The 552,069-nt window shown below is 36.8% G+C and overlaps 9 protein-coding genes across 13 annotated transcripts; 4 read left to right on the top strand and 5 right to left on the bottom strand.

The window, feature by feature from the left end:
* Positions 1 to 4,866: 4,866 nt before the first annotated feature.
* On the bottom strand, positions 4,867 to 7,003 carry LOC140170739 (E3 ubiquitin-protein ligase TRIM71-like). Its single transcript, XM_072193969.1, is given in 3 exon segments — positions 4,867 to 6,540; positions 6,543 to 6,925; positions 6,928 to 7,003. Coding segments are annotated over 3 exon segments (2,133 nt in total).
* Positions 7,004 to 21,356: 14,353 nt separating this feature from the next.
* On the bottom strand, positions 21,357 to 76,969 carry LOC140171303 (uncharacterized). Of its 3 annotated transcripts, none has more exons than XM_072194538.1 (8): positions 76,742 to 76,969; positions 44,877 to 45,046; positions 35,783 to 35,941; positions 34,575 to 34,703; positions 33,143 to 33,234; positions 29,756 to 29,955; positions 28,648 to 28,766; positions 21,357 to 27,697 (listed from the first exon to the last, which is right to left on the bottom strand). In XM_072194538.1, the coding sequence occupies exons 2-8, from the start codon at positions 45,015 to 45,017 to the stop codon at positions 27,620 to 27,622; spliced, it is 918 nt and encodes a 305-aa protein (XP_072050639.1). In that variant the 5' UTR covers positions 45,018 to 45,046; positions 76,742 to 76,969; the 3' UTR covers positions 21,357 to 27,619. The 3 variants fall into 3 exon arrangements, with proteins under 3 accessions (XP_072050639.1, XP_072050638.1, XP_072050637.1); XM_072194537.1 differs by lacking the exon at positions 76,742 to 76,969 and adding an exon at positions 52,119 to 52,410; XM_072194536.1 differs by lacking the exon at positions 76,742 to 76,969 and adding an exon at positions 52,123 to 52,408.
* Positions 76,970 to 79,179: 2,210 nt separating this feature from the next.
* Positions 79,180 to 91,321, top strand: LOC140171302 (uncharacterized). Its single transcript, XM_072194534.1, has 6 exons — positions 79,180 to 79,340; positions 82,583 to 82,691; positions 84,128 to 84,158; positions 85,303 to 85,488; positions 86,630 to 86,705; positions 89,347 to 91,321. Exons 1-6 carry the CDS (start codon positions 79,192 to 79,194, stop codon positions 89,477 to 89,479), a joined length of 684 nt encoding a protein of 227 aa, XP_072050635.1. The 5' UTR covers positions 79,180 to 79,191; the 3' UTR covers positions 89,480 to 91,321.
* An 8,812-nt stretch (positions 91,322 to 100,133) lies between these two features.
* LOC140171301 (uncharacterized) lies at positions 100,134 to 223,307 on the bottom strand. Its single transcript, XM_072194533.1, is given in 15 exon segments — positions 100,134 to 105,884; positions 108,097 to 108,363; positions 110,218 to 113,272; positions 114,686 to 114,929; positions 116,316 to 116,575; positions 121,279 to 121,512; positions 124,090 to 124,995; positions 130,545 to 130,685; positions 134,079 to 134,276; positions 149,346 to 150,677; positions 150,680 to 152,039; positions 176,895 to 176,949; positions 196,134 to 196,422; positions 206,325 to 206,379; positions 223,217 to 223,307. Coding segments are annotated over 10 exon segments (6,864 nt in total). The 5' UTR covers positions 150,924 to 152,039; positions 176,895 to 176,949; positions 196,134 to 196,422; positions 206,325 to 206,379; positions 223,217 to 223,307; the 3' UTR covers positions 100,134 to 105,884; positions 108,097 to 108,113.
* An 8,551-nt stretch (positions 223,308 to 231,858) lies between these two features.
* On the top strand, positions 231,859 to 480,214 carry LOC140170738 (uncharacterized). Its single transcript, XM_072193968.1, is given in 44 exon segments — positions 231,859 to 232,074; positions 329,266 to 329,417; positions 331,620 to 331,714; positions 333,007 to 333,282; positions 335,320 to 335,358; positions 339,356 to 339,478; positions 341,460 to 341,651; positions 350,993 to 351,171; positions 351,174 to 351,216; positions 355,812 to 355,907; positions 357,125 to 357,244; positions 358,622 to 358,747; positions 359,400 to 359,519; positions 360,915 to 361,028; positions 365,168 to 365,379; positions 367,188 to 367,593; positions 370,525 to 370,632; positions 375,858 to 375,992; positions 382,704 to 382,766; positions 385,125 to 385,318; positions 387,182 to 387,257; positions 391,992 to 392,024; positions 401,390 to 401,470; positions 402,885 to 402,936; positions 404,389 to 404,491; positions 408,194 to 408,240; positions 408,821 to 408,939; positions 412,565 to 413,466; positions 413,499 to 413,963; positions 414,344 to 415,183; positions 415,185 to 416,890; positions 420,645 to 420,688; positions 424,141 to 424,290; positions 430,594 to 430,890; positions 437,645 to 437,739; positions 443,794 to 443,973; positions 451,556 to 451,605; positions 455,630 to 455,744; positions 457,154 to 457,273; positions 458,940 to 459,054; positions 472,721 to 473,028; positions 473,838 to 473,929; positions 475,032 to 475,198; positions 476,131 to 480,214. Coding segments are annotated over 44 exon segments (9,048 nt in total). The 5' UTR covers positions 231,859 to 231,978; the 3' UTR covers positions 476,133 to 480,214.
* On the top strand, positions 416,840 to 424,261 carry LOC140171299 (uncharacterized). Of its 2 annotated transcripts, none has more exons than XM_072194532.1 (2): positions 416,840 to 418,305; positions 424,141 to 424,261. In XM_072194532.1, the coding sequence occupies exon 1, from the start codon at positions 416,911 to 416,913 to the stop codon at positions 418,270 to 418,272; it is 1,362 nt and encodes a 453-aa protein (XP_072050633.1). In that variant the 5' UTR covers positions 416,840 to 416,910; the 3' UTR covers positions 418,273 to 418,305; positions 424,141 to 424,261. The 2 variants fall into 2 exon arrangements, with proteins under 2 accessions (XP_072050633.1, XP_072050631.1); XM_072194530.1 differs by lacking the exon at positions 424,141 to 424,261 and adding an exon at positions 421,278 to 422,363 and having other exon boundaries at positions 416,889 to 418,305.
* Positions 480,215 to 483,552: 3,338 nt separating the features above from the next.
* LOC140171298 (uncharacterized) lies at positions 483,553 to 500,355 on the bottom strand. 2 transcript variants are annotated; one of them, XM_072194528.1, is made up of 2 exons: positions 500,049 to 500,355; positions 483,553 to 486,929 (listed from the first exon to the last, which is right to left on the bottom strand). In XM_072194528.1, the coding sequence occupies exon 2, from the start codon at positions 486,786 to 486,788 to the stop codon at positions 485,508 to 485,510; it is 1,281 nt and encodes a 426-aa protein (XP_072050629.1). In that variant the 5' UTR covers positions 486,789 to 486,929; positions 500,049 to 500,355; the 3' UTR covers positions 483,553 to 485,507. The 2 variants fall into 2 exon arrangements, with proteins under 2 accessions (XP_072050629.1, XP_072050630.1); XM_072194529.1 differs by lacking the exon at positions 500,049 to 500,355 and adding an exon at positions 496,026 to 496,139.
* A 4,949-nt stretch (positions 500,356 to 505,304) lies between these two features.
* On the top strand, positions 505,305 to 505,742 carry LOC140170737 (uncharacterized). Its single transcript, XM_072193967.1, has one exon. It carries the CDS (start codon positions 505,305 to 505,307, stop codon positions 505,740 to 505,742), a length of 438 nt encoding a protein of 145 aa, XP_072050068.1.
* A 12,825-nt stretch (positions 505,743 to 518,567) lies between these two features.
* Positions 518,568 to 551,534, bottom strand: LOC140171297 (uncharacterized). The gene is given in 8 exon segments (XM_072194527.1): positions 518,568 to 520,477; positions 520,480 to 521,187; positions 521,887 to 522,244; positions 522,246 to 523,294; positions 524,125 to 524,319; positions 526,680 to 526,795; positions 529,428 to 529,579; positions 551,019 to 551,534. Coding segments are annotated over 8 exon segments (3,657 nt in total). The 5' UTR covers positions 551,520 to 551,534; the 3' UTR covers positions 518,568 to 519,899.
* Between the last annotated feature and the right edge of the window lie 535 nt (positions 551,535 to 552,069).

Here is a 552,069-nt window from a genome sequence, read left to right as displayed (position 1 = left end):
GGAACAAACTGACCGAAGCTTGACATGTATTGTAAAAAATTCTTCTAGCTTGCATGACTGCCTGGTAACTAATACGTACCTAACAGCAAACTTCTTAGTTCGTAATAACCAGTTTTTCCGTTGGACTGTAATTTGAAGGGTGACATGAAGTTCCTCTTTGTTGCACTTCTGTTTCATTTGCGTGATTCAGTAATCTCATTCAAAGAGCAAATGATGTTTTTCGGGTGCTCTCTCGAGACTTTATAGACGTAAATCTTCACTTGTTGCACGAAGCTTGAAGTCGCTCCTGGTTGTCACTTTAACTGTCCGGCCGGCACTATTTGCAATAATCACTCCTTGCGCAGTCGACTTTTCTGTACTGAGGTAAATTTTGTAAATTTTAGCGTTAATCAATTTTCCCTCTTGGCACGAGAACCGATATTATGTTTGAGGAAAATCGTTTTCCTCTCAGGCTACACATATAACCCTCCCCTTTGTAAATACGTGTAAAATGAGGACCTCGTTTAGTATATGATCTAACCGAGGACCCACACCCGATCGACACACCCCGACTTATCACACACACCCGACAACTTCCTATTCAACCATCATCTATCCTGAACCCCCGAACATGGACCACTTTTAAATGCATTTTTACATTATTTGCGTTGTCCTGATTATAGCCAGCAACCGCGGACGTCCACGATTGCACCGTGTGTACCTCAAGACGTACCCCCACCCCTCCACACTCACACCGATAACACCGACACATCGTACATTTAAGTAGTGCAAACGTCCGATGTGTCGGTGTCATCGGTGATATCGAACAATTAAGTGTTAAAACGGTTAAAGCTTCGAGTACGTGAGTTATAGAGGGGGTAGTAGGGTATAAGATCTTATTTTTGTCGATGGTGTATCGGTGTGTTGTTATGTTGGAGTCCTCGGAAGTAATATCAATGTACACCCACGCACCCCACCCTCAAATTTACGATTAAATCGTAGACAATTATGATTAATTTTTCACTAAACTTGTTCCTATCATGCTTTTTATCACCTTTCATTTCCTGTATTTAATCCATAACTGTTAATGTGTTTATTTTGTTATTTTTAAGTTTTAGTGCCAGGAAAAAAGCGTCATACTTACCTGCTGATGTTCCGTCACGAAAGGCAGAAACATAACCTCACGCAGATTGTAGCTCAATTCGGTTTGAACAATCAAAATAAAATGATGTTATTTTGTCAATTTGAATATATTTCGTCCGCTCGTATAATCTTAATTCACACTGATTTGATGAGACAATATGATATTTAAGGAAATTGAGAATGTAGTTATGCAATACGGATGTGAGTTTTAACCACAAATTATTAGGCCATCATCAGATCATATTACAAAAAGTCTTGTCTCTTATCAGTTTAAACTTGAAATTATGACACAATATTCATAATCAAGAATCATTGTTATCAATGGTAAACAATGAATGGAACCAAAGTTCACACACGAAATTGCAGATTTATTCATAGTTGACTTGGCAGCAATAAGTGGTTGATCTTTGGCCAATAGATTGTAAGGTCTGTCCAAAAAGTCTCTTTTGCGAGCGTAGCGAGCGAAAAAATTTTTGAAAAAAAAGTCCACTTTTCAAAATCGCCTCCCCCTTCAATATAAATCCTAGTTACGGGTCTGTTCAAAGGACCTGTTTTGCGAATTAGCCCCGAGGAATAAGCATTTTAAAATCTGGTATGGTGCATGTCATTGCCATTGTAGTATTTCAAAACTCAAAAATACACAGTTAAGGGTATTAACAGGTTGGCCGAAACAGTCACGCTTTCGTCAGGATTAGCTTCTTCAGTAGTTCGAGTGCATGTAGACTGTCCCTTATCCAATATTAAATATATATGGTGTCTCTGAAAAGAGCCGTTGTGCTAGGAGATACTAGATGCTACTAAAGTTTAGTTGCTCTGAAAAGTCCCCGGGAAAAGTCCCATTCAAACGGAATGCTTTCTCGTCCACTGAATTTTTTGTGGCTATGGAAAGGGTCGTTTATAGAAGGTATCAATTTCCTATTGAAGATTTGGTGGCTCTGAAAAGCGCCGTATATGTGAGCTGCCCCTTGTCCACTGAGAGTTATATGGCTCTAAAAAGAGTCGTTCTTTGTAGGTTTCCTTTATGTACTGAAGATTTGTTTATCGTAGGTGCCCACACATACTTCAGTATAGGAATGGGGCACTTACTATATATAAACGACTTTTTTCAGAACCACAAAGTCAATGATGCTATTCAGAGTGGATGCTATTAGATATTATTATATTAGTTGATAAAAGAGTAGTGACTATATATAGGGTGTTTACTACTTAATGTCCCAATGGGCAATTTCAGTTGAAATCCATACATCCCCTATGGAAGACATAACCTCAATCCCGGGCCCTCAATCTCCTACACAGTGAGTGTACATATCAAATGGAGTCATTCGGGTATACCATTTGAAGTTACACTTTATCATGTTTATAGAAGATTAAGGTCATATCTTCCATAGGGGGTGTATGGATTTCAACTGGAATAGTCGAATCCATCTCATTTGCTTGTCGTTCAAACAGGCATGTATGTATCAGTTGGAGCATTTAAGTAGAAATAATCAAACAACTTCAATTTGTGTGCTTTTCCATACTAATTTAATAATGATTATTTCTTGCCATTATATGAACATGATATTTTAAAATACACAATACATTTAAAATTTCAAATAAATCATTATACTTTAGTTTCTGTTGAGATCAAAATCTTATACTTAGTTTAGTTTTGTAGTTGTAGTGTGTATTCCATGGTTTATTTATACATCGTCGTCATATGGCTTATATGCTATATATTCGTCAATATGCGATCACAACGATATACAATTTGTTGATGAAAACAAATTATATCAGAAATTCGCATACTATGTATTTGAAATATATAATACATGTATTATTGTCATTACTTAAGTATTTTCCCTTTAGAAATACTACCCATTGTTTAATTGTTCAATTACTAAGAAGCACTCGTTTTACGAGAAAAATATGCAGTTCATTAAATTACAAATCGCCGGTATTATAATCGAAGACAGAAAATAATAGAGAAACTAGTTCGCGTCTGACGTCCCCGACATTGAGTGATTGGTGCATACGAAACTAACCTGCGTCAGACGCAAACTACTTCCTTGTTATTCTGTCTTTTACAATTTCAGTTGCTCGGCAGCTGAAAATTTGCTGCAATTTTTTTCTGCTGCGTCAAACTCAAACAGTTTTAAGACGTTTTGGGTTATTAAAAGATTAGAAAAAGAAAAAAAATCTGAAAATATTCAATATCATACATTTGTTGTTGTAAAACATTGTTTGTAAACATTTTTGTCAAACATAACACTATGTTACAAATACAATATTTGTGGCAACTTCTGAAATTGTTTACAAATATTATGGTTATGAAAATACTTTATAACTAGAACTAGTACTTATACATGTATATAACTCGATATTTTAATGCTTTCTGGAAATCTCTGTGCGCCCTAAAATAGGCTATTCAAGTTCAAATCTATACACCCCCTGTGGAAGACATAAACTTTCTTTATATCGAAGCAAGGAATAAGAATTCCCAAGTTCGTATTTCTCGACCCAAGATATAAGAGTAAAATTGTACAATTGATTTGTTGGGAGCGCCCTTTCTTTTCCTTGCTCTTTCTCTTCATTCTGGTTTTTTTCTGTTTTCTCTTTATACGTATTAATTATACAGACCATCCGACATATCAGCATGCTCATAATAAGCTTTTTTTGTCTTGGCTTGAGCATTTTGCTTGAGCCTGGTCCCATCAGGACCCCAGTATTTGTCACCGGACTGACTAGTTAAACAAACAAACACATGTAAGTCTTGAAACTGAAATATATACACAACTTACACATAACAATAACATTATTATTTGATATTGAGAAGCCCGTTTTCATGGTTATATAAAACTAACATGATTTTTTTTTTTTTTGCTTTCTCTTTGTGATGAAATATCCTCCTCCTTCAAATCGAGTTTTTCAATCATAAACCAACTTAAAAATGTGAAAACCAGGAAAGTGTTTTATTTAACAAACCAGGGAGGTAAAATAAGGATAATATAATACATTGTATACTCGATGGGAATTTTTTTTTTTTTTTTTTGCCCTAAAATCAGGGAAAATAATTTACTGGGTGGGCAGCTTTAATTTTTTTTAGTCATCATACTGCGCGCAAACTGCTCATTTGGGGTAATAACATCATAAAGTTAGTATGATAGATTATAATACTATTTAATAATCATGGAGTTTCAGTGTCCAATTTATTTTAACAGATTCCTTTCGCGTCATGTGTGTACAAATACAAATATTAACAAATTGCCAGCACACGTTTTAAGTTTGAGACCAAATAAAATGTAACATGAAACTTAAGCATGAGCTTTATCAAGCCAAAGGCAGTAATGCAGCGAAGCGTCGAAACAATTTGAATGTTCTATAATGATAATTCGGTCATTCTTGAAATACTTACTCAAAATCTGGTAAAGTTGAGACATTCTTGTCATGTTTACACTGTCAAGTAATGTCCTTTGCGATCCCTGTTTCTGTGTGTATGCTTCATTCTTCATTGTCTTTCTGATTTTGAAATTATACCTTAGATTTGACCTTTTGGTTCCAGAACAAAGCAGTAAATTAAGATTCAATCACTTATGAATCGGTCGATTTCAATTCTGTTTACGTTTTTAAATCTTCCAGAATAAGCCACAGTACTTGTCCCTGTTGTGCTTAATTTTGGAGTGATATACATTATACTACCAATGAAACATCAGCAGGATACATCTCATTCATGTGATCAAATCTATATCTAGAAGTAAAGTAATGCTATACAATAGTATCACCACCACCACCACACCACACAGGAAAGGACCCGTGTCTATAGAAAACCTTCCCACTTTTCTCCTCAATAACAACCAATGTGGTGCCATCATTACTAAGAGTCAGACCAATAGGGGCGTCAACGTCCTTTATGATGCATCCTAGGTATTGACCTGAACTAGAATATCGGTAGATGCCATCACTACTACCAGTAGGCCCACAGTTTGCCAAGTAGATTTCATCATCTGCTGTATAACAAATACCATAAGGCCACCAAGTAGACACATCTGAAGGAGAGTCAAGTGTATGGACGATGTTGCCTCTGGTGTCAAGAATATGTGCGGTACCAAATCCACTTGAGACTATGATATGATCCTGTGATGTGACTATATACCACGGTTCAATCGGCACCTTAATGCTACTAATGTGGGATCCATCTAGCAAATGTTTGCTGATATACTTTTGTGTAGATTCACCTACAAATACGCATCCCTGATTATCTATTGCCAGACCCATGAGTCGTTCTGCATTATGTGCCGTACATGATACATTGCTGGGAGATCTAGTGACGAATTGATACTTAAAGGTGCCGTTTGCGTCATAAACATTCACATAAGATGTCCATTGCGTGGTGAATATCCTTCCATCAGTGCTGACCACTACATTCCAAGGGTGAGATGCTTGCCCAAATTTCGATCTTTGCCCAATATCTAAATTGCGTTTGAAACTACCCGATTGACTGAAAACCTGTAAGACAGATGATTTCTGACGATCAGTTACTATGAAATCCCCACCCGATGTAATTGCAATATCACGACCACATGACAATTTTCCAGAACCGAACTGTTTGATCATCTTCCATGTCCCACCATTCTTCGTTCTCCTCACACCAACATGAACCCCTTGTATAGGACTACCAACCCCTAATGCTGATGCGGATGAGGATGGCTTCATGACTCGAGTTGATGGTGAAAATGTCGTTTTGAAACCGATCCTAGATGGTGATATTGCTGTTAATTTTTTGACCTGAGTCGCTTCCTCCTTTTTGGTACCAACTGACAACGATCCCAGGCTTGGCACGGGAGGTAATACGCATCTACTCCTTGTGAATTCAATCTCTCCAAGACGTCCATTAACATCTTCTGCCTTCAAGTCTCTTAGTTGACTCAAGCTGCTTTTCAAAGAAGAGAAGACAAGAGGAAGGTCGTAATCTGATCCAGTTTGTGTCACCTCTGATGCCATCTGCAAGGCTGTCTCAAAACGTGTTTGTTGTAACTGAAGACTGTCCTTCTGTGCGTCAATCTGCTTGTTGTTCTCTGCTGCAGCCTTGGTAATCTGTGCAACCATCTCTATCTCTTTCTGTTGTATCTCAGCTAACACTTTCTTTCGTAATTCTTCTGCCGCTTGATGTAGATCTGCTTTGGCTTTCTTCTCAGCTCTCTTTAGATTATCTTGGATTCGTTCAACACTCTTCAAAGACTTTACAACCACTTGGCTTACTTTCTCACAATCTATCATTAGCTCTTTGATTTCGGATCTTTGCTCATCGGTGGCACTTTTTAGGTTGACCAGAGTATGTCCCGAATGATCGACAACAGTGCATCCGACACATACGAGTACATCACAAGTTTTGCAGTAAAATTCTAGAATCTGACCCTTGTGCTTTTGCAGTATTCTTGTCTCATAATGCTCTTGATATCAACCTTTCCTGACTGAAGATCTGCAAATGGAACGGTTTTATGGTTTTTCATAGATAAAACCGTATTGTGAATACCGACACATCTTTCGCAAATAAACCCGCCACAATCTGTGCAGTAGGCCCCAGCTTGGTTGTCTGTTGCCCCACAACAAGAACATGGAATTCGCGCATCTTTTGTCAGTAACCTCTCTAAAATAATCTGACGTTCTTTAAGTGTATTGATGACAAAGTTGGTGATGAATCCTTTTACTCCTTCTGTTGGAATGAGAAAATCCTGACGACACATTGGACACTTCATGGTACCTCTCTTGCCTTCAGCACATTTTGTCAAACATTTCAGACAAAAGGAATGAAGGCAAGGAAGGGCCTGGGTTCCTCAATCACTAACAAACAAATGCCACATTGGATAAGATCTTTACTCGTACACAGTTTTGCGTCAGCCATGTTTTGACCACGGCTTGCTGAAGTTGCTGTTACAAGAAGAGCTCATTAAAACCCAGCCAGATAATCGCGGTTGCGGTGTTTGAAGCTAACAATGCTCATATCATCATGGTTATGTTCTTATTATCAGATAGCCAAGGTATCTCGTTTTAAGAAGACCACTGTGAAAAGGGCGAGTTCGTAATGTTGTTGTCTGTACTGTTGTTGTTTGTTTGTCTGCGTAGTCTGTTGATTAAGTTGTTGCCTGTTTATGTGTGCATCTAAATAATGTTATCTGACTTCTTGAACAATGCAGCAGTGAAAGGTCACAATTTTTCAGACTTGCTAATGGGTAAAGCAAATTAAGCTTTTAACGAAATCTACACTTATTGCAGTAAACAGTTAGGCCTATATAATAATAATGTATGGATATGGATTTTTAAAAAAGACACTAGAATTATAAGTAACAACCTTAATAACGTAACAATCTTAGTATGAAAATGTTTCAGTTTACTTCACTCGAATTTTGTTCTGAGTAAAATGGAAGCTTTGAACCTGTTTCTTCCAATAATGTATACTATTATAACTATTTTAGATTTTAATATTAAATGAGTTTCAAAAAACAGATATCGTGACACTAGGAAGTTACATATTAAGTAACAACCTTAGTAACAATTTTAGTATGAAAAAATTTCATTTTACTTCACTCGAATGTCGCTCTCAGAGTAAAATATGGCCCGATAAATCCCTGAAATAAAGTGTTGTATGTCGTGTTGCTTAGTCTTCATTGATGACTGCCTCTGACACTCTCTTGACTTATGTCAACTAGTGCTAACTGGCATACGAGCGGGAATTTTGAAATCTATAATGAAGAAATTGAAAAAACAGAATAAGTATTTATTAGTTAAAGTTTGATCAACACAGATTAACCATAACACATTGGAATCGCCTAATACGGATCTATTTATAGTACTGTAATTCTGTAGTTCTCATTCTGTTTTAACGCTTATTCGATACCTTTAATGATTGTGGTGTAAACAGAGGAAGAGGCTTACGCATCATACACTAGAACATGGAAACATTCAAACATTACAACTAGCGCACGAGATCAAATTAATGATGCTTAATCGTTATTCTTAATATATCAATATACAGGGGAAAGAAGAATTACGCATCGCACACTAGCACCTTTAAACATGAATTTACAAATGGAAACATAACATGCATAGGCAGATATACCAAAGAAAAAACTCCGGACATAACTGCCTGTGCGGGGACTTGAACCCCAGACCTCTCGCTTGTCGGGCGAGCGCTCTAACCACTGAGCTACACAGACTGTCCCTGATAAACAGGACTCAAGTCTGGTACTTATGGATATGAGCAGTCAAGGGTGAACAGTACAAACAACATATTACACACCAGTGTACGAGTGATTATGGTGTAGATTCATTGCAGATGCTTTGTGGGCTGTTTGTGACACTGCAATAGCAGTATAGTGTTCAATGTACATGGGGGTAGTTCATTGGTAGATCACCAGCGCGGTCATCTTCGGAGTCTAATTTCACCCTTCTTATTCTTAAGATGAGCACTCCTGGTGTAGTTCTCTCTTGGAAGATGACAAAATTGGAATAATCACCTTGTTGCAGTCTAACTAACAAACAAAATCAGCTTGTTACACTAGCAAGTGCCTGCCACACCGTTGCAATGGTCCACCTGGGGTGACGTAAGGTAACAGGCAGGACTAGTGTATAGCTATGAAAAGTGTAGTTGAGGAATAGTCGTTGGTAAAACTTCAACATTGTCACCATCGAAACCCATTTTCATAGTATAGTGTGCACTGGGGTCTCTGGACTTAGGACCAGACTTTGGCGGCTTAACCGGTTTATGAGCTCAACCTTCCCCATTCCCCCAGTGCATATCGATGAAGTTGGTATAAACTCTATCTGTCGGAATGCCTTTGTATTTCTGCATAGCCAGATGATGTAGCTGGCTCTCAGAACTGTTTTGAAGGCAGTGTCTAGGATTGCTTTTCTTTACCCTTTTGGGACTCTTTAGACAGCTAAACACTTGGTTAGTGCTGTGTTATAGAAGCCTCTACTTCCCACTTCTACATGGAAGTAAAACACAGATGGTACTGGCAATTTTGATGATTACATGGTTGGTGATGGCTGAATAGATCGTAATATCAGGCCGCTTGGCAGTTTCTGCTATTTCTGGAGGGAACACTATTGGCTTGTACTCCTTATCCATCAGGAAGGTCCAGTCTCTAGCCTTCTTCAGGATGTTTTTTTACTTCTGTCTTTGGAGTGCGTAGAGCTGGGTTCCTGTATGTTGTGCCATCGGTTGTATGGAAAGCAATGGTAGGAATGAAGTCTGGAATATACTCTGTAGTTTTGCTGTTGTTAGCCTCATCAATATATGGTGCCAGGTCTGATGCTATTGTTCTTAGTGTTTGGTCATGGCGCCAGTTGTATATACCTTCCATTCTCAAGCGAGTAGCTGCAACAATTCAGGATGTGGAGCAGAGTACAGTTATGGTAGTTGCAGAGTTGGCGCAGTCCACGATTGGTTTTCTCCCACAGTTTCAGATTAGCAGGTGAAAGAAGTTGGTCATGGATGGCATTGATATGGAAAGACAGGAGCTCTGGTGTCCAGACATATAGGAGCTTCTCCATGAGGTGTCAGTCTGCATATGGCGGAGCCGGAGTCCCATTTCAAACATTGTCCTTGTTTAGCACATCCGTAGAGGTAGACCAGCATATCTTCTTCATTCACTTCTTTCACCAGATTTAATGAGGCATTTTCTGTGCTCTTTCTGGCTCGTGTCCTTAATAAGCTTTTGGGTTTTCTTGAAACCCAGTCCTGCCCGGTCAGTTTGACCTCGGCTCATCTCATTTAAGATGAGGTGGCGCTCTCTCTCTCTGTTCGAGCTCTTTAACTCCATTCTACCTCTTCTTGGTTTTCTTATTTGCCAAACAATCTCTATATAGTGTTTGGGTCTTTTCATCTCTGGAGTATTTGTTCAGATGGTATTTGATGACCTGCATGCATTTCATGATTTGACAGCGGTGATGAGTTTTTTCAGCTGTAGGCCATGTTTCCCTTTACTTCTGCACAACGCACTATTGGTGGTGCACCTGCTAATGCCGGCCCATCTCTTCAAGTACTTCGTACAGGTTGCCTCCAGGTTCTCGATGTAGGTTTTTGGGAGATTGTATAAAGTGAACTCCCATGTCATTTTGGGGATAATCATATGATTGTATATCCACATTTTCATGATTCCATTCAGTTGACTTTTATCAGTAGTTTTCAGCATGGCTGACAGTTTCTGATTTATCATTTTGTCCGATGCCATCATCCTTTAAATCTTCATTATTGAGCTTTCCTAGGAATCGCATGGGCTGGTTGTGAATATAGGTGATCACCTGTCCGTCTATTTGTAGCTGAGGATTTTAAGCTACGTATTGGGTCTTGTGGCATCCAAGCTACGTATTAGGTCATGTGGCATCCAAAATGGCTGGATTGGTCGAGAAGATCCAGACACAGATTGAAGACTGCTAGGAATAAGATAATGGGCATCCTTGGAAGACACCAGTACAACATTTAATCCAGTCTGTGGTCGAATTTTCAGTTTTCACTCTGATGAAAAGCTCATCGTAATAATTGAAAGATAATTTTTCTAATGTGTTCTGGTACATGGTACCATTCCAAGGCAAACTGTATAAGATTGTGTGGTACAGTGTCATATGCATTTTGCAAATCTAGCCAGGTTGTACCAATTGGCTTGTCGTTCCTTTTGGCATCTTGGAGCATTTCAGTGAGTGCCTGAACAGCATTATTTCATTCAAAACAGGTCCTTTCACAGCTACCCCACCCGCATATTCTCATTTTATCGTCCGTATAATTTCAATACTGATTTAGCAAGAAATACAATTAGAAGACAAGGTCCTCTGATTTGGAATACAATTTTACATGAGTTAAAGAATGCCAAATCACTGTATGTATTTAAAAGAAAATAAAAGTCATATCTGTTGTCATATTATCAGTAACTTAATTGGTTTGTTTATTTTATACCTGTAACTTATAGTTAATTTGAATTTTGCTATATGCCATCATCACTGCCTTCACTTTAGTGTTTACTTGCACATGTCCTGTCCGGTCCTGTTCTGCACTTACCCAGTCCTGTTCCGTGTTTGTAGTTGTCATGTTCTTAGTAGTTATTTAAGGTAGTAATATATAATTATCATCATTTGCAACTTCTAGGGTGACCATACATTTCGAGCCTTGCTCTTTTTGGTCTCCCCACCAATGTTTTCTTTCATTATTTGGTTTGTATAATATTGTATGGTGAAAATAAACTGAAACTGAAACTGAAAAGCATTGTCATTTGTCAATATATTTGTTCTCTGTCATGTACTCGATTGTCCTTTGAGCAAGAATACCCATTCCAAGGTTGCCACTGGAATTCTTCAGAGTGATAGGTCTGAAGCATGATAGACCATTGGTATTCTCTTTCTTGGAGATTAGGATGGTTTCACCTATTCTCCATGTAGTGGGTATTGATGTGCTTCTCCAGATGTCACAGACAACTTCATGAAGCAGTCCAGTTGTTCTTGGACACTTCTACCAAACTATGTAGGGAATAATGTTGGTTCCAGGAGTGCTGCCATTTCTTGCTTTTGGAGATAGGCATTGCACTCTGTCAGGCTTGGTGCTTTGGTCTTGAATTGTGTTGTTGGTTTTGGGGGTCTTTTCATGCCCTTCATAGGATGGTATTTGTATTCTTGCCTTTTGTCGTTGTTGACATCTTTGAAGTATTTCTCAGCAGCTATTTTACTGAAGGATGGAGTTCTGTGTTGCTTGTCATTAAGCAATCGTTTTGCATATTATTAAGGGTTTTGTCGGAATTGTTGTTGTGCTTTGCTTGTTGATTTCCTCTCTTGAAGTTTTAGCTCCAACTTTCTGACCTTGTGTAACCTGCCAGCTTGAGAAAGTCCTTCTTGAGATTTGCAGCTTTTGTCTTGTCCCCGTCTTTGAGGGCTATTTTGTATTGGTGTTTAGCTTCCTTTTTCAGGCGTCTGAGTTTTCTTTGTTGTCTTGAGGCATGCTGTTTTTTACCAGACATTTTAGATGTGATGATTGGTTTAACACCAAAATAGTCTACAAGTCTTTTGTAGACATGGTGGTTCTCTAAGTAGGTTAGTTGCTCATCAGGACTACCCCCTATTTCTGTGGGTAGTTCTTCGTATAGTGTTTCAACAAAGGCTTTCCAGATGTTGTCAGATGGTTTCGGTAGATTTATATATTCCTTAACAGCTAGGTTTAGGCATGCTTGGTGGGCTTCTTCTTTGGTCTTTCGTTTATGGTAGAAGCTCTTACCCGTTGACGTAGAAGCACTGTGTGGTTTATCCTGGCTCCTTGCCTCTTGCGGTGGGCGTGTCAGCTGGCTCGACTTACGTCTGCCTTCGGTGCGAGGGCATGGCTGTGATGAGCTTGTTCCACATTTTGATATAATTATATAATATAATATAATATAATATAATATAATATAATATAATATAATATAATATAATATAATATCGACTGCTCTTCCTGATTATCGCGTAAAAAGAACTATATGTCACGCGTTGCTACGCAGCTTTGTCGGCGAATGAGGTGCCGATGTGATGATGAAGAAATTCAATTAGCCAACCAGAACCCAACTTCCGTCTGTACGCTGTAAACAGCGCCAAATCATCGTCAGACCGCTGAAAACCATGCTGAAAACTACAGTACAGAGAAATTAAAGTGCCGAATGTTTGACATGTTGTTTTATTATCTTCTAGCTCACACACAGTGGCGTAGCTGGGATTTTTCCAGGGGGGGCAAGCCTGTATGGGGACGGGGCCCAAATCCACCAAACAAAAATTTTGCCGCCCCTTGCTTAAAAAGGTTGACCCATTTCTTTTCCGGTGGTCTGAAAAAGTGAAGAGCAAACAAGAAATGTCTTTAAAAAGACAACGCCATGGATGAAGATCATGTTTCATAATTTTGCATTGCAAATACTTGGAATGCTAGTAAATTTGAATGTTTGGCATGTCATGGCTGACAGTTTCTGATTTATCATTTGTCCGATGCCATCATCCTTTAGATCTTCATAATTGAGCTTTCCTAGGAATCGCATGGGCTGGTTGTGAATATAGGTGATCATATGTCCGTCTATTTGTAGCTGAGGATTTTAAGCTACGTATTGGGTCTTGTGGCATTCAAGCTACGTATTAGGTCATGTGGCATCCAAGATGGCTGGATTGGTCGAGAAGATCCAGACACAGATTGAAGACTGCTAGGAATAAGATAATGGGCATCCTTGGAAGACACCAGTACAACATTTAATCCAGTCTGTGGTCGAATTTTCAGTTTTCACTCTGATGAAGAGCTCATCGTAATAATTGCAAGATAATCTTTCTAATGTGTTCTGGTACATGGTACCATTCCAAGGCAAACTGTATAAGATTGTGTGGTACAGTGTCATATGCATTTTGCAAATCTAGCCAGGTTGTACCAATTGGCTTGTCGTTCCTTTTGGCATCTTGGAGCATTTCAGTGAGTGCCTGTGTGTTCTACACATCCTGATTGCCACTGGAATTCTTCAGAGTGATAGGTCTGAAGCATGATGGACCATTGGTACTCTCTTCCTTGGAGATTAGGATGGTTTCACCCCGGGGGGGTCACTTCCATTGTGGCCTGTACACCATCCGCGATAATCAACTTTTGAAAAGCACCCTAAACAAGGATTTAACCCTTGGCTAAAACGATACCCTAAACAGGGATTTTATTCCTTGCATCAAATTTCATACCCTAAATTTCATTTCCGCGTATTAGCAATTACAATTTTGATACCCTTTTTTCCAATTTTTCATGTTTTTGACACCCTAAACACGTTACGCGCGTATCGTGCATATCCACGAAAAACTACCCTTTTTACGCGTTTTCATTATCGCGGATGGTGTACAGGCCACAATGGGAGTGACCCCATTTCGGGGTTTCACCTATTCTCCATGTAGTGGGTATTGATGTGCTTCTCCAGATGTCACAGACAACTTCATGAAGCAGTCCAGTTATTCTTGGACATTTCTTCCAAACTATGTAGGGAATAAGGTTGGTTCCAGGAGCGCTGGCATTTCTTGCTTTTGGAGATAGGCATTGAACTCTGTCAGGCTTGGTGCTTTGGTCTTGAATTGTGCTGTAGGTTTTGGGGGTCTTTTCATGCCCTTCATAGGATGGTATTTGTATTCTTGCCTTTTGTCGTTGTTGACATCTTTGAAGTTTTTCTCAGCAGCTATTTTACTGAAGGATGGAGTTCTGTGTTACTTGTCATTAAGCAATCGTTTTGCATATCGGAAAGGGTTTTGTCGGAATTGTTGTTGTGCTTTGCTTGTTGATTTCCTCTCTTGAAGTTTTAGTTCCAACTTTCTGACCTTGTTGTGTAACCCGACCAGCTTGAGAAAGTCCTTCTTGAGATTTGCAGCTTTTGTCTTGTCCCCGTCTTTGAGGGCTATTTTGTATTGGTGTTTAGCTTCCTTTTTCAGGCGTCTGAGTTTTCTTTGTTGTCTTAAGGGATCCAAAATGAGCGTTTATTGCGTTTCGACAGTATTTTTTGTGGGATATGAGAGCACCTCAGACCTATCGAATTGCATTCTGAATACGAAGCATGTCTTTCTGATATCAAATAATTTTCATTTTTTTTAAATCACAATATAATACAAATTTTATGACAAATTATAAAAATTTGATATTTTTCAAATTTTTGATATATAACAGTCCTCGAAGTAAATTATATAAATCTAATGATATATTCTTAAAGTGTATGTAGCAGGGAGGAAATGCCGACGGTCAATTGAAAATTTTGACCTTTCATATTGAAGATATGGATTTTTTCCCAAAAGACCTATTTTTTTTGGTGTTTTGGGAAAAAAAATCCATATCTTCAATACGAAAGGTCAAAATTTTCAATTGATCGTCGGCTTTTCATCCCACCTACATACACTTTAAGTATAAATCATCAGATTTATAAAGTTTACTTCAAGTACTGTTAAATATCAAAAATATCAATTTTAATGATTTGCCATAAAATGTGTATTAAATTGCGAATTTCAAAAATCAAAATTATTTGATATCAGAATGACATTCTTCGTATTCAGAATGCAATTCGATATGTCTGATGTGCTCTAATGTCCCAAAATAAATACTGTCCAAACGTTCATACCCCAGCCCTTAAGGCATGCTGTTTTTTGCCAGACATTTTAGATGTGATGATTGGTTTAACACCAAAATAGTCTACAAGTCTTTTGTAGACATGGTGGTTCTCTAAGTAGGTTAGTTGCTCATCAGGACTACCCCTATTTCTGTGGGTAGTTCTTCGTATAGTGTTTCATCAAAGGCTTTCCAGATGTTGTCAGATGGTTTCGGTAGATTTATATATTCTTTAACAGCTAGGTTTCTGCATGCTTGGTGGGCTTCTTCTTTGGTCTTTCGTTTATGGTAGAAGCTCTTATCCGTCGACGTAGAAGCACTGTGGGGTTTATCCTGGCTCCTTGCCTCTTGTGGTGGGCATGTCAGCTGGCTCGACTTACGTCTGCCTTCGGTGCGAGGGCATGGCTGCGATGAGCTTGTTCCACATTTTGATATAATTATATAATAAATAATCTTACCCTCGTGTCAGTCGTGTGAAGTAGTAAGTGCACTTATCAGTGAGCCAGTTGCGTATTCTGTCTCTTTTTAATCACCTGAAATCCGGGCCTGAAATACACGAAGTGACAGAAATTTGTGTTAACAAAATTATTTATCAACATTGCTTCTTTTATCATTCTTCTACTTCGGGCCCATGCGTAACCAAAAGGGACAGGGATATAGTATGCTCACGTAAACTCTGGAAAATTAGAATACTTTAAAGCTATTGCTTCGATTGGTACGATGTGTCTCAGACACTTATGTGGGTGTTCCTGTAAAATCTTGAAGAACCAAACCACAATTTAATACTGCTGTTCTTTAAATTTGATGAGAAAGAGATTCAGCATCATTATATTAACCAAATCTAGCATATTTTATTTTATCATGTTAAAATTTTCCTATTGCAACCTAATAGATGAAATCCAAAACACAATGAACGAAAACTAATTGTAGTTTATAGTATTCGGCAAGGTCCTTCAGCCTGGTGCCCGACTGCTCTTCCTGATTATCGCGAAGGTCACTATTAACTATAGGTCACGCGTTGCTACGCAGCTTTGTCGGCGAATGAGGTGCCGATGTGATGATGAAGAAATTCAATTAGCCAACCAGAACCCAACTTCAGTCTTTCCGCTGTAAACAGCGCCAAATCATCGACAGACCGCTGAAAACCGTGCAGAAAACTACAGTACAGAGAAATTAAAGTGCCGAATGTTTGACATGTTGTTTCATTATCTTTTAGCTCACACATGTCATATGAAGACTGGTAACTTACCTTATAGTCTAAGTGCTTCTGCTAGACCGTAATGTGAAAGATGGCAAGTTCAATAAAAGAAGATCTCTTTCTTATACTTAGTTATGTTTGATTTGTGTGTTTCAATAATCTCATTCACAGAGCAAAGCAGGTTTTAGGGATCTCTCTCCAACATTTGTAGACACAATCGCAGGTAGTCGCCTAGTCGTCTAGCACTTTTTGCAATAATCACTTCTCGTGCAGCCGACTTTTCTCTGTAGGAGAATTTTAACATTTAAACCTTAAGTTATGTGATGTTGATGAAAACACAGTTGGCCTCACCTGATGATAAAGGACAACAGGGAGCACACGGGGCAAGAATTAAATTAAATTATAGTCTTTGATTAATGCTTCATTTTCTCTTTTTAGACCATTTTTTTCAGAGATGCGAGGTCTGCTTTTTCTCTGTTGACAAGGGATAGTCTTCAGTAAACGGCTCTTTTCAGAGCCACCAAACCTTTTACATTATCAGATAGGCTAGGTCTGCTTGTTCTCTGTTGACAGGAGGCAGTTGTCAGTGAACGGCCCTTTTCAGAGCCGTCTTACTAAACACTTTACATTAGCAGATAGGCGTGATTTACATGTTCTCTGTTGACAAGGGACATTCGTTAGTGAACGGCTCTTTTCAGAGCTATCAGTAGGCAAGGGGTGCCCTACATATGTCTCATTCTTAGGTACATTGTCCTCAAGAAATCAGAGCTAGGGCCGGATATAGCTTTTGGGGCCCTGGGCCGGGCGAAAATTTGGAGGCCCCAAACGCACCGTGTGGAAGGCATGTGCACTAAAGTGGCCTAGTTTTGAGATTCTACTACTAGGACATTAGGCCTATATATTATATACTAGGCTATATTAAATAGGCCAGTGCGTGCGCAAAATTTTGCAATTTGTGTAGGCTATTGGCCCAAAACATGGTGTTTTTCGGCTAAAATAGAAGATGCACACTGTACATGGCAAATTTGGGCCCATCTGGACCTATGGTAAATCAGGCCCTGGCTATTCCTGACGAAAGCTTGGCAGTTCTAAACTTGTCCGACGGCGAACTCGCTAAAAACTTGTTCAGAGATGTTTCCCTATTTGCAGACTTTGGTGTGGCTTAGGGAAATACGGTCTACTTACCTGCTGATATAGCGCAGAAATATGAGAATGGCTCAATTCGGTTGTGACAATCAAAATAATTCTGTTTGCCGGTCAGTTCTTTTACAAAATTTTATTCACCTATTTAAAACATCTCAAGAAACGCTCTTGCTCGGCATTCCGTTAGACTGTGTGCTGGTGTGGCGGTACTATACTTGCGGAAATAAGGATGAAGGGTTCATAGGCGTAGATCCCCCCCAATATTTTGCTAGGGGGGATGCTACATACAATCATCCCCCCCAATGTTGACGCCTGAATATAGGTTTCTGACCAAATTAACCTCATATTTGCCCGTTTTAGCCCCAAAAGTGCAAATTTTCGCGCGCTTCGCGCGCATTTATTCCACTTTTGCACCATATTTCATCAGTTTAGCTTCAAAATATTAAATTTTTTTGCGCGCTTCGCGCGCATTTGTAACATCAACTTATTCTGTCGCCAAAAGGTGCTGGATTCACTATTCTTCAAGAATTTTTTCAACATCATCCCCCCAATGTCAAAAAGAAATCTACGCCACTGGAAGGGTTCCAATTTAATAGGCCTACCGATATAAGATTTTGCCACAAAGTTAATGATAAGAGGTATAATTTAGGTACACTAAATCAATATTAAGGCCATCATACCATCAGTTCGTGCCATGCAATGTCTAGCATCTATGTTAATATCAGTTTAAACTTGACCTATGACACAATTAATATTACGAATAAGAGTCAATGCTATCAATTGTAAACATTGAATGCATCCAAAGTTCACATGAAATCGCAGTTTTACGTATGTTTTCATAATTAAAGGCCCATTCAGTGATTTGCTCATTCGGATGATCGTAATATTCATCAAAATTCAGATTTTGGTACCTATGTCATTGTCCTAGATGTGCTAACATAGCCTGCGAGTGGTTCAGTCGAAAGCCATGTAGTAAAGACAAATAAGATATTTTACATGAATCTGTAATTTTTTAATACTATCTCAATACTGCTGTTTTCTTCGTTTTTTGCCAAATTTTTCATTTCAAAAATACCAAATGACAATTTGAATGACTTGTCCTTCACTTTTAAGCAATTTATAAACAATTTTATTTTTTTTACACTTACGATGAAATCACTGAATGGGTCTTTAAGGGCACAAACCAAAAGATCGATGACGTCATATAAACGTAACTAGTTTCGTTTCTCGGTCGACCCCCTCCCTCCCTGCCAGATCGTTTTTTAAAGGTATACGGGTAATAAATGGGACATATGATTTGGTTACCCCCGGGGGTTACCCCTAGTATAACAATGTGGATGGATAAATAAAGCCGGCATGTTCATAAAACTTGTGACACAAGTACTCCTACTGATTTCTATAAACACTTTCTCAAACTTGATAACCCAAAGAACATCACTAAACAGAAACATTAAAACATAAAAGATCATAGGCCTACTAGGCTAATGATGATGTCTCGAAAACTGGGACCTATACGGGCACGGTATTGCTATTAGTGGATTCGGGGCTCCCATTTTAGTCCTGTTTTGGAGGTCCCGTTTTGGAGGCCCCCCAGGGCTTAAAAACGGGGACCACAAAACGTTTATCCGCTATTATACATTATAAAATGTTCTTTTAGGTCCCCGTTTTCAAGATTACCCTAGTACAATTTTGAAAACGGTAGCCCTAACACGGGGAAAATGGGCTAAAAGGGACTCTTTAAACTACCACCTCGAACCCCTACTATACGTATAATATGTTATTTGGGGTTCCGGGTTTGGGGTCTCAGCTAACAACCAATCACATACGCCGCTAATCTCTACCACGTCCGCAATGAAGTGATATACGCTCATCGCGAATCCAATCGTGTCAAATGATTATCTGACAGCAGTATGTATGCCCGTCACGGTCTGTATGATAACTGACCTCATAGGCAAGGGGCAGCCTATTTATTTAACATGACACAAAGAGGTACGGGGTAACCTATTTCGTTTCAAACTCTCTGTAACTGCATCAGGAGATAGGCGAGTTCTGCTTGTTTTCTGTGGACAAGGGGCAGTATTCAGTGAACGGTTCTTTCCTTTTTCAGAGCCACCAAACCTTTTACTTTAGCACATAGGGAGGTATGTTTGTTCTCTATTGACAAGGGGCTGTCTTCAGTGAACGGCTCTTTACAGAGCTAACATACCTTTACTTCACAGGCGAGGTCTGCTTGTTCTCTGTTGGCAAGGGGCAGTGAACGGCTCTTTTCTCTTTTCAGATCCACCAAACGTTATACTTTAGCAGATAGGCGAGGTCTGCTTGTTCTCTGTTGACAAGGGCAGTCTTCTGGCGAACGGCTCTTTTCAGAGCCATCAATCAGTAGGCAAGTAGGTAATAAATAAATGCAAAAAATCGTATCTGCGTAGATACGACTCTCTTGCATTCAGTTAACTTATGAAGAATGGTGCAAGAAAGTCGTATCACCGCAGATACGATTTTTTGCATTTATTTATTACTATTAGTAGACATTTTAAACGGTTTTGCAATGTTTGTTTTTGATACAAAAACATTTCGACGAAAAAAAGCTTATAAAATATATAATGACACATTCTTTAGACCGATGTTATTTACAAACGTAATCGAGTATTTCTACCCACCCCCCCTAAACGAAACTAGTTCTCCTACAATAATCATTGACTGGTCCCTAATTGTAGATATCTTTGGGCTCAATTTGATGCATGACAGTTTTTAAATATTGTTAGTTATTAACGTGCATGTGCACCTTGTGGCACTAAGCAATTTGAAGGAAACCACACTTAAGCCCTGTTGCTTTGCTTTGAATGGCCGTTTTTCTGTTGATAACATAGTAGTCATGGCAGTGTACACACAATATTTTCATTTAAATTCAGGTGCACTTGCACATTATTAAAGTGTTGAATATTCAAACTAGGTAAGGTTAATGATGTCCCAAATTATTTTGAGATCACAAGCTTTTGCAGTACACACTTCAAATGAAAAGTAATGAAGAAAATTTGCTAATCATAAAAAATGTGTGATATGAATGAAGTAATCATTATTATTTGCATACAACATAATTTCATTATGAAAACTGTCCAATCAAATATTTCAATGAAAACCTGTTCCCAAGAATTATAATACAAAGATGAGAACCCAGTCACTTAATTAAACTTGGGAGGTCAGTGAATGCAGTGATAGATGAAAATCAATTTAAGCCATGTCCAAAATCTTCTTATAATGCAAGATATTATGGAAATGACTGGTGAAGTAGTCAGTTTTTAAAGGATGGTATTTCTCGCTAATGTTTGAGCCACACAGTCCTATCTGCATAATATGACAAAATGTTTGAGCCAAAAGGTCCCATCTGCCAGATGGGACCTTGTGGCGCTGAAGAAAGTGGCTAAATGCAGATAGGCCAAACATATTTTTGGTGGTATCAAGCCCAAATGGTATTTTAAGCATTAGTTAGTACTATTAGCTGGTTCTCAGTGTTGTAAGGATCATTTTGGTACAAAATCTCATTTTGGCCAAAAATGCAGAGAGGACCTTGTGCCCATTTTGATGTATTTTGTGTTCACACTAATTGGGTTTCCCCAGGCAAAATAAGATCTAATAAGAATAAATAAATAAATAAATTTATACGTGTAAGCCTATAGTACTGAACAATGTATCCCATTTGACATGCACTTATAGGTATATAAATAAATAAATAATTGTCTAATTTTATTAATTTAATAACTTATTTATTAATTATAAATAAAATGACACATGACTATTAAAAGTGAATCCACTTTCTATCTTTTTTATTTGATTCTACATTTTAACATTCAACAATATGATCGAAGAGAAAACACACAATGCAGACTATAGAGTGGAGTAGGAAAGATGGCCTTAGGCTGCAGGAGTTTTGGACTAACAATCAACAAATAAAGAAATTAAAAAATAAAGAAAAATACAGTTTATAAGTGAGGATTGTAGTGAGTAATCAATCCTGTTGATTAAATACATTTATATTGTGCTTGCTACTATCTACTATAGTATACATTGCGAACTAATATAAATTTTCTTCTTAAAATTATGTGCATATAAGCTGAGTTTATATAGCCAATTAACTAAAAACTGCAGTGTATTTCTTAATAATAAGCATGGGTAAAAGGCATAAAAGACAGAACAATTTGGAGTAATGAAATAAGAGTTGACAGGAGTTTTTGTTTTTTGCTGTTTCAATGTAGATTATCATCATTGATGGTTTGGTGGACTGCCATGAAACATGGATGTAAGCGTGATCCTAAAAATGCCTTTCACGTTGACCCAAACTAATTACAATACCTCTTCTACATTGAGGCTGGCTTTCCCTTTTTAAAGGGCATTTTGATTAGAAATGGCTAGCAATTTTACAGGCTAAGCTAGCTTGGCTTGCACATTTTGCATAGGTATGGACCATGGCTTTTCCATTGACCAAGCATGTGTCCTTTACAGAGCAACCTATGTAAATGATTTTCTTTCACTGTCTTGGTGTAGATTATTCATCAAGTATTAAAAACAATATTTTTGAAATCAATATAATACTGCAACGTAACCAAAATTTGCAACTCGCTCTGCTACGTTGCACCCCGCATTGCGCCATGATCAATCACACCATCATCAATTTATTGATCAGATACCTGATGAAGCCAGGTGAGTAGCAAAGTGAGTTGCAAATTTTAGTTCCAGTATTAATTTCAAAAATAATGTTTTAAACTACTAGATGAATAATCTACACCACAATAGAGCAAGAAAGTTGTTTACATAGGCTGGTCTGTAAGGGACACATGCTTGGTCCATGGAAAAGCCATAGTCCACACATATATGTGATGCAATCACCCAAAATCAGTCGGAACTCGGAAATATTAAATTTTTAGTTTCTTATAGGATAGTAAAAAACAATAACAAAGCTGCATTTTAAAGAAAACTCCATTGAAATTGAACAACCAGTTCCAAAGATATGAGCAATTAAAGGCTTTGCAAAAACAAAAGGAAACAAAGGTTAATATTTCCTTTGCTTGGCTATATCTCAAAATCAATATTTCTGAGTTCCAACTGATTTTGCATGATTGCATAACATAATGCAAAATATATGTATAAAAATCCTTCATATTTAAAAGGAAGAAAATATAGCAAGAAAGAAACAACAAAGTCCACTGCCAACAATAATGACTTTCTTACACTGTAAGTCTAAAGCCAAGAATTTTCCGCGTTGCGGAAATTCCGGTATTCGGAGGTAAAGTGGAAAACGCATTTCTGAGAAAAAAATTTAAAAAATAAGCAAAAACGACCTAGAAAAAGAAAAAAAGTACAATTGAAAATAAATAAATAAAATACTAAATGAAATGGGTCTTCAAAATTCATCAAAATAAAGTAAAATCCGTCATAGATTTACCGTACAACGCCTGTCCTTCAATTCAGTTTGAAGGGCGACTACAGTAAAAGTAAGATTCTTGTGAAATTTTATTATGTCAGAAATGTGCTAAAATTACAAAGCGGAGAAAAGCGGAATTTAGCATTTGTAAAGCAGAAAATTCTTGGCTTTATGTAAGTCCTCAATTTCTCTTCACAAGGATGGTCAAATAATTCCTCACTGTGATTGATCATCAGGGTTGAATGACCTTTTGATATTGAAAAAATATGAGCTTTCCACTCATTCAAAAATCTCCATTTGGATGGATGAAAATGTTGATGAGGTTATCGATTGGAATGTTTTCCTTTAATATTGGATAATAATATACAATATAGGGACCACACACCCTGAGCATAATATAACCGGTATCGCATCGTGTTTTGCTACACAATCTAGCCAAATTGCTATGCAATCACACAAACATATGTCATTGATATACATAAGTATTGCTATGCAAATAATACTTTGTCAGAATTTTGCTATGCAAAATTCTGACACTTAATAATGCCCTGCACTCACACACCTGTATGTCACAGCTGCTGAAAAGGAATTATTATATAACTCCAAATATTACTGCTTGCTCATTATAAATTTACACAAAAAATACATCTATAGATTGATAATAATAATAATACTATATATTTGAATTACCAAAATACAACAATATAATGGTGATATTACAAGTAAATGACAATTTAGGAAAGAAAAATAGTCCAAACACAGAGTGCTTTCCTGTTACATAACTTAACTTATAAAAGAAATCGCAAAAATATTAAAAGGCACTTTAAAAGTACCATTGTTTATGTTTATACACAAGCATGAAAACATGTGTGTTAATTTTACTTATGAAATATTCTGCAATTTTATGTACACTATGTCAATGTTTCATTGTCAATGTGTTTGAGTGTAACATATGTGACACAATCTGCTCCATGGAGGCCAAAGGCGGCAAATTTGAAATTGAGATATGAGGCAAAAATATGGAGTAAAAAACAATAAAATATATAAGAAAATAGACATCACAAAACCTTGTAACATTAAAACCAAGTATGCTAGACCTTTTTTGTGTTTTCAGTGTATGACAGCCTAGTGTTTGTTAAGGTAATAATTATAGAAACTCAATTTTCAAAACTGCCTGATTTGGTCTCCATGGACCAGACCATGTCATATATTGACATTACTTTGTAATATAAAATATTGATATTATTAATATAAAATATTGATATTATTAATATAAAATATTGATAGTAGATTTTAATATAAAAATACAGATTAAAGCCATAATATACGATTTGAGCCAAATTTGGTTATAATTTGCCAAAATTATGAAATAATATTACTACCTACTGTAGGTTTTCTGTCCATAAGCAGCAAGCATCAATTAAAAATTACTCTCTTGTCCTACAAACAATAAATTTGCATGATTCTAATGAAGTGTAAGTGGGGACATGTATAAACATTACAAATAACCAAATTCATTCAAAAGATCATACACTATGGCTTTAATAATAAGGGATTTACAAATAGAGAAATTTAACACCCTATTATTTTCATACATTGGTAAATATACTTTTACTCGTTACAAATCTGTGAATATAAACCTTCGAAAACGCAAAATGACCACCCATGGGCTACACGATTTGGAAAATGTGACGTCACCATGGCCTTGGCTAGCTGTGTGTAGCACAGAATAAAATGACCACTCGTGTTTCACACTTCACCTTTCCATTCACACAATATGCATGTGAATGCTTTGTCATTCAATGCATGAAGCATATGGCTGTGATGTCAATTTACCTCATCCCCAGGGCATAATGTAACCAGTATTGCATCGCATTTTTGCTACACAATCTAACCAGATTGCTATGCAATCACACAAACATATGTCATTGCTATACATAATATATAATTGCAATACAAATAAAACTTTGTCACAATTTTGCTATGCAAAATTATGACACATCCCATAAGGGATGAAATCAAAACTCGACCACCGGTTACCAGCAGTTGACACCACGTTCCATTGTTTAGAACAAACACATCCCATAAGGGATGAAATCAAAACTCGACCACCGGTTACCAGCAGTTGAACCATGTTCCATTGTTTAGAACAAACACATCCCATAAGGGATGAAATCAAAACTCGACCACCGGTTACCAGCAGTCGGATGGATCCGCTTTGAACCGGTCGAGTTTTGATCATTTGTACTAAAGCTTGTCAACAGTTTAAAATTGTTTTTGTTTGGCAAATTAAAAATTTTACTTGCAACTTGAATTTTCGCCATCGAGGCTATCTAATCCACTGCACTTCCCGCAGAGTCTGATCCCAAGGAGTGGGAGTGCATTCAAACTCTGCAAAAAATGCAGTGAACCAGATCACTGGATGGCAAAAGCTCAAGTTGTGAATCAAATGTTTGGATTTGTCAAACAAACGCAAATAATCTTATGATCTACAAAGCCGCTGATGCATCTGTTTACAGTTGCCAGTAGAATATATATATAAAGCGCAGTGATTTATAGTGCGCTACGCACAGGCACAACGTTCATTCCATCATTCCATAAACCATTTAACAACAAATCAGGGACTTTGCTGCTTCAAAAGCGCACACCCTAGACATTCCACAAATAACCATCGCAACCAGGATCAGCTCCCCGAGTTTCGTACCGGTTACAACGAGACAAGTAGCAGTTAGTCCCTTGTCCAGAGGAATTTCAAGCTAACTCAATTTTTCCATGAGAGCGTACTAGACACCGCCAGGGTTCGAACCGCAACCACTCACACCATAGTCGAACGCCTTATCGATTGAGCTAACTTGACTGCCTAAAGCAGTTTATATACATGGTGAGTTTTACATAATATCAGTAACAATATATAGGCTGTGAAATCATGTTGTTTTCCTTTAAAACTCTTTAAAGGAACTCTTTTTTTTCTTTTAACTCTTACATTTAAAATATACTTTAAGACATACAAAATGTTTTAACAGTCTACCGCTAATCCTAAGGTCCACTAGTGCAAGTATCCTAACCCTAAACTTTTTGACTAGCGACTCTTTTTATTTTTTTTAGACTTTTTTTTTGACTAGTGAACATTATTTTCAGACTGGTAAACCTTAAAGACTAACAGTCTGTCCCATTTTTTGGACTGTGTATTAGATTGGATTAGCGAATATTATTTTTAGACTAGCAACCTCTAGACTAGCAGGCAGTCCCTGTTTTAACATTATGTTTTGTTGAATCCAAGTGTGTAAAAAATATTGGATCCAAAACGTAATAATGATAAAATTGGATGCTTTACGCCAAATATTTATTGGTCTTCCTATGAGTTGTAAAATAAAAAACTAGACTACGTCTCATCCAATATTTTAAAACTCATAGCTCGACCAATAAATATGGGCTCAATCGATATAATTTTATATCAACACCGGGTCCATGTATTAGATCATGTTTACAATCTACGAGGGGGTATCAAAAAGTTTTAGAAATCGCCCAGAAGTGAAGGAGCTATATCAATGAAATTTTATCAGTACAATCACTGGTCTTATGTACACTATGGTGCAAAAATGGTCTCATAAGTATGTTTATTTTTTTTACAGGCGACGCTAGATACTAACAACCTGCTGCCCCAGTTACTGCGCATAAACTGCAAGATTGAGAAAATTGAGGCAAGCAGCGTTATTAAAATCCTGCATTTGAAGGGTTGCAGTGCCTAGAAAATCGATGATGAAATGAAAGTTATCGTCGGTGGTGATTGTGATATTGTCACTGTTGCTTTTTGGAAAATGAATTTTTATTTCATCACAGATTTTTTGGGCACTGTAACCCTTAAAATGGAACTTAATCATGCTACATGCCTCAATTTTCTCCATTTTGCTGGTTATGCGGTTACATAGGCAGGTAATGACATCTAGCGCCTGTAAAAAAAGTAAACATTCTTATGAGACCATTTTTGCACCATAGTGTACATAAGGACCAGTGATTGCACTGACAAAATTTAATTGATATAGCTCTTTCGCTTCTGGGCGATTTCTAAAACTTTTTGATACCCCCTCGTACATACAAGCTTGTTTTCATTTCAATTTTCAACCAAACTGGATTTGCTTCAATTGTATACTGCATAAATTGGCACGAAAGGGCTAGAAAAGAAACACATGTGTTTCCCACAGACTGTGAGTATCTGATGTCAGGGATTTTGAGTATTTCATTGCTTTTATTGAAGATGAAAATTATAATTGTTGTAGAATTGAGGTAGATTGGTTGAGGTAGACTTGTTGAGGTAGACTTGTTTAGGTGTGCCGTTTTCGTGCTCACAGGATGCTTTATGAGTGTTAGGCACCACGTTCAATTTGGTCCTATAGAACTATAACTATCGGTGCCCGATTAGGTACCGATGACTCTTAACATCGCTCCCTGGAGATATAATAAATTGTATCAAGCATAATAATTAAGAGTTGAATAGTGTTATTGTTTTTCATTTAAATAAAAAACAAATGCTCTGTACAAATATTCAGGGTACGATATAAAGTTTCATCGGCACCTGTTCGGGCACCGATAGCGCTATAGGACCAAAAAATAATATTGTGCCTTAGTGTTGTTGACTCCAGCTGGATATCTCTCAGTACTTGTTCTCAAATGGATTACCACCCAGCTTTGGGTACAGTGGTTTCAGGAGATTATCAAGCTTCCAGTATACCTACATAAGAAGACAGAGGGGGAAAAGAGAAAAAAGTAAAGACATATCAAACAGTACATATAAGAAATTATTTTGTAAATTATATCTAATACTAGAACTAAAATTTGCAACCCGAAACCAACAGATTTACAAAATAATGTTTTGAACTGCTAGATGAATTATTTACACTAAAATAAGTTTTTACAAGAGGTATCCAATATCATATTATTGCCCAAAATATTCCATGCAAGTTCTATTTTTTCACTCAGATACACTGATACAGTGTTCACTCTTTAAAAAAATTTGATTGAGCTAAGGCTGGAGACAGGGCGGGGTGATGATGGAGGGGGATACAGCGCTTTATTAAATCACCCAATTCAGGTTCTCAGTACCCCTAGTTACAGCTACTATGATAATAATTTTTTTTTGTTCTTTACTCAAAATGTTGAAATCGTGTCAGTAATAACTGTCAAGAAAGAAACCTCACTGGCTATTTTGGCAGTTTAACACAAGAGTTCTATGGAGGACTAAATGTCCTGAATATGACATTATCATATGTCAAAATTGGTCTGTTGACCTGACAAACACAACAAATTCCATGTAGGGACAATGTAAAAATTATAAATATCATGTATATGCTAAAAAATCAGGTTTGGAAAAAAAAATGAACCAATTTCATATTACAAAATCATACATTATGGTTTTAATTTGACCACATGGAGGGGGCACTAGCTGTTAAATCATCCAATTTTGCCTAGGTTTCTTATGCAAGAATCGGATGCCTTATTGTTCCAAGAGTACAGAGCCTTGCCTTTAAAAAGTTTTCCTGATTGGAGGAAACAGGATCCCTAAAGGGATTATTTTTGTAAGTTTTCATCCTTCCCATTCCAATTTCACCTGAATATTACCTTAGCTGCCTCCCTTTATCCCCTCTCAGTGATTACACCAGTGATAAGAGCCTTGGGCCTTACCTTTGTAATTTCACTGCTAGCACACTTTACCATCACACCACTGAGTTTCTCATGGCTATTTGTAATAGCATATTGAAGCGGACTTGCAGAAACAATGAGGTTGGGATCTGGTAGCTCACCTGAGTGAAAAAGAAAGCAACAAGAAATCAACCAATGGTTTACTCAAGCAATTATTAACTAATTAAGCCATCTTAATTTAATAGTTTTTGTCTCAAAGAACCGCATATAAGTAAAATCACCCATGGATCGTGTAAAAGTGGTGCGGTCTCCTCCCCTTAAATGCACCAACAACCAATAGGTCAACAGTCTTGTTGTCAAGACCGTTGATCAGCCAATCAGCGCATACAACACAGACCACGGAAGTAATAAAACATTAATTATAATACAAGACATTAAGCAAGCTAGGAGCTCTCCACTTCCCTTCTGATTACTTCCCCCTTGCAGATTTTATATCACAGAAGTTGACAGGGAGAACTCACGATTCTGGATGTGTAATTGGGGAAGCCACCATATTGGTTTGTTACTCATGGATAACAAACTATTCTACCTCAGTAGAACTTTTTTGTTGGTAAAGCCTGAACAATTGGCATCTTAAAAGCTAATGCCATGTCACTTGAAATTAAAGTTGACTATAATTAAAGACAGAATTAACAAAAAACTAGTTTGAGTCTGACTTCATCTGTCAATCAAACTCGGACATGGTTTGTTTACAAGTGTTGTGATGATTGCGTTTCTGAATGCTGTCATAAAACACCATGCCTTATGGTTAATTTTGCACCTTCAAATTAACAAACTATCTCAAAGTTAAGTCTTAGCAAATGCCTTCATGAAGAAAAGTTGTTAATTGCCATTTAAAAGCACCACTATTTTTCTGCTGAGTATTCATTTTCTATGATCGGCACCAGATGAATTGACCTTCTTTACGCGCTACTTACCAATCAAAGGTCATGTTTGGTTGACAGTGACATCAGACGCAGACTAGTCATTTTAATTTTGTCTCTGATTTAAGTTGAATCTCCAAATCAGAAAGGGAATCCTCTCCAATCTGAGATGCAATCATGGAAGAATCCAAGTTCTTTTATTCAAATTCTTTGATCTATAGGCTTACCAATGTTCTGTCCTTTTCCAACATCGTCTTTGATATGTTGTATCAGCCCAGTCAAGTCAGGCCCCAAGACAACACAAGATGCCACTATATTATAATGCTTCATGGTATCCTTGACTGATAGGTTCTCTGTGTTGCTCAATCTCATTGCATCTCGGTACACTAGATCAGTGCCCAAGAAAATGTTGTTGGTTGTTGAACAACTGTTGTAGAAAGACAAAGAACAGCACCAAGAATTATATGAAAAGTATAATCTCACAGAGGCCAAAAACCAGGGGAGCCTCCCTGGTTGAAGGTATATGGGGATATGGTTTTGGGTTTAGTTGATACCATTTGTATAGGTATCAATAAATTCAGTATCAGAAAGTCTGTGTGGCACATCCCTGTGCAATATTTTTTTCGAAGATCCCCGTTCCCCCATGCTCAAATATAGTCATTTGAATCACAAATTGGAACTGTTTTATGTTTCTTGTGGTTCTTGAGAGATATGGTTTAAAATTAAAAAGCGTGTGTAATAAATTATTTGGCAGGTACTGCCTAGTTACTTTGGGAGGCAATTGTTTGTGAATCAGTCTGTTCCCAGCCAGGGTAATAGTTAAAATGGACTATTTACCATTATAATGCATGCAAATATTCCTGTCATTTTTATTGCTGGTTAATAATAATAATAATAATAAAATATATTTTTGAGCGCCTGACAACAAAAACAAATTCACTAAGCGCTTTACAGAGCAAAATACATAAAAGCAAGAACATACAAATTATTTAAAAGTACAAACCAGCTGTACAGAAATATCATAAAAATAAGGTTACGTCATCTTAAATTAAGTACAATAATTAAACGATAGTTTGAAAAGATGAGTCTTTAAACATGTTTTAAAATTCTGCAGAGAAGAGATGCTGCGAATGTCTGCGGGCAGAGCATTTCAGATGGTAGGTGCAGCTACACTGAAAGATCTGTTGCCATATGTGACGGTTTTGTGAATGTCCGGGCGCTTAAGGAAATGTGCAGATGATGAGCGAAGTGTGCAAGAAGGATTATGGCGAGAAATGAGTTCATTGATGTAACCAGGTGACATTCCATGGAGACTCTTGAAAGTCATGAGTGCAATTTTGTAGGTGATGCGATGACGAACTGGTAGCCAGTGCAGATGGTGAAGGATTGGGGTGATATGGTCGTATTTTCTAGTGCGTGTGATGAGTCTAGCCGCAGCATTTTGAATTCTCTGCAGTTTCTCAATTTCAGTTGCGGGTAGTCCGTATAATAAGCTATTGCACAAGTCAAGTCGCGTCGAAACAAACGCATGGACCAGTCGCTCGATGGAATCGCGATCCAGGTACTTAGCAAGCTGCCCGATCTTATAGATAGCAAACAAAGCTGCCCGGACAACTGCTTTAACATGATCCTTCATGTCCATAGTATGATTGAAAATAACTCCCAGGTTTCGGTGGTGATTGCATTTGGCTCCTTCAAGCATGCGACGGTAGATTTTGCATTGATTCAGATACAATTCTTTGTCAATCTCAAGTCCAGTCTTGACCATTTTCCTTTCAAGCCGGCGTTTCAGCTGCTTCGCTTCGCGTAAGTCATCGTCATACCAAGGCGCATTAGATCTAAGGATAACAGTGCGCTCTTTCATTGGGGCATGTGTGTCAAGCAACTGTCGTAAGACTGTCTCATAATGATCCACTGATTGGGCAAGATTCTTGTGAACATCAGCTGGTGGTAAGAAAGTACTGATATCACGCGAGAACTGAGCGACATCAATGTTGCGTAACTTTCGCGAGCGAATCTTGATCTTAGCATGCTGAGGGCGAGATATGTTGACTTTACACGTGATAGCCTTATGGTCGGATGGCATGCCATTCAAAACAGTCACGTTTTCAACCAGAGTTTCATCTTTCCTTGAGATTACCAGGTCTAGCGTGTTTCCACATTTGTGGGTTCCACCAGGACTAAAGACATGTTGCTCAAACCCAGAAGAATCAATCAAGTCAAGAAATGTTGCTGCTTGTCGATCCGTAGGATCATTCACATGGAAATTAAAATCTCCAGTCATGAGAACATGTCCAGGGTGAATGATGATCTGTTCAAGAAGGTTTGAAAACTCTCTGAAGAAGATCGCTGGAGTCAATTTGTTCTCTGTGGGTGGTGGCGGTCGGTAAATTGTTAGCAGTCTGAAAGCCGAAGGTCCAGATGATACATTTGCATCCAAACATTCAAAAGAGCGAAACTCGCGAGGGTCGCTACACTTTACATCAAACCCTTTATGTGACAAAAGGCAAACTCCTCCACCCCTCTTTCCTACTCGAGGAAGGTGGTGCAAATCAAATTGAGGAAGAGTATTCTTTAGATCAGCTATAGGAAAGCCATCGCGCGAATCACCTTCGAGCCATGTTTCTGTAATCGACAGAAGATGTAATTTCTGGCTAATGATCAAGTCACAAATTGACGGTGTCTTTTTCTTAACAGAGGCAGCGTTCCATAGTCCAAACAACGCTTTGGGTTTGTTGACATGATCAGCTGATTTCACAGTCTTAATGTGAATTAGATTACTCGAACAGGCATTTCTCGTCGATGTTTGTAAACAACGTCGTTGAGAAACATGAGTCTTAATGGGAAATCTTTGACGCAACTTTCCACCGCGATAACCTCGTTTTGTCACGTTAGCGATCTTTAAGTATTTCAAGTGCTCCCATATCGATGAAATAAATGGGCGGCAGATAAAAGAGTTTGTCACACCTTGTCGTGCGTTCATCAGCATATCTCTACTGTAGCAAAGGCGACTCATCACATACAAAAAATTTCTAAGTAGGCAAAACGGAATCAAATTCGGCAACTATAGGTGACAAGCAATACACAGTACGATGTCAGTACGATAAAAAACATTAATGTCATATATTAAAACGATACGTTGAGTCAAATAACACAATCCATAAGATGCAGATCATAACTTACAGTCGTTAATAAGTCCAAAATATCACAAAGTAAGTTTGAAACGAGAAAATGATGAATTTACAGTCAATTTTTGCTGAGCGAAAATAAATCCAGTGCTGCCAACAAGGGCGCCACCATAAAATGGTTACTTTATCACATGACATTAACATTCCTACACTACAAGATTCATATTGGGGCCCACCTGCAGTGGTACTATGCAGAACCAGGGGAGTACCAGTGTAGTCCTAGTGCAGTGCCACTACTGCTGGGTCCAATGCAGTGGGAGCATTGGTACTGTGTAGGCACTCTGTGTGCACCAGTCATTTCAGCTTACCGAATGATTTTAACAGGACTTATCGTCTTAAAAATAACCTCTAATATATCCTCCCTTTTGAAAAATGCAACGCCCCTTGGGGCATTCAATCAAGGACATACGATAGAACTATATTTACCTTGTGAAGTCCCATCTCTCACCGTTAGCAACACGTCCTGATGTGATCCAATCAACAAATACCAGATTGGAATTCCCCTCCATGTGGAAATTCTGTAACAAATCATACACATGACATAAATCTCTAATTGAACATTTGTGGCACTCTTTGAAAATCATTACCATCAAGTTTGCTGGAAATCCAACAATCTGTACTAATTTGACCTCATAATATAACCTGTGTGATGATGACCTTGGAATAACCCTGCAGAATTTTGGTACCTGATGATTATCATTTACGTTGTTTAACTTTTCTTGTTTAACTTTTCTTATTATCATTTACATTAAATTTCAACAAAAAACCTTATTTCACCTCAGACGACCCTGAAGTAACCTTGTTCATGAAAATCCGTTGACCTAGGATGAACCCTATTGACCTTAAAGTGACTTTCAAATTTGATGACATATAGCCCTTGCATCATGGATATGACTGATCTATGGTCTTTTTCATGCCATTGGCTAAAATGGACTCCCAAAAAATTGCATTCACTGATAACAACGAAAGTATACAAAACTTAAAATTGTGCATATATTACAAAAGTGAAGAGTACGTCATTAAAATTGTCATTTAGTATTTTTGAAATAAAAATTTGGCCAAAAAAAAAAAAAAAAAAAAAAAAAGAAAAAAGAAGAAAAAAGAAGAGGAAAGCAGCAGTATTGACAAAGTTGAAGGCCCATTCAAATAAATGTAGCTTATTTCTGTAGACAAATTGCATTTTCATGTAAAATGTCCTATTTTGTCTTTAATGCATTAATTGTTTTGGCTTAGGGGTACTACACCCCTCGATAAATTTATGTCTATTTTTGCATTTTTCTCAAAAACTAATAACACAGTGGTAACAAAAGTTATGTATATTATAGGGGCAAGGAATTCAATTACTACACTGGAATTTCAGTAACTCAAGACAAGCGGTTTGTTATTTATGATAAGAAAAGAGGTACCGCTAGGATGTACCTCATTTCCTATCATATATACTGAACCGCTTGTCTTGAGTCACCGAAATTTCAGTGTAGTAATTGGATTCCTTGCCCCAATAATATACATAAATTTTGTTACCGGTATGTTATTATTTTTGAGAAAAATGCAAAAATAGTCACAAATTTACCACAGGGTGTAGTACCCCTTAACCACTTGCTGGCTATGTTAACACATCTATCTATGCTACTACCAAAGGTGCACAAAAAAAAATTTATGATTTTTATGATTTTCTGAATGAGCAAATCACTGAATGGGCCTTAAAGGACCACTACCTACATATCATAATAAGTATTTTCAAAATTCTGCTGATTTTTCATTCAGAAGAAATCCATTACTGAAAAACATTGTGAGTTTGTTGTTCCTTGCATTTATGACATTCATTCTTGCATTCTCCTAATAATATGTTTAAGCTTACCTGAGTCTGCTTGTACTTGGCATCTTTGAAGCACACCAATGGTTCCTGAATAATGGCCAGCAAACCTCTAGGCCCAACTGAACCAGTAAGAGACTGGGTGCTGGTCTTCCCATCAACAGAGTGATAAACCTGATAAAACAAGAAACAATGAGTATAATCACACCAATGATACATGTATTGGGTTATTTGAAACTATATACACCCCTATGGAAAACATGACTTTCATCTCCCATACAGGGGATGTAGATTTCAAATAGAGTCACCCATTTGAAATTCACACTCCCTGAGTGGCAGATTAAAGCCATGCCTTCCATAGGGGGTGTATGAAATAGCCTCCCTGATACCAGACCACCATTCCAGCAAACCTCCAGACCTACTTTTATCTGTAAGAAAAGGTTCCATTTTCTATTTGCTTTTGATCTGTATGTAAAATAAATAAATGTTGGCATTTATACAGCGCCTTTCACATGTATCAAAACACCTTACATTTATTTGCCGTTAGAATATGTCAGCTGCCATACAATGCCCAAGACATGCCTTTGGGCAGCACTCAATTAACAATATTCATAACAGCTCCCTATTTTACCCCTGGGTAGAGATAGGCAAGTAAAGCGCCTTGCCCAAGTGCAAAACACGGTGGCAACGCCAGGACTTTTAAGTCCTTTTAAAAACTCACAGCAATCCACCGATTGTGAGACTTCCAATGACTTGGACTCCACAGATTGCGAGGCAGAGCCTGCACCGCTGTGTCACTGTGCCCTTATGAGCTGGACTTGGAGGAACAATAGGAGGAATAGCAATTCTAGCAGTAATATCATTTTTTATGAGGGCACGGTGGCTCAGTGGTTACGGCCTTGGACTCATAATCTGAGAGCCTGCTCGACGTGCATTGGTTCGATTCCCCATCCAACCACCGTGTTGCGCCCTTGGGCAAGGCGCTTTGCCTCACTTGCCTCACCCCACCCAGGTGTAATGGGAAGCTGTTAGGGGTAGTCACAGTCATTGTACTGATGGACCCTGCGCCACTTGTAGGCTGCAAACATGGTTCCGACATATTCTAATGACGGTGGAATAAATGTAAAGTGCTTTGAGGCTGTTTACGGCATAAGGCGCTATATAAATATCTACATTTATTTTTTATTTTGAAGACTTATTTCATATTGTATGTGAATAACCCGGGTAAATAAATCAAATAATGATGACATTACCTTTGTGCTCCCCTGTGTGGTGAGTAATGCTGAGCAACCTTCCTCCACGTCAATTTGCAATGCTATCTCATCCCCTGATACCAGGCCACCTCCGTAATTAATGCTGTACACCCAGTGGCAATTGTTGCTGCTTGCAAACTGTGGAACCATCAACTTCAACTAAATAGAGATGAAAAATCAATAATATTTTTCTGTTTGATTGTTTTACAATATAAGGTCCTGTGTTATAAACTGGGGTACCTTTGTGTTACATGTCACAAATTGTTGAAAATCAGAGGGGGTGTGTCATAAAGTGCTGTAACATTTTTTCCATAAATCTGACAATAGTAAAAGTATACATTTTGGGATAGCTTATAATACAGGGATAATAACTTTTTGAGTTTCAAGTTGATATACAGGGTTGCCCAAAATATATACAGGGTGAAACATTAACAAATGAATACCCAAATATACTCCAGAATGTGACTTGAATGTTAAATTATGCCATACAAAGTTATACAGGATGTCATTAAATAGTAACACAACATAATTTCTGCTATTTAAATTGTAACATGGTAGAGTGACTACTCAAGTGATTCCCATAGTTATCTGTCTACCAACAGGATATGTATACTGTATGGTAGAGAGACTACTCAAGTAATCCCCATAGTTATCTGTCTACTTACAGGATATTTATACTGTATGGTGGAGAGGCTACTCGAGTAATTCCCATAGTTATCTGTCACTTACAGGATATTTATACTGTATGGTGGAGAGACTACTCGAGTAATTCACATAGTTATCTGTCTACTTACAGGATATTTATACTGTCTGGTAGAGAGACTACTCAAGTAATTCACATAGTTATCTGTCTACTTACAGGATATTTATACTGTCTGGTAGAGAGACTACTCAAGTAATTCACATAGTTATCTGTCTACTTACAGGATATTTATACTGTATGGTAGAGGGACTACTCAAATAATTCCCATAGTTATCTGTCTACTTACAGGATATTTATACTGTCTGGTAGAGAGACTACTCAAGTAATTCACATAGTTATCTGTCTACTTACAGGATATTTATACTGTCTGGTAGAGAGACTACTCGAGTAATTCACATAGTTATCTGTCACTTACAGGATATTTATACTGTATGAGGGCTATTTCATTATAAATGACACGTTCACAAAAATGGCTTTTATCATATCTGGTTGATATAATTAGGGTGATAATGCAGTGTTATTAACTTAATTCTAAGTATGCCACAAACTACAAGCTACATGAGCATTTTTACAGAATTCTGTCTATTTTTTGTATAAAAAAATTGCCAAAAGGTACATTTTTAACCCAATTTTGGAGTCCCATTTCATTTTGCCCATGTATTCTGAATTAATTCTTTGAAAAATTAGGCACATTCTATGGCAATGCGCTTGTTGCAATGAAAATATGATATGTGTGGAACATCATGCAAGTTGAATGGTGAAAATTGGTGCAAAATGTTAAAATTCAGAGATTCTTGCAAAATTGGCATTTTGCGTTAAATAAAAAAATGAGTGTCCTCTCCAATTCATGCCTCCATTTTTGTTAACATTAAAGAGGAAATATAAACCCTTACCCTACCTGTATAATCTGTGTTATATTACCAATTGATGGGACAGGGCACTGATTGAGGAATTCATTTATTTTACATACAGTAGACCACTTGTTCTTGATACCACAGTTCGCGTTAAAATTTGTCCTCTCCAGAACTGAAGTTAATTACTAATTGTTGAAATAAGAAGGGTTATATCATAGAATGTGAAATTTGTAGAGGAAGAGTGGTCTTCCTTCTACCAAGGTGGCACATGATTTGGTATTTGTTGCATTTTGCAAGCCTGTATCCACGATTCTGTTTGCAATTTAACAAATGTCCTCTCCAGCACAATTATGTCATTTCCATGAATTGGTAAACAAACTAAAAAATAAAAATTTCAAAGAGCCAAACCTACAAGAAATTTTTGCATTTTATTGCAAATTATGCTTACAAACCACTTTAGTGTTCAAATTATTGTCCAGTTGTTGAGAACACATAATGATATTATTCTGCATTGAACTTGGTTAGCTAAAAATTGCAATATTCCTAATTTAACCAGAATATTAACCCTGTTTGTAGTGGATTTTAAATGCTGGGGATCTTTTATGCAATAATATTGATGCAGCTATTTCTAAAGTTAAAGTATAACTTGGCTTATAAACGGATAACTTGGCTTATTATGTGTTAAAAAATGTGTCCTATCCAGAACAAATGACACAGGAGGGGTCTTTTATTTTAGGTTTTCCATGACTAGTACAACAGATTGACGCAGAATACTCACTTATGCATCAGTGTAGCTATTGGGCAGGACAAAATGACTATTTCATGAATTTTTCATGTGAAGATAAAGTTTATCCTTAAAAATATGTAGTAATTTTGCACCATTTATCTGGATTAGTATCAATTTACTAATTGTTTTATATTGAAACTGGCATATTTAAGACACTGAAGTGTAAAGGAACATACAACAATTATTACAGACTAAATATGAATAAGTATGAACCCAATGTTGGTTACATATACTCTTTCAAAGTTGTGTATTAAATTGTTTAAAAAAATGTCCCCTCCAGACGGCAGCTATGTTTTACACAGCAAAAATTCAATTTAATTTTTTTAATGGTTCCTGAGGGTTTGACGCTCTAATATTTTGAGAATTATTGACACACCATCTGAACTTTGAAATGATAATGAATTTGCATGAAATAAATGAGTTTGAATTTTGACCCCTTTTGGGACTCAATGTTGTCATTTATAATGAAATAGCCCATGATAGAGAGACTACTCGAGTAATTCCCATAGTTATCTGTCTACTTACAGGATATTTATACTGTCTGGTAGAGAGACTACTCAAGTAATTCCCATAGTTATCTGTCTACTTACAGGATATTTATACTGTCTGGTAGAGAGACTACTCAAGTAATTCCATAGTTATCTGTCTACTTACAGGAAATTTATACTGTATGGTAGAGAGACTACTCGAGTAATTCCATAGTTATCTGTCTACTTACAGGATATTTATACTGTCTGGTAGAGAGACTACTCAAGTAATTCACATAGTTATCTGTCACTTACAGGATATTTATACTGTATGGTGGAGAGGCTACTCAAGTAATTCCCATAGTTATCTGTCTACTTACAGGATATGTATACTGTATGGTAGAGAGACTACTCAAGTAATTCCCATAGTTATCTGTCTACTTACAGGATATTTATACTGTATGGTGGAGAGACTACTCAAGTAATTCCCATAGTTATCTGTTTACAGGATATTTATACTGTATGGTGGAGAGACTACTCAAGTAATTCCCATAGTTATCTGTCTACTTACAGGATATTTATACTGTATGGTAGAGAGACTACTCAAGTAATTCCCATATTTATCTGTCTACTTACAGGATATTTATATTGTATGGTAGAGAAACTACTCAAGTAATTCCCATAGTTATCTGTCACTTACAGGATATATATACTGTATGGTAGAGAGGCTACTCAAGTAATTCCCATAGTTATCTGTCTACTTACAGGATATTTATACTGTATGGTAGAGAGACTACTCAAGTAATTCCCATAGTTATCTGTCTACTTACAGGATATTTATACTGTATGGTAGAGAGACTACTCAAGTAATTCCCATAGTTATCTGTCTACTTACTGGATATTTATACTGTATGGTAGAGAGACTACTCAAGTAATTCCCATAGTTATCAGTCACTTACAGGATATTTATACTGTATGGTGGAGAGACTACTCAAGTAATTCCCATAGTTATCTGTCTACTTACAGGATATTTATACTGTATGGTAGAGAGACTACTCAAGTAATTCCCATAGTTATCTGTCACTTACAGGATATTTATACTGTATGGTAGAGAGACTACTCAAGTAATTCCCATAGTTATCTGTCTACTTACAGGATATTTATACTGTATGGTAGAGAGACTACTCAAGTAATTCCCATAGTTATCTGTCTACTTACAGGATATTTATACTGTATGGTAGAGAGACTACTCAAGTAATTCCCATAGTTATCTGTCACTTACAGGATATTTATACTGTATGGTAGAGAGACTACTCAAGTAATTCCCATAGTTATCTGTCTACTTACAGGATATTTATACTGTATGGTAGAGAGACTACTCAAGTAATTCCCATAGTTATCTGTCTACTTACAGGATATGTATACTGTATGGTAGAGAGACTACTCAAGTAATTCCCATAGTTATCTGTCTACTTACAGGATATTTATACTGTATGGTAGAGAGACTACTCAAGTAATTCCCATAGTTATCTGTCTACTTACAGGATATTTATACTGTATGGTAGAGAGACTACTCAAGTAATTCCCATAGTTATCTGTCTACTTACAGGATATTTATACTGTATGGTGGAGAGACTACTCAAGTAATTCCCATAGTTATCTGTCTACTTACAGGATATTTATACTGTATGGTGGAGAGGCTACTCAAGTAATTCCCATAGTTATCTGTCTACTTACAGGATATTTATACTGTATGGTGGAGAGGCTACTCAAGTAATTCCCATAGTTATCTGTCTACTTACAGGATATTTATACTGTATGGTGGAGAGACTACTCAAGTAATTCCCATAGCTATCTGTTTACTTACTGGATATTTATACTGTATGGTAGAGAGACTACTCAAGTAATTCCCATAGTTATCTGTCTACTTACAGGATATTTATACTGTATGGTAGAGAGACTACTCAAGTAATTCCCATAGTTACCTGTCTACTTACAGGATATTTATACTGTATGGTAGAGAGACTACTCAAGTAATTCCCATAGTTATCTGTCTACTTACAGGATATTTATACTGTATGGTAGAGAGACTACTCAAGTAATTCCATAGTTATCTGTCTACTTACAGGATATTTATACTGAATGGTAGAGAGGCTACTCAAGTAATTCCTATAGTTATCTGTCTACTTACAGGATATTTATACTGTATGGTAGAGAGACTACTCAAGTAATTCCCATAGTTATCTGTCTACTTACAGGATATTTATACTCTATGGTAGAGAGGCTACTCAAATAATTCCCATAGTTATCTGTCTACTTACAGGATATTTATACTGTATGGTAGAGAGACTACTCAAGTAATTCCCATAGTTACCTGTCTACTTACAGGATATTTATACTGTATGGTAGAGAGACTACTCAAGTAATTCCCATAGTTATCTGTCTACTTACAGGAAATTTATACTGTATGGTAGAGAGACTACTCAAGTAATTCCCATAGTTATCTGTCTACTTACTGGATATTTATACTGAATGGTAGAGAGGCTACTCAAGTAATTCCTATAGTTATCTGTCTACTTACAGGATATTTATACTGTATGGTAGAGAGACTACTCAAGTAATTCCCATAGTTATCTGTCTACTTACAGGGTATTTATACTGTATGGTAGAGAGGCTACTCAAGTAATTCCCATAGTTATCTGTCACTTACAGGATATTTATACTGTATGGTAGAGAGGCTACTCACATAATTCCCATATTTATCTGTCTACTTACAGGATATTTATACTGTATGGTAGAGAGACTACTCAAGTAATTCCCATAGTTATCTGTCTACTTACAGGATATTTATACTGTATGGTAGAGAGACTACTCAAGTAATTCCCATAGTTATCTGTCTACTTACAGGATATTTATACTGTATGGTAGAGAGACTACTCAAGTAATTCCCATAGTTATCTGTCTACTTACTGGATATTTATACTGAATGGTAGAGAGGCTACTCAAGTAATTCCTATAGTTATCTGTCTACTTACAGGATATTTATACTGTATGGTAGAGAGACTACTCAAGTAATTCCATAGTTACCTGTCTACTTACAGGATATTTATACTGTATGGTAGAGAGACTACTCAAGTAATTCCCATAGTTATCTGTCTACTTACAGGATATTTATACTGTATGGTAGAGAGACTACTCAAGTAATTCCCATAGTTATCTGTCTACTTACAGGATATTTATACTGTATGGTAGAGAGACTACTCGAGTAATTCCCATATTTATCTGTTTACAGGGTATTTATACTGTATGGTAGAGAGACTACTCAAGTGATTCCCATAGTTATCTGTCTACTTACAGGATATTTATACTGTATGTTAGAGAGACTACTCAAGTAATTCCCATAGTTATCTGTCTACTTACAGCATATTTATACTGTATGGTAGAGAGACTACTCAAGTAATTCTCATAGTTATCTGTCTACTTACAGGATATTTATACTGTATGGTAGAGAGGCTACTCAAATAATTCCCATTCGCTACTTGCACGGTTCCGCCATTATGCACTATGTGCGGGGAGAGCCTCGAACTGGCAGCATACATGAAAGGAAGAATTATGTAACCTTACACAGAGCGTTATGACTAGTTCAATTCCCATTCATGTATGCTGCCAGTTCGAGGCTCTCCCGCACATAGTGCATAATGGCGGAACCGTGCAAGTAGCTTAATAGTTATCTGTCTACTTACAGGATATTTATACTGTATGGTGGAGAGAATACTCAAGTAATTCCCATAGTTATCTGTCACTTACAGGATATTTATACTGTATGGTAGAGAGACTACTCAAATAATTCCCATAGTTATCTGTCTACTTACAGGATATTTATACTGTATGGTGGAGAGACTACTCAAGTAATTCCCATAGTCATCTGTCACTTACAGGATATTTATACTGTATGGTAGAGAGACTACTCAAGTAATTCCCATAGTTATCTGTCTTCTTACTGGATATTTATACTGTATGGTAGAGAGGCTACTCAAATAATTCCCATAGTTATCTGTCTACTTACAGGATATTTATGGTGGAGAGACTACTCAAATAATTCCCATATTTATCTGTCTACTTACAGGATATTTATACTGTATGGTGGAGAGACTACTCAAGTAATTCCCATAGTCATCTGTCACTTACAGGATATTTATACTGTATGGTAGAGAGACTACTCAAGTAATTCCCATAGTTATCTGTCTACTTACTGGATATTTATACTGTATGGTAGAGAGGCTACTCAAATAATTCCCATAGTTATCTGTCTACTTACAGGATATTTATACTGTATGGTGGAGAGACTACTCGAGTAATTCCATAGTTATCTGTCTACTTACAGGATATTTATACTGTATGGTAGAGAGACTACTCAAGTAATTCCCATAGTTATCTGTCTACTTACAGGATATTTATACTGTATGGTAGAGAGACTACTCAAGTAATTCCCATAGTTATCTGTCTACTTACAGGATATTTATACTGTATGGTAGAGAGGCTACTCAAATAATTCCCATAGTTATCTGTCTACTTACAGGATATTTATACTGTATGGAAGAGAGGCTACTCAAGTAATTCCCATAGTTATCTGTCTACTTACTGGATATTTATACTGTATGGTGGAGAGACTACTCAAGTAATTCTCATAGTTATCTGTCTACTTACAGGATATTTATACTGTATGGTAGAGAGGCTACTCAAATAATTCCCATAGTTATCTGTCTACTTACTGGATATTTATACTGTATGGTAGAGAGACTACTCAAGTAATTCCCATATTTATCTGTCTACTTACAGGATAATTATACTGTATGGTAGAGAGGCTACTCAAATAATTCCCATAGTTATCTGTCTACTTACAGGATATTTATACTGTATGGTAGAGAGGCTACTCAAATAATTCCCATAGTTATCTGTCACTTACAGGATATTTATACTGTATGGTAGAGAGGCTACTCAAATAATTCCCATAGTTATCTGTCTACTTACAGGATATTTATACTGTATGGTAGAGAGACTACTCAGGTAATTCCCATAGTTATCTGTCTACTTACAGGATATTTATACTGTATGGTAGAGAGGCTACTCAAATAATTCCCATAGTTACCTGTCTACTTACAGGATATTTATACTGTATGGTAGAGAGACTACTCAAGCAATTCCCATAGTTATCTGTCTACTTACAGGATATTTATACTGTATGGTAGAGAGACTACTCAAGTAATTCCCATAGTTATCTGCCTACTTACTGGATATTTATACTGAATGGTGGAGAGAATACTCAAGTAATTCCCATAGTTATCTGTCACTTACAGGATATTTATACTGTATGGTGGAGAGAATACTCAAGTAATTCCCATAGTTATCTGTCTACTTACAGGATATTTATACTGTATGGTAGAGAGATTCCATAGTTATCTGTCTACTTACAGGATATTTATACTGTATGGTGGAGAGACTACTCAAGTAATTCCCATAGTTATCTGTCTACTTACAGGATATTTATACTGTATGGTGGAGAGGCTACTCAAATAATTCCCATAGTTATCTGTCTACTTACAGGATATTTATACTGTATGGTGGAGAGACTACTCAAGTAATTCCCATAGTAATCTGTCTACTTACAGGATATTTATACTGTCTGGTAGAGAGACTACTCAAGTAATTCCCATAGTTATCTGTCTACTTACAGGATATTTATACTGTATGGTGGAGAGACTACTCAAGTAATTCCCATAGTTATCTGTCTACTTACAGGATATTTATACTGTATGGTGGAGAGGCTACTCAAATAATTCCCATAGTTATCCTGTCTACTTACAGGATATTTATACTGTATGGTAGAGAGACTACTCAAGTAATTCCCATAGTTATCTGTCTACTTACAGGATATTTATACTGTATGGTAGTGAGGCTACTCAAATAATTCCCATAGTTATCTGTCTACTTACAGGATATTTATACTGTATGGTGGAGAGACTACTCAAGTAATTCCCATAGTTATCTGTCTACTTACAGGATATTTATACTGTATGATAGAGAGACTACTCAAGTAATTCCCATAGTTATCTGTCACTTACAGGATATTTATACTGTTATCTGACTACTTACAGGATATATATACTGTATGGTAGAGAGACTACTCAAGTAATTTCCATAGTTATCTGACTACTTACAGGATATTTATACTGTATGGTAGAGAGACTACTCGAGTAATTCCCATAGTTATCTGTCTACTTACAGGATATTTATACTGTATGGTGGAGAGACTACTCAAGTAATTCCCATAGTTATCCTTCTGTCTCTTTGTTTCCCCACCTTTTGCTTTGAACCGTACGATTCCTTTAGCCACAGTTTTCTGGTTTTCCTCAGCTACGATCATTGTAATAGATGCTACACACTAGCAGATCGCTGGAATAATGACAAAAAGGTTGAGATATTAAAATGATATGATCCTTACAGTTGATGACAATCCGATGAAACCAAAATGGTTAGTCTGGGAAGAGTCCATACTCTACATAGCCCCATAGGGAATTAATATCCACTCTGGGCATGCATATACACATTGATTCTGTCCATGAATTTGTTCTTTCCTGCTGTCTGGTGAAGGAAGTACAATTGCATTCTTTTTTCACATATTTGATGTGTATTTTGCCCATAATGGATGGTTAATAATTACATTGACTTCTGGACAAGCAAAGTGCTAAAGTATGTGGTCGATGTGATGCAGTCAAACTCGAGATGTGAGGATGGAGCTTTTTACAGAAGAAACTTGCTAGGCCCTGTCAGCTACTTATCTACTCGATTAGATGATATACAATGTACCTCTTTTAAAAATAATCCGTGGGAAAACTCCAGTTTACTCTTGGTATCAAGAGAAGCTCAATGTAGATCACCAATGCAGCATTATACAAAGTTCAGAGACATATTTTCTATAAAAATGGGTGCTGTGGAGATCATTCTTAGAATTCTGAACACTATTTGCACTGAAATGTTTAAACATTCTTGTGGAATAATCTCAGTTCATGAAAGTTCTTGTAACTTCAATGTTTGTTCTTGTCAATGGCATGGTAAGTTTTATTAGGTTTAAACTGGTGAACCATGAAATGGTATCAGCCTACACCAACCTTTTGGTCTGAAATGGACATATTTTTAAATGCCACAAATGTACATGTATGAACCCCAGAGTGGTGTCAAATGAAAGAGGAAGAAGTAAAGAATATAATAAAAATATTTCCCCACCCGGAGGTGACACTTCTCATAAGACCCGGGTTAATACTCCTATTTTGGGTCCTTTTCATATATATCGAAATGCCAAGAAGGATGACCCCCCCCCCCCCCCGGTGGGTGGTGTCAAATGAAAGAGAAAAAAAGTAAAGAATATAATGAAAATATATTCCTCACGGGGTGACACTCCTCATGTCTGAAGCATGTAACAGTGGTATACTACAATTTACTGCCAAAGCTCCATGGTTCTGCTATGGTGCGGTAACCACTCTAGTTATTTAATTAATGGGCCAAAAAAACAACAAAAAAACATTGCATAATTTTTGGCGGCACTATGGGGGGAGGGGGAAAAGGTGGCATTTGAATATTTTTCACCCCCCTCCCCATTTAAAGGCAAAAATCCCCTTTTGTGACAATTTTGTGTAAAATGTGTTGATTTTTTTCCCAATGCCCCCCTCGAAAACAATTCTGGTACTGCCACTGATTGAAGCACAGGAAACTATTATTGTATTATCTTTAACTTAAAAGGTAGGTGATCAGATTTTTTCATATTGTGTTTATACCTCACATTGACGCCTGCACCAAAATATTCCAATTCCCAAGTTTTGAGGTGAAATGCGATAGTGGTTTTGATATTAGAAGTAAAACTGCCCATAGAATGGTATGTGTGGTATACCACATTTGGGGATGAGGCTATCACTTTTTCATTCATAACATCTAAACGGAATATATTTTGGGCCTAACATTTCAGTGGGATTATGAGAAAAATATGAGCTTTCTTCTGATGCCAAAATCTCCATTTTGATAGAGTGGGGGATGAGGCTGTGGATCAGGTCACCCATCTTTAACACTGTGTCAAATCAACCTGTATAAGTGGTATATTGAACTTGTGTTTTGTTAGTTTCGTAAGGCCAAAAAAAATAAAAGGTTTGTTTCAAAGCTCAAATTTTGGGATCCCAATTTGCAAACCTTAAATGGTCCCCGAAATGGCCTACATGTACCATAACCACCGGGTATAAGCCCACCTATTTTTCTGTGAACAAGGGTGCACTCAGGTATAAGCCCAGTACTAAATTTTGGCCAAGTTCTTAAATCAAATAAAAAAAAATATCAGTTGATATTAATTAAAACATTCCACACTTATAATTTTAAGAAATTGACATAAATGATAGAAATTACTGGTACATTGGGCATATAAAAATGGGGGGGGGGGGGAGTGATGGTTATTAATTTTATATTTAAAATAAAGGGCTAAATTTAGCCCTTCCCCGGTTATAAGCCCACCCCCCATGTTTGAAGTGAAATCGGCAATCTAGGGGGTGGGCTTATACCGAGTGGTTACGGTAGATACATGTTGCGAGCGCAGCATGCAGGAAAATTTGCATATTTAATCATTTCCATACTGTATTTCCTAAGCCTTAACAGGAGCCCAATGAATGTGTGCCAAAATTGCTTGCCCCCCCTCTTGGCTTGCTAAAATTGCTTGCCCCCCTTTTTGGCTTGCCAAAAATTTCTTGCCCCCCCCCCCCCCATTTTACCCTCCCACCAGGGCTCATAATTATTGCACAGCCCCCAAATAGCACAGATACTGATTTTAGGCTGGATTTACAGCCAATTTCCTTAAATTTTACAAGTCCCCACGGGAGAGGTATCAGGAAATACATGTAGGATTCGTCATATCACAAATTGCCATATATTCAACTTTAAGCAGATTTGTCAGGAAATGGGACTGGTCACATTTACATACATAATGATATATACATGTATAATGTACCGTATATTCAAGCAGATTATTATTTTTGCGAACCTGAACTAAATCCTTGACAAGACAATATATGAGACAATTCTGCTATATTTTTGCTTGTATACCCAGTGGAGTAGCCAGGTGGAAAAAGGGGAGCAGCTGCCCCCCTGTGAGAAGTCTTGTCCCACATCTTGCCCCCCCCCCCCCTGTGGGATGCTGGATGTCCTGATATTTAAGATATTAGGCCTTCTTTGTACTTTTTAGACCATTCTTTCTTTACCATTTTCGTTAAAGTTTGCCCACCCTCTGAAAAAGTGCTGCTTAGGCCACTGTGAATTCCGTAGCCCTGGGACCCACCAAGCATAAAAAGGCTCTAGAAAGGTTGAACCATACTATAAGGACCATTGATGTCAGGATTTAAAAGCGATCAATATCGATATTAATTTTCCTCCCAATTTTAATCATCATCTACAGTATACAGCCTGTCTCAAAAAAAATTGTGCAAGTGGAAAGCGCCATCTTTGGCAATTAGAAAATACTGTTGTGACATGATGCTTACATCAACGTCAAGGGTACAGTTGTAGCTTTTAAATACCGTTTGTTTCATTCATTTTGGTTTTGGCAATCCAGTGATCTGCTTCACTAAACACAAATGTATGAAAACCCTTTTGTGCCACTTTTTAGGAAATTAAATAGAATGTTATATCCAAATACCTGTACAGTACAGTTAATAAAAGATCATTCATTTGTAGGATTAGAAATGATTATGAAACTCAGTATAATTGTATTGAAGACAAGAGCAGCAAGATGCATAGCTACAGGTGATGGTCCTTCCAGAAGGAATGGTGGCTTTGAGTGACCCATGTAAACAAACAATAATGTTAAAGACCAAACTGTTAAAATGGACTAAACTGTTACATGATTTCAAGCAATGTCGGATTCAGCTCCTGCACACTCGGAAATGTGCTTATGATTTGATGAAAATCATCAATGAATTTTAAATCTTTAGTGTAAAATTTCAAAACTATAATTATGATGTGCAATATTTCTTTGACATGATTTTAATTTTACAACAGAGTGTTCAATATTTGTTTGTCTTTTATCATGTCTTGGGTGACAAAGAGAACAGTATTTACCATGATAAAATCATATAGTACATGTATTTAATTTTACAGCAGAATGTGAAATATGTATTTATCTTTTAATTTTGTTTTAAATGGAAAAAAATCATTATACCTGTATTACCCAAAGACCAAGAAAGGAGAGACGGGAAAAATATCACATTTTGCCACACATCAGCCCTCCGCTAGGATCAGGCATTTATTTGCCAATTGCAAAAATCCTTTACATGTAAATAATATTAAAGACAACAACAATTCTCATTATATATAAAAAGCAAAATGGCTAAGGCTTCAGCAAGCGTTAAGCATACAAAAGATGCAAAATTGGGAAAATAGAAATATATGGAATACCGGTAAATAAAAGCAACGGAACTGTGTGATGCTACATGAGCCAATAGCCTTCAGATGAGGTACCTAAAAGGGGCACATAATATGATTTGAATAGGGTGAATTACGCTATATATTGTAAGGGAAGCTGCTTACAAGCAAAAAATGTTGAGCAAAAGCTGATAGGGTGAGTTACGCTACATATTGTAAGGGAAACTGCTTACAAGCAAGGACCTTTAAAAGCAAAACGCTGAAGCCTTAGAAGCATATTTAAATTCAAGATTTGTTCTTTTCCTTTGCTGGAGCCCAGCGAGATGTTCCCGAGCATCCTTGTAGCTTTGTAGGAAAATAACCTATATATAGATATAGATATAAAGATAATCATTATTGATTAATTACTATACTTAACAAGCAAAGGGCGCCTTATAAGGCTATAATTTGAGTAATTTTTATATGGAATGTTGAAAATGATCCGCCATCACCCTCTAACACAATAGTATGCATATCATATATATCAAACATTGTATATGCTCATTCCTTTTCTGCCTTTCCTTGGTTGGAACTTGCGAGATATTCAAAAGCGTTCTTGTAGGAGAGATGCCTACGACTTATGCATTTCTAAATAATATTTGTAATTACTCAATTGATTGGCAACATTTGTATCGAAAACAATTGATTTTTATGAAAGCATGAATGTTTTCTTCATGCTGCAATATTTCTTTTACTCCATAAACACAATATATCATTTAAAGACAACATTTTTATTGATATTTTTGGCTTTACAACCAATTCATATTTTTCCTCAACCGCTTATGGGAGTGGCGGGTGGGAAAATTAAATTTCCGATCCTAGTCGGATGAGAGCTGAATGCGTTGTGATATTTGAAAAGAAGACAAAGCCAATCTCTCCAAAAAGGCTTCCTCTCATTGGCTAACAAAAAAAACTAGGAGGAATCTGCCATGCGAATGGGCCGCAACCCGTTGCCAAACACGCCGATCCATGACCGCATGACAATGACCCGATTGACCTCCTAGTTCATGACCTTAAAAGTCATTTTAATGGGCGCGACCATTCTTGGCATGGGTAAACTGGTTTCTTCAAGACGAGCATTCAGAAACATTATTATGATAAAACAGTAAAAACAGCAAAAAACAATTTAATTTTGTATTGTTGTGTAATCGATGCATTCTTTTGGTTTCACGAAGGAACTCTTGATAAACTTTATGCTATCATTGATTTACGTACAGACCTCTTCCCTAGTAAAAGTGGCACAATTGTGATTTTAACCTTTCGTTGTTAACTAAACATATCTCTAGATTAAAACAAGCAAATTGAACAGAACAAACGGCCTTCGAACGCTAACTACGCCCCTTCACGCTGCTGCAAGCATCATGCCACAACAGTATTTTCTAATTGCCAAAGAGGGCACTTTTTACTTGCACAATTTTTTTTGAGACAGGCTGTACATGAAAACCATCTGTTAATAGTTCATCCTCAGTTTTGTTTTCATTTGCTGGCATGGAAAACGTTTCTCCTTGGAAACCCTGTAGTATGATAGCATACGATATGACCTGGGACAATATTATTGCTCAATCCTTTTTTCCCAATTTGTTGATACTTTTCTTTGATTATCGGCAACTTGGATCAATTTTCTTCAGAAAGTGATATCTGCTATATTAATATTATTGGGTACTGGGTAGATGTCATTTATAGATTATTATCGATATGTGACCGTACACCACACATGAGACGTACAGTCCACCCCCGGTGTTTTATTTTGTGTTTAGAAAATATATATCATAAGCTTTAAAATGGTATATCATTATTTTCACTTCAAGCGATATTCAGAAGCGGGCTTATGGTTTGTTGAACTTTGCTCCTTCAACTAAATAATACCTTTTTCAGTTCTATGTGTATCTATTTTCCCACATTGCTGGTAATAAATATCAAACAGTCATAATTGGCGAATGGCGGGGGGCCTCATAATTATTACACAGCCTGGACCAGGAGCTAAAATGGTCCAACTTGTGCTAAAATTGGATAACCATTGGGTAAATAGAGCCTGGGAGCCTGGTTAATGAAATCCTTGTTGTCAGGTTCAATGGGAGAGAGCTCTTGTAAAGGAGAATTTAAGTCAAATCACTTTGAGTTTGAGTCAATTGTGTAAAACAAAACTGACCACAGTTTTAGATACTTCTCAATATTCTTGATGATTTAAAAACAATTCCTGGCGGGGAATAAATTGTGAAGCAGAGCGAGGGTAGCAAGCGGAGTTCTCACCCCTCATGGCTGGTAGGGTGCAGGGGCAACGCCCAGGTGGGGTCGACGTGGTGAAGCCCCCCCCCAAGCCAGAGAGCTTCTGCACATATTTTGGCACTGGTCACAGGAGAGGCAATTTCATGGGGTAAGCCCGGGGGGGTAATACTCTACTTTTATTGTTGTATGTGTTAAGCACAATCTCACAAATACACTGTGCATGTAAGTACCATTGCAGATATCTTTTTTTTGTTGTTGGTTGGTTTTGATGTGATGGGTCACATATAGGCCTATATAAAAAAGAATATTTTAAAGTGAAATAATAAGGTAAAATCTAAGGGCTGTGTAATAATTACCCCTGGGTGGTACAATTTCCAAATTTATGGCTTGCTAATATTGCTTGCCCCTCCCAACCTGCTAAAAATTCCTTGTCCCCACCCACGGTCTAGATATAAATACGACATAGCGAGCAGTTAATTTTGCCTATATTTGAACTTATTGTTTTGAGTGTTTTCATAAGCCTTTTGAGCATGTTACTTAAATGTGTGCCAAAATTGCTTGCTCCTCCCCCTCGGCTGGCCAAAAAAATCTTTGCCCCCCACAATTTTACCCTCCCCCACTATTGCACAGTAAGAATAGCTGGCTTTGTTAGCTGGTGGCAGGATTATTCAGCATGGAAATCCTAGCCTTTCTTTTCTGATCAAAAGCTGCTCTAACTTCTTCCAAAAACCAGCTAGCATGACAGGCTTTCTTCTTCCTCAATTATTAAACAGCATTAATCAAAATTAATGAAAAATAGTATGTATACTTGCCTCCAAGCCAATTCAAGGTCACCTCCGTTTTCATTGCCTGTATCACACCATGTAGAGTATTCTGCACACAACCCGGTTAGCACTATAGTCTGCAAAAAAAGAGGCCTGTTTAAGTGACATTCAATAGGCAGCAGTATACATGAAGGGCAAGGACTCAACATACAGGACACAAAGGACATAAAGGACAATTTAAGGGCACAGTACACCAAATCAATAAGCAAAAGGTGCAATTAGCCTTTTCGAGATATAGCGGACACAATAAGGGGCTGTGCAATAATTATGAGCCGGGGGGGTAAAATTTCCAAACGGCTCGCCAAAAATCGCTTGCCCCCCCCCCTCGGCCTGCCAAAAATTGCTTGCCCCGCCCTCGGCCCGCCAAAAAATCTTTGCCCCCCCTTGCACATCCCAAACTTTTGGGATCCCAATCTGCAAACCTTAAATGGTCTATATACATGTTGCGAGCGCTGCGAGCAGGAAAATTTGCATTTTTAACCGTTTTCGTATGGTTTTCCCTAAGCGTTTTATTTAAAAGGCACCATAAGAATGTGTGCCAAAAATTGCTTGCCCCCCTCTCAGCTTGCCAAAAATTGCTTGCTCCCCCCCCCCTTGACTCGCTAAAAATTTCTTGCCCCCCCCAATTTGACCCTCCCCAGGGCTCATAATAATTGCACAGCCCCTAAGATGGCGCTACATGAAATGGGTAAAGTCTTTTGAATTTGCCAGGTTTTATAAACATATTGAAGACTGCCCTCCTATTGTATACGCCATATCTCGAAAAGGCTACTGGTGATGAGTTCTGGTTAAAAGTATACCGGTATGCTACTGGGGACAATGTGATGTCCTTAGTGACCATGTTCTTTGTGAGGTTGGCATGTTCTGATTTGAATAAAGATGCTAGCCTATAAAATCACTAATATGTAGATACAGTATATGAAATTAGGCCCTTTATAATTGATTCTTAGTTTCCTGTTTCCCGCCCGCGTCTAGACTGGCCCCAGTATCGGTTCAGTTCCATCTCTGGATAATATAACAATAAATAATTACATAATGCCCTATTCCTGTACCCCCCCCCCCCCTTAGTTTTCTCAATGTCAAAAACCCATTCCTCTTCATCCACAAATCGACGCCACTGATTACGCACACAGTCAGTGCAGCAATATAGAAACATACTTGTATTATTAGTGAAGGCGAAAGTACATTGAGCGCTGAATCCTCGACTGGTCCAATCTGTTTCAGATCTCCCTTCCAAATATTCGTTCAACGAAGCCCGGTGATTCTGATGTCAATTACGAAAGCCCCGCCCCAGTTTCAATTCAAATATGGTAGCACAAAGCCATGCCGTGGGATGTGACGCAAGATCGGATGGGACACTTGTCAACAACTGAGAGGTATTGAGCTCAAGTGGCACTTGTCTGATAGACCCATGGTACGCGCAATAATAAAAGGCAACCACTCGACTCGGACTTAGGCCTATTGTCCATATTGCGTATATTATCGTGTGCGGTTTGCAAATGTTTGCACATTATTTAGCTAGGAAGCCTTTTCAAATATCCCCACTGCCAAGCTGCGTTGATTGGTCGGATACAATATCGTTGTTTTAGTCGCTACACAAACGTTAATGTAGTGAAAACATGGACGTGGTATATAGAAAGATTATGCGTGACTCCAAATCCGTAAAAGTGAACTCCCAGCATTTTGTGGGAACTGGAAGGCAAATTGCTTACAGACTGGGAGGGTCCATGTATTGGGTTGATTTTTAATGCTATGTAATCTACATTACCAGTCGTTCTCCATGGACCCGAGGGAGGGTCTAGCATGTGGCCAAAGTAGAGAATTGCAACATATTTACTTATTTCATTTATATTTTGGATTTTCTCTTTAAAAATAACTTTTAATGACTTCCATTTGCTACTTTCTGACTTTGATCATATCAACTATAATGATGAATAAACAAAGAACATAAAATGTATAAAATCAAACATATATTGTAAACTAATTAAATGCATGTTCCTTGTCAAAACAGGTGGATGTAGGTTGTGACCACTTGTTTTAAAATAAAGAAAATAATAGATAATTAATAATTAAAAGTCAACCTTATCACTTGTTTTCAACCATGAAACAGGAAACTAAGTATCAATTATGATGGGCCTTATACAAATCGATTTCACGAGAAAATTAGTCCGTCCGTATTACTACTAACGAAACCAATTTTAATGCTTTTGGTGTTGAAACAGCGACAACATAAATAAGTGAAAAATATTGTCACGCAAGGTACATGTAGAAAACGCTGTGTAAAAATGTTCATGTTTATACATGCTTTTCAATGGAGAAATTATTTGGTGGTCTGCACCCTTAAATGGAGTACTGTATCAGGCCATCCAGGACCAGGTCCAGGACCATGCAACCCAGCTTCTGCACAGTGTAGTACATACATACATGTACATGTAACATACATGCACAGTCTGCAAAAGAGGGTAGGTTTTAGTGATCAAAGTTCAAGAGATCCCCAGGAAGAGACCAGGGCAGTATAAAATTTACATGTGGGACAAGGAGGTTAAACACAGTAGCATGGGTGCAATACACTACCCAAACAAGAATAGTCTTATAAAAAGACAAAGTTCATGGATCATGGTGTATAGTATTTTGTTCCAACTTTCATATCTAACTAAACTGTGCACTGACTTGCCAATAAATGATTTGAGGTTGCATAATAATCCCACAGCGTTCCTAATTAACCAGTTAATTATAAACGGCGGTTAATTAACGGTAAGAAAATAAAATCCGATCTTGTAATTCAATATGTCATCATACTCTTGAACATGGTACAAGTGAGCAGATGAAGTGTGCTTGTCCACCTTTAGCTTTAAAACATTCCATTAGTTATTTTAAAATTTTGCAATTAAAAAATTATTTTCATATATAGGGGAGAGTGGGGTAACCCCAAACACCTTTTCATTTAAGCCTATTACTACACATTAAAACAACATAAGATAAAATAAACCATACCAATATTATTAAGAGTGTGTAATACTTTAATTACAACCACATTCTCATTAACCCAACCTTAATTAGTTAGAAGATATGATGAAACAAAGAAAATGGCGTCGTTCGTGATTACCCCGCGATCTGGGGCAATCCTGAAAGGTACTGGGAATTGCAGTGGGCGTAGCTGCCAGGGGCAGGGAGTTTATTGGCAATGACAAATGGATATTCGAATGAAAGAATCATGTGAATTTGGACGATCTTTAGCTTGTTTTCGTTGTTGAAAGGGATTCAATCATGTTTCACCGATGTTCATCACCGATTAACAACTCGCGTCCGGCGCGTCTGCGTGGTTTACTTAGCTCGGGCAGCTAAAGCTGCCCTCGCGAAGTAAACCACGCAGACGCATTGTTGTTAATCGGTGATGAACAACGGTGAAACTATGATTGAATCTAATTGTTGTATACTATTACATTTAAAAATCAGGGGAATATAGCCAGTGGCGGTGCCAGGAGTTTGTTTGGGGGCATTGAGGGGCAAGTTGAATTTCAGGGGAATCAAAAAATTTTCCGCAAAATTGTGTGAAAAAAGTGGAAGTTTTAGTAGTTTTGAGTTTTTACTGCCCAGTGGGGGGCATTCAAATTCAATGCATTTTGATATCATTAATAGAGTATGACATGAAAACTATGTATCAATTTTCATATTAAAAACACAAAACAATGTGCAAAATTCAATTTTTTTTTTTTAGGTCAACCATGATCCTAGCATTTAGGTCTAGGTCCAGAGACACTACAAAACCGAAAAAAAACTTTGAAAAAAAAAAAAAAAAAAAATATACCGCCACTGAATATCACAGCATTGATTTATTTCATCAAAGATATCAAGGCTAATTTAAAATCAATTTTCCAAATGGTGGCGTAGCTTCACGGCTTCATGGAGGACAAGTGTGCCCTATTCGATTTTAAAATTTAAAAAATATTTATCAAAATTGCTGAAAATCGGCTTGTGTTACCCCTGGCCTCCGCCTGTTGCCGACACTCATGACACCCCGACTCACAAGAGCTAGGCCAAGTCTCATATCTTGTACGTACGATATTCTAGACAATAGGTCCTTTATAAGTACGTCCCTGTACACTTGTTCATTCTCTTCATGGCTGTTTCCGTTATGAACTTACGCCCCTCTGAAATCAAGCCTTGGAAAAATCCTACCCTGAGGTACTCACACCTCCGTCACTACAATTTACAAAATACACTAAAATGGATCACCGTGGTGTAAAATTATACATTACTTACTTTTTGGTACAGTACAATGTAAGTCATTGTACGGCATTGTCAATGATGGCTGCAGAAAATGCAGAATTTTGAAAACAGACATTTGCCCATATTACTTTGCTGATTTTTGACCTACACACATGGTTGACCCCTCATTTTTTAAGTTAAATAATCACCTTTTTAAACAAAATAATTTCCATGTAAAGTATCCAACTTGAAAATTTTGTGATCATGCCTACCGTCACCATAACAAAATTTAATGTCTCATAGAGATAACACGGTGGCCATGGTGGCGAAGAAATTTCATTTTTTTGCTGTGAAATGCAAATTTAGTGATGAAAAGAGATGCAGGAAGTCTTCATAGTGTTATTTTTAAGGATTATATCACAAAACTGAACACGTGAGTATTTATGGTGATTAGGGTGAACCTTTGAAACTGCGACTTGAGTTCAGTGCGGCTGCCACCGACACTGTGTGCCCCGTTTTTTGTAATACTACGTAAGTCATGGCCCTATGGCGAGGAAGGAACCAATAGAGCCATGATGTGTCGGGCTAGAAAAATCCATTGTATAACCTTAAGGCCTATGGCATCATTGGACATGTAGTGATGTAGCTCGTAGTATGGGACCCTTCATAAATAACTTTGTGGGGGGGGGGGGGCTGGGCACTTGCAAATTTTGGAGTCAAAACTTTTTGACCCCCCCCTCCAGAGAATTCCCTGAAACTTTTTGACCCTCCAGTTTAGACATGTATACAAAACTTTTCACCCCCCTTTTGACTTAATCATCGCTTAGAGGCGCAGAATTGGTCAATTTGGCACCCCTCTATGAGAATGAGAGCAACATCTGGGCACATACTCAAGATTTTTAATACTTAATTGTTGATCAGGGGCATAGCCAGCTTTCTTGGTCAGGGGCCCAGGGGGGCCACTCAAATATGAGAGTGTACGAATGCGTGACCAAATATTTTCGAACACCCCCCTAAACAAGTTTTCCTCTGTGAGCAAAATGACCCCTATTAAAGCAAGTTTTTAGCGATTTCCCCAAAATTTGACCCCTAAACAAATTTTTGTCTAATTTTGACCCCACTAAACAAGTTTGTCTAATTTTGACCCCCCTAAACAAGCTTTTGTCTAAATTTGACCCACTTTACAACTTTTTAACAAGTTTTAATGGATTTTGACAACTTCAACAATTTTTTGTAGGCCTACTAACTTGTCATTGAACACTTAAAGTCTACACCTCCCGGATATACCCCCCTCCGGTATCACTTTATACTAGGCCTACATATGAATGATGAACACGATGAATTCAGAGTGTACCATGAGGCCTTCAGATGCGTAGATTGTTACATGAATCTGATTGGATTCTCGTAAAGTAGTTTTGTGAGAACATAAAATACCAATATACAGCATAATTTATCCAGAGGCAATAAAAGCAGTATTCACATCGTATTTGGTTCTGAATTCGGCACCTAAAGTTGATTATCGTGTGTATCGTGTGCCCTTTTCATGCTTTCTTAGTTTCTATTGCAAATTTAATTTCCTAAAGTAATCCAGAGAAGGGGAAACTCACAAATCTACCAGCAGGAGTATAAGGCCAAAAAAAAAAAATTGTTGTGTTGCCCTCAAGTGGGAAAATGGGAAAGTTGGGCCGGACGGTCGGAAATACATGAAATTCTCGTCTCCCCGTCTCACTCACTCTGTTGCCCCTTTTTTTCAAAATTGTCTGTTTTCTATCTGTCCCTAGTTTAAATTTGTTCCATTGCCTAAATAAATATCTGCTGTAAAATTTTAGAAAATTTGAACCCATGATTTAGGGGGGCCTCTGAGAGGTTGAACATTTGAAATGCAAGGTTGCCGAATTCGGCAGGCTTGAAGGCTTGTTTGACCAAAATTTGACAAGAATCAAATACGTTTTCTTCAAGAATGGTACTTATTTAATCATATTTAGTTACTACATGGTACATATAGGTCTGTAACCTTGTGATTGGGGTCATTGTGATGCCCCAGCAAAAAAAAAAAAAAAAAAGTTTGCTTTCCTTAATTGGAAAAATAACTATTTTCAATCTGGGCTGTACAACATTTTTATCATTAAAGTATTATTTGGTTAAAACTATAGATGAGTTGACTTCTGACGTCATAGCCTGGCAGTATGCGCATTGCGTGCATTATCGCAATTCCCATTGTTCCTTGTGTAAGAGGTACAAACCTACCAAAATAGTATTATTACCTAATCCCATAACGAGTGACTATCCAAATATTATTAATATGTTAACATGTTTTATGTCAACAATACCTACCAACACCCATCACTTAACAGACATTAAGTCTCAATCGCCAGGATCTTTAAGTGTTAAAGTAAACATAATGTCTCTTATCCTGCCGAAGTTACCCCATTTAATTACTCTCTTTAGTTTACTCAAGGCTGTGTTTGTATAAACGAGTTCAGTTATACAAACACAGTCTTGTGACTTACCTCATCCCCTTTGTAATTATTGCGATCATGTTTGGACAACACAATCGGGTTGTCAAAACATGATCCTCATTTCTATTGTATTTTCCCTTAAAACCATTAATAATACCAAAAGCCCCAAGACAATTCACACCGCATCCTAACCAGAACAATAGGTTCTGGAAAGGAATGCGGGCAAAAACTATATAAGGGAGTTGTCTCCCCAGATCTTGGTCAGTTCTTTTACGGAGCAACATTTATCTACCTGTGTAAGAATACTATTAAGATGGCTTGCTGAAGAAATAAAAGACGGCCGTTTGGCTGTCCGAGGCTTGGAACTGTTATAAATGTCTGTGTGAATTCGTCTACGTGTATTAATATCGTCTACTAACCATGTTTTAAATAGTCATCGTAAATCAACCTACAGCTTCAATATTTACACTGGTTCCCACACCAATCGTCCCGTAGCCTCTACATGTACTGGCATCTACTAGCATCTACTACTCTGTTTTGGACTGTGACCTGATGTCATATCAGTACCACCTAGCCACCGATGCAGCACTGGTTATCCTAGCGCTTATGCTCATCATCTCATTTGCATTTCTCATGCTTACTACAGCATTTATCAGCCGATGGATCACAGAATCAGAAATTCGCTATAGGCAAGCACACTTTATGCAACTCATAGCACAAGTTTTAATTTATGCCAACGGAGGAGAGCAGGAGACAGAAGTATAACCAGTTCAGTCAGCCTTTACCCTGCCGTGGACATTTTAATCCTTGCAATTCTCCATTTTATCATCTGATTTAACTTTTGGATTACCGGCGCATCTCGACCATCACTTTTATTTTCATCACCATTTGCCCCGAAGGAAGTCTTCATTTCGTCACTTTATTATTTTCATCATTTGCTTTAACTTTTGGACCTCGACGCATCAACGCTCATATTTTTCATCGCTATAACTTTTGGACATGTTTTACACTTCACCTGTGGATTATCACCGGAACAATATAATGTCATCACCATTTTGATAACTTTTAGCTCCAGTTCGCCCCGGATCACTATATATTTTAATTCAGCATCATTTCATCGCCTATTCAATTTTGACTTTCGGATCACCGTCGCATATTCTTCAGAAGACGAAATTTTCTACTGGACTGTGTCGACAACTACGTGTGCAGATTATTCACTATTCATTGGAATCCTACCCGGAGTTATTCTTCAACCTGTAAGAACTTTCAGTGTGGTATTCACTCCAATTTATATGTTTATTTTGTGTTTATATGTGGTGATATCTAATCCTCCCAGATAAGGTAATATTTATTTTATATTGTATCTCATTAATTATACCACTACTATCATAAATACACCCTCTTTAGTTTTCCATGTCATTTACATTAATTTACCCCCGTGCTTGGCCACCCCAGTACACCCCGCAACGTATTCTTTTGTATTCCATTTCCGAAAACCCCGCTTCTGAATTGTATACCGTTGTCGTTGGTGCCGTTTTAACGAATTACAAGACCATTCTCACTGCCACCTTATTTTAGAAGCAATACTACAAAACCCAAATACATTTTTAATTGGCCATTGGTGCACCCCCGTAGCTCACTCAGGATCTAATCCCCAGCACAGTCTCCAATTTGCTTATCACACTCAAATTTCGTCCATTAATACACAATGATTGGCTATGAGCATTAACATTCAAATCCCACCCTCATGGCCACCCCCCTTACTCCAACGATAATTTATGTTTCAATAGAACCATCTTCACATAATACACAACTTGTCTGCATATTAGCCGAGATCAAATTCGAAAATCTCACGGGCGACCAAAATTTGCAAATAATTCAGGAAATGAGAAACAATAGTTGTCATATTTTTAACATTAAATATATCGACACCCACCAAAATACATTTTCACTTTTTATTGAATACGGTGTAACGTTCTCAATTTTGTCCGATAATAGTCTAATCACCTATAATAATTGGTCAGACGTTGTGTTTGTAGATCAAAATTAAATAAATTATCTATATAATAATTATTTACCCCTTTTACACCTTCCGATTTTACCCATCTTCCAATCAATTATTGTTACATGTCTATATATATTTTTTTTTTAATCTGTACATGTTCCACATTTTGCATATTATCGTTAGTTCTTAGAATCTTACTGAATCTCCCTGGGCATGAGTATTTACATAAGTATCCCAGCTGTGTGGTCAGAAAACTTTCAGCCAACACTCCTTTCAGTCTCCATTGTACCCGTCAACCAAAATACTTTTAGGAGTACAATTCAAGTTCGTTTTAACAACTTGACAATTTCACAGGCTATTGAACTTATTCAATTTTTTAGCCAGTGGCAACAATTGATTCGAGGTGTTACATTAGCCCCTTTACCACAATCACGGTATGCACTGACCATCAGATACACTTCTCCTGCCGAGGTATATTCAGAAGGATTCGTAGTAGCTAATCAGGCATAATTGGCCTGTACTGCACTCAGCTTATTTGCTTTAACTATTTACTATTTACATATGTTAGTTTGTAAAAGCTTAACTTCTCACTGATGCTCTAGTGTTTAACCCCAGGCATCTCCACTCAGCAAATATTTTGTATACTCTTGAGTGTCCTTACTATTACCCTACAACCCGTTACGGAAGGGTGATTTCAGTTCAAAACATTACATTTATTTTGGACTCTTGTCAACAAAAATACAACATGGCGATGCAAAACCAATTCCAAATGACTTTGGATTTACCCCAATTTCATGGTAAACCAACGGATAACATCGCCGATTGGTTTTCAAGGATCGAAGATTCAATACGCCCTCTTGCCGAGGACGATGACGATCTGAACACTCGTCTAATATCAATCCTCCCCAAAATTAGCCGGGAACGCGTACAAAGTCTACAGAGACTTTACCCGAGACATAAAAGAGGACTACGACGCGTGCAAAGAACATCTTTGCGATGTTTTTAATAACCAAGATTTCATACGAATTTTCAAGGCTCTTTGACAGCCAGACCTCGTAAACCCGAGGAGAATATTGAAGTCTATATCGCGGAACTGAAAAATCTCACAAGCCAAGCATTTCCAGATTATTCAGTTCCCCAAAAACAACAGGAAACACTGCGCCGTTTGATTGCAGGTGTCTCCCCGTTCTCAGAGCAAAATTACATGAGAATGATGTTCAAGACATCGCCACTGCTATCAGAGTTTGCAAAAACAACGAAAGAGCCCAATTGGAGTATAAAAACACTCCACACATTGATTCTGCATCTGCCCATGTACCAATTGTGGCCCAAATCGAGTCAGTTGATTTAATTCAACCCGTCAATAACCCTGACCCTATCTTACAACAACTTTTGGAGGAATTCCAAAACCTCTCCACCTCCAACAATGCAGATTCAAAGAATATTTTGGAGGAAATAAAGCGTCAGGGTGACACTTTACAGCGCATCGCTTCAAACATGCGCCCCGATTACACCACAGAGCGGCGCGACAACAACCGCTCTCGTGGCTATGACCGTCGCCGCGACAATTACGGCAACGGCGCTCGCTACCAACATAGGTCTATGTCTTTTGATCGAGCACGCGATTTCAATCCAAATTATGATAGATCACGAAATTTTAGCTCGTCTTACGATCGCTCACGTGATTCGCGTGCAAGATCATCTTCTTTTGAACGCCCCCGCCAAAACGGCAATGGACCCCCACCGTGGCGTCAAGACACGCGCAATAGGAGCTCGCCCTCATTCAACCGAGATCGCAGCGCGTACAACGGCCGACCAGATAGATCATTTTCAGGTGACCGTAGGCCTCAAGGTAATTTTAGGCGCTATAATAGTCCTTACCCAAACCGTTCACCCTCGCAGGGTTGTTCCCCATCACAGTCACCACAACGCGACCGTAGAGTAACTTTCAATTTACAGGAAACCGTCGCTAGGTGGTGATGTGGGTCAATCACCACCTGCCTCACAAAACCCCATACTAACAGTCATGTGACCCAGGTAAATGTAGAATTCAACGAACTGAACGCAGATACTTCAGTAAATGAATTTTCTCAAACCATTATCACCAAAATTAATGGCCATAATGTTCATACATATCTTGATACAGGTTCCGGGGCCAGCCTAATCAGGCATGACACCTTACTTTACCTGACACAAAATAACCCCGTCTTCATCGGTACACCTAATATTACTTTAGTTACAGTGACGGGCACACCATTAAAGTTGTTAGGATCTGTTCAATTATCATTGTCAATTAACAATACTACTATGCGGCATATTTTTCATGTAATTTCGCCACAGGGCAGGATGAAACCCATCCTCCTCGGGCTAGATTTTCTATCAAAACATGATATTTCAATCCATTTCAAACACGGTAACCTCCGTTGTCAACAACACCAAATTCCACTCTTAAGGAAAAGGGACCTTATACCTGAACCTTGCAAAGTTTTTCTACCTACCAATGTAATACTCCCAGCAAGATCTGAAACTATTGTTCAAGGATTTCTGAATATTGATCACCTCAGTAGCGCTAGAGAACATTTCACAGGCTATGATTCAGTTTTTGAAGCCACCAAACTAGATAATGATTTTGTTCAAATAGCACACAGCGTCGTCAAATCAGTAAACAATGAAGTCCCTGTCAACATAGCAAACTTTACAGATCAACCTATTGAGTTACAATTGGGCACTATTATAGGCAAATTGTACCCATGTGCAAATATCCCCGTTGGATATTTTCAAATCCTCACAGCTAATAACCAAATGTCAGACCGAGTGCCAACTGCAAACAAAGTTAACAAACAAAGCCCCATATTTGACTTGTCACATACGGACCTGACCAAGACTCAACAACAACAAGTTCAATCTTTACTTCTTGAGTATGCTGACGTGTTTTCTACAGAGGAGCACCCCTATGGTCAAACAGACCTAACTACACATTCTATTGATACAGGGGATAATCCTCCAGTCAAACAACGAGCATACAGAAACTCACCAAAAATCAGAGCTGAAATCGATAGGCAGTGTAATAAACTTCTAGAGCAAGACTTGATTGAGACCAGTGATAGTCCCTGGTCATCTCCAGTAATATTAGTTAAAAAGAAACCAATTGGCAATGAACCCCCTACCTACAGGCTCGTTTTAGATTATAGAGCCGTAAATCGATCCACAAAGAAAGATTCGCACCCTGTCCCCTCTTTGGAAGAAACAATTGAGAGTTTAGGCGGAAATAAATTTTTCAGTTGCATGGATCTGTCCTCTGGATACCATCAGATACCAATGACCCCCAGGATCGTCCGAAGACTGCGTTTACGACTGGGGTCAACCTCTACCAGTGGAAGGTCATGCCCTTTGGCCTTTGTAACGCTGGTCAGTCGTTTCAGCGCCTAATCGAGAAGGTCTTCCGAGGTATAAGATGGTCAAAGGTCGTCTGCTACTTAGACGACATTTGCTGTTTTGGACGTACATTTGAAGAAAAATTATCGAACCTCCGAGAAGTCTTTGAACGTTTACAAGCAGCAGGCCTTAAACTAAACCCCAAGAAATGCACATTTTTCAGCAAAGAAGTTCACTTCTTAGGTCACGTGATCTCAGGTCAAGGATGCTCACCTGACCCCCGTAACATTCAAAAGGTCAAAGACTGGCCACGCCCCACGAACGCAACCCAAGTACGTGGATTTTGTTCACTAGGATCTTATTATAGACGTTTTATCAAGAGTTTCAGTGAAATTGCCAATCCACTAAACAAATTAACTCAGAAAGATGTACCCTTCATTTGGGATGATGAATGTGAGAAAGCTTTCACCACCCTCAAGACGGCTTTAACGTCGTCACCCATCGTCTCACATCCTGACTTCTCTCTGCCTTGGACTTTGTATACCGATGCTTCAAACACCAGCATAGGTAGCGTACTAGCACAACGTGACCTCAACGGCAAAGAGCATGTTGTTGCATATTTTTCAGCTTCTCTCTCTAAAACAGAGCGCAAATGGTCCACATTTGACAGAGAATTCTATGCCATTGTAGCATCCATACGTAGGTTCAGACATTACCTCAGAGAATCGACATTCACTATCATTACTGACCACCGACCACTTTTAGCATTACGCAAATTAGATTTGACCTCTGACCTAACAGGCAAACGCACAAGATGGGCATTAGAATTAGACCCTCTAGACTTCACTATCATACACAAGTCTGGATCTAAGCATACAAATGCAGATAGCCTCAGCCGCTATCCCTACTCTGACGCTGAAACCAGTAACAACGAGCTACCAGTACAAGACATATTCGTGATTGACCATGACACCACAAATAATATGAATAACCAAGACATTCTAGGTCCAGATGGTGACGAAACTCCAAATGCTGACAACTCACCAGAAAACATTCTCTCTTTTTACGAAGACGACCTATATGAATTACAACAGGCTGACCCACATATCAGAACAGCAATTTCATGGCTACATGACAACAAACCAAGACTACCCAAACAGAGGATCAGTATCTACTAGGACTTTGGAAACAGCGCAAACATTTAACAATTGCCCCAAATAAACTTCTATATAAGAAATATACCAACCCACAATATGTTGAACCCATTATGCAAGTCATAATTCCAGAACAACACGTACCAACAGTATTAGGTCAATTACACGGCACACCTCTTTCTGGACACGCATCGACGCAAAAAGCGCTACAAATTGCAAGCTCGTGCTGCTATTGGCCACGCATGGCAGATGACATATATGATTATTGCACTACATGTGAAGCATGTCAGAAACATGCAAACCCTGTCCCCACCATGAAAGCGCCACTGCGCCCAATACAGAAGCCAAGGCGAAGCCATATTGCAATTGACATAACTGATATGCCTGTGACACCATCCGGCCATTGCTGTATTCTCACGGTAACCGATTTATTCACAAAATATATCGAATTGTACCCAATGAAAAATCAGACAGCCATATCAGTTATAGAAGCTTTATTTGACCATTATGTACCAAATCATGGTCTACCAATTAGTATCCATTCAGATCGAGGCGCTGCTTTCGAATCACGCGTATTTCAGTCACTATTGAAACAATCAGGTGTAACAAAAACGCGCACAACTAGTTATAGGCCTAATTGCAATGGTCAAGTTGAACGTTTTCATAAAACTCTCAAAGACCAACTGACTAGACGTTTAGAAGCAAATGGACTAGACTTACATTCATGGATAGACATACTCGGGCAAGTTAAACTTTGTTATAACGCCACAGTTCACTCAACAACAGGATTCTCCCCGTATTCACTCGAAAAAGGTGAGGAACCGTTACTACCTATACACATCCTTTTAGGTAATATTGATGACTCAAATGACACCCAAGTACATTTACCCGATGATCATCATAGGTATCTCAACAATTTACAAACACGTTTGCGTACCGCTTATGAACTAGTTCAGTCACATTCTGCAACAAGTAAACAATCACAAGCCCACTATTATGATAGATCAACCAGATTTACCCCATATGAACGATTGGATTTGGTCATGTTACGCAATGAGAGGAGACCCACAAAATTAACGCCACGTTGGCTAGGCCCCTTTAAAGTAATCGATAGAACAGAAGATGGCAGAAATTACAGAATAATTAACCACATGTCAGCATCCGCACGCCCCACGACAGTACATTATGACAAGTTAAAACCATATTACCCCCCAACAGTTTCACATGACATTCCCACTAACTTAAACCCCCATCAATCCACGCCAACCCCCAGTTTAGACCCTCCCCCGCCAACAGTCACGCTGCGCGCGACATCACTTGCGCCTACTGCCACTTTAACTGATGCATCCGCGACTCCCAACTCGCAATTATCAAACTCACCAAATCCCGAACTCACTCCTTCCAGAACAGGTCGTAGGCGTATGCTCCCTACAAAATTAAATGATTACGTACTCTATCAATAAAACCTACAATATATGTCAACGCAATATAAACCTCTTGCTGATCCTCAAATATTTACCTTTGTAATCAATACCCAATATGTCATTATTGATACCATGCATTATGTATTTATTCACATGAACCAGTCGTATATTAAGACCCTGCAGGATGATTTACAATTTTATGTATATGTATGTTTTTTTTTAATTTTATGTCTGTATTTACATGTGTTATTTACTGTATGTATCTCCGTTTAATATGTTTAGTCTTTTATGTAATCCAATATCTATATGTATATTAGGTTTCTAAGATGTACCAGCTTATTAGGCCAAATAATACATAATATTCCACGCCTAGGCTGAACATTTTACCACATGTACTTGCATTTCGATACACATCTAGGCCACACAATGATCACCATTTATACCTTTGTATCAATCATGCACGAACACATAATCACACTTCCCTGGTTTGAGATACACTTACATGTAGTACGCACAAACTTTAATAAGCTATTGCGACCTTTCAAAACAAAAAGAAGGAAAACAAATGGACACCCACATTAAACAAAATAAAGTGAAGCACATTTCATACAAATTAATGTGGGCAAACATCCATATTTACTTAACGACGAAACGTCACAACACCTTTCACTTTGCGTACTCCAGGCTATAATGACATGTTTTTTTATTTACATCATAGCTATGTATCTCAAACCAGCGACCCTGTGCAATCATTTTGTTTTGATGTTACAAATATCTGTTATTGGTTTTTTTTACATTCTTTTATTTACATGTATGTCCATCATGACTAACAATAACCCCCCCAACCTCAACGGCTAAACGGCCTGTTTCTTTCTATCATGGATACAACTTACAAATCAGTCCCATTTACAATTACGGCTATTGCCCTATTATCGAAATATTCGATCTACATCCGAAGATGGTTCCAGAAAACATTACCGTCCGTGGAACGTAATACTACCTGCATCCACAAACCAACACCTACATGTCAATCGTCCATCGAGGCACACACCTTGCGTGTAGACCTCAAATTCCCAGTAGAACCGGACACCAACAATCCCCCACCTTCACCAGCCCTAGATAGGACCCCTGATGCCCCATTATACTTTGCCCGAGAATATAGTCCCCTACCCTTACGAGCTTACTCCCTCGTCCGCTGCCTCCATTTCCTTGCAAAATACGCCCAAAACCAACCAGCAGACTCCGAGCTCACAGAAGTCCCCGCCCACGATATCCTCGATGTAGCTAATTTTTTAGATTCCAATTGTTTACGTTTTGAATGGGCAAACAAACTCATAAAACGGATGACCCTGGTTAATGCCCCTTCAACAATAGCAGCAATCGCTAGACAGACATGCAGAAAACCACCCGCCAACATCATAGATATACCACCCCCACTAAAAATAGCAATCGACCATCTCCGGACCCTCTACCCCCTCAATCTCTACCCTGACCTTTTCCCAGACACAGAAGCCATATTCGATTTAATAATCAACCCGCACGCATTTCCCCAACGAACACCCTTCCTTGTATTACCACCCAACACTACCCACCCACCAACCAACCAGCATTGGCAGTTGCCCCCACCCTCACCAATCGATATGACCCCCCTTTACCTTTGGATTACATCAATAACCAACCTTCACGACACAGAACTACAAGAACAAGCTCGTCTGGCACAAAATCAGTCCATGTGCGCAACCTGCTCCCACCAAGGAGAAATGGACCCTCCAGCCAGACGAAAATTTGTACTCCCATGTTGCGCTTACCCAGTACATTTACAGTGCTGGGAAACGTTTCATTCTGAGCCCACACTCTTTGGATTCACCACAATCTGCATCCAGTGCGGTCAGAATCCCATGTCCCCAGCCAGTCCCCAACCCCCAGCCAGTCCCGAACCCACACTCAACCAAGAGACTGACACTAACAACACTGACCCTCCAAATACCAACCAACCTACCCTTGAGTGATTTCACCCTATAACCCACTTTATTTAAGTCATATCAACCCATCCCTACCCAAAAAGGACAAATAAGTATATGTAAATGAAACAAGTCAGATAAATGAAGGTATAGATGATTCAACAATGATACCAATTCAATATTAACTCCGTCCTTCCCCCTTCATTTACATCTATTCAACAGGATCTATACTATACCACTCAAATTAAAACTTTCGGACTTACCAAACAAATAATCTCAAGACAGCCACCAAATTATTGTAAATACTTTTAACATGATTGTGTGTGAGAATCTCATCTATGAGTCTATGCAAGTGCATCTATAATAAATATGTGTACCTTAAGTATTTTGTGTGTGAAGTAGTTTAGTTAAAACATTAACAGTACATCTATATCCAATCTACCTCAGAAAAATTTGTACCTTTCAATATTGTGTGTGATTATGACAAAAAGGTTTAATCTTAAAAGAACACATATGTGTACTAAATCTTTATGTGTAACCAAATTCAAATATATTTATTCACTATATTGTATGTAAAGTACTTTACAACTATAACGGTGCATATTTAAAATCTACCTCAGATGAATTTGTACAAACATTTTACTAACTTGTGTGTGAAGATATTATATATATACATTCCTATGTCATAACAAAAGTGTGAATTAATATAAAAATACAGATACATAGCAATCATTAACACACCCCCACCCAACACACACACACGCCATGATCGCAAAATTTTGAAATCTTATTTTATCATATTATGTTTTCACAATCTATGATTTTATACTGTACCTTCATTTTCATATACCTTAGCCATGATCCCTCACAACAAATGAGGCGGGTAAACGCGACAAGGCACCTACCGTTACATGAGCTCCTGCTTTGACTGCATATACAGCCCAATATATTTATTTAATTTTATTTAGCTCTTCTTAAGAAGTAAAAACACGGAGTTTGTAAGCGCACCGATCTGGTAGTACTCCATGGAGACTAGGTAAAGCATCATTCGGATATACCAGCTGGACAATCCCTTAACAGAGTGATGTGATAAGCCGCTCAGTCAAACTGGGTCCACAGGGTGATACGGAAAGTTTGACGCTTAAGGCATCCCCATTTCCAAATCATTTAATTAACCAAATTCTCAGCATCATGGCGTCATCATATTCAATCACAAAATCACACACAACATTAAAACAACACCACCACATTAATTACAAATCTCTATATTTTCTTTATAGTAATAGATACCCTATCAGTGAATCACAAAACCGCTACAAACCAATTATATTTATAAGCATGTTTACACATCCTAGTGTAAACTACCACTACCAGCAACCAAAAAGTTGATATTAGTATATTCAAAGATAAACCAAAACAAACACTAGAATTATACAGGTTCTGCGCAAACACTGCTAGAGTAATCGACTTATCAGTAATGGCTTGGCACCCGTCTCAGGTTCCCGCATCGTGCCAATACACATAATGAGCAAACATGCTCTTGTGGGCCAACAAACAGGTACCAAGCAATACTGAAGTTATGAAAACCAAATGATTCATAAATTACTTGTGTAGCTAGTCAACTATTTATGTTGTGTAAATTTCATTCATATTATTTATAATCTTCGTGTATGTATAATGGAATGAACAGGAGGTACATGTACATTGTACTAGAACTATAACCGAAACTACCTCACATTTGACTTGAATTTACATGTTCATGTTCCTCTTTCTGTTCATTCCACATGACAAATTCGTTACGTCCATACAAATGCTTGTTCATTATAATTGTATAAATATGTATATATGTACTAGTATGTTATACCTTTTCCATTCCTCGGTACCACCCCAGCCCATTTCAAATTCATTTTTTTTGTTGTTCAATCCCAAACTTATCTACTTACATTCATGCCCCCAAAGGCACCTCCCACCGAACGAACTTATAGTAGTGGATATCCACTACTGTCAGTTCAAGTTCATAACGCGGGAGCGTTACTTTTCCAAGGGGGGATGTGAATGTAAGAGGTACAAACCTACCAAAATAGTATTATTACCTAATCCCATAACGAGTGACTATCCAAATATTATTAATATGTTAACATGTTTTATGTCAACAATACCTACCAACACCCATCACTTAACAGACATTAAGTCTCAATCGCCAGGATCTTTAAGTGTTAAAGTAAACATAATGTCTCTTATCCTGCCGAAGTTACCCCATTTAATTACTCTCTTTAGTTTACTCAAGGCTGTGTTTGTATAAACGAGTTCAGTTATACAAACACAGTCTTGTGACTTACCTCATCCCCCTTTGTAATTATTGCGATCATGTTTGGACAACACAATCGGGTTGTCAAAACATGATCCTCATTTCTATTGTATTTTCCCTTAAAAACCATTAATAATACCAAAAGCCCCCAAGACAATTCACACCCGCATCCTAACCAGAACAATAGGTTCTGGAAAGGAATGCGGGCAAAAACTATATAAGGGGAGTTGTCTCCCCAGATCTTGGTCAGTTCTTTTACGGAGCAACATTTATCTACCTGTGTAAGAATACTATTAAGATGGCTTGCTGAAGAAATAAAAGACGGCCGTTTGGCTGTCCGAGGCTTGGAACTGTTATAAATGTCTGTGTGAATTCGTCTACGTGTATTAATATCGTCTACTAACCATGTTTTAAATAGTCATCGTAAATCAACCTACAGCTTCAATATTTACACTTGCCTGGCAGGATAAGTGCACATCATATTTTATTTAGGGCCTCTGCTTTTAAAACTCCTGCCACTTTCCAATAAAATGATTGAACAGTGTAGTGGTTGTATGCGGTTCACTCAAGTATATCAAGTCCCCTGCCTTTGTTGATATAAACATTGAGGTCAACTCATCTAGATACATCCCCCAACCCCCTTAAAATCTTTGTTATGAACATGGATATAGTACATAATAACAGCATATAGCAGGGCTGTCAACTTTTTGGAATTGCTTGGCGTGAGACAGAGCCGTACCGGGATGTGTCGACTACAATGTTCATTTTGACCCATGATTATTTGAGAAGCGCCGGGGGTAGGGGGGTGGGTGGGGGGTAGGGGGGTGGAGGGGGTAGGGACGACAAATTATTTGACGACTGATGCGTGAGATTTTACTCATTTTCCAGCATTTTGCGTGAGATTTACTAGCTAGGAGTGAGATTATACTACCTTGGCGTGAGACCGTGAGAAAGTGACCCAATGCATGAGACTCATGGCCAATGCGTGAGAGTTGACAGCCCTGCATATAGTTTGAAGAATAATTAAACATAACTTGAAATAAAAACATAACTTGAAAATGTTCATAACCATTGATATACTGCATAAACTTTAAGTTTAATAAAACACCTAAAAGTGACAGTTCCTTGGAGCAGTTTGTCCATAGCTTAAATCAGTGTTGCTTTGCGTTGATGTCCATTAGTCATTTTCTTTTGGTCTTCTCCTACAACTTGATGAACATTCTGATACTGTTCTTCAGACTTTGCTGCTGACAGGTATAATACAAGCTAAACTTCATGTTGCTTCACACCATGCTCTGCACAATAGTTGATACATTCAATGCATCAATATTTGCTAGTGAGGCTTGGTTTGTAGCGGAGTCTGACCAGGTTTCAACTGGTTCCGTTAGAAACTCATGGTATATTTGCAAACTGTTTTAAAAAGCATGAACCAGGAATCAACTAAATCTGTAAGTGTTGTAGACTCAGTGATAACTGTGGAGAACTTGGGCTTTCCAAATCCAGTTCCAAAGTAGTCCTTTGGGGCATTCCACTTGTGGTTTGCATGTTAGAAGACTATCAGCCAGAGCCTGTCACTCTCCTGTTGGTACCTTGTTTATGAATACTAGCGGTACGATGGAAATGGTAATCATGGCAATTGGTATCGCTTTTAACATGCAGCTCAATTATTACGCGGTTAGTGATGTGGTAGGCCTACCATTTGTTGCCTCTACTTTGCAAATGACTTCCTTAGCATGCTTAGCATCAAATCTTTTCCGTAATTGTTGTACCAAACACCCTTTTTACTTATTTTTTCTTTGTCTTTCCCTTTTTTCTTTCAGTTTCTCTTTCTCTTTCCTGCGTTCCATTTTCTTTCTTTTTCTTGCTTGTTCACTTTCTTTCTCTCTCTCTTCTTTCTTTCTTTCTTTCTGTCTGTCTATTTTTTCTTTGTCTTTCCCTTTCTTTTCGTTTCTCTCCCCCCTCTCTCTTGCTTCCCCTTGTTTCTCTTTCTTTCTTTCTTTCTTTCCCTCTTTCTTTCCCTCTTTCCTTCCCTCTTTCCTTCCCCTTTTTACTTATTTTTTCTTTGTCTTTCCCTTTCTTTCTTTTCGTTTATCTCTCCCTTTCTCTTTCTTGCTTTCCCGTTGTTTCTCTTTCTTTCTTTCTCTCTCTTTCTTTCTTTCCCTCTTTCCTTCCCTCTTTCCTTCCCCTTTTACTTAAATTTTCTTTGTCTTTCCCTTTCTTTCTTTACGTTTCTCCCTCCCTTTCTCTTTCTTGCTTTCCCGTTGTTTCTCTGTCTTTCCTTCCCTCCTTCCTTCCTTTTTTCCTTCTTCTTTCTTTACATAGGCATAAATCCCGGGGTGAGTAATAAATTCCTCAATATTTTGATATTGGGGGCATGGTCTACTGAAACACCTCCATGTTGACGGGTTTCTTTCTTTCTTTCGTTCGTTCTTTCTTTTATATTTGTTTCTGTTTCATCAAGTAGGCCTATAGCAACATTGGGTTTCAAGAAGGTTGAGCTACATAGGCGTAAATTCTGGTGGTGGGGTGGGGATACCCCCCCCCCAATTTTTGACAAAATTAACCTCATTTTTGGCCAAACTTAAAAGTGCCATTTTTTGCGGTCTTCATGCGAATTTGTTCCACTTTTGCACAATATAATTCACCAGTAGGCCTAATTAGCTTGCCATAAATTATTCTGTCGCCAAGATGCTGGCTTCACTGTATGTCTATTACAAGAAATTGATTTAAATGGACCCATCCCCATGTCAAAAGAAATCTCGCCATTTGTGCAGTGGCCGGGCTACTTGAATTTGATAGACTGCCCAGCATCTTACAAACTCACAATACATGTAGTTCTCAGCTCTCTTCTTACTATTCTTAGATTATCTGATTCAAATTGCAGTACTTGAAGAACCTCGGCAACCCGACCCGCACATGCGATGAGTCAGATGATCATGTCCATCGGAGCTGAATGCACTGCCTGCTGTATCCTCTATCGATACGATCAATATAACGGTAAATCGTAGAGTCGGCAGTCCTTTAAAACTTCCTGTAAGAGCTCACCTCTTTAAGGGATTATCTTACGAAGACTATTTTATATTATAATATGAAAGGATGACATTATAATAACAATAGGCTACGAGTCAGGTTTGAACGTTTTGTATTTGAAGGAGTCAGAAAAGTGCCTGAGCAGCGTAAATCGTGTGTTTTGTGCGATAAAGTAAACCCTGGCATCCCCCCACCACAAAGTATTTATGAATGGTCCCTTACCCTAAGGGGTGGTGCAATAATTATGTGTATCCGGGGTGAATTCTCAAAATGGTCTGCCAAAATCGCCCCCCCCTTTGGCCGTGCCAAAAACCTTTGCCCCCCCCTTTCGACGTGCCAAAAACCTTTGCCCCCCTTTTGACGTGCCAAAAATCTTTGCCCCCCTACACATGCAAGATTTTGGGGAACCCGAATTTAAAACCTTAAATTGCCTTAACATATAATGCGAGCGCAGCGAGCAGTAAATTTTGCATATTTGAACGTGTTCAATAACGCTTTTCCCACGCCTTTTTAGGGCGTAATATAAACGGTGCCCAAAATATCTGTGCCAAAATTGCTTGCCCCCCCCCTTTCGACCTGCCAAAAATCGCTTGACCCTCCCTTTCGACCTGCCACATATGAATTTCTTGAGCCATTATTGTCCACCTAACACAGACAGTTAAATAGAACCCAACAGTCTGATACAGCTATTGATTTTATCTTGTTTGCACAAGTACTTATATGTTAGTGTAATTTCTATTGTCCTCCCCTACCCTACCATGCATGCACACACATTTTGTGCAGATGAAAAACTGACAAAAAGTTTTAAATTTCATTATTTCCTTCTGTTTTATGTGAGCTATCATGATTGCCAAGAAAATTACAGAATATTTTTCTGAATACCTGTCGTCTATGATTATGTATTTTATTTATCATTAGAGGTAAAATATCTCAATAAAACAAGCGCTTAAACTGCACCGGAAGTCTCTAAAATTGAAGCTACTTTGTATACAGTTCAATGGAAATTTGTTGGAAGTCGGCAACTCAATATCTGGGTGAAAATGAAACAGAGGTGCTGATTGGAAGTTGGAAAATACGGTAGTAAATTTCAACCAATCAACACAAAGTTAATATAGAATTGTTCAGCACAAGACAAGGTTATCAGTGGACTTTCTGTAATTTTCATAGCTTATGTGGTTGCGAAGTTATGATGCTTGGTAAACTTCGTAGTATGTTCAGAACATCATACTAATTCACTTTCCCAATGGACTACCAAAACATGCCACCTTCGATGTACAGCTGTAATTTTCTCCCATATATGTTTCACTTACCATTTCATGTTTGCTCAAGCTTGACCAGCACATGGTGAAGAATTTATAGAATCCATTTTCAACATGTATGTTCCTTCAAAATGACAATTTCATGTCAATATTCCCAGCAGCAGCTTCCTAAATGTCCAACTTTCATGAATTGATCAGAGATGTTATCATAGCATGTTCTGACCTTTATGACAATGTGCTTGGCCAAGCCTCCCAATTGCCATATCAACTCCCAACCACACTCATTGGGAGATGGCTTCTTCCCAAATGCAGGATAGGATGTTTTTTTCCCATCTCATTCCTTGCACTGGCTGACCTATTCTTCAATACCATCTAGTGCAGAGAATAAGAACTATGCCTCAATATGATGATAATATGCACACATGTTCCAGATAATGATGCAATATTGCACACATCATTGCACATGCATGGCATGCTATGTCTTGAAATACCCTCCACTCAAGCATGCAAGCATTAACCAATGAGGAGTTAACATGTTGGCAATTTAGAAAGTGTTGCCATTTCATTTCTTTCTGCACACATTGGGGTGCTATGGATTAAATGCTCTGTGGACACACAGTGACTTTTTTATTGCTTGCACTGCCTTGGGCTGTATTGAGGTGTAATAATTGGAAATCGTGATTTGGGGTTATGTTTTGGAGTATATACATTGAACATATACAGCTGAAATTTGACTGTGGATATTTAAACTTTCTTGAACAAAGTGAGTACAAATTGGGGATCATATTTTTCAGACATGGAATAAGGACTTTTAATGCAAGCTGAAAGTGGTAGGTATAGAGGAATTTTTATAACTGGTGTAGTTATCATGTTTTGAAATATACACTCTTTGACAGCTCTCTCCGTGCCTGTTTGAATGCCTGGTAATACCATGTACCCATACACTAGGTATGGGTACATGAGACCAGGTATAACTTCGTAGTGCAAAATTACATGAAAATTCTCAAAATAGCAGTGTGAAATGTCATCATACTGCTCTGTTATACTTTGTTCATCACTCATTTTACGGTTTTAATTTATTTAATAAAAATATGATTTATATATGATAATTTAAAGCAAAATCTAAGCTATCTAAAGCTGTTTCTGTAAGCTGAATATGTTACTTATAACTCAAACGCTGATCGTTGGAAGAAAAAATTGCTCATTTATATGGCCTATCTCTCACTACACAAATTTTGTGCATTCAGCCTTGCAGAGTGACTTGATGCTTATGTGGACACAAGAAATTCATATGAAAAATGCTTGCCCCCCCTTATGGCCTGCCAAAAATATTTGCCCCCCTATAATTCACCCGGGGGTACACATTTGCACCACCCCTAAGACTAGTATAAAGTAAGCTTTAAAAAATTATAAATACTCTTACTTTTTCCTACTTGTGCATGCTGACATTCCGTGTGCTGTTTTTCTGACAACCTTGGCCACTGGCACTGGATACACTGCACAGCTTTATTACATCAAGTTGTCAAGTTTCATCGTGAAAAAATTCCCTGTTCATGTGTGTTTACAGCCATTTCAATTTTCATAGGCCAGAGTTCAAGGCTTTACTAAAACTTTACACGCCATACACAGGCCGTGTTGACTTTTAAGTGCTTTTGACCAATGAAGAGAAACGTTTTTCCTAAGTGGTAAAAGACAATTGAGCTAATTGGTCAAATTAGAGTCGCTTTACAGCCGCGACTACAACTTCTCACTGGATGTACTCTGGAGCTTCTCCGGATTACCCCCAGGGCTACTCTGTAGCGGTGTACCGTAACGCGAGTCAAAAATCCGTGGACTACTCCTATCCGGTTTTCCACGGTGTACCTCCCGTAGAGACAGACTATAGCGGAGTACCTCTAGAGGTACTCCGTAAAAAAAAAATGTGATGATCTGTTGCCAGATTGAATGCTATTTTTCTCAATTTAGCTTTATTGTATGCTTTTATTAGGATATATTAGGGATTTCTGTTCTTTCTTTCTTTCTTTCTTTATTATTTTTCAAATATATGTTAATAGTATAATAAATTAATAATAGAAAATAGTAAACAAGTAAATAGGCCTACAAAATACACAAACAAGTTCAGAAATAAGCAAGTAAAATTAATGAAGTAAATAACTGACTAAATAAATTTATAAATGAATAAACAAGTAAATAGAATAATAGGTAGGCCTAATTAAATTAACAAGTAAAAACTACACAAATAAAGTAAATAAGTAAACATTTGTATTAGGCCTAAATTTTTTTTTAAATGAACAGTACTCGTAGGCCTAGGCCTATGTAAAATAATCAATAATAGAATGCTAATAATTATCATTAACTTGGTTGTTATTTAGCTTTTTAATTTGATTACCTGTTTGCTTACATGTTTTTTCATTTGTTTGAGTAGGCCTGCATTTGTATGTTTTAAGCATTTTTCTTTGCATATTATACTTGAATGATTGGTCATTTTATAGCTAATATTTATTTTAGGACCCCACTTTTATTCATTTATTTTTTACGCTTTTATTAAATTTATTATTAGTTTTATATTTATTATTTATTTACGTGTATTATATTTTACTTATTTGCTTTTTAATTGTTTAGTAACTTATTTAAATATTTACTTTTTAATTAATAAGTGACCAATCATTCAAGTATAATAAGCAAAGAAAAAATGTTTAAAAACAAACAAAATACGGCCTACTCAAACAAACGAAAAACACATATCAAACAGGTAAGTCAAATTAAAAGATGAATAACAACCAAGCAAAAAAATATGAAAACTGTGAATAACATCAATGAAAGATTAGTAGGCCTAAGGCCTAGCCAAACGAATCAAAACCAAACTGTATTGCAAGAAGGTGTATTATAGGCCTAGGCCCACGCCTTGCAACAGTAAAGTAATGCGGTGGAAAATGTTAGGAAAACAGCGTAAAAACAAGAAATTAAGAAGTAGGCCCTAGGCCTATAAATTATGAGTAAATTTTAACTGTAATAATAAACCCGGGTACGGTAAATAAACAAACAACATGAGAATGTGGAACCGCGAACCGCAGTATGCACACAGGAACAGAACGTCACACAAGCATCTCAAGTTAGCAAAACTAAAAACATAACAAGGAACACAAAATTAAATAATGATTAAAAATGATTTTAAACACAAATTGAGAAGAAGTCGTAGGCCCTACTGGTACTGTCGTTAAACAAAAGAACAAGTTTCTACAAAGGAAACAACCACTAAAGAGAAACAAAATGTCTCCGTGATATCGGCAAGTGATTCTCGCTTCGTGCGTAACCGTACATCTTCCTGGCCCTGGCCCTATGCAAACGTGCAAACATGGTCAATCAATTAATCAAAACAACAAACGTTCGCTTTGCTAAAAATAGCTAGGTACGCGCACTAGTACGCGGCCGATTACGCGTTCGGCGAGTTGTTTACCGCTGCCGGTCAATGACCCGTTTGGCTGCGGTTGTACACCGGAGCTGACTTCGGTGTTACTCCAGGGTTGGCTCGTGGCTGACAGCTATCAGATGTACTTCAGAGTAGCTTCTTAAGAGTACCTTTGGAGTAGCTCCGATATGGCGTATCCAGAAGTTGGCACTAGTATAGCACCGGAGTTGGCTTATAGACAGACAATGGATGGAGTAACAGCGAAGTAGCTCTGATATGGTGTATCCACTATGGGTTTGCTAAGGTGTAGCTACTTGGGAGTAGCTTCAGAGTAGCTCTATTAAGGTGTAGCTTCAGGGCTACACCAGGTGTAGCCGCGAAGGTAATCCGCCGCGGTGGTAAACCGTGAATGAGAATCTGGATGTGTATAAACAAGTTCAACGCTCGATTTACAAAGAGCTCGTATGCCAAATAAATTTGTGCATGGCCATGCATTGATGACCATTTTGGTCCAGAAATTATACTCGAATTTGATACTGAAATTCATGAATATGGCGCTTTTATCTCAATTCTGCCGATACACAGTTCGCCCAGTTATTGCACAGAGTACAAGGTAAGTCATATAGATGTATGGATATATGAAATGACAATTTAAAAAAAAAAGCTTAAAGGGGCATTTCGTGATCCACAGCCTCATCCCCCACTTTTCTCAAAAAAGTTGAGATTTTTATATCACTGGAAACCTCTGGCTACATAATGTTTATGTACAAAATATTTCTTGCCGATTAATTGCGTTTAGCAAAGATATCGTGAAATTTGAATTTCGTTCTGGTGCACCAGAACGAAATTACAACGCATTGTAGGCAACCCAGGCAAACCTTAGTTATACTAAAATGCAGTAAACCTTTGACGAGCGCGTATTGTAAGGATACATCGCATATTTACTGCGTTGCACGCACTTGTCTCTGATTGGCTGCTAAGGCGATTAACGGTTGCTGAGTGGAAATTTATGAATGAACTGTGCGCCGTACGCGTTGTTAGCGCCGAATTTGCAACATCACGGAAGTCGCGCTCGTCTAAGGTTTGCTGCATTTGAGTATAACACATTTGCTAGTCAGTCAAATTCGCCGACAATGTCAATGCATTTTTACATAGAAATTTAAAACAAGTGCCCGAAGAAAGAAACCTACATAAATATGTTTTCTATACTTCACTTGACCCAAATATATGATTTTTTATGGTGATAAGTCACCCGCACATGGAATTTTAGAGGGATTTGGATAGCATTTCCATTAAAAAAAGCTGCTATCATAATGAGACTAAGATCTAGAAACACCCCGAAATGCCGTTTTGGGGAATTTTGCTAGCTGAAACTTTTTGATGAAAGTCAATCTTTGACAAGATGTAACTTTGCTACGGAAAGTGCTATGAAAAATGGTTTTCAGTTTTGGCTTTGTTTACTCAAGGGCTTTAATTTGATATATAAAATGATGCAGTTTGATGGCAAATTTAAATTCACCTAGCATACCTACGCATTGCATTGACTGTCTATGGAGCAGTGTAATACACATAATCATGCATAACTCGCTAACGCAATATCGGAAGCAACTGAAATTTTGGGAATAGGTTTTTTCGTGGATATCTAATGAAAAATGACATAATTAGAGGATGCTAGGATCACGAAATACTCCTTTAACTTAAATTTTTTTAATTTTTAAATTTATAAAACTGTTTAATACTGTAAAAGGGCCTGGGGTTCTGTGATTCACAGCCTCATGAATTGCGATCCTCATCTCCCAACATGCCAACTTACCGTATTTCCTTAAATACGCCCCCGGGCGTTGCATTTTTTAGAACGATAATTTCCGTTTATAAAATAATTTATAGGTAAACTTAAGGGCTGTGCAATATTCCAAACAGCTCGCTAAAAATCGCTTGTTCTCTGCCCTTAAAAATTCTTTGCCCTGCCCTTGCGCATGCCAAATTTTGGGATCCCAATTTACATGTTATGAAGCGAAGTGAGCAGGAAAATTTGCATATTTAAGCGTTTAGAGCGTTTTATTTAAAAGGCGACCCATGAATGCGTGCAAAAAATCGCCCCCCCTCACGGCTCGCCAAAAATTGCTTCCCCCCCTTTCGGCTTGCCAAAAATTTCTTGCCCCACCCAGGGCTCATAATTATTGCACAGCCCCTTAAAACTCGCGCTAAAATTATAAACTATGAACTAGAAACACTGACTTCTGGTTCATTCCGGGTTTCCGATCCAGATTTTCGCCAATTATTGACGCTATTATCGACCATGTAGGCAACTTGGTAAGCTTAAGGGCTGTGCAAATATTTATGAGCTCCCCGGGGTAAAATTTCCAAATGGCTCGCCAAAATCGCTTGCCCCCCCCCTCGGCTCCCCAAAAATCGCTTGCCCCCCTCTTGGCACTGAGCACTGATAAAAAACAAACACACTCTCGTATTCATTTAAAATTCCTTAATTTGACCATGATTATGATTAAATTCAATTTACCTCTTCCCCCTGATGTCCGAGTCCGTCGAATCAACATCACCCCCATTTAATATTGTGATTACGTTCAAAATCAGCATTGTGCTAGTATGAGTTTTGCACACTGCTTGTAGCTCTCTCCACATGTTTAAGGGGGTACTACACCCCTGCACAATTTTGTGCCTATTTTTGCATTTTTCTCAAAAATTATAGAACATTGGTGACAAGTAAGATATGTATATTATAGGGGCAAGGACTACAACTATTGCACTGGATATTTTGTTTCAGCACAGACAACAGTTGTGGAGTTACAGTCAAAAATGAGGGAAAACCAATATTTGATCAATAAATCAATAACTACTTGCCTTGAGTTGCTGAATTTTCAGTGCAGTACTTTTAGTCCTTGCCCCTATAATATATATATCTTACTTGTCACCAATGCGCTATAATTGTTGAGAAAAATGCAAAAATAGGCACAAAATTGGCTAAAGAGCTAGGTAGGAGTCATTTAGACTTTAATTGTACACATTAAATACAAAACCGGTTTAACCACCAGGCTCTAATTTTTGTTTAAATGTAGAGCCTGGTTCACTTGATTTTGGTGTGGACCAGGAGCCAAAATGTTATGACCATTGGGTAAATGGCTCCTGGGTGCCTGCTTATTTCGAGGCTTGCGTTACGGTAACACACATTACACTTTTTCCGGTCATAAATAACAAGTCATTGTTGATCAGAAGAGAAAAAAAATCATAAAAATCAATATTATACAACAAAGTTTTCATCCCTCATGATTTAAAACGTAAAACAAAAACAATGTGTTTGTTGCAAAAAATGTCAACGCTGAATACATGTAGATCTGAGATTGACAATCCAAAACGGGTGTGAACCCGACATGTAGTGCATCCCTTTACATGATATGTCTTTAGCACTTAAACATCCATCTTCTACAGTACTTAATTTGCATCCAAAAATATAACTGAAGCTAGCGCACATTCATCTACACGTATAAAACGCAGAATATTGCTACGCACCCATAGTTTTATCCTTGAGAAGTCGGCTGTGTCATTGTTTGGTTGTTACGGTCGACGCCATATTTGAATTGATTGTATAGTGATGAGACCACACACAACAAAATCCCAAAATATCTCACAAATCCTTGAATTTGAAAAGAAACACAATGTCCACTGTACTCTACGGATGTTCCATTGGTTCCGTTGAGTATATAACAAGGTTCTATTGACGGATGGTTTTGTTAATAAGGTGAAATATAGCTAAATATTGCAATATTTTTAAATAGCGAATATACAATGGATTCTAGCGGTGTGTAACAAACTGACCCTTCAAATCTTCTTGTCTTCTAGGATTTCAGCAATATCCTGCCAGCGGTACTGTTCCAGTACTTCCAAGAATCCCAGATGTTTCTTTGAGGTATCTGCAAATGGCAAACCAATGGGGAAGATCACATTTGAGGTAGGTTTTTATTTACCATTGTTTACTAAGGCCAGTATAAATCAAACATTCAGATCAAACATTACCACCAACTTGCAACGCAAGACTGTAAATACTAAAACGTAAAAGGTCATTTCGTGATCCACAGCATCATCCCCCCACTTTTCTCCAAAAAAGTTGAGATTTGTTATACTACTGGAAACCTCTGGCTACATAATGTTTATGTACCAAAAATTTCTTGTAGATTAATTTGTTTGACAAAAATATCGTGAAATTTGAATTACGTTCTGGTACACCAGAAAGAAATTTATTACAACAAATTGTCTATGGAGCAGTGTAATACACATAATCATGCATAACTCGCAAATGCAAAATCAGAATCAACTAAGATTGGGAATAAGATTTTTTCGTGGATATCTACTGAAAAATGTCATAACAGAGGATGCTAGGATCACAAAGTTTTAAAGTTTTTGCTTCAAGAGAAAACATTGTGTAAACAATTACTAACAAAGGGATGCAAGACATCAACTACAAAATACAAACTCTATCTGTATGATCAAAACTTGACTGTTACCCTTTCTCTTACAACAATGAAAATTTGGCTTTACCCAAAAAAGTCAGTATGAACACTTTTAAAATTGAATTAACATATTTTGTGTTAGTGTTTGCACCCAAATCTACCCTTTATTGAAATTCAACTCAAGTTCTGATGGACTTTGACTGACTTTGTGCAGACTTCCATGTGCTCTGACTTTGCTCAGCCTCGTCATACTGTATTCAAGGCGGACTTGGCTTTGACACTTGACAATAAATCAATTGTTCCTTTTTATAGCCTTTTGCATACAGAATTTTTCGACAACATATATCTTAAAATTGATTTGATAAAATTGAGTAAGCAGGTGTTTGTAAAACATTTATGGCTCAGCGGCACAAAGACATATCTCCATGTAGCATACAAGTACATGAATGCATGCACTATGCAATATAGTAAACTCAACAAGGCTCCCACTAGCCTTCAAAATCTATGCATCCGATCAGACGAACAACTGTAAAACCTGGTCAGATAATGCACGTCCTACAAAAACATTTTTGCATCCGTACATAAAATGTGTTGAGCAACAGGTAATACAATTTTACAAAGCCCCCGGTCGCCGGTATTGCATCGCATTACATCGCATTTTGATGCAAATATTTGACTATTTCCTTCCATTTTCCGGATAAGATTTTAAAGATTTATGTAAATATTATTGTCAATAACATTACGTGAATGCAAACTTGCTGACACTGTACGATTGACTGGTTGACCCAGAAGTTGTCGCAAAATGGGAGTGGTTAAAAGTCAATTACTCGTTTACTGATTGGCCCATTGGTCTATGTTGCTTAAATATTCATTTATGCATGATGGAGGTTAAGAAAATAATACTATAATAATTATTTATTTTTATTTTTTTGTACAGTTGCATAAAGATGTAGTGCCTCATACAGCAGGTAAGTTCTCTTCTGGAGCAAAAATATAACTATGTTATAGTTAAGTGGAAACAGATTAGATGGTAGGCATCAATGTAAGAATATGAAAAAATCTGACTACCCACAGAAAATTGTATTTTTTATAGCTTGCGTGAGTCATAGCGGACTGGGGAGTGTGACCTAGTGGTGTTAAGACAAGTAAAGGTGACACTCAAGAGAAAAGATGTGGATTCTACTTAAATAAAGGAAATCCCAAGGCTTGATATGATAAGGGGTGTCATTGGCCCCATCATTCCCCATGTACATGGTTTTTCTCAGGAGGGGGAAAACCCAAATTATTTTTTTTATCAAGAACCACAAGATCTGTGGAAATATAAATATGATTATTGGCTTCCTTTACTCATTTCCTATAAGATCAATGAAGTATTTATTAGTACAAGGTTTGTATTTAAATGGCTAAACCTAGCAAAATATGGCTCTTGCCATCTCACTGCTTTAAATAGGCACAAGTGGATGCTTAGTTGCATACATGTACATATAGATGTTGACTTCGGACTTGGAGTCTTGCATACTCTCACATACGGAATAGTGGGTGCAGCCCGTCACTCAGAAGACCCAGTAGTTAGAAGACTCGCTATTCAGAAAACCCATTATTCAGGTGGCTCACTAGTCAGAATTTTCTGAGTAGCGGGCCTTCTGAATAACAGACTTCTGAATAGTGGCTTTTTGTTGAAGTCCCGCTACAGAATTTGTTTTCTGACTAGCGAGTTGTATCCAACCCTAACCCTAACCCCTTACCATGACCCTTACCCTGCAAAGGGCCCGTTAATTAGAAGGCCCGCTACTCAGAAAATACCCGCTACTCAGAAAATATTTCTCAGAAAATATTTCTCAGAAAATATTTCTGAGTAGTGGGCCTTCTGATTACCAGGTTTTCTTATTAGCAGGTCTTCTGGTTAGCAGTTCATTTGAAATGAAAACAAGCCTGCTATTCAGAATTTGATGGGTTTTCTGAATAGTGGGCCTTCTGAGTAAGGGCTTTCTGAGTGATGGTTCCCCCCTCCCATTAACCGCATTCAACTCGATGATTGTCGACATCAACTGTGTCAATGAAAGCACCATAATACAGTGTATGTAATAATCCTTAAGTGTATGTTTCTTGCAGAAAATTTCCGAGCACTTTGCACAAAGGAGAAAGGATTTGGCTACGAGGGTTCTGCATTTCATCGAATCATCCCTGGCTTCATGTGTCAAGGAGGTGATTTCACACGTGGAGATGGCACCGGTGGAAAGAGTATCTATGGCAACAAATTCAAGGATGAGAATTTTAAACTAAAGCATGATAAACCAGGTACATATGTATGTGTAGAAAGACCCAGGTGAAATAAATTTTGATATGTAATCATGATGAAGAATGTCTCCTTTAATAAGGCTAGTCACTTCAAGGACGGGAGAGGAATTGCACACAATCACTCCCCTATCATGGTCATGAGGAATGTGATTCAGAGCACACCTAAATATATGTAGCACACTCTCTCAGGAATGTATACAGGTCTGACACTCACAGCATATCTCGACATCTTGAGGAGTGTGATTTATAGCATACCTGGAGTTTTCAAATGTAATGTATTGCTGTGGCACATAATTATAAGCCAGAGATTCAAATAGCACAACGACTTAAGGGGGTTCTACACCCCTGCCCAATTTTGTGCCTATTTTTGCATTTTTCTCAAAAATTATAGTGCATGTGACAAGTAAGATATGTATATTATAGGGGCAAGGACTACAACTACTGCACTGGAAATTTTATTTCAGCACAGACAACAGTTGTGGAGTTGCAGTCAAAAATGAGGGAAATCCAATATTTGATCAATAAATCAATAACTACTTGCATTGATGAGTTGCTGAATTTTCAGTGCAGTAGTTGTAGTCTGTGCCCCTATAATGTATATACATATCTTACCTGTCACCAATGCGCTATAATTTTTGAGATGAATGCAAAATAGGCACAAAATTGGTCAGGGGTGTAGTACCCCCTTAAGATGATTGTGCTTAGCGGAAAGAGGCTGGGGTGGTGCAAGTTCCTCCCCTTTGCTCAAAATACCTGGACAAAAGGTTTGAATTATGAGAACGAATTTGACTCAAAGTTTTAATATGCATCTTCCCTTGGCTTGCCTGGTTTAGGCCACAATTGTCCTAATCTTGGCCCATTTTAGCATTAAAATTGCAAATGGTTGTTGTATTGCACAATAGCAATATGGTTAAAACTAGTTGTTAATGAAAATTATATCGCTTAATTACATTACTTGTAAATTTTACCCTCACATCTTTTAGGTCCCCTGGCTTGGGGATCCTGGTACATCCCAGGTCCCTTCCCTTTACATGTTGATACATATACAGCATGCTGGTAGTAGTATGCTATATTTTCTGGCTCAATTATGATTTCTGCTAATACATAAATTCTCTACCTTTCCTTATTTATGCCTATACAGGTTTGTTATCTATGGCAAATGCAGGGCCAAATACCAATGGTTCCCAGTTTTTTATCACTGTAGCACAAACACCATGGTAAGCATTGTGGTTTTGTTTGGTATCTTGTTGTTTTTGTACAGCCGACATTGTTTTTTAAAATGATAAAATAAAACTAAATTAGGGAGAAATGAGGCAATACAGAACCAAATTAGTTTGATCTTTCGATTAACCATTCAATGCTTGGTCAATCTCTATTTTTTATGAAATGACTAGTATTGTAATTGTTAATTGTGATAACATACAAATCTGGTGCCTAAGTAACCAGAATGTAAATGCTGTCCGGAATATAAGTATTTCTGTGACTATGATAAATGTGAAATCATGCTTAGTCCAAATAAAGTAAATTTATAACTGCCTGTTTTATGCCTCCACCGCGAGGCATACTGTTTTTGCACTGTCCATGCTTCCACGCTTCCGTCCGTCCGGATGCTCTATCTCGGCATGGATGGGCGGATTGACTTCAGATTTTCAGGATAGGTGGGTCATGGTCAAAAACTATGGATACTTTTTTTTTGGTGAGGTTCAAGGTCATATACTGAGGTCAAAGGTCATTTGAGGTCAACTTGTAAATTTGGTCTCATATGGACAGTTCAAATCCTATGGGCATGAAACTTGGTAAGTATAGTCAACATTTAGAGCCAAATTTTTGGAAGGTCATTTTGGGGTCATCCGGGATCACCAAGGGTCATCTGAGGTCAAATTACTAAAAATTGTCATATGGGCTTGAAACTTGGTGGGTACAGTCAACATTTAAAACCAAATTTCTGGAAGGTCATTGCGGGGTCACCAAAGGGTCATCTGAGGTCAAATTAATAAAATTGGTCATATGGGCTTGAAACTTGGTGGGTAACGGGTACAGACAACATTTAGAGCCAAATTTTTGGAAGGTCATTTTGGGGTCATCCGGGGTCACCAAGGGGTCATCTGAGGTCAAATTACTTAAAATTGTCATATGGGCTTAAAACTTGGTGGGTACAGTCAACATTTAGAGCCAAATGTCTGGAAGGTCATTGCGGGGTCACCAAGGGGTCATCTGAGGTCAAATTAATAAAATTGGTTGTATTGGCTTTAAACTTGGTGGGTACAGACAACATTTAGAGCCAAATTTTTAAAGGTCATTTCGGGTCACCAAGGGGTCATCTGAGGTCAAATTAATAAAATTGGTCGTATGGGCATGAAACTTGGTGGGTACACTCAACATTTAGAGCCAAATTTTTGGAAGGTCATTTCAGGGTCACCAAGGGGTCATTGCAAGGTCATTTTGGGGTCATCAGGGTGGAGGCATCCCATTCAACGCCTTGCGTCAAAAAACCGCGACATTTCTAGTTTTTTTTTGGTTTTTTTTTGGCAATGACAAGAAAAACTTCAAATTCTGTTTTGGTTAATATCCACAGCATCATTTGTGACCGTCCACCACAAACCTTTTGTAAAGTCGGCAAATTTGATTTTGAATTACAGTGCAAAATTTGCATGGAAGTTGTATTCATATGTGCATGAAGTGCAAAGTTCAACCAACCATAACTCTGCATTAAGATATCAAATGAAGTTATGAATGTGACCCGTTCTGACAAAACCAAGAACAAGTCGCATTTTTGACTTTTCATGATTTGAATACAAATGTAAGCACTAGACAATAAGCTTAAAATGATAACAAAATTATATAAATGGCATTCAAGATATGGATAATTTTGTATGATACCTTGATATTTTTGCCAAATTACTGTACTGAGTAATATGCCAATTAGTTTCCTGCCTTACACAGGTTTGAACAGGGATTACCATAGTTCATTACTTATTCTTATTCAATGGGGGGCGTCTTGTAAAGAATTCACGTAATTTGATTGGTTTTCTGGTGTATAATATCTCACAATAGTTGATAGTGATATTAGTCAGGCGGCGCCGCCACGCATAGCGGCGGCACGCTTTGTTGCTCCTCAATGATCGCGCGATAATGTGTTCAAGCGTAATGCACGTCGAGAACTAAAACGCGATTCGGTGGCTTAGATGTTCATGATGGTTTCGTTCATTTAAAACAACGGGGATGTCCTCACAAAAGTAACTTTATTTTTTTCTGAAAAAAGGCAGTTTTTCTCGCAAAAATTAAATTAAAACTGAATAAGAATGAGAATAAAAGATAGGATTTTGTCTTTTGCCTATCTAATATCGTGTCATAATGGATAGGCTGGCCAATATTTTTATCGTAGTGGATACAGGCTACGCCGGCATCCACTACTCAAAATATTGGCCAGCCCATCCATTATGACACGATATTGGATAGGCAAAAGACAAAATATTATCATTTATTCTCTAATTGATTGAATAAACCTCTTTTTAATAAGTACTTTCAACGATTTGAAAGTCCACTTAGTCCCTCAGTCAAATACCATGAAATTAAGAATTCCAAAGTTGGATTTTTTTATGGGAATGTCATCTTTAAAGGCCTATAACTCAAAAACATGTCTGGCGACTTGTTCCGGGTTTTGTTGGAGCTGATCACAAATATGAAATAAAACAACAAATGTTGACTGGGGGCTGACTTCAGGAGAGGTTTGAGGTGGACGATCACATTTGAGGTTGAACTTAGCATGTTTTGGTTGCCATGGACACTCAATTGTTTCTAACACTTTTACACCAGTCAATTGACACAATTCTATCCTGTTGTATTTTTTGTCTGTAGGTTGGATGGCGCACATGTAGTGTTTGGTAAAGTCGTTAGCGGTATGGATGTTGTCAAGGAGATGGAAAAAAATGGAACACAGGGCGGCAATACGAGACAGAAAATCGTCATAGATAAATGCGGCGAAATATGAGAACTCATTTGTCTGCTATGTAGGCAACTTTTAGAAATGAAGTGCTTTTATACTTTGGATCCAATAAAAATTGCTCCTATAAAACAAGATACTTATACGGTAGACCTGAATAACAAAGTCTGTTGTCAGTAGGCCTATTGGCTAATCCAGTTGACATCCATACGCCCCATATTGAAGATATGAACTTCATCTTCCACACATGGAGTGTGAATTTCAAATTACCAGAATAGCTGACTCCATTTGAAATCTGCATCCCTGTGTGGGAGATTAAGATGTCTACCATAGGGGGTGACTGAATTTCAACTAGAAAAGTTAAGTTCAAGGAGTTGTGTACCTCTCGTCAATGCTCTTGTTTTGATTATTGAATCAATCTTCAAAACATAAACAGGCAACGAAAGTTGTCTAACAACAAAGAACTGAAACCAGGGAAAAGTCTGCTTTACCACACATAGCAATAGCCAGATTTTAGGTCGCAATTGATACCCAGGCACTTTCAATATCCCCGTCGACTGGGATCTCTATTTTTGTTGACTCATTGCAGTACCGCATACACAATGGAATAAAAACAATAGAAACTTCATGCTGCTGTGTCCCAAAATTACATTTTCACTACATGTACATCCAACTCATTTTGCTTGATAACACAACATATCGCTTATTCTACAAAATCCGGTGCCAATCCACTATAAAAATTGAAACAATAAAAGTTGTTCAAAAAGACCTGCTTTTTGTGTTTTTTAAGAGTAAATGTATCACTACTTTCAGATGTAAAAAATTGCCAACACCACTTGCATATTTTTCTTTCAGGAAGTCATGATGTTTTTTAACACTAAAACTCAATGTAATGTGAGCTACGTTACCGACTACAAAATGGGCTGGTTTTACTCAATCCAAGGTCATAAAAAGCAAACTAAAGATCACTTGAGTGAAATGTAAAACAGATTTCACCATTTCAGAGAAGTTTTGAAGATGCGTAAATGAGTGTGTAACGTTGCTCACAGTAACGCAGTTCAATGGTTTTTAATGTTTTTAATGTGATTTGCAAACGTTAGAACGTTATGTCGGTTAATTCTAATATAAATGGCGTTCGACCACTGGTAGCTTTCACATATTATTAGGAAGTACATGTAATACAAGTGCATACTATAGAATCCTGGTAACGTAGCTCACCAATCTTAACATGGTCGGTCGAAATTTCAATGTTTACAACATTTCTAAAAAAAAATGCTACAGCATCACAATTTTTACTGTGATTTTTAAAACCTATGAGTGTTTCCTTTCAAAAACCGCAAATTACATTGATACCTCTGTTTTACTTCTTTCCAATAACGTGTGTTAAAAAGGGTAACGTAGCTCACAGCGTTTTGGTGGAAAGTGCAATTTATTTTAGAATTACACAAAGACGTTTTAATCACTAAAAAATAATGTTGATAAACAATATGATGGTGCGTTATCTAATTAAAAAACAACAAAGATGTAAAGAAATCGCATTTATTCAAAAGAAAATATTCAGGGTTAGATGTGACACTTGAGCAGTGGAAACGCATTTTTAGCGATTTTTGAGCCTTTGCAAGGGTTAATCAGGCTGAAAAAAGCATTTAAAGTAGGAAAACTATATATGTCCGGGTAGATCTCGTTGAGTTCTACCAGAAAAACAACATATTTGATGCCCTAAATGCTCGACAAAGTGTTTGTGGACCAAAGAATGGAAAAAAGGCTATTGGCATCGGAGTTTGTAGAATGAGCGATATAAACAAAATCATGTTTTTAATGACTTGATGTGGTCATATCCTGATGTAATTTAATGACAACATGTAGTATAATTAAATCATGTCAAATTTATCAATTAATTGTGAGTTTTTGTTTCATTTGGAGTGCCAGTTTACACATATAAACAAATGTAACCACATTGCTAAATCGATGCATACCTTTGCTTGTAGTGGTGACAAGTAGGTATGTATCAGATTTAAGGGGACTCGATCTTTTGTGCGTAATTATAGAGGGCCAGGGGATTCACTCTATCATTAAAAAAATCATTTGAAGAAGTCAAAGAGCCCTAAGAATAAAAACTGTAGTGTAATTCACGCCAGACACAATTTCTTTATATGACAAAAATTAATTTTTGTAATCGTTCAAAAAACAAATGTTTTATATCAATTTTAAATTTAGCCTGAATCCGTAAATATGGTACCTCTCGCCCTTTTTTAGGTCAAGGCTGTTTTTACCATTATGCAGCGAACCATTGTTGAAGCTATTTCACATACATATATAAAACATTCTAGAGAAAGAATGATGCCATATACTGTTGAAATACCTTTTGTTGATTTCGACTGATGTTATGAAGTCTTAAATTTTAAGGTCAAATTCCTAAAACCAAAACAAAACATTGCGGCATTTGAGATATTTCCCAACTTACGCAATTTCATCATCACATCAGTGTCTTTATTATTTGTTTGAAACCTTTCCCAAACGTTCGTGCTCTTTATGCATAAAACGGCTAATCTATCTTTACAAAGCGCGTCTTTTTTAGTAAACAAAAGGCTAAAGATGGCATTATGAGATTTATCATTTATCATTACACTCCTCCACTCAACTGCCACCGTGGTCGAACGGTAAAGCGCTAGACACGTAATCGAAGGAAGTTGCGAATCGCTGGTTCGAATCCCAACGAAGCCTGTGGAAACTTTTTTTTCTTCAAAATTCATGATAGCATTCCGAAATTAGTCACTTGTCGGTAAATCATGTATCGTATCCTTAACATAATCTATGTAGACACTACACTACATGAATTTTGACCACTTACCGGGAATGCTTTTGCTGAACCTTCCGTGTCCTCAGCTTGATGGTAATGGTAGGCAGCTTTGATATTTTCTAGAAACTATGCATGCAATATCCAGCTGGAATGTACAAATATTCTTCATCTCTCGGTATTAAAATTAATTTGTATGCGGTAGATGTTTGAATCAATATAAGCCATATTTATTTGCTAATAATAGTTATAATAAAACAGCATTTATATTTATAAATTAAACATTTTCAAGCGTAATAAAAATATATTTAATAAAAGATTTTGGTATCAGAAAAAAGCTCATATTTTCTCATACCCAGTGAAATTTAATGCCGAGATATTTTTCATTTAAATGTTTACAAAAACGTAGTGATTTGTGGTTACTACACCATATAAGTGAATGTACTATCATATGGGGTATTGTTATACACATTTTTGCTTCTCATCAAAACCAAATAAAAGTCAACATTTGGAAACAATGTTTTAATGGTAGACCTCAATCTAAAATAGAAAATAGAACATTAAAAATTGGACCACACCTCTTTAATTCAGTCTGCAGATTTGAAGCTCATTGAACAGCACACTAGAACAAAATTGCAAAACAACAAAATGGCAGTAGATATACATCCATCTCCCACAGGTAGGCTACTGTGTACTGTACCGTGAAACACGGTGAAAGAGTGCCTGTATGGACATTTATGCACGCTTCACACAAAATAAACTCAAATTGGACAGAACTAATGCAAGCTGGGCAATGTTTTTCTTTATCCTGTGACAAAAATCTGGTGTGCTTCTTGTAAAGCACAGAGGCAGAGATATAGACTAGGACACTCCGTACAATTTACATGCAAACGGCCTATACCGATGCATATGCGAGGAAAGTGCAAGAGTCACATTTGCCTAGTCTCGGGCCAGACTCTAAGCGGTTATGAATGACGAGTGTCAGGACCACAGAATTGAATGGTTGTATAGGAGACTAGCACGAGAGTCACATTTTCTGTCCTCAAACTAGCTCCGGAGTGTCGCGGACCTGACATAGGCGTCTAGTGACGTAAAGAGGGGATATTTTGCTCTCGAATGAGTCGCAGAGCTTCAGGGCGGAACAAAGTCAGGCTTGTAAAAAGTCTGTCAGACTTGTAACCTTTACAACCCTGCCTGTCGAGTGCCTCAAAATGTTAAGGTCCATCCCCAACTCAAGGATGAATGCTTGGATCATCTTACAGACATTTTGCATCAGATTGAGAAAAGATATACAAGTACTAATACTGAGTTTGATTTTAATGAAATGAAAAGGAATTTGCACTTTTTGTAATCAGCAGGAACATGAGGAAAATCCTTACATTTTCATTATTGACTACATCTTAAACCCTACAATTAATGCAAACTGCTAAAATCATCAGCAGGGCATGTCCAGCATATTGAGCATTTATAATTTTGATATTTCTATCTCAATTTTTAGATACTTGACTTTTTCATTAAAATTATTAAACAATTTTGGCCAACATGAAAAAAGTGATGCAGGCTGTTGAGGGGAACTTAGAATTAACTTTCATTTGCCTCCTCCTTGAGTTGAACGGAACCTCTTCCAAAAGACGTCAAAGCCCGTAACCACTACCACTGAGCCACACTGCTCTGCGCTGTCATATCATTGGAATCATTGCAATTTGGAGATTTTCTTTAAATGAACTCAAATTCTTGATAATTTGTCCAAATGGTTTCTTCTTCAACACTGCCATTTACCCCTTATGCGTGACAACCACTTTTATTTAGAGCGCCCTCAATTTCAGGCTAACTGATTTTACGTAAACTACCTATCAATCTATCCCAAACTTTGTTGATAGTTATTTTTATGAATGCATTCATAATGAGGAGTGTATTTTGGTTACTGGTTCTTGCTTATTTCATTGTACACCTGTTAATGACCCATTAACTTTGTGTTGTGATCATGGTTCTGTTGACCTGGCAGCGATCAAATTGTGACATCACACTACGACAGCGAATAGTACGTAGAATACAGCTTCAAATTCAATATCCAAGTTTTGGAATCATAAGATGTAAAACTAACTCATTAACAGGAAAGTTGGATAATAACTGCTTGAATCTGAACATTTGAAACTGATGGTGGGGGGGTCGCAGTACAAATGACCATATAGGGACGTGGGAGGGGGGGGGAGAGGAATTACAGACTTTTGGTATATGAATGGCCCCTTTTTCTAGGCTAATTTTGGTAATGGACAGGTGTTTTTTTTTTCAAAATTGTATATTTGTTTTTTAGCAAAATTTTTTGAAATTTCTACCAAATTTTGGGGGAAAGTTTATAAAAACTAAGACAATTTGTGTTAAATTTGACCAAAAATTTTGGTATATGATGGGTCCAAATTTCTTTAAAAATTGGTATATTGATGGGTCCACTTACAAATTCTCGGCAGCACACCCCTAGCCACAACCAAATTTGAGTACCCCCCCCTGAAACGGTTGAAGTTGTGGGAGCACTACCAGATTCCTGTTTCTGCCGACCCAGATGTACATAGCTACAGCTACTTAGTACCAGGGAGTGTACTCTGCATGTGATTCTGAATGTGTAATTTAGAGTGCCGTGAAGGCAGCAGTGTACCTGTGAGGCAGCAACAATAAGAATCTGGTTGTGCAACTTACAAAAAACACAAACATAATTGTCAAGTAGGTGCATATTTCTAATGCACTGTGTGTTTTATTGGACTATTCAACCCTGTACAAAGTGTTATAGCAAAATATACACTGGCCATATATAATTATTATTACGTGGCTCCAGTCAAAACGGTAAATAGTAAATTGCATCAATAAATACGTCAACACTGTAAACAACTAATTGGGATATTCCAGTTGAAATCCACACTCCCGTATAGAAGACTTAAGAAGATTAAGGCATGTCTTCCACATGGGGTGTATGGATTTCAACTGGAATAGCCCAATCTAGGGCCCAGATTCATGAACATTGAGATACCTTGAAGGTGGTGTATCTTAAAGGTGGTGTATCTATTGCATAACAGTGACCTCACTAACAAGGATTGTAATACAATAGCTATCTTAATATTCATGATTTTGAGCTTATTATTAAACAATTTTCATCATACAATATTATTCTAACATTATCAAAGTTAGCATTTCAAACTTATCTTATCAACAATAGCAAATATTATTAAAATTTTCATTTTGTGTCTCGTCATCACTCAAATCTAAATTCACACAAGACAAAACATTAATACAAATGTGAATGTGTGCTTCCGCTTATTTGTCAAAATGATAATATGCATTGTAAAGACATACATTTTGCATAGTTAGTTTATCACTGTCAAAATGGTCCATTTTTTGGCGGGCAAAAACAAACAATCATTTTCTGCTTTCAGTTTTGAAAGTGCTTACTAGAGAGACCTCTACTTTATCTCTGAACATGACAAACTTTTTATTAGTCAATACTTGTAACCTACACACAGAAATTACTTGTGTGGGCAGTCATTGATAAATCTAATATCAAGTTGCAACCTGCTTCTGTATTTTTAATAACGATTTATTTGTGAAATGGTAAAAAACGTTACCACATAGGAGATGCATTAACAAAATTTGGAGTGCTCCATGAAAGCACTATTTGAATAATTTCACCCTTTAAAAATTAAATGACCAATATTTTGTACTCAAAACCAGTTGCAATTGTGATATCTTGACAACGATGTCACAATCATAATAAATCATTTCGAGATCTCTTCGTTAAAAAACTTAAGAGGTATGTATCGCCTAGCGATAACTCTAGTTAATCATCTCACTCACATGTCCAACATAGTTTCTAACTAAAGTGCCTGTCTACTGTAGGCAGTGACGTCAATGTGATGAGGTATAGCCGTTTCACACGCATATCTATGCGTCATCTTTAAACGTGCATGTGTACAGCAGCACTTTGAGTGAAGTTAAACGCACACAATTTGAAGCAGTACACAATGAAATGGGCATTCCATTTAAAATCCATACATCCCCATGGAAGACATGAATTTAATCTCCCACACAGGGGTGTAGATTTCAAATGGAGTCACCAATTCAAAATTCACACTCCCTGATAAGGTCAATGGGGTGTATGTATTTCAACTGGAATAGCCCAAATCACTCTGAAATCACTACAGTAAAAGCACCATTGATTAAACCAATTGTTTATCACATATGTGACCCCTCGGCACAACTGAGCCCCGGATGTCGCCAGTGCCACTTTTGAGATATGCTCCATCGAACTTAACAATAAACAATAGGACACAAAGGATTTATTGACTGTTTTATTGATTTTTCACTACTTAAATGTCAAGTACTATAGACATGATATACACCATTTTAAAGCTAATTTCAAAGAATATTTTGGTTGAATATCTCAAAAATGATGATTGGCGACTTCAGGGCTCAGTTGTGCCGAGGGGTCACATATATGTAGGCTATGCCAGTTAAAATCCATACACCCCCTATAGAATACATGACCTTTATCTCCCACAAAGGGGTGAATATTTCAAATGGAGTCATTCTATGATAAAATATCACTAAAAGGTAAAAAGTCATGTTTTCAACTTGCACTCCCACTTTAAGAATTTGTATTTACAAATTTGTAAATTGTCAAATTTGTTTCTTTTAACAGAAACTAAAACACTTATTGTGATACGTGCAGATGCATTGTTACCTTACACTACAAAATATTTAATAAAATATATAAAAATATATATTTCAATCATGTTTTTTTCTGTGTGTGCATAGATTTGAATGTGTTTTATGTGAATTAGCAAAGTATGTTACAACTTTATTCCATGGCCAGACATGTGACTAGCCTCATTGTTCCATAAGCCAGGTCATTGAGAATTTTAAAAGGGTCAATTTAGCATTTATTTTCATCCTTCGTTCTTATTCTTTTGACTCCGATTTTTTTTATGTAGATGCTATGAATTTTATATATTTTGTTTATGATTTTTTCCATGTTGTTTTATAACAGCTGGCTACATGGATTTGTTATGTAAATGTCCTCTTGGCAAGTTTTACTCATAAACCTGTCTGACAACTTGTTCAAGGTTTTGTGGGAGTGGATCACATAATGTGGTACTGTTTTGGGGTGCATTTTCAGGAATGTTGGTATAGATTCAGTTTTCGGTGGGTTTCAGTAGAGACAATAAGTGTACTACAAATTACATTAATTGATTGCATTTTGGCCATTTTTCCACAAAAGCACCCATTTTTTTTTACCAATCTGGACACTTTTTATGAAAAGTAGGTACATTCATCATCATCAGCCATTTACAGTCAACCTCAGCATGTCTCTGCCAGGTAGCTATGTCTCTAGCCTTGTAGGTACATTAATGGGTCCTAAAATTTACTTATTACTAGGCATATAGAAAGTCAGATTCCAAAGTCCGTGTGGCTCATCTCCAGACAATGTGCTTAGTGCACATAATCAACACCCCTAGTATCATATAATGTCATATAATGTTGTCACAGTGTAACAGAAGTTGTGACAATGTTGTTACAATGTTAAATGGTGTGTAACTAGGGGCAATCGGCTAATCCAGTTGAAATGCATACACCCCCTATTGAAGACATGACCTTAATCTTCCACACAGCGTGAATTTCAAATGGGGTTACCTTAATGGGCGACTCCATTTGAAATATACACCCCTGTGTGGGAGATTAAGGCCATGTCTGACATGGGGAGTGTATAGATTTCGACTGGAATAGTCCATATACATAAAATCTAAATTGGCTGGGCACATGCCTAAATAATCCAGAAGCGCACATTTATGCCGGAGTCTGACCTGCCTTTTTATATCTAATCTGATTGCACAGTTACACTGTCAGTTAGCTAATGAGGTATTCAATGGTATTTTTCTTGTTTATTTTCTTACAATAATAACCGGCTCCAAATCTGAAACAATATGTTACACTTGCCACAATGCATTTCTTAAAATAATTTGCTCACCACTGTTGACCCATGCTGCACTGAATAACCAATCAGTGCAGGGAAGAATTAGTATTAGTATTGTGGGAAGTGCAAGATATCTGACTCCAAATACTACATGTAGGTCTACACAGAAATAACTGAAATGTGACACGATCTGGTCCATGAGGGCCAAAGGCGGCAATTTTGAAACTGAGATAAAGTTAAAAATATGGAGTAAAAAACAATAAAATACATAAGAAAATAGACATCAAAAACTTCATAACTTTAGAACCAAGTATGCTAGACCTTGGTGTTTTAAGTAGATGATAGCCCATTGTATGTATAATGTAATAAATACAGTAACTCAATTGTCAAAAATGCCTCCTTTTGGCCCCCATGGACCAGATCATGTCACAAATGTAAGATTGTTTTTAAATAGGCCTAATTTATCTACTTTTGTTTAAAATGGGATTAGGTTATAAATTAGGTAAGCCAACAAAATAAAATGTACATTTTCAATAACTTGCATAAGGAGTGTGTAATATTCAATGGATCACATCTTCAGTGTTTAATTTGCTACAACTTCCCTTCTGCCCACCTTGAGGAATTTCAATCATGTCAAAGTGATTTTCACATTTTGCTGGTTTTAAAAGCAATGCTAGGTTACTGTTGCTAATCGAGACCTGCCAATTTCATCATCACAACTTGTGTCCATTGTTCAGAACTGACCATCATATGTGCAACAACAATTTGGATAATAATCAGTCCTCATAACAGTTGTGTAACCATTTCACTAGTGCTGGGTCCAGACAATGTTTCAGTTGCACAAGGAAGTTTTTACTTTTACAGCATGTACAGATACCCATTAATAAACTTAAGTGGAGAGGAGCAAGTTCAGTTAAGTACAATGCCAAAGTAGAGCAATGAATATATAAAAACTGTCTGGGTTTAGCCCATTATTCCATCCCAAAAATGTATGCCATGCTGTGATCATTATATTGCTACATTAATATTTTAATGTCCATTGTATAAAACCCTTACCATCCATACTCTGTAAACAAACATGGTTAAAATATACCAGCCTAATATTGCAAAGCCCGGATAACTCCTATATCTATCTACAAGCTAACATGTCATTAGTACGGTGACAATTAAATAAGCAAGACTTAGCATATAATGTTTACCTTGAGGGTTTTTTCAAATGGTTCTTCACAGGAATTCACCATAATCATAGTGATAATGACCATTTGGTTTTATGTGTGAAATTTGGTCATCTTTAATATTTTTAACAACAATGGACTATTCGATTTGAAATCCATACACCCCTACATAACCTGAATCTCCCAAACAGGGGGTGTAGATTTTCAAACAGAGTCACCCATTCAAGTAACCCCATTTGAAATGCACACTCCCTGTGTGGAATATTGAGGTCATGTCTTCCATAGGGGGTGTAGGGATTTCAACTGGAATAGCCCATTGGTATTGATTGCATACATACCTATTTTTGCTGTCTATGTGCGCTTGAATTTATGGATGACTACATTCACACATGAAACCTATTGGTCAGGTCCAAGAAAAATCACACAAATCTACTGTGCCTAGTCACACGCAACTCTTCTCCTAACAATATAGACATGTGTTCAACTGGCTCTCCACCTACTGTTAGCTACATTTGTACTTCAGCGAGTGCAGAGCCAGTTGGAACAGTTCAACATGTTCTGTGAGATTTATCAATTTGCGGACCCTGTTTCTCCCATTAAAAGAACCAGAAGTTACAATACTTATTCATGGAATTGGGTGTCGATATTTCATGATATAATCCAATTGGGACCCTCCTTAAATAAATAAATAAATGTAGATATTTATATAGCGCTTTATGCCGTAAACAGCCTCAAAGCGCTTTACATTTATTCGGCCATCATTATGCCGGAACCATGTTTGCAGCCTACAAATGGCGCAGGGTTCATCAGTACAACGACTGTGACTACCCCTAACAGCTTCCCATTGCACCTGGGTGGGGTGAGGCAAGCGAGGCAAAGCGCCTTGCCCAAGGACACAACACGGTGGCGGGACGGGGATTCGAACCCACGCACGTCGAGCAAGCTCTCAGATTATGAGTCCAAGGCCGTATCCACTGAGCCACCGTGCCCTCCTTCTATATTTCACAAACATATTATCAGCATACAGTGCATACAAATGCTGATACTGGTTGTAATTGGCAATATAATATACACCAGGCACAAAAAGAAACTTGTCAGTTATATTAAACCTTGCTGTTCTATAACTTTATAATTTTGGATTATTCTGAAATATACATTTTGTTAATTGGACTTTGCTTTCTCATTTGACACCCTGTTTGTGAAGAACGAACAAGAATTGATCAAGATATGCGCCTCCAAAGCCTCAAACCCCAAAATCAAAAGTCGCATTTTCAACGATTTTCAATGGGAACACACCGTTGTATTGCACACAAGCACCACAGGCCAATCAATAAAGCACACAGTGTAACAGGTACAATTGCAACTTTTCATTTTGGGGTTTGAGAGTTTGGAGGCGCATATTTTGATCAATTCTTGCTCAATGTTCACAAACAGGGTGTCAAATGAGAAAGAAAAGTCCAATTAACAAAACGTATATTTCAGAATAATCCAAATTATCAAGTTATATATTGAACAGCAAGGATGAATATAACTGACGAGTTTCTTTATGTGCCTGGTGTATATCAGCAAATAGTTCCTACCAATGATCTATTTAATTTAGCTCATTCTCCATATCATTCGTCAATACTAAATTACTCATCACAGTAGAACTTCAACCCCAATCTTTTAGAACAATAAACTCAATTTGTTTCCTGTGAGTATCATACAAGTTTATTCCATCTTGATAACAATATAAATGCTTCTGTTACAAAACGTGCCAAAATAACATCAGTACTGATAGTTGTTGCAAACTTTTTTCAATTTGCCAAAAATACAGGTTTAAAAACTTTCAAACACATGAAATGTGTAAGCCTGACAGGAAACAATTGAGCTTATGGGTTTACCTTTACAAATGTTTCATGCAAACTATTCAGTTTACATACAACAATAATACACATACAACATCTCTTTAAAAATCAGGGGTGTGAGTGACCTCCATTGAAAAAAGAGGAACTTTGTTCAAAAAAAAGGAAAAAAGAGGAAAAACACTGAAATATGCTCAAAATGGACTGAAAATGAAAGAAAATGCTAAAATTTTGCCTCAAAAAAATTTCCAAAAAAGAAGAATTCAGCTTAAAAGAAGAGATTTCACACCCCTGAGAAATGTAAAAATAATCTGAAGCAGTTCTTCAACACCTACATTTCTAGATTTTCTTTGACAATTTCTGTAACTGGTGCTTAAAGCACCACTGACATGACATGTTCAGTTATTATTATGTTTTGTTGAATCCAAGTGTGTAAAAATATTGAATCCAAAACATAATAATGATAAAATTGGATGCTTTACGCCCAATATTTATTGGTCGAGCTATGAGTTTTAAAATATTGGACTCTACTACGTCTCATCCAATATTTTAAAACTCATAGCTCAACCAATAAATATGGTCTCAATCGATCCGCTTTTATATCAAAATTGGGCAGGTTCCTACAATTTTTACAGAAATTAAATTGATCAAAAAAGTTTGGTGTATAGCCACCTGGCAAGAAACTGGAAATATTGTGTCATTGGCCCTTGAACATGTTTAAAGCAAATCTTCCTATGTTATCTATTGACAGTTTTCTTTTAAACATGTTCAGGGGCCACAAGCACATAGGAGGTTTTTCCTACCCAACGACAATATCATACTATAAGCCGTTGTTACAAGCATAGTCTTTTTGGTGCCATATTTCGTGTCTACATCTGGTTGCTCTATTGGAAAAGTGATATATCCATGGACGAAAAGGATAACAGACCGTGTGCAAGCAGTCAAAGTCTCAGCATCACCCGATAATGAGGGCCGATTGTTCCAGGAAATGCGACAGGTGAAGTTGCTATGCACTTTAATACCATGTATTTTTACAGTCTATCACGTTAATGCGAAGACATGTGAAGCTCCATCACATATATGCGAAGGCACACAATGCTAGCGTGATTGTTAGACACAGCACAATGGAACAATCAGCCCTCATGAATATGCAAGAATTCACAGCATACAATGCATGGGGGCTTTGACTGTTGATATATCGAGCAGAGCAAGCCCATAGTTAATTGATACCAGTTATGTCCACTTGGAAGTGATGCAAATCAGTTGTCATAACTAACGACTGAATCACAGGTATATCATTTGAACAATTCGCTACCACAGTGATTTGTTTCTAGATCGTTTTGACTGTAGTAAATGTATAATATGTGCACAATGTAGTCTAGCAGACACTCTACAGAGTAAATTACATCCACATTTTGACTCTGAACTATTAAGTTGTCAACTACTTGAAAAACATTTTGAGTTCTAAAGAACCTCCACAAACAATACATATTTGCTTAATATTGCTATTTGTGAACATTGAGGACAAATGCAAATGTATGACTAACTATTATTAAGAGGCACCCATTATTATACAAAAATGTAGAATTTAACTCTGATCATGGGGAGATTCAAAATCAACAGATCATCAAGCGACACATGACAATGTTGATTTAGTTGTTCAAAAATAGAATTTAGAGCATGAACCTATTTATACAAGCAGCAAAGTGAATGAAATAAACAGTGATCATACCTAAATTTGATTTATGAACTGATTCACAAATAACCAGACATTGTTTTGATTGTTATTCATCAAGATATGGATACCAAATACACAAGGACTGGCACAAGAAGACCAAAATATAGTAGGTTTGCCTTCCTCGAAGCAGTAAAGTAAAATCAAATTTTATGATTTTCTAAAAACCTGCTAATTTTTGCAGGAATCTGTTATGCTAGTTGGATTTAAGTCATTGCCTTTCTGAAAATGCATACTTTTACTTATCATCATTACGTTTAGAGATACAATACAAACCACTAGGCCTATATATAGTTTGATCAGCTCGTAATAGGCGAGAAATGTTAGGCTACTACGCCGAAAAGTATACCCACATTAAGAGCGCTATTTGCTGACTTGACTGGTCTTTATTTTGAGTGTTAACATGGTTAAAGAATGTAGACAAAGTATACGACTTGAATTAATAATTTGTGATGCTTCTGGCGAGATGTCACAAGAAAATTCTCAAAATGAAATATTTCGATATTAATACGCGATGTTATAAGGCCCGTCGATTACGAGATGATCAAAGTATATCTAAATTACTGCCTCAAGGAAGGCATACAGACTAAGTCAGGTCTGGTCATCATTCTGAAGATGTCTATCGATCATGATAGATGAAACTGTCAACCTTCAAATTCAAATTCTGTGTACAATTGTGACATGTCATGTCAAAAGGAGACACTTTTGGGCAGGTTATCAATTTTGAGGTTTTTACATATCTTAAATAAAGAGATATTTTGCTCCACAATGCCATTTTCCCCAATAAAATTGGACATTCCTAAGCGAAGATATTGAGTTCGTAAGTTATGGTATTATACAATTGGAAATTGAGATATCGTCCTTCAAAAATATTTTTGATAATGTTGAGAATAGGAATTACCTTGAAAAATGTCTCAAAAAATACAAGATGCCAGTTATATTCCGGTTTGAGACTATCAGACAATATTTTTAACATTAATAACATCACAAATTGGCAACAAACCCAAATTGTGAAAAAATCACCCCCGGGCAGGTTTTTGGCTATTTCTCCATTTATGATCCTGCCAAAAAGTGTCTCTTTTTGACATGACACGTCACAATTATTCCGTCTGTTTACCTACAAACCTGATGAATCTATTCAGTTAGGTCAGGTCATTGGTAGTTTCACAAAGTTACTGGCCAAACTACAAAATTACAATGCCTGGAATTTGGATTTACTCAAACTCAGGGAAAAGTTATTAAAAACATGAAACAATTAATCATGTTTCTCTTAAATGATGAACATGACTTTACCTTCACTTATAAATCACGGAGTATATTTTTGGTATTTGTTGATTGACAATTGACATATTAAATATAGGCCTTCTTGTATATACACACCAATATGTCCTTTGGCCTCTCTGGACAAAGAAACAATTATTACATTTAAAAGATTATACCATCACGCTACTAATAGAAATTAGTAGCTTGATGATTATACTATATTTACTGTGTGATGATATGAGTTCTACACAACTAATTCACATAGCATTGGTATTTATATACTGCACAGTCCTTCCAGTTAGGCATTACTATGAGCACCCTGTCAAGGATTTTTACTTAACAAAAATATATAAATATATAACTGATGAATACATACTCTTTTCTGAGATGGGTTAAATATATGTAGTACAAAATGTACTTAAAATACAAATAGGAGGCTATAATATCAAAACTAAAAGCATCAATGATACTTTTTGAGAGAATTCTCTTCTATAATGTTCCAGCACATGCCCTCTACACAAAGGATCTGTGGTTCCAGCCTCCGTCATTTCAGCATGTCATATATATAATAAGTAAATCTGAATGATGAGATGCATAGTAAACAAGCAGAAAATGCTTGCGAGTTATATGTTTAAAAAGTGTTTAAAACAAGTTAAAACCAAAAATAAATTGCAAAATTGCCTACAATTTAGTTAAAAATGACAAAAATTACCTGCTTTAACACTACAATAAAATGGTACATTTCTGAATCATTCTGTGGATCCCATTTAAATCTTGGGGACTTGCTTCTGTATGTTTGTGTCCATATCATTAACCTTTGAACCCCATGAGCACTACTACCTTTCTTACAGTGCATCTGATTGGTTAATTACATAATATAATCATCTGGGTAACCAATCAAAATAGAGCTATTAGATCTTTTGGGAATTTCAAGCTTAATCTTGTGTTCCAATTTGTTTTCTTACCACTTCTCTGACTGGCTCAACATGATATCACCCTCTTTGTAATAACCAATCAAAATGGCCCTTAAAGGCTGATTGGTAGTACCCATTGGGTTCATTGGCATCTGAAATGTGACACATATTTAAGAACATGCAGCATGCACTTTGTCACAATGGTGTGAACAGATACAAAGGGCATGTCGGAAGTAACACAAGTCTGCAGCAAAAGTCACACACATAGTCTCTCATGTCCATCACTTATGGAACGCCTCCTTTTTCAGTCACCTCTTACAAGCGAAACCCAACGACATGTGAGCAAAGTTGGTAGATCACAAAGGATTAACCCCCTGAGCACTACCTGCCGATCCAACATTGCCTCTGATTGGTCAATTACATGATATTTTAACTTTAATCACCAATCATAATGGAGCTTTGCAAATAATTCACCCCATTTTTTTGCGTGGTGAAATTATTCTAACAATGTTGCTGATTGGGCCAATTGATAATGAAAACTTCTTTTTGGCCAATCGGCAGGTAGTTCTCATGGGGTTAAGTCTAATCAATACTGACACACACTTTTGTTCTCCATCTGCCGGATTATTGAATTTGGAATGGAAACATTCAGCACTTGCAAGATGCCCAACAACGAAGATCTTGATTACTTTAGATGATAAATATATTCCACCGGTTAATGTCACAACTCCTTAAATGAATGCTTCATAAGGGGATGGGTTATACCCTGCAGAGGAAAAAATCAAATATTAAATGTTACTTTTGTTAAAGAAAAAACATGGAAATGTGTTTCAACTACACCACTACCAGGCACAAAAAGTAACTCGCCTGTTGTAGTCATCTTTGCTGTTCAATAACCTGATAATTTTGGATTATTCTGAAATATACATTTTGTTCATTGGACTCATTTGACACCCTGTTCGTGAAAATCGAACAAGAATTGACGAAGATATGCGCCTCGAAAACCTCAAACCCTAAAATGCAATTTCGACAATTTTCATTGGGAATGCATCGTTGTATTGCACACAAGTACCACGGGCCAATCAATAAAGCACACAATGTAACAGGCAGAATTGAATCATTAAAATTGCAACTTTTCATTTTGGGGTTTGAGGGTTTGGAGGCCCATATCTTGGCCAATTCTTGCTCAATTTTCACGGGTGTCAAATGAGTCCAGTGAACAAAATGAGTCCAAGGCACAAAAAGCCAAGGCACAAAAAGTTTCTTTTTGTACCTGGTGTAGATGGTATTATTCTACTAATTAACTAAGACACAAAGTTTAAATTAAAAAGTCTGCAATAAAATAACTGCATCATTACTGGGCTATTCCAGTTGGAATACATATACCCCCTATGGAAGACACGACTTATATCGCTTACACAGGGGGTATGAAATTTAGATAGGGTTACCTGAATGGGTACCTCTATTTGAAATCTACACTCCATGTGTGGGAGATTAAGGTCATGTTAGAGAATGTATGGATTATAAAAACTGAAAAAGTCATTTTTATTCAGGGAAGAAAAATGTATTTTTTTATCATTCACTTTAAAATTAAGGATTTTCCGTTTTCTACAGCAACAACAAATTTTTCTGTCATTTCTACTTCATTTCCTGCATTTTGCTATATATATGGCATCTCAGAATAAGGTGCAATACTAAGGTTTGCATGTACATAGTACAGTGCAGTTGTGCAATACCTCCAAAATGGCATAATACATGCAGAAAGCTTTGTAACATTATTAGGCACACACTAAAACAACTGGAGGAAGATTATTTTCACCTGTGTGGACAACATGCAAACAGGGGATTTTAAAAAAAATCTTTTCTCCTATTTCATACATTGGATCCTTGCATATGGAGATTCAGGTGCAAAACATGTTCATGTCTTCAGAAGATAGTGGTTTTTGCGTGCATGTGAGTATCGCAGGTACACAAAACCACAGAGGAGTAAGATAAGACAGAGCGCGTACCACCAGTCAAAGTCTCCGCCTCATCCGATAATGAGGGCCGATTGTTCCATGAAATGCGACAGGCGAGACTGCTACGCAATTACCAGCGTATTTTCATGGTCTATTGCGTAATCGCGAAAGCATGCAACGCTCTATCGCGTATATGCGTGGGCACGCAGCGCTGGCGTGATTGTTAGACACAGCACGGTCGAACAATCGGCCCTCATGAATATGCGAGAACTGGTAGCATACAATACATGGGGACTTTGACTGGTGGTACGCGCTCTGTCTTATCTTACTCCTCTGTGCACAAAACACTTAGGAAAATCACATTTTTCAATTCAATTCAAGAAACATTTATTTCACAACTTTTTTTAAGAATCTATATTTTTGTTGTTATCATATATAATGCGTTATCTACTGGGGCGTATAATATATAGGTGCTATATTCAGTAGATATCAGTTCTATTAATGAACCCCTACATAAATGCCATCCCAATACCTGCTGTGAAAAATGACATCACTAACTGAGTGCAAACTTAGCCTATTAAATTTTGTTTCTCTGTCGAGCATGATATATCCCATGCAAAATGGATTACAGCATATCAGTTTTTAAGGAGCCACAATGAACACCAATATCCTGATTGGCATTTATCTTGTTTTGTATCTGAACTCTTCATATGGTAATGGCTATTCCATATAAAATCCACACTACCCTTGTGGAAGAATTTTGGAAATATCATCCAAAGGGGAGCATGTTTTTCAAATGTAATTCATCAGGGTTAATCATTTTGAAACCCATACTCCCTCTGTATTATGGCTTTACCTTATCTTCCACAACTGGAGTGAGTATTTCAAATGGAAGTTACCCAACTGTCTATTCTATTTGAAACTCAAACTCCCTCTGTGAAAGACTAGCTAATTCTTCCACAGGGGTAGTGTGGATTTTAAATGGAACAGCCCAACCCACTGGTCTTGTTAAGCACCAACCTGCAGTCTATGATAAGTCAGCTAGTTACTTTCAAGTTGCGCACTTCATCATGCTTATCATACATGCTATCACATGACTTGTCATATGACCACTCATCCGAATCATCATCATCGCTATCAGCGTGCAGTGCATTGCATGTGTTCTCATGGAATCCACTGTCTTGGTGACAATTATCTGAGCAATTTCTACAGTTACTGTTGCCATGGCTACTGTCATCTTCATCATCCTCACTACAAGAGCTGTCTAAGTAATCCTGTAATGCTTCGCTGTGTTAGTGCATGCAAAAAAACAAAACACAAAAGACAACCACGCATGTTATAGAAAACAAACTAAAAACAAGCAATCTAACTTTCAACAGTTTGTTATTAATATGCACACTCTGATCTATTTCATGAGGATAAACTGAAATGGTTTCATTTTTGTGGATATCAAACTGCAAAGTTTATCACATGCAGTCATTTCTCCTCAGCAAGAGCAGTTTACGAACAAATGTGTCACAATCTGCACCAAGCGTATAATTATTGCTGAAATTCTGCCATATCTATAGTCTATCTCATCTCAAGTTGAGAGTAACACCCTTTTTGATTTTTGCAGTGGCAGCTTCGAATCCCACATGCTAACCTAATCCTGTGGGGGCATATACACATGAGTAGAAAGGCAAATGACACTGGTGAAGCAAATGCGTAAACGCACCAATCGAATCTGCCACTGCAAAATCCAACATGGCATTAGTCTCAACTTGAGACGAAACACTTTGAGTGCATTTTACAATTGCACATGTGGTCTGATTGGATCAGGTTGTGTCACATGCTAAAGTTTATTCGGCTTAAATAAGGCGGAAATTATTCGGCTTTTGCTACTGCACGCGTCAATAAAGTCCCAACTCACGCTCGCGCAAATTAACATAAGCGTGCGCCGGCTACGTATTACGCAACACACAACTCGTGTAAGCATTGCGCCCAACTGCGTGCATGCCATTCCATATCAATACATGGTTCCGGCCTATATAAACCGAGCAAACTTTTGATTGCTTTGAGAGCATAACCATACAGTGTGCATATTGCAAACATCTATTAACAAACTTGAAACAAATTTGACCGGATCAGACAAAAAATGAGGACAATATCACGAAAGGATAATTTAAGAAAGATATCTGCATCATTTGATGATTTGCACCATCAAAACATGACAAAAGATAGCCAATTTGAAATCTAAACTTTGTGGTAGCTAAACAATTAAGAACATATAAGAATTTGAATGGTAATGTAGCTCATAACACAAAAACAACTTTGGCAACATTTTCCTTATTTACCATAACTGAGTCACAAACAGGATTCTAACTACTAACAAAAACAAATATTTAACTTGGGTTTTGAAGAAAGCGATGTTAAAACCAACTGATTTTGCAAACTAAATGAACCAGTTTCTGATTTTTGTGATTTAGGAAATCACTGATAGTGTCTTAAATTATTATACTAAATTAAAACTATTTTGCAAACTCACAACACCACATGCACACTACATTTCATATAGCAGTTGCTTTGGTTAGCAAAGTACAAGGCAAGCAACTAGCTAGGCTTACTGCCGAAAGTCACTTCCATTTTGTATTTAAATCTTTGCAGCATGTTTCAATTCTCAATACTATGTCTTATTTTGTCATCAAACTATTTCAGAAGAGTATGAACTCATGTTGCTTATTCTTTCCGGTTCACATAAACCATTGTCATAAGAATGAAGTGTGTCCCAATAGTTAGTACTATTACTACAAGTATATCCAACTATCGTAAAAGCGGGTGGAATTTTTTTGGACATTCATTTGCATACAGTGGTACCGCCAGGGGGCAAATGCCTCCCAGTCAGAACAAACTTTCTGGTGCTGCCACTGTTTGCATATCAAAGAAACTCCACCTGGTGCCTCCAAACAGACATACAAGCTACGCATACGATAAACAACATCTGGTGTTGCACAACACCTAATTGCATTGGTAATACTAACTTGCAAAAATATAAGCTATGCCTATGGCAAATCTTCAAAACAGCAAAAAACAGAACAAATATTGTTATGCATCACTAATTTGCATGAAACAATAGTAAGGAGACAAAGGATAAAAGTTACTCACTTTGAAGCCCTCAGAAAATTAGTTATTGATCCCGTCCTTTTTGACAACCAATTCTTGCCGTCTCCTCCCTTCTGCCGGTCCATGCTGCTTTCTCTCTTCGAGGTCCTGTCAACAGACTGTGCCCTATCACTTTTGCCACGCTCGTTGCTGGGTGAACGATCTTTGGTCACTTTGGAGCTGTCCACTGAGCGTGCCCGTCTGAACAGATCAAGTCTTGAAATGCGATCTGCTCTGTTAATGGCACGCCCTCTTCTACTTGCTTTATCTTTGCGAGATTTTCTCTCATTAGGATCCTCTTCCGATGCGTGTGGTAGCTGTGTTCCTATTAAAGCTTCCGCTCCTTTGAGAGCTGAATGAGCTACAACAGCTCTTGCACATCGGGAAGATCTAGAGTCACTCCTGGTCGAACCATCCTTTTTCCTTCTTGTGTTTGCTAATAAATCGGGATAGTCACTTCCTTGGGATGTGCTATCGCCAAATTCACTGTTACCAGATGCACCCTCAGACGTGGAGTCAAGCTCCGCACTTGGAGTGCCAAGTTCCTCTCTCTTCCTCCTTCGTCTCCTGCGAGAACGCAAAGGTGAATCACTGTCTTTCTTTTCATTTTTCAAATCTGATTCAGTTCTCTGTAATCGTACATCTTTCTTTGTTTTAGAATCTTTTCTATCAAGTTTAACACTTTCACGTTTTGATTTGGTAGAATCTTTCCTCTCCACATGTCCAACCTTTTTATCCCCTTTGGTACTTTTACTGTCTTTCCTCTCCAAGTTTTCAGCAGACTTTTCTTTCTTAGAGTCTTTTCTTTCCACTTTAGCTGCTTCTCTAGCTTCCCTCGCCTCCCTCCTTTCCCTACGTGCCAAGATGGCTTCTTTCCTTTGAGCTTCTGTCAGCTCCGTTTTTGTATTGGTTTCCCTCCTCTCTCGTCTAGCACCCCTTGCACTAGGCCGATCTTGTTTCTCTTGCTTTTCACCATCTTGTTTCTTACTATCAATTTCAGGACTTTTAAGATCTCTCCTGTTTCTACTTCTTCTGCCCCTCCGATCAGGACTCTTCCCTGTAGATTGCACATGACTGGATGGCGTACTAAGAGTTTTGCCACCCTCCGCTGATGGAGATTGAGAACTAGTAGCTTGTTCCCGTCTTCTCCTCCTTGCCCTTGCAGCTGCAGTTTCTTCCCTTACATTACTTTTATTATCTGATGACTTGGTTGTGGTGCTTGTTTGTTTAGGTCGCACTGACGACGATGCGGTTACCACCACCTTGGTAGGAGCCCCTGATGAAGCTTTGGGTGAGCCTGCTTTGAGCGACACAGCCTGAACTTCTACTGTGACTGTTTTGCTTACTTCTTTCTTCGCTTCTGCTTTTGGTTTCTTGACCACTGTAGTTGTTTCTTCAACTGTTGCTGTGAACATTTGGGTTTTCCTGCGAACATTTCCAGTGTTACTGTTACTTTTTGTGTCCTTACCAGTTCGCTGCGGAGATGAGTTGACCTTACGACCCCTTGTCGGTTTCAGCGTGAATGTCACAGTACCTTCCTCCTCTTCCTTTTCAGGAGGCGATTCAATCACCGCAACGAGTCGTGGTGATCTGACTCGCACTGATGTTTCTGATTTAGTGTCCTTGGTAGAAGGCACTGTAGACTTATCTTTGTCATCGTTAACAACTGACACTTTGTAAGTGATTCTATTTGCAGGAGCAGTTCTGGCTCGTACAGGTTTATGGTCAGACTTCGCCGTAGTGTCCTTGCTGACAGTTGTGCTGTCAACAGCACTCTTGTCTGCAGGTTTATCAGTTACTTTATCATCAGATTTATCATCACTTTTGTCATCTGCTTTGTCAAACTTTGCCCTAACAGCGGCAATATTAGGCAGAGATTGTCTGTACTCGCGCCTCCCAACCAGAGGGGATCCTGGAGCAGGTGAATTCTCTCTAGTACTTGCTTTGCTTACATCTACTGATTGTCTCCTTGACGATGACACATCAGATGAACTTCCAGTCGTTACTTTATCTTGAAGCTTCTTGATCTGACTTGCAATTAATGAATTGGTTGATGAAGCTGGGGATAGACTTCTTGGTGATGATTTCACGCTGGATGATTGACTCCCTCTTCGTTGTTGCTCACCTTCCATCAATGATACCATTGAGAACGCTTGACTGAGTTGTCGTACACACCCTTGTTTTGGCACCTCCCTACGACCCCTTGGGGTGTATTTATCTTTCAAACTTTGATGGCCTACTTCAGATACATTAGGTGCACTGCCATATTCCATAGTGGTAAATTTCTTACGCAAATTATTCACAGATTTGTCTTCCGGTTTCTTAGATTTTGACAATACTGGGTCGTATTTATCGACCCACTGGCTTACAGCGCGTCTTTGTGGGCTACTACTTGTTGAATCTGTAGACAGTTTTCGTTTGGCGCTAACCACTTCCCTACCTCGTGAGTGTGGTCCTGTGATTTGTGATGAATCCAGAGATGCTGATTTCTCCAAACGACCTCTGATAGCAAACATTTCTTTTCTCTCTTGAACTAAGGACTTGCCGTCTTTAGATCCCAAACTTTCTGAGGAACCTTTATTAGCATCCAAAACAGTGTCCCACTTCTTGGCAGCATGTATAGGACTGCCTGATAGCGGGGAATGGTTCACATTCACAAGTCTTCGTGGACTCTTTGGACTGTTCTCCGCAGACTGACTCTCTGGTCTCTTAGCCAGTTTAACTAACTCAATCTGAGGAGATACTTTGTTGAGTCTGGATGGGGAAGGTGGCATATTATTCTCTTTTTCTTTAGTATCATCAGATTTGACGTCCATTTTGGATGATAAATCTCGTTTACTTGGCAAGATTTCAATGTTGTCCCTGTTGCATCGCTTACGCAGCAGACTTGTTGCCGATTCAGGTGATGATTCTCTTTCATTTTTCCTTTCCAAAGACATTTTTCTGATGGGTTCAGATTTTGTCTCTAAAGAGCTTGCATCCGATGCTTGACTTCTGAGAGACCTTGGTTTGTCAGATGCCTCAGAACCTCCAGATTCCTCCATACGGATGTCTTCAGCTGATGGATAAAATTAGAAATTAATTTTAGATAACATAATAATCAAACATGTCTGGAAAAAAACTATTGGAAGCAGTGTTCCTTCTAAGGCTAAGCAATGGGCTATTCCAGTTGAAATCCATATACCAGATGAAAGACATGACCTTAATCTTCCACACAGGGAGTGTGAATTTCAAATGGGGATACCTGAATGGGTGAATCCATTTGAAATCTACACTCCCTGTGTGGGAGATTAAGGTCATGTCTTCCATTGGGGCTGTATGGATTTCCACTGGAACAGCTTATTTCAAGCTTGGGCCAAGAGTAATAAAAGGCCAATGTTTTGTTATTACTGCTTTGTTTTTTTCTACTCAATGTGGGAAGGTCAATGCATACTGCTTTCCTTTGTCATGCATTAAAGCTAAATTTTTACTTAATTGCTTCTGCAGACAAGTGAATGTACAAAAACAACACCATTTTCGCAAAGAGCATTCGCTTTTCTGCAAAAACAATCAAGTAAAATGCAGCTTTATAGTGACATATCTGCTAAACCTAAAAGAAGGAGCATTTGGGAATGCATATCATGTAGCTCTGTTAGTCCTTGTAACTTTCTTGTAAATGTAATCAAATATTCCCTAATTATGTAAATTCATTTCAAAATATCAATAAATACACTAGTTATCATTTATAAATGTGTCAAGAATATATTTTAATTGAACTAGCCGAGACACAACGGCAAAAACAAAAAGTTGCTTACTTCAATGAGCATGTTGCCTGCTTCTGTAATGCATCTTGATGGATCGAAACTATGTCATACAATGTCATGACACATACTTGCAGGAATACTGCAGCATGTGTAGTAGAGTGACATATCATAGTTTCAAACCAGTTGTGATGTGTTATGGGGAATAGGGAAATAGTCAACAGAGACTGCATGTTTTGGATTAGAAACCATCTTGAATGAAAGACTAAACTGTTTCAGATTTTCAGAAAACGGATACAGCTGTATTTATTTGTATTTCATAGTACAGCTCATACCACCATTGTGAGGTCAAGCACCTAACTTAATTGAATGTAAAATGTGATGAGTACGAATCAGTAAATCACTATAAATTAAGTCAGTTCTGTACACATACACAATTGAATAACCTTGCATACTTTGCAGTTCATTCCTCCAATATCTATAACTGTAAAGCAAACTACTGGCAATACCCACTCTCTCCAACAATATAAGTTGAATATTTCAAATAAATACAATGGGTACATGAAGAAAATTCAGGTTTCATTATTCCATACATTATTATCAAACCCTATTGAGTGCTCCAACAAAATTGTCCTCTATACAGACATATCAGATTTGCAGCATTTAAAGTACCTGCAAAGTACTACTGCTCATTACAGACATAAGAGATTCACATCTAGTCTAAGCCATACCTGATATATGCAGCGTTTCAAGTGACTGCGTAGTACTACTGCTCATTACAGACATAAGAGATTCACGTTTAGAGTCTTGACTAGACCTTGATGACAAAGTGTCACTCTTCTCTCGTAGAGTCACAGCAAATTCATCGAGTCGTTTTGTAGGCAATTCTGGCATTTCATCAGCTTTCTCTGCAAGGTCTTCTAGCTTGTCAGACTTGTCCAGATGAATGTCAACCACACGCATGGCTCTCATGTCCTGTAAAATAACATACAAAATAACAATGGTTTAGTATTTTTCAACTGAGTCCTACTTAGGCAATAGAAACAAATAGAAACCATTGATGCTTGATCGATCCTTAATATTTATGAACTCAATTAATTGACCATTATTAATTGTGATAACATATAAATCTTTGCCTGTATTGATATTGAAAAGTATACATTTAGAATTAATTCTGATTAATTAGTCACTAATAACAAGCATCGGAGCAGCATCGACAGCCGATCCAAAGATTGAACAAATCTGTTTCTGGTGCCTTACAAACAATACTTGCAAGATCGCTCACCAGTAAATGGGAAATATTTTCAGGCCCTCTCTAGTAATTGTGTTTCATTTCTAAGGCAAGATAGACCAGGCTAAGTTCAACATTAAACAGAGTGGAAATTAGCATGATTTTGGCTATTAAAACTTGAATTGGTCCTGCTTTCATTTCTAGTGTTCATCATAAAATTATACCACAGATGAGATTTATTGGGTGATTTATAACAATTTTAAGGACCATGTTTCTTCCGTTCTATCAAGAAACTCTAGTGGGAATTTGTGAGCCCAAGCCACCATCATGACTTAAAGGTCCAGTAGTCAAAATCAAAATCTATTGTTTTCCCAATCAGAGGTATCAGGCACCTTATTCAGCCCTCAAAGCTGTTGCTAAGAACTGAATAGGTTCAGTTTGAGAGAAAATTATGTTTCGTTAATGCCAATTAATGCATAAAATTCTTTACGATTGGCATTTAGACCTGTGCTGGACCATAACCATTAACAAAATATGCAAAAATACACCAAAACTAATCACATATTCCTCTTTGAGTAACAGGCAGAAACCATATGCACAATTCTTATCACAATCAAATAATATCAGACAGGAGTGGCATACCATACAAGTGCTCCCATTTTATTGTATCGGCTACATACACATACTTATTGGTTTCTAGTTCAAGTCGACAGTGGTGTAGGGTCATGTGGGCAAAACTGACCCAATCAAAGTTAAAATTTGGAAAAGTCCCATTAAAAATTGCAGAAAAAACTGCCCCTCAATCAAGCTCAGTGCCCCCAATAGAGGTCATCCGTGTTCTATAAGCTGCATATCCTATCAGGGACTGCTATACCTTGTTCAGGATTTTCAAAAAAAGTACCTGCATGTGCAACCATGACTATTTCAAAATAGCCCGCCAAAGTCATGCAGGTAACTCCTAAGGTTGTGCATTGAATTGGTTTTAATGAGGAATACTACGGGAACCAGCGCCTTTTGTTAGAAGTCACACATGAGTAACGTGGATAACCTCTATTGTTGACTCATGCTACGCCACTGTATGCAAACAAAACATGTCATAAATAAGTATAACAAATTAAAGTAACACATACAAAAGTCTTCCTGTCCCTGGCAGAGAAGCTCTTTGCTCTCCTGAAGGCACCTGTTGGATCGCCACTCCTCAGATAATTCAGCTCATTGGCCTGCCTGTCAACCTCTGCTTGCAGTAGCATGATGATGGCTTCTCGTTCATGGAGACACTTCTTTAGCTGTGTGGTAGGCGAGCCTGGATCTGGTTCTTTGGTGTCGTCTGAGGGCGCTACGTCTGGGTCGTTTGTCTGTACTTCAACTTCAATTTTCTCAGGTACTGCATCTGATTCAATGGGAATAGTATCATTAACAATGTTAATACAAATTTTATTCCACACATGTTAGGCACTAGAAACAAATTAGTTTGATCTTTCGATCGACCATCGATGCTTGGTCAATCCTTATTATTTATGAAATCAATTAATTTACTATTGTTAATTGTGATAACATAGTAATTTTTGCCTGTACTGATATTCACCAATATCAATTTAGCCTTAATTCTAATTAATTAGTTAATAGTTCATTAATAACAAGCATCGAAGCAGCATCAGCGGTCGATCCAAAGATCGAACAAATTTGTTTCTGGTGCCTTACAATGATCAGTTGTTCATACACTTGACACACAGGACTTCTGAGAAGCTATTTATCACAAATATATTTTCTTTGGGTACGATGTATTTTCCAATAATATCACAACATTGCATTATATTGGGAAAAGTTGTATTTTGGGGGTTAATTTTGACATTTTAATATTCAGGCTAAGTTGGAAATCTGGTAATAGAGATATTGTGATTTCCAAACGTACGTATCAATCGCCCGTGCAATTTATTCAAAATCACTCTCCTGTGACAGGATTTTGAATAGTTTGCACAGGCGTTCGATATGTATGTTTGAAAATCGCAATATCTCTCATAACTAACTTGGAACTTTGAAGAGTACAAAGCGTTACAAACCTTATCAGTGCATATATGTATGTTCCAATTTATAATTTTACAATCTCAAACTCTATGAAAAAGTCTACCTTATGAACAAAACTAGACAGTCAGCCTGTAAGTTTCTGTTGCACCCAGTCCAATAATAAAGTTAGCAGGCATTTGTTGTACCATGGGCTGATACCTAGTCACATACAGGTATTTAAAATGACATATAATCACATCAAAATATGCAGTAAGTGGACATTTTCAAGTTCTTACTATGAAAATATCACACAGAATTAGAATCTCAAATTTAAAAACAAGTGAAACATCTCCACTTTGACACTGCATCTCAGATAGATTGTACATTATGTAGATATAAACAATAAATAATTACATGTGCTGCAATCAAACAAAACAAGTTGCAATATTATGCTTTTACTGCCTGTGTGATTTTGAAATCGTCTTTCAACTTCATTTCATTGATCTTACTTGATGACTAAGAAGATGCTCCAAGGAATAATTGTTATTTGCAGACTGCAAAATGGGGCACGTTGGTGCAGCAGTACGGGCTCTGCATCTGCCTTGTAATCGGTGGATTGTGAGTTCGAGCCCTGGCGGTGCCATCGTGTTGTGCTCTTGGGCAAGGTGCTTTACCTTAATTGCCTCCCTCTACCCAGGGGTGAAATGGGGAGCTTTTATGAATATAGTGGGTAAGTGCAATAGCTGCCATGTGCAGCTGCCATGTGTAGACGAGTACAATATACTGTGTGTAAATTGCTAAATGTTCAAAGTGCAGCAATTGCACTTACCCAATTCTGGCACTTAGGCAGTCATTTTGTTTATATGCAAAAATTCACATTATTATACTTTTGTTCAACTCATGTTTGGTACATGCAGTAATGTCAATGAAACTACCCTCATATGCATGCATCAACACTCTGTGCAAATTGCACAGAGTGCGAACTTTCCGCACATGTTTTGGTACTGTGATTAGTGAAATACACATCAACGTCACCAACTTGAGGTGAACCAAAATATAATTCACACCACAAATTACATTAATTACTATCATGATGCACACATTCCAATTTTGTACAAACTATAAGAATCTACTCATAACAAAGTTCAAATCTATCATGTTACTACCATTAACAAAACAATATTATTTCCAAACAAAATAATTTAAAATAATTAAATGACGTTTCAAAAACAGTTGAACAAACACTGCACTGTCACATTGTGATGAGCACCTGGGGAAATCCCCAAACCAAACATACAAGAGGAAAGGAAACTTTCTCAATTGTTTGCTATGACATATGACCATCGGCATCATTCCTGGGGGGGGGGGGGCATGGAGATGTGTGCCCCTACCTTTTGGCATAATGTCCCATTTTGTTCTTTTCAGCCAATTTTTGACACTTCAGGTCAAATGCCACCCCACACACACACACACATTTCAAGATGGATTGACGCTAATGCACAAGAAAAGTTAATTCTTGAACTGGGAAATTCCCAGATGTATATATTCATCAGTGTATGACTTGATAAGGACAACCCTGAAGGGAATTCCCTAGTACATGCAATGTGAAATATTTGGGAAGGATCTAATTAACTTGTCTTGGGTCAATGCAAACAATTAAGGGAGTTTCCCTTTTGATTGGGGATTTCCCCAAGGTGATCATCACAACATACATTTAATTACAGTTAGTAGCATCACCACACACACACAACACATATATTGGGTTAGAACCTACCTCAGCTTTTCAACACCTTTTTTCATTTTATGATTGCATTTAAATAAAACAAAATAAAAGAGATTATATACTTGTTTTCATTGCGCAGATTCCCATTCTCTCCCTATATATTTCAGAAGAGTTTGCAGGTTTTCACTTTCCCCCACCATCACCAAAATTAGTATTAAGCAAAAACTTTTATGATTAAATACATTATAATCAAACATTAAATCATGCAAATGTACGAATTAGTACCATAAATTTATTTACACTAGGTTTAAGTTGTAATAAATTTCATGTCTGACATTGCTGAGCAAGAACCGCTATACTTTGGCACCAAATTGGTGGTTCTCATTACATTGTGGATTGATATCAATGTTCCTTAAAGTGAATCTTTTATGAAAGCTACAAAAAGCTATAATTGAAAATGATGGACACCTAAGGCCAAGTACATTGTTACTTTATTCTATGTATACACCAAAACTAAAATGGGACAATTGTTGCGCATAAGGACTAGGGTTACAATTCAGACTTAGTAACAGATTTAAAGCCTAATGATTCCCATCTATTTAGAACTACACTGTATATTCATGGAAGAAATGTGCCACATTCATGATACATGTATCTTCAACAAGTACAAATGTCAAGGTAGCCCATTCATTCAGGAACTTGACTGTGCTAGCTATGACACAAAAGCTGCATTTGACTTCCATATCATGCACTGCTAAATTTCAACATTATATCTATCAACACACTAAACATAACAAATGTGTCACAATGGGCTCTTCCATTTAAAGTCCTCACCCCCTGTGGAAATATTTTGTAAATATCTTCCATAGGAGGTATAACCAACCAACTGGTTAAACAAACAAACAAATAAATATGAATTTTAAATGGAATTTGCATATCAACCAACTCCATATAAAACTCCTCCTCCCTCTGTGTATGGAAGTAAGATGTTCTGTGACTGTGGAGATTCAGGTTGAATGAGGATGTATAAAATTCAAATGAAGCTGCTTAACTGGCTCATTCCATTTGAAATTCATGCTCCCCTATTTCTAACAGATTCCACAGGGGTAGTGTAGATTATAAATGGAACAGCCCAATGTATTATACTTCAACTATGTAGTGTTTATTCAAGTAAGGAATCAAAACTATGTGAAGTTTATTTAAATACATGAGTATATCTATGTCAGTTACAATACTACTTAGACAAGAAGGTGAAACATCAAGATCTTATTTGAAATTATTGATGTCAGGACCGAGTAAAACCTAGTTTTATAGATCTGATAAGTTGTTGGGTATACCTAAAGAAAAGAATCAATGTTTATGTAAAAGGTATGACTATTAACGCGGATCTAAAAATACTTGAAGAAAATGAAAGGAAATATCAGGAAAAGTTAAGAATTGGATAAATAATGAAAACAAAAAGAACAGAACTGAAAGAGACTAAGTAAATCAAAGAAGTATGTGAGAAGTTGTTGTGTTTCAAAATAATCTGGCAATATATCATTTCCTCTGCCACTCATATATGCCAAAGAATATTCTTCATACCTTAAACTAGATGATGTGGTGTAAATGCAGTGGTGTATATTTGAGCAAGTCTTAACATTATGTGTCAAAATACTTAAAATAGGTTACAAAAATGTTACGATGATATACAAAATTGAACCAGGAAATGAATGGAAATTTGGAGAGATGAAAGATGTAATCTGCTATAGATCAAGAAAGAGTAAAATTATGGAAAAAGTGAAAAAATGAAGCTGTATCATGCATATTAGCAGTTCACCACAAACAACCCTGGTATAAAAACATTCCTCTTTGCAAGTATAGTCTATCATTCCATGAGACCAGCAACGACAGGCAACCATGTCCATTACAAGCATCACAAAATTGAACCATCCACAAAATGCTCTAGGATAAACAGATCTGATTGCCTAAATCTAGATCAAGTACATTGCAAAGAAATTAGAAAGGGAGAATGAGGACAATATAGGAATCAGCCATGTTGGATTGTCATGCATAGGGGTCAAAATAGTGTAACCTTCATATTTGAGAAAGATTGACCATATCAAACAAGATTCTGTATCTCAAGAAGCATAATGTTTAACAAAATATTTAAATCACCCATCCAAAGGCACACTATTTTATACCCTCCATGGCAAGGAAACATGGCCGACTACACATTCTCCAATTTAATTCATTTGGCAATGCATATATAACCCAAATTGATCTGTACCATCATATGGATAGCTCTAATGTTAGTGTCAACCTGTTGAATTCGGCAGTTCCATGCAACCAAAGCAGGCAAGCAAGCATGTAGGACGATAACCAACCTGTGGAAGTGCTCTCATCCACCTTAGCAACAGACACTCCTCGAAGGTCAGCTTTACCCCTAGACCCATGTCGTCTCTTATGATGACCTTTGACCTCATCATGCGACTTTCTCGATAGTGGTGGGTATTTCTCAAACTGGTTTTCTATTACTTGTATTTGTGATTTGATGTCGGTGAGTTCTGCTTCCAATGCGGATTCCCCGAGGGAGGAGCAAACACTGACTCGCCTCATTTCTGCAAGGTTTAGTGGTATGTAATTAACAAATATTCCTATTTTTACATCCATGCAAAAGTGGTTTCAAACCAACATGTACACAAAATACCAATTAGGGAATATCCTCTAAATGGTCCTAGAATTCAAAACCTATACTTTATTCGACTGTCAAAGTTTTGTTAAGTAATGGGTGAATGCTCCCATAAATTCACTTTACCTTCCTAGTCACAAAATACACATAGCTGACTTGGCATAGATGCTATGTAAAACTGAATGTATGCCATTCTATATTAATCCATACTGTTTTTAGTCAACTTTTCTAGTTGTATAAAGTATAGGTACATTTCTTGTAAGACCCAATAATTACGATCCCTTGCAAAGACATGTATTTCATGGTTTACAAGATACCGATTGGCAAACAATAATAGCATAGAAGTACAATGGAGAACAATTACTACCTACAAGAGGTAACAGATTATAATATAAGAAAGAAAGAACAGTTAACCAAAATGTTACAATTAAATTGTACCACTTCCGTTTGGTTAACAGTTCTTTCTTTTTCTAATAACAAAAATATAAGAAATGGATATACCTAATGTAAAACTATAATCAAATTAAGTATTTCTTGGCCAAACTGGAACACTGTGAACGCTAGTGGCTCTGCGATAAACACACACGAATATAGCGCGGTACAGAAGAAAATATACACGCGCCTTACACTGCGAACACGCTTAGTACACTACATGGACGCAACACGTATGTTCCTGTTTGGCCAAGAAATACTTGATTTGATTATAGAAGCTCAAAGTATTGCCAAAGACTTAGTAAGCTTATATGTACAGAGTAATGGAAATAACTCAATTTTAAAAATTTCCAACTTTGGTCTGAGTGGACCAGATCATGGATTCATGCCACATATGATAGTAAGATAGATAATACCAGCATATTTGCACATAACTAGGGCAGTATGATACATGTATATGTGTCAGTTTATTCTAGTAGAAGTGTCAGTTTATTGTGCAAGCCTGACCTTCTAGGATCCCTGACACCTGCCACTATTTTATTGTCATATTGCATCAAATTTTAAATTGTGTCTTTGATTGATATTTAGGTGTGAATTGTTAGTACAACTCTTTAACATTAAAAAGTTTTGCTTTATCTTTAAAATCAGCTCTGAAATTAGTGCACTTTAATCAGCAGCAAGGGAAATGGTTCAGGATTGCCACACATAGTCACCTGTTCAGTACGAAAACTTTCTTGACAATATTGTAACTGTCAGTGATTGGTGAGATCATATAGTAACAGTATTAAAAGCAGCAGAGATTAACAGCTGACTGAATATGTGCAACATTTGAAAGAACTCCTCAAGGCATGCCTAAACAATACAGGTTAGGAACCTTATATAATACATGTACATCCTGTTCACTTTGGTGCACAGGGATATGATATGAGACTGATAACAATAATGGCTATTCCAGTTGAAATCCATACACCCTGTGTGGGAGGCATGACCTTGATCTCCCACACAGAGCGTGTAGATTTCAATTGGAGTCACCCATTCAGCTAACTCCATTTGAAATTCACACTCCCTGTGCAGGAGACTAAGGTCATGTGTTTCCATAGAGGTGTATGGATTTCAACTGGAATAGCTCACTCAGATCATAGACCCTTTCTAGGGTCTGTGCTCAGATGAAAGCGCTTGAACTGCCACCACGTTCCTGCTTTTCTATAAGAATACACCTCATGTCAGTCGTATTATGACGCACTTTGTCACTGGGCAGGAAAAAAACTCTGATGTACATTTTACCTTTGATATCAAAACTTCCAACATGTCGACTGCTCAGTGCCAGAATTGGTAAGTGCAATAGCTGGCATATGTAGCTGCCATGTGTAGATGAGTACAATATACTGTGTAAATTGCCAAATGTTTACAGGACAGTTATTGCACTTACCCACTTCTGGCACTGAGCAATCAATGTATGCAAAAGTGGGCACCAGTTTCAAATACCTCTTCAGTGTATGTTATTGTTACGTCCAAAATGCTGCATATTCACTCAGAATCAAAATTATTTAAACCAAGGTGTGGATTTTATAGAAGACAGTTTGCTGAAGACAAACATCTCACAAGAATGTTTACCATGCATTCAGATTTTTAGGTGCAGACCGTTTTGATACTAAATGCAGTTTTGCACATCAGAGATTTTGAATTGAAACTGCTGACTTCGCACATTGGAGGGTTTGATTTCAAAGTTCAAACACACATATAAGAGGTTTTTTTGCACAGTGACAAAGACAGTCTAGCCTTTTTCAGAGCTTCTAAATCACTTTCCTGTATTCTCAAACCTTGAAAATCAGTTCTTTCCGTACAAAATCAGTATTTTCACACACTCGTTTACAAAATTCTTTAACATTTTTAGTATTCTTCATTATGTCAAGTATTCTTTTAAGTAAATCCAGTACAAAATACTGAAAATTGGTACTAGTTGGCAGCTCTGCTTTTTTTTAAATCTAACCTAAATGTTCATCCACAGCTTAATTTGACACTCTGTACATACCTACAAGAATGACAACACTGTCAGTGGTACTCATATACCTACCATGTTTTTCACCTGTGATTCTATCAATCTGTTCCTGCATGTTATGCAACTCATCCGACACCGCCTGCAAGTTGACATCTTTCTGCCTCAACTGCTCCGCAAGTAGTGAATTCCTCTGTTCTAATCGATTCAACCCGGCACCCAACTGTGGACCGCCTGAAGCTTCTGATGGTGTGGACTCCTCAAACGTGCTATCGCCGCTGGATGCAGTTCTGTTGGACTTCTCAGAGAACTCAGCTTGAGATCCTGCTTCCTGAGATTGGAATAATGCAGGATCAAATTCTGGTTCCACAACGACGGGCGTGGCATGTGCTACAAGATACAAATCACCAATATCGGACGTTGAGGATTTGTTCTGTTCAATAATGGCAACTCTTCTAGAGTCTTTAGGATCAATTTCATGATCACCTCTGTCGTCATCATGCCTTGCTGCCATCTTTTTAATCCTCTCCCATTCTTTATACCGTTTAGTAAACTCTTTGGACACGCCTTCCAAATGCAATTCCCCATCCACACCTTCAAACAATGCAATACTTTCTTTGGAGTATATTTCTTCCGTTGAATACGGAGCGGCTTTACGCCCTTCGGGAGATTGACTCCTTCGTCTAACCTGAGGTGATTCCTTCCCTCTGACCGGCGCTTTATGTTTAATGATCTTTGACCCCGGTCGTCCACCTTTTGCTTTCTCTTTAGGGTGTTGTTTGCGCTTAGGTTCCATTGGAGGGCTGTGGGCAGCATTTCCAGGCCGTTGTTTCTTTCTGTCCCATTCAAGCATTTTCTTGGTGAAGTCATCGCTGAGATTTTTCTGTAACTCGTCCAAGTCGACGGCTGGGGAGTGGACTGCTGAGGTAGCGTCTGATGAAGCACTGTCTAGTGAGGTTTGCTTGGTTTTCTCAAGTTGCACACCTGCATTGAATATAAGAAAGAAAATCAGTTTATCAATATATTCATCTAAAATGTTTAGATGCAAAATGTAATACACGCTACCAAAATGTGCCCTATATTGCATTTGACTACTTACTTTACAAATTCCAATGTAAAGTTTTGAAAAATTATCTAAAATACACATTTTCTATTATTTTCATTATAATCTGACTAGTTATATATAGTGTGCAGTTATTTAAATTTCAGACTCTTCATTTGCTCATGCTGAGATTTTTCTGAAACTTGTTCAAGATGGCTGGGGTGCACTGCTGCAAATATCTCCTTTTGCAAACAGTCAAATGAAGTTAATTACTTGAAAAAACAAAAATTTACAAAAAAAATATCTCACCATGACTGAATGCTATCGCTTCATAATTGTACACGTTTCAGGAATTTTTCAATATTTTTCCCTATAATATCCTGTTAGCATAATATAATAGTGTTTCAGAAAGCTCCCATTTACTTTCCAATACATAATGTGATTTGTTAATGTAAATGTACAATTAAACTAGATCTCCCACTGTTTAACAATGAGTGCCAAATATATCAAAATTGTAATTAGTTTAGCATATATCACAAAATTATACAGAATTTGGGATACCAAAAGTTTCATAGCAATTTGTCTATACCTCATGTCACCTCGAGTTTGGTAGCGATGTCACCCCATGTTTTAGGTTGCGTGGCTTTGATAGGTGCGCGCTGTTCTTAAAGAGAAAGCCCCGCCAGAGCAGTTCTTCTGGGGTGAACCAAACTTGCCTGGTTATCAAATTCATCAGTGACAATTGATCCTCTCTGCATTTGACAGGTGCTAAATTGATGTAATAACATTAAAACATCAATTAGCACCTGTCAAATTCAAATAATACCTTGTCACTGATTAATTTGATAACCAGGCAGATTCGACTCACCCCAGAAGAACTGCTCTGACAGGGCTTCCACTCACATGTAAATATGGCATTATCAGAACACTCTTTTGCATACAGAGATCTATGCATTCTGACGACACTACCAGACTCAAAGCGACACAAAGTATTGTCCAAGTGATGTTATCATATTTTAACCTGTACCTGCAGTTAGTGGAATACCACAATATCTGCTGATAAGATGACCAATTAAACCTAACCTTAACCCCTTGTTATTATTAACTTGAGATATGATATAAACAATTAAACTAAAATGAACCACATCCTCCATGAGGTTTAATGGATGTCACTTTCAGGTAGATTGGGTCATAACCCTAAGCTTTATACGTCAAATATGGTAAGATTATCGTAACTGATCTTTCCGTAATGATAGCCAAGAAAAGATACTTAAACACAGACATCCTTATTTGTGCCCAAATCTTGACGTTGAGAGTTTGTTTGACCTACTTTGTGTAGTGGCGTAGCCAGGGGGCAAAGCGGGGCAGTTTCCCCCATAAGAAGTCTTGCCCCCCTCTTGCCCCCCCCCCCCCTTGTGAAAGTTGTCTTGCCCCCCTTTGCCCGCTCTCTGAAAAAGTGCTGGCTACACCACTGTTTGTGTACAATAATAATTAAATTAGCAATCTTAAATGACAGGCAAACAGTAAACAAACGAGCACAAGTCAAAGTGAACCTATTCAATTATCGTGAACATCGTTATCATAATTTAGCCTGCCTAGGAATAAAAACTTTGGAAACAAAATGGATCCTTTTTTGGATATCAGGCGTTTTCACCTGTGACAACAATCAAACAAATACGGATATTGAAACCAATTAGGTATTTATTGAATTCTTGTCATTGTTTATGCAGCCATTTCCTTCTCGTATACTATTATAGTGTTGTGTGCTTTTCCGAACTGACCAAAGGCCTGGCAGGCGAGTTCTTCATAAAAAAAATTGCGAAAGCTAATTCAGTGCCAACATTCATACTACCATCAGTTATAAAGCTCTTATTGTCACTAATCACATTTATCCAAAGAAATTTTGGGAAAAGTGCAAAATGATTTGTATTCATAAATAGACCTCTTCATGAAAAACACATGACCATGCAGATCCGTCAAAACATATTCAATCAATCAATTTCTGGTGATTTGAATGCATATAATTCAAATCTGCAGCGGCCACCACATTCAAAACGCTGTGTCAAGTATTAGTGATATATGATTGGAGTGTACAATCATACCAGGCTATAGTTTGATCAACTCCTAATCTGTGAGCCTTATAACATCGCAGATTAATATCAATATATTGTATTTCACAATATTTTAAAACTCATAGCTCGACCAATAAATATTGGGCGTAAAGCATCCAATTTTATCATTATTATGTTTTGGATCCAATATTATCACAACTTGGATCCATCAAAACATAATAATGGATAAAATTGGGCAGATTTTCTTTTGGAAGTTCTGATACCTTGAACTTTGCTATGGTCTACTTTTAGTCACCAATTTCTAACTACCACAGGCTAGACCATATGTACACATTGAAGTCATCAGAAACAAAACATAATTGATTATAGCCACATTCAGCATGCCACTTAGGTGTTAAAAGCTGCATTATTTGCCTTAGTAACTTGACATCCTCCCAAGTGTGAGTCACCATACCAATTATAACATTAGCTAGCCCAATTGTCTCAATTAATTGCACCCAGATATTTAAGTTGAAATATTTGATTAAAGGCTATGTTATATACTTGTTTCACTTTCATATATTGTAACATATGGGGCAATCATGAAGAATTGCTAACATTGTGGACCACAATAGCCTCATCCCAATGGCATAGTTCAATAACCTCAATTAAACAATCATAGAGCAAAATTTGACCTCAAATTGCAGAGAATGAGTTTTAATACCCAAATTTTCAAAGGTCATTCAATAAATGTACAAATGTATCAGGGTTTATAAGAACTGCCCCTGATAGATGCATGAGCATGTTGTCGATCCTAGTGTAAACTAGCTTGCTGATTTATAAGACTGTATCATACCCACAAAACCTCAACACACTTAATGATATACTGGTTGGCTTCAAATCATGCTGACCCATAACACTCCATATCACCATTTTGGCAACATCAGGAATGTACAAAGTGCAAAACACCATCAAACTAAACACTATTAGCAACCAACCCCCTACTCACATTTCCTGATTCCTGCACTTCGTTGTGATATTTCAAAATGTGTGCATATTGCATCCATAAGGTTGCATCTCAAGCATAAAACTAGTTTTAGGGGCAAATGTGGTACATGATGTCTTGTTTTAAGGGGGAACTTGATGATGGATGAAACTTGTTCCTGGGAGATGCAGGTATGTATCATACTTCGATGCCCTTCTCTCTTCCCATATGTACCATTGAAAGGGGCGGAGTCCAGATTTTGAAAGGGGGCTCACTTTTGAACAAAAATTTCTTGGCTTGCTTCGCTGGCCCAATTTTACACCAAATACAGCTCTATTATTCTGTGGGGAGCTAATTTTTTTCAGACAGTGGATTCGGGTGGCTGGTGGCCACTGCTACCACCAATTTGCATTCAGTTTGAATCACAGATATTCACCTGTACTGTTGTACTTTATGAGTTTGTCCAAACAGAAATTAGTTTAATATTGATACAGGACATACACAACAGCTTATAATAAATGTGTACTTCCCATGCCACACCAAGCCAAATTGCCCTTTTGACAGAATCTAGACAAATTCTCACCTCAAAAATGTTTCACAAAATTATTTTATAAGACTCCTTTCACCCAGAAAAGATATCTAACACTTCCCATAATGCATTTCTCCCATTTCAATTTTTTGTACTGATTTACTATCTAGTGCAACATGGGTCAATAGTGACAAGTGACGAAAAGGAACATCAATGAACGCAGCACATCTAGATCTTTCAAAATATGATTATTTCTTTACTATCAAACCCATGTTTAACCAGTCTATTCTCAAAATGAAAATAAAGGGAAAATGTAGAAATGTACGTAATGGGAGTATCATTTGATGAAATGAGGTGATGTATCATGCTGCAAAGGATTCAGGGAAGGGTAAGATATCCTGCCTTTCACCAGTTTCAATTAATAGCAAAACTGATACAAATTACAGCAAACTGTTGTGTAGTACAAATGTAAACATATCCTTATGGAAAGACATTACCGGTTTACCCAGTGTAAATTAACCAGCTTAAAAGTCTTGTCACTTGGACTTGTTTATGTACCATTGGGCTGTTCTAGTTAAAATACATACACCCTTTGTGGAAGACATGACTTTAACTTTCCACACAGGGAGTGTGAATTTCAAAAGGAGTTACCTGAAGGGGTGAATCCACTTGATATCTACACTCTGTGTGGAAGATTAAGGTCATGTCATCCATTAACGTGTATGGAATTTAACTGGAATAGCCCCATTACAGGATATTTTTAGATGTGAAATGTTTCCCATTAGATATGGATATTTGAGTTGGATTGTGACAGTCAGTGTAAAAGACAAGCTTAGTCAATCTGAGCAATGTATTTCTATGAGCCAATTAAGAGCAACATGCAATTTCAATACAATGCTAATAATTTGCTGAGATGAATCATTAAAGAATTAAATTAGTGTTCAGTACAGGGTTTAGGAGGAATTTCCCCAAATTATTGAGACACATATAAGAAGTTGGTATTTGTGAGAGTTTGAATCCACTTCAAAAGTTTATCCTATGTACAGAAAAAAAGCTTTGAATCAATTACTGATTGCATTATTATTCTCCTACATGTATGATTTGGCTTCTGGACTATATTTACAAATTGTTATTTTTGCGGTACTAGCTGCTTGAAATGCGAAAAGCAGGTGACAATAAATGTAGCGCCAAAATCAGTACAATAATACGGAGGTGTTCAAGCACAACTAGGCTCAAGCAACATACACAAAACTTGACACAAATATTACATCAAAGTTAGCTAATTAAGGCATTGTGGTCTTGGTGTAAGTGTACTATTAAATATTTTGGCCAGAATGTCGGCTTTCACCCTAACATATATTTTACGCCCAAAACCTTTTTGACTCCAAAACTGCTTTTGTGGGCGGAGGGAGAGGTAAGAAGAAAAGAAGATGAAGAGCAAAGTTGTTTTTGTCTTTTCTGTCCGATTTTGAACCACCCACCCCTGTCATGTATGACCTGCTCCCACGAAATGAATGTAAAGTTCCAAATTGATAGCTTTGAGACCTTCTGGCTGCTGAGATGATGTTCTTTATTTGATGCACACCTATACAAGCCAGTACTAGTATGTCTCTGTTGGGGCATTCTGCACACCTGTAGTATGTCCTTTGTGAAGGGGGGACAATGGGCATTCATAAAGGACATAGTCGACATACTACATGTACTGGCTTGTACAGGTGCAGGTTAAACAAAGAACATCAACTCAGCAGCCAGAAGATCTCAAAACTAACTTGCGACTTTACACTCATACAATCACTTCATGCTGTAGTGATGTAGCATATTTTGCTGTGCTGTAACGTTTTGTCGCATTCAGGGCAGTTAGGGTTAATCAGTTCTATTAAAGAGGTTGAAACAGGCTTCTACTCCTCGACAACAAGTGAGGATTACCTTTTTTATTTGTTTTCTTCTTATCCCACTTTTCCATTTTCTTGGTGAAATCATCAGATAAGTTTGCCTGTAGTGTTTCAAACATGGCCAGGGAGGTATTAGATGTTCCAGTTGAACCGCTTGACTGACCGCCACTCTCGGCTACAAGCAAAACATAAGCAGTTTGAACAAGTCATAATTAGTTGGAATCACAGAATTTTATCAGAAAAGGAATACGCCATCATCCGGGTGCGAGGGGGGGGGGGGCTCTTTTATTCTGATGTGGATATCATGCTCATGCATGGACGATAAAATTTAAAATGGACACTAAATAAGTATTTTTCTGGGCCTTCTCTAATACCCTAAACACATATTTTGGTCATGTTTACTTCCCTGAAACAGCGGAAAACAGTAATTATTCATGTTCAAGGTCCTCGACACCTTTTTCTGATTTTTGATGTTTTTCACACTCTAAACAATGCCAAGTTCAATTTTAAGTTTTATTTTAGTGTATGTATGATTGATCCCCGGGATTGATCACAAAATAATTATCCTTCTAATAGGACAAGTAACGTAACAAGTTACCCCTGACCAAGATTTGAACCCGAATTTTAAGCGAATCTATTCGTACTATACAAGATATTATGGATTATACTATGTATAAAAATGCTCCTGGATTATTGCTATTTTTAGATTTTGAAAAAGCCTATGATTCACTTGAGTGGAATTTTTTATTTGAAGCCTTAAAAGTAGGAACTTTGGTCCAGATTTTGTAAAGTATGTGAAAACATTGTACACAAATATTAGTAGTTGTATTTTAAATAATGGGCTTACATCGCAATACTTCTCTGTAAAAAGAGGCGTTCGTCAAGGGGACCCTTTGAGTTCTTACTTATTTATTTTGGCTCTGGAATTGCTATCATGTTCTATTCGGGAAAATCCGCCTATATCTGGTATTTTTGTTAATGATATAGAACTCAAATTGGTTCAATATGCTGATGACACAACATGTATTTTAGATGGGGAGCAATCTGCAAAAAATGTTTTGAAAGTTCTGGCTTCTTTTTCTGAAGTGTCTGGTTTAAAGCTAAATGTTAATAAATCTCAGGGTCTATGGATTGGTGCAAAAAGACATTGTAATGAAAAGCCTTTTAATATAGAATGGCCAACAGATCCAATTAAAGCTTTAGGTGTGTACTTCTCATATGATGAGAGTGCTGCTGAGAATATGAACTTTACCTTAAAGATTAAGCAGATCAAAACTCTCCTAAATATTTGGAAGTCAAGAAGACTTACATTGTCTGGTAAAATTCTTTTAATAAAAACTTTTGCTTTGTCTAAGTTCATTTTTTAGCATCGGTAATTCATATTCGGACTATGTTATTAATCAGATTGATAAAGTCATTTATAATTTCCTTTGGAATGGTGGTAAAGGTTTTATTAAGAAAACTTCTATTATTGGTGACATTGATGAAGGAGGATTGAAGATGGTGGATGTTAAATCAATTTTTCGAGCACAAAAAATCAAGTGGGCAAATAAATATAACACTTCCCTATCAGGTTGGAAGATTCTTTTTGATGATTTTATCTCTCCTTTTGGTGGAAATTTGATTTTCTATTGTAATATTACTCCAAAACAAATTCAAAGTTGGAAAAAAGTGCCCATCTTCTATAAAGACATGCTAAAATCATACTTTAGCTTTATTAATCCGGATAATGTAAATCCCTTTCATCAATGTATTTGGAATAATCAGCACATCAGTATTAATAAAAGGCCATGTTATTATAAACATTTCTTTAACAGTGGTTTAAAATTAGTCAGTGATTTATTTTATACCAATGGAAATATTATCCTTTTGATATTTGGTGTGAGAGAGGATTCACGCAAGTTTTTTATGCAGTGGAGGAGTTTGGTTGATGCAGTTCCACTTCCTTGGAAAGCGAATTTTGAAGCAGGGTTTGAAGAGAAATGTGTAATCCAAAAGGCTTTTTTCTAATGAATAATGGTGTTGAAACTCCTATGAAGAACATGACATCTAAGATTATTTACCGTATTTTGATTCAAAGGATTCAAAAACCCCCAACATCGCAGAAAAGGTTCAGGGATGAATTAGATGTCAATGACGATGAATGGAAGGACATATACCTCATGCCTTTTAAGTCATCATACGATGTGAGAACAAGAATGTTTCAGTATAAAATCAATTTAAACTGTTTGATGACAAATAGTAGATTGTTTAAGATGAATATTGTGGATAGTGAAATTTGTACACATTGTAAAAATTTTCCTGAGACTTATAGGCATCTTTTTGGAATTGTAACCATGCTGTAAAGATGTGGGATGATTTTAAAGTATGGTATGGGGTAAATTTTCAAAAAAATGTTGAAAATTTGGATTATAGCAAAATTCTGTTTGGTGTTGGTTTTAAAGAGTCTGACAGGTTGATTAATTTATGTCTTATTTTGATGAAAAAAGTTATCTATGACAGCAGATTCAGGAACCAAACTCCTTCTATAATCTCCTTTAAGAACTTGATAAAATTTCATTATAATTTAGAAAAGCAGATTGCTAGGAGTAAAAATAACATGTCAAACTTTATAAACAAGTGGGGTGTCTTGGAAACCTTTTGTACCGAATAGTACATATTATATGTTAACATGTATAATGTAAACTATACCTTTTGTATTTCATCAATATATTTACTTGATCAATGTAATGTAAAACAATTTCATGTGATGTATGGTTTTGTCTTTGTTGTATTATATGTATGTTTTTTTTTCCTCTTTGAGCACAGAAAAATAAAAACACCGTTTGGGTCATGAAAGAAAAAAAAAAAAAAGATTTGAACCCGAGACCTCAGGGTTTCTACACAGTGCACTTGCTAACTAGGCTAACTAGGGCATCCAGGAGTTTTGCCAGGATCCCAAAATTGCCTGTCCACACAGGCTAGATGGCCATTCCGACTTGGGATTGAGCTGCCAGTCACTTTGCCACGAGTGGCAAGTTAGGACCAACAAATTTTTGATTGATTGATGATGTATTGGTATCATCAATCGAATCATCAATGGAACTTATCCATTATAGAAAATAAACACACTAAAACTTTGCTACACCTTGAGTTCCCGGCTCGAGTTTGGACTGACATCTGTTTTTACGTAGTTGCCAGGGCCTAGATTTTGTGCCAGTTTGCGAGGATCAAAAATCACCCAAAAAGCAACAAATGTTACGAGAATCATTACGAGAATCGATTCAGTGATTCTCGTCGAGTCTGAGGCCCTGGTTGCACTGCAAGCATGCCAACAAACCGACCTAGTACACACACAACGTATAGTAGGTGTAATTTAGTGTTGTGGCTATTTCTTTACAATTGGGCTACTCCAGTCAATATCCATACACCCCTATGGAAGACATTCATGACCTTAATCTTCCACACAAGGAATGTAATTTGAAATGGAGTTACTTGAATGGACGACTCCATTTCAAGAGATTAAGGTCATGCCTTCAAGTGTATGGATTTCAACTGGAATAGCCCAATTACTGTTTCACATAATTACCTCTATATCTCTTTTGAGTTGGCCGACTAATCCTTTCCGCTGACCCATGATCTCTATCGCTAAGTATAGCGCCCTCAGCAGCTGCGAGTGCTTCATGGTCTTCAGCACTCAATTCGGTGTAGAACTCTGAGAAACCTTTCCTGTTGGCGGGATCAGGCCCATGTTTCCGTGTTACTGCATGCTTTACTTTCTCCCAACCTGTGAAAGAAATTGATAAAAAAAAACATTAGATTTTTAAACTTCTGGGACCTGATGGTATTTGACACATAGATGACGTTTTGCTTTCACAACAAATAAAGCCTCCCTTCCTTGATTCCTCCTACAGACTTTGCACAAGAATAAGACCTCACATATGCTCAAAATCTTATCTTGGCTTTTCCATTGGTGTATTTTGTAGACATTGTATAGACTGTATGATGAAGAATGTATGTTGCATTTTGCACACACTTGAAGTCAGGGTGTAAAGTCCGATGTATACTCCACTTCGCGACCGCAATTTCGCAGGCCGCAAAGTAATTTGAGCTGAAATTTGGATTTGGTTCAACTTTTGGGGGGTAGGCCAGCGAAGTTTCTATATGAAAGCACACAGAGCGGGCAACAATTCTTCGCGATACTCAGCGATATTTTGATGAAGTAGACATGAATGCCTTCGCGAGAAGCTGCGAATTAATTTTTTCATCACAGCTTCTCGCGAAGAGGCGAAGTGGAGTATACATCGGACTTTAGCTAGGATTTGCCCATCATTTTCTTCAAAACTGCCTATCCAAACCTACACCCTGGAAACATAATCTGCCCCTTCTAGCTATTGCTATAGCCTATATTTATTAGTCTGGTCTTGTTTTGAGTTCACAGAACTTATTTTAAGGTTAGCAACTATTTTAAACTGTTGCGATTTCACAGCATCTTGCGATTGGTATTGAGCATTGGCAAAAATTGCATTGATCATTTCATAGCGAGCGTGTAGAATTCAAATATCACAGATATACTTTTGTAAGTCCTGTGGTTCTTGAGTTATATTGTAAAGAGGGCTGAAACAACAACACTTAGTACATAACTCATTAACAACAATAAATCAATCAAGTTTTCAAAGTATATGATTTGTAGAATGAACTTTTGCAAAACATCAAAGTGTTATTTTTCAATTAATATATTGAGTTAGATAATGAAAATGACTTTTTGGCTGCTTCGACCAACAATACCTAGTCTACCCTTAAGGGATGGGGTATGAACGTTTGGACAGTATTTATTGTGGGACATTAAAGCACATCAGACATATCGAATTGCATTCTGAATACGAAGAATGGCCTTCTGATATCAAATAATTTTGATTTTTGAAATTAGCAATGTAATACACATTTTATGGCAAATCATTAAAATTGATATTTTTGATATTTAACAGTACTCAAGTAAACTTTATAAATCTGATGATTTCTACCTAAAGTGTGTGTAGGTAGGATGAAAAGCCGACGATCAATTGAAAATTTTGACCTTTCGTATTGAAGATATGGATTTTTTTCCCCAAAACATTTAAAAAAATTAGGTCTTTTTGGGAAAAAAATACATATCTTCAATATGAAAGGTCAAAATTTTCAATTGATCGTCGGCTTTTCCTCCCAGCTACATACACTTTAAGACTATATCATTAAATTTATAAAAATTTACTTCGAGGACTGTTATATCTCCAAAATGTGAAAAATATCAAATTTTAATAATTTGTCATAAAATTTGTATTATATCGTGAATTTCATAAAATGAAAATTATTTGATATCAGAAAGACATTCTTCGTATTCAGAATGCAATCGATAGGTCTGATGTGCTCTCATGTCCAACAAAAAATGCTGTCGAATCGCTCAAAACGCTCATTCCAGTTCCCTTAAGCTCACAGGTATTAATTTTGCCTGTCCCTGGAGCAAACTGCCTGTCCGAAATGACAGGCTAGGTGGACGGGTGGCTAGCTAACTCTCTGCTTGAGCTCACTGGCAGAAAAATGCATACAAGATATCGGACTATACTGCCTCAGACAGAAGAAAATGTTAGAGATAAACTGCACACTATAAAAATGTGTCAAATTTTTTATCAGATTTGCTAACTTGTTCGATCCCCTGGTTTTGTATGAACGGATCACACATGTTTTGCTGGAACACATTCATGAACTATTTCTCACTTTCCCACACATGCAGCAGATGTCGCTTTGGGGTTTAAGAAGAAACATAAGTGCTTGACATCCAATTTTCGGTGAACCACAACCAGGCTCATTGTTTTTGCAGTTTGACACCACATTCCTCATTATTTCCTCACATTACTTTAAAGGGACAAGGGATGATCAGTGATTTGTCCGATCAGAACGCCTCAACAATTCATCACATTTCACGATTTTGGTTTTTTGGGGTTTCTGTCCATGTAAAGCTTTAAAGGGTTTCTGTCCATTTAAAGCTGCAAACCCCACTGGCAATTTTGACCATTTAACTTGGGGGACTTTTACGTATTTATGATATCATGTCATAATTGCTCTGTTGAGCAAAATAAATTTGGCTGATTCCATTTCGGTGGGATATGTGTAAACATTTCAAATATGCCAAAATAATCAGGTTTGAAAAAATTTAACCAACTTCATATTATCATACATTATGGCTTTAAATGGAAAAATGTTTTGCTTTGATTTAATGTATGCCCTAACCGACCAAATATTTTACTCCAATGATGTCATGATACAACATTTCCTGCTGGAGCTTCCAGGAAACGCTTGACAGAATTTACAGTCCTATTAATGTTGGTAATTTGCAAACATATTGAAAAGGAAATCCAACTGCTCAGATGTATAAAAACTTTTTCACCTCCTAAAATGTTTATATACACACATGGAATGATATAGTATGCCCAATGTCAAAAGGTCAAATTGTATGATTTCACTGGCACATATAAATGATTGAACTGAGCCATGAGACATGAGTTTTTCTTATTCATTTTGATCAAAGTGATGCCTGCCATATTCTTTTGAAAAAGATGTGAAAATATCTGGGAGGGTAATAGGCTGAAAATGCTTTGTTTGTCATGCTGAGGATGTACCATAAAATAAACAAGATGTCTGATAGTGTCACCTTATGCTAGCAGGTGATAATAACAGCAGACTACAGTTGATGCAGACTAAAAGTGAAATTTTACACAAATTTTCTAAAACAGAACAAAGTTGAAACTTTCAATCACTACATATCATATTTACATTTACTGTATGTGTCAAGTACAGATATGCCTAGTATCATTGCTCCAGTTCTTTGCATAGACAAATTTAATTTTTAGGAGACTATGTCCAAATTTGATGCCAAACCTACAGCAGTGTACCTATTGTGTAAGCTTTTAAAAAACCTTTAAAAATGCATGTGGAGCACATATTAGCTTAAAATGACGATGTGTCACGTAGCGGTACCAGGCGACCTGCGGAGAGCTAAACTACAAGAAAATTAACAAATTCTGTCGGGAAAAGATGTTTTGAATTTGGTCATGTTATGCGAGTGCTAAATTTAGGTGCTACTCTTGGCAAACAAGTGGAGTATCAGGTTCTTCCATTTTATTGATCCCAGAAAAGTGAAAGTAAAAACTGATGTAAGTGGTGATTTTAATTTACCATTTCTCCCCCATCTGGTAATTCTTCTTGAGCTATATACATGTATGATATGACAACTACACAACATATTGCCCTCCACATTTCAAAGATGACAAGGTTTAAATACAATTTAACCCTATTTGACCCCATTTGACCTATGACACATGACCCATCTCAGAACTCAACTACCACCAACTCAGATACATCTATGCTGCGAAGATGGAGAGTTGGAAACCTATCCTCGCTTAGATCCAGCAATATCATATTTACAATTAGCAATTTAAACCTATTTGACCTTTCACCAATAAAACCCCTCCAAACTCAACCATAGACAGTAGAGAGGCAACCACCGCTTACTTGAGATACATCTATGCTGCGAAAATGGACGCCCATACTCAAAGATGGACACCCATACTCGCTTAGAAATATCACATGTGCAAGATTTATAGCAATTTAACACTATTTGACCTTTAACAGATGACATACCTCCAAACCATTGCCTACTTGAGATACAAAGTAGGTAATGGTGCCTCCAACGGACAAGGTACAAAACACACCAAGGATCAAAGGATGATACAAGAGGATACCTAGAAATTGTGGGATAGGCTTTTACGACGGGAATTCATAACAATTAGTGGGTTTTTAGCGGGTTCGCCGTCGGACAAGTTTAGAACTGTCAAGCTTTCGTCAGGAGTAGCTCCGACTTCTTCAGGACAAAGTACCTAAGAATGAGACATGTAGACCGCCCCTTGTCTACTGATGACTCTGAAAAGAGCCGTTTGCTGAAGACTGCCCCTTGTCAACAGAAACTAGCAGATCTCGCCTATCTGCTGATTTAGTAAGTTTTGGTGGCTCTGAAAAGAGCCGTTCAATGAAAACTGCCCCTTGTCTACAGAGAACTAGCAGATCTCGCCTATCTGCTAATATAAAGGTTTTGGTGGCTCTGAAAAGAGCCGTTTGCTGAAGACTGCCCCTTGTCTACAGAAACAAGCAGATCTCGCCTATCTGCTGATTTTGTAAGTTTTGGTGGCTCTGAAAAGAGCTGTTCACTGAAGACTGCCCCTTGTCAACAGAAAACAAGCAGACCTCGCCTATCTGCTAAATTAAAGGTTTGTTCGCCCTGAGGAAGAGCTGTTCAATGAAGACTGCCCTTGTCAACAGAGAACATGCAGACTGCATATACTGTAATAGAAGTATACGGCTTACCAGGAACCGTTTGGCCACTCATGGACCGATTGATTGATTGTATGCACGATGAGCGTTTATATCACTTAATTGCGGACATGGTACAGATTAGCGGCTCTGTGATTGGTTGTTTGAAAATAGAGAGTGCCACATACGATGTGATAAGATTAAGCGGCTCTGTGATTGGTTGTTTGAAAATAGAGGCATACATCGACTGATGTCTTTGCCGTCATTTCTATTGATAGTAGAAGTTTCATTAACTCTGATTTCCAACGCTTCACGGGTCAACCTCATCCCCAAGTGAGAAACTTGTGCCAGTTTTGTTGTTTAGTCCCACAGAGGTTCATGGCCTTCTTTGCAAGCATGTTCAGCTAATGCGAGCCTTCTTCTCTCTTTTTGTCTTGTGGCTCTTGATTGTTCAGATATTCTGACCTTTAGTGGTCGTTTGGTTTGGCCTATGTATTGCTCACCACAACTGCAAGGTATAGAGTACACACATGGTGCACGATCCTTGGGCAGAGGATCTTTTGGGTGGCTTAGGATGTCTCTTAATTTGGCCGACCTAGAGTAGAATGTTTTGACCCCTGATCGGTTTAGAAACCGACAGATTTTGTCTGATACACCTTTGATATATGGCATGAAGGTAACGCCTTTGTGTTCATCGTCCACCAATTCTTCTGATCGTTCTCCTGTCTGTCACCATATATCTGCCAAGAACAGTGTTGTCAATACACTGGTTCACAGAGCACTGACTCTGTGTGATGAAGAACATCGAAAAGACGAACTCAAACACATTGAAAAAGCGTTGAACAAGAATGGCTATCCCTCAAACCTCATTCACAAGGCAATCAAGAAACAGACAGGAGAACGATCAAAAGAATTGGTGGACGATGAACACAAAGGCGTTACCTTCATGCCATATATCAAAGGTGTATCAGACAAAATCTGTCGGTTTCTAAACCGATCAGGGGTCAAAACATTCTACTCTAGGTCGGCCAAATTAAGAGACATCCTAAGCCACCCAAAAGATCCTCTGCCCAAGGATCGTGAACCATGTGTGTACTCTATACCTTGCAGTTGTGGTGAGCAATACATAGGCCAAACCAAACGACCACTAAAGGTCAGAATATCTGAACACCGAAGAGCCACAAGACAAAAGAAAGAAGATTAGAAGAAGGCTCGGCATTAGCTGAACATGCTTGCAAAGAAGGCCATGAACCTCTGTGGGACGAAACAACAAAACTGGCACAAGTTTCTCACTTGGGGATGAGGTTGACCCGTGAAGCGTTGGAAATCAGAGTTAATGAAACTTCTACTATCAATAGAAATGACGGCAAAGACATCAGTCGTATGTGGCGCTCTCTATTTTCAAACAACCAATCACAGAGCCGCTAATCTTATCACATCGTATGTGGCGCTCTCTATTTTCAAACAACCAATCACAGAGCCGCTAATCTGTACCACGTCCGCAATTAAGTGATATAAACGCTCATCGTGCATACAATCAATCAATCGGTCCATGAGTGGCCAAACGGTTCCTGGTAAGCTGTATACTTCTATTACAGTATATGCAGTCTACATGTTCTCTGTTGACAAGGGGCAGTCTTCATTGAACAGCTCTTCCTCAGAGCGAACAAACCTTTAATTTAGCAGATAGGCGAGGTCTGCTTGTTTTCTGTTGACAAGGGGCAGTCTTCAGTGAACGGCTCTTTTCAGAGCCACCAAAACTTACAAAATCAGCAGATAGGCGAGATCTGCTTGTTTCTGTAGACAAGGGGCAGTCTTCAGCAAACGGCTCTTTTCAGAGCCACCAAAACCTTTATATTAGCAGATAGGCGAGATCTGCTAGTTCTCTGTAGACAAGGGGCAGTCTTCATTGAACAGCTCTTCCTCAGAGCGAACAAACCTTTAATTTAGCAGATAGGCGAGGTCTGCTTGTTTTCTGTTGACAAGGGGCAGTCTTCAGTGAACGGCTCTTTTCAGAGCCACCAAAACTTACAAAATCAGCAGATAGGCGAGATCTGCTTGTTTCTGTAGACAAGGAGCAGTCTTCAGCAAACGGCTCTTTTCAGAGCCACCAAAACCTTTATATTAGCAGATAGGCGAGATCTGCTAGTTCTCTGTAGACAAGGGGCAGTCTTCATTGAACGGCTCTTTTCAGAGCCACCAAAACTTACTAAATCAGCAGATAGGCGAGATCTGCTAGTTTCTGTTGACAAGGGGCAGTCTTCAGCAAACGGCTCTTTTCAGAGTCATCAGTAGACAAGGGGCGGTCTACATGTCTCATTCTTAGGTACTTTGTCCTGAAGAAGTCAGAGCTACTCCTGACGAAAGCTTGACAGTTCTAAACTTGTCCGACGGCGAACCCGCTAAAAACCCACTAAAGGATACCTAGAATTGATAAAAACAGAAAGTTTTTATAAATTCTAGGTATCCTCTTGTATCATCCTTTGATCCTTGGTGTGTTTTGTACCTTGTCCGTTGGAGGCACCATTACCTACTTTGTATTTCCTTGCTGGTGTTTCCCCTGCAGCCGCTCTTTTATATTTTGTTGTCTGTCCCTGAAGAAGAGCAGTTTATCTGCTCGAAACGTCGGTTGTATTTTTGTTAACTTTGTCTACCATCCCAGTGGTTTTGGATTTTTTCTAATGCAGGCGTAACAGTGCATGTACACCATTCTGGTTTACATACTGCGTTAGTTTTTATCTTGTCTTTGTCTTTGTTCCCCACACCAAGTTGGTATACCTGGCTCGAATCTTTCTACTTGCGATACATCTGTGCTGCGAAGATGGACACACTCACTTAGATCAAGAGATATCCCATGCACCACCCCCCCCCCCCCCACCCCCACACACACACACCACACACAATCACCACATAGATGCCTACATGTAGCATTGCCAATTCTTGGCAAGGACTACTAGGGGAGCGATCGTTATTTATGACAGAGGGGGGAATGGGAAAATTTAGGGGGGAACACAAAATTTTCTTTGGGTCTTTAGGGGAACCTACAATTTTAGTTGAACCAGGAGGGGGATTGTTAAATTTTAAATGGAGAAAATTAGGAAAACAAGGGGGAACGCGAAAATTTTGAGCGGACGCGAGGGGGGAACGCGAAATTTTTTGTCTATATTTTTTCCAAAATGCCCATTCCCCCCTGCCATAAATAACGATCGGACTAATAAAAAGTTATATAAAAGATTGTGATGGGAAGAAATTTAATCCAAAAAGTTGATCGAACAGAAATTTGACCAGTTAGCCATCTCCAAACTCTTCTGTGAGAATAAAAACTTTCATTGCAAGAAAGCCTACAGCACAGTTCAATGAACCTATGATTCACCATACACCATGATATAACAATAAAGCCCCATTATATCCCCTTCATTCACACAAGATAAAGACAATGATTTTCATTTTTTAGAATAGCTTTCAAATCAAAAATTTAATCAAATTTGATCAAACTTATCAACTCCATATCATGTGTTGTCATAAGGTCCATCACAATCACATCTTCACATAAATCTCCAAATACAATCTACAATCTCAGAGGTGCCCAGTTCGGTAAGGCATCGCCTCTTAAGGTGACATTTGACTCGACTGCATGCAACTTTTTTTAATCAAAGATCATGATCAGAAACTAAAGTCATACTAATAATCACAGAGATATATGCAGGTTGTTAAACTTTGCAATGAGCTATGAGATTGTTGGTCTTGTCAGAGTACTACCATTCCCAATGGGTTTGAAGATGATAATGTACCTTCTAAGCTTCATCTAACAAGGAAACGCTCAGATATCTGTCCTTCCTAACATGGGAAATTACTTGTTAGACGTCCAAAAAAAAATAACATATTATACCCATTTGTACTCTATGATTCACCAGTTCATTAGTTTATGTGATGTACAATAGTTATGACAACACCTTTAGGCAACACCTACTTGTACAGTGGAATGCATGCATCATGAATTGCAGTTTGGGTACCATTTTGGTCCCGGGAAGCCTTTTTTTGCATTGAATGTTAACTAAAACTCAATATTATATTGTAAATTGCACGAATTACAATCTCAAGACTCTTGAGGACATTATGATACACAATACGCCAAGCTTTATAAGACAAGTGCGTTTTATAATAAGCTGAGCACTCCATTATTGGTCACACAAGTCCCATTGAATATGTACAATACAAAGTGAATTTATGCACTTCATTTCAATTTTATGACAAATCAAAGTATGTGCCAACTCAATCACATTATTAAACCAATGTATTCCTTCCAAATGTTGAACTAGAGATATTTAGCATACCTGGGTGTAGTAAATTGTATCATTACTATCAATAAGGTCACTGGCATACATTCATAAAACATAATGTCCTACTTCTTCTCGTTGAATTACAATGATAAAATATTTATTTTGCCGGTATTTCCTCATATCTACACTATTTAATGTTTATTTGATTGAACTCAAGGTATGCTCAAACCACAATATTTTCTGCAGGTAGCTATAACAACAGAAAAGTAAAAAGAACAGGTTAAATAAATCAAATAAATAAATTTCACCCACTCAATGTGTTACAATTAAAACATCTGACAAATGAAATTAACAATTGCTGGTGCAATCCATGAAACAATTAAAATTAATAAAAACAAAACAAAACACAGATTTTTGCTTTTTTTTTTTTTTTTTGGGCAGGGGGGAAATCCAAGAGTATTTTTTACCTCCAAAAATCACATATTTTCAGCAGGCCATGGTAACATTCTTAAATATGTGCATGCTGGCATGAACACTCCCTTCTGATAGTTCAACCTGCAGTCAAATTAGCCAAGTTCAATCAGATTATTGGAGTTTAACCCTCAGGACACTACTGGTCATCTAACAACATTTCTGATTGGTTGATAACTTGTAATGCTCATTTCAATTGCCAATAATGACTAGGCTTCAAACTATTTATGGTCAAACTTGCATTTACAGATGATCTTATTAATACCTAGACCCTCCCTCGGGTCCGTGGAGAACGACTGGTAATGTAGATTACATAGCATTAAAAATCAACCCAATACACGGACCCTCCCAGTCTGTAGGCAATTTGACTTCCAGCTCCCACAAACTGCTGGAAGTTCACTTTTACGGATTTGGAGTCACGCAATCTTTCTATATACCACGTCCATGTTTTCACTACATTAACGTTTGTGTAGCGACTAAACAACGATATTGTATCCGACCAATCAACGCAGCTTGGCAGCGGGATATTTGAAAAGGCTTCCCTAGCTAAATAATGTGCAAACATTTGCAAACCGCACGCGATAATGTACATAATATGGACAATAGGCCTAAGTCCGAGTCGAGTGGTTGCCTTTTATTATTGCTTGCGCGTACCATGGGTCTATCAGGCCGCGTGCCACTTGAGCTCAATACCTCTCAGTTGTTGACAAGTGTCCCATCCGATCTTGCGTCACATCCCGCGGCATAGCTTTGTGCTACCATATTTGAATTGAAACTGGGGCGGGGCTTTCGTAATTGACATCGGAATCACCGTGCTTCGTTGAACGAATATTTGGAAGTGAGATCTCTAACAGATTGGACCAGTCTCGGAATCGGCGCTCAATGGACTTTAGAGTTCACGTATAATACGAGTATATCTCTATATTGCTGCGTGGTTGACTGTGGTGGGTGTAATTAGTGGCGTCGATTTGTGGATGAAGAGGAATGGGTTTTGGCATTGAAGAAAATAAGGGGGGAGTTGGCATTTTTTTTCATAGGGCATTACGTAATTATTTATTGTTACATTATCCAGAGATGGAACCGAACCGAGACTGGGGGCCAGTCTAATTAATACCCTCCTTGATTGGTTCAAACTTGGACACAATATTCATTTTGGCCAATCGGTAGGTAGTTCTCATGGGATTAAAGGGTGTAGTCATGAAGACCTAGACTATTCAAGGGGTCACAGAGGGTACTGGTCAGCTGCAATTTGGTCAACCAGGATGTATGCATCCTTCCAAATGCCAGATCCATTACAATGGCTTCATTCTGATTCATGACTAATAATTATCAACATGCAGGTTCTGAAGTCAGAACTTCGTACAGAATGTGGCTAACCAAACTGATGTTAATCAACAGCATCAGCACACTGTCTGCCTAGTAAAGTTCAATTTTAGGTTTACTTCCCATATACTGAAGGTTGGTTTGTCTCAAAATTGTGTTGGCTTCCCCAATGTGAATTTTTGGTCATACGCACGATGGTATTCATTACATTTATTTGTGAGGACCCACCCTGGATATGATGCAAAGTGACTTCAGATCTGAAAGTTAACTTTAGCAACTATAAACTCACCTCAACTTTTATATTTCCTCAATAAATTCAAACGTGTCATTTTATGAATTTTTTAATAATAAGAAATTATAAAATGAAGCTGTTTTTAATAAAAAAGCTAGTAAAAGCAAAGCTCATTCACTGATTTTCAGCCAGCAAGGCCCAGCATTACATTATACAAGTTTGTAGCCTGTAAAATCAAGTTACACTTTTAGCATAAAAAAATTTCAACATCAGCAAGTGTAGGTACTGAGAAAGTTAGTAATGGTACATCTCAATTTTCAAAATGTATGACTTTGGCCCGAGTAGATTAGATCGGGTCACACGTTTATCAGAACTCTATGTTTCATTCAGATGAGAGCCCTGGATATGAGCATAAGCAGCTAAATTTTCTTTGAATCTATTTTTACCTTGTCATGTAACCATTGAAATCAACTATAATCCACACATGCTGTAAGAAAGTAATTGGTTGTGGAGATGAAATAAGTCACCTATCATGGACCATGTTTCACAACAAAACCATAATGTCTTAGATTGGAGAGGGCCAAAGTCATTGACACATTCTCATGCAAACAAACTCAATGGATCAGAAATTGGGGTAGCAGGGTGGGGGCAATGTAATCAACCGTGATGAAGTAACTTATTCACTAAGTCACATACATGTATATGATCAGCTGCAGCAAGGAGCAGTGCAAACACTCTGGGGATGAGAGTAGGAAGATTGCCAGAGGAGGTGCAGCAGCTGAATCGGCGCATTAATGACGAAAACTTCTACACAGAATATGAAACATCTAAACTATGGGTAAATACTAGACTTGCGAGACATATTTGCCATTTCAGTAACTATATATAATCCATCCTAAATCAATACAAGGGGTGTTGGGATACATTAGGCCATAAGCTGACATGTATAAGCATTTGTCTATGTGGTCATGTTAATCATTACCTCGCTAGGTAATGAGCCAATATCCCTCTAGGCCTGCTAAGTATACTTGACAGAAATGCTAAAAATATACAAGTCAAAGGGAAATGACTCTAATGCCGCCACTTCAAAAGATACCTAGCTCCAAAAACTATGTTATAGTCTTCATGCCTCAACTTTAAAGGGACATGAAATGATTTTATGTACACAATATTTTCAAATGCCAGTTAATGAGTTTGCTCAAGCTCCAAAATCATCATTTAAATCATAATTTCTCTGCAATCTGCATGGCTTGCATCATTTTAATATTTCTTGTCTTGATATCTTATGCCCTGCTGGGGTGAAGCATATAAGGTGAAATGGCCATTTTGGCATAAAAATTGCAACATTTTGAGCGCTTCATGCACATTTGTACTGATAATTTTAGGATCAGATTAGCGGGACAATTTGAAAATCTCCCTGGTCCTAGTTCCTGTATGTAGAAAATATAATGACTTAATTAATGCAATAATAGCAGAGTAATTTGGCTCTGTGTCTCATCCAGATTTGAAGATTTTTTAAAAATTATTTGGTGTGCAAAAACGAAGACCGAGAAAGCTTGGAAAGAGATTTAGAGATGAAGAAAGTGAGATAACATAGGAAAATGAGAAAATATTTGTGATGAAAGAACACAACTGATTTGCAACTTTTTCTTGTTTTAACAGCGCTAATTTGCCTCTTTGCTATAACATATTCATGATAATAATGTAAAAATGATGCACCAAATGCTTTCAAGTGGGACTTTATTTTTCAAAATTCTTCAAGTTCTGAAGGGGCACATCCCTCCTTAGACACCCACTGCAACCCACTTGCGCGGGGCGATACACATCCATCAAATGCATACTTAGATGAATCATTATAATTAACGTAATCGGCAAAACCAAACCCCTAACTTGAGGGCTGACTACATTTGTATGATATGGGCATTAAAATGTTTGGACTGGCAGGCAATAACAAATCTCGGAATGTCTCTTTGATATGCTCCATCAATAGCAATGCAGCTGATTACCAACCAAACTGCAACATTATCATTATGACCTTTATTTCACAGTCTCACACATGAAATGAATAGCATTTGATGGTTATTAATGTCACCACCATTAGTCATAAAATGTTGATCTTTTCAGCTCCATCATTCATCCATTGACCTACATTTTGGTTGTTCTGATTAGTGCTTCAACTGCAGGTGTGCAAGACAAATGGGATACAAAATTCCTGTTTCTAAAGATAGTCAGGACTGAAGCAATGTTTGAGAACATTATATAAAATCTTAAACATCACATGTGAGAGAAAGTGAAATAGAGAGACAGACATAGAGACAGAGAGAGACGACCATAAATAGACAAGAGACACAAAGACAGATATGCAGACAGTGTGAGACAGGGCCAGTTGAAGAGGTGGACATGGAAGAGAACATTTGAAAGAGTGAGGGAGAGAGATCCAAAGAGAGAGAGAGAGAGCGAGAGAGAGGGTGAGGGATAGAGAGAGAGACATGCAGAGAGATCTAGAACCAGGAAGAATACATACAGAATTTTTTTTAAAGATCCTAAGGGGATGGAGGAGAGGTTTTATGTCTGAGCACAGTACTTTTCAGTCATTCACATACTGTGAGTATATGCATTCATGTTCATGACAAAGAGTATACAAAAATTTACAAATTTTTGTCAGATATCCCACTGGACTGGGTAAAGTCTGATTCAGACTCCACATCACAACATGCTTTTTTACACCGCAGTATCACGTGACGAAATTGAAATGTACTGCAATGATATATTGCGATCGCGATGAAAATGATGCTGTCCTGTTTTCATTCTTCCATAGTGAATGGCGGCCTTGCTTTACAAGCAGCCAATCACAAGCATGCATGGCCGCGATACGCAAGAGAGAGCGAAAAAGAATTCAACTCTCATCGCCAATGAAAATTCCTCCGCTCGATGAGAATTTTCACTGCCAAGCTCGTAAAAGTGGAGTCTGAATCAGACTTTATTCCACATCTATTTTTTGTTGTCATTTTTCTATAGGCCTAACTGCAACACATCAAATCAAAGGCAGGATAGGGAGGTCCCAATTTTATTGGAAATGATCCATGGCACCCATAAATCAAATTTTTATTCCTATAAAAAGATTTAAATAAACCCAATAATAGCTCCCAATGACAGAGAAACCACAATAAATGACCCTGATAATGAATCAATCATAATGTAAGCCTATTTGCAATACTTGTACAAATCACTCGCATATCTATCAAGGTTTTAATATAGGACAGTAAGGACACCCGACTTTAATATGTATATTGAGGTTTTAATAACCTGTCTTCATACTGTACGTAATCAAATAAATCCAATCTACAGGAATCGCTGTCAGGAAATTTGAAAATGGAAACGTCTCATAAAATCAACGAAGATTTGCAAACATTGTAGATATAAGATGACATTTGGCTCCCTCCGTGGAAGGCACATTTGGGGGATGACATATCAGTTGATTTCCTGTGTTATCATGGGGGACTAAAATAGCATGCAAAATGCATGATAACTGCACTATCATTGCATTCATGATGTGCTCGTCCCTGTTTTAATCTGTCCGTTTTCAGAAATAACAGTGCTCTATATAGGTCAGTATTAAAGTGTTCTCTAAATCACTGTTAATATGTACTTATGTTTATGTCAAAAGTTCTTAATTAATCCGGAGAGTGAAATTCCTGATCTGTGTGAGTACAGGTTGAAGTACTTTCCAATAGGACCTACATTTGTATACTCAGTTTTAATACATTGCGCAAAACAAGAAATTATATTATAGGTACTAATCAGTAGTGTAACCAGAGGGGAAAAAGTCTCACCACCATCCCCCTTCCCCCTCCCCATGCTGGCCGCCATGCTATTTAAGATTTGTAGGTCTTTTTGTTTTTATATTTTTTGGCCTATTTTTGATCAGTTTCATCCAATTTTCCCCCTTGAAAGTTCCCTTGCCCCTCTTCTGATTTCAAACTTACTGTAGTAATTCTAAGGACTTCCCATTATTCTTTGAACTCTGGTGGAATTCCCATGACCATATAATCAAAATTCCATGATTTGATCCTTCTCTGGAATTTCCACCAAATTCAATGATTTTTGCCCTTTAAAATACTCCATTCCTTTTGCGGGAACCCTTTTCATTCCTTTTGTAGGAACAGAACCTGGTACCAACAATAACGATAATCAAAAGTTCACTCACCTTTGGGTCTTTTCTTCTCAGGTGGTGAATTCTTCATTGTTAGGAAGTCCACACTGTATGGTCTCTGTTCTCCATTGCACGGTGAATCAACTTCATCTACCCGATGGCCTCGATGTAAATGTTTACGTTTATGCCCTGAACTATCACTTCTTTGATAATAAAGTCCATGTTTTGAGGAGTCCATAATTGGAATGCTATGGCTCTGATGTAAAGTTGTGTGACCTTGTAAAATAGCTGGCGCTTCTTTACTTTCCCACTGCGATTGGGCATCCTCATAATCTTCATCGCTATTCAGCGAGATATTGTCCTGAAAACTTGCCGAACGGCGGATTAATTTATGCCTATTCTCCCCATCCATGTCCCCATTTCTTAACCTATGCGGACTTAGATCTTTCCTTCTTCGCCTGTACACGACACTACCTTCTAAGTCAGCACCATGTGTGTGTCGTTTAGGCTTAAGTTCTAAATAATCTTCACTTGAGCTACCCGTTGAAAAATCACTATTTTTACGTCCTTCGCTAGAAAATGCTCCTGGCTTGCCCCAAGCAGTTGGGGCTAACGGAGGAGTGGAGAACACTTCCTCACTGTCCGAAAAGTCTTCTTGAGATTTTGGCATCATTTCAGTTGGATCCACATGATAGATTCCACTATCTTCTGATTTTGTTTCTGTGCCATCCATTTGCATGGAGCCATCCGTGGATAGCTCCATTCTACGATGCGCTTCATCCTCCATCCTACTTTTTGACGGGTGACGCTTAACGCTACTACGGCGCGTAGTCAATTTTTCTTTCATTTTTTCAATCTTGGAAAATATTCCTACTCGACCTCTGTCTCTTTGAGGTTCCTTGTCTCTGTCGCCGTATGGATCTGCTGAACGACTGCGCTTATATTTCATGTTCCGTGATTTTGCATCACGTTTTATTGATCTTGCGCGACTATTTCGCCTTTGCCTAGTTGCATTCATATCATCACCAATTTGACTTTCAGGTTCTGATAATGTTTCCTCTGGCATTTGTAAAGGTTCAAATCTCACCCCACCACACTGATCCATAGAACGATGCTGGGAATCACAATGGCAATTTTCAAGCAACGATTCATTTCGTAATTCTTGCAAATTTTTAATAGCAGTCAGATATTCTGCTTGTTCGCGTAATTTTGAATTTTGTTTCTGGAGGGCGCACATTTGTTCCATCATTCGTAAAAGGTGATCCAATTGTTGCATCCCTTGCCCCCCATCTGGTTTTGTGCCAGTTGGACTTAGAAGGCGGCGTTGGTGGAACGGAACATTGGATGTTTTCTGATAAGGCGTGAAAGTCGGTGGTGCTCTTGGCGTGAAAGTCGAGCCGGCCTCCCTTGACTTGTATTTTCAATACTTTTAAGGATATCAGCAATGGATCCCCAATCCTCTGCATCAAATGAGCGACTCAATTGCGACATTAGCTGTTCATCATCACTTGCAGTACTGCTACCCGCACCACCTCCACCTCCACTTCCATCTCCACCACCACCAGAGGTATTAGCCAGACTAGCTGCTAAATCATCCACCTCTGCAGTGAGCTGTTCCATATTAGCAGCCATGATATTCCACTTTTGTTACCTCAAAAACATTACAAAATAAAAATATTATATCCTGGTGTAAAATTTCAGTCTATTCTGAAATTTTTTGGTAATTTTGGTATTCCTGATAAGAATTGCTGTATATCATTTATCACCTTATGTTGTCTTCCAGAGCTACACAAGCAGCATAAAAAACAGGTCTTCGATAACGCACATCCTCACGGCACCACGACATTTCCACTTGCATTCATGCCAAAACACATAATGCTCTACCATCCTGCTTTAATCCTGTCATGATGCAGCAGACAGGACGTCACGCACATACAATCACACACCATGAAAAATACATAGAGGTGGAATTCCAAATACTTCCAAAACTTCAAAACAAAATCGCCCTTGTCAGTTTCATCTCCATTGCCTTTATTTTTCGCCAAACATAGTGTGATCATTCCACGTCAGCTGCGGTTGGTTACTATCCACGGCTTTATCTCCTTCGCTCCCTTGAGTCTACTTCCAACATGCAAAAGTCCCACGGCAAAGTTAAGTCAAGTCTACATGGTGGGATCCTGTCATCGACTGGTGCTTCTCATCCTAATAATCATAATGTCTGTGCACCAATTGCTCACTTCTCCCAGCTCACTATCAAACTATTGCTTAAGGCTGGCTGGGTTGGCTTCTTCCCTAACAATTCAGCTCTCAATTGACTTAACAGAACAGGTGATGACTACCCTTAGGGCAGGGTAGGTGCGACTTGATCCACGTGCCCTTCGTTGTTGATATTGCGCTAACCATCCACTTCTGGTGATCCCTATGTTTTGCAGTAGGGTGACACTACTATGACTCCCAATTGTTGCTTTGGGTTATTATCTTATGTTGTGTTGATACAGGGTTGACATTACTTTAAACTTTTACTATCCACTCCTTTTAGTTTGGTGTTGGTCTGTCCCAAAACATTTATCTTCTCTTGAAGATTTTACAGTTAACACAGGGCTAACATTACTTGAGTGATCCTTGCAAAAAGTTTGGTGTTCGGTGTTGTTTATCTTGCTCTTCAGTACGTCTGGGCAATGAAGATGTCACTTGGTGTTACTTCGTTTGATTGAAATGTATTACTACTTTTGTCTTGATGAGATCTGTCTGCAAGAAAATAAAACACAAAGACATATGTTATTGATGGGTTTGCACAGGAAAGGAGTCATGGGAAAGCATAACAATATGACGGCATATTGATCCTTGAGTCTTTAGCATCCCTTTATCTTTTATGATACGGTCACATCTGAAAGTCAGACTCCATGAAAACAATGTTTCTTAAATGACAAAACATGACATATTACAAAATGAACACTGCATGTTATTGATGGCTTCAAAATAGAACAGAAGTCATGGTATAACAAAACAAGACATAGTCATTTAATCCCTAAGTATCAGGTGTGGTGGTACGGTCACACTCACATGTTAAACTATCTGTTCGTTATGTAATGTAAAAGTGCAAATTTTCGCAGAACTTTCATTTTTGCACTCAACGCAGCTACCGTAAAAATGATCGAAATGTGTTCTTTTATGTATAGGGCTATAACAGAACCCCCAAATCATGAATTTAAAAAGAAGCAAAGTAATTTAAAATTATCAAAACACAAAAACTCAGCTCAAATGATAACAACTAAATATCTTGGCTCAAGCACTCAACACTCTCAAAAAGCAATTTTAATCATTGTATTATTTACTACCTTTATCAAATTCAGTATGACACAATGGAATTTATTAAAGCCTTTGATCTGGAGCATGCTGGTTCAAATCCCACTTGATCAAGGTTTTTCTCTTTAAAATTATTATTTCCCCATACATATCCTGTGGCTTGTAGTTGTACCGGAATATTTTTATGATCCTAGCAAAGTTAATGCTGTCTTGCAGTTGCATACACCCTTGGTGTAACATTTAAGCAGTCTTTCTAATTTTATACTTTTTTAAATTGTCACAAAAATACATCGGGTATTTATTTATATATTTTTTCAAACAAATTTTGCCTCCATGTCTTTGCCTTGAGGGGTATTTGACTGCCAGCCTTACTTTATCAAGTCTAATATCTGCATAGGAAGAGCACACCCAGTTTTTGGACAAAATTGGAATGCATTTTGTAAACGCAATGAGCAGATTGCAATAGAGCGCTGAAATTGGCGATGACCAGTGACATGATGATAACCAATCGGGAACCAATAACTCGTAGCCAATTCCTGTACAACACATACTAGCTTCCTGTATACAAATGAGCTCTGCAGACAATCCTATAATAGTCGTTACAATTTAATACAACCCTTACATAAAGTTTAAGTCTACTTCTAGGAGTCTAAAGGGAAACATGCAGGTCTACCAATAAGGGGATAGAATGGGACCAGGCTTAAAGGAGGTCCACCAGTAGCGTAGCCAGCGGGGGGCAGGGGGGGGGGGGGCAGAGTGCCCCCCTGACAAAAAATGAAAGAAAAATTGCTCCTCTGACAAAAAAAAATGAAAGAGAAAATCAGGAGGGCAAAGGAAAAGAAAAAGGGCAAGGAGCCCCTTTTCTAGCAAAATTCAGGGCCAAAATAGTGTAAAATACAAAATTTTTCCAGCTTCTGCTGAGCACATTGTAACAATAAAGCCCTTTTTAGCGGATAATGGTGAAAATAGTGTAAAATACCATTTTTTTCGCTACGCATGTACATCATCCCAATAAGGCCCTTTTCGGGAAGCTCAAAGACATACAGTCTCTATGTATTGTATGATGCAACTGCAATTTTTTTCGTCTGTGCCCCAAAAAATTTATTTTGCCCCCCCTGACCAAGAAAGCTGGCTACACCCCTGAGGTCCACATGCAAAGGATCCAAAGCTAACAGATTACAGAAAACTGCTTTCTGGAAGAATAGTTTGATGTACAAGAATATCATATTAGAGAGCTTATCTTGTTTATATCCATTTGCGACACTGGGGGATTTGCCGCTTTGCGGCAATTTTATGCAAAATTGGTTGATTTTGCCTCCCCTCCCCGAAATTCACTGTGCCACCCCAGCCCCCCCCCCGACAAAAATTCCTGGTTCCGCCACTCGTTATATCTCTATATTAACCCCCACTCCCTTTTTTCTTTTTGGCATTAAAGGGAAAGGAAAGAAGAAAGGAAGAACAAAACAATGATGAGGAAAACAGTTAATAACCTCAGGCCACTAAAGAACCACCAACCTCTAGGGTGCCACTGACAAGACTGGGGATAGCATGCCACAAGTGTAAACATGGCCAGCCAGCATTTTCATGATCATGTTGGATGCTTGCGCTTTAATTCGATTTGTGTTGAATGGATTTGTATGGACTAGTAGCAAGGTTGTCCCTACCCACCAAACTCTAGAACACCCCATCCCTAAAATCAGTTCCTCAAGTTTCTACTTTCACAAATCACATCAATCACAACAAGAAACACTCCTGACCTGGTTTGCATGCCATGATAATGAAACCATTTTACAATTTTACCTATTTTGTCAATCTGTTCAACTTATATACCTTAAACTGTTTCTGTATTCAAATGCATTTCCTTTTAGCCATTCGTTTCCAATTTCGGCAGCTTCCTTTTCCAGGGGCGCATTTAAGTTAAGGTAAATACTAAAAGGAATTTGGTTCTTACTTTTATCTTTCATTTTCCTGTCAAGCAGTGGTGATTGAGTATATTATGCAAAGTTCTATAAAATGTAAGTACTCAAGATCCCATTTAAAACTGAATCAAATTTTGTACTGTCAGAGTACCCCTTGTTTCCCCCTAATATGGCTGCATGTACAAGATAAACTTACTAACTCCAAAATTGCATGTAAAAAGGTGTAATATTATTAAAATGTCAATTCTTTGCCACCTTTATGCTACCCCATTTACACATACAAATGCTCACATACGTACCCACCCCGGGTACCCAGCCATCCACTCCCAACACATCCACACAATACATTGGTGGAAGCGAATGTAGGCCTACATTTTGTGCATTGAAATTCTTGTTGGATTTTGCTTCAAAACTCCCTTGAGGGTAGCATTGATCATAATTCTCTAGAGAGCAAATCAAATCCCTTTCCCCTTGACTGGTAACAAATTCCTTTTATTGGTCCTATTTCCCTTTAAAAACTGATGAACAACAAAAGTAGAAGTCCACTGATTCCTATTCTATCCACATATTCTATGCAACCACAAAATTCAGTTTAAAAGTTTACATTGCTTCAATATTTTCATATTCAACACTGGTAGGAGTGGTATTTAAAGAAAATAAGAATTAAGGTATCAGAATGTCATAATTGGAAGCAGCAGCCAATAAGCTGTATATTTTAGGTTGGATGTAAGATAGATCTCATTCATTGAAATTGTTCAAGAATTTAAGACACAATGATCCAAAAACGCAAAAGTTGCAGTTTGCTCCATTGCATGCCTAATTGAATTGTACACAAAGCATTCTTGAACATGAGAACTAGTGCTATCATGCCCATTTATCATGTTTATTAGCACATTAACATTAGTGTTGTGCTTTCATAGTAGAACATAAGAGTGCAACTTTTGATTTTGTTCCATCCTTAGCTTTTAGATGACTGTTTCTTCTACAGACTTCCAGTAGGCTATACTTGTATAATGTAGGCCTTCAGTGTTGACAAATCCACTGATGAAGTATAGGATAATTTTACCTACAAGTACTACGGTAATTAGTAGGATACAGGAATTTAGTTGACAACTTAATACTGCAAGTTATAACTTAATCACATAGTTCCAGGACACCTTTCAAAATGTAGATTTAAGTTCATTTAAAATATGCAATCCATTAATTCACAAGGGAAGAAACCTTAACTTATTTTGATTAAAAAAACTTAGAAAGCGCCTGATAATAACTCATTTTAGTGAGTCTCTGACCCGGGTTTTACTGAACTCCCTCTCACCCAATGACCCCCTTTTTTGTTTTACTGAACTCCTTCTCACTCAATGACCACCTTTTTGTTTTCATGTCACCAAAAGACCCCCTTTATTCTAAAATTTTTCAGATTTTGATGAATTTTTGAAAATTTTGTATTAACTTTTAAATCATCACCCACAACTTTTCTCAGTCTCACTAAATGACTTTTTTTGGTCAGATTTTCCCCCGTCTCACTGAATGACCCCCTTTTGGGACATTCTCACTATAAGAGCCCCTCCCCTTTTTGTGGTGTCATAGGCTTTCACCAAAAGACCCCTATAGTTTCGAACTGCTGTCCGCACATCCCCATCACTTCCAAAGTCAAGTGCCCCCCCCCCCTCCCCCGGGTCTGATAGTGCCTTGAAATCAGCAAATTTTTCACTTTTTCTTGAAATTTTTACTAAGTACCGGTACTATTATTTCTCAAAATGGTTTGCATTAATGTACTTTCAATGTACTTTTCGTGAAGTACATTGCTTGAGGGAGGTGAAAACCACAATATCAAAGCAGGTTCAATTACATATCACATTAAAGCGGAAAAAAATTATTGCTACCTGAGTCAGGAATCAAATAACGGAATTACTTCACCTAAAAGGCTACAATATCCTGTAAAATTACAACAAGTTTATACCACATGGCTTTCAACACTAGGCAATTATAGATTTTTGTGTATGTGCAAAAAGAATGTGACTCAGGAGAAAGGCAAAAGTGATGGTATGTACTACAATTATTCAATGACTCCAGTAAAAAAAAGAAATCACCCAATTTATAATCAGTGGCGACACACCCAGTTTCCCCTCACTTTTAAGGCAAAACCCCCCAAATTACCAAAATTTGAGCTTTTTGCAGCAATTTTGAGCAAAATTTGTTGATTCTGACCTGCCTGAAATTCACTCTGCCCCCTCACCAAAATATTCCTGGTGCCGCCACTGTTTATAATAATGAACAGTCATTCTAATAATACATGCAACATCCGGCACTGCAACACTTAAATCACAGTAGAAAAACTGAAAACTTTGATGATTGTAATTGAAAGCAGGTATTTTATTAAAATCATGAATATAAATTCAAATTGTTGACGAAATGTGATGCGATCCAGTGAAATGAGGGAAATGAGTCTGTTGTTGACTCAAGCAATTTGCCACAATTTTGTATTTCTAATATATTACCGTAGTAATTTTTCAGCTGGATGCCACTGAAAACTCATCTTTCAATCACCTTTTGTTAGAAACTTTATTAAAGATTAGTTATCATGGTCATCACAAAAATAAATACTTGAAAAAGGATTACATAGGAAATACTGACACATTTCTACCCATATCTGCAACCTAAAATTATCTGCTTCATTTTGCAATTACTAACATTTTAAAACTATTAAAGTTCGGACAGAGTTGGGTGCAAATTTTGTGTCCACTTTTGAAAATTGTCAAATTGTTTTAAAAGGGTCCAGCCTTTGTTATCAACCATTGTTGACTTCTTTTGGAACTCCAATATGTCAAGTTTTCTGCAGTGGCGTGCAGCACATTGAAAGTGGGGGGGCCAGCTAGTTGTTCGGTTCCCCCGAATGGAGTCTGATTAGGAGTGTAAGGTGCGGGCGAAATCAGTCATTTCGGGGGAAATGACTGATGCCATGGCCCCCTGCCCCCGCCACTGGTTTTCTGGCCAAACAAAAAAAACAGCATTTTCTTAAACATATAAAAGGCTAAATTTTCCCCATTTTAAATGTTCAGCACATAAACAGAAATCGACCGCCTATTTTATCACATCACTTAATCATTTCAAAGTACTGGAAGAGGTTCACCTTTCCAAGATCTGTGTTCAGATTTGGGGTATCACAGATTCCTTACAAGTATCTATTAAAGTGCACACTTGAGTGTACTTGGATATAATGGGCTATTCCAGTTGAAATCCATACACCCCTTATAGAAGACTTGGTCTTAATCTGCTACACAAGGGGTGTAACTTTTAAACGGAGTCACCCATTCATCTGAAATAAAAGCAAACTCTTATATAGGGAGTATGAATATCAACTGGAATAGCCCATAGTAGGAACTCTCTGGTGACACAGCAGAGATGAATGTGTCCCTTACAAGTTACAGTGAACTTGCCCAAGAATGTATGAGGAACATGACATACTACATGACTAAATACTCTCTAAGGAATATTGTATTACTATTTATATATAAAACAAAAACATTAATCTTGATCAAATGTGATGACATAAGCTCCATATAGGCTCTATAAAAATACACAAGTCAATATGTCATTGTTCCTTTGTATCTCATTGTTCAATTTCCACTTTCCATGTTGACTTAATTTTAACAGAAAAAGTTATTTCCTCTATAAATTAGTTTAATGCGTCAGGTTTTCATCAGAAATTAGTAATGTTGTTTCCCATGCTACATTTTCTTTTCCTTGATACTGTTACTTTTGTATAAATTTGCCAAATTTTTAAATAATCATCAGATTTTACTTCACTTCATAGTCCAAGATGAGGATTTGCTTCTATGAAATATCTTCTTGCTACATGTAGTAAGTCTATAGTAGTATTATAGTTATCAGTTAAGCTTCACATTAGCCATATGTAGCCAATATCTATAATAGTCCATTTGGCTTCCTCGAGAGAGTGATGTCAGTGCGTGCTCACGTATGTGGGTGTAGTATATTAAACCGTGCAAGTTGACACAAAGAACTGACATGTTTACAAATACCAAGTACTACCGTTCCATTTACCTTGCATCTGTACTGATGTCACTGTTTGCAGGAAGCCAAATGAACCATAAAAAGAATAAGACTAGCATTCTAAGACTCTTTAGGCCTGGCAAAGTCGATTTTGAGTTTCCGTCGCCACCAAGCACTTCATTTTTGGGCCCGTGACTTGAATTCATTATTGCGATTTCGAAAAATAAAAATAAAATCTTATCATTTTTGCAAAAAAACCCGATGAAATCCGTGCATTTTAGTGGAAAATCAAATTCAAAACATCGATTTCGCTATCGGCAGTAAACTCATTGCGGCCGGTTGATTGGCATCTGATAGTGATAGCCTAGATCCTGTAGGCCCGGTTCGCAACGCTTTGTAAATATGTTGACGTCGCTGTCCTTTTCCACGTGCGTATCATATACTGGACTGACAGATTAATGCTGTCATGCAGATCAATGATTCTACAGTGCTGTTCGCGAAATCGCACAATGAATAGTGATGTTTGTGCGAATTTAAAAAATATATTGATTCTGTTATTTTTGGATTTCTTTTCATAAATATCAATCATATATTTTAAAATAGTACTTGGTATCGTTTTACATTAATTTGATTGTACAAAAATGGCAAAATTTATATATTTCAACTCTGCTCTATTGTGACACTGTTGCACGAAATATGCGGTCGAACAAAAATATTTTTTTCAAGAATGGCTGCTCGGCTCTGGCGAACCGAACACATCAAATGCCAATTGTTCAATTAAATTAAGTACATTTTCGACCTAATATTCCATCTCCAGTCGCTACGATATATGGTTTCATTTCTGTGTCAGTTTTGGTCCAAAACATGGTCAGAAACAGGTGCAAAAAACATGCTAAACTCGGCCAATTTCTAGCAAATTTTGTACTTCCGGGTCCGGCTAAAACACGTGGTGCCACAATAATACAAAAAAATTATCATTTCGATTTTGCCTTTAAAATTGCTTTTACACAACGTAACAATAATATTAATAAAGGAAACGTGGATTATTTATGATGAAATAAAGTTAAAACATTAAAAACTGGATATTTTCAGGTTGTGATAAATAAGTAAATAAACATTAACCTCATGTTGTCAGGCCGCCACGCCCACGCCTGTAATACACAAAACAAAGTGTGATTTCATCAACCGGGTCGCCGGCTGGGACTGGCTGGGATTTCCCATTCAAACCATCGTTACGGAAAGCATACACAAAGTGCAAGATTTCCTGACGTTGTATTTACAAATATTGCAGAATTTACTTTAATTTTTAGCAGGTTGGTCAAAATTTTGGGGCTTTTATAATTATTATTAAAAAAATATTGATAAGAATTAAGAATGGAAATTTCTAATTTTCATCTTCAACTATAAATGATTAAATTTCGAAGTTTTGTCTGCGTCCACATACAACAAATGCATGGGATATGGACGCAGATCGATCTGCCTTCATGTTCAATTGGGAGCACAAATTGAGCTCCTCGGTTCTACCAGGAGTGTAATTTTAAGTGCTCAAAGTTCCAGGAGAGCAATTAATTGAGCTCCAATGATTTCTTTAAACGAAGGACTGAATTGGTATCAATTTTGACCTTGCAGCCTCTTTGCAAGTTTATATCTTTGGTTAAACATCCTTTGAGTGAGTGAGCGGTAAATAACAACAGCTAACAACATGTTTTACACTCGCATTTTGTCATATAATGAAAGTCACGAAAATAATGAATAATGAATAATGAAAAAGTTACCTCACTTGTTTTCAAAAATTATGTGACGGGAAACTCAAAATCGATTGTTCGGGGCCTTATAGGTTACATGTAATGTAAGTCAATATACTATCCAACAATGCTTCACACTTAATTAAAATTACAAGAACCAAAACTTGAAGATATGAAGCAATATCTCGAAATACACCTTTGAAGCGAACACTTTGTATCAGTCATAAATACCCTTCACACAAGAGATTTACGATAATCAGACAGATTCTACAGGATGTAACCATTTCAAGAAATGCACCTTTAAAGCTTGCACTCTATATAGGTTGTATGATTTAAGTCATCAAGAATGCCTTCCAACAGCGTTCACTTGTAGCTACTGCGTCTGAGGTCGGACCATGTCGGCAGGACGTCATTCCTGCAAGGCATAGATCACCTTATGATGGCAAAAGAGACGTATCTGTGTAGAATGGCAAAGCTGCTCTATGCACAATGTACAATTTTTATGTCACAAATTTGGTCAAAATTTTGAGTAGTTTTGAGCATGATTTAGTGTATTACACTGCTCCATAGGCCACTGTTGTAATTTCGTTCTGGTATACCAGAACGAAATTCAAATTTAGCGATATTTTTGCTGAACAAATTAATCTGCAAGAAATTTTTGGTACATAAACATTATGTAGCCAGAGGTATCCAGTAGTATAAAAATCTCAACTTTTTGAGAAAAGTGGGGTGATGAGGCTGTGGATCACGAAATGCCCTTTTAAGATAATGTTAAGTTTTTAGGGAAGGTTAAGTTTGGGACATTAAAGCATAGACTGTACAGCAAGATTTGTTGAAAATATGCTGAAGGCAGCTTTCAGATTCCTAAGTCACACTTTACAGCATTGACTGTATGGCAAGATTTGTTGAATATATGCTAAAGGCAGCTATTGAATTTCAAAGTAGTTACAACTTTGTTGTACTTACATATAATCCAATATCTTTGCTGTATCTATCCCAAACTTTACCTTCCCTAGAAACTAAATATCATTATCTATAAGATTACATCAAGTTAGTTGGCTGACCCTATATGACCCCAAGTATATCCATTCATTACCTATCTGATGTCATATGCGCTTTTAATGATCGACTGTCAATTAGGAGAAGACATTGATACTTTTGGATTATCAGAAAATGTTGTTGCAATGGTCTCCTCATGATAGCGTTTATTTTTTTAGTAATTATTTGTTTGTTCTCCCATTGGAAACTCTGGTACGTGCAGCGTTATAATAAGGTGATTGTTTTACAAAATAATAATTGAACCATACCTGATATGTGATGGAGATCAACAGGTATCAACAGCTGAATACACTTGTAATAGTTTTACATTTATGAAGTCATCCATAGTTTCTAAATTTGTTTGGTAATAAACTCTTGATGCAGCACTATAAAAATGTTTGCAAAATAAATAATAATCAATAATTTTTTTTAAATTATAATTTGCTAGAGAACATAAAAGCTCAATCCTATTCCTTTTTTAAAGGGGGTAACCCTATCGGTTTAGGATATGGATTCTCTTCAAACTTACATACAATGTCAAATATTGTCCCCTTTATCCATCTATGTGAGAAAACGGAAACAATTTCATCATAAATGTGAATAATTAGCATATTAGCAAGCCAATACACTGGTACGCGTGAATTGCATTCTGGTCAGGCATCCCGAAACAATGGCGGCGCATGTCCGGTGGAAACAGGAAGTGTTCGCCTTGGCACTGAAAACCGGCTCGCCCCTGTACACTTTTATACCCTCTATTCATACTGATTAATCTTAAAAAACATTACATATCACTGCGCTCATTATCATTGACAAGATAGCCCATGCTGTATTTACTTCGCTTAATTATTTCTTTATTTTTAGCTATATGATACACATTTTCACATATTTATGATTTTTGTTTGTTTTATTTTTTAACTAATTTTTTTAATGGGGGAGGTGCTCTCATAATTTTTTCATATTCCTCGTATCATGCTTGACAATATAGGTCATGTTTCCTTATTTATTTAGCATCTTATGTATTTCTTTATTTTTGTTTTTTGTTTTATATCATTATAGCGCCATCTATAGTTTGACATTAGGGGCCTATTTGATGTATTTTTATGACCAATTGGTACTGGGGTGAAGTCTTCCGAATCTATTCGATTTCATTCTATGACTACCCAAAACTCCCGTGTCGTGTAAAATGCGAACAACTGGTAGCCTGTAAAAACCGGTGTGTTTCATGATTTCTCGGAAATACATCGACTTGGAGCGTCAAATTTCAGGATAGTAATGAGAAAAATAGTATCTATTATGTGATACCAAAACCTCATCAACAATGAAAAAATCGGGGGATGATGCTGTCGATTGGGTTACGGACCTTTAATCAATTTGATCAACATATGCACATTAGGTTTTCTAGTTTATAAGCACATTTTGAATGACATTCAAGAACATGTTTTGTGAGCACCAACTATAGTCTATATACCTACCTCGAGTTACCGGCACTAGCTTTGAAGTTCAGCATGTGCTGTGTTGACTTAGCGTGGTTTCTTGCATGTACATATGCGGCACGTTGATCGCGCGCGTAAAAGTATGTACACGCACCAAGTAACGCTAAGCTAACGCAGAACACGCTGAACATCAATACTAGTGCCACTGATACAAACTTCCCATAGTTTTTTAATTCCTTCAACTGAACAGTAATAATAGACTAGAGTAAAGAACTCACAGAATCTTAACCCACATGTCTACTATTAAGTAGGCCATATTAGAACCCTACACATTATGCAATTATAACTGATTTCCTGATTCATTAGGCCATCATCCGATGTAATTATTCAATCTTGTTATAATTCCAATTAGCTTGTTATAGTCCATTGATCCATAAATCTATGATTTATCCAACCGCTAATAGATAGTCAAGGAGTTGATGAGACTTGTTAATCAGTATACACTTGTAAACTTGTTGCTGGTTAACCCTCGTACTAGAATCCCTTGCCCAGCAGCCAGTGACAACCACAATTTGACGTCAGAAGAAATAAAAACATTGACATGTCAGCCTGGCTGGCAACTAGATATAAAATGGCTGATATTGATAATAATAATAATAGCAAAAACCCGCTTATATAGTGCTTTCAGTCCGAAGACCTCAAAGTGCTTTACAAGACAACAAAATATTAAAAACATCTACAGATCTCCAAACAACAGCAGAAACAGAACGAAGCTACCAGAGAGCTGGTTGATGGAGATCTGTAGATGACAACAAAATAAACTACTTAATATAAAGCACCAACCTAAATTAGCATATGCATAATATTAATATTATAATGAAAAGTATGCAACCTGATTGAGAAGCTTTTTGATGTCATGAGGTAGCGGCCACACCCGTTTTTAATCTTGTACATGAATGGATTTTTAAAAAACTTCCCCGCACTGTATTTGACACCTCACACTATATTTACCTTTTCTAATGATTACCGTATCGTATCTTGCAAGATATTTCCAGTGGCGGCGCCAGGAATTTTTTTGGGGGAAGTGAAATTCAGGGGGGGCAAAATCAACAAATTTTGCGCAAAATTGCTGCAAAAAGTGGAAAATTCGCAATTTTGGGTTTTTCCTGGGGGGGCAAGAGGGGGGCAAGAGTTATGACTGGGGGAATGTACTTCCCGTGGCACCACCACTGGATATTTCAGTAATGGTCACACCCTATATTCTGTCGGTAGGAGTGCTGTCATAACTCCGCTACTCTGTGTCTATTCCTCAACCTTCCTCTGACACGAGAGTGAAAGATTGCTGTTGTGCTGGGAAAGTTCATAGAATTTGAAACAGCAGCCTAATATTTCCAACTTGTAAAATATTGTCCAGTATGATATTCTTTCATTTTTTTGCTCAACAAAATGTAAAATAATGAGCAAATACTGTAATTTCCCTATACACTCAATGCAGAGTACACTTAATGCAAAGTACACTCATTGCAAAGTACACTCAATGCAAAGATCCTGGGAGTAAGAGTGATAAATGGTGCAAAAGCCTGGCTGTCCAACCATGGAAGTACTATGGTCCAACCAACAGAACATAAAGAGATAATGGGATTAAGTAGGAAATTTCCCATAGCTTACTGAAGCTTTCAGACATGATACTAAATTGTAAGCTCATCCTAAAATTTGACCAGACTGACAAGATCAAAGTGAAAGTTTCCTGAATATGAAAGCTTATAAGCGGGCTTGTAAGTAGCAAATATTACACATGGTATGATGTAATGCCCATGTCCGATCTAAAGGTATTGAGCGTGACTCAAAGATGAAACTAGTGAGAAGACACGTAATCTTTTAAGATGTAGTTTAATTAGTTTTAGCATTTGGTATTGTTAGTAATGCTCAGGTGTTTAATACTCATACCCATGAGTGCTCGTCCCGCTAAGACCTCATGGCGCATGATTGATGCAGGACATGCAAAGCCCTCAAGGAAGAAAAGAGGAAAAAAGTTTCAGTCCACTTTGACAATTTATTTAGATTTTTGGCCCAAATCTAAAATCTCAATAAATGGTCTAATTGGCTCAACAACAAAAGTTTTTAAAGAACCACTAACAGTCATACCTAATATGTTTACCAATTTCACTTATCAATAATGCCCTGCAACAGTTTGATGAAGTTTCATTTTTACAAATTTCACCCAATGACTTCAATTTCATGGTGGTGACATTGAATTTTGATAAACATTGACATGATGAAATAGAAAAAAAATTTCCTCAAAGAAAAAACACAACCTGGCTAAATAGCAAACTTGCTACTTGTAAAACTTGACTTTTATCATTATTATCATTTGACTGTACTTTCAACACAGCTGATTTCAAGTAAATGTCATGCATACTAGACGTTCAATTTGCACATTGCATGGTACTGCTAAGCGATGGAAGGTACTACCTGTTTAATAGAATTTCCCTAAGATAATCTATATCAATTTCACTGTCAACCACAATTATAGGCATAAGATGATGTAACATGCAAGTCTTCAAAATTGTATAATGAATTAATGAGATTTGTATGGTGATAATGTGGTGGGAGGAGACCAGACATGTTTTACAATTAAACATAGAATGGTACGGCTGTAGGAATGTTTCCTAAGCATTGAGCATATTGAGGTATAGGCAGTGGCGTAGCTAGCGGGTGTGGTGCCCAGGCGGGGCAAGGATACAAAATGGCAGCACATTTGATAAGTGAACTTACTGCATGACATACCCTACGCCTATGTTTGAAGCACATTATTGTGCAAACTTTATGAAAAATAAAATGCTTGTTTTTAACTACAAGCCAAAAACTGAATGAAAACTTGAGGTAGCAGTGCCTGCAATGACCACTCTCTCCACAGCAACAGGATGGCATCCATCATGCATGATCTTCAAATGTACATATGGCCAGTCTTAATGGTACACATTAATGAATGACTCTGTAGCAAGATCAATGCATTTGCAACATCTTGCTACAGAGTCATGTTAAACATCAAGCGTGTGGATCGGATTCCAAATGAAACCATCTACAACCTGACAAACACCACTCCACTGGTTGCCAGAGTCAAGATTCATCAACTCAAATTTCTCGGCCATATACTGCGTCTTGAAGATGGCGAGCCTGTGAAAGAATATGCGCTTTATACTCCACCACATGGGAAGAGGAAACCGGGACGGCCGCGCACACTGTACTTACAGTATGTCCAGCACCTGGGAGATACTGATGGGATGCTGCAGCCAAACAAAATTGTTTCGCTTGCCCAAGATCGCATTAGTTGGAGAAAGCTTGTAGTCGCCTGCTCCGCAGCCGACTGATGATGATGATGATGGGATGATAGGAGCCATAATTTCCAGTTTTAGCCATTTAACTAAATAAATGCATTTGACTTCTACATTGATCTTATAGGAAATTAGTCAAGGAACCAATGCAATAATTTATCACATCTATATTTCCATAGGTCTTGCAACTCTTTGAGTTAAGATCAATAATATATCTAAACAATAGTTTTGGGCATTTTCCCCATCACAAGAAAAAAAATTCCCATTATTCAGTAGACATATATGCCTGCATGTACCACATTTCAAGAGCTATTTTAAGACCCACTATTAATAGCAAATACTACCCTAACCTTATCCTCGATCAAAAAGTTTATTCCACTTTCATCCTAAGTTAACATATCATCATATCACATTTAAATTAAGTGGAAGAAAAATATGTGCCATAAATAGCAATCCATGCTATATCTCTATCTGTAATCAGAGGCTGACTGCGAACTCCCTTCGTCCCCACGTTTGTGGCAGTCAGTCAGTCTGTCCTCCTTCATGCCTGCAACGGTATCTGCTTTATGATCAAAGAATTTGACTGGGAAGAACTTGTACTCCACCATGTTTGCATAATATTCGCTTATGTGTCAAAACCTTGTATCTCAGGGGCTGTGCAATAATATTTGAGCCCTTGGGGAGTAAAATTGGGGAGGGGGCAAGAAATGTTTGGCCAGCCAAAGGGAGCTTAAATTTCACTAGATTATGAGAAAATGTGAGATTTCTTCAAGCCAAAATCTTTATTTTGATAAGTCAAAGTGGGTAATGAGACTGTAGATCTGGTGACACATCTTAAAGCTTACAATAGACTGAAACTGTATGACAATGGGATAGGTTCCAAAGATACATGGACACATTCATTATTGCTGATATGTGTGATATGAAAGATTCTATTTTGCCTCATCATGCCACAGGTTTTCTGGATTATTACAACAATGATGCCATCTGCACAATTCCATTTGAAATGGATTTGTCCGACTTGTCTAAATCAGGATCATTATGCATGACAGCAGTCTGATATATCTGATTTTGAGGCTGTTCTGTCTGAAAGAGTACAGATTTTTCAAGAACTTTTATTGTAACAGTCATATTGTTTCCAGATAAATGTGCAGCTCAGTTCACCCACAATATTATGGGAAATATGTGACATGGTGATTTCCAACCGACTCGTTTACTGTAAAAACTTGCGATTTTAAGCTACAGCCAAAAGATGTGTTCAGACTCATTTGTACTTTACTGCTGTCTTCAGAAGATGAACTTCATGAGCAGTCAAGTTAGCTAAATTGATAAGGCGTTCAACTATGGTGCGAGAGGTTGTGGGTTGGACCCTGGCAGTGCCTAGTATGATCTCGTGAAAATTTGAGTTAGCTTGAAATTCCCCTGGACAAGGAACTCACTGTTAATTTGTCTGGTTGTTACCCGTAAGAAACTCGGGGAGCTGATCCTGGTTGCGATGGTTATTTGTGGATTGTCTCGGTGTGCGCTCTTGAAGCAGCAAAGTCCCTGAATTGTTGTTTAATGGTTTATAGAATGTGAGGCTGTAATGGTCAGCGACACCTGTTAAGTGTGCTAAGGCTTGTGGATCAACGTCTATGCATTGTGACTGTGCGTAGCGCACTATAAATCACTGCACTTTTTTTTTTATGATCATAACATATAGCTTAAAACAAATCCGGATCAATCTGGGCCAAAGAACAACATAGCGATACACCCCTATTGATACAGACAGGAAATATGACAATATTGGTCCAGAAATAGACTGGATTCACCCCACCCCTACTGCTCTAGTTTATTGACCTCACATGACAGAATTATGTTGGGCAACATGTATCTACCAAAAAAACGTTTCAAAACGTAAAAAGCGGCCAAAGTTTAAAAAATCTTTCCTGTGTGGCTTTTCACCCTTTTTTAAACTTGGTCCCATTTAGTAAAGTAGTAATAACATGAAGAATGAGTCCTAATTTTTACATGCAACCATTATCAAAAACATTTCAAGGTTTATGTTCTATTATATTTCATGATCATAAAGACTAGTAGAGTATTATATATACTTAGCCAATTGACTGTGTGACAACCTGCTACATATAGGCCCTACATCTGTACATAAGGCGCAGAATCGCACATATGACGATGAAGAATTAAACAAAGTGAGTATTTGCTACAAAATACATTATAACGTCTATACTGAAAAAACTTCAATTACGCATACTAACATTAAGTCATTTGCTCTACAAAATAAACACTGACAACTAAGAAAACCAACAAGTAGCCTATAGATGACTTCGTACGGGTCTTTAGAAACTTTCATAAATGGGACCAAGTTTAAAAAAGGGTGAAAAGCCACACAGGAAAGATTTTTAAACTTTGGCCGCTTTTTACGCTTTTGAAACGTTTTTGGTAGATATTAATTTTTTGAGGTAAAAAATATTGCGCGCTAAGTGGTTCTTTGTAGCCATGCGAGGTGAACTAGTTGGATATCCATATTTCAGCGGTTAATGGTGCTCTGTAGCCCTATGGGCAAACTAGTTGGATATCCATATTTCGGGGTGAGTGGTTTTTGAAGCTCCGAGGGCAAACTAGTTGGATATCCATATTTAGCGGTTAGCGTTCTTCTTTGTAACCCTGCGGGCAAACTAGTTGGATATCCATATTTCATGTTAGTGGTTTTAACGACCGTAACCACCCCAATCAGCTGCATACCGCATCCAGCTATTTTATTTATCAAAATACTAGTTTTTAATGCTATGGGGTTAACAGAATTATTAAAAAATTAATAGCTGAACCCAATAGTTCAGCCAAGGACTGGAAACGACATATTGATGACTTTATATAGAGTGTATTCAATAAACTCAAGGCGGAGCGAGAGTTGCTAAGTAACCGCTATCCGAACCATAAACACACATGCATGATCAGACAACGAGTATTCAATTTCCTCATAGCATCCCACGTTGTTCACACGTCAGTCGAATTTATTTGGCGGTGTTGGTTTGTTAGCCCTCCAAGTTATAACATCGTTCACTTTGTGTTGAACATTGTATGTGAGCCTCGCTGTAATAACATAAAGATCAGTCTGATCAGTGTGATATCACAGAGCAGACCCTTGAGAGGGCACTTGGCTCATTTGCATGGCAGTCGGACTCTCCATTGTATTTGATCATTTGTGTATGGAGATGGCGACCCGTCATTGTATTTGTTCATGTGTGTATGGAGAGCCACTCTTGGAGCCCATGGGACTTAGGCTAGGTCCTCAGGTAGAGTCAGGCGCTGTATGTACTAGAAACGCCCATTCTTGATTCTGCGTTCATTCAATGTTAGTTAAATTTGTATTGCCCGGCGGCCCCGCGTAATGGAAAAACCTGAATTTGTTACATAAAAAGAAATGAAAATTAAAAAGGCAAGGTTCCAAAGAGTACATATTAAATGGGTGTAGAATTTTTTTTCAAATATATATATGAATTTAGACAAACATACGGGATATAATGAACCTTTGACATGACGCCATGATGACATGATTTTATTAGTCGTTTTATATATCACCTATACCGTGTATCATAATACCAGTATTTGTAATTTTATATTATATAGAACTAATATTTTGCATCATAAATGCGCAGTTCATATGCACAGACGATTACTAACCTTCACGACTTCAAAATAACATGTTACAAAGCAGGTAATAGGTGCTGGCCTTGTCCTATTGTACTTGTTCATTTGTGTATGGAGAGCTCACTGACCTGTATTATAGAGGTCAATGGAATAGCTTCTTTATGGGGCACCTCTCCATCGGTTTCAGGGCGCAGTTCATTGAACTCAGCGGGATTCTATTGCAAGTGCTTTTATATGATCTGTATTATTACAAAACGGATCGTGGTTATTGCCTTGACAAACCTAATAAATAATTCATACCAGGGATGAATAAATCCAGGGGTGCGGACATTTCATTGGTCGCAAACCACCGGGATTCGATACAAGTTTGCGTTGTAAATGAATGCGTGAATAAGAGTGTCATCCCTTGGCGCGATATTTGATTTCTGAATATACTCAAGTTGCCGTTGAAAATGCCTAAAATCATCAAGATATTGCAATACTGTCTAAAGTGATGTAAAATTGTGGCAAATTTGTATGATTTATCGCACATAATTTCTGCGTAGCGTGGAGAATCATTTACATAGGATTTTGGAGAAAAAATGTGATAATTTTAGGGAAATATAGAATGGCGGAAGAAACAAATAAAACATTTTCCTGGAATGTGTAGACCATACTCTTTCTGTTCCTATTGATTTCTATACTGAAATAATTCTTAAAATGAAGTTGTTGGATGATTTTAGTTGGCATTTCTAGAACGTAAACATGTAGGCAGATAGTAGAGAGGGCACTCTATTCACGAGATTTCTTTTCCAACGCCAAAATGCAATTTTGGTGGTTTTGCGAGTGAAGAGTGTCCGCACTATCGATGGACTACGTAACTGTTCAATAGGTTTTTGTAAATGAGCTAGTGTTAGTGGGTAAGCTGTACATCTCTTTTGCATTGTTAAGACAACCACGCTAGGTTTTTTTTTTTTTTTACTATGCGTGTTTGGTCAAGCGAGGATAATTTGTAAAGCAGCAAGTAATGGTGAGGATGTTGCCCTTTTTAACTACTTCTGACTTTTGATTTAGCCCAAAATAAATCAATAAAATCGTGTATAAGATATTTGTGGGGATATTTGGGCGCTATTACAACAATTTTAATAAATGGGCACTTCTGGGTTGGATATATTATAGACTCTATAGAATTTAAGTATGATATATTTTCGATGGTAAATATATTTTCACTTTCAAAGTTTGTAGTTTTCATAATTGCAATTTCTTAATATTATATAAAAGGTGAGAATAAGACTATAAATGTAAGAGTATGGGATAATTTTGATTGTTAATAAATGCTAAACGTCAAGCGGTAGACATCAGCAATATCAGGGATTGCCATGATTCTTGCAGTAGCTTTTATGAATAGAATACAATAGTGGATACAATAGCGGATACAATAGCGGAACAATAGAGCTCTCTTACGGGCAAATAAACCTCGTCGCGTTTTGCTAAATTTCACTTCTTCTTTTCCATGAACTAACCGTTATTTTTTTTAACTTGTGGCAAAACTTCTACCGAAGTTTTTAATATCCCTGGGTACTCCATAGCTTACAGCATTTAATTTCTCTAGAGGGTATATGCTTGTGGTAATGTGTCAGTATGGAATAAAAGATACATTATGTTTAAATGAATGATTTGAAAATCACCCAGAACGTGCCAATATCCCATATGATCAAATATTGATGTTGTGGGGATTGATTAAATCAGTAGAATTATATAATTTTCAGCTATCAACTTGCTTTTGCACTTGAGGACAACACACCTTTCATCTTCATCCACAACTCGCCTTTCGCCCTTGATCACAACTCGCCTTTCACCCTTGACCACAACTCTCAGTAACTCACTCATCCCATAACTCGCCTTTCATCCATCCCCCAAGACAATAGTTTGCATGTTAATACATAGGCCTAAATAGGTACTAAGGTACAAAAAAAGAATTCAACCCATGTGCCAAGGAATGGAGGCCTTTGTTTGTTTGTTTGTTTGTTATTTGTTTCTTTAATTGTAAAATCTTGCCCATGTACTTCAGTGGCAGTGGGGAAAAAGTGGAATCGGGAAGCTCCTTCAATGCTGGAAAATTTGGAAAGAATAAAAGATTGCACTATCACTTTCCAAAAAGTCCCAAAAAAATTTATGTTTGACTGAGCCTCCTTTCTGGGAAATTTACTTTTTTATAGTCCTGGTAGCAACTTCAAGTCCCGGGCTTCTAGTCAGCAAAGCTTTGGGTCTCCTACTACATTGAGGCAATTATTCCAACTGGTAGACAAATGCATTCCCTCCTTTGAAAATACAGAACTTACCAAAGGCCTACGTGTACCAACTACTAATTTTCAACTTTAGCTTCATCACTGACAAAAAGAACCAAAATATGGTGACACTTTAGTGACTCACAGCAGAGGCAATATACACCCAATGACCATGGCAGCTTCCCACACTAATGAACAACAAAAACATTGAGATAACACCGCATTTTCGGATGTATTGTCTGTGGGAGCATGCAATCTTCCTTCCTTTAATAATGAACACTGAAATCTACCAATTCATTCAACCAAAAGGATCCAACAAAAAAGAGAAGTCCATTCCTATTCCATGCAATTTTTGATTTGAAACAGTATATCATTTAGGCTATAGGTTAATAAATGCGTTATCACTTGTTAGGAGTGAAATTGTACAATGCATGCGTACTGAGATTCTGGTTCTGGTTGAGTCGGCATTGCCAGACATGCTGTACTTCACCAACTTTGATGTTGATGCGTCTAATGCACTCCCCCTTTCGGGGTTCATGCGTTATATACACATCAACATCTCAGTACAAGTGCATTATTTTGTACAATTTCTCAAGCAACAAGTGATACGCATTTATCAACCTATATAACAAAATTGACACTAAAAATATTGGAAAATACAAGCAAATGTAAATGCATCAACCCACAAGAAAAATGAACACGTCTGAAAGCACTGCACGTAGTACGCGCCTGTGCATATACACAATCATTGTATGTTTCACATTTTTCTAACATTTGCTCTGATTGGTTCTCAAGTTTATCTAAGAGTGTATGAGCAATTCATCAATCACATCATACAACATATTTCTACTGAGCGTACGGCTTTTTTTGATGCGCTATTTTCAGGGTACAAAATGCAGATATGATCTGATCATCCATAATAGCCACACGTTTCTATCAAGACCATGAATGCTGTGTCTCACATTTTTTTGGTTAAATAAATTCTGCCAAGCGCAAGGCATCACAGATTCACAGTCCTATCCTAAATCTAAAATTATGTCCATGTATGGCAGCTCATGGCATGAGCACAATTTACTGTGGTCCACCACATTGCATTATTTTGACAGTGGATCTAGTAAATTTTGTAGCAAAAGTACAAAAGTTAATATCCATTTCACTTCATGTGAGTCACATACATGTAGGCTGCCAGTGTGATGTAGCAATTTATAAATTAGAAAGAAGGACCCTATATTAAGCCTAATACTTCATCACACATGACCTTGGATCCTTACCTGGCAACCGATCACACAACTTGTTTCTACTGCGCTTGAATCATACGCTTTGACCAGGCGGTCGAATCATACGCTTTGACCAGGCATGAGGCGGATCATGGATGGCGTGTACAGCACCCGGCAACCAATTGGCCACTACTGTTTCTACTGGGCTTGTCACTCGCCAATACATGGCACGGCACGGCAAACAATACTCAGTAGAAACACACTGATACTACTTGGTTGACCAGGCATGAGGTGGATCATGGATGGCGTGTACAGCACCCGGCAACCAATTGGCCACTACTGTTTCTACTGGGCTTGTCACTCGCCAATACATGGCACGGCACGGCAAACAATACTCAGTAGAAACACACTGATACTACTTGGTATAAAAATGTAGGTACAAATAATTTGCTTGTATGATAAGGTGCCAGACATTAGATATGATTCAACCAGTTACCTCACATTGAATAACACCAGATCAAACAGCATGATTTGCTATAAGTCACTGATCTTTCATTTAGGCTTACAACAAAGCACGTTTCTTTCAGTTTGGACTTGAAGATATCTTTCCTTAACCTACTTAATCCCCTTTGATATATCTCCCAATTAAGTTCATGTTGTACTTCAAACCATGTTCATTGTTATAAGTCATCAAAATCTAAAAATAAACTTGCCATATAGTTTGTGTCTAAAAATTGTTTCCCGAATATAACTGTTCTATCCCCAAATAACTTCTAATTCACTGCCCATGCCCGATAAATTTGCAAATTTCCTTATTCATCTATTTTGTGCTTTCATTTGTATACCCAGCACTGTTTAGCATCAAGAAAGGAAGCGATTAAACATAACTCTAATCATAGATCCCAGAAAACAAGGGACTATATAAAAGGCCAAGAAGATTGCTAGCTTCAGCCATAAAACATAGCTTAAAATCGCTCATATTCATGTTAATATTATAAAGAGAGCCGATAACCATGTACAATTTAAATGTTTTACACTAACAGCTTAATATCATACAGTACTAGGCAATCAAAAGGCGCATATCATTTTTTTGTGACAGAACTTCCATCACTTACAATTTGTATTGGAAAAGTGATTGCCGCACCGAAAACACTGCCGATGTCTGGTCGATAAGTCACTAGCATGCCCTAGTAGTGTAAATCTACCCACTTGACTTTGTCGCTTCTCGTGACTGGACGCTGGTAGCAACTGGGCAAACGCTACTCCGTCTGATACTAGCAATTTTTAAATCGCATGCTGCGACTGCCATTCAAAACAGTTTAATTGAGGCTGATTTTCATTTTGGAAACTTTTTTTAGTATGTACATCACTTGGATTCAGAGATAAATCCATATTTTTATGGTCAAAATAGCCTAATCATAATTCTGATTATTCTGTGCAGCAGTGGGACTAAGAACTTTCAAAGAAAATCAATCTCTGGCCATTCTCTGCACATTCATAAAGTCCTTAAATGAATCAAATTTTACTTTTAAAAACTTAAATAATTACCAACAGAGATGAATTTCTAACCTGAATCATCTAGAAGCAGTCATTCCTTGTCCAGGGAAATTCAGGCAAGTTCAATTAGACCTGAATGCACCAGGGCTCGAACTTGCATCGAAACACACCAATTCACCTGAAGCAAGCACCGGCAAGCATCTTATCAAATATCGAAAAACTAACTGGACTGAAACAATGATATGGATTCTACACATTATAGAATCTCACTAGGATCCACAACATGTTCATCTATCAGGGCACAGTTCTTTAACCCCAATACATTTGTACATTCATTGAATGACCTTTGAAAATTTGGGTACAAAAACTCATAGTCTGCAACTTGAGGTCAAATTTTGCACTATGCATGTTTAGTTTAAGTTATTGAACTATGCTGTTGGGATGAGGCCATTGTGGTCCATAGTGTCTAGAGCTTTACTGCTAGTGTCAATGACGGCATTCCTTGAAATCCCACTTTCCGTTGCGCCGTTGCGGCAAAGTTCAAGAAAGATTTGCGTAGTTAACACAGGAAGCAATACAAGGAATAACATGTTGGGGTTGTTGCTAACAATTTCCTCTGCATTATATTAAATTTTGTTTCATTTATTTCTTAGTGTTTTTGTTTGTTTGTAGTGTGGTTGACTAGTGAATATTATTTTTATTTTAAGAAGAAACCAAATTCTATTTTGTGTTGATATTTTTGATAGGCACCATAGCGCATTAAATATGCATATTAAGGAAATTAGTCACATCAGAATAAGGTATGTCCAATGTGGGCAAGTGTCTGGCAACAATGTCATGCCCTTTCCTTCAAACGTTGAAGCCATAATGTACAATATTTTTGAATGAATTTGGTTAAACTGATTTGTTACCATTTGATGTTTGCTTAGATGTGTACCAATTTACATCTACTTGAAATTACCAAAATCTCTTGTGTTTGCAAGAAAAATTGGCAATTTAAAATTACTAAATTGTAAGATGATAATAAATCGCATATTAAGGCAGGCATTTTCAGTCGGGTTTTCGGGTACCCGACCGTGATTTCACTACCTGGGTAAGAGAGACAACATCAGGGTTACCCCTCCCAAAAAATATTGTTTGTGTTTTTAATATGCAAAGTGATAATGTGTTCATGTCATACTCTATCAATGATTTCAAAATGGATTAGATTCCCAGCTCTGCCTAAAAAGACTGGGAAAATACTGCTATATAAGTTTATTTGGCGCACGATCTGAGTTAGTCATTTTCTGATGGCTATGTCTCTTACAGACATCCTCACTCTGGAATCCAAACCACAATTCGCTCTCTTTACAGCCCTTAATGTATTTTTTTTTATGAATTTAGTTAATTTTTCTTCCCCAACCTGATTACCATTTGATACAACAACATGGGCATCCAGAATTTCTTTAGATCCATGATTTAGAAAGTTTGTGGGCCATTTAAAACTGTTCATAAAAATAAGTGCAAATTGTACCACATCACCCAACATTCACTTTATTTGTGCCGCTTTTTGTGGGCGCCTATTTCTATTGATAAAGTGTTGTAAACTGCTAATACAACTTTAACAAGATATTAGTGCCCTCAGCTAGGCTTATAATCAAATCCAAATCGTATCAAAGGCACACTGACCAATGCGAAAGAATGCTTTAGCAAGCACTGTACTACACTCTAATCTTGAAAACTGATGCTTCAAATTTCAAACCTTCTACAACTTCTGTCTTACACTCCGTAGTTATGCGAGATACAAAAGCCCCGGTTTGGTGGTGTTTATATTGGATACAAGATAGGCATATTTGCTGAAATTAGAGTCCTGCTTTAACCACGGGTCATCTCTAATACTCGCCATGAACACCGGACTTCCTACAGTTCAAATACAGTCAAGAATTCAGCCTCTCCTATTTGAGACTCATTTGCTTTATATTTTGTAGTATAGTACCATACATTGTACATTGCACTATGCTTAAAACTTACCGTTCAAAAAGCTTGACACATTGTTCAACACATACATTTAACCTAATTTTTGCCCAGTTCTTGTGAATGAAAGTAGGCAAAAAAGTAGGAAAATTATTGCTATTCCACTTACATGTAGCACTTCCAGTGGAAACTTAACTTATTTGATTACAGTTTTAACAATGCGATGGTACTCACCTTTTTTTTGAAGCCTGATGTTTCTGTTAAAATGTTCCAAAGTGTGTAATCAGTTCTGAAACATAAAATCATAGAGACGACACAGATAAATGTTGGTTATTTAAACTCTACTTAACAACTGTAAAACAATTATTGTGGAAGACGGATAAACACATCGGCATCATTTCCTGTGGACAAGGCCCTCCTGTCAAACTACCAGCCAGAATAGTCTCAACTACAAGGGCACAGTTCATAATCTCCATTGACTATCCTTACTCAAATGCTGACCTCAATTTCTGCACTTTGACTGTTATTCAAAGGTCATTTTATTAATGTACAAGCATATTGGGGTTAAAGAACTGTGTACTGTCATATGAGGTTGTTTGATTCTAGTCTCTGTGTTCACGTAGTGAGCATATCACAACAACTTCCCACAACAAAGTGGTTTCACCTCAAGAACTTGAAATTTAGGTTGGGGTTAAGGGTGAGGATTAGGGTTAGGGTTAGGATCAGACATTTGATGAGCAGGATTAGGGTCTGTAGATGAAGAGACGTTGGTGGCCAGATTGACATTAGGTCGTTGGGCAGGAAAAACCTCTACTGTCAGTCTACTCTGAAGTACAAAGTATCGCAGCAGAGACGCAGCATTGCGCACTGTTTATGCGCGAGTTGTCACTTTGTACTTCAGGGTGGACAAACTGGATGTGCTTGTGGCCCCTGAACATATTTAAAACAAAATTGCCAACAGGTTACATAGGTTTTGCTTTGAACAAGTTCAGGGGCCAAGGACACAATATAGGTTTTTCCTGCCCAACGACAAATTTAGTTTACAGGTTCAGATATACATCATCATCATCCCCCTCCTCCTTATCATATCATTATCATCAAATCATCATACCATCATCATCATCAATTAGACATCAACCAACTGTAGGGTGATGGCACCCTCCACAGGTGACTCACAATAATCTAGTTCCTGAATACAGGTGTAAGCCTGCATCATGCTACAATTCCACGAATGTTCAATGCTTTGCTTCACTAAACTTGCATTTATAAAATATTTATTAATCCCACTGTTACTTTAAACAACAAATCCACTGACAAGCATCATGACTAATTCTGATCAGTCCCCCTAAAGATGTTCTAATTCCCAAGAACCATATTTCAAGTTTCCTCTTATTCTAAAGATGTTGTATGCCATAAACACAAGTTCCGAATGCTCTTCCTCCCATCACTCCACCTGGATTTACCACTCATCTTTCCAAGACCCTTTAGGACAATAATTGTGATGATTGACATGTCAAACAATATCTATTTCTGCTCATCCGTGTCCAGTTTCCTGACGGTTGATGTTCTAGTGGGCTATTCCAGTTGAAATACATATTAACATATACTCCTATGGAAGACACGACCTTAATCTTCCACACAGGAGCATGGGGAGTGTGAATTTCAAATGGGGTTATAGTGATTGGGTGACTCCATTTGAAATCTACACCCCCTGTGTGGGAGATTAAGGTCATGTCTTCCATACAGGGTGTAAGGATTTCAACTTGAATAGCCCAATTTAGTAATGCCATTCCCTGGACTCCTATTTCAAGCTTCCTCCATCAGCTCTGACAAATCTTTCATTTGTAACCACAATCAGTTGAGAATGAAAAAAAAATGTTGATTTGCTTTGCATACCCCATGCAAGCTCTCGTTAATTCAGCGATTTGCTTTTACTGACAATTCAATTTCAAAGATCCCGATCAATGCATGTAACTCAAAATAAAAAGTATATGAAATCACCTTCATCCACCCCATCTACAACCAATACACACACCAAAATTCTATGCTTTTTCTTAAATTTGCTTCTTTTAGAACGGATGGTTTTAGAAACTTGGTTCACTGTATAACGGATACCTACTGTTCAATGACCACAGACCCCCCTGGGATCATGATTGACACATCAAATGTTGTCTATATTTACTCATCCATGGCCAGTCCCTTCAAGGTAGTATGTTCCAATTCACAAGCACTGTGAGTGACATCATTTGTTACTAGGTTTCTGGGACACATCATGCACATATATCAAAGGTGTGGAGCAAGGAAGCCCTATCTGCAATAGCTGCCAGGTGTCATATGCATATTATAATACAGAATGCAAAATTGTATAATTTTCTATAAGGCAGCTACTGCAGATAAGCCTTTCTTGCATTAAACCCTCAAATTATAAATATAACCTGGAAATGCCCCTTGTTGCAACCAAGACCTATTGTTATTCTTTAGGTCACTTCATGTTCGGTAGTGACATCAATACTTTTACGAGGTTGGGCTGCAAGTGTACAGACGAACCACCCTTGTACGTGCGTACATGTACATGTACGATTACGCGATTAATTTTATGTGCACGATTCGATACTGCAACCAGCGAAATAATCACCTTCGTCACTACCAACTCGAGGTGAACCAATGAATAGGATCTGAAACATCCTCATCAGAATGATTCTTATTCGTTAACCCCAATACATACACTCATATCACAAACTTTGAATACATTGGGTATAAAAATCATACTCCAGGTCATACTCCATAACTTGAGGTTAACTTTTGAGATAACAAATTGTTAACAGGCCATTTTGTTTATCATGTGAAGAGAAGATATCGGGACTATGCCTGCAAACAGCACATGAAATCTACAGCAAACTGTATGATGTCATGGCATCAGATTATATCCTATCTTTTAGCGTGTGTCCCGTTCAGATACTGTAACTTTGAGCATGCTTTGAGGTCCTGGACGAGACGGTAGACATGAATCTTATCATGGTGTATGTGTCAATTCTGCAATCCAACATTGACCTGATGACACATCAAGTCTTCAGTAATTGATCGTATGTGTATTGGAATCTGTATTGTTTTCCACAACATTATTTTTGCATCTTAGGGGCTGTAATTTTTGCCGAAAGGTTAGGGAGTCATGAATATTAGAGTTATCTTTTTAAATACCCCCCCCCCCCCATCATCATAATGATATGATTTTATGGTCAAATTGAGTAGGAGTCAAGCAAGCGATTATTTTAGTAGGAATCTGGTCAAAGTCTAGACCTTTTTAAATAAGTGACAAAACACACATACAAACATGAAAATAAAAAAATTATCCAGACACTTTTTTTTTTTTTCATCCCACAAAATCAAAACACCACAAACGTTCTTCACCTTGAAAAATTATACATCACAAAAACATTTTGCAAATGAGACCGTCGTCAGTAAGTCAAAAGTTGATGATACAATTTGCACACTCATTGATACCAACTCCTCCGTTCTAACCTCCTCCCTACGTATTTACGTCACAAGTAAATTGAATTGCTTGAGATGAAACTGTGCACCATGTCCACATCTCACTGTCTCCTGCCGTATCCTATGGTTTGAGGTAACTCACAGCCAACAGGAGAATTATAAGTGCTCCCACAATGCATTTCATTCTCCTTTGATCACCTTAAGGAATAGGCTGAATGCAAAATTGTCCATCTTGTTGTCCAGAAGGTGTCCGCCTGCTATGTTGAAAATAAGATTTGCTATGTCGAATATGAAATAACGCTCACTAAATCGAACATGAAATATAGCTAGGGGTAAGGTTTGGGCTAGGTTTAAAGTAATGGCTAGGATTAAGGTTAGTGTTAGATACGACATAGCGAACCTTATTTCATATTCAACAAAGTGAACCTTCATTATAGCAACTTGCCTTCAACACTGCAAGCTGTAACTGTCCAAAGCATCCTTTGGATGATGGATTTACCAGCAAAATATGAAAACAACCTCATTAATATTCAAAAATTTAACATGACATAAAACTACAGCACAAGAGATCATCATATTCTACCGAATAGACACCAGAAAGCTGACCAATCACCTACACCATAACATAAGAACTGCACAACACATTGTTGAGTTAATCACCTTAGAAGGACAAAAATAGAATAGACACCCTGATTTGGATTCCTGCCAGATTTCCAAATTGCTAGTGGCAGAATAGTTAGGATGATATGCAAAAACAACCACTCAAGCCCCACTCACCGGCCGGCCCTCCATCTTGGCTGATGATCGTGTCCAGCAAAATATATCAGCTAGAGGCTTAAGAGCAGCAAACTTAGCACAATCTATGTCCCAGGAAAACCATGTAATCACATAACATAAGGGTGATCCAGAGCTACAGAAATACAACTTTAGGTAGCCAAAACTAATTGACTATTATATAAATTTCAACCCAAAATACTGATACTTTTGAACATCTGTTTGCAATGCATTGTGGGTGATCTTTAATTCTTCCACTGCTCACAGCCAAGCATCTAAACAAAACAAAATTGGCACGAACTAATATGAGGTATTTGACCTCCTAATGCCCTAACAAGTTATAAATATTACCATTTACTTTATTATACAATAAATTTAATCTATGTTTTTTGAAAACTAGCCAAAAATGATATGAAATTATTTATTTCTAAGAATACATAGTATCAGAAAAACACATTTTATTTTCAGTGATAGCTGTTTACAGGTTAGAACCTGTAAACAGATGGAGATTACTCTGGGTTAAACTCAAATCACACCCAGAATTTACACTGCCGCAAGTGCATACATTGTAGGCCATATTACTAATGATGGATTTAGGGATAAAAAGGTTTGGGGAGAAAATGGGGATTTGGAGAACAAATTAATTTTGAACCTCATATTTGGTCATTTTAACTTTAAAAAACCCAATTTTTGGGCACATTTATTCCACTTTTGTACCATATGTCACCAGTTTAGCTTCAATATGCCAAAATTGTTCATGCGCTTCACACGCCTTTGTACCATAAACTTCTTTTGATGCCAAAAGGTGCTAGATTCACTTTACTCCAAGACAATTTTTCCAACCCCATCCCTCCCATGTCAAGGAGAAATCTACGCCACTATTCCAGGGACACATTCCAAGCAGATCCCAAGACTCCTCAGACCCCCTCCCCTGCCCGTGTCGCACAATGCGATGAGGTGTTGACGCGCTTACAAACCCAAACGGCATGAACGATTCCTGCCACCTCATTTAATATGTTTTCCCCCACTAGCCCCCCTAATGAAAATGTCTAGTTATGCCACTGCTCAGTAGATACCTCTGCGGGTCTGGGGTTTGTCCTATCACAGATCCTGGAACTGTGGTCCTATACATTGCTAGAGGGGGTGGAGCAGCATTTGGGTCAGTTGAGCAGTATGCAAAATTTACATGATTAGGTGATCAGCAGGTTTGTATCATTCTTGCCACTATGTTTTGCTACCATCGCCTAACGGATCTTAACTGCACTGTCATTTTACGATGATTTTCACATAGATCATGCAAATTAGCTTCTTTAATTTGCATATTTTCACCGAAAAACACACATGCTCAGTTGGATATCTGTCCTTCTGCCAAGAGCATCTCTGTATGTCCCTGTAGCCCGGCCCTGTAGGTCTTTCGGATCTCCATACAGTTACTCCGGACAGACGGATGGACATACGTACAGACAGAAAAGTGGTCACTAAGTCTCATTCTGAACATATTTCAAGCGAGACACAAACTGGTTCCCAAGGTCAAGGCTTTTGAAAACCTTCAATGAATTATTTAAAAATTAATATGCTTTTTAAAAACAACAATATTGTGCACATGTTACTGGTCCCTACCCAAGGCACTGTATAGTGTTCATTGAATAACATGGCTAATTCTCTCAGAAGGGAGTCGTCTACCTTCACAATATGATAGCCATGAAATAAAACATTCAACCTCAATGATGACGTTCACGTCACTGTCGTCTTTGGTTCACCAGAAAATCTTGAAATCAGTGCATGCAATATCGGACAGTTATATTTTAGGCTTAAAAAAAAGATGCAATGCCCTTTTTCGATTGACCCCAAAAGTGGGAAATCAAAAGTCCATGTTGTTGGGTTTTTTTATTTATTTATTAAAAGCACTTGCAAACACATTGTTTTGTACAAACAAACTATAAGTTTTTCTTGCCATGTAGGCCTGGATGTTTAATGTTGTCTATGTATTTGATCAGTTGAATTACATTTGTCACGGAATAAGCTATGTATGTATTAGCACGGAAATCTTCTATTGAAGTATTATACAGTATTCAGTAGTAAACTGATTAATTCCTCAATGGAGTCTTTACACTAGTCCAACTCACAAATATTTTACACCAGGGACACATCCAAATTGCCATCTGATCAACTGTTCCATTCATGAAGTAAAGTTTGTTAAAATTTTAGTTACCAACATGTATGTAAATTATTTCCAATATAACATCAAAATGGATAAATAAAAAATTTGGGATTATCCCTTTAAGACATTATCAATGTAAAAAAAAAAAAAAAATAATTGTTTGTTTGTCCTCCACAGCTTTGAAAGAGGACGTGCGGGCGGGCGGATTTTTTTATATTTTTTTTAAATTTTTTTTTGGATTTGGCGTATTCCTGGACCTTGCTGGAGCTAAATGCTACAATCATTCATGGTGACTTAAAAAACCAACATTTTGTTTCTTTAATATGCAGTTAAAGTTATAATTTGTGTTCATGTCATAGTCTTTTAATGATTTCAAATCCAATGTATTTTGAAATAACTAAAAATAATAGACTAGGTCTATGACATGAACACAAGTTATAACTTTGCATATTGAAGACACAAAATGTTTTTTGGAGGCTTTTTTATTTTCAACCATGAAAGATCTTAGCATTTAGCTGTAGCTAGGTCCAGAGATACTCAAATCTGAAAAAAAATTGAATTTACTTATTTTATAAAAAAAAGAAATTGAAAAAAAAAAATATTGGTCAGGCCTTCATCTGAGGAGCCAGGCGGTGGAGGACAAACAAACAACTTTTTTTTTTTGGCCTAATGGTCCTATTGATGTCACATCCTATCTTTCTAAAAGTTCTTCAAGCTTTCTAGATCCAATCTACTATAAGGCTATTAAAATTTAAATAGAACATTACTAAGACCTCAAACTTTCTCATCTGTTAGGACACAGTTCTTGAACCCCAATATGTTTGCACATGCAGAGGATGACCTTTGAATGTGTTAGGTACAAAAACTCATACCCGACAAACCCGCGGTCAAATTTTGGGCTTTAATTGTTAAATGGTGTTGATGAACTATGCCGTTGCCAATGAGGCCAATTGGGCTCATAGAACATACACATAGTGATTTCCTGTGGACCAAGATAAGGATGATATGTAGGCAATTAGTTAACTGCTAACTCATCTTAGTATCTCTTAGTTTTCTTCAACTTCATCTTTTAATAGTGCTCATAAGACCTATGTCGGATCTATGGGGGGAGGCCCAAGGGGGATTAATGAAAGTACACAGTGCACATTCATTCTTTCCATCTCTCTGCCCATATTTCTTGCAGATTTATTCATTTAGCAACAATATCGCCAAATTTGAATTACGTTCTGGAACACCAGAACGAAATTACAACACTGGCCTATGGTGCAGTGTAATACTAAATCATGCATAACTCACAAATGCAAAATTGGAATCAACTGAAAATTTTGGGAATAAGCTTTTTTCGTTGATATCTATTGAAAAATGTCATAAAAACGGGATGCTAGGATCACGAAATATTCCTTTAACACATACCCTAGTGCTCTGAATGTTTATCAGCAGAGAAGATATCGATCACTTCCCACAATGCATTTCTTCCATTTCAGTTTTCTGTACTGATTTGCTACATTTTTGTATCTTAATGCAACATGGGTTTATAGTGACAAAAAGTACAATGAACAGAGCACATCCAGATTTTGCAAAATATGTTTATTTCTTTATTATCGATCCATGTTTAGTCAGTCTATTCTCAACATGTAGGGAATCTGTACAAAGTAATAGGAGTGTCATTTGCTGTAATGAGTCAATGCGTCATGTTGCAAAGGATTCTGGGAAGGGTAAGATATCGTCTCTGGTTTTCCAGCAACTTTATACCCCTTCTATTAAGAAGTGCAACTTTGATACTATTTACCGAATACTTTACAAATTTGTGCAGATTGACAAAATTAATGGGTGTTGGCTATGTAACCATTCTCTGCAGGTATATGCCTATAAACTGGACATTCAATTTTTAGCTCCTCCATGAGCACAAGGATTGAATTTCCCATTTTTGCATCCAACCATATTACGGCACCCTTAAAGAATGTCAAAGAATCACAGATATTGTAAAAGTCAAAGTTAAATATCCTGATAGATTCTGTTTTCATTCAGTCCTTCACTCAGTGTAGTAATGATTATCCAAAGGGTGGGTGAGTGCATAGACCCTAGAAATTAAGGGTCTATGGTGCGTGGATGGGTGAGAAGGGACAATAGCCCTGATTGAAGGGGGTACCAGGCATTTTTAAATTTAACAGGGGGGGCCGGCCAAGATTGACTGAATTTTGACGTTGTCATTTGTTTTACACTTAAACACAAAAATGTCTCAAATTATTCCAAAACTGTACGCATGTTATTTAAAAGTACAATTTTATCAGTCTAAATCCGTTGAGGTTCGACAGTGAACCTCATTGTAAGTACTGTTTTTTGAATGTTTTGTATGAATAACGCACGGTATGTTTATGATATATACTTAAAATTTCCTCCACAGTGTATCACGGTTAGCGTGGTGTAATGATAAAGTTGTCGCCTGCCACGCATAGGGTCCCGAGATCGAGTCCCACTCACTCCCGGCTACAAATTTTTTTTCTTCACATTCATTTTGAATCCAAAAATATTTATTTTTATATGAAAATGTATACATTCACTGAGAAATATATTTTGTGCATTTTTTTTTCTGTAACGGGGCCAATAGAGCTAAAAACACAACACGGCACGGGGCGTCCAATGTCCAGGCAGTGTTGCCATCATATTGTCTGTTTTGTTTACGATATTGGCTGTTGCCACATGAATAATGTCGTCCACCATCGTCTGAAATTTAATTCTAAATTTTTCACTTTGATGGGGACCATAAAAGTTGTTTTCACATTGTCAGACGTATTCCTGGCATAACTTGGTCGGGCAAGTTGCTAGGAGTAGCAGTAGGTGCTGCCAGGAGTGGCAGTAGGAATGATGGTTAGCGTAAGTTTCGCCAGGCTTACGTCCGATGATTTACTCCTGACAAAAGTCAGGAGTAGTGAGCTGGGAGTAACCTCTGCTAGGCATAATTTGCAATGTAAAATGCTACTCCTGACACCCGGTGTAAGTTTGACCTTTTGTTGGTCGGAACTAAGACATTACAAATCGTGTGGTTGAAAAAGGTCACAGAAAGACCGGAAGTGGTACCGTAGCTGGTGTTTACGTCAACCAGAAGTGAATGTTTGGTGGAACTGGGCAAAGTGCTACTGCTAGTAGGTTAGGAGTGCATACGTGGTAGTTTATGCTGGGTGTAGCGATTAACTTATACACCATGCTTACATAACATAGTTTGTCCTGCATGTGTTCCCTTTAAATATAAGAATGGTCTTGACTAGTGCATGTACATGTATGTGGAGCTATTTATAGCGCTTTCATGACCATGTCCTGAGCAGGACATCAGCCATACCAGAGTGCAATCTGATCATCTTAATAATTAGGGTCACATGGGGTCATAATAACCCAATCAAATCATTACCAACAGATACTATAATTTCACAACACTTTATTTTCTCTCTCTCTCTCTATGAAAGGCCAGTCATTGACATACAGACCTATACCATTTTTCACCCTGTGATGTCAAAGTGTTGAGGCAGCTATTTCATCTGTGTAGCGTCTTTAAGCTGGCAGATGACACAGAAGATGATACCGAGAGTGACCGACCCGTTGGCGCCATTGACAATACCAGCAATAGCGCCACCAGATATAAACTAACAATTTATATAACAATATTTTCACATTTTTTCGAAACAGAAACTTAGTCAAATAAAATGTTTTTAAGGTTCTCTCATTATCGATTATCACGTTTAATTTTGCTTGCGATATACACATGTACGATATTGATAAAGTGGCTAAAATGGTAGAGATTTGAAAGAACACTAGCGATTACTCTGCGACTAAAGAAATATGCATTGACATTACTGCCCCATCTGGGTGAAAAATGGTATAATACTACATGTAGCCTTAGCTATAAATTGTAGTGTGTAGCAACTAGCAACCGGTATTGAAAGCAGATCAGGCTGATGACTTACCTTTTTTTAATGCAATTTAAACCAAGTTAGCAAAGTATTCCGATTATTTAACATGTACCCTCAGTATCTTATGAATTCAGACTTAGTCAGTAATAAAATTACTTATTGTATAAAAAGAAACCTGTGTTGTACATGTAGCCCTATGCCCTATGGACAAACTTGCATAAGGTCGGGAAAAAAAAAAAACCTTGCCCTCAGAATCAATCCAGTTGATGACAAGACATGTTGAAGTCCTAAAGACAGATCAAATTTAACCCATCTGTTGTCCATTTTCTTTCAATTCCTAGTGCATTTTACTAATTTTACTCACAACTCACAACAGCTTTGCTTTGAACACAATAGACACAAGTGATTCAATGAACAAGAGTTTGACATACTTTCCCATCAACCACATTATACAACATTGGCAATCACATTTTGTTTCATTTCAGTGTGCATTCCATTACTGCCATTAATTCAATGACCCTTGAACAACATTATAAATGAACCTAATTTACTTCAACCACAGGGACCTACAGGTACTCCCAGGAGTTCTACAACCAAACTTTCTTGTCTACATTTGGCTACACATGAAACTCATGTACTCTGTATGTCTTTGCCCAGTCCCAGCACTACAGTATATTATTTTTATGTGGTAGGCTAGTGCATGAATGTCCTAAATTTTGCAAAACAGGGGAATGTTTTTAAAAAGAAACCACATGTTCGTGAAATTTAAAAAGGTGTATATGTCCCAACTCTGATCTATTTTGTAATTCTTTTCCGGAGAAAGAAACAACAATATTTATAAATTATATAATTAGCTAAAGCCTGCAGAAAAATGACTGTACAAGTTCCTGTCAACAAGACATTAGCGAAATCACTAATAAAAGAGAGTTTTTCGCAGACCAGTAACTCGAAAATGATGCAAAAGGGATGTTTACCACCAAGTTAGAGGCAACCATGCACACATACCCATGAATATATATGGGTAGTGGGCTGAGGTGCTTATCAGATAGACAAATGGATACTACATGTTTATATTCCATATTCATGGCTGATCTTGTAAAATTCACAGAAAAGATTTTTTATCAGTATCTTGTCTGTGGAATTTGACATTAATAGTTGGCACAGTTTCTCAAACAAGTGAAGTGACAGTTCCCATGAGCAGGTTGTTCCCCGGGGGGGCCACTGTAATGGTGAAGGGGGGTATCAGGCGCGTCCGTAAATTCACGTAAAAAGGGTATTTTTGCAGACTAGGGTACGTTACGTGCGTAACGTGAATAGGGTATCAAATTCATGTAAAATTGGTGTAAAAGGGTATGTTTTTGGAGCTCTTACGTACTTAGGGTAGTTTTGCCAAGTTTGGGATTTTGTGCTTTCTCCTTCATTCATGAAAAGTGAAAGGAAAGTGTCTTCTTCCTACACCCCAAAAGCAGTTAAAAGCCATCTTTTAGCTGTCAGAGATGACAGATCCCTATACTGGCCCAGCTAGCATACTAAACACGAGGTCCCCGGACGAGGTCACAACTTGTCCAGAATATACAACCAATCAGCATGTTTTTCTTAACTGTGGAGTCAATAAATAAAATATAAGAGGATTTTCGATTGGCCGAACCTCTTTAAACTCATTAATATTCATAGTCTTGGTGGCTTCCAGCCCAGAAAATTTGGTTGATCGGAACATGGTCTAAAGGAGCAACAAAGCACCCACGAACTTCTAGGTTTGTAAACAAGCTGTGTCAATGAACTTTTGACATGTGTGAAATTTTACCGGGTATTTACAAACACAACGATTGAATAATTTGGAGCTATTTTGGCTTTCTTAAAATATAAATCAATGAGTTTCAGGATTGTGGTTGGGTTTACCACTAAATCCAGTATGATAATTAATGCTCTAGGATGTTTTAAATCGAGACGAAATTATGAAATAAATCAAGCTAAACTGGCCGTGTTTGCCGTCTTCTTCCAACTTCAATGTGTGGTTTGCAATCGCCATGGTCGTAATTTGCGTTGGACTTGCAGTTCAAAATTCTCTTGGATATGTGGAGAAATGGGTACATCCCAATCCCAAAGAATAAATTCTACAATATTTCATTAAAAGGGTTGGACCTGTGATCCAAAAGGGAAATTATTGGCCCAAAAATATTGGACATACTGCATGAACTTTGAGGTAAGCTTTAGCACCACGTAAACTTGTATGGCTCAAAATTCAGGTGGCTTGCCACAAATTGCTAGCCCTATCGTGCCACTCACCGCCTGGGTTCTGTGTGTTTACTTGTTTAGGGGCAATAATTGCATCAATTACTTGTTTAGGGTTGGGGAAAAGACAACTACTTGTTTAGGGTAGCAAATCGTGCAACTTATACTTGTTTAGGGGGGAAATTTCAGTCTCGGAAATACTTGTTTAGGGTGCTTTTTGAGAGTCCTCGGGCGCGCCTGATACCCCCTCTTGACACTATAGTGGCCCCCCCGGGGGTTGTTCAAGGTTTTCTGCCTCTGTTAAGTCGGCATTCTGGTCACAGAAGTCTGTTCTCTCCCATCCATGAAAGCGTAAAACCACAAGGCTTGTGTCATACTACTCAAGTCTGGGAGGGAGCAATGTTTACAACTTGCCACAGATATATAATGCAGTGAGCATGCTGATATTATTGGTGAAGAGGTATATTTCAATATTGATGACGATAAAACATGTGTTCCAATATCTGTGGTGGAAGCAAATTTGTGGCACTTGCTACTCAAACATGGGGGACACATGCATGACAATATTTTATCAACACATGCACCCTCCAACACCACTTAAATGTTATAAAACAAAATTACATTGTTTTGCACATATTTAAAAAAACACCTTTTTTTTCAGTCAAACTGTGATATTTTATATTGAAACACCATTAATTAAAGCTATTTATTTTAATTGTGCAAAAAGTGAAAGTGTGCATGCATATTATTGATGAATAGTCAAATGTTCAATCACATTATTCAACATATTATTACTATGGCAATATTAAAGAACCATTTTAAAAAACAAGGTCTCACAATATTTTCAAACAAACAGCCATTTTCAAATATTACACAAGATTAAAATTGGAAGAGCTTTGGGGTTGGACTATTGTGCGATTTATGACAGCAAAAAGTGATGCAAAAATATATACAATTCATATTGATGAAACCACAACTTAAGTGAATACATTTTGCCCAATTTTAAGCTTACCTCCAATTTTTTTTTTAAACGGGCAATCAAACACAATGCTATAGATGTCAAAAAACCCATGTGATCATACTTTTTTTTTTGTCACACAAAAGTCCAAACCTTAACATTATACTAGTCCTAAAAGTTATCTGAAAACATGGAGGCAAAAGTATGTTTCTTGTCTATGTATTCATGAAAATAATATCATGAAATATTTTGCTTTTATTGTTTCAAAGGAATCAGGTATTAAATTCTGGAAGGAAAAAAACTCAATCCCAGGGGTATCATGCCAGCTAAGTTCAAATTGAAGTCATGAACTTAACCCTCTGGGGAAAGCTTTTGCCTAAATTTGACTCCATGTCTGCCATAAATCTTATCATTGGGGGAAGGGGCTAACACATGCCAAAGCTGTAACACAGGAACACACACATTTGCTTTCCCCTTATTCAGAGTAAAATGCTTAAAATAGGGGCTTGCAAACTTAAAGCATGAAGCCATTACCTGTGATCCCCAAAACGGAATACAAATATTTTTAGGAATGGTTTAAAAGTTAAGGATAATTAAAATTGTCATTAGATGGTTGGTTTTTTTTCATGAAAAATAATGGCAAGAAACTACACAATGACAGTGTTGATAAATTATATGAAGCTTCTAGCTTGAGAAGATTTGAGTCCTATGGACAAACTCCTCTAGCCAGTGACCAAAATGTGACATTTTCTTTGAGGAACTGTCCAGTCAAATCAAAGAGATATCACTAGCTCAAGAACTGCAAAATTCTAGTATCTATTGTTTGTGATTTGAAGGAACATGCCAAAAATCACAGCAATAATCAATCCATTACCATGATTACTAGCCTTGATTCAATATCTCTGTAAAAAAATCACTGGAAATAAGATTTTTGAATTTTTGTAATGAGTATGTGCTTTTCTAGAGATTGATAACTGGCATAATTGTTGAATTCAATACCTATAGCTATGTTCTGTCCTCACACATCCACAAGCTCATCTATCAGGGAACACTTTTTGAACCCAAATATGATGATGCAGTCACGAAATGACCTTTGAATGAAATAGGTACAGAAACTCATACTCCCCAACTTCAGGTCATCTCTTGGATCTCTGACTGTTGAATGGGTGTTATTGAACTGTGGCACTAGCCATGATGCTATTTTGGTTTTAGATTGAACTTAATTTAGGTCAGGTGAGATGATCTCATTGCTCAGGGTTGACATTCATTCATCTCATTTTATTTATTTTCATAACAATTGAATTACCTGCCTACTGGTATGGAATAAATCACTGCTTTGAACACCAGACAGTAATCCTAGCTTAGGACATTCACCCAAACTATTTCAATTATGTTCAGAAATTATATCCATGAAGAAGTATGATATTTTAAAAATAATAATGTACTTGGCAATGGGTTTTAAAATACTAAATAATATGGGGCTTGTGGTAGGAGTGGGGGTGTGTGCCCTTGTAAACACAACAAGGACATACACCTCCCACATGAGGAATCTATGCACATGAACTGCAGATATATGCTTCCTGGTCCTGTTCATTGGAGAAAACCACAGATCTTAGAAAGTTACATACCAATTACCATGGCAATAAAACTCAAAATAGTGTACACTATATGTTTGCTGGTGGTTACATGTACATGTAATGTGAGGTGGGATATTTGAGGTGTGTGTATGAGTGTAGGGGGAATGTGGGGGGTACTTCTGTGGGTGCATGCTGGGGTGTGTGTACAAAGTGTGTAAGGGCATGGAAAGGGGTGTGCCCTGCCCAGATGGACTGACAGTGTTTTGGACTGACCCCGCCCAGATGTGTAGGCCCTATAGGCCCTACATGTTTTAAAATTGAATTCAGCCATGCAGAATAGAGTCTAGCCCATGAAATGTCAGTGTTAAATTGTTAAAATAGAGCACTTTTGGCTGCATAGCCTCTATACTGGTACATATTTGTATAATATATGAAACTAGGGCTATTCCAGTTGAAATCCACACACACCCAATGGAAGACATGACCTTAATCTCCTACACAGGGAGTGTAGATTTCAAATGGAGTTGCTCATGTGGGTAACCCCTGTTTGAATTTTACACTCCCTGTGTTGGAAGATTAAGGTCTTGTCTTTCAGATTATGGACTTCAACTGGACTTCAACTGGATGGACACCATGTACCTTTTACTACTAGAAACTTTGTTCAATAGCTATACATCCTCTACAGTCGTGATCTGGCAAATTGGAAGTGAAGATCAACCAGCGTCATTCTGAAGATGTCTATCAATCATGATAGACAAAACCATCAATCGTGAGTAACATTCTCGCTTTGTGCAATTTTATTCAATCTATTTACCTACAAACCATGAAGTATTAAATATGTAGACTAATTGGAATAGTGTGTAATCATGCCTGGTAATAAATGAGCAATCCAGAAAGTCCCTCCTTCCACAGAACATTTGGCATTTGGAGGGACATTTTGTTTCCAAAAATATAGAAATATTAGAACACTCTTTTGCAGGAAATTTTGGCTTATCTTCCAAGGATTTTTTTCTCAATCCTTTTGTGAATTTGAGCAGCTGTACATCGATCAATGATGAACAAAGTATTCACAAAACTAAATAACATCAAATTCACACCAATTGGTCCTATTTTTTAAATCCTTTTTTTTTTATTAGCTTCTGTTGTGAGGAAATCAGATTATAATGAAGTCCTACTTCTAATCTTAGTCCTCTGAGCTTATTTTGCTGTGTCAGTTTCAGTGATTTTACAAGAGAAGCATTTTTGAGTTTCAATTTGTTTCCTTACTGGGTATTTATTTTGTTTAACATTTTCATTAAAATTGATCAATATTGCTTCTACGACTTGTAAAATACCTTTAAAATGTGTGCATATTTTCAAAATCCACTAATAACTTAATTTCGCTCAAAACGTCACTTTATAGGAAGTTCTTACACAATAATTTGTTTTCTAGGCAAAGTATGGTTGGCACCCTTGTATGAGTAGGACCTCATTCAATTTTGAATGGTGCCATAAACATTTAATCAGCTATTGATGACTCACAACAAAATTCAATTAAAACCTTGGGTAAGAATTAATGGATGGAGTCTTGTATTCAATGCGATCTCTATTTCTATTGATGGGTGTTATACTTTGCTGTGTACCATTTTGTTCATAATGTCAAGCACTGTAAATGTGGAAAGTTTTGGAAAAAAAGCTTGTACAATGCTTTTTGTTTACATCCAGATGAAAGTGCTGAGATCCTGGAACTAGATGGACTATTGAGGGAGAGACAATATTCCTATTCCTGCAATCAGAAAATTTCCTACAAACTTGTAAACATCTATGGTTTTAGGGTTTTTTTGGAGAAAAGATTTAAACAAGCTCAATAGAATCTTGGAAGCGGCAATCAGACAGGGCTGTTATTTTCTTTGGAAAGGGGGGGGGTCATGAATATTCCCAAAGCGACATGACCAGAGTAAATTCGTTTACGTCCGTCACGGTGTCGCCGCAACTATCTCTGTTTTCTTTCTTTGTTATCTCCATTTTTTCTGTTCATTCTCTCTTCCAGGATGCAATTTAGTCCCACGTTTACATTTTACTATCTTTCTTTATTCATGCCTCCGCTCACGCTAACGCGTGTAGGCCTAGCCACCTAGCTACACATTGCCCTTTTTATATAGAATTTCCTTGCTGTTCAATCTTAGCAAAAGGCATATGGTTAAAGGACTGTTAAGGCTAAAAGCGAACTGAATACTATTTTACAGAAATTGATTCCAGTACTGAGAAAGTAAAACATGGAAGTGATATACCTGGAGAGGAACATTCAGTTCAGCACCTGGCAATTATGGAGTAGATTAGAGGGCTGGGCGTGTTTCACTCAACATAAACACCATCCTTTTCAAATATCCTCTGAATTATCCAAATTTCCTGGCCCTGATGGGATGGGGATTTAGAGACATACATGATAAAGACAAGATGATTGTCATTGAAAACCTGTGCAATCTCCACTTGATCTAGTCATCAGGTATGTGATCTCTTGCCGACTTGACAAAGGGTCTCAATTCAAAATCATGCATCAGCATGATCAGCAAAATCATGCATCAGCATGTCCAGCAGAGAATCGATTTCAAGATCTTGGTGCATGTGTACAATTGTCTTCCCGGTTCATCGCCAATATATTTGCAGGACCTTCTTCACAAGTACAGTTGTAACCGTGGTGGGCTTAAGTCCATGCAAGATGTCACCCGTCTTGCAATCCCCAAAACTAAAAGATCTTATGGGGATAAATCTTTTTCTGTTCAAGGACCTAGGTTATGGAACAATTTGCCTTCCAATTTGCACGAGGCTCCTAATGTGCAATCCTTTAAGAAACTTTTAAAAACCTATCTGTTTCCAAAATATTAGGTCTTGTTATGTATTTTCATAGACCTGTTTGCAGGTATTCACTCCCATGTGTAGATTTTAAACATTGCTATTTGATAATAATATGTATTTTATAATGATATATGTCCCTATTTGGGTTCAAGTGTATTTTTAATTATTTTAATTGTGGTTCAGATTGCTGCGCATATCTGTTTTATTCAAATTTTGATGTAATTAGGAGTATATTTTACCATGCTGTGATATATTGTTGTTCTTAATGCCATACTGTGTATTTTTGATGTATTTTTATTTTCTTTGTACAGCGCATTGATCCATGGGAAATGCGCTTTTTTTAAGTTCTTTGAAATAATAATAATAATAATCACTGAATATCCCCAAAAAGCAACTTCCCTGTTTTCAAATAAAGAACAGGTTTCCAATCCTCCTATAAAATGTGATCAACAAGTTGGCAAGAATCCTTCTACCTGGCTTCTTTCATCAAATTTCATGACTTTTGTCATTTCTTTAGAACTTTTGAAAATCCGTGATATTGCATGGAAGTGATCCAGAACATTAATGTTTTGTATTTACTCTAAACCTCCTCAGTCCAATAAAACTTCACATCCTGGGTGCCTCTCTTTCAGCAGGCTGGGTAACACAGAGGGCACCTCCAAACAAACCACCCGGAGGGAGTTAGGGTTAAAGAACCCTCCTTGTAAGAACAGAATTAGGAAGTGTAAATCAGCGGTTACCAAACTGTGGGTTGCAACCCTTTTGGGAGTCGTGCATGCCCTCTTCCAATAGGAGACGCGTGACTTGCCGGAAACAAAAAAATATATCACCGTGCATTGAAGTGCAGGGCACCACATTGGTCATATAACCATATTTCGACCCATTTTAGCATTAAAATTGCACATTTTTGTGCGCTGGTAAGTTTTGTCAAGTTGCAGCATTTGTGTTTAATATGTGCTGAGCAGGCTCGTACGCAGGATTTTTTTGGGGGGTGTTGATTTTGAAAAAGTGGACTTTTTTTCAAGGGGGGGCAATTTTGTGAAAAGTGTACTTTCTTCCCCAAATTTGAACCTTTTTTGACCAAAAAAGCACAAAAAACCTGACTTTTTGTATACATTTGCAAATTTGGGGAGGTGGGGTCGCACCCCTGCACCCCCTTGCGTACGGGCCTGGTGCTGAGTCGCTCTATAGTTTCAGCATGGAGGATTGAAGTACACATTATAATATATGTTCTTTATGTGCAACCCCACATGCTGCAAACAAACATGGCAGTATTCTTTGGTTTGCAAAGAATCCCCTGATATGTTTCATGGAGGATGGACATGTACACATTCCCTCGATGAGTGCAAGTTTTACCTGAGCTGTAAACATGGCAGTGATCTCCTGTTAAAAATTCTGCACTTCTGGCTGCACAGATACATGTACATCTATGGACCCCATTCTGTTTCAGCAAACAGGTAACTTCCAATACTCGTTAAAAGTATGAGCCAAGGGAGTAAGCATCAAAATGGAATAAAAACACAATACTTTTGATTTACTTACATTTGATACCTGGGTAATATCCGTTTGTGGCTGGTATACAGGACGCTACAAAGACGTCACACAACACAGTAGGCCTATAGTTTAAAATCAGTGCTGGCATTTATCTGTATCATCACACGTCTACGAAGGCTACTCTGGTTTCAAGTTCTGCATAGTTGGTCCTGTCCAGCCATGCAGCCAAGCATCTACATACAGTCTAGCCACTCTACACACAGCTGTATAAAATCCAATCCTGGACCTAGATGTAATACGTGGTACAGCATCCACTGCACTGGTTCATATTCCTGTCCTGTTTTGTAAAGGTAAAATAGAACAACAGAGTGACCATTTAATATTTGCTCTATGGATGTATTATTCTAGTCCGTAAATCACACAAATCCACGATTTTGTTACTACTTTGTTAGAGACGATATGGAAGAAGTACCATACCATGCAGCCCAACCTGCAGCAGATCAGCCCCTGCTGTATATCACAGAGACTGAGTCACCGTAGAATGAGCTGGAATGGATTGTGACAGTGTATAATTCAGCATGGTTGTGTCCAGTAGGAACCTTGGTGAGCAGTGACCTGACCCACCCTTTGACACCAGTTAAACTATCAAATGCAAAACTATGCCAAAACTTTATACACCTGATGTATCCTTGAAATATTTGGCCTGGATAAAAATAAACAAAGTGAAAGCAACAATAATCAAGAACTGCTTAGGAGGTAACCATGGCAACAATTGAATTAAGCATGTATGTAGGCCTAGTATGTGTGTGTGTGTGTTGGAGGATGGGGTGGGTGTATGTATGTGTTAGGTGGGTAGGTGTGGGGGTGTGTTTGTTTATGAGTGCACTGTGTTTCATTAATAATGTGTATGACAAAATTGTTGGAATTATATACCAGTGAAAAATATTATTAGTATTTTTGTGCACAAAAATGCATCCCCTCAAAATAAAGCGGGAAAAAAGAAAACTATCTCACTCATACAATAATTCTTGCCCTCATGAAACTTTTATCACCCCATCTATGATCTACATTGTAGAAAAACAAACTACTTGGCACTGCCAGTTAACTAGTTCAAAATTGAATTAAATGAATTGCATGTTTCTTAATGAATGATAAATAATCCATTTCTACACTGCTTCCTGGATTATCTCAATTCGTCAAAGACTTTGTGTGCAACAGCACTCACTGTAAGTTTTATTTGAAGTTAAAGGAATAATTTTTATGATGCAGCAGTTATTTTCAGAATTTTAAGGACCTGGGCGCCGTGGCGGGTACTCAAGTTTGGTTTGGGTAGGGGTGTGCCACTGAGAATATGAAAGGGGACCCATCAAAAAAACCATACCAATTGCTACCCATGTTTGTGGCATGTCCCTTTATGGTTCTACTGAGTACCCCCGGTTTAAGGAACTAATTTTAAGTTGAACCAATAGGGGCTCTTTCTGGTAGGATTTAGCCAGGATCCAAAAACTGCCCATTCACAGATCCAATTGCCATTTCGACCTGCAATTTAAGCTGCCAGTGCCACCACAAGGCAATTATACCTTGACAATTTTATTGACTTATTGTTAATTTTTAAGTCATTTGATTTGTAAAAATATTATTTGACTCTTTTACCAGAGCTAGTATCACTGATATTACCTTTAAACCATTGTGCCTGGCATTAGCATTGTAAGTATTGTTGAAGTTGAAATGAATGAAAAGTCTGCATATTTGTGAATTGCTTGCCTGCAGAAATATACCCAACTTTCACAAGTGTACTATTGTGAGAATTTTAACCTGATTATAGTATGATTAAGTACCATGATGTACTACTACAATTCGTAGATTGGAGACATTTTGTGGTCCATACAGTAGTTGGGAAAACCACTCGGTTCCAAACTTTTGTACTAGCTTGCATAAGGGTAGACTAGCCTGACTAGGTGTTATTGGTCGAAACAGCCATCTAAATCAATATTGGGAAAAAAATGATGTTTTGCTATGTTCATTCTACAAATCATCTTTAAAAACTTGCTTGATTTATACTTGTTGTTTATAATGAGTTATGTATGTTTTACAAAAGTGTTGCTGTTTCAGCCCTCTTTACAACATTATAAACTCAAGAACCACAGGACCTGCAAAAGTATAGCTGTGATATTTCAATTCTTCTACATGCTCACTATGAAATGATCAATGCAATTTTTGCCAAAGCTTACTACCAAGATGCTGTGAACTACAAAATCGCAACAGTTTAAAATACTTGCTATTATTATTTTGAAAAAGGAGGTTTGATAATTTACAGGGAGACTCTATTAAAATATGCAAGTGCAAAGTCATGATTCATTATTTTTTGATCATGGAAGCTCAAGGAAGTAGTACTACTGGGGAAACCCTGTCAGTAGCTGTCAGTCAAAAACACCATCAATCCAAACCCCTGTCAGTCTGAAAACCTGTTAAGGTTGGGGTTAACCCTAACCCTTACCCCCTAACCCTAATGGATTTTTGGACTGACGGGAGTTCGGATTGATGGTGTTTCTGACTGAGGAGGAGACCTGTACTGCTTCCATGATCTAATCTAGACCTTCATAGACAGTTGATTAACATTCACACATTCATAGCCTATCATTGGATAATATCCAAATGATGACCTTGAATAGCAAACTCTGAATGCTCACACTAAATGAATATTTCCTCAATCATTCAGGCATCTGCATAGTGCATAATGCCTGACTAATCTGTATAAAGCTTATTTAATGTAAACTCTTATGACCTTCTTCACTGACAGTTCATCATATCCTTACTCTTAAGTCTATTATTTTTTTAACCCCTCAATATCCTTTTCTCCTGCGATTTTATGCATTATTGTATTAACAGGTTTTTTGTTGTTGTTCTTGTTTATTTAGTGGGTGAAGTTAGGTGTTTTGTTTACAAAAGACTTCCAAGAGTCCCCTCCTCCCTGAAAAATCTATATGGTGCATCTGAAACATCATTTGGTACAGTATGTTTGTGTATCAAGAATCTGTGTAAACAATGTCCAATATCAAATCCTTTTATAAACATGATCAAGATGGCTTCATGGGGATGGCTTATATAAACTCAATGACCTAATTGTTGAGCCTGGTCAGTATTTACCATAGACCATGGATTACTGATCACTGACATCACTTTGATAATACTTGTAGCCATGATCAGCTGATGATAGTGCAGTCAACCTACGTACCTACTTGTCATGTGATAGTCTACAGAATTTTAATGTAGTACTAAATATCTAACAAAGAAAAATAATATCATTGAGGAAATCTTAATCTAGCCAATGAAAAAAAACAAGGAAAAATATATATTTTACCATTTCAATTTATGCATTTCCAAGTCATGGAAATTAAGTAATGGGCTATTCCAGTTGAAATCCATACACCCTCTATGTCAGGCATTACCTTAATCTTCCACACAGAGTGTGTGGATTTCAAATGGAGTCAACCATTCAAGTAACTCAATTTGAAATTCATACTCCTGAGCCTGGGGGGACACTCCCATTGTGGCCTGTACACCATCCGCGATAATAAAAACGCGTAAATAGGGTAGTTTTTCGTGGGTAAGCACAATACGCGCGTAACACGTTTAGGGTGTCAAAAACATGAAATATTGGAAAAAAGGGTAGCAAAATTGCAATTGCTAATACGCAGAAATGAAATTTAGGGTATGAAATTTGATGCAAGGAATAAAATCCCTGTTTAGGGTATTGTTTTAGCCAAGGGTTAAATCCTTGTTTAGGGTGCTTTTCAAAAGTTGATTATCGCGGATGGTGTACAGGCCACAATGGGAGTGACCCCCGGGCTCCTGAACCATGTCTTCCATCTATAAAGGGTGTATGGATTTCAACTGGGATAGTCTAGTGTTCAATTTGTGATCATGTGCTGAAGAATTTGTCCCAATTATTTTTATGTAAAATATAATCGGAAAAATATGTTGGTAAACAATACATAGAGTACAATCAATGAATTGAACTCGGAACAAAACTATGTCACAAATGTCAATATTATTATGGAATGCAGCGTAGGCAAAGTTACCAACAACAGAACTGTAAATGTTGAGGGTTTTGCATCAAGTTCAAGTCTATTTACATTATACTTGAATTGCAAAGATTTCTTACGCTACAATGAACCAGCGGTATGTAAAGTCACTCACAATTAACACTAGGTTGACAAATAGGAAACCATTGTTGACAACTACGGGCTACCTGCCAACCAAGCTGCCTGCATGATTATTTTGATCAGTAAGATTGCATGCACTCATGAGGAGTATCATCATAGACGGCAAGAAATTGAACATGTCAGATTTTCTTTGCGCATTAGGAAGTCATATCTTATGAAACTGTACTTTTGACATCTATTTCTATAGTACTTTTAAATATTCTGTATGACTTTACAAAATATCCCACATGAGGGGGGTAATCTAGACCCTCTTCACCAGTAGTGGACAAACTGTGTGACTCATCATAGGTATTTGAGGAAAAATACCTATGGACCCATGCACCATCCGTTTCTTTCTAAAAATAATGGGCTATAGGCCTATAAAATATTTGCATAATACTGTACACAGCCTGCAAAACTGTTTGAGCTTTGCAATGTGCCATTCAGATCCAAACAAAAGGCGTGTTTCTATTGGGACCATTTACCGGTAAAAAGACGGTAAAGGGATTAGTTCTGCTCAATAGAAACTGACCTTCCCCGCTATTTACCGGTAAACAGAGGCGAGTTTTTATCGGTAACGTTTTCCTTCTTGAGGAAGGAAAATAGCGGGGCGCTTACCGATAAGCGTCAATAGAAACTCACTCCGTTCGATTGAATGCACATACAGGGAAGAAAACGGAAGTTGAGTCGCGAAATTGACCTCTGCATCATCAATGAGCTAGCTTGTTTATGTAGGCTATATACCATGATTATACCATTCCGTTCGCCAAAATTCTTAGGCCTAATTACATACAAATATTTGACTCACTCGCTATAAATAAAGTAAATGGAAGAAATATTCATAATGCATTATCCTTGCATTATACATATTAAGCTAAATATTTAACATGAGTTATGATTTATGACCCTAGTAAAAGCCATGACATAAAACAACAACAACAACATCAGCGGATGAATCCAGCTGTGTATGCGAAATAAATAGAAATCAACTCCGATCCGCGGTGGTGTGTGCTTCAGAAAATTAGAAAGATTTCATGAATTTAATATTATGTTGTTGATGTTAAAATACTATTCGCTAAAAAGAATATTAACTGAAATTAAACTGTGAAAGATTAAATTCTAAGACCTTGTTTTTTTTGCGCGCAACAATGCTGAGTACTCACGTCGATATCGCTGAATAGTGTGTTTTCCCAATGGCGTAATTTGTGGATGTACGTGATCGACTGTTTAAACGCTAATAAAAAACATTATTCTTCAGTCTTCTTTTCTCGTGTTTGCTACCTCATTTTTAGCCAAACAATGAGAAAATACTACAATATTAAAATCCACAATGCTTTGCGATTGACCCGGGGATTGACCCCAGTGCACGACCTTTCGCCGGCAAACTTTTAAGGTGTGTCAATTGATGCTGTTCATCCGAGTGTTTACCGGTAAACAACGTGCAATGGAAACTGACCGTTATCCGCCTTTCGCCGCTATTTGACGGCGAACAGTTTTACCGGTAAAATGCAGGGGACTCAATAGAAACACGCTGAATGACATAGCCAGGACTTCTATCTATCAGAGGGGAGCAAGGGGGGTAAGGCCAATTTTAAAGGCAAAATGAAAATGGTAAAACATGGGCAAAAAGTACAAAAAAGGCCTAAATGGGTGGCCAGCATCCCATGGGGGGATTTCTCACACCTCACCCATTTCCACCACCTTGGCTATGTAATGCCACTGGGTCCAAAAAGGTTGGACATCCCTGCTCTTCAGAGACACAGTTAAACCCCCTTGGCTACCGGTCAGTGATCTTGTGCTTGGCATGCGAGGGAACCAAGGTTCAATTACTGGGATACCAAGCGACTTCTTTTTCATCTTCTTTCATTTTTCATTCCTTCTTACCCTTCCGATAGCAAAAAAATATGGGCATGTGTTAGGGTTAAAGGATTATATACAGCTTTATTATTAAAGCTGCTTCTATCTCAATGTCTTAAAACTAGTTTCATGCATATCTCATACCAAAGAAAAACACAAACTCTGTGCAAATCCTTTGACATATACTTGCGACACTAGCTGTGTATTTTTGGAAACACTGCTTTCCCTGAAATTGCCAATTCTTGCCTGGTTCTAAACTTAAGCCAAGTTCAAAACATTGGTTTTAAGTTGCTTTATACATTAGTAATTAAATCCATCATAACAGGTTTGTTAAGAGGGTTATTTCTATGGCACCTGTGCAGTTCCTTCCTTGTGCCAACTGACATCCTACATGAGTTGAATTGCTTTATAGGAAAGGCTAGGGGTGGGCAAACCTTTTCCATTGGCGGCATGGGTTGTACAGATTTTGAACCACTAAGGGCAACATATTAATTTATGATTCCCCAAAAGTGAGTCACACATGGGGTCCAAGATGGGGTCTGCTAAAGGTCCTCACAAAATGTTCATGAGATCTGGGGTCTAGACATTAAAAGCAAAATGAAAAGCATTACAGCTTATATAAAAGTGTTTACAGAATTACTTCTACTCAGCAAAGTTTGAAACTTAAAAGACAACTTTGCAAGTTACAAAATATGCTATCTATGAAATCTCTACAAAATGTTCTGGATATTCTGGATAAATCATAAGTGATTAATGTTTGCTTGCTTGCCTGTGTTTGTTTGTTTGTTTGTTTGTTTAAGTGGTCGATCCCTGCAGAGACACACTTGGGTCCTGATAGGACCCGGCTCAAACAAAATGCTCAAGCCAGGCTAAAAAAAGCAAATTAAAGCACGCTGGCCTATGTGGAAAGAAAAGAGAGACACAGATTTGAAGATAAAGAACAACATGAAAAGTAGGCCACTCCCAAAAATCAAGAACAATTTTCCTGTCAGCCTCTGGGTCAAGACTCAGAAGGAAACTTCTTAATCCAATCTCAACCACCACAGAAGCTGCTTGCTTGCCTACGTGTATTTGCTTGCCTGTTTGCTGATTATATGCTTGCTTTGTTGCTTGCAATTTGTATCTAGAACTTGCTTATACTCTGATCAGCTCTTAATAGGCGGGGACTCATAACATCGTGGATTGATATAGAATGGCGTACACACAGCTGGGCGCAGCAGTTCGCGAACTGCACTTTGCGTTTTGCGTGAAGATGTGTGCTTTTGTGATTTTACGCGTGCATAAGTTGGAACTTTATTGACTCGCGCAGTAACAAAAACTGAATAATTCCCGCCTATTAAGAGCTGATCATAGTATAGTTCCCTCTGATCGTTACTTAAGTCGCTACTTGAGTGGAGGCGTGCAGCGCTGAAGTTCCCCAAACCTCAATGTTTAGATCAGATCACTGATGCTACACACCTACACAAAGCACCAAATAACCATGCCAAAGGCCATAGTCATAGACTGCCAGAATGGTTTCTGATCTAATTGTTGGGGACAACCACCTAACATAATATTGGACATTTTGTCTCATTATTACACAAGTCTAATTATTTCATTAACTTCAATAGTCAATGGAGGCAATGTTTTATCTTTATGTCCTCAAATGCTGACACACTGGCAGCAGAATAATCCCACTGCTTAAAGGGAGGCCCGTTCTTTTAATTTTGACACCAAAAAGTAAGCCCAGTTGATATTTTGATGCATGATTAACTCAAAATTGTTTTCTTCATATCCTTTTGCAAAATGGAGCACCCTAAAAAAAAATGTCACATGTGCCGTTTCTGCTTTAATAATATATATTCCACTGTGCATTTTTAGAGTAGGGCTGCGGCCTGCCATCATATACACCAGGCAATTCTTTAGTGAAGTCAGGGGGAAAAAATAACCAAAGGCACCAAACACAATTGCCTTGGGTGCCCCATGCATTTGCCTTGGTGCCTTAGTGCCCCTCAAAATGTGTAGCAGAATTGTCTGGCTGCCCTCATTAATATTTTGTTGTCCTAATTTTAGCACCTGATTTCAGACATTCAATGCATTCAGGTATCAATTTTCAATCATTCCGCTAATATAATGCTTTTGGTCTGTTTAATATTGGAGGAATAAATTTGCAACACATGCAAACAAGGCAGTGATTACATTTTTCCTGTTTTGTTCGAAAGTGTAGGTATCAAGTGTTGCAACTTCCACTTTTGGAAATTTAACTTCAAATACATATTTCTGTTTTCATGCTTCAAAACAAATTCTGTGATGATGCACTGGTCAGAGTTGTCAACATTGCATCCTGCAGTCACAGACATTTTGTATGACAATCAGGAAGATATTTATTATAAGGGCTCATATTGAAATACCCTACCACGTTTTCACACAGAAAGAAGGCAGGATTCCCCTAGCTAAGCGCGCGACTCAGGAAAGCTCGGTCATAAAAAGCATGGATTATATGCATCAGTGATACACCCTGCCCAGGATTTTAACAAAGAAGGCTAGCACAGGAAAGCTGCAGGATGGCACACACCTTCCTGTGTAAGGGAATTTCAATATGAGCCCTAAATATAATCAGGCCTATACATAGGATTTTTTGGGGGAGGTGCAGTTTTTGAAAAAGTTGTTTTTTTTCCTGTGAAAAGTGGACTTTCTTCTCAAAATTTAGGACCTTTTTGAAAAACAATACAAAACTGTTTTTTTGTGCTCACTATGCCCGCAAATTATGGGCTGAAATACTGCTGTTTATCCACCTACTGGTAAGTTTGTTGTAACCTTGAGATTAAAAATCAAAATGTTGAAATAGTCTTTTGCAATATGTACATCTAGGTTAGAGCCCAGGCTTGGCCAGGCTAGGTAACCCAAATTATGGCCATATACAATTATACATGTCATCCACACCCACTACTTGCACTTTCAATGAGTATTGACCAAATGGATCTAAAGGAGTTATAAGAGTAAATCAAATATTTGCATGTTACTTAAAAAGTTTCATGTTGGTCCTGGTATGTTCAGAAATAAGGCATAGGGCCTAGACCTTTTATATAGGTGCATACATATTAAGGATAGATAGAGCTTTAAAATATGAAGGTGTATTTTGAGGCTGATTACCTTATATCCTTGCATTTTCCAAAAGGGGGCATTTATTAGGTCATTTTTAGAATGATAATTCCTGTTAAAATCATTAGGTAAGCTTAAAACTCAAGCTGAAATGACGAACTATGAACTTGTGATCAACGTCTTTCAGTTCACTTTCGCCAACTGCCGACACCATTAGGAATCGTGTGTGCACCATGGTAAGCTTACAACACAAGATAGCATGGAAATTTCCGCATTTTTCAAACATCTTGGTTTAAAAAAATGGCAGGGTGTTTAATAGAAGGCAGCAAAGGAAATACAGTATTTACGAATATGCATGTCTTATGCAATTGTCTTTGCAAACTGTTACAAAAATATGTTACCGCCTGGGCGGGCGCTATTAATCTTGTACATCCCAAGTCCATGCCCCTAACCCCGGGTAACGGCCAAAAAGATGCAGACTCAAATCATAATATCAAAGAAGCTGGATTCCCCTAGTAAATCAATAGAAGAGATCAGTACTGTATCCCCATCCCCCCCCCCTGCAAACGACCTAGCGCAGTTGACATCACTGTTATAGAACATTCCAGGTACATCCCGTATAGGCCTATAGTCTCAGCTACAATGTATGTTCCGGCAGTGCAGGGAAATATTGAGCTGTACATTTTTTGTAACATCCCGTGCTAAGTCCCAGCTATATTGCCTGCGTCCTGGGGGCCGGGCATGCAATTGACAATCGCATAACTTAGGCACAAAATTAAGTATTGTTACATTTACCATTTTAAAATAATGCATAATGATAATATTGTGTGATGGGATCAAGCAAAATGACTTTCGTTACATAATAATTGAAATAATTCATTCTTTTTATTCAAATTCTTACTTTGAAGAAAAAATAAACTTCTGATGCATAAAACAGATACCGGTAAACCGGTATGCTAAAATTTCACATTTTTGCATGAAAAGTAAGCAATACAGGATATAATTATTGAACATTGTTATTTGCCATAACTCACAATCAATTGTAGTGACAACATTTTGTTTGATCACATCACTACAGTAACTTTATGCAACTTACCTTAATTCTACAATATGATCTCAGTATTTTTGAGTTCGAGTCAACTTCGTTAAATCTGAAAATAAATAAAAATGCAAATCAAAAGTTATTTCTCAAAAATAAAATAATGATTTTTTGTTGTTGATATTTTGTTATTGTTGTTATTGTTGTTTTATATTGATACTGGTCTGGGATAATATTTCAGTCGAGTAAATTTTTTTTTTTTAAAACACTGACTAATTGTCATAGGAGACATGACAAATCATCATTGTAATCCTTTTATCTGAATTTTCAACTTCACTCAAGGCTCAAAAATAATCACAACTTCATAAGTTCATATGTTACTTATTTTATTTTCTGACCAAAACTTTCCTGATTGACAAGGATGCTCAAATAATGTCAACTAAAAATATGAATTAGAATTACAGGGTTTGTAATTAAAGTGTCCCCCTGGCCCAGTCCCCTCCCCCTTCCATGAAGAAAATAACAAAATATGTAGGCCTATGCAGGTAACACACATAAGGTCATCAGTGTTTTAGACATCAATATATCCAACACAAAACTATACAGGACAATACAAAAATTATACAAAAATGTACAAAATATACAAGTTAGATCATTAATATTCATAAATATGAAAATAACTTGACATAAAACTATACAGCACATGAGATCACCAAACTTCATCATCCTACCATGATTTGAAGGTAATCATTTTTATTAGGCTGTAGAGTGGATTAATTATTTTGCTTCCGTCCACTTGGATGCTTATGCAGACAGCTGACCAACCATCTGTACATTACAAACATAAAGCCACACACAACACATCGTTGTGGGGGCCAGAAAAATAGGGGGGGGGGATAATAACAATAATAATACACATTCGATATAAAATATCTTGACTAATTCCAGCAGAAATAAAAGGAAAAGTCATGCAGAATAACCTAAACTGAATGTCATTGTACAATGTACATGTATAATAAATCACTCAACTTATGCCATATCTAACTCTGAATGTACATGTTGACAAATCCTTCATGGTTGAACTACACTGCCATCAGGGCATGGGCTTACAGATTCTAATTTAGAATAAGTTTTCCTGCAACAAATTGCCTGTAAAGATGTATTGGTAAGCCAGTGAACCTAGCAGTGTTAAATCCATTCCTTGAATGATCAAAATGTTGACACTGTGTGGTTGAACTACGTAGCCATTGATCGGATCAGTACATGGTTTCACTGGATTAGATCATCTTTGAAATCCATTTTCCTGCAACAAATTGCCTGTAAAATTATTGATAAAGCTAGTGAACCTAGTATGGTAGTGTTGAACACTGCTCTCAGTACTTGAATGATGAAAATGTGATACATGTATCTCTTTATGCTACAGGTAACAGATCTCTATCCTAAAAATTAATCTGGCCCTTGACCAAACATTTATGGGAGCTCTTCAGGGGAATAGGCTATACAGGATACCCCCAAAATCAGGCAAAATAATTTGCGAAAAAGGGTGCATTTTTTATCAGCTCAAACATAACCATTTTGACTGCAAGGTTCCTGCTAGATCCAGTGGTAACCACAGTGGATGGAATGGGGGAAGGTTGGGCAGCTGCCCTCCGAGTGAGAAGTCTTGCCCCCCTTGCCACACTGATATTTAAGATTTATAGGCCGTCTTTGTACTTTTAAACCAATTTTTGACCATTTTCGTCAAACTTTGCACACTTGAAAGTTGCCTTCACCTTGCCCCCTCCCCTTCTGATAAGTCCTGGCTACACCACTGGCAAGATCATTACTTCCATAGCATGTGTTGCACACGAAGATGGATACCACATAGGCATAGCAAATCTGTATGCACTGTGATGCACACAATAGCTTTTACATATCATTGTATGATCCAAGTACAGACTTGCCCTACACTAGCCCTGGACCCAGTGCCATGACCAGTACCTGCTGGAAGGCCGCTTCGGAGGGCTGTCAACGTTTTGGAATTGCTTGGCGTGAGACAGAGCCGTACCGGGATTTATCAACTACAATGTTCACTTTGACCCATGATTATTTGAACCATGGCGCACAAAAATCTGAAAAGCGGGCCTCGTAGTCTGAGGAACTGAGCCAGTTTAGCCCTACACCTGCAACCGTGGTCATCAATAGTCATTAGCTACATGGATAACACTTTCTTATGGCATTTTACATCTAGAAACACCATCTAGGAGCCATCATCTCATGTGTTCTCATTTTCCCCTTGTACGGTCGCTCTCTGTGAGATCTGTCGTTAATACCAGAAGAGTACCAAGCTCTTAATCCGCAAGCTCAAACACACACCCTGAACACATACACAAGTGGTTTTTTAAAGTCAAACTAAGCTAAACTATAAATCCCTTGCCTACAAATTAATGTTCAGTGTGAAAAAAGAACAATCATCAACGCAATCTATACTCCGACTCTCTGCTACCAGGCACAAACATGGGCTATGAACAAAAAGACTGAACGGAAGATCACCACCTGTGAAATGAAATGCCTACGAAAAGCTGTAAACAAGACACGACGGGACAAAATTAGAAATGAAGTCATCAGAGACATGGTTGGCACCAAGCCTATGCTAGACCAGATTGAAAGCCATCGCATCAAATGGTTTATTGGTCATCTTATCGCATGCCCACAAATCAACCATCCCTGCGGACCTACAACAGCAAACTGTCCGGTACCAAGCCTGTAGGAAGACCAAGAAGAAGATGGATTGAAGGGGTCATGAAAATCCTGACAAGGCACAATACCAACCTGACAGATGCTACCCATGCAGCCCAAGACAGACGTCCCATCATTTCCCCGCGACTCTGAGAGGAACAAGCGGAGGACAAAAGTAAGTAAGTAAGTGAAAAATATGTACATAATTCACAACGATTTTTCTGAAAGTCTACCTGACTATCCAATGTCATCTTTCACTTTTCGAAGGAAATGAATGACTTAACACAGGTAACCCAAGTGTGGTAAAACTTATCAAACAACCTGCGAATACCAACACCTTAAACTAATTATAGCCTGGCAATTAAAACCAGGATATTTATGAGCGAGTGACAAGCTTAAGTGTTACTGCAGATGGCACAAAAACATGGTTATTTTGCATGCATTCTGTCTCCAAGAATGGTTGATTTAAATTTTAACCATTTATCACCTTCATGTAATCGTGTAAATGTCACACCCTATAATACTTTGCAATAAACCTCTGAGTCCCAGAGGCTGAAAAAATGTTTTTTTCCCTGCAAGCAATCCAGAATTTCCCTCCAGTTTTACCAAATTTCCCTCCAGTATGACATATTTCCCTTATGTATTTCTTTATTTTTTTGGTCAAAAACCAAAAATTTCCCGGCAATGCAAAATGCTCTGACGAGAGCGTATCGTACATTACATCGCATATTTGCTGCGCTGAAATGCACTTGTTTTTGATTGGCTGCTGTGGCGATCTGCTGTTGCCGAGTGGAAATTTATTAATGAACTTTGCCACGTACATGTTGCTAGCTCTGACTTTGCAACATCACGGTAGTACACGCTCGTCAAAGGTTTACTGGAAAATATTATAGGGGCACATTATCACTTTTTTGGTGGTTATGAGCCCTAGAATTCGGAGATGGTGAGTCTTTGGGAGCTGACAGCGATACAAGGGGGTCTTTCGGAACTGCAAACAGTCAAAATCAAGGGTCTTTCTTGACTTTATGGTTGAAAATCACCTTGAAAAACAACAATTTAAGGAATTCTTAAAGCAATTTATGGGTTTTAGAGCTGAAATTATTTTGTCAGCGCTGTTTTGGTAAAATTTAGGGGTCTTTCAGAATTGCACAGTCCAAAAATGGGTCTTTCCCGTCAGCACACTTGTTGTGTCATGTGTGTTAGTGCCCCCTAAAATTGCCCAAGGTTTTTAAACTTTTTGAATGCCTCATCACCAAAATGTGGAGTCCTTTTGTAAATTTTCTCCCACTATTGGACCTTTTTATTGGAAGTAGCAAAAAGTGGATCTTTGAGGATTTGGGAGGGGGTGCTGCTGCACCCCCTTTCTCAAAGTGCGGTTGATTTTTGACCTATTCTGTGATATGCTCATCCAAAGGATCGTAAAAATCATAAAAATATTCAGATTTTGGCAGCTATTTTATTGACTTATCCTTCACTTTTAGGCAATAACAAAATTGCACTTTCACTGGGATCTACCGCATGGGCCTTTAAAAGTTCATAATATCATGATTCACAAATCTGAAAATGAACATATATACATATATAGTCCTCTTTCTGCTTGTTGGGGTCACGTATTGGCTAGAATCTGCACTCTGATTACCATAGTAGTGTAATTACTCATTAGTAATTGTGCATAATGAACTGAAGCAAGTTTTTGTGTTGAATCAATCAACCACACTTTGGAATTAACAACCTTGTCCCCAATCCAAGTTAACTTTTTACCACAAATATTACTTGGTATGCCATACATAGGTAAACTATTGCAATTCATTGGTGATATTGTTTTGTTTTTGTTGGTGAAAAGAAATTGTACGAATAAAAATAGTAAGTTGACATAATTGAGATTGGAACATACTTGGAAATTCCCTCATCTACTGTACATGTATGTTCAGTCTGATGTCTACTACTAAATATTTTGAATTTCCTTGATATATAGGCCTAATGTATACGAAGTATGCTTATGATGGGCAATTCCCACTTGGTCCAATCCCATTTGGTCCAATCCCACTTAGTCCAATCCCATTTGATCCAAATCCCACTCTGTCCAGACCCAGTTAGTCCAATCTCACTTAGTTCATGTCTCACTTGGGCCATGTCCCACTTAGTCCATGTCCCACTTGGCCATGTCCCGCTTAGGTCATTCCCTCTAGGGCCATGTCCCACTAATAGGCCATGTCCCTAGTGGGAAATGGACCTAATGGGACATGGCCCTAGTGGGACATGGACCAAGTGGGACATGGCCTTAGTGGGACATGGACCAAGTGGGACATGGCCCTAGTGGGACATGGACCAAGTGCGACATGGCCCTAGTGGGACATGGACCAAGTGCGACATGGCCCTAGTGGGATTGGACCTAGTGGGATTGGACCAAATGGGATTGGACCAAGTGGGAATGGACCAAGTGGAATTGGACCAAATGGGATTGGACCAAGTGGGATTGGACCAAATGGGATTGGACCAAGTGGGAATAATCCCTTCTCGTCTGCTTTTTGTGAAATTCAACAACAACAAAAAACACTTTACATTAGACTTGTTTGCAATTTTACAGTCATGGGGAGGGGGGACATTAACAATGTGCCCCATTTTTTGTTCTTTTCAGCCACTTTTTGACAATTCAGGTGGAATGTCCCCCCCTCCCCTCCACCACACACACCCCTTTCCACAGTAAAGTCGAAATATCAGGTCTTAGTACCTGGGGTAATAGTATGATTAGGCTTTACTCTCTATCCTATTGACAATATTAGTCTGGCCAATATTATCTGTATCAAAAAATCAAGAAAGAAATCCAACATGGGGCATGTACACATTGAAATGTATAATGTGTAATTGTGAGAATTAATTCTTATAATAAAGTAGCATAGTGCACTGATAACATTTGCTGTTTGTTTGATCTTTTCTCTTAACTAAATAGTAAATCATGATAGTGTAAGATAACAACCATCTTGAAGCACAGCAACAGTACACAAGAATCTGCTGACAGTAAATTAGCAAACAAAGGTTGTATTGGGGTGACAATAATAAACTTGGTTTTGTCTCACATTAAGTTGCTTGTGTAAGGGGGTGCCAAAAATTTCCAATGTGACTAAACGTACATTTTCAAATTATGGTACTGCTTTCATGGTGGAGGGAAGCCTAATTTTTTTATCAGTGGGTGCCCCATGCCCCTTGGTGCCACCACTGTACAAGATGCTCAGTATACACACACTGCTAGTAGCATTGAATTTGATTACATGATTCTCCTTCTACTTCTATACAAACTGAACATGCTGTTTACCATGTTTACACTTTACAATACATAGCATTGAATTTGACAGCGAATGAGTCAAAATCAAATTGCAAAGCTTTTCATCAAACAGGGTTGCCCCTGGACTGAATTGATCAAATCCAAAATTCTTGAAGCCACCTTCATCCTCACATACAGAAAACCTGTCATCAAATGCTGTCAAAATAACACCATAAAATCCTGCAACACAGGAAGGTTCTCGGTCATGGATTTAATGGACATAGGGTGGACATCCTGAATATATAGGAACCCACCATGGGAAGTCTCTGGATATGTTCGTCCCTGGGGTTTTGTCAAAATGTAAGCACAAAATGTCTCCAATTCCCATTTGATACTTGCACTTAATTTAAACAAATATATACTGGTTTAAAAATAACTTCAATGTAATACTTGGATATTCATTGAGGTACTACTGGAAGTGAAAATGTTTCTGAAAATTGATGTGTCTTCAAGAGTCCCTCTGCCGGTAAAACAGGGTTTCTTTTTTCGTCGCCTAAGACTATTCTATTTAGTTTTTCTGTTGTTGCAGATTGTCATCTACAATTTTACATTGAGACTTTACTAATACAGGCAAGACACCAATGGAGACCCACTCAAAGCTGCGCTTACTGTCGCGCTTTGCTTTTCTAGCCGGCTACGGTGCTCTGCTCACGGCTTATCCCCCCCTCGGTACGGATCTCAAGGTATTTGACAAAGACTAGTTCAACACAGACCTAAAAGTTCACTTTTGAAAGGTAACTACAGCAAACCTCTTTTTTTTGGAAATTTTTTTTGGAAAATTAACAAATACTGTACACTTCAAGGTCTGTGATTCACTCACGACTCCTCGGTGGTTCAGCCATCCACAGAGACAGTTCATGTCTACAACTAAAATCCCCTAGATACAAATCCTAGCCTGGCAGTATCTGTAGAGTGTCAACCCAAATGAGTGGTCTCCCTAAAGGTGCAAGTTCATGTCTGTTTCACAGAGATAATCTTGGAAAACCTCATTAGAAATGGTTATGACATAAAACATGTATCCAAACAAGTGAACTGGTTGGCTAAAAACTGTAAAACATAGTAGTCTGACAAGAAGATATCACCAGATTGCAGACCTTGATCCCATTGAATTTGTACCATGCTGATCCCTCTTGTTGGGACATAATATTTAATGCTTTATTTAAAATAAATACTTAGTACAAGTACAACTTTTTTACAAAAGATTATTCATAGTAAATAAATTATTGCATTGCACTACATAAAACAGTGTACATAGTAGTACCTTTACATCAATAAGTAATTTTTTCTTAATTCTTTTTCAATTTTTCCATCATCTTACCACTTCAGAATAGGCATGTGGTTCTTCAAATCGCCGAAAACTTTGGAAAAAATGTTACACTACTAAAACTAACAACTAGAAACCCCACCACTCACTTTAGGGGCTGTGCAATAATTGGGAAATTGGGGGGCAAGAAATTTTGGCAAGTCGAAAGGGGAAGCAATTTTTGGCAAGTCGAGAAGGGGAGACAAGCGATTTTTGGCACACATTCTTGGGGCTCGCTACATGTATATAGACCATTTAAGGTTTGCAAATTGGGATCCCAACAAAATTGGCATATGCAAGGGGGGAAAAGATTTTTTGGCAGGGCCGAGAGGGGGGCAAGCAATTTTTGGCGGGCCGAGAGGGGGGGGCAAGCGATTTTTGGCGAGCCATTTGGAAATCTCACCCCCTTGAATGACTAAATCAGACTGTATGAGGGCAGTATTTTTTTCAATCATTGTGCAGCGGGAGCGGGATGTAGACCCGGAGATGTAGATTTGCGCGAATCAAGGATTCTTACCAAATTCTCTTGCGAGAATCCAAATGGATTCGCCTGCACTGCCACAAATTTCTAGGCCTGGACTACCCTACCCCAACCCTAACCCTAAACTCCGTAAACGAGGACTGGACTCAAGTCTAGCAAGTTGCACCTTATTCGGTAATTGTACCAAGATTCCTAATAGGAATCGGAATACAGCAATGTATTTCTAGTGAGTACCAGTACCTTTCAATTTGGATCTGTTTTGAGAACATTGCTTACGGTACCATTTATTTATAATGAATGATCCAGATGAATCTGTTCAGAGTGGTATTGGTATCGTTCATGACTGAGTGCACAGAACGAAGCTATTCATATAGCGGTATATGGGCTGTTTCTCAATCAGGGTACACATTTCAAAATCCATGTTTCTTAGCATCCTGCTGCTTAATGAAAGAAGCTGAAGGATTTCTTTTAATTTATAAATGAAGTATGTCTACTATCCCCTTAAAATCACACATAAAAGAAATCACACAAATGCCTTAGTTTTTTCATTATATGGTGAAACGTTCACTTTTTTTGACATTTTGATGTTTCATCTTCAAAAAGCACATTTTGAAAGCTGTAATTTATACAGTAAATGAATTTTAAATTTACTACTGGGTGACTTTTCTATTTATGTAGATATACATGTAGGCACCTAAGTTTTGAAATTAAAATCATTTGCATATTTGAATTACAGAAAAAATGTGACCCCAAGAAAGATTTGTCCAAAATCTCCAAAATAATGTCCCCTCCTTTACATAAGATTTATGAAGCACTATAAATCAATTTAAAACCCTTCCAAATTGTGCAGAATGGGTGAAAAGTTTCATGTGTATCTTGTGATTCAAAGTACCAAAAATCAAGATTGTACATCACAAACGCTAGGTACATGTAGCATCACCGCCAAACTTGCCATGAGACAAGATACTAACCCATTGCTTCATGTATGCATATTTGTGTAGATTTTACTTGTTTTGGTAAACTTGCAAGTAACTTCTCTTAGTCAAATTCAATATTTGAGCCATTTCCATCAGGGGCGTCTATTCTTCCATTAATCGCCCCCAAAGGGGAGGGAATAATTTTACCCCTTTGGGGAAGAATTTTGCATTTTGAAAAAGAAAAAAAATACAGGGAAAAACAGAAGAAAGTCAACAGGATTCAAGGAAGATTAAAAATAAAATTAACTGATTTGGGGGGAAAATGTATAACTAGAACATGTATTATTATGTTTTATGGCTATTTTTGGAATGAAATAGATGGACTCACTGGCTGGCAGTACAGGGTAGGTGAATTCATCAAGTGTCATTTAGGGAAGAATTATAATGGGTACATAGCATTAGCATAAATGTAGTGGGTCCTTGGCTTTTACCCATTCCCATCCCAAAAATAATAATTTTGAGGGAAAGTTGGGTCAGTAAATTCTTCTCTGCCTGGGCAATAGTGATTATTGGTCATACTATATAGGTAATAATGGACACAAAGATTAAGGGAGCTCTGCTTTGCATATTTCATACAAAATCCATTTTCTTTTTAGTTTGGACATCTGCCTATCTAGGGAAGCATTTGGGAAGACAGGACCATCAATTAGTTAACAGCTCTATTGTCCAAGTTTATCTTCCCTTTTAAACCTCAGCTTCAGATCCAAATCCTTGATTATCCTTCCCTAGGCCTAGATGCAATAGTTCAGTGGCAATCTCCGAACTCTGCTACAGAAGAATTTTAATTCTAAGGCAGGGACATGTGAGTCACCACATGTATAAAAGAGCTGAAAACCCTGTAAACAGTTAGCAAAAAGCTCAAAACACCTAGAGCAAAAAGCTGCAATTTGGGAAGATCCTATACTTTTGTACAGAGCAAGTGTACTGGTACAAAAAAAGCTGAAAATCAAAACAAAAAACTGAACTCTCACACCCCTGTAAATAATAAATCACAGGTAGCTCAGGCTGAAAATAATAAAGAGCCTAGAGGTGTTTACCAGCCTGTCTTCCCTTTGAACCATTAGTCCTTAGATGCAAAGGTTCAGTGTCCAGACTGTACCATCTAGGAAAGAATTTGATGTTTTTAGGGAAGACAGAATAGAACAACCCACAACTTAGCCTAACAGTTGTATAAAGAAGTGTCTGGGTCCGACAACACACCTATATTCAGGCAGGGAAAGGAGGGAACAAGAAAATAAGGAAAAGTAGTATCATATAGATAGCAACCAGCCTAAAATTGTCCCTTTTGGGTCCATTTTTGGGGATCTCAGTTGGGGAAGAATCTGGGGAAGGGATGTGACACAGCGCGGAAGGGTGAGGGAATAATTTCAATTTTCTGGAAGAATAGACACCCCTGATTTCCATCAGTTACATGATTCTGCAAAAATTGATGTTTAAATAATATACAATCTGTATATCATTTGAAAGCTCTATTTGTCAGCAATATTATTAGACAACTTTTGGAGTTGAAAAAAGGCAACATCAAGGCAATGTAATGCTGTTTGTAAACTTTGGTATTTGGCCATTTTCCTTCATATATCCAATTAAAAATAATATTTAAAAAAAAAAAACAGTGGTTAACTGGCTAAATAATTGTTAGAACTTGACAATTTTACATATTTAAACTACTTTAACATTTAAAACAATCACAATACTCTGATTTTGAACCCTCGTGAAACCCACTTGTGTACCCTGATTGTGAAACAGCCCATATCGTTGTCTGTATTCCATAGTGGCGTATAGTGGGGCGCCACGAATAAACAACTTTTCGAGAAAATCGGGTTTGAAGAAATGCCAATTTAAAATCGAGTTGTGTAAATAAGACATTCATTATATTTTGTAAATGATGTGAAATTTCTGTAGTAAACTAAATAGATTTTATTGTTATATATTTTTCAAAAGAAATAAATACATACTATTGCTGACAAACTGAAAATAAAAAGCACAAAACTATACGTCACTATGGAAAACAAACAAAATGCAATACCCTAACCTAACGTTAACCTTACGCCACCTCGATCGCCGTGTAATCCCTATGGTGTTACTTTTCGTCGTTTGTATTCCATAGTGGCGTATAGGTCCGACACGTGTCACGCCACTATGACATACAATGTTTTTTCATTTTTGCCGATATTTCTTAATTATAAAATGTGTATACAAAGTGGCGTATGGTTGATACGCCACTATGGAATACAAAAAATGTCACTTTGTAGCTATACGCCACATTTAATTAATTAATTAGCTAATTATGACTGATGAGACTTAGAAAAAATGAAAGAGAACATCATTAAAAACATATGTGCCAATTTTTAAAAAAAATGACCAAAAATCACTTTACGCCACTATATGGAACACAGCCGACAATATGGATATGACCTAGTAGGCATGGTAGGGGAGGCCCTTGGTGCATGGGTGCCAATTTATTGCGTAAATAAAGTGTTCATACATACACGCTATGCAACAGCGCGTGTGATTGGTCGAGAGCCGGGCATAAACAGCGTTTATGCCCGGTGTCCCAGATGTGCGATCGCCGGGTAGAGAAAATGAAGGAAAATCGTGTTTTTTAATAATGTTACTTGAAATTTTTGTTATTATTTTGATGAAATAAGAATCACAAATGTTCTGGTATGTATGAACGGGGTTCATTCATATATTTACATGACTAAATGGTTGTTTATGCCCTCAAACAACCGTTTAGTCATGAAAATATATGAATGAACCCCTAATTCACATTCATAAGCAGCTTGTCAATCCAGAACTTGAAATCTTTGTTTCATTTGTGGAAATAATGAAATTTTCTTTAAATAATGAAAATGTCATACGGTAGGTTTCGAGGCATGCAGGCGGTGGACAAAAATCTAACAAATTACGATGCCGATGGCCTATTTCATGAGTTAGTAAGTCGCTCATGCGCTATAGTTAGCATGGTTAGTATTTTTAGTTGCCCTAGAATCTAGACCTAGTCCTACATGTACAAATAGTTTTTAGTTTTTATTTGATCGGTCAGTAGCAGTGCAAAAGGTCTTTCAAAGTACGCTCACGTATGACTAAAATAAGAGTTTATACAGCAATTTACTAAAAACATTAATTCAAATAAAATATGAGTGATCTGATTCTGTTGGTCGGCATGACGTCACTTCACTTGTGATAGATCGCTTCTTCCCATTGGTTGCTCTTGCCGAGATTTGGCTGTTCATCTTGCCCCCTCCGACACACTTACCGTTGCACTTATGGGGGAAATTATCACAAAACATGTCATAAAATAAATGGCAAAATAAATACCTGAAACAATTGCAAAAGTTTGATTTCTTATGTGACAGTGTATTTACGGTATAATAAATGAGGTCTCAGGCCAGGGTCACAGGCCTGAGGGAAATCAACTTTAAATAATTACCAAAGACAAGGCAAATTGGAATTTTCTGTGCTGAAAAAAAATTGACTTTGATCGAACTGAAAGGCACTGTATAAACCAATAGTGATTTCGTGAGTGTGTCCCCTTTGACAGAAGTCTGTGGGTAAGTGCTAATTCCAATAATTGGAACCGTGAGTTACAGGAGCTATGTGTATGCGTCACCGCGATTTAGCGTGCATTCATCACCATATTCACATGTAGGCTACATAGTCGTGGAGTGGACTTTTCGCTGCTCAAAAAAATCACTCAAAAATAATCTTTTTAAATATTTCTTTGGACAAAACCTAATGCGTAGAATAAGTTGAGCATTCACAGATGACATACATCAGTGACACATGATAGTTCCAGTAACTGTAACTCAGTAATCTTTATTTAACATTATGACATTATCTGATTATCTGATCCGTAGATGTCATTATGTTTATGATAAAGACTGAAGTCTTGCTGGCAGGACTAGTGACACTTATACTTCTACTTCTAAGGCCCTTCACAATTAATTGTTAGTTAACTTAGTTTCCTGTTTCATGGTTGAAAACCAGGGATGAGGCGACTTTTAATTATTAATTATTAATTATCTTTTATTTTCTTTATGTTAAAATAAGTGGTCGCAACCTACATCAAGCCATTTTGACAAGGAGCATGCATTTAATTATTTTACTACTATGTTCGATTTTATACATAAGTAATGGTACAATTGGGTTCTATGTTTATTCATCATTATAGATGATATGATCAAAGTCAGAAAGTAGCAAATTGTAGTCATTAAAAGTTATTTTTAAAGAGAAAATCCAAAATATAAATAAAATAATTAAATATTTTGCAATTCTCTACTTTGGACGCGGGCGGGAAACAGGAAACTAAGAATCAATTGTAATTGGCCTAAGGTGATACTGGACAGCAGGGCTGTCAACTCTCACGCATTGGCTGTGAGTCTCACGCATTGGGTCACTTTCTCACGGTCTCACGCCAAGGTAGTATAATCTCACGGCAAGGTAGTAAAGCTCGCATAAAAAGCTGGAAAATGAGTAAAATCTCACGCATCGTCATGAATAATTTGTTGCTCCTACCCCCGCTTTTCACGGTCTCGAGCGCCGTGGCTCAAATAATCATGGTACAAAATGAACATTGGAGTCGGCAAATCTTGGTACGTACGTCTCTGTCTCACGCCAAGCAATTCCAAAAGTTGACAGCCCTGCTGGACAGGACCAGGCGGTATTAAATATCCAGACTTCCGGTTACATCTCAACTTCTTACACACAAAAGCAACTGAGGGTACAGATAATCCAATCAAAAAAGGGGTGCGCAAGTATACTGGACTCTGGAGTGAAGTTTAGATGCTTGCAGCAGCAGAGGTGGAACGTCCGGCTGGCCTTTCTAAAGTGAATATTTTACTAGATATACTAAATGCAAACTTGCCAAAATAATATCCTGGAGGCACCCTACGGGAGTACCTACAACTTGAGAACAAGTCCTCAAACGTTCGAAATTTGTAGCTACTACTACTACAACTAGCTAGGGTAAGTGCAATAGATCAAACAACCCCGACCGAGAGAATGAAAGCTTATAGTTCGCAAGGCAAACTTAAAAAAAACGGGCAAAACAGACGTGTCATTTATCGGTATGACATTTTCGTTATTGATGCTGCCCTATTTTAAGTTTCACAGAAGAGGCATCTCAGTTTGAGTGCATCGATTGTCAGTAAATTACACATATACTCACTCTAAATTGTTCATCAAACTAATCCTGTGTTCCTTATGAAAAGAACCATATGCTGCATTGCATGTACAATCACCAAAAAAGATGAAAACGCATCTAAAAAATTCGGTACGTGCAAGCGTACGGCCCTAAAATCAAAGTCATAAAAACAGCGTAAACAGCGTGACGTCATCGCTTTGCAGTCAGAGCCAATGACGAAGCGCTGACATGTACCACGTGACACCTGATCATGTGATATTTCATATTTACGGGAATAAAAGTTGAACTTGCATTGGAATTGTGTGCTCTGGAAACTTATTTTTTTCTGGATTCATAATGGAGTATTAATTACAATTTCAAACATGAATGTTTAGGTAAGAAGTACAACAACCCGTGTAATTAATATTATGACAAACATGCAGATATTTAAGCTTCTGGAGCCTTGTACTGTTTATTAATTGCTCTAATTGAAATTACGTTGCACTCGCTTTCTGCATACAGATCAACCCATACCGTACTAGCATCGTTTGTCAAGAATGTTAGTGTTCAAGCAGGCATCAGCGATCACGATGTTGTTGTTATTGATGCCGATGTGAAACCTAAGCTCATGCGCCCAGCTAAACGCAAAATCTTCTTGTATAAAAAGGCAAATTACCAAAATATCTCTGATGATGTTAGTGCTTTTGATCAGAAGTTATCGCCAGACTTTATCAGAAATCATAGTGTGGATGAAATCTGGTCGCTCTTCAGAGATACACTTTTGGCTTCAATGGACAAACATATCCCTTCTTAAATGAGTACCTCAAGGTTCAATTTGCCTTGGGTAAACCGCAACATTAAGAAAGACATTCGCAAGAAAAAGCGTTATTATAAACAAGCCAGGAAGAGTGGGACTTCCAAAAGTTGGGAGAAATTCAGAACTCAGCGTAGAAACACTGATAGGAAGATTCATGCAGGGCCTACAGAAATTATGTGAGAGATACGGTTGGGGGTAGGCTGAAAGAAAACAATACAAAGCCTTTCTGGAATTTCCTGAAAACCAAGAAACAGGAAGTGTTTGGTGTTTCCACCCTGAAGACAGCTGATGGAAAGTTTGCTTCATCGACAACAGAAAAGGCAAATGCACTTAACGATCAATTTTGCTCGGTATTTACAAAGGAGGACCACAGAAATGCCCCTAGTCATAAGACTCATGATATAACAGACATATCCGCATCACTATAACCACTCCTGGTGTCGAAAAGCTGCTGAAAGAGATCAAGCCAAACAAAGCTGCGGGCCCAGATGAAATACCCGCAGAGTTCTACGCGAATGTGCATCGAAGCGTGGCTCCTGTTTTAAGCAAGATCTTTAATAAGTCTCTGTCTTCCGGTGAGCTCCCAAGAGATTGGCTGAATGCAAAGCGTGGTGCCACTTTTCAAGAAGGAGATCGTTCAGACCCGCGAACTATCGTCCTGTATCCCTTACATCTATCTCGTGTAAACTACTGGAGCACATTATCCACCATCACATAATGAATCATCTAGATTATCATAACATTCTGTATGACAAGCAGCATGGCTTCAGAAAAGGACTCTCTTGTGAAACCCAACTTGCAGGTTTAATTGATGATCTTGCAAAAATTGTGGACTCTAAAGGCCAAGCTGACTTAATAATAATGGATTTCAGTAAGGCCTTTGACACCGTGTCGCATAAAGCGCCTGCTTCTTAAACTTCACAATGTTGGGATACGAAATAATATCCTCACCTGGATTGAGAGCTTTCTGACTAAAAGACATCAAAAAGTTGTTCTGGAGGGGGCATCGTCATCAGAAGCCACAGTGACATCTGGTGTGCCCCAAGGGACGGTTCTCGGGCCATTGCTGTTTTTAATATACATTAACGATTTGCCAAATAACATCAAGTCCAGAGTTAGGTTGTTTGCTGACGACTGTATAGTATATAGAGAGATTAAGTCATCAAGCGACCAGCTTCAGCTTCAGGCAGACATAAATGAAGTCTCTGATTGGGAGAAAACATGGCAGATGAGCTTTAATAAAAACAAATGTTTTTCGATGGGAGTTACGCATAAAGGAAACCTGAAATCCAAGCGTACAACATGGACGACACTCCATTGGAGGACGTCAAAAGTTATCCTTATCTTGGTGTAGAGATATCTAAAGACTTGAACTGGGGTTCTCATATAAACAAGATCAGTAACAAAGCAAATAGAATGCTGGGATTGCTACGGAGAAATATATTCAGCTGCCCTGCAGATGTTAAATCAATTGCCTATAAGGCACTTGTTCGACCCAGGTTGGAATACTGTAATACTATCTGGGACCCACACCACAAAACTCACAAATATAATGTCGAGAAAATTCAAAGAAGAGCAGCTCGTTTCGTCTCAAGAGACTACAGCAGAGAAACAAGTGCATCTGCTTTGGTTCAAGACCTAGGATGGGACACTCTGGAAGTTCGTCGCACTAAAGCCAGGCTAGCCCTGATTTACAAGGAGTCACGGGACTGTTACCCAGTAACATAGAACGATTTATTCATAAAAACACTTACCCCTCTCGCCGTATGCATGGACAATATTCATATAAGACACCCAGTTTCAACAAGGATTGTTTAAAATATTCACTCTATCCAAGAACTTTACCTGAATGGAATCTTTTGCCTGAGGAAATGAAGTTGGCACCGAGCGTGGACAGTTTTAAAACTGCTTTAGATACTTTGGACATAAATAATTTAGTCATCCGCGCACACTTCAGGATTTAATTTGCTGCTACCCACATGACCAGACCTGTACCGAGATAACCCTACAGGGTGATGAGTACAGTACTTAAAAGCAGAAGCAGAAGCAGAAGTATGGGTTCATCGTACTAGAAAGCTTACATAGATAAAAGAGAAAAGTTAAAATATAAACACATATTTTGGTAGTTTTATGTAGGCCTATGTCACCCACGAAAATTCCAACAAACATCAGTACTCAGTCCATGTTGAAAACAATTTATACTTACCAGACACGACCGTGCAAAATTATAACAAAGTCATATTAATTGATAAATTTCCACGGCAAAATAGTGGCTCAGCTCCGTTGTATTCGTCCAGTGTGACAAGTAAAATTGATTGATTGGCAAAAATGACTTGATATCGATTCTGTTTAAAGCTGAAGTTATACTCCATCGCTGAGCGACGAGCGATTAGTATTTGACCAATGAGATAGCATGCTTTTTGTTGCATTGGGAATCTGATTAGCTAGAAACCAATTGCTCGTCGCTCAGCGATGTAGTTTAAATGGAGTGTAAATATAGCTATAAAAGTCACAGATTTGTTTAAACATCGCTGATTAAAACTTATTTTATTTCATTTAAATTATGAAAATCTTACATAAAATGATACTATATTATTTAAAATATAATAGTTTTATATAGTTTTTGATTTTTTTGTCAGAATTTATGGGCAATATAGCTAAAATTTGATTTTACCTCATGTAGGCTAAATAATCAAATCGAAAGTTCCCAAAGTTTACTGAAAGTTTCAAGTCAAAAGAGGGCAGCCTAAATAAAAATTGAAAACCCCACACAGTGAAAACCCCGAGCTGTGATTCAAACATTTGTCCAAGAAAATTAATTATGAAGTGAAAAGGTGTATAAACTAAAAATGTTGCTTGTTTCAACACCGAATTCAATCGTTTCAAGTAGAGGAGAGGAGAGGAGAGGAGAGGAGAGGGAGAATAGGACAAGAGAAACTTAAATTGCACTACAATTGAGTAGATATTTTGCAAAATTACCAAATTTCTCAGGGGAAAACATTCCCCCTCAGACACCCCTGCGTTTTGGCTTCTGCAGGGACACCCGGCACTTCATGTAATTTAAAGCAATAATTTACATACAATAACAGTAAGACTTATCCACGAATGACTTCAATTGGCCTGTCATTTCGCAAATTTCTGACCATCGTCCAGTCATAACCAGGGCACCACACCAACTAAGAAACAGGAAGCCAAAACCCGTGACAATCACTATCAACTGGAAGAAACTCAGAGAGGAAGACACCTGTCAAGAAATAGAAATTGAGATGGCACAGAAAATGTGTGACAATCTTTCAGACTGGAAAGGTACAGCAGAGGAGGAGTGGAACTTGTTCAAAACCTCACTAACAGATACGCTGAAAGCAATGTGTGGGATAAAGAAGGCAGGAAAAGGTGATAAGAAAGGAACTGCATGACACAGTGAAGGAAGCCATCAAAGTAAAGAAGAATCTCTTTAAGCAGTGGTCCAGAACGAAGTCTCAGAGTGATTATGACAAGTATAAAGAAGCAAGAAAAGAATGTAAGAAAGTGGTTAAAACAAAGAATGCATCAAAACTCATCAATGCCATATTTTTCCCAACTCTCTGCTACCAGTGCCAAACATGGACTCTCAACAAAAGAACAACCCAAAAGCTCATCACCTGTGAAATGAGATGCTCAAGAAGAGCAGCTAATAAGTCAAGGAGGGATAAAATCAGGAATGAGGATATCAGAAAGATGGTGGGCACCACACCAATCACAGAATATGTTGCAAAACAACAAGTTAGATGGTTCGGTCACCTTATGCGAATGGCCCTAGCCAACCTGCAGCAAGAACATATAACAGCAAAACAACAGGAACTATAGGCTAGAGGAAGACCAAGGAAGAGGTGGGCAGATGGAGTAAAGGAAGCATTCTCAAGTCATGGGATTACCATGAGTGAGGCTACCCGACTTGCCCAGGAAAGAAAGTTACATTTCCCCACGACGCTATGAAAGGCAGAAGTGGTGGATTAAAGTAAGTATTTCGCAAATTGTTGGCCTTTTCAAACTAAAATTTCACACAATGGGTCTAATAGTGCCAAAATTGGAATCAGAAAATTTGATACCCCATCACCACTAGAAGAGGTGAATTTGAATTTCAAAAGAGACTTTTGAAATATGATAGGCCTATCCCTGTACTTTGATCAGCTCGTAATCGGCGGGCCTTATAACATTGCGGATTAATATCAAAATATTTTATTTTGAAAATATTCTTGCGACATCTCGCCAGAACCATTACGAATTATTAATTCAAGTCCTATACTTTGTCTACTTTCTTTAAGACAAAAATATCAAATAATAGCACTCTTAACGTGGGTATACTTTTCGGCGTAGTGGTAAAAGCCTAACATTTCCCGCCTATTACGAGCTGATCAAACTATAGAGTCATTTTTTTGGATTTGATACCACTAGGAGTCTCGAGACTATAGCGCTTATAGTCTCGGTTTTTTTTCGGATCGAGCATGACCAGAAGTACCGTACTCCTCCCCCCACGTAATGTTAAGTTAGCGTAAAGTCGGTAAACCCACTATGTATGCTATCTACTGATGATAGCATCTTGTGATAGCGAATATGCTATCTACTGAATATAGCATTCAGTACCGTAATAGGGTCCATGCTATATACTCAAGAAAACATTCAGTGATAGAGTTCATGTTATAGAAAGCATTTAGTGCAGTATAATAGCGACTATGCTATCTACTGAAGATAGCATTCAGTGATAATGATAGAGTCCATGCTATAGAAAGCATCCAGTGATAGAGTCTATGCTATTTACTGAAGATAGCATCCAGTGATAGATTCTATGCTATCTACTGAAGATAGCATCCAGTGATAGAGTCTATGCTATCTACTGAAGAAAGCATCTGTTGATAGAGTCTATGCTATCTACTGAAGAAAGCATCCAGTGATAGAGTCTATGCTACCTACTGAAGATAGCATTCAGTAAGAATCTATGCTATCTACTGAAGATATCATCCAGTGATATAGTCTGTGCTATCTAGCATAGAAAGCATCTGTTGATAGAGACTATGCTATCTACTGAAGAAAGTATTCATGGATAGGGTCTATGCTATCTAGGCCTACTTAAGATAGCATCCAGTGATAGAGACTATGCTATTTACCGAAGATCGCATCCAGTGATATAGTCTATCCTATCTACTGAAGATAGTATTCAGTAATAGAGTCTATGCTATCTACTGATGATAGCATCCAGTGATAGAGTATATGCTATCTACTGAAGATAGCATCCAGTGATAGAGTATATGCTATCTACTGAAGAAAGCATCCAGTGATAGAGTCTATGCTATCTACTGAAGAAAACATATAGTGATAGAATATATGATATCTACTGAAGAAAGCATCCAGTGATAGAGTCTATGCTATCTACTGAAGAAAGCATCCAGTGATAGAGTCTATGCTATCTACTGAAGGAAGCATCCAGTGATAGAGTATATGCTATCGTACTGAAGAAAGCATCCAGTGATAGAGTATATGCTATCTACTGAAGATAGCATCCAGTGATAGAGTCTATGCTATCTACTGAAGGAAGCATCCAGTGCTAGAGACTATGATATCTACTGATGATAGCATCCAGTGATGGAGTCTATGCTATCTACTGAAGATAGCATTCAGTAAAGTCTATGATATCTACTGAAGAAAGCATTCAGTGATAGGGTCTAGATGCTATCTACTGAAGATAACATTCGGTGAGAATATATGCTATCTACTGAAGAAAGCATCCGGTGATAGAGTCTATGCTATCTACTGAAGAAAGCATCCAGTGATAGAGTCTATGCTATCTACTATAGAAAGCATCTGTTGATAGAGACTATACTATCTACTGAAGAAAGCATCCAGTGATATTGAAGATAGTATTCAGTAATAGAGTCTATGCTATCTACTGAAGAAAGTATTCAGTGATAGGGTCTATGCTATCTACTGAAGATAGCATCCAGTGATAGAGACTATGCTATTTACCGAAAATCGCATCCAGTGATAGAGTCTATGCTATTTACTGAAGAAAGCATCCAATGATTGAGTCTATGCTATCTACTGAAGATAACATCCAGTGATAGCCTATGCTATCTACTAAATATAGCATCCAGTGATAGAGTCTATGCTATATCAACTGAAGATAACATCCAGTGATAGAGTCTATGCTATCAACTGAAGATAGCATCCAATGATAGAGTATATGCTATCTACTGAAGATCGCATCCAGTGATGGAGTCTATGCTATATACTGAAGAAAGCAGCCAGTGATGGAGTCTATGCTATCTACTGAAGGAATCGTCCAGTGATAGAGTCTATGCTATATACTGAAGAAAGAATCCAGCGATAGTCTATGCTATCTACTGAAGATAACATCCAGTGATAGTCTATGCTATCTAATAAAGATAGCATCCAGTGATAGAGTCTATGCTATCAACTGAAGGTAACATCCAGTGATAGAGTCTATGCTATTTACTGAAGACAGCATCCAGTGATAGGGTCTATGCTATATACTGAAGGAAGCGTCCAGTGATATATAGAGTCTATGCGATCTACTGAAGAAAGCATCCAGTGATAGAGCCTATGATATCTACTGAAGGAAGCGTCCCGTGATAGAGTCTATGTTATCTACTGAAGAAAGCATTCAGTGGTAGAGTCTATGCTATCTACTGAAAATAGCATCCAGTGATAGAGTCTATGCTATCAACTGAAGATAGCATCCAGTGATAGAGTCTATGATATCTACTGAAGGAAGCGTCCAGTGATAGAGTCTATGATATCTACTGAAGAAAGCATCCAGTGATAGAGTCTATGCTATCTACTGAAAATAGCATCCAGTGATAGAGTCTATGCTATATACTGAAGAAAGATATTCACTGGATGCTATCTTCAGTAAATAGCATAATCTCTATCACTGGATGCTATCTTCAGTAGATAGCATAGACTTTATCACTGGATACTTCCTTCAGTAGATAGCATATACTCTATCTCTAGATGTTTTCTTCAGTAGATATCATAGACTCTACCACTGGATACTTTCTATAACATGGACTCTATTATCACTGAATGCTATCTTCAGTAGATATCATATATTCTATCACTATATGTTTTCTTCAGTAGATAGCATAGACTCTATCACTGAATGCTATCTTCAGTAGATATCATATATTCTATCACTATATGTTTTCTTCAGTAGATAGCATAGACTCTATCACTGGATGCTATCTTCAGTAGATAGCATAGACTAAGCAGTCAAGTTAGCTCAATAAGCAGTCAAGTTAGCTCAATCGATAAGGCGTTCGACTATGGTGCGAGAGGTTGCGGGTTCGAACCCTGGCGGTGCCTATACGATCTCGTGGAAAAATTGAGTTCCCCTGGACAAGGAACTTACTGCTAATTGTCTCGTTGTAACCCGTACGAAACTCGGGGAGCTGATCCTGGTTGCGATGGTTATTTGTCGAATGTCTAGGGTGTGCGCTCTTGTAGCAGCAAAGTCCCTCATTTGTTGTTAAATGGTTTATGGAATGATGTGGGGCCGTAGTGGTCAGCGACAACCTGTAAAGTGTGCTGAGGCTTGTGGATCAACGTCTAGGCCTTGTGCCTGTGCGTAGCGCACTATGCTGCGCTTTTTTTTTTTATCACTGTGTGCTTTCTATAGCATGGGCTCTATTATTATCACTTAATGCTATCTTCAGTAGATAGCATATACTCTATCTCTAGATGCTTTCTTCAGTAGCATAGACTCTATCACTGGGTGCTTTCTATAGCATGGACTATTATTATCACTTAATGTTATCTTTACATGTTTAGTAGATAGCATATATTCTATCACTAGATGTTTTTTCAGCAGATAGCATAGACTCAATCATTGGATGCTATCTTCAGTAGATAGCATAACATCAATAAATGTGCTTGGATAGGTAGTTTTCAACAGATTTGCCTTCCTATAACATTGAATTGCGTTATCTGTTGACCTAATGAAAAAAATATTTTCACTTTCGGATGACCCACGCTACGCCACAGTACCCCTGTTACCATGCATAGAGTAGACCTAAGCCCATCTATCTATCGAAGTAATTCAGCAAAAGCACAGTGCTTTGGCAGATAATAATATTTCTATAAATTATCGGGTTAAACATATGAAAAACAGACATTTTCTCTAAAAAGCACACATTATGTAACCTGACTCACTCGAACGCCCCCATCACAAACAATGCTGGATCCTACACTCTCAGAAAAAAAGGTGCTACTTAGGACCTTTTTTTGTCCTGTATTTAGAACCCTAAGCAGTAATAAGGTTCTAAAAAGAACCTTAAAAGGTTCTATAAAGAACCTTAAAGATTTAAATAGGCCTGGGAACATTCTAATTCATTCATTCAGGGACTCATCACAAAGTTAAGAAAGGTAAAACGTAGTGTTAACCCATTTTGATACTAACAAATCATTTTCTTGGATAAAAAACCTTTTTTCTGTTCTACAAAGAACCCTTTGAGGGTTCTTTCTTTAAGATTCCTTAAAGGTTCTTCAAGCTTAAGGTTCTACAAAGACCCTTTTTCTTGGCTACACAACCTTTTTTGGTTCTACAAAGAACCCAACTGAAACCCAATGGGGTTCTTTGTAGAACCAAAAAGGTTCAGAATTTTCCCCAAAAATGTTGAAAAAAGGGGGTCTTGGTGACAGGAAAACAAACAAGGGGGTCATTGGGTGAGAGGAAGTTCAGTAAAACAAAAAGGGTGTCATTGCATGAGAGCGAGTTTAAATGGGGGTCAATGTGGCCGCACATCCCCGTCACCCATTTTAGTGAGTGCCCCCCCCCCGCCCTTAAGAACCCTGACCACTGGTGTGTCAGATTGTTGGAAGTGTCGAAATTCTAGAATTCTGACGGGTGTCGGAATTCCGGAATTACGACAGCTGTCAAAAAGTTGGAATAATTTTGTAACGTCCGGTTCATGTCATTTTTGCTGCAAGAATAATTTGCTAAATTTACACAATCAGCACGGAGGTTATTTCGTTCCTGTTTCGTTACCAATGACACGAATAGGCACCATTCCAAAATTTTGACAGTGCCCTCTGTCGAAATTCCAGAATTTCGACAGTTCCAGGTTTCTGACGCAGCCTATCAAAACTGTAACTGTCGGAATTATGATAGTGGGTGCTGTCGAAATTCTAGAATTCTGACAATTCAAAGTTTTTGACAGGCTGCGTCAGAAACCTGAACTGTCGGAATTCTAGAATTTGGACAATTCCAAGTTTTTGACAGGCTGCGTCAGAATCTTGGAATTGTCAAAATTCCACTTTTTTCGACAATTCCAAGATTCTGCACCACTAACCATGCTTCGAGAAACCGGCCCGCCCGGTGAAATCCTTGAGTTTCCTTCAGTTGGGGGGGGGGGGCAACTTTGGAAGTGATGGTATGTGCCTGTCAATAGGCCCCCTCTTTTGAAGTCGACTATACCCGATGACCCCCTTTTTTTAAAGTCATACCCAATGACCCCCTGAGTTGCAGCTACCCAATGACCCCCCCTTTTTTTGGTTGCGGCTACCCAATGACCCCATTAGAATTTCTAGAATAGCATTATCAGAATGCCAAAAAATAATGCCGAAACTTTCAAATTTTGCTCAATTTTTTCAAAAATTTTTACCCGATGACCCTTTAAAAAAAAAAATCTTATACTCAATGACCCCCTTTTTTCAAAATATTATACCCAATGACCCCCTTTTTTATTCTGTTTGTAACCAATAAACCCCCTATTTTAAAATAACGCTTTGTACCCGATAGGCCCCTACTTTGCGACGCCGGTAGGCACATACCCCCGGGGCCCGGGCACTCACATGTTAAGGTGGTACGGGGCGCTCAAGGGTCCCCTTTTCAGGCTCTCCGGCAGTTCCACGTTTGGATCTGCTCCAGTTCTTTGAGCCTCAAACTCTAACAATTGTAGCTCTAAAGCTCAAATTTGGAAATAAGGCCGTATAAAATTAATGTTTTGGTTCTCGTCCCCTCCCTCCTCAATTTCTGGGATTTGTCAGATTTTTATTTTTTTTTTAGATTTTTCAATTATTTTAGACTTTGGAATGATTTATGAATTTTTCATACATATAAATAAGTTTATTAGAGAACAAGGATCACTTCCAAGTCTTTTTGTGGTACTCTAGGGGGTTTATCCCTCAGAATCTCACATTTAAAAAAAAAAAAAAGTACCTCATCGTTTCCTCAAGCACTGTTGGAAAAGACCGAAAACTACTGACAATGCTGATTTTACATTGAAAAAAAAAAACACCTCCCTCCCTCATCAATTCATGAAAATCCTCTGGACGAGAACCAAAATATTAATTTTATATGGCCTAATTTAGAAATTTTTAGCTCAACAGCCTTTAATTTGGCCCTAATTTCAGTTCTTCAAGCCCCTATTTTGCCCGAAAATCAGTTCCAAAGTTCGGCGCTCCGCGCCGCACACCTACCAAAATTTAAGTTGAGTGCCCCCCGGGCACATACCCGTCACTTCTAAAGTTGAGTGGCCCACCCCCCCCTCGGGCCTTCAGTGCCCCGCAAAAAAATCGGGGATGACACTGCATTTGTTTTTCTGTTTCCGTTTCATAAGTGGATAGTGCGCCACCTGCCCAATGCACCTGTTCTACCAGTCCCTGTATTTCATTCAGATTATTTATCCGACTTTCCAAAAAATTAATCTCCTTCACAGTCGGTATCTGACGTTTTAAACGAACCCTCGCTATCGAGCCGTACGCAGTCTGGGGATCAAGACTACGCAAAACCATACAATAAAAAGAACCTTGCTATCAGCGACCAATGTTGATATTGATTGCTCGTAAGCCCACTACAATTCAATTGAGTAAAGTGGATCAACACGAAAAGAGCATCAATAGTGGAATACATAGAATATGTGATGTGCAGAGAAAGTTTGCAAAGTTTGTTTTTGATTTGATGCGATTTGGAATATGGAGCGTTATTCAGCTATTTTGCAAGGTGGAGCTCCCTGGGGTTTTAGGCTTCAAGGGGGACGTGATACAGGTGAACCTTTGACCATTGCCAAGGTAAGTCAGTGTGAGCGTGTCAGTAAATAGAGAGTACCAATGTAAACAGTGCACAGTACATTTACATTGGCTGTGCATGCATATGGTCGAATCCAACCAAAAGTGTCCACGGGCCAAAAATAAAAGTCCGAAATAAAAATGTCTCCACAATTTTTCCTTTTGCCCATTGATTGATGACATATTGGCCTTATAGGAACCAAAAGTGCCATTACTAATCTTGAAAAATAAATCCAGGACGTGTGATAGTAAATGTGACATCAAAACCCAATGTTACCTACGAATACCACTAGGATGCTTTCACTATCGCAATACTAATCAACCTAAAACAAATGGAATATTCCCATTAACGCTTTTTTCGTGTAATGTAGACCACAGGGTGTTAGGAAAATGCTAGCTCAACCAGAAAATATTTGTTTTTTATTTTTATAACGCGATCAATATGATCTTAGTCAATTTATGCTAGTTTATTTTTGAAAATGAAGTTTAGGTCAGTTTCTGTATTTTATTTATCAAATGAGTATGAATCAATTTACACATTGTATAAGAACGAGTAGGATATATGTTTTCAAGAATATTAGGAATTATACGCATACACCTAACGCTTAATACAATGAAAAGGTGAAGAAACCCGGGTATTCGTAGGTAACATGAGCGATTTAACAATATCTATATTGAGTTTAGAGGTTTAAATGTTGCTATTATGGTAATGAATTAATAAAATGGTAGTTTTAGATCTCTTTCAGATGGTACGTCCAAATGAATAAATGCTATTACCTTAGATCAAAAATTTTTGATGCTTTTAGCAAGATTTTGACCACTTCATTTTGATATACAAGTAGTTAATCAGCAATTTTACATAATAAATAATTGTTGAATGAATCCGTATATGGGTAATAATAGTGTCCTGGGGTACCGCTTAAAGTTTTTGACAATTAATTTCCATTGGTAGGGACACTTCATTACAAATGGCATGTATTATGCTGTATTCATAAGTAACATTTCAGTATTTGTAGGTAAGAATTAGACTTTTGGTGGATATCGCAATCAAAACTTCATTTTATAAAGTACTTTGAATGTATTATTTTCTTTATGTGCGTTTATTGATACTTTAGACCCTATCACGTATTAATAATGTCGGTTCACAGCGGTTGAAAGAGGATTGAAGTAAGAAACAAAGGCACTAAAGTGACTTTAATTTGCTTAATTGCACACAAATCGCTTAAAACCGTTATTGCAGACTTGTGAAGTCCATCTTGGAGTCAGTTACGTCTTGTGGCCTTTCGTTTGAGGGCAACTACAATTAGCTTTACACCAGGGTCCATCACTGTGTTGTCTAGATCATGAGACAATGAGAACAGTCGTTTTTTCCATGGTATTAGTAGGTAACCTTAGCGAAAACGTCAAAAGTCCTTCGAATAAATCAATTTGGACACAAATTACTCAGAAACCAGAAGGTCGGTAAACATTTAAAATGAAGCACACATGACAGTTGACAAATCCAAGTATTTATCCCCTTCTAATCTTCTTTGAATCTGATTTTTCTTTTAAATGAGCAGACCGTCGTCTATTTCAGTACATATTTTTCAACAATTAAGCCGTATTCACTTTTGCATGGTGGGCATGTATGTGAATTCGCAACTTTCATTGACATATGATTTGATAGCAAACATACCGGCCTTCGTTATGTACCAATATGGGCATTGGCATGAATGGCGGTGTTTCACAATACTGTCATGATGTCAAATTGTATTCGTGAGGTAACATTCGGTTACCGAAATTTACCTCTGAATACTTGCTTTTATTGTTGACATCTCAGAAATATTTAAACGCAGGCTATTGAAACTTGGTAGAAATAAAGAGTGTATTACCCTGCACCTATTGCTTTAAACTATTGTTTACTATTCTCTCACTTTGTGGAAATGACACAGCTTTTAACATGTATTCGGAGGTAATGCATATTTTTTACCAAACCTACCTTTGTGCCATTTAGAATTTCTGGCAGCTAAACACAATAATAAAGATGTCCGAATGCAATGCATTTCAGTATTGGACATATCAAAGCTTGTATCAATTGCGCATTTATTAGTGATTTCCATTTTTTAATTTTATATTTATTGCTATGAAAAATTGTATTAGTAGTTAATGTAAAAAAATACGACTCAAAAAATTATCACAAAAAATTCATAATTATGTACAAATATGTGAAAACTTGAACAGGCAATCTTTGAATACACACCTTTCAGGAAATCAATTTAGATTCAATGCAATGACTTCTTTTCATAACTGATTTAGATGTTTTTAAAAATACCTTAAGAAATATTTTGAAAAAATGGGTAAAAATAGCATGTTTTGGGGTCTCTGTGTCTAAGTTTTTTTCATAGAAGGGTCTTATTATATATGGCCAAGCGTATGATCAAAGCGAATAAACACAATACAAAAAGCGAATGCCAATTGATTAATACTTTTAAGTTATGGCCCTGAACATGCCGTGTACACTTTTGGTTGGATTCGACCATATGTCATGTGTGTGGAACCACAGTTCCAGGATAGTGGAACCAGCCATGACTGTAAATGTAACTGAATTTTAAGCTTTCCATGCATGACACTTTACAGGGTCATATAAAAAGTTAGTCCTGCCAGCAAGACTTCAGTCTTTATTATAAACATAATGACATCTACAGACATGACGGACCTGAAGTCTTGCAGCGGTACTGGAGGCACTGTACGTTTAAGAAATCCAAACTTCAAGCATCAAGAAAAAAAAATGTTGTCAATTTTACCTCAGAGATGCTGTAGACCCTCTCTACACAGTGTAGAAACGTCACTAGTAGAATGCTGCTCAATATGATAAATCCAAATCATGAAAATGAAGACATAAAATGCAGAGCAATATTTTGACCACTTTTGCACTATGTAAATTACTCTCATGAAGATTGCAGGTTTTGCCAACTCGGGGAATTTTGAACGCACCCAAAAGATACACCCATCGAACGTGTGTCATCAGCCCTCCGATCGGCCCTCAGACTGTAGGAACCCATGGATTCGATCCATGTACCCAAAAGATGAGATCAATATAATGTAGATCAATTACATCAACTTTGTGAGTATAGACTACAGTGGGATTAAAATCATCCACGCACGCCCAAACCCTGGTACAATGGGATTAAAATCATCAGTACATGCCCAAACTGATGAGAGAGTTCCTCAGCAACATCCTTAGAGCCCAAAATGAGCCCACATATTGTGATGTTTCTTATAAAGTGAATGAATGTGAATAGACCGATCTGTAACTCAGTAATCAGATAATGTCATAATGTTAAAAATAAAGATTACTGAGTTACAGTTACTGGAACTAATAAAAAGTACCCTGTGCTGTAGTCTTCACTGCACTCCCAAACAAGTCTAGTACCAGGAACTGAGCTGATGGAGGTCTTGGGGTTTCAAGTAGTTCGCAAGGCAAACTTAAAAAAAAATGGGCAAAACAGACATGTCATTTATCGGTATGACATTTTCGTTATTGATGCTAAGTACGGTATGGGTTCCTCGTACTAGGTTTCAAGGGGGATGTTTGCATCTTCCTTTTGGTATTGTGGACCACAAGTCTCCTTGTTTTCTCCCAATTTAACATTGAAAACCATTTATTGTAATATTTTCAAATTCTCACAAACTTGCTGTCAAATCTAGATTATAATGTAACAATGAATTAATTTACATGGTAATTGGTACCCTATAAAATTCTAAGCGCAATAGACTACATAGGTGCCTACTGAGGGCCGATGACACACATTCGATAGCTGTAGGCCTATACTACGTTACTGTGCTTATATAACAAAATCTGAGATTTTAATAATAAACTTGTATGATTTTTAAAACATAGGGCTGCTAAGAATACATGATTTTGGAGGCCAAAAAATGCACCCAGATTTTCCAAAAAATGCTAAAATCCATAATTTCCTGCCATGGGGGAAAAAAAGGCAAAATCTAAAAAAAAAGAAAATTGGAAAAAATTTAAAAAATAAATATAAAAAAATAAAAAGAATAAAAATTGCGAAAAATTTCGCGGATTTGGAGTCCCTTGACCAAGAGTGAAGTACTGCTATCATTTGTGGTTATTTAAAAAAAAAATGTTTTAACTACATAATCTATTGAAGATGCATTGGTTTTGTTCCCAAGTCTAGATCTTTTTTTTTAAAATAGATTTTGAAGTGTCAAACAAGTTACAAATCGGTCCCATTTGGATACAAACTTGTAATTTGTTGGTAACTTTTTTGCAAATATTTAGAATCAATCAATGATTGCAGTACGGTACTTCACTCTAGGTCAAGGGACCCTCCAAATCTGTGAAATATTTTTTTAAAAATGCAATTTTTATTTATTTATTTATTTTTTATTTTTTCCAAATTTTTTAATGATGGTAGTACTTGATGTTAGGTCCATGGACTTTCCAAATCCATGAAAAAAAATCATTTGGAGCCAAAATACGCAAATTGCGCGGCAAGTAACGCAATTGCGTATTCTTAGCAGCCCTAATTTAACAGATACGTACACACAATGTGTGGGAAACACATTAAAAGAACCTGAGCGATGTTCAGTGGAGTGGCTCACATTGTGATGGTGTTAAATAGCAATTTTCTTTGTTTTGCTTTTAACTGTTTGAGTCAAAATTACAAATGGACATTAATAGGTTTGTAACCTGATTTTAGTATCAGGTGAAAGCTCATATTTTTCTCATTAACATATTGAAATTAGGCATTCGAAATTGGTATATTTCCAGAGAAATTGTCAAAAAACTGTCGAATTAGTGGTATACCATGTTTGAGACTAACTCAACAGTCTTTTGATGTACCGATTTGGAACTCCTGATTTCAATATGTTAATGAGAAAAATGGGATCTCTCATTTGATAACAATTTATTACATGATCATGATGATTATCATTCTAAATTTAACACTGTAGACTACCAGTATCACACTGAATTAGTCACATTTACAAGGAAACATTTATGTGTTCTCTTTGCATTAATGTTTGAACATGTTGAATGGGACAACATTTAATATTATTCGTCAGTTTTGAAGAATTCTATTTTCCAAATATATCAGGCCACCTTCCTTATTGTACCTCACTTCTTAACTTATATAATGAACCACTTGTCTTGAATCACTGAAATTTCAGTGAAGTAATTGGATTCCTTGCCCCTATAATATACATAACTTTTGTTACCAGGGTGTAGTTATTTTTGGAGAAAAATGCAAAATGAATCACAAAATTTATCAGGGGGTGTAGTACCACCTTTCATTTGATATCAGTTCATGATGGTTTATTGGTTATCATTAATAAAAACAATGTAGACTATCAGTATCAATATCATGCTCTATAAATGTCAGTAATTTCATAAGGAATTAGTCGCATCAAGGCAAATTTACATGCTCTTTTTGTAAGAATGCTTGAAAGGGACAACATATTAAATGTTATACATAAGTTTTAAAGAATTTGATTTTCCAAATATATCAGGCCACCTTCCTTTTAATGTCCATGCACACTTTTGAATGTGTAATGGTTATGGTGTTTGACTCATGATCACAAGCCACACAGTTGAGAAAACCATTAACTAGTTTGTGTCTTTAGAGCATAAATTTGCAGGTTTCATTAATTTGGAAATTTAAGTTAAGTTGTTATAGTGGACGAAAAAATCTGGCATGGAAAATCCAATTTGGTGCTTTTCTCAAAAACTGCTATTTTTTTCAGAAATCGACTGTGCTAGTTGGATTCCTTGCAACCGTTCACTTTCTGCAATTTATACTTTTTAAACTTAGAATATACACTATACAGTACAAAACAATGTTAACATTTCGGACTAGAGTAATCTGGTGTTTACTGGTTCCAGTTCTTCAGGACCAGGAAGGGGGGGGGGGTGTGAATATTTATATTAGCTGGTGGATTTGGTAATAATGGCAGAGTGAACCTGTCATGTTCCCCTCCACATTGAACAAGTGCTTACCTGATGTAGTAACTTTATGCACGTTATAGTAATTCTTGGAGTATCTAAAGTGTATCCATTGTAGGCCTGTTTGATGTATCCAATGGCATCGTCAAACTATGATGATTATTTTTATCTGACAATGTGTTAGTGCTCATCAGGGATATCATCAGAGGGAAATTATGTATCATACCTTCCCCTACATAAAGTCAAATTTTCTTTCAAAGCAAATTTTGCCACTGTTATTATGACTTAGAAGCATTGGTACATGTTGAGTTTATTTTAATGCTTTGAAATACTCTGAATACTCTCCACGTTTGATTTTGCTAAAAATGTAAAAAATGCGTAATATAAGATTTGAAATTATAAATCAAGAACCCTGATCACATGTACAGATATCCAATTGATAAACAAAAGTTTTGTTCTGTTCTGTATGTACGAATTGTGCACATAAAATTTAGAGTTTGAAGCACCAAATAGTAAAGCGTTTAAATAAATATTCCAGGGCAAAAATCAGGGCACTTTACATAGTCAAGCCCTGCACACTTGTTTTTGTTTAAGAATGGCAAATATCTCACAGTGCTGCACGTGTGTGGGTGAAGGTTTCACCGAGGTGAGGAATGAAAATGGTTCACAAATCTCTGTTTGGCTCTAAACTTTGAGAATTGCAGTAAGTCTCATCAGGTTATTCCAGTTGTAATCCATACTCCCTATGGAAGACATGACCTTAATCTTCCACAAAGGTAGTATGAATTTCAAGTGGGGTTACCTAATGGATCACTCCATCCCTGTGTGGCAGGATTTAGGTCACATCTTCCATAGGGTGTATGGATTTCACATAGAATAGCTCATTGACAGAAAGAGTCTTAGTATTTGAGTTGGCACAGACTAAATAAACACAACATTTTGTGAATCACAGAGTGCCTAGGTAGGTATGCTGTGATTGCTGTCACTGACATTTCATGTACATGTAGTACCACAGTGCATAGGTGGAGGTACTGTGTGGTTATAGTTTGATTGATCCAAAACTGGCAGACATTTGATAAAAAACAATATTGTACTAGATATATTGCATCCTTAGTAAGTCTGCGAAGTCTAGCCGTGACCTTGAAATGACCTCTGATGACCTGGAAATGACCTTCACCACATATTTTGCATCATATCCACATAACGTATACTAATTTCCATGCAAATTGAACAAACTTTGCAATTTGACCCCTTTTGACCTTTGGTTGACCTCTGGTGACCTTGAAATGACATCCATTATATTTTGAATCATATCAAGATCACATACACTAATTTTCATTTAACTTGGACAAACTTTAGAACTTGACCCCTTTTGACCTTTGGTTGACCTCTGCTGACCTTGACATGACCTCCAATATATTTTGAATCATATCAAGATCACATATACTAATTTTCATTTCAATCGGACAAACTTTAGAATTTTACCCTTTTGACCCCAAAACAGACCCCTCCTCCATGTTTAAGCCAAATCTGATTACAATCGTATATGAACATAATGCTAGAGCCCTTTTGGCATTATTCGGATGATCACAGCACGTAATATGCAGACAATATTGAATTTTAAAGTGATTTTCAGTGATCAACCATTTTTGTCCCCTGTATGACCTTGAACTCAAAATCTGTGAGGACCCCATAGACACCAGATAATGTCAATGAATATGTGTCAGTCGCATCTCCGCACCATAGAATCTGTAGGAAAAGAAGCATTTTGAAGGTATTTGGTTATGTGCCGGAATTACCACCTTAATGACCTTTGACCCCAAATCTGTGAGGACCCCATAGGCACCGGCTATAGCCAAGGTCAATGTATAAATCTCATTACTGTATCATGTAATCTGTAGGAGAAGAAGCATTTTTGGTAAAAATCACATTTTTAGCCTAAATTACTCATGCATGACGTTTGACCCCAAAGGGGTCTGGTCAAATGTAAAGGCTGGGGTAGTGGAGCTTGTGCCCAAGTTTGGTCATAATCGGTCAAATAATAAAGGAGCTAGAGCAAATTATGTTAAATGTTGACAGAAAGAAGAAGAACTAGACTAAGCTGTGGTCTAACCCACGAACACAGCCGTGTTGTTACCCCTAATGACCTTTGACCCCAAAATATATGAAAACGGCCATATACATTGGCTAATGTCAATGCATGGGTGCATGTGGCACCACTTTGCTATGTTACTTGTGACAGAAGGGCATTTTGAAGGTTTTTCGTCTCAGACCGGAAGTGACCCCTTAATGACATTTGACCCCAAATAAAAAATACCACATATGAATTGGGTACCCACAATTCATGTGTGAACATACCGTTACTGTCCTATGTTTTTCTTAGCAAATACAAATTTTTGACGGTTTTTCGTTTTATACCGGAAGTGACCCCTTAATGACCTTTGACCCCAAATCTGTGAGGACCCCATAGACACTGGATAATCACAATGCATGTATGCAAGTGGTGTTACTGTCCGATGTAATTTGTGGGAGAAGAAGCATTTTAAAGGTATTTCGTTTTGTACCGGAAGTGGCCCCTTAATGACCTTTGACCCTAAATAAAAAAATACCACATATACACAGGGTAATTACAATTTATGTGTGAACATACCGTTACTGTCCTATGTTTTTCTTAGCAAATAAAAATGTTTGAAGGTTTTTCGTTTTATACGGAAGTGACCCCTTAATGACCTTTGACCCCAAATCTGTGAGGACCCCATAGACACTGGGTAATAGTAATGCATGTGTGCAAGTGGGTTCACCGTCATACGTAATCTGTAGGAGAAGAAGCATTTTTAGTTGAAATCACGTTTTTGACCCCTATGACCCCAGCGTGACCTTTGACCCCACGAATTTCATGTGACATGTAGGGGCATGGTCAATGATGATTGTGACCAAGTTAGGTCCAAATCGGTGTAAGCATGTGAGTGCTAGAGCAAATGTAGTGGTCGGCAGAAAGAACCTGTAAGAAAAAAGACACAGCCGTGACTAACGTCACGGCTGTGTAACTAGACTAAGCTGTGGTCTAACCCACGAACACAGCCGTGTTGTTACCCCTAATGACCTTTGACCACAAAATATATGAAAACGGCCAAAGACATTGGCTAATGTCAATGCATGGGTGCATGTGGCACCACTTTGCTATGTTACTTGTGGCAGAAGGGGCATTTTGAAGGTTTTTCGTCTCAGACCGGAAGTGACCCCTTAATGACATTTGACCCCAAATAAAAAAATACCACATATGAATTGGGTACCCATAATTCATGTGTGAACATACCGTTACTGTCCTATGTTTTTCTTAGCAAATAAAAAAAAATTGAAGGTTTTTCGTTTTATACCGGAAGTGACCCTTAATGACCTTTGACCCCAAATCTGTGAGGACCCCATAGACACTGGGTAATAACAATGCATGTATGCAAGTGGTGTTACTGTCCACGTAATTTGTGGGAGAAGAAGCATTTAAAAGGTATTTCGTTTTGTACGGAAGTGGCCCCTTAATGACCTTTGACACTAAATAAAAAAATACCACATATACACAGGGTAACTACAATGTATGTGTGAACATACCGTTACTGTCCTATGTTTTTCTTAGCAAATAAAAAATTTTGAAGGTTTTTCGTTTTATACCGAAGTGACCCCTTAATGACCTTTGACCCCAAATCTGTGAGGACCCCATAGACACTGGGTAATAACAATGCATGTGTGCAAGTGCTGTCACTGTCCTCGTAATTTGTCGGAGAAGAAGCATTTTAAAGGTATTTCGTTTTATACGGAAGTGGCCCCTTAATGACCTTTGACCCTAAATAAAAAATACCACATATACACAGGGTAACTACAATTTATGTGTGAACATACCGTTACTGTCCTATGTTTTTCTTAGCAAATAAAAATTTTTGAAGATTTTTCGTTTTATACCGGAAGTGACCCTTTAATGACCTTTGACCCCAAATCTGTGAGGACCCCATAGACACGGGATAATAACAATTCATGTGTGCAAGTGGTGTCACCGTCCTATGTAATCTGTGAGAGAAGAAGCATTTTGAGTTGAAATCACGTTTTTGACCCCTATGACCCCTGCGTGACCTTTGACCCCACGAGTTTCATATGACATGTAGGGGCATGGTCAATGATGGTTATGACCAAGTTAGGTCAAAATCGGTGTAAGCATGTAAGTGCTAGAGCAAATGAAGTGGTCGGCAGAAAGAAGAAGAAAGAAGAACTAGACTAAGCTGTGGTCTAACCCACGAACACAGCCGTGTTGTTACCCCTAATGACCTTTGACCACAAAATATATGAAAGCGGCCAAAGACATTGGCTAATGTCAATGCATGGGTGCATGTGGCACCACTTTGCTATGTTACTTGTGGCAGAAGGGCATTTTGAAGGTTTTTCGTCTCAGACCGGAAGTGACCCCTTAATGACATTTGACCCCAAATAAAAAATACCACATATGAATTGGGTACCCATAATTCATGTGTGAACATACCGTTACTGTCCTATGTTTTTTCTTAGCAAATAAAAAAAAAATTGAAGGTTTTTCGTTTTATACCGGAAGTGACCCCTTAATGACCTTTGACCCCAAATCTGTGAGGACCCCATAGACACTGGGTAATAACAATGCATGTATGCAAGTGGTGTTACTGTGCTACGTTATGTGTGGGAGAAGAAGCATTTAAAAGGTATTTCGTTTTGTACGAAGTGGCCCCTTAATGACCTTTGACACTTAATAAAAAAATACCACATATACACAGGGTAACTACAATGTATGTGTGAACATACCGTTACTGTCCTATGTTTTTCTTAGCAAATAAAAAATTTTGAAGGTTTTTTCGTTTTATACCGGAAGTGACCCCTTAATGACCTTTGACCCCAAATCTGTGAGGACCCCATAGACACTGGGTAATAACAATGCATGTGTGCAAGTGCTGTCACTGTCCTACGTAATTTGTCGGAGAAGAAGCATTTTAAAGGTATTTCGTTTTATACCGAAGTGGCCCCTTAATGACCTTTGACCCTAAATAAAAAAATACCACATATACACAGGGTAACTACAATTTATGTGTGAACATACCGTTACTGTCCTATGTTTTTCTTAGCAAATAAAAATTTTTGAAGATTTTTCGTTTTATACCGGAAGTGACCCTTTAATGACCTTTGACCCCAAATCTGTGAGGACCCCATAGACACGGGATAATAACAATTCATGTGTGCAAGTGGTGTCACCGTCCTATGTAATCTGTGAGAGAAGAAGCATTTTGAGTTGAAATCACGTTTTTGACCCCTATGACCCCTGCGTGACCTTTGACCCCACGAGTTTCATATGACATGTAGGGGCATGGTCAATGATGGTTATGACCAAGTTAGGTCAAAATCGGTGTAAGCATGTAAGTGCTAGAGCAAATGAAGTGGTCGGCAGAAAGAAGAAGAAAGAAGAAAGAAAGAAGAAAGAACCTGTAAGAAAAAAGACACAGCCGTGACTAACGCCACGGCTGTGTAAAGAAAGAAGAAAGAACCTGTAAGAAAAAAGACACAGCCGTGACTAACGTCACGGCTGTGTAACTAGTGGCAAATGGTGGTCATAGACCACAAACCTAGCTGGGCGTGTTGGTGTTGTGCAGGTATCTGACTCCTGCAAAATGTTCCAAAAATGTTCCCCTGGTTATGAGGTTTGTTGTCACCGAGTTTGAGTCCCGTACTCCTTACAGATGTCCAGAAAATGTATTTCTAAGATTTGACCCCAGATGACCTTTGACCTGAGCCCTCTGACCCCTGCATGATGTTCCATAATGTTCCCCAGGTCATAAGGTTTGTTGCCACTGAGTTTGAGCCCCGTACCTCTTACAGATGTCCAGATAATGAAATTCTAAGATTTGGCCCCAGATGACCTTTGACCTGACCCCTGCAAAGCGTTCCAAAATGTTCCCCTTGGCATTAAGCCTGTACCCCTTACAGAAAATGCATTTCTAAAATTTGACCTCTGCATGACCTTTGACCTGACCCCTGCAAAATGTTCCCCTGGTCATGAGATTTGTTGTCGCTGAGTTTGAGCCCCATACCCCTTACAGATGTCCAGAAAATGAAATTATAAGGTTTGACCCCAGATAACCTTTGACCTGACCCCTACAAAATGTTCCCCTGATCATTAAGTTTGTTGTCAGTGAGTTTGAACCCCGTACCCCTTACAGATGTCCCGAAAATGCATTTCTAAAATTTAACCTCTGCATGACCTTTGACCTGACCCCTGCAAAATGTTCCCTTGGTCATGATATTTGTTGTCACTGAGTTTGAGCCCCATACCACTTACAGATGTCCAGATAATATAATTGTAAGATTTTACCCCTTAATGACCTTTGACCCCAATTGTGTGTGTAAGGTATGGGCACTGGGTAAAGGCGATACACATGTGTAAGTGGCGTCATTGTACTATGTAATATGTGGCAGAAGAAGCATTTTGAAGATCTTTGGTTATATACCGAAAATGCCCTTTAACGACCTTTGATCCCAATTCTGTTTGCACCATATGGGCACTGGATATAGCCGATACATATGTGCAAGTTACGTAATTGTAGGATGTATCATGTAGGAGGAGAAGCATTTTGAAATTTGTTGACAGAAGAAAGAAAGAAGAATCGGATAGAAAAACAGGACCTAGCTCGGGGGGTTGAAAACCCCCCAGCTAGGTAACTAGACTAAGCTGTGGTCTAACCCACGAACACAGCCGTGTTGTTACCCCTAATGACCTTTGACCCCAAAATATATGAAAACGGCCATAGACATTGGCTAATGTCAATGCATGGGTGCATGTGGCACCACTTTGCTATGTTACTGGTGGCAGAAGGGGCATTTTGAAGGTTTTTCGTCTGAGACCGGAAGTGACCCCTTAATGACATTTGGCCCCAAATAAAAAATACCACATATGAATTGGGTACCCACAATTCATGTGTGAACATACCGTTACTGTCCTATGTTTTTCTTAGCAAATAAAACATTTTGACGGTTTTTCGTTTTTCACCGGAAGTGACCCCTTAATGACATTTGACCCCAAATAAAAAATACCACATATGAATTGGGTACCCACAATTCATTTGTGAACATACCGTTACTGTCCTATGTTTTTCTTAGCAAATAAAAAAAATTGAAGGTTTTTCGTTTTATACCGGAAGTGACCCCTTAATGACATTTGACCCCAAATCTGTGAGGACCCCATAGACACTGCGTAATAACAATGCATTTATGCAAGTGGCGTTACTGTCCTACGTAATCCGTGGGAGAAGAAGCATTTTAAAGGTATTTCGTTTTGTACGGAAGTGGCCCCTTAATGACCTTTGACCCTAAATAAAAAAAATACCACATATACACAGGGTAACTACAATTTATGTGTGAACATACCGTTACTGTCCTATGTTTTTCTTAGCAAATAAAAAAATTTGAAGGTTTTTCGTTTTATACCGGAAGTGACCCCTTAATGACCTTTGACCCCAAATCTGTGAGGACCCCATAGACACTGGATAATGGCAATGCATGTGTGCAAGTGGTTTCACTGTCCTCACGTAATCTGTGAGAGAAGAAGCATTTTGAGTTGAAATCACGTTTTTGACCCCTATGACCCCTGCGTGACCTTTGACCCCACGAGTTTCATGTGACATGTAGGGGCATGGTCAATGATGGTTGTGACTAAGTTACGTCAAAATCGGTGTAAGTATGTAAGTGCTAGAGCAAATGTAGTGGTCGGCAGAAGAAGAAGAAAGAAGAAAGAACCTGTAAGAAAAAAGACACAGCCGTGACTAACGTCACGGCTGTGTAACTAGACTTAGCTGTGGTCTAACCCACGAACACAGCCGTGTTGTGACCCCTAATGACCTTTGACCCCAAAATATATGAAAAGCGCCCATAGACATGGGCTAATGTCAATGCATGGGTGCATGTTGCACCACTTTGCTTTGTTACTTGTGGCAGAATGGGCATTTTGAAGGTTTTTCGTCTCAGACCGGAAGTGACCCCTTAATGACATTTGACCCCAAATAAAAAAATACCACATATGAATTGGGTAAACACAATTCATGTGTGAACATACCGATACTGTCCTATGTTTTTCTTAGCAAATAAAAATTTTTGAAGATTTTTCATTTTATACCGGAAGTGCCCCCTTAATGACCTTTGACCCCAAATCTGTGAGGACCCCATAGACACTGCATGATAACAATGCATGTGTGCAAGTGGTGTCACTGTCCTACATAATTTGTGGGAGAAGAAGCATTTTAAAGGTATTTCGTTTTATACCGAAGTGGCCCTTAATGACCTTTGACCCTAAATAAAAAATACCACATATCACGCAGGGTAACTACAATTTATGTGTGAACATACCGTTACTATCCTATGTTTTTCTTAGCAAATAAAAAAAATTTGAAGGTTTTTCGTTTTATACCGGAAGTGACCCCTTAATGACCTTTGACCCCAAATCTGTAAGGACCACATAGACACTGGATAATGGCAATGCATGTGTGCAAGTGGTGTCACTATCCTACATAATCTGTGAGAGAAGAAGCATTTTGAGTTGAAATCACGTTTTTGACCCCTATGACCCCTGCGTGACCTTTGACCCCACGAGTTTCATATGACATGTAGGGGCATGGTCAATGATGGTTGTGACCAAGTTAGGTCAAAATCGGTGTAAGTATGTAAGTGCTAAAGCAAATGTAGTGGTCGGCAGAAAGAAGAAGAAGAAGAAGAAAGAAGAAGAAAGAAAAGAAAAAAGACACAGCCGTGACTAACGTCACGGCTGTGTAAGAAGAAGAAGAAGAAGAAAGAAACTACTGGGAAACAGGAGTCTAGCCGCCGCTCGGCTAGACTAAAAACATACATTTGCTGAGGAGGATCCCCTGAATGGGAAATAAAATAAAACTAGACTAAGCTGTGGTCTAACCCACGAACACAGCCGTGTTGTTATCCCTAACGACCTTTGACCCCAAAATATATGAAAACGCCATAGACATTGGCTAATGTCAATGCATGGGTGCATGTAGCACCACTTTGCTATGTTACTTGTGGCAGAAGGGGCATTTTGAAGGTTTTTCGTCTCAGACCGGAAGTGACCCCTTAATGACATTTGACCCCATATAAAAAAATACCACATATGAATTGGGTACCCACAATTCATGTGTGAACATACTGATACTGTCCTATGTTTTTCTAAGCAAATAAAAAATTTTGACAGTTTTTCGTTTTATACCGGAAGTGACCCCTTAATGACATTTGACCCCAAATAAAAAATACCACATATGAATTGGGTACCCACAATTCATGTGTGAACTATACCGATACTGTCCTATGTTTTTCTTAGCAAATAAAAATTTTTGAAGGTTTTTCGTTTTATACCGGAAGTGACCCCTTAATGACCTTTGACCCCAAATCTGTGAGGACCCCATAGACACTGGGTAATAACAATTCATGTGTGCAAGTGGTGTCACTGTCCACGTAATTTGTGGGAGAAGAAGCATTTTAAAGGTATTTCGTTTTATACGAAGTGGCCCTTAATGACCTTTGACCCTAAATTAAAAAAAAATACCACATATACACAGGGTAACTACAATTTATGTGTGAACATACCGTTACTGTCCTATGTTTTTCTTAGCAAATAAAAAAATTTGAAGTTTTTTCGTTTTATACCGGAAGTGACCCCTTAATGACCTTTGACACCAAATCTGTGAGGACCCCATAGACACAAGATAATAACAATGCATGTGTGCAAGGGGTGTCACTGTCCTACGTAATCTGTGAGAGAAGAAGCATTTTGAGTTGAAATCACGTTTTTGACCCCTATGACCCCTGCGTGACCTTTGACCCCACGAGTTTCATATGACATGTAGGGGCATGGTCAGTGATGGTTGTGACAAAGTTAGGTCAAAATCGGTGTAAGCATGTAAGTGCTAGACCAAATGTAGTGGTCGGCAGAAAGAAGAAAGAAAGAAGAAAGAAAGAAGAAAGAAAGAAGAAAGAACCTGTAAGAAAAAAGACACAGCCGTGACTAACGTCACGGCTGTGTAATGATTATAAAAAAATTATATTGGATCCCCCTTTTCAAATATATCAGGGCAACATTAAGTCGGCATGTGTTCATCAGTAATCTGATTGAACCCAATGTATGAAATGGAAGGGGGTAAATTAGATGGTGAACTTTGGCTGGAGCTGGTAGTGTGGCAGTATGTCATTACAAATCAACCTGAGGAGGGATTTAGACTTAGAACTATTTATAACTAATACCCGTAGACTGAATGGTTGAAAGGGTAATGTCACATTGATCATGTAAGCATAGCTTAATATAGTGGACATAAATAGTACTAACTAACCAGTAATTGTCAGGATATTAATTAGAGGTTAATGACTGCGCATCAGTTGTTTTGTGAAATATCTTGTGCTTTGGAACTGAGGGATATATTCTGAGGTCCAAAACACAATGTTTAGATATTTCACAATACCCGAAAAATAACTAATGCAAAGTCATTAATCTCATTCATAACCGTCACTTTTCACTTTTTGAATTCCATTTACATCACATTTTCATCTTTTAAATTTGAAAACAAAATACAATTTTAACCGTATCTTTTGTTTTACCTGTAAAAATTGAATAGCCGATTACGGAAATACCGCTTACCACCAATCACACAAGCGCACAATCATGCAATGTCCAGATACGACAGGGCCAGCGTTCACGTGAATTGTTTGATGCATAATATAAATACGTCACGCAACACGGTCATTGTAAAGCGTAATTCTAGCTACGTCACAAGACGCTGCCATACTTTTTCAATAACCTGGATTTCCGTCTGCGTGACTTGTCTGTAGGCCCAATAAATGAGCTATTCCAGTTGAAATCCATACACCCACTATGGGAGACATTGCCTTAATCATCCATACAAGGACTGTGAATTTTCAAATGGGGATACCAGAATGGGTGACACCATTTGAAAACTACTAGTATTCTTACTCCCTATGTGGAAGATTAAGGACATGTCTTCCATAGGGGGTGTGTGGATTTTAACTGCAACAGCCAAATACAGTAGTATACAGACCCTATACATTCAGGTGTATTTCGTCAAGTGTAAATGATGTGTAACATTTAAGTGTATTTTGGTAGTCAGATATCCCCCGTTGCGATATGGACCATACCCCGTTATGCTACCTGGAGGCCACACAAACACACAGTAATCACGTTCAGATGCGGTAGACACCATTCTGGCCACTGGGAGGACATTTGATTCCTTATTGACAGATGATTTAAAAGAAATAGAAATTGTAGAATAACATGAATAGTCGTGACCCACATTTTGGGAAATATGTAAGAAAGAATATTTCCAGTTCAGAAAGAGAGAGAGATAGGGGAGCTATAAAATTACTTAACATGAAAAAATGATGAAATGAAATGTACATGTAGTAGACATTTTCAGGAAAACATTGTTTTTGTGTGTTTCACTTATTTTGATGCTTAATTTTCTCTGGCTACAACAGAAAACTTAAATGAACATAACAAAAGCAAAGGGTTTTTGCTGGGCAGAAATGCCTACACATGTAATGTTTGATAACAGTCATAGACCCTGTTCACATTAGAAGATTTTCTTCTTTCGACGAACTTCGAACGAAGATTAAAAATGTTTTTTCCTAATGTGTATGCACATATCTTCCTTCGACAAAGATTAAAATTGCTTCGTTCAACAAAGCTAAAAAGGTTGTTTCAACGAAGGAATACTTCGTTCGACAAAGCTAATTTTGTAATGTGTATGCTTGCTTCATTTGACGAAAGAAAGTGATCATGTGACAAGTGACCCTCGCTGGCTTTAATAATTTTATATGTACAAATAAATTGTAGTGTTTTTGTTTATTTATTTCAATTAGAAAACAGGAAATGTGGAATAGTTTCATGCCTTTGTGAAATGTGCCCTTGGTCACGAGTGGGGGTGGACAGCATTCAAGGGTCAGATGGGGGAGGGGGAACCAACATAAATTCAAAAGAAGCCAGAACTACCCACTGTATTTCAAACAATGTTTAAAGAACAAAAATAGAACTTCCTGTACAGTGTTTCTGATATTACATCAAATATATATTTTAACAAAAATGAGGGCAAGTGACAAGTGGGGTTGGTTGGTGGGAGAGGGAATCACCCCTAGATGAAACTCAGTACTCTAGAATAAATCCGTACCAAACGTTAAAACATTTTGATTTCAAAATATCACAGCTTTTGAGTTTGTTGACAATTTTTAACAACCAGATTGGCTTTAAAGTGTCGTAAGGTTATGAACATAGTGACATAGTCAGAATACCAGCACGCTGATCATGCTGATGGTAATAGCTGCATCAGTTTGATGAGTCAGTTACCATGGTGAGAGGAGGCAGGAGGAATCCATCTTAGAGATGTAGTGTGGATGTTGATGGGATGAATCAAACCAATATGACAGCAGGGAAGGGGAGGGGAGGAGGTGTATTACCTTTCTAAATGTATGGGAAATGTAATTGACAGATTTTGATGATGTAGCCATGGGTCAACATACTCTAAAACTCACTCATCGAAGATATGTTGTAATGTGCTCTTTAACTAGATTCGTAATAGTGTAGCACACAGTTGTAGAAATAGCCAATGAAACCACAAGAGCATAACATAGTTTTAATTTTAAAAACACATCTTTCTTCAACCTGACAACATCAAGCCTGGAAATAAGCAGACTGGAACCAGGAGCAATTTGTTTTTTAAACATTGCTCCTGGTTCACTGGGATCACCAGGAGCAATATTTGAAGAAACCGAAGCATTTTTCAAATAGTAAATCCTTTTCTGCATATACATGTATATGTGACATGTCATGTCAAAATCAGACACATTTTTTTATACTATTATAATATTTTTTTTATATTTTTATACTATTCCTTAAAAAAAACCTTTTGCAGACTTGGAGTCTCTAGACCTAGAGCCACTTGCTAGTATCATTTGTGGTTGATTAAAGAATATGGGGCAAAAGATTACAATTTTGTAGCCAAAATTAGTGAAAAAAATTAGATATTGGATCGAATCAGATATTGGCCGATATTAGAAAATCAACATCAGATCGGTTGACAAACATCATTTCGGTAGAATCTAGAACAGTGTAGTCTAGATGTTAAGTTTTGTTAACCTCACATGCAAATGGCAAATTCACAAAAGCCATCTTATTTCATCAACATTGTTATAATACTCTGTATTATTATAAAGATGGCTTTTGTGGATTTGCAATATCCCTCTTGAAATTTCTTCAGAACTCTTCAGGAAATAGCATAGCCAGGATCTGAGGATACATGCTAGGTCCAAGATTGATGGATGGGGTCCAACTATATGGTGTCTCGCAACAGGGTCCCTCAGGTCTAGCCAACCAGAGATCAGACCTGGGTTCAAATCCCAATTTGGATCACTTTCCTGTATCAAATTTAAATGATGGCAAAACTGTTGAAAATGTGTTAATTCCTGTCATTTTTTCTTCTATTTTCCTAGCTTCAAATGTTCCATCCCAAAGAATTGTTTTGGTTCTACGGATGCAAAGTCTTACATGGTTATCAAGTTTTAGTCTCAAATTATGGGGTCCAGGCCCGGGGGGGTACTCAGTACAAATGACCATACGGGGACGTGCCGCAAATATGGGTAGCATTTTCAGCCTTCTGGTATATCAATGACCCCTTTTTCAAACCCTATTTTGGTATATGAATGGGTCCTTTTTTCAAAATTTTCTGAATTTTTTCGGAAAATAGCCCAATTTTTCCTTAATCTAGCCAAAATTTTCCCAAAATTTTGGGAAAATTTGTAAAAACTAAGACAATTTGGGTTAAATTCGGCCAAAATTTTTGACTTTTGGTATATCAATGGGTCCAAATTTCTTGAAAAATTGGTATATTTATGGGTCCACTTCAGGGACGGATTTAAGCAGTGGCCCGGTGGCCCGGGGCCAGTTGATTTTGCCTCGGGCCAGTAAACTTCCAACAACACTGGCCCGGCGGGCCACTAGATTTTTGATCCTGATATAACTCATATGAGGCAAGATATAATCAGCGATGGACACAATTGGACACAGTTTCTGCTCCACTTGTCACCTGTGTGTAATTTATATTTTGATTTAATGATTTTTTGTCTATTTATTCTTATCCTTGCGTTGCAAGCAAGTTGGAAATATACGGTCGCTTTTTACGGCGATGTAGGCCTACATACTATTTCCAAGCTCTTTCATGCTCTCTCTGATGATGATAGCGATATCGCAAATACCGCATACTTGAACCTTTTCTTTTGTGAACTTTTGGAACTATAGATTTATTAATTAAGGAAGGACTACTGACTTGTGTTAGTGACTAGTCTCTCTATATTGAGTACGCTCAGTACAAAACAATTAAAAATGTTCAGGTTTGCTTGAATTAAAGTGGCACCATAGATCCTGGAAAAAGATTTTTAGGGTCCATGGTGGCAGAATAAAATAATGTTAACACACAAGTAACATGTCAACATGTGCAGGTCCGTAACCAGGATTTTTTAAAAGTGGACTTTTGTTCAAAATTTGGACCTTTTTTGACCGACAAGGACTGAAAACCTCTATTTTTTCGCTTGCTACGCTCGTGAATGTGACTTTTGGGTCAAAATAGGGACTTTTTTTTTTTGGCATTTGGCGAGGGGTGTTCACCACCTGCCCCTGGTTACTGGGCATGGGAACATTATTATTAAAACATTATTATTTGCACTTTTTGCAGTAGAACATATTGAAAAAGTTGGGCCAGTAAATTTATTGCAGGGCCAGTAGATTTGCAGTTTCACTGGCCCGGAGGGCCAGTAGAAAACTGAAACCTAAGTCTGTCCCTGGTCCACTTTCAAATTCTCAGCGGCACGTCCCTACCAAAACCAAACTTGAGAACCCCCCCCCCCCCCCCGGGTCCAGGTAGACCCAGTAATCTTCAAAATTGAAATATGCAGGAATCCTCATTATTTTACTATGCAAAGACCTCAAAACTTGGTTTAGCAGGAAACACCAGTGTACATGATAAATAGGTAGGCAAAAGCAGTAAGCACCAAAATACACAGCACATCATGTAAAATTTATAAACACATCTTTCTTCAACCTCCTCAATCCCTTGATACAAGCTAGTTGGTGTGTTTACCGCACACTATCTAGCTATTATTAGATGCCTTGTGTTTGTGCCTTTTCCAGTCCCAATTGCCTACAGTTATTTTGGCAATTTGGGTCACACAATTGCCTTGTTTGGCTGAAAAATAGCTCAAGTAGTAGACACTCAAATGTATGGTAATAGTAGGACTTACTGAGTTAAGTACTTAGCCTACTTTGGTGATATTGTATGGCTTGGTCAACAAACTTTACTCAAAATCTATCTCCCATAGTTGTGTTATAAATGCTATGCTATTCTAGGGTTCTGTGTAGGTCTAACTGTAGGGATGTAGGTGCTGGTGATAAACAATTTGTAAAAGTTTAAACTTTTAGAAATTGTAACTTTTTTAGGGATGTAGGAAGGAGAAGGGAGCAGAGAACCAGGTGGGGGTACTCCAGTTTGGTTTTGGATAATTTGAAAGTGGACCCCCAAGGTGGACCCATCAATATACCAATTTTTCAAGAAATTTGGACCCATCGATATACCAAAAGTCAAAATTTTTAGCCGAATTTAACCCAAATTTTAGTTTTCAAAAAAATTTCTCAAAATTTTTGGGGAAATTTTGGCTAGATTGAGGCAAAATTGGGCTATTTTTTGAAAAAAATTAGAACATTTTGAAAGAAAGACCCATCCACATACCATAATTGGTTCAGAAAATGTGTTTGCAGCACGTACCTGTATGGTCATTTGTACTGAGTACTCCCCGAGAACCAATGCAGAATATAACTGTCAAATTGATGCAAAACTATGAAATTTTTTCATATGGCCTTCTTCACCAAATGATGTAACTCGCTTTTTCAACCAATTTACAAATTACTGTTGAGCAACATTGAACCAATTGTAACAGTTCTCATCCTCAAGGTGGCCCAACATCAGCATAAATGTGGTTGTTCTGGTGCTACTAGTACTCTACTAATGAAATAATTGAAAACATAACATAATAAAGCATTTTTAATTTGGTTCTCATTTGCTTCTTTTTTCCTTCAATGTAGAACATACTAGATGCCATGCTGTTGCTCGGAGTACATTGCCACATAGACAGCATGTTTTCAACATAGTGAACATGCATAAATTATATCATTATGCTTTCCAAAACATGATCAGCAATTGGTCTAATTCAACCTGCCATGAGAGAGATCGTATTTATAAACATAAACGACAGAAAGCGTCACCTCCAGTCGTAGGCGAAGAAACCTGACGACCTACCCCTGCTGACATTTCAGACTTTAACAAGGTTAAAATGCCCAAAATACCAGCAAGATCTAGCATAGATACTGCATATGGATAGCAGGGAAAGGTCTTCAGGGGAGTCCGATATGTCCTGCTTCATAAATATAGCATGGGTCTATTCTGTGATAATATGTTTAGGCTTTTTCTGTGTTTTTTTAATTATTGATGTATGGTTAATGGTAATGAAAGCTCATTTGTTATTCTAAATCGATGTATACATCCATTAGCATATTTACTGTTCTACTCCATATTCCAGAAAAATACAGCACTAATTTTTTGGAATTAAAAAATATATTATCCTGTTTTGCCAAATGAAACATAGCTAAATCCTAATCCTTTAGTTAGTCCTAACTGGCAATAAAAGTCAAATTTTAATATTTTTGCAAGTTGAGGTAAAATGGTCCAAAAACATGAAATTTTGCATGTTTTCGTACAATTCTAGTGACAAAACTGTAAGACTTGGCACAAGTCTAAGCATTCAAAATCTTGAATATAGGCTAAGAGTTAACTCATAATTTTAATATTATATGTTATTTTTGCTAATTAGTTATGAAAAAGGTTGGAAAATGTGTTTTCCAAAAAATAGAATGCATAACTTAAAATTAGTCTTTGTTCAAGTCTTTGGGCCTGATTGTCACTGAATACAAAAAAGGCTGAAAAACACCCTAAAAATGCATGTTTTGACCCTTATTTCCAAAAATTGACCAAACATTAAAATTTGACTTTTATTGCTAGTTAGGACTACCTAAAGGATTAGGATTAAGCTATGTTTCATTTGGCAAAACTGGATAACAATTTTTTAATCCAAAAAAATTAGTGCTGTATTTTTCTGGAATGGGGAGTATGGCTCTAATTTTTTTATGATTATCAAAGGCATCAATTTTGTCAAACTAATTTAATCATCAATATCAATAATTTCACCAATGGTTTGTGTCTAGAAATTAGAATCTACTAAAGTACTATATATTCTAAATTTGGATGCCAAAAAAAAAGGATGCAAATTAATTCTTGCATATATTGGTTTTGTGAAAACAATTTTGAAACCTTGACACACTGGGCTCGTGATACAAAATGTAGGTTTCTGGGGGGAAAATTGTGTGAATGAATGTTGCAGTAATTGTCAGGATGTACATTCGTGCTTGAACCACATTTTGTCCTTTGTTCTCAAAATATTTTTAAAAAATGACTCGGGCAATTAGCGTAGCAGGCTGACGATATACAGGAATTAAAAATAATAAAAATCACCAATTTCCACAGATATCTCCGAATGTGCACCGGTATGGTGTTGCTGTACACTGTACACACTAAAAAATTACCAAAAATAGATGCGGTTGAAACGGCAAAATTAAGTTGAAAATGACATCCACGTGTGGAGGTTGTTGCAATTTATTAGGATCCACCCAGAAGTCTATTGGATATAATGGCAAGTCCCAGGAATGCTAGAGACGAAGAATTGGTACAAATCCCAGCATGCATGTGCAAAATTTCACAGGACAGTCAAGGACTGCATCCCAGTCTTTTTACTGGGGGTAACACCTAGGTTTCATTATCATTGAGGTATAGGACTTTTTATTTTTTCGAGCAGAACTACTTGATTATATTTCTACATGTTCATACTACATACTCTGAAAATTTGAGAAAATTAGCACGGGTTAGTTTTTTAAATCACATTTTTGTTCCTAAAATGGGGGTTATAGCAACCTCAACGGGCATTCTCTCCATAGGGCTACATATAAAGACCAGTTATAAAAAATGGCCCTAAAATAAAATTGACTTGTTCATTTTTTCAAATTTTGCATATGATGTAGATTTAACATCTGCAATGTAATGCAAGTGGTGTCGTTGCTGCTCTTCTAAATTCATTTTTGAAAAGTCTGCCCCAGACCAAGGTGGTAACTATATTTAGGGGGGCAAGAGTTCCTCCGTTTCCCCCCATTCCCCCATGGTATCGCCACTCAGCTCTCAGGGCTGTCTTTGCTGCATGATCCATTACACTTGATTTCAGAGAAGAACAGCAGTCCCTTCCTCAGATTGATGTGAGTGTCCTGTTAATGAGTGACATACGCGGAACATTTTGTTCCCTTCAAACGGACCAATCTGCGCCGTCCAACGTAATCAGCCAATCTGAATATCAAAATGTAAGCTACTGCCGTTCTTCTCTTTCCTTTTAGGTATGCCGAGTGCTGCTAGGCATTTTGACAGGGATGTGAATCTTGACATGGGTTGATTTGCAATGCATCATGGGACATTGTCATTGCTTCCTCTACGTGAGCACATTTAAGACATTGTTGGTCCTACTGTGTCTATATACCGCTGTGATGTCTGATTAGAGTTGCATGATGCAAACCTGTCTTGATTATTTGCCTATAAAAATTGATGATGATGAGATGAATCAGAAAATTGTGATAATTTGACAAAATGTTTATGCTTTATACTACATGTATTACAGCTTTGTTGTGAAATAAAATAGTTTATAAACTTATGAAAGTTACTGGCTCTAACTTCCTAGCTGACCTACATGGTGCACTGATTATGTTTTACCAAGATGATTCATATTGATATTTGTCACCGTAACCAGGGGGGACTGGGGTGGATGCCCCCCTCTCAAAGGCACAAAAAGTCCCCTTTTCGACTCCCATTTGCTATGAGTGTAGCGAGTGAAAAAATAGGAGTTTTTTTTATGCCTTTTTGGTCAAGAAACTGAAGAAAGGTTCAAATTTTGAAATTTATGAAATTTAATTTAATTTTTCTTGAATTATCACTTTATGATTGTAATGCCCAATGGTCTATGCCTACTAAAATACCATTTGAACGATTTAAGCCTGAAGTGCTTTAATTACAGTAAAATAGAGTTTTTATAATTATAATACACTGATTCCCCCCATAGAGTTCCACAGTTACACATGTAAGCGGCTAAGTGGTTTTCTTTAATTTCAGCTTAAAATTATCAGAAAACCTTGACAGTTACTGATGTTTTAATCAAGTGCAGGGGGCTTTAGCACCCAAAGCCCCCCCCCCCTGGACAGCATTAAAGGTAAAACATTAATTTGACATTATTAACTACATTGAGGCATACCCCATCATCATTGGTGGAGGCTGAGATTGTATGGCGAGTAAACAACAAACCCACCATTTTAGTCATGTGTTTGTAATTTTATCCAGAATATCCATTCACCTTGTTTTGTTTAATGCAGAAAGTTATCTCCATATACCACTGACTTGCATTGAGATATACATTTGTAGTACATTTGTCCTGGAATACACTCGTTTTAGTAGTTGCTATATAAATATAACCTTTGAGCGTATGAAATAATCCAATGCAGCAGTGTGCCCGAAGATAACCCTATTATACCAGTAATCACATTATCATTGACTTGAAACACATTGCAAAGTTTGTTTTGTGCTATCACCTACAATTATATGGGACGCTAGTATGCATAGTTAAAATAACTTTAAATAACAATTATACTGCTGGTGCCTCCTTATCTATGAAGATAGGATGTCCACTCTTAGCAGCCATGCAGAATTAAGGATAGAACCTGATTTTTTTTCAGGGTCTTTATGACTGAACCCTATCCCTCCTGATCCTCAAACTACATCCCCTAGACACAGATTATAGAAGAAAGAGGGTGTGCAAGGAAAGACCAAAACACCTCTTAGATTATAATTCAACAAATTTGTTGTGGTCATAAGTAACTGACCGTACACCACCAACCTCTTGCTTAAAAATTATAATATCGTTTGGCTGGCTGAACTTTCATACTTGTATGAATACAACTATCATGAACATTTTGCACTAAGTCAAAATAAAATTGGCTTACTTTACAAGAGGTTTGTGATGGATGGTCAAGTTTAAAAAAATTAGTTTTAAAGACCCATTCAGTGATCCCAGCACAAGTGTGAAAAAATTAAAATTGTTTATAAATTGCTTAAAAGTGAAGGATAAGTAATTCAAATTGTCATTTGGTATTTTTGAAATGACAAATTTGGCAAAAAACAAAGAAAACAGCAGTACCGATGAAGTTGAACCCCATTCAAATGCATGTAGCTAATTTAGATACTGTCAGTATCTAAATTACAGATTCGTGTAAAATGTCTTATTTTGTCTTAAAGACACAGCTTTCAGCTGAACCACTCGCAGGCTATGTTAGCACATCTATGACAATGTCAAATGTACCAAAATCTGAATTTTGATGATTTTTAGGATCGTCCGGATAAGCAAATCACTGAATGGGCCTTAAAGTACCAATAAACCCACAATAACAAAAACAACAGCAACTCATCAGGGCCTTAACCATGTTGGCTTTGAATGCAAAACCAGGGCTTGAACCAGCTACCATGAGGTTGTGAGTTGTTGTTTGTGCCAAAAGATATGGAAATATCCTTAAATGTTTAGTGTGTTGTGGTATATGCTGGAAGGTGTGGGTTGTATTAGACAGTAGTGGAATTTAGCTTATTTACTCCAAATGCCAATTGTTATTCTGCCTCCGCAGGAGGTAGTTTGCTTTGAAATTGACACCTAAAATGCCGCACATTGCGCGGCATGTAGGCCGATTGTACAAATTTATATTCTGACAAGTACTCTAATTTCCACCCAATATTGAGAGCCCAATATATATCCCCCACCTCTCTGCGCCATACATAAATTCGCCTATCGCCATTTCCGAATGTTCAAAAAGGTAATCACGCTTCCTCAGCATGTGCAATTAATTAGCATTAAAATTAATCTTATTCTATAGGGATTCTAGAAACACCTAGCACGTGGCGCCAATGGCGTGGGTCTATCAAGTTAATGAATTATGCATTAGAATATTTTCAAACTCATATGTTGTATAATTGAAGACCGAATTAAAAAAGACTAGCTTGCGTATGCCGTCCTGTCAACCAGACCAAAAATGCCAAACTGCGCAGGTCAGCAACCAATCACGGCGCGCCTTTGTCATGACGCCAGACGCAAACTAGTTTTTTTTTTTTAACTCGGTCTTTAATTATAGGTTGTAGCCTCAGCGCTCATCAGCAGCTTTATCGTAGAAGACAAGTTGGAAAACCGTTATGCTGTGGCAATGGGAATACACATCAAACAAGGTTTAATTTCATGATTACATGAAACCTGATTATCAATGCAAAAACTTTGGCTGGAGAAGTTGAAGCTGACGCTCATGGCGACACTTTGGATGTGATAATTTGACATCATGGATTGTTTTGTGCAAAATTGGAGGTATTTTTGTGCCGCGGCGAGTCAGCAGACCGACTGGCATGCATGCTAGGCTCGACTAGGCCACAATCATGATCATGATGCATTTGAACGGCAATGTATGGTATGATACGCCTAGCCGCGCCTATGGCCGGCTTCATTGCTGTTCAAATACATGTACTAAAGTATTGCATTTTTATTGCGTTGATATAATTGGGAATAATTGTTTTAAAGTATTTGCTTGCCCAATTCCCCATGCGTGGTTGGTCATGTTGGTGGTATGTATGTCAGTTTTTTACATTCTACTGAGTACTGTTGCAATATTTTTGCATGGATACCCAGGACCGTTTCAAGACTTTGACTGAGAATTTTGCTTTTTGTTTGTTAAGATAAAAATAAAAATAAAATGCAAGAATCATCTTTCCCCACACAATACTTCTTACAAACAAGGTGTTGATGTTGGCCCTTTCGATGCAAGACAAAGCACAAATGAAGGAAACAAAACAAAACAATAATGTTTTTGATTTTTTATTCAATTACACATACAAAAGAGTAATGGCCTATGAAAAGACCCCCCTAAATATAATAATATTAATATTATTTTAGTCCTGAATACAAAATATAATAAACAAGCATAAAAAATCTGATACGAATATTTGAAACGTTACAATCGTAATTTTCAGTCAAAAAATCCACGAGAAATGACTCTTGATACAACTTAGGCCTATATTTAAAAAAACAGAAACGGCTGCCTGCATCTGGAACTCTTCATATCTGAAAGTTTGAAGGTCTTATTTCATACATCAGAATTATCTGCAAGATTGCAAGATGGCTTTAGGTGACCGTGGCTCTATTGGCTAATGCACAAATTTAGATTTTCTTTCTATTTAAATAATATGTTAAAGCTTATGCCCTGTAGATTACATTCGGTTCTTGAGATATGGCCTGTCAAAATGGCGCGACACCAAAACAAAAAATTGGCAACAACTTTCTTTTTTATTTTCTATATTTTTGACAAGTCCAGTTGCCAGATGATTTTCTAATTACATGCATGAATTATGCAAAGTAAAGATTTCAGATACAATTAAAAGAGTTATGGTACTGAGGCATGGTTCATGGGTAGAACACACACTATACTACAAAATTACGGTTAGTGTTTTAGCAAATTTCAATTTGCATAATTAATTAGGGCCACTTATTAGAAAAGTTGATTAAGGCCCTAATTAATTATGCAAATGGAAATTTGCATGGAAAAAGGCATCTATATCTTATTTTGTAGCCGATCTGAACATTTTACTTTGTATAATTCTTGCATATATAATTAGAAAATAAGGCCTACCTGACAACATTGCATAACAAAAATAAAAGAAATTTGTTGCCAACTTCTTGGTTTCGCGCCATTTTGACAGGCCATATTTTGGTAACCGAATATCCGATTAAAATAAAATTTTCAGTCTTGTAATCAGGAGAGAATGGACTCACATATTTCAATCAGACAAAAATCTATATCCAATAGCGTTACCTTAAAGCTAGCATTATAAGTGTCTCCTTAACTAATAACAAAAGGTCCCCAATGGTATCTTGGAGGCATTGTCTTTTTTAAAGACATTTCTTGTCCTTTATTTAGTTTTAGTGTAGTAAGAAGTGTTGAAATGTATACGCCATATTAAATATTATGTTCAAGAGTATACATAAGTAGTGCATGATACAGCTAATGTAGATTTTGTGAACATACTCTGCTGCCAGTACCCACTGGAAACTTTTGATTTGATTTATTTGGGTCTATGTTCCCCTTCCCTTCTTCAGGTTTGTGTGGTATATGGAGGCATTCTATTTATGGGCAGAGGTCTTAAGCAGAGAAGACATCTTACACTTCCCCCAATGCATTTCTTCCATTTCAATTTTTAACCCCCACACATGTGAGTCTTGATTCAAGCCCGTATCCACTCAGGGCCACATACTGTATGTTACGTGTGTAAGTAACAGCCAACGATGGTGATCGATTATCTAACAACGGGGATACCTCAAATATACGGTCTTGATCAACCTGTATTAAATCTCCGAGATTCCTGATTTTATGTAGACTACCAAATATAGAAAATAATGAGATGCCGCTGAATATTCATGACTTTAGCCATCCAATCATGTGCTGAGACCTTGTTTGTCATTTATTGTTTTGAAATGCAAGCACTCGCGCCAGTGGTGCATTTGCATATTTATATTATTTTTATTTACAAACCTTTGTTATTTACACACCTTTATGTGGGGCCACTTAAGTCGGCTCTAATGTTTTGCTTTGTACATGCAACAATGGCACAATAGTGGAAAAAGTACCTTGCATAGCATATCCAGATCTTGTAAAATATGTGTATTTCATGACATAAAACAACATGAAAACAAAGGGAACTTGTGCAAAGTAAGAGGAGTGTTATTTTGCCGTACTGACAGGCCTGATTATTCCCCGATTTAAATTGGTTTTCCGATTTTTTTTCTACTAAAAAATAAAAATTAAAAAAATAAATTTAAAAAAAAATGTTTTTTTTTTACATTTCTGGAAGTGGATGATGATATTTCATCATAAAAGAGCAAGAAAATTTTTGTTAGTGGGGAAATTAAGAAAGTGTTTAATTATAAACTTTTTAGGGGTTGCATGAATTAAAAATGAAAAACAATTTTAGAAAAAACCCATACAATTATATGCCTCGCCCTCAGAAACCTAATTTTTACCCTCTGATATGGCTAAAACCCAGGCCCCCTCGACCACCACCGGGCCGTTGCCCCTGGACCCCTCCGTTCGCCAACTTAAACCAAAACAGGTTTTTTTAGGACCACAATCAGGCCTGGTACTGAAGAGATGTATCATTGATTGCAAAGGATTATGGGAAGGGTAAAGATATCTTGTTTTGAATCCAGGATTTACACCAGATTTAGTTGATTTTGACACAATTGTGGGGGCTTAAATTGTTTTAACACATTGAAACATTTGGAAAACTTATTGTGTTCTAGATCTTTTGAATGTAAGAACATTGTGGCAGCTTTTATGTACAAATGTATACTCCACTTCGCGACCGCGATTTCGCAGGCCGCGAAGTAATTTGAGCTAAAATTTTACGACTTGCGCGAAGGAATTTCCTTCGCGGAGCAGGTTTCTTCGCTTCGCGGAGAGTTGGATTTGGGTCCACTTTTGGGGGGTAAGCCAGCGAAGTTTCTATATGAAAGCACAGAGCGGGCAACAATTCTTCGCGATACTCGGCGATATTTTGATGAAGTATACATGACCGTCTGCCGTATGCAGACTCCAAGTATTAGACGTACTATAATATTTGATGTGACATATCTACGTTATTTAATGTAGTCCCATTCTATTTCCAGTAATGTTTAAAATGGGGTGGGGGGGAAAAGACTATTTTTCTGCAAATTTCCTGTGAGATTTGCTAATTTTCAAATTGATTGGGGGTACGTGCCCCCATGCCCCTACTGAGTCAGTCAGTCAGTCATTCAATCACTTTAATTAAAGTGTATTAAGGTAGTCACGTACGGATAAGTGTGTCCAAGGCTTCAAGTATGGAAGAAAGAGTCCAAGAGACTACATACATGATTAAGGGATGTATAAATGACTGTACTGCACAATACAGGAAGTTATTCATTATCAGATATAACATTAAGATTTCTAAGCAGCTTTGTGAGTGACATTTAAAATGAAGTAATCTATCATGCTTAAGGATGTCACTCTCTATGCAAAAAAAAAAAAATCAATGCAAAAATGAAGCCATATTCCTCTTGCTGTTATATCTGATACAATAGTCTTTTGGGAAAATTTTTGATTCTTGTTTTAGGTCTTTATTTCATTGTCATCAATACTGGGGTGTTACAAACCCATGCAGATAGCCCTTTGTGTCCAGGATTATTTTGGTACCAAAACCTCAATATCACCAAAAATGCAGATAGCCCTTTGTTGCACTAAACCCTCGCTATGATCTCCCCTTATAATTTGGTTCGCTTCAAGTTTGGTAGTGACATCAGTGCTTTTTCGCGGTTGTGCCGCAAGCTGCCAACAAAGCGCTCCGGTCCGTGTGAGTGTACACTCTGCGTAATTAAATTTATGTGCACGATTCACTACTGCGGCTAGCAAAATACGCACCAAATTATACATGTAGACCTATAATCTCACTCAGATATTGATAATAGCTGCTAAGACCTGCGTCACTGCATCTAAAGATAGCCGATTCACCTACAAAGCCACCTGTAATGACCACTAAGCTGTATCAAGTCAAACCATTATCACATGATGTAATATAAGCAATATGTATCCTGTAGATCACTTCATATTCATTATACCAATTAATTATTATCTCATACCACAATGTACAATTCATGTGTGACAATTTACTTACATCATGAAATGTTTGTACTTTGATGCCTAGGTATGAGATTTGATTCCATGTCAAGTTAATGTCAATTATGATCTTGCATAAAACAATTTGGTAAGTGAACTGTGACTTTGAAGATTAAAATAAAATATGGAAGGTTGTTAAATGTAATAATGTTGCTTCAAACTTCCAGGTGCATAATTGGCTTAAATGGTAGCCTCATACCCAAATGCACATGTCAACTCCTCGGTAGATTGTTAAAGGCTAGCACAAGATCATGTAGGGTTCTAAATATCACAATTCTGCAGGTCAATCAGAAACAGGTCAATCCATTGCCATTACATTGTGTGTGTGTCATTGAACTGTGACAGGTAGGTGGATGCTGTAATTAAAAGTAATTAAAAGAAGCTATCTATACCTTTTAATTGACTACTTCAGATAAACTTTGTAGCTTGAATATCTGGAAACAAGGATACTTGACAGATATCATTGGACTGGTTAGCATTGGACTGCAAACATTTGTGTTACTGTCACTCTACAAGTGGTTGTCTACAAAGCTTCAGATACATGGGATAATTACTGGAAGATTTGTTCCTAAAGAAAGACCATTTTGGTGTACATGTGATAGTTACAGGAAGATTTGTGTCTAAAGAAAGACCATTTTGGTGTACATGTGATAGTTACTGGAAGATTTGTTCCTAAAGAAAGACCATTTTGGTGTATACGCATACTGTCTGCACGATTGGTGAAAACCGTTATCGCCTGGATTTTGCCTTCAGCTTCAGAGAAAGATCTTCAAGCTTTTATGATTTTGTGCTATACTGATGAAGAGTTTTTGAATTCCTGTTAGTGTAATAGGAACATCTAGCACTCATAGTATTCAATCATTTTAAAGACTTAAAAGTAGCAGTACATTGTACTGCATTGGATTTTCTACTGAACCAGATATTGCTTTAAGAAGACTTGGAACTTAAAGGTTGAGGTGTGATTCTGTAACAATTTGTCTGCACAACTAGGCTATACATGTATGACAACATTTTCAATGCGCCTTCAGTTTGCTGACATTATAAGTTTGATCTGTAGCTTGTGTTCTGCTTCAAACCTCTTGTGAGCTTCAGTACATGGTAAAGTGAACTAAAGTGAAGTTCCTGATTTTCACCCTTCACATTGAACTCTAAATTCCGGAATCATAGCTGCACATTTCACTTCAACTTCAGCGCATATCTTTTTATATATCATCTAGATAAGATACAACAGTGTGTTAATAACTGCCTTGATCAAGTACAAAGTCATGAACAATTCGCCACCTCGTCATAGTGAAAGCAAGCTGTTCAGAAAGAACTCCTTAAAACGTCTCAGTATACAACCAATCTTGCGAGCCTTCAACAAGCCAAGAACAAAACTGAGTAAGAAAAAGTCGGTTCATTTTGACATTGAACATGACAAAAATGAAGGAAAATATCCCAGCACTGAAAATGAAGATTCTAGTTCCAAGCCTATAGACTCTGGTACCCAGCCTGTTGATAAAGAGTCTGGTTCCCAGTCGTTTATATTGCATACACGTGCTGTACGTCATGATGGCAGTGATCAAGAACCATCAAAGTCAGTGTACACAAAAGCAAAATTAAAGCATTATGTAGTGGACAACAGAAGAAGCCTATCATTGCCTGATATTTCAGAACAGAATGTCAAGCCATTTGACGGTGTTGTAGAAAGCCATACAGCTGAAAAACCATGTCCTTCTAAGAATTCTGCTAAAAAACAACAACTGCGAAGTAGAGATATGTGTAGTGGTATTGATTTGACGGAGCCACCGTATGCAAAAATCCAGAAGCATCGTTATTTGCGCAGATTCAGAAGTAACTCATTACCTGATATTTCAGAGGAAATTATCAATCCCTATGCACCTGTGGTAGAAAGATCATCACCCAAGTGTCTGCCTACCAATGAGCCACTCTATGTGGAAGTTGAAGAACAACGTCAAACTCGAGTTCCTAGAGAAAGAAGTAAATCTTTACCTGACATTTCCGAAGAGAATTCCATGGCATACGAGACAGTGAAGGAAAGGTTACGGCCTAAGGCGTGTCTTCCTGAAGAGCCGATATATGAAGAGGTGCATGAACATCATTTAGCAGTTAGAAATAGAAGTCGGTCTTTGCCTGATGTTTTAGAGCAGATGGTCAAGCCATCTGAGGATGTGGAAGGAAGACCATCATTGAAGAGTTGCATTCCAGAAGATGATCCTATGATTCAAAAAGACGTTCCTGTGTATGCAAAAGTGCAGAAACAGTCTTCGTCTACACAAAATATTGAGCTATCCAGTGAAATGGAAGATAAATCATTGCCCGGAAGTTATTGCCTACCGAAAATTGAAACCACAGCTCAGCAGCTTACTCAAAATAGTGATTACAGCAATGAAGCATTGAGGCAATTAGCACAACCAGAAGTCACCAAGTTGTATGGAAATAGTAAGGAATTGTCAGAGCCAGAATTTGCCGATTCATTGAAGCAGAGCATAGTGCAAAGTGAAAGAAGATGTTCATTTTCTGCCAGTTCTTCTACCAAGCTATCAGAAGTTGACCGTAGGGGATTCCGACCATTCCATCCAGGAAATGTTAGCCTTCCACAGGGTAGTGATCAGGGTATTGAAAGTGAGTTGTATAGATCAATAGGAGACATAACCGAGGAGCATAAAGATGAAATAAAACGATACATGCCAGAATTAGAAGATACAATAAAGAAACATAGCGGTCGTAGAGGAAGAAGTAATTCTGTGTCTCACGTCAGGCATCAGAGTATCAGACCATCGGAGGTTGCAAGAGGAAGATCACTGCCTCGGAATTGCAACCCATCACATTATGACTCCGGCTTCTATACTAGTAGAAGAGTATCAACACCAGAGATTCAAGTCGTGAATGTGAATGAAAGGAGCAAACCAAAAGCAAAGTTGACTGGAGCAGTGAAGCATCATATTGTTCAGAGAGAAAGAAGCAATTCACTGTGTAACATTCCAAAACAGAGGGTGAAACCATGGGGATACAGTAGAGGTAGCTCACAGCCAAGAGCTCAAACAAGCGATCAGGGCTCCCAAAATGCAATGGACACATCAAGAACAGACTCAGAAGATGAGTATGGAAATGGAAAAAGAGTGGCTTTGTATACTAAAGCCTCCAATGTTAGGAATGATGCAAAAACTAAATTATTGGAAGTGTTAAAACAACGTATGGGACAACGAGAGCGAAGCAATTCCATGTCTGTTATTTCAGCACAGAGTGCAATGTCAGCTGTAGCAACCAAAAGTAGGTCATTGCCAAGGAACTGTAGCCTTCTACAATATGAAGACCAGTCCACAAATGCTAGAGAAGATTTAATGACCCCTGATATGGCAGAACAGAATCATCGGTTAAGTTCAAGAAATCGAAGTAATTCTATGTCAGCTCTTTTAGTACCAACTACAAGGCCTTCAGAAGATCTGAATTTCCAGTGGAATGATGATTCCAGTGAAGCATCATCAGCACCAGAATTGGCATATGTTGTGAAGCATCGGTTGAAGTGCAGGGAGAGAAGCCAGTCCATGTCTAGCATTGCACAGAGAATGAAGCCCTCACAGGATCTCAAGAGCAGGCCTTACCAAGAGAATGAAAGCTGTCCACAACATAGAAACCAGTCCAATGCAAAAGGACCTGAATCTGAAACAGTCCTGAATCAGCCTGTAGCTCAAAGAGAAAGAAGTCTGTCCATGTCCAGCCTGACACATAAGATATCAGATAGGGCTATCGACCAAAATGGGAATTTTTGTCAAGACGATACCTATCATAATCCAAACAAAGCTTCAAGAGCTCTAGCTTCAGACACAGCCAAATTCTCAGCAGATAAAAGAAGTAAATCAAAAGTAAAGCTAATGGAAGTATTGAAGCATTGTGTGGCTGAGAGACAAAGAAGTAATTCTATGTGTCAGAGTCCAAGATGGATGGTCAAACCATCAGAAAATAGCAGCAAAGGTAGATCATTCCCAAGAGAGTCTACCCATCCAGAACATGAGATTCAGTCCAGTGATAATGAAGAAAATAGATCAAAACCAGAATTTGGATGTGATGAAAATCATCAGAGAGTTAGTAGAGAAAGAAGTTTTTCCATGTCAAGCTTGGTACAAAGAATCAAGCCATCAGAAGTTGCAAAAGTGGGTGCTCTACCTAGAAATGATTATCTATCAAGGAGTACAGCATCTAGTATGGCAAGTGGGGAAATGGCATCAACACCAACGCTTGCAGATGATTTGAATGGACAAAAGGAATCAAAAAGAAAATTAGTGGATGTACTGAAGCATTGTGCAGCACAAAGACAAAGAAGTAATTCTGTGGTTGGTATTCCAAGGCTGAGTTTCAAAGCATTGGAGCCATCTTCTCAGACTGGTCAGAGTGGTTTAGTGCCAAGGAGCTTCATTGGTCCGCAAAGTAGAATTCAGCCTAAGGAGAGTCGTAAAGGGAAACCAGAATTCAGTGACTTTTTAAAGCAGCATCTAACACATGGGGATAGGAGTAATTCACAGTCAAATATTTTGGAAAATTGTATTAGACCATCGCAGTTTATCAAAGGCAGATCGCTTCCTAGACCTAATAACCTTCCGCTATTTAGTGACTCGTCCAATGAGACTGATAGCGATGAATTCAGACAAAAAGGCAGATCGCTTCCTAGACCCAGTAACCTTCCACTATTTAGTGACTCGTCCAACGAGACTGATAGCGATGATTCCAGACAAGAATGGGAACAAATCCCAGGGCATCCTTTCGCTGGAAGAAAAAGAAGTCGGTCTCTCTCTAGTTTATATGCACAAAACATGCAACCTTCGAGCGATGGGAAGTTAGAATCACTCCCAAGGAGTGGTAGCCCTTTCCCAAATGGAGTGAGAAATGGCGCACCAACGCCTTATAAACCGACCAGATGTGTTGTTGGGATACCAAAGGAGTCAACTCCAGCTGTGAGGAAGGACAAAGGAGAGCATGTTGTGAAACAAGAGGTATGTGAAATGAAGTTACATTGCAAGTTACGAACAGGTGCCTACAGGCCAACCCCCTCCCCCCCAAAAAAAGTGTTTTTATGCTCTTTTTTTGAGGGGGGGTCAAAAAAGGTCCACTTTTCACAATTTTGCCCCTCCTTGTTGTTCAACAAAATTCTACTTTTTCAAAATCTGTATCCCAAAAAAATCCTGCATATGGGCCTGATTGCAAGTTACAAATAAACGAGTAAACACAACTACCAGTCGAAATTTGAAAAACGTTTTGGGCCAATCCAGCAAATGTTTGAATCCCCCCTTAAAAATCCGGGTGCCGCCACTGGTTATAATAAAAGGAACCAAGTGTCATACTGGCATATATGCAATGCATGATTTCGTAGAACAGTCTTTTAACTGTGAGGCAAGCATGGAATTGATCTTTAAGTATATTTGAAGGCATGAATATTACATTATAATTCTTTGTATTGATTTTGATATATGCTATTTGTACTTTTGTAGTAACCTATAGTACAACATGTATGCATGTAGGTGTTAAAACATATTTATCAGCATCAATAGACATTGTCAAACCATACCAAATTTCGGTTCCATGCACACAATCTAGCCCATGCTATTTAAATCTGTTCCGTTCATTGATTTACCAGCCAGCAAATTTACATCCAATTTTCCATCCGATTAGAGAGTAAATTGTACATCATTGAACAATTTGAATCGCATTATTGTAGATAGCAGCAGGGTGAAAATATGCCTTTAACTGATGGTGAAGTTCAAGATCAAATAGGCCTGGCTTTTTACATGTTATATTAAATGCATTTGCATTTGTACAATTGGAAACTTAAAAAAAGAAATTATGAAAGCTTAAATTTGTATTGTGAAGCACATGCTTATTGCTTAGGCAGAAAAAACGGATTGTTTGCTTGTCCTCCACTGACTGAGTGCTGACCAAAATCTGGAAAAAAGTTTTTTTGTTGTTTTACTGTACAAATGAATACCGACCCTAATTTGGTAAATTCCAGAAAAAGGTTTTTTTTCATCATACATTTTTGACATCCACATCCTGAAAAGTTGTTTTTTCAAATTGCAAATTTTCATTGGGCCAAAAGTATACAGTCTCTGAGCAAACACTGATGATTAGCACATTATTGTAATGGGCTGTGCAATAATTATGTGCACCCCAGGGTGGTGAATTCTCAAAATGGTCTGCCAAAAATTGCTTCCCCCCCCTCTTTGACGTGCCACAAAATCTTTGGCCCCTTAAATCTGGCAAGTAATTGATGATTTTTCTGAATTCAGAATTTTTTTCTGTCAAAATCAATCAATTTTGGCCAAAAGCACATTTAGGAAAATTAAAAAATAAATGACCCCCCAAAAATAAAATCTGGGTCACCTAATGAATAATAATATATATTTTGAAGTGAAAATACTGGCAGTAAAAATACAGAGTTAGAGACATGCATACCAATTGGGTGGCAGATTTTCATGAAGTTGTTAAAATGTTCATGGTTCACCTGATTACCAGGCGTTTTGATTGATTGCGCTATACAAAATGTGAAGTCATGTGACTAATCACATGTTTACATAGCATGTTATGACTGACCTCAATATTAGTAAATAATACTAAGGATTGTTGTCAATATTAGCAAGGTGGTTCATATTTTTCCAAAATGTTTTTATAAACTTCAGTGTATAGTTCTAACTATAGAAAATCACTATGGTGGTTGTTGAATTTGATCAGTTGGATGTTTTGGCAGAGAATATATCTTCCCTTAATATATAGCCATCAGTTATGACTTTCAGAACAATTAAATTTGTTTATGCTAGCATTGATGTTTGTTTGTTTACCTTATGGCAAATACATGGTCGAGGCCCATAATGCATTTCTCCCATTAAAATTTTTTGAACTGAATTGTAATCTGCAACATTGGTTGAGAGTGCCAAATGTACATGTAGGCCTACATGTATTTCAATAATAGAGCACATTCAGATCTTGCAAAATATGTTTACTTCTTGACCCTTGACCTAGCGACCCTTGTTTAGCCAGTCTATTCTCAACATGAAAACAAACAATACATGTACAAAGTAATGGGAGTGTCATTTGATGCACCGAGGTGACATATGTTGCAAAGGATTCTGGGAAGGGCAAGATATCTTCTCTAGTTGAAACCTATGGTGGAGTAGGTAGGCATTGAACTATTTTGTACAGAAAATCTCTGATTTTGCTTTTAATTTTAAACAACTTTTCTCATCAAAATATGAGGACTGTGATCGCAGATATTTGAACATCCAATAATAATGTGTGATCACAGATGACAGATATGTGAACATCCGATATATTTAGTGTGGTGCTGCATGTACATCTTGCAGTCATTATAGAGCATTCATTCATTCAGTGTCTCTCCTCCCATAGGTAATATTAACATTCTCAGACACATTCCCTCACTGTAAACACTATAGGTGTGTTCAGATGCTCATAGAATTCTTGATGTTCGGTGTACTCAAGAAATGCAATTCTTGTGTCAATGCCCGACTGTGTCTATCTGACTCCTTTGTAGGCTAGAATCCACGTAACTTTTTTGTTCATCTTTTATCCTTTTTTGTTCCTTCTTTGTCTCCCGACAGCGAAAAGCATGGCAAGTTTTTGCTCAATAATTGCGTTTGCTCAAGGAAAAAAGTGCTCCATGTGGACACGCCTAATATGGGCCAAAATGATCTCATTTCCAATGACATAGTTCTATCAAGAGTGACAATTTGACCTCATGTTGGAGGGGATGAGTTTGTATAACTATACATACAAAGGTCTTTCAGAGAATGTACAAGTGTTGGCATATTGTAGAGCATGATATTTTCAGCTGCATTAAAGTTTTTGCGACATTTGTACATTTCCTGAAAGGCCTATAGGAAGAAAAAATATTGGCGTACATGAGAAGTTTGCGTTTTGAGTGCACTTGCAAAATATCATGCTTATGAAAAGTTCATGCTTTATACAGTTAATCCAGATATTGTGAATTATGCATAATAGGCCTAATTATGAAATTATCTGATGTTTATTTTTGATAGGCCTGTTATCGACACAGATTTCTATTCTAATTCAACACTTCGTCAGGGAAAAAAATATGACAATCGACACGTGTTGAAACTTGTTTCATTGAGATTTAAAAATGCTGAAAAAAATCAATAGATCAGCTTAAAATCACGCCGATATGAGTTACGATTGCCGATGACTTCCGGTGTAAACATACTTCCTGGTTCGATTTCTAGATCCGGGTTCGGGTCAACATCGGGAGGTAATCTTTGACTTTCCGATGAAAACATGATTGTACAGTAAGCTTATTTGGATAATAGCAACGGAATTTCATTTTTTTTCTTTTTGATATAACGGGTGTCGTAAAATGTCAAAACAGACAATTTATTTTGACATGTCAGATTTAGGGTCATATCGATGATAATACGACACATACAACAGTCGATAGCAGGCCTAATTTTTGAAAATACATTCAAATACATACAAATGAATAGGAAACCAATATTACAAAAATTGATTTGCTTCAGGGCCAAAATAATAACTGCATTTAATTTGTATCTGTTTACAGACTTATTTTAAGGCATAAGCTAATCCGGCATATCCTGAACTTTTACCACAATGCTAATGAGTATGACAATCGACACGTGTTGAAACTTGTTTCATTGAGATTTAAAAATGCTGAAAAAAATCAATAGATCAGCTTAAAATCACGCCGATATGAGTTACGATTGCCGATGACTTCCGGTGTAAACATACTTCCTGGTTCGTTCTAGATCCGGGTTCGGGTCAACATCGGGAGGTAATCTTTGACTTTCCGATGAAAACATGATTGTACAGTAAGCTTATTTGGATAATAGCAACGGAATTTCATTTTTTTTCTTTTTGATATAACGGGTGTCGTAAAATGTCAAAACAGACAATTTATTTTGACATGTCAGATTTAGGGTCATATCGACGATAATACGACACATACAACAGTCGATAGCAGGCCTAATTTTTGAAAATACATTCAAATACATACAAATGAATAGGAAACCAATATTACAAAAATTGATTTGCTTCAGGGCCAAAATAATAACTGCATTTAATTTGTATCTGTTTACAGACTTATTTTAAGGCATAAGCTAATCCGGCATATCCTGAACTTTTACCACAATGCTAATGAGTAGACCTAAGTGGCACCATATATCTGTAGCGTGGCACTGAAGTTATGCAATAAGACCTATGGTGTGTTTTTTCTTCTCTTCCGAATTTGACATTAAAAAAAATATTCTAATTCAGCAGCAAAAGAGCCCGGCTAAAGACTTTAGAAACATGTTAAAACAGGACATAAAGGGATACAATATTAAAACCATTTCATACCATATTTACCCATTTTGGCTAATTAATCCGTTTTCTAAGATTTCTCCACTGTAAATAAAAAAAAGTTTTTCCAATCGGCCAAAAAAGTTTTTCCAATCGGCCTACCCTCCTCCAGAAAAAGTGTTTTTTGTAATCCTAAAGCAAAAATATATAAGAAATTATACAAATTAAACAAAAAAATAATTCAAAAAATTGTTTGGGTTGTCTGATGGTTTTTCGCTAGATCAATGATATTCTTTTACTGAATGAACTAGGAGGGTCAGGTACATGTAGGAACAGGCAGGATTTCATTTGGCGGGGTGCTGATTTTGAACAAGTGGATTTTTTTCTAAGTGAAAAGTGGACAAAATTTGAACCTTTTTTGTCCAAAAAGCATAAAAAAAACAGATTTTTTCCCTTGCATGCTATGCAAATTCTAAAATTTGGGGACTTTTTGTATACTTTTTCAAATTGGGGGGTTGCACCCTGCACACGGCCTGTGTAGGAGCATGGAAGTATGGAATAAGGCATTAACAAAAATCATGATAGTGACTTGTGAGTGTGGGAAGGGAAAAAGAAACATTCTATGTGAAGGCGTATTTGTTTTCATATTGCAGTGATAGAACCAGGACATTACCCCATGTTTTTCTCTCATTTGTGGGATTTATTCCAATAAGTGCAATAAGTTTTGATTCTAAGTTGTTTTGTTAATCCCCAAAATTTCTGTGGGAGTAGATGATATGAATTAAGGGGTAAGGTTCAAGGCTTATATCCATTATTCTCATCAAATTCAACCCACCTAGGAAAACATGGTGATGTTCCGCTTGATTTGGGATTGCTATGCTGGGTTCTCTGTAATTTAAAGGTTTTATTTAGCCATTCCAATTGTCATTCTTGCCCCCTTACATGTAGTTGGATATTGTTATTGTCAACATCACCCCACTTTGCCATAGCTGAGATTTCTGTTATACAAAAGTAGCAGGGCATATATTTGTTGCCTGTTTGCGAGAATCAAAAACCATCCGTGTCGCTTCGCTTACTACATTAGAAATTTATTCTCGCAACGAATGTTACGAGAATCATTACGAGAATTGATTCAGAATTGAGGCCCTGAGTAGAAAATAGTAGATTGCATTTTCTCACCCTATTCCTTTTTAAAGGAATTTTATTATTCTTTCATTTTCTACTCAGATCAGTAAACCTCAGATGTTGCATTTTATGAAGTTCTTTTATCCCAGCCACATCCCTTCATCCACTTTCCGCTATTAGAGTTCAAACTGTTTCTGTGTTCCAATCCAGGCATTCCAAGTGTCAACTGCTGACGGAAAATTGCTTAGGGGATAAATACACATCAAGCAAAGATAGTTTTTTAGAATGCAAGGGATTTGATCTAATGTATAGGTATCACCAACCATCTTAAATACATATTTCAATCTTTGTTTTTATATTTTGTTCAAATGTTGCAAGCAGAGACGAGACATATCAGGAGGAAAACAGTCAAAATTACCTTTTGTAAATAGATTTTTTCAGTAATATAAGCCAGCTTGTCAAGAACAGGAGCACAGTTTTTCAAAGTGATGTATTTTTCACTGGTGTTGCTAGCTTTTTGATCAGTTTTTATTAATGATTGTCATGTAATAAATTAATATCTAATGATAGATCCTATTTTTCTCATCAACATATTGAAATTAGGAGTTCCATATTGAACATGGTATACCACAGTTTAGACTAATTCGACAGTTTTTTGAATATTTGGAAATGTACCGATTTGGAATGCATATTTGTCCTGATGACCTTATAAAAATGGTTGACAAGCCTTTAATAAATTTCAAAGGGGGTGGGGACTTTTGCATAAAAAATATGTATTTTTGCAATAGATGGTGAGAATCACTGATGCGGATACGTGGATAGTCCATACCATGACCAGAACGTTCAAACCCTAACCTTTTGAGTTATGATTGTTGAATAGAGGGTTATTGAACTTTGCCAATGAAAATACCTCATAGTGCCTATGTTTACTGTTTAAAAAGTACTCAAAGTCATCCAGTTCATCAAATTTTAGATGGAGATACTATGTTATTACTGATTATTGATCACATGTTACTATTGAGCAGGGTAAAGTCAAACAGATTCTTGTTTTTGAGAAGTTTGTTTTCAATCATACGATCATGACGATGAGGATAGAAACAGATTTTCAATGATGCACAGGGTGTATATTGATTACAATGTTACCATGATGTTGTAATGACATAAGGATGTCAAAAATGAGCGTTCTTGGCATTGAGGGCTCACTCTTGACATCAGGATGTTTATTTAGTTGACATTCACAGGATATAAGTTTCATTTTTCAGTTGTTGTAACATTTAATGGAAGAAGTCATAGAAGATACCGCACACTTCCCAGAATACTTTGCAACACGATACATCACCTCATTTCATCAAATGACACTCCCCTTACTTTGTGCAGGTTCCCTTTGTTTTCATTTTGAGAGTAGACTGGCCAAACATGGGTCGATAGTCAAGAAATAAACATATCTTGCAAGATCTGAAGGTCCTTTCATTCAGGTCACTATCTACCCATATTGCACTAGATAGCAAATCAGTACAGAAAATTGAAATGGAAGAAATGCATTGTGGGAAGTGTAAGATATTATCTCTGAGTGTGACCTGAATTACAGTGTAAAGTTTGACAGCTCTTGTCATGAATATTGCAGTGTTAATTCTGTGAGGGATGGCAACACTTGAGATTTTATACCTTCAGTCAAAGAGCAGAGAGGTTATTCCAAACTTATTTTTTAAATGGTTTCATCACCATCAAAAAATTTGTAAAATTACTTAAAATTTGTAATTAAAATCCATATTTCTGAATGTCATAGAGTGATATTGCATTGCATTTGATGAAATTCTATGATACTCCTTATCAGATTTGAGTGGTTATATTTTAGAATTAAAATCATTAAAATAAAAAAATTTTACAATACGTAAAAATCTTTTAAATCTATACAGACATCAGACATGCCTAGTATTGGTTCAGCACCGGGGTTCATCAGTACTTCTTAATTCAGATACAAATAAATAAGAATGTCCTAACATCCAGTTCTAAAAATATGTAGAATATGGCAGGTTCTGTTATGAATATTCTATTTGAAGCTTATGTGACAGAAATCCTATCCTATGGTCTGTCAAAATGATGCCATTGGGAATCTCTGTGTTTGGTTCAATTCCTGCATAAATGATAACAGTGTCATAATATAATATTAACACTTGAGGCATCACCATCATTTCGCTTTTATTTTTAGGCACGTGTTATGTCAAATTTCATAACTATTTTTACTCCAGCGGGTTTTATTGAGAATAGTCAGCATATTTTCACCGACTGTGTAGCTGTAGGTGACGAATTGTATTACTTTTATGGCACACGAGTTGCTCACCTCAACGATGTCGTAGTAGGTACGAGCCCGCTAGGCGTCCCTGTTAACGTAGCGTTAAACTTAGCATGGTTTTCACCGTGGGGTGCGTTGGAAAGGTGCTACTGCAGGTCAAGTTCAGGTTGAATTTTCATACCTCTGTAATTTTCACAAAAATATTTCCATTGCATTTACAAAAAAAATTGTATGTTAAAAACCTTGAATGAGAAGATGAATACATGTATGAAAACGTGTGAACTTGGTATTGAGGATAGAATTGTTGGTCGAAGCAGCCAAAACATTGATTTTCATTATCTAAATCAAAAGTGTTGTTGTTTCAGCCCTCTTTACAACATACCTCAAGAACCACAGGACCTACAAAAGTGTATCTGTGATATTTGAATTCTTCTACCCACTCGCTATGAAATGATCAATGCAATTTTTGCCACAGCTCTCTACCATTCACAAGATGCTGTGAACTACCAAATCACAACGGTTTAAAATAGTTGCTAACCAGCATGAAAATTGTATCTGTCGAAAAACAGGTACCTCATTCCAGTTCCCCAGTTAGTGATTTGCATTAGATTGCTGTTATACATGTAACACACTCATTATAAGAATTGGTGTTAGTTTTCACTCTATGGTTAGTTGGTTCAATTAATTGCCATGTCTACATAGTGTTAAATTAAAAGTACTATTTACTAGTAGATCACTTTCGTGGTTCGTAAATGCATAGAGTTTGGGTTTGATGGTTGGTAAGCATGAAGTCATTGCTTAAGATGTCAGGGGAGTAAGTCCATATACCCTATATTTTCTTGTCATTAGTTTTCCCTTAAATTCCCAGTTCACATCCTACAACACATGTTTTTGACCCATGTCCAAAAATTTACCAAATACTAAAATTTGACTTTTCTTTGCCAGTTTGAACTAACTAAAGGATTACAATTTAGCTACCGGTATATGTTTCATTTGGCAAAACATGGTAATATAATTTTTCAATCCACCCAAAAAATTAGTGCTGTATTTTTCTGGAATGGGGAGTAAGACTTGCTCACCTCCGATCTCCCCAACCCATTCCATATGAAATAAGCATGTGCTATTCCTGGGGAGATGTTAATTCTGATAAAATTTACCCATTCATGTTTTTACATTGGTCATTTGGTGTAGCAGAGATAAATACAGGAAAAATATTATGTACAGAAAATCTCTAATTATATTTTTACTTTATGTACTCTCTCATATTCCCCACTATTGCCTGATTTATTGACCTCTAAGAACTATTATGATTGGTTGCAAAGCGTTGTATATTACGAATTGAGCCAATCAAAGACATGGTAATAAGAATACTAGTACTAGTAGTTTGTAGGGCTGAAGGGAAAACTTGCTTAGAAAGCTAAAAGCTTGATTTTGATTGGTTATTCATGATTATAATCATATTGTTAACCAATCATGGGCACTGTAAGAAATATCAGCTTGTATTCATCAGTACTTCACGTGATAGTTCTGATTTTTCACAAGGGAATAGCCATGCAACATTTGACTTAAATTCAAGGTTGATAAATTGTTTTATTTGTGAACAAAAAATTTCCAACGATTTGAACTAAACACAGCTTAATGCTCTAATGATCAAATCTTGACAGACAATGGAAAAGTAAAGATTAATTCACCCTGTGTCAATTGTCAGTCAATTATACCAAACAATCATGATTTTTATTTGTACAATAAATGAACTTTGAATGAAGAATAATAAAACCACAAAAGCGTCTTCTTCAGACTTTAATTTTGAGCAAAATCTGTGAGCCGTATATACCAATTCTATACATCTTTATGCATTTGTAGAATGGTTTAATAAATTTGGTTTGTTACAAAAAGGGTGCACATCTTTCGTTTTGGGGTTTTTTTCAGCTCTCAAGTCACAATATATATTCGGGGAAAAACAATGATTTACCGGTACCTATTTATTCACCATAAAAATCAAAGCTGAGAAAAAATCTTTGGGGTTCAAAAAGTTCAAAATCTGAAAAGTACCAAGCACAAGGATTGACTTGTTGGTCAAGTGAATTTTGTTTGTCCTATTTTTAAATATCATTCCAAATCTTGAGTATATGCTGAAATTTTGCTATAATTTTCACTTTTTTGTGTTACTTAAATTAAATGATTGGTTATCAGAATGAAACATGTCTTTTCCAAAAATTAGACTGCAAAAACTGAAATTAGTCTTGGTACAAGTCTTTGGGCTTGACTGTCACAGCATACGAAAAACACCCTAAAAACACATGTTTTTGGCCCTTATTTCAAAAAATTGAACAAATATTCAAATTTAACTTTTATTGCTAGTTAGGACTAAATAAAGGATTAGGATTTAGCCATATTTCATTTGGCAAAATAGGATAATATTTTTTTAATCCCAAAAAAATAGTTCTGTATTTTTCTGGAATAGGGAATAACTCTTGTTGGCCACATATCATATGAAATATTTTCTATGGTAAACAGAAAAGGAGGTTATACCAATGGTTAAGCTTGCTCAAATAATTTGGTTTATTCATCTCATTGGTTTTGTGTAACTACTGAAAGCACACTATTATCGCATGCAATTTTCACAATGGTGAAGAAACCCTCTTTTTACAGCATGGAATTTTTGCAAATTAATCAATTTCTTTGGGTGCCTGTAGGTGAATGAAATATTGCCAAGCATGATAATTCCGCCAAACCTTTTGTTACTGTTCATGAACATTTCATTCTTTATACCGTAAAACCATTCAAAATAATAATAATTTGGTTCATTCATTGCTTTTATCACTTAGAAAATGTGTGCAACAAACCTGATGAAACTGCTCATTGAAATGGAAAAGTAATGGCAAAATCATATCATGTGCTCTATTACATGAAAAAGTCCACAGCACAGGTCAGCTTCATAAAAAATGGGTTAAATTTGTTTACATATAATAATGTATATGGTGCATGTATTAATCCAACCATTGATTTTGCTTAAAATAATATAAATGCTACAATTTAATTAAACAATTCTCAACCTAAAAAAAGGGGAACATGAACAAAGAAATATAGGAGTGTCATTTGATCAGGTGGGGGGGGGGGGTACTCACTACTCAGTACAAATGACCATACAGGTACATGCTGCAAACATGCTGCAAACATGTGTCGCATTTTCAACCTTTAGGTATATCAGTGACCCCTTTTTCCAGGCCAATTTTGGTATATGGATGGGTCCTTCTTTTCAAACTTTTCTTAATTTTTTTGGAAAATAGCCCAATTTTGCCTCGCTGTAGCCAACACTTTTGGAAATTAAAAAAAATTTAGTCAATCTGTGTTAAATTTGGCTGTAAGTTTTGAATTTTGGTATATCGATGGGTCCAAATTTCTTGAAAAATTGGTATATTGATGGGTCCCCTTTCAAATTCTCAACGGCACCCTACCGTAACCAAAATTGAGTACCCCCCTGGCATTTGATGAAATGAGGTGATGCATCATGTTGCAAAGGATTCTGGGAAGGGTAAGATATCTTCTCCACCTAGTACTAGTGATGATCTAATTATTGTATTTACGCCCTCATAGTAAAATTATGTGATTGTGTAAATGTACTTCTGTATAGAGGGCAGGCTATCTTGTCACTGTCATAAAGGTCTCTTGTTGCTTTTTACAGCTTATTAATATTATGAACTGATGGCTCTGTTGTTTTATTTAGGCCTACTGTCCAGAGAAGGAGTGAAACCTCACGCTTCATGCTCTGTCCAGCACTTTGGGATGGCCTCACTCTTTGCATTCGCCTGCAGCAGATGCAGTTTTTGTAGGGATAAATGTGACTTTGTAAATCTTGAAATGAATAATTACCCCAATTAGCTCTCCATGCAATACGTACACAACCTGTCAAATGTGAGCACAAGTCCAAGAACGAGTCAAGCTTCACGCCTCGTCTTGGTCCCGGGTCATGGTTGGGACCCGCGGGACAGGGAGCTGGTTAAAGAGCATATGTTATATGATCACTTGTTCTTGGTCATACCACTGTTGCGGAGATCATCTGCTCTTCATCTCAACCAGTTCAAAAGGGACAATTGTTCTAAGGGCAGAGGGGATATAATCACATCCCCACTAAATTTGAAATCCTAAAAATAAATATAACCACCGAAAATTCAGATTTGGTTTGCCCCTCCCTAAATTCTAATGCATATGCATTGCACAGCCACTGTGCTGTATACAGCCTGTCTCAAAATAAATTGTGCAAGTGAAAAGCGCCCTCTTTGGCAATTAGAAAATACCGGTGTGACATGATGCTTACATCAACGTCAAGGGCACAGTCCTATAAGTGTGCAATATTTGTTTGTCTTTTAACATGTCTTGAATGATAAATAGAACAGTATTTACCATGATAAAATCATTGACATGCACATGTAGTTAAATTTGCAGCAGAATGTGAAATATATATTTATCGTTTAATTTGTCGTAAGTGGAAAAAGAGAATCATTATACCTTTATCATGATAACACACTAAAACAATTTTGTATTGTTGTGTAATTGATACATTCTTTTGATTTCACAAAGGAACTCTTGATAAACTTGATGCTATCATTGATTTACATGTAGAGCTCTCTTCCCTAGTAAAAGTGGCACAATTGTGACTTTACCCTTTCGTTGTTAAGTAAGCATATCTCGAGATTAAAACAAGCAAATTGAACTGACTAAACGGCATTTGAGAGCTAAGACTATGCCCTTGACGTTGATGTAAGCATTATGTCACAACGGTATTTTCTAATTGCCACAAAGGGCGCTTGATGTAAGCATTATGTCACAACGGTATTTTCTAATTGCCACAAAGGGCGCTTTTCACTTGCACAATTTTTTTTGAGACAGGCTGTATAGTATCTTTCTGTTGATATGAGCATTTAATATCAAAGTTGTGTTGTTCACAGGTTAATATAGTTCACTTAATTCAAGACTGTTCGATTATTATTAATAAATTTACAGCTAAACAAGCTAGCGTCTGATCCAGTATGTCTGATGCTGACATTCAATTAACAAATTAAGTGGTATAAAATTACACCTGGTTTGCAAGTGTAATTGACTCTAGTGTATAACACGGGGTATTATACACTGGTTGAACAGTGGCAGAGATAGTACATGCTATAGACCAGGTTAGTGATTTAATCAATATAAACAATTAATATGCTCGTTAGACCAGTTAATTCTAATTACACTATCAGGGAAATGGGGATGCTATTGGTTAATTGTGTGATCAATCTTGTTAGTGGAATGCTACAATATGCATTGTGCTGCAATGTTTGGTAAGGGGTACAATGCGCATGATGAGTGCATTGGGAATTCATTGGGATTGGTAAAAAATACATAGGCCTAGTGCTTTACATACCTTTGCAAAAAAATGTCTTATTTTTCATATACCCAATGCTGGTACTTCAATAGGTAATTATGCCTGTTAGGGTCTGCGCAATAATTATGAGCCCTATGGATGGTGGGGGCAAAGATTTTTGGCAGGCCGTTGGGCAATCAAATTTTGGCAGGCAGAGAGGGCAAGCAATTTTTGGCACACATATATTTACGGGGCACCTTTTAAATAACATGCTCTAAAAAGGCTTAGCAAACCACTACAGAAACATTAAAATACTAGTACCCGGTATGCAACATTTCTTGCTCAGTCCCTACACTCTCATCATATGTATAGACCATTTAAAGTTTACAAATTGGGAACCCAAAAATTTGGCACGTGCAAAGGGGGGTGGGGAAAAGATTTTTTGGCAGACCGAGGAGCAATTGTTTTGTCATGCCATTACAAATTTTTCAAAATCTTGGGCAAGGATGAGAAATGAGTATATCTTTTTTACTTGACCTTACATGCAAACAGCAGAAATGATGGCCAGGGTGTGCTATTTGATGATGGTTAACCTACTCCTTGTGTTTTGTAACCAATTCAATTTCAGAGTGCTCAGAATTCTTTGTTGATAAGATGATCAATTGAATTCAATCAGGGCAAGTTCACAAAAGCTTCTTGACCTTCAAGAAATAAGGCTTACTAAAAGGACTACTAAAATTGCTATCAACCAACAACCGAAGCCGAAGCCAACAGATAGAAATAATTTGTTAGAATTCTAAAATTCAAGTCAGAAAGTGCCTTAGAAATAATTATTTTGAATCATTTGATTTCTATAAAGAAATAAGAAAAATTACTGATTTTTTTTTATATAAAACTGGCACAGTGATCGATTTATGCAAATTATGCAAAAATACAAATAAATGAAGTCTCTTTTTGGGATTTATTGTGATTTTCCATGATAATTTTCCGGACATCATAATTTTCCATGCATCGTCAGCAGCCTGTTTTTAACTAAAGCAATCATTGGGATATTATATTTTTAAAAAGCCTCATTCTGAATAAATTATGTTATACATTTTCTTTTTCCATATCTTTTAAACTGTAAACTGTAAACTTGTTGAAATGCTTTAAAAAATATAATTATGTTTAACTCATATGACGTGTTGATTTTACCATCTTTTTTTTTTATAAGAACATATTTTGCCATATTTTTTCTAAAAAATTTGCACTTGATGGTCTCTTTTGGTCAATTATGTATGCAAATTCACTTAGCTTTGTCTGACTAATTTTACCACTGAGAATATAATAATATTTTTGCTGTCTGTCATATGTTGTATTTTGCTCTAGCTATGTTATCCAATAAATAAAGCAGTGTATAGGCAAATATGAGACAATTATCTTGTAAATGAATGAACACACATCTATTGATTGCTGCAACCAGGTTCAAATCAATATCACAAAAAGGTGACAATTTCAAAATATTCAAATTGTTTTGGAATCACTGTCGCATTTACATCGATTCTGTGTCAATTTTCAGCTGTTTTAAGTAACACATTAAACTGTGATAATGTGCATCATTAGTGTATGGGTGAATAGGTGTAGCTATAGTGTGTTTACAAATGACAAAAGTAATAATAGATATTGTGAATATCCCCCATTGATAATGGATGGTGCCGTGCACGTGCCATTTATAGATTTACCAAACATGGTGTACAGTGATGTATATTTTGTTGACAGAATCAAACCAGCCAGCATTTTAATATGAAAAAATATTTTTTAATTGTTTAAATTATTCTAAAAAGATGAATATATAAGTGAATTTTATAAATAAATAACATTTGCAGTGCTTTAAGGTTATATGGTACTTGTATGATAACTATTATAAGCAGCATCAGTGATGAAGGTCATAATTATTATGATACGCTTGAGAAATTCACAAAGACTAGAAAAACTCGAGTAGTCTGTGTACAAGGCCATGTTGCCAGCGTTCTGGCGACACCAAAGCCTTCCTCATCAAGCAAATCTAATTTGTTCTCTCTCTGAGTGCCCAAAGGGGGTTGTACGTATCGTAGGGAGAGGATAGGACAATACGTACTGAAAGGTTTGTTTACATCATATCTATTGTCTTTATTGGATGATTATGGAATAAAGGTTGATTATACTCTGACTTGGATGACGGGAAGAATTGGTAAGATAATATTTAAGGTCATCTGCATCATTGTATTCTTATTTATACCACATCTGAATTGTTTTATTTTTTTAATATTTTTTTCAAGATGATAGCAATTTTGTATTACCTGATTAGAATGGATGAAGTGAAGCCTGGTTATTAATAAATTATTCATCCCTAGTAATATTTTAACTGTGTTACCATATCAGCTAATTATTACTCCAAGGAGTATTATTTCATAGTATACATGTATACATCACACCTCCAGTGCATGAGTGCATAGTCCATCTGCGGTGTTGTTTACAGCTTATGCGTATAGTTAGCATGTGCTATTGGTTTTCAATACCTATATTTATAGTCCTTTCTCTTATATGTACAGGTTTCAATAGATATATTTTTATAGTATTTGGTGTGAAAAATCAATGGGTGCCCTGCAGTGTATGTATGTGCCTGTAGTACACGCATATCTCTGTGATTGCAATAACTCGGTTTATGGCGAGCAAAAAGATGACTTATAATTATATAAGAGGATTTTCCCTTCAAGGAAATTGTTAGGGTAAGAGTGTTTACTGTTTATGTTATTAAAGATTTGTAAATGAATAGTTTGATTTAAATGTGATGTAATTTACTGTGCAAATAAAATACCAGGAACAGAAATGTAAATTTGATATATACATTGGCAACAAAAATCCCCACCATTTCAGGGTTGGGCAGACTTTTCAAGTAGGTTTCGGTCGTTTTTTTGGTTTTTTTAATTTTCATGTTTTTCTGGAGGTCAAAATGGCCCTATAATATCACAGAAAGCTTGAATAATTTGCCGATTCTTTGCAAAGATATTTTGAAATTATCAATAAATTTTGGTCCAAACTGGCTAATTTTACATGAGTTAATTTTTAGCAAATCAAAAAAAAATCTCCCAAAATGCAAAATATGGGTCAGTCGGACCCGTAAAACAGGTTTTGTCGCTTAAAGTAATGTGCTAACTACTGAAATATGGAGAGGAGACATGATAAATTTTAGATGTTTCAAGCATTGATAATGACAAATGTTTTTTAATGATTAGATAATTATTTGATGCTCAGATAAAATTATTTATCTAACAACACAACAGGAATGTGCATGTAGATTAGAATTGTGAAGGACTATGAGATAGGATGATATAATGGGTATACATAAAGCCACGTTTTAGCCGTGTTACAAAATTTAAATTCCGTGTTACAAATTGGACGAATTCCTTGATTTTCCGTGTTTCACTATTAAGCACTGAAAAGTTAAAACAAACATGTTTTAAAAGTATCTTTTGTCTTACCTTTTACTGTAATATGGGCAGAATCTTGCATCGTAAGCTTATTAATGCTGGAATGGATTGTTTAAATGCCAGAATGGATTGTTTAATGGTTACTGCTAATAATCACCTTTCTTTGTTTTATTTTGCAAATCAACACAAAAGTTAGACATTTTACACAGTTTTTCACTATTTTTTTACATTTTCAAATTTCTGTGAGCAAACCCCGAATTCCGTGAATTTGTCCGTTTTTCCGTATCGCAGAGAAATTGTGGCTTTAGGTATACAATACCACTCACTCATGAAAGAGTCATCCTCATTTAAATAAAATTCTGTCCTGCAAGAGGCCTCCATGGTAATAGTACAATTTAATTCATGGTATATAGCAGATTCAATCCATCGTGGGACGTTTTTCCAACAAATCCAGGCTGCCAGTCAATCATCTGCCAGTCATGCATAGCGTAATATGCATGATCGCCTGATAGCCTGAATTCGTTTGAAATACGTTTCACGATGGGTTGAATCTGCTATTTTTATGAATCGATCTAGACACCTGTCCCTCCATCATCTTAGAACTGGACTCCAACATGACTGCCATTTCAATTGTTATTGGTTTATCACATAAGGTCTGTAGCAAGACAAGTTGTTTTCATCAGGTATCAGCGACGCCTTCAATTTTTTCTTGAATTTCTACTTTTTGCATGATTGTACTCTCTTAAATTAGCCGATTGAAATCAATCTTTTAACAATTGATAATAGGAATCAATCTTAATATATTGAAATATAGATTGGAATGGGTTTGTTTTTTTTTTGACTCGTTTGAAATTAAGAGGGGACAATGTGATCAGTGAAAACTAACGTTTAAATAGGAATCTATAAATGCAAATCACATATTATTGCTTTAATGCAGTTGCCATAATCATGAATTATTAACATTTTAAAAATTCTGAGGATACATGAGATACAATCTATCAATCAATCAAATGAACATCTTGAAGGTAACACTGAATAGAATTTAAATAATTAAAAATTGATATAAAAATCTGCCTTTCTTTACCTCTCTTTTTTAAGTTCTAACAACACTGGGTATGATTGCGGAGTGTAAAATGTGAGTTAGAATGTATGCATTTGCTTTTGGTTGATAGAAATGAGGGGTATAGTTTGTGTTTGTTTGTTTTTGGAGTATAAATAATTTGCTTGGGGAAGTTTGTAACACTAGGATCCACAACATGCTCATCTATCAGGGCACAGTTCTTTAATCCCAATACATTTGTACATTCATTGAATGACCTTTGAAAATTTGGGTACAAAAACTCATACTCTGCAACTTAAAGTCAAATTTTGCACTAGGATTGATTAATTGAGGTTATTGAACTATGCTACTGGGATGAGACCATCGTCGTTCACAGTGTAAGGTACTACAAAAACAAGTAATAGAATTGGATCTCTTCTGAGAGATGTTTTTCTTAATATATTCAAGAAGTGTAAGGAACAAAATGAATGGCATAAGTTGGGCAAATCACTAAATGGCAATTAATATCGTTGACCTTTTATCAAGGATTAATAGATGGTATATTCTATTTGTATAAATTTACATTTATATGGATCAGATTTCAGGGCATCAAAATGGCTAGAATATTTCATGCATAGGTTGCTGTGTTACTTTTTGAAATATCACAGTCAAGATGCTAGGTTCACTCGTAATATACGAACATTCACAGGCGTATTGCTCCATGGGGCTGGGTATACCCTCTTTAAGGGTAGAGATGGTATTGTTGATCAAAGCAACTAAAAAAAAAATCGATTTTCATTTTCTGAATCAATATATTATTGAAAACTGACACTTTGATGTTTTGTAAAAGTTCATTCTACAAATCATATACTTACTTGCTTGATTTATTGTTGTGAGTTATGTACATTTTACAAAAGTGTTGTTGTTTCAGCCCTCTTTACAACATAACTCAGGAACCACAGGACCTACAAATATCTGTAATATGTTAATTCCTCTACACGCTTGCTATGAAATGATCAATGCAATATTTGCCAAGCTCACTACCATTCGCAAGTTGCTGTGAACTACCAAATCGCAACCGTTTAAAAGAGTTGTTGGAAACATCCCCTATGGGCCACTGAACAGTGTTTTATAAATAATGTCATGGGGAATGAGGCTACTAATTTCATTTGTGCATCAAGCCAAAGAGTTTACTGCTGCATGGAATGACTACATTAGGCAGCTCCGTTTCAATTTTGTGCACCCTCTGAGAAAGATTCAACCTGAATCCTCCACAGAGAGAGAGCGAGAGAGAGAGCGAGAGAGAGAGCGAGTTCAAATTATTGGAGCTGCCTAAATATGTGTTCATTCCATTTGAAATTCATACTCTCTCTAGAGGATATTTCCAAAATTTTCCACAAGGATGGTGTGGATTTTAAACAGAATAAACCAGTATGTTGCCTATAATTATGAAGATCACATGTGTGGATAAGTGAGAGATTGGTATAAAAGAGGTCCGTATATGGGAGTTTGAACTGTATTCTTATTCCATACTAGTGATTTTGCATACAACGTATGAACTTGTTCCCATAATTAGAAGAGGGTCCCTAATGAAGAAAGATGTAATCTTGCTTAGCTGATTGAACACCATGTGGTGCATACTTAAGTTGCTTGACTATTTCTTTAAGTCATAGTCAGGCTTTGCATAGCAGAGGTGGAATACAGAAATGTGAAGTAAAAGTTCATCTTTAATGCTGTGTACTTGAAGAAGATGGGTGTGATCTTTGTAATTTCTATAAGCATTATTTTAAAGGGACAGTTAAAGGAGTATTTCGTGATTCTAGCATACTCTTTTTATTACATTTTTCAGTAGATATCCACGAAAAAAGCTTATTCCCAAAATTTCAGTTGATACAGATTTTGCCTTTGCGAGTTACGTATATTATTACACTGCTCGATAGACAATGTGTTGTAATTTGTTTTTGTACATACACATTATGTAGCCAGAGGTTTCCAGTGATATAAAAATCTCAACTTTTTTTGAGAAAAGTGGGGTGGGGGATGATGCTGTGGATCACGAAATGCCCATTTAAATTATCATGAACAATTAAATAGTAGCTTAATTGTAATGTATCACCTGACAATTAACAAGCAAAATTAGGTCAATGTTATTGTAACAGTTCATGCATTTTACGTTGTTACATTTATAGTAAGAACCCCCTTTGGTAAGCGTCAATGGCTATAAACCTCAGCATTGACTACTCTTGTTGGTATCTTAAAGGTGTGTGAACCAATTGATAATCTCATTGTACCCTCCCACTTTACCCCATCAAAATGCAAATTTTCCGGATATTTTCAAAATTTTGGTCGGCATTCATTTATACAGGGAAAAAATTTTCCTAAATTTTGCACAAATCTGGGTTGGTCGGGCCCGTAGAACAGGGTTTTTGTTTTTCATCGTCTAACTGTGGGTTTAATCCAGTGACAATTTTTTTTTCTCCGAATTTTCCAAAAAAAATGTATTGAAAATTTTTCTATGAATTTTCAACCAGCATGTCCAGGAAAATGTTAGGAGAAATATTCTAAAGAATTGTTCAAAATATTTTTAATTAGCAGTTTTCAAACATTGCTGCCACATTGACAGTGGTCAATATCATATATTTTTAATTTAAAATTGTAAAAGAATATATTATATAATTTGATGCTGACACACAAATAGCTTATTGTCAAATGTGCATCCAATAACAGAAAATGGATGGAATTAGCTACGTGAATATATTGCTCTCCGCACACTTATTCATTGAATTCACCATTTCACCAGAATTTGTGGCACCATTTGCAGCCAATGTTTTGTGTGTAGTCATACAAGTTCGTTCACTGCTGAATCATAGTATAACCCCAAGCCAAACACATTTAATCAACTCTTGTTACACTTTGGGTTCATGCTTCAAGTTGTAGTAAACACAGATAGTGCCAAATTATTAATTTGCTTTCCCTGGGGTTAAGAGCCCTAAATGGATGCAGCTCCAGTGCCCCCGGGAAAACTAGTTCAATATCATTGCCGACCTTGATTACGGTCTCTGCCAACAAGCCATGATGCACGTGAACTCATTCATCAGTCACGTTATGCGTACGATAGTGACATGCAGGTCAGACTACTTTTTATGTGTGTGTGTCATTTTATGCTATCTTGAGTAGATAGCATCAGTATTACTCCATACACTAAGAGCTGATATGCATAGTTTGAATTGAACATACATTGTACTGTGCTCATACCAGTGTATTTCATATAGTCAACATTCTGTTTTTATTAATATTATTTTGATATAGATCTTTTCTTTTCTTTTATTTCTGTTGATTTTGTGTAATGATGCATTTAATGTTTATATTCATTTTAATGCCTGTGACATATCAGGTAGATCAAAAATTGGATCACTGCTTATTAGGGACAATATCAAGTAAGCATTGGCCAGTTGAGCTATTGGCCCAATGAAAACTTTTGTTTTTACCGTAATTTGTTATCTTGTTCGTATTTTTTTCTCCAATTTCTGAACGTGATGGACCGAATTACACCATACGGTCTTCGTTGTGACACTGATTAGTGCTACTTCTTCAGTTTTATACCAGCAAAGTAAATGTGCCTAAATTAAATTAATTATTTAATGCTGATTTTAGCCTAGTGCAATATATGTATATTGTATAATTAATTGAACCATTAGAGAAAATAAATTTGATCAAAACCAAGCTCTGGTTTAATATTATTAGAAATAAGGTCATCAAAACTACATGGCTATTTGCATTTAAGGTAAAGATGTGCAATTGGAAAGTGTATTATATATATTCGATATCTACGTGCTCATGTTTTTGTTAAGTCAGTTGAATTCATCATGGAGGTTTTATATCAATGGTGCACAGCCAAAAATATTTAAAAAATAATATACAGAAATGTTTTACAGTTAAAACGTCAGCAAAATAAGGGGTGCGGCTGGAAAACATTTGGTAAAACAGATAAGATTATGTAATATACTGCACAATTTTCTTTTTTCATAGAAAATATTTTTTGTGCTAAGGCGACAAAAAAAACCCAACAACAAACAAACAAACATGTTAGGTGTGCAAGTAAAAACAGCTGTTGCTTGCCAAAGTGGATTAATTAAATTTTAGCTAAAAATTTTTGGGAAAAAATCAAAACATTTTCACAATTATCTACTTGGAAAGTCTGCCCCCCCCCCCTTAGAAATGGGTTATTTTTTGTCTTCGCCTTAGTGGGATAATTTTCACTGCCTTCATAATATCAGAGTGCCAAATTCTGCATATTCTGGTACTTGTTACAAGTGTTGATTTTGGCCTACTTTAAAATAATGGAAATTGTGTTTACATGTTGATTTTGATTAGGTGATGGAAATTGTTTAATGGACCAAGTGTAATTCTCCTACCATAAGTGAGTTGACATTGACCTTGTTTTATGCTAAATGAATTTATTTAAAATGCTAGAATCAATGACCCATAAAAACACCTTTTCTCCACATGTTTGTCACTTTCTAATATCAGCTTTCCTTGGCTCGTCACCTTTTTTTCTGTGAGTTACTTACATGTGCTATATTTAACAAAGGTGTTAACAAAGTTTGTTCCCCTTAGGTAAAAAAGGGGTGGTTTATCAAACATTTGCAAAAAAAGCTTTGTGCTGTGCTTTTTTCTTAGAAAAACAAGCTAAATGCTACACGGGAGTTGTGTGCGTGGGGGTGTGTTTGTGCACTCTTAAAAATTCTTAAAAATACATGGTCAAATATGCACCAACTGAAAATAAATTGACCCCGTTTCATTGCAAATGACCACTTGCATACGTATGGGGTCAAAAAGAACCCCAAAAGTGGTTGTTTGCAATGAAACGGGGTCAATTTATTTTTAGTCAGTGCATATTTGACCACATATTTTTAAGTGTGTGTATTTTTTTGCTATTTACTGCAACGCCGCCCTATGTGCTACAATTTTTTTCTGCCTTATGTTATTATATTTTATTTATCCATGCAGTACACATCTCTATATTTGCTGGAAAGAGTGTTTTTACGACTGTGAGAAGATTCACAAATAGTTTGGCTGTCAAAAATTACTTTGTATTGTAGAAATATTCATTAATTTAGACCATATATTTCATCATTTCGATAATGGCTGTTTGGCATGCAGTGCAGCTAAAAACGATTTCTAAATGTTAATGATAATGGTTTTGTCTCGTCAGAGGTTTTAGCCAAATAATTATGTTAAAGATTATCATTTTCATTCAGGACTGTTAGAAATCACAAACAAAGAAACACAAAGTGGGCTATTCCATAAAATATTTTCACCCACCTAAAGATATTGTCTTATGTTGTCAAAAACAATTTAGGAATTCCCAATTTACACCTTTGTCACTTAGTGAACAAAAACTTTAGGAATTCCCATGCAAATACACAAAAAGAGTTGTAAATATTTGAGAATTTCTGTATGTTTCACAAGATGGAAAACATGGGAATTCCCACTGAGAAAGCAAAGTTTATTTTGGTTGATATAAAATGATTAAAACAAATTGGCATTCCCATGTGTTTGGAGGGGGGGGGCAGGGTATAAATAATTTCAGTAAAAGCCCATTGCTAGGCTGTAGGAGACTGCATATTTGCATACAGTAGACCTATATGGACTAAAATGATCAAACAAAAGAAAGAAACTATCAATCATTTACCAATACCTATCAGTTCAGCTAAAACAATTGTCAAAAATGTATTGATTAAGGGTAGTCAAGACCTTTCATGTAATTGAAAACAAAAATGGAAGTCAAATTTATCAAGCATAAAATGTTACACGGTACTTATAGCAAATGAAATTTGATAAATATCATAGGTAGACAGCATCCCATCTCCTAATACCATCATCGTAATTACGAGGGTGGAATGACTACAAGACTTGCATTAGTGACAAACTCATCGTCATCGTATGGAAATACTTAGGACGCTGCTTGACCTTTTCCGGCGAGGTCATTTATCTAGTATTGATGTATATGAAGAGGTACCTCATCCTGGTAGAGTTGGCTTTTCCCATTGGTATAATTAGCCTTCTTGGTTAACGAGGGAGCAAAGAAATTGGCATGTTAAGAGGGAAATTAAATTATGTAGGGGAGATTTGGGAGTTAGAGTGCATTTGAATATTAGTTGTAAATTTGCTTAAAGATGCATTCAGTGATGTGAGAATAGGTTGTTTTATGTATGTAGAAATTGTTGATTTAGTGTTTTTTCAAAACACTGTACAAGTCAACACTATGCCTACAGGTACACTATAATTTTGTTCATTATCATGTACAGCATTTTTAGTTCTTTTGGAAAGCGATATTATCATTATTATTGTTATTACATAAAAACATCTTTAATCAGTCACATTGTCTGCATTTGTTTGAATTTGTATCAAATTTACACAATCTATGGTTGAAATTTGTCAAAAGTTTCAGGACATCAATGTTGAATTATAAAGATAACATTGTCATATGCAATATTCACACTCTTGTGTGTCAATCACACTTATACAATACAAACTCAATCAAATAATATTTAAAATGAAATATTTGAATTCCATACGCCAAAACAAATACTAATCACTCATAATGTCAACTTTTGAGCGGAGGATTTCAAGGGCCAACAGCAGTGAAAGAATTTTTTGTACAATTTAAAATTTGTTCAAATATTATCTGTCATAACAGTTATACAATATTATGATTAAAATGTTCAAATGTGCTATTCCATATAAAATCCACACTGCCCCTGTGGAAGATTTAGTTAAAGTCTTCCACAGTGGGAGTATGAGTTTTGAATAGAATAGACAATTAGGTAGCTTCCATTTGAAATACTCACTCCAGAAAATATGGGTTAAGTCAAAATACAAAGGGAGTATCATGGGTTTCAAAATGATTATCCCTGACCAATTACATTAAACACATACTCCCCCTGAGATATTTCCAAAATCGTCCACAGGGGTAGTGTAGTTTTAAATTGAATAGCCCAATGTATGATTTGAATCTTACCAAAAAAGGGGGTCATTTAGTGAGACTGGAAAAAAGTTTGGGTCAAAATATAAGAGTTAATACAAAATTTTCAAATTTTTTGAAAAATTAGAAGAAAAATAATGAAAAAATGGGGTCAGTCAGTGAAAGAATATCAGAAATTTGCCCAAAATGTTTGAAAACGGGGTCTTTTGGTCACAGGAAAACAAAAAGTTGATCATTGAGTGATAGAGAGTTTAGTAAAGCAAAAAAGGGGGTCATTGGGTGAGAGACAGTTGAAAAATGGAGGTCAATGTGGCCGCACATCCCGGTCACCCATTTTTAGTGAGTGCCCCCGGAGCGAGATAAGTGTACGGATGCAGACTAGCCATTTCTTCACACTTTCACTGATGAGGTGTAATTATTAACTATACCCTGAGAAAAAAATCTGAAAATGAAGTCAGACAGCAGATGGGTACTATAATCTATGGACATAAAACATGCAATCAGTCCACATCATAAACCACACATATTTTGATGGCAGTAAATTTTACATCATCTTAAATTTTAATTAAAATACAGCCACTCTCCAATTAAATTTTGATTTTTCAATTTTCAATTATTGAATTATTCACAGGGTCACATCAAAATCGTTTAAACATAAGTAGATGTGGTATGTCCATAATGACAATTAGTAGTGAAATAAAACCGCCATAAAATAAATTTAGTCATTAATGCGCCATATATGAGCTCTAAGCCTGCCAGCTTATATTAGTGATCCACTGATGAGTTATTACAATTTCTGGTAATAGTTTTGTCACAATACGGAATCTGTCGTCACCCAGGTATTTAATCAAACGCATGTCTAACATGCGAATCATCAATGTTGGTTGTCACATTCGTCATCTCTGTTTGTGGTATTGGAGTAGAAACATGACATGGGTCACCATGAAGGGAGGCTTAATGGATTGCTTAGTAGGGAATAGCCATTTGGGATTTGTTTTTTGTCAGGAGGGGTAGCCCCTTTATTTGTATAGGGGTATTTTTATTGAAAGGATAACATTTGAGATGGATGGAGGATGACAAATGATGACATTTCCGAGCTGTTTTCTTGATGAGGCCAGTTCCATTGGGGTGATGTTCCAGGGTTTTGTTTGATCATTGTACTACTAGCCTGCATAATTATTCCTTAGCAATTTGCAAAATTGCTAAGGTCTGTTTCTGTCAAGTTCTTTGTTTCTTTCTTTCTTTCTTTCTTTCTTTCTTTCTGTCAATCTTATAATGAGCCACCGTAGCCATATGCTTTGAGCCATGTTGACCATAGTTGGTCATTAGGACCATTAGGTGGGGGGACAAATGAAACATGATCAACTTCAGGTCAAAGGTCATCCACTTCCGGTCAATGGCCAAAAATGTGATTTCACTAAAAATGCTACTTCTTCCACAAATTACACAGCACGATGGTGGCACTTGGGTACATGCATCAGCTATACCCAGTGTCTAAAAGTTAATGTCCAGAATTGGGGTCAAAGGTCATTAAAGGGATACTTCCGGTATATGACCAAATACCCTAAAATGCTGCTGCTGTCGCAAATATATATAGTACAACAATGTTACTTGGTCATCAGGACCAATAGCTGGTGGCACAAATGTCACATGACCAACTCAAGGTCAAAGGTCATGGAAAGGTCATTATGGCCGAAAATGATATTTCCTGTTATTTTTACTAAAACTGCTACTCCTTACACGAATTACACAGCAAGATGACGTCACTTGACACATGCATTAGCCTTGAGGTCAAAGGTCAGACGAAGGTCATTATGGCTGATGTGATTTTCTGTTCTGTTACTAAAAATGCTAAGTCATTCCACAAATTATAATATACAGTAGCATGACATTACTTGCATACATCCATTGGGGTCAAAGGTCATGTAGGTATTACTTCCGGTATGTAGCAAAATACCGGTAACTTAGGAAGTCGCACTATAATAGCGCATGATCAAAGTTGCACAGATATATTTACATGAATATTGAATAATTTTTGGTTTATATACTGTAAATACTATGGAAATTATTATGTAATATGTAAATTATCAATGATTATAATTATAATACTACAAATATCTGTTCATACATGTATATTCCAATGAATTATACCAATATGGTGGACCTTTTGAACTCGCACATGCTATAGGTGAGCTAACGAATTAACCTTGGTCTCTAGTCAAATTCCAAAGTGTAGTGCATTTCAAAAACGACCTCTCAGTAAATCAGCATAATATACTACTGCTTACATGCATGCATAATATCGCTGGGCTAATTAGCTATAGGCCTAGGTAATTAGCTATTGCTAAGGTCGCGTATATGTGTATGCGCAATTAGCTCTAGTTTATATTATATTGGGTTCTGTTGGGTAGCTGCTAATATGACAAATGATTAGTGATCAAGCTTCAAAATAAGCAGGCACCAAGGAGCCATTTACCTAATGGTCATAACATTTTGGCTCCTGGTCCACACCAAAATCATATGAACCATGGCTCTACATTTTAAAAAAATGAGAGCTAAGCAGGTTTTGTATTTAATGTGTACAATTAAAATTTGAATGACTCTTAGCTCTTTAAAAATAGCTCCTGGTTCACTAGATAATCACAGGACCAGGAGCCGCTTTTTCCAAATGTGTGGCTCCTAGTCCAGATCTGCTTATTTTGAGGCTTGTTAGTGATAACAGTGAAGGTAGATGTAAATGAAGAGGTTCCACAGGGCAGGCGGATCCACATCTAGGAGAAAATCTGATATGTACCCCCCCCCATCAAATTCACCAAAACATAGGAAATTAAACTACAATCAAGAAAAACCATGCCACATAAGTCCAATTTCAGCCAGTTTATGCCCCTGCACCCCTATTGATAATCCAGGGTGCCCCACAGGGTGTTTAACTAATCTCGATCCTATCCACTGATGGAAACGATGTAACAAATTATATGCTATCTACTGATGATAGCAGTGGTTTAACTATGAGTTTGTAGCCAAGCTGGTCCATTGGACACCAAAACATGGAAAAAGAAAACGTGGTAGACCCCTCATGGATGTATTGAAACAGGACACTGGACTGGATGTAATGGATTTGGGGATGGCAAGGATATTGTGGATATGGTGTGCTGTTGTAGTTCGAGGACACTGCTCATCGCAAGAATGAGCGTTATGTCTTTGCAATGCTGACTTGTATTTAAAAGCTTTTTTAAAATAAAATAAACCACAACCCAAGGAGTGATTGATTATACCGTCCATTGCTCTAGGTAGTGCATGTTCCTTGTTGTTGCACAAGAAATCGTGAGCACACTTAATAGTGGCTGCAATAGCAATCATTCGTTGCTAGCAACCAAAATGCAATTTCAATTTGGCATTGAAAGTGTACAATGTATACATCACCATTATACATGGTGATATTTTAAAAGCATTGCTCATAGTTTGCCTCTAGTTCTATTTATTTATAATTTCTTTTTTTATAATGCAGGCCCTTAAATACATGTATAGCATGTGTTTTTTGTTTTGTTTTATGAGGGGGGTTACATGTAAGATTTGTAAACAAGGACATATTTTATGTGTGCTAAATTGTAAGACAAAAGTAATTATTTTTTGGAAGCTTATATAAATATCGGAGGGGGTTCTCCCTAGTTGAAGGTATAGGGAGATGTGGCACAGTTTTGGGGTACCTTTTCAGCAATCTTGGTGTGTTTTTAGTGCAGACCAATGCGCCCAATTTGGCTCACATTTGGGCAAAAGTGCCCCTAAAACCGCCCAATTAGGGCTAATTAGGGTGTTTTTTGTGAACAATAGGTATACGGATGGGTGGCAAAAACAGCAAAAAGTAGGTATATAGAGAAAGTCAGCATCCAAAAGTGTGCATGGCACATTGAAGAACCCCCTGGGTATACATTTTGCATTTACTCCTTTTTGGGTGTTTTCATAATGTGCTCAGAAAAGCTGGTGTGACTGTGACACATGTAATACCTGTTATAGAATCATCATTGATTCTCAAAATCAATTTACCCGGCTATTTTACAAGAAAGTTTGCAACTTTTACTGAATACGAGCCATTGATATGTGAAATGGTATGCCTTGATGCCTGTGTTTTGACATGGTGACCGACATTTACACCTATTACAGGCTTGAGTTCCTACCAAGTCCATGACAGAACACCGTAGTGGGCATATCATGTTCATCTTCATGGTTAGTGATACCGGCATCATATACAATTACCAGGCTTTAATGGTCACAACCCAGGAATTCACATTCCATTGAATGGTTTTCAAACAAGGCTGAGACTTTACACTAGGATCCACAACATGCTCATCTACCGGGCACAATTCCTTGACCCCAATACATTTGCACATTTATTGAATGACCTTTGAAAATTTGGGTATAAACACTCACACTTTGTAACTTAGGGTCAAATTTTGCATTATGATTGTATAATACAGGTTATTGAACTATGTGACTCTGATGAGGCCATTGTAGTCCATAGTGTTAGGTTTGTACGCTGGATCACACAAAGTGATCTTTAATTAAGACTATGGGTTTCCCATAGACATATAAATAACTAGAGCAATGGTGGATGTTGTATTTTGACAAGCTAGCTGGAGGAATATGCAAATTAGAAGATGTGTGTTTACCCCGGGGGGGTCACTCCCATTGTGACCTGTACACCATCCGCGATAATGAAAACACATAAAAAGGGTCGTTTTTCGTGGGTAGGCATGATACGCGCGTATCGCGTTTAGGGTGTCAAAAACATGAGAAATTGGAAAAAGGGTAGCAAAATTGCAATTTCTAAATCGCGGAAATGAAATTTAGGGTATGAAATTTGATGTTAGGAATGAAATCCTTGTTTAGGGTGTCGTTTTAGCCAAGGGTTAAATCCTTGTTTAGGGTGCTTTTCAAAAGTTGATTATCTGCTGATGATCACATGTTGATATTGGCTAAATACAAGGTATTTTCGCTCGAAAGAGTACAAGTTGGTGATACTGATTTTGTCTACATTTGTATTTTCATTTGACTTGCCCGCTCTGACTCAAAATATCAAAGCAAAACTTGCATGAACATCTCCATATTAAATTATTTGTCCAATGTTGTTCCCCTTATTTGGCCTGTAACTTTTTGTCTCCTGTAGAGAAGTGTTTATATTTTTACCCATCTAGCATGTCTAATGCCTCTTTACTTATCACACCATATAGTAAATGGAGGCAATTGACTACACATCAGTAACATCCTCACGATTCCAGGTCACAAAGATAGCTATAAATAACAACATTGGGCTATTCCAGTTGAAATCCATACACCCTATGTACGACATGACCTTAATCTCCCACACAGGGAGTGTGAACTTCAAATGGAGTCATCTATTCAGGTAAGTAACTCCCAATTGAAATTCACACTCCCTGTGTGTAAGATTAAGGTCATGTCTTCCATGGAGGGTGTATGGATTTCAACATGAATAGCCCATTTGGCTTACCTGGCCTGGCATATATGCAATCTGCCTGATGGGCATTGACATAGTGATTTGATAAAAATTCAGAAAAGCCTCCGTCTCTTAAAATGTCAAATGTAATTTTGGGTATCTGTTATGAATGATAGTTAGGAGGCCTTTAATGGGCACTGTCAAAATTGTTGATAATGGAAATTATTTTTGAAGTAAATTAATCATGATAAAACATATCAGTATATGTGTCATAAACAAAAATTCAATGTTTTCCAATTTGTGGTAGTTATCTAGCATAAGTAAGTTTTCAAAATCATGTTTTAAACTAATTTTTGTAAGCAGAATTCCATTTTGAAAGGTTTAGGATCTTTTTAAAATTATTAGCATTGTGTAAAATAACACAGCAATCTTAAATGAAGAGGCTCTACAGAAATTTGAATGTACTTTTGACTCGAAATGTCTTGAGCGTGTTGACGTATGCCAAAATATAGGAAAACTCATTTCACTTCAGCACTTTGTTTTCAAGGCGAAAGCCTACAGATTTGGACTGTAATATTCAATTCCTGGATAGGTCCCCCTCTAACTTAGGTGTATTAAGTAAGCATTTATTAATGAAAAATTATCACTTTTGTCCATTTTATTAATTATTATATCATGAAGCTTTTTGCTGAACCATGAAATGGTATCAGCCTATAAGAGTGAATGTTACTAGCTTACTTACTAGCTTACTTACTAGCTTACTTACTAAGTTACTAGCTTACTGACTAACCATTTGGTCGAAATGGACATATCTCTAAATGTTACAAAGGTATGACCCCATGAGTGGTGTCATATGAAAGAGGGAAACATAAAGAATATAATAAAAATATTTCCAAAGCGTCGGAGGTCATCCATGGGTCACAGGGGTCAAAAAGGTCATATTAACCGAAAATGCTCGATTGAGCTTAAATTTAAATGCAATGATCCTTGTGACATTCTAAACATGTTTTAAACATTTACATTTATTTATGGTCATTAAGGGGTCATAAAGAGGGTCAAAGGTCAAGGTTCTCAAAATGCTCCAATTGAGCTGAAATTTAAATGCAATGATCCTTATGACATTCAAAACATTTAAAAAATATTTTAAGATTCATTTAAGGTCATTAAGGGTCATAAAGGGGTCAAAGGTCAAGTTTTCAAAATGCTTCTATTGACCTGAAATTTAAACATAATGATCCTTATGACATTCTAAACATGTTTAAAATATTTTAAAATTCATTTCAGGTCATTAAGGGGCAATAAAGGGGACAAATGTCAAGTTTTCAAAATGCTTCAATTGAGCTGAAATTTAAATGCAATGATGACAGTGGTATAGGCCTACCACAATATACTGCCGAAGCCACATGGTTCAGCTATGGTGCGGTTATCGCTCTAGTTTAAAGGGATTGTTAATGTTGTGCAAAAAGCCCCCATATCAACCATGCTCACTGCTTGTATGCAGGGGAGGGGTGTGGTCGCACCCTCCCAAATTTGCAGAAGTATAAAAAAGGCCCAAAACATACCAATTTGCCAAAAAATCAGGTTTTGTATGGATTTTTGTTTGGTCAAAAAAGGTGCATATTATAGGAAGAAGGTCCACTTTTCACATAATTGCCCACCCCTGGAAAATATGTCCACTTTTTCAAAATCTGTGCTGGAAAAAAATCCTGCATACTGGCCTGACCATCTCTTGAATTTCAAATGAGCAATGGTACAGATTGAATGCCAGCATCCATACAGATGAAATTAAAGCGTCAATGGTTTTCTTGCACCTTTTCACTTCCATATTTTATTGTCAGTGTTATTTCCTGGGGTGATTATATTTCGTGTTTCTTATTCATGCCTGCAACATGCATGTCCATTTTGACAGTTCATCAGGCATGTGTCAGACCAGAGAAGATATCCTACATGTACCCTTCCCAGAATCCCTTGCAACATGTCGCATTACCTTGTTACATCAAATGACAATCCTATTGCTTTGTACAGGATCTCCCTTTGTTTTCATGTTGATAATGGACTTGCTAAAACATGGGTTGATAAGCGTAATTAACAAGATCTGGATGTGCTCTTGTTAATTGAGGAACTTTTTGTCACTTTCGACCCATGTTGCACTAGTTAGCAAATCAGTACAGAAAATAGAAATGAAGAAATGCATTGTGGGAAGTGTAAGACATCTTCTAGTGTCAGACATTTTGTGGTATAAGAATGATGTCAAAGCGATAAGACCAAAATTAAATATGATTTGTTTTGCTAATACTTCCAATTCAAATATTAGATTAACTCGACTAGAAATTCATCGCCCATGGACAAAAATCTGACTGCATTGATCAGTGTTTTAATTGTATTTTTCTTAACTATATTGAAAATAATTTTTAAAAAATATTTAAAAAAATAAAATCTTGAGATATCAATTAAGTGATAGCAGTAAAATTATTAACTCTTCTTCATAAAATATTGCTACACGCAAGGATCCAGCAAACATATTTTACTATTTTGATGCCAGCCGGACGTAATTGATGCATAGGTTTACTAGGCATGCCTCCCATACTTCAAATGCCAAAATGTTCACTATCTCTTATGCTGTAGCGTAGAGAACCAGTCTCAACAACATCATATCCAGCTGCTTGGTTCATTTACCTCATGTGATTTTACTGTTTGCTGTGTACTCTTATATTTTTGGGTATGATGTATGATATCTCTTTGAATGAAAGAAATAAGAGGGTGATGTTTGTATTAATAAGAAGTGTGGGTGTTTTGAACATTGACTGGGAGATGAGGCTGATTTTAAAGGATTGACCTTATGACCTCTGATATGCATCTCATTCATCATTGCCCTTGTTTTTTCTAATAGTGGTGTACCATGGATACATAGGACTATATCATTTTTACACATCATCATGATCATAGGATGATAGTATTTCTGTTTTCCATGGAAACTGGAGAGGATTTTTAACATTCTGTGAGTAATGTAGTAGCTGATAGCATGGAAATAGATAGATACATTAACAAGGCATTTAAAATGCATTCAAAATACAATTGCAGTACTCCAGGCCTTGAGAATAAATTTACTCATCTGTAAAAATAGTAAAAATAGTCAATGCAAATAGTACTCAAGTATGAAAGACTCTTGATTTGCAATTATACTAGGATTTGATAATAATGTTATTCTGTTTGAAGAGCTAATGGCTAATGTCCTTGTGGTCATACAGTATTTCTGTTTCATTTGAAACTTTGTGTGTGGATCAAATTTGGGTGATATTTTGATGCTGAGATATATGTAGTGTAGCAGGTCCTAGTATAAGAAGATGTTGAATTGGGATCAGGGGTTTCACAAAGCCCAGACTAATCTTGCAGTTTGTTTGATGCACAACATGGCACTCATATTTACACTGATGAATATTAGTAACCACATTTGCATTTTTGCAAATAAAATAAGATTTTTGCATTTTTTTCATGAGATTATGAATAAGCATAAGTTACATTTATTCAATACAATTAGATAACTATTATTTCATCAGTATAAATACAAAATAATGACATGATGCTACTAGAATCCCAAAGATATTATAAAATTCAGTACATGTACTTATTAAATTATTTCTAATTGATGGAAAAAATGTAACTGTCTTGGTATGTGAATTCATGTGAGTCATGGGGTTGATGCTTGGAGTCTTCAACTTTTCATGCACCAACTTTCACATTATTACTGACAATGTGAAGTGACTGAAGCCAGAACTTTACTAGGCCTATCTTGAATTTCTTAGTAATGTGTAACAAGGAGAACACAAAAGAGAATGGGAAAAAGTTGCAATGTGATTTACCATCTTGGCTTGCACTATCTTTTGAGTCACAAGATGGATTGAGTCCCAATCTCGATGCACCAAACATTAAAAAATGACGGACGCCAAAACTTCCCATCTTGAAATGAGGTAAATTCATGCTGGAGCAATTGCTCATGTGCTAAAATGCCCATCCCATTTTCCTTGGCATTTCCAGACTCCCCTGAATGTACTTGTTGCACCCTTCCTGCACAACAAGTCTGTTTTAACTTCCCAGTCGTATAGTATGCAAGTACCCATTTATACACCTAGGTGGAGAGAGGCAAAGGTTAAGAACCTTGTCTAAGGGCACAACATGATAGTACCACTACTGGGGTTTGAACCTGCAACCTGTCAATTTTGAGTCTGAGCCTGTACAGCTAGTCCACCATGCCCTCTTACTTTAGACCATGTAACCATATTACCCATAGGGAGAGAAACTACTGGGAATGCTTCACTTGCTATTCGAGGGGTGTCACGGTTTGCAAATGGGGCCCGTGCCTCCTCAACCACAAGTAGTCTTTGACAAAGACTACTCTAACTTAGTCTAAGTGAGGGATAAGGTAGAACTCAAGAAAACATGTATGCTTCCATCTTGTTTCTGTCTAGCCATGTGTGTTCATATTTTATGCCAAGTGAAAATGAAAAAATAGTGGTGACTTTCTTGGCATTTGATATCTTGTAAGTCATTCTTTGAGCCAGGTCTTTGAGTTCCAGGCTCTATGCACCAGCTCCCACATTGAAAATGTGTAGTGAAGCCAAAATCTGTTATTATTTGGAACATTCTTAGTAACAAGCCATATCCCACTTCATCATATTTAGTATGTTTGTTAAACAGAAGAATGTTAAAGGTCCGTAACCCGATCGACAGCATCATCCCCGATTTTTTTCATTGTTGATGAGGTTTTGGTATCACATAATAGATACTATTTTTTTTTTTTTTTTCCTGTATTTTGACGCTCCAAGTCGATGTATTTCTGGAGAAATCATGAATCACAGCGGTTTTTACAGGTATACCAGTTTGTAAACAATGGTAAATACTTTGGAATTCTGGGAGGAATTATGAAGCGAAATATCAGTCAAGAAGGCGGTGCGCCGTATATAGTTATGAAAACGGCAGCGAAAGCGTGGTGTGCTAAATAGCTCAATTGACTAGCGCGTTTGTTTTTACCGAGAGGTACCGGTTCAAAACCGGTCTCGGAAGGGTTTTTTCCTCTCCATTTTACCCAAACTTTTTTATATTCATTTGAAATGTACATATTGCAAGGGAAATATATTTTGTTTCCTTTTTTTTCTGAAACGGCACGAAAAAAAAAAACATTTTCCGTTCAATACGGGCTGGGCATTGTACAGCATGTCAGCATTCGTCATTGCCTGCCCAGAATGCAATTCACGTATACCAAGGTATTGGATTGCAAATTTGGCTATTTATTCACATTTACGCTGAAAATGCTCTCGTTTTTTCACAAAGCAGCATAAAGGAGGCGATATTTGATATTATTATGTAATTTTAAAGACAATCCATATCCAAAACCAATAGGGTTACCCCCCTTTAAGTGTTTATTTGTCATACAATGTGCACTGATTGTATAGGTATAGTTTTTGAAGTTATCATAATTACATTAAAGCACAATAGGATTTTATGCTCAAAATGGTAGTAATTCACTAGAGATATTTAGCTGTTTTAAACAAGTGTTGCAGCCCTGACTGCAGGGTTGCAACACTTGAATGTGTTTATGCATATTAGTGTTTACCTTCTTAACACACATGAAATCACCATGTCATATTAAATGCTACACTTGGAATAGAAATGCTTAGATGTTTTAGGTTATTGTCACAAACTTAAGGGCTGGGATATGAGCGTTTGGACAGTATTTATTGTGGGACATTAGAGCACATCAGACATATCGAATTGCATTCTGAATACTGAAGAATGTCCTTCTGATATCAAATAATTTTGATTTTTTGAAATTGCATAGCGTAATACACATTTTATGGCAAATGATTAAAAATTGATATTTTGATATTGAACAGTACTCAAGTAAACTTCATAAATCTGATATTTATACTTAAAGTGTATGTAGGTGGGATGAAAAGCCGACGATCAATTTAAAATTTTGACCTTTCGTATTGAAGATATGGATTTTTTTCTCAAAACACCAAAAAAAATTAGGTCTTTTTGGGAAAAAAATCCATATCTTCATTATGAAAGGTCAAATTTTTTAATTGATCGTCGGCTTTTCCTCCCAGCTACATACACTTTAAGAATATATCATTAGATTTATAAAATTTACTTTAATTTAAAAAAAATTCCCGCATCCCGTTTCCGCATGTTCAGTGTTTGGTTGATATGTGCAGTGTTTTCAGTATTCACTTTGCCCTGCACATTGCAAAGGAGAAACAAAGCACGTATGTTCTACTGCTATGAGGCTGGCAAATGGGTTACCCCATCTTCAACAAGGGAAAGAAAAGCCTGTTTTAAAATTGATTTTTCTTGATAAACGACTCAATGTGGTCTATCACATCACAAATAGGTCTAGTCTATTTTGACGATAATGCAGTTACTGCGTTGTCATAAACTAACTCTCATCCATCAGCTAGGCCAGTAAATGTCAGACTGTACCAACTCCTCTCAACTAAGAAAGTCAGACAGTCATGCATGCACTGTCTACATGCCCATGTTACCATCTTATAAGACGAACACCTGGATGTAATGCCTATGTGTCGAGGCGTGGGCTGAGCTCTAATATGTTTAGGACGTAATACATTTTACAATTACAAATCTGGTTTATCTTGCTCATAGTGTCATGAACACTGTCATATTTATTACCGATTGGTATTTATTGTCAATGTCAGACATTTTCAAGGGATGACTGTTATCGTCACCTCCTTCCCTCCAACCTCTCCCTCCTCTTTACCCTGCACCCCTCCTCTCACCTTATTCATATATTTTCAACATTGCCTTAACAAGTACTCTTAGGATAGGTGCAACCATTTGTTTATTCTAATCTCCCTCCTGACTTCTCCCAACCCTCCAACCACTCTCCTCCTTTCCTCATCTTACATGTGCTTTGCCTCTGAATGCTGGTAGGTTTGGACAAAAATATAAATGGTGTAGAAGTGTCATTATGGTACACCCTCATATGTTTTCACCATTGCTTCTAAATACTCCTGAATTTTACACTGAACAGAAAGAAACCCTCTGTTTATACAAACTTCTTCCTCCCTCCTCTCTTCCCCACATCCCTTCAACCTCCCCCTCCTCTCCTCACCTTAAATTCATGCTATGCCACTGAATAGATATAGACCAAAAGTTAATGCAAGCATCAATTTGAAGCTTGAACCTACCCACCTCAAGCCTCGATATATTATCAACGTCAATTCGATGCCAATGACTGAGGTCATACTTTTGCTGACCTCAATCATCGGCATCGAATCGATGTTGATTCCGAGGCTTGAGGTGTGTAGGTTCAAGCTTCAAATTGATGGTTGCAGAAGTTATTTGAGTATATTTTCAACATTGCTTTAAAAATACTCATTATTGCCTTTTTTATCCTTTTGCAATTATGAAACCATATTTTATGCGAGAAATTACAATTTATCATGTGATGTTGTACTCACACATAAGGACAGGTGAACTGGCAAAGTACAGCAGTGTTCTTTCCATCAATAAGCTATATTATGAAGCTTTGAAACGCTACAAATTGAGTATAGACCAAGTCCATTACTGAAGGTCAATTTTACTTCTATTCTTAATGCTAAAGGTTACTGGTGATACAGGATATTGTGATGTACAGGTCTAGCTATATCAAGAAATTAATGGCAGGATTGAAAAATCAGTATTGAACGTTGAATTGATTAGCATGATTACTGATGGTAAAATGAGATGTTGATTGGATGGCTAGCATATCAAATCTCAGATATTGCAACAAGTGGAATATGTATGAATGTATTAACTATTACTACTATATACATTCAACTGACATCCAGGGTGGCCAAAATGCCTGAAATGTGACACGCTGTATCAAATAGTGTATCTTGTGTCAAGAAATTAATGGTTGGATTGAAAAATTGATATCGAATTGATGTTATGGTTAACTGAGATGTTGACTGTGTAATTAACATATCAAACCTGGCTATTAAAGGTACAGCTGGAATGTGTACGAATGCAAAGCTACATCCAGGATGGTAAAATATAGCAGTGTGGATACTGATATTGGACTCTTGTCATTTTTGACATTTGCTTTAAATTAAGTTACCCTTTTTAGGCTTTTTTTAGCTTGATTGAGTTAAAATTGGGCTGTTTTCGAAAAAAGTTGAGTCAAAAATTTTTGAAAAAGGACCCATCCATATACCAAAATTGGCCTTGATAAAGGGGTCATTGATATACCAAACGGCTGAATATGCTACCCATGTTTGTACTGAATACCCCTCTCCCAGTTTGAACCATTCTTTTGCTTGAGTCTAAAAACAAAATACCTTTATCAGTTATCAGCTGCACATCGCTGTACATATCTTTCCATTTTCCAGGTTTTAAAATATAGCAGAAATGGTGAAGCTTGCAATTTCAATTGCTCTGAATCTGAAATAGTCAATTATTGAAGGGATCACTTTTAGAAAAAAAGCATTGGAGCTCATTGGGAAAAAGAAATCTTTCAAGCATTGATTTGCCCCCAGTGTTTATGGGTGAGTTGACAGGGCTCACAGGAGACCTTTGGGAAATGGTTGCTAGCAAACTACTGCATAGCAACCATTGAAATGGTGTATTGTGATACAATACAAAGTTCAAATTTGGTACAAAAATGCACAAGTGACAAGCAATTGGCATTTAGCACTAGAAGGTAAGTTGTTGTAAAATGTTTCACAGAAAAAAAGGAACTGTTCACTTTTGAAGATGAAACCCTGGCTGACCATTGTTGCTTGATTTACATCCATGTCTTTGGAAAATTTGCAATGTTGGCGAAATATTTTTGTTTGAAGCAAAGTGTTTTTAGCTATTGAAGCTATTGTGTGTAATATCCTGGAAAATTGTACAAGTATGCCATAAGAGCTCATAAGCTTATGTTATGAGTATATAGCTAAGCATACAACTTGTTGAAAGATCTACAAGCTCTATTTTGATTGGTTACTTCTATGATTATATCATGCAATTAGCCAATCATAGGCAAAAAAAAAAAGACCTAGTGCTTTTGGTGTAATAATGCTAATAGCCAAAATGGTATACAATACAGATTTTCAATTAAATGTTGCATTGGGTGGCATGGCAATGGCTTCCCTGGCAATCACAGTATCACAGGCAGCATTGACAGATACAAGCTATATGGCGTAGGTAGGATTCAACCAATTTACTCTTGCATCATTGAGTGAAAGTAAAGAAATAAACAAGACGTAATTATTGCGGCTACACCACGCTGACAGACAACGCAACGGGTTGATTTGATTGTCTTGTTAGGATGATACTGGGTGGACATTATGTTGCATGAGTACAGATGTGAATTGATGAAATACTGTGGTAATGCGTGGACCTATTCGGTGTGGTGATAGAAATTTTATATCAATACTTGTAAACATTCCAATTATCTTAGCTTTAAAGGGATTGAGGAGGCAAAGTGAATATCAGGTTGGGGGGGGGGGGAGCAAAATCAACAAATATTGCGCAAAATTACCCCAAAAAGGTGAAATGTTTGTAATTTGGGGTTTTTACTGGGGGGAGCAACAGGGCGGGCAAGAGTTCTGACTGGGGATTTGCCCCTCACCCCCCGTGGTGCCGCCACTGTTGGAAACTAAACTGGCCTCAAAAAGAAACTTATAATTTTTCACAAGGTCATATCGCTCATTCTACAAAATCCGGTGCCAATCCACTGTAAAAATTGAAAAAAATAAAGTTGTTCAAAAAGACCTACTTTTGTGTTTTTTAAGAGCAAATGTATCACTACTTTCAGATGTAAAAGATTGTCAACACCACTTGCATATTTTTCTTTCAGGACATCATGATGTTTTTTAACACTAAAACTCAATGTAATGTGAGCTACGTTACCGGCTACAAAATGGGTTGGTTTTACTTAATCCAAGGTCATAAAAAGCAAACGAAAGATCACTTGAGTGAAATGTAACACAGATTTCACCATTTCATAGAAGTTTTGAAGATGCATAAATGAGTGCGTAACGTAGCTCACAGTAACGTAGTTGGCGGGTTTTTAATGTTTTTGATGTGATTTGCGAACGTTAGAATGTTATGTCGGTTAATTCTAATATAAATGGGATTCGATCACTGGTACCTATCACATATTATTAGGAAGTACTTGTTATACAAGTGCATACTATGGAATTCTGGTAACGTAGCTCACCAATCTTAACATGGTCGGTCGAAATTTCAATGTTTACAACATTTCTATGCCAAAAATGCTACAGCATCACGATTTTTACTGTTATTTTTAAAAACCTATGAGTGTTTCCTTTCAAAAACCATAAACTACGTTGATACCTCTGTTTTACGTCTTTCCAATAACGTGTGTTATAAAGTGGTAACGTAGCTCACAGCGTTTTCGTGGAAAGTGCAATTTATTTTAGAATTACACAAAGACGTTTTAATCACTAAAAAATAATGTTGATATGCAATATGATGACGCCTTATCTAATTAAAAAACAACAAATATGTAAAGATATCGCATTTATTCAAAGAAAATATTAAGGATCAGATTTGACACTTGAGCAGTGGAAACGCAATTTTAGCGATTTTCGAGCCTTTGCAAGGGTTAATCAGGCTGAAGAAAGCATTTAAAGTATGGACAACTATATATGTCCGTGTAGATCTCGTTTAGTTCTACCAGAAAAACAACATATTTGATGCCCTAAATGCTCGACAAAGTATTTGTGGACCAAAGAATGGAAAAAGGGCTATTGGCACCGGATTTTGTAGAATGAGCGATATCTTAAAATCCTGTCCATAAAAATGAACAAAATTTGCACACAGGATTACTTCAATACTCTACTCTAAACACTGGTCAGTAACCAAACAGTTGTCCAATTGACACAACAGCAAAATGCACTGACATGGAACACCTTTCTGGACCAAATTCACAGCCCAACAGATTTCTATGGCTGGGTTCCAATTATTCGCCTGTACATGAACAAAAATTACACACAGGATTACTTCAATACTCTACTCTAAACACGTGTCAGTAACCAAGCAGTTGCCCAACTGACACAACAGTAAAATGCACTGACACGGAACAGCTTCCGTGACCACATTCACAGGCGAATATTTGGAACCCAGCCATAGAAATATGTTGGGCTGTGAATTTGGTCCAGGAAGGTGTTCCATGTCAGTGCATTTTGCTGTTGTGTCAATTGGACAACTGTTTGGTTACTGACCAGTGTTTAGAGTAGAGTATTGAAGTAATCCTGTGTGCAATTTTGTTCATTTTTATGGAGAGGATTTTAAGATATGACCTTGTGAAAAATTATAAGTTTCTTTTTGAGGCCAGTTTATTTACCACTGAGGTAGAAACTTAGAAACTATACTTGTCAAGAAAAGCAACCTGCAGAACTTGGTATAGTTTTATCTCACTAGAAACTCTGGGTGCAAAGCAGTTGAATTCACAACCCATGCTCAACTTAAATGTGCAACTAGACGGGACTGGATAGGTCAATTGAGCGATGAAAATACCCAGGCGGCGAGTGGCATCATGGTCGGAGAGAGCCGGCAAAACTGCTCGGCCGTATGGCATTTTCCATATACTTGGTTAGTTTTGCTTGTATTAATATTATTTATTAACATAGGCCTATTTGTTTGTGATATTTTAAACATTTTAAAATTTCAAAATAATCTCATTCAATTACACAGTTGACGATGGAAATTTACTGAATTTAGAGAATACACGGCGCCCACCACCTGAAAATACCTGAGCTATTATCATTTTCGAAATTGAATCATGCTCCTTGATGGAGTACATTGTTGGCAAACAATGTTGCACAGAATGTCGCTTTAAAATCCTGCAAAGTGCAAACACAAAATATGTCTCAGAAATCATTTTACAAAAAGTTAGAAAATGTTTAAATAACTTTAAATGTCAGGTTATTAAAATAAGCAGCATTCTATACCTGGATTCTATGTCAAACAAAAATGTTTTGAAATGTTATTCTAAACTATTTTTGGTAAATATAATAACACCTTTTGTCAACACTTACATGACTTATGTTACAATGTTTTGTGGATGTTGTACTCTACTATTAAAATGTTCTGTGACAATGTGCTGTTACTGGTACATTGCTTTGTAAGGTGTTGAACAATAAAATAAACTTGGAAACTTTATCAAATGTTTTGAAAATATTATGAAAACATTTTAAATCAACATTTAAAGTTTTGTGGCAACCTTTATGTGTCGTTTTGAAAATGTTAAAAAAGCATTTTGTTTGTTGGATGTGTGTTTTGAGTTGTCTTAAAGTTGAGCTTGAAAATGTTCATGAATATAATTTTTTTTTAATGTCCATGAATATTGCCATCATCAACATAGATCAAACAAATTTTGTGACAATAAAAATAAGTTGATATACAGTGCCAAAGAATCTTTATTTGCAAATTTTGATTGCATCAACTGCCATGTTCACTCTTTCATGCATGACTTTATCATGTTTAATAGGCTTTTGTGGGATTCCTTCATTTGAATAATTTACTTGTCATCGTACGTCACTTCTCTTTGTCGGCATGCAGTGATTTCTGTGTGATTTTATACCCATCAAATTCGTAATCTACAAAATAAGGAATTGTATTGTCTTTATCATAAAATATGAGTTTCTTAAATTTTTCACCAGTGGGAAAAGCAAATCCATTGGATTTTGAATATTTGTAGCGTCTCACTAAAGAAACTACACACAGAAAGTATCATTAAGCTTAGGAGAGGTAGTTGCTTGAGGAAATCAATACTTCATGAGAAAATTAAAAAGTTATATAGAATAGATGGTTACATAATTATAATATCTACACTTTTATGTACTTCACTTGGCGCAATATGATTTGATTCTGTCAATATTTATCCCTTTGAATAGAATTTCAAACAATTAAATTTTCATTAACTTTTCCTTCACAGAGGCCAGTAATAAACACAATGCAAAGCCTCCCAAATTGACACACCGCATCAAACTTTTTTTTTTAAAGGAACAAAAAACTCAATTTATCAGTTTTGAAATCTTAAGATTTGATTTATTGAACAGGCTAAAATAACTTTACACAGCATGTAAGACATTATTCTTTGTCAAAGATCCCCATTCTAAACACCCAGGCTGTGATGCAAAATAGGTATGGTAGTTACATGAAATGCCAATGCCTACTTTTGGGACACCCTGAATGTCTACAAATAGAAAATTGAGATGTGTTATTTTCGAAATTGACAGAGATGGCAAGAAAAGTATTGAAAGAATCTAGGAGAGATTGAAATTCCTTTCATGCAGAAATACTACTCAAAATCAAACATTCCAGCGTCAATATGAAAGACAAAATTGCACAAATCAAAGTACTTTTTTAGATGAAAAATGTATGATTTGTAAGACATGGCAGGGAAATATGGTATGCATATTCTGCTAGCATAAACACAGAGGTTCCAATGATGTTATGCATAGGAAACTAGCTAAGCCTGCAGTAAAAATACTTGGGATGAATGGCATTGAGTCAGTGCACTTTGAGGCTCACATTTTCCAGAATTTTAGAATTGGCTACTATTCTTCTCAAAGTCCATACTCTCCCTAATATCTTCGATTTGAATTTCACACACCCCTATCTTCCACAGAGGAGGGGCGAGTTTCAAATAGAATTGTTTGATGTAATAATTCCATTTAAAATTCATACTCCTCCTGCATGGCAGTTGAAAACATTTTAAATTTCTTCCAAGGCCTATTGAGCAATTTGTGGGTACAAAATATTTTGTCTCTTCTCTGATCAGTGGGATTCATAACATCGTGGATTGATATAGAAAAGCGTACAAACAGCTTGGCGCACCACATATGCGAACCACACTTTGCGTATTGTTGATTGACGCTCGCTTTTTTTAATTTATGCAGGTGTAAGTTGGGACTTGATTGATGTGTGTAGTATCAAAAAACGTATAATTCTCGCTGATCATAGCACCACCAAATAGGCTGAATTGGTCACAATATATCATGTCTTTTGCATGAAACATGTAAATACATGTAACTCACTTTCAATGAAATTGTAAATTTTGGAAATATATCTTCCAGGGGGAGTATGAATTTTAAACAGAGTTGGCACATTTATCCAACTAACTCTATGCGAAACTTACCCTCCCTCAGAGGGTGTATGAAATTCAAACTGAGTTGCCTAATGTATTCATTCCATTTGAAATTCATACTCCCCATATGGAAGCTATATCCAAAATCTTCCACAGAGGGAGTGTGTACTATAAATGGTATAGCCGATATCAAGTGACAAATATAGTACAAATTCCTTATTACTTTTATGTTCTTCAGTTTTTCATCATATACTTTTTTCCCGACAACAGCCGTTAGATAAAATGTCATCAAGTCCTTGTGAATTTTTCATTTCAAAGGAGCAAAATTATTAGTACATGTATTTGATAGAAGTGCTTTGTTATGGTGGAGAAAACGATTGGTTTTTATTTTAATAAGATATCTTAGTTCCGCACTTGAACATCTTTCAATTGTATCATGCAGAGGTAGGAATAGCTGAGATAATGTCACTAGGGCAGTGCACTTTGGAATTATCCAAATTGTTAAAAATAATATTCCACACCTAAAAACTGTTCGTTTTAAATGCTTTGTTCTGATTTTGATCTAGAAAATGTTTAGTTTTTATTTGAGCTACTCTCACCGAGATTGCAAGGATGTTACGACTGTGGTGTTTTTTTACAGTCTATGGTGTTACTAAGGTAGTGAAAAAAAACCCTGTTCTACAGGAGGACAGACTTGCCAGGTAGGGTCGGTCGGTCAGGGTTTTTCTTTTCTGGAACCAGCTACATATCTCTTAAAAATCACAAGCTTGAAACATTTGAAAAATATCTGAAACTTTTTTGTTTTTTTAAAGCATCAGCATCATTTTCCATATTTGTAAGCAAAGGAAATGCAAAGGTTTCACAAACTGATTCAGCGTGGGACATTTTCTGAAGCAACAACAATTATAATTGTTCTTAAAAGAACAACAATAACAACTTCTACCAACAACAGGTTTCATCAACAACAACTAAAAAGGAAAAAAAGAAGAATATAAAGTAGTACTAGGTAATCCTCTATGCCAGAAACCTATTAGCCAATATTAAACCATCAGAATATCACCCACAAAACATTGCTTTTGTGAAAAATAAGTTTGATTTGACAGTTGGGCTATGCCAATTAAAATTCACACCCATTATGTAAGACATGACCTTAAACTCCCATACAGAGTGTATATATTTCAAATGGCACCCATTTATGTAACCCCATTTGAAATTCACACTCCCTGTGTGTGAGACTAAGGTCATGTCTTCCATGGGGGGGGGGGGGATTTCAACTAGAATAGTCCATATTTCATGACAGGATTTGGTGAAAACAAGTGAAATTCAATGAAATAATCAAAAGCGGAGTTATTTTTGGCACTGCAAAATGTCAAGATGCAATGCGAGATGTAGTAATGCAAGATTGCCAAGAGCATACAGATTTTCCCCTTTTTCATTTTTCGTATCACTAGCTTTGTTTATTCATAGCAAGTTGCAAAAATCAAGTGAGTTCCAGTATTCTGTTTGGTTGGAGTGTTGTCATATGTTGGTTAATTCCTCAATTTCTCTCCAAACATGGGAGTAGAAAGATTGTTGTTGTGAGGTATGGGAAAGTTGGACACAAATTTGAAAAAGCAGCTAATTCCTCTCATGAAAAGAAAGCCAGTGCTCAATACTGTGCAACATAAGAAGCTAGTGTTGATTTTCCTTTCCCTGGGTGCCTAATATTGTACAATATCAAAGATAGTGTTCATTTTCCTTTGCCTGGGTTTCCAATAATCTGAAGTGCACCATCGTGTTGGTTATATATTTTGACCTGTATTATTTTGACCTAAAACATACATTGACCCTTGGTCACATAAAAAAATTTCCTTGTTGATTGGTGGGGCACTGTAAAGAATTCTCATGTTTCAAGAGTCAAACTAGAAACCTGTCTGATGTTTTTTACTATTTTGTTGGTTTTTCCTTCGAAAAAGTATTATTATGTAATTTTATACACTTATGCTTTATTTATAAGCTACTCAAATATATTTCCAAATTTTTTCATGTTTTGCATGGCGAGACCACTAAAAATCCCTTTAACAGCATTCATTGACATCTGTGTACATAGTTGCAATAAGTAGCTAACAAGTCCAGGGCTTGTTTAAAACTAATATGCAATAATTCACATGTTCAATTTATTTATCAAGTATAATATCTACGACATCAGACTGGAAGTCTAGCAATTCCAAATTATTGAACTCGTAGAGAATATTAAGTGTATGTTCAAAGATATTTTTAGAATAATATATAGAGATGCAATATTGATAGCCTGGTGAAGTGACATGCTAAGATTGATTTTGTATTAGAAATTTCATGGTGAAATATCAATGCCAGAATAATGGCAGCCATTCAAGGCAACACAGGAAAATTCAGCATTTATCCAGAAGGTTTTATGATTGTATGCTGTTTATTTGATTGGAAGATAGTTTAAAGGGACTTTTACAGATCAATTGAGGACCAAAAGTCACTTAGAAATGGTTGATAAGTCTGCAGAATACCATTAAACCATTGTATTTTAGGATGTGACAGCCTTCTGAATGTCCCTTTCAGAAAGCTAGACAGGCTGACTATGGACCACAAATTATGGCCTCATCCCAATGGCATGGTTCAATAACCTCAATTAAATAATCATAGTGCAAAATTTGACCTCAAGTTGTAGAGTATGAGTTTTTGTACCCAACTTTTCAAAGGTCATTCAATGAATGTACAAATATATTGGGGTCAAAGAACTGTGGCCTGATAGATAAGCATGTTGTGGATCCTAGTGAATGCCCTTTCTGCAATTTGTCTAAGTGGAAGGAAAAGAGGAAAGGGGGGAAAGAAAGAAGATGAAGTGAAAAGTTGTTTTCCCACCCCGGTTTTGAACCACAGGTGCATCGAGTGCCACCCACATGACCGGGGATAGGAAGCCACATGTGTGACCATCACCTGGCCAATGGTTTCATGTGTAGGTGAGGATTATGTAATTCTCGCGTTTCACAATACGATGCGCCACCAGCGGTTGCTCTTGGCAGTCAAATTTTTGACAGTTGTCCATAGCGTAATAATTTTCACCTTACATATACATAAGCCGAACAAACTTTAGACTAAAGTGATATAGACTTTATAATCCTGTTAGTTGGTTTGAAATAGACATTTCTTGTCATATTCTTGGGATTTTTTGCCAAAAATCGATTTTGCCTGCTTTGATAGATATATGTAGTTAAAACGTCCAGTTGTGCTACAGCTTTAAATATCAACTTTTTAATATGCGAGGATGAATTCAGGCACAAAACAGGCAATTCACATTTGTGTTGCCTTTTGCTACCTTTGTTACTATTGTTGTTTTATGTTTTAGTGCATTTATACAAATATTATGAACATTCTACTATAATATGGCGATGAATTTAATGGAAATGTAAGTTAAAATAGGATTTGTCCATACAATTACATGACATGCCAGTTTTAAGCTTACTTACGATGCTTCCATGCCATAGAAATTGTGTATTTCGGTCACTTTTTCTTGGAAAAAATATGTGGGGGGCGTTTAATAGAAAGGGACATTTATAGATTTAAAAATAACTGTATTAAAACATGAAGGGCAGTTTGTTAACCTGTGTATAAAGTAAATATCTGTTGTTGACTTCCAGATTCAGTGTAGTCTGTGTGTAGGTGTGCAGATTCTATGAATTAAGGGGGTACTACACCCCTCAAAAAAATTGTGCCAATTTTTGCATTTTTCTCAAAAACTAATAACACAGTGGTAACAAAAATTATGCATATTATAGGGGCAAGGAATCCAATTACTACACTGGAATTTCAGTGACCCAAGACAAGCGGTTTGTTATTTATGATAAGAAATAAGGTACCGCTAGGATGTACCTCGTTTCCTATCATATATACTGAATCGCTTGTCTTGAAACACTGACATTTCAGTGCAGTAATTAGATTCCTTGCCCCAATAATATACATAACTTTTATTACCAGCGTGTTATTATTTTTTGAGAAAAATGCAAAAAATAGTCACAAATTTACCACAGGGGTGTAGTACCCCCTTAAGCAGTGCGTGATTTAAATTAACCCCTTACATCATATCCTATCCGTAGAAGTGAATTTGTACAATTTTAGGGTTAGAAATAGCCTTTTAGAGGCATGGCGGATGCAGTAGCATCATATATGCTCTAAAAGGTGAGTAGAGTCTTTGATGGTGGGTTTTACTAGGTGGGGGAACTCAAATTTTGAACTGCTGATATAGGCCCCTTTTTTCTACAATTTTGTCATAAAAATAAGAAAATTCGCAACTTTCAAATTCTCTGATTTCAGCAAATTGTATTGCAAAAAAACAATATTACAGGAAAAATAGTATTTTGCTAATTTTTATTAGACATTTTCTACCTATTGACCCTTTTTTCAAAGGTTTATACTAAATGACCCATTTTTCTGAATTTATACACAATGTCCCCTTTTTAATTGGTTTTTACCCAAATGACCCTTTTTTTTTAAACAACATTAGACAAATGTTGTCACATTCAAATCAAAATTGTTGGAACAGCTGGATTTAAATTCCTTCAGAGGATTATTTTAAGCATCTTTAAACTTAGCCTTATACTTACAAAACATACTGGATGCCCGGGACTGGATGCATTTTATCGCATGTTGTTGTGTGGTCAGTAAGGAAATGGATGCGTATTTTATGTAAATGTTGACCCTTTTATTTTTCAGGCGTACTACGTGACATACATGTTGCCTGCAGATTATAGGTTCTGCATATTAATGTATAGATTTGAGGTTTATTTTTTAATGTATGAGGGAATATACTTAAAGAAATAGTGACTTGACATTCTTATACTTAGCCGGTATTCATGGTATTGAAAGCTGATTTAAGTTATGATAGAACAAAATCATTAAAGTCATTATGTTTTAAATAACTTGATCAGTTTAATATGAAATACAAAATACATATCTATTACATAAAGGTTATGGAAGGGTGTTAGGGGACCTCAGCTTGGCATAGTTATCAGTAGCAGTCAAATTACGGACGTGCCGTGGACAGATCGTGAGAGATAATTGTATCAACTTACTGCCTGCAAGGGTTTGTCTACAAATCACTACCTACCTAGGGTTGCCAAAAGATTTCAGCTCGAATCGTGGGTCATATAATTGAAAAGTCGCCCAATTTTTCTCTTAACCATTGCTTTCTATGGGGCAGAAACTAGCGGAAGTCGTGGAAGTCACGGGAGCCAATGTTGAAAAGTCGCCCAATTTTTTTTTAACCATTGGTTTCTATGGGACAGGAAATTGTCAAAAGTTGCGGGAAAATTATTCAAAAGTCACCCATTTGGGCTACCAAATCGCAGGTTTGGCAACCCTGTACCTACCTATCTTAGGTAGCTGCAGGAGGAGGATGAACTGATTCTGGGTTAGTTTGTTATTCTATGTGGCTATTACACTTGAAAGTCATACACCCCCTGTAGAAGACATAACCTTAGTCTTCCACACTGGGAGTGTAGATTTTAAAAGGAGTCGCCCATTCAGGTAACCCCATTTGAAAATCACACTCCTTGTGTAGAAGATTAAGGTCATGTTTTCTACAGGGGGTGTATGTATTTCAACATGAATAGTTCATTGATTTTAAGGTTTTGCTATACCAAGCCCTGGAGTTTAAATCGATGTGGAGATTATGTAGAGATGTACTTAGGCAGCAGGTTGAAGCTTGTTCACTTTGTGGCCAGTGTGTTATGGCATTGATTCTGTTAAAGGGCATGGAGGAGTTTGATTTTCCAAGCGAAGAGTTTACAATTGATCTAGTGATGATGTGTCGGGAGAGGGGTTACTATTATTTACAAAAATACATAGATTTGCGGGATTCATCGCATTGGCTGTCTTTGCCATGCTTTCAATGTTCTATCTCACACTCTCTGACATAAAGGGGGGACACTTACTGTTGCACTCAACGGGAAAATCCCCAAACATGCCATAAAATAAATGCATCTTGGTGAAACATTTCCAACTTTCACATGCGCATGTGCTAATTCAAGCCCTGCATTTGGGCTAGCAGTGCTAATCCAATGCAGGGTTTGGATTTTCTTATCACGGGAATAAACATCCAATAATTGCAAAAGAAAAAATTGGGTTTTTTTATACGAAGAAAATCGACTCAAACTAAAAGGCCTTGCAGAACCAATAGGGATTTCACGAGGGTGTCCCCGTGACAGAGTTGAAAAATGGGAAAGAGCAGCAGATGTAACAACCCAGAATGATTGAATATATATAGAATCAGGTACTTTGCTATCTACTGAAGATAGCAATATATTATATCTACTGAAGATAGCAATATATTATATCTACTGAAGACAGCAATATATTATATCTACTGAAGATAGCAATATTTTATATCTACTGAAGATAGCAATACTAGTATTTTATATCTACTGAAGATAGCAATATATTATATCTACTGAAGATAGCAATATATTATATGTACTGAAGATAGCAATATATTATATCTACTGAAGATAGCAATATGTTATATCTACTGAAGATAGCAATATATATTACTAGATTTCGCGGTTCTCAGGGTCGGGCGGTTCTCGTGATGGGCCTATTTCCGGGGTCCTCTAGAATATGTGTTGAAAGTAGGCCTATTGGTCCGATGAGATGCACCTGTTAGTCACACTGTAATGCTTTCCGATGCGCGCATTGTACTCCGCACACACTCCCGTTGATACTCCGCGATAGCACACCATGAGCACGTGATGGTGCACAGCGTGAACGCGATTGCTGCACAGACGGACGGACACGCCGTGATTAGTATTATGATATCTACTGAAGATAGCAATATATTATATCTACTGAAGATAGCAATATGTTATCTACTGAAAATAGCAATATGTTATATCTACTGAAGATAGCAATATGTTATATTTACTGAAGATAGCAATATATTATATCTACTGAAGAAAGCAATATATTATATCTACTGAAGATAGCAAGATATTATATCTACTGAAGATAGCAAGATATTATATCTACTGAAGATAGCAAGATATTATATCTACTGAAGATAGCAAGATATTATATCTACTGAAGATAGCAAGATATTATATATAGCAATGTGGAACATGAACAAGTTTTTTTTAATTGTAGGCCAATTAAAGTATTTTGTAATATTTTCTATCGCCTGGATGAACTTTTTTCAAAGGTCATACACAGAGCTTACAACAAATCTTTTGCATTTTAAAAGGAACTGTATGTTAATTGCAAATGTTTAAAATTAACTTCTCGATGAAAGGTTTTGGTTACATGCTCAGACTAGCACATCAATCATGCATGTAGGCCTATACAGTGACAATGGCACAAAGTCAATGAACATTTTCTCTACAACATCTATATAGGTACACACAGGCTGTGTGATATTCAATAAATGCAAAGGAGAGCGGCAGAAAACCAAATTTCCCGTGCGATTTCATTCTTTTAAGCCGTCAATGTTTTTCTTGCGTATTATCCTTTATCAAGAAAAACATAAAAGTTAATCTAGAAAGAAGTGTTAAAGCCTTTGGTACCGATTCTCTAAAAGTGGATAATTTTGCAAGACTAATTTTTCGCATCATGCCAATTTTGGGCTCTTTTGGGCGTACTTGCTTTTAAATTTGCAATTTTAAACCTCCTTTCAATATAGACCTGTTCACACAGGTGTATTTTGAGGTAGCTGTTTGGAGCGTGAAAAGTGCGAAAAATAAACGAAGCTTGAAAATTTCTCCTAGCAGAAATTTAGGTGTGCACTTGGGAGGTAGCCATGTTTGCCTGGGAGATGGATTTGGGGAGATTCTAAAAAACCATGTGTGGGTGTTGTATGCAGACGATCAACATTTGGCAAATATTGTGCAAAATATGTCAAGTTTTGTGTTTTAGTACAAATATAAAGGACTGTGAAGTTGTTCAAATGTCATCGATTTTGAAAGTGCATTTACATGTAAATGAGTAAAAACTAATGGCCATTGTAGTTTTTTGGCGAATCAAAAAGGAATGAGTAAAAAGAGACGATGAACAAAGAAGTTGTTTGTTTCCGTCGGGATTTGAACCAGAGATCCTTGGGGTCCTTAGCTCTGGATCGGCAACTGGTAGCCATGGGTGTTTTGTTGGCCTGGCATACAAAACCATGTGTATACGACTCTGGATGATAATGTCATCACAAATGGAGTGCATGCATGCACATTAGCTTTGTGCTGTAAGAGTTTTGTGTAAGATGTATAGTCATTAGGGTTAAAATACCTTTAATCATGTTGATATCACTTGAAATTCAATGGTTATGTTTTTACTGTTTGTAGCATTAATGGAACATTTCAGTGTTTGTATTCATATTAACCTGTATGCTGCTAGACCAGACAAAACCATACAGCCCCGGGCATACAGCACAGAGGGACTGCAAGAGCATGCATCCCATGTGATGTGATTGCGTAATTCTGCCAGTTTATAAAACTGTCAGGTGATGGTCACACACATGGCTCGCTATCCTTCATGTGGTTGTTTACACCCAAAGGGTCAGTGATTCAAAATTAGGGTAGGGAAAACAACTTTTCTATCCATCTTTCTTTCTTTCCCGAAGCTTTCTTTCTTTCTTTCTTCCTTCCTTTTTTCAGCAGTTTGACATTGGGGTTGAAAGAATATGCATTATAAAGATAATTAAATGTTTTACTATAGAAGATTCATGCCTATCTTAAATCTTTTTGATTAAATGTTGTTAGGAGAGATGTATACAGCTTTGTCGAAAATCAAATCATGTTGCCTTAAAAGTATGTTGCCTCAAAAATGATGCGACATGTACAGCTTGTATGCGTCAAAATCGAATTAAGTGTCAATTCTTTTCCCACTTTAATTTTTGAAGTCCTATTAGGGAAGATTAGATAGTATATAGCCGTGTAGAAAATCATGTTGCCTCATAGGTAATGTGTGATAGTTAGTTGTCGCAGATGGGATATCAGGCATTGTGAGATAAACGATAGGGAAATTTGATTTGGATGTGTACGACATCTTGTCACCTCATTGTTAGCTAGGGGTGCACTTGTTTCAATTGATTTCTAAAATGCTAGGGGTTTTTCCTGCAATTGAATGATATAACTACTACTGTGAGCTGTGCAAAGGCCAGGGTGGAATTTAGTGTCTTGCGTGGGCTTATTCATTGCGTTAAGGTGGGACAGGTGTAATTGACACTTTTTTTGTGGGGAAAGATCATAGAAAATCTTTACATGATTCATTGTAACAGGTATAGAATTAAATGTAAAAAAACAGGTTCAATTCAAATTGTATTTATATTAATTAGCTAATTTGCATATTTAATTAGCGAATATTAGCGGTTTTTCAAAAAAATGTAGCTCCACTATACAATCTCCTATTGAGACACTTGAGGTGTCAAAATAAAGCTCTTGCAAAGATCTAGCGCATGAGCCTATTTCCAGTAACATCGGTGAAAAAATGAAATGCATGAAAAACGCATGGCAACGGATTTGTAAACAAAGAAAATAATAGATTCTTGTTGTAATTAGCACGCTTTTTATACAATTTGCATAATTTTTCCGGATTTTTTTTATGTTATGAAAATTACATACATTAATGTGTCTAAAAATGACAAAAACTAATTTTTGATGAAATGATGATTTTGGCCCATCTAATTACACCTGTCCCACCTTAAGAGAGCAACAATAGGCTATTCCAGTTGAAATCCATACATCCCTTGTGGGAAACATGACTTTAATCTTACACACAGGGAGTGTGAATTTCAAATGGGTTACCTGAATGGAACTCCATTTGAAATATAGGCTACACCCCCTTTGTGGGAGATTAAGGTCATGTTTTCCACAGGGTGTGTGTTGATTTTAACTGGAATACTGCCCCATTTTGCTGCAGTGTGTTTTTGCTACCGAAAGCATAGAGAAGTTGAATAAATCTTTTGATAAAAGCAAATCATTTCAGTGGAAGATTGCAGTGGAGATCAGATTATCACAATAGGAAACTAAAAAGCAGTTTTGGAACAAAGGCAAAGTGTGTGTAAAACACTGGGCTATATGATACCATGGAAGTGTCTCTTGCATGATAATACCGGCCTTGCTGATAGCCCTTGTAGTTCAATGGGTTAGATTTTTTTGGTTTACTGTAAAGTTTTTATAACACAAAAGGATATATTCGTGAATGGCTACAATATCATATGTGTCATCAGGCTGAAAGATGGGGCGCTGAACCATTAACCTGTTAGACTCTGGAGTGATGTACGTTGTTATTTGCGTTCTGCGTGTAATGTTTTGTGCCAAAAATATGCGCTGAGTGCACAAACCTTTGTAATTACTCAAGCTCAAAGATGATAATTATTATTTAATCCATGAACAACAAACCACAATGGCAGATTTACCGCACTGGGCAATTTTGAGCTGGTACTCTTTTGGTATAATCTCTTTGATTGACATGTCAAAATGGGCTGTTCCAGAAAATAGATGCACACCCCTGTAAAAGAGTTTGAATTTTTTGACCAGTTATGATTGCTGAAAATCCAGAGTTTTGTCCAAATACGAAAAAAACATACTACACAATCGAAAATCCTAAATTTTAGGGGCTCATTTCGGACAATTACATGATTTTTTATGCATTTTATTGCATTTTCAAACTTTTCCAGTCAATTCCAGTCATTTTGAGGGAGCAAATCAGGAGAACAGTTATTTTCTGGAATAGCCCAATAGCAGAGATATTTGTTCAGTAAAATACAGGGATATCAAGTTTTCCTGCTTTTGCAGGAATTCCTTTTCCTTTTCTTTATTTTCAGCGCATTTTGAAGGCTTTTGGCCCAGATTCGCACACTTTTTTGGCTTTTTCCTTCAGGTCAACTTGCATCCCTGAAAATAGTACTGGTAGATCATTTGTATTTAATTTGCATAAAGATATGTGGTGAAGTGCTTTGACTGTTATGTTGTTGGCACTTTTCAATAAAGATATTTTTCTTACGCATCAAAAGGAAAACAAAATGTGTGCAACCGATATATTTCTATGTTGCAAGACATCATTCTTATGTTACCATGTGTCATGTGTTTATTTCTACATACACGGCTGACAAAGGCTTATCAATGAACCATTGCGGCGCTGCGGGGGGGGGGGGCAAAATTACGTAAATTTAAACTTTTTGCCGCAATTTTGCACAAAATATGTCGATTTTGCACCACTTCCCCTTCCAATGCTCCCCCCAAATAAATTCCTGGTGCCGCCACTGTCAATAAATCTCAAAAACATATTTGTACATTCATAAAATGATCTTTGAATGTATTGGTTACAAAAACTCATAGTCATACTCTACAACATAAGGTCAAATGTTGAGCTATGCTCATTGAATTGAGGTTAATGAACTGTGCCATTAGATGAGGTCATTTCGGCTCAGTGTCTTCTTTATGTGTCATAGGGAGGAATGAAATGAAATGTGATAATTACAACAACAGATGTGACCTATTTCGCATGCATGCCACGTGAATGTAAACTATATAATTTGCGCTTGTCTTAGTGGGGTTGCCTTTCAAGACTGGGGCAGAGACTACATTGTATATAGTGCTTCCTTCATGGAACTAGGACATTGCCCGTATACTTCTCTGATACCTTACACTTAGTCAGTTTACATATTAACACTCCACTGGCTTCCATCTCACTCCAATGATGACTTTCCCGGGGTACTCAAGTTTGATTTTGGTAGGGGTGTGCTGCTGAGAATTTGAAAGTGGACCCATAAATATACCAATTTTTCAAGAAATTTTGGACCCATTGACATACTAAAAGTCTTTCGGCCAAATTTAACCCAAATTGTCTTAGTTTTTACAAATTTCCCCAAATTTTTTTGGAAAATTGCGAAATTTTGGCTAGATTAAAGCAAAATTTGGCTATTCTTCCAAAAGATTTTTTTTTAAAGGACCCATTCATATACCAAAATTGGCTTAGAAAAGGGGTCATTGATATACCATAAGGCCAAAACTGCTACCCATATGTGCGGCACGTCCCTGTATGGTCATTTGTACTAAGTGCCCCCTCACCCGGGGACTTTTCCATACATACAATACATTGTATATCCTTTTTTTTCATACAACTGTGATGGAGACTATATAGTTCAGCCTACTTGAATTTAGGACATTGCCATATGCCTTGTATTTAGCTTTCTGAAAGGTTTACACTCGTACATGGACAGTTCGTATTTCAAGACTGGAGAAAGACTATGTTACATCCTACACATGCCATTATCATTGGCCCATGGTTAAGCTTACTGATACACTTACACATGGTCATATAATATATGTCAAGACTTGGTAGAGACTAAGACATTATATGGAACTAGGCCATTGCCATGTGATATACTTTCCCTCAGTCAATTCACTTTTCAAGACTTGGGCTAAGTCTAAAATATTAGAGAACCAAGGAACTCCTTCAAGCACTTTACTCACCTGGACACGTACAAATTGCATTATTTTTTAAAGACAGTGGAGTCTAATCATAACATGGTTCCAAATCTTACGGAAGTAAAGAGGTGGGGATTTACAGAAATGTAAATAAATATCACCCAAACGATGATGATTTGCCTCTAATCTGCGTGTGATAATTTGTTTTTCAACTTCACGCATATTTGAAGAAGGGACGTCGCTATAGGTATAGCACAAATTCAATAATGGATGATATAAATAATTGTAATCTGTTCGTTTGTTTGCCTTTTCTTATCGAACGAATTCCCCTATGCTTGGAGAAATCACATTATTTGGTTTCAAAATACATAAACTTCAATAGTACTTTGATCTGTACCCACAGATATATGAATATCTTCCCATAGTACCCTTGTTGCTCTTTCCTGAGGCATTTTCTTTCCACCCTTCTTTTCTGTTCTTAGCTCCTCTGTCATCCTTCCTCTCGCTACCACCTCTCTGCCTGCCTCTTCCTCTTACTGCTCTTTATCTCCCCCTGCACCTCTATATACATCTCAGTTTTCTTCTTATCCCTATCTATGATGTGAATTTATATTTAACAAATCTGCAATATTATTTTAGGGAGAGAGAAGATTGTAACTTATATTCTAATGTCTCTAAAATCTAAATAAATAGAGTAAAAAATAGCTGAGATATATCAAAATCAAAACTTGTCACTTGAGAAGTCGCAAAAATGTGTCAAATTTAGCTTAAAGAAATGTGTCAAATTCTTGGTTAAAAAAATTGCTTGGTATAGAAAATTAATTTCTTTATTGCAAAGAGTCCCGTCCCAAAGAAAAATCCAAAATGGATTTTAGCAAGTCACAGAATATTGAGGGTCTGGGGTCCTTTTCATTATGTTTCGATAATGTTTTGCTAACTTTTGTAATCCCGTGTACATGTGTGGGTACATACCAAGTTGAAAGCACATGAACCGGTCACATTTTGGAAACTGTTTCTGTCTGCTGTTCAATAATGGCTTGCATCACCGGTAATCCATAAAGTTATCATAAGATGCCCAGTTACATCCAATGATTAATTATGTATTGGAACGATTCCCAAATTGTGCGCTATTTGTCACTAGGTATTGGATATCTTTGCTGACAGTTGTGTGTTGGCATGGAGGATACAACCAGAAACCAGATCACGTTATCTTAAGATACTGACATGTATACCTCACAAGAAATATTTTGCCTACATTTGAGAGTATAGATAGGTCGCATCCAGCTCCCTGTGTAAGAATCACAGTCTCAATTCAAGATGTGAAGTTCATTGACCTCTATAACAACCATAGCTCAAAAGTTAACCTCAAGTTATGGAGTATGAGTTTTTGTACCCAACACATTAAAAGGTCATTTTATGATTATACAAGTATATTGGTGTTAAAGAACTGTGCCTTGATAGATGAGTTTGAGATCCTAGTGCTTGTGTATTAAAGAATCTGTGTGTATAAACACTCCTGGTCATTTTACCTAAGGTAGAGTTGGCACAGAATAAAGGGTGTCATAATATTGTAGGGTACTGTTGGTGCAACTCAACTTATACAGGGAATATATACATGTACTTTGATATCTTTGGACATCTTGGGATATAGTTTTAATTTGTTTCGTGCATTCTCAGGTGAGTGAGGACTGATAAGTTTGATTGAAAATTAACACTGGTTCAGAAGTTGAAATAACAGTATAGTATTGATTTGTCGGAAGTCAGGAATATTATTGACTTTGAGATGTCAGAAGACGGATATGCAGTTATTATTTTGCTTTCAAGTCTTCACTATGATTTCACAAAAAATTGCCAATGGAGAAAATTCACCATGTTGAATTGTCAAACATGAAGACCAAAATACTTGTTCGCCATAGCACTTAATATGCATTACAAAGTTTTGTGCATGTAAATGGCTTCAAGTACTCCAGTACATTATCAGCAAAATTATATCGCATACAGAACATGACAGATGTCTTGCAGACATCTATTTATGTAATTAGTCCAGGTGACGGCAATGTTAGCATTGACAAATTACATGTCAGTACATTCGCACATCAACTTGCAAGGGAAGAAAATGAATGCTCAACAGATAATGTCTTATATATAGAAATCTATGTTGTCTGGTACTGCTAGTCCAAGGGTCACTCACCAAATGACTTGTCCAAAAAAAAGTGTAGAAAAAGGGTGTAATTTTTATCATACAACTGCATTGCCGTCTTTTCAAAGAGGGGTGCTTTTGAGAAGACATCACTCTATAGTAGAAAATGAATGGTGAATTCTGCCTATCATATTCTGACCCTAATACCTAATACAAGTATTTGGTCAGAGGTGTTGCCCATCCCTACCCAGTGGCGTAGCGTCATAGGGGCACGGGGGGCACATGCCCACCCAATCGATCTCAAAATTTAGAAAATCCCATAGGACAATTGCCAAAAAATGGCTTGTGCCCCCCAATCAGACCCGGTGCCTCCAATCATGGTCGGTGCCCTCCTCAATATGTTAACCCACGCTACGCCACTGCCTACCCTCTGAAGGGAAAGTCACCCAGCCTGTAGTATTGTGTAGCATTCAGGATGTTGTACGGACCTGGCACTAGCATAACTAGTGAGATCCTAATCCAAGGGAATCTCCAACTGGACACACATTCTGCACTCGCAGCGCACAGTCGTTGTTTGCCTGTTTCAAGATCGCATACATTTCATCACCAATAATCCTTCGTTCCTAGGGCAGTGTGATTGTGGAACCTCCTTCCCGAGTCTGTGATAAACTATGACACATACATGACTTATATGCAAGAATATTGATTAAATAATGTTAACATTGATATCACGCGACTAATGACTGATTTCGCTTATCGCGTATGTCTCTGACATTCAAATTAACCTGTGTGTTATGTCGCCAGGGAATGTTTCCTGATATATCACCATCATCATGCCTTGCAGCATGAGGAAGGGGGTTCAAAATGGCTGCCATCTGATTGACATTACCGAGTACATTATGTGTATCAAATGACGGATGGATGTTGTGTTAAAGAGTAATGTCTTTTGTTGATGTATTTAGTTGGATGTGATGGGTTCAGAAATAACATTCATCAATTTGTGATATGATATTAAGTTCAAGGTATGTGGTTTCAGACGTAGTAACCTTGAAAGGTTAGTTAGGAGTGAATGTCAGATGAGATAAAAATGGAACTTGTGAGGGGTTGATGTATTGCAGCCAGGATGTAGTGATAGAAAGCAACCACTGAATGGCTGCAAGTTGGGCAGACTTTTTTTTGCATTTTGGGGATTTGGTTTTGTTGTTGCGTGCATTTAGATCAGCCGCTTTTTTTTATGGCAAAAGTGGATTGATTTTGACTGCAAAAAATTTAAATTTTGTACAGATTTAGTTATTTTTTAGAGTCATTTGACTTGATTTGAAAAAAAAAAACATGATCAACTGACCCTACTTGAACGGTCCATCTCCCCGTAGACCTTTTTTATGTTGTCTACGTTATTTTGTTGATCAAAATCTACAGCTTGTGGTATAGTGGTGAACTTCCATTCCATGAGGTCACTGGTTCAAATCCTGCCATTGGCAAAGTTGCGACCTCTGTATGCTATACCATTACAATTCTAACCAGATTCTCGCATTTTCTCTTTTACTCTCTTCCACCCACTACAGGTGAACCCAAATAGTAAGGCAACCAGGGCAAATATAAGTGTTGGTGATGTGGTAGAGATTATCAACGGTACATCAGCCTATCGTCTTAATAATAAAGATGCTATTAATCTAGTACATGGTTCCGATGCAGATCTAGAATTAGTTTTATATAAGTAAGTCACATTGTTGTTATTATTTATATAAATACATTGAACATTCAAAGATACACTACTACCAGATTCCTATAACTGCAACTACTGCCAAAGGTACACTTCAGAGAGAACAGCCAGGCCCCCAGAACCGCTGCCTGTGATTGGCTATTGATTGGCTGCGACTCGTCACAGGGCATGGATGCACAACGGGTGACGGTCTGATGGCACAACATGCATGTCTCCGCCTTTTATGAATGAAACCCTTTTTCAACAAAACCCAGGGTTTATTACGCCAATGACAATTTTGTTTTTGATTGAAGTTTGCTCAATCAAAACCCGATTAGTTGAGAATTTGTGAGGAATTTTCATACTTCAGAAATGAAATGATTTTAATACAAAAGTTGACTTCACAGAAACTGAGACTCCATTTTGACAAAAAGCTACAAGCATTTATTCAATTCTCTAGAGCAGAAAAAAACAAATCAACAAAAGTTTATGACAGATTTTCCCATGTAATGATGTGGATCATCAGATTATCCATAACAAATGGGCTGTATAAAACCCAACAAAGCCTTTTTCTTTACAAAACACATGTATACATTTTATTGCAAAAAGATTACATGTACATGATAAAACACACTTTCAAAAAAGTTGTTTTGTGAAAATGTTGCTCAAATGTTCACCTGGTTTTTAAATTAATATTTTTTTTAATTCAAAAGCACAAATTGTTTAATTTGCAATGAAATTACATTTTAAAAATAAAAGACACAAAATACTTGAAAAAGTTAGTTTTATGAACATTTTCTCATTTTCCACTGAGCACAATTTTCCGAATCATACATGTAGCATATCATGCGGCCCTGATTTGGTAAAACGATCTAACTTGAAATTTGGACATTTTGAGATAAATCCATATCATGGGTAATGTGAGGGTGCTCTTTCCATTGGTGACATCCTCAAATCACCACCATGCTTCATTTTGAAGATAGCAGAACCTATCTTGACACTTTTTTGTCACTTTCCGTGTATTTAATATGGTAAAATGACCTATCTCAAAGTTAGATCATTTTACCACATTAGCCAAGACCCTAGGGAGCACAATGATATGTCATTTTACCAAATAAATGAGTGTGGCTATGTTTATTTTTGTTACGAGGTAAAACAATGTAAAAGAATCTAACTCCCTAAAAATGGTTGTTATTTCAAAATTACTCAACCAAATTAGCCAAATGTTTGCAAATAAAAAGATTTTTATATTTTCTAAGATCTTAGATGTGTTTGATAATTTATTTTATTCAAAAAGAAAAATGTCAAGTGTTCAAACTTAAAAGCTCTTTTTCTCAAAACAGAGATTGATTGCTTATGTTTTTCCATGTATCTGTTGTCTGTATGATCCATGTCCTGAGGTGGATCATGCGATATCAACCGTCCTGAGTACTGTAAAACACTACAAACAACTTCACTGCGTGTGCGTGGATAACATGAGATGTGATGACGCAATCACCCAAGTGATATATGGGCACACTTTCGCTGGCCCAGCCAGTGTAAGACCCATGGCTAAGTGTATCGGCGTCCTAGTGCTTGGCATACGAGGGGTCTCAGGTTCGAATCCCACCCAGAGCAAACAACTTCTTTGTTTGTTTTCTCTCCTTATTCCTCCCTTCTTTCCCTTCCAGTAGCCAAAGAGTTAGGGTTAAAGCACACAATGTTTGTTGTGGAAACAAGCTGTGTAGCAACTTTCTGTGTACCGGAAGTATGCAAATGTCGCTTCTGCTAAACTAGATGAACTGTAGAGTATGTGTACTATTTGTAGAGATATGGTCATAAATATAACTATTTTTGCACGCCAACACTGGCATGCCTCGATATTTGCCTGTTACTGCATTCATCTGACCAATCTCAGAGTTTGTTTCCTTCGAATTGCAGACATTTTGTTAAAAAAGTGCAAGCTTAATTGCAAGATCATCAAAAACACAGCAAGATTTCCTTTTGTCAATCACTTTGGAACTTGTACCATCTTTGCATTCCTCGCTTTGTTTACCTGACCACAGTACTTTGTGCGTTGTAGGAATTGCTTTCCGGACTTTCAGGTTTTCGGTAAGAACCCAATCTATAACACTGCAACGCAGTGGTTAATGGTCCCTCCACACCACTCAAATATACCACTTTTTGTGTGGTAATAGAATAGGGTTAATAGTTTTCAAACTCTGTTCTTCCTTATAGACGAAACGGACTATTGAATGGTTCAACAGATAATATGTCGACGACATCAACAACCACAACTACAATATTAAAGCCAGACCCCAGTGCCTCAACAGGTAATTATTAACTGTAACTTATATTAAATTTTTATCAATTTCACAATGCCCCTTATTTTCTCCCTTCCCCTTCCTTGTATTAATTATTGATAACTTAATACATAGTGTGTTTCATCTCAAGTTAAGAGTGTGATTTCAATGTGGCAGATTCGAATCGGTGCATTTACACGGTTGCATTGCCAACGTACGGACAATTAGGTATTCACCACATGGGATTAGGTGTGCGATTTGATGTGAAAGCCAACATGGCATTACTCTCAACTTGAGATGAGACGAATATAGTAGTAATATTGTGAGATTTTTAAGTGGACAACTCATACATAAACCAAAATGTATTTCGAAAAGTAACACATATTTTGTTTTTTGTTGGAGAAGGATGAGCAATATTCCTCCATGTCCCCAGACTGAATGCATGACCGCACTGGACGCAATAGAGACCTTAACAATACTGGGCCATAATAATGTCATTAAAATTTGTGGTACTTTCCAAATGCATTATGGGATATGTACATGTTATTATTTAGAATCTGTTGTGCTGATCACTTCCTTTGTAGATTTAATTTTAATCCAACAGTGTCCCATTCACAGGCCCATTATTTTAATCCAACAGTGGCTGCAAGTCCTCAACTTTGGGGAATTGTTTCAATTGCATAATGTTTGAAGTAGCAAATTATGTAGATAAAATATTTAGTATTTTTCAAGTTTTCCAGATACTAATAAAATATCTTTTTGCACAAATGCTGAATGGCCTTTTAAAGATGTTTTTTGTTTATTTGATGCTCAATATGAATTGAGGCACACAAAAATATAGAAACGTTAGTTATAAGCACCCTATAGTATGATTTACAAATTTTGAAAGTATTTTCTGTAGTTGTGTAATAGGATTAATATCAGAAAATCATCTTGATAATTGAAAATGTTATTTTGATGGCAAGAAGGAAAACTGTACCTTTTATTATTAAAAAGATGATTGTCTGCTTTTTCATGCAAGTGGTATTGTGATGTGTTGGTAAGCTTAATAGTTAATCAGTTAAATTGGTTTTTGAGCACTTTTGACTTTTACTGAAAAATGCATTAGCTTTGTGCTCGTTGCAATTTAGCATAAACTTTGCATACATTTCTCATCCTTTCCCGGCATGATGTAAGTAGATTCTGAGGTTTTATACTAAACATGACTGTTTTGTACCATTCCCTATAAAATGTTGTCATATTGTTGTATTTTGTGAAAATTTGTTTGCTAATTTAAGCTTCCTTTTCTCTTTTAACATTTGAATTTATTTAACTCACCACAGAAAATGAGACCATCGAACTGGATGGGGTAACATTGCAAGGTTTCTCACCGAGTAATGTCTCTGTCGTCAAGACAACCACTACCAAAATCACTAAAACCACCCGAAGTCGTTCCCCCTCTCCCTCCCCTATGAACCAGCCGTCAAATGTCACAAAAGGGACGATCTCGTTTGTAGGGGGCGATCCATCAGAGCCTGTACATTTACGGCAGAGCGGTGATGGCATGCCAGCTGTGTATACCGGGTCTGTGTGTTTCACTCCACCACCTGGTTCCGCAGGTCTGTTTTGCATTTCAGGTTTTTATTTATTTGTATCTAATCGGCATGGTGATAATCGGTTTCTATAAACGCATGGAATAAGAGAATTGGATATGTGGCCCTATGAGTACCAGTCATAACTTGAAATGATGTCTTGTAATGTTATACTATGTTGCTCTTTTTCAGAATTAATGCAAAATTTCATTCGGGAGGGGGAGGTATTTTTGGGGTATTCTGGGATTTTAGTGGCAGTAGGTATTCCCATGCCCACTACTCCTCCATATGGGCATCACCAATGGCGACACCAGAATTTTTTTCAGGAGGGCATAATCCAAAATCATGAAATGTCTGTCTGCCAGTGCAAAATTGCCACAAAAATGTTTAATTTGTGATTGTTTTGGTTTTTATTGGGGGAAAGATATCTGACTGGGGGACCATTTTCCCGACATACTGCCGCCACTGGACATCACCACTGGGCATTGCCACTGGATAACTGACATGTAACTGATTGAAGCCGAGAGGGGGGGGGGCAAGCAATTTTGCCACACATTCATGCGGCGCCTTTTTAAATAAAATGCTCTAAAATGAAAACAGTACGAAAACTCTTTAATATGTAAATTTTCCTGTTCGCTACCCTCGCAACACATATCTAGACTATTTAAGGTTTGTAAGTTGGGATCCCAAAAATTTGGCATGTGTAAGGGGGGCAAAGATTTTTGGTGGGCCAAGAGGGGGGCAAGCAAATTTTGGCAGGCAGAAAGGGGGAGCAAGCGATTTTTGGCTGTTCGGAAATTTTACCTCGGGGGGGGGGAGGGGCTCATAATTATTGCACAGCCCCTTATCAAACATGTGACTTTTAGGCACACAGAAAATTTTGAGAATTTAATAGTGTTGGGAATGAACCTTTTTAAATATTTACTTGATACAATATCTTTTCATTATTATGGAAAGGTCTTTGAAAAAATACTTGCGAAAAAGGTGGCATTTCAAGCTTGGAGACCAAACTGATTAAGGTGTCAGTACCATGCGGTAAAAACTTTTCTAGAGCATCATTCTTGGAAAGAAGGATCTGCTAAAAGAAGACATTGGATATCTTTCAAAATATATCATGTATCGGAGATTGAAGATATACAAGACATCATTTCTGGTTGTGACTGTTTTGCATTTTTCTGCCTGATATTCGTTCATAATTTCTTGATAAAAAACATATTACGTTGTCTTTCAGGTAGGAACGTATTATTTGGGACTAACATTTGACTTTTGTTGCCTCTTTCAATATAAATTCTCTGTTTTGGTAGGAATTTTGACAAAGTTATAATTATCAAAAATTTATGTTGTAACATGCATTATGTAAGCGGTCTTTAACCATTTCACAAAGTAGGATCTTTATCTATGGGCTAATCCATTTATAGTCCACACTCCCCCTGTGGAAGATATCCGTATGAATTTCAGATGGATTAAACTCTATTTGAAACTCACCCTCCCTCTATGGAAGAATCAGGTTGAATCTTTCTCAAAGGGTGTATTAAATTCAAATAGAGCTGCTGAATGTGTTAATTCTATTTGAAATTCATACTCCCCTTGTGGATTATATATCCAACATCTTACACAGGGGTTGTGTAGATTTTAAATGAATATGTAATTAATCAAGCTTTCCTAACCTAAAATAAGGGTATGGCCTATAATTACCTTTCTTTTTCAAATTTCAGGACCTCCCAGCTCTTTTTTCCCCCGACTAAAATGATTGCCCCAAACAAAAAATCAAATAAACTTTAAATTGGTATAATTTCATTATTACTTGGTCATTAACCCCCTGAGCACTACCTGCTCCTGAGCACCATTGCCTCTGATTGGTCAATTACATGATATCTTCACTTTAATCACCAATCAGAATTGAGTTTTGCAAATAATTCATCCCAATTTTTTTGTGTGGTGAGAGTATTATAACAATGTAGCTGATTGGTCCAATTGATAATAAAAACTTCTTTCGACCAATAGGCAGGTAGTTCTCATGGTCATTAATGAATAGATAACTAATTAAGCTGATTGTGATTTCAGCTCTCCCACCACCACCAAAATATCAAGATATCTATGGAGGTAAAATGCTGAGATAAATATACTATAGAGGGAATGGGAGCAATGGCTGATGACAAATTTTATAAACATTTCTACTAAATGATTCAAAAAATGGTAAAAGATATGCTAATAATATCCAAAGGAAAGGAATTTCAGGACAATTTCTCAGAACTGATAATTTTATAATACTAGCGGTCACCCGTCTTTCGCGATCAGGGTCTTTCGCGGTTGGTAAATTTTGTTATATTTTGTGTACATGTAAATGTTTTATTTAATGTGATTAATGGTATGAGAGGAGATTATCATTTAGAACTTAGAAGTATAATATTTAGTATCTTTTCCATATAAAATCAATGGCTTGAAATTGCAATTAGATCATGATCGAAGCAAGTCTTCTTGCCACCATATCATATCCACCGTGACTCCGTGAGAAGTCTTGCCCCTGTGGGATGCTGGCCGCTCTGCTATTTAAGATTTTTATGCATTTGTTTCTACAGTACTTTTTAGCCCATTTTGGACAAATTTGTTGTACCTTTTACCCCCCCCCCCTCTCTCTCTCTCTCTCTCTCTCTCTCTGAAAAAGTCCTGGCTACACCACTGTGCAGCTGAAACAATTTTATTCACATTTCCTTTAATACACTCTATTTCATATAAAGTTATGATTTTTTTTTGGCAACCCTGATTAATTTGTCCTTCAAAAGTTTCACTTACAAACTAATTCAATAAACAAACACTCTACTGTTGACTATAGGTTCTCCATAAAAACACAGAATACATGCTAATGTTGATAAATTAGTTGAATAAACAATAGATGTTAATTGAGTTTCTACTGTGTTTGAGACTACAGGCATACTTCTACTGTGTCATGTAATAGTTGAGACTACAGGCATAATATCCTCACACCGATGACAGGATCTTCTCTGGTCAACATTAGTGTATTGTGTTGGCCTGAAAAGTTTTAGCATGGAGCTGCTCTGGTAGTGGCTTTGAAACTAATTAACATAATTTGACACCCTTAACGTAAACAAAAACAAAATTGGACGTTTTATTGGGGTGCGGACAACTTTACTCTACGCAACGCAAAAATCCGTTTTCCGAAATAATGGATAACGTTGAAGTTTTTAGCCTTACCAAGTCGCCAAACTCAGTAATTTATTATAGATAAAGACTTCACAAAAAGTAGTCAATCGTTACAAATACGCCTATAGCTTCAGACTATTTTTCGTATTCACAGTAAGACAGGTGGCTTATGTGCGCACATTTTGATACCCTGGTCGCCCAATATTGTTCAATATTAACAAAACAGCAGTATTTTTAAATAAAAAACCCTGAATTTAAAAGTTCCACTGACAGCAATCATTGGTTATTCAACACAAGCATTGTGGCATGTATATTGTACAACGTGCCATTATCTTCACACTTAATTCAAATCAATGCAATTTACTTTTAAATTCGGGCGTTTTTTTTACTTTCAAAATACTACCATGTTGTTAATATTGAACGAAATTGGGCAAATGGGGTATCAAAATGTGTGTACATAAACCATTATATGTTAAAATATTGTGAATACAATTGTAACATTCTGAAGCTATATGCATTTTTGTAACGGCTGTATTACTTTTTGTGAAGTCTTAAGAATTTGCACATATGTGACACGATCTGGTCCATGAGGGCCAAAGGCGGCAAATTTGATACTGAGATAAAGCTAAAAATATGGAGGAAAAAAACAATAAAATACATAAGAAAATAGACATCACAATACTGTAACTTCATAACGTTAGAACTAAGTATGCTAGACCTTTGGTGTTTTCAGTAAATGATAGCCTATTGTATGAATAATGTAATAATTACAGTAACTCAATTTTCAAAAGTGCCTCCTTTGGCCCCCCCCCCCCATGGACCAGATCGTGTCACATATGATAGTAAGAGTGTTTCCCTCTATGGTATATCAATCACAGGTAAAAAGTGATGTCTATTCAAATATTTTTCATTTATTCAATCACTTTTTACTTACATCACAGTAAATATTTTAGCTTTAAATTGAGTGTCATGGCACAGGGTGAAATTGAAGTCTGACTAATTAATCTGATATTCAAATGTATATATGTTCAGTTTAAGCACAAGTTTTGCATTGCAAATAACGGCTGTACATATCAGGTGCTTTGTTTGAGCACACACACGGTGTGTATTTTAAAGTCTGGCTGAATTGATGTAATGCTTAATGCTTTGTTTTAGCATTATTTTATTCAAACTTGAAAGCTTGGCAAATAGCACAAGTGCACTTCAGATTTAATGCAGTTGTGCACTCATCATAGGGTGAACTGAATTCTCATGCAATAAGTTTATTTATATCTTTTGAAGAAAGAAGTCGGTTTAATTCCCCTTTCAGGGCTGTCAACTCTCACGCATTGAGTGTGAGTTTCATTCATTCGGTCACTATCTCACGCCAAGGTAGTAAAATCTCACGCCAAGGTAGTAAATCTTGCACCAAGAGCTGCCAAAGTAGTAAAATCTCACGCATCGTCAAAATATTACATCAACCAGTAATAGTGTAAAAATGGTGCATCAAATGGCTTCGTTTAGATTTTGATTTTGGAATTTTTTTCACAACTGAGGGGGACCTCCCCTGAATCATGCAAGCATGAGGGGCGGAAATGACCTGCCAAATACAAATTTTTAATTAACTTTATAATATTAGACAATATCTCACGCCAAGCAATATCTCACGCCCTTGATATACAAATATAAGATGCAATTGCAATCAAAGATGTTAGCTTGAGAAATATCATTATTTTAAATTTGATTACTTCCAACGTCCATTTACTTCCAACAGCCATTCAAAATCACTCGACACATGTCACATGAAGGCACTATTGTTCCAGTTAATAGAATAGAAATATGGGTTGTTGCAGTATCGACACTCAAAGAATGCATCTTGGGCAGTAAAGACATTTACATTTACATTTAATGGGTTTGCCTTGCCAATTGATGTTTTTACTGCCTCGGACACATGATTTGAATGTAAAGAATACTACCTGACCCTTAATGCTACTGGCTGACTGACACACAATGAGAAGAATATTTTTGTGATGTCATCAGTCGTCTCCCGAACAAAATATGTAACATCCATTTTTTTTTCAACATCTTTGAAAGCTTTACATATGTATTATATTGAGACAGGATGTTTTAATTAAAAATCACTCAGAAGTTGAGGAAATGAAACTATTCATGCTCAAATTTATCGTTGCCTGGTAACCATTTATTCACCACTCTGCACTAAATATCCATTCCAATCTATAAATGGCAAGAGCGCTGACGAGGAGCATGGTCCGGTGTGAATAAAAAAATAGTGTGTAGTTTCTTGTCAGGCGATGGGCTATTCCCTTTAAAATCCACACTACCCCTGTGGAAGATTTAGCTTAAGTCCTCCACAGAGGGAGTATGAGTTTCGAATAGAATAGAAATTTGGGTAGCTTCCATTTGAAATACTCACTCCCCCAGTTGTGGAGATATAGGTAAATAATACAGGGGGAGTATGAGTTTCAACTTTCAACATGATTAATCCTCACCAATTACATTTGAAAAACATACTCCCTCTGTGGAAGATATTTCCCAAATCTTCCACAGAGGGAGTGTGGATTTCAAGTGGAATAGCCCAGTGGATATCTTATTTGCTAATTGAGTTTTCAAAGCATGAGGAATGCCAACCAACTGACACTATGGATAATTGCATGGTGGATTTACGATGTCCACTCACTCGTAGATACTCGCAGGAATTTCTGTTATTTGACGTGATTTATTACAACTCGCTGCAAAGTTTTCTCCCTGCATCCTCTAAAAATAACGCATCAGTGTTTGAATTTATCAGTTGACGTGCCACTATTTAACTTTGAATTATCACATATCCAGTAAAGAAAAATAATTAGAATTTTGTTTACAAATATGTTACTAACTTCTGTAATAGTTCCTTAAAAGTGTTAACCTTTGTCAGTTACCCTTTAACCTTTGACCTATCCAGGAAAGAACCAACCCATCCGTGTGGTAAATGGTCATAAAGGAACAGCGCCCTCTCCAGGTAGTGGAGGGCCAGGCAGTCATCGCAGTTGCATAATGATTCCACAATTAAACACGGGAAAAGATGGTACTTGCTCAGGCTTTTAAAAAAAAATAGTTGTTGGTAGCTAATTTTTAAAGAGTTAATAATAATAAATATTAAAGTTTTTATCAGAATTTTTATGCTTCCATTTTTGTTTCTAATTTGCATATGAGAAGCAACACACATTATTTTTGCATGTTTCACTTGCATTCTCAAAAGTATATGTGATTCAGAGAGCGACTACTTTTTAACCCTAAGATTGAGTTTTGGTAGGTATTTTATTCTTAGAAAATACAATTGACTAGCATTTTTCATGGAAACTTAATTTTGTGAATTAAGAAATTCAATGGTACTTTTAAAATTGTTTATTATTATTTATGTGAATCTGGTCTCCTCACAAAATTAATGAAATTAGGTACCTGGTGGAAAAAAAGTTTTGCAATCAGAAACTGATGAAATCTTGCCAAATTTTCAAACAAAGCACTGAACCTTTCATAGACAATTTGCTTATATTCTTCAGTAAGTTTTCCATAATTATTGAGCATTTTATTTTTATTTTAACAAACAAACAAATAAGCTGTCATTGTTCACCAGGGCTTCTAATTGTGTCCTTAATTATCTTTTCATGATTTTTGACAAACAAGATGATATATCAAATTCTTATTTTGCACAAATCTTAAATCAAAGGTTATAGAAGCACTACAAAATAATAATTGAAACCATCACACTACTCTCCACTAATATACTAATAATACACTTATTCATAGCTTATAGTAGCAATTACGATGACATTAAAATAGTATCATGTTGTGAAGCTAAGTCCACGACCCTGTATGCACCAACATGGTCATGAAATTGACCTAGATGTTTCTAGGTATGAATTTTGATACACTTGTCCAGTTGCAAAGTTCACACACACCTATATAACCCCATAGGTTGATGAACTGTGTCTGTGGTAGTTGGCATGTTTTAGACCTTAACAGTGAGTCTAATCCTAGTTCATTATATTGCATGAAGTAAGCTCATCAGCAGATTCCAATCAGGTCACTATCACTGACCTCTGACCTCTATTCCATCGCATGGAAGTGCCTGCCTTATCAAATATGCCAAGATGCATGAGTCGTTATCCAGCCATACGGCCAGTTAGTCGGGTTTATTTTGAGATCCAATTTACCTGACATTGGCTAGCGTATGCCGTGTGTAATCAGAATGTGTGTGCCTGTTATGTCATGCAAGTAGGAAAATGATTGGGCTCGTTTTGATGTGAGACTTGCGTTTGATTTGAACGTAAATACCATTTGTGAATGCGAATGGTATTTGGAATGTCAACATAGTTAAGATAGGCGTAGGAAACATAGTAGATATGTTTAGGAAATATCTGTAAATTAGTTGTTATATAGCTGACAATACTTTGTATTTAACCAACAATGAGAAAGATAGTAGGACCATGGTTTAGAAGTTAGTGATGGTAATTTGTGACATTTATACTGCTAGTCCAAATACAAGTAATTCAAATAATTGTGTTTTTATTAGTGACTTCACAGTTTAGCTCAGTTCTTCAAATCTGTGAATGTACATTTAACTTCACTTACGTAATTTGATTTAATGAGGACTGTCACAGTTTTCTTCTTTTTTTTCAATTGTAATGAAAGAAATGCTTTTGGGATATTTTTAAAGAGATTTCCTTTCATTTCATAATGGGTAAAAGTTTGACTAAGAAAGGTTAGATATGACTCCCATTGTGCTATAAAGAAGTGCCTGATGCTTTGTCATTTTGCATAGGCCTATATGGTATTAAAGAATAACTGTAGCTGAAATTAGAGTCATGTACTAATATATCTTTTTTTTAAATGAAATTTAGGATTTAATTGTAAATGATTGGCTAGATATTTTAAACTTTGCATGTGGAAGGTCAGCATTACCTTATAGGCACTGTAGATTCCTAAGTCAATCACTGTAGCTACACTGTAGCAGCATTTCGTGGTATTAATTATATATTATGTACACTCCTCATACCCTTCCACAGGTAACCAGCCATCGTCGTGGAAACCAATGAATTACAACCCGGGAGTACGAGAGCAGAGCAGACCAGATGTCTTTTCACCCCCTCCTCCGGTACCCCCTTCACCCACTGAGTCTCTTGATTTTGCTCCTGTGATACCCCCTAAACCTAGAGTAACCAAGACCAACATAACACTATCAGCCAATCAAGGACAGGGTATGAAACTTACAAGGGCCAATCAAATGAACCCTTATATACCTGCATGGATTTGAATAGGGTGTTACAAAAGTAACTTAAACTTGTTCAGGAAAAGAGTGGGTAATATTACAATTCACCTATAAAATCATCTAGAAAGGTTTTCATCTTTTCCTATGAGTTTGAGTTACATTTGTTGATACTGAAATTTGCATGCCCAGGTTTGAGATTTTTTTTTAGAAAATAGAGAATTTAATTTTAATTAAGATTTCATAGGCCATGCAGGCATTGCAGTAAAAACATGTAGTAATAAATTAAGGCAATTTTTTGTTTAAAGTGCACCAATCGCGTGTCTCCTGAAAGTATTTGAATGACTGAAAAGGTATTTTCATTTTAATATCAAGAACTAAGGTCTTGGAGTCTTAAGTGAACTAAGCAATGTTTAAAATTTGGGCAGATCATGATTGAGTGTGTCCTACCATATCAGAGAGAACTAGTGTTTATTTCTCATGTTTGCAATGAAGTATTAATTAACCTTTAGACCTAGTGTACTAATACTTAATTTTGCATCTTTAGTTGTTGCTGGATGTACTAATACTTAATTTTGCATCTTTAGTTGTTGCTGGATGTACTAATACTTAATTTTGCATCTTTAGTTGTTGCTGGATGTACTAATACTTAATTTTGCATCTTTAGTTGTTGCTGGATAGCCCAGTAGGTTGATATGTTACAGCAACAGCAAGTAGTTTACAGCAACAGCAAGTAGTTTACAGCTACAGCAGGTTGTTACAGAGTTTAGTCATCATAGGCATGCTGTTAATGATTACTAACAAATGTTGTAATTTTTCTTGTGCATAGATGAACTGGAAAACTGTTATACTGATTACTAAATAATATTTTTGTTACAGTAACAGCAAGTTGTTTTCGGTTTGTTCAACTTACGAAGATAATTAAGCTTGTAGTTAAAATGTTGTTGATTACTTTGACTAACCTAATGAGTTTAATAGTCTTCTCAGTTAATTAGCAGGTGTCCTTGTATAGTATAATACGGGATGTTTTTTTGTCTTGTCATGTTGACTGTGTTTGTTATTCTCACAGTATTGTTAAATTGTTACTAATCATTGTAATTTTGATCTAAGAAGCTTGAACGACTGAGGCTTTTCCTTTTAATGAAATACTTTTATATTTCATTATACTTAATATAAAAGCAGGGGCAGATTCGGAGTGAATGGTTAGGGTAGGGAAATTAATTGGGGGACAGCCTCTACTGGCATGGGCCCATGGTGCAGAGCCCATTGGTAGAGGTTTTAAACATATCAAATTTTATGTTGAATGCTAGTGTATGGTATTTGTTTTTGGATGCAGTAGCTGAATCAGTTATTTTATTTGATATGTTGCTATTTTGCATAATATGAGCAAATTTATATGTGTTTGATCTTATATTGATTGCTTTAGTTATAGAGTTTTCTTATAGGCCTAATTGGCCCCTTCCAGCCATTGATGGCAAAAACCGAAAGCAATAACAATTGTTTAGCTGGCTCACCCAATCATCTTTGCTTTCAGTTTTCCACTTCGCTAATCCGGCCTGATTGGACTTAGCTGAGCCAAAATGCTATGAAATCATGCTGGAAGGGGTCAATTAGAAGAAAACTCTTATTCCTCCTTCATTGTTTAATATAAGGGATCAGTTTTGCATAATTTATATTTCCATAATTCAAGATCTCCGTTTATTAAAGTCTGACCTTTTCATTATATTGGAATTGGTGTTGAAGATTTAAAATGCAAAAATTATATATATTCAAAGCTGCCTTGTGTATTTTTCTTACAGTGCCCCTGATTGGTTAATTACATGATAAAATCATCTGAGTAACCAATCAAATAACAGCTTTTAGATCCAATAGCAATTTCAAACTTAATCCCATTCAGCCCTATTGACTATTCTTACCATATCCCTGATTGGCTCAATACATGATATTACCCCTATTTGTAACCAATCAAAATAGTTTTTAGAGGCCGATAATTAGCCATGGGGCTAAAATATCAAATGAAACTATTGTTGACAGTATTGATAAAAATAACATCAGGCAACTCATGGCATATATTAAATTTTATATTGAACTTTTCATATGCCTTAGAACCTCAAGAGGAGGTAATGCTAGGCAGTCGCTGCAAATGTCAAACTGATCCTATTTTTTTTATAGTTGTATTGGTTGATATCAAGGGTTTAGGACAAGAATGCCTATCTGCAATAGCTGCCCTATAGACATTTGGACAATTTCTGCATTCTATATTGTACATATGTGACGTGTCATGTCAAAAGGAGACACTTTTGGGCAGGTTATCAATTTTAAGGTTTTTACATATCCTAAATATAGAGATATTTTGCTCCACAATGCCGTTTTCTCCAATGAAATCAGACATTCCTAAGCGAAGATATTGAGTTCGTAAGTTATGGTATTATAAAATTGGAAATTGAGATATCGGCCTTTAAAAATATTATTGACAATGCTGAGAGTAGGAATTACCTTGAAAAATGTCTCAAAAAATACAAGATGCCAGTTATATTCCGGTCTGAAACTATCAGACAATATTTTTAACATTAATAGCATCACAAATTCGCAACAAACCCAAATTGTGAAAATATCGCCCTGGGCAGATTTTTGGCTATTTCTCCATTTGCGATCCTGCCCAAAAGTGTCTCCTTTTGACATGACACGTCACATATCTAAAGATATGACATCTGGCAGCTATTGCAGGTACAGCCTTCTGGTACTAAATCCTGGATATGGTAGTTGTAGTTGCTTTATTGCTTGTACCTCACACACTCACTCAGCTCGGCACTTCTTTTTATTTTGCTTTCTTTTCCTTGTTTATTTGGTTATGTTGACACCCATGCACGCACACACAACACGTACACCATTGCATGCAGATGGCCCCTTCAACCGCAACTCCACAAAGCGTCGGTCAAGTAGGGGCGCTTTAATGTTTCATGCAAGACAGGTGGCACATGGCTTTAAGAAAAGCAACAGCTTAGATGACGGGGAAGGTATACTGATGTGACGATGCACTAACATATGATCATCTCATTCACACTCATTGGCCTTATATATATACACAGTATAGGCCTAGGGTTTCCCCAAAGAGATTAGATTTAAAAGAGTCCAGACTCAGAATAAGCCATGTGTAATGGAATGGTAAAAAATCCTCCATATTGGAATGTTACACATGAGGACCAAAATAGTGTGCCTCTGGACTCTTTTTTAAGTGTAATCTCTTTGGGGTTCTCACACATTGCTTTCAATCTGGATCAATTCATACTGCTGAAATCAGGATCAGGTTCACTTGTTAAGCTCTGATGCATGATGCACACAATACTTGAAGGCACCTCAATTTTGCTCACAATGAAATAGATGAATATAATTTGGTCTTTGGTAATCTACATATGCTGCACTCAGCTGCGTATTCTTCATCAATCCACAATGTTATATGAGTCTTGCCTATTATATGAACAAAGTTTAGTACATGTATTTTACCTGATGCTGAGTTTCAACAGACTTTGCGAGTACACCTGGCGGCCTGAGATGTCTTCATTTGACATCACGGCACTGATTGGCGTGATGTCAAATGACGACATCGCAAAGGCTTATGGGATTTACCAAAAAGGTCAATTAATATTTAAGAGGGTTTTACATGCAATCAAATGTGATAATTGTAATTCTTTGTGAAAAGTGCCAAAGTTGTGATAAAATGAGCTGTATTTCTTAGTATATCCTTAGTGGTATTTACCAATGAATACCCATATGTCCCATCCAGTTAATTATTTTACACATAAAACAAATTACCAGCATATCATGCACTTATCAATGCTAAATTATGAAACTTGAACTTCAGCCGTGGCATTGTCTTTTTAAAGACATTTCTTGTTTTGAGATTCTTTATAGCAACAAAATCTCAATAAAATATTATGGTAGATGAACCTGGTCATTGTGATCCAGATTGGAAGGCATTGTGCAGATAGCTCTCACATCGCTACAAAATTATATACACACATACTTCAGGTTTTTGTGCACTAACAGAATCACATGGCTTATACATGATATCATATATACCTTTCATATACACAGACAATGTATATATGCTTTGATTGTATGGAGGCAAGAAAGTTGGGTGTACAGAAAGCTGCCAAGTGTTTTGTACTTCAATACATTCTCAATGCATAGATGAGGAACATTCAGTGCTATGCATGCTTGCAATGAGTATGTGACCAGATGGGTGGGCAGTGCTCCATGTCAATGTTTGATTTGCATGTTAATATAAATTGCAAGTATGTCACCAAATAGAAAAGAAGTGAAAGTAAAAACAAGAATCTTTCTGCGATGAAAATAATATAGTTCTTGGCAGCTATTTCACCAACAACATTCATGCATTCACCAATGCAATTTAATCATCAGTTGGAGTGACTTCAGACCAAGAGTGAATAGAAAGTTTTTAAACATAAAACCTGCAGCTTGAATGTGGAGCCAGCTGATTTAGGTAGCAATTGCAATACAGCCCACAATGAGCTGATCCAGTTAAAGTCCACACTCCCCCTATGGAAGATTTTGGCAATATCTTCCTCAGGGGGAGTATGATTTTCAAATGGAATTAGCACATTAGGCAACTCTACTTGAGACTCATCCTCCCTCTGTGAAAGATTCAGGTTGAATTTTTCTCAGAGGATGTATGAAGTTCAAATGGAGTTGCCTGGTGCATTCATTCCATTTCAAATTCACAGTTCCCATATGGAAGATATTTACAAAATCTTTCACATTGGGAGTGTGAACATTAAATGGAATAACCCGATGCATTATTTCATGCCGCATAGTCTCATCCCAGTTGATACTGCAAGTGTTTAAAACCTGACATTTAATTAAAAAAACATTTATGAAAGTGCTGTAAGCTAAGAATTAGGCCTATCCCTGAATATGCACAATGACACATGATATACTCTTCTTATTGACATGTGTTATTTTTCATCTAACAAAGATCATTTAGCTCACAAACACATACTAATCCTTACAAAACGATACATGCAAGTTTCCATGGGAACAAAGTGAAATATTTCTTGCATTAAAGTGCATCATAATAAAGTGAAAATTTTTTCTTGCATGAATGCGCAGCATAATATATAATATAACACATAGCCTATGTACTATGATTCATCATATTTTGGCATTAATTTGTGCTTTAGTGAAAGGTTTGAAAAGAATTGTCTTCACCACATCAAATGAATTGCAATAATTTTACATTTGAAAAACACACGTAAAATAAGTGTAAACCAAAAGGATAAACAAACTCACCCCCACTCACCATCTTTCAATCTGTCATATACACGCACCCTACCCACACACCCACCACACCTACACACAGCCTCACCCCACCCATGCACCCTAGTGATCCCACACACACCCCTTCACTGTGGAGATGACATTTTACACATTTTTCAATGTTAATTTTCAATATGCAAATTAACTTAATTATTATCATACTAGGTGCTGATGTAGGTGTGGCATCCATATTGATGTGGGTGTGGCATCAATATTGATTATGTATGAAGTAGTCATTGATGGATGATCAATTTATATCCAAAATAATCTTTACTTTTATTTATATAGATAATCATAATATAAATCATGAAAAATTCCAAAAAAAAAAAAAATCCCACTATTTTGAGCAAATAATTTTGGGCAAATTTTCTGATTTTTTTTCACCCAGATTTCACTCACTCCCTTAAAAGAAAACTCTGTTGTGCCACCATTTATTACCATTCTCATCACATTTACTCATGAAGAAAATGCATGCAACATGATTGATGCTGTTAGCACCTAATGTGACATGCAGTGTCTGTTCTTTGCTTACTATTTATAGCTGCATGCATTGTGTTTGTATGATAATGTTAATTCAGATCCATACAACAAGTTCCTGTCAAATCCATGCAAAACCCTCGGAAAACGTGAGATGCAATTCTAAGAAATACATGCCAATTTGTTTGTGTGGTAATGATGGCTAGTTCAGATGAAAATGTCAAACACAATTGAAGCACACAATGGAGCAGATGCTCAATTATTTTAAGGAGGAGATTTTTGAAAAGTGGACCTTTTTTGGGGTGCCATGAAAATTTTGGGAGATTATGGGAGAATGTTAGTGGATTGGGGTAAATTGTTGGTGATTTTAGGCCAATTTTTGGTGATCTCCTCCCTCACCCTCGCCTTGCCTTTGCTATGGGCCCGAATGATAAAGAGATTTTAGTGGTAAAAAAAATCCCTGCACAATTTCATTAATTTACTCTTCCGCACTGTGCATCGTGATACTCAGATTTGTAGAATTGGTGCAGTTTCTTACATTTGTGCAAATGCATGTACCACTACCATTTTACAATGTGCATTGTACATATAGTTATCATGAACTTATGTGAGGCTGTAAGCAGTGCTAAACCTGTTCTTTTTTAATTTCATTGCCCAAAATGTTTTTTGATTCTTTGGGGTTTTGATTAACCATTCTAATTTAGCAATCCTTTTCCAATCAGATGTTAACATGACTTGCATTAATACTGTGTAGTAACTAATCAGTAATAATAACTCAATCATTATATTAAATTGTTTGAATAATCTTTTAACAAGTGGTGATCATAATAATGCATCATAATTTCTTTGAATGGTTGACTTCATTTAACATCTGTTACATTATCATGCGGGGTGCTTGTATTTATCATTAATCATAATTTATTGTACTCAAATTTGTTTTTGTTTTTATTATTACTCACGTAAAAGTTTTAGAATTTCACTTTTTAATTTCAGTTTTATTAGAAATGGGTATATTACAACATAGTTATTATCTCAATTGTTTTTAAATTGTTAAGCAAGTATCACCAACCAATTTTAAATACAAGATGCCGGGCTTATTATGCCCATGTATATAATGTTATAGGAAATACATCATATTGGAATGGCACACATGGGGATCAAAATGGTGTTCCTCTGGTGAACGCAATGCAGAATTAACATGATTTTTGAAAAGCAGCAATGATGAACAGATATTATATTGACAAATTGCTGAATTACAGCAAAGTCTTTATTTGCCCGGTCATACCTTTTCCATGTAATCAATTTATTCATCAGGTCTGCCATTGAACTCGCACTCAAACAAGTGTGAAAGACAACTCCCAGGTCAAAAAAAACTGCAGAACTATCATTCCAAACAACAGAAATTCTGAATATTTTAACAGTTGTTTATGCTTAATATATTTCACTTCAGATCTATTGTTAATGTGATAAAAATTAAGACTTTGTTTAGTTGTGAAGTTTAGAGCCAAAACTGAGTCTTTTTTTTGCGTATTTCCCCCTTAATTTTGTTAATTGAGCTATTAAAGTGTGACTTAATTTTCCCTGCTGCCTCCCTGACACACTGTCTGCATTATGTGCATACCTGTGGAACTATGTCTATTGTATTGACCGTCATGTAGAAATAGTTTTTATGGATCGTTCTCAAAAACTTGACAATATCTGAATTACACAAAGCCAATTTTGGTAAAGACATTCATAAGTACTTGTACCTTTTTTAACAAAAAATATTATTCCAATATTAAAACGTGCAATTTTCTGGAAGAGCATAGAAGTACAACCACCTTCACAATTATTTAAACAAACTAATTCAAATATAAAATATTTAGTTGTAGGCTCTTGACTTTTCAAGATTGGTAAATATAAATATTCAAGGAAATCTGCATATATGCCGCCCACCATATGATACATGTTATACAGCATTCATTTACATAGAGCATCTAGAAATACTCCCACTCTTTAGATTTGAAGAAATTGTCATGCTACATGTAGCAAGAAATGGGCTATTCCAGTTAAAATCCATACACCCCTGTAAAAACATGACCTTAATCTCCCACACAGGGAGGTGAATTTATATGGGGTTACTCGAATGGGTGATTCCATTTGAGTTTCACACTCCTGTGTATTCTGCACCTTTGTTTCCAATGGACATTTTATTGTGAAATGTCATTGTACAAGGAATACATAAAAAATTTCCACATAGCCCCCAAATGAAAAGTATTTAATTATCTTTGTAATCACTCAAAAAGCATTTGGTGTGAATTTTACATCCGAACTAGAGGCTATTAAATTTTTACGAGCCTTTTTATTTTACATGTAAATCCTATTGGGGTGACGATTGGAAATGGACGGCAATATTGAAAAACCCTCATTTTGGGCCATTTTAAACACTAAAATGCCCATAAAAAAAGAATAGCCTCTAGTTCGGATGTAAAATTCCCACACAATGCTACCTGAGTGAGTACAAACATAATTAAATACATTTCATTCGGGGGCTATATCAAAAACAAAAAATGTCCTATACCCTAATGGTTATGGAACAAAGGTGTGTGGGTGTATGGATTTCAACTGGAATTGCTCATTTCATTTCATTTCATGTCCAATGCTATAGTTCAATAATACAGTAGCCATAGCTCAAAAGTTGACATCATCTTGCTGGGTATGAGTTTTTGTAACTAATTCATTCAAATTCTGTATTGCATTTCTAATTCTTAGTCACAAGTTCTGCAACATACTGTTTTTTGTCTTGTTAAGGGACAAGAATTGTATAGGAAAAGATAAAAAGATATTTTCCTCAGCATATGCCTCATTTTTCCCTCTCTAGTCAAAACGTGATTTATGTCTCCGTTCAAGTAGAAATATGCTTTCCGCTGTTCCTAGAAATGACACCCCACAAGTGACGGTACAATGCCATTTCATATTTGATTTGTGGAATTCCCAGGTTGTGAGGAAATGAACAAGAAATAGAACAGAGAATCAAAGAATAGGAAAAAAGAAACTAAATCTTTTTGTTTTGTTCAGAGGTTTATATTTACATAAAGAATAAATCAGATTTTATTTTTGGTTGTGTTTGCTTTGTTTTTTTGTTTTTTTTTGTTTTTGTTTTTTTTGTTTTTTTATTGTGTGTGTGTGTATTTTGTTTTGTTTTTTGTAATTAATTTTGCATGACAGCAACTAATATTTCTTCTTGTCTCAATTATAAGCCTAAATATTCTTCATTTCAAGCTCATTTTAAGCAAGTATCAAGTAGGGGATAATTGTTAGAAACAGTTGGAATAAATCAGATGGTTAGTTGTTGCCACAGGTGGATGCCATTTAGATCCAATTTGTAATTGTGGGCATTTCTATGCTTCATCATCTGCATGTTTTTCTCATCTAATAACCTTTAACAAATTTACCACCTGTAATATAGGGTAATAGTGTTAGAATGAAAGCTTATAATTATTTTACATATTTTTTCTTCCATTCTTTCGATCACTGTAGACGAAATAGAAGAGCCTCCTCCACCCAGGATTCTAGAAGCAGGTCAAATGCCACCGCCAGTGTCTCACCAGCCTAAGCCTAGTTATAGTACCAATAATAACGATGAATCATGGCCAGCGCCCCTCCTCCAGTTACGCTACAACGGCAGGAAGCACCTATTATGCATCACCCTGCACCGCCTTCACAACCAGTGGGTAACCCAGGAAACCCACATTCGCAACCTCGTAAGTGTTCTATAGAAAATGAGGGCGCCCTTTGTTCCATCCAAGCAGGGCCTAGATTTTGACAAGAATCACAGAATCAATTCTCGTAATGATTCTCGTAAGATTTGGTTGCGAGAATCAACTTCTCTCATTGTATCATACAGTAAGTGCAGTGACTATTATGGATTTTGATTCTCGCAAACCAAGACGAAATCTAGGTCCTGGGTGATGTTAAGCGGGAGACATGAGCCACTTTGATTCCATGAAACCTAAAACGGTTCCTGGTACCTGTTAACCAGCTTGAACCAGGAGACAGTTTTTGGCAGAAATTGGCTCCTGATTGTTGACCGCCATAATTTGCACCCATCATTTCAATACCTTAGAATTATTAAACATTGCCCATTTGGAAGTAAACTTCCCATTTTATAAATTAAATTCTAAGTAAGCAAAAATATAAGATGTGTGCCACTTTTGGTAACAAATAATAGAAGTTTGTATTGGACTTGTTCCTTGTGGGCTTAAAGTAGCTCGTGGTTCGCTTGGAATTCCTGTGAACCAGGAGGCAATTTTGTTAAAAAATAATCTGAATGGTCAATTATAGCATGAGCCAAAAGGATGCCCAGTATAGACCTTTTCAGGAGCCATCGGAAATGTTCGCAAAATAATCACATGGACGTGAGCGTCTTTACACGCCCGTGTGAATACACATAAACGCTCCTCAACTGCATGCATTGACGCAACACACAACTGGCGTAAGTGCGCATCCAAGAACTGTGTATCGGAAAACTTCGATATGAAAAGGTCTATTAATATCTGGTTTCCTTGACTCACTGCATATCCTCTGCATTGTCTAAATGCACAGAAATTATGGCTATGCTTGGTAATGAAGAAAATTGTGGAAGATTTGTAGTGAATTCCACTTGGTGTGAGCCTGGTATTTATAAACTAGCTTTATGTAAAAATAGACCTATGTAGCAGCAGAAAGGCATCCTTTTGATATGGATGTACACATATTAGATACGACAGGAATTTTAGGATAAACAATCATTTGTATTCTTTTAATTGATCATAAGAGTAAGTCTATAATGTGTAGCAAGATGATATCTTGTGAACTGAATTTTGTATAATAACATGTGTACACAAACTTAAATAACCTTTATTTCAGACGTATGGTCGCCACCAAGTAAAGGGCCCACAAGACCAGATAAGCCAAGATTTAGGCCGGTAGCAGCGCCTAAAAGTGCTAAACCTGGTAGGGTAATGAATATGCATGAGATGCATGGGTGTATATAGCTACACACACCAAATTGGATTCACCAAGATTCATTATTTCATCACTAATTGGAATCATGGTTATTGTTTATATTTCAGCCATTCATACTAATGTTGATATCATCATTACTGAAGAATGTAGCAGAGTTGTCGTAACATGTTTTGCACTTTTTGCTAAAATTTTCACAAATTGGGTGTTGAATTCTGCATACAATTTTTGTGGTGTTGAATTCTGCATACATGTAATGAAATAACACCCCATCACCTTACATGAATTGGCAAAATACATGTTGACAGAGCCAAAGAATCTGATGGGAGTTTAATACTTCATATTTCATAATAGCCTGTGCATAATCTGAAAATATGTTTGCATCGCAGAAGTTTATGCATCAAATGTTCTTCCACATTGTGATGCAAAATTTCAGTTATCATGTACATAACAAAATAAACCTGAAAGTACACCAGGCAATCAGCAAACATGAAGTATGCATCTCCATCTCCATTACCATTATCTTAATAATAATGGTACAAAGACGGGGTTGATCCAAGTGGACCAAAATTTGATCAAATAATCTTGGGCAATTTAGTTACATTTGCTTCCAATTTTCATACTATCATATAATATATCATTTGACCTAATTTTCTACAAAAGTACTCTATATACCCACCCCTCTGGCTACGACCCTGGGTATGAAATATCATTCATTATTCAATGCACACTATCGGATCTTTTAACACATCCTACGCACAACTGGCTGCGAGAAATCAAACTCCCATAGCAAGTCTCAAAACCCTGGGCTCAAAACTCAATCCCTGGTTATCAGAATATACAGTAAATATGTCTTTCTCCATGCCTTGGGTGTATTTCTCTCTCTCATCCCTAAATCAAATTGGGAAAATATTATGGCTGTACACTGTTTTCTTCTCTATGGACAACACACACACACCACACACACACCCCACACCCCGCTAGACTCAGAATTCTAAAGTTTGTTTGATTTATAATTGGCAAAAATTATTTGGTTCTTGTTATTGCATGCATCAATAGAGTCCCAACTTACGCTAATGTAATTTCACATAGGCGTGTGCCAGCCATGCATTTATGCAACATGGAACAGTGCTCCATCCAACTGTGCACGCCATTCTGTATCAATACACGATGTTGTAAGTCTCTTTTTTTTGCCAATTATAAGCCAAACAAACTTAAGTCATACTGCTTTGTGATACAGGGTATCTCTGAAAGAACTGTACTGTAGGAAATTTTAATTTGTGACTATTTTAATTCCTAAACCAAACAAAAAAATTTAATTCTGTATGTTATTGTCTTAATAAGACAGCTTGCATATATGAGAAAGGGTTTTTAACTCAAGTCTCCACATACATAAATGTGACCATCCACCACGAAGTGGTAGTAAAGTCGGCTCTAGACCATTTTCTGTTTATTGCCGATTTTGAAAGAATGTACTTTCAGCTTTAAAATGACACCTCAACAAGCTTCATCAGACATCTGGAAGTGAAGTTATGGTTCATCAAAGGTCAAATTCCTAATATATTTTACATAGAAATCCATATACTGTTTTTGATTGTATCTCAAAATGGAAAATGCCGACTTTACGACCAGTTTGTGGTGGATGGGCACAAATGTCAGCCAGTGAAAAAATTTCACTGGCCATCCAGGATTTGAACCTGGGACCTTCAGATCACTGGACCTTTCATATACTTCTTGAATTATGAAAAGTGTCTGCTTCATTCTTGAAATATAAAGACTTTTACGAGAACCTTTCCATAAAGACTTTTACGAGAACCTTTCCATAGTTTAAATACAGCAGTCAGTGATCTGTTCCTGCAGTGTATCAATCACTGCATGGGTATCAAGCAAGAGTGTTTCAGTGTACTATTTTTTACTAAAAAAAATGGATTAATAACGAGGTGTGATTTTCAAATTGTTATAATTCAAGAATGGAGAGGTCAATTTTAGAAATTCAAAAAAATATGCGACAGTACAGTTCTTTCAGAGACACCCTGTATACACATATATACTTCAACAAATTGTAATTTAAAATTGAACTTGTATTATGTCGTTGGGCAGGAAAAACCTCCTATGTGTTTGTGGCCCCTGAACATGTTTAAAACAAAACTACCAACCGGTTGCATAGGAGGTTTTGCTTTAAACATGTTCAGGGGCCAATGACACATAGGGAGGTTTTTCCTGCCCAATGATTTATTTGCAGCTAAAAAGCTTGACATTACATTACTTTCAATCCACAGTGTCATCATAAATGAGTTGAAAAGTAATATCGTCGCTAGGCAGGAAAAACCTTGTATGTGCTATTGGCCCCTGAACATGTTTAAAGCAAAGCCTCCTATGAAACCTGTTGGCAGTTTTGTTTTAAACATGTTCAGGGGCCACAAGCACATCTAGGAGGTTTTTCCTGCCCAACGACGATATGCTTTTTGTTTGCTTTGATTGCAAGAGACACTTGAATTCAAGCATTCATTTAGCCAATTCCAAGCTTGAATATCTTACTATTCATCATGTAGTGTATCCATTACTGGAGGATCCCATCCAACATTACAGCATTATTACATCTTGATCTAAGGTTAATGAAAGTTATTGATTGAATATCAGACTTGTAATAAGTATTTCTTGCCTGAAGGTTAACATAAGAAATTATATATACAGCATCCACTATAGACCACAATGGCCTCATCCCAATGCCATAGTTCAATACCCTCAATTAAACATTCATAGAGCAAAATTTGACCTCAAGTTGCAGAGTATGAGTTTGTGTACCCACATTTTCAAAGGTCATTCAATGAGTGTACAACTGTATTGGGGTTAATGAAATGTGCCCTGATAGATGAGCATGTTGTGGATCCTAGTGATCCATCTTTTCCCTCAAGGATTTGAAATGTAGTCTGGGTCAAGGTACATTGTAGCATTTCACACATTCAATTTTGGTTATTTTGCGAGATGTGTTGACTTGTTATCTTGTTTTTCAGGTGACATCTTTTTTCAAGAGAGTAGCAATTACATTCAGGTCTTCAATGATGAGAGATTTACATAGCTATTGTACTAACATTTTTTTCCTTTATTTCAGATTCTCTTGAACGAAGTATATTTCGAAATGCCATGATATGATAATGATCTCAGTTTATAATTCTTAAATATAATTTACTGCTTATTCTTTTAGGAAACTACCAATGTGTTTTGGGTATATTTTACCTTTAATATGTAATCTATTGGTGGTGATTAAAGGTCATATACTGAGGTCAAAGGTCATTTGAGGTCAACTTGTAAAATACCATTATTTTGAGACTTTGAAATTTTTGAATATTTCCAGGTGTTTCCAGAGAGAGTGGTAACCATGGTAACCCATCTCAAGCTCCTAAGCCAATACGGTTTAGTCCACGTTCTAGTCCACCAACAGTTAAACCTGGTATGGTATCTGCTTAGAGTGATTGCATGTGCTTATCCCACCAATAACGCATATCCATTTATCCATTTTATGAAAAAAAAGCGCCTTTACCGAAAGAAACAACTTTGTAAAGTCCATACATTGTAATAATCCCCTACCCTATTGCAAGTTTTGATGATATATGAGTATTTAAAGATGATCCATCAGTAGAAATGGAAATATTAATCTGCTGTTAATGCAAAGGAAAATTGCCAACTGGATCAAAAAAACTTTCCAGATAAAATCAATTATAATTCTCTTTGATTTGTGAATGATTTTCAATGTGCAGTGCAACTCCAATATCCTCTCCCTCTCTATTCAGCATCAAAGTGGTTACGTAATTCTTTTGGTTATCGGATCACGCTATTTTGGTATGCCTTTGAGTGCCATATACTTTGTGTGGTGATTGTTTTGATCATGGTTCATTACTCATACGCGTGATCCCATTGATATAGTAACATTACGTAACTTTGATACTGAATTCCTAGCATACCACATTTCCTATAATTGAAGTAATCTCTACCATTGAGTAGATGGACTGGATATTGAGGTGACTTCCTGATATTTTCCTGTAGATTCTGTGTGTCCACACAATCAGCCTATGAAGTGCTTATATCATAGCATATCTTCCCTCATTGCTTTTCTCATGAATCGGAACATATTTGTGTGATTCACTTCATCCCATCCAGCTTCATTCTTTGGCAATATATTATTTACCAAGAAGCTAGCAAACCTTCCTTCCTACAGCTGGGTGGGAGCAGGGCCTCAGTACAAATGACCATGTGAGAGATGTGCCTCAAACATGGGTCCCATTTCCAGGCCTCTGGTATAAAATGGCCCTTTTTCAGTTTGGTCAATATTGGTATAAACATTTGTATTTTTTTTCTCTATTTTTTGAAAAATACCCCATTTTCACCTAACTGGAGCTTAAATTTCATTGGCGATATTGTCTTAAATTTGGCAACAAATCTGGACCCCCAGTTTAAGCATTGGTCAGATTTTCTTGGAAAGTTGGTATAAATATGGGTCCCCTTTCTCTGAAGTACATCTACCCTAAACCAAACTTTAGTACCTCACTGGACCTACTGTCAGCCTACCTTCAGCTTTCTTACAAGCAGTGGAGTGGAGTGAACCTAACTTGCTTTTTCCAAAATGATTCCAGGAAGCCAGTCGATTGAATAAACCCCTTATTTTTACAGCTATTTGGTCACCACCTAGTCAGAGGAGAGCAATGAACAACCCATTGTCATCATCATCACCTGTGAGATTTAGCCCTAAACGATTCAGTCCCAGACAGAGCCCTTCTACAGTTGACCCGGGTAGGGGATTGAGTAATTATTGCCGTGCCGATTTACAACTTCCAAATCTAGTATATTACCTGGTTCAATGTTTTTACATGTTTTCCCTTCGTTCCATTGTTCCTTTGCCTTTCCCATAACTGAACAATAACTTGTTACCCAAAGTCAAGAGATGTTTTGTAAAATGCATTCCTGTTCCAGTTGAAGTTACCCCACTACCAGTCAAAATTAATAGGTAAATTTTCATGGGAAAATTTTCTGGTCACATGATGATGACACCCATGGGCGCAGACATATTAGCATTATGCAATGTGACCCCGAGCACAGCGGGTAGTCTACCAATGTATTTGAATAGGAAGAATTTGTCCTTTGATGCAAAATAAGTAACTTGTCGCAAGTTAATAATATTATGGTAAGAGTTTCCGTAGATAAATATTTTTTCCGTAGGTAGATATTTTTTAAATTACGTTTTGATGATATTGTGAAGAAATTAAGATTGCATGATATTCAATAAATTTGCAATGCACAAATTTCTATCGAAATTGTGGCCAAGAATACTATTCCAATTCAAAATTTTCTAAGACTTGAATAGCGAGGTCACCGCTGGGGGTCAGAGATCAGGCTTGAGGTTACACTCGCATTGATACGCATTGGTCATGTGTCCAGAAAATTTTCCCGTGAAAATATACCCATTAATGTTGACTGACTACTGATTGTCACTTGTATCCTCATTATGTCAAACTGTCTCCTGGGTCCTCTTCCTTTACAGTGGTCACCTGTTAATTCATCTAATACTGATTACTTAATTAATATGTGTCCCCCATGACCAGCAGCTTATTAAACCTGTAGCATCTGCAGTACATATGTATAGGGAAGATTTCAAATAATTAATGTGTGTGTGTAAATTTATGTCATTACTTGTTGCCTTATACCATTTATAACTTGTCTCTTCATCCTGTTGTTTCCCTCATATACAGGCTGTATCAAAATGATTGGTACCCATCAGTGATTATGAACAAGACAACCTCATCAAAATGCAACATAAGCTCTACCAATTTTTCTTAGATTATAATGAGATAACAGGTTATAAAAACTTTAAATTCTGGACATTCAAGAGGCTCCTCTATGTTGCATTTGGAAGAAGCGGACTTTTCAATAAACACCAAAACCGATGTGTACCAATCATTTTGATACACCCTGTATTCTACCCGACTGCTAATAAATCCAAGACTCATTGTGTTTTTATGTAAACTTTCTTCCTCAAGTTTTAACAAATTTGTTTCCCCTATCAAGCTCATATCCATGAGGTGTGCAATTGTATAGATAAGATTAGGGATTGAAGTGGGTGTCAATACTTATTCAACGTCATAATTAATGTACAACTTGATTTATTTGAAGCTATTTGGTCTCCACCGAGTCAGAGAAGGGCTACAAGTAACCAAGCTCCAGAGCAACCAACAATGCCACGAGGATTCAGTCCTGTCAGATTCAGTCCTAGAGAAAGTCCTACGACTGTTGAACCTGGTAGGGATATCAGTTGTGTTGCCTTTGTATGCTAATTTGAATAATAAGGATACATGATATAGTAACCACCATGCGATGGAGATGAAACCTTGTAAGATTCAGTCCAGGAGAGTCTGACGACCGGAATGAGTTTTTCCCAAATTGACTCAACAGACTATTCCTGGTCTAAAGTATCCCTAGCCGTGTTCTTTGCAGAGTGACCTGAGGACAATTGTGCATGTATGTAGCCCTCATTCATTTCCTCTGAAAGTTGATGAAATATATCAATGCTATTTAAAGTATTTAAACCTAAAAAATGTCTTCTGTTCTTGGTGTGAACAAAATAACCATGCTGCAAAGTAGAGATCTAAGATAAGGCAGTGGAGGGTTCTTGACCAGGAATAGATCATGAATTGGGCTATTCCAGTTGAAATCCATACACCCCCTGTGGAAGACATCTTAATCTCCCACACAGGGAGTGTGCATTTCAAATGGGGTTTCCTGAATGGGTGGTTCCATTTGAAATCTACACCCCCTATGTGGGAGATTATGATCATGTCTTCCATAGGGGGTGTATGGATAGCAACTGGAATAGCCATTACACAGTTCTCAGATGTTTGATACAATTTATGCGCATCATTTGTATTCATTTGAATCATCATTTATCTCTTAGGAGTGTGGACACCACCTAGTCGACGTAAGATCATGAAGGTCAATCCATCTGAAACGGCAACTAGCTTCAGTCCTGCAAGATTTTATGATAGTCCTAGAGAAAGTCCAACTACAGTGCCTGGTATGGTGCCTGACAACTTGCTGTGTGATATACATGTAGTCCAAAACCATATAATAATCAAAGATTACCCTGTATTATCCAGTTGGCCAACCAATACAAAATATCAACTTGCTTCACTATTTTATAAAAATCCCAGGCAACCTGTTGCCTGGTATGGTGCCTGACAACTTCCTGTGTGATATACATATAGTCCCAAACCATATAATAATCATAGATTACCCTGTATTATCCAGTAGGCCAACCGATACAAGATATCAACTTGCTTCAGTCCTACACTATTTTATAAAAATCCCAGGGATAGTCCAACCTGTTACCTGGTATGGTGCCTGAGAACTTGCTGTGTGATGTACCTGTAGTCCCAAACCATATAATCATTTACCCAATATATCCATTAGGTCAACCTATATGAGATGACCGGCTTCAGCCCTACATGATGTTATAATGGTCCCATAGACCTTCCACCTACATAACTTGCTGTGTAATAACCTATAGTACCATACCTTATTATCTTAAGTAAGATCCTTAACTTGTGGCTTATCCTTCATGTAAGCTTACCAAGCCTATTGTCAAGACTTCATTGAGGGATTACACAGCTTTATTCTGTAAGCTATTTAATCCCTGTCTTGAAACTAGGGTATAAGTTGGTTCATCTTAAGTTTGGTAGTGATGAACATGCATATTTTGCTTGTCGCAGTATCAAATCACACACATAAAGTTAAACGCCCTGAGTGTACACATACAGGGGGGTCTGTGTGCACGCTTGCGGCGCAACCACAAAAGAGCATTACCGAACTTGAGGTGAACCAAATTATAATTCTTGAGTATTCTTACATGAATACGCATACCTAACTTCCAAATATATCGTTTTCAGTGATGATAAATGTTTCCATCTATTTGTACACCAGTTTTCCTGTCATCAGTTTTAATCATGATTTGTAATGCTGTATTTAACAAGACAAATGTAAATGTCCGATTTCATTCTAAACAGCTTCGAGTTCATGATGTGAAAGATTTCTAAGTAGGAGAAATTCCAAAGGTTTCCAAATTTGGTAACTTTTATAAAGGATAAATTGGACAGTGCATGTCTGGTTGGTGTAAGACTATTGTACATAAAGACACATTTCCTAAATTGAACCATCACACAAAAGTTGTCGTTCCTTTGTAGAAACAACTGCTGGATAAGTCAGTCACTATGAAGCACCATAACTTGAAAAGTTCTTAAGTAAATATACATGGGCATAGAAGATGGGTGATGGGATAAGAATTGCCAACCTGATGTGCTGCAATTGGACAAAAGACAATATAAAAACATAAATAATGGTAACCTGTACAAAGAGGAAAACAAGACTGAAAGCAAGATTTTTGACCACAGATTGCATGTACATTTTATTCCAGGGGTGTGGACACCACCCAGCCAGAGAAAATTTGCAGCAGGAAATCCAGGCCATACAAATCAGCCACCTGAACGCCCGATGTCCTATCCTACTGCATCTACTGCTGTTAAGCCTGGTAGGGGAGTGAGGGGAATTGATGGGATCTACCCTCTTGAGTAAAAACACAGTATCTGTTGTGTTATTTACCCTTTGCACGGTTCCGCCATCTTGATATCAAAACATGCAAATGCATGCGCTAAATGTGCATTTATGTTTCTCATGCTTTTCTAGCAACGCACCAGAAGGCTTTTGCAACGTGTACGCGGTAATCAGCGGGTAGAACCTTGTTTTGAGATGACCGTGCGATCAGCGAATATACTTGTCGATACAGCATTTTGTCTTGGGTAAAAATGCAGTATCCGACATGTTGAAGTTTTTTCGGTTTATATAAGGCGGAAAAAATAAAACTCATAACACCGTGTATTGATATAGAATGGCATGCACGCAGTTGGGCGCAATGCTTACGCTACTTGTGCGTTGCTAAATGCGTAATGCGTGACTGGCGCACGCTTATGTGAATTTACGCGAGCGTGAGTTGGGACTTTATTGATGTGCGCAGTGACAAAAGCCAAATAATTTCCACCTTATATAAACCGAACAAACTTTAGTTACACACAGATACTGTGGAAGACGGATATCTCTATCTGGCCTGAAGTGTACCACTAGACTAGTAAATTGTTCATCAAAAATGAAACCAATAAAAAGAGATTTGCTTCCTTGAATTCGTAATCAGTATTGACAACTTTTCAATGTAAAGTTCCCACCGTTGTTTACTCTCAGTACATGTACTACAATGTCTACTATTCTGTAATTCACCCACTCCAAATTCTAATTTGATCCTGAGTGTTCCAAACAGGAATAACTTCAATTAATCTCATGTATCTTCCTTTTGTTCTAATATATAATTGTTTTCATGAAATGATTTCCCCAATTTTACGTAGTCTGCATTACCTAATAGTACAGGTGTGATGGTGTGTGGAAAATTTGTAGAGTAAATTAATTAATATAACTTTGTAATTAATTGCCAATTTGATACTTCGTGTTCCAAACAGGAATAACTTCCAATGTATCTCATATATGTATCTTCCTTTTGTGCTAATACCTTATTGTTTTCATGAAATGATTTCCCCAATTTTACGTAGTCTGCATTACCTAATAGTACAGGTGTGATGGTGTGTGGAAAATTTGTAGAGTAAATTAATTAATATAACTTTGTAATTAATTGCCAATTTGATACTTCGTGTTCCAAACAGGAATAACTTCCAATGTATCTCATATATGTATCTTCCTTGTCTTACTACCTAATTGTTTTCATGAAATGATTTCCCCAATTTTACATAGTCTGCATTACCTAACAATACAGGTGTGATGGTGTGTGGAAAATTTTGTAGAGTCAATTAGTGTAATTAATATTAATTTGTAATCAATTGTTAATCTGTATATAATATATCATAATTCTGCAGTGAAATTGATAACTTCAGATCCATTGTTATATATCTATATAATTATTACTAATATTTGTTCAATTTTCTGTAGGTAGACATCAGTGGATATTTACATCGATATATTATTGTATTATGCTGTAACTACAGCTATTGAAAGTGTTGTAAACAACCGTTCTTGATTAAAATCAGTAGATGTTGATTAGTATTGGGCAATTCCAGTTAAAATCCACACACCTACTATTGAAGATATGACTTTAATCTCCCACACAGGGAGTATAGCTTTCAAATGGAGTCACCCATTCAGGTAACTCCATTTGAAATTCGCACTCCCTGTGTTGAAGATCAAGACCATGTCTTCCATAGGGGGAATATGAATTTTAATTGGAACAGCCCATTGTGGCATGTGCATACATGTGATATGGTCTAATCAAACCAAACAACAATGAGCAATTCTGAAATGAAGGGAGCACCAGGGTTGCCAAACCATGAGTTGGTAGCCCAATTAGGCGACTTTTGAAAGATTTTTTCCATGAATTAACTGTCCCGATAGAAACCAATGGTTAAGTAAAAATTTGGGCGACTTTTCAACATTGGCTCCCGCGACTTCTGATAGTTTCCTGCCACATAGAAACCAATGGTAAAGAGAAAAATTTTGCAACTTTTCGATTATTTGACCCGCGATTCGGGCTGAAATCTTTTGGCAACCCTGGGAGCAAAATGCAATAAAATCAAATACATAGAAGAGTTTGGCATTGGGCTATTTCAGTTGAAATCCACATACCCCCTGTGGAAAGACATGGTCTTAATCTTTCACACAGGAGTGTAAATGTCAAATGGGATTACCTGAATAAGTTTCTCCATTTGAAATCTACACCCCTGTGTGGGAGATTAAGATCATGTCTTTCATAGGGGGTGTATGGATGTCAGCTGGAATAGCTCATAAAGGCCCATATCTTTGCAACCAAGTACACTGAAGATACAAAGTTTGCAGCAACATTGTGCAATGTGCATGGTTTTTATGATTATGGTTGATATGAATTTTCAAATTGCCTTCTTTGGTATGATTAGGTCAGATTGTTTGACATATAATATTCCCTTGTGTAACATAATATTTATATGATGTAATATTTCCTATACACATTTATGTCACATTTTCCTCAATAGGTTCATGGACATATTTGTTAATTCTTACTTTTCAACTAAGTATCTTCATCTGAGTTTGACAGTGGCTGCAGTAACTTTCACAAGCCAAAGATCCGAGGGCAAAAACACTAGAGATGTATTAAAGAATGCTTTATCAATGTTTGGCAACATGCTATTTATTAGATATTTCCTTGATACTTGCTTGGTGCAATTGTGTCACCAGGGTGTTTATCAAACCAAATGTATTGTTGATCATTATTGTTTACTACTTGTTACCATGGTTACCATAGGTTATACAATAAGTGTTTCTAGACAATAACAATCACATACATCCACACACATTGTTACAAAATCATACAGCACTTGATTCATATTCTCAGTTAGAAAGACAAATTTCGGATCATCAATTTTAACATCAAAACCAATCAGCTTTATTGATAATTGAAAGTACTTCATGTTTAGTAGTATTACTTATTCATGTTTGCAAGAGTTGTTTGTGATCAAACGTAATGAGTTGTTTGTTTGGTACTGTTAATTGTCTTTTTTCCCTAGTCTTGCCGTTTCTTTTGACATAAAGGGAGTACTGGAATCGAAGACCACATATTGATCAGTATAACTGCCACAATATACTAAAAAGTTGATAAAAATTGAATATATGCCTGTTACTGCCAACAAACAACTCATTGTGTCGGATCACATCGCATATACTGTGTTCAGTATAAGCTGAGCTTTAGTGTTAGCATACAAGTTTGTATCATAATCAATACAGTTTACCTTTGAAAAGGTTACTAATTACTGCTGAAGTAGTGAGCAGATGTATGAAATGTTTATTCATATAAATGCATGTCATTTTGATTGGAGTGATTTGAAGGAAGATGAATCATAACATTACAGGGCTATTCCATTTAAAATTTACACTACCCCTGTGGAAGATTTTGAAAATATCTTCCACAGTGGGAGTATGAATTTCAAATGGAATGAACACATTAGCAGCTCCATTTGAAACTCACCCTCCCTCAGTGGAAGATTCAGGTTGAATTTTTCTCAGAGGTTGTATGAAATTCAAATGGAGCTGCTTAATAATAATATGTTCATTCCATTTGAAATTCATACTCCCCCTGTGGAAGATATTTTCAAAATATTCCACATGGGGTGTGGATTTTAAATGGAATAGCCCATAACAGTTGATTGCCGTGTACATGTTTTATGGATATTTGTAGAAGTGTGCCAGTATTTGACTAAAATGGAAAAGTACTGTCATTACTGGAACCAAATACAACATTATATATATGATGGTAGAAATTCCATCCACTTTCTGCACACAATGTAATTGAAACATATATAGAAAAGAGCTATTCCAGTTGAAATCCTTACACCCCTTGTGGAAGACATGGATTCAACTCGGAATAGCCCAATATGTGTGTGAAATGATAACGCCAACCTAACGGGTCAGAAATAAGGTAGAACAGGAATTAAAACATGTTCTTAATCTTAACCTTGCATGAAGCTGCTGTTGATGTAGATGAGAACAAAAAGACCAAGGATGGATCCTGTGGTACACCTTATAGTTTGCATACTAACATTAAATACCTTCTAACAACACTGCATGCTTTGTTTGCATTTACAGCTGTCTGGTCACCATCTCAGCCTAGCCAATCAAGTCAAGACCTTGCCAGGCCTAGCCAAGATGGCGGCTCAATCAAAGATGTGCCTCCTGTGTGGTCTCCTACAGGATCATCAACCACAAATAGACCTGCTGGATATAAACCAGTAAAACTAGACCTCAATAGACCACCAAGACCTACAGTGGAAGGTGCTAGTGATTCAGGGAGATCAAATGTAAGTCTGTTATCACAAGTCATTTTATACTTCATATCTCAAAAAGGCTGCCTTGTGTGATTCTTTATTATTGTCATCTAATTGTGATGAGATACACTGTAAAATTAACTTGATTGATAGATTAATTTTGAGGTATTTTCACAATATTACAATCACAACCATTCATAAAAGAAAGAAGCATGTTGTAATATAAAATATCAAGATGAAATACAACAATGATAATAAAAATCACACAAGGCAGCCTTTTGAGATAGATCAGTATGTGATGCAGACGACCTTTTGTAATAAAGAAAGTTGGTGCTGGTAAAATGTGATGGTTCAGTGGCATAAAGATATATTTGAGCCTGTTGTATCAATGATTGTGTCTACATTTTATTTCATCTCAAATTTGGAAGTGATGTCAGTGCTTTTATGCAGTTGCACCACAAACATGCCAACAACCACCCTTGGTTAGGTCTTTGTGCCACTGAATGCTGAGCCTACTACAAATGGCATAGCTGCTAATGGACATAGGTCTTTGTGGCACTGAGCCCACCACAAATGCATAGCTGCTGATGGACATGTCTTTGTGCCGCTGAGCCTGCCACAAATGGCATAGCTGCTGATGAACATACGTCGTTGCAGCACTGAGCCCACCACAAATGGCATAGCTGCTAATGGACATAGGTCTTTGTGCCGCTGAGCCTGCCACAAATGGCATAGCTGCTGATGGACATAGGTCTTTGTGCCGCTGAGCCTGCCACAAATGGCATAGCTGCTAATGGACATTGGTCTGTGTGCCGCTGAGTCTACCACAAATGGCATAGCTGCAAATGGACATAGGTCTTTGTGCCACTGAGATTACCACAAATGGCATAGCTGCTGATGGACATAGGTCTTTGTGCCGCTGAGCCTGCCACAAATGCATAGCTGCTGATGGACATAGGTCTTCATGCTGCGGAGCCTGCCACAAATGGCATTGCTGCAGATGGACATAGGTCTTTGTGCCGCTGAGCTTGTCACAAATGGCATAACTACTGATGGACATAGGTCTTTGTACTGCTGAACCTGCCATATATGCATAAATGCTGATGGACATAGGTATATGTGTCGCTGAGCCTACCACAAATGGCATTGCTGTAGATGTACGTCACAGGTCTTTGTTCTGCTGAGCCTGCTGTAAATGCATTGCTGCTGATGGACATGGGCCTTTGTGCCACTGAGCATGCAACAAATGTATAGCTGCTGATGGACATAGGTCTTTGTGCTGCTGAGCATGCTACAAATGCATAGCTGCTGATGGACATAGGTCTTTGTGCTGCTGAGCATGCTACAAATGCATAGCTGCTGATGGACATAGGTCTTTGTGCTGCTGATGGTACAAGAATGCTCTAATAAGTTTGCCATCTTGGATTGCGCATAGATTGTGATGACATATTCACATTAAATTCCTATCATAAATCTATATTCTACTAGATAAGACAGCTAATTGCCATATGGATTTAAAGTTACTGAAGAGCAATACAAAGTTCAGGTTTGGGGGGGATCTTTATCAAACAAACTTGATCACATTTTAAGATGACATAATACTATTTATTACTGGATATGTACTTGAATCAAAAGATGTAAAAGTGTTATAACAGCTTTGTTCGTTTAAGATTGCACATGTTAGTACTAGGGCCCATTTGACAAAGGCTGGTAATGCGATAGAATTTGTATAGGATTTAAGTGTTTTGGAAATGGGCCCAGTGATATTTAATTTTACCATGTTTATTTTCCATCACAGCATTAATCCCTCTTGCATTTTTATGTTGACCTTTGATGTTCAGGATGATTCATTAAGATATGATCCATCATATCAATGGGAACCACCGTCTTCAAGACCCGGCCAAGGCAGTACTGGACAACCGTCTTCAGAGGTCTACAGACCTGCTAATGTATCAGAACAATACAGACAACCTCCTCCACCTACCAGAGAACAATATAAATCAACCAATGCTCCTCAACAGTATGCAGATAGGCCTGCTACAGAGTCTAGATCACAGTACCCACAACCACCAGATGTGCCAGCTGAATTTGATAGTAGGCCAAGAACGGCCAGTGACCCTGTGAGAGAGGGTGGTAGAGAGGAGAGGGATCCGAGACGGCCAGAAATTAACCAGCTTGCAAATGGTCATAATGTCAACTTGCCTCGATCGGTCAGTCCGACGGTCACCTTGCTGCAATATCAAAGAGGTAAATTACTGCAACTTGTAATAGCTTTTGGGGATTTTTGTTCTTGGTTTATGAGTCATTGAAGGGAAATTAAAAGTTTTATGTGGGTAGTATTTCATGAGATGTTCACAGCCTCTTAATATAGAAGCAGCATCTAATTAACAAGGTAATACTGTAAAATCACAGCAGCTGAAAGGAGTATCCCATCATGCATTGCAGTATATCTGCATTCCCCATTTCAAATGTATACAAAATATAAACAAGAGCCGCTTAGATATTGAGAGCTATGGATAGTTTCACAATACTTTAGGGGCCATATGTTTGTAAACAAAAGCCTAAGCTTCCCTGATTTAAGGGAGGTATTTAAAGTTGAAGTGAGGGTTTTTGTGTACATTTTCAATGGCACAGTCATTTCTATTATGGTAACGCAAAGCATAATGGGATACTCCCTTCTGATGCTGTGCTGTAAAACTGTCTATTGGCAAAAATAAAAAAAGGTGCATTGTACAATTGTACACCTAATGCAGTAAAGCATTCTTAAAAGAAATATAAGAAAGACAGCAATTATACTGTAGTCTCTAGTGAAGGACAGCAACCAATGAAGTGTCTTGTTCTTTCCAAAGCAACAAGAAACAGTCTTGCTCATTGGTCAAATCTCAATCAGTCATTGATAGCAGCTATAATGTAGTTGCAACTGAACAGTTGCTAGTGTGAAGCATTGGTCATAATAAAACTCATGTGATGAAACGTAAATGATTTTATGCCAAAACATTTTGAAATGCATATTATTTCATGAGATAATTATATTTGTGATTGGCTTGAAAAATATAAATATTTGAATCAATTTTGTACCAAAACAACTGTACAGGAAAAGCCCAGAATCATCTGTTAATGAAGGCCAATCATTCTATGAAGTGTGAGAGACTAAAATGCTATGCCCACTCCATGCCTGTTAAGACATATTGATTGCAGTCTTGATATTTTTCACAAAGACACAAACTCACACAATAGAGGCCCTGCATGCTTTTATCGATTGGCTCCAAACAAAGGATTTGAACCGTTGTCCTTCACCGTAATCATGGCACAGTGCTCAATCAAATGATCAATCAAATGTTGCCATCAACCTATAGAGGCCCTGCATGAAATTATCGATTGGCTCCAAACAAAGGATTTGAGCCGGTGTCCTTCACCGTAGTTATGGCGGAGTGCAGTCCATTCAAGCAAATGTTGTCATCAACCTATTTGATCGTAGTGCAGGGTTATGTGTGAGAGACGAACTGTCACGGTAGATTGCAATCATGCTTTTGTTGAATGCATTTGAGTAGTCCGCCATATTTACGGGATGATACGTCACATGCAAGGCCTCTATTTGATTGTACATGTAGTGCATTTGTTATGTGTGTGACACAAACTGTCGCGGTAGATTGCAATCATGCTTTTGTTGAATGCATTTGAGTAGTCCGCCATATTTACGGTATGATACATCATGTGCACACCCTCTATACTCTCTATATGCACACCCTCTATACAGAGAGTAGAGTGATTAGCCCTCATAAAATGCAAGAATTCACATTGTATAAAGAGCAGGGGACTTTGTTGAAATGCAAATTGAAACATGCTGCAATATAAATATTGAACATCAAGGAAATGTTCCTCTCAACTAAAATTGCAGTAGGGAGATATTGGTCTGCTAGAAACTCATTTTGTTGGGCAGGAAAAACCTCCTTTGTGTCCTTGGCCCCTGAACATGTTTAAAGCAAAACCTCTTATACAACCTGTTGGCAGTTTTGTTTTAAACATATTCAGAGGCCCAAAGCACATAGGAGGTTTTTCCTGCCCAACAAGACAATATAACTTAGTTGGAACTGGCATCCTAGGGAATGTTATAGGCTGAGTATAGACAGTAGATGAACCCTGCAGCTAGAAATCTGAGCATGCTGATGAGTTAGATTTGGTAACAATCTTTAGTAAATACACACTTTCCTTGGATGAATTATAAGACTCCAGTCGTGTTTGCAATAATATTGATTTTAGTTCGAGTAGTAATAACTTGCTGATATATATAGACATTTCTTTATTCAGTATATAGAAAGTGAGAATGCTGAATACCATTGCACAATTTTTCTGTCAAATTTGATTTTCAGAATGCATTTTCATTATATGAAATACTGTATGATTTACAATGCGGCAGTAATGATAGGCATGATCTCTCTTTAGTGCTTGCTCCCGAAGCATTGCTGTTTGTCTCAGCTTAATTGAATCAAAGTTATACCAAGTTGAAACAATATAATTTCAACTTCATTCTGTTAGATTTTGCATACATCCTGCTGACCATTTCGTTGTAGAAGACTGCATTTTATAGCAAATTAGAAAAACATCTTAATCAATTTGCTGTTATATTCAAAACTGTTTTATTCTTGAAGTAAAATAGAGCACCTTGAATAGATGGCATATGATTTGGTTTGAAACCGCATGTAAGGTTTGGTTTCCATTTAAAAAGGAAGTCCCGCCATAGCAGTTCTTCTGGGGTGAACCAAACCTGCCTGGTTATTAAATTAATCAGTGACATTATTTCTGAAAATAACATTAAAATATCAATTAGCACCTGTCAAATTCAGAGATAACCTTGTCACTGATTAATTTGATAACCAGGCAGCCTTGGTTCACCCCAGAAGAACTGCCCTGGTGGGGCTTCCTCTTTAAGGGTGTCAAAATTGAAATATATTTTGCTGACAAAATAGAATTTGAAATAAAATGCACCCTTTTATCTGAAAAGATCGGCACTTGAAACATGTTTGATTTGATATGATACTAACCTCTTAATCTTGGTCGTTGTTTTTGTCTTGTTCTTTTTTAATTACTATCCTCATCATCACCACTTGTGCACACATCTCGTATCATCTGCATATTTTATATCTAACCCAACAACTCATATGTTTGACGTATGAGCAGAGCAGAAACGCAAGGCGGCCTCGCTGCCCCGTGGGATGCGGCTGTTATCGCAACCATTGGAGTATGAGCCATATAAACCGGTGCCAGTTGATCCACGGCTGATCACTGGTGAGCAATTCACATTTCACAAACTAACTAACTCGGAAAGCACTGTAAACTTGATCGGAATGTGGGCTTTCTACAAAGTGGTTTGGGATTCGGATCACAATGTGAACCATTTAGTTTGTAGTGTCCATAATTTGTTATTTATGTGGATACATCTGCATGATGTACATGACTGTGTTACCCACAAATAACACAAGTGTGTTTGATACTCCCTGCCAGATCTAGATCTGATTTGGACAGATTTGGCTCATATGGTTCTAAATCTGGTTTAGATGTATCAAGATCTGATCAAACAACTTGGATAAAATTTGGATGTAGCATCTTGGTGTAGATTATTCATCCAGTAGTTCAAAACATTATTTTGATATTAAATCAAATACTGGAACTGAAATTTTGCAACTCACTTTGCTATGATGCATCCGCAACCATCAGACTTATCAGAAATCTGATTGGTCACAGGCAATGGACCCAACCCGACCTCACCATCTGACAGCACACCATCAATCAGATGCCTGATGAAGGCCAATGGTTTGGATGCAATGTAGCAAAGTTTCAAAATTTCAGTTCCAGCATTAGATTTAATTTCAAAATAAAATTTGGTTTTAGGTTAGGTAGATCCGAATCACAAAAATTGTTGTAGAAAGCCTTCATGTAAATACGTACAAACAGATTAATATCTTATTGAAGAGTTTTGTTTCAATGGCTATTCCAGGTGAAATCCATACACTCCCTATGGAAGACAAGTCCTTAAATCTTAAACACGGGGGAGTATGAATTTTAAATGGGATTACCTGAATGGGTGACTCCATTTGAAATTTACACCACCTGTTTGGGACATTAAGGTCATGTCTTCCACAGGGGGGTATGGATTTCAACTGGAATACCCCAATCTGTTTGTCATATGACATCTTATCCATAGACGATGATTGGCATAACCAGGAGAACATTTAAAATATATCAAACTTTTCAACTCTTCTTTTTGGTGGTAATTTCTAGTTGTAAATATCTGATGTTTCAGCAATACTCCTTTACAAATTTTCCACTTCATAATGCTTCATACTTTGTACATGAAGTATACGGTGAAATAGAGTGTAAACTATCTATCATGCACTGCTTTTCATCAACTACTTGATGTATTCATTGAGGTGTAATTATGAAGTGGACTTGGTATGGGCATAATGGTATATTTTTATGCAATGCTTTTTCTGGTGGTATGCAAACTCTAAAACTTAACACTGAACATTTGCTGCTATGACAAAAATGACTTCTTAATCAAGATACTGGTTATGCCAAGTTTTGCATAAATAACTTCATTACAAAATGGTTAATATCAGAGTAAATAGTGGAACAATTGGTTGCGATTGCATTCGTTTACATTAATCAACATGGCTGACATGACATCTGTTGTCGTGGCAACCGTGTCTTGTACCTCCTGCTATTATAATCAGGTTATTTATGCAATATCTACAGGATAAGATTGGTAAAGTTTACAGTGCATATTTAGGTTGATGATCTACATGAAAGTTCTCAGCAAAAAGATTATGTTCTCAGTTTAGAGATGCAAAATTATACTTTCAAAATTCAAAATTATTTATTGATATTAACTTTGGAAATCAAGAGGGGGGCTGATTTTGATTTTAAGATCCTCTGTGACCATAATTTTATCTCAAATATTGGAAATTTAAATTATTACCATCACTCAGTGAGTGTTGAAGTATGTAAGGATTTCCCTTCATTTTATTTTGCCTGTGATTTTGATAGCAGATGATTTCTTATCTTCCATATTTCTGTATGAAAATTCATCAGTGCTCAAGGCATGTTGCTATGGTTACCATCATCTTACCTGGCTGCATTTATCATGCATGTCACAGACCTGCCAATCATAGACTTCTGTTTACTTCTTTTGTTAGATAATAGAAAATGTCATCTTTCAGTGAAAACAATTTATCAATCTAATGAGTTGAGAGCTTTATTGAGATAATCAACCTATCTTAATGTTACATTTGTGTACACAGTCAGATTCCTCTTTGCATGTGTCTACTTGGTACCTACATACGTACAAAAAATAGGTGCTCTTCAAATCTAAGATGGTAAGTACTTAGATTGAGTAGATGGGTGAAGGTCGTAGGTACCATGCAGTCACTACAATGATACCGTGTAGGTACCCATAGAGTACTCATAGAGAACCTATTGAGTAATCAGTTATCTTTAGTCTATCCTATCAGGTACATCACAGGTATCCTTGTGCCATACAGATCATTGGTAGGAATCTGGTTGTGTTATTGTTCCATTTGATATGTTGTGTTCGTTAGTAGTCATGGTGTGGTTATCATAGAGCATGTGTAATGTAGACGTGTTAAACTTGGGATTGGTTTAGCAGCACAATTTGAATGGTATTAATTGAAAGTATTAAGCACTTGTAGTAAGTTTAGGTGCACTTTAATTTTGATAGTAATCTAGGATTTCATGAAAGCAATCATGAAAATAGTAACAATCAGTATTTGGCATGATAAAGTCTGCTTAAAATGATTATTTTCTATCTAACTATCTTAGCAAAAATGTGAGTAGTCATTTGACAATACATTTTGCCATGCTTATCTTTTGGTCAGTTATAAAAGAGAAGGAGTACGTACTTCATAAGTCCCTAAACATGTTTGATTTTGAATACTTTGCCATTTTGGAAGAGTTTTTGGATGGATTTGAGTTTTTATGATGGATTGGAAAAACAGTTTTTATAAGTGGGACTAAGAGAAGATATCTTACACTTCCCACAATGCATTTCTTCCTTGTACTGATTTGCTATTCAATGCAACATTTATAGGTTAATAAATGTGTATCACTTGTTGGGAGTGAAAATGAACAAAATAATGCACACATACTGAGATGTTGATGCGTCTAATGCATGAGCTTCGAAGGGGGAAGTGCATTAGACGCATCAACATCTCAGTACAAGTGCATTATCTTGTACAATTTCTCGAACAACAAGTGATTTATTAACCTATTTCATACACAAGAAAAAATCTTGTGATTTTTGCTACTTTTATAGCAAGAAAAATTGGAAACTAGAAATATTGGAAAAGGCAAGCACCACCCGCGATAAATGCATCCACCCGCAAGAAAAATGAACTTGTACGAAAGCACCGCACGTACTACACGGAGTGCGCGCCCGTGCAATTATACAATATTTATACACCGCTAGTAATTTAATAACGGAGGCTCTGATTGTTTCTCACTATCAAGGAGTGTATGAAGGGTCAATAGTGACAAGAAATACATCAATTAACAGACCTCATCCAAATTTTGCAAATGAGGTATTTCTTATCGCTATCGACTCATTGCACTGAATAGCAAATCAGTACAAGGAAGAAATGCATTGTGGGAAGTGCAAGATATCTTTGACTTGGACCAATGCTGGGGATCATTGGTCTATTCTAGTTGAGATCCATACACCCCCTGTGGAAGACATGACCTTTATCGATCACAGGGGTGTAGATTATAAATGGAGTCACCCATTCAAGTAACTGCATTTGAAATTCACACTCTGTATGAAAGATTAAAAAGTAATGTCTTCCACCAACAGGTGTATTTGGATTTCAACTGGAATAGCGTATTTAGCTCCTTTCAATTTTCATAGATTTGAAGGTTTGTCCAGCTAAATGAAGTATAAACTTCTCCGGTTTTTATACTCCTTACTTGCTCCATCATAAGCCCTTTTGTATAGTAAAAGTGCCCAGATTAAGATTGCGATTGGAAATCACAGGTACCATGCAACATCTTGGTTAGGTTAATCAATTCAGCATACTGCACTTGTAGTTGGATATAAAGTACCGTAATTCCCGAATATAAGCTGCTACTGTGTATAAGATTGCAACTCAAAGCAAATGCTGCTTATGTTCTGTAAATTACAGTACTATACATCACTTAATTGCATGTTTGTGATCCAAACGGTGTGATGTAGTGTGTTTTAATGTAGTATATTACTTTGGTTGTATATGTATTGGTGTCAGACAGGTGGCTGTGAAGTATGTCAATTATATGTTCAGTACTATATGTAGTTATATTTGTTAAATGTGGGTTTATATTCACAAGCAAGCAATTATCTTCACACCAAGAATTTCAGTGATTACTAATTGCAATGATATTCAAAATTATCCTTTCAAGTTATTTCATTTTTAAAAGATGCCCATGAACATAACCTCATCCTTTATGGAACAATTATTAACAAATCAGCTTGTCAAGAAGTTCAGTAAGTATTCTTTCATATGAATTGGAGCAAAAAAGTCATGATACTAAACTTTAGGCCAGATAACCTTTTATCCCAGTCTACTTTGCCTCCTAACTGTTAAGCCTGTCCTAAGCTTAAGCTTACCAAGACTTAATTGTTTATAAAAGTCAACAATGACCATTCTCAATTATGGATTAAACTGTTGTAAGTACCTTTTACAGGGAGTGTTCAGAAAAGTGGATAGGAGTTTTATTCATAATCATGCAAAATCAGCCCAACCTGTCACATTTCTTGCAATCATTTAAGGGGTACTACACCCCTGGCCAATTTTGTGCCTATTTTTGCATTTTTCTCAAAAATTGTAGCGCATTGGTGACAAGTAAGATATGTTTATTATAGGGGCAAGGACTACAACTACTGCACTGAAAATTCAGCAACTCAAGGCAAGTAGTTATTGATTTATTGATCAAATATTGGTTTTCCCTCATTTTTGACTGTAACTCCACAGCTGTTGTATGTGCTGAAATAAAATTGCCAGTGCAGTAGTTGTAGTCATTGCCCCTATAATATACATATCTTACTTGTCACCGATGCGCTATAATATTTGAGAAAAATGCAAAAATAGGCACACAATTGGGCATGGGTGTAATACCCCCTTAAAGCATCCCAATGCGAAATCTAAAAGACTCTTTGCCCCAACCTGTGACATTTCTTGCAATCATTTAAAGCATCCCAATATGAGCTACAGCTGTCTGTCCAATACCTACCTACTTGCAAAAATATCTTTCAAAATTCTTCAACTGCTTTTTGAAAAATATCTTCAAAATTCTTGTGACTGCTTTTTCCCAAACTGAAGATACATTGCTTGCATAAATTTTAGACAAAGGACCACAATACACATATTTAAAATCTACAAAACTAATTGAATGTTGTTTATGTTTGATTAACACTGCTTACCAACATCCAACCACCGGTCACTCTCAAAACCAACGGTCATCTCTAGACTGGTCATCTGATGAAGAGCGATATGAGAGAAATCTAGACACTCTTCTGGAGAACCAGGTTTTTGGTTATTCATATCTGTTTAATATCTCAAACCTGGGAATCCAGTCGGATTCTGATTTCTCTGACTCTTCCGGTGAGAATTCAATCATATTTTGTTGTGGTCTATGTATATTTGTACTAAACACCTAAAAAAAGAGCGCCCTCACTTGTTTGAGTGTTAATAACTTTGAGCACAACTAATTTTAAATGAGTAGTAAAATTGACATGAAGGTGAGGATATTTTGTAAGCTGCAATACGATACCGCATTTTTGTGAAACAAATCAGAATGATGGGGAAATACATGATTGAATGAAACTGGGTGAGATTTGAGAAGTTGAAAATTCAAACCAGAAATTGCAAAGCCTATATCATTTTCTATCCTGACGCCGTGCCTTTAAGCGTGTGTGTATGTAAACTAGCGCTTTGAGCGAACACTAGTGATTTGTAGCTGCGCCCAATGAAATGCACACTGACATCACTGCCAGAGTGGAAAATGAGTGGGAAATGGTTTAACATGTCCAGTTACCTGAAGTGAGTGCAGTGGTAGTCATGGTGTGTCATCAATGGTAAGATCCAGCACTGCCCTGGCCTTTTCAATTTGGAGAGCACCATGGTATGGTTGACACCCATTAAACTGTATCCTTTTACACAGTAAACAACGCTGCAACTTTTTGAATCCTACCAAATTTCATTCAATTATTTCTTGATCATTCCGATTTATATTTATACAAGTGTGGTATCATACAGCAAGTAACAATATTCTCTACACATTCATATCAATTTTATTGCTTTTAATTAATTGTTCTCAAAGTTATGACTACTCAAACAATCAGGGACTTTCTTTTTTAAGGTGTTTCTATATTTATATATCGTTCACCCCATTGCTCCATGCTTGGCTCATGCTGAGAACTTGTATCCTGTGGTGTTCATTGTGCTTTGTAGGGGAGAGCGGGGAGTGTTCGCCCTATATTTTTCTGACCAGCCTAGCGATGTCAATTTTAAGGTTAGGGATAACCTGATTAGCCCATGTGAAAGCCCTGTGTCTTAGCTATATACAGCCACAATCCCAGAACTATAGGCCTTACAATAGCAACAGGGTAGAGCAAACAAAAAGTTTTGCAAAGTGGTGAACTTGCCCCATATTGGGGCAGGTTCAGCCCATATGGTGGGGTAAGTTCACCCTAATCACAAGAAAGGTTTAAACATTGCATAACAATAACATAATTAAATGCAAACATTTAGCAAGAGTATACAGGGCATTCATTCTCTTCTGGGGAGTCACTAAATTTGTTGCAGGGGTCGGGTCAGGGTAAAATGTAGGGGTCCAAAGTGAGCTTAAACGTATCATGTTTACAACTTCGGGGAGATTCTGGATTAGGACATAAACGGTGGTATGAGTAATACTGATACCACATAACTTTAAAAAAACATGACTTAGTAGTTTTACCTTGTTTAATGGTATAATTATAAATATTTTGCATAATACGCTGATGGGGCAGGTCCGCCTCCAGTTTGGGGTAAGTCCGCCGGGGAAGATATAGGGCTAACATGCCCCATCCTCAAAGGGCTTAACGTGCCCCAAGTGCACATTTTTGTATTTTCTTCAGGGTATGCAAAATACAAATCGAATAAGGAGTTTATAACTGCATTAAATCTTTGACAAATCCCATATGTTCCCAATACAGATTTCCATTAAAACCATCTGTATTCACGTATCAATGATAATAAAACATTATTAATGCAAGAAAAAATTACGTTTTGGTGTAATTTTTTTGTTTTGGCTGCAGTTTGATGAACACGTCCCTATATGTCGCGTAGCTAATATGAGCAGTTTTAATGACCTATGTCACCTAATTTTGCCATCACCAAATTCCCCGATAGCCGTAATGCTGAGAAACAAGGGGTGGGCGAACCTGCCCCTAGGGCGAACACTCCCCGCTCTCCCCTATTCACTCATTTGTTGCCATTTTGTTTAGTATTATGGTTTTATGTATTTTATTGTTCTTCGTCTTGCTCAGATTGTCAAGCTATATACATGCCAAGTCAAAAAGCAAATGCCATTTGCTATATACCTGAATCCTAACCTTTCTCTTGCAGTAAATTTAATTTAACCTGTAGCTATAACCGTAACCATTTTGCATAACCCTAGCCTTACTGTATATACTTTAACCCTAACCTTAACCCAAGCAATAACCTGCTGCAAATGGTATATGCTGGCATTATGTAATCATCATGCTCATTCTGCTGTTTTTTCTTTTCCATGACCAAGTTGCTTAATATATTTTCTTTTAAAGGTAGTGCAACACTTTTGCAGGAATTTGCCTTTTGTTGCATCTCCTTCATCTTGGGGTTTAATCAGTTTGGTGTTTAAGTATTCTTTGTATTTTTGATGGAAATGAATTTAATTTAATTTAATTTAATTCTATGAGTTTATGATATTTTTACAGAATTACAAGATAGTGCAAACTTGTTGTGTTGAAATATCGTGCAATTTTACCTTCTTTTTTTCAAAGGTTTAGAGCATGTTTTGATTCTTCATTATATGGGGAACTTAATTGGTCTTAGTGTATGCTTATGTTTATTGTTAAACATCTTGTTTACTGCAGGTGCTCTTGTATAGTTCTGTGTATTTGGTTGTTGTTGTTATTCTTTTTTGTCATGTTAATTGGCATATGGATCAAAATGATATCAATATCTTGCATTTAGATTAGGCAAATACTAACAGGTCACAGCACGACACAAAAATACTAACATGTCACAGCATTTTCACCCTGACTAAATAGCAACTAATTATTTTGAACAAAAATTTAATTAAATGTATTCAAAAAATTGAAAAATTATGTGTCAGAATCATTTACACTCCTGGTAATAAGCATCATTGTAAAAAAGCTTTCAGTAGTCCAGGAGTAGTCATCTCAATTCTTTGTGTAAGTGAACAATGATGTCGTAAACTGCAGTCAAATGTAATCTTTGTGGCTTTTTCTTAGTTGCAATTGTTGATTTTGTTCAACATGGACACATTGTGGTTATGTCATACTGACAAATTACAGATAACTAGAAACCGTCCCTAAAATATTATAGTGACTGTGTAGAGGGCGATGTTATCAATTCTTTTCATTCATGTCTTCCATGATCCTTACTAGCCTGGAGTACTTAAGTTTGGTTCGAGTAGAGATTTGCTGCTGAGAAAAGTTTATTTTGTTTTTTTATTTTGACAAAACTTTGTGACATCTTGACATATTTATCCAAGTCAATGACTTGTGGCATTTCCACATCCTTTGGTCAGTTCAATGTGCTTTAGCATCCCTATAATTGGATATATTCAGGCTTAATCCATTTGCTTTCCAGTCCCATGCTATATTACATCCAAGATCTATTCCATATATGTGACCCGATCTGGTCCAATCAGGCTAAAGTCTGCAATGATGAAACTGAGATACAGGGTGTCCCAAAAAAAATTACCGAGTAAATACAGTTGAACGTAAGTCGAGAAATAGACATCAGAATCAAAAAATTTAAAATATAGCGCATAGCCTATTTTATTATGCATCACATACGAAAATTTTATTTGATTCAGTTGACTGGTTGCGAAGAAATAACCAATTACATAAATCGCGCAACAATGCAGTTCATTCCAAGTTTGATCAACAGGCGCTTTTTTCATACTTACTCACCACTCCTAAAGTTTGTGTATCTCATTAAATTTAGTCCACATTATCTATTTTACAATCCAACGGTGTTATGTTATTCATGTTTTCACTGAAGATGAATAACAGTTTGTCCGAGAAAACTTTGAGTTCTGCAATTTTAATTCTTTAGGTTGTGCAAATATGTTATATTTTAACTTTTCAAAGAACATTTGAGCCGAGAATGACAATGATCAAGTGCTTACAGCTTTACGTGTGATATTTTGATACCATGCAACATTAATGTTGAAGTTTTAAAAGATTTAAACTTTGCATTACAATTTCTTGGAAATATTTTCGAAAAACATTAATGTGTGTGAGAAACTTTTTTAAGCCAGCTGGAATTCTTTATGCAACATTTATATCAACATTAACGAACAAAGATATTTACAAGTACCGAGCATCATCTTATATTATGTGCACGCTTTCATTTTTAATATTATGCAGGTTTTCAAATTTGAACAAAACCTAATTAAATGTTTTGCAAGAAACAGATTCTTTAAAATGAACGAAAGGGATTCCACAAAACAAAAGCCCATTGACAGTTAACTAGTGCGTATTGTGTTGAATGATCTTTCTTTCAAACTTGGAATGAAGTGAATTGACGCATGCGTTATAAAATCGCTGATTTCTTCGCAATCGGTCAACCGATTCCAGTAAAATTGGCGTATAAGATGTAGAATAAGATGGGCTACACGTTGATGTTTTGATTTTTGGATTCTGATGTTTATTTCTCGACTTACGTCCAAATTCATTCGGTCGGTAATTTTTTATGGGACACCCTGTACAGGCAAAAAGTAAGGAGAAAAAACAATAGAAAACATAGAAAATGGACATATAAAAGGTTCAAAACTTTGCCACCAAGTATTCCTGGGGATTCAACATCAGTAATTGTATGTTAACTTCTGAGCAAGTTAGTAATGGTAGTAACTGAGTTTTCAAAATTTCCGACTTTGGCCTGAGTGGATCAGATTGGGTCACATATTGTAAGGCTAAAGTGGGAACAATGAAGTTGACTTTTAAGAATTACCTCTATAACATTATGTGGCTTATGTCAGGTGGAACTGAAACAGATATATTGTATTAGACATAATATTTGACTTTGACTGTTTTTGTAGGGTTCCATTTTAGAAACCAAATTGATCTAACTGCTTTGATTTGTATGCATCACATACCTGTGATTGTAACAATAATAAACAAATAAATAGACATACAAACTAGCAAACACAAAGACCTGTTGATCTTTGTTCAAAGATTTAAAAACAAAACATTTTGCTATTGTGTGGTAAGTATAGTCCAGTTGCTCTATGAAAAAGGAATAAAAATCAACACCACTTATCAATATAATAATTATATTTGATACACTATAAGCTTCAGTTGCTATAGCCATATATTGTAAAATGCATGATGTCACAGTTTTTAATATGAATGTATTTAAGTAAAAATTATTACTGGTGTATAAAGTATTGTTAAATATCCTAATAATGCCCATATCATTCTAGCACTCACAGTGTGTGATTCAAAAATATGCTACTGATCAAATGCTGGTAGCATTTGCACAATTGCTACCAATGTTCATATAGCAAGTGACGTAACAACAAAGTTGGTGTAAGGTCAACTGCTTGTGATTTGACGCTAGGGCATACCAGTAACTTCTCGCTCAGATATTGGCAATAATTACTTTTCTGATAAGCGACGGAAATTACGTCACAAAAAAATGCTATTCTCCTTGCGATTGCTAGTATGAAATGGGCTTAAGGGAACAAACCAAAAGATTGATGAACCCTAACCCAAACAATAGGCTATTCCAGAAATTAATGCCCTCCCCAAGAAGACATGTAAGTTTGTACCATAAATTTTTGGGAATTCCCAGACCAAAATTTTATCCCAAAAAAATGGAAATTCCCATTTTGGCAATAAAATGATTAAAAAATTGGAAATTCCCAGTATCCCTAAAGAAGACAGGCATTTTTTTGCCAACATTTTTGGGAATTCCCAAGCCTAAAATAAAAAGGTGTATTTTTCTTGGGAATTCCCATGTCTTCTTTAGGGTTGTGAAAATAATGGCCATTTTTGGAGGGTGGGGAGGGGGGAATTCCCAGAGCAAAAAATTGTGAAAAATTTTGGGAATCCCATGTCTTCTTTAGAGGGGTGCCATTAATTTCTGAAATAGCCCAATGGAGAGATGGTAAAGTATGTCAGGAAAAAACAAAGCAGACCTTATAGGGCTTCATCAATTTGGTTTGGTCCCTTAAGTTTAAGGTAATACGATGTATTGTTGGTCGAAGCAGCAACAAAAAATGTAGTTCACAGCATCTTGCGAATGGTAGTGAGCTTTAGCAAAAATTGCATTGCCCAATTCATAGCGAGCGTGTAGAAGAAATCAAATATCACAAATATACTTTTGTAGGTCCTGTGGTTCTTGAGTTATGTTGTAAAGAGGGCTGAAACAACAACACTTTTGTAAAACGTACATAACTCATTAACAACAATAAATTAAGCAAGTTTTCAAAGTATATGATTTGTAGAATGAACTTTTGCAAAACACCAAAGTGTTATTTTTCAATAATATATTGATTAAGATAATGACAATCGATTTTTTTGGCTGCTTCGACCAACAATACCTTGTATAACCTTAACCGGGTTTGGTAGTAACTAAACATTTTGGCAATTTATGGCCATTTTTGTTGTATTGTTTTTTAATTACCTTGTGGTTGTTCTTTTAATACCACCTCATATTGTTAATGTTTGACTTTATATTTAATTTTTTTTTAAGAAGGCAATATTATCAAAGAATAAGCTGGTAAAATTTCTGGAATTTTAATCAGTAACAACTATTTCAGCGGAACTTAATTTTACCAATCATGAATTTCATTCCTCAAAAAATTAGTTAACAAGTGCGATAATCAAAATTCCATGGGTATTAAATTTCAAGAATCTCAGCTCTGCAAAATATGTGTAAAATTGAATATCTCTTGAAATAAAATAAAGTTGTTTCAGAATTTGCTAAAAAATTTGAGTGTCATCCATCTCTACTTTTTACGGTTATTGTGAAGATAATGATTATTACAAAGAATGTTATTTTGATTGTTTTCCCATTTTATTTCTACTTTTATAGAGGAAGATCTTAGAGATCAAATCCGAGATCAACTTAGGCATCCAAATAAAGAAGTAACACTAGGTAAGTTTGTATATCACCTATCCCATCATGCACTATTGCAAGGTGCCATATGCTGTCATCTATGTACATGAGTTTGAACTGAGCATGATCATAAGAATATTGCCAGCAGACCTTCTGGAAGAGTGCATGATGGGATGTATGGAAAATGGTTTGTAAGTCATATAAGATTATGTCCTAGGTTGGCTGATCTGACTACGGGGAATCTTATCTGTTCCATAAAATACACATGGGGGAATACAAGATGATTTTAAAGATCCAAATGTCTATTATATTAAACACATGGTCTTTTGAATTTACAATAAAATCAATCAAGTATTGTCAAAATGTCTTTTTTCAAGCAAATACGGGAGGGGGCGGAACTGTGGGTACAGGGATGTGTTGGAGATTCAGAGTGTATTTTCAGGCTTTTAGGTTTACATTTGGGATGTCAAAAAACTGGTTTAGAGAAGAAGTTTTTTTATGGACAAATGTTAAATTTTCATTGTTTTTGAGCAAAATTTGCTGCAAATAGAATTGTGCAAATTTACCATCATTTTGAACAGAAATAATGTCCAGAAAATAACTATAATTTTGGTAGGGTATCCTTTGTCAAATTTGGTATATTGTTGGGGTAAGTTTTGAGAGTCCCAGCTGCACTTTTATCCTCTGACATCACCAATACAAAAGTGTTCAGTAGGAATAGAATAGGGCTATCTGGCGACAGCAGCAGGTGGTTTGTGCTTGTGGAATTTGCTGCCCTCATACAGGAGAAATCAATTACTACAGACATGACAGAGGGCATTGGATATTTTACACACAGCAATGTCTGTATGAATGGGATATTCCAGTTCAAATCCATACACCCCCTATGGAAGACATAACCTTAATCTTCTACACAGGAGTATGAATTTCAAATTGGGTTACCTGAATTGATGACCCCATTTCAAATCTGCACTCCCTGTATGTCTTCCATTGGGATGTATGAACTGGAATAGCCATATAGACCAAATGCGCTGTCCACTATTTTACATTAAAAGTCATGGGCTCTCACATAAATTAATGTTGATATAAAATAATATACAAGTCATACAATTCATTTAAATGATCATTCTTATTCTGTGGGATTTACGTGTAAATATTTGCTCAATTTTATTTTCATTAATTTTAAGATATCTGCATAAACTTAAACAGGTGCAAAAATGTTTTGCATGCGTTAAATTTTGTGCAAGCTCAATGCAATAATGAGTGTACCACAAAACTGTATTGTAAAAGTGCAAATATTCTGGCTACGTTTATTTTCACACTCTAAATGTTCCAAGCAGCTGCCGTAAAAATAACAAGGCACAAATAATTTCTTTGTGCAAAAGCCAATGTATGGAAGCTGAGAATCATAAATTTAAACACAAGTGAAACAGTGGCATCAAAATTTCAACTTTTACCATCTGTTAAGGGCCATACAGACTCAGAATATTCAATTAGGGGTTCATTCATAGGATTGAGGGCATGATCGCTGTTTATGCCCGAGGCGTGAGCCGAGGGCATAAACAGCGATCATGCCCAAATCCTATGAATGAACCCTGCTCATACATACCCAACATTCTTAGCAATTCAATATAGATGAAAATAATAAGGGTTTACAAGTTTAAATAACATTTCCATACCGTTTTCCTTCATAAATTGGAAGAAAATGAGTAGGCCTACTTGCAGGAGCAGCTCGGCTCATGAGGTCAACGGCCGGGAGTCAACGCGTGATACGCGTCATCTTTTGCGCCCGCTTGAGATGGGCGCGGTGACATGCGCGTACACGCAACACTAGCAAATCGTGGATCGTGTTAATTGGGTTCCAACGCTGCGTGACGCAGCTTGTTTATGCCCTGCGTACTGGTCATAAACGGTATTTATGACCAGCAAAAAAGAGCGCAAATCCAATCAGAAACGTCGTAATATCGTGAGTATGTATGAACATAGAATATTCGTTCAACAAGTTTTTGTTAGTCAATCTATTTCATTTCATTGTTATCATCTAACAAATGGGTGTTTCCGGAAAATATTTATATGTTATGTTGAAGGAAATATAATATTTGTTAGAAGTTAAAAATTACTGGAAATAGAATAGAATAGATTAAAAAATGAAGACATGTTACATCAAATATTCTACATCAACTAAAAAGTCTGTAGTGGCCCTTAGAGTTATCAACAACCTGTTCAGTTCAGTACCTCAGTAAGTCAGTCAACTTGATGACATATGCCTTCCTGTCCTTGACATGTAGTGTACTTAAGGAAATCAACCCTAACCAGAGCAAGAAATTGATTGTTTCCTCCAATCAAATCCCCTATCCATCCATCCATCCATCCATCTTCCCTTTGCCCCCTTCACAGATACATCAGAACTACCAGAGGGTGCTCTCTATCAAACACAGACAGTTGAAGGTGATGTGATACATACGGATACATACTATCCCATGCAGAAAGTAGTGACTACCAAAAAACAGCGTAAAGTTGTAGAAGCGCCAACGTATGAAGGAATCGGTCCACGGGATCAGTCGACAGGTTTACCTCTTGGATTAAGACAGGTAATTACTAGATTAAGATGGATTAAGGTTATTATAATAGGATTAGTTGTTAAAGGTTTAATAAAATTTCAAAATTCTTTATAGCAGTGTGGTAATGAATAGATGGATCTTATAGAGGTAGTCATTGTGACGTCAATGCTGCCATCTTGTGGGTACGGAGTGACTTGTTGCTAAGATCACCGCGTTGACGCTTGGCTGAAAAGGTGCGTCACACGCTGCGACTGCCGCGTTATCTGGGGCGTAATGTATAACGCATGACATGCAGAACGGCAGTACCCACAAGATGGCGGATCCCGCGGAAAAGGCTGACGGCCTCTATTGTAGTGCAGGGCTTCCCAAAGTGAGGGTCACAACCCAAATATGGGTCGCGAGCCCTTCTTCAGGGGGTTGCGGATCTTGACTGAAAGTAAGTAAAAAGTAAATGAAGGACAATTGATGCGTAATTAGAAATAAAAGAGATTCAAATTGAGTCAAGGTTCCATGCAGCTTTTGTGTCTCATCACAGCATCAATGGAAGTCAACTCAGACCTGAGATGCGCAGTTTCCACAATGCTTCGAAATTGGAGACAGGCTCTGCATAATTAAGCAATATAAATTTTATTAAGATGTGGGTTGTGCCATATTTTTCTCATCAAATTTGGGTCATGGGGAAAAATGTTTGGGAAGCTACATTGTAGTTTAATGTTAATATATTGTGAAAATATTGAAACAAAGGAATTAACAAGATTTGTTTTATTTCTTGGGGTTGTACCATGGCAACATAGTATAAAGGTGGTCAGATTTTTTGGTATTCTGTTTTCTCACTTACATTTAAGCCTACCGTAAAACCAATATTTTTTCCAAATTTTGAGTTGTATTGCTCCAGCTATTTCAATATTAGAATGTCCCATAGGATAATACATCCTCCCGATGGTGCACAGTGTCATCGCCCCGATATCTTCATGGCAGAAATCGCCATGGTAGGTTGAATTCACAGCCACGCATTGCCATTTTGTTCCGACCTGTATAATAGTTTTGAGACGCATAATGGGCCGAGGGACATCCGACTAAGGCTATTAACAATAGCCTGGTGACTGACCTCTGTACGGTCAGTGAGCATGGTATACGCCATGAGGTCATCTGCTTTTAGACTGCCTCCACGAGTGGCCTACGCTGCGCTATAGTTCTGCACATATAAAATCAGAATTTTTGTCAGTTTTTGAGCTCAATATGCACGGTTCTTTCTCAATATGCAAGCTAACGACTATCATATCCTTTCAACACATATATTCAAGTGCAAGCATAAAAATATGGCTTCTTTTGAATAAAAAAATTACGGGAGATATTCATGATTTTCTACCCCGGTATCCAAAGATTTATCGTCTGAATATCAAATCGTGCATAGCACATTCACGTATATCGATCCCGTGTATTCATTTTAGTGTCTCTGCTGTACAATGTAATTATTAACCAGGCAATGTCGGTGTGTGGTGGTTACCACCTTTTAAAGTGTGACCAGACTTACAGCCTCATCCCCAAACCTCCACCCCCGGAATTTATCTTATCAAAATGGAGATATTGGCATCAGAAGAATGAACATAATTTTGCTCAGAATTCCAGGGAAATTTTAAGCTGGAAAAATGTTACCTTTAGATGCTATGAACGAAAAAGTACCATGCAGCTGACTCCATTTGATATTTACACCTCCTGTATGAGAGACTAAGGTCATGTCTTCCATAGGGGGTGTATGGATGTCAACTGGAATAGCACAATTCTAGAGACAGAATGAAACAGTCCTAGCATGCTGAAGCTCAGTAGTAGACATCTGATGACAAATAAAAAATTACAATGCAATTTACTTTCTTTTATTTTATTATATTGCAGCATGTGAAGGAGACTAACAGACACGATTGGTACAAAGAAATGTTCAAATCTATTCACAAAAGAGACGAAGAAGAAGGTAGGTTACATGTGACAAAGTCTAATTTCTATTTATCTCATGTTAATGACATGGTTCACTGAGAGTGTATATTATTTACAGGAGTAAGAACTTTGCACCATGCATTTGGTTGTAACACTATATTTCTACTATATATATATGTTATCTTCATTTTAACTCACAGACTTTGCATGTGGTTATCTTGTTTCTGAGTTGTCTTCACACACAAAAAAGTCTGATATTTTTCAATTGACGAAAATTAGAAGAAATGTATCCATGACACAGAAATTAAGCCCAGGACCTCAGGTTTACAAGGCATTTGCCTCAGGGTAAAATAATCAAAGGAGAGTCAACTGACTCTTTATTTGCCTGCATGACTATGATGTAAGGCAAACTGTTCATACTAATTATGATCTGAGACTACGGTTCATTTATTCAGGTTGCCACGGATACATCCTGTCTGGCTGGTCATGTAATCGGCCAGTCATGTTGTTTTAACATAAAACCAGGTTTTTCTCAGAGTGTTATCTTTGAGTATGCCTTGGAGAACTTGAGTCCCTCCAGAAAATGAAGGAATCATGAATAATGTGAAAGCACTTTGCTGCTCCAATTAGGGCTGTTGTCGAGTAGAATTTACATTGTTGCCAATCGTCAAATCTCAAGATCCAATGTTGACGAATTGTCGACAAAGCAATACATCAATAAAGTCAAAATATTAAGTTCAGAGACCATGTTATGGGTCATTTTATTGCATCAAAATTTACTATATACACAATTACGCATCATCAGAATATTGGAATTTATAATGGAAAGATAATCTGCACCATTTACGAATGAAATATGACTGATGCATAGGACTGATGCAGTTATTTCTTTTTAATGATTAGCTTTTATTGACGATTGATCCATGCTTGTAGACAATCGAGAAAATTGCTTTGTCGACAGTATTTTCGGCAACAGCCTTGTCGACAACAGCCCTAGCTCCAGTACACTCAGATGAAATTGTCAGAGTTCAACTAAATCTCTTTTTAAGTAACAGAATATGTGTCCCTTTTTTTGTCAGACCACATGCAAAGTTGAACTCATGTGACAGACTGAATTGCAACATAAGATATATTTTCACCCCTATTATATATACACACATTCATCTCATCCTTCATGTAACCATGGGATTCCAATTAACAGACAACAAGTTTCCATAACTCATATTGCACTAATCTAGGTATATCCAAAGAAATCAATTGCCACAAATGAGCAACTGAGTTATATACTGGTATGGTAGACTCGGGTTGCATTTTTGTGCATTTTTAGGCCAAATTTATTCTAATTTTCAGGAAGTTTGCTAAAAAATCATGTTGATTATTGATGAAGGTTAAAAATGTCAAAATGATAAAATATGGTAAGTGTAGCAGGTTTTAAGCCTCATGAGGATTGAGGTCAACTAATTGGGAAGGGTCAGTTATATCCATTTTAGTATGAGAGGCAAAATATGTAATAATTTCTCTCTTTCGTGCATTATTGATTGATGAGATTAATATTTTGACCAGAATCTTCTGTATATGAGGCGTTGGGCTCAACTCTCTATGAGACTAATTAGACCAATAGCCTTTGCCAGTCTCTGACAATCAAACATCAAACAATTTTATGATGGGATTTGTAGCTAAAGGCCATGATATTCAATATCAGTCAAATTTTATGTTTTATTATTATTTTTTTTAATATTTTGCCAAAAATTATGGGGTAACAACTGCCAGGAAGGTTTTCTGGCCAGTCATTTTAAGCCCAAATATGAGGTATCATGATAAAAAAAATGCTTACTATCTTGACCACTTAAAAATTAACTACTCAAAAAGATTGTACATTATGGCTTCAAAGTTTCACTACAACCTCCCTGCTGGAGAACAATACACTCTATGGTTCACTCAACTCCAATTGTACCATGGGAGAGCAAAAAGGACTATTCCAGTTGATATTCATACACCCTCTTTGGAAGACATGACCATAATCTCCCACACACGGAGTGTAGATTTCAAATGGAGTCACCCATTCAGGTAACCACATTTGAAATTCACACTCCTTGTGTGGGAGATTAAGGTCACATCTTTCATAGGGGGTGTATGGTTTTCAACAGGAATAGTCCCAATTTATTTTATTTTTCATTCAATACAGAGGAAGTTGCCCAATTGGTATTGAGCTGGGAATTTGAAGGTTCATCTCCCACCCCATCCCCAATATACCCCCAACAATGTAGCCCCATCCCCAGCAAGTAATAATGCCATGTTCCTCTCTAATGAAACATTCTTAGAGGTTAATAACTGCACATCGGTTATTTGGAGGGCATTGTGAAAAATCTAAACATTTTACCTTTGGAACCCAAGAATATCCCAAGGTCCAAAGCAAAATGTTTAGACTTTTACAATGCCCGACATATTACTGATGCAAAGTTATTAATATATAATAGTGACTTAAAAAACAGCAAGTTTTACCCCTTGTAGCACCCATGGAATAAACCATGCTATTACACATTCAGTAATAATAAATGGCCTACCTTATATCGCATTACTATTTCAAATTTTATATATAAGTTAGTCCCATATTTCTAATGCATGGCATGAATTTAGATAAACGCTCTTAATGTTTCATGCTCAATAGAGAACTAGAATACAATCATACTTCCTTCCAAACTGCGGAGGAAAAATAGCATGGCTATCTCTAGAAAAATTGCATCAAGCACTCAAATTATGCCTGCAAAACATATATCATTATTGCTTTCAGAATTATGGTAATTATTGCTTGTGCAAGATTACCATTTTAATGAACTTCCATTTCCATCTAATTTTGCATCAATCATTTCCATACAATCCTAACTCTATATTATGACCAAAAGATTGTAACTTCTATGTATTTGTTCTTGGGCTATTCCAGTTAAAATCCATACCCCCTATGGAGGACATGACCTTAATCTCCCACACAAGAACTGTAGATTTCAAATGGACTCACCCATTCAGGTAACCCCATTTGAAATTCATACTCCCTGTGTGGGAGATTAGGGTTATGTCTTCCATAGGGGGTATGGATTTCAACCGTAACAGCCCATTATGCATCCTGTTATCGTTGATTTTGTTCAAATAACTTGTTGGTGATCATTGATGACATGTAACAAGGATCTTGTCATTGGTTAGAAAGATTTCATAATTATTTCTCTGAATATTCTGCATACATATGGCTATTCCAGTTGAAATCAATCCATACAGCACTCTATGGAAGATAGGGCCTTAGTCTTCCACACAGGGAGTGTGAATTGCAAATGGGGTTACCTGAATGGGTGCCCGGTACCCCAGGTCAACATAAAAAGTGGTAACCATGTGTGTTCTAAATTTCGCGGAAAAAGGGTATTTTGTTGACTGAAATCGCGGACCTTGAAATCGCGAAAAAAGGGGGGTATTCTGAGCATTGTCTCCATGAAATTTTTAAAAAAGGGTATTTCACAGGTTCGATTCGATCGATGTCTTCAGCCCAGTCTTCAGCCTCCATCCTCTGGCATTTCATTGATTCCGCCCTCAATCGTCACAGCGAGAGCGTCAGAAGGCAGCTTTTTTACTATTGGCACGGCGGTTTCCCGATATAGTTGTCTAGTGGGTGTTGCACGTATGCTCCCGCACGTTTTGAAGAGAGCTGAATGAGCGACGCGAACATTGATGGTGTCAGATGTAACCGTTTTGGCTGCCGTATACACTTTTCCATGTGGTGAATTGAAAACATTGCGGGAAACATTGGCAGTGATTGGAGCGAATTCTACGACCGACCGAGTGATATTTTTCCTTGGTTTTTAATTCTGTTCGAATTCTGATGCATGTAAGTTTTATTTTGTATCGTTGTTTCTCTTCCCCTGTTGCACTTGAAGTTTGGTGTGCGCCGGTTCGTTCGTGAAGTAGGCCTAAATAAATCAAGGTTCATTTTCAATTAAAATCAGTATACAGGCATTGTAATTACCCCAGTTAATAACACAGGATCATCTGGGAGTACAACAGACACAAAGTAATGTTCATACTTGCACATTTTGTACTTAATATATTAAAATATTTGGAGTCATTGAAAAGGGTGTCTGGAAATCTTCTCATTGAACACCTTGTAAAAGGGGGTATTTTTTACCCTGATTTTGTCAGTGATTTGGCAAAAAAAGGGGGGTAAAATCAATGAAAAATCAGTGAAAAGGGGGGTTTTGAAAAAAGGAAGAACACACATGGTTACCACTTTTTATGTTGAGCTGGGGTACCGGGAATGGGTGACTCTATTTGAAAGCTACACATCCTGTGTGGGAGATTAAGGTCATCATCCATAGGCTGTATATGGAATGCAACTGGAATAGCATATTGCATCGTTCTACAAATTGCATTGTTATACGAATGCAAATTAGGCCAAGGAAAACAATTGTTATACTGGCATTATCCAACCTACAGAACACTAAGTTTTGGGAGGAACAAATACTTGGGATTGTGAAAAGAACCCAAATTTTCCATTTTAGGTGCATTTTGACCAATTATGGGAAAATGCACCAAAAATCACACAATTTAGGTATTTTTTGGGTAACAATTGCCATTAATAAAAATCTCCTGACTTAAAAACCACATTTTAAGCCTTTTATGCCAATATAACAATTTGTTTTAGTCTTTAGTTGATTCAGACTCATTAAATGTGACTAATATTCCTAAGACTAACACCAAACATTTCGTCATGTTTTTTCTTCTTCAACAGACGAAGACAATAAATACATGAGGATGTTAAAAGGTTATTGTCGTTTCATGTTTGTCAGTGTGTAGGTGTGTTGGTATTGGTGTTTCTAGTAACTAATTGGATACTCTGTGCATAGATGAAATATTTGAGGAGTGATGAGACACAGTTCACAAAGAGGAAACTTCTACTCTTGTATCACCTGCCCTCCCAGGTTAAAAGGATATATCTCCTTTGTAAATTACTAGAAGATACCCTGTTTTACTTTGGGACCGGACTGTTTCAAAACATTGAAAAATAACATCCTCCCTTGCAATAAAAACATAGGATCTGCTATCCCAGTGGGCACACCTGACGTTGAAATCACGTTGAAATTTCGACATCGAAATCTATTTCGATGTTGAAATCAGGTTGAAATCATGTTGTATTTGCAAATGGACTTCAACCTGATGGACTTCAACCTAATTTCAACCTAGAGGTTAGTTGAAATCAGGTTGAAATTTCAACGTTGTATCAATGTTGAAATTACAACCTGATTTCAACTAACCTCTAGATTGAAATCAGGTTAGGTTGAAATTTCGACGTTGTATCAACGTTGATTCAACGTCGAAATCCTAACCTGTGCCCACTGGGATGTTATTTACTTGTAGAATACTGCCTTTAGTGTGGAATCAGATTGATATAAATTTACACTACAAGATCCCTATTTCAGCCATCTGCACAGGTACACCGTCGCCAAGGTACTTGACTGGTACACACAGAGTACCTATACAGTACCAATGCTTTTACCGCACAGGCCCCACCAGCCCTCCAGCAGTGGTACAGCACCGGTACTCTCCAATTATCATAATTTTGAAATAAGATGGGAAGATTCCTTTTTGTGAACTGTAGCATCAACAAATGTCAGTTTGTGCATAATAATTAGCATAATTTTCTAGAAAGTTGCATTTTATTGAAATAATTTTCCACTTAAAATTGTTATCACTTGAAACTATATATTGAGTGGAATATATTTGTGAATAAATCATTAACAAATGTAGTCAGCACAATAGCAGATTGTTATTGATTACATAGTTACACAAATTTGCTGTGAAAATATAATTAGAAAAATAATTTTAGGCGAAGGTGTTATTCTACCAGTTTGTTAATATCTTATATGCCTAGTTAGTTAGCTTGGTTTGAAGGGTACATATATGAACTTGATCAAATTTCTAATAAAAGGTCAATACATTGGCTATTCCAGATGAAATCCATACACCCCTATGGATGACATGACCTTAAGTCTTCCACACAGGGAGTGTGAATTTCAAATGGGGTTACCTGAATGAGTGACTCCATTTAAAATTTACACCCCTTGTGTAGGAGATTAAGGTCATGTCTTCCATAGGGGGTGTATGGGTCTCAACGGGAATAGTTCATTTCTTCTGGACAGGATACAGTTATCATCAGAAAAGGTTAAAAGGTCATCTTTGACACAGGAAAAGATCAGAATCAGTGCAAGGAAATAGATAGGAATTCTCTTGACTAAATACTGGATTAAGTTGTATAAGCTTACATGTGGAAATCATTCAGAAGTGAATATTTGAAATTCAGAACTGTTTTGCTTTCACTGATTGAAAGAAAAGTCCCAGCAAGGAACACATCTAGGTAGTCCATCAACTCCATCATGCAAACATAAAGTAATTTGTTTAACTGGTTGTCCATATAGAAACACGCTTTAGTCCTAATAGGACTAGGCACAAGCATATTGCTTGAGTCAAGTTTCAAAAGACTACATAAAAATGGTGGCATGTGGAAAGAAAAGAAAGGAACATAATTGAAGATAAACTGTGGTGTAGCACAAGTCATCCTATAGGGGGCAGGACTGATTGGGGGGGTACTGGGTCTGACTGGTGGGGTGACCAGTTGGTGTTTTTAAAGTAATGTTTCTATATATTAATTTATCACAATGTGCTGAAATCCATACACTCCCTATGGAAGACATGACCGTAAATCCTCCACACAGGGAGTGTGAATTTCAAATGGGTTACCTGAACGGGTGACTCCATATGAAATCTACAACCCCTGTGAAGGAGATTAAGGTCGTGTCTGCCACAGGGGGTGTATGGATTTCAACTGGAATAGCCAGATTGCCCTATCGAAAAAAAAAGAAGTCAAATACACCAAATTTCTGTTACATTTATTATTCAGTTAAATTATAAGCACAAGTGATTTTAAGAACTCCCAATACCAAGCATATTTATAGATCTCTATGTTTTTCTTTTCATTGAGATTTTTGTAATTATTAATTAAATAATTAAAAGTATCATTGATATATTATTAAGCAAACTGACAGACAATCCTTTGTATTTCATCTCATATACAGAGTATTTTGTTAGTTGATGATTTTTATTCTTCTAACTATTATGTAGTAATCATATTTATTTTGCTTGAATGTGTAAACTTCTATTGCAGCTATTTTATAGTTGGGTAAATGCATACAAGTTTTTGTAGTTCAATGGTTATTAGAATGTAAGAATACAGCAGGTGTTATGTCAAATATAAAGAGTTCGGCAGACAATGTTTGCATCAAGGCTGATATTGAATCTGATCTGGCTTGATTTCAACACATTAATTAGCACATGTGCAAGTTCATTTAATTATGCTTCTGAACTTAATTTGTATCAAAAACATGAATATATCTTACTATATGTCAAACATATGAAGAATGCTGGTCAAAAATTCAATGTATCCATTGCTCTTATACAAACCATGTGTATATTTACCCAATAATATATATTGTATAACCAAGAATCTGAGCATGAAAATTATTACTCTTCAACCAAATTACACAGCATGATGCATGGTATTTATAAATACCAATAACATTATATAAATAATATACTTACAAATAATTTTTTTTGTGCAAATTTATTGCCTCAGAGGTTTTCACATTTCTGATTATGTCTATATCTTATTCAATGAAAACGTGTCATTTCAAGTCATCACATTTTAATACTCTAGTCATGTAGTCCGCTTTCAGTTATGGTTACTCCTGATTCCAGAAAAATACAGCACTAATTTTTTTGGATGAAAAAAATGTTATTGTGTTTTGCCTTATGAAATGTAGCTAAATCTGAATCCTTTAGCTAGTTCTAACTGACAATAAAAGTCAAAATTTAATTTTTGAGGGAAATGGGCCCCAAAACATGTAATTTTGCATTATATCTTACCATTTCAGCTGTAAAATTTAAAAGACATGGCACAAGTCTAATAAGCATTCAAAATGGCTATGAGTTTGCTCACAATTTTATATTTTATGTTAATTTTGATAGTTAACTCTATTATAAAATGGGTTTTCCAAGAAATAGAATGCATAACTTGAAATTAGTCTTTATACAAATCTTTCAGCTTGATTGTCACATCATATGAAAAACACAAACAACACAATCATTTTCACAAATTGGTGAAATATTAATATTTGACTTTTTTTATTGCCAGTTAGTTCTAACTTAAAGGATTAAGACTTAGCCATGTTTCATTTGACAAAACAGGATAATATCTTTTAATCCCAAAAAATTGCCATATTTTTCTGAAATCAGGAGTAGATTACCAAATGACCTGATTACAACATCACTATATAGCTATTTAGATCACTCATATTCTACTTTACTCTGCTTAGTGATAATCTCATATTTCATTTCAATCAAAAATGTCCAAAAATGAAGACAATATTTGTTCTAGTTTTGTTACAAAACTTTAATACACATTACTCTCTTCTAAATCACCTCTTTTTAATTAAAACAATTTTTATGCATAAAAAAGGAAATAAAGGGAATTTAAATTTCTCACTTACAAAGGCACATCCTACACCCCCCACATACAACCTACACACACTTAACAATTCTGATAGTAAACTTGAAGTAGATCACACTTGAGCATAGAGCAACATTTTAGATGAACCAGTTCATCATTTCACATATTATCATCATCATTTTGCATCGCTCACACTATCTATTGAAACTATACCCAAAATCATGAAAACACATTCACAATGAACATTTTTTCACTGATGTTATTTATGGAAGATGTTTAATGGTATTTAAAATTTAAAGCACTAATGCCAATCAAATATAATCTTATTCATGAACAGAATGGTTATAATCTTTTTTCCCTTTCTCTTGATGTAAGAGAACAGTAAGATGTTTCTTAAAAGCTTCAAATCTATTACTGTTATCTGTCTGCTTAAGTTTATCTCTGTTGTTATTTATTTTGCTTTGGTAAAATGGTTTTCTTATTTTCTGTAAATGCAGCTTTTTTGTATTTTGTAGCATGTGTAGTTTGAGCTAGCCACAATAATCGAGGGTTAAGAACCAGAAGGCCTATGTGCGATAGTTGCCTTATTGATGTAAAAATATGACACATGCCGATAGTTCCGCCTTGCCCTGAATATGTGACTCAATTAATGCGACATATTGAACCAAAATGAGAGAAATGACAATTAGACATGTGGTTTTTGGGAAAGAATTTGCAGTATAATTTAGTTATCATTCAAATGTAGGTCACATAGTTGAAAGAAATTAAATAAACTGCAAGATTCTTGAAAAAAATATGTGAAATATAAAAAATTATAATTATTAATTGACTTAAAACCAGTTTCTGCACTTAAGAAGCAAGAGCGGACAACTTCTTGCAAAACAAGAAATCACCAAAAGTCCCTGCTTGGGCAAAAAATGTCAAATTTTATGGGAACATAGGGACCCATCCCTCTGAAAATTACTTCCCCATATCAACCCCCTACCCTTGCGTGTAGATTACAAATGGAGTCACCCATACAGGATGACACAGGTGACCCCATTTGTAATTCACACCCCTTGGTGTGGGAGATTATTGGCCATGTTTTCCATAGGGTGTGTATCAGCTGTAAAAGTACATTTGAAATGAAACAAAAAGCAAATAACTAGAAACAAAGAAGAGTAAAGTCATGCTCTTGGTTCTAAAAAGAAGTGACTAGCTCAAAGTATACATGCACTCACATGTGTAAGTTTAGTTATATAGTTAATTTAAGTTAGTTTTCGTTGACTAGTGCTTAATGTGTTTGTGTATTTGGGTACAGCGGTGCAAATGTATAGTGCTATAATTTTATTTTTCAGTAATGGTGTTGGTTTCTTGTATTCTCATTTTTCAGGCTTTTGCACATTTGTTTCTCAGTTGGCAATAATGTAGTAGTTGTATATAAATGCAGTAATTTATGTTATTTAACCTTTGCCTTTGCATAGAGTAGACCAGTATCTCTTTTCCATGGTGTAAGATTGAAGGTTGGGCTGCATCATCTACTAGCAATAGAATGGTACTTTCTAGAATGCAAAACAACCATTTCTATGCATCGTTTAGCTGCAGATTCTACATACAAATGATAAGAGCACACAGAACTCCACACTTAATTTTACAAATGTCAGTCAACGCTTGCAATAATGTCACTCCAACTCCTATCTTAAGCATCGAATATTAACTCATGTTGACAACGGTATGCTTTGATTTCAAATGAAATTCCTTATTTATTTCAGTAAGTGTTGAAAGCAAGATGTTTAGTATATTAAATTTGGTCTACTCAAATCCATCACATTTGTGGACGAAATTTCTCTGATACAGCATCGAGGATTTTAGATGGAATATTTCATGGTTTCTTTATCGTGGATGGAGGAATATATTCAACTTTCTCTTAAAGCATTGAGCAAATAGATGGTTGAATTACCAATATCAGGAGAGTTAGTATCATCATCATTTTTCTGCTTTGTTCATTTCACTTGCTCCCCTCCGCAGATGACAATCCGTACATACCGACATATTCGTTCGACGATTGGGATACATATTACTTCTTCTACGGTAAATTTTAATGTAATCTAGTGCTTGCCAATTGTAAATAGGTCATATATCAGACACATGCAAGGCACATGGTCATTGCATGTGAGACTCATTCACATCACATTTGAGGCACATGGTATTCAGATGTATAGCACATGATCATCACATGTGCACCACATCTTAGTCACATGCACTTGGCTTATTGGTGCTATTTACTGTTGGGATTTGCCATCAGTGGCTGGAGTGATAAGCTGAAGCTGAATTTATCGCTAGCAAAGAGCAACTAAAATCTGACCAATCAGCATGGTTGTTAAATGTTGCTTTTGGAAGAACAAGTGATTACATTGGTCAATCTAGCAATTCAATTCAGCTTATAGTGTATAGAATGAGTGGGTGTAACAATGTTGGCAAGTTCTAGTGTATATATTAGTGTATAAATGGCACAGTATCTATAATTTTGTCAGTGTAGTCAACCCCTTAGCCGAGTGTGTGTGTGGGTCGCAATGCAAACCCCCAAATTGGCAAAAGGTCTGCTTTGTTTATATAAAATAGTCAAATTAGGGCAAAAAATTAGATAAATACAATGTATACCCAAAATCATGACATTTCTGGGAAATGTATCTGAATTAAAGACTCCAAAAATCAATGGGACTCCAAAAAAAAAGAGTGGGGGTTTTTGTCTGCTTTTGACTAAAATGAAGATTTCCCTTGTCAGGGTTCACATTTGGCAAATTTGCACCCCCACATAAAATTGTGGCTATGGGCCAGCCTGTGGTATAATCACTTTCTACAAATAGATATTTTCCACTATAAATAGTCATATACACATAATTAAAATATGTTGATTTGTATTTGAATGTCACACTGTTCATTTTGGGTTACTTGCACAAACATAAAAAAGAAGAAGAAGAAGAAGAAAAAAACACTTCATCAACACGACATAGCAGTAGCAAACCTAGACTCTTGCACCAAATCAATTTTGACAAAATTTGAGATACTTTTGCCATTTATGACCAGTGTATTCCCCAATTCAACAAAATTTTATTTTGAGGAAGAAAAATATTTTTGTTGTTTGGAAAATGCACTTCATAAAAGCATGTTTTCTCTTGGTGTTGCAGGATTCCATTGTAATGGTGTTGCCATGTTGTGATATTGTATATAAATTTAGTAATTTATCATGTAAATACTCACCCTGATTTGGGGGATATGTATTGAAAAGCTGTACAGCTAAAATTACACAATCAGTGTAATTTTTGGTGCATATGAGGTGCACAGTAGATCACAGTCGATAGCATTCACAGCACAAAATGATTTTACCATTTTCACCTTGGTAGAAATTTTCGATAAGTGCAATTGAATTGTTGAATTTAACTGAAGGAAATTGTTATGTTACAATGATATCACAGCTATGCATCACTAGTGTAAATACACAACTAGTTTCCTCAATGAGTTACGTTATAGGAAGGTAGTATTTTACTACCTGCATTGTACCTGAAAAGTACCTATGGAGTACCCCAGCCATGGTACTTTGATATGAAGTCAAAGACAAAATGTACTGCCCAGTTAGTGTGCTGATATAGCACAATGGGATTCATGGTGAGTGCTTCAGCAAGTTAGTAAGGTTTGTGGATACCTTAATAGTAAAAGGTAGGTACTGCATAGGTACACTAGGAGTATCTCAATGTGGAATATGGTTGTGTAACTCAAGATGTATGTATATAAATATATTGGCTGAAATATGGTGCAGTTGTGGATGTTGTGAAAAGCTCTCCATGGAAATGTAAACCACCAGCTGTTGTGGATAAGTTCTTTATGTTTTGACCTTTGACCCATGACCTTTGACCTTATTTGTCCTTTTTGCTGTACATGTAGTCTTGTTTTCTTCCTCTAGACAGTGATGCCAACATAGGCAACAGTTCCTGCATGCATCAATATGTATCTCTATTCTGCTATTATTATCATGTGGATATCCAGTAGTGGTGTTACCACAGCAAATTCCAAACCACAGGCATTTGGAAAAAAAGTATTTTCAACAATGATTGAACTCTCCGCACCACCTTTTTGGGGGCTTTCATTTTTGCTAGTGTTGTGATATGTGCACAGTAGACCCTACCCAATTAGGGAATGGTGTGTGCCCGATTATTTGATTTTATTTATTGCATTGGGTATTATCAGAATTAGCCAAAGACACCAAATAAGGTTGTGCGTAAAATTTGCCATTTTGGATTATCACTTCTGGGATCAAAATAGCATACCTGTGGCATTTATTGGCAAAGTTCCAAAATTGAAAGACAACTGGTATCATAAAGCTAGAGCATTATAAGTCCAACAGTGACAACAGTGGTGGCACTAAGCAACTGGATCTTGCAGGATCTGTGGGCCAATGTCACTGACTGGTGGAAGACCAACAGTCCAATTGTAAACTCAATTGTGGTTTGTGTTATGTATTTTCAGGACAGAAAAAGGATTGATGTTTTCATCCATTTTCTTAATAAGAGGTTTACTCTGGTTCTAGTAATTGCATGAAGCAATGTATTCTTTCAGCAGAAGTACTTCTTATTGTGTGACCAAAATATATTATTACATTGAAAAAATGTAAAACTAGAATTCTGTTGTAAAATGTAAAGCCTATACATTTATTGCCTCATACACAAGACAGAGTTACTTTATTTGTAATATCCATTTTTGTCCCCTGGAGTTCAGGTTGTTTTCTGTGATGCTCATTGTATTAGTAATATCACCTTGTAGCTTATGCTTTCATTTCATTAATTTTGCTGGCATGTGTTACCATAGAAACTAACACTCCATTGGTGATGGGATGATTTTGGTATTAATAAATTCTTTTTCAGGTTTTAAAAAAGTTGGTCAGATTTTTATACCAAACCTAAAAATCTGTCTAAAAGGTTGTTATAATATATTTTAAAACTGGGGTTATTCAATGTGCACAGTGATGCTTGAATTTCACTTGGAATGTAAATAGGACCCTGTGCAAAAAAGACATCACATAGGGTTAAAGAAATCTCTTTTACACATTGCAGCAAAATTTTTGAATTTAATGTTTTTCATGAATTACATGAATTATCTTTTCTTGTTCTGGTTTTCTCAAATATGTATTGAAAATAGGCTTACTCAGAGCCGTAGCAAGCGGGGTGGCTGGGGATGCCATGGCCGCTCCACTTTTTGAGAAATTCATTATGTTTTTCTTTTTTCTTTATTTGAATTTGGGCATATATTTTTAACTTGGCAGCCCCACATTTGTGATGGCCGCCCACAGTTTTCAACCTTGCTACGGCCCTGGGCTTACTTTTCAAAAGTTTTTCGAGTTATCCAATTAAATTCTTTCTCTGTAACATTATTATTTTTCTGTATCATTATTATTTAAGATTAATGGAATAATCACTAATCATCTTTCACCGTGTACTGTTATGTTTCACCATTTCATTTATTTGATAGTTTGCAATGCATGTAGATGTACGTTATTACACCCAGTACATATCACATACTCATTTACAGTTCTTATTATTTTAGTCTTGTTTGCATGTGTTATTATTTTCATTTGTGCATGTGTTTTGTTGTAGGGCAAGAAGAAAATGATGAAGTATTTGTGTCTGAAAAACAACAAGAATTACAAAGCTCAGCTCCAATTAATAACAATAAAGGTGAGACCGATCAGCGGTTTCCATGGAAACAAACCATTCAAAAATGATGAAATTTGCCCTTTTTCATATCGACTCGATTAGATCACTATGTATAAATCAGCATGATGGACAGTTCAGACCACGTCTTCCAATGTGCAGTTTTTGAATTTAAAGAAAAAATGTATTTTAAAAGTAAAAGTTAATAAATACTTCTATGAAGATTTTGTGGAATGATAAAAATAGCCAATCATACCAAATACACGGTAAAATGTTCACCCCTTCTCATTTGCATATTATTTATTTTTGTCACGTATGTGATATGAAATCATCAAATTGCATGTTCCACTCAGTGCATGTAAACATGTGCACAAAATAACAAATTATTATTCCCTATATGCTACTTTGGATATGTGGTAAGGATATGATTTTAATATGGATGCACTAGCAAGTGTTATTATATATCTTAATGTCCGCCTTTATATCAAATATTATTATGGACTACAGAAGGATATTAAATTACTGTTTACTTCTGACCAGGGAAGTGAGAGTAGCACTTCCCTGTTCCGACACACATGCAAAATAATTTTTGAGACACAAATTTGTTGCCTTTTAAAAGGATTTCTTAACGTAGAAGTACCTGTTGTAAGAGTGTGCAGACTGGAGTGATTATATACTCTTTCTCACTTTATAGTTATAACATTTGATGTAGTTTTGTACAGTACATTGTTGTGGTCTTGTGAAGATTTGAAGTACCATCAAATCACATTTTGAAGTTTGTGTCATATCTATATAGCCTTTGCTGTATTTTGTGTAGAAAGAGGTCAACTAATTTTCACTGTTTTGTATATTGTATGTCATATCAATTATGTCAGCATGCAATGGTAGCATAGGGCTAGGTTTTACTGTCAGGGCACATGATCTGTGGTTTATTAAATGTATGATACATTGCTGCATTACAGACTTCATACAGAGGGTAGAAGATGAGATTGGTATTCCATCTAGTATAAATGTTTCTATCAGCGTGTGCTATTCTCAAATCAATATTGTGGAAAAAAGAGCAAGATTTTGCTATCTTGAAGAATATCTTTGTTCTTATGATGTCAAAAGTGGTGGCACTGTGAGTATTTACCATGTTGACTGGGGAAATGGGAGGGAGAAAGTGCTGGGGTGTGGTTGCATCCCCAGGTGCTGCAAAAGGAGGTCACATGTGGGATCACAGATAGTAGTGGGATAGAGCACAAGAACCAGTTTACTGTTACTTATCATGTGCAATTCTAGAAAATGAATCTCTCATGATGCTAGCCCGGGATGCTATAGTGGTTCAGTGTGTTGGTTGTAAATATTGGTTGTAACTTAGTACTTGGTTGTGGTTGGTGTAATTGGTGGAGGGTGGTTGTGACATAGTAGACATAAAGTTTTGTATGATTTTTTACAGACGATTACAAAGGCGGCCAGCCAGGGGGTGTTATAGACAAAGATAAAGACGGGTAGGTATGATATATGTTTAAGATCCCAATTCCCCACCATTTATTTATCATGTGCAATTCTAGAAAATGAATCTCTCATGGTTATCAAAATGTCAACTGTTCACATTTATTTGGTGTTAAATCTGCATGGTGAAATCCCATTTACTATATCAAAGTCACATTGAATGTCCCTGAAAGAGTATCACAAAGAAGATTATTTTCTAGATGACCTGAAGGGGGTTAAAATGTTGTCTTCCTGTAGCTCACATATATAGGGATGGATCATTTCCCCAATATATATGTTTTGGGGTCAATTTAGGTACCCCTGGACCATGGTACAAGCATAACATTAGAATTAAGACCAAATTGAGGACCCCCTGTAGGATTATGAACTCTGAAAATTTAGTAGGCCTACATACAAAATTTATTAAAAATGCATCCATACTTTGAAGGGGGCATGAGGGGGAAAATTCCCCCCAGTCAGAACTCTTGACTTCTTGACCCTCTTGCCCCCAGTAAAAACCCAAAATTAAGAAAATTTTATGCAAAATTTGTTGATTTTGCCCACCCTGAAATTCACTTTGCCCCCTTGATGCCCCCCCCCCCCTGGTGCCGCCACTGACTACAGGTGTATAAAAAGAAAGCATACCTTCGTGATCAGTGTTTCCTTTCAATATTATCATATCAATCAGTAAGCTTATATCAAATTTAGTTGAATTTTGATGAGTTTATTTTGTATAGTAGGTGCAAATGTCTATTCCAGTTGAAATCCATACACCCTGTGTGGAAGACTTGACCTTAATCTCGCACACACAGGGTGTAGATTCAAATGGAACCACCCGTTCAGGTAACACAATTTATAATTCACACTCCCTGTGTGGAAGATTAAGGTCATATTTTCTGTGGGGTGTATGAATTTCAACTGAATAGCCCTTTTGGTACAATATTCTTCAGGGATTGGCACTCATAATGGCAGGAAAATAACCATAAATTTTACCTGGCTGATAATTTTCACAAGTTTCTGACATCAATTCTGATCATAAAGTAATCAATTAAGGCAAAATCAAGTATCATAGCAGATGTGCTTCCATGTTTCCTGTATGCTTGTGAATTGTATCCGCTTTCAAGGTTGCGTTCAAACGTGTGGGAGGAGTTATATATAAGGCAATTTCTTCGTAGTAAGCAGTTGGGCTGGGGAATATTGAACTAAACGGACCATTTCCTTACCAAGTGGCAATGCAGAATACTGTTGCTATTAAGGCTGTGTTTATGAAGCGCTTAGTAGTCGTTTTGGCTTGATACAAACATGTCTAACTGGTTTAACAGATTGCCAATCAGTTCATTTCTAATGTGAATCAAATCGTAACGCTACATCATGAGTCGTCGTAATTATAGAAGCGAATATCGCGATAGTAATGCATTTATGTTTGCGTATCAACAAGACTCAACGTTATTTCATGTGTACGTTTTCAGTGAAGTGGACGCAAGGTACGACCCGCAACGATACCAGGCTCAACCACGGTCCATTGAGAAGTACCAACCGGGCGCTTCATCACTAGCAGCTAAAGATAGAACGGTAAGTGGGAACCAAGGGGGATTTCTGCTAATGGAAAAGTTGGTGGTATTTTTAGATTGACTTTGACAGTATGGGACTAAGTCCAACATATGATCATATTTTTAGAGTTTTTGATCTATAAGATTTAATCAATTTTAAATCATGAATATATTTTACTGTAGATTATCTAGTACTGATTAAACAGTTTGTAGGTAGGCATACTTTGCATATTTAATATGCTGAGTTTGTTTTATTCCATATTGAATTTAGTATGCAAATCGTTCACCTATCATATTGGATATGGGCTGTTCTAGTTGAAATCCATACACCCCCTGTGGAAAAGATGACCTTAATCTCTAACACAGGGAGTGTGAATTTCAAATGGGGATACCTGAAATGCGACTCCATATGAAATTTACACTCCCTGTGTGGAAGATTAAGGTCATGTCTTGCATAGGGGGTATATGGTAATCAACTGGAATAGCCCATTTTGGCGTGATATACCAACATTACCACCATTATGTTGTGTTGTCCCTTAGGGCATATCTCAAGTCCTTTTTGACTTGTATATTAAAATGTGATACGTTTTTCTGGACTATCATGTTAAGAAGAAACGTGACTTCACTTGAACTAGTGATGTTTGCATAGATTAGTACTTGTAATTACTACCAAATTTTGCAAATATTACTTTCACAAATTGAATACATACTTAATATGTTTTACAATAAAAATTGTCCCATAAGTAAGTCATCAGCTATATGTTATTATTAAAGATAGAGCACTTAATTGCAAGTTGAAATATTGCAAACACGATACTGGTATAGATAGGGAATGATCACAAAATGAGTTTTCTTGAGTATGCTGATTTGTCGGTGTATATTCCATGCAGTGATGGTTAGGACTTTATTAATAAGGTAATACAGTAATGGCTATAACAGGTGCCTGATGGCATACTATATCAGGCTCAAATTACACTATCATATGCATGTCAACTGAATAGCATACTAATAAACAATGGTTATCATGTCCTATGTTTTGGTTTCTGTCAAGACATAAACTATTATAATATTTTGAAATTATATAACAAATTTAAAGCTAATTTGAAAAGTAAGCAAAATAATGATGAGACTGCAGATTTTACTTGGTGACAAAAACAACCTGTCGGTCAGTTGTGGTTTTTTTTTCTTTCTTTCTGTCTTTCTTTCTTTTCTTTTTAATGTCTGAAATAACTCGTAAAAATCACACAATTTGCTAATAAAATATCGCTAAAATCGAACTATTGTTGTGGATAAGCAGTTTCCCAACAGAATTTTTTTAAAGTTAACATGCCCCGGCAAAACGATCCACTTCTGGGGTCAAAATGCCATGTATCTTGCAGTTTTACTAAAAGGTTTTTAAACTCTGATTTAAAACGAAGTTTATATACCCCAGCAAAATGGACCACTTTTGGGGCCAAAATACCATATCTTACAGTTTTTTCAATAGGTTTATAAAAAGTTCTTTAACCCCATTTCATTTGTACATTTATTGAATGACCTTAGAAAATGTGAGTACAAAAACTCCTACTCTGCAACTTGAGGTCAAATTTTGCACTATGAGTTTAGGTTATTGAACTATGCCATAGGGATGAGGCCAGAGTGATGCCCCGGCAAAATGGTCCACTTTTGGGGTCAAAATGCCATACATCGTGCTTGCCAGATTTGTCAATGTTAACGTAATGTGGCATGCAGCCAAGGCACTAGTACACCATGATGGGGAAAGAAACTCTTACATGCAAGAGCTGCCATAGGTGGCATTATGAAATTACATTAGACTATATTTGCGTTATTCCATGAAGCATTTTAAGAACCACTAGGCAAGACTTGACATGGGGGGGGGGGGGGTCATAATGGAAGAGAGGGTCAGGGATATGTGGCAGATTCAGATTGCATTTTCAGGCTCTTAGGTTTAGATTTGAGTTGTCAATTTCAAAGAACTGGTTTAAAGAAGAGATATTTTTTCAAAATTTTCCCAAAAATTGGAAAAAGTGTTAATTTTCCCAAAACATTAGTATAATTTTGGGTCTCATTTTTGTCAAATTCAGTATATTTTTGGAACCCCACTTGCACATCCCCACCCTATCAACAACAAAAAAACTTTTCGTATTACCTTTTTAAGAAAAACAATTTGTTAGGGTGTGAATATTTCCTGCCTGATCGTTTTAATGCACTCAACTTAACTCCATGAGACTACCTGCCGATTGGCCAAAATGAATATTGTGTCCAATCATTAATTAATAAGATCATCTGCAAATGCACGTTTGACCATAAATAGTTCAAAGCCTAGTCATAATTGGCAATTGAAATGTGCATTTCAAGTTATCAACCAATTAGAAATGCTGTTAGATGACCAGTAGTGTTCAGGGGGTTAAACTGGGCATAAAAAAGAATCATACCCTCAATTCTATTAATGAACCTCTAATGGCAGCTATTATGATTATACCTTTGTTACATTAGAGAAGGGTGGCTTCCGTTAAGCCATGCTGTCCCAGAGATAGCAACAAATCGTGCCAAAGATGATTTCAGTTGTCACAGCAACTGCTGTGAAATTCTGACATCGTGATATCGTTACGGTTCATAGAGAGTGGGCAAATGGTTTCAGAATATGGTCTTTGAAAAGAGTGAATCACACTCTACAGTTTTGCAAGCTAACAGAATAGCATGAAAAAATATATAAACAAAGATTTAAAAAAGTAATTACGTCACCCCCATTACGAGACAATAACTCAAAATCTATGAATCAAATTTTTAAAACTGAAATAGCACCCCCCCCCCCCCCCAGTTAAAAACAGGGGGCGGCAAAAAAGAAGGGCAGCGGAAGAAAAGGCAGGGGGCAAAAAAGAAAAAAGGGCAGAATAATTATGCAAAAGGTGTACAAATTTTGGACAAAATTTGGACTATACATCCAATTTTCATTGCTTTTAGGTTGCTAGCACCTATAATCCTTTTTTTTTGCTCTTCACTTTTTCAAACTGTCGAGAAAAAAAATGGGTCAACCTTTTTGGGCTGTTGATGAAGGGGGCAGTCACGGTACGCCACTGGGATGGGTCACAATTTGGAGTCATGGTGACTCCTTAAATGAAAAAAAGATTCAAAAGATGCAGATTCAAAAGTTGCACTAAAAAGCTACTCAAATCAGTGTACCATTACATTCTCTATTTGACTAGTCAAAGATGGCCTGCTATGGTGATGATCAGGCACTCTAGCAGCAAAGCAACATTTTCAGTGGGTTTAGGTGTAACTTTTGGCATCTTTTTCATTCAAAGGCGATGAAGGCAAAACATTTTTGGCTATTAAGACACATGAGACATTAAAATTTACAGGACAAAGCTGGGTTTTTTTTGTTTTTTGTTTGTTTTTTGTTTTGTTTTTTTTGTTGTTGCTATTTTTGTTTTAAAATTTGATAGATGTTGAGTTATTATCTTGTAATGAATGGGGTAATTAAATGGACTAATGGAGTATATAATTAGAGTAAATTAGGACAAATATCTTGTTTACATAACCCATAGCAATTATTTATAGTGTATATCATTGAACATCAAGAAAATATGTAACTTTGTTTTATTTTTAAAAATGCTTGGGTGTTTACCAGTGGTAGTAAAGAAGGTGACCGTCAGAGCAACCAACTTTGGCCATACTTTATTGTTTTTAACAATCGTTTTCCTTTTCTTGTTGTTCTTTCCAGCCTGATGCTAACATGTACAACCCACCACCAGAACCAATTACAGCTGCGTAAGTTGCAAATAATGTCATGCAAATTAGAGAAATTAAAGCCATATTGTAACATTTCCATTAGAAATAGAATTGTATTTCTTTGCCATAAGATGTTCGCGTTTACTGTCAGATATATCCCCTTTTATTTTTGAGCTGAACAACGAAGACAAAGCAAAGAAAATTTGAATTTACTACCAGCGCTGATATCACCAATACGTGTCACTCCTTGGTCGTATTATGGTACGATTCTTTGTTGTGTAGATCACCGTCCCGCACGCATGCCATGTACGTACTGTGTTATGAACTTCGTGTATGCGTTCAACACGGCAGGTGCGTGCAGCAGCGCCAGCACCAAATACGACACTTCAATAAACATAATAACATGCCAGAAAAAAATAGACATTAAAAGAATTCTTCATTGAAATAGTGATTTTTGAACACCAAGTGAGGGAGAAACCCTTGCAATTTATACTTAATTCTTTAATATGATCCGGAGATTAGAAATCGGGACATAAATATGCAGCTTTCCTCTCCTGTTGTGGGAACAAGTCTCACATGCATTCTATTTTTTAACTCATTGGTTTCATGTGTATTGCAGGCAATTTGGTAAACGTACTATTGAGCCATTGAAGCGTGAAATTAGACGACAGGTGCACGCAGCAGCGCCAACACCAAACAGGACAGTAGACGACAGTCAGTTGCCTAGGCCGGCTAAAGGTAACATAGATTATGCACAAATATGCTAGATTTGAAATCATGAAATATCCCAGTATGAATTGAATTTTTGCATATTTTGTATATATTAGGTCTGTATGTTTTCAAGAAGTTAATTTTTATTTGTAATAATTTTCTTTATAGGTGTAGATAGATTTAAATTCTTTTTAGGTGTTTTTTAAATTTGATATGGAAATTGGAGCAGTTTGGAAGTAAGCTTCTCAGTTTAGCTTACACAAATAATAATGGACCAGTTCCTTAAAATGTACACTAATGGGCAATAGGCTATTCCATTTGAAATGAAACTACTAGGATTGAAATGTGTTAAGGACGTCAAATGGGATAGCTCATCTCAGATGGTGTAAGCCCAGGGATATAAGAATTATGCCATGTTGGAGATGAACAAAATGAAGTCTCCTGCTATAAAGAGGGGCATAGCTGTGGACGAAGAGGCCCTTCAGATGAAATAACAATATAAGAGGACTGAGACATGTCTGTGTTCACAGCCAAAGGTGTGATACTGTGATGGAAGGGTCAACGTTATCTCTGTAGAATATATTCTCTCATACAAAAGAACATGAAACAAAATACTTCATTAAAAATTAAGCTAAGATTTAGAATGTGTGGTGCATGCTTATAATTATAGTACAAGTTATGTACTTTCAACTAAATTTCAGAAATAATGCTTAATTGACACTGCTTGCTAGTACATCCAGTATTCCACGCACCTGTTACATGTACCAAATACCTCTTGATTTTAGTTGTAGACAGGTTATAAAATATAACATATTTTGCTCGCATGACTTTCTTCAAAAATATTCAAACTTGATTCAAAGTCAGAATTGAGCTGAGAACTTAGTCAACCTGTTGTACATACCAGGTGGGGGTCTCAATTATCATGTTGCTAGGTCTCACAGGTACTTATCAGCTTATGTAGGTTATTTAGTACATTACCCTAATGTCGCTAAGCTTAGATAGAATAGGTAGACAATACTTAACCGTAAATACTTGCACTAACCATATAACTATATCAACTTAATGATGCTTCCTCTCAAGGTGGTTATATCAGTGGGCTTTCTAGTGTTGACAACAGGGTGTTAGCTAACCTCCCATCCACCCATCAGTTTAGACAGGCAGTTTGCTCCGGACACACACAAAATTAACGCCTGAGACACATGCTAAAATAATGCTTGAATAAGTTCTGTGAACTCAAAACAAGACCAGACTAATAAATCAAGGCTAATACTAATAGCAATAGCTATTTGAACTGGCTGAACCCGAAAAAAGGGCAGAGGTCTGGTTTATGTTTTTAGTGTCAAAATTTGGACAGGCCATTTTGGTGAAAATGATGGGCACTTGTCAAATCCTAGCTAAGACAGTGGTTGACAACACAATGGTACATTGACAGACAGACAGTAAGGTGTATATGTCCATTGGCAGCTGGGTATAATTGTCTGTGATATTTACACCTTTGCATGGTACACCCATATCACAGGTAAACAGACACACAGCAGCCAATGGAGATACGCCTTTCTGCCGCTGAGCCATGAAACAATGACGAGGTCGTACACACATTGAGTGCACATTGGACTATTCTATTTGAAATACACACATCCCTATGGAAGACATGACCTTAATCTTTCACACAGGGGGTGTGAATTTCAAATGGAGATACTTGAATGGGTGAAATCATGTGAAATCTACATCCCCTGTGTGGGAGATTGAGATGATGATTTCCAAAGAGGGTGTTTGGATTTCATTTTCAACTGTAATGACTTACTTTAATATTGGTACTAGACTAAAGCAACACACAGTATAACATACAACGTTCAAATTTGGCAAACCCCATAATTCAAATTTGAAAGCTAGTTATAAGAAATATTAAAGTTGTAGTTTCATTATTCAATTTAACACATTCTGAGGTCATTTTAGAAAGAGACTACCATCCTAATTCCTGTAGAACAGTGGCATAGGAAAACGTGGGTTATGAATTTTATGTTAGGCTCAGGATGGTGTGAGTTTTCCCCCTTCCAAATTTCAGTATATTTTGCTGTTTTACCTGTTTTGTTAGATTTTTTGGGATACAACTCCCTGACTTCCACAGTGCCACTGTAATAGAACCATATAATAATGTCAAGTGATGTCACACTTATTGTTTCATGTTTAATTCCCCCATGTGAAGTTGTTATGTATGTCTGCAGGTAGATGCTATTAACAAATATCACAAAAGTAGTAGTCAAGTCAATTCAGATATTGGGATTTCTTAGAGCAAATGGGAAACCCATACACCTGCTATGAAAGACTTGACCTTAATCGCCCATACACAGGAGGGTGTAGATTTCAACTGGAGTCACCCATTGAAGTAACCCCATTTGAAATTCACACTCTCTGAGTGGAAGATTAAGGTCATGTCTTCCATAGTGGTTTATGGATTTCAACTGTTGTAGCCCAATCTAACTTCGATGTGAATGCCCGCTGTCAATTCAAAATCACTGTATTGTGACTGATTGTAAAGTGATTGACCCTGCAAGAGGTTTGATTTGGCAAAAGAAAGAACAATCTCAGTATTATTGTTTCTGTTTTGAATGACAATTGGAACTTCATGGTTTTAGCATAGTAACTGTTATATGAATTACATAAAGGAATATCCTGAAATTAGCAGTATTTTATGAAAAAGTAGCCATAGCCATAGGCTTCAACATAAAAAGTCCAGGTTTTGAGGGGTTTTTTTTTCAAAATATGAAGAGCTATCACTGAACCAATACTAGGCTTTTTTGTACTCAGTTTAATGCATTTTTCATGCTGACTCCAAATATAGGCATGAAAATTTAAAATTCTGAAATTTGTGAATTAAAAAAATTCCACGACATTGGCGTGGAGAGAGTTAAATTATATTTCCTACACTTTTTGGTAGTGATTGAATCTCTGAATTGCCTATTAATTTGTCCCCATCGCATAAATTAACCAAATATAGGTGCTACTTTTCCATAAAACTTGTTGCAAATTTTGAGGCACTGTATTCTTCCCATTCACCTACAATGGTGTATTCCAGTTGAAATCCATACACCACCTATGGAAAACATTACCTTAAACTTTCAGACAGGGAGTGTGACTTTCAAATGGAGTTACCTGAATGGGTTACTTCATTTGAAATCTACACCTTCTGTATGGGAGATTAAGGTCCTGTCTTACACAAGGGGTATATGGATTTCAACTGGAATTGCCCATATGCACGTATATGGCAGTTATATGAGCTACTGACTGAACTGCATGTAATATTAAACTTTGCATCATAATTGATTGATTGAGAATGCCACAGCATGGTCTAAACTACACTAATTTCTTTATCAATAATGGATACCATCTCTGCATCATACCTAGCAACTTCCACTGGTGGGATTACATATCATGAATTCAAATTAAAGCTTGGCAGTGTGCATGTGACTCACTGTGGAAGAGCTTAACACTGTTCAACTTTTTCACTTTGCCAATTATTCCAAAAAGGAATTAATGACATTTTTCAAATATAAATTGCTAACATTTTAACCAAAATACCATGTGTGATTCATTACTAATACTTAAATTTTTTCTTGCTTGTCATTTTTTTCTCTTTTTCTCCTCCTCGCAGACGTGGAGCATCACTCATTTATCACTACTAATTCATCATCTGCCTTTCAAAATAATACTCACTCTCCAGTGGGAGAAATAACATTGCCCAAAACAGCTTGCCTAACAACCGTCCCACAATGCACCCTGTTAGATAGTTCCAACAATTATGTGTCCTCCCCCTCTTGTACTTCTAAGAATGAGTTTTGTGAAAGTGAGCTATGTTTGAGAAAATTACATACAGTTGAATTTCAGTATCAGTCACCCAATAGGAATGAGATTTGTGACTTAGAAAGTTTAGTAAATGATCAGGGAAAGTTAGATAGAAAAAATATATCAAGTGGAATTAATTTTGACAGTGCCTTAAGAAATGTGTGTCAATCAAATAAAGCAGTTGAAAAGAATGTAATTAAACCACCTAGAGGAGTCTTCAGAAAACCGCGTCTTGATTTAGGCGGTAGCCCTCACCCACCCCCTACCAAACAAAGCGGTTTATCCCAAGAAAACGATGATGCACAAACTAGTCAAAGTGCTCCAGGAAGTTCAGAAACGGGTAGCGAGACGGAAGATGTGTCAACTCGGGAGGGCGCTTTTGCTGAATTTGTGAGTAAAGTTGGTAGTAGGGATAACAGCCCTGACAGCTGGGAAGAAGATCATCAACAGCAGGATGACAGCAGGGTATTTTATCGTGGATTGAGGCTGTCTCCAAGAGGGAGCGCTGATGGATGCTCAGGATTTGAGGAAGTCGTCCCAAAGAAAGAACCAAGAGGGGCTACTCTACCAGGTGAAGAATCTGAAGCTAAAGCACAGTTAAAGCCTCTACCGCGTCCTCTATCCCTATTTGAACCTTATGCAGTGACATACGATCAAAGCTCAAGTTCGCAGATGAAGAATTTGAAGGGGGTGCTTCATACATTGATAAAAGTCATGTGACTAAAGCCAAAGTACTGTTACAGAAATCTACACCCCAACTTGGGACACCTCTGTCAGAGCATATGGAAACACCTCCAACACCGGATATCGATGCATCTCCCGATTTGATGATGTCACCGTTTCCGTCTTTCTCCTCATGCGAGATAGAGATGGCGACATCGCCAGATATGGTTGATGCGATGGAGAGACGTCGCGCCAGGATGAGAGGCAAATCCTGGTCTATGACATCTGATGACCACATTGCAAATTTACAGCTATCTAGTAGCAATCCAGAGCTGGCCGCACCTCATGTGATCGCAGAGTTGGAACCACATGTGATCGCAGAGTGCGATTTTGATGCTTTTGATCTGACGCCAAGAGACATAGTACCGCTTCAAGATCTTGAAAATGTTAGAGATAATCAAAGTGGATCAATTGATGATTCAATAATAAACACTAATGAATTGGTACCAAGTAATCTTACATCATCACAATCTACTGTAGAAAATGTAAGAAATCCAGACAATTTTCAAGAAAGAACAGAAATTATTACAACTCCAAAATTGTCTGGTGTTGAAAGTCACAACTCTGAAGATCTTGAGATCCTTCAAAATCAGCCGCAGAGTCCGCTAGATAGCGTAGTCTGAGTATCACAGCATGTCAATGCCAAGATCCTCTTATGATGCGGAAGAGCCAGACACAGACACTGAATATCACAGTGCTAATGATCTATCAATGGCGGATGAATACCTCAGTGCTAATGAGATGACGGCAGAAGAAATTTTGGCGGCTAAACTTGAAGCCGTTGTCCTAGATATTCCTGGTTTATCTGCTGATAAGGGATCTGATAGTGGGGAGGATGGATTAAATGTACAAAATATCGGCCAAGATGCTAAGTGCGAGGCTGAACAGTACAAAACTAAGCGCGCGAGGAGAAGACGATCACGAGAAGTGCATCAAAGATGATTTCAACTTGAGCGCACCTTTTAGTGAGCGCCCTCAAGCTAGGAATTACATGCCTGAAGAGAAACGCAGAGCAATTTCAACCGAGAATCTAGCTCATGCTATCAAGTCTCCAGCATTTAGTCACGATACCTATGTAGATTACACAAACGAGATAATACTGGCTCGAAATAGTTCCCAACGTTACAAGCAACTTGTTGAATTCTACGCTAACATAAATCATCACTTAAATCAAAGAGAACAGAAGAAGCTGAGACATTCTAAAGACAAGTACATGCCTTCATCACAGCAACTGGAGAAGTTTTATTCGCTTCTACAGTATTTCTCAGAATTGGAGACGAGGAGTAAAGAAGGGACAATCTCTGCTAATTGGTCAATCGAAAACGATACCAATCTACAGAGGAGACATCGTGATCTCAACGAACTCTACAACTTTTACAGTACACTTGAAAAAGGTATCGCAAGAGATGACACAGTAGCAAGTAAGCTTGAACGACTTAGAATGCAAAAATTCATGAATCAAGCTAAAGAACTTGCAAGAAGGAAATACAAGCTTGATGATTTGCATGAGTACTATGAAACCATGAGCAGTCGAAGTACGACACCGACTCCATCCGTCGCATATTCCAGAGGGTCCTTTAATGAATCCAGATTGCAAGATTTTAGAGATGTCGATGAAAGATCTGATGCAAGTTTTGGTGGGTCAGAACGACTCCCTCCTCATAATTACAGGCCAGGTTACATCACATCTCCTGGTCGATCTCCAACGAGATGGAATGAATTCACATCATCAAGGAAATCTAAAAGAGTTCTTACGGATGATGGTGAAGTCACGCCAGTGGGATCACCAACTAGAGAAAGCCCAGCCTGGGATATGTTTGAGAGTCCCAATGTGCCTTCTTCCTTCGGAAACCGTCCCCCTTGGATTGTCAAATACATTCCCAAGATATAAGAAGAATATCGGTGATGGAATTTTACCCTCGGATTGTCACCAAGATGACTCCTCACAATATGAAGAAATGCCAACATTGCCTATGGATAAAGCACAACGATATCAGAATTTTGACGATACCCCAAATTTGGAGGAGTTTAAGAAGTTTTTGGATCAACCAAGATATAGCTCCAAACATGATGATGAACCAGAATTGGTACATATTAAAATCAAAACAACAGCAGAACCACAGAGTCCTAGGAAGTATATGAGATCACAAACTAGTCCTGAAAAGTCTTCAGATAAATTAGTTCATGATGTAATCATACCTATTGGTAGAAGAGAAGTAGAGTCAACAGGTCAAAGGTCAGCAAGTCCATCTAAGCCTGTAAGCCCCCTAGGGTCTCCATTCAGAAACCGTCCAATTCCAAAAGATATCCAAAGTCATTTTATAAGAGAAAATGACATCCCTTACTATAGAAAGGATTTTGTAGGAAGGCCACAGTCAGTTCAGAAGGTTGCAGCCCAATTTGAAGAAAGCAGCGCAAAACTTTCAAACCGGCCTCTTTCACCTCCTGGGTGGTTGCCTAGCAACCAAGCATTGTCACCTAGTGAAAAAATGAAGCGGTCAATGTCTGTTGATGTAACACCCATTTCTAACCAACAGTTCAATGCTCCTAAAAGCAACATGGATACACGAGCACATATCCAGGAGCTACGGAAACAATTTTTATTTCCGGAGAAAGATCAAGATCCAAGCGGTCCCAGCTCGGTAACTACTCAAGATGGTCCTCCAATGTCACCTATAAGTCCGCATGACACAGCGCCACCAAAGATCCAGACTAGATCAATGTCAACAGGTGGACTAGACACAGGACCAAGTGGCGAGAATTACGCACCTTTGCTTGGCCGACTTCAGAGATGGGACCGAGCTGATATCAATGACATCAAAGAAACAGAGGCTGAAATGGAACCTGAAGTTTTATCACCAAAATCACCACGGACAAGAGCCCCTCCAATTGGACAGCTTGGCAAACACAGAAGTGACTCATATTTAGGAGCTGTAGAGACTTTGTTCCCCAAGAAGGATAAATGTGACGAGAACTCCAATGTTGAAAGAGTGAATGGCCATGAGAAGTTCAATCCATATGCAAAGACATTTTTCACACCTTTGACAGCAGGTGATGCAATTGAAGAAATGTCTGATGTAAAGACAAAAAGTGGTCTCTCACCAGGTCCAATTGTGATTCAAACTTCAGCAGAAAAAGAGGATTGGGTACCAGGGTATGACTCGGAGGAGCAAAGGAAGATGGTCCATGGTGATGTAGATGCAACAGGTATGAGGACACAGGAAGATAATGATGAGCATGATGACATTAAGAAGCTGTTACCCATTATACATGTGAGGCAACCCAGTGAACCACTTCAAGATTTAAGCTATCTGGATATATCAAATAGAAAACAAAACATAAATGACAGCAATGGAGATCTTGAGGTCAAAAGGTCATCTAAATCTCTTTGCGCCAGAATTCTGCCCTGCTAGTTTTGATACATCTGATGTAATGGATTCTCGAGAAACTTTATGGGGGCTTGGACCTGGACCAAGCTATGATCATCCAAGTTCAGCTCCAGCATCCATTGAACATGGTATAGATCAATACTTCGATCAATATCCTACCAATCATGATCAGTATCCTATCGATGAGGATCAATATCATGATGATGATGATACCTGGGATAAAGCTCCTTCAGAAGCAAGTCAATCAACATACAGTCAAGATTTCTCCACTACTTCATGGGATGAGGTGCAGAATTCTGCTCCCCCATACACAGACCCTTCGTTTGATGCTCCAAACAAATATCAGCATTACTATGATACCCAGACAAAGTCTTCCAATGGTCATGATAATTCCCATTACAATGAATGGAATGATGAAGTGGACTCTCAGAATCTATACGATAAATCCAGTCAAAAATTTGATGATTACCAAACTCATGATAATGATTCCACTTATGACTCCATGCGGCCTGGTGCTGCATCCTCATCCTACACATCTAACACCACATGGAATGATGATGATGATGACTTCCAGGGGTATCCAGAGTGGGACATACAAGAAGCAAGCCTAGCTAATTTTGACCGTCATCTCTCATTGCAAAATAGATCATTATCAGAACCAAAACCGCACCAGTACTCAACAATGTCATTACCAAGAAACTTTCAGTACCAAGCAAGCTTTCCACCTGTACATTCACAACCAATGAGTGCCAGTGCGTATTCGTCACCTCAAAGGGGCACTGGGAGAAATCAGGAGTACTATGCAGAGCCTGTCACCCACCTCAGATATGCCTTCTCAAGTGGTCAGCTCTATCCAGATGCGGCAGCAAAAAGACCTCATGCCAGAGGTTCCTATGAATCAGACCAGTACTTTGGCCTTATGCCTGATAGTAGGCAGTCTCAAATAGGTGATAGTTACAATAGGTCGCAATCAGTTCCTCCGTTTGTTTATGATGATAACACCCAATCTCAACCACCCCATCATGATGAGGTATCAAATAGGAAAGACCCTCCTCCATATGAATCTTTAGATCTAAGCAAAAGACAAGTTAGACCACAATCAGCTAAGAGTCTTGATACAAAACCTATAGAATCTACTAAAATGGTCAGGTCTGCTAAACCTCCGCAGTATGGGTCCCAAACTCTACATAAACGTGGGGTTGATAAAAGGCAACAATTTGCCCATCTAAGCAAATCACTTGATAATCTACAGAACAAAAAGCCGACCATGCCTTCCAGATATTCCAACCAAAATGCATCCAGTTCTGATTTGAACAGATCGCCGCCAGTGTCGACCATTTCCATGGCGCCCTATGGTAGCTTAGTTCTGTTGGCAGCCAGAGTAAACGAACCCAGACCAGGGTGACCGTTCCACAGCGGATCAAACATAAATCAAAAGGTGCATGTTCACCCCAATTTCATCTATTTTCTTTGTCAAATATTAAGTTTAAATCATATTATTTAGATGTTTATTATACTTCACTACTTTGTCCAAACAAGTTACCAGTCTTGTTTTTGTGATCATTTAATATTGAACCTGTGTCACCTTGTTGGCTAGTCGTAAATATAAAGTTTGTGTTCCCTGCGTATTCCAAGTGTTGAGTGCTTTCATATAAAAAACATGTTGGGTTAGTGAAAGAAGCCATTGCACTTCATATTCTAGCAGTAGCAGTATAATGATCATCTACCGCTGTCAAAATAAGAGTGAGAAATCTGAGCTTAATAACTGCTTGAATTAAGTGAATGGTTTTCTCTTTAGAAATTGGACTTTTGGGACAAATTTTGTGATCTTTGGTAGAAGGCAGGCATCACCTATAGCTGCTCATTCCTGTTTCATTTGTGGGTGTCATTTTTTCTTTTCTCATATCGATGCACTTTTATCACATTACATCTGCTATTACAGACCATACTAACCTCACTTGCTGCTATTTCTGCACTGCACGCTTCTTCTTTGTCTCGTGTCCAGATGTAGTTGGGACAACTTCTGACTTGTTATATTAGTAGGGCCTTATATGGTTTTGGCTTCGAGTGTTTCGGCAGGATGCTTAAAAGAGATATTGTGTTTAGTGGTGAGAAATTGTACTAGGATTGGTATTTACAATTGTTGCAGGTTTACTGCAAGTTTAATAATAGACATGTTAGTGTTACACAATGGAAATAGAATGGGACTAGATTGAATAACGTAGATATGTTACATCAAATATTATACATTGAATACTCAGAGTCTGTAGCAGCCTTTAGAATCTGGGATGAGGTTGTAGAGGATCAGGAAGCTTAAAGTAGAGGATAATGTAGCTTTGGAATGTAGGTGTTAATATTTTTGATCTTACTAAGCATCAGCATATAGGAAAAGGTATGTTAACCCCCTGAGCACTACCTGCCGATTGGCCAAAAAGAAGTTTTCATTATCAATTGGACCAATCAGCAACATTGTTAGAATAATTTCACCACACACAAAAATTGGGGTGAATTATTTGCAAAGCTCCATTCTGATTGGTGATTAAAGTGAAGATATCATGTAATTGACCAATCGGAGGCAATGTTAGATCGGCAGGTAGTGCTCAGGGGGTTAACCATGGTTGAACTTCATTCTCTGTAGGAAAATATTTATTTGTGATGAAAGTTTGGTTTGGATCACTTAATCATCAAAATCTAGGGAATGCTTTATGCAGAACTGGCAGTTTAACCCTGTTCTGTTGTAACGTTCTGCCAGATCCCAGTGTTGTACTTGAAGCCATCCCTTACCGTTTTGTAAGTTGCTTTGTAGTACATATCAGTGTGAAATTGTTCATTCTGTTTTGAGACAAGTGAGTGGGAAAATAGCTTGGCAGGGAGATTTTAAGTGGTTTTGGAATTATTGTGGGATTTAGCTTCCTTGACTTCCACATTAAACAATGAAATGTGTGTAATTAGAATGGTATAAGATCATACCTAAAAGCAGAAAGTACAGAATGAGGGGATTAAGGTTTAATTGAAGGAACTTCAATAACACATTTTCACAGGTTTAGCTTTGACTTGGTTTCTATGGTTATTTGGAAGCCTATACCCCATGCTAACACCATGCTGCTCCATCTTGTGTGTTTGCTTCAAAATTAACATACTCATCTTACCTTTATTTTTATACATTGCTACATGCAGAATATTTGATGACACTTTATTCTCTATCACATTTTCCTTCGTTATGATTTTGAAAAAAGAGAAAAATATCAAAATTGTTTGAAGATATTGTTCAATTTGGGTGGATTTTTTCAATACCATCCTGCCAGCTTACTGCTGGCCCAAAGAAATATATATATATATATATATTATCATGCCTTTTTAGGCTTCATTACGTTTTATGTCATTGTTGTTTTTACATAATGCAGAATAACTGTCTGTTATAAACCATCCCTCTATGACAAGTGAAGTGTCTTACGCGATTAGCCAATCGCTGCTTGCGACCATGCTAGCGACCATGACCATCGGCTGTGCTACATAAAATGATCCTGAAACATCTCTACCAAACTACGAAAGTGTCATTAAATATGTCTGCCGTTGTTCAATCATTTTGTTACCCAGTGGTCGCACATTATGTTCATGTACCCCCATGTATAATTATATATCTGAAATATTAATTTCCAAAATAAGTTGCTTTTATCACTTTTGTAACCATGGTAACACTAATTTACTAATACCGATAATTTGCCGTAACCCTTTGCTGTACAATATGAATAGTCTGTAAACTATAAACTCAAACAGCTACTTCAAAACCAGACAGCTAAGTTTTATATTGCCTGTTCAAAGTAAGGCTTTCCATAGCTGTGATTTTAGTTTACAGAGGCATTCTGGGGAGGGGGGCTTTTGGTGTTTCTGAAAAAATCATTCATATTTTGGACACATCTCATCCAATCACCTCAGGGTGAGGTTGAAGTTTTCTGAGCACCACCCTGTTAATAAAATTTACTATTTTCAACAAAGGAAAAAGACTTGAAATTTGTTTTGTGGAAGAGAAGAAATCAAGTTGCTTTTTTTTCTTTCTTAAGAGCTCTAACCTATATACCTATGTGTAATAATTATGTTATTTTACTCATTGTGTGTGTACCAATGTTACTTTGAAATTCACTCACGTAATTGTTAATTTTGTAACTCATATTGTTTTATCTATTGTTTTATCCATTGTTTTTATGTATTAACCTAAAGTGAAGTTATTTTAGTTTATGTTATATAACACCTACATTTGAACTATAAAAAACATATCCTAAATCTATTCCAATCACAACATTCATGGTATTTAATTTCCACCCATTTTTATCTCCTTGCATGTGCAATACGATATATTCATATATTCATTTATTCATTTATTCATTTATTCATATATTCATTCAAACAAAGGAGGTTGGCTTTTAAAGCATGTTTTACTACTACCCTTTGGTTGCACAGAATTGAAAAAGAACAAAAATGGGGAGAAAGAACGATATGGTATTGTTGTCATGGCATTCATGAACTTGTATAATCTCATTCTCTTGTAATATTTTTTGCTTTTGTTTTATTTATTCATAATGATGTTATGTTTTGCAAGCGATGTATTGGACATTGTTAGGGGCCACATGTGTGGGGGAAAAATGAATTAATAATTTCAGGGGGATCAAAATGAATTAATAATTTCAGGGGGTCAAAAATGAATGAAATCATGAAATCCAAAATGATTAAAAATCATGAAATTTCTGCAAAACAAGTATAAGTTTTTTGTTTTTATTGGGGGATGCTGGGGGAAAGGTCTGATTGGGAGGCATTCCTTGCCCCCTCCCCTACCCCACATATTCAAACATTCTCCCCAGGGTGACTGCCACTGTGCATGTGGCCCACAGCTTGGACACCCCTGATCTAAACTAAGGGGGTTTATATTATGAGCAGTACTATAATTAGTTACCGAACTATGAAGATGAGATTGTACTAGTTCTATGCCTTTATTGGGATACACATCTTGCATATTATTAATAATATATGGGTTTTAATAATTGTCTCGAACATGGCGTTATTCTGTATTTTGTTTAACTTGTAATGGCTTCAGCTATGCCTGATAGCATGTTTTAGTTAATGCATCATGCTGCTTCAGTTTATCAGCATGCAGTGTATGTTTGTTATGCTCAATTTCCCTTTTATTTCACATTAGATAGTATATATTCTCATCCCTCAGTGCACAAGTCAATTGGCATGCATATTATAACCGAGAAATGCATGACAGGAGTCTTTGAGTGTCAGATATCATACCCAAATATTAGTACCATGAGTATGATAGTCACTTTTTTAGATGGTTTTTATGTAAGCCATTGAATTGTGCCCCTGGGAGTGAGAGTGTGGTGATTTGAGTGTTTTGTGTACCATCAATTCTTCTGTTGATCTTTTATTTTGGGGTTGGACGCACCATTTTGATTACCATATCAATTGCATATAGCTGACATTTTTGGCATTAATTAATAATTTTATGAATATATTATGCAGCCTTATATTACACAAGCTGACTTAATCATTTACAAAAATAATTATGAAATAATGCATTATTTGATCCAATGTTTCAGTTGTTATTAAGCAATCAATACATTTTTATAATGTTTCAACTTTTTTGTATATATTTTTAGATTTTGGGAGTTACAAATATTGTAGCAGCTGGGAAGCTTAAAATTTGATTTTGTATGCATGCAAAGATTAAAAACTTGGGAAATTTTTTTGTACTTGATTTTATGGTGATGAATCTTGTTTTAATTATTTACTTTAATAATATTCTGGGTTTCAAGTTGCGCTGGTTTTAACTGCTGCATTTTCACCTCCCTCCCTAACTCCTTCCCTCTTATGTCTGCCCATTATAGGAAATGAAAAAGGTCCAATTTTGTATATGGACTCATATATACACACTTAAATCAGACAATGCCATTTTCTTTTAACATAAAACAGTTTATAAAGGAAATTTGCCAAAATTAAAAATAGCACATGACATCAAAGGGTGCTTAAGAAAATTAGAACCATGTCAATTAAACATGCATCTACTTTCTAATTAGGACATTGCATAGTTCTGATATTTGGCTTTCAGTCAAATATTTGACATAAAGTGTGCCCATTTTGACGTAGGTTTGATTTTTTAAATGAGTAATGTGACAGTAAACTGTTGACTCTTATTCATCTGGGTATGTTGAAATTAAGATTTAATCTAAATCTGGTCAACTAGACATACCGTATTTCGTCAAATAAACGCCCCCGGGGGCGTTACATTTTCCCAAGGGGGTACGTTTATTCAAGGTCAATTTTAGAACGATAATTCCTGTTAAAATCATTAGGTAAACTAAAAACACACGCTAAAATGACGAACTATGAACTAGAAACACTGACTTCTGGCTCACTTCCGGGTTTCTGATCCAGATTTTCGCCAATTATTGACGCTATTATGGACCATGTGCGCAACTTGGTAAGCTTACTGCACAAGATAGCATGGAAATATCGGCATTTTTGAAACATCTTGGTTGAAAAAAGTGGTGGGGGCGTTTATTTGAGGGGGGGCAACTATTTGACGAAATACGGTACCTGTTTTTGATGGACGAACCGACGTTGCGACTGAAACCTGTCTTCAGCTGGGTTGTGATGCAAATGACCTTGAGTACTGGACACTTCCGGAATTGATGACAATCAGCGAGGAATGTCCTTTATGATTCTGTCCCAACTGTGAGAGAGTTTTGCCCAGATGCCACCTCCATGGTTGAGGGACACCAAGGATATCCAAATCTTAGATCGGGAGCGTCATTAGTTTGAGTGAGGCGTGAAAGAGGTGATGAGGTGAGCACTGAGCGACCATCCCTCAACCGTGGAGGAGGCATCCAGGCAAAACATTCCCCTTCCCATCCTGCACCTCTCTAACCCTTGCTCCCACCCTGGGTTTCATAGTAACCATGGTAACGCTGAATCATTGGATCAAACAGCTTGGTATCATTATAGTGCTTCTATTACCCACAATTCCATGTTCAAATTTAATGTTAAATCACAGACTAATATTATAATATCAAATAATATTCAGATTGAATAGTTTCATTAATTTTATGATATCAGTATCATATTATCATGATTATTAACAAGAAGAAAAAAGTTACATAGAAATTCACTCTCATTCTAATTTGCATGAGTATCAACCAATCATATTACAGGTTATATTAATACATAGCAAACCAACCAATAGTATCATCCCGTCCATCCTATTTCTTTCTAACAGAGCCACCCATTGGTCAATCCAAGCCACAAGCAGCTACCCTCCCTAGGCTACCCAAGCCACGAAGTAGTGACAGCAGTGGGCTTTCCGCGGCCGAGCGGCTCGGAATCAAGAGCCCACCGCCTAAGAGGAATACGCCATCGACACCAAACGGTACTTATCCACCAATCACTTTTCACACGCACAGCATTTTTATTATAAGAAAAATATTGATTTTTGTTGCATTGTGAGATGAACTGTGGGATTGCTTGTTTAATTGGTGGATATTTATGCATTTGAAACAAGACCATAAATATATCAAAAAATTGAATGGTTTCTAACAATTTGGTAACTTTATGATTATTACATCAATATCATGCAAAGCGATAAATTTTCATGTTGAAAAATGTTTTTAAAATGAGTATTTCATAAAATTTGGTCTTGTTTTATTTATTTGTTATAAGTTGAACTGTGATTCATATATATCATGCACGTATATGGATATAATATGTATGATTTGTTCACAATATGTAACTGATATTTTGAATTGTATATTAATACAATGTTTTAAGAAAGTGATTTACATATTTACTACAACAATAACATGCATTTTTAAGAGAAAACATACTGTTTGCTACCGGAGTTCAATCAATGTTCAATATATGAAGTTTTCAGTCAAGAATGATTAATTTCCATTTTATGCATGGCCATTAACTTATTCCAAGTAATTAACAGCATTGTTATGATTTAATTTGATTTTTGTTGTTTTAACTAAAAATGTTCTTGAATTTCATATTTTGTGCATTGAAAGCTGAGAAGAAATCAACTTTGAAGTAAATATAAATATTTAATCACAGATAAATGAATATCAATGTTGTTTTCAGCAATCCTGCAGTTCATACACAATCAATAAAGTTTCAGCTGAAGTTTCCATTTTCATGATAGAAAAAGCTAAATATTTATAGATCTTAGCTGGTATTTCTAGATAAATTACAGGTATTTCTAGAGAATATCATATAACATGGTAGATGTCATATTGAGAATTTTTAAGTTGTGCGATTATCAATTAAGCATTTTAAAGTCTTATTGTTTCTGAAAATAACCACAATGATTTAATTTTTATGTGTAAAGCACATGAAAGAACATGTTTGATACAGTTTTATTTTGTTATCGAGCATGGATTGTGATTAACAAGCACACCATTGTGAATGCATTTTTGTTCAGTTTGACATCAGTAAGCTTATTTGCATGTTGCATGAAAATAATATGAGCATTTGACTTGCATGCTGGCTGTTTAATACCATAAACCAATCCCACAGTTGCAATGTAAATTTATGCAAATATATGCAAATTTGTAATGTGATGATAATTTTCTGGAAGTTTCAGTTTCAAAAACCTGTAAGTTGCAACAACACACTTTATAAAAGTGAAATATCTTTACAAGGTGTGAATATATTGCAAGAACTTAATTCAGAATTTCAGAAATGCAAGTTTATGTGATTGGCTGTACAATAAATCACTGTATCCACCAATCAAAGATTATTATGCTGCATGTGGAAATAATGGCAAGTTATTTGAAAATGGCAGAATTTTTGCACAAAAAAGTGAAAAAATAGCAAAAGGCTCGATTTTTGGTATGAATGAGTGATGCTGCATAGTTTATGCGTGTAAGTATTAAATATGTATGTTTATTATGTTAATTTATGCAAATATATGCAAAATTTATGTGCAAATATATGCAAATGTTTACAGATGCTGCTTAATGTAGATCGTCATGGTGATGGGTCAGTCAGCCTCAACATAATCACATGTCATTGCCTACTCGTCATTAACATTTTCTCACAGGTATCATTTGGTAACCATGGTGATGGTATCTTCTCCAAGATCTTCAATAATCATTACCCTTAATACCGCCCCAGATCATCTAGAGTTTTGATGAGGACAGCATCACTGGTGTTTGTTATGGTCTTGTTAGTTTTGTTTAATTAGTCGTTCTTTGAGGAAACATAAAAATAAAATTGTTCCAGCCAGGCTACATGGGGATAAATGAGCTATACAAATGTTTTCATGCACGCAACTGTCTGTTGGTTGCATGTGTCCTCGTATAATGTTATACCGTGTGCCACATTCCTGTGTTCAGAGGGTGTCGGACGGTCCAGTGACAGGCCAGGTAGCAAGGCCAGCGGTCATTTTGAATGATAGACAGATGAAAAGATGGGCTTATCTTTAAGGTATTCATCTAAGCATGTAGCTGTGTTTGGAATGTGATGATTTGACAGAATTCATTCAAATTTGATATTGCTATGGGCCTGAATCATTTATACATAATTTTGTTTTGAATTCGAGTCAAAACTGCAGTCTTTTTGGACATGACTACAGTTTAATGACTACTTGATGTTAACATTTTGAGAATGCAAATATTTGTAGGACTTGAAATCTAAGATCTTTTATGTTTCAGAAATGGGAAATTGACTGATTTGTTCTGATTTTGATCAGATCATCATGTATATGTGAATTATAAACTTGATAAAAATATGCTCTGAGACTGAAATACGCAAGTTTTGACATTAAACTTTTTTTTTGCCAAGTCAATGTTGTTTTTTATTAGATACTGTACATGTATAACATATAGTATAAATATATAAATGGCAACAATGCAACATACCAGGAATGTCATTGAACTCTGCCCTCTAGATGCTGTGATAGTTAAAGGTTATAACTTACCATCAAGATGAATTTTGTCTTGGTGATGTGATGAAGTTAAAACGGATCATTTGTTTAGATCATATTTGATGTATTTAGTATGGATCATTTGATTGGAGTCATCATTGGTAGCTATAGCTAGACTTGTGTTTGGGTTGACAGGAAGTCAATAACAGTTCAAACATGATCATTTGATACTTCTATTTTTGCACTACATAAAATATGACCGCACAAAACTCACCAGTTATTGACCTACTTCAGAGTATCCTGGTTAAAATGGCTCATCTCTGTTTAGGTTGATTAAGATACTGCTTGTCAAATAAATGGTAATACAGTTGATATTTCATGGTTGCATTATTATGGTATTGAATTTATGTTTTTTGTTTTGTTTTGTTTTGTTTTTGGGTTTTTTTTGTGATTGCCTGACAAAAAAAATTGGCCACAAAAAAAGATCATGTTTTTGCATATACAAACTTCTTTCTTCTTTCCTTCTTTCTTTCTTTCTTTCTTTCTTTCTTTCTTTCTTTCTTTCTTTCTTTCTTTCTTTCTTTCTTTCTTTCTTTCTTTCTTTCTTATTTTTTTGGCCTTATACAAGTGAAACATAGTTGGGTACATTAACAATATAATGTTATAAAATCTAGAAAGATTTATGGCTTATAGGATGGCTTACAAATGGGCTATTCCAATTGAAATTAACACTACCCCTGTGGGTGATTTTGGAAATATCGTCCACAGGGGGAGTATGTTTTTTAAATGTATAACTGGTCAGGGTTAATCATTTTGAAACCCATACTCCCCCTGTATATGGCTTTACCTATATCTTCCTCAACTGGATTGAGTATTACAAATGGAAGTTACCCAATTTTCTGTTCTATTCAAAACTCAGGGGATTTGCCATTTGGTCTAATACCATTTGGTCTAATATCCATTTTGTCTACATCCATTTCATATAAACCCATTAGGTCTATATCCACTACGTCCAATAATCATTTTGTCATATAACCATTTGGTCCGATAACCATTTAGTCTAATAAGCATTAAGTCTAATACCATTTAGTCTAATAACCATTTAGTCTAATACCCATTTGGTCTATAACCAATAGGTCTAATAGCCATTTGGTCTAATACTCATTTGGTCTCCAAACCATTTTAGTCTTACAAGCATTTAGTTTTTTAATAAATAGCCGAAATTGTATTAGACTAACTGGTTATTAGACCATACGAGTATTAGACCAAACGGTTATTAGACCAAACGGTTATTAGACCAAATGGTTATTGAAGAAGTATTAGACCAAATGGTTATTAGACTATATGGTTAGTAGACATATTGGTTATTAGACCAAACAATATTAGACTAAATAGACATTAGACTATACGATTATTAGACTAAGTGGCAATTAGCCTTTCTGGCAATAGACCAATTGAATATAGACTACTCGGGAATTAGACGAAATGGTATTAGACCAAATGGCAATAGACCAAAACTCATACTCCCTCTTTGGAAGACTTTAGCTAAATCTTCCACAGGGGTAGTGTGCATTTTAAATGGAAGAGCCCAATTGCCTCCATCTGATCAAGTACTACATGGCTTGGACATCATTTTTACATCGGTCATATGCTATGCTATATAAATAGATAGGAGTTAATATTATGAGGCATGTTGATAGCATACTTAACATTCATGTACATGACTATCACTTTGAAAACAGATACTTTAAAAGATGGTATGTCTTGGTGGAAATGGGTAATGGGAATTTGATGACAAAAGAGTACTTGAAAACTTCAATATAAAGCTAGTCAAAACATGTATCCTAAATAAATGTTTTAAATGTTGTATTGACTGGGATATTTTTTATTAAATTAATGAAGCCATTATATGATCAGGCCGGTAGCCAGGATTTATTTTGGTGGGGTGCTGATTTTGAAAAAGTGGACTTTTTTTCCAAATTTTGACCTTTTTGGGCTGGGCGGATTTGGACATTTTTGGACCAAAAAGGCATAAAAACCCTCTGTTTTTTTTTTTTTTAAGTACGCAAATGGGACTTTTGGCATGGGGGTGCTCGTCCCCCGCACCCCCTGGCTACGGGCCTGTATATGATACAAATTGAGGAATAGTAGAATGAGTGTCATATGTTCAACTGATTTGAGCTCCCTTCCTAAAACCTTTTGGTTATCATAATTCTTTTTCTTCTTCTTCTTCTCCTTTCCTTCTTATTCCTCTTCCTCATCCTGCTCCACTTTCTCCTCTTTCTCCATCTCCTTGGTGAAGTCAAAAGTGAACTGCACTTGGAGCCAAATGTTATTTTTTACTTCAAGTTGAGGAGTATTAATTTTTGTACCCAGTACATCCAAAGGTCAATCTACAAGTTTAAATCATATTAGGGGTCAGATAACTGTGTCCTTATAGATGAGCATGTTGAGGTCATACACCAGGTATAATGGCTATGACTGAGATGAGAACGGAAGAATTAGCTGTGGTGTGTTTCTCATCATCTCATTGTTTTCATTGGCTGGCTAGCAAGGCAGTTCATTAATGGACAATTTGTCATGTCAAATGTTGACAAGACCTCCATGGATGCTCATACATGTAGAATATGATGCCCTATGTTCGTCTAAAATCTTACAATGTGACAGAAGTTTGAATCATTGTCTGGAAAACTTTTTCCATGGGCCAAATGTGTGTGGAGTGCAAAAATGAGCAATTGCAATAATGTTAAAATGAACCAAAATTAGGTTCATGAGGTCAACTTCCCCTACCCCTAGTTGGTATGCCACTGTTCTCTGTTGTCCTCTTCCTCTTTTTCTTTCTCTTTTTCTTCATCTCCTTCCATTTTGAAAATATTAAACGTTTGGGTGTTGTATAGGATTGGAAAGAGTCCATTTTGTTTAAATTTAGTTCATTACTGAATAGCGTGGAGCCATCATCAATTCCTAAGAAATGTGTACTACCTGCGCTTGTCTTGTATATCAATTGTGCCTCAAAGGAAATCTCATTTACTATTCAAACGTCAATGAAATTTGATGCTCCAAAAAACTTCCAAGACTGTATGTAGATGAAAATAGTTTTCTTAATTCTTCTTGGTGTCTTGGAGTTTTTGATTCAAGTTATTGGTTTAGCAGACGATGGTTAATAGTCCTCCCATCACCTGGTCCCCATCCAGATGTGTCTGTGTGTGTGTGTGTCTATGGGCGAATTCATCATCAAGTCATCTTCACCTTCACAGCGTGACATCGACCTCATTATTATCAATTTGATACCAACCATCCAACCCATACGGATTACACACTCACTACTCACAATATCTTAAGGGCTTTTTTCATAGATTCTCGTTTCTGACCAGGAAAAGAATTTAAACCTGGGTGCAAGCAAGCGGCATTGTTTTGTACATCTTGGTGAAGTTTTCATGCCGATGCATGGCACACGACACAGCGATGAAGTTATAAAATGGCATCCAATGACATATTGCACTAAGCCTTTGACTTGTCTTGTCCAAGAGTTGACCTCTAATGAAATACATCTAGCTGTATATATTGTAGCGTTTAGTGTGGTATGACAGCAGAGATTTACTGGCAGTAAGCTTACTGACTGCATCTTATTCTGGGACCAAAAGATTGTCTACATGTATGCAAGGGACCAAAGGCAGTTTGTGCTGGGATTTATATCGGGAGAAAATCACGGCTTGTTGCACACCGGAATTATCACCATATGACTTCAGGATATAAATGATGTGTGTATAGGTTGTGGAATTCTGCCGCCATCATTGTATCACGGATAACCTCACAATGATGACCGTAGTAACGGTGATACGGATACCATTATGACGTATCGTGGGATGTTTTATAATAACCCAAGTATAGAAATGGTGCAGTTTGCTTATGCAAAAAATCAAGGACAGTATTTAAGTCAGGATGACTTGTGGCACAGGCCACCTAAACCACCAAGAGGGGTACCACGTTCCAAGAAGCGGTATCGCAGAACTGATTCGGATCCTGGCCCACGGGATATACTCAAGATATTGACTGAATACAGAGCTGTGCCTCGGAAACCGACAACTCCGCCTCCTGCTCCACGTAAATAAAGCCATTCCATTTGTTTTGTATTTGTTTAGTTTGCACACGCCATCGGTAATAAACAAGACATGTTTTGTCAACTTTGTGACCATCGAGTCTGTAATTGCTTAATGATGAGGAGATTCCATTTTTATAAATAGGGGTGTTCTTAGTCGCTATATGTCGGTATGCTTGTTTGTCGAGTCGTGGTGATGTCAGGCTGGGTATTGGATTCCTGTTATTGGATATTTTTGGTATGCCAGTGCATGGCTTGTATTATACTATTACAAGATGGTCCTGATTATCATCATGTAGTGAAGCATAGATTAATATAAAGCACAAGTTAACTAATTATAGGATGTCATTATAAACAACAACACCAATACCAATTGGGAAGCTTATACAATTAATTCGATTTCAAAATTTTTATGATCAGTGAAACTAATAGATTGTAAATAAACGATGTTCAAAATTAAATAAAGAAAGTGAAATCTTTAATTCATTGAGATAATTAGCCATGTCTGAAGTAATATTAGCACAAAAAATTTAACAAAAAACGATTTGACGATTTCCAACAGCCTCAATGTTATTTCAGTATCTTGGGTATCCAGTATCATTTCCTAGGCCAAGGTATTACCTGTGTCGTCTTATTTTCTCATCTTGTTAAAACATTCCAAACTAACCCTGCAAATGAACGCCTGAATCCGATTACAAGATTGTCAAAGGTCGGCCCTATGCAATCTCAATGCTTTACTACATAGATCAATATACACAAGCTAGATTTCCCCCTTTTTATATTCCATCCAACTTGATTGAAGCGATGGCCAACGGCCGATTAAGAAAATGGAATTGTATCTGTGGATCCTAGGTGAGTCCAACTCACATCTGATATTGTACTTTGTCATATTTTTTATCATCTAATCAATTTTAGGCCTAATTTAAATAAAAAAATTTATTTAATTTGTATTTGCATGAAATAAAGATATTATAGCCTACAAATGTAAGGCAATACACATTTAAACCATGATGTACTTCAGTTTAAAATGGACAGAAACCTTTCCTGACAATCACTAATATTATTTCAGCATTTTGGGTAAAGGATAACAAATTTGACACAAATCGTACATTATGGCTTTAGTGTTAATTGCATGAAAGAAATACTATAGCCTAGGTAATAAACATTTTAAGAACATTAAAAGGGCATTTCGTGATGCACAGCCTCATCCCCCACTATTCTCAAAAAAAGTTGAGATTTTTATACCGCTGGAAACCTCTGGCTACATAATTATGCTTGCGTTCCAAAAATTCATTTAGCAAAAATATCGTCAAATTTGAATTTCGTTCTGGTATACCAGAACAAAATTACAACAGTGGCCTATAGAGCAGTATACACATAATCATGCATAACTCGCAAACGCAAAATCATAATCAACTGAAATTTTGGGAATACACTTTTTGGTGGATATCTACTGAAAATGTCATAAAAAGAGGATGCTAGGATCACTTAAATCATCCTTTAAGAACATGAAATAAAAATAATTATCTTGTAAGATTTATGAAAGCTTATCAAATAAAAGAATCTTGTATATGGAGTCGGGTATGTAGTATGAAGATGTTTCAAATAGTTGCAGTCAAAAATCATGGAACACATTACAACATAGGTATCTAAATTAAAGAAGACATACCCTGTTAACTGAATCAGTCTAACAGAAAATATTTACTAGCGGTGAGATAAAGAAAAATATTGGAGCGCATGTGTATGGCTAAACAGACTGTATGGCAGCACTGACATTTTGTGATGTTTAGTGAGGGTGAAGTATTAGACGGACTTGGTCTGAATGCCAACCCAGGGAGATGTGTGGGCCCTACTTGGCATGTATACAACAAGAATTTGTATCAGATAATTGCTGCACCAGAGATGAATCATTTTTATTACTGTTGTCTTTTACTCCTTTTATTTGCAGTGATTATAAACTTACAGGAGTGGATCCAGGTTATGCAAAATGGTCAAACATTTGAAAAATTGTAAAATTGCAGGGAACCGGGAGGCTGGTTTTGCTAAATTTGTGCAAGTTTACCACTCCCCTTGGATATGAGCAGTGTTGGCACCAGAAGATATGTGAAAAGAAAATTTCAGGGTGGCAAAAATCTGAAAATTGGCCTAGAATTTGGAATTGTTTTACAGTATAATGGAATTTGAGTGAAGGTGTGTATATATGGCCAGACCAGGGAGTTATGAATGCCAACTGCAAGAGAGAGAGGAGAGTTTGTATGTATAGGCCTACAACTTGAATTGATATAAGATATAAATGACTGCACCAGAGATGAATCATTTTTATGACATGTCATCTTTTTATGGCAATTAATTCTTATACTGTTTCATTTGACCTTCTTTAATAGAGCAGATCATCAGATGTATCAATCTTCAAATATGTAAATGCTTAAATTTTTTTAAAAATTTATGATTATTATGTCAATTATGAAAATTGTTGACCATGGTTATTATCATTGTAAAGCAAGCCTCTGATTGAACAAACTTGTGAAAAGTTGGAAATGATATAGGAAAAATAATGTTGTATCTCTAAATGTCATTAAAGTGATCAATAATGGAAGGAATGCGTAGTTCGCTTTATTGTCAAAGATCAACACTACTGTCAAAACACCTAAAGGCTCCCCCCATAGGATGACATCTCCCTATACCATCTCTGAGATGCCTCCCTGGTTGTGTGCTACATTCAGTATGTGATAATGTGCACCGGAAACAGTCTGTACAAATGATGCTCACAAGCTTATCACCAGTCATTCAGGTCTCTGTCTGGGGAAATACTTAATGCTTTGTATTTCTGGCCATAGGCTTCAACTAAAAAAGAAGTTTCAAGATATATTCTCAAAATATCAAGATCTATCACAAGAACTACTGAACCAATACAAGGCTTGTTTATACTCATTTTAATGCATTTTCCACGCTGATTCCAAATATGGTCATGAAAATGTACAAATTTGAAATTTTTGAATTTTTAAAGAAAATTTTGTCTGCAGTTGACACTCGTGTGGAGATGGTTAAAGCTGGTAGATTTTGATTCACCACTCAGGTGTGGGGATGTTTGGTAGATAGAGTCCACAGGTTTGAAATGTAGTAGGTGTTTTCTGGTGAATCATTTCTATTTTGATTTATGTGTAGATTAGATTTACTATTTTTCAGTATTGCATTCCAGATTTATCCAATCCTGCAGAACGCAGACTGGCTAGGTTCTACAAAAGGTTTATTCTGAATCTACAAAAGGTTTATTCTGAATCTACAAAAGGTTTATTCTGAATCTACAAAAGGTTTATTCTGAATCTTGCTTTTAGTTATATTATTCCTTTTGGTTATATTATAAGGCCCAGTGTTGCTAGGCAAGAACATTCTAGGGCTTATAATAAGCAAGAACATTCTGGGACTGTTTTGGCCTGGAAATCTTCAGACCGTCATCAATATTCACAGGCTTATGGCTAGACTGAAAAATGGACCCTTGACCGCTGCACATACCCTCACTGTCCTTACATATCATTATGTGGTCTATAAGATGGCTTTGACTATGCATATCCCAAAATATGGGAATGTCCCTTCATAGAGGGAGTGAGTACATGTACATAGCATACTGTTTTTGCAGCAATGGATGTGCCTCCGTCCAGATACTGTATCTCTTGAATGGCTAGATAGACTGCCTTCAGATATTCGGGGGTAGGTCACAGTTAGAATCTCTGGCGACTTTTTTGGTCTAATTTGCATATTTGTTATTATGATAATGAATTTGTATTGTCAAAATATTTGATGATAAAGAGCTAATTAAGCATAATCTTCAAAATGTTTATTTAAAAAACACAAAAATTATTATATTTTTGTCAAAAATATTTTCTTTCAAATTAAATTTTAAAATAACACATTTGTACAACAACATCCTTCAAAGTGGAAGCATTGTGGTCTACGCTTTGTGTCAAAAACCAAAACTCTATTTTTATTTACCAAGGACAGGACAGCATCATGAATAAGGTGTGTTTCTTTATATTATTTTGGACATAAGGTGGAGTCACATTACACGATGACAGCCTAGGTCATGCTTATATGTTACACTTGACTTCCTACCCATCTGCCAATATATTTATTATGCACAGGATTCAAAGTGTTAATGAAGTGTCCCCATTATCTACTATGGGTTGTGTTGCACAGCGTCATCATCCCGATATCTTTGTGTTAGAAATATCTTTGTGTTAGAAATTGCCATGATACTAGGCCGAAACTACTAGCTCTTCAACAGCCATGCATGGCGAGTTTGTTCCACTGAGGCTGAGGGACTTAGGCTAAGTATAAAAAATACAATAGACACCTGGATAGATTTTAAAGATTTTAAAAATATCCATGTACACAAATATTTGTGCTTTCATGGTAGTTCAGTACCGTAAGTCAATGAGCTAGGATATCATAGTCAGGAAGGTCATGATTTACTTTTTCTGGGGTTTTGTAAACTAAACATGAAGCATCACTATTTGAATCAACATGAAAATTTAAGAAAAATATTGTTGAAAAGTGTCAAAAAATGGCCAATGATTATCACATAGCTCTCTCCTATTATTCTGTAACATTTGTTTATTGACACTGTTGTTGTTATTATTGTTGTTGGATGGTACTGGTATGATATCTGCCGGTTTGATCTCCTTCAATCCAGTTGTGTCATGTGACAGTCAGCAAGTTGGCAGACATCCCACACACTGCCAATGTCATACATGCACACCGCCAATGTCATTCTGCCTGATTGTTTTCATATACCATTCGATAATATGCTCCATCATAATTCTAAGGTTGATGTTGACATGGGATATTACCAACCATATGCTGTGTTTCTATACAGAGATTTATAAATTTGTTTTTAAAACCACTCTTATAACAATCAGTTTCCCAAGACTTGATTTTTGCAAATTGGTGCCACACAACTTTACTAAAATGAAAATGAACGTCTACCCTAGATGATTATTTTGTCAAAAGATTCTTGTGTTGAGGAAAGTAATTATGTTACTATTTCACGTATCCATCCTGATGTTCATGCTCCTTGTAAAAGTAATGTTTATTTTGAAGATCTAAAATTGGAAGAGTGTTTAAATTTCATGGTTGTCTTTATTTCTGAGGAATGAAAAAATCGGCTAGAATAATCACACTGTTTTGATTTGTTGATCAGAATGAATGAATAACTTGTACCAACATGATGCCCAAAAGATTTTATTATCGTGATTTGTGTTCCTGCTAAGTCCACACATGACACCACAGACATCAGCTACAGGAATCTCACCCTCCTGCAATTATACTGCAGGAATCCCTCCCTGCTGCAATTTTGGCTCAAAGCAAGAAAAGCAAGATCCCTATTGACTTTGATGTCCGTGATGTCAATGATAGCTGTCAGCTGGGATAAAAATATTCAAGAAAAGTCCGATATTTTCATGTCATTTTAATTTCACAACAATATGCTTGGCTCTAAAAAGCTATTTAAACTTGAAATGTACAAGCATGTTGTTGTAGGCATGGACATCTGTAAACAAAATAAATGAAACAAATTTCTTCAGCACTTCATAATTCTTTATCGCTAAAGGCTACAAATTTACCGACTTACAAATATTTTCCTCTGGCAGTAATATCATAGCTTGATTGCATTCATTACACCTACAAAATGAAATATCATGGGATAACACGGTCTATGATTTGACGGCTATAGAGTTGAATATTTTATTTTGAAGGTTTACTGGTATAGAAATTGTGCTGCGTCATGTTAGAGCAACTTCATTTTGCATGTAAGTTGAGCATTTGTTGGGATTTTAGTAAATTAACAATAATATTGTTTGTAAAATGAAATGTTGATGTTGCATAGATGGCTTTGGGTTAGATATCAATGTTGTGCTAGTTCGTATATTATAAAGTTGACTAGATTTGGTTGGTGGAATTGGTTAGAACAGTTTTATAATTTGCAGACTTGGGCTTGTAGAGATGGCTTACATGAAATTATTGGATATATGGTTCCATACTAAGCCAAGTATTCTCAACCAGTGATCAACTACATACGAAATAATCTGGATATTGCAGAAATGGTCTGTGAACCATGTCAAGATTTATCTCTACTTTCAAAGAAATTAAGATATGAAAAAAGTGATGGAAGTATTTTACCTTTTATAAGTTGGAAACCATACACCCCCTATAGAAAACATGACCTTAGTCTTCCAGACAAAAAGTGTGAATTTCAAATAGGGTTACCTGAATGTGTGAGAGATTAAGGTCATGTCTTCCATAAGGGGTGTATGGATTTCAACTGGAGTAGTCCATTTAATGGATTTAGATAGGTTGCATGTTTTCAAGTCGGAAATTGCCTCCTGGAAGGATTTCAACAAATCAAATCAAAATGGCTGAAATAAATAACGTTTTGGATCATACCTTAACAAGTTGAGGATACCTGTGCTTACTGTTGGCAAGATGGAAAATATGGTCATGATGGTAGTTCTTGCAACATTGATTAAAAGCTTGTTCTTCATTTACAGCTGATTGTCAGAAAAAAAATGTGCAGGATATGAATGTCACTACTAACAATTATTCACTATTTTATTTCTATTTTGCAGAAAGGAGCATTATTTGCTGTGGTGAATTTCTTTTTGTCCAAAATTTTGAAACAATATTTTTTCATGATTTGATATTTATTTATTTACTTGTCATTGTCATAGTCTCTTACACAGTCTCTTACTCTTTCCCTCACTACAGCTTCCACAAAGGAGCGTGAGCGTATGTTGTCGGGCGGAGATAGGCTGTACAATTATCGCAACCCTCCATCAACTGTCGACAAGGCAACAGCTGAGGTAAAGGATGAAACCCTCTCCCATCTCCAGAAATATGAGGAGAATGATTCCCTCTCCCAACTAGAGAAATATGAAGAGAATGACTCCCTCTCCCATCTCCAGAAATATGAGGTTAAGAATGTAATAGCATGTACAAGCTCAAGACTAAGGGTCTAAGGGGGTACAGGGAGTCTGTCCATGAAAGGTTTGCAGAGTGTTAAATTTTAAGCTTTTTTGTAGGTTTGTTCAGTTTTAGTTCCAAGTAGTCATATACATACAGATAGCTCAAACAAGCTCATGTGGATGCCATCACATATACATACAAACATGCGCATGCATTTGAAATATACACAAGTGCACCCCCACATGCATGTATGAATAATGGAGTGAGAGGACAGACCATTTACTTACTGTAAGAAGGAAAAGTGGTGGCAAATGTCAACTGTAACAGGATTATTTTGTTTAACAGCAGAATCAAAAGTTTCCGTTAAAGTTTGTAATGGATGCACTTTGTGGGTGTGTCATGAGCAGTTGTATGATAACCACACTCTTTACATGACATACACACAGTGCCTGCACTACTGAAACTTACAAATATTGTGTGTATGTATGTACATTTTTAATGACTTGCAATCATGGACCTTAATCTGACTTTTTACTGCCTAAATGGGGACACATCTCCAACTGAGGATGTCTGTGGTTGGCGGAATCAGCCAAAATATAAAGCATGTAATTCGCCATGTAATCCAATGTCCATGTCTGTTAGGGTAGGGGTACCCCCTTGGTATGTAAACAGTCTGGTGTCTGGTGGGTGTCCTTGGACAGACAATTTTGGTCCTTGGGGTCCACGGTTGGGTATTTCTAGTCAAAAAAGGTCCACGGTTGCAGGTCTTTGCAAGTGGGTGTGTGTGTGCTGTGTACATACAGTGTGTGCCTTTTATGTAAAGGAATTTTGTACGGAGCAAATTCACAAGAAAAGCTATTAACATGCTGCAAACCTTGGACATATGGTACAGATGTCCTGGGTGACTTTGATTTGAGCTAAGTCCACTGTCACCAGATCAGCAATAAGTTGTGATTATATTTATATCAAGTTTCAATATTTCTAGGTAGCAGATTTTGAGATTATCTTCCATAAGTCACTGGGTATCATATATCCAATATTATTAGCAAAACATTATGACATTTTCATATCCAAGGACATCATACAGAAATGTTTTGTGATTTTAGGATTTTTGGATATTATGCGAGTTGTTTATCTTGCGGAATTTATGCAAATGTTAAAAACTATATATTTGTGTGTTGTTATTTTTGTGCCTGCATGTCCACTCGCCAAATTCACAAATATAAAACCCTCATGAATATAACAGCAGAACACTAGGATCCACAACATGTTCATCTATCAGGGCACAGTTCTTTAACCCCAATACATTTGTACATTCATTGAATGTCAAATTTTGCACTATGAGTGTTTAATTGAGGTTATTGAACTATGCCATTGGGGTGAGGCCATTGTGGTCCATAGTGAGTAGCCTATACAACCATTGTGTGTGACCATTTTGTCCTTTGAGTTAGTTTCACAACTTGAAAAAGTATGAACAAAATTAGGTTTCACTCATCAACCATAGCATGCAAATTCCATTAATCATCTAGACTTAGCATATTAGTACCCATACTGACAAACTTTACCCTCTTCCCATTGTCTTATTACCTGATGGGCTATTCCATCTGAAATACCTACACCCCCTGTAGAAGACATGACCTTAATCTCCCACTTATGGAGTGTATAATTCAAATGGAGTCAGCCCCGGGAGTCAGCCATTCAGGTAACCCCATTTGGCCCTGTGTGGAATTTTAAGGTCATGTCTTTCATAGGGGGAGTATGGATTTCAAGTGGAATAGTCTGATATATGAGTAAATGAAATCATATAAACTTTCATTTTTATAGTAAGAAATAACTTCGATAACAAGTTTTTACATTAAGATTACAAAAGTTTGCAAGATATGCACTTTTTACCCTCATTTTTGCTTGAATTTAATGCGATAATTGCAACATTGTAGATTTTTGTAGAACTCTGATATTCTGAAAGCATTTCTAATTTTTTGTTGTACGTAAGTACAGAACATATGGATCGGGGTGAGTTGGTATACACTGTGTTCTTGCAAAGTAGTACTTTATGTAGATGGAAAGACTGAATAAGTTTGAATGACTATTATGTGATTTGCTGAGTCTGGGTACAACTATATGCAAATAGGGCTTTGCACTGCAAAAAAAAAATGGATGCTGCCCTCTACAGTTATGTAAGGTTCATAGTTATTTGGGATTTAGCTGTATGTGAGAACCACATATTTGTAATTCATTGAAATCCCTAATTTTTTTTCAAACTTCCTCAATGTCAAACTTTGAAATGAAAATTATGTTGGTCATATCAAAAATCAAATAATTTACACCAAACCTTTTTCATATTTTGTTGTCAACTTTGGATAATTTTCAATATGTTTTGGTATAATAGGCTTATCTAGATGAGAAAAGAGAAAAAGCACAAAACCTTAAGTATTGTATTTGTTTTGTTTTTGGCAACTCTTGATAACTGGAGACAATGCTTTTAATGCTAGCCATAGCCTACAACATAAAAAGGTTCCGAGATATTTTCTCAAAATATCAAGAGCTATTTTAAGATCACTGAACCAATACTAGGCTTGTTTGTACCCATTTTAATGCATTTTTCATGCTCATTCCAAATATAGGCATGAAAATTTACAATTCTGACATGTTTTATTTTTTAAAAAAATTTGAAACTTGTCGTCTGCAGTCGACACCCATGTGGAAAGAGTTAATACACTCGATAGTTATGGTCCTGTAGAAAATGTAAACATTTGCATGAGACATTTATTCATTTCCCTCTTATTTTAGTTTAACCCCATGAGAAGTACCTGCCTATTGGTCAAAAAGGAGTTTTCATTATCAATTGGACCAATCAGCAACATTGTTAGAATAATTTCACCATGCAAAATCTGGGGTGAATTATTTGCAAAACTCCATTCTGATTGGTGATTAAAATGAAGATATCATGTAATCGACCAATCAGAGGCAATGTTTGATTGGCAGGTAGTGCTCAGGGGGTTAAAAGAGGCTATTCAGCAAGATTATTTGATGAATCTTTCCTCTATTTAATGTATTACTTTGAACACAACATAATATGTTATGTGTGACATGCACATTACTACCGTACTATTTACTCTCTTCAACTTGGCGGCAGTTTTCCTCTTTTAACTTTTGCACTTGTCCTATTCTTGTGGATAATAATTTTGCAAGTGCTGTTACCATGCTATGTGAAAGGCCTGTATTTGAATATAACATTGGTCTATTCAGTTGAATTCCATACACAACCTATGGAAGATGTGACCATAATCTTCCACACATGGGGTGTGAATTTCAAATTGGGTTACCTGAATTGGGGACTACATTTGAAAACTCCCTGTGTGAGAGATTAAGATTGTGTCTTCCATACGGACTGTATGGATTTCAACTGAAATAGCCCAATGCGCATATTAATACTTCCTATCTAGTCTTTGTCACATGAGGTTTACTTTGAGCGTAAGTACTGAAGTTACTCTGCGTGCTAGCCATAGGCTTCAACATAAAAAGTTTTTAAGATATTTCTCAAAATATCAAGAGCTATCTTAAAAACCACTGAACCAGTACCAGGCTTGTTTGTACTCATTTTAATGCATTTTTCATGCTGATTCCAAATATTGCCATGAAAATTTACAATTCTGAATTTTTTTTAATTTAAAAAAAAATTGAAACTTGTCGTCTGCAATCAACACCCATGTGGAAAGAGTTAATTACAAAGAAACAAAAATGAGACAAGAAAAGAATAGAAAGCAGCCCAAATATTGTCCAAAGATATGTCTCTCCATTTTGATATGAAATTGTATCGATTGAGCTCATATTTATTGGTTAAGCTATAGGTTTTAAAATATTGGACGAGATGTAGTCAAGTCCAATATTAAAACTCATAGCGAGACCAATAAATATTGGGCGTAATACATCAAATTTTATCAGTATTACATTTTGGTTCCAATATTTTCACACACTTGGTGTCATCAAAACATATTCATAACCTCATTAATAAACGCGATGCGTGCGATCCAATTACATTTAGTTATTTGTGAAAACGCGAACGCAAATCGAGGTCATTAATATCTCACAATTGACCGCAAAATGCGTAATTGTTCCAATGTCGCACACAATTGACCGGCATTTGCGTGTTGTTATGCGTCGAACAAACTGCGCGCGCGCCGGCTGCCGTATTTGGATTGCGCGCTACCATATTTGAAGAGATTGTGATATGCACTTTTGTTATTGGTCGTCATGTTTTAGCCTGATCGATTTTTGGAAAGGGAAGATGTAAAAATCATCTATTTTTATAAACTTTTGAGCAAAATTTTGTGTTATTTTGTAAGGTGAAGAGATTAAAGTGACGGTTATGAATGAGGTTAATAACTTTGCATCGGTAATATAGTCATCGGGCATTGTGAAAAATCTAAACATTTTGCTTTGGACCTCGGAATATCCCTCGGGGCACGCCCTCGGGATATTCCTCGGTTCCAAAGGCAAAATGTTTAGATTTTTCACAATGCCCTCCAAATAACCGATGCGCAGTTATTAACCTCTAAATAATGTGAAAACTTGTGCTGTATAGTTATCCAATCAGTGAATTAAATTCTTTCTTGAGTCAGCCTTGTGTGACAAAGATGTAAACATATAATGCTATTATATAGCAGGGCTGTATTTCTCCTGAAATGAAACTATAAAGTAACATTTTATACCTTTTTGTTAATGCTATATTAACAAAACTTATATCTTCTACATTAACATAAGATATGCTGTAATGGAAACGATGACGACTAACTAACTCTGAATGATAGTAATCTTCCAACATGTATTATACTAATTGTGATGGCACTATTCGATATGGCTTGTATTAACATTATTACATCATTTTTGATATAAAAATGAGTATTACAAAGTGGTTTTAGGTGTAATGTTAAGTATGATGTACATTATGAGTATAAACATTGTGTTCCCAGTATGAACGAAAGATGTGTATTATAAGTATGTCTGTTTGGTGTATATGGGCCAATGTTATGATGGGACCTATGCAAGGCAGGTAATGGATCATATAGGTACCAAAGCCATATCAAGTCTTATGATGTAATCCCTGTACCAAAGCATAGATCTGTGGCTGACTTGAGGTCATAGGTGCAAATCCTGGTCAGCATGACTTCCTATTACTGTGATCTGTAATGCATTTTGATATGTTGCTATGGCAGAGCCAATGAAATGTTCTGTTGGGTGTTGGGCTTTTCCATTTGAAATTAACACTACCCCTGTGGAAGATTTTGGAAATATCTTCCACAGAGGGAGTATGTTTTTCAAATGTAATTGGTTAGGGTTAATCATTTTGAAACCCATACTCCCTTAGTATTATGGCTTTACCTATATCTTCCACAACTGGAGTGAGTATTTCAAATGGAAGCTACCCAATTTGTCTATTCTATTCGAAACTCATACTCCCGCTGTGGAAGACTTTAGCTAAATTTTCCACAGTGGTAGTGTGGATTTTTAATTCACAAGGAATTTCCAAGAAGAAAAATTAAAAGTTTAAATTGTTCAGTTTAAACAAAATCAGCACATCATTCACCTGTGGGAATTGACCTTTTCGGAAAATCCCATAAGCCTTTGCGAGTACACCTGAGAACTTGTCATATGACGTCACACCAATCTGTGCCGATGTGTGCATCGTTTATCGAACATTGTTACTGTGCATGGCAAGTCGGCGAGACGTTAAATGACGAGTTCTCAGGTGTACTCGCAAAGGCTTATGGGATTTACCGAAAAGGTCAATTAGCAATGACAAAAGTAATGGAATAATCCCGGGGAATAATACCCTCTGTGTATATTACCTTGGTCTTTATATCATGAAATGTAGCAATGTTCCTTTTTAAGGATTGTTAAGCATTATTAAACACATTATAATATTAATCTTTGACCTTTTGACCTTTCAGAGGCTAATAGAAGAGGAGAGAGCGAAACGTAAGCTAATAGATCGGGACAACCAGCATCTAAGGCGACACTCGGATTTCAACCCGGTGAAATCACCCATCATAACCAATGACAGATTTAAAGATTTACTAGGAGAGCCACCTAAAGTGGCTGAGAAACCAGTGCCAAAATGGAAACAAGAGGTCAGTAGGGGTCAAAAGGTCATACTTGATTGCTGGTACCCTGTGTGCTTTTCAGTTGCAACTGATAAGGTGGTATAAAGGATCCTTCTTGTGTGGTGAATCTGTTGAAGTATATGGATGGATCCTTACACCACTGAAGTTGCATTTGTTTAAAAGAAGCAGGGTTCCAGCAAAAGTACCCAGGCTATATCTTTTATTTGTTTTCTTGTTACTATAACAGCAAATTTCATTTTATAATTTCTTGATCCGATTCTTGCATTTTGATTTCATTTTCATATATGTGACCAATTGAGTCTTAGCAAGGCTTCATACATAAATAATCAAAATTTTAAAATAAAATAAAAAAGACAAAGAGAACAATTAATTTTGTAATTTAGTATTGGCCGTAAATTAATATTATTCACTTCATGCTAGACTATGCTAGCATCATGTTAACTTTCTATGATCATTGATATGTACATTACTGCATTGTTTGCATGAATGTAAGCATGCGATGGAATCAGACAAAAAAAAGTAAAATTCATGTAATACAAAATATTTTCGGAGGGGAACAAATTAATTTCATTTAAAAGTACAATTTAAGATGCATGGAAATATGCATGGAAGAAAACATGAAGCATGATTTGATGGGAAAGGCTTAATATCACATCCACATTGGGAGCTAAATGTTAGCTTGGATTGATAAAAAATGACATCATTATGGCAGAATTAGCATGTTTTTTGTTAAAATTGAGTTCATTTAGATATGATTTACTGCCAGTATCTGATGGCTTGATCTTGTCACATATAAGCCTTCATTTCAGTTGATTTTATTTTCTGTTTTCGGTTTCGGTAATGCTTAATAATCCTTTCCACTTCAAGTTGTGTGTACTATCTATGATGTAAAGTTGCCAGTGCAGATAGCTCTCAGACAGTGGTGGACAGGATTGTTAAAGTATTCCCTAATTTATGTTTGATTTTGATTATTATTTGGTTATGCCATTTCTGTTACTTCATCATGTTACTATTTTTGGGAGTTGTTTTTTATTGCTAAGTTTGACTATTTCAACAGGAGTTGGCCAGGAAAGCTACACCTCCCGCTTCACCCAAAAACGAGCCAGAGGTATGTTGCATGCGTCCTTTTAGTTAATTCAGATTTCTGTATTGAGTATGGAGTCTTTATATAGTTACGCAGATGAGTAGGTACGTAGGCTTGTAGGATTGTTTCATCTTGCCTAGGGTTTCAACATGTTGTGGTGAATACCGCATACAGACGAACAGCAGACAAATATAAACCGTTCCTCATTTTCACTCCTATAACTATAGAGTGCGATACTACACATCTTTGTACATTGCAAGCTGTTTTTGCCATGGTCGCTACTCGCAGTCAGTGATTCACTCAAGGCACTTTACCGGTTATATAGGGATGGTTTATAATAAACTGGTGTTCATCAGCATGTGGAAATCATAATAGACATGGACTAGCTTTCATCAGAATACTCTGGTTATCTACACCTTGGTTCTTCATCAGAAGCTTCTACTTACCAAAGCCTTGGGTATAAGGTATATTGCTGATGGCAAACGTGATGCATGCTGGGAATGAAAATCAAAGATCAAGTTTGAGCCCTTTTAATTCCCAGCATGCATCATTTTTGCCTATCAATCGCTATCAGCAACCCTATGGACATCATCATATTTAGTCAAAATTGGATGATTTGTCCGCAATGTTTTGCATATTACAGATGCATTTTCATCTGTAATATGCTATACAAGTTCATTATGATGACTGCAAATCAGTGAATTCAAATCCATAAGCTAATACTGTGTTATGGAATAAGCTGCCGATCTGGATTGGGTTATTCCAGTTGAGATCCCTACTCCCCCTCTGGAAGGCATGACCTTTATCTCCCACACAGGGGTGACAATTTCAAATAGAGCCACCAGGTAATTTGAAATTCACACTCCCTGTGTGGAAGAATAAGGTCATGACTTGAATAGGGTGTGTAGGCATTTCAACTGGAAGAGCCTCTAGCCCACCCATACCTGCATCTGTGGTTAGTGGGAGGTGTGTTGTGTGGCAAAGTCACAAAGAACTGGGGTATTTACAGAAGCAACATTAATTGTCATCTTGTGTAAGTCTGGTAGTTTTGTATCTGTCTGGTAGCCAATCATTAAAGGTAAAGGGCTTATGATACTCTTATTATTAGTAGTAGTAATACAGGGCTGTTGTCTTTCATGTTAGGTATCTCAAAGTAGTTTCAAGATCATGAATCACAGTCAGACTCCTCATGGCTTCACCGAACTATACACTGTCTTGTCTTAAGTTGAGAGTAACACTATATGCAAGTAAACTGAGCTCAAAAAGAAACTTATAATTTTTTACAACTTGTGAATCACAAGGTCATATCTTAAAATACTGTCAATCAAAATGAACCAAAATTACACACAGGATTACCTTAATACTCTACTACTCAAAACACATGTCAGTAACCAAGCAGTTGTCCAACTGACACAACAGCAAAATACACTGTCATGGGACAGCTTCCTGGACTTCCTTCACTTTCACAGCCCAACATTTGACACGGGACAAAAAATCTGTGAGAATGCACACAAGATCCTTGCACAGATGATAAAACGGTGCTGCTTTCTGCTTTTCATACACTTTTTTTCATGAAACAGGGCTGGGCTGTGAATGTGGTCCAGGAAGCTGTCCCATGTCAGTGCATTTTGCTGTTGTGTCAGTTGGAGAACTGCTTGGTTACTGACATGTGTTAAGAGTAGAGTATTGAAGTAAATCTGTGTGTAATTTTGGTTCAATTTGATGGACAGGATTTCAAGATATGACCTTGTGAAAAATTATAAGTTTCTTTTTGAGCTCAGTTTATTTTGCAATGGTAGTTCCTGAGGGGTGTAAATACATGGGCAGGAAGAGGGTGGATTGTTCGCACACTGGTGACATAACTGCATAAACACACCAACGGCACTCTCAACTAGAGATGAGACTCGGTACAACAAACCTACTCCCTGTACCAGTTCTTTACTTTTCTAGATAGAATACCTACTCCTCAGAGGGTATGTTATGACACTACATTGTCTGCATTATTAAGTCTTATTGAACTGATCAGCTGTATAACTGGGGAATGTGAGATAATACCAGTAGATTTTAATGGGTAAAGATTTTTTGCTTCCTCTACGCATTGATGCATGTAAGTGTATTTTCCACTTGCTGGAGCAGTACTGTACAACTTGAATCAAATGCATACAGGTGCAAAGGCAGCATACTGGTATGCACTTATCACAGGTGTGTCAAGGCATTGGTGTCACTGCATAGAGGAAGTAAGAAACATTAGATCGTATCATCTCCATTAAGTCATAACTTTTTCTATCATAGTTGAGTCTTTTTTGTGGGCAGTTTCTTACAGTATATCTAAGTTCATCTCAAGCTCTGCTGACATAATTATTTTTCGTTAATAATTAGCAGAAAAATTGGGACAACATGTTGTTATCTACAATTGCACTAGTAAGAGCCCCACCCAGCATAATTATACAGCTGTGAGTCATCTGATTTGGGTCATAACCTAATTGAGAGAGCATTCAGCATGTCATCAATTTTTATTTTAAGTTAGGACCATATGCACCAGATACCATGGCACTGTAGTCGTACCACATTGTTGTTATATAGCTGTACATTCTCTTCAGAATGTCAATGGATAATTTTGTTGTCAACAAAGTATTTGGAAAATAAAGTATCATTCCTATTATAAATATTATTTGAAGCATCAGGACTTGGTTTACAAAACTGGTAATATGAAATTTGGAATTAAATTAAAATACTTGGTAATATTCATCATGTCCAAGTGCAGCTGATTGTTGTAAAGCATTCTTATGTATTTATCATGTAGTACTAGTGCATAATTTAGGATACATGTATTAAAAGTTGTAACGAATGTTACAAACCAAGCCAAGAACATTAGAATATTTGCCATATGACTCCATACTCAATACAGAAAGTAGTGTAGCTTAGATTAGGTTAGATTAAGGCTTGCTGGATGATCTGATACTACAATGGATTGGTGAGGTCTACATCTCATTTGGTATATCACAATAATGCTGTGGTGTGGTAACCATGGTGATGTAGTGGTGCCTTATGGGTATTTCAGAATGACCATTAAATACAAGAACTAATGTTTATTTGCTTTGGGAGCACACACAACTTTTTCTATTGGTGAACATTTGCTTCAAGATCATAAAATATTGTGTTTTGCGAAACAAATCACCATTTGCACCATTCCGCGGTTTGGGACAAAGGTATGTAACCAACACTGTGTCCTATCTCTTGTACATGATGCAAGTCACAGAGTATTTAATATCATATGCTTGGCATGATATCAGAATTCTTATGACTTGTTTAATGTACAAGAGAGAGAGAGAGGAAAAAGTGTTGGGTATTCTCATTACCTACCTTTGTCCCATAACCATTGAATGACCCATTTGGCATTTGCTCAGGTAGAGCTTTTCAAACACTAAACATTTACTGTATGATACTGCAAAGAAAAACAATAGAAGTTGTGTCTTCTCCCATCATTCCTTCCATAATTCGATTTCATATTCCACCATGAGTTGAAAGTGATAGTATCATGCAAAATGAGCTTAAATGTAGCCAAATTAAACTATTCATTTAAAAGTTGGTTTGATTTCGTTTGTAGAACACAATGACTGTTCAAATCCCATAAACTACTTAATTGTTGTTAAGAAGTTTCAAACAAATAGGGTGTTAGTAATGTGTCAATATATCATTTTGCAGAGGGAAGAAAAAGATCAGCAAATACTAGAACTTTCTGAGAAAAAGTTTCTTAATTGATCTAAAAAGTAGAGAGCCAGAGGGCAGTATATTATTGATTAATTAACGGTGATTGCATTTATCAGAATGGTCAACTGCATATCTGTCAATACACGCTTTTTCAATGGGAAATGAACTTTGCTGCTTGGATGATGTCACAATGAGGTTAGCATTTATTCCGTATTGAAAAGCGTGTACTGATGGATATGCAGTCAACCGGCCTCTTATTCAACCTTATTAGTGAGCTATAGAGGGCAGCATACAGGATTAGTTAACAAGATTGTTCATGTGCAACATCATTTTCACAACAGACAAATAGCAATTTGTCACTCTGCAGATTCACAAAAATGTATAGAAGTCAAAATGCCATATGGTTGACTTGCATTTAACTCATTTTGCTAGATCTTATCACATAATGTAGATTTATACTAGCTAATGTGAACAAAAATCTTTTGATTATAACATGTTCAACTCCCAACAACTATACCTTTTTTTTCCTTAAAAACTTTTTTTTTCTTATGCCATGGCATTTCATAATCTTCTTGGTTGATTCACACTCCTACATATGAAGAGCTTATTTCCAAACCGTGTTAAGTCCACCCACCTTCAAAATTGAGATTTTGATGAAAATGGGTAGTGAGTAACTAGGGCTATCCAGCAATGTGTGTTTTTTTTTTTCCCAAAATTAGTCAAGTCCCGACATATTGACACACAAAGTATCGATTTTTTTCCAACACGGGTTAAGTCCAATCCAGTTTTGTAGCAAACTGTGTTAAGTCCACGAACACTGCCCTTGTGGGCAGCTTGTAGCAAGTAGCACGGCATAGGGCTTCCAATAGTTTATCGCCAAAATTCTGCATGATTGATAACACTGCCTTGCTTTGCGTCTTCGTTCTTGTTTGGTCCTGAGAATTTGGTCTGCATAAAAAGTTGTTTTTTTGGGTGTTTTTTTAAATATTAGTAGGCCTAGTTTGTATGGGATTTCTTAAATATTTGATAGATACCTCCAGGAAGACATGAACAGGGTGGGAAGGGGGAGAGGGAGAGGTTGTTATGGTAGAATTAATGTTAGAGGATGGTGGTAGAGTTAGTTTTTGATATCATTATTTTGTATGATTATCAAAATGTACTACTAAATTCAAGGTATTACTTTTAAAGTTAAAGGTGTAAAAAACTTACGACTGTCAATATGAGATTAGGGTGGCAGCATGGGGGAGGGGAAAATTGTGATAATGTGATAAAACAAGTGGATATTTCAGGTCATCACTTATTGTTAGTGAAATGATGTTTATTCAATTCTAAGAAATGCAATACAACTAAGTTTTGAATTTTGAACGATTTTAAACGTCAAATTTTGGTAAAAAAATGGACGGGAGGAGGGGGTTCAAGATGCAAGGTGTTTTGTGGCAAAATTGTGTTTTATAGTAGAGAGAATCACATTTTGTGTTTGTAATAAATTTGTTATCTTTTAAGACTAGTTTGAGAAAAATATGGCTAGTTCTGTGTTACAGATACTGTGTTTTGTGTCAAAATGTGTTAAGTCCATGCCAGAAATTGCGTTTTGTGTCAAAAGCGTGTTAAGTCCATGCTATTTTTAAAACAAATTAATTCATTAAAAAAAATTAAAAGTCTCTAGATTTTAACTTAACATGTTTTTATGGTTCTATATATGTCACCTTCACTTCACTGTAATTTTATAGAAATCGAACTTTTTTTCATTGCCATAAAGAAAATTCCTGATTTTCTTCAAAGTGAATCTTGTGGACTTAACACGGTTTGGAAATAAGCTCTTCATATGTTCCAATAATAATTTACTATCAAGTTTTGATTGATTATATGAGTGTTCTGTAAAACAATATGATGTGATATTTTACCATTAAATTTAACATTTTTGAAGTTCACTACCTAATGATTTTAACACATGTGGTGTCTGTCCAAGGATGATAAAAGGCTTTTGTTTGTTTGTTTATTTGTTTGTTTGGTCTATGTGGAAATAAGTTGAAGTACTTGTGGAATAGGCTTACACCAACTATTTAATAACTCCAAGGATAAACCATGCATCAAATGTTTGTGCTGTACTATGCTATCTTGAAAGAATCTGTAATAAGAACGAGAGAAAATAAAGCCTTATATTTAAGCGATATTGGTAATTCAGAACAGAGTGCATTTTGGGTAATACATAGGTGATAGCAAATAATCGCAGCTCACACATCGCTTCAGTGACAGTGAATTTTGTTTGCTCTTGAGGTCTTTGTGGCACTTGCATATAACTAGCAAAGTATAGGGTGAGCTTGGCTAAAACTACCATGCCAGTGATGAAAATGGCAAGTAAAATCACATGAATTCCCAGCGAGTCGCAGTTCATTGCACAGTCCGTTAATGGAGGAGATTGAGTTATTTCTCCCACTTTCAGAATATTTCCCACAATGCACTTTGTTTTTGAATTATCAACATCGCCTATTCCTGGACAGACCTAAATGTCACTGTCATTTAATATAATGAGGGTTCAGAACCAGAAAGCCATAACTCCAGCTCTCACAAAATGAAGTATAAAGTTGGCTCTTTGCTTTGGTCTTCAAAAATCAATATTTCCTATTGAATTTTGTCATTATTAATGGATTGTATCTTCTATAGTGCCCTGGCGACTTTATGCTCATTTTGTGGGAGCAGGTGATTGTGAGTTGAGGCTTTGTGGCTCTCAACCCTTGATAGTTTATGTATTACCTATTCTAATTAAATGTTATTTGTTTTTGTGCATTTCAGGTGAAAGCATGTGCATTAGCCTTATATCCATTCAAAGCGCAAACAGCCAAGTAAGTGAATTCAAACAATGTCAATCAGAAATTTTGACCAACGTAAAAGGTGCGTCCATATCAGTGTGAATTGTGCATAATGACGAAAGCCAGATGAATATAAACTACTTATATAAACTTGTGACGCACCTTATAGTTTGATCAGCTCGTAATCGGCGGGCCTTTTAAAAATGTGGATTAAAATCGATATATTTTATTTTGAGAATTGTCTTGTTACATCACATCGAAGCATAACAAGTAATTAATTCAAGTCCTATACTTTATTTACTTTCTTTAACACGCACGTAATATGACCAGACAAGTCGACTATCTCACTCTTAACGTGGGCCTACTTTTCTGCGTAATGGTAAAAGCCTAACAATTCACTTCGATTACGAGCTGATCAAACTATATGTGTTTGACAGAGCTGGGGGTAATGACAAAGGCAATAATGGCTTGCACTGTCCCTCAATAATCATTGGGCTATTCCATTTGAAATCTATACACCCCTGTGGAAGACATGACCTTAATCTTCAATACACGGAGTGTGAAATTCAAATGGGGTTACCTAAGTGAGCAAATCCATTCAAAATCTACACCCCCTGTGTGGGAGATTATAGTTGTGTCTTCCATAGGGGGTGTATGGATTTCAACTGGATTAGCCCAATACAAAAGGGGGATGATCTTATCTGGGAATAGCCAGTATGCAGGAATCATGATTATACTGGGAAGTCTTGTTGACTTATGATATTTTCCTGATATTGGTGTAAATGCTGTTCCTTATGAATATTGGTATAGCACTTTCCTTATTGGTCAAAAGTTCTGGTATTAAAATTCTGTGGTCAGAATAGTATACCCTAGGTATTAACCTCATGAGAATTACCTGCCAATTGGCCAAAAAGAAGTTTTCATTATCAATTGGACCAATCAGCAACATTGTTAGAATAATTTCACCACACCAAAAAATTTGGGTGAATTTTTTTGCAAAGCTCCATTCTGATTGGTGATTAAAGTGAAGATATCATGTAATTGACCAATCAGTGGCAATGTTAGATCGGCAGGTAGTGCTCAGGGGGTTAATCATAGCTTTGCCTGATATATATCGCCTGTGTGGTATCCATTTCCAGGGTACCTCTTGTCGAGTAGCTATTTTATTCCTTTTTTAACCTAAATACTCGTCAACGCTGTATCTAATCTCAGTACAAATGTGGTGCCTATGGCTAGGGTACCATCATAGATAAAGCTACCAGTATGCTGTTCCTCTGTGGCGTAACTAGGGTTGGTAGCGTCCGGGGCAAGAAACAAAATTGGCACCCCTACCCCCACCCCACCCCACCCCAGAATATCTTAGATGCGGGGATGTGGGAATGGCATCGGCATTATGATATTAAAATAAATTGCAATCATGCAGTTTTGCTCATGCATGCCAAATGCCGATTTGGCGCCCCCCACCCTAGTGGTAGCGCCAGGGCATGTTGCCCCCCCCTGTCCCGCTAGTTACGCCACTGCTGTACCTCCTCTATTTTGCTCACCCTAGATACTCATCTACTGCATATCTTGGCAAAGCATTGATTGCATACAGAATGGAGAGCAGTGGTGGATAGAAACAGTACAACAGTACCTTAGCCATTTACTGTTTGTACAGTTTGTATTCACCAGTACTGTTCCATTCTGTATTTAATCATCAGTGCCTATGTGGTATGTACCCCAGCAGGGAAGTACCCCATGGCTAAGCTACCCCATTTGTACCATTTCTAGCACATCCCCAGATACTTGTCAATGATTTATCTAATCATCAGTGCATATGTGGTACCCATGGTCAGAGTGCCCCATGCTGAATTACTCAGTTGCACCACTTGCTATTTTACCACACCTCAAACACATTACTGCTGTTCCAATCTCCAGTGCCTAAGTGACAACTTTTAGTTATAGTACACCCACGGCTGTTTGATGTATATAGAATTGGCTTCATTATTAACTAAATGCAAACTATAGATGGCGCTATTTATCCTATATCATATTTCTTCATTTGCAAGGGTTAGGTAATTAATACCGCCATTAAAACAGCTGGAATAGGTGAAACAAGCAACAAGGAAATTTTATAAACATATTTTATCAAACAATAAAAGGAATTATTTGTATTAAAAGCTTGAAAGGGTAATTTCCAGTAACTAAATAGCGCCACCAATTTTATCATTAATAGATACATTTTATATTCGAAAAAGCTTTAAAAAATACTATAAAAGTGAATAATTTTGTAAAAGAGGAGAAATTAAAGTTGAGAACGACTCCAAAGCATCAGTATACATTAGCACGATATCACTTTTAGATGTTTAAGCCTAAAATTTGGTTATACATGATGTTTTGTTTAAAAAACTAATAAATGATCCCATCAAACAACCGTGCACCATGACTGAGTAACCCCATATATATTGCCAATTTTCCACTTATAGTCAACACAACACTCCTAATAATATGTCATCATTAATAGAATGCATGACCATCACAAGTTATGCCTTCAAATCATGTGTTTTTATAGCCTAATGCAGTCGCTTCTAGTTCCCAAGTACCCATGCCCCTATAGGGACAAATCCTTCCGACTTTCAAGCTGGGCAAGACATCTTTGAATGGCGAGTTCCTGACTACGTCTCAGCCCCAATATCATGGAGAATTTCCCCAAGTTCTGTCAAAGTCACAGAGAGGATCCCAGCTCATATTCCCAGACCCCATTGTTGAGTCACTGTCATAGCACTGTGCAAATTTCCAGCCGGTGAGAATGTTTTAACTGGTCAAGTGCCGTGTTAGTACCCTGGTACCCAGGGACTGGGGTTGCAAATGACAGGTACATTCATCTCGACCTTATCCTTCTCCACACGGGTGTTGACTGCAAAAGACAAGTTCAAAATTTTCTTTTAAAAATATCAAACTTGTACATTTTTTTCATGACTAATTTGGGAATCAGCATGAAAAAGCATTAAAATGGGTACAAACAGCTCCATTATTGGTTCAGTGGTTCTTAAAATAATTCTTGATCATTTGAGAAATTATCTCGAAATTTTTTATGTCAAAGCCTGTGGCCAGCATGCACAGCATTCCCATAATTTGTATTGGCAATCTTGAAAGATTGGTCATTATCAAGTGTCAAAAGTTTAAGGGACCTGTACTTGATAATTATGTGTGTGTGGTCTCAGAAGAATTTATAAGCTTATCCAAAATTTTGAAATATAATACCTCATTAAGAAAATTGCCTTGTACGTTGATAGCAGGCAACACATGGCCAGCTCTATTTTAAGTGTCTTTCAGGACAATGATAACAATTATTTTATGGACTGTTTTAATGGCAAGTGATTTTGTTGAAATTCAGTTAATTTGAAGTCCATTCCATCTCGGTGAGACGTCAATCCCATTCCATCAACATTAAGTCGCCAAATACGCCAATAAGCGGAACCCAAATACTGTTAACCCTAACACCCTTGGAGGGGGGTTGGAGGTACCCTATGTGTTACTGTTTTGTGGTATTTGGTGGGGTTAGGGATAATATGTTGAGTTAAATATTCCTGATCCCCCTGGTCCTGAAATTAGTTCAATAATTCAAGAGCCTAAAGAAAAGTATCATTTGTCAGGTTAAAGATATTTGGTGATTTTGAAATAATGTGTTATTGTTATATGTGATTAGTATTCTGCATTGTAGAACTTCATTCTACTTTTTTTTATGCCTGTGTTCACACCCATTCCATCTCACGATGATACAACATAACATTGAGTAAATGACCTTTAACGCTACTCTCCACTAGTGGAGTTGCATCTCTCGTACTTCCATTATTATACTTATTGCTTCTTCTAATTTGAGAAAATAAATGCATTTAATATTTCACTTGGTTAAGATGAAAACTAATGAAGGCAGTATTGTCTCTTGATAAGGTTTGGTGCTGCCAATCAGTACCTTGCCCTTTCAGTTTACTGAGCTTTCAATGGTTTTGAGGTAAGCTTAAAACCACAAATAATTTATAATTAATTTACTTCATTTTGTTCTCCTACCCCACAGAGAGTTAAGTTTTGCCAAAGGTGACACCATATATTTAAGACGAGACATTGATAAGAATTGGTATGAAGGCGAACATCATGGTAGCGTTGGTATCTTCCCTAAGGCATATGTTGAGGTAAGATTTGCCAAAAGTGACAACATTTATTTAGAATGAGATATTGACAAGAACTGGTATGAAGGTGAACTTTGTGGTAGCTAACATCATGGTAGGGTTGGTATCTTCCCCATGGCATATGATGAGCTATGTTTTGCCAAAAGTGACAGCATTTATTTGGAATGAGATATTGGTATTCAGGTGAACATCATGGCAGCATTAGCATCTCCCCCAAGGTCTATGAAGCAATATATGTGTTATTGGACGTTTGTGTTTGAAAATAGAATGAAATATATGTGGATCATGTTGAGATAATGTAAATACAAACCTGTCAATTTTGTGGCATATAAAGAAATAATTAAATGACAACAATTAAAGGCCCATTCAGTGATCCGGATGATGGTAAAAATCATAAAAATTCAGATTTTGGTACCTTTGTCATTGTCATAGATGTGCTAACATAGCCTGCGAGTGGTTCAGCCGAAAGCTGTGTATTTAAGACAAAATAAGACATTTGACATGAATCTGTAATTTAGATACTGACAGTATCAAAATTAGCTACATGTATTTGAATGGGGCTTCAACTTCGTCAGTACTGCTGTTTTCTTCGTTTTGTGCCAAATTTATCATTTCAAAAATACCAAATGACAATTTGAATAACTTATCCTTCACTTTTAAGCAATTTATAAACAATTTTAATTTTTTTACACTTGTGCTGGGATCACTGAATGGGTCTTTAACTGCTTTCCTGCTCAATTTTCTCATTAGTTTTCTGATCTTGCTTTGTCAGATCCTGTTACAACCAGAAGAAAATAATTACAAATTTGCTTGTTTCAAATGCTAATGCCAATTTGTTTTATTTGCATAAATTACAACAAAAGTGTCCAAAAATTAGGGCTGTTGTTGACATGACTATTGTCGGTAATGTTGTACAATGTTGTCGACAAAGCAATTTTAATGATGTAAATTCTACTCGACAACAGCCCTACAAAAAACTTACAGATATTGACTTTATGTGACAGTGGTTCATTATTTAATGATTGCACAAAGCATCAATGGTCAATGAAATACGCGGATGTAGGGTTTCTCTACCAGAAGTCAATTTGTGCTGAAATTCCTTCCCACAGTGCAATAGGCGTATTGCATAACAAAGAATATTGATTAACCTCCGAACTGTATCTATTGTTATGCAAAATGCTTAGTACATTGTGAGAAGGAATTTCGGCACAAACTGACTTCCGGTAGAGAAACCCTAAATCCGCATATTAATGCCATAACTTAGTATTTTGTGGTCAGAAAAGCAATTTGAAGTATGTGGATATCAATCAAGTTCTAATAGCTCAAAATATCAGCCTCTTCCTCTTAAATCATATCAAATACTGTTAATCAAGCTTACCGTCAAACCTATATACATTCTCTACTATTAACAGGTTGTAACGTCGATAGAAGAAGCACGAGAAGCCATGTTGTCAGCACCTAGTACCGAAGGCAAGGCAAGGGCCAAATATAAATTTAAAGGAGAAACACAACTGGAAATGTCATTTAATAAAGTAAGTAGAATCTTGGTAAAATGAAAGTTTTAAACAGTTCTCTCAACAAAATAGTGACTTACTTTTATATTAAATTACTAAATCCGTGGGGCTTTATCAGAATTGTGACAGGAGCGGTAAAGCTAATCATGTGACTTGATGATCGGTTTATAGACAGGAGGGCAGGTAGTGTCGTCCCTTGTCTTGGTTGAGGTCGGGATCCATTGCTGCAATGTAGTAAGCCTCCTTAATGCAAAAATTGTAGCTATCTGGAATCTTTGTTCAAAATTTTGACATTAGACTCATCAAGCTTGTGTCCTTCTGATTTGAGGTGAGTTCCAACTGGAGAGGGCTCCCTCTTGTGCTCAGTGAGTTGTTTGCCTTCTGGGCTTTCAGTTTCTCCAATGTGCTGCACTTGATACCGTAAATAACACAGGAACGATCAAATTTTTTTGGTTATCCTTAGGTAGAATCTTATTTGGTGTATTTTGCTTCCACAAGTGAAGAGTACAAAAGGCTGCTTGCTGTGTGTTCTGTAACTAATATGTGTTCATCCATGAATGGACTGTAATATTGACAGGGCTTATTTTGCGATATGGCCCATTGAACATATCAAAAAACAAAGGGAAAAAGCTGATTTTGAGGATGATTTGTCTGTTCAATATCTCACAAAGTGAAAACACTGACATTATAACACATTTGTGGTGGACAATCACATATTGTAATTCATCTTTTATTTGGGATATCTTTTATTATGATATTTCTTTGTATCAAATTATCAATATTAAGTTAAAAAATTAACACAAGGCAGTGATGGCGCATATCGCTTTCTGCATCTGAATTCTTCCAAATCTGCTCAATGTCAGAGGTGGGTAAGTGCAATAGCTGCTCTGTGAACATTTGGCAATTTACACACAGTATATTGTAATCATTTACACATGGCAGCTACTGTAACTAACACATGGCAGCTATTGCACTTACCCACTTCTGGCACTGAGCAGTCAAAGTCAGTAATGTTCAATAAATTGGAAAAAGAGAATTGAACTTTGTTGTGTACATGTGCACAAGGCAACAAAATCTGCCAAACTGGATTGTTATACATGGTGATCAAAGCATATCACAATAATTGGTATCTATAAATCCTGCAGAATTGTAGAATTGCTTCTTGTATGCTGTGCAACCAAATTCAAAGAGAAATTGTAATCTTAGTTTTGTATGGCTTCATAACTCAATTACCAGTCGACCGCCGGAATCCTAGCAGAACCGGCATTTTAACCACATTCTATTGTTGCAGCCAATAGAAATCAGGCCCAGTGCTTCTGTCAGAACACCTGCTGGTTGATGTGCAGTCGGGGTTTCAACCCGTCCCTTAAACGTGTAGGTGAAAATTGGAAATCTTGGATCTCTGAATGTTTTTGCAACTTTTGAATGTAATTTAACATTTGGAACCCTAAAGTATTGTGAAGATGATAAAGTTATGATGGCGCTACATGAAAAATACTAAATGTTTATATCAGGCTTCAGTGCCACAGTGGTTGGGACTCAATTTCTTAATGATTGACTGAGATCTTGGCTCGTGAGTTTAATCAATCCTGGTTAATTTGTAATTTTTTGACAGAATAGTATGTTTTATGTTATTAATCAGCTTAAAATAACACCATGTATTTTGTGTTCCTTTCATTTTCAGGGCGATATAATTGATTTAGTGCGCAAGATAGATAACAATTGGTGGGATGCTAAACTAGGAAGTAGAAAAGGAATTGTACCGTCATCATATGTAGATGTCATTAGAGAACCCACAGGTAAGGAGTGACCTTGTAACCTATGACCTCGTGTCATATTATCAGACTATCAACCATGTGATGTGATCAAGGAAAATCAGTTGGAAGTCAGAAATATTGATTTTGAGATTTAGTCAAACGAAGGAAATAATTTCTTCTATTGTTTTGGAATCACTTCAACTGCTCGTATCTTATAAACAATTTGACCAATTTCAATGGGGTTTTCTGCAAAATATAGCTTTGCAAATGCTTTATACATGAAAGTAGGAAAATGAAAATTGACTTTGCCCGACTTCAGACTGATTTTGCTTAATCACACCACCTATGAGTTGAGTGAAGTGGACAAATTGTACCTCCCTAAAATGTATTTCCTGTCAATCATGCCACTGCTTTTCCATGTTACAATAAAGTGCTTAAGATTTCACCGTTTTACCATTTTGTACCAACAAGTTCCTCTACAACCAAACAACCAATAGGCATATTTAATTCATGGGCTACTCTTCAAAATAAATGTGCCTACTGTATTCAGCTATATTTCACTCTGGTATGTGTATGATATGCAACAAGATTCCCCCTAAGAATTTTTAAAATAACTTTGTTGTTCACAAAATTATGCAATAATACAAATTATTGGTAGTCTACAGAATTGGCATGATTAAGTGTCACTGTGAACATTCTTCCATTACTGTCATGCACCCTTTTGCACACAACATCTTTGAATTAATCTTACACACTATTGCTTTTGGCCCTTTGCTCTACTATATGATGATAATCGTGTGTGTACCTGAATAGAACATCCAAAACACTTGATACTTAAAATATTATTCTCAATATGGAATATGTCAGCTATTATTTGGATCAAATGACATGTGTATGCCAAAGTAAAGTGAAAATAAAAGTGTCGCATGAACTGGACCACAATGACATCACGCATTAAGGTGGTACTCCCGGGGGGATCACTCATAAATGAAAGTTGTAAGCATCCGCGTGAAAGAAAACGCGGATTTAGGGTTGTTTTGAAAAGCAAAAGCGAGGATCCATGTGGATCCGCGATTAGGGTCTCAAAACACTCATTTTACTAAAAGAAGGGGTGTTTTTTTAAGTAGTTTTTCTAAAATTACCCAATTAACGGACATTTGTGGTGACATATTTATCAAGTTATTCAGCACAAAAGAGTGGTTTCTGAGCAATTTTACCAACCAAAAAAAAAAAAATCGGAGCCGACTTCAACAGCGCCAATTTTAAGCTTACCGATATCATCACTGTCACTGAATGGCACTCTACCGACACACGCAATGAATAAGGGCAAATTTCAAACCAATTCCTCACTTACGGTGTTTTTGTATTGTCTGTCCTTGTTTAGGGGTAAATTTCAAACAAATTCCTCGCTTAGGGTATTTTTATTTGAGTAAAATCCTTGTTTAGGGTTAGTTTGACAAATTTTCGACATCCTAGCTTAGGGTCATTTTGGAAAGTCAATTCATGCGGATGCTTACAACTTTTATACATGAGTGGCCCCGGGGTGGTACTACACCCCCTGATAAATTTTGTGACTAATTTTGCATTTTTCTCACAAAATAACTACACACTGGTAACAAAAGTTATGTATACTATAGGGCAAGGAATCCAATTACTTCACTGAAATTTCAGTGATTCAAGACAAGTGGTTCATTATAAGAAATGAGGTACATTCTAGTGGTACCTCTTTTCTTATCATAAATAACATACCGCTTGTCTTGAGTCACTGAAAATTTCATTGCAGAGTGCTAATCTCTCTTGCATTAACATTGGAACCTCAATAAATGAAAAAACAAAGTTTTACTCTTGTATATTTGTTTACAAATGAACACTGAATCACAATCCTGTATTTCACAAGTCTCCCATTGAAGCAGATAATCCCTCTGTATGAAACCCCCAATTAATCAGTGTTTCATGCAGGTCTGCTTCCGACATTGCTTTGCTCAGCATTGTATTGTGCAGGGGAAGGTGGAAGCAATTGATATTGAACACATTGAAAGTGTGACCGGGAGTGTGCCAATATCATATTCCTCAGTCTGTTCCTGCTGGTTCCTCTTTGTAATTGTTGTCATGTTATACCTTTACTCAAGGATCCTTTACCTTTCCAATTACATGCCTTATGCCATCAGTGCCAAGGCAAAGGTGAAAGTGTGCTCTATATCATCTGATGGCAGACACTCCAGGTTGTTCACATCTGACATTTACTAACCAATCATTACAATAGTCAGTGATGTTTAGATGAGTCACAATACTTTGATCAGCTCGTAATCGGCAGGCCTTACAACATCGCGGATTAATAACAAAATATTTTATTTTGAGAATTTTCGTGTCACACCTCTCCAGAAGCATCACAAAATATTAATGCAAGTCTTATAATTTATCTACTTTCTTTAACACACAAAATAAAGACCGGACAGGTCAACTAATAACATGGGTCTACTTTTCGGCGTAGTGGTAAAAGCCTAACAATCCCGCCTATTACGAGCTGATCAAAGTATACATAATGACATGATAGCACACATGGGTTCTTCACATCTGACACTTGTATAGTAACCAGTCACAGTCAATGCTATTAAGATGGTTCAATGCTTGCATGTGAGCATTTCCTATCACTCAGACACTCACCTCACTATGAGCTACAGTCTCATCTCCAGTAGTAAAATTCTGTAACCTCATAGGTCAAAGGTCAAAGGTTGACCTCAAGTTTTGGAGGATGAGTTTTTGTACTCAACACATAGAAAGGTCATAGTGTTAATGTAGAAATCTATGGAGGTTAAGGGACTGTGCACCTTAGAGATGGACATGTTTGAGATCCTAGTGCTTGTTTCCTAAAAAAACGATGAAATATTTGAAAACTAAAATAATTCTTATATTCAACATATTAATACTTCCTAGTTGACTGCCACAAAAATGGTGTGTTGATGGCTTACACATTTATCTATTAAACTATGCTCAAGATTCTTCTTCCCAGCAAAGGTCATAAATACATTTATAAAATGTTTCATATGAAAAAACATATTATATTTCTAAAATGTTGGCAAAATGTTTTATATGAAAAAACATTAAAACAATATTTCTAAAATGTTGGCAAAATATATTGCAAAATATTTTTGTCAAACCATTTCTTCATTTCTTCCATTTTGTTTTTAAGTAAGATTATATTTGTCCTCAAGTTTTCACAAATGATATATGAATGTTATTTATGAATGTAAACATTTTAGAAATGTAACCCAACATATAAAAGTTTTGTGTAAAATATGTTGTGTCTGCTGGGTTTGTCTGCAGCAACACCTCAGCAGCTCTCAAAGCAAAAGAGCATATGATGTGATGATTGTAACAAAAAACAAGTTCCAATTATGTAACTTACCACATTCAGTGCCAATTTTAAGGTAACTTGAATTTGTCTGCGGTCAGTGAACTACAAAGCTATAATAGTCTACCATAAGTTTTTGGCAGTTCCATCAAGTGCACTGGAAACGTGTAAACATTTGAGGCAAATTACCAACACTCGCAGACAGACAGACGGATAAACACACATCTGCGGAATCATGTTTATGCTGCCCTCAATAACTTTGTATGGCACAGCATTTTTTGGAGCTTGACAAAATATTCACCTTACTCTATAACTGTGTCTCACCCCCTCTATTGTCAATACATCAGTTAACCTATTCTGGTAGATACTTGACATTCTTGGAATGCCAACCATAGTTTGTTAGAGAACAACCTATAGCTACATAATATGGATGTAGTTTACTGCTTGTACTAACCATGGCTTGACATTTAGTTTGCCCTGCAAGATAAGTCAACAGGGATCTTCTTCGATGTTTTCGTCAAGCTCTCTTAACTTTGTTTAATTTTGTTTTCTACCATGCAATGGGAGACCACTGATCTTTGATGTCATTTGTAAAATAAATTCAACTTATATTAGCATTTAATAATGAAATCAAGCTGTTGCAAGTAAAAAATGGTCAAAAGATTTATTTGAATATTACAAACATTTTACTTGTAACATTTGACTCATATTATTTGCAGTGGCGGCACCAGGAATTTGTATTTGGGGAGTGCAAAGTGAATTTCAGGGGTGGTGCAAAATCTACCAATTTTCAAAATTGCCCCCAAAAAGTGGAAATTTTATAATTTTGGGTTTTTTACTGCAGGAGAAAGAAAAATATTTTGGTGGAAAAATCCCCCCTGGTGGTATTTACGGTATTCAGTGATGAAATTTTAAGTACATATCATAACATATCTGAGCCTAATTTCCATTCCTTGGCGTGCCCAGTATTACAATTTCGGTAACCACAAATGGGTTGTTTTTTCACGATTTTGTCGGAAATGCATGGATTTGGAGCATCAAATTTTAGGTAATGAGAGAAATATTATATATATTATATGATATGATACCAAAAACTCATCAACAATGAGAAAAATGGGGGGGGGGATTATGATGCTGTTGATAGGGTTACGGACCTTTAAGAGAAAGATTCTTAGTCTCAAAAGCCTTTCAGCTGTGACACACATTGTGAAATAGCCATTAGCTGGACATTGACAAGTGAGAATAAATTATTCCTAGAATTCAGGACTAGGATAATGAGATACAGATGAAGTTGCCATTAATTGTCTATTCATGTCCAATACTGTGCTTTTCAATTTAATTGTTGTCAGCAATGAACAAATCTCAACTTAGTCCCAACTTATTGTGAAGGATGTTCAGCACATGATAGACAATTATTAAGGCAATAAACCAACAGTTCGATATTGTCTTATAAACAAAAATCCTTTCGTTAAGGGGTGAGAGAGGTCAAAAAGTCCGATCACAAAAACTAGTAAAAATATTGGTCACAGTTGATCTTTTAGGGTTGAAATTTTCAATGATACTTGTGTTACAGGAATTGGAGGGGTCAGTCTCCTAATGAAAGCATTTTTGTTTATAGGACTTCATTGAACGTTTGGTCCCAAAATGAAATCAGTAACAGCAAATACATAAAACATACTATTGTGCTCAAACATTGGGACAAAGTTTGCTTTTTCTAATTACTTTGTGTTGAAAATAGCATAGGTGGGAACAGAGTTGGCGCAGCGGTAGTTCCCTCGCCTTGCAGCACTTAGGTCCCAGGTTCAAGCCCCGGCCGTGCCCAAGGCCTGTGTGTGCACTTGGTTTGTCCCGATCCATGCTCGCTCTCGCAGGTTTTCTCCGGGATCTCCGGTTTCCTCCTGCTTTCAAAATCGGTGATTAGTTGTTTGGTTATCAAAAACTTCCTTCACCCAATGGAATTTGGGGAGCTGCAGAAAATGGGTGGGTGTTACAATCTAAGTGCGGATAGGTTTGCACCAGGTTCGGCTGCAACCAGCCTAGTTGATGCGATATGATTGTGATGATTCACCACGCAGCGAAATTACAGCGCTTTGAATCCTCTTGAAAATTGCGCTATATAAAATCCGAAATTTATTTATTATTATTATTATTTAACATGAAATACCATAGGTCTGCAAACAACTCTGAAAATTGAATTAGGGTAAATCTGAGTAAGCCAATACTATTATTGTGTCCATGGATGCATCTATCACATGCATGTAAGCAATACACATTGGTTTGTTACAATTGCCATATTGTGCCATCTGATGATGCTTATATCACAAACATTCTCATCTATCCAGGCACGATTCTTTAACCCTAAAATGTTTGTATATACATTAAATGACCTTTGATTGGATTGAGCATAAAACTCATACTCAAGAACTTCAGGTCAAATTTTGAACTTGATTGTTAAATGGGGTAGAATGAACCATGCCGCTAGAAATGAGGCTATTATGACTCCTAGTGAGATGATGGTAAAACCCTTGCCATGCTGATATTGTGTGCACAGGAAAATATACAAAATGCTTGATCTGATATTTTCATAACAATTAGCTTAAAAATAAAATGCATTAAGATTGGTACCAACATGCCTAGTATGTGTTCTATTCCTTGAGAGGAGACTTTACTTTTAATTTAGCAGGGAATTTTTGTGAAATAAGCAGCTGACTTTTGAAAATGAGACTTAAAAGGAGGAATTTAAGTATTTTGTACCAGCGAAATTTAGATGGTTGGAATTGGAAGGAAATGTTGCTCATATAAATGAAGTTTTATGTAAGATATACTAGAATATTTGAACTTATAACAAAGCAAAATTTATTCTGTGCATGGCTTCTGCAGGCAATGTTTTAAGGATGACCATTTAACAGTTAAATGTCATCAGCTAGTCAAGCTAGCTGGCCTACTAGGTGTTGAATGTCTGACATCATATTTATGAAAGAAGATTCTCGCCCAGGCTATCAGCAATAATTTGTTTTCAATGTTTTGATAGGAGAGTGTTGGTTTGGTCACTTAACACAGGGCAGGTAGTGAAAACATTTTTTTAGAAGTTAGGTGTCCACCATGTCACTGTGGAAGCGATGGCTGAGATTCAGAATGTGCTTAGTAGTATTGGGTGGTACCCAATACCCCGGCCCAATACTCCAATCAGTGGAATTGGTATCACAAGCTTGAAACATAGTTTTATGGTATATTCCCTAGTATGATACTTTCATCATAATTTTATTGATTTTGATGTAAAATCAAACAGTTTTTGCAAAATTAGTCAGTTTGTAATCTGATCAAAGACGTTCAACCTAAATACTTTCACATATTTGTGAAGATCACAACTTAAAACTTTGGCGTTACTTTTCAATATTTTTTGGTCTGCTATAGTTGGGATACTTTTTTTGGCAGCAGTATTCCAGAGTATTGCCTCTGTACTGTACAGAGCATCATCCCTGAGCTAAATGATGCTAAGTGGTGTATGGGGTACCTTGGCCCACCATGGTCAGCTACTTTACGTAAAGCAAAATTTTGTAATTTTATTATATAAATTTGTTTAGTTTTAAAGTTCAACAATCCAAATTAAGACAATTTGATATCAATATTAAACAAATTGAATTAAATTATTGTCTCTGTAGTAGGCTGTAATTTAGTACTCCTACGCAAATCATATAGGTGGAGTAAGGGCAGGGTTAAGTCATACCAGAGCAGTACTCACGTGCCAAAATGCCAAAATCTGTTTCCTTTGCGTTTCCACTGAAATAACTTGTTGTGAGGAGTTTGTCACTCCTAACACACAAGGAGTCTGTTTTACCTTCTCAGGACTATTTGTTGTCGAAGTGATAGATAAATACAGTTTTTGAACAGATCGCCCTGCACTACAATGTTCACGTGGTACCTATGCATTGAACCATAGATCTCAAAGAAATGCTAATCACTCGCACCTGTAAGATTAGTATCTTTGAAAAGAGCGGTATTGTATTCAATCTATGATTGCAGACATGCACAGGTGATGAGTGCATCCTGCTTGTAGTGTAGGGCAATCTATTCAAAAATTGTATTAATCTATTGCTATGGTAGTTAATCCGATTATTACATAACTTTGATGGTGAGTATTATGCCAATACCCATTTATACACCTGGGTGGAGAGAGACAAGAGAGGTTATGTTCCTATAAGGACCAAATTAAAGATTAGGATGTTGAAATATAACACATTTGTTTGAACATTTGGTCAGTTTTATGTGGAAAAATTAGGTCAGCAATTTTCTGGAAAACTTCAAAAGTATTTCAATATGAACAAATTTAATTTGTTTTAATCAAAAAGATAATTTACCAGTGACTTTTTCTTTGATTGATTCTTATAGCCTGTTCAGTAAATAAGCCCAATCGCCATTCTAACTTCCGGTTTTTGAGAGCAGTTTTGGGACACTTTGACCTCTGACATGTCGGGAAAATTTACGTAATTATTATTAATTTTCTTATTATTGTCACAATTTTGATCATTAAAAATACCAAATAATTAATTTATAAAACACTAATATTTTTAATGTTTGTTTTAAATATTGTAAAACATTTTAGATTATATTTTGTACGTACAAAAACCCAATATTTCTGAATTTTATGAAAGGTCAAAGGACAAAGTGTCCTAAAACTGCCAAAACTGTCCTACAATGCATTGCAAACTTCCAATGCCGATTGGGCTTATTAGCAAATTTTGGTTGATCCCTCATGTAATTATTTCGTGTAAACTAATCCTAACCCTAATCCTAACCCTAAACTAACCCTAATCCTAACCTTAACCTTAAACCTAATTTCGTGTAAAATTACATGAAGGAGTAACCCAAATTTTATATTTTATTTTGTTCTTCATTCCAAGATAAATCTGTAAGTGAAATGCCCATGCACCTAGCAACTAGAATTTGCATTCCATCAAAGCACTTATGTACTTTATGACGTAACACCCCCAACAGTCACAGCGTTAGAATTGGTTGTGACATTTTACACTTCAGGAATATTATATAGATGAAGTTTGACATCATGATTGCTTTACACTTCCCTTTCACCAAGGTATTAAAATAGTTTGGTGACATTTGCCCGCTGATTGTTATTCCACTCTTCTGATAGCAAAAATGTTAAAGCTATGTTATATCCTAATCACTGATACATATACTAGGTTTTATTTTATAGAGCATAGAATTCAGAGTCTGATGGCACCATCAAAAGATGAAAAGTGACCCGTAGCAAAAAGCTAATCAGTTAGATTGCACTAATATTGATAAATAACATAACAAGATAAAATGCCCAAGATCATTTGGACAAAGGTTGCATGAAAAATGGAATCATAAAAACATTTTTCTCCCTTTATAGTTATATGTATAGGAAAAAGACAGTTATATAATTTCCAGTCCTTGTCTGTCAAATTATCATATTATGTAAATGATAGTATAAGAAGTAGAATGATAATCGTTTCTCTGCTGAAACCATATCCTGACAAAAGATGTAAAGATACTGCAATAAGTTTGCAAATTGCACAAAAAAAAAAATTACAATTATCAATTTATTTTGCCCAGATGCGTATTTCAATATGGTGCACACTCAGGCATCCATTTTAGAGTGGTATGACTTTGCAATCATCAGGCAAGATTTGATGTTGAAAACCATGCAATACCTCCATGTCTTTTCTAGATAAGCTGTTACAACTGTCACGCATGGCCTCCTGGACCTAAACCTACCTACCGAGATACAAATGACATCCCGCACATTCAGCTGTTCCATACTGCTCTAGATACTGCTATAAGTTTTCCTTTTAACCCATTCTTTGTGTTAAAAATCCAAAATCTTATCACTCAAGTTTATCAAAGTTTTCCAGTTTAATAACAAAGTTTTAACTAATCCAAGATTAAAATTAAGCGAAACGTTTCACTTATGATATCTAATCAATCCTTTAACAAATAGCCAATTATTATGGTTTCCATGGAAACAGGCAGCCATTTTGAAAATTTATTTATGAATCCAGACAGCTGAAGACTCCTTACAGTTAATCTTCCTGCTCCCGCTGCGTTTTTGTAGTATAGATGTCAGATTGAAGCAGAATATGTGTGTCATATTTTGTGACATATTATTTGACACCCTCATGGAGGACCTACTACTAGGCTAAGTTTGTTCCCATTCCTGTATCCATGTAGGGTTCATCAAATTTTGGATTCTACTACCAAGTCAAACAATCCTCTATTATCAATATCATGACTGAAAATATATATGTTGTCAAAAACTATTGATTTGAAAAGTACAAAGTCCTATTTTCTGTGTTAAAATAATTGTACGACAAATAATAATTTTTTATCTGAGGCAGGTCAAATGTCGGGAGTATTATTTTCCAGTTTTATCCTAAAAACCGCAGTGTATTTCTTAATATGAATATACATTATATTTTTGTATTGTATAAGAAATGCCTCAAGGAAGTCAATAATTGCATTTATATTTCCATAGATCTTGCGGTTCTTGAGTTAATTCCAATACTATATCAGAACAAAAGTTTTGCGAGATTTTCCCCATCCCAAGAAAAATCATGCACAAGAGATGGCAACTGGCAATGACACCTATATATCAAGTCTTGGGATCTTCTTTATTAAATCCATATCATTCATCTTGTGTGTCAGCTTTATTTGTCTCAATATTTGTGTGCAAATACTGCTAAGTGACCTGCACTCAGTTCCTTAAATAGAAAAATGTACAAAAAACAAAGCCTAAAAACAGCAAGGAATATTAAAAGGGAAATAAGTAAAGATTGAATTCTGCTATAGGAGCATCAGCGTACTATTTTAGAGATGTTGTAGACATGTAGTTGAAATTGACGAGATGTAGGTCAGCAAAAGACCCCTACACCAGGATCTTATTCATGCTCATCTATCAGGAGTCACAGTTCCTTAACCCCAACATGTATGCATGCTCATAGAATGACCTTTAGAATGTGCTGGGTATACATCTCATACTCCAAAAACTTTTGGTCAAATTTTGAGCTATGTGTTTTAAATGAAGGTTATTGAATTCTGCCATTGGAAATTGTACTATTTTGGATGATATTATTCAATGTTGATGTTGTTATAAGTGGGATTTCAAAACCTGCAGAGATATGACAACATATGTTATATTATAAATAACATCTCTATTGAATCAAAAACCACACAATTATATATGACTACAGGGATCATACCACTATCTTAAAGCATAGACCACAGATCTTCTACATGTATATATAGATATTCTTTCAGTTATCGTGCATGATACTGAGCAATTGGAATACTGAGCAAAATTTGCCAAATCATCCTGCTAACTTAGTACCATTGTGACTTAACTGAGAGAAATGTGTGCAACGCATACAAAAATTCACCAAATTTATGCTAAAATGATCACCGTTTATGGTTTAAAACAGGGATGAATAGAAGATGAAAATTTAAAATGTTGGTCAATTTTGTCCCGGTATTTCAAGACAAAGGGAGCAACTTCACCCATGCCCCCAGTGGCATAGCATGGGTCATCACATGGGGGGGCACTGACCATGATTGGGGGGGGGACCGGATCTGATGGGGGGGGCACAAGCCATTTTTTGGCAATTTTTCTATGGGATTTTTACAAATTTCAGATCGATTGCCCCCCCCCGCCCCTATGACACTATGCCACTGTAATCTAAAATTTGAAATCAACTTTAATGTTTATTCAGCAGACATGCATTCAATTGAACTGACTGTTTACACCAGCAAAAGACACAAAATGTGATAGCAAATTAAATTTGATTGAATGATGCTCCTTGGTAAGCTCTACTCCTGGGCAACATTTGATAGCTACTAATTTTGAGGATGAAACTGAAATAATAATAATAATAAGAAGAAGAAATTTATTAAAAGCTCACTATTGCACACAAAGCGGCCTCTAGGCGCTGAATACATAATAGACATAATAATGAAAATAATACAGCATTTGTAAAAACTACCAAACTTATCGATATACAAAATATGAATTTAAAATATATGAAATTAAAAATTAAAATAAAAATAATATAGTGACTTAAACCACAGTTCCAGGATCTGTGCTTAAACTGACATAATGTTCTGAAATATACTTTTAGCTATTGCTTGTGTTTAAAATTTAAAATTACAATTATTTAAAAACTTGATCCTTAAAAGTGTTTGCATAATACTTATGGTAGCAAAAGTTTACTTTACCTCATAGTTGAATATCATGAAACAGTGTTCAACAAATTCCCAAGAAATTTTGAAGACTTAAATAAATACATGTTCATGTCCAGCTGTGGCCAGGCGTGAGTATTTTGAAGATAATAGACACACAAAGACGTCTGGCCACCTATGTATGAAACATTATCCAAGTGTAACATATTTTGTTAATCATGTGAGCTGCCTGTGATGTTGCCTACTGACTTCGATTAGGCTGAAAAAAAGATGTGTCATTTACGGATATGTGTTATTTGTTTGTACTTTGTCTTGGAATATATGGTCAAATTTGCCTTAAATCTGTAACAATTTTGTTCAATTAAGTTGAAAAGGTGGGAACTGTCCACTGTCCGAGGGGTCATTAGTCTGAAAAGGGGATTTAGAGTTAAGGATAAAGTTATAGTTAGGGTTAGCATTAGGGTTAGGGTGGGGTTAGGGTCAGAGTTAGGATTAGAGTCAGGATTATGTTTAGGGTTAGTGTTAGGGTAGGAATTAGGCTTAGGTTCAGTGGCGGCGCCACGGGGGGAACAGTTAGAACTGTTTCTCCCAGTAAAAACCCAACATTTCGAAAATTTGTTGATTTTGCCCCACCCACCCCTGAATTTCAATTTGCCCCCTCAATGCCCCCCTCTCCGGAAAAAAAATTCCTGGCGCCGCCCTGCTTAGGTTAGGTTAGAATGAAGTTTAGGATAAGGGTTTGGTTTATTAACCTGTAACCAAAAAAAGTAATTAAGAAAACTTCTCTTTAGAAATATATTATTATCAGTTCGGCAATACTGGTTTGCTTATCAATCAACTAAATATATCAAGCAAACGATTGGTGATAAATTTTACTCTGAAATTCTGGCATGATAATATCACTTTTTGTGGATTGTTTAATTAAAAGAAATGGACCCGCAATCAAATTGCTCTCCATAAATAAAATGAATCTGGAAACAAACTTGTTATTTGTCCACCTGACAATAACAGCATATCTTTCCATGACATTTGCCGCAATTTGGAATTGGACTCTTTCAAGTAGGTCGCAAGTGTGTTTTTTAGCAACTAGTAATTGCACCAGTAATTGCAAGTAATTATACTTGATAATTTGAAGCTGTGATTGTAGCTATTCTGAACATTTCATACAGGTTATATGAGGTAACCTTTAGATCAGGCTAGGGGTGGGCAATGTCTGGATTGCTATCAATTTATGGGTGGGCATTGTCTGGTGCATATAACTTTAAGTCAAGAGTAAGTGTAACAATATACAGTCATTCAAGTAAAGTGCAAACTAATATGGAACATTTTGGCAGTGTTTAATCTTAAGTTATTCCCATCAGGATATGATCTACAGTGGTCCAGGAATAATACAAAATGACGGTAGTATAAACCAGGGTTATAAATAGGCAGCCCACAAGCCATATCCAGCCTGTGAACCATAGTGGTTCAAAGCAGCTCTGAAATGTACAGTAAACATAGCAAACCAAGGTGTATTTGGCCCTCAAACACAAATCTTTGAAATGTGTTTGGCCCTCTTGAGGCCCTCAAGCAAAATTGAGAACCTCTGGTATAAACAGTAGAAGCAGCCAAAGCAGGGCCCATTTAACCATGGGTTCTCACTTCTCAAGGTGCTTGAGCACCCACACTTTTATTTACTACCAGCGCATATGTTGCCAATACATACCACTCCTTCGGTCATGTTATGGTATGACCCTTTGTTATGTAGATCACCGTCCCGTACGCCGTGTACATACGGTGTGTTATGAACATCGTGTATGCGTTCGACTAATAATTCCATCGTAATAATAAAACACCGGTTCTATCGTTTTATTCAAAATCGGCAGATTTTGACAAAACTACAGCACCTAGAGTCTTGATTTTTGCAGGGTATATTGGTTTAATGAAGTACAATATAATCGTCTAAAAAATGAATTTTTAAAAATCGGTGAGGGCGTCCTCCTCTGCAAATGTTATAATATGGCTTTAATGTGTAAAGATCCTGAGGTGGATCTATTTGACCTCCTCTATTCACTTTCTTTATATTCTATTTTGACATGATTTGGAACTTAAAATTGATGTTGAAGTATTTTTCTAAATTTGCTCCATCTATTTTTATCATTACAGCAATTACATCTCCTGCCTCCAAGAGCCCCCCCCTACACTCCCCACCCGTCAACTCCACCCCCACACACAGCCGAATAGGAGGAGGGGGCAGTATGAGCCAGGATCCCTACCAGTACCCATCACTCATGGGCTCACCATCTATTAATGCTAGTAACCAGTACCCTTCAATGATGGGTTCACCGTCTATTAATGCTAGTAACCAGTACGGCTCACCATCTATTAATGCTAGTAATAAACCAAGATCGACGTGGGACAAAGACTCGTATTCAATATCAGCTGTACCTGATGCAAGGATAACACCCACAAAGGTAGGCCTGGTTTGTTTGCTTGTTTGTTTGTTTATTTGTTTGTTTGTTTGTTTCAGCAGCAAGTAATTTTACCCAGTATGAGGGGTGTCAAAAGTGACAAAAGTGCTACTCACCCTCGTCCAACCACCTCTGAAATGCACCCTAAATGGCATATCGCAGACAATCAATATTGTACCCCTAATTGGTGTAATACTTCAAAGATACCTTAATAACAAGAGTTTATACACACCTAAAAAATATTTTGTGAATTTGATGGATTTTAAGGCTTTCTAGTGTAAAAATTTTAATACTTTCTGTTGTAAAGTAAATTTCCTAATTGTTCAAGAGTTTTCAGGTATACCATGGTGATCATCAAGCCGTCTACATGGTCGATCACCACTTGGTCAATCGTCTTCTTGTCATGATTGTTGATCAGCCAATCTGCATGATCGTTTATCACTTCTGCATTCATGATCATCTCCATGAGATTACCTGCCGATTGGCCAAAATGAATATTGTTTCCCATTTTGAACCAATCAAGGAGGGTATTAATAAGATCATCTGCAAATGCAAGTTTGACCAGTTTAAAGCCTGCTTATAATTGGCAATTGAAATGAGCATTTCAAGTTATCAACCAATCAGAAATGCTGTTAGATGACCAGTAGTGTCCAAGGGGTAAACAAATGGCACATAACTCTGAACAATTTGAAAATATACTTCATCAATCATTGATTTTATCTGTGTAAATATGGTATGTTTTGGATGGAAAATTAAACTCATTCTGGTTTCTATTATTTGTGTTAATATTGTTCTCTATCAAACCTTTTCAGCAACTACCAACGCAATCAGCAGGTCCAGGGTCTCAATCAGCGCCTGTACATATTGTGGATCCAAGAGGCTTAATGCAGCAATTACAAGACAAGTAAGTACTCTCATTGTAGTTACACTGTTCATTATCTTCCATTCATCAGTATGTTAAGTTTCAATTTGCCTCGGGGTTTAGGCATGAGATTTGGTCAATTACAACATCATCTCCATAGACAAAGTTTATTGACCTTCATTTACAAGACCAATGTTTGATCAGCATTCTGATGACAGGGCAGATGGGAAATAGGAAGGGGAATGACCAGGGCCGTAGTAAGGTTGACAAATGTGGGGCAGCCATCACAAATGTGGGGCAGCCAAATAACAAATATATGCCTAAATTGAAATAAAGATATAAAGAAAAACATAACAAATTTCTCAAAAAGTGGGGAGGCCATGGCATCCCCGGCCGCCCCGCTTGCTACGGCCCTGGTAGCTTTGACATTGAATGTAAGAATATGCTCCAAACAAGTAACATTTCTTATCAATTTTAAACATGGGTGGATGATTTCTATTCCAAAAAAGATGAGTAACAAGTGCAGAGGGAAGGGAGATTTTTGGTGGGGGAAGTCCCCCTCATAGATAAAAGTTTCAATCCAAAATTATACTGATTCTATAACTCCCTTTCCATTTATCGTACTACTAATAAGGCTATATCTGTGTGTCTTGTGTCCAGGGCTCACACCACTAAATAAAGTCCCATTGAAATGCATGTAAATATACATGAAAGTAATCCCCGGCACTTGGGGAGTATGAAACCATACAGGTCATCTGAGGTCAAAGGACAAGACAAATTAAAAGTTGCTCTGACCAGGCTGTAACTTGCATAAAATGATCCCTGAAACTTGGGGAGTATGAAACCGTAAAGGTCATCCGAGATCAAAGGTCAGGTCAAATTTCAAGTTGCTCCGACCGAACTGTAACTTGCGGAAAATGATCCCTGACATTTGGGGAGTATAAAACTGCAAAGGTCATCCAAGGTCAAAGGTCAGGTGTTAAAGTTGCTCCAATCTGCATCAAGTCAAAAGGTCATAGCTCCAAAACACCAACACGCCCCAGCTAGATTTGTGGTCTATGACCGTAACTTGCATCTAGTTATTTATAGATACAGAGCAGTATTATTCTGATTCCATACCTCCCTTTGCATTTATCATTTATAGATACAGAGCGGTATACCCCTACTTGCCAATGAACGATGATGAATTAGAATTGGAGGAGGGTGATATTGTATTAGTAATGGAAAGATGTGATGATGGATGGTTCGTGGGTACCTCAACAAGAACGCATATGTTTGGAACTTTCCCTGGAAATTACGTGGAAAAAATGTGTAAGTATTAGTCATAAAAATTTTGCATCTTGTTTATGGTGTTGACACCTGTTAATGGGATATGCTCAAACGTTTTGGGGGAAAATAGATAAAAAGTTCACTCTGATCACACCGGCATGTCCAGGATCTTTTCCTGTGGGGTCTCAGCCCATCTTCCAGAATTATGCGGGGGGCTTAATGTAAAAAAACAGCTGATTTTACATGATTTTTAACAAAGTGCAGGGACTTCAGCACTCAAAGCCCCCCTGGACACGCCAATGGATCATACAGTATTAGTGTATTTGAAGTCTGGATTTTATTTTGAACAGTGGCAGCAGCAGCATTAAAATTTAAGGGAGGACAAGCAAATTTTGTGTCAGTTTTACTGGGATATTTGTGTGTAAAAAATGTTCCATTTCAGACAGTTTTAGCCCAAAATGTTGGTAAATTCTGGTGTTTGATGGGCCAATTGCATGCAGAATGCACATAATGTTGCAATGTTACCCTATTTGGGCTCAAAACGGGTTTTTTGGGACTAAGAATGTGAAGATACAGAGGTCAATTATTGGTTTATTCTTTCTTCCATTATAATTTTTAGGGGGTGGGGCACATCCCACAGCTTCCGCCACATATGTTTTTTGGAGAAGTTTTGTTAATTTGTCCTTATAAAACAAAGACATTGAAGTGTCAAAGGGCAAAATGAAAATACTCCAGAAATTGTACAAATAGTTGTATGTATATTCCGTTTTATGCATCATGGGGCACGATTTTATGCCTGACAAGCCCCACCCCTTTAAATAAACAAGACTGACAGCGTCTGGGGGCAATTATGTCCTCTTTAAACCCCATCCGAGACCCTAAAGGCTCCCTTAGAAATCCTGATACTGCCACTGACCTGTGCAAGATCCTGCATTATATCTGATTATACTTTTGTCTGTGCATTCTTTCTCCAGGATGAAGTCTACTTGATGTCGTAAAAAGAGGATGCCCTTTACTGATTTTATATCAACACAAGCTTTTCACTATTATTCATGCAATCTTATAAAGTGCCACTTAATATTCATGACTAACGAATATTTGTGATTGTAAGTCTTATTATTGTTAATTAAATTAATTATTGGGATGATTGACATTGATGTTTCATCTCATTTATTTACAAAGCAATTTTGTAGATGTATTCAAACAGTATTTATGAAGACGTCTCGAATTGAAATCGATTCGAGTGAAATTTTTTTGAACAGTTGACATATTTTGTATATATAAATAACTTTTATACCAACTGCAATTTGGAGAATGTTGTACATAATGCTTGTAAATGCAAAATTGAATGAAACAATAATGAAATCAGTGAGCATGGTTGCTGACAAGCACAATGATATCAAAGTAGTAGTATATGTACCATTTAATGTCCTATTTAGTGGGGTGGGTAAAAAGTGGAGCAGGTGCATGTGAGTGGTTTTGTTTGGGACATAGCAACAAACGAGGGAACTTGTAATTTGCTATTAAGAGCACGTGCCAAATTGCATGGGACAATTAAGAAAATCCAGCAATGTTGTGTTGAAGTTTGTAGAATGAATTATTCAAATTTTATCTTCTTCAAATCTGAGCATTTGTTTCTGTGTCTCATTCAACAGGATCCCTGTTGATGATATTTTCATATAACCTCATTCGTAAGTGTGAAGAATTATAGAAATTTACTATTTTTTTGAATAGGAAGATTCTTGTAATGATAGGGTCTGTGTAAGAGATGGATTTATTTTGTGATGAATGTGTAAGTTGATAATATATGCATGAGGAGTGTAGTTCTTTGTGTAACAGAAACACACATGTAGAATTTTCAAATATTATGTTGTTCAAGTTTGTGTTTCTTTAGATAATCAGCAGCTATTAGGAGACAATTTATGTAAACTTTTTTTCATATAATCTTCCAGTTATATGGTAAATCTAGAAAAATATACCAAATCAACAGTCAAATTAGTATTAAGTCAATCAAATATCCGATGTTATCATTTTTGATAAATGAGGTGTCTGAAATTGGGATAAATGACGGTTATTGATTGTAAGGGGGTGAAAGTTGGACTCTAGCACTTTTTATATCAACATTTCTCATTATTTTATGTTTGATTTTATTGCAAATCACATCACAATAGTGCCTGAACTATTAACTAGAAACACTTAACTCTCAGTACCTATGATTGGCTAATATTGGGCCTATACAGTTTATTATGAACAAAAACATGGGATTATTATGTCATTGTCTTTTTGGGTTTGGTTTATAAAATATAAATAAGAAAATGTTTAATATATTTGCATGTCTGATGTTTACAGATGATTATTTCTATTTTGAGTAATGTATAAAATGTGTATTTGTACTTAATTTATGTACACATTTTTTGTTTCTTTCATTTTGATATATTTTGTAGAATTTTGTTTTGTAAACTAGTTGACATTATTCCTGTATAAAAAAATGGCCCTCGCAAACACTGGACAGAAATCATGTTTATTCAATTTTATGTTATTATCTTTGCGATATCTCTGAAATCATGTCCATTTATTTTGTCTATTAGCCTGACATTTTGAATGTGTATTTAGGACATAAAACTTGTTTTTGTAATATTTTTCTGTTCCTTATTATTTGCATGTTGCATATTTAAGTATATACTTTCATAATCAAAACAGCCCATATCTTTCTTGCAGTAAACTATCACTGATGTTTAGAATGGTGGAAACATACAAAAAATGCTTTAAAAATGAAATATACAGATAAAATATTCAATTCATTGAGCCAAGTTTTTTCATCAGGACTCCACAAATATCATGTGCACGATGTGATGTTACTACTTTGTTTAGTATCTCTTGCATTGAGTACTATCCAATATATTTTGATTTTGAAACTGGTGAACTTGGTGTCACAAATATTTTTTTGACTTTGGAAAGAGCAAACTGTATAATGTAAAGCTACTGGCATAAAAGCTATATATTCAAAAATTTAAGCAAAGCAAAGCAATATTGAAGACAGAGAAATGCTTTGCTTTTCCACATTCTGAACGATTCCTTCACAAACTTATATCACCCTCAGATTACACCTATTCTGTACAGAAAACTGCAGTGCAAATGTAGATATTTATCAGGGAAAACTTTCACCAATCTGTATAATGATAACAGATAGAATACACAGCATATACGAGTGCTAATCCCATAACAGAAGTATTATCAATACATTTAATAGCGAAAATTAATTTATTTTGTGTGTAGTGCAGAGTTACGACTACCATATTCATTTGACTTGTGTATATTGTATTTTTTGTTGATAGTTATATTATATAGTACAAACATATTTAATTCAATTTATGATGTCAATTTGGTTTTTTCTGAACTGTCGGGTCAAAGGTTAAATTTGAAATGGAATTGGCCAGCATTGAATTTCCACAGTGCAATGCGTCTGTGTGAGCATTGTGAGCTGCATTTGTTGTTTTGTTTGTTTACTTTGTTATTTTAATTAGTACAGTAATTATCTTTGCCTCCTTACTAAACTCAAGATTATTTTCAATTGAGGGTGTTTGTTTAAAAAAAGCAGCTTGACTTGAAACTTAGTAGTTCCAAGTGTGAAGACAACACACTAAATAGTTTTTGAGATATTGCAGCTCCTATTTCATAAGATACATGCTGAAATGAGGCAAAATTGAGGCAAATTTTGCCATTATGTATTATTTTGTATGTATGCTGATAGCATTATGAACCATAATGACCTGATGTCAAATGGCACAGTTCAATGACCTTCATAGCTCAAAGTTGACCCCCAAGTTGTAAAGTATGAGGTTAAAGAATTTTAACCTTCTAAAATGGCATGTTTTGGAATCATAGTGTTGGGAAAATTGTGTAAAAGTATTCATTATCCCTTTATATGCTTCTCAGGAAGATAGATACCTATGGCTTATTATAAGCCTATGGCTTATTATAAGCCTGTTTGAAGTGCTGTGCATGTATGTACAAATTCTTGTCACTTGATGTAAGGGTAGATGTGTAAATCTAATGCCAGTGGCCTGTTGGCCAGGCTGGTATTGACAGGCCAGAAAGTCTCAGCTTAAATCAGGAAAGAAATGTGATATATCTAAGACTAACTTTCGCATCATAAGGTCACAGTGCAAAGTTCAGATACTAACCATGATTCATCAGGGTTAAAACTTGCTAATTCAGCATTTGGGTATGATGTTACCCAGATGGAGGCAAAGTTCTTGATATCTTTGTTAGTAGATATTGGAACTGAGACCTGAGATGATGCTATTTTAAGTGTAATATGGCTTAAGGATGTAATAGAATAATAATCGCCTGTTTGTTGTGAGCTGAGAGATGACTTTATGGTCACACTATGGACCACAATAGCCTCATCCCAATGGCATGATTCAATAACCTCAATTAAACAATTATAGTGCAAAATTTGACTTCTAGTTGCAGAGTATGAGTTTTTGTACTCAAATTTTCAAAGGTCATTCAATGACTGTACAAATGTATTGGGGTTAAAGAACTGTGCCCTGTTAGATGAGCATGTTGTGGATCCTAGTGTCATATGATTGAATACCCTTATTAATTACGCTGGATTGTTTTATTAACTATGTATTGCTAATTTGTTTAATAGAAAAGGTTGCATTGTACTGCATCAAAATTACCAGAAATGTAACTCTGAGAAAATTGTTGTATTTCTTTAGAAATATCTCAAAAACTTATTTTCATAAACACTTACAAGATCATTTTGAAGTTGTACAATACAGCCATGTAGCCTTATTCATAATCTTTGTTGCATCTTTTAATTTTTCACAGAGTGTAGCATAGTTTTATTTATTGATGAGATAACCTCTGAGAAAACTTGAAAAAATGAAACAAAATTATGATGAAAATGGGCAAAATAGGAAATTACTTATGCTAATTATATTGTTTCACTGCCAAGCGACCCAATGAATATTCATTATCAACTGGTTTGTGTATAACCTCATAGATGTGCACGACAAGTAAAACAACCATGATACTTTTTTGAACTTATATCTCTGATGTGTGAGTGTGTTTTATTTGTGTCATTTTGTCAATATGGTGCTTATGATAGATTTTGTCCCCAACTTGTGGAACAGAACCCCAATAAGTTAGCTTACCTCATATGGCAGCTATGTCCAAACTGCTTGTCAAGTCCTTGATAAATGGGCTATTCCAGTTGAAATCCTCACTACCCCTGTGGAAGATTTTGGAAATATGTTCCATATAGGGGAGTATGTTTTTCAAATGTAATTGGTCATGGTTAATCATTTTGAAACTCCCCCTGTATTATGGCTTTACCTTTATCTTCCACAACTGGAGTGAGTATTTCAAATGGATGCTACCCAATTATCTATTCAATTCGAAACTCATACTCCCTCTGTGGAAGACTTTAGCTAAATCTTCCGCAGGGGTAGTGTGGATTTTAAATGGAATAGCCCAATATTGGTGTACAGAGTGTTTCAAGAAGAACCGCACTGTCAGCAATTATGCTTCGATCGAGTACTGCATTACAAATTGATTCTTATTTGACCCAAATATTGTTGTTTTTCACTATCAAATATATCCTCTTTTAATTTCGGGCCAAACAAATGAGGTTAAAACAGAGAAAATCTCTATGTCATTCTAGCGCTTGTATAGATATGTTAACAAAGAGGGGAACACGGTGGCCAAGCTGAACCGGCTCCGACTCATAATCAGAAGGTTGCAGGTTCAAGCCCCAGTGGGCCATCGTGTTGTGCCATTGAGTAAGACACTTTATTTCAATTACTCTTCTCCACCCAGGTGTATAAATGGTTACCAGCCTTCTTAAATGGGAAGGTAACAGACTCACTGTGGAGAAGGTGTGGCAATCCCCCACAGCAACATTTCATAGTGGAGTCTGACCTAATCGCTAACGAAAGAGAGATGGGCAGTCTGGCGTCCATCCTGTAAAATACAGGTTCGACTCCTTTACTTTTTCCTTTACCTTAACGAAAAACCTGGATCTCGTTATATGGTCATGTTACACTTGAGGCCTGATGGGACATACTCCTGATTCTATAAAAAAAAACAGCACAAAGATGAATTTTACCAAATAAAACAACTAAATCCTAATCCTTTAGTTGGTACTAACTGGTATGGGAGTCCAATTTTGCAATTTCCCCAACATGCATTTGCATGTTTTCTTATAATTTCAAGCATTCAAAATCGTGAGTATAGGACAAGATTCTGCTCTTATTATTTGACTACTTTATGTTAATTTTGATAATAAAAGAATAGGAATTAGTCTTTGGGCTTAATTGTTCCAGAATACGAAAAATGTCATGGAAATGCATGCTTGTTGTCCTTTTCCCCCCAAACTTGACCAAAATATTAAAGTTTGACTTTTAATGCCAGTTAGTATCAGCTGAAGGATTAGGATTGAGCTGTTTCATTTAGAAATATTTTCTATATTTGTCTGGAATCTGTAAATGCATAACATAATGCATACATGTAGGCTACTGGTACATTAGTTTGCCTATTGGGCTTGGATAGCAACGTTTGCACAGTATTTTTTTGTGGGACCTGAGAGCACATGAGACACATCAAATTGCATTCTGAATGAAAATACGTGGAATGTCCTTCTGATATCAAAGAATTTTGATTTTTTTTTTAATTAGCAACATAATACAAATTTTATGGCAAATTATTAAAATTGATACTTTTATATTTAGCAGTTGTTGAAGTAAACTTTATCAATCTAATGATATGTACTTGTGTATGTAGCTGGGAGGAAAAGCCATCCATCATTTGCAAATTTTGAACTTTTCTATTGCAGATATAAATTTCTTCCCAAAAAGATGTGTAAAAATATTTAATAATTTGTCATACAATTTGTATTATATCGCGAATTTCAACAAATCAAAATTACTTGATATCAGAAGGACATTCCTCGTATTTAGAATGCAATTTGGTGTGTCTGATGTGCTCTCAGGTCCTACAAAAAATACTGGTGCAAACGATGCTATCCGGTTCCTTAAACTTTTTGGGTCTACCATTTGTAACATAGAAAGTTTAGTAATTCCACGCGTGGTACAGCCACTGATCATGCTTTGATGCTGATGCACTTCAAATTGTTTCAAATGGAATAAACACATTAGGCAGTCCCATTTGAATCTCTTACACCCTCTGAGAAAGATTCAACCTGAATCTTTAACAGACTAAGGGAAGATGAGTTTCAAATAGAGCTTACCAATGTGCTTATTCCATTTGAAATTCATACTCCCCCTGTGGAAGATATTTTCAAAATCTTCCACAGGGGTAGTGTGGATTTTAGATGGAATAGCCCAATATCTGTGCTTTCTAAACTGTTCTGGAAGTAAAACTTTCAGGGCATTAAAATTGTGGGGTGTGTGTGTCTACAGTGTTGCCTGTGAGTGTGGGGTGTGTGTGTCTAAAGTGTTGCCCTACGTTTCTTTTATATGTCATGCCAGGAATTTTCAATATGTGTATATTTTCAACACAAAAATAATACTAGGATTTTTGGTTGTTCAAATAAAACTCTGACCTGACATGTAGTAGTGCTTTGTTTGAGGTGGGTCTCTTACAAATCTTTGACTAGATTACCAAATCGACATCGAACAAATAAAACACTAGAATGGCAAACATTTAATGTCAGAGTTTTGTAAAAATGCTCTATATAGGTTTGGAGAAAATTGCAACAAAAAAATAACCCAACTTTTTTGGAAGTAACAAAATGTCTTCAGTAGTTTGTTTATTATTACCAATTTTCAAGAACTAGATATTAAATTTCTAAAACCCAATTTTTTAGTTTTTGAATTTTGACCAACTTTTTGTAAAAAAATCATAAAAGTGCACGATTTTCACCCATATTTTGACCATTTCTTGGTGTGAAGTAGGTCAAATTGAAAAAATATTTAGTTTTTGAAAATTAATAAACAAATTACAAAGCAATTATTATGTTATAAACTCCAACAAAAAAATTGGGTCACAGATATTTTTGTCCCAAAACGTTTTTTGACCCCATTTTCTTGGAGGCTATAGCCAAAACATTGCGGGGGAAGGATTTGCTCCAAAACTGAGCATTTTACAATAAAAATATGACATCACAGATGGGTTAGACAAATGTTTGCTATTCTAAATAATAAATAATTATGTAACCTATCCTTTGATCAGCTCGTAATCGGCGGGCCTTATAACATCGCTGAGAAAGTACACTTTATTGAACTCAACAAAACGTTTTCTACCTCATTGGATAGAAACTAATCTCTCTTCGCTCAACGAAGTAGTATAAATTCAGCTTTATGCAATACGACAGACTTGAACCGCGTCATCGTCAACACATAGAAATCACCCGGTGACAAAACAAAAATAGTCCTTTTTCGAAAGGATAGAAATTTTATTAATAAACGAAATCGATAATTGGTTATAAACAAATTATAATTACAAAATTAAAGAATAATTCTGGGGATCAAACTTATAAGAAAAACAAGGGGTGTATTTTTTCTAAAGTATAGACCTATACTTGAATGATTATCATCATACGAAATTTGTGCAATATTTTTGTTACACCTGTTTTGATGCGACAATTGAAAGTTTTGAGCGTTCAAAAGATTCCTTTTGGGCTTACTCACTCCAGTGAGTACGCTCTGTTCTAATGTCACTTTTGAATTTAATGACGTTTAGAATGAGATGAAACTTTCGTCACAATTTTTAGTGAAAGGCGTATAATTACGTAATCTTGCAAGGTTTGATAAATAGATAAATTCATAGATTATAAATGATAATGATAACCACTAAACATATCTCGTCACACGTTGTATTTAATTCGCCATCCCATTCTTAATATTCATCAGTCATACAAATGCGCGCCTGCACATGCACCAAAGTCAGTTAGTTGCTTTTCTCAAAAAATATAAATGAATAAACAGCTGAAAATCCAGTAGGGAGTGTTAGGCAATCGTTAACCTCTCTTCACATAAAATAAACCTATAGTGGCAGCATAAAGCAGCTATTACTTAATAGCATCTACTGATGTTAACATTCAAATGGCGGCCTTATTATCTTCTACTAAGTAATGTTGCAAGCTATAGTGCGCAATACCAAAAGGTGAGTCAGTAAGTAACGTACACTTGTAATATAGGCTAGACATTATGGTACTCGTGTTCAAAAACCTGTATTACATACACATGGAGGTGTTTACATTTAATACTGAGTCTCTTTTTCCTGTTGAAAACAAACAATACGAATTGGATCCTAATGACATCTAATAAACTGTTTGGACATTGGGAGACGTAAAGTATGTGGTATGTTTTAAATTCAACGGTATCAAGTCTAAGTGTTGGTAAATTAAAAATGGCATCATGCATCACTGGCATAGTCGTATCATTCTCCGTTGTTGCTTGGGAACCGGGTTATTGTTTTTTAATTATTTGATAGTCCGATGTTTAAGGGTAATAACTCAATGAACACAATCCTTGGTGGGTCGAAGGAATCACTGGTTCTAAAACGGTAAGGCGAAAATGTCCGTGTAACAAATTGTCCCACAAGTCTTTACTGTTCATTCCGAGTTGTTTTACAAATAAGATATCCGTTAGCACGGTAAGTGTACACGTATAAACTGTCTCCGCTTTGAGAAGTTTGTGCATTTGTCAATACTTTTTTGTATAGAATTGCGGCAAAAATGGAGAATCTTACACTTTTGTATTTCCTGTATAATAATGACAGACACACATTACGTACCGTAGCCAAACTTGTCGACTTTAATGCTGGTATTAATTTCCTGGTGTACTGTGTAAATTTGTTACGTCACATGATTGCTTACGTCACGCCTGATTTTGTGGTACAAGAATACTTTGCTCAAACAAAACGTTGTAAGAAAAGTCAAGTTCCCGCTTATTCCACTAGTTCTTTCAACTGCTTGTATATTGTAAGATATCAGTCATCCAACATATTATCCAGAGACAGCGGGCATAAACTCCCAGTATATTCGGACGGTCCATGTGCAAGCGAGTTGTTGCGTCATTAATTCCATTGTTCTGGCTATATTATTGCTATCTTACATAAGCGATTCTATAGCAATCCACTCTCACAACAGATAAAAAGAAGTAACTGCAAGTATATTAACATATGTATACTGCAAAGAAATAATCATACATCTCTTAAATGTACTATCACTTCACTAAAAATCAGTTACCATGGTTACACAGTGTCTGTCATAATCCTTCAGTTGAGGTGGCTGATTAAATCGACAAAATGTGACGACCGAATAGTTGTAGCACAATTAGCAAATAAAATGAATTTAACTGTCTACAAATCGTATCCATTATAGATCATCTGATTCAAACATATCTCCTCCGCCCCATGAAGACTGCTGGGGTCCCGCGTAATTTGGTTGATACGCAGCCGATCCCCGTCCCCTTGGTGCTTGTCTGGGGCCCCCTCGGCCTCGCCCACCGCCACCCCGTTGTGGAGGTCTTTGTTGTTGAGCGCGTTGTTGTTGTTGATGATGCTGATGATATGCTTGCTGCTGGGTTTGTTCATAATTAGCTCTTCTTTGGTTTAGTGGGACATACGGTTCTTCTTCCTCCTCTTGCCCTCCTTGCCATGCTGTCGGTCTTGGATTGTAGTCTCCGAATTGCCCTGGGCGATTACCTCCACCACCGCCTCCACTACTGAAAGATGGTGACTGGTACGCGTCGAGGTCATCATGTCGGAAGATAGAATCAGTAGGATCTTCATGCACGTAATTTGATGACCATCCTGTTGCTTTCCGATTGAAATCCGTTTCATAGGGGACTACATTAGCGTGGAAACGCTTATAGGATTCGCCAGCTCTGGGTTGATTATTTCCTTTCCAACTACTTGATTGTTGCACCTGTTGCTGCTGTTGCTGGTGGTGCATATGTTGATGAAATTGTCCGCCACTTGATTGATGCTGAGGTCGAGCGTAATCCATTTCTGAGTATCCCGGTCGCGGTTTGTTAGCAGGCGCGTGAATTCTAGCTTTTGCTGGTGGTTGACAACCTAGTCTTTCTATCTCTGGAGGTCTATTTTCTTCAAACGCGTCTCGTGGATCGCCTATATAACTTTGACTCGCGGCGTTCCAAGGGCTCTGTTTAAATTTAAATTTCGGACCTGGCTTATATCGTGATCTAGGAGCACTAGGACAAACGTTTGATTCGTCAACGATGTGATGATCAGCACGTGCCCGCCCTTGTAAAAATAGTTCAGTTGCGCGACCAGGGCGTGGAGGACCGACTAATTCCCGGCTCTGTTCAGGATGACCTTGTTGTCGTTTGCCTCCTTTTCGCGGTGCTTGTGGTCGAAATGTATCTTTTGTATGAGTCTGTACACGTTGGCCTAATAACGTATGGCTAGGTTTTTGCCTACCTGGTGAATGTTCGTGGTGGCTCTGTTCTAAGTAGTATATGATATCCGAAGTCCGTTGACCGGGATATTGCTCCGGTTCCTCCTCGACGTCGTACGGGTCGTAGATTCCTCGTTGTCGGTAATACATAAGGGTGCCCTTATAGGGGCGAACTCCGGTAAGTTCTTCTATGCCACGTTCATGCGGTTCGGGAGGAGGAGGAATTTCAGGCCACATAGGAGGCGAGAGAAGTTGTGAAATATATCAATTGTTTACTGGTAGTTGAGAGAGGTTGGTAACTGGGCGTGGTGACTTGGTATGTGTGCTTCTCCTGGTATTTGGCTTGGATTGGTGTCTTGGTAGTAATTAGTACGTACCCTGTAATGAAAAAAGAAAGAAATAGAGGAGAGTATTAATCAACTGCGTGAAATATAATTGTGACAATGGTATAAAACAATGGTATGAAAATTATGAAACTATGCAATCAAACTGTTTTTAAAAACGTTTAGTAGTCATGGATTGGAATGCTTAGAAAAGGTCAACTGGTTATCATTGCATTTATCCAATTGGCTACTATCATTTAAATTACACATGGTAATTAATACCAAGTACATTACACATGGTATTTGACAGGCTCGCTATAAAATGTGCGAGGACGCAACAAGTTGCGGCTGCTTTTGGACCGGGTGCCCAATTTCGGCATGCAATATAATATTGTACTAGTATTAGTTGTTGTTGTGTTTTAAAATGATTTGCACAATGACGATTCATATTGAATGGCAGGTAATATATATAGAATACAAATGTTTTATTTGTATACCTTATATTGAAGGGATTCATATTCTATTATATTACTTATTAGTATAGGTGACATTTACATGTGCCTATAGCTATATATACATGCTCCTATATTTTCCTCCTATTCGTTTTTGGTTTACTTTTAAAGAGCAAAGGATCATTAAGGGATATGTAACGTATAAGCATAATGAACCAAAATAGCCTCACTTCTTATGGTAGACTTCAATATTTTAAACCCTCATTTAACAATTCTAGCTCCAAATTTGACTTCAAGTTGCAGAGTATGAGTTTTGGTACCCAAATTTCCCAAAGTCATTCTGTGATTGTACAAGTATATTGGTGTTAAAAGAACTTTGTCGTGACAGATGAGATGTGATCTTAGTGTGTTGAATCTCAAGACGTCCGTTGACATATTGGCAGATGTCTGCATCACTTGGGTTAACATGCCCATGTATCTAACAAACATGTGTATGGGAGCATTTCAAAGAGGCCAGATGATATGCGTGTGATTTTCGCACATCGTGAATATGACCGACTGGTCTACATTGATTCACTTCAGCTAATTAGGCGTTCAAATATGTTCAAGAGCTTTCAAGGTATGTAGGGGGCCTTACCAAAGTAGTCCGTCAAGAACGTACCGACAGCGCGCTAACTTGTGAGTCCTTTTTGACGGACTATCCCAAACCGCTAGACATCCTCACACAGTGACATCGCCCTGATATCTTCATAGTAGAAATCGCCATGGTAGGTTGAATCCACAGCCACCCATGACCATTTTATTCGGACCTTATGAGATGCATATTATTAGCGAAGTGACCTGACTAAGGCTACTGACATAGACGGGGTCATTGATTTCTCCCTCTGTGAGCAAGCTTGTATACGACATTGCGGTCAATGGTTATACTCTCTCCACTTCAGTGAGTGCCGCTATAGCCTGCTGCGCGCTGTAGTCCATACCATGATGCAGGACCAACGCAATATAAAATTGAGAGTTTTGGTCAAATTTTGAGTTCAAAGCGCACGGCCAATTTTCAAAGCGCACGCTAACGACTATAATATCTGTTCAACACGTATTTTCAAGTGTATGAGACCACATCTGGTTTCTTGAGAAACATTCATTTACGGGAGATATTCATCATTTTCTAACTCAGTATCCGAAGATTTTCGTCTGATATCAAAATCGTGCATAGCAATTCACGTGTATCGATCCCGTGTATTCATTTTAATGTCACTGCTGCACCAAATAATTATTAGCCAGGCGATGTCGGTGTGCCTCATGGCTGAGCATACTTTAGGCTACTATAAGGTCCGATTCGTCACTATGCGAAATCAAAACATAATAATAACGATCAAGTTTTATCGTCGTGGTGCTCTGCGTGGAGAAAATGGTGCCCATTTTATTCTTTTACTGGACGATCCTGCAAGTAGCTTTAGATATTTAACAACAAATGGAACTAATTGTACCATTTTAAAGGGCGCCAAAAATGATAAACGACAGTATTACATACACCATTTATTACACAATGCGATGTCTTGTTCAATGTTGTGTATAATCACAGTTTCGAAAGTTGAAATGTGACTCGCCTAAAGTTACAAAACGCACTTAAAGTTGAAATTTTAATAACAATTTCAGTTAGTGAGAGATCGTGGACATCTAACATAAGTCCAGACGAGTCAATTATAACCAGCATGGTATTCACTACAACACACTGTTCATGTCATTAAACGCAATTGCAAAATCAAATTGAATAATTTATTTGAGTTGGCACTCAGCATAAAAACATACATAAAGTTTTCCGACGGTGTGAGTGATTGTAAAATGGTCACGTGCTCATACAACCCAGGTGGAAAGAGCGCCGAACAGGTGTGTAGATAATGGAAAGCATTTTAGTTAATATACCCCATCCAATGCCCCATCCCAGCCCCCCGTTGTAGGGTCATATAGGGAACTATGAGGTCAAGGCTAACTTCAAGTGGGGAATGAAACTTTGCCATGTCCAGGTCATTTTTAAACCATCGAAAAAGGACACGTTATCATTATCAGTGGTTTGGGCGCCTGTCTATATAACACGCAGAACGGTTGCGGGTTCGATTCCCGGTCCCGTGTTGACGCGTTTTCCAAAATTTTGTCAGTAGTACATGTACACTTGCTAATTTCGTTTGTCTAAAGTTTTAATTGTAACACATCGGAGAGATTAAACTCTTATTGTTAATTGAACAAACATATGTGACATGATCAAGGGGAATGAATCACATGTCGGCAATTTTCAATTTGAAGTTTTTTTATATCAGTTTCTGGCAGTTTACAACTTTGCTATATTTTGATGCAAACCCCATCAAAATCGGACATCTTGTTACTGAGTTATGAGCAATCTATCAATGGCTGAAAACAATATAAAACAAAAGAATTTGAACACCGTTTTTGCCAATATCTCAGAAACAATATTAGCGACATCCGACTCATTTCCCTTGATCATGTCACATATATGTCTCTCCAGTTTAAGGTCTGAGCACACCCCGAAATCAAACGCTTGGTTACAGGTCGTGAGGTCGATGACAGAGGGGGTCATTAGTCCGAAAACACAATACAAGTATTATAAACCTACATTCTTACTCTAACTCATACCCCAAACTTACCCCAGAAAAAACCTCTAAATTAAGGGATCTAAAATGAGCGTTTATTGGGTTTCGACAGTATTTTGTGGGACATGAGAGCACCTCAGACCTATCGAATTGCATTCTGAATACGAAGCATGTCTTTCTGATATCAAATAATTTTCATTTTTGAAAATCACAATATAATACAAATTTTATGACAAATTATAAAAATTTGATATTTTTCAAATTTTGATATATAACAGTCCTCGAAGTAAATTATATAAATCTAATGATATATTCGTAAAGTGTATGTAGCTGGGAGGAAAAGCCGACGGTCAATTGAAAATGTTGACCTTTCATATTGAAGATATGGATTTTTTTCCCAAAAAGACCTAATTTATTTTGGTGTTTTGGAAAAAAAAATCCACATCTTCAATACGAAAGGTCAAAATTTTCAATTGATCGTCGGCTTTTCATTCCACCTACATACTCTTTAAGTATAAATCATCAGATTTATAAAGTTTACTTCGAGTACTGTTAAATATCAAAAATATCAATTTTTAATGATTTGCCATAAAATGTGTATTATATTGCGAATTTCAAAAAATCAAAATTATTTGACATCAGAAAGACATTCTCCGCATTCAGAATGCAATTCGATATGTCTGATGTGCTCTAATGTCCCAAAATAAATACTGTCCAAACGTTCATACCCCAGCCCTTAAGTATTTCAAATTTAATGGTTTTTAAACATATGGATAAAATCAGCCGCTTCTTTTTTATATATTAGTAAATTGTGATATTACAATATGTATATCAATATCATGAGAAATATTAGGCCTAAAAAATAAATAAATAATTTGAGCTTAGAATTTCATCGTGATCATCTGAGCATATAAACGTCCACAAACTCATGTATCTGATTTCCCTGTGCGATATCAGTTGGATGAAATATTACAAAGCAAACGCATAGTAACAATACTGTGTGGGCTTTGTTTCCGAAATGAGAACAATATTCTGCATATTGTTATGCAGCATTGTTATGGTAAATAATAGTACAACTTATTGTTGCTAATGTCAAACTTGTCACACAAGTAAATGAGAGCATGATATAGTTTCCGCTTCATTTACTTACGTCGTAGCCCGCTGCCTTGAAAATTAATTTCGCTTCAAACGGGGGAAGAACACGTACGAGCCCGAATTTACCCACATAATTTCTCTTTTTTCAGGAGAAATACGCATAAAAAATTGCAACTAGTGTCAACTTGTAATGTAATAATTATTCTCTTCAAATAGAGATAAACTTGTTTTTGCAATAGACCTGACCTTTAAAGGACTTAAAAGGGGTCTTGCAATTCAAGAACTTTTGTCTTGAGGGTTTCCTATAGAGGGCAAAAGGGGTTCTTGAAGGCCTTTTACAGAACCTTTATATCTGAGAGTGTAGTGAAACAAAATTCATTTTCTTAAATTTTGTGAATATCATAACTCATGACCCGCGTGACGGAAGTAAGAGTTTGAAAGAGCAATGCGTGGCAGCATGGATGTAATTTGGAGATGGCTGAACCATAATACATTGTCAAACGTAAGGTTGCAGAGACTGCATTGACCCTGTAGGCGGAAAGGATTGCTTACTTCGATATTATATCTGTACTTTAATTAGCAGTGGGTTAGATCTTACTTTCCTTTACTGTGGCTATCCAAAGGCTACTGATTATCCACTTTTTGTTTAATATCTGTAAGAGCTACTTATTCCAATGACATCATATGGTCATTATGTCGTATTTATTCCTCCATTTTTTGAGTTTCCCTTTTGTTTCCATAAACTAGATACCAGTGAGATAATTGGGACATTGCCATGGCAACACTGCATCACTTAATTCAGTTATGACAATTTACGTGAAATTGATACACTATCAAACTTGCGTTCAAAGAAATATCTTGGATCATTATCGTTCAAAATGTCTTTTGTGCGCTCAAAGTTGCCCAAACATACTGTGTCTGCCTATTTGGATGAGCCTTGTTAATTTAATTTAAAACCGAATTGGGCTTTTACCGTTTGACTTTTAATGTGTGGTTCAAAGAGTCCTGTCATTTAAACAGCAGGGATAGATTTTGTGAAATATAATAAATTGGTTTCAAACTGAGGATGTATTTGACCTTAATTCTTTTATTATTATTTAACGTTTGTTGGAAATTGGGCATTTTAGTATGGCATTATAGGCCTAAATGCTTGATATGATTCCATCAAAATCGCGTGTATGAGAAATAAAAAGCAGGTTAGACGTTTGGTTTGACTTAATGTTCCTTCAATTTTGCGAACAAAAATTGCAGAACCCTACTTCATTGTGTCACACATACAAACATCCAAGACTAATAAAGAAATGACACATAGAAACAGTAGAAACAGCACATTTGTAGTAGGAGTAGCAGTATAGCATGAGGAAGAAAAATTACAAAAATAAGGAAGAAAAAAAAACTATTTCAAACGAAGTATGAAATAAAATAACAAAGTTTAGAATAAAATAACATAACCTTATGTAACGTAACGTAACGTTTAGCGCAAACGTCATGTCACATGGTCACGGAGCGTAACGTACCGTACTTAACCTTTGACGAAGCATGATGTGACCCAATTACGCTGTTTTGAGATAACCGACACATTGAAATTTGCTATATAACCCGGGTCCTATCAAACCTTTTCAGTGGCGTAGCGTGGGTCATCACATTGGGGGGCACCGACCATGATTAGGGGAGGGGCGCACCGGATCTGATTGGGTGGGGGGCCCGGGCCGTTTTTCGACAATTTTCCTTTGGGATTTTTAAAGATTTCAGATCGATTGGGGGCACCCCCCCACGTGTCCCTATGACGCTACGCCACTGAACCTTTTTGATGCTTCAAAAGTGCAGCATAAAATTTAACTGATGCTCATCGCTCAAGTAACCATGGTAACGGGAGGTTTTGTGAATTATAGTTTCAGGTAATTCCTTAAAAGTGGTTGGGACAATTAATGTTGATTACCAAACACTAATTCATCCTCTATGCTTACTCATCCCAGGATCTGTGCTCATCCTCAATATTCTCAAACATAGCACAATTTATCATCACCAGACAGACACTGTACATTGCATAAACACCGTTACAGAATTTACCAAACGCTAAGAGCAATACATTGGCACGAAGACTCAACCTGCTGTGAACTGAGACGTGCTTCAGAAGCAAATACACTAAAGGTCTTTATATCCTATCATTCGTTTTTCTAAGATTTGCGAGAAATCTAATTTTGTGAGAAATCTAATTACTCGGCTCTTGCTGTTGAAACAAACATTCTACTCATCAAAAAGTGCAATATATGGATGGTTTCGTGAGAGATTTTGAAAGGACTGGTGAAAAAGAGAGTGTTCGCGGCTTAAAGCAATGCTTCAGGCTCTATAAAAACACCACTTTAATAACATGTACATCTAGCCCCTATTCCACATTGAAATCTCACATGGACTTATTTTAGTTCTATATGATTTAGTTTTCATGCTATTTATAATGATAATATGTTTTATTATTGTCTATTAAGAGCTATTAAGCCCACTCGTTGTGCGCATAGAACATATTCTCAGTCAAAAAAAGCAATATGCGCGTAGGTTGTCATTATTAAACGGCTCTTTTCAAAGCCACCAAAAATGATATTACGAGCTAATGACCATATTATCAGACACATTTGTATAAATGAACTAGTTATGTTTTCCCAATACGAGACAGCAACTAAAAGTACGATATACTACTAACATGGCGTCCTGATTCCTCACTTAGGCCTAAATACATAATATTATGATTCATAATTTATATGATCGCTATCTTTTTTCTTTTAGATTTTTATATCAAATTGTCCCAAACTCAAATCCAAATAATCATAATACAAGACGAGTATAAAACGTTTTAGTAACATTGAAAAATACTTTGAAAACTTGCAACATATTATTCAAACATAGCCTAATCAGTGAAAATATTATTTAAGTGTTGACAAAAGTGCTTACCAAATAAAAGTATTTTACACTAACATTTTGAAAACATTTTTTAAATGTCGTTGTAGTATTTTGTTTTTATGTAAAACATTTAAGAAGCGAATTTTCATGACTTTGACATAACTCGACATTTGTCAAGTCATGATACACTTTAAAAGCAAGTTAACATATTTAGGCGTTCGTGAACTTGCACCTTTTGCGTGTGGCTATATACGCTGAATAATGTGATAGTTGATATGCTTCATTTCATGTCGTAGAGTAAATCTCATTGTACCTCTATATGTCCCATTAATCACACAATAGAAGCCAATACTCAGAAACATTTAATTAGCCATAACGAACTTTTTCTTTGTTTTGTGCAAGAGGGAATTTGTCACTTTTTTAATTTTATACCAGCGCCTTTTCCGGTGCTTTCATCCAATAGATACAACATAAGCCTAGATGTCATGATGCAATAATATGTGAAATTTGATATATTCTTCAAGTATCACAAAAAATAAATAAATACCTAGATTTTATCATAGATTATAATCTATGATTTTATTCACAATTCACATGAATCTGCCCTCCCAACCCATATCCCAGTCTACATGTACGGTGTACCATGAGGGCCACACAAAAGCCTGCATCCAAATGAGATACAGTGCTGCCGCGCCGTTAGATGGAACATCCTATCTTCAGGTAAGGGTCAGAGTAGCATAAACTTAAAACGTTTGTGGAACCGTTTTTATTTCGAAGTCTTTCCATGTACTAGACCATAATTTAAATTCGCTTTCTTTGGGTTTTGTTCCACTGTGGTTTGTTTCTGCTTGTATCTTTGCATTCATAAAGCATTATAGACGGTACTGTATGTATTATATGCCACACTTATTAGGAGTGGTAACAGAAAGACACAGTAAATATTTCCTGAAAACATCGCTCAAATTTCTCTTGCGATAATTTGCCAATTAAAGTATAATTATTCTGCTTCAATGCAAATGTATCTGTAGTTGATGGCATGTAAACCGATAATATAATAACTGCCACTGCAACTGTCTAACTGTCACCTTTCTACAAATGTCAAAGATAGAAACTATCTATCGGGACGGGTGTTCCATCGATAACAAAGTTATGTATCGTACTGTACATGCACTTTGCTTCTTGAAATATCTTACTTAACTTATTTACCAACCATGGTACAACTCAAATGTAAGTTACAGGGACATTCAGATATTTCATGTACAATATGTCTTACTGTACCAACAATATGTTGCTATAAACCAAAATTTCAAAAAGCGTTTAGGATATGTTGGTGTGGTTTTTTTCTTCTTTTTTTGTTTTTTTGTTTTTTTGCTATATATAGCGGTAAGCGCCATGGGCGTAATGGGGATCCACCACCACACAGAGCGGATAACCCCCTTCTCCATTATATCATTACTATATATTCTATTTTTCAACCCCAGCACAGACATCGAAATGACAACATACCAGGAGCTACCAGTCTATCCTTTCTAGGCTAAGGGTATTTCTAAGTCTTAACTTTAATAAAAGTGGTCTTACCTTTAATAAAAGTGGTCTTATAACTTTATTAAAAGTTCAAAAATAGTTTATTTAAATAAATGTTATAGTTTGCCCGATTGGTTCTTAACTAACAAAATTATTTAAATATTTCGACGAAACAACTTCCTCGTATTCCTAATGTTTTAAAATATGATAAGGTTCTGTTTAAGAAATCAGAACTTTTTATTTGTGACCATTTAAAAAAACCCATTTATTCTTTAACGGAACTAATGAGTATTTTAGCCAGTAATGTCCAGTATCCATGTATTTTATTATTTTTGAATACGATTGCTTCTCTGAAATCCACCATTTTTACAACACAATCCAATGCGAGCAAAACTAACCTCCTCCGGATGGTAAAATAAACCAAATTAATTACCAAATGATTGGAATCTGCGTAAACTAAAATGTATTAAATTGAACATCAACTGGTTTGGTTGTTTCAAACTCCCCAGCATCATGTTAACACAAACTTGAAGCAACTTTCTAACAGAAAAAACAAATTGAACTTTTTTCGCTACTCACCCGGCTTTTCCCAAAAATTTCGGAACACTGAAATAGTTCCATCTTCACCATTCAGTGACTGATCCAGTTTGAGCCAACAAACCGCGTGCAATGTCTTTTTAAGCGCAAACCCCAAAGAAACCCTCAAATAAATCTACAAATCAGAGTTCAATTGGGGACAAGGTCAATTGCAATGTTGTTGAAAACATCATACTTTCATTGACATACCTACATGATGAATAAGATATCAATGGTTTTATAATGTGTCAGACATTCTTACAGGTTGCGGGTCGTGACCCATAAGCAAAGCAACTTTCCCTCATGCCTCATGCATCATTACCAAAACACGCCGGAATCTACACTTTTTTTCATGTACAAATCTTGCCAAATTGCAGGTATTCTAGACCTTTTTAAGTACAACAGAACTACTACTAGTACTAGGCATTTAAATCACTTATTTATGTGTGTGTTCTTGTACAGATTTGAAATATTATTATATTTCAAAATGATGAAAAGTTTTGACAATTAAAATTAATTATAAGAATTTCAGTTCTCTCGTCTGCCTTTTCGACACCCGTCATTATATATATTTAGCTAGCTTTAAAAAGCGGTAAGTAAAAAACACTATAAAACATTATTTAAACTTTTATCAATACTTCAAGACCCACAGAACCAATACTAGGCTTGTTTCTACTCATTTGAATGCATTTTACATTTAGCTCCTGAAAGTCGCAATCATAACAGTAAAAGGGATGAGCTATAATTAAATATCGAATTAATAGAATTAAAAATTTCGACACCAAGAATGAAAAACCACTAAACTATGTAGGCATGATTGCAATCATATGTATATATATAAATTTTCATGGACTTTCCAAAAATGTATTTTTTCAACATTTTTATGGGATGACTTATTTGAAAGGCGTGGGATTTTCCCAAAACCACTCATCTCTCTTCACTACATTTTCATCTAAAGTCATTAAATTATTTCCAGTCGATATTTTCCATGGTTTTAATTGTGTATTATATGTCAGTAAGGTTTTAAAATGAAACAAGTGTTTCTATGGTCAACACGGTCAAGGTGAATTTCAAGTTTGATAGGGCCTATCAAATATCATTTTAAAATATGTGTATGATAAAATAGTTCAGGTTTTGGAGACATTATTTTACTATTTTGAGCGATTTTAATCTATTCTTTTCTATTCTTTTCAAAAATAGGCCTGCGAAGTCATGTTTAAAATTCTGAAAAACATTCCGGGACGAATGCCAAAACCAAGAATAGGCCTACAACAAGACTACCCATTCATATACACGACACAAGTTCACTCAACTTGCTCGTACAACGAGTCATTATTTTGGCATTTCTGTTACCATGGCAACCAAATCAACATCACTGAAATCGGCAGATTTGTTTCCGTGTCTCATTCATTTCAAAGATGTCTTATTGATAGTGCAATGGCTTTCAATTCAGAAAGTTCAAATGAACATTATCTAAAAGGACAATTCTTTTTGTTATTTGGATGGCATAAATTGAAGTGCTACCCCCATCGTTATAATAATGTTGAAAACACAGCTAGCATCAATGAGCGTTTTGGGAAGCACGTTCTAAGTGATGTCAAACTGTGTTCCAAAACGTGTTTGCACGCTATATCAGAAGCGACAAAAATACAATGTTGGTTATTTATTTAATCCAGAAAGTCTGCAGTTTCGAGCATTTTGAGAACGGGAATTTATTGAGAATACAATCATATTAATTTGTAAGCGCTCTTTAGCAAAGTCATAGTTCATTGAATTTACAACACAGGCAAAACAGGCGAAAATAGTAAATTTTTGCACAAGATTTGCAATTTAAAGCTCATTCTATAATGACGCTAGTATATGGACAATATATGTGTGCTTTTTCATTTAGTGACATAAAATTTGAAAAATATTGTAAGGAGCACTTGAGGTTATGACTTTCAAAACCTACATTTTGGTCAAAAAATGTACTTGGATAGGTAGTTTTCAACAGATTTACAACATTCGCTTTGCTATAACATTGAATTGCGTTATCTGTTGACCTGGTAACGAAAAGTGTTTTTAGGGGAAGTGTTAGCTTTCGTTTGATATAAACAAAAATCTGATTGGATGAAGGGAACACTTGAGGTTTCGACAAAAACCAATCAACGAGGCCCATTTTTCAGCTAGAAGCTCCACAGCTCTTACGATGCTATGCACTCAACCGTGTATTGTGATCAAAGACTGTGTGGAGACAATTCACTGCTTGCTTGAGAGCTCTTGGACGAAAATGTGTGCTCATGTGTATCGAGGTGGAAACTGTGCGCATGATGGTTTATAAGAGAATCGTTTTTGTATAGAAACCTTTCCATATATGTCAATTAATCCTGAATTAGACCTAATATTAATTGGTTGATGGTTGAAACATGGTGAATAAAATGAAATCTAAACCATATGCATGCTTTGCCTTAGCCCCTTCATGAAGAGTAACCTTTAGAGTGTATAGGCCCTAATCTAATAATTGATTATCATGATCATGGTCGTCCCTCACAAACAACAGACGGTCAATGGTATGGTACCGGTATACGATATCAAAGCTAAAAGACAGAGTTATCCGTGACCTTAAACCTGGTTAAGTTACAATTTGAAGGTCAAGCCAAGACAGGGTTAATGAGGTCATATACCATTGACGTCAAAACATACTTTTAAACATTAGCATGAAGAGAACCATATGGTTAGATCTAGTGTTCTAATTATGTATCATTGTCATCGGCCAAGTTAGGATCGAGTTACTTTGAATGAAAGTTCAAAGGTCATCGGTCAACTCAGTGGTCAATCATACTCGAGTCGCTATCTTGTCTTACATGCAAATGGATGTCATTTAATTGGACATTATTGTTCTTGTAATTTGGTCACTTGTAAATGAAGTCATATAAACAAATATTAGTGTTGACACGGCTTCAAATAAACATCATATGTTACTTCATTCGGATAGTCGACGAAATTGCTGTTTTACCGAAACCGAAAAGCATGCGACATTCGACGATCCCACCATCCAAAACACATTGTAAATGAGACAATTATGCATATCGGAGGAGCAGAGATGACAAACGAAACGCCCGGCGCGGAGACGATTGTCATGTAGCAGCAAAAAAACATCTGAACATCCCTATAATAATTTTATCAAAATCCAGAGCAAAATCAAATGATATAAAAATGTTTCACGTACAATGTGTAGGGAGTATGTATATAATTATAAAGGACATTATTCCCACACAACTGAAGTAATGAATGCATCAAAATCTAGTTCAATAAAACGAAGGCCTTATAAAACTCAAAATCTGACGCGTGAACTGTCATAGCTATGGGTGACAGCAAGAAGATTGTCAACTTGGTGATAAAGATGCACAGCCGTGTCATATCAGATTACAATAATCAAATAAAATTAGAACTGACTTCAATGTACGACCGTACCAATTGAAGATGAAAATTAATGAGCTATAAGAAGCAGCCCATCATATATCACCATATTTTTATTGTAGTATTTGCCATGTCGACCGCGAGAACTATGACAAATGAGCATCCATTGCATGCATGTCTTTTTCTATTTTTGTTAAAAGTGCAATTGGCATAATTTACATCTGTCTATTCCACAGAACTAATTCTGTGGTCTATTCAATCACACGTTATAAAATGCTGAACTATTTGTGAGTTTAAATCAAAGCAATAGATTGACGTGGTTATTAACTTGAAGGATGAGGTGTAATTAGGTATGTAAAAATAAACGCATAAATTATCCGCAGAGTCCAGTGCATCATCTCAGCTGATGGTAGTTCGTTATCGAATTCAAAATGTTCCATAACGTGTATCTGACTACACACCTACGCCAAATGCCATCAAACATAGATTTCATGTAATGACAAGTATATCCACATCATATCAAATGTCAATAGAGTTATTTTGACCGGAGTTACAAAAAACGGAAAGTTAGTATGTTAAGTTACGTCATACGACAGTATAATTAAAATACGTCAAAACTGTTCTTACCTGCGTAGGTTCCCGTTTATACCCGGTGGAGCACCACAAAGGTACTCTCGACGCACTCCGGGTATTATAATCTCCGTGTCAGCCGGAATATGATTCAAAAGGGTAGGGACCGGGTTCTATATTTGCCTCAGTAAAGCCTCAAGTTGTAAGATGAGCCGGCGGTCAATTTTGACTCTTTTTTTCCCAGGGTGATGTTGATGCTGATGATGACAAGGGGAAACCCGGCTCATAAAGGCCAACAATATCCCTCTCTCGTTTTTGCGTTTGATTTCTTAATCGTACCACGGTATCTGCTCCACCGAGAATGCTAAGCATGTATTATGTTGGTGTATGGTGGCGTGTGCCAACTCCTTATATAGATAATGGATGGACTAATATGGACATGCGGACTCGGGGATGAGGATGTCGAGATAGAAAATTGACGCAGATGAGGTCGCTATCTCTTACACATGATATAGCACTCGCTATTGGTTTAAATGTCTTACTTATAAGATAGGAGATGAAAGTGTGACGCTAACTCTGTGTAATAGACTTGTAAGTGGAGTTAATCAGGATGTTTCTTTTCCAGGGTTGACTTCAAATGCAGGTCGTGTCGCTACCTCAGCATCAACCGTCACTAGGATCCACAATAAGCTCATCTACCAGGGCACATTTCTGAAACTCCAATACAGTTGCATATTCATTGAATGACCTTTGAAAATTTGGGTACACAAACTTATACTCTGCAACTTGAGGTCAAATGTTGCACTATGATTATGTAATTGAGGTTATTGGACTATGCCATTGGGATGGGGCTATTGTGGTCCATAGTGCGTGTCCGGACAATCGTATACAACCACTTTCGTATACGTAGTTTACTCTTACATTTCCGGATCCGTCCTGACCACGGTCAATGACCTGACAAAAAAGTTACTTCGACCGGATTTGAGGGAGAGCCAATAAGCCCGATCGGCATTGGAAGTTTGCAATGCATTGTGGGACAGTTTTTGCAGTTTTGGGACACTCTGACCCTCTGCCCTATTGAGAAAATTCAGAAAGTTTTTGTGCGTACAAAATATAATCTAAAATGTTTTACAAGAATGAAAACAAACCCAAAAACATTATTATTGAATAAATTGATTATTTAAATATTTTTGATGATAGCATTGTGACAATAATAAATAAATTAATAATAATAAATTACAGCAATTTCCCCGATATTTCAGAGGTCAAAGTGTCCCAAAACTGCTCTCAAAAGCCGAATGTTATACAATGACGATTGAGCTTATTAATTGCTTATACTGCTGATCACCTTTTGCTGACGTGATGACGACTATTTTGATTTGTTTAATGATGTTATCACCAATGCATGCCACGCGTAAATGATTTGATACAAAATACTTCGTTTTGAATGGAAATTACTAGGACCAGGACACTAATTATTTACATCGAGGGGAAAGGAAATTTTATTTCAAAAACTTTTCGAACAAAAATTTTGGCCTCCGTGTTCGCTTGAACATTTTACGTTCTAAAATGCATTATAGGCTTGTGCGCCACTCCACCCTACTCCATCCCACTTCACTCCATCCCACCCACACACCCCTACACATCTGGCATACAGTATAATACACCCCCCACCACCCACCCACACCTGACGCACACCCACCTCCGCACCAACCAACCCCTGTACCTCACCCACGACGCTCCCCCCCCATTACGCGTTATTTGCTTTGCTATAAGATTTATCAATTCAGTCATTTTAACATTTCAAGCACAAAAGAATTTTAAAGAATGTAGTTTTACCAATCCCCGAAATACACCCATTTATAATTATAGTTCAATTTTCTGGATATACGTTCAAAAAACACTCACATCCACTGCACTCGGACATCAACCCATCGAATAACAGGTGCATAATAACAATGGCATTAATTATGTTCCGTGTAAAACGCTCAATGACAACAATGTAGTTTTGCCGTTTCTTGTAATACCAATGAGAAACATTTTCATTTTACACATGTTTCGAAAGATAAGAAACAGGTAACCCTGAAAACATGGACCCAAATTTTAGGATTTTTTGTGCTGGGTTGTTGTGCTAACGGCAACCCAGCACTTATTGTTTGGGTTCTGTTTTCTGTTGTTTCTATAAGTAATTCATGAAGAAAACGGAAACTTGTAAAAATGTTGCAAAAAAATTATCAAAATGGTTATGACAAACAGAAATACTAAAATTGGCCTGTGCATATATCAGAAATATTGTGTTGATTTTGCATGTTAAGGTGAAATAGGTATATGTTTTAGGAAAATAATTTTCTGAATCTAGATTAGGAAGTTTTGCTGGTTCTCTTCACTAGAACACTTATCTTGGCAGGCTATGGGATCATGTGGGCAGACACACCGGGTACCATACATGCTTTGTTGTAGTTCAGTATTTCAGTGTGTTGTATGGTATGTGATCCAATATCTCTGGTGAGATGGCTACCTGCTGAGTTATGATGACATATTTAATTTACACATCTTGCTCTATTCATGTTCCTAGTGGTCTGTCTGTGGTGGTCTGTTATCTTAATATGTGGTGGATAATTTTCAACTACATGTAACATGTTTGACCATGCAACATGCAGTAAACATGGTAAAAGTTGAATCCCTCACATCGAAGACCTGTGTTAATAAATAAGCAAGATCACCGAATATTGGAAATATGTACATTTCCTGGTAACACGACGATGACCAAAAGCTATTGATGCACATATCACCTTCAAATATTTGTGTCTATTTTTATGATGACAAATATGTCACAACCAGAATAGCTTAGAATGAAGCTTTAGGGCATAGGTCCTAAGTAATGATTGAATTTGTTTACTAAGGATATTATCAGTAAACATTCAATTCTTGGCTTTAAAGGCGCTATTTTGGGGTTCATGGTTTTCAGCTATGAATGAATTAATCTATACTATAAGGTGCGAACGTCGGTTGTTTTTAGGCCACGAGACCATTTAGCAATCCATGTATGTGGGGTGTATGTGCAGGGGTGTTTGTACCCTAACAGTGTCTGCTTCCTACTCATGTCATCCAAACCTGGTGATAATAATATTTGAGTAGGAGGACAATACGTGAGTGGAGATATTTGAGGTCAAAGGTCATCTAGGTGTCAAATGAGGTCATTGTTGATTTAGATTAAGCGATGGGGGAAATTGCTCTCCTTTGTATATAAAAGTAAATTTCAATGTCAAACATTACCTAGTGATAATAATCTCTGCGTAAGGGAGCATCAGGTGAGTGAAAATGTGTTGAGGTCATAGGTCATATAGGGGTCAAATTTTGGAATTGTTCGTATTGGGCTTTAAGTTGGTGAACGTAAACCTGAAGAGGAGTAACAACGTAAAGAGCATATGAATTGAAGTATAAGAATTGGAATGGAACTGATGTAATGAATCAACTGAGTCATCAGTATCTGGGATACTGATTTTGGGGTTTGAACCAACCGAATCTTGCCACTTCAAATTATTTTGACTATTTTTACAAAAAGAAATATGAAGTTACTCATTGTGAACAACCATGTCCCAGCACATCGCTTTTTAAAGGGATTTTATTATAACTATAAAACTATTAGGCGTACGACCCACATGTTTTTTTATTGCATATTTTTTCTCATTCATTTGACACCAACCGGGCGGGTACTAGACACCATTGACCTACCATAAAACCCCTTTGACCCACCATGACACCCCTTGACCAACCATATTAACATTTTGACTCAACATGACACCTCATGACAGACCATGACACTCTTTGATGATCCATGATACCACTTGATCCGCCATGACACACCTTGACTCACCATGACACTCAATGACCCACCATGACACTCATTGACCTACTCCGACGCCCCTTATCCCACCATGGCACCCATTCACCTACCATGATACCCACATTACAACAAGTTACCACAGACCGAGTGACAAACTATAATGAGCTGTGACATCATTACCCAATTTACATATCGCCGTCCACGGCCAATACAATTGGAGCACCATTGATCTGTTTGCCAAATATTCATGAGAACCGCATACACTGCCACGAGAGGATGATGATACATGTATGTAAATAAGTATGTACACATTGACCTGCGCATGCACGGCTATAGAGGTTGTGTATAATGAAGCATCATACCGTAAATATGGCGGACTACTCAAATGCATTCAACAAAAGCATGATTGCAATCTACCGCGACAGTTCGTCTCACACACCTAACAAATGCACTACCATCAAATAGGTTGATGACAACATATTTTGATTGAATGGACTGTACTGCGCTACTGATTACGGTGAAGGACACCGGTTCAAATCCTTTGTTGGAATGTGTACATGCTATGCAATATCGACCAGCCAAGCAGAGCCATGAGTCATGCATGATCAATTTGCATAAAGTGGTGGTTTCCGACCCAATATTTATGAATATTGCATGGTACATACAGGAAAAATGCCTGAATGATGTCCAAAATTTGGCTCAAATATACGTTATGGTTCGTACTATCGAGTGAGTATGATATTTTTTATGAATAGACTGTAAGCTACTGTATATAGTAAATAAGGTGGCACACAGGATCACATGTAAATTGTGCCTTATTTAAAATTTTGCTCGGTACGGCATTAATTGCATTATGGTGTGGGTAGTGCCAAATTTTTCTTATGAAATTTAGGCCATTGGTCACGGGAAAAAAGCCCGGGAAAAAGGGTTATCGTAAGCATTATGCATGTGTGCCGTCATGGTGCAGTAGGGTAGTTTTACCAGCGCTCGCAGTACTCTGCACGATTAAATTGACCAGATATAAATACCGCCGCTCTACTTTCAGATACATACATCCATCCATCAAACCAACCCACATCAACCAATCTCATCCACTGACGATATAATTATCAGTCTAACCTGAATACTGAATTATATACCACTCCCTGCTCCACCTCCACACACAGACCACGTTTTGCAAGTAGAATTTGTTTATTATATGGCATTTGTAGTTGCACATAATATACGGGGGTGGGGTGGTTCCAGGAGTTTATAGAATGTTAGTAAATTTAGGTTTACATATAAAATGTAAAGGGGGTTTTACCATCTTCCCTAAGGTTTTTAATGCGTCATAACAAAATGCACGTCTTTTCGCCCAAACGACTCAAGCTAATCGTAGACCCATCATTTGCGCTCATTTTTAGTGATACAATTGTTACCCCAGTAGGAGTTGCGACCACAGCTATATTAGCAATCGAAAAACTATGATGGCGAACCAAAACTACACTAGGGTTAAAGTCCCTAATTCAGTCTTAACATCTCCTGGTGCAGACATCGATTTGCAAAGACCACGTGACGCCTTGCCTCGAAATCCTGATGGAAGGGACAAGTCTGATGAAGGTGCCTGCAGGAGGAGAAACCTTGTAAATTGCAAGAAAGTCATTTCAATCTCCACCATGAATGTACGGACAACAATAAGAGAACAGCAGTGTAGAGAGGAGCTAGTTTCTAATCTCATTGAGTACAATGTGGAAGTATTGGGAATACAAGAGCATCGTATTATTCACGCTGAACCAATTAGATACGAAAACATACTGGACAGGACACTGATTACAACATCAGCAACTAAGAACGATGCGGGAGCTGCAGTTGGAGGGGTTGGAATCCTACTGAAAAAAATGCTAAAAATTCACCAGTGCATGTGAGATCACACAACAGCAGAATTCTAATTGCAAACTTCCAGGGTAACCCTGCAACAACTGTCATCGTTACATATTGCCCAACCAACGTAGCTGATGAAGACATAGAAGAGAATCACTACGATAGTATGAGAGAGCCATTGAATCCATCCCAGCTCATAACCTCTTGATAGTGATGGGCGATTTCAATGCTAGAGTTGGACTGGAAGACACTAAATTTACATACCATGACACCACTAACAGAAATGGAAAGTACCTTGTGGAACTAGCAACAGAGAAGAATTTCATAATTGCGAACACACAGTTTCGTAAGAAAGCTGGAAAATTATGGACATTTACAAGCCCAGGAGGCAATAAATACCAACTAGACTATATACTCATACGAAGAAAATGGAGGAACAGTCTGCAGAACGCTGAGGCATACAACCCCTTTGCTAGTGTGGGCTCCGATCACAGAATAGTGTCGGCAAGAATAAGTCTAAGCCTCAGAAAGAGCAAGACTTTACCAAGGAAGAACCAGTTCGATTGGAAATCCCTGAGCACCGATAGAAATATTCAAAAGATGTACACCATAGAAGTGCACAACAGGTTTGGAAACAGCCACGGATAAGAAGCAGCTGAGAAGATCATCCCTGCAAAGAAGCGATCTCGAAGGGCAAACTTTTCTCGTGATCCAAGAGTCATAAAGGCGAAGAAAAACCTTGATGATGCATACAATGAAGTCATCGAGGCAGACTGAAATGGCAAGTTGCAAGAGGTTGATAGGGCGCATGTCAACTCCAAACATGGTGAAAATTAAAAACTGATCAACAACATCACTGGTAGAAAGGCATGCAGTACAGGTCAGTTGAAGGGAAATACACAAAGTGAAAGGGTCACAAATTGGTACAACCACTTCAAAGGCCTTCTTGGAAGCCCTCCTGACATTGATGATGAGGGATCAGTTTTAGACGAGCTTGATATTAAAGTGGGGCCATTTGACAAAGAAGAATATGAAGAAGCTAAAGCATCTTTGGTTGAGGGAAAGAGCTGTGGAGAGGACAACATACCTCCAGAAGTGCTGAAGAGATGCAACCTAGATGACATTGTGTTAGGGTTCTGCAATAATGCACTTCTCAAAGGGAAGAAACCGGATCAATGGTCCATACTTAATATTGTTCCTATCCCTAAAACAGGAGATCTAAGTTCCGGAAACAACTATCGCGGTATCAGTCTAACCTCTATCGTAGCCAAAACCTACAACAGAATGATACTTAATAGACCTGAAATTGACTAGCATCTGAAAACAAATCCTTGCACTGCGTAGGCTGATTAAAGAGGTAAAGGCGCATAACCTGCCAGCGATAATAACATTCATCGACTTCAAGAAAGCTTTCGACACCATCCATAGAGGCAAGGTGTTGAAGATACTCCATGCCTACGGTATTCCAGAACTCATTGTTGAAGCTATTGGCAAAATGTACCAAAACACAAAACCCAAAGTAATATCACCAGATGGCGAGACAGAATTGTTTGAAATCTTAGCAGGAGTACTTCAGGGGGATACCCTCGCCCTAGACCTGTTTGTGATTGTCCTCGACTTTGCACTGAGAATAGCTATTGAAGGAAACGAAGAGGAGCTAGGATTCCATCTGGAAAGAGGCGAAGTAGGAGAGTTGGCCCAGTCGTGGTGACAGACTTTGATTTTGCTGACGACATTGCACTGTTGTCTGAGGAAATACACCAAGCACAAGAACTGCTTCATAGAGTGGAGACTTCAGCTGCTAAAGTGGGCCTGAAGATGAGTGGAGGTAAAACAAAGTACATGTCCTACAATAACAAGAGAGAAAACATCACAACAAATGAGGGTGCAGTACTAGAGGAGGTAGATGACTTCAAATACCTAGGCGCTTGGATGAAAAGCACAGAAAGGGATGCAGCAGCATGGAGGGCGTGCAGTAAACTTAAGAAAATCTGGAGGTCAACTTTTACCAGGAGTTTCAAACTTCGAATCTTTGCTGCAACAGTGGAGTCGGTGCTGCTTTATGGATGCGAAGCATGGACCATCACCCCTAAACTTGCAAAGGGTCTGGATGGCTGTTACACCCGCATGCTAAGAACTGTTCTGAATGTGCATTGGAAGGAACATATGTCAAATGCAGACCTATATGGAGATCTTCCCAAAATAAGCCACAAGATCAGGGAAAGAAGAACCCGGTTTGCTGGCCACTCTTCCAGAAGTGAGGAGCCCGCATCAAAAATGGTTCATTGGATACCCAAACATGGGAGGCGGAAACCTGAAAGACCTGCTCTGACCTACATTGACATTCTGGAAGATGACACTGGACTGGAGGCATCAGACTTCAAGAGACTGGAAGTTGTGGAAAGCCATCACAGATCGAGGACACCACTCGAATTAAGCAAGTAAGCAAGTAAGCAATTTTTCAACAAAACATTATATTCAATTCCAGACCTGAATGATACCAACAGCTATCATACTAGTAGTAAACTGTATGTACATGTACACAAATATTTTGTAGCAATTTTTAACATAGATTGTCATTTCTATATTAGATTATTATTATCTTTTTCTGCTTTTTTGTGGCAATTTTTATTCTATAAACTGTACATTTGTGCACAAATTGAGGGCGCTATTTACTTATATTTTAGATTTTAAATTAATATGATTTATACCTTACATTTCATGATAAAAAAAAGTTTTTGAAAATGCCGTTGTCATTTGTTAGTGTTTTTGCCGATGTTCTAATATCATTATAAAAGCGTCTACCTCTTAAGGCCTTTGTGCAAACCAAATTTAAGACAATAGCGCCATCATTGTTTAACTTTTCTTTAAAATGACTCGGTTTTGCATGCCATCAAACAACCGTGGAGGGTGTTGAGGTCCACGTTACAATTCATAATTTTCTCTTCACTCTTGTAAAATTATTCCAAGAGTAATCGATTTTTTACTTGCTATATAGTAAGATTGAAACAGTCATTTCCTTTCATATTTAGGGGAAAAGCCCGTACAAATCGCATGTTCGTAGAATTTTTAGCCCAAATCAATGTTGCCTATACACAGCCAAACATTTTGAACTTTGACCTGTATGATAATAACTCCGATCTCAGATATGTCAAACTATACATTTTCTGAATCCTTATGACTAGAGACATACATTGCATCATTAAAATACAATTTCATAAAGTTACAGTATAGCGAAATTACAGTCAGAAGTTTGTGTCTCATTTTCATTTACAATTTAATTTAGTTTATTTGAAACCAGTACGCTTAATTTAATTTAATGAATCTATTTCTGCATAGGTTACTCCCATTGGTGCCGACCCCTTCCTGAAAGTCGCCCTTCCAAGTGGAATTTGTTCATCAAAATTGCCAAAATTTTGTTAAATATTTGACATTTAACAGTCCTCGAAGTAAAATTTATAAATCTACTGATATGTCCTTAAAGTGCATGTAGCTGGGAGGAAAAGCCGACGATCATTTGAAAATTTGGACCTTTCGTATTGAAATATACATTATTGTCACCAACAAACCTACACATTTTAATTCTTTTTGGGGAAAAATGTATATCTGCCATCTTCCATACGAAAGGTCAAAAGTTTACTTCGAGGACTGCTAAATATCAAAAATATCAATTTTTAACAATTTGCCATAAAATATGTACGACGTATTATATCGCGAATTCCACCCCCCCCCCAAAAAAACCCAAAAAAACAAACAATATTATTTGATATCACAAGGACAACCCTCGTATTTAGAATTCAATTTGGTGAGTCTGATGTGCTCTCAGTTCCCACAAAAACTCTGTGCCAACGTTGCTATCTTATGCTTTAAGTGTTCATGCGTTGTAATCACCGCATACTGACGAATCTCAGATAGGTAAAAACGGACCCTTTGGTATTATGACTATGATTACTATAGAGGGCGGCGTTTTCGACTATTTTGTGAGGAGGTGAGTGCCACGAATTCAGAACATTTCCGTTGTCAACCGTGTAATTGAATGGGATTATTTTGAAATTTTAAAACGCTTAAAATATCACAAAGAAGCAGGTCTTTGTTAATAAATATACAAGCTAAAACCGTTTGTGTTCGATAATGAACCCCACAAAACTAACCAAGTGTATGGAAAATGCCATGCTGGCCGAGCGGTTTTGCCGTCTCTCTCCGCCCAACATGCCGCTCGCCGCCTGATTTTGTGGTGCAAAGCCGTTTTTGTCGCTGCCCGCACTCGGCGAATCGCATGAAGCGCTTCAAGGGTTAACTCTGGAACGGTTTACAGCAATCCGGTATTCGCCACTAAGTGCAAATCACGACTGAATTATTTTAAAAAATGTTAAAGTAAAAAGAAATGTTAAAACTCAAATGGAACTCGTTAAAGGCCCATTCAGTGATTTGCTCATCCGGACGATCGTAAAAATCATCAAAATTCAGATTTTGGTACCTTTGTAATTGGCATAGATGTGCTAACATAGCCTGCTAGTGGTTCGGTCGAAAGCCGTGTATTTTAGACAAAATAAAGCATTTGCATGATTCTGGACTTTTGATACTGACAGTACAAAAAGTCCGACTCGAGATCGAAAGAAGCTCACTCTCCACGTACCAACACGCGTTGCGTATTGTTTCTACTACTTATTACATCAGTAGCTACTATTTTAAACAAAATACACAATTTTAACTGTTTTTCATATTTGAATTGACCGTTAGTTTGCCTCGGTGACCTTTAATTGCTTATTTTGTTTTCTACTACAAAATTGTAGCTTAAAAGCGTCTGTTTTAAATCAATTTAGACTCTACTTCCCCGTGTTAGAAACACTGGACTAGGAAGTTTTTCCAGTCGATTGGTGGCGCACTGTACGAAAATCTCGATTTTCTCAGAGTTGAAGTAGAAAACCTTTCTAAAACTTCTGTTTTTTGACTAATTTGTCGATGTATTCAGGGAAAAGTGGTTTAATGAAATTCTGTAGACTTATTCTTTATTTCTAAGCAACTCTGACAAATTTCCATTTTTTTAATGTTCCTGTGAAATCACTGAAAGGGCCTTTAAAGGTGTGTGTGACCAAATTGACATTTTCATTCACCCATGTTTCCCCACCAAATTTGAGATTTTGGTATCAGGAGAAAGCTCTTAATGCTCGAGACTGGTGTGAACAAACACGTGATAAAAAGTGGTAACCACCACCGAACTATGTAGCCTACTATCATTAAAGGATTGCTATATATTTTTGTTTTGCTTCTCACATCAAAACCGTTGGAGCAATACTACTTAAAATAAGGAAACAGACTGTTTTAATGGTAGGTCTCAATGTACACTAATATAGAATAGAAAAGAATAGAATAGAATAGAATAGAATAGAATAGAATAGAATAGAATATAGAATATGAAAAAAGATTAAAGATAGGACCACTCACCTTTGAGAAGAAATAACATTACATCAGTGTTGGATTTTAAGCGTGTTTGTAATCATTAAAAACAATAAGACATTTTTTTAACTTTTGATAATTCAAAATTAATCATTTAATCGTAAGCGACCCACGGAGGATTCACAATCAAATTGTGCTCTTGAAGGCGGGTGGATAGTTTTTGTGAGCGTCCAATCCAGTCCCGCTACTAAAATTCTAATATTAAACACTGTACAGCAGACGCTTAAAGTGCTAATATTGAGCACATTAGTCCAGTGATAGCGCCATCTGTTATCAGTCAGATTATTCCGTATATAAAACAGTGTGAAGCTATATTTTCACACAATAAAATATATAAATGACTAAATTGTTACGTGAAAGCATCCGGGGTGTGGTGGAGGAGAGGCTTGAAAAGGAAGGCAATCTAAAAACAATAGTCATCAAAGTTGCCCCGTGTCGCAGGTAAGGGCTAAAAGGGAGGTGGTCGTGTGCATGTGCAATTTTTATAGTGTGTCCTTTTGTAGTATTTCATGAAATGTTATGATTTTGTTATTTATTTATGTGAGATGCACCGATTGTCCCTTTGGGCTCGGTCGGTGGACTTCTCACTTCATGTCTTTTACGATTTTAATGGTAGTGTTATAAATAATGTGTACTTTAGAAGCTGGTCTATTTATGGAACCTTTTCAAGCATGATATTTGATATTTGTGTGCTGGTTTTAAACCTATTTATTGTATTGTTAGGGATGTTCATAACATTTTGAAGTTCAATATTTTAGCTGCAAGTTCTTTCATTTGAGAGAGAATCAAATTACTTAAAACAATAAGGGGTCAATCATGTTTCTAGTGCGAATACTTTTGAAGTTATACAGACAAAAATATGTCACCAAATTGCCCAAAATTATGTGTGTGAAGTTGTGACAGCAGGTACATGTACAATGTACACTACTGTATGTGACCCCAGATGACCTCCTATTCTTTACTGTAAGAAATCTGTTTTGGATGGTCTTGATTTACGCACAAATTACTTTTGCGCTTTAAAGAGTGTCGACTTGTTGGAACATATATTGCACTATGTGATGTTTATGTATCCAGTATTATGCCAGTACCAACATAAGTCAACATCACTTTGGTTTTGGTTGTCAAAAATGAGTTTTTAGTGATTTTTCCCATTGAGCCCCACAGTAAAGGCATGTTTGGACCGTACATGCACATTCCAACCTCACCAGGCTGTGTTCGACCATTGTTGGACGTAGCCCTCTTCATGATTCTTCCACTGTTCTCTGTCTCTTGCATTTCTTGTCCATGTAGGTCCCATGTAGGCAGTAATGTCATCACGCCACCTCCTCTTCTGTCTTCTTCTTGATCTTTTCCCTGTTCTTGGTTGCCATTCTGTAAGCCGTTTAGTCCATCTGTTATCTTCCCTTCGTGCAAGGTGACCTGCCCATCTCCATTTCGCTTCTTTGAGTTTCACCATAAGGTCTTTGACTTGAGTTTGACGTCTTATTTCAGTGTTCTTAATTTTATCCCTTAAGGTAATGTGTAGCATCTTCCTTTCCATTGCTCTTTGGGCTGTTTGTAATTTCTGTTCCAGGTACTTGGTTGTTGTCCATGGTTTCTGCCCCATATGTCATTGTTGGCAATACACACTGGTTGAACATTCTACTTCTCAGATACATTAGTAAAATTTTATCACATAGAATGTCCTTAAATCTTCCAAAGCAACTCCAACCTGCCTTTATTCTGATCAAAGCTTCTTCCCTGGTGTTGTCCTCCATCTTCACTGTTTGGCCGAGATATTTGTAACCATCCACCTTTTCGATAACATCGCCTTCAACTACAATGACATTCTCTGACTGGTAGTTTGTCATATATTTTGTTTTGCCCTTGTGTATGTTCAGTCCAATCTTTTTACTTCCTTTATTCAGATCATTTAACTGGACCTCCATATCCTTTACTGATCTTGTCAACAAAGCTACATCATCTGCGAATCTCAGATCTGTTAGCTTCTCGCCATCTATGTTGATCCCTCTCTCCTGTAGGTTCAGCTTTCTGAATATATCTTCCATTGCTGTAGTGAATATTTTGGGGGATATTGTGTCTCCCTGTCTCACACCACGCTGAATTCGGATTGTTTTTGAAACATCGTTTTCAATGTGGATTTTGGCTGTGGCATTTGTGTATATGTCCTCGAGAATTTGGACATAACCTTCATTGACTCCAACTTTACGTAGTGTTGTAAAGAGGTCTTTATGTTCCACTGAGTCAAAGGCCTTCTCATAGTATATGTATCCAATGCATAGCTTCAAATTATATTCATTTGCCTTCTCAATAAGTTGGTTGATGGCATGCAGATGGTCTACTGTTGAATATCCACTTCTGAAGCCTGCCTGTTCTCTTGGTTGGTTTTCATCAAGCACTCCTTTTATTCTGTTCTGTATTATCCTTGTGAAAATTTTGTAAACATGTGATAACAGGCTGATAGGTCTGTAGTTTTTAATGTCTGTTTTTTCACCTTTCTTGTAAAGGAGAATCACTTTTGCCTCTTTCCAGCAAACTGGTATCCTTTTTTCATCAGATATTTGGTTATAGAGTCCAACTAAATGTTGAATAATCCCCTCTCCTCCAATCTTGATTATATCACTAGTAATGTCATCTGTTCCTGGTGCTTTGCTGTCTTTCATCTCCTTTACAGCCATTTCCACTTCTTTTTGTGTTATACTTGGGATGGCTGATATGTCTGGTGATATTGTATTTGGTTTTGCCTCATTTGATTTGGAGCTATACAGGTCTTGATAAAAGTCTGCGCATACATTAAGTATCTCTTGCCTGTCATTTGTTAAGACACCGTCTTTTTGTCTCATTTGGTGCATTCTTGATTTCTTCCGGTTCAGCTTTGCAATATGCTGAGGTCCTCTTCCACTTTTGAGAATGATTTCTATTTGTTCTTTTCTCTTCTTTCTGCTCCTCTGTCTACGTTTTTTCCTCACAGTTTTGACGAGTTCCCTGTATTCGCTCTTTTCAGGTATTTATTTGTTGATAATTTCTCTCAATTCTTTCCTCCTTCTGTCCAGGGCCTCAATCTCTTTGTCCTCCTCAGTTGTTTGCTTCCTCCTCTTCTCTTGTGGAGCTACTTCTGCTGCCACTTCCATCACAGTGCTGGATAAAGTCTGGTATTTTTGGTCTAAATCCAACTCTTCAATGTCTAGTCCCTCAAAGCGATTTTTCAATTCCAACTGGAATTCTGACCTCTTCTCTCTTAGTCGTAGGATGTTAATCTTGCTTTTCTTTTCATTTCTGATAAATTTAAGCCCGGTTAGTCTTTTGCTGATATGAAGTTTAGCCCTCACCATTCTGTGATCACTTCCTATATCTATCTTTGTGATAACTCCACAGTCCTGTATAATTCCCTTTTGGCTACTGAGAATAAAGTCTATTTGGTTTCTGGTGTGTCCATCTGGGCTTTCCCATGTCCAATAGCGGTTTTTATTTTTCTTGAAGAATGTGTTGCCTATAACCAGCTTATGCTGTGCTGCAAATTCCAGTAGCATTTCACCTCTTTTATTTCTCTGTCCATAACCAAATTTTCCTATGATGGCCTCTTCATCTGGTTGGCATTCTCCTACTTTGGCATTAAAATCGCCCATGACAATGGTATACTTTCCTTTGTTGGCTTCTATTGCCTTACTCACGTCTTCATAGAATATTTCTACTATCTCATCATCGTACTCGCTAGTGGTCGCATATACTTGGATGATGCTTATTTGGTCTTTTCCTGTCAAGTGAAGGTTCAGTGCAGCTACTCTGTTGGAGTAGCTTTTTATTCCACTTCCCTATGGACAAATAGCGCCACCAATAGTGTGTAATGTGAGCCTGCCTATTATTGTATAATCAATTATGTTTGCTGCATATGATTGTATTGTTGTTTGTTATGTGAAGAGCATTGAGAGATTTTTATTCTTAATAAACGCTGCTTATTATTATTATTATTATTATTATTACTACTATTAGTATTATTATTATTCTTACCATTATTATTACTATTATTATTATTATTATTACAAAACAATAGGCATCAAGGTTTCCCCGCAGGATTAATTAGAAACAAAACCCTCAAGGTTGCAACGCAGGGCTACAAAAAAAGTCGCCGCGCAGGGCTGAAAGAAACAATACCGATCAAGCTCAAACTATAAATTAGCCCCCGATAGATGCCAGGGCCTGAAAATGAAGGAAATTGAGGTGTAATATCAAAAAGGTAAAATGAAACGGATGACGGGCTGTCTATAAAGGAATTCTCTTCTATATTGGAACTGAATTAGTTGTACGTTTTTACTACGAAAGTCGGCGGCCCCAGCCCAGCGAGGCTTGCGGCCTTTATGTTTTTAAGCCCCTAATTTGTTTTAATTTACAAAACCTTGCTAACCTTAATTTTTTTAAATTTAAAACCCTTGCGTAAATATTCTGAATAACAACAGATGACGCTATCACTGCACTAATGTGCTCAATACTAGCACTTTAAGAAATATTAGCACTTAGCAAAGGGACTGGGTTGGAGTGTCAGAAGCCCGGGATCAGAAGAAGGGTACAAAGAATCAGACAATAAAAAAATGTTAAGATTATGGCACAACCGAGAAATCGTAAAAAAAATCAGCAGGGGTATCATTTAAACCCCTTGAGCATTTCTAATGTTCAGTAAATCATGATCAATGGTCACCGACCCTTTATCCCACGAATTTTAAAATCAGTAACTGCAACTTACTCTTAGAATTCAAGTGATAAGCCTAAATTGATATAGAACATGAAATTCCCATAAAGTAGATAATTGGAAAGTTTTGATGACAATACTTCAACTAAATCTTTGTAAACAATATCTTCTGAGATATACTATACCGACACATTATACATGTACACCGTCAGAATGATACATCCAGATTACGGACCACACAACGAATTAAACGAATGTTAAGCACTGTGCAGCAGACGCTTAAAAGTGCTAATATTGAGCACATTAGTGCAGTGATGGCGCCATCTGTTATCAGTCAGATTATTCCGTATATAAAACAGTTTGAAGCTATATTTTTACACAAAAAAATAATATAAATGTTTCAATTGTTACGTGAAAACATCCCGGGGTGTGGTGGAAGGAGAGGCTAGAAAAGGAAGGCAAACTCAAAAAAACTAAAAGTAAATCTTTGTACACAATATCTTATATACTATACCGACACATTATACATGTACAGCGTCAAAATGATGCATCCACATTACGGACCACACAACGAATTAAACCATACAAACACAACGGCAAAACGATAACCATTAAGAAACATTGTTTCTTCCATTTTATTATCAGTACTTTAGCATCTTTATTGCTTATACAATATTGCTTATACATAATCAGTGATAAATGTCTAACTAATTTAGTCAAAAGTTTTGTCACAATGCATAAAGGTCAACAGGTCAGGTAAAAGGTCATATTAAAGGTCATAGGTCACGTATATATTACAAATCTATATCTATGAAGCTGCTACCGGCTAACAAACAGTATGTATTTGTATCAAGGGTCCAAACTAATATGTGATATTTACATAATGGTTAAATGGACAACTGCATTTCACTTTCATACATAATTATACAACATAGTATTATACATTTCATAAAACCGGATAGTTCTAGTGTAAATAAAAGAAGGTTTCAGCCATATGCGCGCAAAGCGGGGGAGTATGGTACATCGGTTCAGTAGCTTGCAAGCTTGGGATGATAGACAAAAGGACTAAAAAGAATTATGTACTAATTCTGTTATATTGCAGAGTTGTAGGATCAAAATTGGTTCACACTAATATATATTTTTTTATTTGAGCTTCACTTCGGAGAACTCAATTCTTATAACTAATAATAAATTAAGCTAACGTGCCTTAGATCAAAATTTTCTTCAAAAGTGAAGAGACATTACATACATAACACCAGATATGCATATCATGCATCCAATATGTCTACAGAATTTGTTTTGCCTGCAACTTTCTGATATACAACAGCCTAACTACAGACGTTTAGTATATTGTACGTATGTACGTACGTGTACAGATGACGTCATAGAATTTTACGTAATTTTATGTAAACCGACGATCGATGATAATCGTACTCCAATCATGCCATTTCGCCGTAGAAGTAGTGATGTTACAGGATTAATAACCATAGCAATAGGTGAAAACAATTTTTGAATATATTGCCCTGCACCATAAGTAGGCTGCACTCGTTACCTGTCATATTTGTGTTTGTGCAATCGTAGTTTGAACACAACACCGCGCTTTTTGAAGACACTAATCGTTGATATCAAATTTTCATAGAATTATTAAATGGGTCTTTATGCCCATTCAATGATCCAATGCAGAGTTACAACGTACGTCTAATGCGAGGCAATACAATCAAACATTGTTTTCACCTATCGCTATGGTAATGAATCCTGTTAGTGTTATATCACTACTTCCACAACGAATACTCGTAACCATTCGTACAGACTTACGCACCGAATATTAAACCTTTAAGCCTAATAATGCCCGAACGAACCTATTTTATAGTACATAGACCATTATTTAGGCTATTTATTTCAGCCGTTATTAAAAATAAAAAAACACATATAGATATATATCTTGGTCACACACAAGAAAAACGGAAATAATAATCCAAGTCAACCAAGTCAACATAATTAACTCAAAAAAAGACGAGAAGACTTCGGCAGTGGAATTCTTTCTATTATTTGTGGTAACTCAAAAGAAACCGTCTAGCCCGAGGCAAGGTTTTAGTCTTCATTCGACGTATCAGTAAATAGGCTATTCAACAAAATCTATTATTTGTGGTCGTCTCACACACATAATTTACGATCTGGTCAACATTTGATTGAAAGCACTCCGCCATAGCTACCGAGGACAAGTTGAAAACCTTTGTTTCAATCAATATTGCAGGGCCTCAGAGAATATACGTATAGTATTTATTGTCTTACGCTATGAAATGGTGTAAGACAGTGAAAACGCTGCCATCAGATTTAGTGTCATTCTGTGTGAAATGAAGTTAAAAAAAAAAAAAAAAAAATCGCGTACCGTACATTCTCTTCATTATCCCAATCAATTTATGTAATGCAGAGATGTTCTAAATGGTTTGACCATAAATAATCATAAAATTGCTCAAAATGCATCCATCTCAGTAGTAGTCTTTGTATTTAATATTCAGTAATAATGTATTTTCCAATATCTTGTCACCAGTACGGTGGCATAATTTTGTGAACCAAACATCTTGCCTGAAATCATCATTGATAGAAAGCTATTGATCCAAACAATTCTTATGCAATATTGGCACAGACGATTGTTCCGCCATGTTCCGTGAAGGGATGCATTGGCAATTATTGTAAACATTCAGAACAAAATTGAAAATTTAAGAAATTTACTGTTCCAATGTCCTGACTTTTATTGCTCTCTTTATCATTCTGTTTATAATTTGCTTCATATCAATAATATATTAAACTGAGTTGTAATAATTTGTGCATCGTTTTATAGTCAAAGGAAAGTACTTTTAATTTACGTATAATAAAACAATAGATACAGAAAACATTTTAAAAATTTCTAGTCCACGGACATACAATTAGTTTTAACCTAGACTTCTATAGTGTTTGACATGTAACTTCAATTCATAGAAGAGTACATACTGCATAGGTTACAAATATCGCATTAGGAACAGAACAGAAAAAAGGTGACATTAAAGTGATATTAAGATCAGCTTTTAGACGATATCATTTTGATCGAACTTCGCGGCACGTAAGTAACTGAAACATCATTAATACATTTGCGCGTACTGTATTTGATTACGAATATCAACTTCTAGAAGTCGGTATGACAACGACGTCCCTAACGCACGATAGTGTACACCCAAATAAACAAGCAAGAAAACCATACAGGGTGGAGCAAACGTCCCCACGCATATCGGTGTCCTTAACAACCAATCACCCTGCATGGTGAGGAGAGCAATAAACTAAAATTCACAGTAGCGGGGCTCAAAAACGAGTGTACACTTAACATAAACAATCAGGGATCTTAAATCCCAGTCTCGGACCCAGCCGATTTGTGCTCCTTCGTTACTAAACAAACCATAGTGACGCAGGAGCACAAAATGGCTGGGACCGAGACCACTCAAATCCCAGCCATAGCATGCACGCCGAGGAGAGCAGGTTAGCTCCGCCCCCTCAAGCACGAAACAATAACGAACCACCAATCATAATCTCTTCAGCCTGTCACTTAATCTTCCTCTTCTTAGGAGAACAGGCCGGTTGACTGTATAATAATAAACAATTTTGTAAAAGACAAGGGAATTCCAAATATTAAAATAAAAAATATACCCTTTCGTAAAGACGTAACATACTAAATCACAAATAACATTTATTTAACACAATATTGCAGTTAAGTACTAAATGTATCCAGCAAAGGTTAGCATAGTAATCATCAAAGCGGTTACACTCAAATTCGACTCCAGGCAAACACCACTTTCGTCTTTAATTATCATACCCTACTTCACATATCATACCATTTATCGTATATAAATTTTGCTTTTCATATCAAACATTTCTTATTTTGAAAGCACACAACTATTATGAAATCATTCTAAACTTAAAAAATTAATACCAAAAACATGTATACAATAAAAATTGCATAATATCAATAGTCATTTTGTCAAAGTGTTTGACAAGAGGTTTGAAGACTTCGCTTAAAGCAACATTGTCCTCACAAATCATCACCTTCCATGTCTTCTTCACCTCCAGGTGATGACGATGCCCACGGTGCCTCTCCACCTGGCCCGAAACTTCTTGGTTTCGCGTTAAAGTTATTATACCCACCGCTGTATTTCAACGGCTGGGCTGGTAGCGATGCGGCTAGTCCTTGATTACTACTGGCAAACTCCCCAGAATGCACCGATGCAGGTGAAGCCGACGGAGGAGTGCCATTCTCTGGAGAGTTCTGAGGAGAATGACTCCAGCCTCTTGCTTTAACGTTAAAGTCTTTAAAGTTTTTATCTTGTTGTTGTTTCCTAGCATCGAACTTTGGCTTAAATAAGGGCTGGGACGAATGCCCATTAGTGTCCGGAGTGGTCGGGCCACCAGCTCGAAAGTTAGGCTTGATTTTTGGTTCCACAGGAGGTTTGGCAGGAACTTGCGGGAGTATACTTGTTGTTTGCATCCATTCTGCGGGAGGTTTGGGCCTATCTTGAGTTAGAGGAGAATCAACGCCAGTAAAACCTTTTTTCTTTGGTAAGCCGTCGAAAGCCGAATCGATGGAGCCTATTGGTGATTCCATTGCGGCCTCCACGGCGTTTTTCTGTGTAAATCTACAGGAGGCGTAGGCTGTGGTGGTGGTGCTGGTTCCTCCTCTTCTTCTGGCCCACCATGTCTCGCTATAAATTCTAGCGTAACAGTTTTAGGTGGTTCATTCTCTTTATCGGGTGAAGCGCCAGGTGCATTACCACCATCTTTCGTTAATACGAACTTTTCCGATCGTTTCCGACGACGCTCAAACATAGACGCTCCTCTCCCACTGGCGCCTTTTAAATCAGCCACAAGCATTCCGCATTGTTGTGGTGTAACAGTCTTATGTTCACATTTATCCTTCTTCTTTGTAATGCTAAAATCAGTTGGAGTTATGCATATACCTAATTTTGGTATAAAAACAGGGTCGTGAGATGGTGGCGGAGGCGGGGGTGGTGCAGGAGGAGGTGGAGCATTAGGCATAGGAAACGGACTATCATCGAGTTTGGGTGGAGGAGGGGGTATCTTGGGACCAATTTGTGTGGGTAATTCTTCATCTTCGCCGCGGACTCCAAAAGCTTCAATGGTATATTTGGCACTCCTCTTACGTCGTTTGGCAAACATTTTAGCACCCTTCGCTTGTTTGTTTTTAGGGAACATGAGAAGATCAGCAATAGTTTTGCATACTTTCATCTTGTCTGTTTCATCCATGTCAGGTTCGTCACTTGCACCAAATGCACCAGGATATGACTTCGGACGTAGCATTTTAACTGAAAATACGAAAACAGAAACATGAAAAAAGAGATAAATTATCAATATCAACAAGAATAAAATAGTAGGCTGCTGAAAAGAAAAACAAGTTACAAAGATGGAATGCGAAAATATTAAATACTGTTTTGTAGTGGTGTGAGTTCATGAGTTAGATTCAAGCGTTGATGTTTATACTTTAGTTCAATATGTTGTCTGCTGCATTAGATGAAGGGAACATTGGGCTATTCCATTTAAAATCCACACTACCCCTGTGGAAGATTTTGGAAATATCTTCCACAGGGGGAGTATGTATTTCAAATATGATTGGTCAGAATTAATCATTTTAAAACCCATTCTCCCACTATTATGGCTTTACCCATATCTTACTCGTGAGTATTTCAAATGGAAGTTACCCAATAATTGTCTATTGTATTTGAAACTTTTACTCCCTCTACTGAAGACTTCAATAAAACTTCCACAGGGGTAGTGCGGATTTTAAATGGAATAGCCCGTCATGGTCTTGTATAACAGGAGAGGAATCACCTGTCAAAGGTTATTAAATTATTAAATCCAAAGGTCAGGTTTATTAAAGTTAAGAATTCCCAATTAAGACATTATTTCAAACTATTTCAAAAATAGATTAAAATGATTGTAATCGTTATTGTGGAATATGGAAACTTCTCTTTCAATATTATTGTCTCAGTGTTACATCTACTTACGTTTCTTAGTATCCTTTGGTTTGAATCCCCCTCTCAGAATAATACTCGGATCCTCCATGATGTCTACAGGTTCTCCAGGGAGACGAGGAGGCTTAGGAGGAGATGGTATCGATGAAGACGACATCTCAAAAGTCGTCGTTGTCTTGGTGATCGCTTCAGGTTCTTCATCAGAGAACTCGTCATCGTGGGTGGTTTCCTGAAAGGTGGTTACCGTCTTCGTTGAGTATTTTGTCACCGTTGACTGTTGAGATGGGGCAGTAGAAGATATGGACATTGGAGCTGCTACACCAATGGGGATATTCATAGGCTGCTGTGGACCACCAAAAGTGATGGTCATTTCTTTACCAACGTTCGTATTTATGGGTGCAGGTGGGGCGCTCCATCTTTTGGGTTCTTCCTGTTGTGGAGGTGTTTGAGATGAAGGTGGTTGCCACGTATGATGCTGTTTTGGCGGCTCTTGTTGTTGCGGTTGCTGCCATCTTTGTTGCATCCACGGTGGCTGTATCTTTCACGTGGTTCCACTTGTTGTGGTTGTGGTGGCTCTTCTTCTTCCGGAGCCTGCCATTTTTGTTGCATCCACGGGGGTGGTATCGGTTTTTTAGGTTGCGGCAGAGCTTGTGACGGCTCTTCTTCTTGCGGTTCCTGCCATCTTTGTTGCATCCACGGGGGTTGTATCGGTTGTTTTGGTTGCTGTGGTTGTATTGGCTGCACTTGTGGTTGTGGCTGTTGTTGTGGTTCCTTCCATTGTTGTTTTTGCATCCACGGTGGTTGTATCTTTTGATGTGGCTGTGGTGGTTGTTGTGGTTGTGGTGGCTGCATTTGTGGTTGTGGCTGTTCTTGTTGTTCCTTCCGTTTTGTTGCTGCATCCATGGTGGTTGTATCTTTGGATGTGGTTGTGGTGGTTGTTGTGGTTGTGGTGGCTGCACTTGTGGTTGTGGCTGTTGTTGTGGTTCCTTCCATTTTTGTTGTTGCATCCACGGTGGTTGTATCTTTTCTTGTGTCTGTTGTGGTTGCTGTTGTAGCGAACTGATTGGTGCCGGAGTCCATGATGGTGCCTCCCATTGTGGTGGTTCCTGTTTAGGCGCTGGTGAATGCCTAGGAGACGCCATAGGCGAAACACTCTGAGGTTTAGCCAGAGATGGCCGCAAACTTTGCTGGCGTGTGGTTTGGGTTGGTATCAATGAGGCTAGATCTACACCTCCACCTCCTTGTGGTGTGGGTTTATCGTCATCGTAACTGCCTTGTAGATGGATGGTTGTTTTCTGTCCTACTTTGACGCTTTCAGGTTGGCGCTGCTGTTGTTGTGGTTGTGGGCTAGGAGACCATCCTGATGGCTTGGCATTGCCGACAGGTTTGGGCTGGAATATCACTTGTCTTGGTTGCTGCTGCTGTGGCTGTTGCGGACCACCTGTTAAGAAAGCAATGGATAAATCACATTAATAATAGGAAGATAATGTCACTAACGACGTTGTTATTAAATATTGCTTGACTTCAGTAAATATTTCAGCGGATTTATATGAAAGTGAGCGGAGCATTCTGTTAGCAATGAGCATTCGTGTAATTCAGCTGTAAAGTACATGCACGCTCTGATCTGAAGCAAATAAGTTAAGATTGACAAGACTGATAAGATTATTATAACATTCTGAGCGCAAAAGCTGAGAATCTTCAAATTAAAACGAACATGCAACTTTCAGGGAACATTTTACTCTAACGAACCCCAGCATAGCATTTATAGCTGATCATATTCTACTTGCAAGAGCCAAACACGGACCAATGAAACACATTGTTTATAATGTTACTTTGGACAACATCAATCCAGTTCAGTGCTCATTATTCGCAGTATAAGCTATAGAAAAATGATATCATTCGTGTACATCGTGGGAGATTACGCTTGTTACTCCGCGATTATTCATGATAATACACGAGCGTACACCGCTACTCTACGCGTACATATATATATCGCATATGCGAGGTTATCTGCGTACAACAGCTTACTACGCACAGTCACGCAAAGAGTATATTCCACGATGTACACGAATTAAATAATTTTTCTATAGTGAGAAACAGCCCACCGTCGTATCCTTTATCATTATGTGTGTCTATCGCACAACGTCACTGGAGAAAGGTATTCCGTTATTGTTAATATGATACCAGTCAATGTCTGTACTGCTGACGATACTGAGCTAGATGTGTTGGACTAATATAAGCTTAGCCAAATAGAATGGCCATTTCTCTCACCTGTGTTAATAACAGCGGTAGTGGTTTCCTGACCACCAGGTCCGCCAAATGACTTAACCTCTCTAGTGGTACTTGTTTTCTCGGGACCATCTCCTACTCTCGATGTCACCGTTCTAGTTATCGTCTGTGTTCGTTCGCCTGGTACAGTACGAGTTTGGACATTAGTGCTTTGATTATATGAACCGCCAACGGAAGCTGCAATAAGAATAATTTGTGCAAGATGTTCATCAGTCATAGGGGAATGAGTTCCATTTTCCTGAGTGCTTGTGTGAAGGGAAACCGAGAATTATTTATGATACCTTTGCTTATGCAAACAAGTTGCTTCACCAGAAATACTTTTTATATGGACAGCGTGGTATGTTGCTGATAGCTTCTATGAAACTTACATCTACCTAGACATACAATTTCTACCAATTAACCTCCTCTCTAATACAAGTGTCACGTTGACTCTTTACAATGACAGTCATAACACACAGCATATCTATTTTAATACCTTTGTTTCAATGTATTTTGGTATACGAATTAGTTCACACTCTCAGCATCTAAACTCTGTCAGTATGATTCATGTTATAATGATGGAATCTATCAGGCGGAGATCTTCCAGTTCTTGTATGCCAGTACCATTTGGTACCCTGCGGGATTTTTACATTACACATAAGTCTCCAAAGTGATTGAAATGGACTGTACTGCAATCAACTTATGGGTATTGGGTAATAATTATTTGTAGACGTTAATGCTATATTTTAAAAATATGATGTGGCAAAATATCAACTTGGCTTATTTGTTTCAATTAGTATTCTGGTTGCTAAATTCTAACATGAAGATGATTGTGTACTTTGGTCTTCCGTTGAGACCTGTAATTATGATCCGTGTTTAATGCACTCACTCAAATAAAGATCGAAATTGCTTATATACTTAAGTCTCTAGAGTGAATCTTATTGCGACCTGCTACCACGAAATGAGCGTAAAATCGCAAGTTGGTAGTTTCGAAACCCCCTGGCTACTGCGTTGGTGGTCTGCCTTCGTGAATGGCCCATTGTGCCCCATTCACAAAGGACACACAGACATACTTCTGGCTTGAACAGGTGCGCGACAAACAAAGAACATCAACTCAGCTAACCAGGATGTCTCGAAACACCAACTTGCAACTTTATATTCATTTCGTTGCAGCAATTTGGTCACAATTTGATTAGGGACAAGTGGGCCAGCAAATACATATTATAGCTAAAATTCACACTTTGAAGTCGAGATCGTAGAGTAACCTGTGTTTATTAAAGTCTCTTCATCTCTATAGTGGATCTTCTAATGCGGTATGCGGATGTGGCAGACACTCAATCGCGTCCATTTTTCTCATTTCAGGCCTATCCGATTCCCGTTACATTGGTGACAGCGGTGGGATTGAGATTTATTCTTTCAGCCCTTAAAGTAGTAGTATAATATATGGAAAATGATAGTTACCGAGCATTTTGATATTGCTTTGATACATTTTGATAAAATTGAAGTCAATAAGAAGGTTCCAGCACTTTTTTTCAGTCGCGGATCTATTATGATCTATATGGGCTGATTTTGCCCCCGGGATTTTCGTGGATCCCATGCTAGATCCGGGGTTCCTGGAAGTAACCCCAACCGGGACTAGTTTTAAAATATATCCCTAGTGGGACCAGATTTCTATAAAAACACACCCCTAGTAGGACCAGAAAATAACATACTCCTAACGGTACTAGATTTTTGCCGGCAGTTTCGGTGAAAGTCCTCCTTATAAGACCAAGTGCACAAATATGACATTATTATTGTACCACAAAAGACTTTTGAAAGTCACATTTTGTTCTATTTTTGATAAAAAATTCCCCCCAAAAATGAGATACGTGGGCAAAGTACCGAATTTGATATCCCTAGCAGGACTGAAAGAGACTTTCGGCATTATGATATCCCGAAAGAGAGCCTAGTGGGAGGCTCGAAACTAGCACTAGTCTCGCTTTCCTAGTACCCCGCCCCAAGTGGATTTGCATGGTTTTGATGATTTTAGATGGAGCAGCGCCCACGTCTTCCCTCTACTGGACCCACATTTGTTGTTATGCACGTTATGCATGTCCTAACAACTTTTTTCTAGTGATACTTTGATGGAGATTTTCACGCCGACTCTTTATCTGTATTGCTTTCTATTAATCACCGGGACTCCACACGTGACCATCTGTCACGACATAATTCTTTAACTCCGACATGCTTGTTCACTCACAAAATAACGCCTGAATGAAAATGAGACTAATAAAAATATCATGCCCAAAAACATGAGAAACTTGAGGTGTCAGTGTTGAATAGAGGTTATTGCAATATGTCCCTGAAAATATGATTCCGTACGTAACTTGTAGTCCAGGACCACAATTCTTTTTAATGTCCTGCGGGGCTCTTCTATATTAGAACTCCGTTAGTTGCAAGTCTTTACTATGGAATTCAGCGGCTTCATCCCTGCTAAGCTTGTCAATGTTTTAGCATTGTGGTCTTGGACTACAATTTGCGGACGAAATTAGATATTTACGTATTATTTTCCCATTTACCTGGTCTTCCAGAAGGCTGTACTTGTATCGTGGCAGCTTTTCCTGTAGAAATGTTGGGATTGTTGTTGGATATATTATACGGTGAAGCATTCACTGTGTTGAAATTTTTGTCTCGTCTGTACGTGAGCAAATAAAGAAGAAATAAGAGAAAGAAAAGGTTGTTATAAACACTGATACAAGTTGGATGGTGTTCGGTGTAATTGATAAGAAGTGTTGATGTATCAACATGTTGGGAACATGAAAACTGATATTAAGTATAATTGCCAACACGCAAAATGTAATGCAATTCATAATACCCTCAGATATCCTGTACGAGACATATAGTATAAATAAATGACATACGACGTAAACACTTGGGAGCGGACATCTTGCATATTATGGAGAATGCCAGTTAGATCGGGTGTAAATTGGTGGTGATGGGTGGTGGGTGTGAAGCGCACGCAAGACGCAACTTGTAAAAAAAGTCAATCTCTGCAAAGCAGATAGAGGTTTTCGTCCTTCCGTGCCCATTTAATTGATTGATATAATGGGTTGGTTTATAGTAATCTGGTGTTTGTCACTATGTGAAACTACGCTGCACCATGACGTTTCTATTTCTGTGTATGTTTGTTAATTTTTATTTTTGTTTTTCCACACGGATTATTCTGAGATCTCATACATTTGAGCACCATTCACAAACATTTTATAAAACCCATTGTACTGTGCCTTAACGTATGGAATGCTCATGATTTGTTTTCCGCATAATACCGAATAGATGACTATAAACAGCTTATATCTAACCCATACCATATGAGATTCGCGGAGCGCGAGTGGCGACCAAGGCAGACGCGGCGTTGCACTGTAAAAAGATCGGTGGCGTCGCCTCTCTAGTCAGAATAATACATAGGGATACGGACTGTTTATAGTCATATGTTATTCGTCAGTATGCGGTGTCAGTGCACCGTCTTATGTCCATTAGCGCCACTGGGTAATGTTGTGTAGCCTCTATGCGATCATTCTTATCATTGCTACACCATACTGCTGTATTGCTATGCATATGAGGTACTCACGGGCATTTACTCAGGTGACAAGGTAGTGTTGCACTGGCAATGCGATATATGACTTATTAATAATTAAATTGAAAAATACAAATAGGAAGCTGTGTACATCTGTGATTAAATTGCATCTTTTATTTGCCATTTCAGTTGTTAACTTATTGGCACATATATCATGGTGATGTATGGTTTGAATGCTTCGTGCCCTTGGGATGACAATGAACTTCACCATGTTACTCGCGTGTAGCTCACTTTCCGGTCCAACTTCATAAAATGTTTTGAAATTCTTTAAAATTTTGTTCATCAATCATTTAATACCATGGCTCAGGATGAATCAACACATAGATTAATGAGGCGCACGTGTTCGCATTGCATTTTGTATGTCGACATGGTCGAGAGTTCAACCAATTTTGTCAACTATAGTGACATTTCAATGTTTACCATATTTACGGGAAAAATAAGTCATATTCCGGTTTTGTATCAAAATAATGAACATCTAATTATTTGTAATTGTTAAAATGAATAGGAAATACATGTCATGAACTGGGTTAAGGTGAAGGTTTTATCAAAAAGTCATAACGTCAACGTACCAATAGTTCTTTCATGAGAGATGTAAACCAAGGTATAGCAAACTTGTCCTATATCAATTCTCTTCCACGGTTGTTTGATGTGATCATCTATTAATTTTTCTAACAAAAGCATTGTATAATTTCTAATTCAGGATCTGAACAATACCAACAGCTATCATACTAATTTTCTTTATCAAATGTTTCATCTTTTTCTGCCTTTTTGTGATTTTTATTCCATAAACTGTATATTTGTCTGCAAATTGAGGGCGATATTTTAAGTCTAATTTAGCCCAATAATATGAGTTATGCCTTTCATTTCAAGATAATTATTTTTAGAAAATTTGCTTGTTATTTGTTACTCATTTTTCTGATTTTGTCATGTTATTATACAAGCGTCTGCCCCTTGCAATGATGCAAACAAGATAAATAAATAATAAATAGATAAATAAATAAATAGCGCCACCAGTGTTCAACTTCACTTAAAGAATTGCTATCTTGTCTCATATTGTCTAGTTTAGGTACAGATCGCTTATTCATGCTATAAACATGATACCAATATTGCAGTTGGCTATGGTATAATTTCTTTCATGTTAATAATGGAAACCAATGGGACTGACGAAGAAGGGATTTGTTTCAATCCCGGTCTCTTTGTTGTATACCGACGCTAAAATAAATCACCAAATGGCTCAACGTAATTGTGGGAGCATGTTTTGCGCTTTTAATGGTAAGGATAGGCCTATAGGCTAAGTTATAAGCACCAGATAGATATATGTATTACGTGGAAGGAATGTGCACTTTCTTGTTGGGTTTGTTCCAGTAAGTGTTAGTAATGACAATAACATACGGACCCTAATCCTGCAGCGACACACCACCAAAACTTTAGTATCATCAATTAACTCATTAACAGCACACATGAATTACGGGTGTAATGGAAATTTGTTTTCAATAGGCCTCGTTCATTGTCGTTAACAGATTGTTACCGACCACTGTTGCACCAATCGTTCAATAAACCATTTAACATCAATTCACGGATTTTTGGGTGTTCCGGGTCTGCAAATCACTGACATCCTTTAAGCATGTTAAGTCGCGGTTTTATTAGCTTAGATTAGAGTAGATGGACAGACAAAACAACAACGTCTTCATACCTAATAACTTCTAAATCTAGCGATTCTTTCGCGCCATCGACGTACGACATAGTGACATCACGTGACAGATTCTGACAGTTCCGTCCATTGACGGTGACGATCTCGTCGCCTTCCTGCAAACGGGCATTGTGAGCTTTACTCTTCCGCCGAATCTGGAGAGTAAGAACAAAAATAGGAACACAATTATGGTAAGATACAAATAATATCAAATCTTCGTCAAGAGAATTTAGGACAAAATAGAGTAGATCTTTTCTGTCTATCCCATCATTCCAGATTCTAGATGGTCGAATACGCTCATCATCTCCGTGTACGACTTTTAACGTGTCGCGTAAAATATGGCATTTGGATGCGGACATGAGAATATTGCCAGCGGAAGTGCGAAAGAATCATGTGGAGCATTGTGGGATATAGAGAAAGATCTAATAGGGATAGTAAGAATTTGAAAATGGGAAGGTGCGGTAACAGGGATAAGGAACATGGGGAAATAGGGAAACGGAGTCGTCAGATGTGTGAGACAGGAACAAAAATCATGGAAATCATAATTTTTTTTGTATATTGGTTTATAAAGCTGGTTCACTGTTTTCTGTAGATATTGTTGAAACTGGTTGAACTTTTTCTTTTCACATCACGCAAGAGAACGATAAACATCAACGCATAATGTTAAACGATTAATATCATCAGATGTTGCTGAAATATAATATAAAACGTGGATTATATTGTCGTATTACTCATGTTTTTATTCCAAACAGAATGGTATTAATGTCAAGACCCGTGTAAACAGAGAGTACTTTAATGTGCTTCCCTCGATTTAATATTCTTACATTGTATAACTTGTACCGGCGAAATACTATCTCTCCCTACCTCTTGGACAGGATGTACGGATGGGGACCAAATGTGCACACATATGCCATGGAAATTGGCACCCAAATTCACATCGTAACACAAGTTTATGTCTTCCTCTTTACTTACAGAGTGTCATCTAACACCAGAGGAGTCATCAATATGTGTATTAAGATTGACAACTGCAGACAATTTCATCATGAGCAGATTTAGCGCGCTTTCACCCAGACCTACTTTTAGTGAAGATCAATTTTCTCTAAATCGTCTGCAGGTTTAATTTTGCGGAAATCTACCTTTTTCCCCGCCTTTTTTCTACGGCCATGTTACCCAGTATCAGTACCTCTTTCCACATTGATAAGCGTTACAAGGTACTTATGCTGATGCTATCGATATATAATAAATGTACCGTACACGCTAGATTATTTATAGCAAGTAGGTCTATCTCAAATATATGTTTTATGATGGCGCGAATATAGCGAGGAGTTGACAGATAATGATGAGCAAATGATGCCAAAAATATCATTGTTGACATTTGGCAACAATTAATCAGAAACCCAATATTAATTCGTTCAACTTTTCTCCTCTACATTCACAATTAGCAAGCTCCAAGGAACGAGCTTTCACAATAGCAGACACACCCTACGGTTCTCCTTGTCATGGAGGAAACGCAACTGACATTTGAAAAATGGCGAATCAATTGAACTATTGCGGCTCCATATTAAAACATGCTTGCCTCTGGAAGACTTTGAATATATACGTGATCAAACCTCTGCTGAAGATTACCTCATAGGCTAACGATTGCAATTCTTACACTAGGGCGATGGTTAAATTCATAAATTACACACAAATAGTAGAAAATAGGGCGTGCAGATACAATCGCTGAAACAGTCTATCTACAGGGAGATTTGTCACGATTTTTATGTGTTCACATTGCATTCAACTCATTGATGTGTTCCGGAAAATGAGTTGTGTTCTCTTGGGAGTCGGAACTGAATATCAAGGGATATAATATCCAAAGTAGTTCATTGCCTATGCAGATAGATATGTAGCATTAATAAGGAAAAAGGTTGCCCAGTGTTCATAGATAGTTTACATTCGTAATAGTAGATAAACATCGAGGACATGGAGGAGGATGAATGCAGGATTTAGTATAACTCTGCCGTGAAACAAAGTTTTCCCGATGAATGAAACGATTAGATGGAAATTCATTTATTGGTGTTCAACATGCGTATTGGCACGTTTGCTTTATCAATTATCTTGGGATCAAACGAAAGAAAGCAATGTCTTGATTAAACCACATTAGGGGCAAGTAAAAAACATGCTCTTAACAAGAAATGCACATTACTTGTACTTAGCATCTGCACTATAAGGCTGTCAGATAAATGAACAGGTGTTGTACCTGAAAATGTAAACTAAAGTGACCACTTTGCAAATTTCATAGTCAAACATCTAATCTTATTTACATGTACGCGACTTTACACATGTGCAAATAAAACCTTTCATTAGATCACTTTAAAACGTTTCAAATTAGGTTTGTATTTGAAACAATTATTTGAAGCAATTATTGTCAACATGCTGAAAAATAGTTAGCATAATTTGGAGCCGATAAAACAAAATCATGAAAAATAATTGCTTTTGAGTCAGGTACGATTTCTGTATTTAGAATGTGTTGTTCCGCTAGAGGAGATCACACTAAGCAGTGAAGATCACTTCGAAGGGGTCCGTATTATACTTTTCTGGTAATACTAAGTATACATCCACTAAACATATGTACCGACCATTAAAATGACCTCCCAAATAATTTCATCCATTCTCAGGTAAACCTTAAAACTGCTAAAAGTAGATCATAAGACACATAGTACCTGAAGTGACCTTGACACTTGTCCATTGCAAATAATCTTGAAATGACTTAAAATACCTCAAGACAGCTGCCGAAGCTGTTCATATTGACCTTGCTTCTTGAAATACTTTGAAGGCTTATCTAAGACTCCTTGCAGAATTTCACATGACACTTGTTCATTACGACTAACGTTGTTACTTAAAAATACACTTCAAGACAACTTTGTCGTATTGACCTTGCTTAGCATTAATTGTACTTGTTTTAAAGAAGGTGCTTACGGAAGGTGTTTGAAATAACCTTCTGGTATCTAATTTTGATCAATCATAAATGCACATAAGGATGCAAAGTATAATGACTGTCGTCGAAATCTTGAAAATACTTCTGACAAATCTTTTCTTAAATTAATTGTTGGACGTTTATTGATAGCAATGTCATTAAAGACTTCCGACTCTTTTTCAACTGTAGTGTCTTCTGTTTTTGCTTACGGTAGCCTAAAAGGTGACCAACAGACAAATTGCGTCCTCGGACAATATTGGTTTTGGTTAAAATAAAATGGGATGAAAACGATGAAAACTAACAATTCGTTATCAAATCACATAAACAAAATGCCTTTCTGATCAGGAAATTTTTCGAGCAACAGAGCTGAGTACCGCGCATACCGTCTTAGTTCCAATGATTACAATAGATGTTTCCAACCACAAAGAAATGAACAGTAAGCAAAGAAAACAGATTGCCGCTCCCAATACTGACCTGACAGGTACATCACATGCTCCGAACACTATGGACCATAATGGCCTCATACCAATGGCATAATTCAATAACCTCAATGAAACAATCATAGTTCAAAACTTGACCTCAAGTTGCAGAGTATGAGATCTTGTACCCAAATTTTCAAAGGTCATTCAATGAATGTGCAAATGTATTGGGATTATAGAACTGTGCCCTGATAGATGAGCATGTTGTGGATCCTAGTGGATGCTCGTATAAGTCGATCATGAACTTGAGTAAAGTGCAAAGCTTCTTTTCAATATTTCATATGTCATCAAAGATAAACAGAACGGCAGTATTTTAATTCTCCTTCTGGAGTTTTACTTTATGGTGTAAATAAATTGAGTCTTATCCAATTAGAGATACACACATACTGCTGTTGCTATTACTAATATCAATGTATATTGCTTCGCCAAGATATACCTCTAGATACATGACTCATGTATATCTGTGGCGTCACCTGTTTCAGAGTCCAAAATAGTTTGTAAGATTGATTATACTCAACATGACCAACTCGGATTGTCGCCTAGCTCTTGTGATTACTCTAGATAGGGAGTCCCAAGCAACATGTTGTTAAGCCCAGGATCTGACAGCTTGAGAAATGTGGGAGGTGGTATATAGATGGGATATTTTGGTGATGACTGGTAAAGCGCTCAACCAAAATGGAAGTAAGAACATTCTTTGTCCCACAATGGTGATTGGTTGACTAATTGAAACGAAAAGCCCTGCACGGAACCCTTGTGTCTACCCAAATAAGATGGGCGTTTTATTTCATCCCAATAATTGCACGCGTCAGTTGCAAGTAACAGTGTCAAGCATGTGAAGATTCCGGTAGCCACGTTGTTCATTGTTTGATAACAATGTGAACTCATTTCTGATTAGAGAGTCGGACTTTCAATTCGGTCCTAATCGATATAATGTCTAATTTTCGAATTTGGATCACTGGGCTGTACAGGTGCACCTTCTGGATTTGTCTACAGCAAAAGAGACAACAGATATGTACCAACTTGGTTATGGGATGAAAAAATGATGTCAACAACTAACTGAACCACCAGTACCATGTTTGCACGCATCAGAAAGCGTTCGTGTGTTTCTGGAATGGTAAACATTAGTTAATAATGCTAAAAACATTTCATATATTTAACGCCGTCCCACTGTGTATTACCATTGAACGTTAATTAAGCTACTTGCTTAACGCCACTCCAGCAATGTGAACGATAAGTACATCTTGGCGCCATTATAGCGCCAATGATGCAATGTGACGCTTTCTATCTAAATGATGCATCATATCGTAGTCTACATGTGTGAAATTTAGCGCTTCCTAAGTCAAGGTCAAATAATTATTACAAGAATATTTTAATTGCCCTGGTATTATCTTAAAGCATGATATCATCTATTTATCGTCTCTGTCTACCAATTGTTTCACTTTTATGTCAGGCGTTTTTCAACACTTTTTTTTAAAGAGTAGTTAGTTGTTGTGAACAACAACTACATTTTGTAGCAGTGCGATGACCCAACTGCAGGTCGTGATCTTTTGGTGACAATACCTGAATCTAGTGTTAGTCAACATGCTCGGAATTGCACTGTTCTCTTCTCCAGTATTTGGTTGTCTTGTGGTCAAATCTGGAATTGTAAGCCTTTAAGCCAATTAGAGTAGTTACCTGTTGTGAATTGTTCGAATCATGTTATCCTGGCGAAAATTGTTGTAGTTATTTGAAAGTGGGTTTGACGAAGAAATATATCGTTACACTTTTGTAGGTCTTGTGGTTCTTGAGTTATGATGCAAAGAATGTCGAAACGAAACATTATCATAAAACGACACATACAACACAATATATAAAGCGATTTTTGAGAGTACATGCAAGCACTTCAAGGTGTAACTTTTCATTAATACCATAATCTAGACAATGGAAATCGCAATGATAAAGTACACCCCGTGTAACAGAATGAAAGATTCCCTTCTAATCTTATTAAATTCAAATTCGTAATATCAATTTTATCTTAAATGTATTCAACAAAATAAAATACATGACAGATACCGTGATGTATCACTGTACTATCTATCACTTGTCATGTATCATGTCGTATCACCGTCACATTAGTATAACCCATGTTAACAGACATCAGATTAAACCCTATATAGTAAAGCACACATTCGATAACAGATTCTTGTAAGGTGTGATGTGATTAGTATATGACACCAAGGATTAACACACTTAGTCAAATACAAGATATTTTGCTTCCTCATTCAGAAGCAGACAGATAGTCATCGTTGTAGACTCGAATCAGACCAGGTGCTTGCATGGCGTAAATGTGTAGATGACTTCATACTCCGGAACGTTCAAGGTCAACAGACTTTGTACTTTGCCTAAAATATATAAATCAGTAAATTGAACTTCTGCTCTGGTGACTCTCTTGCCAGGTGGTTGATACCAACCTGAATGACTTGATCAGAGTCAAATCACAACATTACTCTATGTTGGCAATTTGAATGTGCGACATTCTATTATTCAGATATTGGTTCTTATTGCTGTGTGCATAAATGGCGCCAAATTAGCATTAACATCTTTACGGCCTTCACAATGTTGCCTTTTACAACTATTATATAAGACTATTCGGATGCGACAGGTGGCTCTGGAAGAACTTGTAACAATACAGTCAGTGAATAGACCGGCATTTAGAACTTTTCGCGATTGAATTAGCTTGTGCAATAGGTGACTTATTATTAGGTGTTTGTATTCATAAATTGGGCGTACTGTCGATCTATATCTTCAGGTCATACATGCAGTGTGTTCATTTATTCTATTCAAATCCCCACTTTGGGCGCCGCCTTGGATGTGGAATCACATATACAGAAAGTTTGTGTACGTGTAACCATCTTGTGTAACTAACAATGCTACCACTTTCTCGTGACTTTGTTGTGGTCACTTGCTGTGTAAAGCGGGCCAGTTTAATGGCGGAACCCCTTTGTTCGGCAAATCAAATCGGCATCAAAGGAACAATACGTTACGTAATATACCGTAAACGTTCGCCTAATGGCGCTCTTGGGCTCCTTAGCCCTGGGGTAAATTTCATGTACAAATAGAGAGCTCACTCCTCTAAAAAACCCAACAAGAATTAAGGGTATGTGCCCTTATTTGCTGGTGTGATTTTTATGGGAAGGAACTTTAAGTATGTGTCTAAAATTCCAGTTATGTCAAGGGAGCCCACAGCGCCATTAGGCGAGCGTTTACGGTATTGTCTCTCCATGTTTATATAATTATATACTTGGTGTATCTGTCCAGCTCAACATTCTTTATTGTGATTTGTTAAAAATTCCAAGGATTAATGTTTTTACGCAGTTGATTTTAATCGACGTTGTTAGTATTTAAACCTATATGTTACAAATATGTTTATAATAAGGACATGCCTTACACATGTTACATGTACGAAAGATTAATAAACAATAGTCGTATAGTGCATCATTCTGCTGATCTATAGAAATGTAATCAATGGTAAACGCTAGGAAATTTTCAATTCAATATATGTCATTTCAAGAAGTGATGGTATTTTTGACAAATCATAAATAACCTACGAGTTTCCTCCATACAATATATGGCAAGTGATTAATTGTTAAATATCTTGAGTCAATTTCCTCTCAAATATATTAGGGCTACTGTTAGGAAGTTGGAACATCTTCCCCCTGAGCAATACCTGCCGATCTAACATTGCCTGTGATTGGTTAATTATGTGATATCTTCACTTTAATCACCAATCAGAATTGAGCTTTGCAAATAATTCACCCCAATTTTTTTGGGTGGTGAAATTATTCTAACAATGTTGCTGATTGGTCCAATTGATAATGAAAACTTCTTTTTGACCAATAGTCAGCTAGTTCTCATTGGGTTAAACTGGATCTTCTTGTTGTGAATTCAAAATGAAATAATATCCTTGTACAAGAAGTGCCTCATCAAATGGCGAATTGCCAGCGTTTCTTATTCTATTTTAACCTCAGGCGAGGAGAGATGTTATCATGAACAATGTGAGAATTGATTTGTATTATAATGATGACATTTAATTGTATCTTACATTATCAACAGTCAGATGAGTAGCAATACTTTTTAGGTCGTGCATCATAAATGAACAAAATACAAACTGAAAAGTTACATTTATGCCAAAAATTTCAATTGATATCTCACAATCTTGTTTCTTTGTTGGTTCGTCGCATCTATGGTTTGTATTTCAATGAACTGAGCCACAACACAAACAGAGCAATCACAGTTATTATTGAGCACTTATACACTGAAAAATGAACTTTTTGCAAGAAAATTTCTTCGCATTTTTAGGGAAAGTTACGCAGTTTTACGACTATATCTACATATTATTTTACGGAACAGTCCCGCCATCTTTGCTGCAGCAAATATTTTCTGTAATATTATACAGCATATACACATAGTAAAATGTCGTTATCTTTTGCATAAAAATGATCTTGATGATTGCTGTTCATTAGTTTGAAATAGTAGAACTTCACAACACCATATAGACACACTTTAATTACCACATTCTCAACAGCGTATATCATCATTACCGCATCTCAATGTAATTGACAATTTATTTAATTGTCATATCACAAGGGATGGTCTGAAAATAATATTATGATTACAATTTCTCTTTAACTTGAGGCTGAGATACACGATGTTGGTAAATACAATCATCTTCAACAGCTGTCACCATGGCAACGGCTTCTGCCCCGAAAATACACACACACACACCGCTCAAGAAAACAAGGCCTGTGATCATAGTAAAATCCTGTAATTGAGATATCAGATTATATCAGCAGATGACCGCTTAACCCGCTTGTGCAAGATGCCAAGTAAAAGCCTAAAATAATAATAATATGTTTGAAAAATCTAACATTTAAATAAACATGCACATGAATTGAAAAGTATATGAATTGATGAAAATGATACATGACAAATATATTCAAATAAGAACAAACACGCCCGTATTGGTTCAACAGTTTTGAAATAGAATGACCTTCTTGGAGGAACTTGAGTTTGCGCGGTAAACTCATTAGTAAATAATGATAGCGATCGTCTGCTATGGATGGAGTGACTCTGGGTACAGGAAAGTGAACGTAAAGAGCAAAGGTCTGGTCGTCTGACGCTTAGCCATAAATGGTACTGCTATCATCGCGACCTCACAGTGTGAAGATCAATTCATACTTCATTCAGTCGCTCGTATCAGCGAATGGATGTTAACCTACGTTCTTAAAGGTGTAACAATGTAATAAGGCAGCTTATTGGTTACAGTTAAATCGCTTACTCCTGAGCGACTGAAGTGGTACTTGAACTATAGATTTGTACAAGCAATCAACTTTAATAAAAGATTACAGCTATCGCTGCCGCGTGTTTAAATGTCATGTTTACAACATGAATTGACTTTTAGGTATATCTAAATTGGTGATAGTTACTGTAGCTGCTGTATCTGTTAGACTTGCAGACTATCATCTATAGGTCTATGAAAAAATAGTTTGTTACTTGTAAAGAGAAGCTTGTCCATTCCATGCAATACTTGAACTCAAAAGAAACCAAAACCATTGGAAAAATAGAAGTTATAACAATTAATTAACAATTAATATTGTAATCGAATTCACTCACTCATTTAAAACTTGTTCTTCGGTATTAAAAGCTTACTCGGAGACAAAACTGACAAATTTCAAGGTCACGCGAAGTTGAGATGAACAATAAGAATATATGTAATTTTGAGCGAGCAATTTTTTGTTTGTTTAAGCACAATAGATGTTGGCATTGATATTCAAAACATGCTAATATTTCAAAATTTAAAGAAGATCACTCACGAAATGCGTCAAACTCAATGGATTACATGAATGTTCATAGTCTAGTTGCGAATGTCATTCATACATCATTGAGCGAAAGTCCGAACATAATGTTGTTTACGACTTGTAGTAAACATTTGTATGTAAGTAATACCAAATGTTTATCAGGAGAAATTAAAATTCATATGCAACGTGTGATATATTTATTACCATCATTATTACAAGATAACATCATTGGATATATAGATAACTCAATAGTGGTTGGTTTACGACATTTGAGTCATTCCAACTACTTCATACACACTTTATATGAGCCACATAGCCTCAATCTTACTGGCGTATTTCAATTACCAACATTTGCCATGTGCTATTTAAACTAGCTCTCATGGTGTAAAGGTATGAGTTTTGGTACCCAGTGTTCACTAGGTCATTATAAGACTACATATTTTTGTGGATACATAGCTAACATGGCTAAAGAACTATGTTCTGGATTACAGTCATAATACAGTGCCACTCTAAGCCGGAAAATAAACCTTGATTTTTGCCGTATTAAATCATTTTAGTTGCTGGAGTAAAACCAATTACTCATCTGGAAAACAGAGGAAACTTTAATAGCATCCTCTATATAAAAAAAATGTCTACATATAAGGCACAAGTCTTCATGGCTCTAAATTTATTCTTCAAGACATTGTAATGTTTGAAAAAATGTGCTTTTGATACCATTACGGTTGTTTGATGACATGTAAAACTGAGTCATTTTAAAGAAAAGTTGAACAATGATGGCGCTATTTATCCAAAATCTTGTTTGCGTCTTTACAAAGGATAGACATTTGTAAAATGGTGTTATAACATCAGCAAACAGACTAACAAGTGACAAGGGAATTTTCAAAAAAACTTTTTATCATGAAATGTAAGGTATAAGTCTTATTATTTGGCTAATTTAATTTTAAAATATATGTAAATAGCGCCCTCAATTTGCACACAAATCTACAGTTTATAGAATTAAAATTACCACAAAAAATCAGAAAAAGATGAATAATTTGATATAGAAACGAAAATCTATGTTAAAAATTACTCCAAAATATATGTGTATACACATTTTATTAGTGTGATAGCTGTTGGTATCATTCAGGTCTAGAATTGAAATTATAATAATGTTTTGTTGGGAATGAGTAACAAATGATGACATCAAACAACCGCGAGCTGGAGTGCTTTATTATTCTCGGTGGGAATATTAGTGCATACACCACAATTAGGAATATTAATGCAGTTGTCAGGAAACGGAAAAAAAAATTGTTTCAGAGACGTGTATATCAAAACACTGATATTTATAACCGCAATCTTTTTTCATTGTAGATTTGGGAATCAAGGAAAGGTTACACCTTGAAGACTTGAACGGGTACTTTACTGAATGCCAATCATGCACTTTAAAAAATTGCTTAATGTATTGTGGTTCTTGAGATGTGTGTAATTGTATGAAGATGTTTCGTTTCGACACTCTTACATCATACCTCAAGAACCACAAGACCTACAAAAGTGTAACTATAATATTTGAATTCTTCATCAATCCCGCTTCAAATTAATCATAACAATTTTCGCCAGAGGTCATTACTAATCACAGGATACTTCGATTCACCCAACTCACAACAGCTAACTGGCTTTAAAGACTTACAAGTCAAGATTTGGACCACAAGACAACCAAATACTGGAAAAGAGAACAGTGAAATCTCGAGCAAGTTGACTAACACTAGATTCAAGTATTGTCACCAATAGATCACGACCTGTAGTTGGGTCATCGCCCTGCTATACAATGTTTCATCAGCCTTTTCCCCTGTTCGTCCATCATCAGATTCTTCACCAACGTGACTCCGTGAGAATTAAGATTGAGGGAGGAGAGTGTGTGAAATTGTCATCATTGTCATGAGAGGAATCAGAGGATGAAGGGCAATAGCAAGTTCATCTCCGGACAGACTAGGTTCATCTTCGCTATCATATTGCTTCAGATTTCACTCTATTAGCATGATAAACTGTGTGCCATCCATCAGTCGCAAGCTGGCAACGATCGAGCTACTGATTTAAACCAATGAACTAGATCTTTCTATTCATACCTTCAAAGACCGATTCAGCTCATTGGTTAGTTTCCAATTGCTCATTGCCATGATTACGTGCAACTTTATACGTGAGTTCAATGCTTTTGCACGTTACCATAATCATGATAATATCCCAAATAACATGGCGATATTGGTCCGATGGTGGCCCGATATATGTTCAATAATGGCCCAATATCATTTGCTCATGGGCTCAAGATTTGCTCAAGATTGGTCCAAGATTGGGCTTGGGCCAAATATTGGGCCTATATTGGACCAATTTAGGCTGCCACTGTGATGCCAATATGAAGATTACCGATGGTAAGCCAAGATTGTCCCAATATGGGCAGCAAAATAATGGCGTTCGAAAACCAACATTGGGCCAATATATGCATGTTATCTGGGATAGGTTCTAAGAATAGATTTTAGATTCTTGCAATGATACACTATGATATCATTGAACCAATACTAGGCATAATTATGCTTGATATTCTTTTGAATGCATTTTCATGCAGAATGCAAATAATTATTAGCATGGCCGTTGAAATGTTGACATCGCAGCGATTAATTTTGTTTGTTTTTACTTCTTGTTATTTTGTTTTTGACCTGAGATGAATGCAAACAAAATACTAATGAGTCATCTTGACCTGACCGAGTTGCGACTTGACCGTCGTTTAATAAATCATAAAACAAAATTTTAACAAAGATTATGACAAGAATTTATGCCAGTTGGGTTTGTGTTTTTACTGCAATTAAAATTATTGCTGGTATTAGGTCAGGATGCGCCTTACCCCCAATATAAGGTAATGGAGGCGTGCACAGATAACAGCTACTCATTTTACCGCAAAAATAGCGTTACGAAAACAAAATGTCACCTATGAAAAGGGCGGCAAAAGGAGTTATTTTTATTTGCGCAGACGTCAACGAGATACAACTTAATTGGAACGTGACATCATGAACGCGCTATTATGGGCCGGTATTCTGGATAATAGTTTGTATCGAACGATTCATTTATCTGAATTTTCCTCGTGATCTGAACTTCTTAACTCGCTTTCAAATTGAAATATTTAAAAACAGTTCAATTTGAACATATACGGTATAGTAGCAAGGAGTTCATATTGCAGCAATAATGGTATTAACCATATTGGTAAAGGAAACTTGTCAAGTAATTATCTTGAAATAAGACATCGATGCGTGTGTCAGATTTCATAAGAAGGGTCATATCATAAATAAACAATGTGTCTATTGAGATCGTTGGATTGCACTGTCAGATGTGACAGAATAATGCAATCCGTGGGCGGGTTTCACTGATTGAACTATCGCGTATGTGGCTTATAGGCTATGTATAATTTGTGGATGGGTAGGTGAACATTGGTGAAGGTGTTTTTTGTATTTATTTTTGGTATCACCGTTTAGCCTCTGATTGGAAATTGCACACTCGGCTTTATACAGTCAGTCTACTCTGAAGTACAAAGTACCGACGCGGACGCACACATTGTGCCGACTTTGAAGGCACGCATACCTTCAGCAGCATCACTGCGCACTGTTTACGCGCTGTATACGCGCGCGTTGTCACTTTGTACTTCAGAGTGGACAAACTGTAGTAAGAGCATTCCCTTAACTTTTCTCAGAGACGTCAGAGTTAAACGTCAACATCTATTTACGCCAATGTGTCCCAAGGTCATACGTTGTTGTCGGTTTCATTATCAAGTTTTCACAATTCCTTTTCAAGTTTCCTGCATAATTACGTTCGTAATCAAGGTAAATATGAATAAATTATTGATAATATCTCAAGATGAGTCACAGACTCATAGAGACATATGGATCTCTTTTGGTCAATTATATTTTTATTAAAGTTTTTTCATTTTAGAGAGAACACAAACATGGAAGAGGAAATGAGATAACGTAAATGAAAATATTAAATTGTGATGAAAATTTATGATGGATTTCATTTCCTATCTAAACTAAACTAAGCACGATATCTGAATTCCCACTGGAACCCTATAGCAATTAATGGAATTCTTTCCTCGTTATTCACCTTTTCGAACAAAAAGTAAAACATTAAATATTGCAACAACATACGCACAAAACTGTAAACGCAATACGAAATTTTACTTTCAACGCAAAATTGGTATTAGCGACCATGATGCAGTCATGTCTACAGTAGAATTCACCACGACCTTTGCAGGACTTAAACCCTATTAAAAGCTATTAAACCAAGATAACACTCATTGAAAACAGCTCAACTATGTTACATCAGATCTTCTCTGGTTAAATCCACACTACACATGTTTCTGTTTTACCTGTGCAATGAGCAATGAGCTGGTATTATAGTTTCAGTTGGGTGAACGAGTATAAAGCAAACGCAAGGTAACAATACTGTGTGGGCCTTTGTTCACGAAATGAGACAATAGTGTGCATATTGTTAACGAGCATTCTTGAAAATGAGAAACATAATGGCTGTGGACCGTAACACGGTTTGGAAATAATTTCTTCATATTTTTTGGTGTTATCTGTCGTTTACATATCCTTCCTAAAACACCAAAGTGCGAATATTTCCAAATACCTAAATTAGCTAAACATTTAGGACATGTTACAAAACTATATTTTCTAGAATTTCAGAAGAGTACTTTAAATATTGGCCGGTTATTTTTCACACAGTAACGTTAACAAGGCAATGTCCTATTACCTATATAACATACACTAAAACACCAAAGTGCGAATATTTCCAAACATCTAAATTAGCTAAAAATTTAGGACATGTTACAAAACTATATTTTCTAGAATTTCAGAAGAGTACTTTAAATATTGGCCGGTTATTTTTCACACAGTGACGTTAACTAGGCAATTGCCTATACTTCTAACATACACTATTTCACGCGTCAATGGTGAGAGCACTGTGTATTGTGTATAGGAAAACGGATAGTAACTGCAGTATCCATCAATCAAATAATAAAATCTTCATAGATATATGTTATTAAACTGGCTCGGTTCAAGTCTTTCATTATGAGCCGAACGGTCTAATTTCCAATGGTACAGTCTATTAGCATCCACTTTACTACAATCAAAACACAACACTTGACCTCAAGTCGCCGGAGTATGACTTATAGTAGTCCAAGGCCATTGTATGAAATAAAATATTGAGGTTAAAAAAACTGTGTCCTGCTGGTGACCATATTTTTTCCGTGTTACGTAATTTATTCAGTGTCCCACAAAAGGATTATCGGGCAAATTAGAGTCCACAAAAGAATGCTGTCAATCAAATTCGGACGGAATTTTACAATTAAGAAAGCGTTTTTCACAATTGTGATGTTTCACCCCGGGTGTTTCACGCCTCAAAGCACATCAATAGGAATTACAAAATCCGTTACAAAAATGAAGGATTTGAATCGAGCCACGGTTAGTTGCTAAAATATCATTCTGAAACATACGCTCGTACATTGTATGAAAGGTTGACATTCAAAAATATGTTAACATTCATAATACCGGTATTCATAAATACATAAATGTTAACATTCAATTAATGTGCAAGTTCAATGTTTTCAATCTGTAAATTATTGATATAATAAACCGCTTCCCTGTTGAGTGACAGAATATTTCATTGACAAGTAAGCCCTGAATGCGCATGTATGTCGATATAGGGCCTATACATACAATTCCCCAAAAGACACTTCCCCAAAAGCTTGACACAAATATAAATTCTACATACTATAGGACCTTCATAAAAATACAAACATGCCAAGTGTTGGTTCAGAATGCTGGTTCTTAAGTCTGGATTTTTTCACAGAATCAAGTACATCGCAAAATTTTTGTGCAGTTTGTAAGCTTAATTAAACAGCAGCTAGGGGAGGCCGGATGACTTAAACTACGTGACAAACTCGTCCGGCAGATTTCCGGCGGATTGATCTATGATTTATGAGATAAGTTTATAACTCGCAGATGACCAACAATTTTGTTGTTAGATACCATGTAATACAGTCGTTGCACTGAATAGATACCGATGTAAATCACATTTGGGTATTTAAATATTTGATTACAACTTTGTCATGCACGATGGGCATTATTATGATCATCTGTGGGTACTGGGTACACAGTCGTTGCACTGAATTGATACGGATGTAAATCACATTTGGGTCCTTAAATATTTTGTTTACAACTTGGCATTGTCATAAATATGCATGATGGGCATTATTATGATCATTTTTTGGGTACTGGGTACATATTATGGCTGACATCTGAGTTTTTATTAGGTGGAGTGTCACTTCAATATGTTCAAAAACTGCACGAAGCACCATAAAGGAGATCACTTTGGCATGCAGGTATCATAACTTTGGCAGCTTTTGTGGGTCACTTTTTACAAGTTCAACTCTAAACATAAAAATTTAACAGAAATCTATTTGCTTTCAAAGAAATTAATTTCTGATAGATATGACAGAATTGGACTTGCATTAGGCCTATATTCCTTGAGGACACTAATGTGATATTTAGTCCGCACTATATACTCGTGCGATACACTCTGTTCATGTTCATTCACCGACCTTGTGCACAGAAAATAGGGAAAGGGTTTAGCATAACAAAAGAGCAAGCTCCGAAATACAGCGTAACGGAGCGTGAAACTATATCTGATTTACATATCAAGGCACAACGTTTTGAGAGCCAACGCCCTTTATATTTTTTTCATACTGATAAACTAAGTTTATCTGCATTTGGTATCCAATAGCACTATAACATACAGTAAACACTGCTCTTTTCGGAAATGACTGTGATACACTTGTTGGTCTTAAACAGCCATGAAAGCTGTGGCTGCCTTCGTGAGCATCAAATCAAGTGTAATAATAAATCGCAAGGAATTCCGAGTCTCATGCGTGTCGGTAAGATACTTAGTATTTCAGGTTGTTGTGCTGGGAACAGCCCGTTAGCCTGGTCATTTAGTCCGAGGGTTTAGAGCACTATTGACCTGAGAACGTGTGCGCTACGTTAACTTTGAATAGAATATGCCTACACAATCGTAATCTTATTGTTTTGGTAGCAATTTGATTGTCAGAATATTTGCTGTAACTAGTTGCCGAGTCATAGGCTCTTCACAATCACAGAGCAGACTGTTGTATGGAAACCTAGATAATTAACTCCAATTTACACCTTAATGCTCATGCAACTTAATGCAAGGCTTAATCAACACTAAAGGTATATATGCAACGCCCTAAGCCAAAGCCTAAGCGCATGTTGGTGTTAAAAGATGGGGACAACCACATTGACCACGAAACAGTAATATTCGGTTCGATAAAGTGACAGATAATATCAACATAATACACATTACATCTTATTTTCAAGGAAAATGATGAATAATTGATTGTTGACGTGACTTTTATTCCAGGTTTTTACTCTGAACGCAGAGCTACTCAGCAAAATAACATATCACAAGATTCCTAAGTCCAGAGTACATGTATACTTTAAATCTGAGGTACACTGTAATTATGTGTGCTTTATTACAATACTCGTCCACATTCTGAAAAACACAACACTAACATGAATTATCTTAAAGTAATGTCCTTTCCCGCTCACCTGATGGGCGGTAATTTTTGCAGGATAAAAGGAGTCTCAAACGCTATATACATTCAAACTAACAATAATAGGAACTTCCATAAAAGTTAGCGAGTTATTGTTACATATTGCACAGCTGCTAAAGATTGTCAATCATTTGATGATGATATGCCAATCAAATCTGTCAGCTCTATTATAGTCGGATCCTGGAGTAGGATCTATTACTATTTTTGCACGATGAGTTACGTCCAGGTACAGCGTGGTCCCGGGCATGAAGCTACACAACTAGGTCCTAAGTTAGACTTAGACAGTGGGCCTTTTTAAGTTTCTTGTTTTTATCAATCTATCTTCATGTCAAGTTGTCAACGAGGGTTCAGACGAACATTCGGAAAACAATCCTTTGGAATAGAGACGTTTCAAAATTGTCGGTAAACACAAGTCTTTCAATTGCAAGTCACAAATATCTCAATGTTACACTTCAGAAAGAGCAATGCGAGTTCATGCGAGATGTTAGACGCAAAGTATATAAAAGTTACCGGCACTGATATAATATCAGTCTTTACAACTCTTCGTATTTATAATGATCCAAATTTTTTGCCCAAGGCTGCTAATTTCAATTTTAATTGATCAAGAATTTACTTTCATCGATATCGATATAGTAGACACTGACATATAATGGTAGCAACTTATATTACGACAAAAGTCCGCAAAGTTGGAATTATTTTTCAGAAATTGACTAAGCTGTTATAACCAATGAAGCAACGGAACTCCATTCTCTGATGCGGCATGATTGCATCTTTGAGGATCTTGGATGAAACAATATATAGACATGATAGATATTAATAGCATAGCATCAACATTGAACTCAGTTTCACCTGCCTCCCAGATCAGATATAGGATATAGGTTTTAATTGAATTCACTGAGTCTGGTAACATAGGAATTAACCTAATTATACGATGAAAGCTACTCCACATTTAGATATCATATTCTATAAACAGAGATGAACACGATGTACTCAAACCGCACCTTTTGAAAAGTCCTGATGCAAGATCTTCAGCAACATTCGAGGGCTTAGGGCTATAGCTATGTCCACAATTACATGTTACTCATTTCGGCAACAAATGGACGGTTAATTCTGCCCTCTATAATATAATGTAAGTGACTTTGGGGTATGTGCAATGTGCATGGTCACTTGCGTCTAACTATTAAGTGACCATGCACATACCCCAAAGTCACTTGCATTTATTATGGAGGGCAGAATTAACCATCCATTTGTTGCCGAAATGAGTAACATGTAATTGTGGACATAGCTAGTTCTGGCTCTAAGCCCTCGATATTTTGTATTGCTTCGGTAAAAAAGAGGTTTATCACTTACTGCAATTGTGTTGTTTCTATAAAGACATGAAAGATGTATGCGATTAATATTGAAAATTGATATAGAAATAGATATCTATCTATAAAGTGCGGTTAAACTGAGACCAAAAACAAAAATTACCAGGAAGATAAATAGTGTACTTGAAGACGGAACCACCTGATCCATTAACATGGTTCTGTCAATTTTGAATTTCCTTAACATACCAAACCATCTGTCCCGAGGCCTAGGAAGCATGCGGAATTAGACCATTTATTTTGGTTACATATAATTCTGCTATCACATCATAGCAACACAGAAACCAAAGACCAGAAAAGAATAATGTTCGACACATGGTTTTAAATATAACGGTCCTAATAATGCATGGCGGCGTGACGCGATGCCACAGACGGTATAATGAGATACCGTTGCTATATATTACCGTTATGTTTTAATAGGTTAGATCATAATTATATTGTCTTTGTGTTCGGTCAGAAAGGTATTTAGGGTCTAATTAAGTGTTCCCGTTAATTAGCTCAAGTTTCCCGTAGGCTCATAGGCTTTTTCCTCCACATCCCACCATGCACTATTCTGGGGGTCGCGTATAGTGTAATATCCATGGACAGCTTTATCAAACGTGGCTTAAGAAATCCGAATCGCGGTTATTTGGAGAGTGCATTGTGGGATAAGAAAAGATATTAAGTAAGAGAACGTGCAATATCATGAATATGGGTCAAGTCAGGTTATTTGGATGAAATGGTGAACTTAGTAACTATAAAATATGATAACAATAAAATTATCAGAAAAGTATGGCGATTATATTCAAGATTATATTTATATTTAAATTATTCAAGAACATCATTTTAATATATTACAAGTAGCCATCGCCATATAAATTATTGTCACAATATAGAAAGGAATTTTCCTACTTAAAAATGTACCGAAACAAGCATGACCAGAAAGAAAACTTAGCAATGCATTTAAAATATGAATTTGTCGTGTTCGTGTTTCAGTATATTAAAATGCAGTCAAAAGTATAACAAAACAAACATAATTATTCTATCTACTTACATGACTTATATTTGTACCAAACCTTCTCCAAAAGTGCGAATGAACTTTTCCAAGCCTATAGAATTCATATGAATATTTTAGAATCATGCGTACAGTCTATTACTATCCTACAAAGCATGCTGTGGCTTGTGGGTGGATGGCCGAAGGAAATCGTTGGATCAAATGCAGGAAGAATAGCTGACCAATTTCGCGCCAAATACTAATTAATTATTTCTGTTAATTATGTAATAACCATTAACCTAGTTGTCCAAGTCTGGTCAACATTAATAGGTACTCAATCCCGAGAAAAGATCGACATTCAAACAGTGACAAATATTGAAGAAAAAAAGGGTAAAATAATAGATTATAATAATACCGTTACAATATTATCCTACAAACGTAAACTAGTTTTTCTCCCTTTTCTATTTTTTAAATACTTTTTTGGGCGCAATAACTAGTTGTCAAAGTCTGATCGACATTAATCTTATCTGGATACTGAATCCCGAGACTTAGGTCACCGTTTGTTATTATAACAGTCAATGAATTTGGAAGTGAAGGGGGGGGGGGTCAAAAATCATGGACATAATTTTGGTTTTTATGTGGCATCTGGAGCATCTGGTGGAAAGAGTTCTGACTGGGAGACTGCACCGACACTTGGAATGATATGACCAGAAGTCGAAGAAGTGTGTCAAAATTGCGATAGCTGACCTGAGCTGACACATGCAGTTAGTTTTTGTGAAAAGCAGACCCGCAGGTTCTGGACCTTACTCATCTGATATCACATCAGTTAGTGCAAAGTTTGCACGTACTTCAGGTACTGGACCTTACTCATCTTCATATCAAGCCAATTAAGGCAAAATGGCAACATTTCGTTCAGGATTTTAGTCATTCAGAAACCCACTAAACTTTTAGGTGAATTCTCATCTCTGTTATGTTGATGGTAGGCTTGTATCTGTCACAGATACAACCCTTCAAGAAAAAACAACTAACAACAGGAAAAGGTTTAAAGCTATCCAAATAATTGAAAGAAGTGGTAATTTGCAATTATCTAACAGCACAAAATTAATAATCAAAACAGGAATTGCATAAAAACGTACTATTATATATACATTATACTATGATTATACTAATATGTTTCTGTTTTTCAAGATGTGAATATTTGTGTCTGAGCAGGTTTTCTTCAACAACATGAACAATAAACGTGACATTCGACGATTTGGTTCAATTCCAGTGATGAAATTCTAAAATAGTGTTCAATTATTATTATCATGAATTACTCTTGTAACATTTGTAACAATATATTTATATAAAATATAAAACTTTAAGTTAAAATTGACCTGCAAAGCTTTTGTTTTCATTATCACTAATAATGCGTAAGTCTTCAATGTTTTTATAAAGTTGCATAAGCAAACTTGAACCATTTAATTGCCAGTGACCTATATATATAAATTTTATATATATTATATATATTATGGAGTTACTGATTGAGGAGAGATGTGCTATGGGGCTGGGCACAAAATAAAAGGTTCCGTAGCTGTAAGCGTGATGACAACACACTCGAAGTCAAAATAATTATGGATGTACAGTTTGGAAACGGCTAATTTAAGGATATTTTGCCCAAAGGTGATGTTGTATTTTATGTTCATTTCGCTACCGTAATCGGTATCGTTGAAAGTTTATGCTAAAATAAGATGGATGTGTAGGAGTGGATAGACGTTGTATATAAATATGATTTAAGATTTTAACTTCAACACTACACTATTTTTCACTTACCTGGAACGTTTTCGCTAGCTTGACTAACGTCTTCAGCAGATGGTGATGCTGTGATAATAGGTTTGTTTACAATACAGTATGCAGTGGTAAGGACTATCCCATTTGTAGACTAGCCAAGTACCACAACATCACCATCTGCTGAAGACGCTAGTTAAGCTGGTGAAAATATTTCAGGTAATTGAAAAATAGTGTAGTGTTGCGGTTAAACTATTTAATCGTGCTTGTTGTCTTGCATTGAATATGGTACAATATGGCATCTAAGTTTAAACTTAATGAACAACATTTCACAAAACTTGACTTGACTCCACATGACAGCATTCTAACTGAACTCAAATACTACGAAGACCAACGAAAATACTATGAAATATTTTAATTGATCTAGTTTGACAAGATAAGCAATCGATTTAAAGAATCCATGCAATACCACACGCACCAATTCTTTTGTAAATAAGTCAATTCTCCGATAAGTATACTATATATAGTAATTGATAATCATCGATCACAACTATTATTATTTATTACCTGTGACTGTAAGATGAAATTAGGAATTCCTTCTCCTACGGTAGAGGACGATTTCTCTGGTATCCGTACATAGAGTTGTGTGGGTTTATCCGAGGCAGGGATAGTCACTACGAAACCATTCTCATCACCTAAAGCTCGAACTTTCCTATTAACATGATTAACTGCTTGATTAACTCGCTGCTTTTGCTGTTGCTGTTGTTCAAACTGCTGCTGACGCTGACGAACAACATTATGAAGAATATTATAATTATTAGCAGGCACAGAATTCACTGGCATGGAACATCGTTTGTTCAAATTCAGGTTGAAGTTCTTTGGAAGAGTCGAACTGGCGGTGTTGAGACTTCGTCTGTTGGCAAAGTTACGCGGTAATGATCCATTTTGGTAGGGTTTTGGCACCACGTTGCCATTTTGGTACGGTTTGGGCACCACTTTGCCATTGTGGTAGGGTTTTGGCAACACATTGCCATTGTGAACTATTGGTGGAGGGTGCAATGTATACATGACTTTGATGCTGAAAATGAGAGTTCACACACTATTGCTGATACTGGCACCCAGAAGATTACCATCTAACATAACGTTGTTTATTGAAGCAATTAAAGACAAAGAACTCCAGATGCAGCGAAGGCCCTTTGCACAACTCCCATTCGAAGCAGCCGCTAAGTGCACTTACTCAAGTCTAACTCTGCCTCAGTCTTAAGTTGTGCACTAAGTCAATCAATCAGGTAGTTGCTGAAGATGGTGACGTCATCTAAGCCTCGGTTTCAACTTTTCAACAGGTGGTGCTTTGCAATATACTTATGCGACTCTGTACTGTTCCAAATTTAGAGGTTCTGAAATTCTTTATAAAGTTATCTTAATCGACAAAAAAATAAGAACGATTGGCATTTTGATATTCATCGCAAAGCATGGAATTCAAAAATTATTCACAGAAATTTATTTTTGTGTCAAATGTTTAAACAAATTTGTAGCTCATGATTAGCAAGCTTGTGGCGGGAAGAGAGTTAACAAGGTTAAGCTATGTGCTGATTTTAAGTTGCTTTAGTATGCGCAA

This window comes from Amphiura filiformis, chromosome 15, assembly GCF_039555335.1.
Source record: "Amphiura filiformis chromosome 15, Afil_fr2py, whole genome shotgun sequence".
In the NCBI taxonomy this organism is placed as follows: Eukaryota; Metazoa; Echinodermata; class Ophiuroidea; order Amphilepidida; family Amphiuridae; genus Amphiura; species Amphiura filiformis.
This window is presented reverse-complemented; position numbering and strand designations above follow the sequence as displayed.

What these genes read in the sequence shown, in the direction of transcription:
- LOC140171303 (XM_072194538.1), bottom strand. Translation starts at nt 45,017, where the DNA reads ATGATCGTAGCTGAGGAAAACCAGAAAACTGTGGCTAAAGGAATCGTA. An exon ending in CCAAGTACAAGCAGACTCAG is followed by an intron (nt 33,235 to 34,574) that starts GTAAGCTTAAAC and finishes GATTTGTTACAG; the next exon opens with AATTTCCACATGGAGGGGAA. An exon ending in CTAGCAGTGAAATTACAAAG is followed by an intron (nt 27,698 to 28,647) that starts GTAAGGCCCAAG and finishes CTTCTTATGTAG; the next exon opens with GTATACTGGAAGCTTGATAA.
- LOC140171302 (XM_072194534.1), top strand. Translation starts at nt 79,192, where the DNA reads ATGCCAAATAAATTTGTGCATGGCCATGCATTGATGACCATTTTGGTC. An exon ending in TGGGGAAGATCACATTTGAG is followed by an intron (nt 82,692 to 84,127) that starts GTAGGTTTTTAT and finishes TTTTTTGTACAG; the next exon opens with TTGCATAAAGATGTAGTGCC. An exon ending in TGTAGTGCCTCATACAGCAG is followed by an intron (nt 84,159 to 85,302) that starts GTAAGTTCTCTT and finishes TGTTTCTTGCAG; the next exon opens with AAAATTTCCGAGCACTTTGC.
- LOC140171299 (XM_072194532.1), top strand. Translation starts at nt 416,911, where the DNA reads ATGGATTCTCGAGAAACTTTATGGGGGCTTGGACCTGGACCAAGCTAT.
- LOC140171298 (XM_072194528.1), bottom strand. Translation starts at nt 486,788, where the DNA reads ATGTGGCCTGAAATTCCTCCTCCTCCCGAACCGCATGAACGTGGCATA.
- LOC140170737 (XM_072193967.1), top strand. Translation starts at nt 505,305, where the DNA reads ATGGCGAACCAAAACTACACTAGGGTTAAAGTCCCTAATTCAGTCTTA.